This window comes from Homo sapiens, chromosome 11, assembly GCF_000001405.40.
Source record: "Homo sapiens chromosome 11, GRCh38.p14 Primary Assembly".
NCBI lineage: Eukaryota > Metazoa > Chordata > Mammalia > Primates > Hominidae > Homo > Homo sapiens.
In genome coordinates, this window is record NC_000011.10 from 76,838,363 (window position 1) to 77,319,512 (window position 481,150).

The 481,150-nt window shown below is 45.2% G+C and overlaps 6 protein-coding genes, 3 long non-coding RNA genes and 1 pseudogene across 52 annotated transcripts, besides 26 other annotated features; 7 read left to right on the plus strand and 3 right to left on the minus strand.

Annotated features, from left to right (window-relative positions):
• Positions 605-1,804: an enhancer, noted in NCBI's record as "CDK7 strongly-dependent group 2 enhancer chr11:76550011-76551210 (GRCh37/hg19 assembly coordinates)". NCBI's record gives its function as "activates an origin of replication core promoter dependent on BRD2, BRD4, P300/CBP, MED14 and CDK7 cofactors, with strong dependence on CDK7, by STARR-seq in HCT116 cells {active_cell/tissue: HCT116}" and the evidence as "EXISTENCE:reporter gene assay evidence [ECO:0000049][PMID:35650434]".
• Positions 22,229-22,328: a silencer, noted in NCBI's record as "silent region_3791". NCBI's record gives its function as "represses an Ori minimal core promoter by ATAC-STARR-seq in GM12878 lymphoblastoid cells {active_cell/tissue: GM12878}" and the evidence as "EXISTENCE:reporter gene assay evidence [ECO:0000049][PMID:35858748]".
• Positions 22,369-22,628: a silencer, noted in NCBI's record as "silent region_3792". NCBI's record gives its function as "represses an Ori minimal core promoter by ATAC-STARR-seq in GM12878 lymphoblastoid cells {active_cell/tissue: GM12878}" and the evidence as "EXISTENCE:reporter gene assay evidence [ECO:0000049][PMID:35858748]".
• On the plus strand, positions 22,556-188,435 carry ACER3 (alkaline ceramidase 3). Of its 9 annotated transcripts, none has more exons than NM_018367.7 (11): positions 22,556-22,717; positions 88,195-88,305; positions 120,617-120,669; positions 137,927-137,979; positions 147,281-147,362; positions 152,177-152,212; positions 160,401-160,459; positions 176,654-176,755; positions 178,313-178,417; positions 181,369-181,414; positions 181,912-188,435. In NM_018367.7, exons 1-11 carry the CDS (start codon positions 22,615-22,617, stop codon positions 181,963-181,965), a joined length of 804 nt encoding a protein of 267 aa, NP_060837.3. In that variant the 5' UTR covers positions 22,556-22,614; the 3' UTR covers positions 181,966-188,435. The 9 variants fall into 9 exon arrangements, 8 of the variants coding, with proteins under 8 accessions (NP_060837.3, NP_001287883.1, XP_011543453.1 ...); NM_001300954.2 differs by lacking the exon at positions 120,617-120,669 and adding an exon at positions 120,715-120,838; XM_011545152.3 differs by lacking the exon at positions 22,556-22,717 and adding an exon at positions 81,745-81,893.
• Positions 72,783-73,077: an enhancer, noted in NCBI's record as "tiled region #1403; K562 Activating DNase unmatched - State 8:EnhW, and HepG2 Activating non-DNase unmatched - State 24:Quies". NCBI's record gives its function as "activates a minimal TATA promoter and a strong SV40 promoter by Sharpr-MPRA in K562 cells, with weaker activation in HepG2 cells {active_cell/tissue: HepG2 | K562}" and the evidence as "EXISTENCE:reporter gene assay evidence [ECO:0000049][PMID:27701403]".
• Positions 103,836-104,337: an enhancer, noted in NCBI's record as "NANOG hESC enhancer chr11:76653242-76653743 (GRCh37/hg19 assembly coordinates)". NCBI's record gives its function as "activates a minimal SCP1, AML or CMV promoter by ChIP-STARR-seq in primed H9 embryonic stem cells {active_cell/tissue: H9 hESC(primed)}" and the evidence as "EXISTENCE:reporter gene assay evidence [ECO:0000049][PMID:30033119]".
• Positions 107,090-107,878: an enhancer, noted in NCBI's record as "H3K27ac hESC enhancer chr11:76656496-76657284 (GRCh37/hg19 assembly coordinates)". NCBI's record gives its function as "activates a minimal SCP1, AML or CMV promoter by ChIP-STARR-seq in primed H9 embryonic stem cells {active_cell/tissue: H9 hESC(primed)}" and the evidence as "EXISTENCE:reporter gene assay evidence [ECO:0000049][PMID:30033119]".
• Positions 107,879-108,667: an enhancer, noted in NCBI's record as "H3K27ac hESC enhancer chr11:76657285-76658073 (GRCh37/hg19 assembly coordinates)". NCBI's record gives its function as "activates a minimal SCP1, AML or CMV promoter by ChIP-STARR-seq in naive and primed H9 embryonic stem cells {active_cell/tissue: H9 hESC(naive and primed)}" and the evidence as "EXISTENCE:reporter gene assay evidence [ECO:0000049][PMID:30033119]".
• Positions 117,184-197,322, minus strand: ACER3-AS1 (ACER antisense RNA 1). Of its 4 annotated transcripts, XR_007062791.1 has the most exons (4): positions 140,039-140,136; positions 123,052-123,180; positions 120,472-120,651; positions 117,184-117,223 (listed from the first exon to the last, which is right to left on the minus strand). It is a non-coding gene; the product is annotated as an ACER antisense RNA 1 (long non-coding RNA). The 4 variants fall into 4 exon arrangements; XR_007062792.1 differs by lacking the exons at positions 123,052-123,180; positions 140,039-140,136 and adding an exon at positions 197,206-197,322; XR_007062790.1 differs by lacking the exon at positions 123,052-123,180.
• Positions 124,759-124,818: a silencer, noted in NCBI's record as "silent region_3793". NCBI's record gives its function as "represses an Ori minimal core promoter by ATAC-STARR-seq in GM12878 lymphoblastoid cells {active_cell/tissue: GM12878}" and the evidence as "EXISTENCE:reporter gene assay evidence [ECO:0000049][PMID:35858748]".
• Positions 125,040-126,239: an enhancer, noted in NCBI's record as "BRD4-independent group 4 enhancer chr11:76674446-76675645 (GRCh37/hg19 assembly coordinates)". NCBI's record gives its function as "activates an origin of replication core promoter dependent on BRD2, P300/CBP, MED14 and CDK7 cofactors, and independent of BRD4, by STARR-seq in HCT116 cells {active_cell/tissue: HCT116}" and the evidence as "EXISTENCE:reporter gene assay evidence [ECO:0000049][PMID:35650434]".
• Positions 186,578-186,627: a silencer, noted in NCBI's record as "silent region_3794". NCBI's record gives its function as "represses an Ori minimal core promoter by ATAC-STARR-seq in GM12878 lymphoblastoid cells {active_cell/tissue: GM12878}" and the evidence as "EXISTENCE:reporter gene assay evidence [ECO:0000049][PMID:35858748]".
• Positions 196,036-203,611, plus strand: B3GNT6 (UDP-GlcNAc:betaGal beta-1,3-N-acetylglucosaminyltransferase 6). Its single transcript, NM_138706.5, has 2 exons — positions 196,036-196,116; positions 201,190-203,611. The coding sequence occupies exon 2, from the start codon at positions 201,190-201,192 to the stop codon at positions 202,342-202,344; it is 1,155 nt and encodes a 384-aa protein (NP_619651.3). The 5' UTR covers positions 196,036-196,116; the 3' UTR covers positions 202,345-203,611.
• Positions 207,792-207,971: a silencer, noted in NCBI's record as "silent region_3795". NCBI's record gives its function as "represses an Ori minimal core promoter by ATAC-STARR-seq in GM12878 lymphoblastoid cells {active_cell/tissue: GM12878}" and the evidence as "EXISTENCE:reporter gene assay evidence [ECO:0000049][PMID:35858748]".
• Positions 209,504-210,378, plus strand: LOC105369399 (uncharacterized). Its single transcript, XR_950340.1, has 2 exons — positions 209,504-209,542; positions 210,123-210,378. It is a non-coding gene; the product is annotated as an uncharacterized LOC105369399 (long non-coding RNA).
• A 9,660-nt stretch (positions 210,379-220,038) lies between these two features.
• LOC105369400 (uncharacterized) lies at positions 220,039-225,361 on the minus strand. Its single transcript, XR_950341.1, has 3 exons — positions 224,825-225,361; positions 221,005-221,168; positions 220,039-220,168 (listed from the first exon to the last, which is right to left on the minus strand). It is a non-coding gene; the product is annotated as an uncharacterized LOC105369400 (long non-coding RNA).
• Positions 227,768-228,268: an enhancer, noted in NCBI's record as "H3K4me1 hESC enhancer chr11:76777177-76777677 (GRCh37/hg19 assembly coordinates)". NCBI's record gives its function as "activates a minimal SCP1, AML or CMV promoter by ChIP-STARR-seq in naive H9 embryonic stem cells {active_cell/tissue: H9 hESC(naive)}" and the evidence as "EXISTENCE:reporter gene assay evidence [ECO:0000049][PMID:30033119]".
• Positions 227,768-228,814: a biological region, named in NCBI's record as "H3K4me1 hESC enhancer GRCh37_chr11:76777177-76777677".
• Positions 228,125-228,814: a silencer, noted in NCBI's record as "silent region_3796". NCBI's record gives its function as "represses an Ori minimal core promoter by ATAC-STARR-seq in GM12878 lymphoblastoid cells {active_cell/tissue: GM12878}" and the evidence as "EXISTENCE:reporter gene assay evidence [ECO:0000049][PMID:35858748]".
• On the plus strand, positions 228,609-287,793 carry CAPN5 (calpain 5). Of its 7 annotated transcripts, none has more exons than NM_001425322.1 (14): positions 228,609-228,732; positions 233,248-233,320; positions 246,490-246,689; positions 255,320-255,451; positions 274,227-274,435; positions 275,880-276,072; positions 277,033-277,226; positions 277,864-277,941; positions 279,795-279,990; positions 280,668-280,790; positions 282,351-282,547; positions 283,572-283,687; positions 284,214-284,350; positions 285,326-287,793. In NM_001425322.1, exons 3-14 carry the CDS (start codon positions 246,525-246,527, stop codon positions 285,506-285,508), a joined length of 1,923 nt encoding a protein of 640 aa, NP_001412251.1. In that variant the 5' UTR covers positions 228,609-228,732; positions 233,248-233,320; positions 246,490-246,524; the 3' UTR covers positions 285,509-287,793. The 7 variants fall into 7 exon arrangements, 6 of the variants coding, with proteins under 6 accessions (NP_001412251.1, XP_011543527.1, NP_001412250.1 ...); XM_011545225.1 differs by lacking the exon at positions 233,248-233,320 and adding an exon at positions 234,629-234,775; NM_001425321.1 differs by lacking the exon at positions 233,248-233,320 and adding an exon at positions 249,580-249,699.
• Positions 248,216-249,164: an enhancer, noted in NCBI's record as "H3K4me1 hESC enhancer chr11:76797624-76798572 (GRCh37/hg19 assembly coordinates)". NCBI's record gives its function as "activates a minimal SCP1, AML or CMV promoter by ChIP-STARR-seq in naive and primed H9 embryonic stem cells {active_cell/tissue: H9 hESC(naive and primed)}" and the evidence as "EXISTENCE:reporter gene assay evidence [ECO:0000049][PMID:30033119]".
• OMP (olfactory marker protein) lies at positions 264,478-264,969 on the plus strand. Its single transcript, NM_006189.1, has one exon. It carries the CDS (start codon positions 264,478-264,480, stop codon positions 264,967-264,969), a length of 492 nt encoding a protein of 163 aa, NP_006180.1.
• Positions 274,762-275,356: an enhancer, noted in NCBI's record as "H3K4me1 hESC enhancer chr11:76824170-76824764 (GRCh37/hg19 assembly coordinates)". NCBI's record gives its function as "activates a minimal SCP1, AML or CMV promoter by ChIP-STARR-seq in primed H9 embryonic stem cells {active_cell/tissue: H9 hESC(primed)}" and the evidence as "EXISTENCE:reporter gene assay evidence [ECO:0000049][PMID:30033119]".
• Positions 275,357-275,952: an enhancer, noted in NCBI's record as "H3K27ac-H3K4me1 hESC enhancer chr11:76824765-76825360 (GRCh37/hg19 assembly coordinates)". NCBI's record gives its function as "activates a minimal SCP1, AML or CMV promoter by ChIP-STARR-seq in primed H9 embryonic stem cells {active_cell/tissue: H9 hESC(primed)}" and the evidence as "EXISTENCE:reporter gene assay evidence [ECO:0000049][PMID:30033119]".
• Positions 275,953-276,546: an enhancer, noted in NCBI's record as "H3K27ac-H3K4me1 hESC enhancer chr11:76825361-76825954 (GRCh37/hg19 assembly coordinates)". NCBI's record gives its function as "activates a minimal SCP1, AML or CMV promoter by ChIP-STARR-seq in primed H9 embryonic stem cells {active_cell/tissue: H9 hESC(primed)}" and the evidence as "EXISTENCE:reporter gene assay evidence [ECO:0000049][PMID:30033119]".
• Positions 288,570-289,292: an enhancer, noted in NCBI's record as "H3K27ac-H3K4me1 hESC enhancer chr11:76837978-76838700 (GRCh37/hg19 assembly coordinates)". NCBI's record gives its function as "activates a minimal SCP1, AML or CMV promoter by ChIP-STARR-seq in naive H9 embryonic stem cells {active_cell/tissue: H9 hESC(naive)}" and the evidence as "EXISTENCE:reporter gene assay evidence [ECO:0000049][PMID:30033119]".
• Positions 289,293-290,016: an enhancer, noted in NCBI's record as "H3K27ac-H3K4me1 hESC enhancer chr11:76838701-76839424 (GRCh37/hg19 assembly coordinates)". NCBI's record gives its function as "activates a minimal SCP1, AML or CMV promoter by ChIP-STARR-seq in naive H9 embryonic stem cells {active_cell/tissue: H9 hESC(naive)}" and the evidence as "EXISTENCE:reporter gene assay evidence [ECO:0000049][PMID:30033119]".
• Positions 289,884-376,879, plus strand: MYO7A (myosin VIIA). Of its 24 annotated transcripts, NM_001369365.1 has the most exons (50): positions 289,884-290,127; positions 292,227-292,290; positions 301,039-301,118; positions 304,347-304,460; positions 309,436-309,588; positions 317,545-317,729; positions 318,298-318,419; positions 318,500-318,642; positions 318,917-319,030; positions 319,915-320,068; positions 321,085-321,161; positions 321,801-321,920; positions 322,611-322,753; positions 323,758-323,968; positions 324,491-324,626; positions 327,694-327,800; positions 334,386-334,523; positions 336,394-336,552; positions 337,010-337,102; positions 339,187-339,281; positions 340,683-340,767; positions 341,373-341,591; positions 342,012-342,119; positions 343,018-343,227; positions 343,589-343,792; positions 344,062-344,238; positions 344,706-344,795; positions 346,226-346,353; positions 350,982-351,108; positions 351,658-351,777; positions 352,335-352,508; positions 353,689-353,916; positions 355,992-356,162; positions 359,119-359,236; positions 360,133-360,259; positions 361,287-361,456; positions 363,086-363,276; positions 363,938-364,062; positions 364,698-364,855; positions 365,714-365,867; positions 367,100-367,255; positions 367,735-367,840; positions 368,927-369,040; positions 370,068-370,155; positions 370,335-370,441; positions 372,790-372,975; positions 373,459-373,575; positions 374,590-374,673; positions 375,498-375,617; positions 376,245-376,879. In NM_001369365.1, the coding sequence occupies exons 4-50, from the start codon at positions 304,362-304,364 to the stop codon at positions 376,332-376,334; spliced, it is 6,501 nt and encodes a 2,166-aa protein (NP_001356294.1). In that variant the 5' UTR covers positions 289,884-290,127; positions 292,227-292,290; positions 301,039-301,118; positions 304,347-304,361; the 3' UTR covers positions 376,335-376,879. The 24 variants fall into 24 exon arrangements, 22 of the variants coding, with proteins under 22 accessions (NP_001356294.1, NP_000251.3, NP_001120652.1 ...); NM_000260.4 differs by lacking the exon at positions 301,039-301,118 and having other exon boundaries at positions 361,173-361,456; NM_001127180.2 differs by lacking the exon at positions 301,039-301,118 and having other exon boundaries at positions 373,459-373,569.
• Positions 290,739-291,462: an enhancer, noted in NCBI's record as "H3K4me1 hESC enhancer chr11:76840147-76840870 (GRCh37/hg19 assembly coordinates)". NCBI's record gives its function as "activates a minimal SCP1, AML or CMV promoter by ChIP-STARR-seq in naive H9 embryonic stem cells {active_cell/tissue: H9 hESC(naive)}" and the evidence as "EXISTENCE:reporter gene assay evidence [ECO:0000049][PMID:30033119]".
• Positions 292,908-293,629: an enhancer, noted in NCBI's record as "H3K27ac-H3K4me1 hESC enhancer chr11:76842316-76843037 (GRCh37/hg19 assembly coordinates)". NCBI's record gives its function as "activates a minimal SCP1, AML or CMV promoter by ChIP-STARR-seq in primed H9 embryonic stem cells {active_cell/tissue: H9 hESC(primed)}" and the evidence as "EXISTENCE:reporter gene assay evidence [ECO:0000049][PMID:30033119]".
• Positions 301,648-302,214: an enhancer, noted in NCBI's record as "H3K27ac-H3K4me1 hESC enhancer chr11:76851056-76851622 (GRCh37/hg19 assembly coordinates)". NCBI's record gives its function as "activates a minimal SCP1, AML or CMV promoter by ChIP-STARR-seq in naive H9 embryonic stem cells {active_cell/tissue: H9 hESC(naive)}" and the evidence as "EXISTENCE:reporter gene assay evidence [ECO:0000049][PMID:30033119]".
• Positions 344,251-344,751: an enhancer, noted in NCBI's record as "H3K27ac hESC enhancer chr11:76893658-76894158 (GRCh37/hg19 assembly coordinates)". NCBI's record gives its function as "activates a minimal SCP1, AML or CMV promoter by ChIP-STARR-seq in naive H9 embryonic stem cells {active_cell/tissue: H9 hESC(naive)}" and the evidence as "EXISTENCE:reporter gene assay evidence [ECO:0000049][PMID:30033119]".
• Positions 352,880-353,381: an enhancer, noted in NCBI's record as "H3K4me1 hESC enhancer chr11:76902287-76902788 (GRCh37/hg19 assembly coordinates)". NCBI's record gives its function as "activates a minimal SCP1, AML or CMV promoter by ChIP-STARR-seq in primed H9 embryonic stem cells {active_cell/tissue: H9 hESC(primed)}" and the evidence as "EXISTENCE:reporter gene assay evidence [ECO:0000049][PMID:30033119]".
• Positions 353,382-353,881: an enhancer, noted in NCBI's record as "H3K4me1 hESC enhancer chr11:76902789-76903288 (GRCh37/hg19 assembly coordinates)". NCBI's record gives its function as "activates a minimal SCP1, AML or CMV promoter by ChIP-STARR-seq in primed H9 embryonic stem cells {active_cell/tissue: H9 hESC(primed)}" and the evidence as "EXISTENCE:reporter gene assay evidence [ECO:0000049][PMID:30033119]".
• GDPD4 (glycerophosphodiester phosphodiesterase domain containing 4) lies at positions 378,196-463,337 on the minus strand. Of its 4 annotated transcripts, XM_011544834.1 has the most exons (18): positions 463,243-463,337; positions 448,727-449,058; positions 446,723-446,825; positions 440,944-441,037; positions 437,799-437,858; positions 432,933-433,031; positions 432,768-432,861; positions 431,521-431,598; positions 430,562-430,707; positions 430,095-430,177; positions 420,024-420,180; positions 406,919-407,140; positions 405,332-405,486; positions 394,663-394,810; positions 390,788-390,870; positions 389,502-389,554; positions 378,938-378,952; positions 378,196-378,906 (listed from the first exon to the last, which is right to left on the minus strand). In XM_011544834.1, the coding sequence occupies exons 2-18, from the start codon at positions 448,752-448,754 to the stop codon at positions 378,575-378,577; spliced, it is 1,950 nt and encodes a 649-aa protein (XP_011543136.1). In that variant the 5' UTR covers positions 448,755-449,058; positions 463,243-463,337; the 3' UTR covers positions 378,196-378,574. The 4 variants fall into 4 exon arrangements, with proteins under 4 accessions (XP_011543136.1, NP_878253.1, XP_047282513.1 ...); NM_182833.3 differs by having other exon boundaries at positions 378,196-378,952; positions 448,856-449,058; positions 463,243-463,324; XM_047426557.1 differs by lacking the exons at positions 394,663-394,810; positions 405,332-405,486; positions 440,944-441,037 and having other exon boundaries at positions 378,499-378,952; positions 430,562-430,662; positions 446,723-449,058.
• TOMM20P1 (TOMM20 pseudogene 1) lies at positions 475,115-479,410 on the plus strand (annotated as a pseudogene).

Below are 481,150 nucleotides of genomic sequence, written 5' to 3' on the forward strand. Positions count from 1 at the left end.
AAAATGCATCTTTGTTACCATCAGGGTGGCAGGAAATAAGTTCTGGCCCTGGCTTCAAATGTGCAAACTCAATGTGTCTGTTCTTCTCTTTAAAAAAGCTTTGCCGGTGGCTGCTTTGTGCTTGGCACTGGGGACAAAGGGATAAACTAGACCGGAATCCTGCCCTGGAGAAGCGCCCCGTCTGGGGAAGCAGGCCAGTGTGTTCAAAGACACTGCCCTGAATGAGAAAGTCACTGCATGGCTAAGTCCCAAAGAGCAAGTCTCCAAATTTCCTTTTTTTAACTATTTAAAAGAAGTAAATGGAGATTTTCACTGGATGGGATAGCTTGAACAACTTTTTAAGATTTCTAGCTGCCTTTAGCTGACTGGTCTTTACTTTATCTTCAGGATAGTATTTTGAGGAATGCTCACTGGGCTCAGTTTGTGCTTGGTTCCCAGCTGCTGCAACTAGAGGGACCTGGAGTAGACAGAAGGGACCCTCTGCTAGGAGCGGGGAGTCAGTACCAGCAGACAATGGCTCCATCCAGCGGGCAGAGGGAGACTGGAGGTACAAGGGGACACACTGGGGTCAGAAGGGAGAAGACTGAGGGACAGAGAGAGAGGGGAGTTTGCTGGGGAGTGGCAGAGAGCAGGAAAGCCTTAGGGACAGAGGGGGAAATGCAGGGGCCGGAAAAGAATATGTCTAGAAGAATCCTTAATATTCCAGAACGTATTATTCTAATGTAGATATATTCTTGAAGAATACATTCTTACTCCTGAATAAGACTATATCAGTGATGTTTCCTTTTCTTAAACATATTCATGAATAACATGTTCATAAATACATTCTGGAATGTTTATATTCTAATGACTTCATTCTTCTCACATCCTTTGGTCTCGTCTTCTCTCTGCCCCTCACTCTTTCCTCCCTGCTGCTCACTCTCCCCCCTCCCACTCTCAGCCTCCCCTTCCCTTTGACCCTCAGTCTCCTCATTTTGCAGTCAGGCAGTGGCTGGGAATGGAGTGTCCTAAAGGCTTCCTCATTTGCATTTCTCATGCCTGCACTAAGACTCTAGTAGCCAGGGTTCCTCAAGCTTCTTCCTCTAGTTCTGTGTTCCTTCCCCTTGGTGTCTCCAGCATGCTAGCCCCGGGCTCCAAAGGTGTGTGTCCTAAGAATATATTGCCTTTGGTGACTTAGCCTCATTAGTCATAGAGTGTCACTTCCACAGGATCTCCCAGATCAAAGGGCAGTGAACACAGACTCCACTTCTCAAAGGAGGAGGATCAGTTTCACACTGGGACTGGCATAGGCTGGTGCAGCCATCTTTGGAAAATACCATCTTCCTCAAGTGAATATTTAAAACCAGGTATCTGCTGTTTGCTGAATATGAATCTAAAATAAAATAATACAAAAAAAAGGTGAAAGTAAGAGTAAAGAAAGAGTTATACCTGGCAAGTATCAAGCAAAAGAATGCTGGTATAGTAATTATTTTAATATTAGACAAAAGAGGTTTTAAGGATAGAGCATTACCAGGATTAAAGAGGGTCCCTAGGTATGATAAAATGTTCAAGTCAACGGAAGGATAAAACGATTCTGAATCAATACACACCCAATAGCATGTGTATATACTCACGTATATACATATACATGACAGAACACACACAGATACAGACCTGGTCGGTGCTTACTCATTCTTCCAGACTCAACACAGATCTCCAACAAACCTCCCCTCCTCTTCCAGGCGGAGTTACGATCCTTGCTCCAGGCATGTCCACTCTTTCTTCCTTCTAATAGCCCTGATCTTACTGAACACCAGACTCTAGGTCATTTTTTCTACAAGTAAATCACAGAAAGCCAGCTGGCCAAATGAAGAATTCCTCAAACCATCACTTTGCTGAATGGTTAATATCTTAGAAGCTAATTCACCAAAAGCCAAGTCATTCCAAGTTAATTCTCTAAATTTGCTTATGTCTTTTTCAACTATTATATAATTCACAGCAGTTGGTATTCGATGGGATAGGTTTTTCAAATTGTTGTAATAAAATTAAGTAGGTAAAAATACTTACAAAGTAGGTAAAAAGTATAAAGAATGATACAACAAAACGCATGCACCCAAAACCAGTTTTTTGAAGTGAACATTACTGTTACCTTTGGAACCTCCTCGGTGTTCCGCCCTGAGGAACACCCCACCCTATCACCTTCCTTCTCACCCCAGAGATAACCATTCTTCTGAATTTTCTGTGTTTTATTCCCTTGCTGTTCTTCATAGTTTTACCACATATTTTTATCCTCAAAGTGCTTTTTTTAGTTTTTCATGTTTCCTAACTTTAGGTTAAAGGAAGTGGAGAGTATGTATTTTTCTGTGACTCACTTTTTTCTTTTTTAAAAACATTATTTATATAAATTACTTTAATCGTGGCTCAAGTGATTCCAATGCCTCAGCCTCCCAAAGTGCTGGGATTACAGGAGTGAGCCTCACTTTTTTCATTCAACATTATGTTCCAGAGACTCATTCTTGTTGATGCCTAGACTTTTCATTCATTCATTTTCTTGTCTACATAGTATTGTGTTTTATGAATACATTACAATTTATCCATTGAGTGAAGGGACACTTAAATGGCTCCAGGGTTCCAGCATTGCACAGAGCATGGCTAGGAACATCCTTTTTTTTTTTTTTTTTTTTGAGACAGGGTCTTGCTCTGTTGCCCAGGCTGGAGTGCAGTGGCATGATCATGGCTCACTGTAGCCTATATCTCCTGGGCTCAAACAATCTTCCCACCACAGCCTCCTGAATAGCTGGGACCACAGGTGCATGCCGCCACGCATAGCTAATTTTTAAAAAATATTCTGTAGAGACGGGGATCTCCCTGTGTTGCCCAGGCTGGTCTCAAGTAATCCTCCCAGCTCAGCCTCCAAAGTGCTGAGATTATAGCCATGAGCCACTGTGCCCAGCCAGGAACATTCTTATATGTATGTCTTAGGGCACTCATGCTATGACATTGATTCAATTCATTCCTTACAACAACCATATGAAGTATGTATAATCAACCTCATTTTAGAGATGAAGTAATTGAAATTAAGAAAAATTAAATGACTAAAGACATGAGTCTAATAAGAGGGGCAAGACTTTGATACATTAAACCTCCCCATGTCATGAAGTTGTCTTTCAGAAGGGAAGCCTACCCATGGACCCATTCTCTAAGCAAACAGCTCCTCTCTGGGCAATTCCTGTCCCCCCTTTCCCCATCCCCTTTCTCACAGCATCCCACCAGTCTCTCCCTTCCAGCCTCATCCTTCCCTGTCCCCTTCCTCTCAATCCCTGAAACCCACCATGATTCCATTTCAAATTGACGCTGCCCATTCAGAGTTAGAACAAAGAGCCTTAATCTCCCACCCAATGTTTTCCACCTTCCCTATCACTCAGTCTTTTGTCCCCAAGCTCTGACCACTCACAAATAAAAGAGCCTTAATCTCCCACCCAATGTTTTCCACCTTCCCTATCACTCAGTCTCTTGTCCCCAAGCTCTGACCACCCACAGCTCTGCTCTACCTCTGTGATGATTCTGATAACTCTACCCAGCTTGCAGTGTATCCCTCCGCCAGGTGGAAGCTCTTTGAGCAAGGGTCTGTGCCTTTCATCTCCATTTCCCCTGCAGTTCCAGAGAACCTCTCTAGTGGTATTTAGCATGCTCTGTCTCACGTTAAAGGACCTGTTTCATTTTTCCAGATCTCTCCAGGGCCCTGCTCAGAGTCCTGCACAGACTGAGTTAACAAATATTTAATGAAAGGATCAATTCTTACCCAAACCACTTTTTGTGTGGTGCCTGGATTAATTTCAGTTAATGTTTACTAATCTGCTTTAAAGTACCAAATACAGGGCAAAGCCCTCCTGCGCCAGGTGCGTCAAACCACTCCCTCCATCTCATGTCTCCAGGCTCAAGCAGAGAGCCAACCCTGATCTGGTACCTTCCTGGGCACAGTCCTTTTCAGAGACATCCTAAAATTCTACCATTTCCTAACAACCACCATGGACATTTACATAGCTTTTATGAAGTTTAAGCAAGTGTAAGCACTTTCAGACATATCTGATCTGCCTAAGCTTCCAGTGCTACAGGTATCATGGTCCCCATTTTACAGTTAAGAAAAGCAAGACCTAGAGACAAGGGATTCCCCCTAGTCCACACAGAAAGAATTAAATTCAACTTTTCTTATTTCAGAGCCCTTGACTTTGTACTCCATTAAGCCACTGCTTCCATGAAGCCTTACTCAAGGCAATGGAGTTTGGCAGGCAACACATTGTAGTGGGGAAGGGTGCCAGCTTGGGGTAAATCAGCCTTTGAGTTTGAGTTCTAGCTCCATCACTCAGTAATTGTGTGACCTTCATCAAGTCACTAATTTCCCTGGTCCTGAGTGCTTCATCTGCAAATGGGGTAGTAATACCTACCTCAAAAATTATGAAGATTGAATGAAAAAAGAAGTGTGTAAATTGTCTCACATATAGTCAAGGCTCATTAAGTGTTAGCCCCTAATCTGGCCCCACTTTGCTTTCACCCGCCTCCAATCCCTGTGATGATAATCCAAGAGATCGAAACGCTGTGCTCTAAACCAAAGTATTAGCTCAGTCTGTGCATGCGGGGGATTGCCCCCACCTAAGTGAGAACGTGACCAAAAAGTGGGAATTTTTTTTCGTTTTTTTTTTTTTTTTTTTTTTTTTTTTTGAGACGGAGTATCCCACTGTCGCCCAGGCTGGAGTGCAGTGGCGTGATCTCGACTTACTGCAAGCTCTGCCTCGCCGGTTCACTCCATTCTCCTGCCTCAGCCTCCCGTGTAGCTGGGACTACAGGCGCCCGCCACCACGCCCGGCTAATTTTTTTGTATTTTTAGTAGAGACGGGGTTTCACCGTGTTAGCCAGGATGGTCTCGGTCTCCTGACCTCGTGATCCGCCCGCCTCAGCCTCCCAAAGTGCTGGGATTACAGGCGTGAGCCACCGCGCCCAGACAAAAGCGGGAATTATTTTAAAACAAAATTATGGGAGGCCATTGTGAGCTCATGCACTAGGCCCCAACAGACCAAACCAAACCAAAATGGAGTTGCTTGTGCTAAGACTTTAAGGAAACACATAGATCCTAGAACAGACCAGTTTTTTTTTCCTCTCTCTTGCAAATCTCTGTAACAAACATTCCTGACAGCATAGGTATCCACCCATTGAAGTTCCCATTAAATCTTTTAACCAAATTAATTTCCTGTCTCCTAGAGACCATCAAACCAGATGATCATGTGGCAAGTGTTCCAGCCAGTTCCAGATGAAGACACCACCCCCTGAAGAAGCTACCCTATTTCCACTAGACAGAGGAGGGCGAGAATTCCATGATTCCATGATTCCCAATATGTAAGGACTACACCTCAATCAGCATGAGGCAATTACAGAAGAAAGACCATTGGTCCCTCTGCCTCCCATAAAGATTTATGGGGATCACATCTCTCAGGGAAAAATGAGGCAGGAGAATAGGGTCTGGAGGCAGGGATCATAAGGCTGATTCACACTGACTTCCTAGAACTAAATCAAAAGGAAAACCCCAACTTTCCACACCTAAGTAACAAAAGGACTGGAGGCTACTCCCTTTGCAAACCACCCCCTGCCGCCCTTTTTCTACATGGTAGATGGAAAATTTAAAGTATCTCTAATTGGTTGCAGGTTGCAGAAAGCAACCAATCAGAGGCTTGCATAGGAGTGTAACTTTGTAACTTCAGCCTCTGATTGGTTGCTTTTCACAACCAATCAGACACTTGCATAAGTGTAACCTTTGTAACTTCAGCCTCTGACTGGTTGCTTTCCTAAACCAAACAGACTAATTGCGGGCCATACTTCACTTACATAGCGTGTACACCAAGTAGTAACCAATGGGAAACCTCTAGATGGTATTTAAATCCCAGAAAATTCTGTAATGGGGGTCTTGAGCTCCTATGCTCCGGCCGCTCCCACCCTGTGGAGTGTACTTTGATTTTCAATAAATCTCTGCTTTTGTTGCTTCATTCTTTCCTTGTTTTGTTTGTGTGTTTTCTTCAATTCTTTGTTCAAAACACCAAGAACCTGTACACCCTACACCAGTAACACATGCTATGGTCAATATCTACAATTTCTGTCTCCAAGTATGCAAGCACTACTTTGAACCGCATACACTAACAACTTGGTGTTCTGGGTCATTAGTTGCAAATCGACAGGTTCTGTTTTAGTCACAAAATCAAGTTTCATCACCGCGATGCTCTGGAGAGGAAAATGTGGGTTTGGGATATTGTAGATACTACCTATCAACCAGCTATGCGTTATTTGGAAATTCTTGGCCACGTTTGGCCCAAACTCTGCTGCCTGTTTTGCAATGTGTGGTTTGGCCTGGTACTACCATTCACTTCAATTCGTAAGCTTCGTGTAATAATATTCAGCACCTCCTTGGTTTCCAACATACTCAGGTTACCTACAATGATCCCAACTTGTGTTTGTGTCACCTGTTGGTGTGCATACACAAAACGTCGAGTTCTATTGGAACAAATTGTAAAGCAAAGTGCAAGATCATAAGAGTTTGTCTTTATATGTTAGACTCATATGTAGCCAAATTTATGTGGCACAATCAATTTGGAAATAATGCTTTCAATTCCCTTTTGCTGTATATATCAGAAGAACAATTTACAATTTCCTGTTAACTAGTATCATGTTTTGACTTAGGGTTTTAGCATGTTTTATTACAAACATCCAGAGACAAGTTTTTCAGTTGAGTCCCATTGGACAGACAAATTGTTCAGTTGACCCAGTTTTCTTATCTATAAAATGAGGATGGTGATATTTATCTTGGTAAGTGACTGGGATAATTAAATAAAGTAATGCATATAAAAATGCTTACTCCCGGGTGTGGTGGATCACGCCTGTAATCCCAGCCCTTGGGGAGGCCCAGGCAGGCAGATTGCCTGAGCCTAGGAGATTGACACCAGCCTGGGCAACATGGCAAAACTCCATATCTATAAAAAATACAAAAATTAGCCAGGTGTGGTGGTGTGTGCCTGTAGTCCCAGCTACTTGAGAGGCTGAGGTGGGAGGATCGCTTGAGCCTAGGAAAGGGAGGTTACAGTGAGCTGTGATCACACCACTGCATTTCAGCCTGGGCAACAGAGCCAGACTCTGTCTCAAAAAAAAAAAAAAAAAAAAACGCCGGGCGTGGTGGCTCACATCTGTAATCCTAGCACTTTGGGAGGCCAAGGTAGATGAATAACCAGAGGTCAGGAGTTCAAGACCAGCCTGGCCAACATGGTGAAAAGCCTTCTCTACTAAAAATACGAAAACTAGCCAGGTGTGGTCGTGGGTGCCTGTAGTCCCAGCTACTCGGGAGGCTGAGGTAGGAGAATCGCTTGAACCCAGGAGGCAGAGGTTGCAGTGAGCCAAGATTGCGTCATTGCACTCCAAATTGGGCAACAAGAGAGAAACTCCATCTAAAAAAAATATACATATATATATATGTATATATATATATATACATATATATATATATACACATATATATATATATATATATATATATATTTACTTAAATGCCTGGCTAGCAGGTGCAGTGGTGCACACCTGTAGCCTCAGTCAACTTGGGGCTGAGGAGAGAGGATTGCTTGAGCCCAGGAGTTCAGTTTCCATCTTGGCAACATAGAGAGGCTCTGTCTCTGAAAAAAAGTAAAATAAAAATTGTAAATTCCTGGCTGGAATTAAACAGGCACTTCATAAATAGTAGTAGTGGTGGTGGTGGTGGTGGTGGTGGTGGTGGTAGTAAATGGTCAATTTGTATTGAGTTTTTGCTATGTTCCAAGGCATTGCCCTAAGTGCCTTAAACTCAGTATCTCATTTACTTCTAATAGCACCGTTGTGAGATTGATGTAGGTATTAGCCTAGTTTTTCAGGTGAAGGAGCCAAGGCATATACAGTATAAGAAAATAACACAAATTTACAGAAATAATAAGAGGCATTGCTGGCTTCAAATCTGAGATCTGTCAGCGTGTTTGGACTTGATCCCATGGGCAATAGAGAATCACCAAAGATTGATTGATTGATTGATTGATTGCTTCACCTATCTGACATCAAAGTCTGTGTACCCTATAACTAGTAATCATTCTTTTAAGTGGATGACACCATTCTACCTCATTCACATATGCAGCAACAGGGCCTGAGAGGTGGGCAGGAACCGGGTCACAAAGAGCCTTATCCGTCATGTAAAGGAGTTTGAACTTTATCCTACAGGTAGTGGAAAGAGAAAGGATTTGGAGTTACACAGATGGCTCACTCTGCACCTTGCCCTGTGCTAGGCACTAGGGACACACTGAGAGCCAAGACACTTTCCTTGCCCTGAGGCTGCCTGGAGTCTGCCTCAGTTTCTCAAGATGTGGTTCCTGCCTCACAACGACCCAAGCTTGCAGATCCAGGGCCCCAGAGATTCTGATTCTTTTTTTTTTTTTTTTTTTTTTTGAGATGGAGTTTTTGCTCTTGTTGCCCAGGCTGGAGTGCAATGATGCAATCTCAGCTCACTGCAACCTCCACCTCCTGGGTTCAAGCGATTCTTCTGCCTCAGCCTCCTAAGTAGCTGGGATTACAGGTGCACACCACCACACTCAGCTAATTTTTTGTATTTAATAGAGACAGGTTTTCACCATGTTGATATCAGGCTGGTCTCGAACTCCTGACCTCAAGTTATCCACCCACCTCGGCCTCCCGAAGTGCTGGGATTACAGGTGTGAACCACTGTGCCTAGCCAAGATTCTGATTCTTTAGGTCTCAGCTGAAACATAACAAGCAGCGATTGTGATATTCTCTTAAGTTTGAGAGCCATGGATCTTGCTGGTGGGGAAGACAAGTAGACAGATGATTACAATACAGAGAGATGTTATGATCAAGAAGAATTTCTGGAGGAAGTCCGGTTTGAGCTGAGACTTGAATGATTAAACAACAGTTAGCCAAAGTGGCAGAAAGGGAAGGGGAGATTCAAGCTGAAGGGAATATGTTCACAAATGTCCAGGACTGAGAGAAGGGGTTCTTTTAGGGAAGAGAAAGTATTTTAGGAATGCAACAACAAGATTTGAGAGATGGACAGGAACTAGGTCACCAAGAGCCTTGCTGGTCATATCAGGGAGTCTGGACTTTATCCCATAGGCTGTGGAAAATCACTGAAAGTTATTTTGTTGTTTGGAAGAAGACATTGATAGAGCCCTCTGGCAGCCACAGTGTAAAGAATAAATAGGTTGTGGGATTGGAGCACGGCTAAGACTTTCTTCAGGGCTATCAGGGCACAGGCAATGATGACTTGGACAGAGATAATGGTAGTAAGGGAGAGAGGAAAATGGACAGAGAGAAGAATTCATAGGGTATGATCACTGGATAAAGCTGCATGGAGATAGGGAGGTGTCAAGACTTCTTTCTTTTTTTTTTGAGACAGGGACTTGCCTGTCGCCCACAGCTCACTGCAGCCTCAACCTCTTGGGCTCAAATGATCCTCCCACATCAGCCTCTTGAGTAGCTAGGACTACAGGCGCATGACACCACACCTGGCTAATTTTTGTATTTTTAGTAGAGACAGGGTTTCGCCATGTTGCCCAGGCTGGTCTTGAATTCCTGGGCTCAAGTGATCTGCTCTCCTCAGCCTCCCAGAGTGCTGGGGTTACAGGCATAAGCCACCGCACCCAGTCAAGGCTTCATTCTTTAACAAACTGGGTCAATGGTTGTGAATTTCACTATGAAAAACAAAACAAAACAAAACAAAAACAGTGGAAGAGAAGCCAGTGTGGAGGGAAAATGAGATAACTTTAGAACATAACTAATCTGAGATCCTTATGAAATATCCGACCAGGCGCCCTGGCTCATGCCTGTAATCCCAGCACTTGGGGAGGCCGAGGCGGGCAGATCACCTGAGGTCAGAAGTTCAAGACCAGCCTGGCCAACATGGTAAAACCCTGTCTCTACTAAAAATACAAAAAAATTAGCTGGGCGTGGTGGTGGGTGCCTGTAATCCCAGCTACTTGGGAAGCTGAGGCAGGAGAATTGCTTGAACCCGCGAGGCGGAGGTTGCAGTGAGCCGAGATCATGCCATTGCACTCCAGCCTGGGCGAGAGAGCAAGACTCTGTCAAAAAACAAACAAAAAAAAGAAAAAAAGAAAAGAAGCCCTATCTCTGCAAAAATATAAAAATTAGCCGGGCATGATGGCAGGTGCCTATAATCCCAGCTACTCAGGAGGCTGAGGCAGGAGAATCACTTGAACCTGGGAGGCGGAGGTTGCAGTGAGCCAAGCTCACGCCATTGCACTCCAGCCTGGGCGACAGAATGAGACTCCATCTCAAAAAAAAAAAAGAAAAGAAAAGAAAAGAAAAGGAAAAGAAATATCCAAGGAGAGCTGTTCAGAAGATAGTTGGAAATGCTGGTCTGTGGGAGATCCTGTCAGTTGGTCACTGAATATCCTGTCCCCCTACTTTTTTCCTAACAGAAGCCAATTTTGTTTGGACAGTGTGGTGCCCAGCTAAAACATCCACTCTCCTAGACTCTTTTGCCAGTCTTCCCAGACTATTTATGGTTGGTCATGAGACCCCTGTTCCAACCAAAGAGTTCTAAGTGGATATCAATGGGTGTAGGTTCTGAAGAGGCTGTTTCCTTCACTTCCCTCCTTCCCTCTCTCCCTCTCTCCCTCCCCGCTTGCTTGCTTGCTTTCCTTCCTTCCTTCCTTCCTTCCTTCCTTCCTTCCTTCTTTCTCTCTTTCTCTCTTTCTCTCTTTCTCTCTTTCTTTCTTTCTTTCTTTCTTTCTTTCTTCTTTCTTTCTTTCTTTCTCTCTTCAGAGACAGGGTCTCACTGTGTTACCCAGGCTGGTCTTGAACTCCTGTGCTCAAGTGATCCTCCTGCCTCAGCCTCCCAAAGTACTGGGATTACAGGTATGAGCCACCGTGCCTGGCCTGGCTATTGTTTTCATGATAGCAATGGACAGCCCTGGCTGGCATTTGCTTTTTACCCTTGCCCTTCTTCCTTTGTCTTACCCAAACAGAGTTGGGTTTCTTAGACAAGAAGCAGCCATCTTGTGACCATGAGGCTGAAGACCATACCCTAAGGGGGCAGAGCAAGAAGAAGGATTCTGGCACTGTGGAGCTGTGGCAGGGCCCTGGACTGTCTACTGCCTGAGAAAAACAAACCCTTCTTTGGTTAAGGCACTGGAACTAATTTTCTGTCGCCTGCAGCAAAACATGATCCTAACTGATTGAAGAGCCGAAGCTGTGGAAACTGATCTGGGTTAGAGATAGAGATTTGGGTCAGCCTCTAGACTGTAACAGTGCTAGGGTAGATACAAGAAAACCAGACATCCACCTATGCACAGATAGAAATTATGAGTTAAAGAAAAGAGAGGGCTTGGCTTATAGGCAATGCGGAAAGGAAGGAATTCCTGTTCACAGGGCAAGCATCTTTAGGGTACTTTAAAAATTGTTGATGTTTCCATAACCTCATTCAAAACAAAACAATCAAATTAGAGCTATTCAATTAATACTCAACTTCATCAAATTTATTTTGTAACAGCTTTCCAGGTGGAAACAGGCTGTTGACTCTGTTCGTGTGTGTGGTGACTTACCTCCCAGGGTGTGGCGTATTTTGGGCTCAGGAGCTCACTTGGTAAACTTCAGCTCTTCTCTATCTTCCACCAAGCAAGGAACTCTGAAGTTCTCTCCTGGAAATTTGGGACAAGGACTGTCCAGGACCTATGTTGCAGTTTAATCTGACTGTCCTATCCTTTGCCAAGATTATTTGCCACAGCCTTCTAACTGATTTTCCTGATCCCTCGCCTCCTCCTTACCCTGCCCTACTACAAAAAATCCCCACATCAAAAACTTATTTCTTCTAACACGTGGATTTAAACATGTTATTCCCTTTCTTGAACACTAAGATAAACCCTAAATGCGTTATCACAGCATATTGGGCCCCACCCTTTGCATCTCTAGTCTCTGATATTTGTCCTCACTCCTCCCTCATGTCTGCACACAAGTTCAGCCACTCCGAATGTCTCATTCTGCCTGTTTTTCTCTTGCCCTTTCAAGCCCTTACAGTCTGTTTCTTGCCCAGAAATGCTTTCTCTGCCTTCTGCTCTGACCAACCACCCACAACAATCTACTACAGCCAGATTAATTTTCTGGTTTTCCTAGCAGCTAGGAATGGCTGGAAACCTACCACTTTCTTCTCCTTCAACCCTTCCCCACAGGTCTGTCTCCAATTCCTGTTGATTCTACCCTCTAAACATCGGTGAATTTGTCCTCTCCTCTCCATCACTATTGCTACTCACCCTATCACTGCAATAGTCTCTTCTGCAGGCTCCATGTCTTCAGTCTTTCCCAATTCAGTCAATCTGTCCTCCCTTCTGCATACATACCCATATCAAGATCTTACTTAAAACCCTGTAGGCCCTTGATGGCATTGTCCCTGCAGACCTCATAAGCCTCATTGCCTACACTTCAGCTAAAAAGTAAAACCAAACACAGTGCTGGCCTCTAAGGAGACCTCTAGTTCTCTCTGTCCAGCACAGCCCTTTCTTCCAAGCTCACACAGCCAGCTTGGCACAGCAGAGAAGAACATGGCCTCTGGCACCAGACTGCCTGGATTCCAGCCTAGGCTCAGCTGCTTATGATCTGGCTGCCATTGGGTGAAATACCTAACCTCACTGTGTCAGTTTCATCATCTGTAAACAAGGGCTAAAAGTAGTACTTAATTCACAGGATTGTTAGAAAGATTTTAAAAGGTAATCCCGGGCCGGGCGCAGTGTCTCACGCCTATAATCCCAGCATTTTGGGAGGTCGAGGCGAGTGGATCACCTGAGTTCAGGAGTTCCAGACCAAACTGTCCAATATGGCAAAACCTCATCTCTACTAAAAATACAAAACTTAGCCGGGCATGGTGGTGCACGCCTATAATCCCAGCTATTTGGGAGGCTGAGGCAGAAGAATTGCTTGAACCCGGAGACAGAGGTTGCAGTGAGCCAAGATCACACCATTGCACTCCAGCCTGGGCAACAGAGTGAGACTCAGTCTCAAGAAAACCCCATTTTGACCTTGGAGATTTGTCTGTTTTTCCTCTTCTAGTGCCCAGAATAGTGCCTGACACACAGCTGGGATTCCTTAAATATTTATTAGAAAGTGAATTTACTAACTTGCTTTGTGTGTTTTGTCATATTTCATTTATTACCAGGTCAAAATTGGGAATACTCTGTATTCCCAACACTAAGCTTGCTTGATAATAGATGTTCAATTCATTTTGCAGATTCCCATGTAAACTGGCTTTTACTTATTCAAGTTTTGCAAAGATGTAATGTAACTAGAGGAGACTCCAATCAGGAGAAAATGGGAGAGAACATAGGGGCACTGGCAGGAGACATGGCAGGTGGCCTGCGGCCGAGGTATAGAAGGTAATAGAAGAGGTCTGCAAGGGGAAATCCTGGGAGACAAGGGGCCCAGGAAGTCTAGCTTGCTCAAGGAGCTTGAAATTGACTTTTGTTCTGTGTAATCCAAGTTTCTTCTGAGTTTAGAAAATAAGTCTTATGAGAGAATCAGGCCTTATGAGAAAATCAGGCCCTAGCACTAACACTGCCTGGAGAGTGGGGCTTGGGGTCCAGCTGCTGGGGTCTAATGCCTTCCTGAGATCATCAGGATGGCATCAGAGTAGAGCCTCAAAGTCTGGAATTGGGAGTGATGGTTAGTCTAATAATGTTTCTGGAAGCATAAGCATCAGCAGGTACATACAACATTTATTTTTCAATACTTATCACGCATTTTAAGTAAAAACAGAAAGCTCCAAAATGATTTGTATTTTATAACTATTTTAATAAAACATGTATATGTATGAAAAATATCTGGCTAGTTATACACCAAAATATTATCAGTGTTTACTAAATGATGAAATTCCAGGTGATTCTTGATTCCTTTTTCTTTCTTTCTTTTTTCTTTTTGAGATGGAGTCTTGCTCTGTTGCCCAGGCTGGAGTGCAGTGGTGCGATCTCGGTTCACTGAAACCTCCACCTCCCGGGTTCAAGTGATCCTCTGCCTCAGCCTCCCGAGTAGCTGGGATTACAGGAGCCCACCACCACGCCTGGCTAATTTTTGTATTTTTAGTAGAGATGGGGTTTCACCATGTTTGCCAGGCTGGTCTTGAACTCCTGACCTCAGATGGTCCACCCGCCTCGGCCTCCCGAAGTGCTGAGATTACAAGCATGAGCCACTGCTCTTTGAAAGAGCTGCTTCCTCTTTCTCTCTTTCTTTCTTTCTTTCTCTTTTTCTCTCTCTCTCTCTTTTTCTTTCTCTCTTTCTTTCTTTTTGACAGGATCTTGCTCTTGCTCTGTTGCCCAGGCTGGAGTGCAGTCGTGTGATTATAGCTCATTGCAGCCTCGAACACCCAGTCTCAAGATGTCCTCCCACCTCATTCTCTCAAGTAGCTAGAAGTATAAGCCTGTGCCACCACACCTGACTGATTTTTAATTGTTTTGTAGAGGTGGGGTTTTACTATGTTGCCCAGGCTGATTTTGAACTCCTGGCCTCAAGCAATTGTCTCACCTTTGCCTCCCAAAGCACAGAGATTACAGGAATCAGCCACTGTGCCCAGCCTCAGGTGATTCTTTATATATTTTTTCATTGTGGATTTTTTTTTGAATAAATATATTTTCAGTGTGAAATATAATTTAATTGTGAAAATGTAAATTGGTACAACCTTTGCATTATCTACTAATTTGAAAATGTGCAAACGTTCATTCATAGGTAACATGCTAAAGGTAATATGCTTGTACGTGTGTCAGAAGGTATGTAAAAATAAACATCAGGATAGCAGTGGTTATAATAGCAAAGGTGAAAAACAACTTCATATTCATCTTAGGAGAATTGATAAATACATTGTGGTATTGTGATACGAAAGAAGGCCATAAAAGAGTAAAACTTGACCAAGCGTAGTGGTTCACACCTGTAATCCCAACACTCTGGAGGCTGAGGTGGATCACTTGAGGCCAGAAGTTTGAGACCACCCTGGGCAACATAGCCAGACCCTGTCTCTACAAAAAAATTAAAAAATAAAAACTAGTGAGGCATGATGATGCGCCTGTAGTCCTAGCTACTCAGGAGACTGAGGCGAGAGGATCCCTTGCGCCAGGAGTTCAAGGTTACAGTGAGTTATAATGTGCCACTGCACTCTAGCCTGGGGGACAGAGCGAGACCCCATCTCTAAAAGAATAAAAATAAGAGTAAAAATAAATAAACTAAAGCCTTATGCAACAACGTGGATGAATCTTAAAAGTATAGTATTTTGATAAAAAAAGAGCAAGTCTCCAAATAATACATTCCATGCGAGTCTACTTATATCAAGCTCAAAAACATGCAAAATATATGTTCAGGGATACATTTATATAATAAAATATACAGAAAAGTAAAGGAATGATAAAAACAAAATTCAGGAGGGTGGTTGCTTATGGAGAAAGGAAAGTGATGAGACTGAAGAAGGATACACAGGGGTTCAAGTAATTGGCTACGGTCCATCTCTTAAACTGGTTGATGGCTATGTCAAGATTCATTTCATTATTTTTCTGAATAACTTACATAAGTTATAGATATTATTTTAGTATATTATATATTCATAATAAAATTATTTTTTCCATCTGTATTTTTAAATTTTCCATAAAGAACATATATTACTGGTTATATTAAACAGAGAAAGTAAATAATAAATGTAATAACATTTTAAAAATTCGTATTCTCTTGTGCCTTTTCTTATCCTTGCCTTTTTATATATATGTATATAAATATATACACATTCACTGTGTATTTATTGACAATGTAATCTGCAGCAAGTTGTGTGTTAGGCATACAGTGGTGACATATGATTTCTATCCTAATGGCACTTACCCTCATGAGTGCTCTCTAGATCCCTGTAAAATCCTCTGAGTAGGCTTCATTATCAAGATTTCACAAATCCATTAGCAATTTTTCTTAATGTAGCTATTAAGCACCTGTGCTCTAACGCCAGCCTGCTAGATTCAAATCCTTGCTCTGCTATGAACTAGTTGTATATATTTGGGCAAGTAACTTAACCTGTTTGTACTTTAATGTCCCTAACTGTGAAATGAGAAAAGGAACAGTGTCTACCTCATAGGATTGCTGTAAGATTTTACTGAGTTTATATATTTATACATAAAACTCAGAACAGGGTCTAGCCCATGGTAAATGTTCGATAAACACTATTGTTATATTGTTCTATAAGTATCTCCTGAGAGCCAGTCCTGTGTCAGGTCCAGATGAAGATACAGAGATAGAGTGGGACAGGGTCTGGAAGGCCAACTCCCAAACAGCCTATTACCAAAAGCGAGAGGAGTATGGCAGAGGGAAACCAAGGATCTGCAGGAGAACACAGGAGGCTCTTCAACCCTGTCTGGGGGTCAGGGGAGCCTTCCCAGAAAGGCTAGGGTTCTGTCCCCAGGTTGAGGTCTGTTGTCTTTTGGTGACACTCCATGTCTCCCACAGAGAGATAGCTAGGCAGTGTTAAGGGGCTGCCATGAATGCACTGAGCTGTAAAAGAGGACAAGAGGTAACTTGTAGATCTTAAGATCACTTATTCTGTGGTGAGCCTACACATTTGGTTTTTGTGGTTTCAAATTTTCCTTTGCAGTTGTGAAATGGTACAACATATCTCATATGGAAAAATTAATTATAGCTTGGATTTCTTTTGTCATATTGAAAACTGATAAAAAGAATTTTCAGTAGGAATCTAGTTGAAAGCTTTCAAAATTTGGGTTGTTAGTCGAAAATAAATATTGGCATTGGAAATAACCTAAATACCCAGTAGTAAGGGAATAGTAATATATCATAATTAAGTAAATTGTGATTTATTTATAAAATTGGATATGATGTAACTTCTTTTTTTTTTTTTTTTAGAAACAGGGACTCACTGTTGCCCAGGCTGGAGTGGAGTGGTGCATAATATGTCACTGTAACTTCAAACTCCTGGGCTCAGGCACCCTCTCGTCCCAGCCTTCTGAGTAGCTGGGACTACAGGCACACACCAACACACCCAGCTAATTTTTAAAATTTTTTGTAGAGGCAGGGTTTGGCTATGTTGCCCAGGCTGGTGTTGAACTCTTGAGCTCAAGAGATCCTCCCAGTTTGGCCTCCCAAAGTGCTGGGATTATAGGCATGATCCACTGCACCCTCCCTAATGTAACTATTAAAGTGATATTTATGAGTATTTTTAATAGCATGAGAAATGCTTATGAAAGAATATGAAATATAAAGATAAAAATAGCTCCATCATGTAAACAAATCATTAGATAAAATAACGGAAGAAAATGTACTTAAGTGTTGACAATGGACATTGCTAGTTGGTGGGATTGTAAGTGATTTCTTTTTTTATACTTTTTTTTTTTTGGTATTTTCTAAATTTTTCAACTTAAGAATGTATTGCTTTAAACAAAAGTTTTGGCCGGGTGCAATGGCTTATGCCTGCAATCTCAGCACTTTGGGAGGCCGAAGTGGGCAGATCACCTGAGGTCAGGAGTTCAAGACCAGCCTGGCCTACATGGTGAAACCTGGTCTCTGCTAAAAATACAAAATTAGCCAGGCGTGGTGGTGCACACCTGTAATCTCAGCTACTCAGGAGGCTGAAGCAGAGAATCACTTAAACCCAGGAAGCAGAGGTTGCAGTGAGCCGAGATCATACCATTGCACTCCAGCCTCAGCAAAAAGAATAAAACTCCATCTCAAAATAAAATAAAATAAAATAAAATAAAATAAAATAAAATAAAAAGTTTTAAGATGTAATTTACACACCATACATATTGGCCATTTAAAGTATACACTTCAGTGGGTTTTTTTTTTGGGCATGTCCACAGAGTTGTGTAACTATCACCACAATCTAATTTTAGAACACTTTCATCATCCCCCAAACTTACCCTATTCCCATTAACAGTCACCTCCTGTTCCTGCTCCCTTTCTCAGCCTTAGACAACCACTGATTTACTTTCTATCTCTTCAGATTTGCCTATTCTAGATGTTCCATATATTATAAATGGAATCACAATATGTGCCCCTTGGTGTCTGGCTTCTTTGATATGGCATAAAATTTTCAAGGTTCATCCATGTTGTAGCATGCACCAGTATTTCATTTCATTTCTTTTTATTGCAGAATAATATTTCATTGAATGTGTATATCACACTTATTAATCTATTCATCAGTTGATGGACATTTGGTGTGTTTCCACTTTTTGGCTACTGTGAATAATACTGCTATGATCATTCTTGTACAAGTTTTTGGTGGATATATGTTTTTAATTCTCTTGGTGTATACCTAGGAGTAAAACTGCTTAGGTCATATGATAACTCCATTTAGCATTCTGAGGAACTGAAAAAGTTCTCAAAGCTGCTGCACCATTTTACATACCAGCGATGTTTGAGGGTTCCACTTTCTCCACATGCTTGCCAACATTTGTTGTTATTTGTCTTTTTGATTATAGCCATCCTAGGTTGTCTGAAGCGGCATCTCACTGTGGTTTTGATTTGCATTTTTCTAATGGCTAATTATGTTGAACATCTTTTCTTTTTCCTTTTCTTTTGTTTTTTTTTTTGTGACGTAGTCTTGCTCTGTCGCCCAGGCTGGAGTGCAGCAGTGCAATCTCGGCTCACTGCAAGCTCCGCCTCCTGGGTTCACGCCATTCTCCTGCCTCAGCCTCCCGAGTAGCTGGGACTACAGGTGCCCACCACCACGCCCGGCGAATTTTTTGTGTTTTTAGTAGAGACGGGGTTTCACTGTGTTAGCCAGGATGGTCTCGATCTCCTGACCTCATGATCCGCCTGCCTCGGCCTCCCAAAGTGCTGGGATTACAGGCTTGAGCCACAGCGCCCGGCTATGTTGAACATCTTTTCATGTTTTTATTGATCATTTGTATATCTTCCTTGGAGAAATGTCTATTCAGATCCTTTACTCATTCTTTAATAGGGTTATTGGGAGTTACTTGTCTTCTAATTATTGAATTACAAGTTCTTTATATATTCTGGACACAAGTCTCATATAAGATATATGATTTGCAAATAATTTCTTTCATTCTGTGGGTTGTCTTTTCACTTTCTTGATGGTATCATTTTCAGCAAAGGAGTTTTTAATTTTGATGAAGTCCAATTTATCTATTTTTCCCTTTGTCGCTTGTGTTTTTGGTGTTTTATATAAGAAACCATTGCCTACCCAAGGTTACAAATATTTATTTTTATGTAAACTTCTAAGAATTGTATAGTTTTGGCTCTTACATTTAGGTCTATGATCTATTTTGAGTTGAATTTTGTTTATTGTAACAGGAAGCATTCTAATTTCATTCTTTTGCATGTGGATATCCAGTTGTCCCAGCACCATTTGTTGAAAGACTATTCAATCCCTATTGAATTGTCTTGGCATCCTTGTTAAAAATCAATTGACCATAAATGTAAGGGTTTATTGCTGGACTCTCAATTCGATTCCTTTGATCTACATGTCTATCTTCATGCCAGTACTGCACTGTCTTCATTACTATAGTTTTACAGTAAGTGTTGAAATCAGGAAGTATAAGTCCTCCAGCTTTGTTCTTCTTTTTTGAGATAGTTTTGACTTGTCTGGGTCCCTTACATTTCCAGGCATTGCTTTTATGCTCAAGGGGGGAAATTTTTTAGAAAAAAAGAAAAAGGAAGGTAGATATTGCTGAAGGAACTGTGAAATTCATTTTGTGTTTTCTGAGTGAAACTTCTGCAATGCACCTTTTCTCTCGGATGGGGGAATTTCTCTCTCCTAAAATCCGTCCTGGTCACGGTAGATTTCCTTTTTCACTATTGAGGAACATTGTGCAGAGTATTGACTCAGCCAAGGCCTCATCCTGCCTTGAGTCACTTGGCTGGGTCAGGGGTTATTTTCACATAGGGGGTTCCACAACACCCTAATTTTTTTTTTACTCCTAGCTAAGAATGATCATACTCTATTGTTGTGGTCTCTGCACTGTTCTGATTGCACACCTCATCGGCAAATCACTTTTGCGTATGAGTTTTTGCATATTCATTTTGAGCATATAAATATATAAATATTTCATTCATTTATAAATTATATATGCTCATGATTATTACATAAACACATAAACAAAACGGAAGTTTTAGAATATGAGATAAAGTGACTAGAAATAGATGTTTCCCCACACCTCAATGGCTTTTATCTCTCTGGAGACGGCCTTCTTGGATCTTTCATGTTTACCTCTGTGTGGTCCTAGCACCCAGGCAGCCAAACAGGGCCTGGTATATAGTAGAAGCTCAATGACATTCAAAATAAAAATTTCAGGCCAGGCAGGGTGTAACTCAGGCCTGTAATCCCAGGACTTTCGGAGGCCAAGGAGGGTGGATCACTCAAGGTCAGGAGTTCAAGACTGGCCTGGCCAACATGGTGAAATCTCGTCTCTATTAAAAATACAAAAATTAGCCAGGTGTGGTGGCAGCCTCCTGTAATCCCAGCTATGGGGATGAGGGGGTACTGAGGCACGATTCCCGGAAGGCAGAAGTTGCAGCGAGCCAAGATGGCACCACTGCACTCCAGCCTGGGCGACAGATCGAGATTCTGTCTCAAAAAAGAAAAATTTCAGAGAGGCTACTATTCGTATTAAAATACACTGCTTCCGGCCGGGTGCGATGGCTCACGCCTGTAATCCCAGCACTTTGGGAGGCCGAGGCGGGTGAATCACGAGGTCAAGAGATCGAGGCCAGCCTGGCCAACAAGGTGAAACCCTGTCTCTACTAAAAATACAAAAATTAGCTGGGCGTGGTGGTGCACACCTGTAGTCCCAGCTACTCTGGAGGCTGAGACAGGAGAATCGCTTAAACCCAGGGGGCGGAAGTTGCGGTGAGCTGAGATCATGCCAGTGCATTCCAGCCTGGCCGACAGAGCAAGACTGTCTCAAAAAAAAAAAAAAAAAAAAAAAAAGATACACTGCTTCCCTAGGTTTTGCACCTAGCAAATAAAAGTTCTGCATCTATTTCCTGCTAATTGGCTATGGTTATTTTGTAGAAAGGCTGTGGGCTCTTCATCTCTCCTTGTCCTCTCTTTTACCTTTGACTTGCACCACATCTGACTTATTTATTTAGAAAATAGCAGTTGTATCATCCTTCATTTTTACTCTTCATTTCTTACTGTGTATTCAGGCAGAGTCCTAATACTAAGACCATAAAGAAGGGAAAGCAAGGTCTCTGATCAGGATGTAGCACAGTAGGATGTGAACAAAGGGCAAGGAAGCTCTAGGGTGTAAACATCTGGGATGGCTTCAGAGAGCTGGATTTTAAAAGAAGAGTGGGGAGTTGGTCAAACGGAGAAGAGAGTTAGGCTGTCCCAGTTGAACTGTGGGAGCAAAGGCAGGTGACCCAGCGCATTCTAGGAGAGGGGAAAGTTTGAGTTTGGTGTAGCTGAACACTAGGGGCAAGGGTGGTTGCATCTGTTTTAGGAAGAGCTCTCTGGCAGACCTGTGGAGTACTAGACTTTTTATTTATTTATTTATTTATTTATTTATTTATTTATTTAGAGACAGGGTCTCGCTCTGTTCTCCCAGGCTGGATTGGCACAGTCTCAGCTCACTGCATGCAATCTCCACCGCGGGGGCTCAAGTGATCCTCCCACCTCAGCTTCTCAAGTAGCTGGGACCACACGTCTGAGCCACCGCGCCCAGCTAATTTTTGTATTTTTCGTAGACACGGGGTTTTGCCGTCTACGATACTCCCAGACGGGGGCTGGGAGTATTAGACTTGAAGTTGGAAGTAGGGGTAGGCTGTTGGTTGCCTGAAGAGCAGGGCACAATTATAGTTAGAACGTGGAAACCTCTGTGCTTGGAGGCCCAAACGAAGCAGGGAAACTTTGCTTTAGTGCTCTAGCTAGCAGCATTCTTTTTTTTTAGGATCTCAGAACCTACTTTTTTTTTTTCGGTCCTGGGTTGTTCACCCTTTCCCTTTGTACCGAAGAGACACTTACACCTTTATCAGAAAATCACGGTTTATTTCCTGAGAATCACGGGGATTGGTTGGGGGTACTCTGTTTTGGGGCTCCATTTGAGGCCTGTGGCTCAATGGAAGACATAGAGGCGCTTCGCCGCACAGGTTTAATCAAGCAAGGGCTTGATAGAAGTATTCATCCCACCCCCGCCCCGATTAAATCAAACCACACGCACACAAATAGAGGCTCTGGCACATCCTGACAGAATATAGCCTCTGGGATGTCAGGAACCCCCAACCTACGGCCATTGGCGTGTCTGCACCGGCCAGGAAGCCCAGGCCCCCGGCTCCTTCCTGGATCACGCCCCTGCCCCGCCCAAGGGTGAAGAGGGGCGGGGCCAGCCGGCGCCCTCCGAGTGGGCCTTACACCAGGTCGGGCCTGGCCCGGCCCCGCGGCCCAGCGGCGCCGGTGGGCGGGGCCTCCGTCAGGGCAGTGTCAGTAACGGCGCCAGGCCCCGCCCCTCGGGGAGGCAGGGCCGGGCGGGGCGCGAGCGAGCGCGCGGGCTGGGCCGGAGCCGGCCTGGTCGCCAGCCTAACCCGGCACAGTGAGCGGAGCGCCTGGGCGGCGGCGGCGGCGGCGTGATGGCTCCGGCCGCGGACCGAGAGGGCTACTGGGGCCCCACGACCTCCACGCTGGACTGGTGCGAGGAGAACTACTCCGTGACCTGGTACATCGCCGAGTTCTGTGAGTGTGGCCTGAGGAGGGGAGTGGGGGCGAGAGGGCACCGGGCTGAGGAGACGCCGTGTGAGGAAGGCAAAGAGCGAACCTGGCCGCGAAGGGAGGTGCCAGGCCTGGCCCCGGGAGCTGGAATGCGGCGCCCTGGGCCAGCGGGAGGCTGAGAGGAGCGGGCCGGGAGTCCAGTGTGTAGAGGGAGGAGTACCGGGGTCTGGGAGGGAGGAAGGGGGCCTGAGGATTGGGGGGGCAGAAGAGCAGTGGGAAGTGGGGAGCCCCTGCTGGACCTAAGGGGGAAAGCCTGAAGAGCCGGGTTGGGAATGGGAATTCCTGCCCGAGAGCGGAGTGGGGCCAGGCTGGGAGAGTGGAGGACCCTGCCCCTTGGAATGAGGGCCCAGGACACCTGCTCTGCTGTTGCCACCACCAGAAGGGTACAGTTCCTAGCTTCGTCTTTCCCCCAATCCGTGAGAATTCTACCGTCTTTCCCTTCCCTTTTCACTGGAATATTAGACCTCCTTGCTCACCTCCAGGGAACAGTTTCACTAGTCTGAGATCTGAACCATCCCACCCCTATCCCCCAGGATGTCTTCAAGTACCAGAGGTCATCTGCTCTCTGAGTATGATTATTCAACTGTCATCTTGCACCAGGAGTCGAAGGCATCTTGCACCTAGCCTGTACCTTCTGCCCCTGCCAGGCTCCCAAGAGCACAGAGGACCAAGTCCCTGCTCCATTCTGTCCTATCCAACTATCTAGGAGTTAGGGGTCATCTGAGGACACTACTTCCACCGACTGCACCTTCTGAGGATTTAAGCATTCTTCTTTAGCGGCTGCTCTGTCAGGCACTGCTGGTCAGGTTGGGCTTGTTCTGTGTGCCTATGTGGGTGTCTGTCTGTTTTCCTAGACGATTTTTCCTGCCAGGCTAGGAGAAATCTGCCACTTCTTTTTCTATCATTTAATCAGGTTTTGAGAGCACAATATTTGATCCTTCTTTTAGGTACCTGCTTCTGGCAAAGTGCAAAGACTATCCTTTGGCTAATGATTACTGCCTTCTTTTAGTTGGATCTACTTCTCAGGACGTGAAGTGAAACTCTTCTTAGCTAACCTTCTCATTGTTGAGTCCTGTTCTCAGGCATCTGTGCATGGCTTTGTAGGAAAGAGGCAAGCATATCATGACAAATGGTCCCACTTTATTCTGTTCTGGTAATTGGCTAAGTTTCAAAAAAAAAAAAAAAGAACACTTTTTGCAGTTTTCAGGACTTTAGTACTATTCTCTTATGACCATGATTTAGGCTAAGAGTCACTTTTCTTCAACTATTAAATTAATAATTTTTACATAATCATGGAGAAATATTGGCAAAGGGATCATTTGTAATACAATTACTTGGGAACCCACATGTTGGCAAAGGAAGCGCTTTACCAGTTTGTTGTTAGATCACTTTGGCAAGCCCATGCCTGGTCCAGAGAACCATGACCACGAGGAAAGAGATGTAAAACCATGCACTCTGCGCTGGAAATGTGTAACATGGAAAAGAGGAATTCAAGAGTCTTCAAATATTGGATGGGCTATCATATAGAATAATTTTTTTTTAATTTATTTGGAATCTGGAATTAGGGCATATGGGCAGAAACTAACTGTAATGGGGAAAAGTTTGCTTCAATATAAGGAAAAACCTTCTCACCAATGATATGGGAAAGGTTGACTTGGGGGACAGAGGACTTTCTGTCACTGAAAGTGTTAAATCAGACATTGTTCAATGAACTCAATATTTTCGAAGGAAAAAATTATTTAATAGAGAAAAGGGGCTGGCCTTAGTTGCAGCTTTATGGGTCTATGTAGGTAATAATGACTCTTAGTTTAGAACCAAGAAAAAACTGGGCTGGGCATCGTGGCCCATGCCTGTAATCCCAGCACTTTGGGAGGCCAAGGCAGGAGGACTGCTTGAGGCCAGGAGTTTGAGTCCAGCCTGGGCAACATAGTGAGACCCTGTCTCCATAAAAAATAAAAAAAATTAGATATGCATGGTGGTTTGTGCCTGTAGTCCCAGCTACTTAGGAGACTGAGGTGGGAAGATCACTTGAGCCCAGGAGTTCAAGGTTGCTGTGAGCTGTAATTATGCCACTGCACTCCAGCCTGGGCAAGAGTTAGACCCTATTTCTACAAAAAAAATATAAAAAATGCAAAGAGAGAAAACTGGCGGTAAGTCATGTGGACTCTGAGAGAGCAAGATACTGTGTTCTGGCAGATAGCTCTGAGAAATGGGAAATGACATTTGTTCTCAATGTGCTCAGAAGAGGAAACTCTGAGCAGACTGCAGGGAGGGTTTTGACATAGGAATCAGAGGGGTTGCAAGAAGAGGATGAGTGAATGTTTGCAGCCCTTTGCGCATGCACCTTGGGAGAAAATCATCTGGAGGAAGTTGAGGTCAAGTCATCTTACCATAGCAAGTCATGAGTATCTACAGTAATATATCTTGGACTAAGATAATTTGATCTTTGAAAAATATGCTGATTAATAATAATATGTTTAAAATATGTGTTTAAAGCAAGTGCAATATTAACATCACGATAGTATTTACATTAACAATAGTATTGATGGTAATATTAAGGATAATGTAATAATAGCTATTATCTAAGTGGTCACTTGTACTACACTTTGCTAAGCACTTCATATATCTTATCTCTTTTGATCTTTACAGTAATTTCAAAAAGAAGGTATTATTATCCCCATTTCAAAGATAAGGAGATTGAAGTTCTAAGAAATAATTTACCTAAGATTACAGTAAGTGATGTAGAGATAGTGTTCACATTGAAGTCTGACTCTAAAGCTACTATCCATGTTACCTCTCCATCATTACTTCTATCACACATTCATTGTTTTGCCCCTATATTCAAGAAAGGAAGACAGATATGAAATACTATGCTATCACACAGGACAAATTGAACAACTATTCAGTTTACTCAACCATCTTTCAACTATCTTTCAGCATTAGAATATATGTATTTTAGGGAATAATGAAGTGTTTGGGGAATTGCATATTCAGATATGGCAGTAGTTCTCAGTCACTTTCAGCACCCGAAAACTGTCTTCCTAGCATCAGCCAAGATCAGTTTAAATTCCTTTTGTTTGAGCATATTGTAAAGACCAGAGGAAAAGGTCTCTCATTGTGAAATAATAAGCCCCTTGACCTGCCAGAAGTTAGAGGTACAGGCAGTCCTTGCTTTGCATCATAGTGTGGGACCACACAAATGACTGTGCAAGTTAAAACCAGGTAACACTATGTTAATAATCAATGGGAAAAGTTATGATTGTTCTGTGATCTTTAAAACTTTTTGTCAAACATTGTAAACTCTCTTACTGTTGGTTATGAATATGTAGGGAAATGAAAAAAGTAAGCATATTTATTTAGTATACTTTAAAACATTAAAAACATTGAGAAATAAACTATTTTGTTTATAAAAATCACTTATCAAGAGTAATTAAAACAGTGCTTGCCTTTTTGTCACATAACTCATAATATGGAATGGGTATTTTTTTTTTTTTTTTTTTTTGAGGTAGAGTCTCGCTCTGTTGCCTAGGCTGGAATGCAGTGTCGCGATCTCGGCTCACTGCAACCTCCACCCCCTGGGTTCAAGCAGTTCTCCTGCCTCAGCCTCCCAAGTAGCTGGGATTACAGGCGCATGCCACCACGCCTGGCTAATTTTTGTATTTTTAGTGGAGACGGGGTTTCACCATTTTGGCCAGGCTGGTCTCGAACTCCTGACCTCAAGTGATCCACCTGTTCAGCCTCCCAAAGTGCTGGGATTACAGGCGTGAACTTCCATGCCCAGTTGTCTTTTTTCTTTTAAATTAATTTTTTTTTTTTTTTTTTTTTAGCCAGCTACAGCTACACTAATGAGGGCCAACAGGTTTTTGGATTTTTCTTGAGACAAGGTCTCCCTCTGTTGCTTAGGCTGGAGTGCAGTGGCACAATCACAGCTCACTGCAGCCTCGACCTCCCAGGCTCAAGTGATCCTGCCACCTCAGTACCCCATAGCTGGGACTACAGGCGTGTGCCACCATGCCCAGCTAATTTTTTTTTTTTTTTTTTGGATTTTTAGTAGAGACAGGGTTTTGCCATGTTGCCCAAGCTGGTCTCAAACTCCTGAGCTCAAGCAGTCCTCCCACCTCAGCCTCCCAAAGTGTTGAGAATATAGGCATGAGCCACCATGCCCAGCCGGGATGAGTACTATCCCTTCATGAATTCTTTTCTAATTTGTATCAGCTTCCAAAATTTATCCTTTGCACTTTTAAGATTGTGAAATCTCTCCAAGAGTTCCTTTAATGCAAAGTTTTTTTTGTTAGCATAATTTCTCCTGGGACATCTTTATCCTTTTCACCACAACTACTTTATGCATTTACGTTGATAAGTTTGCCTTCTCTTTCTCTGAATTCCTCAGATTGCATTTTTTTTTTTTTTCCAGACGGAATCTCGCTCTGTCACCCAGGCTGGAGTGCAGTGGCGCAATCTTGGCTCACTGCAACCTCCAGCTCCTGGGTTCAAGCAATTCTCGTGCCTCAGCCACCCACATAACTGGGATTACAGGAGTGCACCACCATGCCCAGCTAATTTTTGTATTTGTAGTAGAGACGGGGTTTCACCATGTTGGCCAGGCTGGTCTCAAATGCCTGACCTGCAGTGATTCACCTGCCTTGGCCTCCCAAAGTGCTGGGATTACAGGTGTGAGCCACCTTGCCCAGCATCTTTTTTTTTTTTTTTTTCTTTTTTGAGACGAAGTCTCATTCTGTCGCCCAGGCTGGAGTGCAGCGGCGTGATCTTGGCTCACTGCAACCTGTGCCTCCTGGGCTCAAGCAATCCTCCCAGCTCAGGCTCCCAAGTAGCTGGGAGGCACGCACCACCATACCTGGCTAATTTTTGTTTTTTGTTTTTTTTTTTTTTGGTAGAGATGGGGTTTCACCATGTTGGCCAGGATGGTCTTGAACTCCTGGCCTCAAGTGATCTGCCCACCTCAGCCTCCCAAAGTGCTGGAATTATAGGTGTGAGCCACTGCACCCAGCCCCTCAGACTACATATTTAGAGTCCCTTGAATGGCAGTAGCGTCAGCATTCTTATGGTTAGCTATTTCTTCTATAATTCTGTTTATGTTTGATTGGAATTTCACTTCCAACATTATACATTTTTGTTTCTCTGCTACCCTTACATCATTCTTGGCCAATTCTCTCCTTCTGTTACTCAATTTTGTAACATGGCACATAAGTTTATCACCAGGAGACAAGGAGGCAACTCAACTACATGCTTTGCTTTCTGTACATGAACTGAATAACTGGTACCAGGTTCACTGTGACTGATCATCAACAGACAGTGAAAGAAGTGACCTGGTTGGTCACTGATGGTGATGTACTTCTGTTATTTGTATACTGATTTGTGGACTTAAGATGTAGCAGTGAAGTTTGTACTATATTCAGCTACTCACAATTAGTATACAGTGGTAACTGAAATTTGAATTGTGTCATTGGGTAATTGGTGTTATTTAACTAAACTATGATAACTGAAATTTGAGGATATTGGAACCCTGCAAAGTGAAGACTGTATTTCTAATCCTCAGAACATTCCTATCAAGGAACGTTAGATGTTGTTACCCCATTGTAAAGAGAAGGACACTGAGTCTTGGAGAAGTTAGTTAAATAAGCAGCTCAGCATCATACAGCTATTAAGAGGCAGAAATGGTATTCAAATTTAGGTCTCACAACTCTTTCTACCAAGACATACTATCTATACGAAGTGGAGTTTCAGGTGCTGTTGGTTTAATGGAAGAAATACTACATAAAGGGAAATGGAGGGGAATAAGATTTACCTACAGCTTCATGATGTGAGCCATCATGCCCAGGCCATATTTTCTTTATTCATTTTTCTGACAGCGTAAACTTGGGTTACTTCTACCTCTTGGCTATTGTGAATAATGCTGCTGTGAATATGGGTGTTCAGAAAAGAATTACCCGGTTAAAAGTCATTCAAAATGTTTTATTTATTCAGCAGATATTTACTGAGTACCTATTTTGTCACTGACTAAGGCTATAAAACCATTTGAAGACAGCTTCTCTGTTCAAAGTAGCTGAGAGGGCCAGGCATGGTGGCTCATGCCTGTAATCCCAGCACTTTGGGAGGCCAAAGCAGACAGATCACTTGAGGTCACGAGTTGGAGACCAGCCTGGCCAACATGATGAGACACCGTCTCTACTAAAAATACAAAAATTTGCCAGGTGTGGTGGTATGTGCCTGTAGTCCCAGCTGCTTGGGAGGCTGAGGCAGGAGAATCACTTGAACGCTGGAGGCGGAGGTTGCAGAGAGCTGACATTGTGCCACTGCACTCCAGCCTTGGTGACAGAGTGAGACTCTGTCTCAAAAAAAAAAAAAAAAAAAAAAAAAAAAAGAAAGAAAAGTAGCTGAGAGGGCAGCAGGAGTATGAACAGACAAGTATAAACAGGCACATTTGTTTCTTTCAGGTGAAATGCATTCCCAAAAACATATTTGATCATGGAATGTCCAAGAATTGACATATTATGATGAAGGGTTTATTTATCAGAAAGCTAAAAAATAAAAATAAATAAATAAAAGAAAGCTAAAAAATACATGAAAATTCCCAATTATGGTTTTTATAGGGCTTACCTCAGTCTGAGGAGGTAACCTGGTTGGTATGACTTTCATGGATGGGAAGAATGGCTGTTGTGATGTTGTATGATCATCTTGCCATATCCTTTTGTCCATGAGTGAGAATGGTTCAAGCTAGGTATTGTTCCTTCTCATAGGTTTGCTGCCTCTCTCCCCATCCTATTCATAGGAAGTGGGCAGAAGGAAAGTAGGGCAGCCCTCAGTCTCTATACCTTTACTATGGGATTCACTTAGATGGGGGAACAAGGTCTTTTTTTTCCTTGCTGCTGCAGCACAAGACAAAAGGGGCTTTAATCAGCTATCTCTGCCATACAGGTATGCCATGAAAGGCATTTGACTGCTTGTAGCCCTTTGCTATATTTCTTTTCTTTTCCTTTTCTCAGGTTCCTTCCTACCATCCTCCCTGAAGAGCAACCTCAAGTTAGTGAGCACACATCAGGCTTCTTTTTTGGTCTTGGGACTCTGGGCTGGCAGAGGTGACATCCCTGTCATATGAAGGAAGATGCTCCTTTCTCTGAAGGTTATTGACAGGCAAGCAGCACTGCCTCCAAATTATAACTCAAAAGTTCATAAGTCAACTGAAGAATGAAGGCCAAATGAAAGGACAAATTGAGTGTACAAAAGAGTTTAGTTTTAATATCTCTCTCTCTCTCTCTGTGTGTGTGTGTGTGTGTGTGTGTGTGTGTGTGTGTGTGTATAGCCCATGGTTCCTGGCTCATAACTCTCATATCCCTTTTTAGAGTCTTTTATTATAATGTTGGGGCACTGTAGGCCTCAAAACAGGCCTTAGGAAACAGAATCTCCATCTCTCTGGTCTTCCCCTGCCCTTCTTTCACCTACCCAAGGCAGGACTCTAATCTGACTGTGGGTCACAAGACCCTCATTACAGAGAGAGTCCTGCCTCATACCCTGGAGGAAGGAATGCTGCAGAGAGAAGCCAAGAGGAATCTGAACAGACAGGCTTTGCTGGGTTTCCCCATTCAGTCTATTAATATTAGACTATACCTTTTTTGTCCAATCATATTTCAACATGGTTGTTCATGCTTCAATCATGCCTATCCAGTGAAGTCTCCATAAAAGGTTCAAGAGGACAGGGTTTGGAGAACTTCTGGATAGCTGAACACGTGGAGACTGACAGGAAGGTGAACAAGAACTCATCCACATAGTAGGATGGTGCTGCGCTCCAAATCTATGGGGACAGAACCTCCTGTGCTCAGGACCCTTCCAAACCTGCCCCTGGGTATCTCTTCTTCTGGCTGTTTATTTGTAAACTTTGAAATATCCTTTGTAATAAACTAATAAACCTGTTTACCTGGGTTCTGTAAGCTGCACTAGCCCTAGCCCCGGACTTGGGACAGATGTCTGAAGGAAGGGGGCAGTTCTGGGGACTGAGCCCTCAACCTGTAGGAGCTGACACTATCTCGAGGTGGATAATGTTGGAATTGAATTGGAGGACACCCAGCTGGTGTCTGCTGTAGAACTGATTGCTATAGAACTGATTGGGTTTCCCCACACACACTTGGTCACAGAAGTCTTCTGTGATGATTGTTGGGTTGTGAGAACAGAGGAAAAACACAGTTTGAGTTGATATATGCAGACAGCATCCAAGTCAGACTGCCAGTTAATTGTTTTAGGTGCTATGATCGCTTATTACAAACTTAAAACATAGATAGGTTCATAAAGGTTTTATAGCGTTAGTGCTGCAAGAGCTGCCATACCAGCTATTTATTTATTTTTAATTATGGAAAAATACATGTAACATAAAATTTATCTTCTTAACCATTTTAAATGTACATACAGTTCAGTAGTCAATAGTGTTAAGTACATTCACACTGTTGGGCAATCAATTTCCAGAACTCTTCATCTTACAAAACTAAAACTCTGTATCCATTAAACAACTCCCCGTTTTCTCCTCCTTCTAGTCACTGGCAACCACCTTTTCTACTTTTCTGTCTCTATAAATTTGACTACTCTAAGTACCTCATATAAGTAGAACCATACAGTACTTGTCTTTTTGTGAGTGTTTTATTTCACTTAGTGTAATGTCCTCAAGGTTCATCCATGTTATAGCAATCAGAATTTCCTTCCTTTTCAAGGCTGTATAATATTTTATTATATGTATTTGCCACATTTTCTGTTTTTTGAGAAAGGGTCTCATTCTGTTGCTTAGGCTGGAGTGCAGTGGCGTGATCGTGGCTGACTGTAGCCTTGACCTCCTAGGCTTAAGTGATCCTCCCACCTCAGCCTTCCAAGTAGATGGGACCACAGATGCGGGACACCACACCTGGCTACTTTTTTTATTTTCCGTAGAGATGAGATCTTACTATGTTGCCCAGGCTGGTCTCAACCTCCTGGGCTCAAGTGATCCTTCCAACTCAGCCTTCCAAGTAGGTGGGACCACAGATGTGTGCCACCACACCTGACTAATTTTTTTATTTTCTGTAGATACGAGGTCTCACTATGTTGCCCAGGCTGGTCTCGACCTCCTGGGCTCAAGTGATCCTCCCACCGTCTCAACCTTCCAAGTAGATGGGACCACAGATGCATGCCACCACACCTGTCTATTTTTTTTATTTTTGTAGAGATGAGGTCTCACTATGTTGCCCAGGCTGGTCTCAAACTCCTGGGCTCAAGTGATCCTCCCACCTCAGCCTGCCAAGGTGCTGGGATTACAGGTGTGAGCCACCATGCTCGGGTCACATTTTTTATTCATTCTTCTGTCAGTGTACACTTGGGTTGCTTCTACTTGGCTATTGTGAATAATGCTCCTGTGAACATGGGTGTACAAATATCTCTTCAAGACCCTAAAGGTGGAACTGCTGGACGATGTGGTAGCAGAGTAGCTATTTTAACCTTTTCATTATAAAGAAACCTTTTAAAAAATTTCTTTCATGGGTGCCATGAATTTATTGTCACTCTTACATAAATTTTAATTTATTATTACTCCTACATAAGTTACAATTGTTAATGTACTTTATCCCTGTTTTAATTAATCAAAGGTACATGTAACCCAATCAGATAAGTTCTAGATACTATTACCATGCTGTAATGATTATATGAGATACAGCCACTAATTAGTTTAATGCATTGATATAAAACAAAACAGCATAATATTTTCATTACAGTCTTCTTGTGGATAAATGTGATTTTTGAAATATTAAAAATAGCCAGTAGAAATAATAATAGCTAACATTTATGGGGTTTAATGTACAAAGTTCTATGAGTGTATTTCCTGATAATAACTCTTATTACAATCCTTACAACGACTCTTAACTTAGGTTCTGTAGTCCTGTTTTAAAGATCTGGAAATTTTAGGGCAGAGAGGGATTAAATAATTTGTCTAAAGTTTTCCACTTTGCAAGTGGCAAAGCGAAGATTTAAACTCATGCTCTCTGACTTCCAGAGTGCATTCTTACTCTCTCTCTTCCTGTTTTACTTTTGCAATTAGCTTTTTGAGGTATAATTTACTTACAATAAAATGCATCTGTTTTAAGTATATAGTGTAAAGCAAAAAGTATCTGAGAAAGGTTTCAGTCAATTTACAAGTTTATTTTGCCAAGGTTAAGGATCACAACCTGTGACAGAGCCTAAGGAAGTCCTGAGAACATGTGCCTAAGGTGGTTGGGTTACAGCTTGGTTTTATGTTTTAGGGAGACATTAGATGTCAATCAGTACATGTAAGGTATACATTGGTTCAGTCTAGAAAGGTGGGACAACTTGAAGTGGTGAGTAGGGGGCTACAGCTTACAGGTCATAGGTGGATTTAAAGATTTTCTGATTGGCAATTGGTTGAAAGAGTTAAGTTATTATTTAAATCCCTGGAATCAATAGCAATCAGTATCTGGGTTAAGATAAGGGTTTTTAGAGACCAAGGTTCTTATTATGTAGATGAAGTCTCATTGATGGCTGCCCTTAGAGGCAATAGATGGCAAATGTTTCCTATTCAGACCTCTAAAAGATGCTAGACTCTCAGCTACTCTCTTCAGGATCAGAAAACGAGCTGGAAAGGGAAGGGAATTCTCTATAGAATGTAAATTTCCTCTACAAGAGACAGCTTTGCAGGGCCATTTCAAATTATGTCAAAAAATATATTTTGGGTAAAGTACTTTGATTTGTTTCAGGGCCTTGCTATTTATCATGTGATGGTATGTTAGAGTCACGTTGGAATTTGGTATCTTGTTGCTACAAAAAGTCTGTTCTGTCAGTCTTAGGATCTCTATTTTTTAATGCTGGTCAATTGTGTGCCTGAACTCCAAAGAGTGTAATGAAGCATATCTGACCCCTCTCCCCACCCACCACCCCCATTCATCCCCCAACTTTACCCCCCAAACCCTGGCATAGGCTGAACTTTTTTTTTTGAGACTGAGTCTTGCTCTGTCGCGGAGGCTGGAGTGCAGTGGCACCACCTTGGCTCACTGCAACCTCTGCCTCCTGGGTTCAGATTATTCTCCTGCCTCAGCCTCCCAAGTAGCTGAGATTACGGGCATGTGCCACCACCCCCGCTAATTTTTATATTTTTAGTAGAGACAGTGTTTCACCATGTTGGCCAGGCTTGTCTCGAACTCCGGACCTCAGGTGATCTGCCTGCCTTGGGCTCTCAAAGTGCTGGGATTACAGGCGTGAGCCACCACACCCAGTCTTGAAGCAGCCATTTAATCCCAAAACTATGCACTTAACTACCACACTACCCTGCCTTCCTCCCTTACCACTTTTTTAGACCCCAGTGAGTCCAGGGACTTTATGTTGGGAACTGGTGATCTAATGTTCTCATTTTACAAATAAGGAAAAAGACCTTAAGAAGTGGTCTGCCTAAGATTACATTGAAAATTAGTGGTGAAGCCTAGATCAGAATCCATGTTTAGTAGTTTCTCAGTCTGGAAAATGATGGAGCTGAGGAGGAGGATGTCATTATTGTTGATGTCATATTGTTAATGGGTTACCATATCACAGGACTTCTCCAAACAAAAAGTTTCTAATGAACTGTTTTATTATGGTGAAGATACCTAACATCTATGAAGTGCTTTACAACAATGGGCCTCAGACTTTAATGTGTATGTGGATTACCTGAGAATCTTGTAAAAACATATTCTGGTTTAGTAGATATGGAATGTGGCCTTAGAGTCTGCATTCCTTTTTTTCTTTTTCTTTTCTTTCTTTCTTTCTTTTTTCTTTTTCTTTTTTTTTTTTTTTTTTGAGACAGGGTCTCATGCTGTTGCCCAGGCTGAAGTTCAGTGGCATGATCATAGCTTACTGTAACCTCAAACTCCTGGGTTCAAGGGATCCTCCTGCCTCAGACTCCCGAATAGCTAGCACTACAAGTGTCTGCCACCATACCTGGTGATTTTTTTATTTTATTTTTTGTAGAGATGCAGGGAATCTCGCTATGTTGCCCAGGCTGGTCTCGAACTCCTGGCCTCAAGCGATCCTCCCAAAGTGTTGGGATTACGGGCATAAGCCACCACGCCTGGCTGAGTCTGCATTTCTTAAAAGCTATCAGGTGATTCCAGTGCTGCTGGTCTGGAGACTACACTTGGAGAAACAAGGCTTTAACATCCACAAAGTATTTTTATATCTTTTCTCAGTGTTATCTCTGTTTGTATGTAAGGAAAGTAAGTTCAAAAGGATAAGCAGTTTGTTAAGGATCACAGGGCTGGTACTGGAACCTGGGTTTCTAACTTTGCAAACCAAGTTAGGTGTTGATTACCCTGCACAGTAACAGTAGGCTGATAACCTGTATATGAAGGAAAGCTTGAAAAGGATCATTCTGGGTAATGAGTTAAGTTGAACTTTTTTATTTCAGAAACAATTTTCATCCTTATTTTCTCTTAGTACCTTTCCCAAGCTTAAATGAAATCACCTTTTAGTCTCAAGTCTGTAGTTAGCAGCTAGAGCTTAGTAGGTACTTGAAGGCTAAGTACATTTGGAAGTCTAATCTTAGTATTTGCTCAAGTATTCAAAGGTATTAACTGGGAAGAATTGTCATTTGGTAGCACATTTTGGAAGAAATGATTGATTTTTTTTTTTAAGTGGAACAGTAATTGTGGTGTGTGTATGTGTAAATAAGGACAGTACAATTCCTCAAACAGTAATTTGGGGAACATCACTGAGATAGAATACATAGTATAGTAAACATTTAAATGAAAGTCTTGTCCACTCCATTCTTGTTTCAGGTTAAGATTTTAAGTTGTTTTTTCAGTTTTTAGAATCTACCTTTGTTCCTTTGCCAGCTATTTCCAATAATGGGAAAAAACTCACCTGGAGAGTTTTAGGTAGTGCAGAATATTCAAAAGAAGTAAAGGCATGAAGAAACATTTTAAGACCCAGCAAAATGATAGATCCAAAAGGGACAGTAAAAGCATTTTATGGTTGCATGAAAGTCCTAGATATTTTATTTTGGGGAAAGTACATGGTATAATGGAACAGCTGGCCATTGGACTTGGAATCAGAATCAAGATTCCTATCTGGACTTCACTCTGTTGAGCCTGTGACTTTGGGCAAATCACTTAGCCTTATCAAATATCATTTTTCTCATTTTACAAAAACTGATAAAAAGAATGGTTATGAGATTTAAATGGCAGGATGCATGTGAAAACACACTGTGAAGTACCTGGCAAATATTAGGTACTTAATAAAGATGAGTTGAATTGGAATCTAATAAAAATAAGTTAAAAAAAAAAAACAAAACTAACCCATGCTGTATAACAGTTGTGGCTTCCTTACCTGTGGTGATTAGTTTTATTTGTGAACTCGGCTAGGCTATAATATCCACTTATTTAGTCAAACACTTATCTTGGTGTTGCTATGATGGTATTTAGTAAATGTGGTTAATATCTGTAATCAGTTGACTTTAGGTAAAGGAGATTACTCTCAATAACATGAATGGCCTCATCCAATCATTTAAAAGGCATTAAGTGCAAAAGCTAAGGTTTCCAGGATAAGAAATTCTGCCTTAAGTTTGCAGCATCAGCTCCTGCCTGAGTTTCTAGGGTGTGGGAGGTGGGGACGGGGGCAGTTAAAGCTTTATTTTGGGAGGTCTACTTGATTCCTTACTTTGGTGGACTTTCCATTTCTCCTTTTCTCCCTCCCTTCTTTCTTCTTTGATTTGTTTTTAAATTCAGGATTTTTAGATGTTTTCTGTGGGAGGTTCAATTAGATTATCTATATGTCACATATCCTTAAGCTGATGCTTTTGCACATGCTGTTGGCTTGTCGTTTGTCATTTGTAACTGCATTCTCTGAGTCAGTGGATATCTCTTTAAATCTTGACTGATTACTTCTTAGAGAATTAGGTGCTTTTTCTGTTTCCCTTTGAGGACTTTCTATTGACTAAAGCATAAAGACCAAATTCTAACATGGCATGAAAAGCACTTCTTTTTTTTTTTTTTTTTTTTTTTTTTAGATGGAATCTCACTCTGTTGCCAGGCTGGAGTGCAGTGGTGAGATCTTGGCTCAGTGCAACCTCCACCTCCTGGGTTCAAGTGATTCTTGTGCCTCAGCCTCCCTAGTAGCTGGGATTACAGGCGCAGGCCACTACACCGGGCTAATTTTCGTATTTTTAGTAGAGATGGGGTTTCACTATGTTGGCCAGACTGGTCTCGATCTCCTTACCTCGTGATCCATCCACCTCAGCCTCCCAAAGTGCTGGGATTACATAAAGGCGTGAGCCACCGCGCCCGGCCAACATTTCATTTTTTTAAGATGAAATTTTTATGCATACAACAAAGTTGGAAGAATTCTTCAGTGAATATCCATTCACCCACTATCTCAATTCTACCATTAACATTTTATTACACTTGTTTTTATCACATACCGATTCATTTTTCCATTCCTTTCTCCATCCATCAGTTCATTTTATTTTTTGATACATTTCGAAGTAAACTGCAGACATCTGTTTGCTTTCCTCTAAATACTAAAGCATATCATTAAAGTTTAATTCCTTGTTTTTTTTTTCTTTTGATGTAAAATTTACATTCAATGTAATACACAGTTTTTGTTGTTTTTTTTTTTTTTTTTTTTTTTTGTGGAGTCTCACTGTGTTGCCGAGGCTGGAGTGCAGTGGCATGATCTCAGCTCACTGCAACCTCCCCGTCCCAGGTTCAAACGATTCTCCTGCCTCAGCTTCCCAAGTAGCTGGGATTATAGGAGAGCACCACCACACCCGGCTAATTTTTGTATTATTAGTAGAGACAGGGGATTACAGGCACGTGCCACCACACCCAGTTAATTTTTTCATTTTTTTGTAGAGACATGGTTTCACCATATTGGCCAGGATGGTCTTGAACTCCTGACCTCAGGTGATCCACCCACCTCAGCCTCCCAAAGTGCTGGGATTACAGGCATGAGCCACCACGCCCAGCCTGTAATACACAAATCTTAAGTTATTTTTGCTGGATTTTGAGAAATGCATACACCTATGTAACAACCTCTATCAAGATGTGGAACTTTACCATCAGCCAGGAAAGTTCCCTCATGCCCCTTCTCTGTTAATCCCCACCTCCATCTTACCCCTTCTTTCCAGCACAACCACTGTTCTGATTTTTTTTTTTTCCCTACCATAGATTAGGTTTGCCTGTTCTAGAACTGCATAGAAATGGACTTGTCTAGTATTTACTATTTCGGGTAAGGCTTCTTTTGTTCAGCATGTTTTTGAGATTCATCCATATTGCTATGTGGTAGGATTCCACTGTATGAATATACCAGTTTATTAACCCATTTTCCTGTTGATGGACACATGGCTGTTTTTAGGTGTGGACAATTATAAGTAAAGCTGCTATAAACATTCTTGGGCAGATCATTTTGTGGATATATATTTTCGTTTCTCATAGGTAAATGCTTAGGATTGGAATAATTGGGTCATAGAGTATGTGTATGTTTAGTTTTATTAGATACTGCTAGACCTTTTCCCAAAGTGGTTGTACCATTTTACACACAGAGCATTTGATCCACATCCTTGTCAACATTTAGTGTCAATTTTTCAAATTTTAGTCATTCTGGTGGATGTGTGGTTGTATCTCATTGTGCTATCCAGTTTATTTTTAACTCTTGTCTTCTTTCGTTTCCTTGCCCTACTTACATTTCAGTCTTGCCAAAACAAGCTATTTACATATACATTAATACCCTGTGCACTTTTTATTGTTCATATTGTTCCCATGAGAGGTAATAATAAATTTGTTTTAAAATCATGAAGTTTGTGATGGTTATTCAGCAATAAATAACTGAAAACTGTGTCTGAAGTTGAGTTTTGAGAAATTTTGATTTTCTGTTGTGAAAACTCAGAGTATGTCATATTATACCATGCCTTTTATTCTTAGAAGATGAGACTAAAGAATAAAGATTAGTACTTTTATAAGCCCATCTGAAGATTTCAAAAAATTTTATAAGCATCATTTTATTTATACCTGCAATGTACTCAAGACTCCAAAGAGTTATTTTACCCAATGAAAGCAAGTAAGTACCTCAGGGTTGAAATAATTCAGTTTTGAAGCTGGAAAAAAAATCTTTGACTCATCATAGGTGTAGACTCTCGCTCTAACATATGTTCTTTAACTTTTCAGAGCATGCAGCTTTTAACAGCAAGTAGAAGGACTGGCTAGAGTCAGAACTCCAAAACTATGCATGTTAAAATCTTGATGCTGCTATAAAAGCTGTGTTTTTATGATCTTCACTCACTTATTCATTTATACAAAATGATAAGGAGAGATTCTAGATAAGATACTTTTCCTGAAATGAAACATTATGGTTTCTAAGCTATTTCACCTTCTGAGTAGCAATTTTTCCTTTTTTTCCCCCCCATTTCTTTTTTTAAGCAGATATGAGGGCAATCTGTCTTTGTCTCCTGAAATCCCATTGATCACTAGAGTTGATCTAATTAATCTTGTCAATCAGATGGCTGTTTTGTGTTCAGAAAGTCCAACCTAAAGGTTGACAAATGAAGAGAATTATGACCTTGATAAAGGAGGACAGTCCTTTGGTTAAGAGCAGTCATCATTGAAGAAACATTTAGCACCCTCTGTGTCCTTCCCTGATCCCATCTTCTTCCTTTTCCTCTGGAGATAACCAGTATACTTAATTTAGTGTTTATCATTTCCTAGCTTTTACCACTTTGCATTCCTAAAAATAAACTGTTCAGGTTTGCTTGTTTTATATTTTATATAAGTGGAATTGTACTATATGTACATTCTTCCACAGCTTGCTTTTTTTTTTTAAACACAAATTGTGCTTATTAGTATCATTCATGCTCCTGAGAATTGACTGTGTTGATGGATGTAGATATAATTCATTTATTTTTGCTGTTGTTTAGAATTCCACTGTATGAATACATTCATTTATCCATTCTTTAATCATTGGACATTTTGTTGTTTCCAGGTTTTTGCTGTTACAGATAAGGCTGCTGTGAACATTCTTGTGCATCTTCTGGTACACAGAAATGTAAGGGTTTCTGTGTATACTTAGGAGTGTAATTGTTAGAATATAGGTCATGCTCATATTCAACTTTAACTATTAGGTTGGTGCAAAAGTAATTGCGGTTTTTGCCATTACTTTCAATGGCAAAACCCTCAATTACTTTTGCAATGACCTAATAGAAATTCTCGAATTTTTTGGTCTCATGACCCCTTTACACATTTAAAAATTATTGAAGACCCCAAAGAGCTCTGTGAGTTAAATCTATTGGTATTTACTGTATTAGAAGTTAAAACTGAAAAAAGTTAAATCTTTATTAATCCATTTAAGATTCGTATTTTTGAGAAATGAGATTTTTCTATGTGTTGTATCAGTAGTATGTTTCTTTTGATTGCTGAGTGGTATCCCACTGTATGAATGTAATAGTTTATCTGTTTTCCTATTGACAGATACCTGGGCTGTTCCCAGTTTTTGGCTATTATGCATGAAGTTGAACATTCTTATACAAGTCTTTTTGTGAATGTATATTTTCATTTTTCTTGAATAAATATCTAGGATTGGAATTGCCAGGTTAGGGTTGGTTTATGTTTAGTTTTCTAAGAGCCTGTAAGACTTTTTCTCCACAGTGATGTATCATTTTTCATTCTCATCATGGAAGTTTTAGGTGCTCCACATCCCCAACAATGTTTGGTGTTATCATGCTTCTTAATTTTATCCATTCTGGAGTGTGTGTAGTGGTATCTCATTGTAATTTTAATTAGCATTTACCTGATGTCTGAGGATGTTGAGCATATTTTCTTGTGCTTCTTGGTCATCTGTATATCTTCTTTTGTGAAGTATCTTTTCAAATCTTTTGCCCATTTAAAAAAATTGGATTGTCTTTTTATCATTGAGTAATAGGGGCTCCTTTCATATCCAGAATATAAGTCCATTTGCCAAATGGATGTTTTGTGACTGTTTTCTCCCTGTCTCCCTACTTCATTTTTTAAAGGTGTTTTTTTGATGAGAAGTAGTACATTTTGATGAAGTCTAATTGATCAGCTTTTTCTCTTATGGTTATTGCTTTTCATAGCTTGTCTATTACCATATTTTCTTCTGGAAGCTTTATAGTTAATTGCTTTATATTCAGGTCTATATCCATCTCAGATTTATTGTCACATATGGTGTAAGGTAGGGATTGAAGTTTATTTTTTCCTAATAGGCATATCCAGTTATTTTAGCATCATTTAATCATGTAATCTTCAAATAGAAGTTTCACTTCTTTCTTTCCAATCTTTATGCATTTTATTTCTTTTGCTTGTGCTATTGCACTGGCTAGGACCTCCAGGGCAATGTTGAGTAGAAATGACATCATGAGTGAACATCCTTGCCTTTTCTTGACCTAAAAAGCAAAGAATTCAATATTTCATTATTAGGTATAATGTTAGCTATAGGTCTTTTGCAGATATCCTGTATTTGATTGAGGAAGTTCTTTACTTGTTGAGTTTTATCATGAATAGGTGTTGGGTTTGTCAAATATTATTCTATATCAAAGTGATCATGTGATTTTATCCTTTCTGTTAATATGACTGATTAATTGATTGCTTTTTGAATGTTGGATAAACTTTGTTTCGCTGGCCCACTTGAACATGGTATATTATCCTTTTTATGTGTTGCTGGATTTGATTTGCTTGTATTTTTGGCAGGATTGATTTTTGCCAGGATTTTTGCATCTTTGTTCATAAGAGATTTTTTTTGACGTTTGTTTTTTGTTAGGTTTCTTGCTTCAGGTTTTTAAGTTGTGTTTTTCAAGGAAATTTGTTCATTTCCTCTAAATTGTAGAATATATTGGCATAAAATTATTTCTAATATTTCCTTATTGCTTTTTTAATGTCTGTGGAATCTGGGGGTAACTCTGTTCTTTCATTCCTGAAATCAGTAATTTGTATATTCTCTCTTTTTTGATGATTAATCATCCTAATGGTTTATTCGATTTTATTATGTCAGAGGAACAACTTTTGGCTTTGTTAATTTTCTCTATTCTTATTCTATTGTTTATTTTTTCCTTCTACTTATTTTTATTTAACGTATTCCTTTTTTAGTTTCATGAGACGGAAGCTTAAAACACTGATTTTAGATCTTTCTTTGTTAATAGAAGCATTTAAAGTTGTAAATTTTCCTCTTGGCACACAAACTGTTTTTCCTCTGTGCTCACAACACAATCAACACAGAAGATTTCTGTGACCAGATGTGTGGGGATTTCTCCCCACCAACAGACAAGCAATCAGTTTTGCAGTGGACACTAGCTGGGTATCTTTCAATTCAATTCTGACACTGTCTACTTGGTAGCATCAGATCCCACAGGTTGAGGGCTCAGTCCCACAAGACCGTCCTCCACTTCCCATGCCAGTCGGAAGCCCCATGTTGTTTTACTTGTGTTTCTGACTAACCTGCTATAAATAGGATCAGATTCAGATTCTTCTTGGCTTCTCTGTGCAGCATTCCTTCCTCCAGGGCATGGGATGGGGCCCCTTCTGAAATGGGGGTCTTGTGATCTACAATCAGATATAGTAGCAGAGAATTTCTTTATGTCCAGCTTTGAGACAGAAAGGTGAGGGAAGATTAGAGTATATTTTTTAGTTTATATGGCCTGCCATGGGGAGAAATAGCAAGGACTGTGGGAGTTATAAACCAGGAACTGTGGATGAAAACATATATATATATTATGTATGTATACTATCACAGCACTCCCTAAGCTTATTGTGCTGGTATTTGGAGGTGGGGGCTTTGAGACATAATTAGTTCATGAGGGTCTACCCTTATGACTGGGATTAGTGCCCTTGTAAGAAGATGCCAGGGTGGGGTATGGTGGCTCACACCTATAATACCAGCAGTTTGGGAGAGTGAGGTAGGCGGATTGTTTGAGCCCAGGAGTGCGAGACCAGCCTGGGCAATATGGTGAAACTCATCTCTACAAAAATAAAAGAAATTAGCCCCGCATGGTGGTGCACACCTGTAGTCCCAGCTGCTTGGGAGGCTGAGATGGAAGGATTGCTTGAACCTGGGAGGTCAATGCTGCAGTGAGGTATGATTGCACCACTGCACTCCGGCCTGGATGACAGAGTAAGATAATGTCTCAAAAAAAAAAAAAAAAAGTAGAATTCCCAAGCAGATAACAATTTAAATGTTATTAACAGGGCAACAAATTATCAGGTTTATCTTTGGTTTATATGGTTTGGTTTGGGTCTATCATTTTATTATTGTAATTATACTAGCTTTTTTTTTGTTCTTCTGCATTTTAACAAATTATTTGAATATTATTTTAGAATTAAAATATTTTACTATTGCCTTTTTAGCCATTCTTCTTTGCATTATTTATTTAGTGGTTACTCTAGGGATTACAATACATGTCTTTAACTTTTCACAGCCCACTTCATGGACCACTTCATGAAAAATGTAGAAGCTTGCACAATAAGGCAACTATATAGGCTCATATCCTACCTACCTTGTTCTTTATGCTATAGTTATTATATGTATTACATTTATGTTATAAACCTCCAAATATCAGCATATTAAAAGTAAACAAGTTATAAATAAGTTAAAAGAAAAAGGAAACATACTGTCTTTTGTAGCTTACCATTTCTGATGCTCTTCACCGTTGTCTGAGGATATACATTTCCCTCTGGTATCATTTTCCTTCAGCAAGTTGAGCTTCTCATATCTATAAATTTCTATATTTCATTACATTTTGAAAACTTTGATCGTTATGTATTCAAATTTTTTTCTGCTTCATTCTCTCTCTCTTCTATCCTTTGGCTCCAATTACAGATATATTGCATAGTTTATAGGTTCATTAGGATCTGTTTAGGATTATTTTGTAAAAAATCTTTTTTTTTTTTTTTTTTTGAGATGGAGTCTCGCTCTGTTGTTCAGGCTGGAGTGCAGTGGCGCGATCTTGGCTCACTGCAAGCTCCACCTCCCGAGTTCATGCCATTCTCCTGCCTCAGCCTCCCGAGTAGCTGGGACTACAGGCGCCCGCCACCACGCCCGGCTAATTTTTTTGTATTTTTAGTAGAGATGGGGTTTCACCGTGTTAGCCAGGATGGTCTCGATCTCCTGACCTCGTAATCTGCCCGCGTCAACTGCCAAAGTGTTGGGATTACAGGCTTGAGCCATTGTGCCCGGCCCAAAATCTTTTTTTCTCTCTCTGTGCATATACATGTTGGGTAGTTTTGATTGACCTATCTTTATGTTGACTTAGTTTTTTCTCTGTCATCTATTTGTCTGTTAGGTCCATCTGGTGAATAATTTATTTCAGATATTGTATTTTCAGTTGTAGAGTGTCCACTTAGTTCTTCTTTATTATTTCTGTCTTTCTCCAGAGATTTCCTATCTTTTTTCATTATTGTTAGCATATTTTATCTTAATTCCTTGAGGCTAGTTATAGCGATTTATTTAACATCCTTGTCTGCTTTCTCTAACATCTAGATGATCTTGGGATCAGTCTCAATTGATATTCTTTTCTCGTTAGAATAAGAACCATTTTCCTGGTTCTTCATATGTTAGGTAATTTTAGACTTTATTCTGAACATAAAGAATGTTAAATTGTGGAGATTCAGGTATCTTTGTTTCTTATGAGTGTTGTTTCTGTTGTTTTAACTGGCATTTAGTTATCTTGACTGACTTGACTTGAACTGTATGTACACTCTTGTTTCTTGACCAGCATCTCATTTGTCTTTAGCTGAACTTCTTTCAACCTGTTATATGCACGTGTGGTTCATGGTTCAATCAGAGACATGGGCAGACAGAATTTAGGGATCCCTTCTTTGTTTTCCCTTTCGAGATTCCTCAGTTCTCTTCAGTGCCATATTTTTTTTTTCTGGCTTCAGTGTTCTGGTTCCCCAGACCAGCAAGCCTGTGGTGTTACCTTTCACTGTTTCTTATGTACTGTGTCAGCTGCACTTATCCCAAGGCTAAAAGCTGTGAAAATGGGAATTTACTTTGTACAGCTCCCCTTCTTGAAATGTGTACCCTGCATTAGAATTTGTCTGCTTCTTACACTCCGGTGCTTCCAGATAATCTCTTTTTGTATTATCCTGGATTTTACCGTATTTTTCTGAGGGGGAATTAGCTATTAGGGCCTTATTTTGTCATTGCTAGAAGCAGAAGTTTATATGGACCTTTTTACTATGTTCCATTTCTCTCCCCATTATGTCCATGTTTTCTTTAGATTCTTGAACATACTTGTAATAGGTGATCTAAAATCTTTGTCAGTTTCATCACTGTCATTTTGGCGTTGCTTCTTTTGAATGATTTTCTTGCTTTTTTTTTTTTTTTTTTTTGAGACAGAGTCTCACTCTGTCGCCCAGGCTGGAATGCAGTAGCACGATCTCAGCTCACTGCAACCTCCGCCCTCTGGGTTCAAGTAATTCTCCTGCCTCACTCAGCCTCCCTAATAGCTGGGATTACAGGTGTGTGCTACCACGCTTGGCTAATTTTCATATTTTTAGTAGAGACGGAGTTTCGCCATGTTGGCCAGGCTGATCTCGAATTCCTGACCTCAAGTGATCCACCCACCTCGGCCCCAAAGTGCTGGGATTACAGGTGTGAGCCACTGTGCCCAGCCGATTTTCTTGCTTTTTAACTTGTTTAGCAATTTCTGTTTGGATGCCAGACATGGTAATGGGATATTGTTGAGTGAATAGATTTTGTTGTCTTCTCTTAAAGTGTATTGGATTTTGTTCTGGCCAGCAGTTAGATTCTGATCAGTTGATCCCTTTCAAGGTTTGTTTTAAAGCATATTTTGGGAGTAGTTCTAGAGTTGTTGTCTTTATTCTTTTGCTAGTTTTGCTTCATTACCAAAATGTTCTAGGATCTCTACTGGATACTCTAAGTGTTCAGCATGATCACTGTTCTCTCTAGTCACAATGTGAAGGTCTCAAACCCTGTGTGTTATGGTAGTTGTTTGGTTTACAGCTCTATAGTAGTTATTTCTTCCCCTATTAGTTCTTTTCTCAGCCTAAGAGACTGTGAGCATGTGCAGTTTTTTATTCGGCGGTAGACTCAAAGATTCCTTGCAAATTTTGGGAGCTCTTTCTCTGCAAGACTGCTGTGCTATGCTTGGATTTTTTTTTTCCTTGCACCAAAGTCTAGAAATACTTCCTCCAGAAAGCTGAGTTTACCTCATTTATTTCCCTTTTCTCAGAGATCACATTGCTCTGCTACCTAGTTGTTCAATGCCTGAAAAGAATTTTTTCATAGCATTTGCCCTCTTTTATGCTTGTTAACTGCAAGGGAAAATCCAGTCCCAAGTTACTCCATTATGGCTAACAGTAAAAGTCCCCCAAATCATTGTAGTGTTCTTATGTTCATTAGTTTTAATATCTATTGGATCAAGCCCATTGTGATGTTAAAGTCTTCTGTAACTCTGCTGATTTGTACAGGGGGAGCATGTGAAGGTTGCTTCATCTATTAAACATTAAGATAGGTGTATTAAAATCTTCTACCATGTTGGTGGATTTGTTTATTTTCTTCATTATTATTCTGTTAGTTTTTGCTTTAAGTATTTTGAGGCTATGTAATTTAGTGCAAATATGTTTAGGATTATGATGTCTTCCAGGTGAATTGGATTCTTATTTTTCATTTTTCTTTTTTAATTTTTTTTTGAGACAGGGTCTCACTCTGTTGTCCAGGCTGGAGGGCAATGGCACAATCATAGTTCACTGCAGCCTTGACTTCCTGGGCTCAGCTGATCCTCCCACCTCAGCCTCTGGGATAGCTAGGACTACAGGCATGTGCCACCATGCCCAGCTAATTTTTTTGTATTTTTAGTACAGATGGGGTTTTGCCATGTTGCCCAGGCTGTCTCAAACTCCTGGGCTCAAGTAATCAATCCACCTGCCTTGGCCTCCCAAAGTGCTAGGATTATAGGTGTGAGCCACAAAGCCCAGCCAGATCCTTCTTTTTCTAATGCTTTTTGTTTTAAAGTTCTTTTGGTTTGAAGTATTTATTATCGTTTTTTATTCTTTACTTACAACCTTTCTGCATTCTTATATGTTATTTGCATGTACTATATGCTAGGCACTTAATTTAAAGGTGCCTGGGATTTGTTTTAATCAGGTTTGTTTAGACACAGAGACACAGAAATGACTGTCATGAAGGAAGAAGTTTTTTTTTTAAATTTTACTGTAAGTTCTGGGATACATGTGCAGAACATGCAGGTTTATTACATAGATGTGCATATGCCATGCTGGTTTGCTGCACCCATCAACCCATCATCTAGGTTTTAAGCCCCGCATGCCTTAGGTATTTGTCCTAATGCTCTCCCTCCCCTTGCCCAGGAAGAAGTTTTTATACTCAGTTTCCTAGAAACAGGATGAATAACACCATGTAGGGCCACTTGGGAAAGCACCAGGGTCAGTCGGGGGGCAGAGGAAGTGGGGAGAAACATGGGCATACAGCTTTATTCCTTCCTGCAGGAAGGAACAGGCAAGGCATTATGAGTCAGCTTAGGCTTGGCTAGTTTTGAGTAATTTCAGTGGGCGCTGGGATGTAGGGGCTGCCACTAGTTGTATGGTACGTGACCCTGGGGTAATTTGGGTAGGGGAATAGTAGCCTAGCATGTAAGAGTCTGATAAATGAGGTAGTTGGGACTATGGGCTCCGGATTGTTTGGTTTGCATATGGAAGGTGCACTCCTTTGCTATCTGGCTAGCTCTGGGAGGAGCAATTCCACCAGGGTAAGCAAGGCCCCAGATGCCAAAGCGTAAAATACAGAAGCCAGAAAACGTGGTTATCATAGCACTGTTCTAGGTACTTGTTCATAATGGCAGTGAGGAAAGCAGATAAGAAAGCCGTTGTCGTGAGCATGCATTCTAATGAGAGAAGATGACAAATAAACAATTAACCAAGTATATAAGTGTTTTCTAATTGTGATAAATGCTGTAAATAAAACTAGGTAATATAATAGAGAATGGCTGGAGGACTTCTTTAGATAGGGTAGTTAAGGAAGGCTTCTCTGAGTTGGTGGCATCTGGCATAAGCCCTGAAGAATGAGATGGCGCATGTGGTAATCTGGGGTAATGATGTTCCAGGCAGTACTGCAAATGGCCCTGTGGCTGGAATAGACTTGGTTTGGTCTAGGAACTTTGGGAAGATTAGTGTTTTGGAATGATGGGCAAGAAGGCAAGTAATTAGAAGAGATAGGCAGGGGTTGATTGTGTTAGCCTTGTAGACCATGGTAAAGAGATTGGCTTTTATTTTATTTGCAGTTGAAAGCCTTTGGAGTGTTTTCAGCCAGGAGAGTAAACTTTTTATACTCAGTTCAGAACAAGTCAGGTAGAAATACCATTGACAGTATAACACTTAGGAGATACGTTAGCATGTTACAATTATATGATTGAAAAGGAAGATGTTGTTAAATTGGAAACGTTTTCATGAAACAAATGGCTGCAAAGGAGGATTTTGATCATAGTGGGAGACTAGGATTGATGAAGAATGAGAATGGAATTTCAAAGGAGAGAAATCATACAAAGCATGCCTAGGTACTCAAGGTACTATGGGGGTTTTGCTGTTATTGTTTTTGAGACAGAGCCTGACTCTGTGGCCCAGGCTGGAGTGCAGTGGTGCCATCTTGGCTCACTGCAACCTCTGCCTCCTTGGTTCAAGCGATTCTTTTGCCTCAGCCTCCCAAGTAGCTGGAATTACAAGTGTGCGCTACACCTGGCTAATTTTTGTATTTTTTGTAGAGACGGGGTTTTGGCATGTTGCCCAGGCTGGTTTTGAACTCCTGAACTCAAGCAATCCTCCCGCCTTGGCCTCCCAAAGTGCTGGGATTACAGGCGTGAGCCATACCACCATGGGTTTAAGAACTTACTGTCGAGAACAATATATAAAGTTTAAGAATGACCAAAATAAATGATGAGAAAAAATAGATATAGAATAGCTATAAATCCTGCCTGGGCAACATAGTGAAACCCTGTCTCTACAAAAAAAATACAAAAATTAGCTGGGTGCATGCCTGTAGTCCTAGCTACTTGGGAGGCTGAGGTAGGAAGGTCGCTTGGGAGGTTGAGGCTGCAGTGAGCCATGATCATAGTCACTGCATTCCAGCTTGGGTAACAGAGCAAGACCCTGTCTCCAAATATATGTGTATGTCAGATAAGGCTTTTTGTCTTTAACTTTCTAGAAAATATTTTCAGTCAGAGATTGGGAGACTAAAGATAGATTGGTTTTAAGGGAGGTAAAGTTATAAGAGTAGGTGATGAGAAAGCAAAGGAGAACTCAAAGAGAGACTGCTTGAAGTAAATTTATATGCCTTGCATTAGATGGATCAAGAAAATGATCTTCATAAAGAAAATCATAATTGGTAGCTATCATTTTTAAAAGTATATAGTTTTTCAAATATATATATTTAAAACATTAAGAAAAGACATTGTTATAAAATATTTGTATAAAATATTTGTCCTGCTAATGTAATAGGATTGTTGTGAAGGTCAAATGAGGAAATTAATACAAATTGATTTTGTATTTCAAACCTTACTTAGAAAAGTGCTACCATTCAGAAGGGTACATATGAGTTTTTATGATGCCCACACATGTGCATAAATTGCATAAAACTTCTCTTACATATCTAGACATTACCATAACTAATTGAAGCTGTTTTGGAGTCTGTGGATGTTAATTACTATAGGTAACTTTTTTTTTTTTTTTTTTTTTTTTGGAGATAGGGCCTCACTCTGTTGTCCAGGCTGGAGTGCAGTTGCACGATCACAGTTCACTGCAGCCTCGACCTCCCAGACTCAAGCCATCTTCCTGCCTCAGCCTCCAAGTAGCTGGGACTACAGGTGCATGCCACCACACCTGGCTAGTTTTTGTATCTTCTGTAGAGATGGGGTTTTGCCATGTTGCCCAGGCCGGTCTTGGCAGCTCCTGGACTCAAGTGATCCACCCACCTCAGCCTCCCAAAGTGCTGGAATTATAGCCTGACTTGCTTATTATTGCCCTCTGTTAGGAGAGCCTTTTTAGGTTATATGTATGGTAAGCATGCTGTATAGCTATATTCATGAATTGCTCTACCAGCTGTGAAACTGGTATAAAGCTGTTGTGTATAATCAATAAATAAATGATTTGTTTTTTAAGATGCTAGACAAAACATGGCATTAATTTAAAAAAGATCTGAAATTTAAGCTATATATTGAATGTATTCCTTAAAATCTATTCTGTTTCTTTTGCCTGGCATATTTTTTCCCCAGTCTCTTACTTTCAGTAATTATATTACCAGATATTTATATATGGGAATACACACATTTATAATCTCACAGTTTCTGTGGGTTAGGAGTCTGAATCCAGTTTGGCTGAGTCCTTTGTTTATGATCTCACAGGGCTGCAATCAAGGTGTTAGCTGGGTCTCATCTGAAGCTGAACTGTGGAAGAATCTATTAGCAGAATTCAGTTTTCTGTGGTTATAGGACTGAGAGGCTTCAGTTTCTTGTTGGCTTTTGGATGGAAGCTGCCCTTGGCTCCTGGAGGCTGCCCTTCACATATGGGACTACCAAAATAGGCAGACCACAACATAGTAGCTTGCTTCTTCAAAGCCAGCAAGGGAATGAGAGACTTCAGCAAGATGGGTGCTACAGTCTTAGGTAATGTCATCACATACACATGATCATGTATCTCTTGTCACCTTGCCTTATTCTCTTGGTTAGCAGCAAGTCACAGTTTCTGCTTATACACTAAAGGAGGGAGTTACACAAGGCTATGGATACCAGGAGATAGGGATCTGGGGGCCACTTTAGATATCTGTGTTTCACATACCTTATTTTTATATTTCCAAGTGAAGTAATTATTGTTTTCTTTTTACTTTTTACCCTGTAACCAGGTCAATAAAGGCCAGTGGTCTTCTTGTTCCTTCGTGCTAGTGGGTGTTTACTTTTCTATTTCATCTAGCTATTAAGTAGCCCCACAAGCATCTCAGCTCTATATAGATGATCTCAGATCCATTTCCTATCCTTGTGTGGTCCAAGGCCTCATCTCTCATTCCTGTGTGAGCACTGAAACCCAACCTCCTATGGTACTGAGATAAGCAACTCACTGCCTTATCTCTTACCCTCTGAAGGGCAGTCATAACTGAGGTATTACTGTATTAGTTTTCAGTTGCCTCTTGGTTTTTTTTTTCCTTTTAAGAAGTACTTTGAGTTTTTTTTGGAGCCCAGCAGTGCATTTAAAAATATTATGTGTTAAATTTTTACAACTCATCTAGGTATTTGTAATGAGAGAATTTTAGGGTTTTCTGTCACATTGCTTAATAGCTATTTCTTTGTTTTCTTTTAGCCAAGGGTTTATTTCAGTACTGGAAATACTAAATGCTATATACACATATGTGTACTTACAAACATATAAGTGCATCAGATGATCAGTATTAGCACACATGGAAATATAGAGTTGAGAAGTATAGCATATGAAGACTTTCACAATCTGCCCTTTGACTCCCTCTCTAATGGCCTTTCTAAACACTTGCACTTTTGTATGGTACTGCTTTTGTATTCCTGAACACAGAATGCAGCTCATAGTTTCATGTATTTGCATACATTATTGTCTTTGTCTGGAATGTTCTGCTTTATGCCTCCCATCTCTCTTTATTTTGTTAATTCAGCCTTATTTCTTTTTCCTTCTAAATTTACTTTTTTGTATGTTTAATTATTCTATTTTTCATTTCTAGGGGTATTGTTTCTTTTTTTCAAATCTGCCTGGCCATTTTTGTTATTTTTTCTTTCTTGGTTATTTTTTCTTGCTATCTTATATTTCTTTAAATATTTTAAAAACACTTAACAATATTTCGTATTCAATAATTTCAGTATATTTCATTTTTGCTTGTCTAATTCTGTTGCTTATTGTTTTGCTGATTTTCTTTTATGGCTGCATGTTTCCTCATGTATTCTTGTGATTTTTTACCATTAATTCATTGTTTTGGAGATTTGAGAAATCTTTGAGACCATCTTGGATTGTAAAGTCTATGAGGGGAGGGCCCCTGTGGTTTTGTTCATTGCTGTATCCCAGGGCTTATTACAGTGTCTAGTACATGAGACTCTCAATAAATATTTATTGGATGAATAAATTACATGCCCACACCTTACAGACATAACTATAATTATTTATATATATGTTCATTTTCTCTACTGTATTGATAATACCTCAAGTTAGAGAACTTTTTGGCTTTAACGCTGTATCCCCAGCATTTAGCGCAGAGTCTAATATAGATTAAGTTCTCAGTAAATATTTGTTGAATGAATGAGGAATTGCTTGGCATATTCTGCCCAATGAAATCTTCAGAATAAGTAAGACTTATTTTGCCTGTTTTTCATTATAAAGTCATTTTAATGAAATGGAGGATACTAGAGAAATGATGAATCAGCTCACATAACTAGTGCGCATATTGTTCATGATAGATTAAAGCAGAACCATTTTCCAGACTGAACTCCAAAATCTTCAGTGTCACTGAAGGCTAATCACATTAACTATTCCTGTACTTACAGATTTCAAGGCATAGTGAGTATACAAAATGTTAATCCAGTAAATATGTACCAAACATCTACTATATGTATATTAGTTTGCAAGTTATGTGATATATTTTTTTCCCAGTATGTTATATGCTAACTAAGGTATAAGCTTAAAAATGTGAAAAGGATAAATAGAACACAAGATAAATGATCTATTATAGTAATCACCGGGTGCGGTGGCTCACTCCTGTAATCCTAGCACTTTGGGAGGCTGAGGCAGGCGGATCACCTGAGGTCAGGAGTTCGAGACCCGTGGCCAATATGACAAAACCCTGTCTCTACCAAAAAATACAAAAATTAGCCAGGCATGGTGGCACGTGCCTGTAGTTTCAGCTACTCTGGAGGCTGAGGCACGAGAATCGCTTGAACCCAGGAGGTGGAGGTTACAGTGAGCTGAGACTGCACCACTGCACTCCAGCCTGGGTGATAGAGCAAGACTGTCTAAAAAAAAAAAATTATTACATAATAAAAGAATTGTCTTAAAACAGTATCATTTCTTTAATCATATAGAATACAAATGAATGAATTTTATAGAGGTTCAGAGGAATCCAGTATTGTGATATTTTATATATATAATATATATATAATATATATATATATGTTTTCATCCACGGTTCCTGGCTCATAATTTTCATAACCCTTATTATAGTCTTTTGTTGTAATGTTGGGACACTGTAGGCCTCAGAATCAGGCCTCAGGAAACAGAATCTCTCTCTCTCATCTTCTGCTGCCCTCCTTTCACCTGACCAAGGCAGGACTCTAATCTGATTGTGAGTCATCTGGCTGTTTATTTGAATCCTTTAAAATATCCTTTGTAATAAACTGATAAACACAAATAAGTGTTTCTCTGAGTTATGTGAGCCATTATAGCAAATTAATTGAACCCAAAGAGGGGGTTGGAGGAACCCCAACTTGAAGCCAGTTGGTCAGACAGTCTAAAGGTCTAGACTTGTTACTGATGAAAAGAGGAGGCTCCCTTGTGGGACCAAGCCCTCAACCTGTGGTTTCTGAGGCTATCTCCAATTAGATAGCTTCAGAATTAAATTGATTTGGAGAACACCCAGCTGGTGTCTGCTGTAGAATTGATTGCTTGCCTGGTTTGTGGGAGAAACCCCCACATATTTGGTCACAGAAGTCTTCTGTGCTAATGATAGTTGTGGAGTGATTAAAATAGGAAAAAGCACATCGAGTGTTGTTTTGTTCACACTTACAAGTTATAGTTGCCAGAATTATATAGTTGGATTGCCTCTTAACAATTAGTATAGACTAACACTCATGATTGTATTTCTTCTGTTTTCTTTCTTTTCCTTTGCTTTTTCAGCATGAAGGTTGTATTTCTTGTTTTCTTTTTTGTCCTTTGCTTTTTCAGCATAAACAATACAGCTTCTTGTTAAAGGGATATAACACAAGATTGAATCCAGATATTCCCATTTAGGAGCTATAATATACTGGAAAAATTTCTTAACCTCGTTGGGCCTCAAGTGTTCTAATATGTAGAATGAGAATGATATCACCCATTTTATAAGGTGATATTTTATATCAAAAGATGTTATGTAAATAAAGTCACTAGTATGGTTATAGGAATATAAACTCAATAGGTCTTGGTTCCCTTCTGCTTTATTCTTTCTTTCATTATCTACCCTGTGTTTTTTCCACTTTCATTCTCTTTATTTTTAAAAAATAAAAACCAGGTTTTAAAATAATAAATTTAGTATTTAGATTGAAGCTTAATAGGAAAGACCATGCAAATATTCCAGTTATATGTGTGTGGGGGTTTAACAACACTGCTATTTTAGTTGGATCACAGAGAAACCTCTGTTTGCTGCTGTGGCACACTTGTCTTGGCTGACTGACCCCATTTTCTCTGGTTTTCTTTAAAGCAGTTTTTTTCAGACCTTTAAAAGCTGACACTCGCTCAGTGAGTACCCTAGAAAATAATATCTTGTTCCAGTAGAACTTGGCCCAAAGGATTCTGGTAGAACTAGCATAATTCATTTGAGAGATTTGGGAATTTTTTTTAAATTTTAAAACTTTTATTTTCTAGTCTAATTTTTGTCTTACTGCTGAGGAACTTGATATAAGAAACACTGTTTAAGAAATTAAGTTAAATTAAATAAATTCAGAAAGTCTTAGCCAGAGCAATTTGTCACGAGAAAGAAAGGAATTAAAAGCATCCAAATTGACAAGGAGGAGGTCAAATTGTCCCTGTTTGTGGATGACGTGACCTTTATATAGAAAAACCTGAAGACTCTACCGAAAGCCTTTTAGAACTGATCAATAAATTCAGTAAAGTTGCAGGATATAAAATTAATATACAAAAATTAGCATCTCTATACACAAACAGTGAACTAGCTTGAAAATAAATCAAGAATGCAACCTCGTTTATATTAGCTACAAAAAATTACATAGGAATAAATTTAAGGAGGTAGAAGACCTCTGTGAGGAATACTACAGAATGCTGATGAAAGAAATTGATGAGGATACAAACAAATGGAAAGACATCCCACGCTCATGAATCAGAAGAATTAATATTGCTAAAATGACAGTACTAGCTGGGCATAGTGACACGTGCCTGTAGTCCCAGCCAGTTGGAAGGCTGAAGCAGGAGGATCACTTGAGCCCAGGAGTTCAAGGCTGCAGGGAGCTATGATCACGCCACTCTACTCCAGCCTGGGTGACCAAGCAAGACCCCATCTCTAAAAAAATAAATAAGTAAAAGAAAATAAATTTTATAATCAATATCCTTATATTTGAATCATGACTTTGCCATTTACAGGCTGTGTGATCTTATATATATTTATACAAACTACTTAATTTTGATTTTCACCTTCCTTAGCTGTCAAATTGGATTGAAAATACCTCATAGGGTGGATGTAGTAGCTCGTGCTTGTAATCCCAGCTACCAGGAAGGCTGAGGCAAAGGAATGCTTGAGCCCAGAAGTTTGAGACCAGCCTGGGCAACATAGCGAGATCCTATCTCAAAAAACAGAGAGAGAGAGAAAATACTTCATAGATTTGTTTTGAGGATCAAATTAGACAATGTAATGATTTCATACACTCTAAACTACCATATACATTTTGGTTAATGGCTTTCTTAAGAATTTGTAACATCAGATAATGCAATTAAATTCAAACTACCTTTTTTTAATCCATGAACTGAAAAGTTATTTGTTTTTCTGCTTTAAAATGTCTGTTATTTTAACTAAAACTGTGAGCTTTACCTAATGCAGTGCCTAAGCCCCACCATAGGTGTTCATTCATTTGTGGAGTGAAGGAATGAATATGTTCAACTTCTTGGCATCAGCATTATATATTGCTGTTAAAAACTAAATTACCAGCCAGGCACGGTGGCTCATGCCTATAATTCCAGCACTTTGGGAGGCTGAGGTGGAAGGATCGCTTGAGCCCAAGAGTTCAAGACCAGTTCAAGACCCTGTCTCTACAAAAAATTACAAAATTAGCTGGGCGTGGTGGTACACTCCTTTAGTCCCAGCTACTCAGGAGGCTGAGGTAGGAGGATCACTTGAGCCCAGGAGATCGAGGCTGTAGTGAGCCGTGGTTATGCCACTGCACTCAAGCCTTGGAGACAGAGCTAGACCCTGTCTCAAAAACAAACAAATACAAAACTAAGTTACCTCTTTAATAATTAGATAAATGCAGATACCATTGTGTCTTTCTTTCAATAAGCCTCGTCAGGATTCAATGGTATTACCTTAAACTCTCAAATTTACTGTAGGTATATCATAGACATGTAATTGTCACAAAAATTGGAGGCCACATAGTATAATTAATATGCTTAGACTTAGGTTTTAATCCATTTCTGCCTCTTACTGGTTGAGCAGCTGTTGGTAAGTCATTTAATCTTTGGAGCCTCAGTTTCTCTAGTAAATAGTGAGACTACTCCCTTACAAGGTTACTTTGGGAATTAAATGTTAATGGATATATTTATAAACCATAAAGTGGCATAAAATGTAGAAGTTTTTGACAAGAATATGAGCTGGGCCATATGACTGATTTTTTACATTCATGAAAGTGTATGGAAAATATTGCAAAGATGTCACAAGTTTGGATATTTGAAAGGACTGAAAGTCTCCTTAGAGAATATTTCATTTAAAGGCAAAGGAAACAGTATAACAAAAGAAGGAAGAGGACAGGCAAGCATTGAGGGTATGCAAGATAATCAAGGAGCAAACTCCCTTAGGATCTTAATCTGCATGGAGGCCTGCTTCATCTCTGGATTGAATCACCAAGATCTGTCTGATAAATTTTGGCTTCAGGATAGCTCAAGGCAGAAATTCCCAATGAGGTATTTTATGTTGCAGTGGTCATGGAGTGTTTTTTCCCCCAGTAGTTTTAATACTTTATTATTATATATTTTAAAATATATTTGGAATATAGCCTAGTGTATAATGTGGAGAAAGGATTCAATTTAATTGATCTCAAGATAATTTTTACCCAGTTGCCTCAATACCATTTACTGAATACTTCCTTTCTACTATTAATGATTTGAAATGTCAACATTATTATATACTAAATCCCATATGTTTTTGGGCAGATATTTGAACTTTCTAGCCTGTTTTATTGATATCTCTTCTATATCTCAATATCATATTGTTTTAATGATTTTATGTAACTTCATATTTGCCTCAATTATGGTTCCACTTTCTTCATTCCCCTTGTACCCAGGTTCTCTATGTCACTAGCAGGAAACACTGCACAACATATAAAGACTTTGTATTTTTGTTTAGGGCCACGAGCAGAAGGAAATAATTTTTAAATGTATTCTCTGGTACCAGGAAGAGAAAAAGTAGAAAGAGAGATATAATAGGGCTGAGGAAGGAAGTATTTAACCTACAATCAGGACACTCTGGTTTGAGTCTGCTTCTGATGCTTACTGTATACATGTAGACAAGCTAGTTGACTTTTTAGCTTCTCTATTTCCCTCATTTGCAAAATGAGGAAAATTGATTAGGTCACTGCTTCTTAAATTTTTCCACCGAAGCACCCTTAAGGGCAGAGAAAAGAAAACAAGTACCTATGTGTGAAGATGAAACTGCAAGCAGCCTGCCATAAGTAAAAAATGTTTTTTTAATATTCACGAAAGATTTTTTTGTACATTGTTTATTATAGCATTGGCTGACAGTAAAAATTGGAAATAAGCTAAATGTTGCTTAATAGACAATTTTGTAAATGAAATATGATGTGGCCTTATAATAGAATACTATATAGCCAACAAAAGGATTGAAATTATATATACTGAAAACATAATTCAGGGCTCTGGGTCCATTTCTCTTAGTCCCCCTGTTCTTTCCTCTTTATATTTCCAGTTTGTTGTTTTACTGGACAACCATAATCACCAACTAAGACCTGGGAAAACCCTGGAGTTATGCAATAAAAAGGTTCCCATATCTGGAACCATTTTGGAACACCTAATTTTAAACTAATTTTTAATTATTGCCCCTTTAAATTTTTGCTTGTTAGAATAGGAAAACTTCTTTGCTGTTTGGATATGAAAGGGATTCTGAAAAGGGATTATTTCAACTGTTCAAATTCTTGAAACATCTTTACACAGGTACTATTCATTGGATCCTTACTGTTGTACAAAAGCCCATGCTTCCAGAGTTGCATCAGAACCTTTCGTGAAGTTTTATTCTTCATTTTTGTCCTCCTATGCCATAGTTAAGGGGCATAAAAAAAACTAGTGGGGTGGGCCTGGTGGCTCACGCCTGTAATCTCAGCACTTTGGGAAGCTAAGGCGGGCAGATCGCTTAAGCTTAGGAGTTCGAGACCAGCCTGGGCAACATGATGAAACCCTGTCTTAAAAAAAAAAAGAAAAGACTAGTAGAATCCCCCCTCCAAGCTTTCTCACTACTGTCCCACTAAGTAGAAATCTTTGAAACAGAAGTATATTATGGGAACTTTGCTAAAGACGACCCCTCTACCCCCTTGAATCCTCCCAATTCTGGCAGCCTGTGAATAGAAGATTGGCTTGATCCTGTGATAGACTTTGAGATGTATGTTAGACTAGTGCTGTACCCTCTTTTTCTCAAACTTTTTGCTTTCAGGACCACCTTCTTCTCCTAAAATTATTGAGAATCCAGAAGAGCTTTATATGTGGATTTTTTTTCTATTGAAGTCAGCTGGATTTTCATATATGCTTTTGCATTTAATCTGTTGTAATCTGTTGTTTTGGTTGAAGTATTTAAAGAAAATTAGGCTTTACACAGATATATGTAGTTGTTGAAGGGAGTTTTTTGTTGTTGTTGTTGTTGTTGTTGGTTTTTTGTTTGTCTGTTTGTTTTTGAGACAGAGTCTTGCTCTGTTGCCCAGGCTGGAGTGCAGTGGTGCAATCTCAGCTCACTGCAACCTCCACCTCCTGGGCTCAAGTGATTCTCATGACTCAGCCACCCGAGTAGCTGGGATTGCAGGTGTGTGCCACTACACCTGGCTAATTTTTGTATTTTTGTAGAGATGGGGTTTCACCACGTTGGCTAGGCTGGTCTCAAACACCTGGCCTCAAGTGATCTGCCCGTTTCAGCCACCCAAAGTGCTGGGATTACAGGCATGAGCCACCACACCTGGCCAGGGAGGAGAACTTTAATAGCCTTTCTAGATAATTGTGGATGTTCTTTGACATTACGTATACCAAAACTTGACAAGTGGTAGTGTTAAGGTTAATTGGAATGTGGAATCTGAGATCATATCATTGAATTTTTCTTGCCATCATACATTAAGATCCATTGGCCTTTCTTGCACTTTGAATGGACTTTTACCTATGCATCATTTTATAGCACCATGCATAGATCATTTGGAAAATATTGGTTCACTGTTGATGCAGATCTTCCAGGTGTTGAGATATTTCTTTATGTAATATTAAAAAAAAACACGTGTTATTATTATCATCTCTGACATCATCAGAAGTCTTTAAGTATTGGGAAGCTGTCAAGCTTATTGTGGTAGATGCAAGTTTTCCAAAATTCTTATTTTTGCTTGAATTTTATTGCTGGCAAAAAAGGAAAATACACTTATTTGTTCTTTTTTTTTGAAAGGACAAGGCTCAATTTGCTCATTTCTAGGAAAACATCTTCTAAATACCCAGGAATGAATAATCATAGTTTACTTGTCAGTTCATCTTTTAGGTAAAAATGTGGTTGATGAAAAAAGCGGCTAAGTTGAGCTGACATCTCAAAACAGTCATACAAGTGCTATTCCTTGAGACAACATTATACTTTGGGATATAGTAGAAGTTCTTTATGTAAATTCCATTTAATGATAGAGAATATTAAAAAGATGTGCACCCAAGAGTTGAGATTTAATACAATTAGTAATTTTTATTGCTTCATAAAAGGCACTGTTAATTGAAGCTGACTTTTTTTTTTAACTATGAATATATGGTGGTGGAGAAGAATACAATTATTATAGTATAGACTGGTTGTTACTGCCCTAATTTGTGCAAAAGTGTACCTACCATTGCTTTTGTGCCATTAATGTAAATGTGCCATTAGTGTAAATGTCAATACAGTGCATAAGTTAAATAACTCTAAGTATTATGAAAATAGTTTTGACCTCAAAGACTCCAAAAAGGGTACATCAACCACCGTTTGAGAACTGTTGCCTTTAACCTACTAAAAAAGATTTGTCTACTCGAACATAGTATTTACATTTCACTTTTTGGAGTCTGCTACTTTATAGAGGAAGGTTTTGTTTGTTTGTTTTTTGAGACAGGGTCTTGCTGTATTGCCCAGGCTGGATTCAAACTCCTGGGCTCAAGTGATCCTCCCACTTCAGCCTTCTGAATAGCTGGGACTACAGGTGCATGCTGCTATGCCCAACTTATAGAGGAGTTTTAATGGAGTATATTTTAGCAGTAAGTAAGAAGATATAATTAGTTTCTCATTTCAGATAATGGGCCCTACTCTATGCAGAGACTTGTTCAAAATCCTCGTTGGTGGCCGGGCGCGGTGGCTCACGCCTGTAATCCCAGCACTTTGGGAGGCCGAGGCGGGCGGATGACGAGGTCAGGAGATCGAGACCATCCCGGCTAAAACGGTGAAACCCCGTCTCTACTAAAAATACAAAAAATTAACCGGGCGTAGTGGCGGGCGCCTGTAGTCCCAGCTACTTGGGAGGCTGAGGCAGGAGAATGGCGTGAACCCGGGAGGCGGAGCTTGCAGTGAGCCGAGATCCCGCCACTGCACTCCAGCCTGGGCGACAGAGCGAGACTCCGTCTCAAAAAAAAAAAAAAAAAAAAAAAAAAAAATCCTCGTTGGTGATCTTCCTACCACCAGAGGAAGTTTTATATATTTCATCTTCTATTTAAAGGTTTTTTCAACAACTAGATCTGATGAGATGCCTTATAATCTTGGCATCAGGAAAGACTTTAAATTCTGAAAACCCATGCCAAGATTTCAAAGAGAAAGCACTATTTGTTAATTAAAGAATATACAGATTTCTAGGGAAAATGAGTTCCTTTTGTGGCCTTTTTGCTAATATGAAAAACAACACTACTAATATAATAGCCCATATCTATTGGTACCTGGTATGTGTCAGCCACCATACTAAGCACCTTATTATAATGAAAAATCTGTTTGGGGAATATTTATGACAAATGCCCTGCATATTTAAAGTTATTTCTTCCTTTCTTCTACGGAAAGAAAGCAGATAACTTTCTTAATACTTCTGACATTTTATTAGTTTTTCAGCAGTGTAATAGTTATATTGCATGCTTTTTGTTGTCTTCTGTGTGACCAATTTGGAATATCAGTTGGAAACATATCCTTTCATCATCGAAATCTTAGTCAAATATATGCCTTTCTTCTCTTTCATTTTTCCTATCTCACAGACATCTTAATTCAAGCCCCCTTTATAATTTATATTGCAGTATTGTCCTATTTTGTCCTTTTGTATCCTGTTGCTAACACGTCCAGACTATTAGGCTTATCTTAAAGTTAATTGTCTTTTTATCCTTCCTCTTTATCATTTGCTCTTTATTTTTTAGGGAGATCACAGACATGTTATTCATGTTTATCTTCTAGTTTATCTTAGTAGCTTTGCCTCATGACATACCTTTCCCCTAGACATGTTACTTTGCAAGATTCCCTAGGCACACCATGTTCTTTCCTATTTTTGCACATATACGGTTGACCCTTGAATAACATAGGGGTTGGGGTGCTGAGCACAACCCCCGACCCCAGTCAAAAATTCATGTACAATTTTGACTTTCCAAAAGCCTAATTACTAATAGCTTACTGTTGAAGCCATACTGATAACATAAACAGTTGATCATTAACACATATTTTGTGCATGTATTATATACTATATTCTTCTTATAATAAAGTAAGTGAAAGAAAATAAAGTGTTATTAAGAAAATCAGGGCCAGGTGCAGTAGCTCATGTCTGTAATCCTATTGCTTTGGGAAGCCAAGGTGGGAAGATTGCTTGAGGCCAAGAGTTCAAGACCAGCCTGGGCAACATAGCAAAAGCCTGTCTCTAAGAAAATCATAAGGAAGAGAAAATATATTTACTATTCATTAAGTGGAAGTGGATTGTCATGAACGTCTTCATCCTCATCATTTCACATTGAGTAAGCTGAGGAAGAGGAGGGGCTGGTCCTGTCTCAGGGGTGGCAGAGGCAGAAGAGGTGGAGAAGGTGGAAAGGGAGGCAGGAGAGGCAGGCACAGTTGGTGTGACTTTAAGAAGACACATGTAATTTCTGTGTAACTTTTTTGCTTTTTCATTTCTCTAAAAATGTTTCTATATGATAACAGTACTTTTCCACTATTTGCTTTAGTTTCAGTGCTAGTATCATATAAGGGTCTATGTCGTAAAAGGAGTCAAAGCAGTCTTGAATAATAGGAACCCTTCTGGCCAGGTAAGGGGTCTCATTTTCATAATCCCAGCACTTTGGAAAGCTGAGGTGAAAGGATTGCTTGAGGCCAGAAGTTTAAGACCAGCCTGGACAACATAGTAAGACTCTGTCTCCATTAATCAAAATAGTAAATAAAATAATAGGTACCCTTCTGCCAGATTGTCTAATGTCAGTTTGTTTTCAGGCACTGCTTCTTCTACATCTTCTTCCCCATTCTGGCATTGGTTCAGAAGCACTCATTTCCATCAAGCCATCTTCTGCTAATTCCTGTGATGTAGTATCTATTAGGTATTTAATTTCTCCAAGGTTCATATCTTGAAACCCTTCACCCTCTACCTTTTTTGCCGTATCTACAATCTGTTTCATGATTTCCTTTACTGACCCTGTTGTAAATCCTGTGAAGTCATGTGTACAACATCTGGACACAATTTTCTCCAACAGGAATCTATTGTTTTGGGGCTTGATGGCATTCATGACTTTTTTCTATAATAATGGCATCTTCTATGGTGTAATTTTCCAGACTTTCATGATGTTCTGTCTATGGGCCTCTCTTTCATAGCGTTGACAATGTTTTCCACAGAGTGTTGTGTTTACATGAGCCTTAATGGTCCTTCGGATCCCCTGATTTAGAGATTTTGCATTTAAGGGGGTAGATCACTTTGATACTTTTGGTGTTGAACTTATGGGGTTCTCAGTGGGCAGAGGCATTGTCCAACATTGTCCAACATTTAAAAAAAAAAAAAACTTTTAAAAGGCAGTTCCTTACTAACAAGATACTTCTGACTTCAGGGACAAAGCATCAATGGAACCAATCTAGAAAAAGCGTTCTTGTTTTCCAGGCCCTCTTGTTGCATAACCAGAGACTGGAAGCTGGTTTTGTCTTTTCCCTTCAAGACTTGGGGGTTAGCAGCTTTATAGATAAGGGCAGTCCTGATCATAAATCCAACTGCCTTTGCACAAAGTAGTAGTGTAGCAGGACGAGCCACAGACAAAACTCCTCAGACACCGAGTTAAAGAAGGAAGGGGTTTATTCTGCCAGGGGCATCGGCAAGACTCCTGTCTCAAGAGCCGAGCTCCCCGAGTGAGCAATTCCTGTCCCTTTTAAGGGCTCACAACTCTAAGGGGGTGCATGCAAGAGGGTCGTGATCGATTGAGCAAGCAGGGGGTACGTGACTGGGGACTGCATGCACCGGTAATTAGATTGGAACAAAACAGGATAGGGATTTTCACAGTGCTTTTCTATACAATGTCTGTAATCTATAGATAACATAACCAATCAGGTCAGGAGTGGATCTTTAACTACCAGGCCCAGGGTGTGGTGCCGGGCTGTCTGCTTGTGGATTTCATTTCTGCCTTTTAGTTTTTACTTTTTCTTTCTTTGGAGGCAGAAATTGGACATAAGACAATGTGAGGGGTGGTCTCCTCCTTTATTCGAGTTAACCTATCCCTTCCTGCCTTAAATCCTGGTGCTTGCTTCTCTTCCTTACTAATAAATGTCCCTTGTGGCATTTTTTTTTTCCAGAATAGGGTACTTTTGTTTGCATTAAAAACCTGTTCAGGCAGATATTCTTTCTTCTCAATTTTCTTAATGGCATCTGGGAACTTGTCTTCTGCCTTTTGGTCTACAGAAGCTGCTTCTCCTGCCATCTTGACATTTTAAAGCCCAACCCCTTTCTAAAATTATCAAACCATCCTATGCTGGCATTAAATCTCCAGCTTTAGATCCTTCACCTTTCTTTTGCTTTAAGTCATCATATAATGACTTTGCTTTTTCTCGAATCACATGAGAATCTATAGATAGGCCTTTCCTTTAGCAATCCTGGACCCACATAAAAGCTGCATTTCAATACAAGATAAAAAGGTATTTCACAAAAAGTGCAAAGTTTTTGCTCCTGCTGGCATAGCTGCAGTGATGCCTTCACAAATTCCCTTTTTGTTTTTTTACAATGGTCTTTACACTGGATTCATTTGTCTTGAAATGGTTGGCAACCGCAGCTGCAGACCTTAAAGTACAGTACATATGAAGCAATTAAACCTTTTCTTGTTATGTAATGACTTTTCTCTGCTTCTTGGGAGCACTTCTAGCATCACTAGTGACACTTCATATAGGTCCTGTGGTGTTATTCAAAGTTTACAATATTGCACTAAACACGATAAAAATACATGAGAACCACAAGAGATCACTTTTTACTGCCATATGCAATTTACTGGAGAGATGAACTGCTCACAGGGAGATGATTAGTATCACATAGTGTTTTAAGCAGATGCTCGTGAGACTTGAGCTCACCACAGTAGTAACAGGAAATGGCTATGAAATTATTACAGTATTTGCAGTATGTACTAAGTTAATCTTATGCAGTTATCATTTAATACTACATCTTTACATTTCTATTTTTCTTGACTATGAATAGTGCTGTTTACCATCTGTAAGTATATGTGTAAGTTTCGATAAATTTTAACTTTTTATAATAGATTTATGTATATGTTAGTAAATGATAAAATAGACTAGTATTTACATAAGTTTTATGTATCCATGACATACCTTTTTCTTAATTTTTTTATATTTCCAAGCTACATAGTTTGTCTGCAAGTTTTTTCAAATTGTCACAAATCTCCAAAAAATTTTCCAATATATTTATTGAAAAAAATCCACATAGAAGTATACCTGGACAGTTCAAACCTGTGTTGTTCCAGAGTCAACTATATGTGTTATCTCTGCCCTGAATACTCCTCTCCTATGCATCCTTTAAAGCACCTTCAAATATTGTCTCTTCAGTGAAACCTTTATCAACTATACCAAGCCAAAGAAGCAAAAAAGGAAATGCAACACTAGTAATCACTCTGCCCAGCATTCAATTTAACAATGAAATTGCCTTCAACTAAATGAATGGAAACGCCCCTCCCACCCCCCCACCCGCCCCCGGCCCACACACACACACACCTTTTATGGCCAAGGGGAATCCCAAAGAAACCTGAAAAACTGGTTCAGGCCATGACAGGAAAAGAGAGGTCTGACATGTCTGCTTATAACTCCTCCCATTGGAGTTTAGGCACAGCTGACCAGTGTCAGCATTAAAATAGAGATCATAAAAGACTGACAACCAGATTCTTTTTGCAATAAGATACCCAACTCCAACCTGACTCTCTGTTATAGCATCACATGGTAGATGGCAGGCCCTGAAGGAAATGAAAGTATTTTACCCCAAAGTAATATTTCTTCGACATATTTTGAAATGGCCCTGCAAAGCCACCTCTTATGGGGAAAATTTGCATATAGAGGATCTTCTTCCCTTTCAAGGTCTTTTCCTGATCCAGGAGAGTGTGACATCTTTTAAGGTCTGATAGGAGACATTTACTATCTATTATTCTCTCTGAAGTCTCCAACTTGGGACTTCATCTATATGATAAAAACATAACAAGAACTTGTTATTGGCTTCCAATACCCTTATTTTTATTTTTATTTCGAGATGAAGTCTCGCTCTGTCACCCAGGTTGGAGTGCAGTGGTGCAATTTTGGCTCACTGCAACCTCAGCCTCGTGGGTTCAAGTGATTCTCGTGCCTCAGTCTCCCAAGTAGCTAGGATTAGGGGCACACACCACCAAACCCAGCTGATTTTTGTATTTTTAGTAGAGACGAGGTTTCACCATGTTGGCCAGGCTAGTCTCGAACTCCTGACCTTAAGTGATCCCCACCTGCGACCCTGCCCCAGCCCCACAAAGTGCTGGGATTACAGGCGTGAGCTACTGCACTCTGCCCAACCCCCCTTATCTTAAGCATTTCTTTCTGTCTACTTCAACTCTTTAGGAAAACCTCAACTCTTTCAACCAATTGTCAATCAGAAAATCTTTAAATTCACCTATGACCTGTAAGCCCTCCCTGCCACCCCCCATAAAGATGTCCCACCCTTCTGGACTGAACCAATGTGTACCTTACATGCATAAATTTATGTCTTTGACTGTACCCTCTGTCTCCCTAAATTGTATAAAGCCAAGCTGTAACCCAGCCACCCTGGACACATATTCCCAGGACCTCGTGAGGCTGTGTCATGGACGTGGTCACTCATATTTGAGTCAGAATAAACCTCTTCAAATATTAAAATAAAAATAAAAAAATAAAATGAAATGGGTAAAATTGGGACCCGGCTGGAGATGAGGCACAATTAAACTGCACAAGCAGGTGATCTAGACTCCATGGTACCACCTCCTACTGTTTCGCTGCCCCTCTCAACCCACATCTGTGGCCTCATGGAAAAGTTCTTCTTAACCAGTTAATTATTTGCTATATGTCTTTTCTCTATGTATGTGTGTGTGTGTGTGTGTGTGTGTGTTTGAGATGGAGTCTCCCTTTGTTGCCCAGGCTGGAGTGCAGTGGCACAATCTCGGCTCACTACAACCTCCACCTCCTGGTTCAAGTGATTTTCGTACCTCAGCCTGCCGGGTAGCTGGCATTGCAGGTACATGCCACCATGCCCAGCTAATTTTTGTATTTTTAATAGAGATGGGGTTTCACCATGTTGGCCAGGCTGGTCTCGAACTCCTGACCTCAGGTGATCCACTCACCTCGGCCTCCCAAAGTGCCGGGTTTACAAGCATGAGCCACCACACCTGGCCATGTGTGTGTATTTTTTTAGTGAAAATGTGATTGTGCATTATGAAATATTTTGTGGCCTGAATAAAGTATGATTTAGAAGATTTTTTTTATGTTACAAGCTTACCTTTAAATTAAAAAAAATTGAATCTACATTTCTCTATCAAAAGTGAAACAATATCTATTGACTCCCCTCATGTAAAATAATGTATTTAGCATTTGTCGTTCTTTTACTTTTTTCTTACTTTACTTTTTATCATGCCAAGTCAAGGAAAGAGGGCCTGAAATATAGCAGTGATAATGGGGTGAATGGGGTGAATTCTACTGCAGTGAGCATTCATTGCCCTTAGACCTTTTGCCTTCTGTGGTAGCTCAAGACCCCTTTCCATTTCTTTCTTTTTTTCTTTTCCTTCTCCACCAACTAGGAAGACTCTTCTATATGCATATAAAGCATGAAACAAGACATTTGTGTAAACGTACATAAGGAAGTATAAACAAGGTTGCTCACTGCAGTATTGTTTAACAAAAACATAGGAAACAATCTAGAATGTTCATTAATATGGGAATGGATAAACAAAATGTGGTTTATATTTCTATGATAGCATACTATACAGAAATTAAAAGGAATGAAATATAGTATCTAATAGATCTCTCAAGAATAATTTTTATTGATAAAAGCTATTTGCAAAATGATATTTACACTTATTTTGATAAAACAAGAAAACAAAGCAAAACTATGTGGATATACATTTATGTAAAATCATTTAAAAATGAATTATAGTGATACACACCAAATTAACCATTACATCTGGAAATGCATGAAGGGGAATTGGCCAGACAGATGGTTGACTTTTGAAACTGCCTTTGCAAAGATTATGACATTGAGAGAAAGCTAACATGGCTGACTCCATCTTGCTTCTAGCCTCACAGGCTGGCTGCCTTCGCTCATTACTGTGTGTAGGTAAAGCTAACCATGGGAGGAATTTCGTTTATAGTTTTTAACTTTGAAGCAAGGATAATATTCCCTCCCTATAACTGATCCCCTGCTTGTTCAGGGGCTGAAACTGCCTTTGTAAGACTAATGAAAGGCCACAAGATTAGGATTATGGGAGGGGCCTGAATTCTGCTCAAGTATAGATGTAATTTCTGTAATCCCTTACTGCTCAGGAGTCACAGGCCAGAGGACACACATTTGTGACTTCTCTGATTACTCCTAGTATTGGTACTTGAAATTCAGATTTTTGCATTCTGGCATTGAGATTCATAACTCAACTGGTCCTGTCACCCCCTAACCAGAGACAGACTCAGCACAAGAGGATTGTTTTCCACACCCCTATGATTGTATCTCCAACCAATCAGCAGCACCCATTCCCTAGTTCCCTGCCCACCAAATTATCCTTGAAAATCCCTAACCTCCAAGCCTTCAGAGAGGCTAATTTGAGTAATAACTCTGTCTTCCGTGTGGCCAGCCTCACATCAGTTAAAATCTTTCTTTACTGCAGTACCATGGTGTCAGTGAGCTGGTTTTGTCTGTGCAGTGGGCAAGAAGAACCCCTCAGGCAATTACACTTTGACTTTTTTTTGTATTATTTTATTTTATTTTTATTTTAAATATTGAGATGGGATCTCACTATGTTGCTCAGGCTCATCTTGAACTCCTGAGCTCAAGCAGTCCCCCCACCTTGGCCTCCCAAAGTGTTGAGATTATAGGCATGAGCCGCCATGCCTGGACATGACTTTATCTACAATAGATTTTTGTATTCATTCAAATAAAAGCTTGATAGAGACATAACAAAATATAAACAATGATAAATTCTTAGGCATGAGCCTATTTGTTACATTATTCTTTATTCTGAATTTTACAGTTTCTTCAATTGAAAAAAAAGCGTCACGTTGTATAGCATCTGGTGCAAAATAGATACTTAATTCACTTCTCTCACTGTTTTTTTTCACCCTTTTTTACAGGATTGGATCATCAACTTACATTAGACAGCCAGTTTAATACCCCAATTATTTAAAGCTTCTCCTATCACTTTAAAGTGAATCCCTCCAATGAGGTACAAATTCAGGAAACAAGCATTCTTTATGATAGGCCCAGGAACTAGTTCTTATGAGTGTGATCAGTGGCCCCATCACAGCACCTTTTGTGTTATCTGGTTATAGCTTCTGCACTTGAAAGTCTTCTGTAGATCACAGCTCACTAGACACTATTTCAAGCAAATTTATTGTGAAACTAGTGTTATTTAGCTGATTTGTTCTTAGTGGACATGCTGTGTTTATATCTCTATTTTTGTGGTTCTCTTTCATATTGTTTCCAATAAGGATGACTGTTAAACTCATGGGCACATTAAGTAATATGTATGTATGTGATTTTCTTGAGTGCTTTTATTGTTTTCACCTTGATTTCTGACTGTTCAGATTTACAAGATTATTTTTGAATTGGATAAAATAAGCCAATAAAGCCGGGCACAGTGGCTCACACCTGTAATCCCAGTGCTTTGGGAGGCCAATGTAGGTGGATCACTTGAGGCAGGAGTTCAAGACTAGCCTGGCCAACACAGTGAAAGCCAGTCTCCACCAAAAAATACAAAAATTAGCCGGGCATGGTGATGCATGCCTATAGTCCCAGCTTCTTGGTAGGCTGAGGCAGGAGAGTCACTTGAACCCAGGAGGGAGAGCTTGCAGTGAGCTGAGATCATACCACTGCACTCCAGCCTGGGCGACACAGTGAGATCCTGTCTCAAAAAATAAAAATAAAAATAAGCCAATAAGTTCTAGTTTTATAAAGCTATTGTTGCTTGTCATTATATACAAATTATAATTTTTGCCGGGCACAGTGGCTGACGCCTGTAATCCCAGCACCCTGGGAGGCCAAGGCAAGTGGATCACCTGAAGTCAGGGGTTCGAGACCAGCCTGGCCAACATGGTGAAACCCTGTCTCTACTAAAAATAAAAAAATTAACTGGGCATGGTGGCACATGCCTGTAATCCCAGCTACTTGGGAGGCTGAGGTAGGAGAATCACTTGAACCTGGGAGGTGGAGGTTGCAGTGAGCTGAGATCGTGCCACTGCACTCTAGCCTGGGCGACAGAGCAAGACTCCATCTTGATTGTATGATTGTATATTTAGAAAATATGATTGTATATTTAGAAATAGTATGATTTTATATTTAGAAAACATATGATTGTATTATAATAATAATATGATTGTATATTAGAAAACCCCATCGTCTCAGCCCAAAAACTCCTTAAGCTGATAAGCAACTTCAGCAAAGTCTCAGGATACAAAATGTGCAGAAATCACAAGCATCCCTATACACCAATAGTAGACAAACAGAGAGCCAAATCATGAGGGAACTCCCATTCACAATTTCTACAAAGAGAATGAAATACCTAGGAATATAACTTACAAGGGATGTGAAGTACCTCTTCAAGGAGAACTACAAACCACTGCTCAAGGAAATAAGAGAGGACACAAACAAATGGAAAAACATTCCATGCTCACAGATAGAAAGAATCAATATTGTGAAAATGGCCATACTGCCCAAAGTAGTTTATAGATTCAATGCTATTCCCATCAAGCTTTTATTTGAATAAATATAAAAAACTATTGACTTTCTTCACAGAATTAGAAAAAAACAACTTTAAATTTCATATGGAACCAAAAAAGAGCCCATATAGCCAAGACAATCCTAAGCAAAAAGAACAAAGCTGGAGGCATCATTCTACCTGACTTCAAACTATACTACAAGGCTACAGTAACCAAAACAGCATGGTACTGGTACCAAAACAGATATATAGACCAATGGAACAGAACAGAGGCCTCAGAAATAACACCACACATCTACAACCATCTGATCTTTGACAAACCTGACAAAAACAAGAAATGGGGGAAAGGATTCCCCATTTAATAAATGGTGTTAGGAAAACTGGCTAGCCATATGCAGAAAACTGAAACTGGACCCCTTCCTTACACCTTGTACAAAAATTAACTCAAGCTGGATTAAACAGTTAAATGTAAAACCTAAAACCACAAAAACCCTAGAAGAAAACCTAGGCAATACCATTCAGAACATAGGTATGGGCAAAGACTTCATGACTAAAACACCAAAAGCAATGGCAACAAAAGCCAAAATTGACAAATGGGATCTAATTAAACTAAAGAACTTCTGCACAGCAAAAGAAACTATCATCAGAGTGAACAGGCAATCTTAAAAATGGGAGAAAATTTTTGCAATCTATCCATCTGACAAAGGGCTAATATCCAGAATCTACAAGGAACTTAAACAAATTTACAAGAAAAAAAACAACCCCATCAAAAAGCGGGCAAAGGATGTGAGCAGACACTTTTCAAAAGAAGACATTTATATGGCCAACAAACATATGAAAAAAAGCTAATCATCACCGGTCATTAGAGAAATGCAAATCAAAACCACAATGAGATACCATCTCACGCCAGTTAGAATGGCAATCATTAAAAAGTCAGGAAACAATAGATGCTGGAGAGGATGTGGAAAAATAGGAACGCTTTTACACTGTTGGTGGGAGTGTAAATTAGTTCAACCATTGTGGAAGACAGTGTGGCGATTCCTCAAGGATCTAGAACCAGAAATACCATTTGACCCAGCAATCCCATTACTGGGTATGTACCCAAAGGATTATAAATCATTCTACTATAAAGACACATGCACACGTATGTTTATTGCAGCACTATTCACAATAGCAAAGACTTGGAACCAACCCAGATGCCCATCAATGATAGACTGGATAAAGAAAATGTGACATATATACACCATGGAATACTATGCAGCCATAAAAAAGAATTAGTTCATATCTGTTGCCAGGACATGGATGAAGCTGGAAAGAATCATTCTCAGCAAACTAGCACAGGAACAGAAAATCAAACACCACATGTTCTCACTCATAAGTGAGAGTTGAACAATGAGAACATATGGGCACAGGGAGGGGAACATCACCACACACTGGGGCCTGTTGGGGGGTGGGGGGCAAGGGGAGGGATAGCATTAGGAGAAATACCTAATGTAGATGACCGGTTGATAGGTGCAGCAAACCACCATGGCACATGTATAACTATGTAACAAACCTGCACGTTCTGCACATGTGTCCCAGTACATAAAGTATAATAATAATAATAAAAAATTATGATTTTCACAGATAAGTTACTTAAGAGTAACTATTTCTTACTGCTTTCTGAAAAAAGACTACATATAATTCCATTGAATCTATTATTTTTTCTAACAAATTATTATAGACTGTATGTTTTTCTAAGATATTTCACCCTATCAGAATAAAGGTGTTTTATCTCATTGTAGAATAAACTCTTTAAAAGAGAACTAACATTTATTCCTTGCTTACTCAATTCACTTTTGCAATATTTCATCATCATAATAGGTATTATGCCTAATCTACAGAGGAGAAAATTAAGGCGCAAGGTGGTTAAGTAACTTGGATAAACATTTCGCCAAAGAAAATATACCATTAATAAACAGAAAATAATAAACATATAAATAGTTTAGTAACCCAGAGAAATGTAAATTAAAAAGTAATAATATATAGTTTTCTACCTCTTAAAGTAAGACATTATATTGTTCAATGTTACTGAAGTTAATATGTGAACCAGTCACCGTTATGTACTGCTAATAGGATTATAATTGGTCCAACCATTCTGGAAAGTAGTTTGGTTGTACTGTGTAATGCACCCACAAATATAATGATTAAGTGATTATTATATGATAGAACATTATGCTGCCATCGAAATTGTATTTTCAAAGATTATTAAGTTACATGGATGAATACTTACGTGATTATAGGAAAATCAGAAACAATGACCATTTTTCTGATTAAAATTGTTTATAGTTATTAAGATTACTCTCTACAGTCTCTGCTACTGTTACCCAATCCAGACCCCAAGAGAGGGTTCTTGGATCTTGCGCAAGAAAGAATTCCAGGCAAGTCCATGTAAATCGAAAGCAAGTTTATTAAGAAAGTAAAGGAATAAAAGAATGGCTTCTCCAAGGGCAGAGCAACCCTGAGGGCTGCTGGTTGGCTATTTTTATGGTTATTTATTAATTATATGCTAAACAAGGAGTGAGTTATTTATGAGTTTTCCAGGAAAGGGGCGGGCAATTCCTGGAACTGAGGGTTCCTCCCTCTTCTGGACTATATAAGGTAACTTCCAGACGTTGCCATGACATTTGCAAACTGTCGTGGCACTGGTGGGAGTGTCTTTTCGCATGCTAATGCATTATAATTAGCATATGATTAGCAGTGCCAGGGCCAGAGGTCACTTTTTTTGCCATCTTGGTTTTGATGGATTTTGGCTGGCTTCTTTATCAGCCAAAATCCCATCCTGCTGACCTCCTGTCTTGTTCCGTGATTATGAATGCCTAATCTCCTGAGAATGCAGCTCAGCAGATTTCAGCCTCATTTTATCCAGCCAGTATTCAAGATGGAGTTGCCCTGGTTCAAATGCCTCTGACACTACCATGGTGTTTAATGTCTGCTACTATCTGCCTCATCTGCCTTTTTCTTCTTCCTCTATAGAACAGCTTTCTCTCATTCCTTATATACTTGGCCTAAATATGGAAGCCTCAGCTTTAGCTTTACACTACCTTCACTATAAGTATCCAAAAAAGTATCATTTTTATTTGAGTCCTAATTCTGATTTTCCAGACAAAGAATCTGGGATTAGTGTGAGATTTGGCAAGGGGAATGAGGGAGTGGGGAAGGTCTTATAATTTGCTGCCTACCCCAATAGAGGCTAAAAGGAAAATTCTTAGAGGGAAGCTGGGGAGTTTCTCCAAGAGGAGATTCTACCCTAGGGAATTCATCCTGTGAACTTAACAAAATGTATGAACAAATAAATATTTTTAAGAATGTTCTAGTGGTTGTATAATGTCTCCCCAAAGTTCATGTCTGTCAGGAACCTCAGAATGTGACCTTAATTGAAAATAAGCTCTTTGCAGATACATTAATAATTAAGGATCTTGAGATTAAATCTACTGGAATTAGAGTATTCCTTAAGTTCAGTGATTGGTATCCTTAGAAGAAAACATAGTGACATAGAGAGTAGAAGGCAAAGTGAGGAATGCCAAAGATTGCTAGCAACCACCTGAAGCTGAGAGAGAAGCATGACACAATTTTTCCTTCAGGGGCTCTAGAAGGAACCACCCCTGCTGACACCTTGATTTTGAACTGTGGACATCCTGAATTGTAAGAAATTGAATTGGTTTTTTAAGCTACCCAGTTTGTGGTAATTTGTTACGGCAGCCCTAGGAAATTAATACAGATGTTCATAATATTGCTTTTTTCTGTTGTGAAAACCTGAAAATAACATAACTATCTGCCAATAAGGGATTATACAAATTATAATATATCCATATAATGTAATATTATGTGATAATTTAAAAAAATTGTGATCTCTATAGATTAAAGAAGACAATGACATATTGTTTTTAAAAAGGTTATAGAACCCAGATCACTAATCTTTGGGGAATCCTGAGTCTTGGTCTGAGTAATGTGGAGGCAGCGCAGTCGTCAGAAAAAAAATTTTTTCTCTTGTGTTTATATAATAAATAGCTGTTTGAAAAACTTTTTTTGCATGTATTAAGGCAATTGAGGAAATTTTTATGCTATTTAATGACAATAAATCATAAAACTATTGTATTGTTAGCGGTGGAAGAGATCCAAGTTACTGGCAGTGAATCCATATGGGTCCACAGCAACTTCAGTCCTTGCCTCCTCAGAAGAAAGAATTCGACTGAGGGCCATACAGCAGAAAAAGAGACTGAGGCAATTTTCAGATCAGGAGTGGAAGCTTATTTAAAAGGTTTTAGGATAGGAAAGAAAGGAAAATTTGCTTGAAGGAGACCTGAAGGTCCAAGAGAAGAAAGCAAAAAAACAATGGTTTGTAGTTCTCCTTGAAGAGGTCCTTCACCTCCCTTGTAAGTTGGATTCTTAGGTATTTTATTCTCTTTGAAGCAATTGTGAATGGGAATTCACTCATGATTTGGCTCTCTGTTTGTCTGTTATTGGTGTATAAGAATGCTTGTGATTTTTGCACATTGATTTTGTATCCTGAGACTTTGCTGAAGTTGCTTATCAGCTTAAGGAGATTTTGGGCTGAGACGATGGGGTTTTCTAGATATACAATCACGTCATCTGCAAACAGGGACAATTTGACTTCCTCTTTTCCTAATTGAATACCCTTTATTTCTTTCTCCTGCCTGATTGCCCTGGCCGGAACTTCCAACACTATGTTGAATCGGAATAGTGAGAGAGGACATCCTTGTCTTGTGCCAGTTTTCAAAGGGAATGCTTCCAGTTTTTGCCCATTCAGTATGATATTGGCTGTGGGTTTGTCATAAATAGTTCTTATTATTTTGAGATACGTCCCATCAATACCTAATTTACAAATGGAAGAACATTCCATGCTCATGGGTAGGAAGAATCAATATCGTGAAAATGGCCATACTGCCCAAGGTAATTTATAGATTCAATGCCATCCGCATCAAGCTACCAATGACTTTCTTCACAGAATTGGAAAAAATTACTTTAAAGTTCATATGAAAGCAAAAAAGAGCCCACATTGCCAAGTGAATCCTAAGCCAAGAACAAAGCTGGAGGCATCACGCTACCTGACTTCAAACTATACTACAAGGCCACAGAAACCAAAACAGCCTGGTACTGGTACCAAAACAGAGATATAGACCAGTGGAATAGAACAGAGCCCCCAGAAATAATACCACACATCTACAACCATCTGATCTTTGACAAACCTGACAAAAACAGGAAATGGGGAAAGGATTCCCTATTTAATAAATGGTGCTGGGGAAACTGGCTAGCCATATGTAGAAAGCTGAAACTGGATCCCTTCCTTACTCCTTATACAAAAATTAATTCAAGATGGATCAAAGACTTAAATGTTAGACCTAAAACCATAAAAACCCTGGAAGAAAACCTAGGCAATAGCATTCAGGACATAGGCATGGGCAAGGACTTCATGTCTAAAACACCAAAAGCATGGCAACAAAAGCCAAAATTGACAAATGAGATCTAATTAAACTAAAGAACTTCTGCACAGCAAAAGAAACTATCATCAGAGTGAACAGGCAACCTACAGAATGGGAGAAAATTTTTGCAGTCTACTCATCTGATAAAGGGCTAATATCCAGAATCTACAAAGAACTCAAACAAATTTACAAGAAAAAAACAACCCCATCAAAAAGTGGGCGAAGGATATGAACAGACACTTCTCAAAAGAAGACATTTATGCAGCCCAAAAACACATGAAAAAATGCTCACCATCACTGGCCATCAGAGAAATGCAAATCAAAACCACAATGAGATACCATCTCACACCAGTTAGAATGGCGATCATTAAAAAGTCAGGAAACAACACGTGCTGGAGAGGATGTGGAGAAATAGGAACACTTTTTACACTATTGGTGGGAGTGTAAACTAGTTCAACCATGGAGGAAGACAGTGTGGCGATTCCTCAAGGATCTAGATCTAGAAATACCATTTGACCCAGCCATCCCATTACTGGGTATATACTCAAAGGATTATAAATCATGCTGCTATAAAGACACATGCATACGTATGTTTGTTGTGGCACTATTCACAATAGCAAAGACTTGGAACCAACCCAGATGTCCATCAATGATAGAATGGATTAAGAAAATGTGGCACATATACACCATGGAATACTATGCAGCCATAAAAAAAGGATGAGTTCGTGTCCTTTGTAGGGACATGGATGAAGCTGGAAACCATCATTCTCAGCAAACTATCACAAAGACAAAAAACCAAACACTGCATGTTCTCACTCATAGGTGGGAATTGAACTATGAGAACACTTGGACACAGGGTGGGGAACATCACACACCGGGGACTGTTGTGGGGTGGGGAGGGATAGCATTAGGAGATATACCTAATGTAAATGACGAGTTAATGGGTGCAGCACACCAACATGGCACATGTATACATATGTAACAAACCTGCACGTTGTGCACATGTACCCTAGGACTTAAAGTATAATTTAAAAAAAGGAAAAATAAATAAATAAGTTAAAAAAAAAAGACAGCAAAAGAAGACAGAAAAAAAAGGCCCTTTTACCTTGATCCTAGGACTTTATGGGCTCGCCTCTTTCCCATGATACTTCCCTTAGGGTGGGCTTTCTCATGCCCCGTGCTTTCCTTACCCTTTGGAATTGAGCACGCGCAGTGTGTTCAGGGAGTTATACACATGCCCATCTGAGGCTTTCTTCCCTTTTCTGGTGGAGCGTACCCACCCCCCCGAGATCGTACTTCACCATTTTTGTCTCGATGTTAACAGGTGTGGACCATCCGGAAACAACCTCTCCCTGGCACCCCTACTGCTGAGAGAGGCAATGCGATAATTGCTGAACTATCACCCGACATTTCTAGTGGGTGGGGGGAGAGCCCTCCCCGGCCTCACTCATGCCTAACTACCTGTAACAGTATTAGTCCATTTTCACACTTCTATAAAGAAATACCTGAGACTGGGTAATTTATGAAGAAAAGAGGTTTCATTGACTCACAGTTCCACATGGCTGGGGAGACCTCAGGAACCTTACAGTCATGGAAGAAGGCGAAGGGGAAGCAAACTTGGACCTTTTCACATGGCAGCAGGAGAGTGTGTGCAAGCACAGGGAAAACTACCATTTGTAAAACCATCAGATCTTGTAAGAATTCACTCAGTCTCAAGAACAGCATGGGGGAACCACCCACATAATCCAATCACCTCCCACCAGATCCCTCAACACCTGGGGATTACAATTCAAGATGAGATTTGGGTGGGGACCCAAAACCTAACCATATCAAATATAGAAGGTATCTTTTGTGAGATTTTAACAGTAATAAATCATCTGCATTTTTAATAATTAAGGTTAATTTAGTCTAAATTTAAAATGCATTTTAAAGGTCTTATGCATTCATGATTTTTGACTGATGCATTTTAATTCTAAGTAAATGAAGAGTGAATGAAAAATTATACTGAAATTAGTTTGGGGTGAAGGATGAATCTGTTAAATTAATTTTGGGGAAAAGAATAACTTTATTACATCATAACTGAACCACATCTGAAATAATATCTATTAGGTTTTAAATACCTGTACTCTTGAAAATTTGGAACTAGTTTAATTTGCATGAGGGCAGTCTGTCTGGTTTTCTTTTGTATTCCTTTATAGAGCCTTTTGTAGTAGATGATCAGTGGGTATTTGCTATTGAATGAATATAAGGCCACTGCCCTCAAGAAATGTAACTGAGGAGATAAGTCATAAATATCAGTTGATCAGATTTAGTGAAAAGAGATCTGTCTATGCAAGGCAATCTATGCTAAGTGCCAGGTGAGAGGTTAAAACGGTTAAGTGCTGTAACAAGAGTGGTCATTTTGAGTAGGATGATTAACAAAAATTCACCAAATGTAGGTAGGATTTGATTTGGGCCCTTAAAGAAGTTTCGGTAAAAGTGGAGAGGAAGAAGGGATTATCAAAATAACCATTTTCAGATTATGTCATTTCAATAATGCCTCTTCATTACTGAACATAGTTTGGAAACTTTCCCTTTTTGACCTTTGAATAAATCAAAAATGTTCATTTCACCAACTATTTCTCTAGGGATTTCAAGACCCTGTTACTTACCTTGTTCTTCTCTGGCTCATGACTTCATCATGGTTATCTGTTTTAAATCTTTCTCAGTGTGCTCATCTTTGATCCTTCTCTAAAGCAGCATTTTAGACCTGTAAATGCTGTTTGTACAGAGTCATTCCCCTCCCCTGTAACCTCCCTCTTGTGAGGCCAGAGTTTACCTAAGCCGTATCTGATATGGAGCTCCCAAGTTCTTCTCTTAGCTCTTTACCACTGTGTACTTGGCCTTTCTTCCCAAACCTACAATGTACTTCCTCTTGAATTTAACATGAACATTTCCATTTTTACTGGGTCCCAATGATCATTACAAGCTCTGCTTAGTGAATGTGGGTTCCAGCAAACTGAAGACAAAAGGCCCCGACTTCTGGATGAAATGTTTCACCATAAACCTACCTAGACTGGAGGTCTTCCAGAAGCCATCTGCACAATTTCCCCCTTACCCAGGAAATGTTTCTGGGCAATATTGGTGGTTTAAAAATATTTTTAGTAATACTTACATGCAATAAAGTGAATGTGTAATGTATATTTTTAAAAATAATGTGAAAAAACTAATTTTCATAAATTAAATATTTTTCTAAACTATTATATATATCCCAAAGAAAATAGAATGACTTAGGGCAGCCACGGTGGCTCATGCCTGTAATCCCAGCACTTTGGGGGGCTGAGGTGGGAGGATCATTTCAGCTTAGGGGTTCGAGACCAGCCTGAGCAACATAAGAAGACCTCGTCAGTACAAAAAAACCAAAATATATATAATTGGCCAGGCGCAGTGGCTCATGCCTGTAATCTAAGCACTTTGGGAGGCCAAGGTGGGAGGATTGCTTGAGTCAAGTAGTTCAAGACCAGCATGAACAACATAGGGATACCTTGTCTCTACAGAAAAATTTTTTTTTAATTAGCCAGGAGTGGTGGCATATGCCTTTAGTCCCAGCTACACAGGAGGCTGAGGTGGGAGGATCACTTGAGCCCAAAAGGTCGAGGCTGCAGTAAGCCATGATTGTGCCACTGAACTCACTCTGTGCAACAGAGAGAGACCCTGTCTCAAAAAAAAAAAAAAAAGAAAGAAAAGAAAAGAAAATAGAATGACTCTTGTAGTAATAAAAATCCCACATTCCTGCATATCTTTTTATCTGTCAGAAGCATAGCTTAAGTGTTATCTTCTTACTGAAACCCATCTTGGATTCTCTCCCTCCCGCTAAGTGTATTGGTTTTTTTGCCTTCTTTGTTCCTATCACTCTCTTTTGCTAGTTGTTTACCTGTCTGTCTTTCCTGCTACACTTATATATACTTTTTCAGGATAGGTACCAAAGTTATTCACTTGTTAATTTTTCTTCTAGCTCCCAACTTAGTGCCTTGCATGTAGAAAATACTTGATAAATGTTTGTCAAATTGAATTACATTTGTGTTTATCATTTTTTAAAGTAAGACACACTTGGTTTCCTGTTTTTTTTTTCTTCTGATATCTATCTTAATTTAAAGCTACTGGAAGGAGTCCCTTGTACTGTAATATGCATTTATATGATGGTTATTATTATTATTTTTTTCTTTAAGCTTAGCGTGAACCAGTGTACCCTATAACTTTCTTTGTTACTGGCCTGGATTAGAAGACAAACCTTCTCCCTTGTGATAACTGTTCTTGAGCTGGTGCAAGTACCAACACAATTCCCAGGTTGCACCTATTTTTGTTCGTTTTTTACTTTTTATTTATATCATAAGTAGTTATGTGGGGTTTTTTTTCAACTTTTATTTTAAATTCAAGAGTACATGTGCAAGTTCACTATATAGATATTAATTCTTAACACAGCAAGATTGTGGAAGTTCTTATATAATATTCTATGGATCTTTCTCATATCAAATAATCTTTATATGTGTTATTTGGTCATATTTATTATTTATATCATATTCAATTATTTAAATAATGTAAATATAATTGTTTTTACCCATTTTGCAAGTTAGGAAACTAAGGCTTAAGCATAAATAAGTTGCCTAAGTTCACACAGCTAGAAGGTGGTAGTAGATAAGAACACAGTAATGCCTACTCTAAATTGTGAAGATGAATTTAGATGATCTCCCTATCTACATCCATCTCTGAAGTCTCTGAAGCTCTGGGAATGTTTAACATTATTTGAAGATCTGCATAATCAGTAAAATATTTGGCAAAATGAACTTGCATTGGGGAAAAGTGCTGGGTTGCTTTCAGGCTCAAACCAGTTACAGCTTTCATCAAGCTAATTTGCTGACTGGGCAGGACGGCTTTTCACAGTGGAAGTGAAGCAATATAGATCACTTTTTCAGCTTCACTAGATTTTAATGCTTCTATTTATTTATCTTTAGCTCTGGGTGATGGTTTTACAGTTGTAAATACAACCGAGCTCTAAATTGTTTATCCAGTCACCTCAGGGTTTTATGTATTCAGCCAAATGTTGGAAAACCGTTTAGATTGTGGAGCACACTGGCTCCACCTACTGTCCTATGAGAAAACACTTTCCTACTGTATCTTCATTCACAATTCTCTTAAATTGTACCCTTTTGCACATGTGCTTTTCCCCAAACTTTGTTTCTCATATTTTTGATATTTGAGTTTCCGTTTACCTTGCTGAAAGATAAATTTACCTATTAAGAAATCGTGAAATTACTGTAACGTCAGTCTTGCCTGTAATTTATATTATAAGGAGAATGTGTTTGGGGGTATAAAAATATCATAGTTTTCAAAAATCTAAATCTATATCAAAATAAGACTTTCCTTCCAGAAAAAAAGTGTTCAAAATATTTTAGTACACTATTGTGTGGTGTATGAATGAATATCTCGCTTTTATTTCCAGAACAGAAATTTTTTAATTGAATTTTCTGGAAGCAGTTAACCTCAAATCCAATTAAACTCTTAGTAGAAGTAATTTTATTTTCTACCATTCATCTTTTTAATACTTTAGTTTTCAGTTATAAAGACAATATAGCAACATTGTAGAAAATATGGAAAAAGGGGGAAATCCATTATTTAACCTGCTTAAATGTTTATTCTTAATTTCTTGGTTAGGGAACCCTCACCAACTATAGTTTTACCAAGTCATGATTGATGAAAACATAGTTTTATAATTGTGGTCGTTATCAATTTATTACTTCTTAGCTCTGAGTTCAACATTCATTGCATGGTTGGTGAAAATAGACCTGAGCCCTTTGAATATTTTCCTTTGACAACTGGCTGGATGTTAAATTTTGTCAATAGAGGGCGCCAGAGAGACATTGCAAGAGGAAGAGATTTTCCTTCCTGGTTCTGGTGTGCTGGCTTGGCAACTTCTCTGGCGCCAGCTCTTGCAGTCCAAGTGGCTTAATAGCTTCTGGCTCCTACAGTGCTGAGGCTTCCCCAGTGCCCACCTCTTAAAGCTTGGTCAGCTTCTGGTGCCAGGCTATTGCAGAACGTGGCTGTCAGCAGCACCTAGTGGTCAGTAGCATCCCCTGCCCACCTACCTCTCCGCTCTATGGGATTAGCTTTAGCTGGCACCCTAGAGGGCAGAGTTCTGACAAGTTCTGAACAGTAGATTTCAGCAAGCTCTATGGGTATAGCACCACAGCAACTTCTCGGCTATTCAGTGAACCATGGTCATGCCTTCTCCAGCAAGGTCTGCATCTCAGCCTTGGGGAAACCTCTTTTTTAATGCTCTATCTCAGCCTTAGGGGTAGTGGCTGCTCCTTACCTCTGATATTCCTTTATTCTGTAGAGTTTTCTTTACTTGTGACTAGCCTGTCTCTCCTTACTCTTATAAGTTAATAATTCTCTATTCAAATTACTCTGGTTTATCTTTTCTGATTGAACTCTTGACTTTTTTTTTTTTTTTTTTAACAGACAGAGTCTTGCTCTGTCACCCAGGCTGCAGTGCAGTGGTGTGATCATGGCTCACTGCAGCCTCAGCCTCCCAGGCTCAAGCGATCCTCCCACCTCAGCCTTCTGAGCAGCTAAGACCACGGGCAAGTGCCACTATGCCTGGCTAATTTTAAAAAATTTTTTGTAGAGATGGGTTCTCCTTATGTTGCCCAGGCTGGTGTCGAACTCCTGGGCTCAAGCAATCCTCCCCCCTTGGCTTTCCAAAGTGCTGGGATTATAGCCATGATCCACAATGCCTGGGCTGAAACCATTTTTTTACCCAAAGTTTTAAGTCCACGATCATTTTATGTGCATTATTTTGCTTAGTAAAATTAAATTAGCTAACATGTATAGCTATATAAGCTAAATTGCTTATTTACAAAGCAATTACATATCTATTATTCTTTAAATCAGCTTTTTAAAAGTAACCTTTTATTCTTTTTTCCTGACTTTACAGTCTTACCTGATTTATCAATTTTTTGCCTTTGTGGTTAATCCTTTTCATGTCCTACTGAAAAAAATCATTGCCTCTCCAAGGTGATAAAGATGTTCTCCCATATTTTCTTCTGAAGGTTTTATTGTGTTACCTTTTACATTTAGATCTATAGTACCTCTGGAATTTATTTTTAATTAAAACAAATTTTTAATTGTTTATCGAATTGGGCAGCCCTTGAACCAGAATGGGTTCAGAGAAGCTCCCATCTGGAATTTATTTTTGTGTAAGGAGTGTGAACCTGGGATCCAGATTAATTTTTTTCCTATATAAATATGCAGTTGATCCAGTATCTGTATTGAAAAGACCATCCTTTCCTTAATACACTGCAGGCTTATGTTTGTCATAAATCAGGTGCTCGTAAATGTTAGTATGTTCTTATAATCTTACCTGTTCTATTTAACCTTGTTAGTCGGCCTTGATATCTAGTAGTGTAAATACTCCAGGTTTGTTGTTACTCAAGATTGTCTTGGCTCTTCTTAGCCTTTTGTATTTCATATAAAGTTAAGAGTCAGCTTTTTAATTTGTACCCAAAACCATTTGGGATTTTTATTAGTATTATGTCTTATATGTCTTTGTCAGATTTATTCCTAGATATGTGATGTGTTTTGATGCTATTGCAAATTATATCTGTAACACCAAAACTGCAGTTACGTGTTCAGATTGTCAATCTGACCCAGGAATCCTTCAGATATTTGAAGATAGCAGTCATTCCATTCCTTATATGTTGTGTTTTATTTATTTAGTATATTATGCCTTTATATGAGTCTCTACTCTGAATGCTTTAGTATTTCTGTTTTGTTTAGGGTGCCACAAATAGATAAACATCCCAATGAGAAGCTGAATTAAAGCAGAGAAAAGTAGGAGGACCACTATCTAGCTCTTTCCATTTTTACCTCTGAATACTAGTATATTGAGATTTTCCTCCCAGAATAGCCTACTGTCATCTTTCTGTCTTTGGAACTTTCTGTCAGGGTTGTCCTTACTCTCTCTAACAAGCCTATATTTGTGGTTTGCAATTCTTCATTCTAATTTGTAAAACTTGTGCATTGTCCTTAAATGAGTTTCATATAGTTTGTAAGACCCTCCTGCACTCCCTGCCTCCAGGTAATTTGAAATGTATTACTGACTTCCATACTATTGACATTTCAGCTAAATTTAATACTACCTGTACGTTTGGGCATGTTTCCATTGCTTTATCTTAGTCATCAGTAAAGATTTTCATTAGTTTGAATCTTAGGGCACTCCTGAATGGTAAAATATTCAACATCTCCTACAGGTTTACTTAAAACTATTGATAACTGCTGTTTGGATATATAACTCTCAATCTGTCTGGCTCCCCACCTTACATTTTCATACTCTACCTAGGCAAATTACTTTATTCTTTGTACAGTTTGGAAGTCATTTAATATATTCTGAATAAAATACTCTGATATAATTTTTAAAACATTATAATTAATAAGCACCCTCTGTGTGAACATTGTGCTAGCACATCTAGTGAGAGGAACATTAGCTATAAGGACAGATAGACCTGGAATAAAATCTTGCCACCACCATTTGCTTATTGTGAGAACTTGGAATTGTATACTGTAAATTGTATAATTTCTTAACCCGCTTTTACTGTTTATTTTTAATAGGGACAACAATACTTCACAAGATTGGTTGTGAGAAGCAAGTAAGATAGCACATGTAAAATATAAAGTTCAGTACCTGGTACTTAATAGGCTCAGCATATTTTTGTTCCTTTCTCTCCTTTCAGGGTCTAGCTCAAATCTTAATACATCTATGAAACTATTCCCAACGATCTTACTCCCTCTCCTAAATGGTTTCTGTATTAATTTTTATTTTATCAAAGCAATATATAAAAAAAATTTAAAAATCTAGATAATGCTAAACAACTTTAACAAAACCAGAAGGCAATGTTCTTTCCCAACCCTTCTTTGCTTCCCACTGTCTAATTCTACTCCCCAGAAGCAAAATTAAAAAAAAAAACAAACCCAGCTTGATTGAGGTATAATTGAGATACAAAACAGACTGCACCTATTTAAAGTGTACAAATTAAAATTTGACATTGGCTTATACCTGTGAAACCATCAAAAACAAGATAGTAACATATCCTTCACCTCCAAGTTTTATTTTATTCCTTTGTAAGCCCTCCTTCTGCATTGAACTTCCACCATTTCTCCCCCAGCAACCACTGATCTTCTTTCTGTCACTGTAGATTAGTTTGCATTTTCTAGCCTTTTATATGATCTGTTTTAGTCCTTGTCTGCTAATTCTAACATCTGTTCTGGGTTGGTTCCAGTTGATTATTTTCCTCATGGATCATGTTTCTTGCTTTTTTTGTATGCCTGGTAATCTTTGATTGAATACCTGACATCGTGCTTTTTTTAACTTTGTTAGGTGCTGAATAACTTTTGTATTAGTATAAATAGTCTTGAATTTTGTTCTGGATTTCAGTGAAGCTACTTGGAAACAGTTTGATCCTTTTGGATTTTGCTTTTGTGATTTGTTAGGTGTGTCTGGAACAGGGTTCAGTCTAGTACTAGCTATTCCCTATTACTGAGGCCAGGCCTTCTTGATTCCTTTATCCAATGCCCAGTGTGATACAAATTTTACCATTTCAGCTTTTGGGAGTAGGCACTGTTTCTGGCTATGTGTGTACTGGCTATGTGTGAACACCTGGTACTGTTCCCTCTAATATTTTCACCATGATTCTTTCCTGGCTTCGACTAGTTTGCTCCTACACATCTGCTAATCAGTCTTCTGCTGAATAGTTAGGGGGCCCTTTATAGATTTCCTGAGTTCTTTCTCTCTAAAGTTGTCTCTCATATACTGTCTCCTGTGAAATCTAGTCACCTTGGTCTTCCTGAACTCCCCGCTTTGTTTCCTCATCAGGGAGCCTGCCAAGGTCCCGCTGGGTACTCCCTCCTTATGCTGTGGCTTGAGTACTCCAGGCAGTAAGGTAGGGGCAATCATAGGGGCCTCCATTTGTTTCTTGGTTTCTCGGGAATCATTGCCTGATGTCTATTGTCTTGAAAATAGTTGTTTCATATATTTTGTCTCCTCTCCCCTTCCCTCTGCTCCCCTCTTCTTCTTATTTCAGGTAAGAGGATAAATCTGGTTCTTGTTTCTTCATCTTGTGTGGAAACAGAAGTCTGACAATAACTGTGTTAACATTTATTTTATTTATTTATGTATTTATTTATTTATTTTTGTAGAGATGAGTCTCACTGTGTTGCCCAGGCTGCTCTAGAACTCCTGGGCTCAAGCGATCCTCCCACCTTGGTCTCCCAAAGTGCTAAGATTACAAGTGTTAGCCACTGCCCCTGGCCAGCTATTTTTTTTTTATTATTATTAATTTGGCTTCAGATTTCTGAATAACTTGCCTTACAGTCCTATTTCTGGATCTGTAAATTTAAGATATTGTCTGTTGTCTTCTAGTTTTGGTGGTTGGGGATTTCACTTTTTTATACCATCCCTGCTTTCCCCACTATATTTTCTCAATAAAGTCAGAGCATAATTTTTTACTAAATAAGTAGTTAGGATGTAACATCCATAATATCAATATGGCTATGTAAATAATGTGCACTGCTAAGCCAGATAGTGTACTCTATGGTAACATTTCTTTCTGTGTAGACTACTAAAAATACAAAAATTAGCTGGGCATGATGGCATGCACCTGTGTTCCCAGCTACTCAGGAGGCTGACACACAAGAATCTCTTGAGCCCAGGAGGTGGAGGTTGCAGTGAGCTGAGATCACGCCACTGCACTCCAGCCTGGGCAACAGAGGAAGACTCTGTCAAAAAAAAAAAAAAAAAAAACACCAAAAATTTGTCTACAGCAAATACATAGGGTTAATATTAATATCCCTTTTACAAGAAGGGCTCCTTCTTATAGAAAAAGGAAAGACCAATAGAAAAACTGGCAAAGGGCATGAAATACATTTCATAGGAGAAGAAATACAAAAGAAGATAAAATTATACCCATCCTTATTCATTGTAAAAGAAAGAACGATGCGTCCATGTTTTCTGTTACTACTTTTTGGGCCAATAGATTTATTTCTTGACTTGACAATCTCATTTTTGTGTATCTATTTTACAGATATACCTGCACTTGTAAATATATATGGTTATTCATTGCAGTATTACCTGCACTTGTAAATATATATGGTTATTCATTGCAATATTGCTTGTAATAGTGAGAATGGGAAATAACCTGAATGTTTACAGTTATAGAGGACTGGTTGAATGAGTTATAGTACAATTTTTCCAACACCTCTGTCAAATGCCCATTGGCATTTTTTCCCCAAAATTTTTTAATTTATCAAATTATCTATCCTTTTCTTCCTTTTCTTCTTGGAAACTTCTTTCCTGCAGTTCTTGGTTCTCCTGCCGCAGTTTGGATGGACTGTGTGGTCCCTGGTCCTTTTGTAGTCTTGAGCCTTTTCTTTACCTCTCTCCTGTGTTGCAGCCCATGTTTCTTAGCTCTCATGTCATCCTTTCTCATGGTCAGTTTCCTTGTTTGCACTCATTACATTCTCCAGTTGATTCCAGAAAAAGATATGTTGTAAGTATATTTTTTTAATCCTTGACTGTTTGAAAATGTTTTCTTCTACCCTCTCAGTGAATTGATTATTTGTCTTGATATTAGCATCTCTGCTGAAAATCATTCTTTTGAAATTTGGAAAATATTGTGCCCCTTTATTCTTCTGATAATCAAATTTATAAAATACTGTTTAGCCATTTCTTTCTCCATTTTATTTACTTATAAATTCTACTGGGGTTTTTTACTATTCCTTTGCTATTCATGTTTGCACTTTGTTTTTGTGAAGACAGGAGGAAAGATCAAATTAAGATCCATTAATTAGGCCTTCTATGTTTTACTAGAAACAGAAACTAGAAATTAAAACATTACTAGAAAATGAAATGTTAAAGAGACACACAAAATGTAAACTGCAATTTGTTGCTTTTTTATTCCAAGTAACAAAATTAAGCCAATCCTGTATTCATCATGTCATACTGCATCCATGGACCACAATTTCAGTGCATCAGTATAGGCTGCCTCCCCCAACCCATTTTCTGCTGTATCTCTGAGGTTCTTCCGGAGATCTTTTTCTTGCTTGCCTTTAGAAATTAGGATTTCCTTTAGTGGGTTTGCTGGTGGAAAATTTTTAGTTTCATTTGTCTGAAATATCTTTATTTTATTTGGATTATTGTGAGAAATTTTTGGTGAGTACAGAATTTTTTTTCAGCACCTTGAAAATATCTTCCCAATGTCTTTCTGAGAAGTTACTTGTGTAATTGTTGTTAAAGCCTACGTGAATGTATCTTTATTTAAAGTGTTATTGATTAACCTAAATGTCTTCTTATATTTTTCTCTTAAAGGGAATACAGTGAGTAACCTGATCATGATTATACCTCCAATGTTCGGTGCAGTTCAGAGTGTTAGAGACGGTCTGGAAAAGCGGTACATTGCTTCTTATTTAGCACTCACAGGTATGTATAACACTGTATCTGAAGAAATGTACAGTATTCAAATGGGCCATTTTTCTCATTCATTTCTAAAAGCGGTTTTCAATTTTGTGTTATTACATAACTTGAATATATTCTGAAACTTCTTAGTTAAAACTCCAAAAACCTTGCCAGTGAATTGAACTGCATTTTGAATAAAATGTTTTAGAAATTACAAAATATTTTAAGCATACAAAAAAGAATAGAGATAATATAACAAATATACCCACACATCTTACTACCCAGTTTTGTCAGGTCCTAACAATTTATAATATTTGTTTCAGATCTTTTTCTTTTTTAAGGAAATTACTACAGATAAAATTAAAACTCCTTTGTATTCCTCCCTGATTGTATCCCCCTCAGCCTCCCAGCCCATCCCCTAAGAGCTAGCCTCAATCCTGAATTTGATGCTTATCATTTTCTCATGTTTTCATGTTTATACTATGTATGTATATATCCTTAGAAGTATACATAGTATGGTTTTGCATAGTTTTAAACTTTTTGGAAAGGATACCATCCAACCTTTTGTGACTTACGTATATTCTACTTGTCTGTGAGGTGGAGGACTGTGTCTTAATGATCTTTGCGTCCCTATTGTCTGGCAGTTTAGTGTTCCTCAATAAGTACTGGATGGATGGGTAAATCAGCTATACCAGAGCCTAACGTAGTGAAATCACTTCTGTCTTCTGTCATGTTCTTGCATCATCATAATAAATAAAAAATACCAAATGAAGTAGATTCTTTCTAGTAGTTTCATTTCTTCATTTTCTATTCTGTTTTTTTTATTATTATTATACTTTAAGTTCTAGGGTACACGTGCACAACGTGCAGGTTTGTTACATATGAATACATGTGCCATGTTGGTGTGCTGCACCCATTAACTCGTCATTTACATTAGGTATATCTCCTAATGCTATCCCTCCCCCCTTCCCCCACCCCACAACAGGCCCTGGTGGGTGATGTTCCCCACCCTGTGTCCAAGTGTTCTCATTGTTCAATTCCCACCTATGAGTGAGAACATGCGGTGTTTGGTTTTTTGGCCTTGCGATAGTTTGCTGAGAATGATGGTTTCCAACTTCATCCATGTCCCTACAAAGGACATGAACTCATCCTTTTTTAATGGCTGCATAGTATTCCCTTGTGTATATGTGCCACGTTTTCTTAATCCATTCTATCATTGATGGACATCTGGGTTGGTTCCAAGTCTTTGCTATTGTGAATAGTGCCGCAATAAACATACGTGTGCATGTGTCTTTATAGCAGCATGATTTATAATCCTTTGAGTATATACCCAATAATGGGATGGCTGGGTCAAATGGTATTTCTAGTTCTAGATCCTCAAGGAATCGCCACACTGTCTTCCACCATGGTTGAACTAGTTTACAGTCCCACCGACAGTATAAAAGTGTTCCTATTTCTCCACATCCTCTCCAGCACGTGTTGTTTCCTGACTTTTTAATGATCGCCATTCTAACTGGTGTGAGATGGTATCTCATTGTGGTTTTGATTTGCATTTCTCTGATGGCCAGTGATGGTGAGCATTTTTTCATGTGTTTTTGGGCTGCATAAATGTCTTTTTTTGAGAAGTGTCTGTTCATATCCTTTGCCCACTTTTTGATGGGGTTGTTTGTTTTTTTCTTGTAAATTTGTTTGAGTTCTTTGTAGATTCTGGATACTAGCCCTTTGTCAGATGAGTAGATTGCAAAAATTTTCTCCCATTCTGTAGGTTGCCTGTTCACTCTGATGATAGTTTCTTTTGCTGTGCAGAAGCTCTTTAATTTAATTAGATCCCATTTGTCAATTTTGGCTTTTGTTGCCATGCTTTTGGTGTTTTAGACATGAAGTCCTTGCCCATGCCTATGTCCTGAATGCTATTGCCTAGGTTTTCTTTTAGGGTTTTTATGGTTTTAGGTCTAATATTTAAGTCTTTGATCCATCTTGAATTAATTTTTGTATAAGGTGTAAGGAAGGGATCCAGTTTCAGCTTTCTACATATGGCTAGCCAGTTTCCCCAGCACCATTTATTAAATAAGGAATCCTTTCCCCATTTCTTGTTTTTGTCAGATTTGTCAAAGATCAGATGGTTGTAGATGTGTGGTATTATTTCTGAGGGCTCTGTTCTGTTCCATTGGTCTATATCTCTGTTTTGGTACCAGTACCAGGCTGTTTTGGTTTCTGTAGCCTTGTAGTATAGTTTGAAGTCAGGTAGAGTGATGCCTCCAGCTTTGTTCTTTTGGCTTAGGATTGACTTGGCAATGCGGGCTCTTTTTTAGTTCCATATGAACTTTAAAGTAGGTTTTTCCAATTCTGTGAAGAAAGTCATTGGTAGCTTGATGGGGATGGCATTGAATCTATAAATTACTTTGGGTAATATGGCCATTTTCACGATATTGATTCTTCCTACCCATGAGCATGGAATGTTCTTCCATTTGCTTGTGTCCTCTTTTATTTCGTTGAGCAGTGGTTTGTAGTTCTCCTTGAAGACGTCCTTCACATCCCTTGTAAGTTGGATTCCTAGGTATTTTATTCTCTTTGAAGCAATTGTGAATGGGAGTTCACTTATGATTTGGCTCTCTGTTTGTCTGTTATTAGTGTATAAGAATGCTTGTGATTTTTGCACATTGATTTTGTATCCTGAGACTTTGCTGAAGTTGCTTATCAGCTTAAGGAGATTTTGGGCTGAGACGATGGGGTTTTCCAGATATACAATCATGTCATCTGCAAACAGGGACAATTTGACTTCCTCTTTTATTAATTGAATACGCTTTATTTCTTTCTCCTGCCTGATTGCCCTGGCCAGAACTTCCAACACTATGTTGAATAGGAGTGGTGAGAGAGGGCATCCCTGTCTTGTGCCAGTTTTCAAAGAGAATGCTTCCAGTTTTTGCCCATTCAGTATGATATTGGCTGTGGGTCTGTCATAAATAGCTCTTATTATTTTGAGATATGTCCCATCAGTACCTAATACCTAATTTATTGAGAGTTTTTAGCACGAAGGGCTGTTGAATTTCGTCAAAGGCCTTTGCTGCATCTATTGCGATAACCATGTGGTTTTTGTCTTTGCTTCTGTTTATATGCTGGATTACGTTTATTGATTTGCATATGTTGAACCAGTCTTGCATCCCAGGGATGAAGCCCACTTGATCATGGTGAATAAGCTTTTTGATGTGCTGCTGGATTTGGTTTGCCAGTATTTTATTGAGGATTTTTACATCGATGTTCATCAGATATATTGGTCTAAAATTCTCTTTTTTTGTTGTGTCTCTGCCAGGCTTTGGTATTAGGATGAGGCTGGCCTCATAAAATGAGTTAGGGAGGATTGCCTCTTTTTCTGTTGATTGGAATAGTTTCAGAAGGAATGGTACCAGCTCCTCCTTGTACCTCTGGTAGAATTTGGCTGTGAGTCCGTCTGGTCCTGGACTTTTTTTGGTTGGTAGGCTATTATTGCGTCAATTTCAGAGCCTGTCATTGGTGTATTCAGGGATTCAGGTTCTTCCTGGTTTAGTCTTGGGAGAGTGTATGTGTCCAGGAATTTATCCATTTCTTCTAGATTTTCTAGTTTATTTGCATAGAGGTGTTTATAATATTCTGTGATGGTAGTTTGTATTTCTGTGGGATCAGTGGTGATATCCCCTTTATCATTTTTGATTGCATCTATTTGATTCTTCTCTCTTTTCTTCTTTATTGATCTTGCTAGAGGTCTATTAATTTTGTTGATCTTTTCAAAAAACCAGCTCCTGGATTCTTTGATTTTTTGAAGGGTTTTTTGTGTCTCTATCTCCTTCAGTTCTGCTCTGATCTTAGTTATTTCTTGCCTTCTCTTAGCTTTTGAATGTGTTTGCTCTTGCTTCTCTAGTTCTTTTAATTGTGATGTTAGGGTGTCAGTTTTAGATCTTTCCTGCTTTCTCTTTTGGGCATTTAGTGCTATACATTTCCCTCTACACACTACTTAAATGTGTCCCAGAGATTCTGGTATGTTGTGTCTTTGTTCTCATTGGTTTCAAAGAACGTCTGTATTTCTGCCTTCATTTCGTTATGTACCCAGTAGTCATTCAGGAGTAGGTTGTTCAGTTTCCATGTAGTTGAGAGGTTTTGAGTGAGTTTCTTAATCCTAAGTTCTAGTTTGATTGCACTGTGGTCTGAGAGACAGTTTGTTATAATTTCTGTTCTTTTACATTTGCTGAGGAGAGCTTTACTTCCAACTATGTGGTCAATTTTGGAATAGGGGTGGTGTGGTGCTGAAAAGAATGTATATTCTGTTGATTTGGGGTGGAGAGTTCTGTAGATGTCTATGAGGTCCGCTTGGTGCAGAGCTGAGTTCAATTCCTGGATATCCTTGTTAACTTTCTGTCTCGTTGATCTGTCTAATGTTGACAGTGGGGTGTTAAAGTCTCCCATTATTATTGTGTGGGAGTCTAAGTCTCTTTGTAGGTCACTAAGGACTTGCTTTATGAATCTGGGTGCTCCTGTATTGGGTGCATATATATTTAGGATAGTTAGCTCTTCTTGTTGAATTGATGCCTTTACCATTATGTAATGGCCTTCTTTGTCTCTTTTGATCTTTGTTGGTTTAAAGTCTGTTTTATCAGAGACTAGGATTGCAACCCCTGCCTTTTTTTGTTTTCCATTTGCTTGGTAGATCTCCCTCCATCCCTTTATTTTGAGCCTATGTGTGTCTCTGCACATGAGATGGATCTCCTGAATACAGCACACTGATGGGTCTTGACTCTTTATCCAATTTGCCAGCCTGTGTCTTTTAATTGGAGCATTTAGCCCATTTACGTTTAAGGTTAATATTGTTATGTGTGAATTTGATCCTGTCATTATGATGTTAGCTGGTTATTTTGGTCGTTAGTTGATGCAGTTTCTTCCTAGCATTGATGGTCTTTACAATTTGGCATGTTTTTGCAGTGGCTAGTACCAGTTGTTCCTTTCCATGTTTAGTGCTTCCTTCAGGAGCTCTTTTAGGGCAGGGCTGGTGGTGACAAAATCTCTCAGCATTTGCTTGTCTGTAAAGGATTTTATTTCTCCTTCACTTATGAAGCTTAGTTTGGCTGGATATGAAATTCTGTGTTGAAAATTCTTTCCTTTAAGAATGTTGAATATTGGCCCCCACTCTCTTCTGGCTTGTAGAGTTTCTGCTGAGAGATCAGCTGTTAGTCTGATGGGCTTCCCTTTGTGGGTAACCCATCCTTTCTCTCTGACTGCCCTTAACATTTTTTCCTTCATTTCCACTTTGGTGAATCTGACAATTATGTGTTTTGGAGTTGCTTTTTTTTTTTTTTTGACAGAGTCGCACTCTGTCACCCAGGCTGGAGTGTAGTGGTACAATCTTGGCTCACTGCAGCCTCAACCTCCCAGGTGCAAGCGATCCTCCTACCTTAGCCTCCCAAGTAGCTGGGACCACAGGCGTATGCCACCATGCCTGGCTAATTTTTGTATTTTTTTGTAGAGACAGGATTTCGCCATGTTGCCCAGGCTAATCTCAAACTCCTGAGATCAAGCAATCTTCCTGCCGTGGCCTCCCAAAGTGCTGGGATTACAGGTGTGTGCCACTGTGCCTGGCCTTATTTATTTTTTATAACTCTCTAAAGTCTCTTTCTTTTGTTTTAGCTCATGGTGAGTATTTCCACATTGACAGAAAGGACTTCTAATTATCCCAAAACTGTAAGCTATAGTGAATCATGTCAGATTCTACCTTAGATTATTTATTAGATATGAGAGACTTTAATTTCACAATCTGTTGCTCATATGCATTTTAAGAAAGTTACTTGATTATCTTCAAAAGGAAGACTTGTCTACAGACTTATCCCTTTGCTTTTTTTCTGGGGTGTTTTCATAATGTTTATAAAACATGGACAGATCACAATCTGTAACAACAATAAGAACAAAAAGACCTGAGGGACTTCCAGTTGCCCTAGGATAATGGTGGCCTCCTAAGCTGGAGTTTGTCCACTTATTCTCCCAGAAAAACATAGAGATTAATAAGGAAAACAAATAGAACTACGTGCAACCCACACTTTCAGCCTTACTAGGAGAAACAGTATTATGACCTTCAATTTATTTTAAAATAAGAAATAAACACCAAGTTCCAACAGAACTGTTTTCAGTGTTTCAGACTTGGAGATGTTTGAAAAACTATATGGAAAAGAGAAGAGAGGACTCAAGGGCCTAATTCTGACAAAAGTAGCAATAGAAAGATAAAACTCCACAATAAAGGCAGAATCTATGAAAGCAGTCTAAGATCTGGTAGATCACAGTACTGTCTAAAGGTAAAGGCCTTGAAAGTGTGTCAGACCAAAGGTGGCAGTTTTGGAAAGGCATCACTTCTGGGAAAGAGATAAGTAGAAAGGGGGAGGTGCCCTTTGGAGATGCGTTAGTGAAAGGAAAGAAGAACATTAAGGGGAATTAAGATCCTACCTAAAACAAAGAATTACAAAACACATCAACCTCTTCTCCCTTCACTGCTTCCCCAAATATATACGTATTTCATATATATATATATATATATGAAACTTCACTATTCTGACTGAAGTGGGCAGTCTTGAATTAGAAATCTTTTTTTTTTTTTTTAGCACATACTTATAATTTTTATTTTTTTTATTTTTTTATTTTTTTTATTGATCATTCTTGGGTGTTTCTCGCAGAGGGGGATTTGGCAAGGTCATAGGACAATAGTGGAGGGAAGGTCAGCAGATAAACAAGTGAACAAAGGTCTCTGGTTTTCCTAGGCAGAGGACCCTGCAGCCTTCCGCAGTGTTTGTGTCCCTGGGTACTTGAGATTAGGGAGTGGTGATGACTCTTAACGAGCATGCTGCCTTCAAGCATCTGTTTAACAAAGCACATCTTGCACCGTCCTTAATCCATTTAACCCTGAGTGGACACAGCACATGTTTCAGAGAGCACAGGGTTGGGGGTAAGGTCATAGATCAACAGGATCCCAAGGCAGAAGAATTTTTCTTAGTACAGAGCAAAATGAAAAGTCTCCCATGTCTACTTCTTTCTACACAGACACAGCAACCATCTGATTTCTCAATCTTTTCCCCACCTTTCCCCCTTTTCTATTCCACAAAACCACCATTGTCATCATGGCCCGTTCTCAATGAGCTGTTGGGTACACCTCCCAGACGGGGTGGCTGCCGGGCGGAGGGGCTCCTCACTTCCCAGACGGGGCGGCTGCCGGGCGGAGGGGCTCCTCACTTCTCAGATGGGGCGGCTGCCGGGCGGAGGGTCTCCTCACTTCTTAGTCGGGGCGGCCGGGCAGAGACGCTCCTCACCTCCTAGACGGGGTCGCGGCTGTGCAGACGTGCTCCTCACATCCCAGACGGGGCGGCGGGGCAGAGGCACTCCCCACATCTCAGACAATGGGCGGCCGGGCAGAGACGCTCCTCACTTCCTAGATGGGATGGCGGCCAGGAAGAGGCACTCCTCACTTCCTAGATGGGAGGGCGGCCGGGCAGAGACGCTCCTCACTTCCTAGATGGGATGGCGGCCGGGCAGAGACGCTCCTCACTTTCCAGACTGGGCAGCCAGGCAGAGGGGCTCCTCACGTCCTAGACGATGGGCAGCCAGGCAGAGACACTCCTCACTTCCCAGACGGGGTGGCGGCCGGGCAGAGGCTGCAATCTCGGCACTTTGGGAGGCCAAGGCAGGCGGCTGGGAGGTGGAGGTTGTAGCCAGCCGAGATCACGCCACTGCACTCCAGCCTGGGCACCATTGAGCACTGAGTGAACGAGACTCCGTCTGCAATCCCGGCACCTCGGGAGGCCGAGGCTGGCGGATCACTTGTGGCTAGGAGCTGGAGACCAGCCCGGCCAACGCAGCGAAACCCCGTCTCCACCAAAAAAATACGAAAACCAGTCAGGCGTGGCGTGCGCCTGCAATCGCAGGCACTCGGCAGGCTAAGGCAGGAGAATCAGGCAGGGAGGTTGCAGTGAGCCGAGATGGCAGCAGTACAGTCCAGCTTTGGCTCGGCATCAGAGGGAGACCGTGGAAAGAGAGGGAGAGGGAGACCGTGGGGAGACGGGAGAGGGAGGGAGACCGTGGAAAGAGAGGGAGAGGGAGACCGTGGGGAGACGGAGAGGGAGAAGGAGAGGGATTGAATTAGAAATCTTGTAAGCCACTTAAAATCTTTACTCTCTCTATAAAATAGACCCCCCAACATGCAGCCTATTTCCATGTAAAATTAGGGTAAAAACAGAAAATGAGAATCAAAACCATTTGCGTGATAGAATTTCTTCTCCACAACAAACTGTGAAACAGAAGGAAGATGTAATACAATACTCCTAACTGAATTAAGTTGCCTCAAACAAAGAAATGAATCAAAAATTTAAAAACTAATAACAGAAATAGCTCAATTCCTCTCCTCAAAAAAGACGAAACAAAATTAGAATTCATCGAACTTAATAAAGAAATTAAGACTAAATTACAGTGTGCTTGAGGGAGAGTAGAGTCTACTGAATATTTAATAGGGGCTGTTGTAGAAAGTCAGAGAAACAAGCAAGAAAATTAAAAGGAGATAAAGAAATAAAAAGGGTCAGAGAGAAAAGGATTGAAATGGAAGACAAGCAGAAAAGATCCAACGTGCATATAATTGGAGTCCCTAGGTGGCATGGGGGAAACCAGTGGAACATAATTATATTTAAAATTATAATTCAAGACAACTTTCTAGAAATGAAAAAAGACTTTAATATGTATATTGAAAGGTCCAATTTTGCCTGGTAAACTGATTTAGAATGATCAATTTTGAGATAGAGCCTAGTAAAACTATTGGATTGTAAAAATGAAATTATTGTCAAAGCTCTTGGAAATAAGCCTTGATTACTTACAAGGGACCGAAAATTAGACTGGCATCAGACCTTATCAGTAATATACAAAGAAAATACCAGTGGAGCAGCATTTTCTAAAAAAATGAAGAGGAAGTATAAGCCAAGTATTTTATATTCCAACCAGGTTGTTCTCTAGGTGCTCTAGTTATAGAAAAACAGTTTTAAACCTACAAATACTCATTGAATACTGTACACATGACTGCTTCCTGATGAATCTACTATTACTGCACTGTTCAATTTAGTAGCTGCTAGTCATATGTTGCAATTTAAATTAATTACATTTAAATAAAATGTAAAATTCAGTTCCTTTGTCACACTAGCCACATTTCAAGTGTTCAATACCCACATATGGCTTGTGACTACTATATTGGGCAGTGCAGATATAGAACATCTTCATTACTGCAGAAAGTTCTACCAGCCACACTGTACTAGAATGTCCATCCAGTCATGAGTACTGAAAAAGGCTTAATGCAAAAATAATTCCTAAAACAACAACAAAACACCCTGCATTAGTTTGTTTTCATGCTGCTGATAAAGACATACCCAAGACTAGGAAGAAAAAGAGGTTTACTGGACTTACGGTTCCACATGGCTGGGGAATCATGGCCTTACAATCATGGCAGAAAGCAAGGAGGAGCAAGTCACTTCTTACATGGATGGTGGCAGGCAAAGAGTAGATTCGAATTAGAATAGTATAGCACTGATATTCCAATAGACCATACAGTAGAGTTTTTAAAAAGTACAGAAATAGACCCAAACCTATATTGGGGTTTAGTATTAATAAAGATGACATCTCTAGTCACTGGGGCAAAGATGATGTGTTTTAATAAATGATGCTGAGGAAAAGAATTGGATGTGTGCCTTATACATAAGAATAAATTCTAAATTGATAAGAAGGCTAAAAGTAAAAATAAAAATCTTCCAACTACTAGGAGAAAACGTGTGTGCATTCTTACATGGGGAAGAATCTTTGGGAAAAGACTTTCTATGATTCAAAATTCAGGTATAAGAAAGGAAAAGGTTGACAAATTATGTAAAATAAAAAAAACTTTTGTTATATAACATTTACGTTGTATTAAAAAATAAAGTCGCTTTTGCATGACAAAAAATAGCATAAGCAAACTCAAAAGCAAAAGGCCACATGGTAAAAATATTCACAAGAAAAGGTTTAATATCCCTAATATACAATTTTTCTTTTCTTTCTTTCTTTCTTTTTTTTTTTTTTAAGACAGAGTCTCGCTCTGTCGCCCAGGCTACAGTGCAGTGGTGCAATATTTGCTTGCTGCACCCTCCCCCACCTGGGTTCAGGCAGTTCTCCTGCCTCAGCCTCCCGAGTAGCTGGGATTACAGAGTGCACCACCATGCCCAGCTAATTTTTGTATTTTTAGTAGAGATGGGATTTCCCCATGTTGGCCAGGCTGATCTTGAACTCCTGACCTCAAGTGATCTGCCCACCTCAGCTTCCCAAAATGTTGGTATTACAGGCATGAGCCACTGTGCCCGGCCAATAATTTTAAGCATTGAATTATAAAAAGATGAAAAATTCAATAGGAAAACGTGGTCAAATACAGAAAATTCTCCAAGAAAGATATAAAAAATAGCTCACAAGTATAAGAAAAAATATTCAGTTTACTTAATAAGAGAAATGCAAATGAAAACTACACTGATACATTATTTCTCATTTATTAGATGGGCAAAGTGTCAGACTCTTGACAACACTATTTTGGCAAGGCTGTGGGAGAAATAGGCATTCTTCTTGCATTGCTGATGAGAACACAAAGTTTTTGAAGCTGAATTTGGCAATATCTGACAACTATATATGCATTTATCGTTTGACCCAACAATCACACTTCTAAGAATTTACTGTGAAGATATGCCATCAACAGTTCAAAATTAAATGTACACAAGGTTACTGTAGTAGTATTTGTAATTACAAAATAATGTGAACAGACTTACAAAAATTGGTTGAATAAACTGGTATATGTACATCACAAGTACTATGAAGATGTAGAAAGGATGAGAAGTGTCACTGAACTGATATGGATATGTTAAGTAAGTAAAAGATGAGAATGTAAAATAATATTTAAAAAGTTGGTATACAACTTTTTTGCTAGTAAAAAGAAAATATACACATTACTTATTTTTTCAAAAAGAAATAAGATGAACCAGAAAATAATGAAACTGTCTACTGCAGGGGGTGGATAGAAATGGTGTGGAAAAGATAGAGGAGAGAGTGACACTTCTGAGTATGTATGTTTGTATTTTTATTTCAAAAGTATGTTATTATTTCACATATTCAAAAATGTAACTAGATTATCCAGACTAAATCTGATTAACTTTTGAAATAGTATTATTATTACATATCCTCAATCTGAAAACAAAAGAAAACCTCGCTTTCCTACGTTTATTTACTATATGTTTATTGTTGGTAGTGGTATGGGTATAGCAATTCTGAAGCTGTCTTTGTATGCATCTTAGGATTTTGTTTTTTGGGGTTGTTTGTTTGTCGTGGTTGTTGTTTTGAGACAGGTTCTCACTCTCCTGCTCAGGCTGGAATGCAGTGGTGCAATCACGGCTCTCTACAGCCTTGACCTCAGGGCTCAAACAATCCTCCCACCTTGGTCTTCCTAGTAGTTGGGACTTCAAGCATGCATCACCATGCCTGGTTAATTTTTGTATTTTTTTGTAGAGATGGGGTTTCACCATGTTGCCCAGGCTGGTTTGGAACTCCTGGGCTCAAGCGATTCGCTCACGTTGGCCTGTCAAAATGCTGAGATTACAGGCTTGACCCATTGCATTAGAAAAGCAAATGAAAAACTTTTTTTTGAGACAGGGTCTTGCTCTGTCACCTAGGCTGGAATGCAATGGTACTATCACGGCTTACTGCGGCCTCAACCTCCCAGGCTGAAGCAATCCTTCCACCTCAGCCTCTGAAGTAGCTGGGACTACAGGTGCGCACCACTACACCCGGCTTACTTATTTATTTATTGGTAGAAACAGGTCTCCCTATGTTGCCCAGGCTGGTCTTGAATTCCTGGCCCCAAGAAATCTTCATGCTTCAGCCTCCCAATGTGTTCAGATTACAGGTGTGAGCCAGCATGTCTGGCCTTGAAAACCTATATTGATATTGTTAGGAGCTAGGATTCTCACTGTGGAAGAAGGGAGATACAGATTTGGATGAGCGAAGGCAAGGAAAAAACCCTGTGGTACTGGATTGGAGTTAGAGGTATCAGCATGATTTTTTTTATTGATTTCAAATGCTCTATTGTCTGAAAGGGCCTGGGAGCAATGACGGCTTAGTAGCAATGAACATACCTATTAATAGTGCTAGACTTTGGTTTTTAAGTCTTTCTGCACTGAAAGGAACCAAAACTTCGTGGAGAAGTGGCCCATTTTTGGGCTAAGGCAGGGAAAGTACAAGATAAGCCTGGAACATCTTGTCAGAAAGTAAGAAAGTGCTAAAAAAAATGAAGGAATCATGTCAAAGTAACACAGAAGGCAGTTTGGCCAAACCAGGACAATCTGAACTTAATAATCTGAAAAATAACAGTAATAGATTTTAACATGTGGTATAAAAAAAATCCATGAGTTCCTATGATTCTAAAAAACACAAATGGGGTGAGAAGAGAAAGCTTAAAAAAAGTAGAATGCCAACTAATAAATGTAAACAGAATGATAAAATAACTGATTTAGGCAAGAGTCATCAGTGAATATAAAACTATTTGGTCAGAGTGTTTGGTCAACAAGATAATTACAACTTCACAGTATCTCCTCACAGATTACTCATTATTTACAAAGGGAAGAATGTTAACAGTGGGGAAATCTGGCAGATACCATCTTGTTTTCAAGTAATCAAAGTTAACCGCATTAATAATGGTACATTCAGCCTGGGCAACATAGTGAGACCTTGTCTTTGCAAAACAAAAATCTTTTAAATTAGACAGGCATGGTGGTGCATGCCTGTAGTCTCAACTAGTCAGAAGGCTGAGGCAGGAGGATTCCTTGAGTCGAGGAGGTAGAGGCTGCAGTGAGCCAGGATTGTGCTGCTGCACTCTAGCCTGGGTGACAGAGTGAGATGCTATCTCTAAAAACAAACAAACAAAAACAAAGGTACAAACTGACAGCAGGTTCTTCCTGGTGTGATATACCAAAAAGGAAACATCATTATACAGTATTATTGCCAAAAGTGCTGAATGAAATTAAGAGAATATAACCAGAAAAAAACAAATTGAGGAGCAATTTATAAAACAACTGTCCTGTGTGCTTCTAAAATGTTAGTGTCATGAAAAACAAATAATTCATCTTGAATTGTTCCAGATTAAAAGAGACAAGACGGCTAAATGCAATATGTAATCACAGATTAGATTCTGGGTTGGGGCATGAGGGGAAGAAGCTCTACAGGGACAATATTGGATGAATCAGTGAAAGTTGAATAAGGACTTTATAATAGATAGTAATACTACATTAATGATAAATTTCCTGAATTTGCTTATTATAATATGATCATGTAAGAGAATGTCCATGCTTAGGAGATACATCCTGAAGTATTTAGAGGTAAAGAGTCATGCTCTCTGCAACTTACTTTCAAATAGTTGAGCAAAATAACAATATGTTTATTGCTTTATTTTAGATACTTAAATTTTTTTTTTTTAAATAGAGATGGGTTCTCACTATGTTGGCCTGGGTTGGCCTTCAACTCCTGGCCTCAAGCAGTCCTCCCACCTCAGCCTCCCAAAGTGCTAGGATTACAGGCATGAGCCACCGCACCCAGCCAACTTTTTAAATATATTGAGAGATAAAGATAAAATGCAAAATGTTAATAATGCGTAAACCTAATTTAAGGTTGTATAGGAGTTCATTGTAATACTTTTGTAACTTTTTTTTCTAAATGGGAAATGGGTTAAAATATTTTTAAAATAAAATGTGTAATTGTTTTAAAAGAATTGTTGAACATTTTAAAAGATTTATTGGTATACTATCATCAGCTATAAGTACATATAGACAATAGTATGTATAGTCTATAGTATACCAAGCAACTTAACAATGAATGAGAGTTTTGGAATAAGTAAAGCTAGGAACAGAAGTGGGTAGCGATTATAGGAGTATTTTTCTGACTTAACAATCCTTCTCTTCTTATCCACCAACTGTGGTGGTAAATGACTTCTTCCTCTGTGCTACTTCTATACCTTATTCTTACTTTTTGGATTGCACTTATATCACTGTATGTGGTACTGTCATAATCTGTTTTTAAGTATCCGTCCCTTCTATAAGACGAAGCTTCCTAAAAGTAGGGTTGAGTTTTATTCTTTTGGATTTTCTGCATTCAGCAATACCTGGTACAAACTAAACACATGGGAATGTTCGATGGATAAGTGAATGAAAAAAATGAATGCTTTATTTTAAACACCTCTAAACATTAGGCAAATTTTGCTAAAACTTCTTATATTCTTGTTTGAATTTTACACTGAGTTAAGTCTCCCCACCAAATATGTGTGTGTATAAACACACACACACACACACACACACACACGCACACACACACGCACACAGAAAGCAGGGAAGAGAAGGGGAGAAGAGAGAGGAACACAACTTTACCTGGAAACAGAGATTTTATTTCAAATCAAGGATATTTGCTGAATACCGTAACAAGATTTTCAGTTTTTTATTTTTTGACAAAACCCCATAACAACTGCTTAACTGATATGCACTTAGTTGTTGGTGTTGAAAGAGATTTTGTAGAAAGAAGTGGGAATTTCGGCTTTGTGGAGAAATATTTCAGAAACAGACAATAATTTATGAGGTTTCTGGTTTAGAGCATAGATCCACTAAGAATTTAGTCATTTTAAAATTTATTTGAAAAATATTTACTGAATATCTATTATGTGCTAGTTATAATTCTCAAAACCAGTGTTCATTGGAGCTTATAGTCTAGCATGGGGAGACAGAAATTAATTAGATAATTTTAATTTTTTATTTTTATTTATTATTATTTTTTGAGACAGAGTCTTGCAGTGTAGTTTGAAGTCAGGCAATATGATGCCTCCAGCCTGTTCTTTTCACTTGAGGCAATATGATGCCTCAGCCTTGTTCTTTTCTCTTTCACTTAGGATTGCTTTGGCTATTCTGCCTCTTTTTTGGTTTCATATGAACCTTAGAATAGGTTTTTTCTAATTTTGTGGAAAATGATGATATTTTGATAGGGATTTCATTGAACCTGTAGATTGATTTGGGCAGTATGATCATTTTAATGATATTAATTCTTCCAATCCATGAGCATGGGATGTTTTTCCATTTGTTTGTGTCCTCTACAATTTGTTTAATCAGTGTTTTGTAATTTTCCTTGTAGAGCTCTTTTATCTCCTTGGTTAAATATATTTCTAGGTATTTTATTATTATTATCATTATCATTATTTAACTATTATAAATGGAATTGCTTTCCTGATTTGGCCCTCCAATAGATCATTGTTGGTTTATAGAAATACTATTGATTTATGTACATTGATTTTGTATCCTGAAACTTTACTGAATTCATTGATCAAATCTGAGAGTTTTTTTGGTGGAGTCTTTAGGATTGTCTGGATATAAGATTATATAGTCAGCAAACAGGGCTACTTTGACTTCTTCTTTTCCAATTTGGATGTCTTTTATTTTTTTCTTTTGCCTGATTGCTCTGGCTAGAACTTCCACAGTATATTGAATAAGAGTGGTGAAAGTGGGCATCCTTGTCTTGTTCCAGTTCTTAGAGGGAATGCTTTCAACTTTTCCACATTAAGTATGATGTTGGCTATGGATTTGTTGTATCTGGCCTTTATTATGTTGATATATGTTCCTTCTATGCCTTGTTGAGGATTTTTGTTATGAAAGGATGTTGAGTTTTAATGGATTTTTTTTTGCATCTATTGAGATGATCATATGGTTTTTGTTCTTCATTCTTTTTATGTGATGATTTGCATTTATTGATTTGCATATGTTGATTTTTGTATTTGCATATGTTTAACTATCCTTGCCTCCCTGGGATAAATGCCACTTGATCATGGTGTATTATGTTTTTGATGTGCTGTTGGATTTGATTTGTTAGTATTTTGTTGAGGTTTTTTATGTCTATGTTCATCAGAGATATTGGTCTGTAGTTTTCTTTTTTGTTTTTGTGTCCTTGTCTGGTTTTGGTATCATGGTGATTCTGGCTTTGTAGAATTAAGAAGAATTCCCTCCTCTTTGATTTTTTGGGTTAGTTTCAGGAGTATTGGTATTAGTTCTTCTTTGTATGTTTGGTAGAACTTGGCTGTGGATCCATCTACTCCTAGACTTTGTTTTGTTGGGAGATTTTTTTTAAATCACTGATTCAATCTCACTAGTAATTATTGATCTATTCAGGAGTTTCATTTCTTCCTGGTTTAGTTTGGGGAGGTTGTATGTTTCCCAGAATTTATCTATTTCCTCTAGGCAGAGTGAATAGTTGTTTATAATAGTCTCTGATGATCTTTTGTATTTTTGTGGTATCAATTGTAATGTCTCCCTTTTCATTTCTGATTTTTATTTGGATCTTCTCTCTTCTTGGTTAGTCTAGCTAGTGGTTTATCAATCTTGTTTATCTTTTCAAAGAACCAACTTTTCATTTTGTTGATCCTTTGCTTTTTTTGTTTGTTTCATTTATTCCTGCTCTTATCTTTGTACTTCTTTTCTTCTGCTAACTTTGGGTTTGGTTTGTTCTTGTTTTTCTAGTTCCTTGAGGTGTGACATGAATTGTTAATTTATGATCTTTCTACTTTTTTGATGTAGGGATTTAATGCTATCAACTTCCCTCTTAGCACTGCTTTTGCTGTATACCACCAGTTTGGGTGTGTTGTTTCCATTTTCATTTATTTCAAAAGATTTTAAAATTTCTATCTTACTTCCTTCATTGGACTAGCGATCATTCAGAAGCATGTTGTTTAATTTCTGTGTGTTTGTATAGTTTCCAGAGTTCCTTTGGTAGTGATTTCTAGCTTTATTCCACTGTGATCTGAGAAGATACTTAATACGATTTTGATTTTTTTAAAAATTTTAAGACTTATTTTGTGGCCTAACATGGTATATCTTATACAGTGTTCCATGTGGTGATGAAAATAATATATATTCTGTAGTTGTTGGGTAGAATGTTCTGTAAATATCTGAAAAGTCCATTTGGTCTAAAGTCCAATGTTTCTTTGCTAATTTTATCTTGATGATCTATCTAGTGCGGTCAGTGATGTGTTGAAGACCCCCCCCCCCACTATTATCATATTGCTGTATACTTCTTTCTTTAGGTCTAATAATACTTGTTTTGTGAATTTGGGTGCTCTGATGTTGGGTGCATATATATTTAAGATTGTCATATTCTCTTGCAGAATTGATACCTTTATCATTATATAATGACCTTTGTCCTTTTTTTTTTTTTACTGTTTTTGATTTAAAGTCTATTTTATCTGATATAAGTATAGTTATTCCTGTGCACTTTTGATTTCTGTTTTCATAGAATGTCTTTTTCTACCCCTTTACTGTCAGTCTATATGTGTCTTTATAGGTAAGGTGAGTTTCTTGTATGTAGATATAGCTGGATCATGCTTTCTAAAATCCATTCTGTCAATCTATATATTTTAAGTGGATCATTTAATCCATTTACATTCAAGGTTAATATTGATATGTGAGGCTTTGTTCCTGTCCATTGTTAATTGTTTTCTAGTTGTCTTTTTGTCTTTGTGGTTTAATGAAATTCTATTGTGTTCACATTTGATTCTTTTCCTCCTTTGTGCAATTGTTTTATAAGACTTATGAGTTTTATATTTTCATGTGTTTTCAGGATGGTGGTTATTGACCTTTCGTTTCCATGTTTTAGACTCCTTTGAGTATTTCCTGAAGGACCAGTCTAGTGGTAACAAATTCTCTCTGTGTTTGCTTCTCTGGGAAAGACTTTATTTTGCCTTTATTTGTGAAACTTATTCTGGCAGGATATAAAATTTTTGGCTGATTCTTTTTTCTTTCAGCACTTTGATAATGCCATTCCATTCTCTTCTGGCCTGTAAGGTTTCTATTAGAAAGTCTGCTGTTAGTTTGATGGGGTTTCCTTTATATTGACTAGATGCTTTTCTCTTACTAATTTTAAAATTCTTTCTTTTACTTTGACTTTTGACATTCTGAATATAATATGCCATAGTGATGTCCTCTTTGCAGTGTATTTGCCTGGGGATTGCTGGACCTCCTGAATCTGGATGTCTAACTCTCTTGCTTGACTTGGAAAGTTTTTATTGACTATTTCCTTAAATATGTTTTCTGAACTTTTTGATCTCTCTTCCCCATTGGAATACTGATAATTTATAAGTTCAGTCATTTTATGTAGTCCCAGATGTCTTGAAGGCTTTGTTCATTCTTTTTTATTATTTTTTTCCCCTATTTTTGTCTGATTGGATTATTTCAAAAGACCTGTCTTCAAGTTCTGAGATTCTTTCTTCTGCTTGGTCTAGTCTATTATTGAAGCTTTTAAATGTATTTTGTTGTTTTTTTTTCAATGGATTTTTCATTTCCAGAATTTCTCTTTGGTTTTTGTTTAAGATATTTATCTCTTTGGTAAATTTCTCATTTATATCCTGAATTGTTTTTCTGATTTATTTGTATTGGTTCTCAGATTTCTCCTGTATCTCATGGAGCTTCTTCAAAATCAATATTTTGAATTTTTTATCTGGCATTATTTTTGGTTGGGATCTGGTGCTGGACAACTGTTGTGGTCCTCTGATGGTGTCAGTTTCCTGCTTGTTCATGTTTCCCATGTCCTTCCGTTGATATCTAAACATCTGGTTTAGTATTCACTTGTTCCAATTTTTTGAAATTGCTTTTGCAGGGCAGAATTTTTTCCTGAAGATAGATATATGTTGTTGGTTGAATAGGATGCTTTGGCTTTGATTTTGGGTGCCTGCAGTAGTGTGATCTTTGTATGACTTCTTTGGCAGTACACGGGTTCAGTGGTATCTGTTATTTCCTCTGTGGCTTAGGGTATAGTTAGATGAGGCTGTGGTGAAGTTTTGCTGGGGGCTTGGACACCCGCTGAGCCAGTATTCATACCCCACTGGTGGCAGAAGTAGGCTGTGTGTCAGTTTTTAGTCTCCAAAGCAGCATACGCTGGCACCAGTGTTAGTGGGTACTGGAGGGCTGATTCTTGGGCCTGCACTTCACTTGCTTAGAAGCTAGGAGTGGAAGTACAGCTTCCAGGTATGTGGGCAGGTTCTCAAACTCCTGGGCAGCTGGTGTGATATGGGTAATGGCAATAGTGGTAGTGGAGCAATCCACTGGGAGCCACGTGGTCTTTGCTGGTGTTGCTAGTAGCTGTGATGGGTTGGGCAGGCTAGTCCTCAGTCCCACAGCTGCCTGAAACAGGGTGATAGGTATTGTCCTAGTTATGAGCAGGAGAGTCTGTTTTCCCTGTGCCTCCCTCGGCTGGTTGGTGGTTGCAGCCGAGTAGCCTCAAACTCAGTCTGAGGGCACAGCCTTGCATTAAACTCTCAAAATGGTGCTAGCAGGGGCCTGTGACCAGGGAGGGCAAGGCCCCTCTCAGGTGCGTAGCATGGGCAAGTGTGAGGAGTGTGTTCTGCTCAAGTCTCAGTCTCACAGCAGTCTGTAGCAGAGCAGTGGGTATTATCCTTGGTACATGTAAGAGAGCCTGATTTCCCTGTCCCTCCTCAGCCAGGCAGGAGATGCAGCCTTATCAGCTCAAACTGAGCCCAAGGGCAAGGCACAGCCCAGCATTAAACTTTCTAAATGATGCCTTGGACCTGCAACCCAGGAGGGAAGGGTGCATCTTAGGAAGGCAGCATGGGCAAGAAGCTGTGGGGAGTACGATCTGCTTGAGTCTCAGTTTCACAGCAGTCTGTAGCAGGGTGGTGGGTATTGTCCTAAGTATGAGTAGGAGAGCTTAGTTTCTCTGTCACTCCTTGGCCAGGTGGTGGCTGCAGCCACATCAGCCCAAACTCAGCCTGAGGGTGGAGCACAGCCCAGCATTAAACTCTCAATATGGTGCCTAGGGTGGGGACTAGGTAGGGCAGGGCCCCTTCCAGGTAAGCAGTGTGAGCTAGAGGCTCTGGAGAGTGTGGTCCACCTGCATCTCAGTCTCAACAGTAGCCACAAGCAGGGCAGTAAGGACCCTCCCAGGGGTACATGGGAGCACCCAGTCTCCCCTCCCCTCCTTGGAGCAGCGTAGCATCAGCAGCTTCATCTGTAGGTTCCTGATATCTAGGCTGTCACAATGGCATTTAGCCAACGCTGGTCTAGGCTTGGATGCCTGTGGGATTTCACGTTGATTCCCTTTCTGGAGCAACATCTCTGGGCAATCTCCAGGTAGCTTTCTGTGTCAGGCCTGAGGCCCGCAAGGGTTGAGGGGTTCTCCCTAGCCAAGATTGTAAAAGCCCATTTTGGAGTGTGGAACTCAGAGGGTTTCTCTCTTCTTGTTTTTCTACATCCAGGACCCTCCCCAGGCTTTCAGTCAGTCCCTGGCTAGGCAAGTTGCCTTGAACCCTCTCTTTATTCACTTTTGGTGCATCTTGTCACTTCTATGGCGAATCCTAGTGTTCTCTCCTAGACAATCTGTTTGAAAGGTATCTGCTTACTATTCTGGTTCCTCTCTGTGGAGGAGATACACACTACCTGTGTCTTGTCAGTCATCTCTCCCTCTTTTCCTTCACAGTGCCTGATATTCTTAGGTACTGGCAATGAAAATATGAACAACACACCTTCCCTGAGCCAGAGGAATTTATGACAGTTCCCAAGAGGAGAGGGTACACTGCACTATGCAGGGCCTCATGGGGAAGCACCAGGACCCAAAGTGATTTTCATCAGAAAAGGCCCATTGGAAATTCTTTGCATGGAGCAAGCTTAATTAAGTTTAGTGTGATCATATCTATAGTCTGTCACTGCCAGAGTAAATAAAAGTCATCTTAAGTGATCTTAACAATATTTTACGTCTTATCAAGGAGAAATTGAGTGGATGCTTTAGCATACTATATCCTGGTCTAATAGACTTTTAAATTGTAGCAATTACACTTAGTATTGAAATAGGCATCAAATCAATGTGCCATGGAAAGGATTTTTGGAAATCATTTTACAGCTTGCTTAGTAGCTCATTTATTTCCCCCTCTCTTTTTTAGTCCAATCTGTCAAAAATATTAGTGACCTCTTATTTTTTAGTCTGCTAAATAGTAACATTGAAGAAAAATGTGGGGAAAGCAATGAAAAATATTCATAATCCCATCATCCAACAGAAATAATATTTTTATTTTTTGGTTAATAGCTCCAGTACTTGTGCATATGGAAGTATGATTTTCAGATAACTACATTTGGAATAAACATGTTTAACCTAGTAGCCCAAACCCACGGACAGGACCAATCAGAGATGCAGAACCACAGATAGCTAAGTAGCCCATGTAGTCAGTGAACAGGAAATGAAATGAGATGGCCAGGTACGTAGCTTGGTAGAATTGCCTAAGGCGGAAAGCAGGCAGCTGCAATGGCTCTTCATGTGGTTCCTATAGGCCTCAGTTGTGGCTTATGTTTCATAGGGTTTTAGGCTGGAGCTAGAATTAGACAATAATTGAATAACAAATTATTTTCTAAGAAAAAAGGTATAAAAGATTATAACATCTAGTCTCATTTTTGGTATTACCATTCTGTTATTGCTGTAGCTCCATTCTGGCTCACTCTGTGTGTGTGTGTGTGTGTGTGTGTGTGTGTGTGTGTGTGTGTGTGTGTGTGTAGGTGTGTAGGTTACTATAATAAGGTTACATACTAGTTAACAGATAAATTAGAGAATGATCTGTTCCCTTGAGGGTAGATGGGGAACAATTTAAAACGCTCTTTTTAAATAACCTAAATGGCTTCTTATCAGTATAAGGATAAAGTCCAAACTTCTTAGGACAACTTTCCAAGGTTCATGCTCTCAATTACTGCACTCTACTACCCCTCTAATATGATAGTGCATTTTGTTTCTATTGTGAATGCTATCTTCACTTGGAAAGCTACAGCCATGCATGCCCTGGAAGTCATAGTTGGCATTATTTTGATAGTACTAATAACACTAAAACCTCTGAATATGTAGATTTTATATCATATACCAGGCTGCTGATGCCTTGACACTTTATGGAAACATGACCTTCTCCTTGTATCATGTATTCTAGGTCCCTTCTTATGCATTATGGTAAACCATGATGTGATTTAAAAGGAACTTGTAATTCTTGGGCTTTTAAATTTCTGTCATGGCAAATAAGCTAACTTGCTTCCAAAATCTAATTATGTCATCTTTGTACCTGAATTTTTCATAGTTTGAGTTAGACTAGAAAATAAAATTCATTGATACCTATTGTATGCCAGACACATGGTAGATAATCCTCATAGCAACCTTTCATGACAAATATTATCCTTATTTTATAGCTAAGGCAACTGAGTCTCAAAGAGATTTAAGCAGCTCTCTAAAGTTAGTAATAAGTGATAAATCTGGGATTCTAGTCTAGGTCTGATCCCAAAACCCTTGTACACTATTTCCAGTGTGATCAGATGAGTCAAAATAAATGTGTATCGGAGCATATTTGTGTTTTATTGTAACCTTGAAAAACTTTGGCTGGTAGTTTGCCAAGATATCTGAATCCAGAGGTTCCAACTGAGTGAAATTCTATTATACACTTGAGAAACTCTTAAAACTATAGTAAAGTGTGAATATGAACATCTGATTAGAAGATGCAGATGGTACCCTGACCTCCTTTTTCCAATTTCATTTCTATTTTAATTGTATCTGTCTTCACTTTGGACATGACCATATGGGGAAACGTATCCCTATTACTTATTTTGTGGAGTGTGCTGGATAATTTCTACAGATATGAATTTTATATTAACTTTGATGTCACAAACAGGCAAGTCAAATGCAGCTCTTCATCATGATGAAATGTTGGCTAAAAGAGTCACCCTAATATTAATAAAATGTTTTATTCTTCATGTGACTAAATCAGTGTGCATGCAAGAAAAAGAAAGAAAAAATGCTTAGATTCCTTTTTTAAATTATCTCCAGAATTTCTAATTTTTATAAATTAAGGACCAACAAATCCCATTTTGTTTTCACGTTTGACATTTGTTCCTTTGACTTAAATAACTTCTCCACTCTTTATTTTCCTATTTGTGGTGATTTGAATAATTTTTCAGAAAATATGTACTTTCTGATAAATTGTAGTGTGTCAGTAATGAAAACTGTTCTATGGTGCTAAACTTCACCTGTTCTCCAGCCCTGCCTACCTCTTTCTATTCAACCATTTTCTGTTTAAGTGAGATCACCTATTTGAAAATCTATATTCCTTGGCACATGGGTTCTAATCTGGACTCTGTCTGCCTTGCTAGGTTCGTCTTCCGTAACTCTCCCACATATACCCAACAGTTTAGCTATATCAAACTACTTGCTGTTTTCAGTACCATATGTATTTTCACCTTTCTGCCTTTAACCTTCTTTGTCTGGTGAACTCTGCATTGCTATCACTTAGGACTCTGCTTTCTCTAGAAAGCCGCCTTTTAAATCTTCCTCAGTCTCCTGCTAGGATCAGATGACTTTTCTGCTCTCCCACAGAATACAGTGCACACTATAGCATTTAGTGCACCATATTGTAATTATCTGTGTGCTTCCTAACTTTCTCCTAATATGCCTTAGAAGTCAAGAGGGAAAGTGGTAGAATATGAGGTTGGAGAGATTTGGGCAGGAGCCAGATCACCCAGGGCCTTACCATAAGCCGGAGTAGAGTCTAAAGTTTATTCTAAGAGCAATGGAAAGCCAATGGAGGGTTTTAAACAGGAGAGTGACATGATCATATATATATATATATATATATATATATATATATATATATATATATATATATATATATAATTTACACATGTAAGTGTGTGTATGTATATCTATATCTATATTTATATCTAAATATAGATATAGATTTGAGGCAGGATCTCACTCTGTCACTCTGGCTGGAGAGCAGTGGCGCAATCATGGCTCACTGCAGCCTCAATCTCCTAGGTTCAAGTGATCCTGCCACCTCAGCCTCCCTTGTAGCTGGGACCATAGGCGTGCACCACCATACCAAGCTAATTTTTTACATTTTTTGTAGAGACATTGTGTCACCATGTTGCCCAGGCTGAGCTGGTCTTGAAGTCCTGGGCTCAAGCAATCCCCGTCTTGGCCTCCCAAAGTTGTAGGATTACAGGCATGAGCCACCATGCCAGGCCCAGAATTTACAAAGGAAGAAAAAAGTTCCAAAGTTGATTTGGAGGTTTTCTCTTGATAGCCTTGTTATAACCACAGAAAGTATGTTTTGTTGAGAGAAAGATAATATGGACGATCTTTTCTGTCTTTTCCTGAATTTACTAAGATCTAAAAATTCTACTTGCCCTCATTTTTCTTCCCATCTAATGAAAATATGTTTGATTCTAAATATGTGCCTTATACTTGCACTTCTGCCTTTTGAATTATTTTATTTGGTTCCTCTAATTTTGTCTTCATTCATATCCTTACCATGAAATGATCCTCTCCTAAGTTTTGGATCAGCTCTGACTTTTTAAAATTTATATACTAAAATCAGAGGTTCTAAAGTACCTGTATCCTATCAAAAACAATTTTATGTACAGCCTTAAGTTACAACTTATTTTTTATCACAAGATTCATAAATAAAAGTCTTAACGGGAATAAATTATACAGCAATTGCTAACTTTGGTGGGATATTTTTATTGCTCTTTTACTTTTGTGTCTTGCTGATTTTTATAACTAGAAGGGTTTTTTTTACTCTCCCCTCCTCCATTAAAGCACATCATAGTATTCCCTTGAAGTGGATATAGTCAACATAATGAAACATTTTAAGAGGCTCACAATAGCAGTGTTGATCCTCTTGGTCTTCTTTTCTTTCCAGTATTTTAATGTGTCTGGAGAGCATTTGAGTTCATCATTGACTAGAGAGAAAGTGACCAAAATGCTTTCTGAATTCTCCCTTGATTTCTTGTTAAATGTGGAGATGTGACTGAGTTTCCCCCATCTGGTTCACTTTAGAGAGCTAATTTCAGGCACCTTATTTTATTTCTCCCCCTTCCTTCTATTCTTCTGCCCTATTTCTTGTGAAATACTGGATTACCAAAGGAGAAGGGAAAAAAATCAGCCATTCAGCAAATACCTAATAAGTATTCTCTATATGCCTGGCACTGGGCAAGTTTCTGGTGACAGTGAACTGTGGAGACCTAGACTATGCCTTTATGAACCTTAGAATCCAAAAGTGGTCTTTGGCTTTTCATGGGCAACAGTCATTGACAGCCCTTTAAAATACATGTACCAGGGTACCCACTGAATCAGAAGCTTCTGGACTGGCCTAGCATTTTAAAAGCTGTATGGGCAAAACAGTATGATCCAAAAGCTGATAACTACTGGCCTTATCAAACATTATTTCTTGGATGCTTTGTATAGTAGACTTAACTGGAGAGGAAGCAGATGAACATTTGACTTAGGAGATGGCACTTAAAATGGATCTAGGATACACACTGAAGTATTAAGGAGTAAAAGGGCATGATGTATCAATTTACTCATAAATGTTCAGAAAAAATATTATATATATATATACACACACACACACACACACACACACACATATAAATATGAAAATTAGCCAGATGATAAAAATTGGTGAATCTGAACCAATGTGTAGAACATATCCAAGAATTCACTATACTATTCTTTCTTTCTTTTTTTTTTTTTTTGAGATGGAGTCTCTCCCTGTCGCCTAAGCTGGAGTGCAGTGGCACAATCTCGGCTCACTGCAACCTCCGCCTCCCAGGTTCAAGGGATTCTCCTGCCTCAGCCTCCCAAGTAGCTGGGACCACAGGCGCCCGCCACGACGCCCGGCTAATTTTTGTATTTTTAGTAGAGACAGGGTTTCACTAAGTTGGCCAGGCTGGTCTCGAACTCCTGACCTCGTGATCTGCCCACCTTGGCCTCTCAAAGTGCTGGGATTACAGGTGTAAGCCACTGCGCCCAGCTACTATACTATTCTTTCAACATTTTTGTAAGTTTGAAATTACTTCAAAAGAAAAAACTTGAAAGAAACAAAAAGCAAACAGTAAAATGGCTATAGAAGTTACGTAAGATTTCTTTTTTTTTTTTTTTTTAGACAGAGTCTCATTCTATCGCCCAGGCTGGAGTGCAGTGGCACAATCTCAACTCACTGTAACCTCCGCCTCCCAGGTTAAGCAATTCTCCTGCCTCAGCCTCCCAAGTAGCTGCAATTACAGGTGCCTGTCACCACACCTGGCTAATTTTTGTATTTTTAGTAAAGAGAGGGTTTCACCATGTTGGCCAGGCTGGTCTCAAACTCCTGACCTCTAGTGATCTGCCTGCCTCAGCCTCCCAAAGTGCTGGGATTACAAGTGTGAGCCACCGCACCCAGCCATGAAGTTGCATAAGATTCCAATAAACAGAGAGACAGGTTGGGGGCAAGTGGGATTGAGCAACGGAAAGAGTAAGTATTCCAGGCAGAAGTGACAGAGTGAGCACAGGATGAGCAAAGGCAAAGCAGACTCGAGTTAATGGTGTGAGATGAGAGACCAAAGGCAATCAGCTGTGACTGAACTACAAGCTACAGTGGAAGAAATCAGCGGAGCCAAATTATGAAGCTCCATGTATGCCTTGCAAGGAGTTTATTCATTATTTAAGCTAGCAGTTAAAGCAGGATGCACACACTGCAGGGAATGAAAACAATCTTTTGGGATGCAGGAAGAAAACTCTTTAACTTCTATTTGTGGCTGGGTGCGGTGGCTTACACCTGTAATCCCAGCGCTTTGGGAGGCCGAGGTGGGTGGATTACTTGAGGTCAGGAGTTGAGACCAGCCTGGCCAACGTGGCAAAACCCTGTCTCTACTAAAAATACAAAAATTAGCTGGGCATGGTGGTGGGTGCCTGTAATCCCAGCTACTCAGGAGGCTGATGCAGGAGAATCACTTGAACCTGGGAGGCGGAGGTTGCAGTGAGCCAAGATTGCGCCATTGCACTCCAGCCTGGGTGACAGAGTGAGACTCTGTCTCAAAAAACAAAACAAAACAAGACAGAAAACTTCTATTTGTATATAGTTACTTCTTTACCTCACTTTTTAAAAAGTTGTATTTTATGTGTTTTAAAATGTATAGTATCTTAGCACCACAGTTTGTATATAGTTTACAAATAAATATATGGGGTTGCTTAAAAATATTTTTGATATCAAAATTGGAAAACTAGTCTTTAGACATTTTCCTGCCTTGTAACCCAAGTGATATTTTTAAAATGCAAAACTGATTATATCAATTCCTATGTGTATGTGTCATTTTTTAACAACTGTACTTTCTCCTTAGGATAAAGTCCAAATCTGAATCAGATTTTAACATCGCTTTAAAAGTTCTTTTTTTTTTTTTTTTTGAGATGGAGTTTCACTCTTGTCGCCCAGGCTAGAGTGCAATGGCGCAATCTTGGCTTACCACAACCTCCGCCACCCAGGTTCAAGCGATTCTCCTGCCTCAGCCTCCCAAGTAGTTGGGATTACAGGCTTGCACCACCACGCCCAGCTAATTTTGTATTTTTAGTAGAGACAGGGTTTCACCATGTTGGTCAGGCTGGTCTCGAACTCCCGACCTCAGGTGATCCACCCACCTCGGCCTCCCAAAGTGCTGGGATTATAGGTGTGAGCCACCACACCTGGCCTAAAAGTTCTTCTTAATCTATTTTCTATAAACCATGCATGCGAGTTTCATCATTGGATCCCTACACCAAGTTGTTCATGGCTTAAGCCAAACTCTTTTAGTTCTTCAAATGCACAAACTCTGTCTTTATTCTAGATGACTCTTCTACATAGAATGATCTCATTTTTAAAAAAATTCTTTCATCTGGCTAATTTCAATTTATTCTTCAAATTCTAGCTTAAATATTACTTCCTCAGACAGCCCTCTTTTGACCCCCTAGACGAGGTAATAACATTATTCTTTGCATTGATTCTCATAGCTCTATAACTCCCCTTTTTTATGTTTTTTTGTTTAGTGGTTTGGTTGGTTTTTTTTTTTGTTTTTTGCTTTTTTTTTGACAAGATTTCACTCTGTCACCCAGGCTGGAGTGCAGTGGCACAATCATGGCTTACTGCAGCTTCAACCTCCCAGGCTCAAGTGATCCTCCCACCTCAGCCTCCCAAGTAGCTGTGACTACAGGACTATGCCATCACACCCAGTTAACCTTCTGTATGCTTTGTAGAGACAAAGATTCTCCATGTTGGGCAGGCTGGTCTCAAACTCCTGAGCTCAAGGGATCTACCCACCTTGGCCTCCCAAAGTCCTGGGTTTACAGGTGTGAGTCACCATACCCGGCCCCCTTTTTGTATTTTTAATGGTTTGTTTAAAGTTCTGAGACAGGAACCATATTTCTCTTGTACACTCACTTATCCCAGTGGAAATGCTTGGAGTATTAAGTACACAGTAAATATTTATTGAAAACAAATGGTGTCCTCGTTAAGGAAATACTAATCAAAATGATAATGAAATACCACTTCACATCCATTAGGATGGCTGTAATCACAAAGACAGCCAGTGATAAATATTGGCAAGATGTGGAGAAATTAGTATATTGCTGATAGGAATGTAAGATGGTACAGACACTCCAAAAAACACTTCCTCAAAATACTAAACCATGTGACCCAGAAATCTCACTCCAAAGTATATATGAATGAATGAAATAAAAACATATGTCCACATAAAAACTTGTATATGAGTGTTCACATATACAATATGTGAAATACAATATGTTCATAATAGTGAAAATGTAGAAACAACCTAAATGTCTTTTTTAGCTCAGGCTGCCGTAACAAAATACCATAGACTGGGTGGCTTAAGCAACATACATTTATTTCTCACAGTTCTGGAGGCTTGGAAGTCCAAGATCAAGGTGGCATTTAATTTGGTTCCTGGTGAGGAACCAAAACCAAAAAACGTCTCCTTCCTGGCTTGCAGATGGTCACTTTCTTGCTGTGTCTCACATGGCCTTTCCTCTGTCTGTGCTGTGGAAAGAGAAGAAGCAAGCTTCAGTGTCTTACTCTTATAAGGGCACTAATGCCATCCTGGGGATGCCACGCCCATATGACCTCATCCAAACCTAATTAACTCCCAAAGGTCTCACCTCCAGATACCATCACATTAGGGGCTAGAGCTTCAACATATGAACTGGGGAGTTGGGGAGGCAGGCATAGAAACATTCAGTACATAGCAATGTCCATCACCTGATGAATGGATAAGTAAAATATGGTATGTTCATATAATGGAATATTATTATTCGTCCATAAAAAGGATGAATCACTGATGCATGTGATGACATAAATGAACCTTGGAAACATTATGCTTAAGGAAGAGAAGCTAGACATAAAAGACTACATGATGTATGATTCCACTTAGATGTAATGTCCCCAGCAGGCAAATCTGTACAGACAAAGTAGACTAATGATTGCCCAGGGCTGGAGGGGTTGAGAGAAAATGGAAAATGACTGCTAATGGGTATAGGCTTTCTTTTAGGGGTGATGAAAATGTTCTAAAATTAGGTTGAGGTGATGTTTGCACACCTCTGAATATACTGAAAACAATTGAATTGTATACTTTGGATTGATTTTATGTGAATTATATCTCAAGAAACCTGATAAACAGCAAAACTTGGTGGTTTGCTTTAAAGGGGCAAAATACAAAATATTGCATAGAGAATGCTGTTCTATTACATGTTTTTGGACTCTAAATGTCTAGAAATGTCAGTTGCAGGAGAGCACTTTTTAAAAGAAAGGAAAATAACAAAGAAAAAAGAGGAGTAAACCTAGTGCTACCCTCTCCTGAAAGGAATTTGAAACCTCTGAGTAGCCACCAGAATAGATTTTCATCAGAATACTTTTTTATGTGTTACCCAGATTGTTGAAAGGAAATAAACTGTAGAGATCTCTAAAAAGTCAGATGTTTAATGGCTCTGTGAGCAAAAGCAGGGAAAAAAATCAGACTTTTAATGCTATATAATTTAACAGTATCAAGAGAACACTTTGAAAAGGTTTTGATAAAAACAGTCCTTGAGTAAGGCATGATAAAGTGGCCATTCTACCAAGATGAACAATCATCCCATCTCACTTTTTTTTTTTTTTTACTTCATAGTATATTGTTATTGTGTGACTTTAAATAACTTAAAGGTTTTTTTTTTCCTTTACATTGAATAATTTATCCACCTTTGTACCTTCTAATTACTTTTTTGGGAAAAAAGGCACGAACCACCCCACTTCCTTATTTCTCTAATGAGATGAGTGCAATAACTATCTTATTTCCCTCCTTTCATTTTGAGGAGTAAAAATTACAATCTAGTGATTTTTTTAAAGGCAAGAATAACATATAGTTTGAAATTTTTCTCAGGTGGCTTCATACAAATTATTTAATGACGCCCCTACTCACTACATTTGTTGGGCTAAGTCCTATGTATCCTTAAGTTTAATCTGTACCATCATTCTTGCATTCTTGGATTTCCTTCACAAGTGTTCCTTCTCTGTGCTTCTGTGGTACTCAACGCATATGTCCATGTGCAGGCACCTTCTGTTTATCTGCCTGTCTCTTCCATTAGACTATATGTTTCATTAAGGCCAATGACTGGATCTTATCTTTGTACCTCAGCATCTATAACTGAATTTGGCAAATAGGATGCACTCAGTAAATTCTGAACTAAACTGAATCAGAAAAAAAAGCTTTATTAGATGTTATAAGGGCTGATACTTGATCAGTTAATTTTTTTAAGTTGAAGCATAGAATTTTTTAAATTTTGGATATTAAACCTTTGATATATTGAAGCACAGAATTATTGAATACATATATACATGAAGTTTAATTTTTAACTTTTTGTGTGTGTGTTTTTTCATTTTTGAGATGGAGTCTCACTCTGTCGCCGAGGCTGAAGTGCAGTGGCACAATCTCGGCTCACTGCAACCTCCATTTCCCAGGTTTACGCGATCCTTCTGCCTCAGCCTCCCAAGTAGCTGGGACTACAGGTGTGTATCACCATGTCTGGCTAATTTTTATATTTTTAGTAGAGATGGGGTTTCACCATGTTGACCAGGCTGATCTCGAACTCCTGACCTCAGGTGATCTGTCTGCCTCAGCCTCCAAAGTGCTGGGATTACAGGTGTGAGCCACCGGGCTGGGCCTGAAGTTTTATTTTTGTTGTATATAATCTTTGACAATTACTTAACATAGGGCATGACCATTGAATGAGAGACCCTAATTTTAGTTCTACTTACTCTTTGCTTTAAAAACCAAACATTTTATAAAACGCTAAAATGAAAATAGTTTATTTAAAATGGAGGCACTTGGGAAGAACTTAGGACATGAACACAGAATCTTTTTATTTTTTAATTTTATTATTATTATCTTATGTATTAATAGAGATAAGGTCTCACTATGTTGCCCAGGCTGGTCTTGAACTTCTGAGTTCAAGCGATCCTCTGGCCTTAGCCTCCCAAAGTGCTGGGATTACAAGCCTGAGCCACTGTGCCCTGCCTACAGAATCTTTTTAGATTTTTACTATTTTTCCCAGTCTGTAACAGATATCCAACCACACCTAATTCAACATGATTTTTATTAGCAACTTTTTTTTTTTTTTTTTTTTGAGACAGAGTTTTGCTCTTGTTGCCCGGGCTGGAGTGCAGTGGCACAGTCTCAGCTCACTGCAACCTCCTTCTTCTGGGTTCAAACGATTCTCTTGCCTCAGCCTCCCGAGTAGCTGGTATTACGGGGGCCTGCCACCATGACCAGCTAATTTTTGTATTTTTAGTAGAGACGGGGTTTCACCATGTTGGCCAGGCTGGTCTTGAACTCCTGACCTTAGATGGTCCACCCACCTCAACCTCCCAAAGTGCTGGGATTACAGGCGCGAGCCACTGTGTCCGGCCAGCAACTCATTTTTATTAAGTCTACTTTAAGCATTTTAAATAGTTCTTGGAGAAGCAACAACTCTTTTTGCAGTCATAGCTCTGATAACCAAATACAATGGCATCAACAAGTTCAGGAACAAACTGACTGGCTCTTAGTAAGCATACACCTTAGCCATTTGGGTCAGAAGTGCAAAGGAGTAGCTAACCAGCTATGTGCATTAAAACTTATCCTGAGCATCAGATAATACATTTTACAGAAATAATGGAATATTGTTAGTCTAGTAAGTCACTTAGTAGAGGGAATTTAGGAGAACTTATATTGTACTTCTTTTCTACACCAAAATTTCACCAATTATAGCACTTACTCAAGAGTCAGCTATATCTTGCCACTAGATTTTATAAACTTCATTATCCTTAACTCAATGCTTTGAAATGTCTTATTGTCTTCTCAGGTCACTGTCCACGCACAAAGAATTTCATGCTAATTTTTTTTCATTTGTTTAATTTCAGTGGTAGGAATGGGATCCTGGTGCTTCCACATGACTCTGAAATATGAAATGCAGGTTAGTAATGATGAAATTGACAAATGCTTATTTCTCTTAATTCAGAAGTACTTCAGATTTGAGAAAAGAGCACATAACTATGGCTAAAAGATGGGATTTGTAATCTCTGGAGTTTTTTACTTCAAGTCTGAGGATCCAAACTGACTAAGTGAAGTAAAGAAATAAGCAGGTGAGTCCATAAGGAAAACAAGTACAAATAGTATAGGGCTTTTTGACCATCTCTGTGCGGGCATATAAAATTGAGAGCAGCATTAGAGAGCAGAGTCACATGGGGACATCTTAAAAAGACATAATCAGTTCACCAGAACAATATATTCTTATTCTGAGATACCTGCATTCTTTCATGGCTGTATGGCATCCATTTGAATAGTCTGAGTCCCTCTATGTAGCAAGACTTTAAAGCAAGCTTGTCCAACCTGTGGGCCGCATGTGACCCAGGATGGCTTTGAATGCAGCCCAATACAAATTCATAAACTTTCTTAAAACATTATAAGGTTTTTTTTTGCAATTTATTTTTATTTTTATTTTTCATTTTTTTGAGTCAAAGTTTTGCTCTTATTGCCCAGGCTGGAGTGCAGTGGTGCAATCTTGGCTCACTGCAACCTCTGCCTCCCAGGTTCAAGCAATTCTCCTGCCTCAGCCTCCCAAGTAGCTAGGACTACAGGCACCCACCACCAAGCCCGGCTAATTTTTTATATTTTTAGTAGAGACGGGGTTTCAACATGTTGGCCAGGCTGGTCTCGAACTCCTGACCTCAGGTGATCCGCCTGCCTCAGCCTCCCAAAATGCTGAGATTACAAGCATGAGCCACCGCACCCGGCCGTTAGTGTTAATTTTATGTGTGGCTCAGGGAAGCCAAAAGATTGGACACCCCTGCAGAGCTAGCCAAGGATTTTTAGTTTCCATCCTTACTCTGAGGAGGGCATATATGTCAAGTCCTCAGTCTTTTGATCTCTTGATTTCCCATCACTAATCCAGAAACTTCTAGAACAGTAGTACAAGTAAAATCTGAGCTACATTTGTAATTTAAATTTTTCTAGTAGCTACATTGAAAAAAAGTACACAGAAATGGGTGAAAATAATAATATATTTTATTTGGCTGGGCGCGGTGGCTCATGCCTGTAATCCCAGCACTTTGAGAGGCGGAGGTGGGTGGATCACGAGGTCAGGAGATTGAGACCATCCTGGCCAACATGTGGAAACCCCGTCTCTACTAAAAATACAAAAATTAGCTGGGTGTGGTGGTGTGCACCTGTAATCCCAGCTACCCGGGAAGCTGAGACAGGAGAATCTCTTGAGCCTGGGAGGCGGAGATCGCAGTAAGCCAAGATCACGCCACTGCACTCCAGCCTGGCGACAGAGCAAGACTCTGTCTCAAATAATAATAATAATCATAATAAATTTTATTTAACCCAGTATATCTAAAATACTACTTCTCTCTCTATATATAATCAATATAAAAAATTATGAATAAAGTATTTCATATTCTTAAATCTGGTTATTATACCTGCAATATATTTTTAGTTCAGATTAGGCTTATTTCAAGTGCTCAGTAGCCACATTGGAGTGTCAAAACCTGAGTGTGGCTTATAGGATAGCCACATGGGGTGGGGACCATCCATCACAGAACTCTGGGACCTCAGCCAGTTAAAGAGAGTGTCAACATAGGGGGATAGTCCAGTGTAGGGTGTCAGAGCCTAACTAGGAGTGAGGAGGGTATTTGCACATCAAGGCAGCCCAGGGACAGTGTATTAGAGACCAGGGTTGAAAAGGTATCCATGCAAAGGGGACAGCTCAGTGCAGAATAAGAAGGGTGTCCTCCCAAGTTGGGGGGGTCATTTGACATGCGGTTGGAATCTGAGTGGGATGGAGAGAGTGCCACATAGTGGGGACAGCTTTGTGCCATGTTTTGGTACCCTGGGAAGGTGAGAGTGACTTCTACATGGCAGAGTGGCCCAGTGCAGGATCTGAGAGCACAAGCAGAGTCGAGAGGCTGTCTAAGTGGAGGTGCAGCAGCAGCCCAGCACCAAGTGTTGGAGCCTGAATTGAGTGAGAAGGGCATTGCTTGGGAAAAGGAGAGGTAGCAATGGAAGCCATGTTGCATACAGGGTAATTAATCAAATAAATAAATACATTAAGGAGAATGGGAGCCAGGTTTCTTACTGTTAGAGAACAAAAGTCGCAAATACGGAAAAGATGAAAACTAGAATGAGCTCTGTGGTGACAAACTGAAATTGGAGTTAACAGTGCAGACTCCTATGTTCAATACATACATATATAATAGACATAAATATAGATGTGAAAATATGTGATATGCATATGTATGTATTTTGTGTATATGTATACATACTTAAATATTTTAATACACATATATATACATACATTCTCAAGCTCTGTCCATGAGAGGATCTGGGAATGGGGAACTTCAAAGCCAAAGAATATACCTAGCATCCAGATCTTGTTTTCTAAAAATCATTCTTCTTTAAAAGGAACCAGGGCTGATTCCAAGGGCTGGGGCAGAAAAAAAAAAAAGGACAATATCAGCCTAGATCATCTTTTTATGCCAGAAAAAATGGAAAGGCTCAAAAAATTATGGGAATATGTCAAAAGGACACTGAAGCCAACTTGAAGAGGTTCCTGCTGGCCAAATATGGGGCAATTTGAGCATCAAAATAAATGGTAATGGGTTATAATAGTTATAATGTAACCCGATGAGTAATATGGGAAATCTGAGTCCATACTAGATAATAAATGATGTATTAAATGAAATAATACATGAGTATAAATAAATGAATAAAGAAAAAGTTTGATGTTAAAGAGTATATTTACATAGTTTCAAAGTACCTTTCCACAAAATACTTAAAAAGGGGAGAAAGAATACCTTTACAGTGGAGAAGCCAAGTGGGAAACACCTTAATCAAGCAACCTAATCATCACTAATGGGACAAATCAAAATTATATGTGTTAATGGAAAAACTAAACCCTGTCAAATATCTTTATTTTATTATTTTTAATTTTTATTATTATTATTTTTTGAGATGGAGTTTCACCCTTGTCACTTAGGCTGGCATGCAGTGGTGTAATCTTGGCTCACGGCAACCTCTGCCTCCCAGGTTCAAGTGATTCTCCTGCCTCAGCCTCCCGAGTAGCTGGGGTTACAGGCGTGCACCACCATGCCCAGCTAATTTTTTTTTTTTTTTTTTGAGATGGAGTCTCACTCTGTCGCCCAGAGTGACACTGGAATGTAGTGTGATCTCGGCTCACTGCAACCTCTGCCTCCCAGGTTCAAGCGATTCTCCTGCCTCAGCCTCCTGAGTAGCTGGGGTTATAAGCACCCGCCACCATGCCTCGCTAATTTTTGTATTTTTAGTAGAGACGGGGTTTCACCACATTGGCCAGGCTGGTCTTGAACTCTTGACCTCAGATGATCCACCCACCTGGCCTCCCAAAGTGCTGGGAATACAGGCGTGAGCCACTGTGCCTGGCCTGTCAAGTATTTTTTAAAGGTTTATTCTGAGCCAATATTAGTGACCATGGCATGGTGTGATACTGGTGGGCTGGGGGAAGTCCCCAAACAGCAGTGGACCTCTATCCTAGCCAATGTCTAGGCTCTTGGCACCATCACAAGAATGAATTCAAGGACAAGTCGAAAAATAATGAAAGTAAAGAAATTTATTGCAAAGAGTAAAAGTACACACTCAAGGGAGTGCAGGTGTACTTGAGAGAGTGTCATGCAGTGGGGTTTGGGGCTGCTACCTTTATGTGTTTCTCTAACCAAGGAATGGAATATTCATGAAAATTCCTGGAAAAAGGTAGAGATTTATCAGAACTGTGGTGCCACCCAATAGGTGTTCCTGGAACTGTCATAGTGAGGGAGAAGAAAAGGAAAAATTAGTTAGGTAAACGGTTAAGGCTGGTCCTTGGAAAAGCTGCCTGCCTGAAAAATCACAGCTACAGGCAAGATAGAGCAGCTTGGAGAAAAACTCAGACTGTAGAAGCTGCCTGCCTGAAAAATCGCAGCTACAGTGCACCTGCACAGATAAGCCACAGATAAGCAGGCAAGGCAGGAAAAGTCCAGCATAGAAGCCTTTTGCTCTTTGTATGATTAGCGAGCTCCCAGGAAGTTTCCTCCCCTTTTCAGACATGTACACAGTGGGCCCCATGGAAACTTGCAGAGGGAGGAGGGGGGCTTACTTTAAACAAAACCACAATTATACAAACAAAAAGTTTCACTTTATGCTTACCTAGAGACATACCCACAACTACATAAAGGGAAGTTATGCATAGATAAGTTTCTCAAACACTTACAGACATGAGAGCAGTTTCTTGTGAAAGCTTTTCAATTCAGCTTTTCTTCTTTTGCTTATTAAACTTTTCCTCCAACCTCATTCTTTGGGTCCACACTCCTTAATTTTCTTGAGACCACAAGCTCGGATAACACATTAGACAACGAGACCAGTGACCCTGACCTATTTCAATGGTGCTGCTGGGTTTGTGGTTTAGTATGTTAATGAGCATATAATGAGGTCCTAGGTGAAACCTCGGTCAAATCCAGTGACATGCTGGATCCAATCGGTCTTAGCCAGCTTGGTCCACACCCTGTTTTTCAGGATCTTACCAGCCCAAAGACTCTAAGTCATGTGAAATTGCTGCCTGGAATTTCTTCTCCACCCTGTATTATTCCTATCTCAGGACAATAGAGTCTCAAGAGGTCCTTTGATTTCCTTGTCATGTGATGCTATACCAAAGTCAGGTTGAAAAGTAAGCCACATTATGCTGCGTTAAGAAAAGAAACCTGGTCAAGTAGCCAAGATGGCCAAATAGGAACAGCTCCAGTCTACAACTCTCGGCGTTAGCGACACAGAAGACGGGTGACTTCTGCATTTCCAACTGAGGTACCGGGTTCATCTCACTGGGGAGTGCCGGACATTGGGTGCAGGTCAGTGGGTGCAGTGCATGTGCGTGAGCCAAAGCAGGGCGAGGCATCGCCTCACCCAGGAAGTGCAAGGGGTCAGGGAATTCCCTTTCCTAGTCAAAGAAAGGGGTGACCGATGGCACCTGGAAAATCAGGTCACTCCCACCCTAATACTGCACTTTCCCAATGGGCTTAACAAACCGCACACCAGGAGATTATATCCCGCACCTGGCTCGGAGGGTCCTACGCCCACGGAGCCTCTCTCACTGCTAGCACAGCAGTCTGAGATCAAATTGCAAGGCAGCAGTGAGGCTGGGGGAGGGGCGCCTGCCATTGCCGAGGCTTGAGTAGGTAAACAAAGCGGCCGGGAAGCTCGAACTGGATGAAGCCCACCACAGCTCAAGGAGGCCTGCCTGCCTCTATAGGCTCCACCTCTGGGGGCAGGGAACAGACAAACAAAAGGCAGCAGTAACCTCTGCAGACTTAAATGTCCCTGTCTGACAGCTTTGAAGAGAGTAGTGGTTCTCCCAGCATGAAGCTTGAGATCTGAGAACGGGCAGACTGCCTCCTCAAGTGGGTCCCTGACCCCCGAGTAGCCTAACTGGGAGGCACCCCCCAGTAGGGGTGGACTGACACCTCACACGGCTGGGTACTCTTCTGAGACAAAACTTCCAGAGGAATGATGAGGCAGCAGCATTTGCGGTTCACCAATATCCTCTGTTCTGCAGCCACCACTGCTGATACCCAGGCAAACAGGGTCTGAAGTGGACCTCCAGCAAACTCCAACAGACCTGCAGCTGAGGGTCCTGACTGTTAGAAGGACAACTAACAAACAGAAAGGACATCCACACCAAAAACCCATCTGTACGTCACCATCATCAAAGACCAAAGGTAGATAAAACCATGAAGATGGGAAAAAACAGAGCAGAAAAACTGGAAACTAAAAATCAGAGCGCCTGTCCTCCTCCAAAGGAATGCAGCTCCTCACCAGCAATGGAACAAAGCTGGACGGAGAATGACTTTGACAAGTTGAGAGAAGAAGGCTTCAGAAGATTAAACTACTCCAAGCTAAAGGAGGAAGTTCGAACCAATGGCAAAGAAGTTAAAAACCTTGAAAAAAAATAAGATGAATGGCTAACTAGAATAACCAATGCAGAGAGGTCCTTAAAGGACCTGATGGAGCTGAAAACCACGGCACGAGAACTACGTGACGAATGCACAAGCCTCAGTAGCTGATGCGATCAACTGGAAGAAAGGCTATCAGTGATGGAAGACGAAATGAATGAAATGAAGCCAGAAGAGAAGTTTAGAGAAAAAAGAATAAAAAGAAACGAACAAAGCCTCCAAGAAATATGGGACTGTGAAAAGACCAAATCTACGTCTGATTGTTGTACCTGAAAGTGACAGGGAGAATGGAACCAAGTTGGAAAACACTCTGCAGGATATTATCCAGGAGAACTTCCCCAATCTAGCAAGGCAGGCCAACATTCAAATTCAGGAAATACAAAGAATGCCACAAAGATACTCCTCGAGAGGAGCAACTCCAAGACACATAACTCTCAGATTCACGAAAGCTGAAATGAAGGAAAAAATGTTAAGGGCAGCCAGACAGAAAGGTAGGGTTACCCACAAAGGGAAGCCCATCAGACTAACAGCTGATCTCTCAGCAGAAACTCTACAAGCCAGAAGAGAGTGGGGGCCAATATTCAACATTCTTAAAGGAAAGAATTTTCAACACAGAATTTCATATCCAGCCAAACTAAGCTTCATAAGTGAAGGAGAAATAAAATCCTTTACAGACAAGCAAATGCTGAGAGATTTTGTCACCACCAGCCCTGCCCTAAAAGAGCTCCTGAAGGAAGCACTAAACATGGAAAGGAACAACCGGTACCAGCCACTGCAAAAACATGCCAAATTGTAAAGACCATCAAGGCTAGGAAGAAACTACATCAACTAACGAGCAAAATAACCAGCTAACATCATAATGACAGGATCAAATTCACACATAACAATATTAACCTTAAATGTAAATGGGCTAAATGCTCCAATTAAAAGACACAGGCTGGCAAATTGGATAAAGAGTCAAGACCCATCAGTGTGCTGTATTCAGGAGATCCATCTCATGTGCAGAGACACACATAGGCTCAAAATAAAGGGATGGAGGGAGATCTACCAAGCAAATGGAAAACAAAAAAAGGCAGGGGTTGCAATCCTAGTCTCTGATTAAACAGACTTTAAACCAACAAAGATCAAAAGAGACAAAGAAGGCCATTACATAATGGTAAAGGCATCAATTCAACAAGAAGAGCTAACTATCCTAAATATATATGCACCCAATACAGGAGCACCCAGATTCATAAAGCAAGTCCTTAGTGACCTACAAAGAGACTTAGACTCCCACACAATAATAATGGGAGACTTTAACACCCCACTGTCAACATTAGACAGATCAACGAGACAGAAAGTTAACAAGGATATCCAGGAATTGAACTCAGCTCTGCACCAAGCGGACCTCATAGACATCTACAGAACTCTCCACCCCAAATCAACAGAATATACATTCTTTTCAGCACCACACCACCCCTATTCCAAAATTGACCACATAGTTGGAAGTAAAGCACTCCTCAGCAAATGTAAAAGAACAAAGTATAACAAACTGTCTCTCAGACCACAGTGCAATCAAACTAGAACTCAGGATTAAGAAACTCACTCAAAACTGCTCAACTACATGGAAACTGAACAACCTGCTCCTGAATGACTACTGGGTACATAACGAAATGAAGGCAGAAATAAAGATGTTCTTTGAAACCAACGAGAACAAAGACACAACATACCAGAATCTCTGGAACACATTCAAAGCAGTGTGTAGAGGGAAATGTATAGCACTAAATGCCCACAAGAGAAAGCAGGAAAGATCTACAATTGACACCCTAACATCACAATTAAAAGAACTAGAGAAGCAAGAGCAAACACATTCAAAAGCTAGCAGAAGGCAAGAAATAACTAAAATCAGAGCAGAACTGAAGGAGATAAAGACACAAAAAACCCTTCAAAAAATCAAAGAATCCAGGAGCTGGTTTTTTGAAAAGATCAACAAAATTGATAGACCGCTAGCAAGACTAATAAAGAAGAAAAGAGAGAAGAATCAAATAGACACAATCAAAAATGATAAAGGGGATATCACCACCGATCCCACAGAAATACAAACTACCATCAGAGAATACTATAAACACCTCTATGCCAATAAACTAGAAAATCTAGAAGAAATGAATAAATTCCTTGACACATACACCCTCCCAAGACTAAACCAGGAAGAAGTTGAATCTCCGAATAGACCAATAACAGGCTCTGAAATTGAGGCAATAATTAATAGCTTACCAACCAAAAAGAGTCCAGGACCAGACGGATTCACAGCCGAATTCTACCAGAGGTACAAGGAGAAGCTGGTACCATTCCTTCTGAAACTATTCCAATCAATAGAAAAAGAGGGAATCCTCCCTAACTCATTTTATGAGGCCAGCATCATCCTGTTACCAAAGCCTGGCAGAGAATTTTAGACCAATATCCTTGATGAACATTGAGGCAAAAATCCTCAATAAAATACTGGCAAACCGAATCCAGCAGCACATCAAAAAACTTATCCACCATGATCAAGTGGGCTTCATCCCTGGGATGCAAGGCTGGTTCAACATAGGCAAATCAATAAACGTAATCCAGCATATAAACAGAACCAAAGACAAAAACCACATGGTTATCACAATAGATGCAGCAAAGGCCTTTGACAAAATTCAACAGCCCTTCGTGCTAAAAGCTCTCAATAAATTAGGTATTGATGGGACATATCTCAAAATAATAAGAGCTACTTATGACAAACCCACAGCCAATATCATACTGAATGGGCAAAAACTGGAAGCATTCCCTTTGAAAACTGGCACAAGACAGGGATGTCCTCTCTCACCACTCCTATTCAACATAGTGTTGGAAGTTCTGGCCAGGGCAATCAGGCAGGAGAAGGAAATAAAGGGCATTCAATTAGGAAAAGAGGAAGTCAAATTGTCCCTGTTTGCAGATGACATGATTGTATACCTAGAAAACCCCATCGTCTCAGCCCAAAATCTCCTTAGGCTGATAAGCAACTTCAGCAAAGTCTCAGGATACAAAATCAATGTGCAAAAATCACAAGCATTCTTATACACCAATAACAGACAAACAGAGAGCCAAATCATGAGTGAACTCCCATTCACAATTGCTTCAAAGAGAATAAAATACCTAGGAATCCAACTTACAAGGGATGTGAAGGACGTCTTCAAGGAGAACTACAAACCACTGCTCAAGGAAATAAAAGAGGATACAAACAAATGGAAGAACATTCCATGCTCATGGGTAGGAAGAATCAATATCGTGAAAATGGCCATACTGCCCAAGGTAATTTATAGATTGAATGCAATCCCCATCAAGCTACCAATGACTTTCTTCACAGAATTGGAAAAAATTACTTTAAAGTCCACATGGAACCAAAAAAGAGCCCGCATAGCCAAGTCAATCCTAAGCCAAAAGAACAAAGCTGGAGGCATCACTCTACCTGACTTCAAACTATACTACAAGGCTACAGTAACCAAAACAGCCTGGTACTGGTACCAAAACAGAGATATAGACCAATGGAACAGAACAGAGCCCTCAGAAATAATGCCACATATCTACAACTATCTGATCTTTGACAAACCTGAGAAAAACAAGAAATGGGGAAAGGATTCCTTATTTAATAAATGGTGCTGGGTAAACTGGCTAGCCATATGTAGAAAGCTGAAACTGGATCCCTTCTTTACACCTTATACAAAAATTAATTCAAGATGGATTAAAGACTTACATGTTAGACCTAAAACTATAAAAACCCTAGAAGAAAACCTAGGCAATACCATTCAGGACATAGGCATGGGCAAGGACTTCATGTCTAAAACACCAAAAGCAATGGCAACAAAAGCCAAAGTTGACAAATGGGATCTAATTAAACTGAAGAGCTTCTGCACAGCAAAAGAAACTACCATCAGAGTGAACAGGCAACCTACAGAATGGGAGAAAATTTTTGCAATCTACTCATCTGACAAAGGGCTAATATCCAGAATCTACAATGAACTCAAACAAATTTACAAGAAAAAAACAAACAACTCCATCAAAAAGTGGGCAAAGGATATGAACAGACACTTCTCAAAAGAAGACATTTATGCAGCCAAAAAAACACATGAAAAAATGCTCATCGTCACTGGCCATCAGAGAAATGCAATTCAAAACCACAATGAGATACCATCTCACACCAGTTAGAATGGTGATCATTAAAAAGTCAGGAAACAACACGTGCTGGAGAGGATGTGGAGAAATAGGAACACTTTTACACTGTTGGTGGGACTGTAAACTAGTTCAACCATTGTGGAAGACAGTGTGGCGATTCCTCGAGGATCTAGAACTAGAAATACCATTTGACCCAGCCATCCCATTATTGGGTATATACTCAAAGGATTATAAATCATGCTGCTATAAAGACACAGGCACACGTATGTTTATTGTGGCACTATTCACAATAGCAAAGACTTGGAACCAACCTAAATGTCCAACAGTGATAGACTGGATTAAGAAAATATGGCACATACACACCATGGAATACTATGCAGCCATAAAAAAGGATGAGTTCATGTCCTTTGTAGGGACATGGATGAAGCTGGAAACCATCATTCTCAGCAAACTATCACAAGGACAAAAAACCAAACACTGCATGTTCTCACTCATAGGTGGGAATTGAACCATGACAACACGTGGACACAGGAAGGGGAACATCAGACACTGGGGCCTGTTGTGGGGTGGGGGGAGGGGGGAGGGATAGCATTAGGAGATATACCTAATGCTAAATGACGAGTTAATGGGTGCAGCACACCAACATGGCACATGTATACATATGTAACAAACCTGCATATTGTGCACATGTACCCTAAAACTTAAAGTATAATAATAATAAAATTAAAAAAAAAAGAAACCTGTTTAATAAGATCTTATAGTGTGCAGGGTGTAACTTAACTCTTAGCTTTCATGGCTACCTTGCAACTCTTACTGTGATTATAATTTGGTAATGGCTGTTTATTGGCACAGTCTGTTTTGTCAGTCTTATGATCTCTATTTTAACCTTAATCATGGGCAGTTGTGCCTAAACTCCAAAAGGGTGAGGATTATAACGAGGCATGTCGGACCTCCTTTCCCCATCATGGCTAAAAATTCAGTTTTCATGTTTCTCTGGGGTCCCCTTGGCCAAGAGGGGTTCATCCAGTCAGTTGGAGAGCTTAGAACTTTATTTTTGGTTTACATATGCCATCTAATAGGCTGCAGTGACAAGAAAAATGTCATCACTTCTCTGATACTCTTGCCAAACATGCGTAATCTGAATTTAATATTATGAAAACATCAGACAAAACCAAATTGAAGGACATTATACAAAACATCTGGCCTATCATCTTCAGAAGTATGATAGTCATAAAATTCAAAGACTGATGAAGTGTTCCAGATAAAAGGAGATAAAAAGACCTGACAACTAAATACAATGTACATGTGTGTGTGTGTGTTCATATTTGTATTTATGATATTATTGAGACACTTAAAAAAATTGAATGAGGTCTGTGGATTACATGTAGTAATAAATCAATGTTAATTATTGATTTTGTTGGTAGTATTGTGGATATGTAGGTGAGTTTTTTTTTAAAGTATAACTTACTTACCATAAAATTCACCTTTTTTTTTTACCCTATCATACAACAGTAAAAATTCACCCTTTTAAAGTGTACAAGTCAGTGGTTTTATGTATGTTCACAGATTGTGGAGCCACTGCCACTATCTAATCCCACAACATTTCATCACCCCAAAGAGAAATCCATGCCCATTAGCAACCACTCCCTATTACTCCCTCCAACAACCCCTGACAATCACTCTCTTCCTGTATGGATTTGCCCATTCCGGACATTTCATATCAATGGAATCATATAATGTGTGGCCTTTTGTGTCTGGTTTCTTTAACTTAGCATGTTTTCACACAGTTCACCCATGCTGTAGCAAGAAGTACTTAATTTTTTTACCTGAATAATATTCCATTGTATGGATATGCCATATTCTTTTATCCACTTGTCAATTAATGGAAATTTGGGTTGTTCCCACGTTTTAAGTATTATGAATAATGAATAATGTTGCTATGAACTTTTGTGTACATGTTGTGTTGTAGGGAAGTTTAAATTTTTCCCCAAAGGCTCAATGATTTGAGTCTATAAAACACACTAATAGGCCGAGCGCAGTGGTTCACGCCTGTAATCGCAGCACTTTGGGAGGCCGAGGTGGGTGGATCACGAGGTCAAGAGATCAAGACCATCCTGGCCAACATGGTGAAACCCCGTCTCCACTAAAAATACAAACATTAGCTGGGTGTGGTGGCACGCGCCCACAGTCCCAGCTACTCGGGAGGCTGAGGCAGGAGAATCACTTGAACCCGGGAGGCAGAGGTTGCAGTGAGCCAAGATCGCGCCACTGCACTCCTCCTGGTGACAGAGTGAGACTCCATCTCAAAAAAAAAGAAAAAAAAACCGATAATAGATTAACAAGAAAAAAGGCATACAGGTCTTATTAACATGTATGGGCATGGCATACAAAATATGAAAAACTCAAACGGTCAGAAGATTGATACTTTTATACCATCTTGAGGTCACAGAAAGAATAGGGGCTTGGAGCTTAGCAAAACAGGTTATGGTAGCAAGACTGGTTATAAGAGGGAAAGAAGAGGAAAGGCCTGGCTGGCAAAGGCAGCCTTGTTATATGGATGAAACTTCATGGGTAGCAGCTCTCAGAAAGAATAGATGGTAGCCTTTGGTAAATATTTCTGTCAGACCTTTAAAGGTGTCAGATTCTCAGTTAATCTTTCCTAGATCCAGATGAAGGGGTGGGGGGTGGTTCAAAGAAAGCCTGTTCGCATCTGTTGTTTACTTGACTTTATTTCCTCTACAGATGCACATCTCCCCTAGAAAAGACAGCTTTTTAGCTATTCTTTGGTTTCTAGTCCCTCTGAATCGCTGTCCTGAAATATATCAAAGAAATATATTTGGGGGTGAAATATTTTTAGTTTCCCTCATTGTGGATGTATGTTTTCAGTTTTCTTAGACCTATACTTAGGAGTGGAATTGCTGGGTCATTTAACCTTTTGAGGAACTGCCAGGCTGTTTTTGAAAGTGGCTGCACCATTTAGATTCCCACCAGCAACTTCTCCATATCATTGCCAATACTTGTTATTGTTTATCTTTTTAGTATAGCCATCTTGTGGGTATGAAGTAGTTTCTCTCATTGTGGCTTTGATTTGCATTTCCTTAATGACTAATGTTGAACATCTTTTCATGTGCTTATTGACACCATTTGTATATCTTCATAGTAGAAATGTCTATTGATATCCTTTGCCTATTTTTAAAATAGCCATAGTTGTATTTTTCTTATTGAGTTGTAAGACTTCTTTCTATATTCTAGATACTAGACTCTGGATACAGATATGATTTGCAAATATTTTCTTCTGTGAGTTTTCTTTTCACTTTCTTTTTTTTAACATCAATTAAATTACATTTATTTAAATATCCTCATCAAAACACATCTTATGAAGCATCTTTTCTGTGACACCCTGATCTATGCCAGATCCACTCTATGCTGCTGTTTTCTGACATCAGTTTCTGCCAGTGCCCTCCAGTGAGGAGCCCCCAACTGGGCATTCTGAGGGTGCATGTGTCTCCCTCGAGGCTTCCTGAAGCAGGGGCACGACACCTCCTCCATGTACCAGGGGGTGAAGGTCTGCAGGGTCAGGGGTTGGGGGGAACCCCTGTATTGTTGCTGCTCCCTGCTGCTGTCCAGAGTCCTCTGCAAACTGCTGACCCCCTTCCCAAAGTGGCAACAATCTGAGGGTCTGACACCCACAGTGGTGTGTGTGGGACCCCCAAGGTGCCCGACAGTAACTGATGGTTCCTATACCCATCTGTGGACTTCTGGGCTTCCAGTGCATCCCAAATGTTCCTTTGTCAAGATAGTAACGCCACAGGGCTCTCAGGATGATCTAGGCACTGTTCTTGGAGCCCTATAAGTGAGGCCAGGCCCATGGAGCAGAGCAGCTGCCCAGGTGACAGCCATGATGGGGCCTTTCAAGCCGGGAAAGGCAGGCAACGGATTCCCCTGAAGTTGACCCCTTGATTTCAGCCTGGTGAGACCCATTCTGGACTTCTGACCTCCACAACTGTCATCAGCTTGTGCCGTTTTGAGTCACTGCATTTATGGTGACTTGTTACAGCAGCCTTGAGACACTGAGATACCCCCCTGTGCCCCAAGTCTGTGGTGTCACTGCTTCAGCCTGGCCCTGCTTTTGCTGGGACTGCTGCAGTAGCCTGGTGAGCCTGACTGGATCCTCAGTGGCGGTCAGACTTTTTATCTGAGGACCCCAGGGGTGCTCGCTCTGTGGTAGTCATGATCTTGGTCCTCAAAGGGACGGACATGTCCATACCTCATGCCTGTCCACACCCTCAGCTCCTCCACCCAGCTCCAGGGAAGCATGAGTGCCCAGCTCAGGGTTGGGTGCCAGTCCCTTCCTGCCCCTAGCAGGCCCCCTACAGATGCCGAGTTCTAGCATGTGGGACACAGGCAAGCAGGCCCTTGCCAGGCTTAGAGCACGGATGGCCTGTCCCGTCTTTTCACTTTCTTAGTAGTGTCCTTTGATGCAAAAAAAGTTTTCAGTTCTACTGAAGTACACTTTATCTGTTTTTTTTTCTTTGGTTGCTTATGTTTTTGGTATCATAGCTAAAAAACTATTGCCTAATCCAAGGTCGTGAAGATTTATATCTGTGTTTTTGTCTAAGAGTATAGGTCTTACATTTAGGTCTTGGTCCATTTTGAGTTAATTATTTATGTGGTATGAGGTAGGGGTCTGGCTTCATTCTATAGTACTTGGATATCTAATTGTCCCAAAACCATTTGTTGAAAAGACTGTTCTTTCCTTATTGAGTTGTCTTAGCACTCTTATTGAAAATCAACTGGTCATAAATGTGTGAGTTTATCAGCTCTCAATTCTATTCTATTGACTTATATATCTATTCTTATGCTATTACCACATAGCCTTAATTACTGTACATTTGTAGTAAGTCTTGAAATTGGAGAGTGTGAGTATTCCAAGTTTGTTGTTCTTTATTGTTTTAGCTACTGTGGGTCCATTTTCATATGAATTTTAGGATCAGCTTGTCAGTTTCTGCAAAAAGGTAGATGGAACACGTTTTCACCATGTTGACCAGGCTGCTGTTCTATATCTTCTTACCTAACTTTGAAATAGGGCTTGATGCCATATGGGTCATAGCAGCTAGATGGCATTCTTACTTTTATTGTTTCTGGATAAAGATCAGTCTTAGTACTAAGGTAAGAGCCAACAGTGATATAGTTGGTTATAGCTTACTAAAAAGAAAAAAATCTTTCAATTACTTTAGTGTGTACCATTAACTTCAAGAGAGGTATCAGGAAGTAGAAGTCAGATATGAACTGCTCCACCACTTAAAAGTGTCTCAGGATCCTTAGGGTGAAGAAGTGGCATATACAGTGAAACCTGAAAAATATCCAGAAGTGATTAAGGTAAAGAGGGACTAGGGGAAGAGGAGAAGCTTAAGTAGAGGAAACAGCACATGCAAAGGTCCTGTGGTAGGAAAGAAACGTGAAGAACTGAAAGCCCAACATTGTTCAAACTTAATTAGTGAGGGAGAGAAGGGATATAAATTTTTACTGTTGTATGAAGGGGTTAAAAAAAAAGGTGAATTTTATGGTATGTAAGTTATAGCTTAAAAAAAAACTCACCTACATATCCACAATACTCCCAACAAAATCAATAATTAACATTGATTTATTATTACATGTAATCTGCAGACCTATTTCAAGCTGGGATTGTGCCATTGCACTCCAGCCTGGGTGACAGAGTGAGACTCCGTCTCAAACAAACAAACAAACAAAAAAATTAATGACTAAAAATAGTTAACTTGCACAAATGCTATTATTTTCATAATTCTAATAATTTACCAGAATGAATCATTCACTTTACATAAGCTCTCTTCCTACTTCCTAGAATGCCTTTCTCCGCCACCCCATTTCATTTCATTCCTGCCATCACTTTCTTTGGCTTTTGTGTCTTTTGTTGGAGTCCTTACTCTATATTTAATCATGCTTTCATTCCCTTAACCTCTAATTAGAATGCGAACTCCTTGAAGGCAGTGACTGTGTCTTAAAATTGTATCCTCAGCTCTTAACACATTACTTGGCACATAGTGGACATTTTATTAAAGAATTAATTAAATGTGTATCTAGTAATAAATAAACTCTAAGATTGGTATCTACAACACCTAGCTTAGTGTCTAGCTTGCAGTTTAACACATAATGGCTGTAATTATTATTACTACTATTATTATCATTGCTAATAATAATAATAAATGTTATTTCTCAGAGGTATACTTTACTTAGATTAATAAAATTATTTCCCTGGCCATTAATACCTCTTCTTATGTATGTTAGTAGACACTTTATCCATTTAAGGTGATATAGGAAGGATGGAAATGCAAAAGAATACTGATAGGACCTATGGACCTGTAGATGATGGACATCATTTTTTTCTGGAGGTACAATATCATAGTTTGTAATACCAGATGATATGAGCAGCACAATGACAAGTCTGCCCTCCAGGAATAGTGAGTCAGGTACCCTGCTTAGTATGTACATTAGGACACTTGGATGATAACCTTGTTTGTTCAAAAACAGTAAACTACACACACATACTCAGAGTAAATTTGATGACAAATATATAAAGAGAATTAGTAAAAGAAATAAGAGCTGAAACCTTTTTTTCTTTTCTTTTTTTTTTTTTTTTTTTTTTTGAGACAGGGTCTTGCTCTGTTGCCCAGGCTGGAGTGCAGTGGTGCAATCATGGCTCACTGCAGCCTCGACCTCTCAGGCTCAAGCGATCCTTTTGCTTCAGCCTCCCAAATAGCTGGGACTACAGGCACATGCCACTACCATGCCCTGCTGATTTTTTTTAAAAGTTTTTGTAGAGACAGGATATTACTGTGTTACTCAGGCTGATCTCAAACACCTAAGTTCAAGCGATCTTCCAACCTTGGCCTCCCAGAGTGCTGGGATTACAGGTGTGAGCCTCTGTGCCTGGTCTAAGAGCTGAAAATCTTAATCATTTTGATGTTTTATTTTGATTTGCATAATAATTGCTGCTCCATGATATTCAAGCCTGTTATCTATCTTTGTTTCTTACAGCTATTGGATGAACTCCCAATGATATACAGCTGTTGCATATTTGTGTACTGCATGTAAGTACTTTTAAAATTTCATTGTTTGATTTATTTTTAAATTTATATTTACCTCATAGTGGATTAATATAACTGATACATTTATATTACTAGGATATTTTAATAATGTAGAAGATTATAAATTTTATGATATCAATATAGAGTATAATTTCTGGGAAGTTACAATAATGTTGTTTATTAACTTTTGTGATCTCAAAACCCTGTAGCCAATTTAGATAGGATCTAAATAGCTTAAATTCCATAATTTTCCTTTCCCAAGTGAATAATGTGTACAAATTTAGATAAAGATTTTCATATTGTGCCATAAAAGTTTTCAGATACAGTTTCTGTATTCTACAATATAGTTTAACAAGACGCTTACCAGAAAAGTGAGGTACACTTCTAGTTGTATAGTGATCGTGTCAACTTAATCTCCTTTTTGTTTGAAGTTATCTTTTAAATAGATACTTGCTTTCTTATTCTAAGGTAGACTAAATGCTCTCAAGAATATACTTATTTTGATTGGTTATTTACAAATATGGAAACAGCTTACAGGCCATTCCCAATCCAAAGTTCTCTTACTGTATTATATTCTGTTTACTTTATTATCAAGTTAATTTGCATTTCCTGAATGTCAAGGAAAAAATCAATCTTGAAAGATAAAAATGATTATGATAGTAACATTAATAAATGCTAATATGTAACTGCTTTGTACTGTGCTAGGCAGTGTACAATGCCATCTCTAATTCTCAACAACTATGCAAGATAAATGGGTATTGGCCCCATTTTATAGACAAGGAAGTAAAGCACAGAGAGATGTAGTAACTTGTCTATGGACAAAAACAGAACTTGATTTAAAAGCATACTGGCCAGGCCATTGTCCAGGTAAACAGTCTCTAAGGAACACTGAAATATCCCTGGAAATATATCATGATGGAGAAAATTACAATGATCACAATTCCTCTCAAGGAGAGGTTGGAAGAACACTTTGATAGGCTGCCTGGGTATGTGGTAGAAGTGTAGAAGTGAGACCCTTCCTGTACTGCATGATCAAATAATGTGCCTTCTAAGGAGGGTGGGTGAGGTTAGCTATAGGTCTTCTATTTGAGTAAGTTAGGGTATGCAGGTTTGGGCTCTAGCTAAGTCACTGGGAACATTAGAGGAAAGCCTCCTTCACCCATTACCCTGCAACATCAGCCTTCTCTAAATGTTGGACAAGTATGTTAAGAATATGTGTTTGGAGGGGCAAAAAAATTACTAGCTTATGTAGGGACCCACATGCCTGAGTCAGGCCCTAGTAACGAGGCTTTTGAGGGCAGCAGTAGCCCAGTTAGAGCAGCCACTGCAAAGATGCTGGCTGCAGCAGGGGAGGCAGTGCTGGTGGGGGCCGGGAACAGGTGGGAACCCCGTCCCCTACTGAGTTGGTGGGGCAGGAGCCCCACACTCCCGGGCACAGCTGCAGATGCCCAGCCATGGCTCTGGACCTGGGCATCCCTGCACTCTTGGAGTTCCAGGAAACCCCTTGCCCCTGCAGGCTTGAAAGTGCCTGCTCCCACTGCCTGGCTTCTCTCCGCTCCCAGCTCCCACTCCAGGGCAGAGCAAAGCTGTGGCCGAGCCCGGGTGCTGCCACAACTTGGCCAGGTGTGCATGTGCTTGGGGTGGTGCTGACATGCCAGCCCCCTGCCACCTCCGCCCCCTCTGGACTTTAGGCACTGACAAGCATGGGAGGGAGGCCGAGGCGGGGACTGAGGGCAGCTTGGTGTGGGCCTGCAGGCACCCCTCGGCAAGAACAGCCTGGGCACCATGGGCCATACATTGATGGTGGCAGGAGGCAGACAGGTTCCTGGGCAGAAAGGGGCAGTCCCCGGTGAAGCTCCACCTTCAAGCCGGGGACAGCCTGAAGCCTGGGGGCCAGGCTGTCATTTCCGGGTGGAGTCTGTGGCCCAGAGTGAGAACTTACAGTGCTTTTTCCAAGCCCTCCCATGGCTGCCCATTGATCAATCAGCACTCACTTCCTCCCTCCCGAGCCCATAAAAACCCCAGACCCAGCCAGACTCACACAGATGACTGGAGGACCTACCTGCGAATAGGAGCTGCCCACTCTGGGTCTCCTCTCCACTGAGAGCTGGACATTCACTGGGATGACCTGCCTGCAGATAGGAGCCACCCACTTTGGGTCTCCCAAGAGCTGTTCTGTCACTCAATAAAGCTCCTTTCCACCTTGTTCACCCTCCAGTTGTCCGCATACCTCATTCTTCCTGGATGCAGGACAAGAACTTAGGACTTGCCAAATGGTGGGCTGAAAGAGATGTAACACAAACAGGGCTGAAACATATCCCTCTCCCCAGCTTGCCACATTGCAGGAGATAAGAAGGAGAGAAGAGCTGTGGCCCTTCAGGGAGCCCAGACCTAGGGGCTCCGCGAGCCAGGGCTGTGACACCCTTTTGGGGGCTTGGTGGTTTCTGGCATCTCCCAGTTTCCAGGCACCACTGCATTCCCCTTGTCCAGATGGGGGTGCCCACAGTGGAAGATGCTTACGGTGTATCTGATCAAACCGCAGGCTTACATGGAGCCAGTGCCTATGCTGGCTTCTGGAGCTGCCTGCCCTGCTGCAGTAGCCAGTGTGCCTGGCTGTGCACAGTGGCTAGACCCCAAGCTTGCTCATTAAACACTTCTCACTGCTCCATTCCTGGCTTCCCCTTGGCAGGCATGGGATCCAGGCTGGTAGCATGAGCCAAGTGCAGCCTGCCAGGCCGAGTGGGCAGAATGAGCCCAGTGGGCCAGAACAAAACTTGGGCAAAGGTGCCACCAGCCACAGAGGTTTCTGGCTAGAAAAGCAACACCCTAAGGATCCTGAGACACTTTTAAGTGGTGGAGCCACAATTCAAAGCAGTTCATATCTGACTTCTACTTCCTAATACCTCTCTCAAAGTTAATGGTACACACTAAAGTAATTGAAAGATTTTTTTCTTTTATTTTTAGTTAGCTATAACCAACTATATCACTGTTGGCTCTGACCTTTACTAAAACTGATCTTTATCCAGAAACAATAAAAGTAAGAATGCCCATCTAGCTGCTATGACCCATATGGTGTCAAGCCCTATTTCAAAGTTAGGTAAGAAGATATAGAACAGCAGCCTGGCCAACATGGTGAAAACCTGTCTCTGCTAAAAATACAAAAAATTAGCCAGGCGTGGTGATGTGTGCCTGTAGTCCCAGCTACTCGAGAGGCTAAGGTGGGAGAATCGCTTGAACCCAGGAGGCAGAAGCTGCAGTGAGCTGAGATGGCACCACTACACTCCAGCCTGGGTGACAGAGTGAGACCCTGTCCCCCCCAGAAAAAAAGATATAGAACGGGGATCAGAAAACTTTTTCTGTAAAGGGCCAGATGATAAATATTTTAGGCTTTGTAGGACAGGAGTCTCTGTTGCAGCTCTTCAACTCTGCTATTGTAGCTTGGAAGCTGCCACAGATAATATGTAAATAAATGAGTGTGACTATGTTCCAGTAACATTTTATTAAAAAAAAAACAGGTTTAGCTGGGCACAGTGCTCACAAATGTAATCCCAGCACTTTTGGAGGCCAAGGTGGGAGGATCGCTTGAGCCCAGGAGTTCAAGATAAGCCTGGGCAACATAGGGAGACCTTATCTCTACAAAAATTACAAAATTAGCCAGGCATGGTAGTGCATGCCTGTAATTTCAGCTACTTGGGAGGCTGAGGTGGGAGAATCACTTGGGCCCTGGAGGTTGAGGCTGCAGTGAACCATGATTGTGCCACTGCACTTCAGCCTGGGAAACAGAGGGAGACCCTGTCTCAAGAAAAACAAAAACCAATACCAAACTAACAAAAAAAAACAGGCTCAGGCCAAGAGATTGGCTCTTGAGCCATAGTTTGTCACCTTGGTCTAAAAAAATAAGGTAAACTCCTTTTAATAACATATTTTAAAAACTATTCTGATGTTTATATATCTTTAGGAGAAGATATTCTTGAGCTAGCAATTATGACTATACTGAAAAGAATCAGATAACCATCATATAATGGGTACAAAGAACTCTTAAGTATTAGTGCTAGGAGCTGGGCATAGTTGCTCACATCTGTAATACCAGCACTTTGGAAGGCCAAGGCAGGAGTATTACTTGAGCCCAGGAGTTCAAGACCAGCCTGGGCAGTATAGTGAGACCCTGTCACTACAAAAAAATTAAAAAATTAGCTTGCATGATGGTGCACACCTCTGTCCCAGCTACACAGGAGGCTAAGGCAGAAGGACTGCCTGAGCCCCAGGAGGTTGAGGTTGCAATGAGCCACGATTGTGCTGCTACTGCACTCTACCTAGGGGACAGAGCAAGACCCTGTCTCAAAAAAAAAAGAAAAAGAAAAATAGTTTTAGTGCTAGGGAACAGCAGATATTACTTAGAAGGATACTGATAATGTAGATCAATTTTCAGCTCTGATATTTAGTAACTGAATGAGCTTAAGTAAGTCAACCTTTGTTCCTTCGTTTGTAAAAGTGGAGATTATAGTACTTATAAATTTCCCATGAAGATTAAAATAAATGATTTGTTTATAAAATAAACTTATTGTATGCTATTCATGTATCATGCACTGTGATAGGCTCTAGGAACTGGGAAATTAAGTAAGAAATAGTCCTTTTACCTCAAGAAATTTGTAGTTTAGTAAAAGAAACAGAACCAGAAACAAGCAGCTTTCATGTGATGTGATTAATACTATACCTGAGACATACAAAGTTCAGTGGAGTAGAAAGGGATAGAGCTTGCCATTATATGAAAATGGAGCATGGTGTCCTGTCATAGTGAATTAAACATAAGTTTCATCATTGCTACCACCTCAGAGTATAAAAAAGAATATATAAAAAGAGCATGCAAAGCTTTTGTTTCTCAAAAACTATGTCTCTGGATTCTAATCTTTCCTCAGCAATCTTCTGCACTATCTGTTTATGATCATATTCCCCCATTCAGAAAGAGCCTGCTGTAGTACACTTTAAGTGACACTTAGAAGGAAATGAAAGGGGTGAAATAATTTTTAATCCACTGTATTGACACACAGTTTACATGGAATAAAATGCACCCAGTTTAAGTGTATGGTTTGATGAGTTTTGACAAATGTATACTCCTATTTACCCATTACCCTTATGGCAAGAAAGAGAAACAGAACATTTCTATCACATTAGAACATTCTTTTCTGACCCATTGCAGTTAATACTGACACCTACCCTGGCCTCCAGGCCACCACTGATCTACTTTCTATAATTATAGATTAGTTTGTCTGCTCTGGAATTTTATATAAAAGAAATTATACCATATGTACTCTTTTGTAACTGGATTCTTTTATTCAGTATAATATTTTTTGAGGGCACTAATTTGCCAATTACTTTTGATGAATATATTCATGTATGTTGTTACATATATCATTAGTAGTATTCCATTTTATACTGTTTACCAATGTTGAACATTAAGGTTATTGCCAGTTTGGGGCTACTATGAATAAAGGGACCATGGACATCTGTTAACAAGTCTTTGTATGGATATATGACTTCATTTCTCTTGGGTATATACCTAGAAGTGGAATTTCTATGTTGTATGGTAAGTATATGTTTTACTTTATAGGAAACTGCCAAACTGTTTTTCAATTTAGTTGCACCTTATTATTGTTCTACTGGCAATATATGAAACTTCCATTTGCTCCATATACTTGCCAAGACTTGGTATTATCAGTCTTTTTTATTTTAGTCATTCTAGTGAGTATGATATACTATCTCTGTGGTGTTTTAATTTGTATTTTCTTAGTGACTAATGATGTGCATCTTTTTTTATTCTAATTGTCCATTTGTATGTGTTATATTAAGAACTATCTATTCAATCTATTCAAACCTTTTTCCTTTTTTTTTTTTTTTTTGAGACAGAGTCTCGCTCTGTCGCCACTCTGGAGTGCAGTGGTGCGATCTCGGCTCACTGCAACCTCTGCCTCCCGGGTTCAAGTGATTCTCCTGCCTCAGCCTCCCAAGTAGCTGGGACTACAGGCACCCGCCACCACCTCCAGCTAATTTTTGTATTTTTAGTAGAGATGGGGTTTCACCATGTTGGCCAGGATGGTCTCGATCTCTTGACCTTGTGATCCGCCTGCCTTGGCCTCCCAAAGTGCTGGGATTACAGGCATGAGCCACTGTACCCAGCCCCCATTTTTATAAAATAGCTTTTTTTCTTTTTGAATTGTAAAAATTCTTTATCTATTTTGGGTTCAAGTCCTGTCAGATATTTGTATTTTAAATATTTTTCCAGTCTGTGAATTGTCTTTTCATTTAATGTCTCTTGAAGAACAGAAGTTTTAAATTGTTATAAAATCCAATTTATTTTTTAAATGTTCATGAATAGTGTTTTTGTGTCATAAGAGATCTTTGCCTTCCCAGGATCAAAAATATTTTGTTTGTTTATTTTTTCTAGAAGTCTTATAACTTTATTTTACATTTAGGTCCATGATCTATTTTGAGTTAGTTTTGTCAAAGATCATGTTTTCCTTACCAGTATCTAGTTGTTCCAGAACCATCTTTTGAGATTATTCTTTCTGCATTAAATTATCTTGACTTTTTTCTCAATTCTGTTTTATTGATCACTGCGTGTATCCTCATACTGTCTAGTTACTGTAGCTTTATTGTAAATCTTGAAGTCAGTTAGAATAAGTCCTTCACTTTTGTTCTTTTTCAGTATAGCTTTGGAAATTTTAGTTCCTTTGCATTTCCACATAAATTTTAGAGTCAGCTTGTCAATTTTTACAAAATAGCCTGCTGGAAGATTGACTGTAATTTCTTCGACTCTATAGACCAGTTTGAGGAAAGTTAATATCTTAACATTACTAAGTCTCCCAAACCATGAATGTGGTTCTTTAATTTATCCAAGTGACTTTTTGTGATTTTAAGTGAATTGATCTTTGTTAAATTTAGCCCTATGTTTTTCATGGTTAGGATGCTATTTTCAATAGTATTGCTTTTTTTTCTTTTTTGACATGGGGTCTGGCTCTCACCCAGGCTGGAGGGCATTGGCACGATCTTGGCTCACTGCAATCTCCTCATCCCAGGCTCAAGCCATCCTCCTACTTAGCCTCTCAAGTAGCTGCGACTACAAGTGCGCTCCACCATGCCCAGCTAATTTTTGAATTTTTGTAGAGACGAGATTTTGCCATGTTGCCCAAGCTGGTCTCGAACTCCTGACCTCAAGCAATCTTCCTGCCTCAGCCTCCCAAAGTGCTGGAATTACAGGCGTAAGCCACTGCACTTGACCACAGTATTGCTTTTTAAAAGCTTTATATTCCAATTGTTCATAGCCAGCATTTAGAAATATAAGTGATTTTTGTATATTGACCTTTTATCTTATCACTTTGATAACTTATTCATTTTTCTGTTGATTCCTTAGGATATTCTTTGAACATATCAAATATGTGAAGCAGTCTAGACCTCTAATGATTTTTTTTTTTTTTGAGACAGTCTCACACTGTCGCCCAGGCTGGAGTGCAATGGCGCAATCTTGGCTCACTGCAACCTCTGCCTCCCGGATTCACGCGATTCTCCTGCCTCAGCCTCCCGAGTAGCTGGGATTACAGGCATACACCTGCAACGACTAATTTTTTTGTATTTTTAGTAGAGATGGGGTTTCACTGTGTTGGCCAGACTGGTCTCGAACTCCTGACCTTGTGATCTACCCACCTCGGCCTCCCAAAGTGCTGGGATTACAGGCGTGAGCCACCGCACCTGGGCTCTAATGATTTTTAAATCTGTCTTGCCTTCTGTGTGCTTGTTCATTTGTGAAACATGTACTGGAAAACCTCCTTTATTTTAGGCATGATCCTAGGCTCTGTAGATACAGAATCAGGAACTCATTGTCTGAGGAAGGGGACAGATAAGAAAGTGACTATATGTAATAAAGTGAAATAACCATGGTAATAAATACAAGCCAGGCCTCCTAAAGACCTTTGGTTTCTTAACAGATAACTTGCTTTTGAATTTGGAATAATAGAGTTTAAAAGTAAAAACTAATATTTCACCTAATATTTTCATCATTGTCCAAGTCACAAAATTTAAAGGTAAAAGAGATCTTAGAAAGTGCCTCTTCTAACCACCTTTCCTTACAAATAAGAAAATAAGAGTTGGTCCAATTCCCACAGCCAGTTAGTAAACTGAGAGAACACTCTTGCTGCCTATACCAAGTCACAGTCCTCAAAGGTTGGATTGGATACTCACTGATGGCCAATTGTCTGTTCATATTTGCTTATTTACCGGATACCTCCTATGTGTTCAGCATTATCTTTGTGCTAGTTATATGAAAAAAATAAAATTTATTCCTGCACACAAGGAATTCACAGGCTAGTTGAGGAGATAGATAAGGGAAGAGACAATTATAATAGACTACTATTTTCTCCAATAATATTCCTTAGGAATCATTAGTTGCAAGATATAGAAACCTATTCAAGCTAGCTTGAATTAGGAGAGATTATTTATTTACTGTAAGGATATGAGGAAATTATATCCTTATTTATTACATCCTTATTTATTGTAAGGATGTGAGGAAATTATGTGGAACCCAATAGCAGGAAGTACAGCCCCACCTTACTAGAACTGGAAGGACAGGTTCTTCCCCCTTCCCTCTTTTTGCCATTCCTTCCTCTCCACATGGCTTCGCCTCTTTGTATCTGCTATATTTTTCTCTCCCTGCAGATTACTTCTGCTCATTCATCTACTTCTTCATTCAATTTGGCTGCCCCCAAATATCAGCCTCAGACCTTGAGTCCATATGACTTTGACTCTCTATACCTCTTTTTTGGAGACAGGGTCTTGCTCTGTCATCCAGGCTGGACCCTCTATCTCCCAGGCTCAAGCTCTCCTCCCACCTTAGCCTCCCGAGTAGCTGGGACTACAGGTGTACACCACCATGCCCACTAATTATTTTATTTTTTGTGGAGACAGGGTCTCAATTTGTTACCCAGGCTGGTCTCGAAATCCTGCACTCAAGTGATCCTCCTGCACTGGCCACCGCGCCCAGCTAACTCTCTATACTGAATTGATTCAGTCTCTCTCTCCCAAACTCCAGACTCTCAGGCAAGAGCCTTTCATTGTCCCAGTTTAAGTCACGTGTCTACTCCTAGTCCTTCCAGCCTCTTAGAGGATAATAGGCAGTGCAGGTTTTCTCTATGAGTGGAAAGAAATGATGGATATCACTTATCATCGAGAGATATAGGCAAGTGGTAAAGCAGCATTCTATTTATGTTCCTACTTATATATTCTTTTAAAAGTTTCTTTCTCTCTTTTTTTCAAGGTTTGAATGTTTCAAGATCAAGAACTCAGTAAACTACCATCTGCTTTTTACCTTAGTTCTATTCAGTTTAATAGTAACCACAGTAAGTCATATTTTGTTTCTAACAGATTAAGCATGTAAATTCACCATTTATGGAGTTTGACATATTTTACTTCCAGTATTTGCTTCATGCTGTCAAACTGAAATCTTTCTACACAAAACAAGAATATCACACTGACAAATATTGCTCCCTTGTTCTCTGTTCAAATGTTACTTCTCACTGTAATTGAAATACTTTTAAAAATCTGTTTAGTTTTTAAAGGGAAAAAGCAAAAAAGCAAATATTTAGTAGCAATAATTGGGAAAAATTAATTTTTCTCATAGATGGACATATTAGCTCCTATTTGTTAAAAATGAGAGATTGGCTCTGCTCCATTGGTCCAAATGTGACTGTTGTAATGGTTAACTTTTCTCTAGTAAGTTGAGATAGCTAGTCACTTCTAATTCTACATTAATGCTTTTTTTCTCAAGTAAATTGCATTTTATATTATGAAAATATTTATTGCAGAAAACATTTATTGAAAACTTACCATGTCAGGCACTAGAAATACAGAGATGATTAAAAAGCAGTTGCTATCTGTGAGGAGCTCATTCTGTTAGAGATTTTAGACATGTACACAAAGAATTGCATCAAAAGATAATAATTGCAATAATAGGGGTAAAAACTACTTATATGGTGATGAGATAAAGGAGGTTCAATCAAGGCTTCATGCATGAGTCAAGGAAAGCTTCTGAGATGAGGCACTTGCACTAGAATTTAACTGATGATTAGGAGTTCATCAGACCCCTGGGCAAGAGTGCAGTGAAGAATTTGTAGATAGCACTATTGTTTTTTCATAGGCAGAGAACTTTGAAACAACATAGTGAACTACCATTTTCAATCACTTACTATATGCCAGATATTGTAACTATGTACTTTACCTTCATTGTCTCATTAAATCATCACCACTGGTAGAATTGGGCAAGATTTAATATGGCTGGAACATATGGTAATTGAAGAGCAGTGAATGAGTCTAGTGAATTAGACAAATGTCAAATTATAAATACCCCTCTATGCCTTGTTTGAGAGTTCAAATATTTATCCTCGAAGAAGTGTGGAGCAGTTAGGCGCAGTGGCCCACTCCTGTAATCCCAGCACTTTGGGAGGCTGAGGCTGGTGGATCACCTTGAGGTCAGGAGTTCATGACCAGCCTGGCCAACATGGTGAAACCCTGTCTCTACTAAAAATGGAAAAATTAGCTGGGTGTGGTGGCACTCCCCTGTAATCGCAGCTACTCAGGAGGCTGAGGTGGGAGAATTGCTTGAACCCCGGAGGCGGAGGCTGCAGTGAGCTGAGATCGTGCCACTCCACTCCAGCCTAGGCAACAGAGTGAGACTCCGTCTCAAAAAGAAAAAAAAGAAAAGAAAAAGGTAGTGTGGAGCCAATAACTGGTTTAAAGGAAAGATGTAATCAGATACGTGTTTTAGAAAGATTGCTCTGGTTATGAGGCTGGATTACAGGAGTATGAGACTAGACCCAGGGACTTCTGTATTTGCTTTAGTAAGATATGAGACTCAGGTGAAAGTAATATAGCTGTGGGGTTGAAAAGAAACGGTCATAAGTAACAAACTGCAGGATATGTGACCCACTTCATAGTAGAGGGGGTGGAAGTAGAGTAAAAAGGAGTTGTCTAGAATGACTCCTGGCCTGGTTGTCAGGATAGATAGTATGTCCTTAATCAAAACAGGAAACTTGGAGGATGAACAGCTTTTGCAGGATAGATAATGAGTAGGTTTGTGCCATGGGGTAGGGGTAGAGATAAATTCAATATGAAATGTGTTAAGATTGAGGTGCCTGACATTAATTACATCTGAGGCTTTACAGTTAGGCTGGCCTAAAGATGTAGATTTAGGAATTGTCAGGGTATAGATAGTACAAAAATATGAGAATAGATGACCTGAAAAAGTAGCATAGGCCGTTAAGATGACTAAAGGGGCCAGGCACAGTGGCTCACACCTGTAATCCCAGCACTTTGGGAGGCCACGATGGGAGGACTACTTGAGCCCAGGAGTTCAAGACCAGCTGGGCAACATAGTGAGACCTCGTCTCTACAAAACATTTTTTAAAAATTAGCTGGATGTGGTGGCATGCACCTGTAGTCCCAGCTACTCAGGAAGCTGAGGTGAGAGGATTGCTTGAGCCCGAGAGGTCAAGGCTTCAGTGAGCCATGATTGTGCCACTGCACTCTGGCCTGGGTGACAGAGTGAGGCCCTGTCTCAAAACAAACAAAGACTAAAAGTACAACCTAATGAAATACTTACATTTGAGGACTAGGTGGAAGAAATGGAGCTAGCAAAAGAGACTGAGAACAAGTAATTAGGGATGTAAGAAAGCTAGGAGAGCCTGATGTCATGGAGTACAAAGATTTCTAGAAGTGAAAAATGGAAGAACAGTTGCCTCTGAAAGGATGAGTACAATGAATATTGAGAGCTAATAGAAATTTTCAGTTGGAAGACCAGGTAACCTTAATGAGGATGCTGTCAGTAGTGAATTGATGGAGGCAAAAGCCAGATTTCAGTTAGTTGAGATGTTGAATAGGAGGTTGAGAGGGCACATATGCACTATTTACTTGTTTCCACATTACTTTGCCTAAACTACTGTATTAGTCCCTTCTCATGCTGCTATAAAGAAATACCCAAGACTGGGTAATTTATAAAGGAAAGAAGTTTAATTGACTCACAGTTCCGCATGGCTGGGGAGGCCTCTGGAAACTTAACAAATCATCGTGGAAGGTGAAGCAAACACATCCTTCTTCACATGGTGGCAGGAGAAAGAAGTGCAGAGCGAAGGGGGAAGAAGCTCCTTATAAAACCATCAGATCTCATGAGAACTCACTCACTATGATGAGAAAAGCATGAGGGAACCACCCCCATGATCTGTTCACCTCCCACAAAGTCCCTTCCCCAACACATAGGGATTACGATTCAGATTACAATTCAAGATGAGATTTTGGGTGGGCATACAACCAAACCATATCAACTACATATTGGTTAATCGTGAAAGAATTGTAGAATTTCAGAGGTGAAATGAAGTCTTGTTATGATATGAAAGAAGAGAATCAAGTCTAGAGATTGTCAGTGACTTGCCTGGCCAATCAAGTGTATATAGACAATTGGTGGGAGAGACAGACTTTGAAGTCAGATTTAAGTTTGGATCCAGGCTACTTAAAAACTTTGGGACCTTGCAAATTACTTAATCTCTCTCAGCCTTAGTTTCCTTTATCTGTTAAATGAAGAAAATAATAGTATATATTTTATGTTAGTTGTGAAAATTAATACCTAACACATAGGAAGGACTCCATAATTATTTGCTTTAAAAAATGTCTTTAAGAGATATGTCGTTTTGCATTTCTTTTATTAGTAACAATGGGAATCTGATAGCATTACCTATATAAATGGAAATTAGTATTTTGAAATAAGAAATTTCAGAGATTAAAAGCATTCTCCCTTACTGGGTTTAGAGTTACAGATATACAATATCTCATACACATCATACTTTTAAAGCTCACAATGCTTAAAGGAAATAATCTGGGTTTGGTTTTTTTTTTTTGTACTGAGGGTAGAAACTTCTTTAGCCAAATAATAAAATTATATAAAATTTTATGGGATTGCTACATTAAATGAGGATATAGAAATATCTAAATCCAGTACTTAATATCAAAGATATTATAGTCTTGTAGGGAGAGAAACAAACCATTAAATGCCACAAAGTTTATACATGAAGAGTAATGGTAGAAAGGAGTGTGACTGGTTGCTTCCGCTGTATAGAGAAAGGATCAGAAAAGGCTTCAAGAAGGAGGTATAGTTTGAGTTGAATCCTAAAAGATAAGTAATGAATAGAGGAGGATTTCTGAACAAAGTAAAGAGCAGCATGTTTAAAAATACAGAAGCGTGAAACTAGCACATTTGAGGAAGCACAGTACTTTCTGGAGACTTGGATGAGGAGGAAACAAGAAGACAATAGTGAGACCAAATAGAAAGGAAGGAATCATGGAAGGATTTGAATGTTAGGTTAAGAAATTTGAACTTTGTCTTACAAGTGATGAGAGTCATGGCAGGGTCATGACTTGAATTTTGATTCCCCTGTACCATGTCATTTAAAAACTGTACTCCTGTAGGGCAATACATGCATGTTAAATCTTAACTAGGCATTGAGCTTAATCATCCACATGACATTGGAACCTACAACTAGGGTTTGTGTAACTGCGAATGCATCTAGAAGGTGAGTTAGAGATTTCTGGAAGCATAAGAAAGCATAAGAAATTTGTTTTAAATGTCTTCACTTACTGAGTGCCTACTGTATGCTAGACACTTTCAGGTATTTTAGCTTATCATTCCTCATCACTATTATTGTTCATTATCCAGATGAGGAAGGATGCGTCTTCTAGTTAAATTACTTATCCAAGGCATGTAGCAAGTAAGTGGCAGAAGTTGAAATTTACTCCTATCTCTAAGTCCGGTGTTCTCTCTGTTGTAGAACAGATCTGCTTTGGGGATTGTCAACATAACCTCTTCACTCCTCATGAGAATCCATATATCCTTATCTCTCCTTGATACTGATGCAGAGTTTGGAGTGGTCCACAACAGATCTAAAACATTCGACTCACCATAACAGGGCTAGCACTGAGGAAATCCTCCTGTAGATACTAGCTCTCCTGTGGCATGCCACTTGATCTGATTGCTTTTACATGGCTAGATTCAAGTCTGAGTAAGATGGGGGAAGCAGGAGAGGTTTGGGATTTGCAGAGTAATTGGAGTCGGTTTTTCCCCCCTTCATAATGTACTTCATTCACATGTGTTTTTTCTAATATTTTGCAGGTTTACCTTAAGGTAAAAGAGCCGATATTCCATCAGGTAATTTTTTGTAAATTATTACACATTAGATTGTTTACGATACATGGCTGCTTTGTGATTTCCTTGTCTAAGAAATGATATGCAGATAAAAATTTTTTTAATGAAATGGTAGATGTTCTAAGGAAGTTCAGTGTTTAAAAGGGAGGTTGTAAACTCAAATGCTTACAGGAGTCAAGTGTAGGTAACAGGAATATACCTGGGATAGCCAATGCGCAGGTCCAGCTGGCTGTTGGTATTCAGTAATACAGGTGCAACATTGCTATTATAAGCAGAAAGAACCAGGAAGCATTATGCACATACACATAAAGTCTTTTTATGACATCTAGAAAAGACAGACTGAAAATTCCTTGAGTATTTTCCCTCTAATATATTTTAACACATTTTTTGACATGGGAGGTGATGTACATTGAAGGAAGCAGACACAGGAAACTTTATTGTAGGAAATGGTGATTTAAGTGCATGCCATCATGACACCAGAGTGAAATAAAGAAGTAAGCCTTTGAGTGTTGCCATGTGCCTGGTACTATGCTCACTACTACACAGACTTCTAATCTCACCAACAGTCCTACTAATTGGGAATTATTATATACATTTCAAGGAAAATGAGCTCAGAAATATTAAGTAATTTGCCCTAGGGTGACACAGTTATTAAGGGGGAGAGCCAGGATTATAACCTAGATTTGTCTGACTCCTTTTCACCATTCTTTTAACAAACTAGCAAACAAAAATGAATAAATAAGCACGCTTTTCAGAAGTGCCAGAGTTTTAAAATATTTTGTGCTTATATAAACATTTACTAATGTTCTTGTAACTTTTACAATTCAAGCTATACAATAATCATCTAACTGGAATATGGCTTTTGAAATATATTCTATAACCACATTATTATGCCTTGCTTTTCTCCAGGTCAGCTGCAGGTAGATGAACTAAAGTAAATGGTACAGAAAAGACATCCTCACGGCCGGGCGTGGTGGCTCACACCTGTAATCCTAGCACTTTGGGAGGCCGAGGCGGGTGGATCACTTGAGGTCAGGTGTTCGAGATCAGCCTGGCCAACATGGTGAAACCCCATCTCTACTAAAAATACAAAAATTAGCTGGGCATGGTGGCGTGCACCTGTAATCCCAACTACTTGGGAGGCTGAGGCAGGAGAATCGCTTGAACCCACGAGGCAGAGGTTGCAGTGAGCCGGGATTGCACCACTGCACTCTAGCCTGGGTGACAGAATGAAACTCTGTCTCAAAAAAAAAAAAAAAAAGAAAGAAAAGAAAAGACATCCTCACTTTCTTGTTTATTGTAACTTGAAATGATGCCATTATGTAATTACTATTTTATTTAGAAAGTTTTATTAACAGTATAAAAAACAAAGTTGGCCAGGCACAGCGGCTTATGCCTATAATCTCAGTCCTTTGGGAGGCTGAGGTGGGAGGATTGCTTGAAGCCAGGAGTTCGAGACTAACCTGGGAAACATAGCAAAAAAAGAAAAAAAAAATCGGGCATGGTGGAACATGCCTGTATTCCTAGTTACTTGGGAAGCTGAGGCAGGAGGATCCCTTGAGCCCAGGAGGATCCCTTGAGCCCAGGAGTTTGAGGCTGCAGTGAACTATGATTGTGCCACTGCACTCCAGCCCAGGCAACATATCTCTTAAAATAATAATAAATAAATGAAGTTAATTTGTATAAATACCTCAGTTTTTATAAACTTGTTTGCCTTTACTAAGAAAGAAAAATAATGACCACAAAAATATAAAATTTGGAAATTCTGGGTTAATTTTTACAAGTTTTATGACCATCTGTTTTTCATTTTGTGCTTTAGAACTATTTGACACTATGTAATAAAAAACAACTCTTACTAAGTAACTACCCCGGTGCAATATCCATGTGTTTTTCCACTAATGAAGATTTTCTTCCCTATGTATAGCAGTAATATTTATTGATAAGAAGAGAAGCAGGATGAAAGCTAGGTCTATCCATGCCCACTGTGGCTTGTGTCCTAGGCCTAGAGATTAAAAATCAGGATAGAGAAATGAAGAAATAAGGGAATGCTAGAGTGAAGCAAATAAGTAATCTAAAGGTAAAAGACATTCTTTCATTCAACAGATGTCTACTGTCTGCCTTCTCTGTACCAAATTCTGAGCTGGAATTTGGAGACAGGCAGCAAAGCAAAGACTTTATGATCTACATACAGTCAAGCAGACCTGGATTTAAAATCTGTCTCCTCCACTTACTAACTGTACACCCTGGACAAGTTAGTTAACCTCTCTGAGCTGGCTTCCTCGTTGTTCAACAATCTCCCCACCTTTTTTTTTTTTGAAATAGAGCCTCGCCCTGTCACCCAGGCTGGAGTGCAGTGGCTCAATCACAGCTCACTACAGCCTTGACCTCCTGGGCTCAAGCAGTCCTCCCACCTCAGCCTCCCAAGTAGCTGGGATTACAGGCACACACCACTACAACAGGCTGTTTTGCATCTTTTGTAGAGATGGGTTTTACCGTGTTGCCCGGCAGGTCTCAAAACTCCTGAGCTCAAGCAGTCTGCTCACCTCAGCCCCTGCCTTGGTGAAGCTCAGGCAGGGTTACAGGTGTGAGCCACTGTGCCCAGCCTGAACAAACCCTTTTTAAGTGCCTTCAATGTTCCAGACACTGTACTAGGCACAAGAGATACATATACTAGTGAATAAAATAACAAGCCCTGCCCTCAAGGACCTTACACCCTATCTCTATAGTAACCTCCTAAGTTTGAGGATTGAATGAAATAATGTGTATAAAACCCTTGTCACATAGTAAACACTCAATAAATGTTAACTAACATTAATATACACAGGCAAATAAGATATGGCCACTAATCTCAAGAAGATCATTGTCTAATCAGTAATACAGACTTGTAAAAATTAATTGCAGTATATAAGTCTTGCGATAAATATGTAAAAGCAGTGGTAATATAGACAAGGGTAAGCTCTGTCTACTTAGATGACTCATAGAGGGGCTTCAGGAGAGTCTTGAAGATGAACAAGATGTCACAGGTAGAGAAGTAAAGGCTATTCCATCTATAGAGAAGCATGTGTTAAGGCAGCAGTCCCCAACCTTTTTGGCACCAGAGACCGGTTTTGTGGAAGACAATTTTTCCATGGACAGCCAGGGGATGGTTTTGGGATTCCACCTCATATCATCAGGCATTAGATTCTCATAAAGAGCACACAACCTAGATCCCTTATATGTGCAGTTCACAATAGTGTTTGCGCTCCTATGAGAATCTAATGCCACTGCTGATTTGATAAGAGGCAGAGCTCAGGCGATAATGCTCACTTGCCTGCAGCTCACCTCCTGCTGTGCAGCCCAGTTCCTAAAAGGCTGCAGACCTGTACCAGTCTGGGGGATGGGGACCCCTGTGTTAAGGTACAGAAGTGTGAATTGGTAACTCTTGCACATGAAACAGGAGTACAAGTTCACCCAGGGATTTGTGGTAGTGTGCTGAAGCGTTTACAGAATCAGTGACTGCATCTGAACATTCCTATTTTCCTATAACATTTATTTTATTCAACTATATTGTAGGGATTAAACTTTCTTTTTTTTTTTTTGATAAGGAGTCTCACTCTGTCACCCCGGCTGAAGTGCAATGGCACAATCTCGGCTCATTGGAACCTCCACCTCCCAGGTTCGTTATTCTTATGCCTCAGCCACCCAGGTAGCTGGGACTACAGGCGTGTACCATCACGCCAGGCTAATTTTTGTATTTTTAGTAGAAACGGGGTATCGCCATGTTGGCCAGGCTGGTCTTGAATTCCTGGCCTCAAGTGATCTGCCCGCCTTGGCCTCCCAAAGTGCTGGGATTACAGGCGTGAGCCACCGCACCTGGCCTAATTTTCATATTTTCAGTACAGACAGGGTTTTTTCGTGTTGGCCAGGCTGGTCTCAAACTTCTGACCTCAAGTGATCCGCCTGCCTTGGCATCCCAAAGTGCTGGGATTACAGGCATGTGCCATCATGCCCAGCTGGGATTAAACTTTTTAAAGTTAAAACAAATATAAATATGTTACAGAACTGAGTACAATGACCACATGAATTTTTAGGATGAAATAACAAACTTCAAAGAAGTTTGTGTTTTCAATGTGCCTCTCCCGTCTCTGTCCATCAGGAATAAGTCACCCTTCCTTTGCTATTAGGAATATTTTGTAGAAAAGTTTTAAAAGCATCGGTATACTATAAATATTTGGTATGGCTGGCCCTAGCTATAGGAGATGGGTTTGGATTACTGGTGAGGTGGTTAGGTCATGAGGAGCCCTTTATACTATGCTTAAAGTTATAAGCAGTCAGGAGCCATTAAAGGGTTTTAAGCTGCAGTATGACCAAATCAGATTCTCATTTTAGACAGATCATTGAAAGGCTACCTAGGGGCTGGAGGAAGGAAGTAAAAGGCCAAGGAAAGAGAAAAGTTTGATTTCTGTTGCCCTAGTCCACTGAGAAAGGATTTTTTTAAAAACTAGTGCTATAGGATGATATGAAACAATACACTATAGATATAATAAGTAAATTTATATAGTATACATACATGCTAGAAGGTGATAACTGCTATAAAAAAGAAAAATATGTTAGGTTGGGGGATGTCCTTCCACTTGCCCCTCCTTCACTCTCTCCAGTCACACTGAGTCTTGCTTTATATTTCAAACACAACAAGCATGTTTCTACTTTAGGACTTTGGCACTCACTATTGCCACTGCCTAGGATACTAGTACCCCAGCTATCTACATGGTTTATATCCTCACTTCATTCAGGTCTCTGCTTAAATGTTAACTTAGCAGAGAGGCCTTACCTAACAACTCTGTCTAAAATTACAGCCCATCCTTCTCTGTGTTATCCTGATTTAACTTTTATTAGTTGCTTTAGTAGAGAGAAAACACTAATAATATTTTTATAGCCTTTGGAGTTTGGAGACTGAAAACAACTATTAAATATAGAAAGATAAAATTTCACTATAAAAATATACATATTGTTAGATAAAAATTATAAGGAGCAGAAAAGTATACATTCTGTCATCTTTTTATTAAAAAAAAAAACCTCTATAAGTTTAGAAATCAAACTTATATAGCTGAACATGCTGCCAGCCAGATAAAATCAGTTTCTATATAGTCGGAAGGAGACAATGAATACTAGGTAGGCCACTAGCAGTGGGGAGCATCAAAAGTATGGGGTAGGTTGCTCTGGAGAGAAGAAAGTTAATTTGAAAAAGTCCCATGATGTTGCCAAGGCATAGGTTCTTTCCTAATCCATCATTTCGTATGCTCAACATATTCCCTGGGAAATTCATTCCCTTTGACTCCTATATGCTGACAGTTCTGTTTCTTCAGCTGTGATTTTTCTTTTAAACTATAGACCTAGGAATCCAACTTCTGCTAGAGGTCTCTACTTAGATATCTCACTGGCACATCAAACTGAACGTATATGCAGAAGTGAACTCACTACTTTTCTCCCTAGTCTTTCTTCTCTTCATATATTCTCTAATCCAATAATTAATTTTGCCATGCACCTAACTGTCCATGCCACAAACCAGGCCATCATCCTTGTCTTTCCCCCTGTCTAACTTCCATTCAAATTGATGATTAGTCTGAACCCTAAATCTCTCTCTAATCTGGCCACTTCTCTGCATCTCCCCTGATATTACCCTAGTTCAGGTCTCTATCTCTCACTTAGATTACTGCAACACGTTATCATTGGTCTGTTTCCTGTCAGTCTCACCTCCCTCTCTTTCTCCACTCAGCACAACAGGGACATCTTTCTAATACATGAGTCTGACCATGTTATCTATTGGTGAAACCTTCATTGGCTTTCCATTATTATTATTATTATTATTATTATTATTATTTTTTGAGACAGAGTCTTGCTCTTGTTGCCCAGGCTGGAGTGCAATAGCACGATCTTGGCTCACTGCAACCTCTGCCTCTCGGGTTCAAGCAATTCTCCTGCCTCAGCCTCTAAGTAGCTGGGATTACTGGCACCCACCACCACACTCAGCTAATTTTTTGTATTTTTTAGTAAAGATGGGGTTTCACCATGTTGGCCAGTCTGGTCTCAAACTCCTAACCTCAGGTGATCCACCCACCTCGGCCTCCCAAAGTGCTGGGATTACAGGCATGAGCCACCCCACCCAGCCTTTTTTTTTTTTTTTTTTTTTTCTGAGACAGAGTCTTGCTCTGTCGCCCAGGCTAGAGTGCAGTGGTGCAATCTTAGCTCACTGCAACCTCTGCCTCCTGGATTCAAGCAATTCTCGTGCCTCAGCCTCCCCTGTAGCTGGGATTACAAGCATCTGCCACCACACCTGGCTAATTTTTGCATTTTTAGTAGAGATGGGGTTTCACCATGTTGGTCAGGCTAATCTCGAACTCCTGACCTCAAGTGATCCGCCTGCCTTGGGCTCCCAAAGTGCTGGGATTACAGGCGTGAGCCACCACACCCGGCCTCTGTTACTGTTATATGAAGTCCAGCTCCTTAACATGACTTGAAAGGCCAGATTTGACCTCTGGTCTCTGACTCCATTTTTCCTATTCTATATTCCAACAATATACTATAAGGATCTTTTTTTCCTCCTTGTCTCTAGAATATAAGATATCACAATAATTCTCTTCCACTTTCTTTTAAGGTAACTGCTACGTGAGCTTCAGGTATAAAATTTTAAACACCGTATCCTCCAGAAAGACTTTCTACTGTGTAAGTCTGGATTAGGTGGCCTTCCTATGTGTTTATAAAGTACTCTGTACAGTTCCTACCATAGAGTTATAATACTATATTATAATTGCCTGGTTATTTATCTCTCCCTTTACTAGATTGTGATTGCTGTGAGTATAGGGATTATGCCTTTCTTGTTCACCATTTGTAGCAGTATAGCTATGGTTATGGATTTAAGCTGGCACTGAGACCCTAATAAGCTTTAATCTAATACTATGTTTACTCAGCTTTATAGAAGGATACAGGGTGAGAGTTATAGCAGATGTAGCCTCTTCATCTCATCAGAAGACCCAGAGCTATTCATATACATAGCTTCTTTTGTACCCTCATCCACATAAGATTCAGACTAGCCTGGGCAACATAGTGAGACCTTGTCTATACTAAAAAGAAAAAAAATTAGCCAGGATGTGGTTACGCACACCTCTAGTCCCAGCTACTTGAGAGGCTGAGGCAAGAGGATGGCTTGAGCCTGTGAGATCAAGCCTGCAATGAGCTATGATCATGCCACTGCACTCCAGCCTAGACAACAAAAGACCCTGCCTCAAAAGAAATAAGAATAACAAAATAAAACTTAATGAAAATTCTATTATAACTCAAAAGCAAACAGTATTATTATTACTTAGGAATGCATTTGTAGATGACTAGTTTAAGTTAGTAATTATATAAAGAAAAGCAAAACAATGTTTATAATACAAGTCAGGAGAGTGGTTTCCTCTAAGAAGGAAGGGAGAGGGTTGGACTGGGAAGACACACATGCAGCACTTCTTGGGGGTTAACAAGGATTTACTTCTTGACCTGGGTGGTGCTTTCTCAACTATTGGCTTTATATGTATTTGCTAACTCATATTTTCCCACCTGGTTCAATTTTCCAGGTACTAATACACATCTAATACTCAATACAGAAAAGAAAGAAGAGCCAACGCTAGGAAGATGTGAGAACATATAGAATAAAGAACACAGGAAAATGGATTAACCTTAGTCAAGAAGTGGGCACCTTTTTTGGAGACTAGGGATGAGAAAGAATGCCAGGGGAGGATGCATATAAATGCAGAGGCATTTAGAAGAGTTAAAAGAATTCAGGTTTATACTATTGTAAAATGGGAAGCACAATTACTGTATTTGCTGAAAGCAAAGCTAAAGAGAAGAGAGGAGCTAAAGATTATGAGGCAAAATTACAGCATTTGTTCAGGTTTCAGCAGATATTTAAAATTTCAAGGATCCATTCAGAATTAAAATTGATATAGGACTTCTGATACTGGTTATTTAATAAAGTTAAGCAGACTCTTAACTTTTCCTCAGAAGTTAGCATGATTTAGTGATTTAACACATTTTTTAACATTCTATTCTTTAAAATGTAGTGAAGGATAATAAATATTTACATTTAATTGGGAAGGCTATTTTGGTAGGCAAAATAGACTTCCTTTGCCAAACAATAATGATTGTACTAACCTCATTTTCCGTTCCTATTTAGGTCATGTATGGAATGTTGGTCTTTACATTAGTACTTCGATCTATTTATATTGTTACATGGTAAGTAGTTTGGATCATCTGCACCATGACTGAAGTATATTCAGACCTATAACAGTAAATCTATAGCCTAAATCAAAATAACACATAAAAGCTCACTTCAGTAGAGATGTTGGAAGAAAACTATAACCCAACATTTATTGTTATATTATAAGGAATACTGGGTCTTCAGACAAGTTGTTAATGGGCATCATGTGAAAACTAGGGTTCCAAAATTAAAGACATGGGAAAATTAAAGAGAGCTGTCGACGATGGCCTTGTTTTGAATATTTATAAAATTCATTAGATATTAGAGACCTTAAAAATCCTATAGTTAAAAAAAAATTGTTTTTGTCTTTCTTAAACCTACTTGACTAGGGAATTCCTTTTACATAGTACCTCCAAGGAAGGCTGTTAATGTCACAAAGAATTAGTATTTCATGAAAGATTATTTGGGAAATGGGTATAATCTTTAGGCATTCATGAAAATTAAATAAGAAATAACATTCATGAGATTACCTTAAATAGGGCCTGGCCACACAACAGGTGTTCAATAAATAAGTAGTATGATTTGTGGGTTTGTTTTTTTTTTCTTTTTTATTAAACTTTTAGTATCTAGATAACTGTAAAAATGCATACATTTGTAAAAAATAATAGATCCCAGTATCCTTTACCAATCTCCTCCATTTGTAACATCTTACAAAACTATATTACAATATCAAAACCAAGGCTTGATATGAATACAGTCAAGATACAAAACATTTCCATCATCAGAAGGATGTCTATGTTGCCCTTTTATAACCAGACCTACTTCCCTCCTGCCCCACCTCACTCCTCACTCCCTGTCCTTAACCTCTGGTGATCACTTAATCTGTTCTGCATTTCTGTTTTTGTCATTTCAAGAATGTTATATAAATGGTATCAGATATATAACCTTTGAGACTGGCTTTTTGAACTCAGCATAATTATCCAAGTTGTTCAGTGTGTCAATAATTCATTCCTTTCTATTGCTGAGTAGTATTCCATGGTATAGATGTACCACAGTTTAACCATTCATCTGTTGAGTAACATCTGGGTTGTTTCCAGTTTGAGGCAATCATGAATAAAGCTGCTATGAACAATTGTAATGCAGGTTTTTATGGGAACACAAGTTTTCACTTCTCCGGAATAAATGCCCAGAGTGAAATTGCTAGGTTTTGTAGTAATTTATGTTTAGTTTTTCTCAAAACTGCTGAATTGCTTTTCAGAGTAGCTCCACCATTTTTACATTCCCACCAGCAATATATGTGTGATCCAGTTTCTTTGCATCCTCACCAGAATTTGGTAGTGTCACTATTTTTAATGAAGTTTTTTATAATTTGCATTTCCCTAATGGCTAATCACGTTGAACATACCTTCCATGTGCTTATTTGCCATATGTATATGTATTCTCCCTGGTAAAATTTCTGCTCATGTCTTTGCCTGGTTTCTCTTTTTTTATAAGAGATAATAAGGACAGTTGCTATTGTTTTTACAGTTGAGTTGTGAGATTCTAATTCTTTATTAAATATGTGATTTGTGAATTCTTTCTCCCAATCTATAACTTTTCATCCTCTCTTTCAATGAGCAAACATTTTTAATTTCAATGAGGTCAAATTTATCAGTTTTATGGATTGTGTTTTTGGTGTCAAGTCTAAGAACTCTATACCTACCTATAGATCCCAAAGATTTGTTCTTATTTTTTTTCTAAAAGACTGTATAGTTTTACATTTTACATTTAAGTCTGTGGTTTATTTTCAGTTCATTTTGTATAAGGTGTGAGGCATAGGGTGAGGTTCTGTTTTTTCCATGTGGATGTCCAACTGTTCTAAGACCCATTAGTGGAAAAGACTATCCTTTCTCCATTGAATTGCCTTTGCACTTTTGTCAAAAATTATTTGGGTAGATTTGTGTGGGTCTGTTTTAGGGATCTCAGTTATGTTCCATTGATTGATGTGTCTCCCCCTCCACCAATACCACACAGTCTTGATTACTGTGGCCATATAAGTCTTCAAATCATACAGACTGATTCCTCCCACTTCATTCTTTTTTTTCAAAATTGCTCTAGCTATTCAGGTTCCTTTGCCTTTCCATATAAAGTTTAGAATAATATTGTCTAAATTTAAAATCTTGTTGAGATTTTAGGAATTATAGGAATTATATTAAATATGCATATCAATTTGCAGAGCTGACATCTTTACTATGTTGAGTCTTCCAGTCCATGAACACAGTATGTCTCTTGATTTATTTAGATCTTTAATTTATTTCATCAGCATTTTGTAGTTTTCAATTTTTTAAGCAGTTGTGATATTGTATTTTTAAATTTTAGTGTCCACATGTTCATTGCTATTATATAGATACACAATTGATTATCTTTTATTCTGCCACCTTGTTGAAGTCAGTTCTAGGAGAGTTTTCTTGTAGATTTTTTTGTTTTGTTTTGTTTTTTGCTTTTTTTGAGACAGAGTCTCGCACTGTCTCCCGGGCTGGAGTGCGATGGCATGATCTCGGCTCGCTGCAGCCTCTGCCTCCCAGCTTCAAGTGATTCTCCTGCCTCAGCCTCCCCAGTAGCTGGGATTACAGGCGCCCACCACCATGCCCAGCTAATTTTTCTGTATTTTTAGTAGAGACGGAGTTTCACTATGTTGGCTAGGCTGGTTTCAAACTCCTGACCATGTGATCTGCCTGTCTCGGCCTCCCAAAGTGCTGGGATTACAGGTGTGAGACAACACGCTCGGCCCTGTAGATTTGTTTTTAAGATTTGCTGCAAATAGAAATAGTGTATATCCTCGTTCCTGATGTGTGTGCTTTTTAGTTCCTTTTTGCCTTATTGACCTGACTAGAACTTCCAAGACTATGTTGAGTAAGAGCAGTGACAGCAGATCTCCTTGCCTTGTTCCCAATTCTAGGGGAAAAGCATTTAACCTTTCATCATTAAGTTAAATGTTAGCTGTAAGTTTTTTATAGACGTTCTTTATTAGGTTGAGGAATTTGCCCTCTATACTAGTTTGATAGGGCTGCCACATATAATAAAATATCATTAGATTGGGTGGCTTAACCAACAAACTTATTTTCTCACAGTTCTGGAGGCTAGAAGTCTGAGACTAGGGTGTCAGCAGGTCTGATGTCTTCTGACACCCCTCTCTTTGGCATGCAATTGGCCACACAGAGAACACAGAGAGAAGGTGTTCATTTGGTCTTTTCTCTGTGCATGCCTGGGTCTGATTTCTCTGTGTGTTTGTGTCCTAATCTCCTTTTCTGATAAAGGACACCAGTTATATTAGATTAGGGCCTGCCCTAATGACCCCATTTTAACTTAATTATCTCTTTAAAGAACCTATCTCTAAAATAGTCACACTCTAAAGTACAGGGGGTTAGGACTTTAACATATGAATATCAGAGGAAACACACTATATCCTCTATTCTTTATTTTTATCATAACTTTTGTTATCATAAATGGACCTATAATACACTCTATTACTAATTTTCTTTATCATGAATGGGTGTTGGATTTTGTCAAATGCTTTTTCAGTATTAACTGATTTTATCATACTGTTTTATTCTGTAGTCTGTTAATAAGGTGGATTATATTAATTGATATGGGAATATTGATCCAGCCTTGTATCCTGGGATAAACCTTACTTATGTAATTCTTTTTATATATTCTGAATTCTTCACTTGTTAATATTTTGTTAAGGATTTTTGTATCTGTATTCATGGAGGATATTGGTTTGTAGTTTTTATTTTTTGTCCTGTCTTTTTCTGGTTTTGGCATCAGGATACTATACATTTCATTAAATGATTTGGGAAATGTTGCTCCCTTCTATTTTCTGGAATAAATTGTGTACAATCAGTGTTAACTCTTCTTTAAATGTTTGGTAGAATTCTCTAGTGAAACCATCTGGGCCTGGAAATCTGTTTTTTGGGGCATTTTAAAATTACACATTTTAAAAATAAAGGAAAATCTGACACCTGTTACAACAGGGATGCACCTATAAGACATTAGGCTAAGTGAAATAAGCCAGTCACAAGAGGACAAATACTACGAGTCCATTTATATGAGGTTCCTAGAGTAGTCAACTTCATAGAGACACAAATAAAATGGTGATCAGGGCCTGGTGGGGAGTAGGATGAGGGGGTTCCCTGGGGAAGGCATTGGAGAGTTATCGTTTTATGGGTACAAAGTGCAGTTTGGGAAGATAGAAAAAGTTCTGGAGATAGACAGTGGTAAGGTTTGCACAACAATGTGAATGTACTTAATGCTACAGATCTATATACTTTAAAAGGGTTAAAAAGTTAAACTTTATGAATATTTTAACATAATAAAATGTTTACATTAAACATATGCAGAAAAATAAAATTACAGGTTCAGCTTCTTTAATAGTCATGCCGTTATTCACTTTTTTCTTTTTTCTTCCACTCTTGTTGAAGACTTGCAGCTATTCAAATGATTGATTTTGGGTGAACTGTGGTAGTTTGTGTTTCTTGAGGCATTGGTTCATTTCATCTAAGTCATCAAAATTTATGTGTGTAGCATTGGTTACAATATTCCCTTGTTTTCCTCTTGATGTTGAGAGGGCTTGCAGTGATAATCTGTTTCATTCCTAATATTGGTAATGTGTTAGTCTTCTCTCTTTCTTTTTTGGTCAGCCTTGTTAGAAGTATCTCAAATTTTATTGATCTTTTTAAAAACCAGACTTTTGTTTGATTTTCTCCATTTTTCATTTTTCAGTTTCATTGATTTCTGTTCTTTATATTTTCTTCCTTTTGCTTGTTGTGGGTTTATTTTCATTTCTTTTTCAAGGTTCTTGAGATGGAAGCTTAAATTTTTATTTCAGACTTTCCTATTTCCTAATGAGCATTTAGTGCTATAAATTTTCCTCTCAGCACTGCTTTAGCAGTGTCCCACAGCTTTTTATATGTTGTATTTCATTTTTATTCAGTTCAATGTACTTTTTAAAATTTCTCTTGAGACTTCCTCTTTGACCCATGGATTATTTAGGTGTATGTTGTTTCACATTCAAGAGTTTGGAGATTTTCCTATTGTCATTCTTGATTTCTTGTTTGATTTCATTGTGGTCAGAGAACACACTCTGCATGATTTCATTTTTCTTAAATTTGTTGAGGTTTGTATTATGGATCAGGTTATACCAAGGATATTTATGCCAAGGATATCTTGGCATATATTCCATGTTTGTTTGAAAAGAATATGTATTCTGCTATTGTTTGATAAAATCTTCTACATATGTCAATTAGATCCTGTTGGTTGGTGGTTGTGTCAGTGTTCCCCATGACTACCCTCAGGTCTGATGATTCACTAGGACTCACAGAACTCAGCAAAGCTGTTATACTCATAGTTAAGGTTTGTTACCTAAAGGTCAAACTGATACAGCATGGCCCAAGACCCCAGGCAAATAAAAATAGGTGTTTCCTATAAATCACGTTAGTTGCATAAGCTATCTGGCATGGCCCAAAGTGTCGAGTATACAAAGACACTCTTATTGGGCAGGATTTTCTAAAGTCTCAGAAGTTATCTCCCAGGAGCCAGTCAAGAGCCAGTCCTTTCTTTGAAATGTGCAGTGTTTGTGCCCCAAGTCCACCGACTTAGCTATTTAATGCTCAATGGTATTTTTTAGTTATTCTGTATCATTGTTGATTCTCTATCTAGTTGTTCTATCAGTTGATGACAGAAAAATACTGAAGTCTCCAAACATGATTTTGGACTTGACTATTTCTCCTTCATTCTATCAGTTTTTGCTCCTCACATTTTGCAAGTCTATTTTGATGCACAGACATTTAGAACTGCTGTATCTTCTTGGCAGATTGGCCTTTTTGTCATTATGTAATGTTCCTCTCTGACTCTGATAATCTTCTTTGCTCTGAAGTCTAATTTATCTGATTAATATATCCATATTAGCATAGCATTGTTTCGATTAATGTTTGTGTGGCATATCTTTTTTCATCCTTTTAGTTTCAACCTGATCATACTGTTATATTTGAAATGCATTTCCTTTAGACATTATATAGTTGAATCAGTTTGAGTCATGTTTTTAATCCACTCTTCCAATTTCTTTTAATTGGTGTATTTAGATCATTTATATGAATACAATTATTAATATATAAGAACTTAACTGCCATTTTATTTTTTGTTTTCTATTTGTTCTCTCTGGTTTTTTGCTTTTATATGCTTTTTCCTGCCTGTGAGTTACTTAAACTTTTTCTTTTTTTTTTTTTTTTTTTGAGACGGAGTCTCACTCTATCGTCCAGGCTGGAGAGCAGTGGCGCGATCTCAGCTCACTGCAAACTCCGCCTCCCGGGTTCACGCCATTCTCCTGCCTCAGCCTCCTGAGTAGCTGGGACTACAGTGCCTGCCACCGCACCCGGCTAATTTTTTGTATTTTTAGTAGAGACGGGTTTCACCGTGTTAGCCAGGATGGTCTCGATCTCCTGACCTTGTGATCCGCTGGCCGTTAGTGTGTCTATAGTGCTTATGTTTCTCTTTGTATTGCTTTTTAGTGGCTGCTCTCAGTATTACTTTATATATGCATACCCTATCAGAGTCTAATGTTAATCAGCATTTTACCAGTTCCAGTAAACTACAGAAAACTTACCTCCCTTTCATGGGTCTGTATTCGATTCCTAGGGCCACCATGACAAAGTCCACAAGCTACGTGGCTTTAAATAACTAAAATTTATTGTATCACAGTTCTAGAGGCTAGAAGTCCCAGATGAAAATGTCTCAGGGCCATGCTCCCTCTGAGACCAGTTGGGAAATTCTTTCTTACCTCTCTTCCTAGCTTCTAGTAGTTTGGTGGCAAGCTTTGGTATTCCTTGACTTATAGCTGCATCAGTCCAGTCTTTGCCTTGTCACATGGCATTCTCCCCATGTCTCTGTGTCTTCACATAGCTATCTTCTTATAAGGACACCAGTCATATTGGAGTAGGGCCCACCCTACTCTAATATAAACCCATCTTAAATAATTATATCTGCAAGGACTTTATTTCCAAATTAGGTAACATTCTGAGTGAGGTACTAGAGTTATGACTTCAACATATCTTTTTTAGAGGTGAAAAATTCAACTCATAAGAATGCCTTTATCCTGACCCATTTAAAATATAATTGGTATATAATATATATGTATATTATATATATATACATATATATATATATATATATTTTTTTTTTTTTTTGAGCCAGAGTTTCACTCTTGTTGCCCAGGCTGGAGTGCAGTGGCGCGATCTTGGCTCACTGCAACCTCTGCCTCTCGGGTTCAAGCAATTCTTCTGCCTCAGCCTCCCAAGTAGCTGGGATTACAGGCGCTGCCTCCATGCCTGGCTAATTTTCATATTTTTAGTAGAGACAAGATTTCACCATGTTGGCCAGGCGGGTCTCAAACTCCTGACCTCAGGTGATCCACCCACCTCAGCCTCCCAAAGTGCTGGGATTACAGGCGTGAGCCACCGCGCCTGGCTGTCTTTAATATTTTGTCTCCATGCATTTAGAACCATATCAGACAGTGTTATGATTTTTGTCTTAATCATAATACATAGCTTAGAAAACTCGAGAAGGAAAATGTGTTGTGTCCTCCCACATTTATACTCATTTCCATTGCTCTTTCTTCCTTCCTGATGTTCCATGATCCCTTTTTTCATCATTTCCTTTCTGTTTAGAGAACTTCCTTTAGCCATTTTTTAGGGTAGGTCTCCTGGAAATGTAGTCTCTTAGGTTTCCTTCACCTAAGAATGTCTTGATATTTATTTTGTTCCTAAAGGATATATTTACTATATATAAAATTCTAGGTTGACAATTATTTTTTTTCAGAATTTGAAAAATGTCATGCCACTTCCTCTGCCCTTCACATTTTTTTTAATGAAAAATCCTTTATCATTTGAATTGTTTTCCCCCATAGGTAAGATGTTGTTTGTCTCTCACTACTTCAAGATTTTCCTAAGTCTTTAGTTTTCAGAAGTTTGGCTATAGTTTGTCTTAATGTGAATTTCTTTGGGTCTAACATGTTTGAGCAGGGCTCATGCCTGTAATCCCAGATACATGGGAGGTTGAGGTGGGAGGATCGCTTGAGGCCAGGAGTTCAAGACCAGACTGGGTATCATAGAGATACCCCATCTGTAAAAAATAAATATAAAAATTATCCAGGCATTGTGATATATACCTGTAGTCCCAGCTGCTCAGGAGATTGAGGCAGGAGGATTGTTTGAACCCAGGAGTTCGAGGCTGCAGTGAGCTAGGATTGTGCCACTGCACTCCAGCCTGGGCAACAGAGCAAGACCCTGTCTCTTGAAAAAAAAAAAAAACTTTAAAAAAATCACATGTTTTGAGGTTGGCTCAGCTTCTTGAATCTGTGTGTTTGTTGTTTTTAGTTAGGGAATTGTTGAGTTTTTTGTTTTTATTTTTATTTTTTTAACAAATTTAGAAGTTTTTTGCCATTATTTTATGAAGTACTTTTCAGCCCTGCTCTCTTCCTCCTCTCCTTCTGGGGGACACCAATAACAAGACACTTAGATCTTTTGTTATAGTCCCACAGGTCCCTTAGCACCACCTCATTACTGCCAGGTACTCGTAGAAGTCTAGGTTCCTCTTTGGCCTCTGTTGGCAAGCCAGGGGGAGAAGAGGCTCTTGATTAACTGCTGGGCTGAGTTGGGAGCTCCCTCTCCCTACTAGGCCACTGCTTTGTCTGAGAGGGGAAGGATTGCTTTATTATTTCTTACCATCTGGTTTCCACTGACACCCAAGTGGTGTGGCCATGGTATCTCTGGCCAGTGGTGAAAATTCTGACTCTGCAGTAGGTCTCTGACACTATCCCACTAGGGAGGGAAAACAGTGTCTCATCATTGCCACGGGAAGATAGATATCCAAGCTCCTCACATGGTCTCTAAGGGAATAAGGAACTAATTACTGTGGGTGGGGATGAGAGTCCCAAGCCCTCACTACTTGGCCTTCTTAACCTGGCATGGGGTTGAAGCACCTTCTAATACCCTGATGAGCATGGAAGTCTAGGCTCCCCATTCAGCCTTTGTTGCATGAGTCGGAAATCTATTGCATGGCAGGGTGACTATAATGTATTATATATTTCAAAATAGCTAAGATAGCAAATTTCAAATTTCTCACCACAAAAAAATAAGTGATGGGTATGTTAATTAGCTTGATTTAATCATTCCACATTGTATACATATGTCAAAACATCACATTGTTCTCCATAAATGTATATAATTATGATTTATCAATTTAAAATAATATTAATTTTTTAAAAAGAAAAGACATGGAACTCACCACTGTATCATTTCTCAGGTCCCAAAATCCCTAGTTAGTCTGCTTCTTCTCAACACCTTTCAGGGTCTTCTTATGTTTGTCTTATATATAATGCCCAGCAGTTTTAGTTTTACTTAGTGGAACGAATATGAAAAAGTATATCCACTTCATCTTCCCAGAAGCCCAAGTCCCAGTTTATTCTGTTTTTAATGTAGACCCCTTAGGTAAATATAAAGAAGCATAAAATACAGTCCTTGACTTAAATCAAGTCTGATAGACAGGGTACCAATACTTTTAGAAACACAAATGACAGACCTTTAAAAAGCACTTAACAGTGGCAATCCTATGAAATAAAAGCAACTTTCTTCCATCTGTCTTGCCACAACTTCTTTCCTATATGTCCATTTGTTGATCATTTCATTTAGCACTGGTCATTATTTCCTTATCTGTCTGCTCAACTAGACTGTGAGCTTCTTAAAGTCTTAGTTATCTTGGTAATCCCTGGATCCCAGGATAGTGCTTACCCATAAATGTTTTTAAAATCAAATTGAAACTCTTAAAACTTTTGTTACTTTTGTCTGATGAAACATCTGAAAATTCCTCCTGTAACAAAACACCTAGAAATTCTAAATATAATATAACAAACATCCTTTAAATGCCCAGATGAGTTCACAAGAACATAAAATTCCAGGCTGGGCATGGTGACTCATCCCTATAATTCCAGCACTTAGGGAGGCCAAGGCAGGAGGATTACTTGAGCCCAGGAGTTTGAGACCAGGCTGGGCAATAATAGGGAGACCTAGTCTATACAAAAAGAAATTTAAAAATTAGCCAGGTGTGGTGATGCATGCCTATAGTCCTAGCTACTTGGGAGGCTGAGATGGGAGAATCACTTGATCCCAGGACACTGAGGCTGCATTGAGCCATGATTGTACCACTGCACTCCAGCCTGAACAACAGAGCAAGACCCTGTCTCCAAATAATAGCAATCCAAAGTATCTGTATTAAGCCATCATTGCACTGCTATAAAGAAATACTGGAGACTAGGTAACTTATAAAGAAAAGAAGTTTAATTGGCTGACAGTTTTTTAGGCTTTACAGAAAGCATGGTGTGGCATCTGCTTGGCTTCTGGGGAGGCCTCAGGAAGCTTACAATCATGGCGGAAGGCAAAGGGGAGCAGACACGCCACATGGCAAAAGCAGAAGCAAGAGAGAGTAGGGGAGGTGCCGTACACTTTAACCAACCATATCTCTTGAGAACTCACTCACTACCGCAAGGACAGAACCAAGCCATGAGAGTGCCCCCATGACTCAAACACCTCCCACCAGGCCCCACTTAGAACACTGGGGATTACATCTCAACATGAGATCTGGAGGGAGCATCAAATCCAAAGAAGGAGCTGCAAACTACAGTGACAAATGAGTACTTAGATCATGGTCAACTGGCCAGGCACAGTGGCTCACACAAGTAATCCTAATACTTTGGGAGACTACAGTGGGAGGACTGCTTGAGCCCAGGCATTCAAGACCAACCTGGCAAAGAAGTAAGAACCCACTTCTACAAAAAAAATTAATAAATTAGGTAGGTGTGGTGGCACATACCTTTAGTCCCAGCTACTCAGCAGGCTGAGGCAGGAGGATTGATTGAGCCCAGGGAGCCAAGGCTGCAGTGAGTCATTATCACACCACTGCACTCCAGCCTGGGCAACAGAGTGAGACCCTGTCTCAATAAAAAGAAAGAGAGAGAGAGAGAGATTGTGGTAAACTTCAAGGCATTTGAAGATACCATGAAACCAGAGCCTTAGGTTTGAAGCCACAAAACAGAAGGCAAAGTTCTTGGTATGTTTCAGACTGGCAATTGGAACTATTTCCTCATCACCATACACACACATATACAAATAAAGCCAGGACCATTAAAGAGGTATATTGTCAGTGAAGAGCTGGGCTAGAAAAAATTTGCCCTCCAATAGAAAGAACTGACAAGGCAACTTGTCTTTCAGCCTCAGTTTTAGGTAGGAAAAATGACTCCCCTAAGAATTTGTAAAGAAATGTATTCTTGTGAGACCCTGTCTCTACCAGAAATAATAATAATAATAATAATAATAATAATAATAACTAGTTTGGCATGGTGGCATGCTCTTGTAGTCCTAACTACTCGAGAGGCTGAGGTGGGAGGATTACTTGAGCCCTGGAGCTTGAGGTTACAGTGAGCTATGATCGCACCACTGCACTCTAGCCTGGGCAACAAAGCAAGACTTTCTGTCTAATTTTTTTAAAAATTATAAAATGAAAAGCTGAATTGAAGTGTTTAAAAGATACAGTTAAAGAAGCCACTCTGAGTATAGGACAAAAAAAAAAAAAAGACATGGCAGATAGAATAGACTCAATAGAAATATTACTGAATAGATAATGTTGAGCCAGAATAGAAGGGAACCAACATCAAAAAGGAGACAGAGGCAGAGAATAGAGAAAATGGAAGAGAGGCAATTACCAAAATAATTCAAGAAAACATTATATAATTGATGGGCATGAGTTATTAGACTGAAAAAGCCCACTGGATACCCAGCACAATGGATGGAGATGTGCTCCATCCTTGTTCTAGACCTATGCCAGTTTCAGAGTTCTAGAACAAGGAAGGATTCCAGAAGTATATAAGTTGAGAGGCAGGAATATATACAAAGGATCAGGAATCAGAATGGCTTTGGGCTTGCCAAAGCAACATTGAAACTAGAAGACCAATGCCTTCAAATTTCTAAAGGAAAATTATTTCTAAGCTAGAATTCTACAGGCAGCCAAACTATCAGTAAAATACAGAGAAAAATATGTTTTCATACATTCCAAGATCTCAAAAAAACTTACATCCCATTAAATATTGCTCAAGAACCTACTGAAAGACGTGCTTCGCCAAAATGAGAGTACTACAAAAAGGACGAGTGCGTGGGATACAAGACAGGAGATCCAATGAAAGAGAGAGGTGAAGGCAGTTCCTAAGGTGCAGGTGATGGAAAGGGATTTCTCAGATGACAGCTGTATGCTAGACAGGCAGGCAGTCCAGAATAAAGCAGTGTGATAGAGAGAGATACAGAGAGACATATGTTGAGTGCCTTCTGTATTCTACACTCTTGCACCTGATACTATATGAGTAGTAAGTCCCCTTAGCCTTGCATGGACCATGTGCTGATGTTCTTGCTCTCCCCTTCCCGCCCTGCTACCTGGATAACCAAAGACATTCATTTTACCCCACAGAAGAGTATTGCTTTGAACTGCCCCTGAGAGCTGAAGATTGGCCATGGTAAGTAAGTTTAGAAGCAGAAAACAGATAGCACCCTACCCCCACTGATCATATTCCTGTCATATTTCAGTACCTGGCCCACACTGCCAGAAGCCTTCACTGTGTTGAGGCCTATGTTTCTTGGGACTCATTCTTGCCTTCCTCAAATGGGGGCTATGATAAACTCTGAAAAGCTGAAGCCAGACTGTGACTCTTTTAAGCTCATCTTCTCTTGAGAACCCTCATCAAACAGTGGTAATAATGCCTTTTCCATACATTGCCAGGTTTGTGCTTTCCTGATCATTTTTAAACGAATCACCTTTTACGTTCACTTATATGCCAATACTTACAGTTAAGTAAAAAAAAAAATTGAAAAATTTATTATTGCCATTCACCATATTTAAAAAATAAAGAACAGAGGCAGACCAGTCTTTAGAAAATTAAAATTAAATATTAAAAGGAGAAAAATTACATGATATCAAGATTTAGACTAAAGCATTCTGTAAAATTCAACACCTATTTATGTTCTAAAACAAAACAAAACCCTTTACAAACTAGTAATAGAAGGGAACTTTCTTAACCTATCAATTCTATAGCATATAAAACACCTAGTCATGACATGTATTTTTTTTAATCCCTTTAAAAATCAAGAATAAAACTAGAATATATAATTACTTCTATTCAACATTATACTGGTGGAAATCCTACCCAACATTTTACTTGCAAATGACATGATCATGTATAGAAAATATCACAGGACATGTACAAAAAAAGCCGTTAGAGAGCCAGGCGCGGTGGCTCATGCATGAAATCCCAGCACTTTGGCAGGCCGAGGTGGGTGGATCACGAGGTCAAGAGATCGAGACCATCCTGGCCAACACAGTGAAACCCCATCTCTACTAAAAATACAAAAATTAGCTAGGCATGGTGGCGCACGCCTGTAGTCCCAGCTACTTGGGAGGCTGAGGCAGGAGAATCACTTGAACCTGGGAGGCAGAGGTTGCAGTGAACCAAGATTGAGCCACTGTACTCCAGCCTGGCAATAGAGCAAGACTCCATCTCAAAAAAAAAAAAAAAAAAAAAAAAAGCTGTTAGAAGCAATAAGTGAAATTTAGCAGAGTCACAAGATTCTAGTCCATATTCAAAATCATATTTCTCTGTTCTAGCAGTGAACTATTAGTAAGATTTTGTAAAGTATAATTTACAATAACATTAAAATACCTTAAATGTTTAAGGATTAAATTTAACAAAATATGCAAGACCTGTACATTGAAAACTACACTGTACAGTTTTTTTGTTGAGAGAAATTGAAGAGCTAGACAAATAGACAGATACACCATTTAATGGATTATAAACTTCAATATTGTTAAGATGCCAGTTCTCCAATCCTGATTTGTAGGTTCTGCAGGCTTTTTAGTAAAAATGGAGAAACTGATTCTGACATTAACATGGGCATGCAAAAGACTGCGAATAGCCAAAACAGTTTTTGAAAAGGAACAAAGTTAGAGGGCTTGCATGACTTGACTTACTCTATGCTGCTACTAAGACAATGTTGTATTGGTGGTAATAATGAAATATAAATCAATAGAACATCCAAAAATAGACCCACACACCCATACTGACCTGATTTTCAACAAATATGTCAAGGTAATTCAGTGGAGAAAGATAATCTTTTCAACAAATTGTGCTGGAACAAATGAATATTCTTAGGACCAAAAAAAATGAATTTCAACCTCACACCAATATAAAAATTTAATAGAAGTGAGTTCTATTTCCAAATGTAAATTATATCTCAAAATGTAAAAACTAAGATTATAGAACTTCTAAAAGAAAATATAGGAGATATTTTTGGTTCGGCAAAGATTTATTAATAAAAAGCACAAACTATAGAAAAAAATTGACAAACTGAACTTCATCAAAATTTCAAACTTTGTTCTTCAAAATATAGTATTCAGAAAATAAAAGGCAAGCCACAGACTTGGAGAAACTACTTGCAAAATATATATCCAACAAAGTACCTACATGTAAAATATAGAAAGAATTCTTAAAACTGAATAATAAGAAGGCAAACAATAATGTATCAAAGAAGATGTATGGGTAGTAAATAACTACGTGAAAGATGCTCAAAAACATTAGTCATTAGGGAAATGCAAATTAAAACCACAATGAGATACCACTACATACCTACTAAAACAGCTAAAATGAAAAAGACTGACTTCAAACCAAGTGCTGATGAAGATGTGGAACATCTGGAACACTTATACATGCCTGGTGGGAATGTAAAATGGTACAGTCACTTAGGAAAACAGTGTAGCAGTATCTTGAAAAATTAAATATTCACCTGCCATACAATACAGCCATTCTTCTCCTAGCTATTTACCCAAGAAAAATTAAAACATATGTCTATATAAAGTGTTATTTGTGAATGTTCATAGCTGCTTTATTTGTAACAGTCAAAAACTGGAAACCCGCATTTGGACAGAGAAACAAATTGTGCTGTGACCATACAATGGAGTACCTACTCAACAATAAAGGGAAATGAAGTATTGATAACATAGTAACATAGATGAATCTCAAAGAATTATGTCAAATGAAAGAAGCTATACAATCAGGGGTATATATGGTATGATTCCATTTATATAGCATTCTAAAAAATGCAAATTGAGCTTTTGGAGGTGGTGGATATCTTGATTGTGGTGGTGGTTTCATGGGTATGTACAGATGTACTGATCAGATAGACAATTTAAATATATTTAATAGTTTAAATGTAAGTCAGTTATACCTCATTGAAGCTATAAAACATAGGTAAGCTGATACTATTTTCAGTACCTCACCAAGCTTCAATTTTCTCATCAGTGAAGTAAAAATAATAATACCTGCCTCACAGGGATTTTTTTAACATTTTGTGTGTGGTATGTGTGTGCATGCGCACCCATCCACAATACCTCCGTATCACTCCTTATCAGGCCTTATTTTTCTTCAAAGCAATTATAATTATGTATTTAATTGTTTACCTCCCCCAACTATACTGTAAATTCTTTGAGAACAAAAACTTTACCTATTGACCACTACCTTCCCAAATGCTTACAACAATGCCTGGTACACAGTAAGTACTCCATATGTATTAAGTGATTTAATGAATGAATGTGTGTGTGTGTATGTGTAACTACATTGCCTTACATGGAGCATATGACTCAACCTACATTGATAGCTAATCCACTATCACCCTGCCTTTTCCATGGGACCAAAAAAGTTATCAGGTACTTTCCCAATACATTTATTAAAGTCTGGTGGCTTATTTCTCAGCACCTTTTATTGGCTACATATAGTAGGCAAATTATTAGAAAATTTGATAGGTCTGCTTTTACTATAAACAAAAACTGTTCCTTCTCATGAAAGTGATGTCTTCTAGCCAGGCATGGTAGCACATGTCTATTTTCCCAGCTATTTGGGAGACTGAGATGGGAGGATACCCTTGAGCACAGGAATTCGAGGCTGGAATGTACAATGATCACATCTGTGAATAGCCACTGCACTCCAGCCTGGGCAACATAGTGAGATCCCAGCCCTTATAAAAAAGGAAGAAAGTGATGGCTTCAATTTCTGATCGTGACATGACTTGAGAAAATTTTATTTTGCTTTTCTGTTTTCCCCCCCACAGGGTTTATCCATGGCTTAGAGGACTGGGTTATACATCATTGGGTATATTTTTATTGGGATTTTTATTTTGGAATATAGATAACATATTTTGTGAGTCACTGAGGTAAGATATATTTTCATTCCTTCAGAAATATTTTTGGAAGCATTTTATTAAGTAGAGAATTTTATAAACATATAGAAATAGTAGTGCCCTGAAATGAATTTTTACTATTGTTGACATTTAAAAGATATATACAGTATAATAAAGTTAGACTATTAGAATACCTGTTTAAATTACCTAAAATTTTGGACCTGAGACTATTTCATAACCTCTGTAGGGTTTGGGTTTTGTGTGTGTGGGCATCAAAGAACTATATAGTTAATCAAATGTTGACTATTCCTTTGAAACATGCCTGATCTGTTTCATTGAATAAAGAAGACTGATTTGTAATAAGCATATGAAATATATGTATATAAATATACACTTTCATATGCTTAATGTTATTTTCTAAAAAAGCAAGTGTTCCTTTTACCATCTTGTCAGCAATCATATATTGACAGGAGTTTGAATCTTAGACTTAGGTCTCTGGATTCTAGTCTGTCATTAAGACACTGTCTTTCTGGCCCTCTTTTCCATGAAATGAGCATGCTGAACAGGTTAAACAGGTGGGTCATTCCAACTCTAAATCCTGTGAACTAACAATTTTGCATAAACAGAGAAGAGAGGAGGGTACTGAACAGTACTACAGGAAGGCAATCAACAAAATTCAGACTGTGAGAAATCTACAGAATGAATGACCTGGTCTCTTCGACAAATAAATTGCAGAGGCACAGCCAGGCGTGGTGACTCATGCCTGTAATCTTAGCACTCTGGGAGGCCGAGGGGGCGGATCACTTGAGGTCAGGAGTTCAAGACCAGCCAGGCCAACATGGTGAAACCCTGTCTTTACTAAAAATACAAAAATTAGCTGGGCCTGGTGACGTGTGCCTGTAATCCCAGCTACTTGGGAGGCTGAGGCAGGAGAATCGCTTGAACTGGGGAGGCGGAGGTTGCAGTGAGCCGAGATCGTGCTACTGTACTCCAGCCTGGGCGACAGAGCAAGACTCCGTCTCAGGGAAAAAAAAAAAAAAAAAAATTTGCAGAGGCAGGAAAAAAGAGGGAAGAGGAACCTATAGATTAAGAGCCTTAGATATATCCAACCAGATACAATGTGTTGGCCTTTTTTGGATTCTGATTCAAACAAACCAACTATTTAAAAAAATAAAGTATGAGAAATTTGGAACTTCAATCAGTAACCGAATCTTTTATGATATTAAGGGAGTATTATTATTATCTTTAGGTGTGAAAATGTGGTTATGTTTTAGGGAGGTTTTCATATTTTAGAAATACATACTAAATATTTATAAATAAAATGACATAGTATCTGGGATTTGCTTCAAAAAGATATGAGAGAGAGAAGTGGCTGAGGGTTTAGATGACACAGATTGACCATAAATTATCATTGTTGAATACTGTTCCTCAGAATGTACTTTGGATAACAATGTGGCAGACTACAGGAAACTTAAGGCAATTAAATAACTGCTGTTTTGAGAATGATATTTCAAAATGCTCTAAGACTATCAGCGTTAGTCGCTAAATATTTTAAAAATTTAACGTGATTTTCTCCCTCTCTCCACACAGGAACTTTCGAAAGAAGGTACCACCTATCATAGGTATTACCACACAATTTCATGCATGGTGGCATATTTTAACTGGCCTTGGTTCCTATCTTCACATCCTTTTCAGGTAGGAAATAGAGACTTTTTTAGCCTCGTACTAGAGTTTGTTGTTTTTTTTTTTCTTTACTCTTTAAATAGGATGTAAATATTTTTAAAACACTAGAAAATTCACAAACATGAAAATTAAATAGTACACTCTTGAACAACCGCTGGGTCAAAGAAGAAGTCAAAAAATTAGAAAATACCTTGAGACAAGTGAAAACAAAAATACAACATACCAAACTTATGACATGCAGCAAAAGCAATACTAAGAGAAGTTCACAGAAATTAATGTCACATTTAAAAGGAAGAGAGATCTCAATGAAACTTTACACCTCAAAGAACAAGGAAAAGAACAAATTAAGCCCAAATTTGGCAGAAGGAAAGAAATAACATGGAGCAGAAATAAACAAAATAGAAAAATTTTTAAAAATCTGTGAAACTAAGAGTTGGGGTACTGAAAGATCACCAGAATTGACAAACCTTAGCAAGACTAACAAAAAAAGAGAGAGAAGACTCAAATACATAAAATCAGAAATAAAAGAAGAGACATTACAATGCTGCCACAGAGATAAGAAGAATCCCACAATTATATGCCAACCAATTGGATGACTTAAAAGAAATGGACAATATCCTAGAAACAGAACCTACCAAGAGTGAGTTGTGAAGAAATAGAACAGACCTCTAACTAGGTCAAAACATTCATAAAAGAAATTAAGCAAAACGCAAACAAATGAAAAGACATCCTGTATTCATGGATTAAAAGACAAAGCTGTTAAAATGTTCATACTACCCAAAGCCATCCACAGATCCAATGCAATCTCATTTAGAATTCCAAAGGCATTTTTTTACAGAAATAGAAAAAATAATTCCAACATTCATATGCAACCACAAAAGGCCACAGGTAGCCAGATCAATCTTGAAAAAGAGCAGACATGAAACATCACACTTCTTGATTTCAAAATAAACAAGCATGCATAACTTTTTCTTTTGTTTGTACTTTTCAGGTATTGTGTTTTTTACAAGTAGAAAGTTTGTGGCAGTCCTGCATTAAGCAAGTTTATAGGTGACATTTTTCCAGCAGCATGTGCTCACTTCATGTTTCTGTGTCTTATTTTTGTAATTCTGACAATATTTCAAACTTTATTATTATTATTATATCTGTTATGGTGATCTGTGATCAGTGATCTTTTTTTTTTTTTTTTTTTTTTGGGAGACAGAGTCTCCCCCAAGCTGGAGTGCAGTGGCACTATCTTGGCTCACTGCAACCTCCATCTCCTGGGTTCAAGTGATTCTCCTGCCTCAGCCTCCCAAGTAGCCAGGATCACAGGCAATGCGCCACCCTGCCTGGCTAATTTTTGTGCTTTTAGTAGAGACAGGCTTTCACCATGTTGGTCATACTGGTCCCAAACTCCTGACCTCAAGTGATCATCCCACCTCAGCCTCCCAAAGTGCTGGGATTACAGTTGTGAGCCAAGGTGCCTGGCCTGTGATCAGTGATCTTTGATGTTACTATTGTAATTGTTTTGAGGCACCACAAACCATGCACATAGAAGACGGTGAACTTAATAAATGTATGTTTTGACTGCTCCACCAATTGGCCATTCCCCAGTCTCTTTCCTTCTCCTCCAGCCTCCCTAATTCCCTAAGAGAAAGCAAAATTAAAAATAGGCCAATTAATAACCCTACAGTGGCCTCTAAGTGTTCAAGTGAAAGGAAGAGTTACACATCTCTCACTTTAAACCAAAAGCTAGAAATGATTAAGCTTAGTGAGGAACGTATGTTGAAAGCTGAGATAGGCCAAAAGGTAGGCCTCTTGTGCCAAACAGTTGGCCAAGTTGTGAAGGCAAAGGAAAGTTCTTGAAGGAAATTAAAAGTGCTACTCCAGAGAACACACGAATAGTGAAAGTGACACAGCCTTATTTCTGATGTGTAGAAATTTCTAGTAGTCTGGATAAAAGATCAGACCAACCACAACATTGCCTTAAGCCAAGGCCTAATCCAGATCAAGGCCCCAACTCACTTCAGTTCTGTGAAGGCTGACAGAAGTGAGGAAGCTGCAGAAGAAAAGTTTGAAGCTAGCAGAGGTTGGTTCATGAGGCTTAAGGAAAAAAGCCATCTCCATAACATAAAAGTGCAAGGTGAAGCTGCAGCAAGTTATCCAGAAGATCTAGCTGAGATTATTGATGAAAGTGGTTACACTAAACAACAGAGTTTCAGTGTAGATGAAACAGCCTTCTATTGGAAGAAGATACCATCTAGGATTTTCATAGCTAGAGAAGAGAAGTCAATGCGTGGCTTCAAAGCTTCAAAGGACAGGTTGTGACGCTCTTGTTTGGAGTTAATGTAGCTGATGACCTTAAGTTGAAGTCAGTGCTCATTTTCTATTTTGAAAGTCCTATGGCCCTTAAGAATTATGCTAAATGTGGCCGGGCGCGGTGGCTCACGCCTGTAATCCCAGCACTTTGGGAGGCCGAGGCGGGTGGATCACAAGGTCTGGGGTTCGAGACCAGCCTGACCAACATGGTGAAACCCCGTCTCTATTAAAAATACAAAAATTATCTGGGCGTTGTGGCAGGCGCCTGTAATCCCAGGTACTCAGGAGGCTGAGGCAGGAGAATTGCTTGAACCTGGGAGGCGGAGGTTGCAGTGAGCCGAGATTGCGCCACTGCACTCCAGCCTGGGTGACAGAGCAAGACTCCATCTCAAAAAAAAAGAATTATGCTAAATATACTCTGCTTGTGCTCTATAAAATGGAACAACAAAGCCTAGATTACAGCACATCCATTTACAGCATGGTTTACTGAATATTTTGAGTAGATGCTCAAAAAAAAAACAGTTGCTGAACAAATGAAGCATATACTCATGTTGTTTTTGCTTCGTACATGCAGAAGCACTATGGTTACGTTTGTCAGTACGCCAGTTTGCATGAATTCAAAATGAATCTGAAAAGCTTTCCCCCTCCCACTTTTCTTTCAGTTTGTATACAAGAACACTTTACCTGAGATATAGGCCAAAAGTGAAGGTAAGTCCACTTCCTAGGTCCTGTGTGTGTGTTGGGGGTATGGTACTGGGAGTATAGGATGGAGGTGGAAGAAGAAAGGGGAGTTTGGAGAGGTAGTGGAGCAAACACAGGCTTTGGAACCAAAGGCTGTGAATCTTTCATTTACTACTGCATGTTCTTGGACAAATCTCTTTAAGCCTTAGTTTCTTCAACAATAAAATTAAGCTGCTAATAACTACATTGCAGAGTTATTTTAAAGATCAGAGATAATTTATATGCCCAGCTCCATGCTTGACAAAGTCAAAGCTTAATAAATGTAAATAAACTCAATAAAAATACTCTCTGATATCTGGTCCAAGTCTAGAAGGAATAAACTGTGCTCAGGCTGCTAATACCAGGACAATCACTAGCAAACCTACGTATAGTCATAGCCCCATGGATTCTTTCTCATTCTTTTTCAGGGATAACATGGAACAATTCTGTCTTTTCTCATTTTGTCCTAATTTGTCCCCAAACAGTTTCTCTTTGGAATCTGGCCAGTGATCCTGTTTGAGCCTCTCAGGAAGCATTGATGAATCATTCCACCAAGAAAACAAACAAGCACCTACCATAGACCTGGCAGAATAAATAAGGAAATCCTTAAAGATCTACAAGTTCAAATATGTCATGACCATCACAGCAGAGGAGTGACTTTCTGACTAATGCTGCCACCCACACAGAGAATAAGGAGTAGGGCCTGCTGGGTGTTTAGCTCATGGCTTTATCTTATTTGTCCCCCTCCTCCTTTCACGCTCCAGTTTATAAAGAAACAGAGATGATGTGTGTGTATGCCTCAAATGCAGAAACAGTTGGGCTTTTCTTAACAGGTTAACAGTTTGTGCTGGTTATAAGAAATTAACCTTCTTTTCTTTTTGCCAAGGGTTGCATGTGAATTATACCTTTCTTAATATTTGATTAAATAATGCAGTCAGCTAAGAGCCAACAAAACCCCATATCCAGATAGTTAGCTGTGAGCCAGCACTCAGCTGTGTCAGATTTGATTAATATTGTATTAATCTCATGGATGGTTCTCAAAGGTAAAAAAAGAGAGAGAAAGAGAGAGAGCTAGCTGTGGGATTCTGTGTAGTTCTTCACTATCTGTTCCAGGGCTAGTCGGAGGATCATAAGCAAGCTCAGACCTGCCCCCAGTTCAGTACTTGACCACATCCCAGGATTTATGGTGTCTGTCTATGGCCACAGCCAACCAGAATGAGTGGGTCATCTTATAACCTTTCTGAAGCTCCATGAGGACATGTATAGAATGCTGCACCTTCAGCCAGCTCTGCTCTGATCTTTGCAGATCTTTAAGTTGTCACTGTTTCTACGGCTAGACAAATATGACTGGTGGTCTAGACTACCCATAGTTCATCCTCCTCACATAACTTATTTGAAGTTGTCAGGGAATGTCATTACACTCTGATTTTTAAAATTATGCAGTATTTTCCAGTTCTCAGAGAGGTCATGGTTGTGCCCAGGGAAGTGTGTTGCATTAACTAAAGCTAAAATTATCAGAATCCTATTTACATAAAGCATATTAAAATATCTGCTCCTTAATTTTCTGAAGGAAATAGATGTAAGTTTCTGCTACTTGAAACCTACAGAACCGACAAAAATTAGGGTGCTAAAAAAATGACAGTGAAATCTCATCGTAAGGCAGCTAGTTCTAATTTGCATTTGAATGTATAACAAATTGCATCACTTTTCACAAACTTAACACCTGCCTGGAGTAAAAATCTGATTTGACCCCTCTGCTCATGTTTCATCATATTTGTAGCTCTGCATCATTTAGCATTTTTATGACTTTTTTTGCTTTATATAAATTATTGTAAAATCCAGATTGTTTTTACCACATGATGACGTGACTCAGGATTAAATCCTGAGCTACAGTTTCAAAAGGAAAATCATTTTTTTCTTATGCAAAGATGGTAAAACACTGTTGTCATTTTTTCCAGTATTCAATAAGTAGCCTTTGTACAAATTTAAAACCAAAAACTATTCTGTTGTTTTTCTTCACCTACTAGCCTTAGTTTTTAACCAAGTATCCAAGGATGTCAACTTGACATCCTTCCCTTAGCATGCCAACAAGCCATTAGACTGATTCTTCCACCTATTTTTATGAACCTCCAGGAAGAAAAACACTTGCCAAAACATTAAGAGAACTTTGATTCTGCCTTAAGAGGGTATAAAACTAAACCATTTGAAGGCACAGCCCATAAGACTATACTTGATTTTGCCCCAAGATTCTGACTTCTGGCTACATTTCACCTGCAGTTACCTGGGCTATCGGCCGTGATACATTTTTTAATTCATTTGTTTTCCACCATTATATTTTTATACTTTTCAGTTAGATATACTTCTGCATAAAGAGTATATATACAGTGTAGGATAAAGGCATATCGTACATGGCAATGCTGTTAAACATGGTAAGACTGAGGTTCTGCAGGATTAAAGTCAGATTAAGGGTACAGAAAGCACACCTTGATACTGAGGCCATTTAGAGCAATTTGTTTAATGAGTGGTTCAGCCATCACCACCAGTGGCCACCTGTTCAATAAAATTGCCTAGCACCACAGTGGAGAGTCATCTACACCCCAAGGTGAGCTGTAAGACTGGCCAATTCTTTGAAGACCTTTTTTTCTGTTGGGAGAATGGAAAGCAGAAAGGGAAGCCAGGCTCTTTAATGTTCCAAGTCAGCTGTGCCTCACACAAGGCTCTCTTTTTAGCTACTAAGTAACATACTCAAGACTTTGTATCTGTGCAGCATTTTATGGAAATCACTGGTGACCTATAGGATATTACTAAATTATTTCAATAGCTTTATTTTTTTCCTACTTGGATTCTAGGTGGACATTACAGAGTTGAATTCCTCACTACCCCCTCCCGCTGTCATTTGTTTTATTGGAAAACTTCATGTTAACTAGAGTGTACAAAAAGTCTGTTTCCTGCTGAGCCAATAGTGATTTGTTTGCATATCACCTAATGTGAAAAGTGCTCATCTGTGAACTCTACAGCAAATTATATTTTAGAAAATACTTTGTGAGGCCGGGCATGGTGGCAGAGCGAGACTCCGTCTCAAAAAAAAAAAAAAAAAAAAAAAAGAAAAGAAAAGAAAATATAAGGATGTAAAAGAAGCAATTTGCTTGCACATCTGAATATCCTTCTTGTGCCTCCATTTTCACTCTTGAAAACTGAAAGCAATTTGACTTTTATTTTTGTTTTTCTAAAGAACAGCTAGGTGAAAGGAGGTTAAGCTGATTGTCACTCTGCCTGCCCACTACCTACTCCCCACCATGGTGTTTCATGAAACATCCCCACCACCTGAAGTGATCTTTTTAATCCTTGTGATAGTAAATGCATTGATAATTAACAGGAAAAACATGTTTTTAAATAATCTACAAATGAGAACCCAAATAGTAGTGTTTTGTTTGACAGAAGTAAATCAAATATTATGGTTTAAATATAATGCAAAATTTCAGGACAGTTAATTTGGACTTCCCTTACCCTAAGAGGGTTTTTCTTATAATAAGGAGAAGAGGTGTGGTTCAAAGAAAATTAAGAGACAAAACCTTCAGGTACATAATGCATGAAAATCTTTAAATGCCTGCAAAAATTAAGTTCTGTTATAATACCAGCCAATTCTGAATTAGCCAATGCCCTAAAAGCATCTAACAATTTAAGGTTATCTTATGAGTCCTATGAAAACAATTATTTGTTGCTAAATTTGAGTTTTAGCTACCAACGCCATGTTTACGTGACAAGAAATTGTTTTGGCCCTGTGGTTTATGACGTGCTGCTGGATAAGCATTTATGTAAAACTGAGTATTTCAAAGAGAACCATTTACAATTGGAATTTCCACCTGTGTGGCTGTTTGCAGACCTACCTCTGTCTTCCATTTTGCATCCTGTCAGTGCTATAATTAGTTTGATCACTTTGTCTTGTTTTTCAGTGTCTACAATTATAGCTTATTCACTATGTTCTAACTATTTAAAAATAATGGGCCGGGCGCGGTGGCTCATGCCTGTAATCCCAGCACTTTGGGAGGCCGAGGTGAGCAGATCACAAGGTCAGGAGATCGAGACCATCCTGGCTAACACAGTGAAACCCCGTCTCTACTAAAAATACAAAAAAATTAGTCGGGCATGGTGGCGGGCGCCTGTAGTCCCAGCTACTCGGGAGGCTGAGGCAGGAGAATGGCGTGAACCTGGGAGGCAGAGCTTGCAGTGAGCCAAGATTGTGCCACTGCACTCCAGCCTGGGCAACAGAGCGAGACTCTGTCTCAAAAAAAAAAAAAAAAAAAAAAAAAAAAGACTAAAATTTGATTTAAAGTAGTTAAACCCCTTTATGGAAGGAGCTGCAAAATGAAAAAAAAAAAAAAAAGGAATCATGTCATCTTGACCCAGCTGACTGGAAATTTTCAATACTGTCTTTTAACTGTTGTACTCCAGCCAGCCTGGGCAACAGAGTGAGACCCTGTCTCAAAAAAAAAAAAAAAAAAAAAAAAAAAAAGAATTAGGAAATACTTGTTAAAATATCTAACTACGTAATTGCTACATGGGGGAGCTGCTGGTGTTGTTGAGGTCCTTGGGAGCATTCCACTGGACTTCACCATTTCTCCAAAATTATCAGCCCAGTCAGCTTCATATACCCAGATATGGACACTTCTACACGTGAAATTCAAACTGAAGATAAAACTCTGACTTTGGAGTATAAACTTTTGCCTTGAGTATGAAACCTTGACATTGCTGAAAGAAAAGTGGAAACTGTAAGGGACAACAAGTTTCACCAAGGCACAGTCTTCTCTGATAGGCCAGCAGAGCAGCTAAGGAGAAGACAGATCATTCAAGAACTTAAGTCGTTTGTTAGCTACAGCATTTCCATTGCTGTGATACACATTCAGCCATTTTGGAGGAAAGCTAAGCAGGTTCTGACCACCCATTTTCATGTACTTTAAATAACAAATATTATTTCTCAAGGTCTTCATTTTATCATTAAATTCAGCTAATTACTACCTGATTTCAAAGGCAGCTAGTGTAGAAGACTGGTCACAAGAATTTTTTTTTAAATAGAAAACCCTAAAATGCAAATCAAGAAATTCAGTTACAGGCTGCAAGTGACCTAAAATTCCCCTACTCTAGCTCAGCAGCCATCAGTCAGTATAGCATCAGCCACAGGTCACTGCTCTGCATACAGTTCCTTTTCAACCCTTACAAGACCTGCTTCATTGCTTTAAAAATGTAGTGTTGATACTTGAACTGAATTTAGTCATTGGTAACTTAAATATTCACAAAATTGTCATAAAGCTTCTGAAACATCTGGCAATGCCAGATCTGTAATCATCACTTTTAAATTGAATTTGCAGAATTAACTCTAAAGTTGCAGCAACCATATTTATTAGAGAAATCTTTAAGCATATACATATGGTTCCCTATAAGCATTCATTCAGAGATCATCTGTGCCTAAAAGAAAATGATAAAAATGTGTCATAATATCAAAGGGGTCTAGATCAGGGGTTGGTAAACTACAACCCATGGGCCAAATTCAGGCTGCGTTGTATGGCCTGCAAGGTAAGAATGGTTATTTTATTTTATTTTATTCTTTATATATATATATATATATTTATTTATTTTTTTGAGACAGAGTCTCTCTCTGTCACCCACGCTGGAGTGCAGTGGCAGGATCTCAACTCATTGCAACCTCCGCCTCCCAAGGTTCAAGCGATTCTCCTGCCTCAGCCTCCCGAGTAGCTGGGACTACAGGCACATGCCACCATGCCACCATGCCTGGCTGATTTTTGTATTTTTAGTAGAGCTGGGTTGGCCAGGCTGGTCTTGAACTCCTGACCTCAAGTGATTCACCTGCCTTGGCCTCCCAAAGTCCTGGAATTACAGGCGTGAGCTACCGTGCCCAGCTGGTTTTTACATTTTAAAAACGTTTAGAGAAAGAAGAATATGCAACAGAAACTGTATGTAGCCTGCAAAGCCTAAAATGTTTACTCTCTGGCTTGGGAGTTTGTCTCCCCTGCTCTAGACTGTCAGCAAGTGGTACAGTGGTACAGTACAGTGGTACTGCCCAACTGCACTTCTCTGCAAGGTGATTCTAGTGTGCACTTGTCAGAATGAAAATATGTTATTCATTTAAGACATCTCATGTCTTTGAATGTAATCACATGATTTGTATTTAATATTTACATGACCTAATTATTTTTTCACGTCAGTTTTTCTAGATTGGCAATAGCCTGTTGCAAAGTGCCTAAACCTTTGAGAAAAATTACTATGAGCAAGGTCCATGATTTAGTTTTCAATATAAAGGGAATTCCATTCTATACTGTAAAATCCAAAAATGCTAGTTGCCCTCAGCTTTTGAGTTGACTTCCAGAAAGTTGAGATCTTTTGACCATTTTTTCTCATGTCATATAAAATGTGCCACATGGTAGTTGTCAAGCTGTGGTAGTCATGTACACTTTTTTTCTTTTTTTTAACTTTCTAAAAGGAAAAGTTCAAAGTCCTTTCCACAGTTAGTCTTCGCTTCTTTTGGATTTTTCTTTTTAGAGCTAAATTATTCATACCAATGAATAAGTGAGTCTGTTCTAAGATATAGGGGCCATTATCTATTTTTGCTTAATGGACTCATGTGGCATTGTTCACTATCATGCCTTTCCATACTTGTAATATTTCTGAGTCACTTATTAATGTGACCAACAGATAAACTGTTCAAGCTAATACAGCATTTCCTAACTTCATAGTTGTCGCAGATGTTTGTTCTAGTAGCGATTATTTAATAAACATACATTGTACTGAATCTTACTAGCAACTAACTATTTTCAGGTAATCTCAGTCTGCTTATTCACTTTTTCCATTTGATTTGCTAATGCCACAATCATTTTTCTAGAAAATAGTAGGATAATGTATTTTTTCCTGTCTGCTATAATGGAGACTATATTTCTGCATTCATTACCTCTCATAGGTGAAAATATTAAATTAAATAATATTGTTTTGAATAAGACTACTGGTAGTGTTTCATCCCTGATTTATATTTTTAAAATCTATACATTCATATAAAGGCAGGGCTACCGTGTGTAATTATAGAGTTTACGTACTACACAAAGGCACCCAGTTGAGAGAGGAAGGAGGGTGAATGAGAGGCTGAAATCTAGCCTGTGCTCAGCCTGCCAAAGATAGGGTTACATCTCAGAGGACACATCTTTTCCCAGTTTGCTTAAGCTGGCAGTATAGGCCAGCAGCAAGCCTCTTCATGGAAATGACATCCAGTCATTATCCTGGGAATTCTTTGTCACTGGGCTCCTAACACTGTACTGCAGTACCTTTCTACTCCAAACCTGAGTATGTTACAAGGTTAAAAGCTAATAATTTTTTAATTAAACATTTATATCTTTAAATACTCAGTATCTTCAACTTTAGGAGCTGTGAAGTAAACACGAACCATCCAGCTTCACACAATGAAGAGGGACAGATCAGGAACAGAAAAAATGGTCCTGCATAAGCCATGTGTGTCTGTGGTTTATAACTTTTAACTGAAGTACCATCTACAAGATATAAAACAAATTAGAATTTCCCATAACTCACCTAGTTCCTCAAACCACAGCTTTTCAAATATTAGCTTTCTTAGCCAAGCCTGCTGGAATGGGTGGTTTTAGTCATTGCTGACCATATGGTTGATTCTTCAGCTAGTCCCTCCTTTGTGTGTCAGGGTGGGGCAGCCTTGCCTGGATGAACAGATGGATGCTAGCAAGAGGCGAAACAGGAATCTTTACCTGACAAAACACAGACATGAGTGTGCAAAGCCATTTGGGCTGTGCTTTGTGAAGGGAATGGCTGAAAAGGAGTTTGGATGGCTTTATTTCACCCTGAACAGTACACACCCGCCTAAGAAAGGCATCTGTCATTTGATTTAGCAAATTTTATGAACTTACTCTGGGCTTCTCTCTAGTGCAGTTCTGGGGTGGCCTTTTCAGCTCTTTTTTTCTTTCTTTCGCCCTGGACTGGAATGCAGTCTAACTCAAGTGGGTCTTCTTAGGTGACAGAGAAAACACGACCTGTCTCACTTGACAGGGTGGCCTAGTCCCAAAGTAAGGCTTGATTCTCAAAGGAAATGAGAAAGCAGAAAATGGGGGGATCCATTTATTGAGCCCTACTATGTGCCATCCATTCAATAAACTGGAAGGTCTGTTTTAGGTGCTAGGAGTACAATGAAAAATAAGACAGATACCTGCCCTCATGGCACTTAGTGTCTCAAAAGTAATTTTGCCAATTACATTTGGGATGAGTGTCATGAGGAAGGGTATAGAGAGTTCTCGGAGGGAATACGAGGGAGCTGGAGTAGGGAAGACATCCCTGAAGATGAATATCTACACCAAGAACTGAAGAACGAGAGGTATTAAGGAAAGTAGGGGAAAGGCCCTTTACAGCACAGGGAGCCAGAGGTGAGTTTCTGGAGAGATGGACTGGAATGACATCACATAGGGCTTTGAAAGCCATCTTACAAATTTGAATTTGGTTGTCCTGGTGCGGTGGCTCATGCCTGTAATCCCAACACTTTGGAAGACCAAGGTGGGAGGACTGCTTGAGGCCAGGAGTTCAAGACCAGCCTGGGCAACACAACGAGACCCCATCTCTACAAAAAAAATTTAAGTAGCCAGGTGTGGTGGCACTCACCTGTAGTTCCAGCTACTCAGGAGGCTGAGGTGGGAGGATCGCTTGAATCCAGGAGTTCCAGGCTGCAGTGAGCTTAAATCAACTGCACTCCAGCCTGGACAATAGAAACATCACCTTTGAAAGAAAAAAAAAGAATTTGAATTTGGAAAGCTCTGGAAAAGATGGAGGATGGATTAAAGGGAGCCAGTATGGATGTAGGGATACTAGATAGAGGAAGAATGGTGGATAGTGGCAGTGGAGATACGAACTCCAATATATCAGAGGTACATGGGAAGAAGGTTTAGGGTATTATAGAGTACACTTGGGATTTGCAGAGTTTGTAGACTGTGTGAGACATCCTGGCAGAGAGCTTAAAGATAATAAATGTCGATCTGGAGCTCAGCTGAGAGATCTGGGCTGAAGATGTAAATTTAAGAATGATGGGTCCGGGCACGGTGGCTCACGCCTGCAATCCCGGCACTTTGAGAGGCCAAGGTGGGTGGATCACGAGGTCAGGAGTTCGAGACCAGCCTGACCAACATGGCGAAACCCCGTCTCTACTAAAAAAAAAATACAAAAATTAGCCAGGCATGGTGGCACGCGCCTATAATCCCAGCTACTCGGGAGGCTGAGGAAGGAGAATCGCTTGAACCCCAGAGGTGGAGGTTGCAGTGAGCTATCATGCCACTGTACTCCAGCTTGGGCAACAGAGCAAGACTCCATCTCAAAAAAAAAAAAAAAAAAAGAATCATGGACACACATATTAATTGAAATGGAAATGGATGAGATCAGGGAAGAAAAGAGGGTCTCAGACTGAGTCCTAGAGGGTCTCAGACTGAGTCCTAGAAACCAAACCATTTAAGGATTAGGTAGAGGAATTTTTAAAGACAGAGCATCTCAAACCAAAGAGAATCACCAGACACTTGGAAAGGAAGCCTATTTGAAGGCCTGGGTTCTAGTTCCTCAAAGTCTGGATGTCCATGGCTGGGCTGGAGGCACAGTGGCTGTCAGCAGAGAGAGCTACATGGCTGAGGGGTAGAAGGCAATAACTCTCACAAGACACTGCATTGAAACAGCAGGCTCCAAGCTGGAGCCCACTGGCATTAACCCTGAGAGGGTACTTACTGTTAGAAAAGTTATCTCCTTTTGGGGCATCTGAAGACCTAGCTTAGGATCCTGGTCCTCCACTGAAAAGCTGTGTTGTTGTGGCCAAGTCACAACTAAATTTTGGGTTCTATATCTGTTAAATGCAGGATTGTCTTAGGGGTTAGCACCACGGTGTAGTATGAATCTAATCATAACAGTTTCTGAATGGTATCTTTCCTATAAGATTGCTTGGCCTGGGCTTGTAGGGGTACCTCAAAACTGGACAGACGAGAGGAGTCAACCCCTCTTCCCTCTCTCACTGACCAGTGCAACCTGGAACAAGGGACTATCCGGCCTTCTCCCCTTCCTGGTCATCAGGTGCTGGCCTGTGCTCACAGAACCTGTTTGCCTTCGAGGTGGAGATGGGTTTTTCTGCCTTATCCCGCCCCTGTTTTTCAGACTAGGGTGTGGCAGAACATGCACTGGACTGAGACTTTTTCTGCTGATTAAAACACCCACCCATTGTAAACGGGAAGGCTGAAAAGGCGTCAGAAGTGCGTTAATTCCGTCTCTGAACAGCACATACCTTTCCAAAGCCACCCTTGGCACTCACACCCACTACATATGTCTCACTAAGTTCCTCCCTGGCCATTCCAGAAACCTCCTGGAGAGGTCAGAGCTGTTTGTCTTAAAGTCTGTTCATTTTATTCCAATAATCTTACCCCCATTTAACTTTCTCTCCACTTCAAATCTTTCCCAAATTTCCCGAAAGATGTATCTGCCAAGGAGAAAAGATAAGTTTTTAGGGGGCTTGAAGAAAAGTTAACAAAATTCATTTAGTCATTCAGTCCACCTGCTCTGGACTCTCATGAGTGGGGCACAGACAGGGAGGAAAGTGGTCATGTCCCTCCCTGGGGCTGCTCTCTTGCCCTCATTTGTTCTCAGATTTAATTAGTACCCCCAGCTCCTTATTTAGTCCTTCTCCCACCATGAAGTTGCCTGTGAGTCTTAGGGCTTTCCTAATCCTCTAGCTGTATCTCACCATCCCCATCAGAAACCTGCACTCGGTCCCTCCCCTTCTCTCTCTCTTCCTCCCACCTCTTTCCCCCTTCATTCTTCTCATCCAGGCACCTCCCCCAGGTAAATTAGTAAGAGGGACGAGGAGCCTGAGAGATGAGAGATGAACATTCTCACAGAATGTCCACTAAGTCACCAAGCTATGAGGATGCTGTTTGGAATGAAACTATTCACGTTTCTCTATTACCGTTAAGGTAGCTACTGTCTCCAGCAGGTTCCATGGCAAGGAAGGTGTGTTTCCCTTCCACCTCAGCCTCCCTTCCTGAGATTACGAGGATCCTAAACAGTTGACCACTCTTTGGGGGTGTGTTGCCCCTTGAGCCAGGCATGCTGTCCCTGTGACCTGGGGTCTTAGTAGTGGTCAGGACTGTATCGGCTATAAATGACGAAGTCCTGGTGTCCAGCCAGAGTGAGGCAGCCAGGACAGTGTAGCTCTACCTCCATCTCACTACTGAGAGACATGAGCTATCACGCTCTAGGACAGCAGCATTCCTCCCGAGTAACAGTCAGAAAGGGGTGATCCGACATTGGGCTCTCTGTGTCAGTGAGTGGAGACAGGGGAAAGGATCTAACTGTCCAGCCCTAGCCGCTGGTGGAGTCACTTCACCGGAGTCCCACAGCGCCTCCCAAGAGTCAGGGCTGCTGCCGCCAGCACCTCCTTTGCTGCATTCCTTGCTGTGGTCGCTCCTGGTCCCCATCCCGACCCCTCAGATGTCAATTAGGGCACCCTGGAAAGAGAAGCAGCTGCCTGTGAATCCAGTATGCTGGAGGTCACTCCCAAAGTTTTTCCAGTAACAATTTGTAAGGTCAAAACAATAGGGGGCTACTTGATACCACCAAGAGTTTGTCAGGCAAACATTGAGAAAGAGAGAGAGAAGAGAGAGAGAGAGAGAGATCTTCCTATTTAGATACCTAGAAATGCTAGCCATTCTAAAATTTTTACTTAAAAGGAGAAAAAATGGACTGGTTATTTGGCAGTCGGGGCCATCCCAGAGAGCGCCTCCTTCCTAGAGACAGTGGGTCCCTTTCCTCCTTCCTCTTATCAACCAGAGGCTGAAATTAACACCCACAGCTTCTGCTGGCTAAAAGCCTCAAAAACAACAACAACAAAAATCAAACAAGAGAGACTAATGCTTTAGGCAGCTACAACTCCAAGAAAAGCAGAGAAACCTTATTTATTTATTTATTTATTTATTTATTTATTTATTTAACTCTGTTGACCAGGCCGGAGTGCAGTGGTGCTATCGTGGCTCACTGCAGCCTCAATCTTCCAGAATCAAGCAACCCTCCCACCTCAGCCTCCCAAATAGCTGGGACTGCAGGTGTGCATCACAACACCTGACTGATTTTTTTTTTTTTTTTTTTTTTTTTTGGTAGAGAAGAGGTTTTACTATGTTGCCCAGGCTGGTTGCAAACTACTGGGCTCAAGCAATTCACCCACTTGAGCTTCCTAAAGTGCTGGGATTATAGGTGTGAGCCACCATGACCAGCCTAGAACTTTAAACTTTAGGTACTGAGCAAACACCAAATCTAGGAAACATAATGCTAGCCTTAGATTACTTATTGATTTATGAACAAACCCCTAGATACAGAGGAAAATAAAAGGTATGTATAAATTATATATAAATAAATGTATATAATTTAAATATAAACTACATATAAAATAATGTATGTAAATAAATTATATACATATTTTAAAATAAATATAATAAATAGGCTGGGTGTGGGGGCTCACACCTGTAATCCCAACACTTTGGGAGGCTGAGGTGGGTGGATCACCTGAGGTCATGAGATTGAGACTGGCCTGGCCAACATGGAGAAACCCCATCTCTGCTAAAAATACAAAAATATTAGCTGGGTGTGGTGGTACATGCTTGTAATCCCAGCTACTCAGGAGGCTGAGGCAGGAGAATGGCTTGAACCCAGGAGGCGGAAGTTGCAGTGAGCCAAGATCAAGCCACTGCACTCCAGCCTGGGTGACAGAGCAAGACTCCGTCTCAAATAAATAAATAAATAAATATACATACATACATATATATATATATATATATATATATATATATATATATACACATACATACATACATATATATATATACATACATACATACATATATATATATACATACATACATACATATATATATATATGGCAAGCTGAATATATGCTATATTTTCCACAATTTGATTTAATTGGAAATTCAAGATTCCTAATTTATATACTAAAGAAGTTGTGTAACAAAAAGATTAAAAACAGCACTGATTGGTTTTTGCGCCTCTACAACATAGGTTCTAACTTAACATTTGTGAAAATGTACTAATTGTCAAAAATTCATGAACTTAATATTGGGGGTCAAAATATAATTATACCTGGGGATCCCACTAATTTACACACTCTGACCCTATAATCTTGAGAGGGTAACGACATATAACAGTTTTTAAATGCGTATGCCTCAATTTAAGTGTAGCCTTGCCTAAATTTCCCATGCTCATATACCCACTGCTATAAAATGTTTTCTATTGGACATAGATGCTTTGACAAAATAAATAATAAATTAGATTGGGCATGGTGGCTCATGCCTGTAATCCCAGCACTTAGGGAGACCAAGGCAGGAAGATCTCTTGAGCCCAGGAGTTCAAGACCAACCGGGGCAAAATGGCAAAACCCCATCTCAACAAAAAATACAAAAATTAACCATGTGTGATGATGTGTGCCTATAGTCCCAGCTACTCGGGAGGCTAAGATGGGAGGATCACCTGAGCCCAGGAGACTGAGGCTGCAGTGAGCCCTGATAGTGCCCCTGCACTCCAGCCTGGGAGACACAGTAAGACCCTGTTTCAATATTAATAATAATAATAAATTAAAGTGTCTCTTTGTCATTGGCTTGATAAAATGGGACCCCATGAGCCCCCATTTTATAGTTAATATGGCCCAATGTAAGTAGAAGCAGGCCCTTCAAGGATTAAAACTCATTATAAAAAACCTTAGTTTTAAAAAGGGTGATTATCCCCTACTACTTCTCCATTTAGCAGCCCAATTTTGCCTATGCTCAAATCTGGAAATATATATATATATATTTATGTATATACATTTTAATATAGATTTATATTTTTGAATATATTTATATATTTTAATATATAAATGTAATATAGATTTTATCTCTATTTTAAATATATAAATGTGTATATATGGTACCCTGTGATGGATCACTACAACTTAACATTGTGATCCCATCCATTAGGGCCCCATACCTAATATTAAAATTAAACTGATTTTATTCAATCAACAACAATAAATACTTTACTCTTACAGATGCGGCCAACCTGTTATTTCTGTGCCTATTTCCACAGCCCTTCAGGCAGTTTGCCTCTGCCTCTGAAGGCACACAATACACTTTTCCAGGCAACTTGCAGGGGGCCTCCACATGAGGGCCGTCATCACACACTGTCTTTACAGACAAGATGCACCTTCTCCAGGAGCACAGGTACGATACTGCACCTGGATTCCAGTGATTCTCCTGCCTCAGCCTCCCGAGTAGCTGGGATTACAGGCACCCACCACCATGCTCAGCTAATTTTTATATTTTTAGTAGAGAATCTCCTCCAAGGATATTCACTGGACCCACACTCTAAGGACATTTGAGCTTAAAGAGGAAGCAGGCAGTCACTGGTGGCTAAGGAAGCCTGTAGCTGCCCTCCCCCTCTTCACCTTACCCCTAAGGAGGAGGGGTGATGTCATGGATTGGTCAGATTCAAGAGAACTGAACCACAGGCCTGCGTGGAACCTCAGTGTGTGAAGTAAAGGGATTAAAGGCTAGTCTCAGGCTGGGGATGGCTCCTGTCTATTTCTTCTCTCTCAGAGACTGCAGGTAAGCTGGGGGCCTGGGCTTCTTCCTATTGGGAAGGAGGTACATTTTTCCTTCTTCGCATTCCCCTCTAATCAGAGTGCCAAGCAAGAAACAGGGGGAGGCCAAGGGGAGAGGAATGAGGACAGAATTGCCCCTATTGCACAGGTCCAGTGCAGACCCCAGGGCTCAGGGATTCATGCTGGGGGTTGGGGCCAAGGCCCTAATAGCTAATAAAAGGTTTCTTTGCCTTTTCTGCTATATGAATATTCTGCTATACGAATATTCCTCCAGGAATACCCTGGGATAGTATGGAATGGGTGGGTGGCCCAGGAATCTGTGTTCCAGCTAGCTATCTCAGCATCAAACCAGAGGAGGGAATGACCAAAGTAGTTCCTGGGAAAAGAAGAGGGACAATTCCTGGCCAGGCGAGATGGCTCATGCCTGTAATCCCAGCACTTTGGGAGGCCATGGCGGGTGGCTCACCTGAGGTCAGGAGTTCGAGACCAGCCTCGCAAACATGGTAAAACCTCATCTCTACTAAAAATATAAAAATTACCTGGGCATGGGGGTGGACGCCTGTAATCCCAGCTACTAGAGAGGCTGAGGCAGGAGAATCACTTGAACCCGGGAGCCTGAGGTTGCACTGAGTCGAGAAAAAGAAAAAGAAAGGGGAATTCTAGGCAGAGTGAATAGCATTGCAAAGGCAAGCAATAAATGGATGTGTTAATATGTGTGGGGCAATAAACAGAGTGAGAAATGCCTGCAGTTAGAGGATCACAGAGGAACTTTATAAAGCTTATAAAGAGGAACTTTATACCATACTGTGTGAGAAGGCTAGACTTCATCCATAAAAAGATGGTCTCCTGTGTTAGCCAACTGCTAATGTTATTCTGGTGCCTACTACATGCCAGGCATGGCTCTGAATGCCTTACATGAATTAACTCATATAATTCTGAGACACTGAGATAAAGGAGTTGCCCAAAGTCTCACAAACAAGGAACCTGAGGTTCAAAGGGATGGAGTAAGTGGCAGATTTGTCCTCTTTACCAAACTTGCTACTCAACAGCCATGACATCAACAAGGAGACAGGTTATGTTGACCTGGACTTACCGTGAGGTGAGCTGGAGGAGGTGGTATTTGAGCTGTGTCCTGAGAGACAAGGGATCAGGGCCAGCAGAGGCTGGCAAAGTTTAAGGTGCATGGGCTCCAGGATGCCTGATGAAAAAGAACCATAGAGAGAAATGCCCAATACTTCACAGCAAGTCAAAGCCCTCAGGCTGCACAGTGTGGCATCCAAGAACAGAGGTGAGCGAGCCAGCACCGCCCTTGGGAACAGGGCCTTGCCCAACACCTTTTCCTTTACATCAGAAGTTGGCTGTGATCCAAGATCTTCTATCCGTTTTATCAGAGTAAACGCAAACTTCTTTGAAACAAGATTTATTGTTACATTAAGAAGATTATTTTTCTTTCCAGAAATGATGGGGGATGCTTAACTTTTTTAACTAGTATTTGTGTAGCACGTTAACATAAACAGGATTCTCTCCTTATTTCATTGAAAAATGAATGTTAACTTTCTCAATTTTTCAAATGAGGATATTGAAACCTAGGAGATTAACTCAGGAAAGAAGCTGGGGCTCAAACTCAGTTATTCAGACTCCAAATTCTGTTTTCATTCATTTTTTTATTCTTTCATTCATTGAAAAAAAAATATTGCATTCCCCAAATGTGCCAGGCACAGGACTGCGCACTGAGTAGACAGTTGACGGTAAAAGAGACATAGCTTATCTCGCAAGCCCTCTTCTCACAGTGCCTCTAACACAGAAGCAGGAATAAGTGAAGAGCAATATACTATATAATACTCTAGTATTTCTTATCAGCACTCAGTGATTACATCCACACTTTTGCAGGGTTCTCACACTTGCATTTGTAGTTCACTGCTCCCATTCTTTCACTGAATGCCTGCTTTGTGCTAGACATTGTGTATGGACTGTAATACACAAGCAATAGGGTTCGGTGCAATAACACCTATGTGCAAAATACCTGGAAGTATTTATTGAGCACACACTCTTCGAAAAGCAGTCTTTCAGCAAATATTTATCGGCACCTTGATAATCCTAACAGCTAATATTTACTGAATACTATGTGCCAAGGACCATAGTAAATTCTTTACACACATTATCATTTGGTCTTCACAGTAACTCTTCAGAGGCAGGTATTTGAGAGCTTAAGTCAACGTGCTCAAAATCACAACACTAGAAAGCAGTGGCAGTGGAATTTGAATCCAGGCAGCCAGCATTTCCTACTACTCGGCTGTCCTAACCTCCCACCCTATGCAGGGTGCTGGTAATACAACGGTGAAGACTGGTGTGATCCCTATCCTTAAAATGCTTACAGCCTAGGAGGGAAGATAATCTTTAAACAAATCACATGCTGAGAATGTCTAACAGGGTACCTGGTCTCCTTTGGGCTTCATTCAAGCTTCCCCAAGAATATGCCTTGTCAAGTGGACCCAGAGACTGAGTTCTTAAGTAGACAGAGCAGGGAGAGAGACATCAATCCAGGCAGGGGGACAGCACAAGGAAAAGCTCTGAGGTAGCAAGAGGTCTGGCAGTCTGAGGCTGTCACTGGGCTGAGGGCAAGGCCAGGTGGATCACAGGGAAGCTAAGGAAAAGAGCATGAGAAGCGGCATAAATCTACGTAATTCAAAGGTTTTTCCAGCTGCGGGAGGGGAGAGGTCGGCCGAGAGCAAGATGGTGTGTAGAGACACCAAGCAGGACGCTACTTCATGTGAGGCGGGAATGTTAGTTTGGATCAACCTGTTGATAGAGGGAATGAAAGCAGGTAGGTTGATGAAAAATGCAGAAGAGAGAATCAACGGGGCTTGGGTGGGGAAACGAGGGGAAGGAGGGAGTCAAGCAAGGTTTTGGGCTTGAACAACCCAGGGGATGGCAGCACTCCGGGACAGCTTGGGGGAGGAAGATGAGAGTTCAAGTAGCATCCAAGGTGGCTGTGGACAGCCATATGGAGCTGTTAAGTCAGGCGGCTGGATGGACATGTGGCTCTGGAGCTCGGAGGTCCTAACAGTGAAGGAGACCATCTTGGACAAAGGTGAAATGAGTGTCTAAGTCAGAGCCCTAGAGGCCTTCCACTATTAAAGGTTATTATTAGAGAGGTCAGGTGCGGTGGCTCACACCTGTAATCCCAGCACTTTGGGAAGCCAAGGCGGGAGGATCACTTGAGCCCAAGAGTTTGAGCTCAAGCCTGGACAATATGGCAAGACACTGTCTCTACAAAAAATAGAAAAAATTAGCCAAGCACTGTGGCACATGCCTGTGGTCCCAGCTATTTGGGAGGCTGAGGTGGGAGGATCACCTGAGCCTGGGAAGTGCGGACTGCAGTGAGCCACGATCACACCACTGCATTCCAGCCTAGGTGACAGAGTCTGACCCTGTCTCAAAAAAAAAGAAGAAGGAGAAAGGAAGAAAGAAGAAGAAGAAGAAGAAGAGGAGGGGGGAAGGGGAGGGGGAAGAGGGAGGAGGAGGGGGAGGAGGGGGATATGGGAGGAGGGGGAGGAGAGGGATAGGATGGGAGGGGAATGAGTGGGAGGGGATGAGGGGGAGGGGATGAGGGGGAGGAGGAGGGGGAGGGAGAGAAGGGAGGATAGAGGAGGGAGGAGGGGGAGGAGGAGGGGAGGGGGAGGGGGAAGAGGAGGAGGAGGTTATTAGAGAGGGGGAACTGAGCAAAGGGAACTGAGAAACATGGTCAAAAAGAAAGGAGGAAAGGCAGGAGAGCGTAGAGTCTGTTTTAAGGAGGGAGAAGGAACGGGGCACAGTGGCTCATGCCTGTAATCCCAGCACTTTTCGGGGCTGAGGTGGGAGGATCACTTGAACCCAGGAGTTCAAGACCAGACTGGGCAATATAGTGGGAACCCGTCTCTACAGAAAAAAAAAAAAAAAAAAATTTAATGACCCAGGTGTGGTGGCACGCTCCTGTAGAGCGCCTCAACTACTCCAAAAGCTGAAGTGGGAGGACTGCTTGAGCCTAGGTGGTCAAGACTGCAGTGAGTCATGATGGTGTCACTGCACTCCAGCCTGGGTGACACAGCAAGACCCTGTCTCAAATAAATAAATAGCCAACGGTCTGAGATGCAGAACCTGATGTGACTGAATTTTTAGCAGGGCACAGTTAAATACGGGAAAGGTTGTTCTGACCTGGGATTCGTCCTGGGGGTCTTCATAAAAGCCAGGCCTGAGGTGCACCTGGGCAGGCTACATGCAGGAGAGGGCCTGAAGGTGAATGTTTGGGAACAGCAAATAATACCAGCAGGTAGAATGAGGAGGCAGAGCTAGAGGATGCCGTGGAGATCATCTCACCCATAAGGTCATATCACCCGTGTCACCCAGTCACTGGCCACTTCATACTCATTTCATGCTCACAACAGCCCTGCAGTAGGAATTCACTAACCCTTCGTCACAGATGAGAACACTCAGACCCAGCCATCGGAACTGACTGTTCAGACGGTGCAGATGGGGAAGTGGGGATGGCAGAATTCGGCTCTGGGTCTGAGTTCAGTGCTATCACCTCATGCTTCCTCGACTCGGGAGGCAACGAGGGGAAGTGATTAGAGATGATCCGAGCTGGACAGAGGCGGAGAGGAGGGAATAAATGAGAGGGATGTAGGGCGCAGAATCAACAGGATGCGGAGAGCAGGTAGCAGCTGAGAAGGACAAGGAAGAAGGCTGGGGCTTCTGGCTGGAGTAGTCAGGTGAACGGAGGTGGGAACAGCAGGGTATGGGTTCAGGGGAAGATGGAGACTCAGACGATGAGTCCACTGGGCCTATGTGACGGGTTGTGGGGCGGTGTTGTCAGGAGGCAAAGAGAGACTCAAATCTGAAGGTCAGAGGAACGGTCCGGAGTGTGGGAGACCAGAGACCGTCAGTGTAATCTTGGATTTTGATTCCTTTTTACCACTTAACAGCAGAGTTGAGAAGGGGCTGGAGCTGGGTTCTGGGAGAGAAGTGACGGGGTACGGGTGGTGTCCTGCCGGTGTCAAAGACGACTTCCGGCTCACCTCTGACTCGGTTTCCCCCACAGATGGCTTTTCCCTGCCGCAGGTCCCTGACTGCCAAGACTCTGGCCTGCCTCCTGGTGGGCGTGAGTTTCTTAGCACTGCAGCAGTGGTTCCTCCAGGCGCCAAGGTCCCCGCGGGAGGAGAGGTCCCCGCAGGAGGAGACGCCAGAGGGTCCCACCGACGCTCCCGCGGCTGACGAGCCGCCCTCGGAGCTCGTCCCCGGGCCCCCGTGCGTGGCGAACGCCTCGGCGAACGCCACGGCCGACTTCGAGCAGCTGCCCGCGCGCATCCAGGACTTCCTGCGGTACCGCCACTGCCGCCACTTCCCGCTGCTTTGGGACGCACCGGCCAAGTGCGCCGGCGGCCGAGGCGTGTTCCTGCTCCTGGCGGTGAAGTCGGCGCCTGAGCACTACGAGCGACGCGAGCTCATCCGGCGCACGTGGGGGCAAGAGCGCAGCTACGGCGGGCGGCCAGTGCGCCGCCTCTTTCTATTGGGCACCCCGGGCCCCGAGGACGAGGCGCGCGCGGAGCGGCTGGCGGAGCTGGTGGCGCTGGAGGCGCGCGAGCACGGCGACGTGCTGCAGTGGGCCTTCGCGGACACCTTCCTCAACCTCACGCTCAAGCACCTGCACTTGCTCGACTGGCTGGCTGCACGCTGCCCGCACGCGCGCTTTCTGCTCAGCGGCGACGACGACGTGTTCGTGCACACCGCCAACGTAGTCCGCTTCCTGCAGGCGCAGCCACCCGGCCGCCACCTGTTCTCCGGCCAGCTCATGGAGGGCTCCGTGCCCATCCGCGACAGCTGGAGCAAGTACTTCGTGCCGCCGCAGCTCTTCCCCGGGTCCGCTTACCCGGTGTACTGCAGCGGCGGCGGCTTCCTCCTGTCCGGCCCCACGGCCCGGGCCCTGCGCGCGGCCGCCCGCCACACCCCGCTCTTCCCCATCGACGACGCCTACATGGGCATGTGTCTGGAGCGCGCCGGCCTGGCGCCCAGCGGCCACGAGGGCATCCGACCCTTCGGCGTGCAGCTGCCTGGCGCACAGCAGTCCTCCTTCGACCCCTGCATGTACCGCGAGTTGCTGCTAGTGCACCGCTTCGCGCCCTACGAGATGCTGCTCATGTGGAAGGCGCTGCACAGCCCCGCGCTCAGCTGTGACCGGGGACACCGGGTCTCCTGAGGCCAGTTGGGCGGCTTCAGCCCCGGGCCTCCAACCATGTCCATGCTGAGAAGGCAGCTTTCCCGCTCTGGGTACCTTACGTCCTGCCCAGCTCTGTGCACCTGAACCCCAGCTGCGCACTGAAATCAGCTGGGGTGGGGGGTGTGGAAAATGCCTACATCCTGGCTCCATCTCCCGAAGTTTCGATTTGATTAGTCTGGGGTGGACCCAGACATGTTAAGTATTTTTTAAGTTCCTCCAGTGATGCGAATGTGCAGCTAGGCCTGAGGACCACTCGGCTAGACTATCTCTTCATCCTCGCAAAGCCAGCTCCACCGCCCTCTCTGCAAGAATTCCGGGCCCCTCGCTCCCACACTCGGGTCCTCTTGAGCAGTGGAGCAAGGGAGACCTGGGAGCGTGGGAGCCAGGATCAGCGCCCCCTGCCATGTGCCTACAAATGTCAGTTGTGATTTCCACTGTTTACAAGTGAGTGGAGCTGGAGCTGGGCTGACAGTATCAGGTGGATCCCGCTTCCCCCTCCCCCAAGAAGTCAGCCAACACGCAGCTGAGGCGCATGTGGTGGCCTTCTTCCCACCACTACCCCAGTACACCGTGAGGTAGAAATCTTCACCGTGCAAAGTGGAAACCAGAGGCCCGGTCAGACAGTGACTAATCCAGGGCCGTGGCATTCCCAGACAGCACACCACTGTGGTCCCCTCCACACTCACCCCAACCAAAGCTAATGGCCTAGTTGGGTCCTGCCCGCCAATAATCACCCCCACGGGTCAGAGACAGGCTCCTTGCCGGGGTCTGGGCCTCAGGCTCAGTGGGCCTTGGACAACCCAGCAGGGAGTTCCGGGGAGTCCGAAGTGGAGAAAGGCTGGTGGGAACATGGAGGCCAGTGTTGGGGAGCCTGTGGAGGCAGGTGTGTAGAATTGTGTTCGGGAGGTGGGGGATCTGAGACCGAAGTGGACAGTGGTTAAGATTGTGGGGCCGGGCGAGGTGGCTCACGCCTGTAATCCCAGCACTTTGGGAGGCTGAGGAGGTCGGATCATGAGGTCAAGAGTTCGAGACCAGCCTGGCCAATATGGTGAAACCCCGTCTCTATTGGGAGTACAAAAATTAGCCGGCCATAGTGGCTCGTGCCTGTAATCTCAGCTATTTGGGAGGCTGAGGCAGGAGAATCACTTGAACCTGGGAGGCGGAGGTTGCAGTGAGCCGAGATCGTGCCACTGCACTCCAGCCTGGGCGACAGAGCAAGACTGCATCTCAAAAAAAAAAAAAAAAAGGAGAGTTTGCAAGGGTGGGTGGGAACTTGGTGCCTGGGGCTCTGAGAACCAGGCTGTGGTCCTGACCTCCAGCAGCTGCCAGTCATCTTGGCAACATAGAAAATCAAGGAAACGGCCTAAAGGCAGGCAGAAGTGTGTGTCAGCAAGGTCCCAACTATGTAAGATGGACACGAGGGACTCACCTTCAGGGAGGAAAGAGCCGGGGCAGAACGTCAGGAGACTGGCCAAAGGTCCTTCCCTGCCTTCAGGACGAAGACTAGACTCCTCAGTCCTGCATTTCAGGCTCCTGCCACCCGCCTGCTGCTCACTGATCCCTCCCTCCCACTGTCAGCCTCCATCCAGGTGGCAGTGCCTGCGCTTTGTCAGGCTCTCTCTTGTCTCTGCATTTTGCACAAGCTCTGACCTAGTTACCGAAATGTCCTCCAACCACCTCCATCCTGCATGTCTCTTGCACCAGTTAGGACGCCTGTCGGGGAAGCTGCCAGCTGCCCACCTGAGTCGGCTGTTCCCTTCCTCCTGGGCACTCACCTAGACTCCATTTCCCAGCACTCCGTCCCCTGAAGTTAGATGTGGCCCTGTGACTAGGCCCTCATGGATGGACGGGAGTGGATGAGGATCACTGTGGCACCTGGGCCTGCTTATGCTCTCTTCCTCCTTCCCATTCGCTGGAACATGGATGGGCCTGGGACCCAGCTCTGACTTTGCAAGTGAGGACAATGCTTCAGGCCCAAGTGGAAGTTTCTCAACTACTGACATTTGGGGCAGGACGGTTCTTTGTTGTGGGGGGCAGTCCCGTGCATTGTAAAACATTCAGCAGCATCCATGTCCTCCACTCACTAGATACCAGTATCACAGCCCAAGTCATGACACCCAAAGTATCTCCAGACGTTGCCAAACATACCCTGGTGGGAAAATTCACCCTAGCAGAGAACCGCTGGCCTAGAGGAAGGCAGAGAAACGAGGATTCCTGAGTTCCTGCACGGAGCAGAGCAGCCCGGGGACCAACCTGGAATACTCAGTTCAGACTACTGAGGAAGACAAAATAAACTTTTATGCTTTTAAAAAAAATTATGGACAGAACAATATAGACAAAAACTTTTATGATTTTTCAGCTTCTGGGGTTTGTCTACTGTTACAGCAGCCTTGCCCTGCTAGTGTTTTAGTCTGTTCAGGCTGCTGTAACAAAAATACCATAAACTGGGTGTCTTACAAACATTTCTGAAAGTTCTGGAGGCTGGGAAGTCTAAGGTCAAGGTCCCAGCAGGTTTGGTGTCTGGCGAGGGCCCATTCCTCACTGCCTTCTTGCTGTGTCACTGCATGGTGGGAGGGGCAAGCAAGCTCCCACGGCCTCTTTTACAGCGGCCCAGATTCCATTGGTGAGGGTTCTGCCATCATCACATCATCACCACGTCACCTTCAGGGCTAGGATTTCAACGTAAGAATTCCGGGGGGCCGGGTGTGGTGACTCACGCCTGTAATCCCAGCACTTTGGGAGGCTGAGGCGGGCAGATCACGAGGTCAGGAGATAGAGACCATCCTGGCTAACACAGTGAAACCCCGTCTCTACTAAAAATACAAAAAAATTAACCGGGCATGGTGGCAGGCACCTGTAGTCCCAGCTACTCGGGAGGCTGAGGCAGGAGAATGGCGTGAACCTGGGAGGCGGAGCTTCCAGTGAGCCAAGATCACGCCACTGCACTCCAGCCTGGGCGACAGAGCAAGACTCTGTCTCAAAAAAAAAAAAAAAAAAAAGAATTCCGGGGAAACATAAACATTCCAACCATAGCACTTAAGTCACCTGCTGTGTCCCCTTTCATCCCTTGTTTTTCACCAAGTAGACTGGCTGCTCCCAGAGGGAGAGGCCATGTCTGATTTACATCAGGGCTGTCACAGATTTACACAGAGGGAATCCGTGGCAAGTCCCATCACTCCCACTCCTGGAACTTGAGTAGGTCATCTCACCTCTCTGAGCCGCTCTTTCTGATAAGATTTGGCTCTGTTTCCCCACCCAAATCTCATCTTGAATTGTAATTCCCACATGTCAGGGGAGGGACACGTAGGACTGGACAGGCGGGAGGTGATTGGATCACGGGGTCGGATTCCCTCACGTTCTTGTCGTGATAGTGAGTTCTCGCGAGAGGTGATGGTTTTAAAGCGCGGCACTTCCTCATTCTCGCACACACGCCCTCCTGCTGCCCATGAAGAAGGTGTCTGCTTTCCCTTCGCCTTCCGCCATGATTGTAAGTTTCCTGAGGCCTCCTAGCCATGCTTCCTGTTAAATCTGCAGAACTGTGAGTCAATTAAACCTCTTTCTTTTATAATTACACAGTCTCAGGTAGTATTCTTTATAGGAGTGTGAAAATGGACTAATACACTTTCCACAGTGATGTTCCATGCCAGGGCCATGTAAATCCTCTGTAAACCACATAGGAGGGTACTGTCATTCTGCAGGCTTACTGGCAGCTCTGAGAGGTTGAAGGAAGCAGGAGGAGGTGGCACTTCTGTGACCTTTCTGCAGCCCTTGCCGTGGGCCTTCAGTAGCCACAGCCACTTGTCACTTGCTGATCTATTTTCTGAGCAGGCCATAACAAATACTCCTACATGCTTTTGGGGTGAATGGATGAGTGGATGAGTGCCATCTGTCCCAGTGATGTGGACTGTATCTGTTAGGACAGCAGTCCCCAACCTTTTTGGCACCAAGGACTGGTTTTGTGGAAGACAATATTTCCACAGACCAACGTGGGGGATGGTTTGGGGAAGATTCAAGTGCATTACATTTATTGTGCACTTTATTTCTATTATTATTACATGGTAATATATAATGAAATAATTATACAACTCACCATAATGTAAAATCAGTGGAAACCCTGAGCTTGTTTTCCTGCAACTAGACAGTCCCATCGGGGGTGATAGGAGACAGTGATAGATTATCAGGCAGTAGATTCTCATAAGGAGCAGGCGACCTAGATCCCTCACATGCGCAGTTCACAATAGGGTTCATGCTACTATGAGAATCTAATGCTGTCGTTGATCTGACAGGAGGCGGAGCTGAGGTGGTAATGCACGCGATAGGGAGCAACTATAAATTACAAATGAAGCTTTGCTCACCTGCCGCTGTGCAGCCCGGTTCCTAACAGGCCACAACCAATACCGGTCATTGGCCCAGGGATTGGGGACCCCTGTGTTAGGATACTGTACTAGTTCCCTATTGCTGCTGTAACAAATTCCCACAAGCTTGGCTTAAAAGCACACTCATCTGTTACCCTACAGCTCTACCCACCAACTGCACTCCTTACTGGAGGTGCTAGGGAAGGATCCATTTCTTTGCCTTTTCCAGCTTGCAGAGACCTCCTTCCTCCATCTCCAAAACCGACCATGTGGCGGCTCTTGGTGCGTTGCTTCCACAGCCACATCACTCTCTGACTTTCCTGCCTTCTCCTTCCACTTCCAAGGACCCTGTAACTACACTGGGCCTACCTAGATAACCTGGGATTCTTTTCCTATCTTAAAGTCAGCTGATGAGCAACCTTCATTCTACCTCCAACCTTACTTCTCTTTGCCATGTAACATGGTGACATGCCACATGTAACATTCTTATGTAACATGCATCAGTCACAGGTTCCAGGTATTCAGTAGGGTATGGGCAACTTTTTGGGCGGCCGTTATTATGCCCACCACAGTGCCCAGTCAATATTTGTGGAATAAATCAACAGTAATGAAATAATGCACAAAAATGAATCAAACAAGGGTGCTTCTTCCACACAGACCTCCATGATGCGAGCTCTCATTCTGGACTACTGAGTGACATTAATTCTGAATTCCCTGCCCCTAGCTGCCATTTGTCAAGGGCTTGCAAGAAACAGGAAAACAAGAATGCTGAGGCCAGAATGCGGACAGGTCCTCTGGAAGGTCCGAATTGTGCTTTGACACAAAATCACACAAAAAATGCTTTTACAGCCTCCTCCCATTTCCCTGACAGACAGGCGGATTATCCCCATTCTATTCCTAGAGATGAAGATTCAGGACCTTGCCGGCCCCGAGACTCAAGAAGCCGCCGTTATGGGTCGGCTGGGTGACTCTGGGTCCTGGCCACCCGGTCTCTGAAGCTGGGTTGCACGCGTGTCCAGGTCCACGGAAGGCTGCAGTACCCGCGCAGCCCCGGCATCACCTGGCGTCACCCGGCGCCACCTGGCGCATCGCTCCCCACGGCACTGGCCCGGCGCTCCCCGCTCCGCTCGTTCGGCTCATGCGGCCCGCGGCCGCCAGGGGGCACGCCCCGCACCCCGCACCCCGCATCCCGCACACACGCGCACTCAGCGAAGCAACCCCGGAGCGCGATCCCCCAACGCCCCTTGTGAGACCAGCATGACTTTGACACTCAAACCCCTCAAGGATCCCATGAGCAGGGAAGATGATGCGCCTGTCTCAGGAACCTAGATGGAAACAAAAATCTTACACAAAATGCTAGCAGGCGAAATGCGATGACATGTGAAAAGGAGATCTATCAGGACGGAGGTGTGTTTATACTAGAAATTCCAGAGGGGCTTAGCATTAGAAAAACAGCCAAACTACATAAATAAGACAGGAAGATCCGTCAATGAGGTACATTATATCAAGAGAAATATGAGCATTTCAGAGGCAATGTGAAAGACGTTTATTAAAATTCAACATCCATTAGTGATTTTAAAGAAAATCTTAGTAAGAGGTGAAAGCATTTGACAGCATTTTGCTTAAAGTTAGGAGCAAATGAGATATACCCATCATCACTACTTCTGTTCAGAATTGTCCAGAACTTGAGAGAACACCAAGACAAAAAAAGATACAGAAATATAATAATTGGAACTAGAGGAAGAACTTTTTCAAAATCTCAGAAGTTTAGAACCCTATCAGATCCAACTTCCCTTTCTGTAACAAATGAATGCCACTCTCTCCATCCTGAAATGAAATACTTAGATAATATAACACTTCCACACACATATTTTCAAAAAGCCAATACAATGCTTTTATTGTAAATTATGTAAATATGAGGTAAATAAAAGAAAAATACTTTAAAATAAAATGTTATTTTGATGTGTGAATTCTTGGGCCCAACAACAAAAAATAAAACTCCCCTGCAAATTTCCAAATCTCTCCCTAGAGGGCAGTACACCTCTTCAAGAACTATTAGTCTACATAGAAAAACCACCAAAAAAAACCACACACGCGCACAAACCCTCCAGATATTTCATTAGATTACTAAGAAAAGGTAGCAACTTCTCCAGATAAAAAATCAATATACAAAAATCTAGGCCGAGGTGGGTGGATCTCTTGAGCCCAGGAGTTTGCAACCAGCCTGGGCAACATGGGGAAACCCCATCCCTACAAAGAATACGAAGATTAGCAGGGAGTGGTGGTGTCACCTGTAATCCCAGCTACTCGGGAGGCAGAGGTGGGAGGACCGCTTGAGTCCGGGAGGTCGAGGCTGCCGTGAGCCCTGATCGTGCCACTGCACTCCAGCCTTGGTGACCCTGTCTCAAAAAGAAAAAGACCAAAAGAATCTATTTAATTCCTATATAGTAGCAACAAGCTATGAGGAAAAGTCTTTTTTTTTTTTTTTTTTTAGAGTGAAAGCAAGTTTACTAGAGAAGTAAATAAACAAAAGAATGGCTACTACATAGGCAGGGCAGCAATGCAGGCTACTTGACTGAGTATACCTATATGCTAAACAAGGGGTGGATTATTCATGAGGTTTCGGTAAAGGGGGGACAATTTCCGGAAATAAAGGTCCCTCCTCTTAAAACCATATAGGGTAACTTCCGGTCGTTGCCATGGCATTTGTAAACTGTCATGGCGCTGGTGAGAGTATTTTTTACCATGCTAATGCATTATAATTAGCATGTAATGAGCAGTGAGGACCACCAGAGGTCACTATCATTGCCATCTTGGTTTTGGTAGGTTTCAGCTAGCTTCTTTTTTTTTTTTTTTTTTTTTTTTTTTGCTTTTTTTTTTTCATTATGCTTTTAAGTTCTAGGATACATGGGCACAACGTGCAGGTTTGTTGCATAGGTATACATGTGCCATGTTGGTTTGCTGCACCCATCAACTCGTCATTTACGTTAGGTATTTCTCCTAATGCTATCCCTCCCCAAAATCCCCACCCTCCGACAGGCCCCTGTGTGTTATGTTCCCCACCCTGTGTCCATGTGTTCTCGTTATTCAACTCCCACCTATGAGTGAGAACATGCGGTGTTTGGTTTTCTGTCCTTGTGATAGTTTGCTTAGAATGATGGTTTCCAGCTTCATCCGTGTCCCTGCAAAGGACATGAACTCATCCTTTTTTATGGCTGCATAGTATTCCATGGTGCATATATGCCAGGAAAAGTCATTTTTTAAAGTGTCAATAGAAACAAAATTATACTCAGGGCTAAATCTAAAAGAAGATATGCAAGAAAATAATTAAAAATTATGTTAAGATATATGTATCTTACATTTCTTATATGTATAAATATTATGTATCTTTATGTCTTATAGCTATGTCTCCCAGGCCGGAGTGCTGGAGTGCAGTGGTGCGATAGATCACAACTCACTGATCACTAATGGCTCACTAACCGTGTATTGGTCAAGCTGGTTTCGAACTCCTGGGCTCAAGCAATCCTCCTACCTCAGCCTCCCAACGTCCTGGGATGACAGGCATGAGCCACCACGCCTGGCTGTATTAAGATTTTTTTTTAAATACACAAAGTAATGTAGAGAGACATCATGTTATAAAGTACCTCTAAGCCCCTGATTTCCTTGTGTCCTCACCGCAACCAGAAAACAGGATTATCATCCCTACTTGAAAGATGTGGAGGCTGAGGCCTGGGTAGAGAAGAGACCTGCCCAAGATCAATGGAGCCTGCTGGGCATCGAGGACTAAGGGCCTGGGCCTCCTGCCTGCTGTTCCTGGGCCCTAATCACCACCCCAGCCACCATGCCTTGGGCCCACTACTCCCAGAGTCCACAGGCTAGAGCTGCACAAGGCCAGAGGCCGGGTCTCCAAGCTTCAGAGAAAGGAGGCAGACAGTAATCTGGCCGTCTAGTCACTGGGGCACCTGGGAGTGTTCTATCTCACACAATATACCCGAATCTACATTTCAATTAAAACTTACTGAAAATAGAACACACACCAGCGAGGAAAAAATAAACCAGCCATAGCATTGTTCACACTTTCAGTGGCAGGAAAACGTCCCAGCCCCTGCCACCTCAGACGCATGCAGAGCTGGGCAGGGTGGAGGGCAGAGCTCAAAGGCAAGGCCCCACCTCGGTTCCTCCACCCCAATGCCACACCTACTCACTCCCCTAAACCCTGAAGAAAGAGCAAATAAAAATGATAGAGAGACAGGAAGTCCAAGCCTGAAAGGTTTTGAGAAATGCCTTCCCTGACCAGCTCCTGTGCATGGGAAAGAGGGCCCTGAGAGAAGTGGTGGCCAGCCTAGCGTCCCACAGCCGATCTGCGGCAGGGCAGGGAGCCCAGGTGTGACCCTCGCTCAGAATCCAGCCCTGGGGAGGGCGATCTGTGAGGGGCTTGAATGACACAAATACTATGAATGTTTGCTGGCCCCTGGACCTCTGCATTCAGTCAGCCAGGGCTACAGCAGCCTGCCGGAGGAAGGCATGGAGCACAGCCAGGGCCTATAACTGGGTGTACTGCCTGCGGGAGCCCAGACCACAGGTCCCCAGTCTTCAGCAGTAGTTTTCAAACCATGAACTGAGGCCCATATGTGGGTCCTGAAATCAATTCAGCGTCTGAAACCCACATATAAAAAAATTAAAAAGAATAAAATAGAAATATGAAGTGAATTACAGAGACTAAAGATACAGGATCATGATATAAAATGTAATTCTAATTGTGGTTGTAGTTTAAAAACAAACAAAAAAATGTTTTGGCCGGGTGCGGTGGCTCACACCTGTAATCCCAACACTTTGGGAGGCCATGGCAGGAGGATCACCTGAGGTCAGGAGTTCGAGACCAGCGTGACCAACACGTTGAAACTCCATCTCTACTAAACATTTTTTAAAAAATAGCCGGGCGTGGCGGTGGGCGCCTGTAATCCCAGCTACTCAAGAGGCTGAGGCAGGAGAATTGCTTGAACCCTGAAGGCGGAGGTTGTATTGAGCCAAGGTCACGCCACTGTACTCCAGCCTGGGCAACAAGAGCAAAACTCTGTCTCAAAAAAATAAATAAATAAAGGAAAAAAAAATGTTTTGCCTTGTAACAACAAAATTGCCAGATTCAAGGTCAACATAAAACACCAACAGCATTTCTCTATACCAGGCATAATCAACTAGAAAAATTTAAAAAATATGTATACCATTCATGATGTCTGGAACTTTCCCATGGTTCAGAAAAAAAGAATGAATGTTTGTAAGCGAGCATAAAGCATAAAGTAAATACAGCAAAACATTAGCAATTCATGAGTCCAAGTGAAGGACATAAGAATGGTCATTGTTCTAGTCTTTCAACTTTTCTATAGGTTGATTTTTCTTTCTTTCTTTCTTTCTTTTTTTTTTTTTTTTTTTTTGAGACAGGGTCTCACTGTGTCACCCAGGCTGGAGTGCAATGGTGCAATCACGGCTCACTGCAAGCTCGACCTCCTGAGCTCAAGCAGATCCTCCCACCTCAGCCTCCTGAGTAGCTGGAACTACAGGTGTGCACCACTAGGCCCAGATAATTTTTTAATTTTCAGTTTTTTGCAGAGATAGGGTCTCCCTATGTTACCAGGGCTGGTCTTGACCTCCTGGGCTCAAGCCATCCTCCCACCTCCGCATCCCAAAGTGCTGGGATTACAGGCGTGAACCACTGTCCCCGGCCTAGATTGACATTGTAAAGAGTAAATAAAAAGTTGGGAGAAAATACCAACCACAATAACAACAAAAATTAGAAAGCATCTAGGAATTAAGTGACTGTATAAGTCCTTACAGGTGTGAGCCACTGCGCCTGGCCTTTTTTTTTTTCTGAGATGGAGTCTTGCTCTGTTGCCCAGGCTGGAGTGCAGTGGCACGATCTCAGCTCACTGCAACCTCCGCCTCCTGGGTTCAAGCGATTCTTCTGCTTCGGCCTCCTGAGTGGCTGGGACTGCAGGCGTGCGCCACCACGCCTGGCTGATGCCTGTAATACCAGCTACTTGGTAGGCTGAGGCAGGAGAATCGCTTGAACCCAGGAGGTGTAGGTTGCAGTGAGCCAAGATTGCACCATCGTACTCCAGCCTGGGCAATAAGAGCGAAACTCCGTCTCAAAAAAATAAAAGTTAATTAGCTCCAATGAGCCATTCCATAATGTATACATATTTCAAAACGTCATGTTACACATGGTAAATATGTACAGTTTTATTTGTCACTTTAAATCCATAAATAAAAATGTAAAAATAAACTATGTAATATTATAAAGAGATCAATTTTTCCCAAATTTATCTTTAAATTCAAAGCAACCCTAATAAAAAAATCCATTTGGATTTTTTTTAGGAACTCGATAAACTTACTCTAAAATGTAAATAAATAGCAAAATTAATCTTAAAATATAGGAGTTAAATTTGCCTTACTAGATATCACAAATAGCACCACAAAGCTGTGGTGATACAAACAGCATGGTACAGATAAAAGAACAGCCCAATGAACAAAGGAGTGAACTCGGAGGTAGATGCTGCCTCTGTGGGAATGGAGCATGCAGGGAGACATCTCTGTAGTAGATGCTGTGAGGAAAACTGGCTCACTCTACAGAAAATATGAATCAGGATTATTGCCCAATGCTTCATTCAAGGATGAACTCTAGCTGAGTTAAAGACCTAAATTTGATATGTGAAACTCTAGGGATAGTGGAAGAAACTATCAGAGACTATCTTGTGGCCTAGGTGTGGGAAAGGGCTTTTCAAACAAAATTTCAAAGCCGTAAACCATAAGATTTGTTTTTGAGACGGTCTTGCTCTGTAACCCAGGCTAGAGTGCAGTGGCATGATCACAGCTCCCTGTAGCCTCCATCTCTTGGGCTCAAAGGATCGTACTGCCTCAGCCTCTCAAGCAGCTGAGGCTCCAGACATGCACCACCATGCCTGGCTAATTTTTGTATTTTTAGTAGAGACGAGGTCTCACCATATTGCCCAGGCTGGTTTTGAACTCCTGAGCTCAAGTGATCCTCCCACCTTGGCTTCCCAAAGTGCTGGGATTGCAGGCTTCAGCCATCACTCCTGGCCTGAAGTTTGAATGTGAATATATCAAGATTAAAGATTTCTGTTCAATGACACACAAGGACAAAGATAATAGAGGCTGACAGTGGGAGAGACACGTACACTGTCTAAACTCCACAAGGCATCAATATCTAGAATATACAAACCAAAACCCCAACAGAAGTGTGGGCAAAAGAGGCCAACATCACACTATATTTATTTACAGAAGAGGAAATGCCCCACTTTCACAGCACGTGAGAAGATCCTCAAAATTGTGAATGACTGGAATAAACGGCAAATTAAAACAATGAGATGTCTGCACTTATGGATGAGCAAAAATTAGAAAGACCTAAAAATGCCAAGTGTTGGCAAGGATGTGCGGATATGGGTCAGTGAGGAATGGGGGGGCGGGGTGGGGGTGGCGTTCTGAATAATATCTTGTCTTTGTTGTTAAATTAGGTGGCCCATGTGTCTCATGCCACCCAACAGCAGGACTCTGAGGTAGGCATTCCAAAGAAGAGCTCATAAGCCGCATGTGGGAGGACGTTCATTGCAGAGTGATTCCAGGTGGCAGGGAGCTGGTGGCCACCTGGGTGTCCACCCCCCGAGGAGTAGGCAGTAAGCTGTGGGGGAGACGCCATGGCAAAATACTGCACTGTCATTAGAGCCAACAATACATTATGCATAGCAGCAAGGAGGGATCTTAAAAACAGTGCTCAGTGCAAAAAGTAAGAAACAGAAGGAGATAAAATTATATTTTTGTAAATAAACAAGACACATTACCCAAGCACACCTGCAAAAAGATACACATTAACCACCTTAGATCAGTTGGCTCTGGCAGGGGTGGAATGGGAATGGGGATAGAGGGAATAAAGTGATCAAACCATGATGGTGATGTTATGCCAAGGACCAAGGAGTGGGCACGTCAGCCTCTGTACCGGGGCCAAACAAGCCTGGGAAGCTCCATGTGGAGAAGGCCAGCAGGAGACTCTTTCTCTAAGCCTAGACTAGATGAGTAAGCTGGGGGAGAGGGGACGGAGCAGGGACATGTTCAAAGGTTCCCAAAAGAGAGTGCATGGGGAAGGGAGAGAAAGACGGGCTCCCACAGCATTGCTGGACAAACAGGGCCCAGGAAGCGAAGGCACTGGGAGGCCCTAGCCGGCCAGCCTGCTGCAGGCCCACAGAGCTCGACCCAGAGCTGAGACACCCAAGGGCACTCGGATCACCTCCCCACCACACTTAGCAGCCACATCCCCCAGGTGGGGCGCAGAAGCCCATTCTCCAGGTCTCTCTGTCAGAGGCGTTAGAACCAGAGCAACTCCATTTTGAACACGGGCTGGGTAAAACGAGGCTGAGACCTGCTGGGCTGCATCCACAGGAGCTTAGGCATTCTCAGTCACAGGATGAGATAGGAGATCAGTGTCTTGGGTAGTGATTATCTGGGGCCGGTGTCGAGTGGGCAGTAAAAAGAATTTACCAAGACAATTGTAGATAAAGAAAGGCAGATTTATTTGAGAAAGTAGGAAAATACATTACAAAAAAGCAATGGGCAGGCAGGCAAGAGCGGAGCTGACTGTAAGGAGACAAAGGCTTGCTTGGGATTTTATTGCATGATGCTTGTGCTGTCTGCTGGAGAGGTCTTTGTGCAGTACTGATAATGGCAGGGTTGCAGTGAGATAACTTGTATTTTCTATCAGGGTCTGGTGATAGCTGGGCACAGGAAGATTGTGAGTTATTTGTGAAGGAGGGCTACGTGTCCTGGACCATGAGGAAAGGCGGATTTATAGCTTATCTGCTTTCTCTTTTTGCTTTCCCTTGGTCCCTCCAGCCTGACTCCCCCTCCCTAATTAGGATTTCACAGTCAGTACAAGATACAGGTCATAAAGACCCCTCTGATAAAACAGGATGCAGTAAAGAAGCTAGCCAAAACCTGCCAAAGCCAAGATGGCAATGAAAAGGACCTCTGATCACCCTCACTGCTCATTATACACTAATTATAAACATTAGCATCCTAAAAGACACTCCCACCAGCGCCATGACAGTTTACAGATGCCATGGCAAGGTCAGGAAGTTACCCTATATGGTCTAAAAGAAAGAGGAGCCCTCAGTTCTGGGAAACCCTGACCCCTTTCCTGGAAAACTCATGAATAATTCATCCCTTGTTTGGCATATAATCAAGAAATAACCATAAAAATAGCCAACCCTAGGCAGGGGCATGGTGGCTCATGCCTGTAATCCCATCCCAGCACTTTGGGAGGCCTAGGAGGGCAGATCACCTGAGTTCAGGAGTTTGAGACCAGCCTGGCCAACATGGTGAAACCCCATCTCTACTAAAAATACAAAAATTAGCCAGGTGTGGTGGCAGGCACCTGTAATCCCAGCTACGCGAGAGGCTGAGGCAGAAGAATTGCTTGAACCCTGGAGGTGAAGGTTGCAGTGAACCGAGATCACACCATCGCACTCTAGCCTGGCGGACAAGAGTGAGACTTAGTCTCAGAAAAAAAAAAAAAAAAATAGCCAACCTTGGAGCTGCTCTTCCGCCTGTGGAGTAGCCATTCTTTTGTTTCTTTACTTTTCTAATAAACTGGCTTTCACTTCACTGTGTGGACTCACAGTGAATTCTTTCTTGCTTGAGATCTAATAGCTCTCTTTTGGGGTCTGGATTGGGAGTCCTTTGCAGTAACATCTCCACAAGGCACTACTTGTGGAGATTTGGAAGCACTACTGGTCCCTTGGATAGAGGAAGCACGCTCCCCATTGGATTCTTCTTTATAATTGGATGGAGGGCTCTAATACAGAGAAATTGGATGCTCTGCTAATCTAGGGGTCGGGGCCCTTGTTTGTTCCAGGCCTGGGAAAGCAGGCCATGCCTATTCTATTGATTATATCGGGGAAGTGGGTCACACTGATCCCATAGCTGCCTTTCAACCTGGAGGCGGAGGCTACCCCACAGACCCCATTCCTCAAAGTGAGGATATAGCCCCCTTGGTCCCTATAGACACCTCCCCTTGCCCAAAGCTAGGCTGTGTGCCCAGGAAGCCAGAAGATCAGGAAACAGCACTTGCTTTGAAGGGTCAACCCTCTCTTTGCCCCAGGGCTGCAGGGAAAACTGCCAGGCTCTTAGCATTAAATCAATATTAGAACGGTTTCTTTAGAGATGCCCCTCTGCACCCTGGGACAGTCATTTATGGAATAATTCTGTTGTGATGCAGGCCCCCTCCTCCCAGCAGCCCAGACTCAGCCTAGTCTGTGAATAACAAACAGCTCCATTAACCTATTTTCCCAGCAGAAGAGCAGTCTTTCCAGAAGATTAATTCTGATTCTCCCAAGAACACAGGGATGACGTCAGTTTTTAAAATGTCATCCTTGATTATTGACTCCTGCTTTCAAGAGGTTGTTTTTTTTCTTTTTTTGTTTTGTTTTGTTTTTGTTTTTTGAGACAGAGTCTTGTGCTTCTCACCCAGGCTGGAGTGCAATGACACAATCTCGGCTTACTGCAACCTCTGTCTCCCGGGTTCAAGTGATTCTCCAGCCTCAGCCTCCCGAGTAGCTGGGATTACAGGTGCCTGCCACCATGGTTGGCTAATTTTTGTATTTTTAGTAGCGATGGGGTCTCACCATTTTGGCCAGGCTGGTCTCAAACTCCTGACCTCAAGTGATCCACCTGCCTTGGCCTCCCAAAGTGCTAGGACTACAGGCGTGAGACACGGTGCCCCGCCAAGAGTTTTAAGCAATAGAGTAAAGGATTGGATTTGGATTTGAGCAAGTTCATGCACTGCTGGGGTAGCGGGATCTGGGGCAGGGAGCCCTGGGGATGGTGGGGAGGTGGTGCGCAGTAGTGCACCTGTTCTTGTGGGAAGAAAGGAGTGGAGGGGTCCGGGGTAACAGGAGCAGGACCTGGCAGGGCATGGTGCCTTGGTGTGTTGAAGGGCGGGAAAGGGGAGAAGAGGAGAGAAGGAAGTGATCTTGGACCTGCAGGGCTGGTTCCTGGAAAGTAGGGGGTGGGGATGGGGTGTGCTTGTCAGGGCCCAGAGGAAGACTGGTTCGGCTCTGGCCCTTGGAGTGGAGTGACTGGGGTAGGAGGATTCAGTAGACTGAGGCCCCTGGGCCTGGAGCTTGGAGAAGATCTGAGCACCTGTGCCTGGAGAGTGAGTGGTCCTAGGACCCTGTGGAAGCACCTAGGGGCATGGAGAGTTCTCCACGCCCCAACTGCCTCTGACCCTACCCCATCTCTCCCATAGCTTCCCAGCATGCAGGTGAGGTGAGGGCTCTGAGTGTTGTCTGAATGCTCTGCGCCAGGTGTCAGCCAGGCCCCTTCCTATGTCCCCTTCCTTTATCCCCTCCGTCCTCACTGCTGGGTCCAGGCTGAAGTGTTCTGAAGCACTGCCCTGCCCCTGCTGAGCAATACTGGGCTCTACACAGAAGTGGGGAAAAGGGAGCCTCCTGCCCCTAAACTCTTGGGGTTGGGGCACAGCTGTCTGGGTGGCCTGAGACTCCTGCTAGCAGCCCCCACCCAATCCCTGTTCAAATGGGAGCCCAAGGGCCAGATGTGGTGGGGCAGGGGCTCCTTCCCACACTTTGGGGCCCCTCTAGGTGCCAGAGTACTTGAAACCTTCAGGTGAAACCAAAGCTTCCTAGCAAATGGGTTCCTGTCCCCACATCCAAGGGGACACCAGATCTACCCCTCTTCTGGGCCTAAATATCTTAAGGCTCAGCCAGGACCCCTTGCACACCCAATTCAGCCATATGCCCCCCACCCCCACCCTGCCTCCTCGGTGCTAATTTGTAACCTCCCAACAAGATCATTTTGCCCACTGCCCAGATAGAGCCAATTTATCAAGACAAGGGCATTGCAATAGAGAAAGAGGTTAATTCACACAGAGCCAGCTGAACAGAAGACCGGTGTCTTATTATTACTCAAGTCAGTCTCTCTGAAAACTTGGAGAATGGGGTTTTTTAAGAATAATTTGGTGGGTAGGGGGCAAGAGAGTAGGGAGTGATTATTGATTGGGTTAGAGATGAAATCACAGTGAGTCAAAGCCATCCTTTAGCACTGAGTCAGTCTCTGGGTGGGGGCCACAAGACATGATGAGCCAGTTTATCCATTTGGGTGATGCCTGATCCATCGAGTGCAGGGGCTGAAAAATATTTTCAGCACCAGTCTTAGGTTTTACAATAGTGATGTTATCCCTAGGAGTAACTGGGGAGGTGTAGAATCTTGTAGCCTCTGGCTACATGTCTCCTAAACCATAAATTTCTTTTTCTTTTTTTTTTTGAGACAGGGTCTTGCTCTGTTGCCCAGGCTGGAATGCAGTGGCATGATCTTGGCTCACTGCAACCTCCACCTCCTGGGTTCAAGTGATTCTCCTGCCTCAGCCTCCTGAGTAGCTGGGACTACAGGCGTGTGGCAACACGCTTGGGTGCTTTTTGTATTTTTAGCAGAGACAGGGTTACACCATGTTGGCCAGGGTGGTTTCAAACTCATGCCCTCAAGCAGTCCACCTACTTCAGCCATCCAAAGTGCTGGCATTACTGGCAGGAGCCACCGCTCCCAGCTGACTTCTAAACCATAATTTCTAATCTTGTGGCTAATTTATTAGTCCTACAAAGGCAGTCTGGTCCCCAGGCAAAAGGAAGTTTCTTTTGGGAAAGGGCTATTGTTACCTTTGTTTCAAAGTTAAACTATAACTATCTCCCAAAATTAGTTCTTACACCCCAAAATGAACAAGGGTAGCTGGGAGGTTAGAAGCAAGGTGGAGTCAGTTAGGTCAGATCTCTTTTACTGGCATAATTTTCTCACTGTTATAATTTTTGCGAAGGCAGTTTTAGAACTGGGAACCCAGAGCAGAATCAGTCAGAGCTCCATCAGCTGGGGAGTGGGGGCAGATGTACACATATCAGCCTAGGGGCAGGGTGGGGGCAGGTGCCGCTGCCTCTGGGCCCCAGATTGCACAGGGAGGACGCAGGCACCCCTCCTGCCCACCCTTACTCTTGAACCCTGCCAGCTGCTGCTGGCCTGTAGGACGCTGGAGAATCCAGGGACCCTGGGGACCCACAGGCCCCTCTTTGGCAATATGCAGGCAGCAGCCCCAGGTGCCGGCTTGGCTCCAGTTCTCTCCACTGGCTGGGGTCTTGGGCGGGATTTTCTCACTCCCAGGGTCGCGGGGCTACATCAGGAGCTTGCAGGGCCTGGCAGGAGGATTTAGGTGGACACTCCTAGCACTTGGGAAAACAGTCTGGCAGTTCCTCAAAAAGTTAAACATGGAGTTACCCTATGACCCAGGAAGTCCACTCCCAGACATATACCCGAGAGAGCTGAAGACAGATGTCCACTCCAAATCTTGCACATGCAGCCTGGGTTACACAGTGAGACTCCATCTCCACAAAAAAATAAAAATAAAAATTAGCCGGGCATGGGGATGCATGCCTGTAGTCCCAGCTATTAGGGAGGCTGAGGTGTGAGAATCAGTTGAGCCTGAGAAGTCGAGGCTGCAATGAGCCGTGATCACACCACTGCACTCCAGCCTGGGCCACAGAGTGAAAGCTTGTCTCAAAAAAAACCTTGCACATGAATATTCAAAGCATTATTCACAGTAGCCAAAGAGTGGAAAAATCCCAAATGTCTGTCAACAGATGAATGAATAAACAAAATGTGGTATATTCATACAATGGAATATTATCCAGCCCTAAAAAAGAATGAAGTACAGATCCATGCTACAACATAGATGGACCTTGCAAACATTATGCTAAGTGAAAGAAGCTAGACTTTGGAAGGCCAAGGCAGGAGGATCACTTGAGACCAGGAGCTGGAGATGAGCCTAGGCAACAGAGTATGACTCTGTCTCTACAAAAATTAAAAAGTTAGCTGGGCACATTGGCACACACCTGTAGTCCCACCTATTCAGGAGGCTGAGGCAGGAGGATTGCTTGAGCCCAGGAGTTTGAGGCTGCAGTGAGCTGTCATCACGTGACTGCACTCCAACCTGAGCAACAGAGTGAGACCCTGTCCCCCCGCAAAAAAAAAGAAAAGAAAAGAAAGAAAGAAGCCAGACTCAAAAGGCCACATATTGTATGATTTCAGTATATGAAATACCTGCAATAGCCAAATCCATTGAGATAGGATTTGAGGTTGCCAGGGGATAAGGGGATAAGGGGAGGGGGAAATGGAGAATGCTTGGGTATGAGGTTTCTATTGGGGTGGTGAAAATCCCGACCTCTAGATTAGCAGAGCATCCAGTTTCTCTGTATTAGAGCCCTCCATCCAATTATAAAGAAGAATCCAATGGGGAGCGTGCTTCCTCTATCCAATGGACCAGTAGTGTTTCCAAATCTCCACAAGCAGTGCCTTGTGGAGATGTTACTGGAAAGGACTCCCAATCTGAAATTAGATAGTGGTGATGGTTGCACAGTTTTGTAAATATACTAAAAACTACTGCATTTTATACTTTAAAGGATGAATTTTATGGCATGTAAATGATATCTCAATAAGAAAAATTAAAAAGATATAGTCAGAGAAGTGTCACTCCCTGCTCTTCCCTGCCATCCTATCCCATTCAACAGTTCTTTCCACTCCTTTCCACCTGTCCCTGTAGGTAGCCAATCGCACCAGTTTCTGATCTTTCCTTCTTGTACTTCTCTGCATAGATGAGCAGACACCTGTGTATGTTCTTATATTGTCTTCTCTCTCCATGTGTGTTCTGGGATTCACACTATCAATTCAATGTGCTCCTCCTCATTTTCTTTTACAGCTGCTTAATGCTCCATTGCTTGGATATACTACAATTTATTCAACCACTCTCCCACTTGTGGGTATGTAGATTGTTTCCAATATTTGCAATTAAAAAGAACGCGTCACTGAAAAAGGCTTTGCATGTGTATTTCCATACTGCCAGAGGTATGGGTTCTGAGTAGATTCCGAGAAGTGGAGTTGCCTCGGGTTAAAGGGTACATGCGTATGTAATTTTCTTAGGTATTACCAATTCCCCTAGAATTGTACCAAATTGTACCAAATTGTATTCCCACCAGCAACAGCTGTGAGTGACTGTTTCCCTACAACTTGGTGAACAGAATGTGTTGTGATCTTTTTTATTGTCAGTCTGAAAAGTGAAAAATGGCATCTCACTGTAGAGCGATTTGCCTCGCTCTAATTACCAGTGTCCTTGAATATTTTTTTCATAAGTTTGAGGGCCATTTTAATATCTTTTTTGGTTAGTTACCTGTTGGTGCCTTTCCCCTCACTTTACCATTGGATTTGGTGGTTTGTGGTATTTTGTTATAGCAGCCCGAGCTGACTAAGACAGGTGGCTTTGTTTTTTACACTTAGATCCCTAATCCATTCAGTTTATTCTTTTGTTGGATGTGTGCTATGGTTTAGATGTTTGTCCCCTCCGAGGCTCATGTTCAAATGTGATTTCTAGGGTTGGAGTGGGGCCTGATGGGAGGTGTTTGGCTCATGGAGGTGGTCCCTCATGAATAGATTAATGCCTTCCCTGGGGGTGAGTGACTTCTCACTCTCTTAGTTCCTGGGAGAGCTGCTTGTTGAAAGATTCTGGCACCCTCTCCCCTCTCTCTTGCTTCTCCTCTTGCCATGTGATATCTGCTCACATCAGCTCTCCTTCACCTTCCACCATGAGTGGAAGCAGCCTGAGGCCCTCACCAGATGCCCAGTCTTGAACTTTCCAACCATCAGAATTATGGGCCAAATAAACCTTTTTTCTTTATAAATCACCCAGTCTCAGGTATTCCTTTGCAGCAACACAACACAAAATATGACAGTGTAACATATGGATTTAATTTTATCTTTTTCCAAATGGCTCCCAGTTGTCCCGGCATTATCTATTGCAAAGTCTATGTTTAGTGTGTAGCAAAGGCAACATCTCAAATTAGTGGGGTAAAGATGTTTTGGGTCTAATCCTAGATTTTCTAGTCTATTCCAATTTATCTATTCATGTACCAGAACCATCCCAGTTTTAATTACAGAAGCTTTTTTTTAATTTTTTTTTTAATGTCTGGCAAGTCTAGTTTTCTCTCATGGTTTTTCTTTTCCAATGTCTTCTTATCTGTTCTTGCAAGTTTATTTTTCTATGTGAACTTTTGTATCAACATGTCTATCTTCATAAAATACCTTGCTGTTTCTTTTATTGGGATTACATGGAGTTTAACATTAACTTAGGGAGGACTAACACCATTACAATGTTGACTTTTCCTGTGCAAACAAAGGGATATTTTTCTGTTTGTTTTCCTTTCGTGTCTTTCAAAAATGTTCTAAAAATTTCATCATGGCCAGGCGTGATGGCTTACGCCTATAATCCCAGCACTTTGGGAGGCCAAGGTGGGCAGATCACCTGAGTTCAGGGGTTTGAGACCAGCCTGGCCAACATGGTGAAACCCCATCTCTACTAAAAATAAGAAAATTAGCCAGGTGTGGTGATGCACACCTGTAATTCCATCTACTAAGGAGGCTGAGACACAAGAATCACTTGAACCCAGGAGGCGGAAGTGAGCTGAGATTGCGCTACTGCACTCCAGCCTGGCGACAGAGTGAAACTCTGTTTAAAAAAAAAAAAAAAAAAAATCCTCATATAGGTTTATACATAAAGGCCATTATATTTTACATGTTAATTTTGTATCCTGCTACTTCACTGAACTCCTTTACTATTTGAATTAGTTTTATCATTGATTCTCTGGGGTTCTTCAGGTATATTATGCCGTATGTAAATAGAAATAGTTCTCCTTCTTCTTTACCATTCTTAGACCTCCAATTGATTTATCTTGTCTAATTGCATTGGCTAATACATCTAGTACAATGTGGAATAGTAGTGGAGATAATGGCATCCTTGCCATGTTTCTCTTCTTTCTTTCTTTCTCTTTTTTTTTTTTTTTTTTTAGAGTCAAGGTCTGACTCTGTCACCCAGGCTGGAGGTCATGGCATAATCAGGGCTCACTGCAGCCTCAACCTCCTGTGCCCAAGGGATCCTCCCACCTCAGCCTTTTGAGTAGCTGGAGCTACAGGCAAATGCCACCAAACCTGGCTTTTTTTTTTTTTTTTTTTTTGTATTTTGTTTTGTAGAGATGGGGTCTCGTTTTGTCACCTAGGCTGGCCTCAAACTCCTGGCCTCATGCAATCCTCTCATAGCAGTCTCCCAAAGTGTTGGGATTGCAGGCATGAACCACTGTGCCTGGCCCTTGTGATGTTCTTGATCTTAGTGGAAATGCTTCCAGTGTCTCTTGATTAAATAAGATGCTGGTTTATAGGACTATATCTTATCATATTGAGAAAGTATCCCTCAATTCCTATTTCACTGAGTGTTCTGATCATGAATGGGTATTGATCAAATACCCATTTCTTAGCATTTATAGGGAAATAAATGAGCATATTATTCTATCCTTAGGTTCATTCATATGGTACATGCTTGTTGTACATTGAATTGGATCCCATAGAAGGAATTGACCCTGATGATACCTTTATCAGAATTAGGGATACCTTTATCTTGAACTTCTAGCCTCCAGGACTGAGACAATACATTTCTGTGGTTTAAGCCGCCCAGCTTGTCATTATGGCAGCCCTAGGAAACTAAAGCAATGTTATTAATGGATGGATTTTTCTAATATTAAAGCTACTCTGGAGGTTGAGGCAGGAGAATCGCTTGAACCCGGGAGGTGAAGGTTGCATGCAGTGAGCTGAGATCACGCCACTGCACTCCAGCCTTGGTGACAAGAGCAAAACTCTGTCTCAAAAAAAAAAATCAACCTTGCATTCTTGGAATAAATCCCCTTGGTCTGACTGGTTTTTAATAATATCCAGGATAGTAACAAAATATAAGCAGTGTTTCAGAGAAGGATGCACTTGAAAACAACTCAGAGGTCATCTTGTCTCAATATCCCAATTTCCATCATACCTGTTCTGCCCTGGAGTCCCTTGTGAGCTCCCATTTTTGACCACACAGGGGAGCACCATTAGCAACTATTCCCCATTGAAAGTTCTGTGTCTGATGGGCCTTCTCACCCTGCAATCTTGACCTGCCCCCCACTCACCTGAGCTGGCCAGATGAGAATGGAATGAACTGGTTAACAGGGTGATTTTTAATATTCCTCCTAGAGACACCAAGCCTTAGGAGCCTCCACTTTGAGCCACTCCCCATGCCATGGCTTCCTTTAGGGTTCCCACACAATAGCTAGACAATTAGGTCTGTTGGGGTTAAAAAAAACATGATTATCATAAGTTTCACCTGGGAAATCCTATTACACACAGGAGCAGTGAAGATAGGGGTTTTCTAACCTGGGCAGAGAAGATTCTGTCTCTAGGCTCTGGTAAGATAGAGGGTATAGAGTCTGGCAGAACCAGGAAGAGAGGGGTGGATCAGCTCTGGGTGACAAAAGCTCTCCCAGGTAGAGGAGAAAGGGTTGTGCTATGAGGAAATGAGTTCCCAGTTACAGTGGCATGCAAGCAGAGGTGGGACAGCCAGTCAAGGAGCCTGCAGAGGTGACCTTTTCCTGGAGGAGATAGGAAGAGGGGAGGGAAAGGCCACAAGAGTGGAGTCAGACAGGGTAGGTTTGGATTCCAGTTACTAATTGTGTGACCTGGGGCATCTCCCTGAGGCTTGGTTCTGTCATCTGGAAAATGGACTAATCAGAGCTGCTGCAGAGGGCGGTTGTGAGAAATGGGAAGTGCACCTCCACATCAGGCCCTGCGATGGTACCATTAGATGACTCAGTTTACAAAAACTGACCAGCAGGATCCCGGGCCAGAGCATCATCAAAGTCCCACCTTTTCCCCAACCTTGTTGGGCAGATCTGGCTCTTCCTGGCCTATCTTGGGGACCTCTCTCTCCCCCAAGAGCAGGGCCAATGCTCTCTCCACCCGGCCACCAGGGTGGGTGTCCTGGGCAGGTCACTCTCGCTAGGCCTCTTTCCTCACCTGTCGGAGAAGGTGGAGCTGCTGGAGATGATTAAAGGACTGGGCCCTTCCAGTGCTAACCTGCTAGGGTGGCTGGGCTTCTCACTGGCCATGAGTGCATGTCTCTGCTTCTGGGACTCAATGTCTTCACAAAATGAGGGGCTGGGCCAGATGACAATAACACCAGCTAGCACATGCTGAGCTCTTACTCCAAGCAAAGGGCAACCATGAGGGCTCCGTATGTCCCGGCCCATTTAATCCCACAACAACTCCATGGTGCGACTGTTGCTATGCTGGCTTTATAGGAGAGGATACTGGCACAGTGAGGTTGGGTCACTTGTCTGAGGTCACTCAGCTAATATGAGCCCAGGCAGAGCCCATGCTTGCAACTACTGCACAATACCCTCTTGTGGCTCCAATGCTTTGAGATACAGAAGGGGGTCTGAGCATCCTCTGAACCCCACTGTTTTGTGGGCTGAGGCAAACATGCCTTCTCAGACACAACCCCAGCCCCACCTTGGAACACATGGGAGTTGCCCAGCCCAGAGACAATGCTGCCCAGTATCCTACACAACCGGGCCTTTATCGATCCCCGTGACTTGCCTGTACCTGGTCATCACACACTCCAGCTAGAAGCCCATTTTACAGACAGGGAAAAGGATAGAGGACCTGCCCAGATCACACAGCCAGTAACTGGCAGAGTGAGGACTGGAGCCCAGATCTACTTGGCTCTACCAAGTGCTGCTGTCTTCCTGACAATGACCCTTGGCCTCTGCCCTCCAGGAACTTTGGCCTTGCAGGGGAAACCTTGGCCCCACCAGCAACTCTGAGAGACGCAGCCTGAGAAGGGCCATAGGTGAGGGGTGGATGCTGAGCAAGGGAGCTTTGGGATGCTGCAGCACAGGGAGGAAGGAAGAGTCCTTCAGACGGCCACAGATCAGCACGGGCATGGTTTCAGGTGGGGAGAGTAGAGCCCCTGAAGTGACTTTTGAAGGGCTGGTGAAGCTGCTGCTCCCAGTACAGGGCATGGAATAAGGTTAGGGGAGATGGGGGAGTCAGATGGGGTGCAGTCTTAGAACACTCTTCTATGGGTGGCGGGTCTCAGCTGCATATGTGAAAGTCTTCTTTGGTTGGATAGGAGGCTCCTGAGGGGGCTGGGGCTACTCTTAAGGGAGAAGCATCTGGGTGGCCTGGGACAGAGGCAGGGAGGTTGGGGAGAAGCTAGAGAAGTCCAGGTGACTGAGAGTGAGGTGAGGCAGAGACTCCTCTTAGTGGAAATAAAGGAAAATCATGAGTCTTTTCAGGGGGAATTTCAGGCAGCTAGCTAGCTTTGAGAAGTAAATGAGCACCTTGACAAGCAAGAAGGTAATTGAAGCTTCAAACAAGGGCCACCCAAATAAGTTAGAGCCACAAGATGTCTGGTTCCCTATAGAAACTAAAGATAACATCTTGACCTATGTCCCTGAATTGTTTTTCACAGCTGTCACTTAGGCCTCAGATAAGGGGAAACTGAGGGCTGTTCTTTAAATTTCTTCCCAAGGGTTCTGTAAAGAGTCACACCCATAAGCCAATGCTTAACTCTCCTATCTGTGGACCCCAGGTTTTTAGACAGTCTTGCTTCCTAAGCCAATTGCAAATCACAGAATCTCTGAATCCACCTATGACCCTGCCTCAAAATGTCTCACCTTTTTGGGCCAAGCCAATGTATAGCTCCAGAGTATTTATTTATGACTTTGCCTATAACCTCTGTCTCCCCACCTTTAAAAAGCCTTACATGTAAACCATTGGGGAGTACGGGTCTTAAGCATTAGCCGACCTATTCTCCTTGCTTGGCACCCTGCAATAAATGCCTCCCTTTCTGCCGCTGCAAATCCTGGTGTCAGTGTTTGGCTTTGCTGCACTGGGTGGGCGGACCCAAGTTTGTTTCGGTAACACAAGAGGTTGACGAAATCATTAACTGAGACTTCGAAACAAATTGGAGGCGGAGAATGAACGGGCCTGAGACGCTCCACCAGCGAGTGGGCCGATGGGCTCATCAGATCAGATGGGCGTCTGTCCTGCTGCCTCAGGGCGGGGGGTGGTGGCACCCCTGAGCTCCTACTGTAGGCAAGAACTAGTCACTCCTAAACCTTCTCTATCGGATTCCCCAAGCGGCCTGGGGTGGGTAGAGATTATAGTCCCCGTTTTACAGATCAGGAAATGCAGGCTCCGTGCCATCCCAGGGCATTCCGGTAGCCAGTCACGGACAGAGAGTCAAACATGAGCCCGAGCCCGGGAGCCCATGGCAGCACGGGATTAAGTCCTCAACACGGGCCGGGGTCAGTTTTCCCATCTGACAGAGGCCCTCTGCTGCTCACAGGGGCCTGGGCTCCCACTTCTCCATCCGAACACTTGGGATGGATGTGAAGGTGGAGCCCGGAAAGGGAGGGGCGCCGCCCACCAAGTCCTGGTTCTGGCAGGCACCCTGGCCCTTGCGGGTCCTCGGTACTACACGCCGGCCCCAAGTCAGCCGCGGCCCCGGCCCGCCCTGTGGGGGCTGAACCCCAGCCCCGGCCCGATCCCTCACGGTGCAGCCAGCCCTTGGGAGGCTGCCCATGGGGATGCGCACCAACCGCAGACAGATAGGCTGGGAAGGAGAGAGAACGAGGGCCCGACCGAGCCGGTAGAGGCGGTGGGTGCCGCTAGGGGCCCCAAGTCCGCGTTCAACACAGGGGCTGGAATGAGACCGCTCCTCTGAGCGGCCGCCCACCGCACCAGTGCGCATGGGCGCACCCGGCCACCGGGCCGCCCACCCCGCCCCACGGGAGACCACGCCTCCGGCTCGCAACGGGCAAATGGGCGGAGGCCGCGGGCGGGGCGGGGCGGAGCCGGGCCCAGCTGGCCGAACCCGGGGAATGCGAGCGCCAGCCCCCGCCGCAGGCCAGTCCCAGCTGGATCTCCGGCCAGAGCCCGAGGCTGCTGCGCCGGGCGGCTGCAGCCTCCGCTCCAGCGCCCGCGCCGTGCCCTGCATCCCGGGAGCCCGGCTGGACCCGCGGCGGCTCGGCCGGTAGGAGGCGGGCGGAGGGAGGCGTGTGCTTCTGTGTGTGTGTGTGTGTGTGTTTCGGGGGGGTGTGTGCGGGTGCAGCGCGGGCCAGTGATTGCTCCGGGACCACGAATCAGTGGAGGGGGCTGCACCTCCCGCGGGCCCGGGGGGAAAGGAAGTGAGCGCTGGCTGGGGGGCGGGGTCCTGGAGCATCCGCCTGGGCCCCCTCGGCTCGTCCCCACCCCCACCCCCGGCGAGGAGTCTTTTTTTCACCTCCCTCTGGGTGTCTCCGAGTCGTTTTCCTAGTGCGGACGCGCTGGAAGCGCCTAACACCCGGGGCTAGACTGTCACTTCCTCTCATCTTCCTTACAGTTCCCCCCTTCTCTTCCCTGCTTAACCCCCCTTTCATCCCTGCAATCCACCAACCCCTTCTGGGTGCTCCACCACCCAGGCCTGGGGAAGGGGCAGGGCCGAGGCTCCTACTGCCCCAGCCTATCCGCTTCTTGGCACTACTCCCCAGGTTGAAAGGGGGCTTTTCTCCTTGACTGCAGGGCGGGCGCACGTGTGTGTGTGTGTGTGTGTGTGTGTGTGTGTGTGTGTTGCGGGAGTGTGGGGGAGTGGTCTGGGAGGGAATGGATCTTTGTTTCTCAGACCTCAGAGTTCCCACCTCTGTTCCTTTGCGTTGGGGGTCTCGGAAGACTGGCCTAGGGGACCAGAGGCGAAATAGGACAAAAGATCATTAACAGGTGCGACGTTCTCTCTCCCAGTCATTTCATGTGGTGGGATTCACCCCCAAGTTCCATACAGATCAGAAGAGTGGGGCACAGAGAAGCGAAGTCAGCTGCCCTCTCAGGATTGCTGAGCCAGAATTTGAACCCGGGTCCGCCTGGCTCTCATCCCAGAATCTTCTCCCTACACCTGTGGTTTAGAGAGAAAAGTACTGAGGGCGACTATCCCAGGACTCAGGGGAAAGAGAGATCTGGGCAGACTTCTTGGAAGAGAGGGGCTTACGGGTGAGGCTCAGCCAACTCAATGAGTCTGAGGCCTGCTGGGGGAACCACTGTGTTTTGCAAGGATTGACACCTCCCAGGGTCCTCGGGCTGGTCCTTGCTCCTGTCCCCAGGGTCTGGGGGTGGGGTGGTGTGGCTGCCTTTGCCTCCTGGGCAGGGTATGGTGGGCCCAGCTGCTGCTGCAGGCCAGGTCAGGCTAGTTGCCAGCACACAGAGGTGCTCAGGCGGGGTCTTTGCCCTGAGGAGCCTCTCTTCTGACAAGACAGGCAGTGGGTCCACAGATAAGGCCCTGTCCAGAGTTGTACCCAGTGCTGGGAGCACAAGACAGGGACTGATGGGTGCCCGGGAGCTGGGGATGAGTTCACTTGCAGATTCGTTGGGGCTGGGTCTTGAAATCCACCAAGCAGAAAAGAAAAGGCAGGTCATTGCAGCCCCAAGGAACAGCATGAGTAAAGGCCTGGCAGTGTGAAAATGAATGCTGGTGGGGTGGATTGCGGATTAGATAGGTCAGATGTGTGTCCAAGAAGGGCCACCTTTGGCTGCAGTAGTGGGTGGGCTTCCACTGAGGGCTATAAGGAGGAGGCCAAAGCAGGGAGAGGGCCCTCCCTTCTGCTCTCCTCTGCTCCCCACCCAGGGCTAGGCTTGGCAGGGGAGGAGGGACCCTGATAAAGTTTCCCAGAGCAGGGGTGCTGGGGGCAGGAGGTGCCCAGGGGCTAAGGGGCTACACAGGGTCCCAGTGCTGGGGGAAGGTAGGTGGGGCTGCCTCTGTGAGATGGGGACCACCATTGGGGGTGGAGCAGGTTGGGAGTAAGTTGACTGTTGGACAGGGTGGTTGTGAGATGCCTGTGGGTTTTTGTGGGTGACATCTGGGACACTGCTCCCAGGCCAGCACTGTCTCTGTCTGCTTCTGCGCCTGCTTTCCTGGCAGGCTGTCAGATCAGCCCTGGAGTCCTGGTCCCCAAACAGGAGGCCTCCTGCGCCCTCAGTGGGCACCCTCTCCTACCTGCAGGGCCTAAATCATGTGTCTGTTCTTTCTCTTGGCTGAGACCATCTCTGTACCTTCCTACTTGCCTATGACCTTGAGGCGGAGAACTTCCCTTTTCTGTCTCAGTTTTCTCATGTGCGGAATGGGGATAAATGCTGCCTATTCACAGGGACTCGGGGGATGATGAAGATGAACTTAGATCATGTCACTGAACGCATCTTTCTAAGTACATGGTGTCTGGTAGCCATTGTTACTAATAGCAGCTGGCAATCAGCATCACTTAGTTCCCTCCCTGGGGATGAGGGGCTGACTTTGGGAGAAGAAGGGTGGAAGGAAACAGTCCTCTCCTATTGAAACGGAAGCCTCTCTTGGCTTTAGTGGGTGAAGGGGACTTACGGGAGTGATCTGTATCTGCCTGACCAAGTCCCCTGGCTTCCCCCAAAAGCTTCTAGCCCTTGAGGAGAGGCAAGGGCTGAGCAGCCGGGAGCACCCTAGAGTACAGCATGTAAAGGTTGAACAGAAAGCCCAGCAGTGGGCCCTGGGCTCCCCCAGCTGCAAAGAGCAGGGTCTGCAACACCCCCCACCCCTCCCCAGCAGCCTCCTGGGCAGCTGGCAGCAGTCTCTCTGCAGCTGGGCTTTTCACCCGTTCTGTCTCTGTCCCCATCTATTCAAGTGTTTTGAGTGCCTTCAGAGCCCCTCCCAGGCACCTCTCAAGTGCCCTCAGAGAACTCTTCTGCCTCTCCATCCCTGGTCCCCGCTCAAAACTTTCCTGGGCTCACCGTGGTCCTGAGGCTTGGCCTTCCTGCTGCCCACCTCTGAGCCCTCCTCCAGGCTGGTGGAGACACCCTGGGATTGCCTTGCTTTAGTGCAGGCAGAGCTGCTCACTTGCCTATGAACTCAGGCTTTGCCTTTCCCTGCTCACCCAAGGCAAAGGGGCCAGGTCCCTTTGCGGTTGGAATCTGGATGTCTTAGGAAGCCAGCCTCAGGCTTGGATGGGGAAGCTGTGGATGATGTGTGCTTACCCGCAAGGGCCTGGGTTACTGCTCCCCATTCTGGTTGTTTGCACGTGTGCTTCCAGGGACCCAAGTTTTCCCAGGGATAGGGGTCTGGGTGGGCAACAGCTGAGGCTGCGGTGGCCTGTGGGTGTGTGCTGTGGTTTTCTCCCACAGTGGGCATGCAAGAGAAGGGGCTGGTGACCAGAGCACATCAAAGCCCATCCACTGGTCCCCAGCTGCCCTTCACTGTCAGGATGTGCCCCCGGGGATGGTGGGCAGAAGGCTGGGAGCCCATTGGCTTGACCCACCTGCCCTGCCCAGCCAGCCCCTGCTCAGCCAGTGCCCCCTGCTGCTGTGTAACTTCTGCCAGTTGGAGTGAGGTGGGACCCAAGTGATTTGTTACTCATAGCAGGAACTAAGAAACTGATGTGGGGTGACTGTTGTACAGCGGAGCAACTCAAGGTGTAAGAACTTCATTTCCCTCATGGGCTTCTCCGGGCAGGAGAGGCGGGTGGGACCCCATGACACCCCGGCTCCCATTAGCTATTCTTCAGGAACAGCATCGTTCAAGAGCATATTCCTTTCCTATCACTGTTGCGACAAATTGCCACACTTGGTGGCTGAAAACAACACAGATTTATGCTCTTACAGTTCCGGAGATGAGAAGTCCCCCATGAGTCTAATGGAGCTAAAATCCAGGCTGGCTTCTTCTGTGGGATCTAGGGGAGAGTCCATTCCCTGTCTCTTCCAGCCTCCGGTGGCTGCTGGCATTCCTTATGGCAACATTGCCCCAGTCTCTGCTTCTGTCTCATTGCTCTTTCCTCCTCTGCAGGCAGATCCTCTCCACCTCCCTCTTATAGGGACACTTGTGATTACATTCAGGGCCCACCCAGATAAGCCAAGATCGTCTCCCTGTCTCAAAATCCTTAATCGCATCTTCAGAGTCCCTTGTGCCATACAAGGTGTCATTCACAGGTTCTAGGGATTCGGTTGGGAGTATCTTTGGGGCCGTCATTCAGCCCACCCCAGGAGCTGACAGCAGCGTCACTGCAGGCACCATTCCCAGCTCCCGCCCCCACCCCAGTGCCCACCGAGGCTGGCTTCCCCAGTCACAGTCCTGTTTCCCCCAGGAGGTCACTCACAATGTCTGTCTCCCCTCCAGCCTGGGAGCCTTGGAGGCTGGGCGCTGCTGTAGCCCTGGCCCCAGTGTGCAGCCTGAGCCCCTGGTAGCCAGAGTTCAGGGATGTTTGGAAGAAGGGCATCCCTGGCACAGCCGCATGGGTGGTCCCCAATGTCTGGACCCTGCCTGCCTTTGACAGCGTGCTGGGCCTTTCAGGGTGGAGTGCAGCTCATTTCAGACATTCACGCAATAAGCCCAGTGCTTTGCAGGGTCATTTGATGCTCACCATCACCCTACAAGGGGGTGGGGCTGGGGAGTCCCGCTTTACAGGTGAGAATACCAAGGCCTATTACGGCCAAGTCCTGTCTGGTATGTGGGGTCAGGTGAACAGGCTGGGCCAGTAGAGCAGAAAATACCTTTATTTTACAGATGAGAATTCTGAAGCACAAAGAGGTTAACTGCTTTGCACCTCGCTGGCCTCAGTCTCCCCATCTGAGGACGGGTATGTGGACAGGATGTTGCCCAGCCTGACATCTTGGGGCTCTGGTTCACCCTCTGCCTGGGTATGGGGAGCAGGCGCTGGCATTCTGGGTTGCCATGGCCAGGAATAGGAAGTGGCTTGGAGCAGTGCAGTGGGCCTGGAAGTGCTGCTTGCCCAGAGACATGGTCTGCCATTGCAGGAGGGGGTAAGCCCTCTGGCGCCTCAGGAAGAACCCTAGCCAAATCCCAGAGCCCCGGCCTGCCTGCTGCGGACCTGCCCCTGTGTGAGTCTCCTTTCCCTCCTCATGGCCAAGGCCACGCCATACTGGGCCCCGCTTCTCTCAGGGGCCTGCCTATAGCCTGGCCTCCCTGCCTGCATCCTGGGCCTCCTTTCCCGTTGACCTTCTCATACATCATCACACCCCATCTCATGCCTGAGTTCTTAGCCTGGCTTTCAGGGCCAGCCACAACCTGGCTGTGGCAATATTTCTCTACTTCCTCTTCCCTCTCCCCTGCACCCTGTCCTCCAGACTTGCCTGAATGATTTCTTCCTCCAGAATAATCTTTCCTCCCCCAAACCTTCCACCTCCTCCATCTCTTGAAATCACAATCTACCCTTTGAGATCCCGTTTTGTTGCTACTTCCTCCATGCAGCCGTCCCTGCCTGGTGTGAACGAATCACTTCCTTTGAGAGCAGATCTCGCTGCCTTGTACTGAGGCCTCTGCCTCTCGCCTTCACCAGGCTGACCTCTAGGGCAGATTCCCATCTGACTCCTCACTGCCCCTTGGTCAGGCACAGGGAAGGTGTGCAAGTGAAGTTGGAATGGGGGACACACCTGAGCAGGACACCCAGGGCTGGAGAGTGGGTCACTGCCCGAGGGAGGGGTGGTGGGCCAGGCTGAGCAGGACTTTGACATGGGACAGGTTCGTGCCTCTGCCCTGAATGTCCTCTTTCCCCTCAGAGCCTCTGTCTCCCATTTGTGTAATGAGAACAGCACAACTCATTTCTGAGGTTGTGCAGGAGCTTGTGCTGAGGAATGGCGCACTTCAGTTTCCCAAAGTGAGAGATGGGCACTGTCTCACCAGTCTTTAAACCTTGAGTCTTGGAGATAGTCTAGGGACTTGAGTCTAGGACTGCCTGTACAGGAAGTGGAGAAAAGGGCTGTCCTGGTGATAAACCCGCCAGATTGAAAAATAGTGTGTAGTGTTCCCCTCCCTGCCACTCAATCACGAGAGCCTGTGGCCAGAGAGGGCAGGAGCTTTCCTGGGCTCACACAGCACAGTGAGGCAGAGGTGGCTTCAGTGACCTGATCAAGTCCCATTTTGTTAGGTTGTCTCTCCGGTGGGGAGTGAGCGAGCACACAGCCCCCACCCCACCCCGGGTGAGAGAGAATGTCCTGCACAGGGACGCCCAGCTGTATCTACCTGCTGTCAGCACTTTCTCTGCAGGACCTGGTGCTGGACTGGGAGCCCCGAGGTAGGGTGGCCACCGCACTGGGTTGCCTGGGACTGTGGGTTTCCTGGATGTGGTTCTTTCAGTGTTAAAACTGTGGTGAGCTGCTCACCCGAGGCTTGGCCTGGGGCTGCCCCCTGCCCAACAGTCTCCACCTCCACAAGTGTGGCCAGGTCCTTGACTTCTTCCTGTCCTGCCCAAGGCCTGCAGGAACCCCTGACCTGGAACACCCTTTCAGAAGCTCCTCTCCCTTGGCCGCTTGCTTACAGATGCTGCTTACAACAGCGGCTCCTGCTGTCCCTACACTCCCTCCTGCTCACAGCACCCTGGGCGGGACCCAATTGCCAGATGAAGAACAGCTGCAGGGTCAGGCCTCTGACTCAGTCAGAGACACACAGAGCCAGGCCTGCAGGCCAGCACAGCCCTCACATGCTGTGCTGTGAGGCACCAGGGGACATCACGGCTGCAGGACCACCATTCCCCCAGGACCAGCCAGAGACCCTGTTCCCCATACACACATGGCCCTGCCCGCAAGGCCCTCTGTGTCTCCTAGCAGGAGAGCGGCCTGGTGGGATTTATGTTAGAAAGATCACTCAGCAGCCTGGTGGAGAATGGATTGGACACAGAAACGATAAGGGAAGGAGAGGGGAGGGGAGGAAATAGACAGGATTTCCCAGCCCTGGTGCCAGCTCGCCTGGTGGTGGCTGGAGTGACTCACTGGGCCTGGTTGCCTTGGCTCTGGCGCCAGAACCCAGGAGCCCAGAGCTCTGGGTGGCCTAGGGGCTGGGAGCCTGAGGTGGCTCTGAGCCTGGCTCTCCCTCCACCGCACATTCTCCCTCCCCACCCTGCCATCCATTCCTCAGCACACAGTGCGTCAGAGAGACAGGGGCCTGGGAGGTCACAGTACACCCACGAAAGGACAAAGAGACATGCTTTAAGCATCTTATTAGATGGTGACTTAGGGAGCAGATGGAGGATGGGGTATGGGATAGAAGGGGATAAATACATTAACAAAATCAAAAACACAAATAACCGGGCAGCCACCAAATGGAGTTTCTGCCCTTTCTAGTCCCCTCTGGCTTCTGGCCTTCCCTGCAATGGCTCAAGCCAGGGCTCTTCCAGTCCTGGGTCACTGCATCAGCATCTGACCTTTAGTCTTGCCCCTGGCTCCCCTGTGCCCCAGTAAATGCTGATGCCCCTCTGCCTGGCATCCCCAGCCCTGCAGAGCTGGTTCTGCCAGCTTCCCCCCAGGCTCCGCCCACCCAGTGCCCTCCCACCTTTTCCCTCTCCCTGTGCCACATTGTACCCTGCTGTGCCCTTGCTGCTTCTGGCCTATCCTTCTGGCCCTGCTCGGGCTCCATCTCGGAAGGCCACCACCATTCACCCCCAGCCCCCTCCTCATCAGCCAGCTCAGCGCCAGCCCAAATCGGGCACCAGCAAAGATGTGCAAGTTGGAGTTGACTGTGTCCCCTAAATGATGAAGCCCCAGCTGTTCAGCCCTCCCCTGTTCATATGGCAAAAGGTGGTGGTGGGGGGTGTCTTCCCTTAAGAGGGGAGAAGAGGTTGAGGAAGGGAGGTAGGGGAAAGGGGGCTTTGATTGGCAGGGAATGGGTGAGGGTGTCACTGGCTCCTTCGGCCGGCACTGGGTGATACTCACTCTGCCAGGCCTGTGCTTTGCGCTGGGCACCACTGTGGGGTACGGGGCAGTGGAGCACAGGAGAAGGACCCTCAGCAGGCATTCCTGCATTCTCCCTTCACCCCCACCAGTGGCTGGCCACCAGGAAGAGCTGAGGCTCTCTCCCACTCGGCCCTGGAACCCAGCCCCTCCGCATCCACACGTGAGACTGCCAGTCCAAGTCCTGTGGCCGTTCTTCTGGTCTTTCTGGTTTAGTCTTGTCCTTTTCTAGTCCGTTTCCCATGTGGCAGCCACATGGGGCTCCGCAAGACAGCCGTGACCAAGTCCCTCCGCTGCTCAGCACCCTTCCACACTCCCCATCACCTTAGGATGAAGCCACACGCTGCACATGGCATCCCGGGGCCTCTGGCGGGATCCTCTGCAGCCTCATCCATGATCCCTGCCCCACACCCCTCCCCTCCCCTTTTTTTCTGAGCACCATGCCACCCTCCTCAGGGCTGAAAACATCCTCCTAGGGATGGTCTCTGGCTGGCATCTCCCCTTCTCAGGTGCAGAGGAAACCTTGCAGGTGTGTGCTTGGTTGGGGTGTCAGGGTGCCACACACCTGTAGGACCTTCTTGTGGACTGCTCCAAGTGTTGAGACACTCTTGAGTGTCAAGTCCGCAAGCGTCCTGAGAGCTAGAGGAGGAGGCTGGGACCAGAGAATTGGAGGCTTGCAGAAGGTCACACAGCCTGCGTGTGACAAAGGCTAGTGCTCGGACCCAGCCTGGGGCACTTTCCCACTCCGCCTCCCTTCCCTTTAGGTCAGCCCACCTAGGTATGTGGTGTCCAGCTGGACAGGGCTACAGCTGTGAAGGGCCCGGATCTGCTGGGACCTGGGTTACCACATTCAGCCAGCCCTTCCTCCCAGGGCCACTGTGCTGGCTTTTTTTGTTTACCTTTTTATTGAAGCATATGTAACTGATCTACAGACAGGTGCATAGGTCTTAAGTGTAGAGCTCAGTGGATTTGCACAGGGACCACACCCATGGAACCACCACCCAGGTCAAGAAGTAGTTTTACCGGAACCCCACAAGCTCTCTCACACCCCTTCCAGTCACTACCCCCAAGATAGCCAAGTCCTGCTTTCTGTTCACTGTAGATGAGTTATGCAGGCTTTGCTTGTCTTAAAAAAATGGATTTTTTAAATAGATAAAAATTGTATATGTTTATCATGTACAATGTAATATTTTGAAATGTGTATACATTGTGGAATGGCTAAATCGAGTTAATTATCACACGCATTACCTCACATACTTTTTTGTCCTGAGAACACTCAAAATCTACTCTCGGCCGGGCGCAGTAGCTCATGCCTGGAATCCCAGCACTTTGGGAGGCCAAGGCAGGCAGATCACTGGAGATCAGGAGCTTGAGACCAGCCTGGCCAACATGGTGAAACCCCATCTCTACTAAAAATACAAAAATTATCTGAGACTAGTGGCGGTCACCTGTAATCCCAGGGAGGCTGAGGCAGGAGAATCGCTTGAATCCATTAGACGGAGGTTGCTGTGAGCCGAGATCACGCTACTGCGCTCCAGCCTGGGCAACAGAGTGAGACTCCAAAAAAAGAAAAGTCTACTTCTAGCAATCTTCAAGAGTATAATCTATTGTTATTAACTATTGTCACCATGTTACAATCAATCTCTTGAACTTATAGATCTCTTGAACTTATTCCTCTTATCTAACTGAAATTTTGTGTCCTTTGACTGACATCTCTGCAACCTCCCTCCCCACCCTCACCCCTCAGTTCCTGTTAACCACCATTTTACCTTCTGCTTCTATGAGTTCAACTTTTAAAAAATTCCACATATGAGTAAGATCATGTGTTATTTGTCTTTCTGTGTCTGGCTTATTTCACTTAGTATATTGCCTTCCTCGTTTATCCATGTTGTCACAAGTGATGAGATTTCCTTCTTTTCATGGCTGAATTGTATTACATTGTATGTATATACCATATTTTCTTTACCCATTCATCCATTGATGGACTCTTAAGTTAATTCCATATCTTGGCTACTGTGAATAGTGCTGCAGTGAACATGGGAGTGCAGATATGTTTTCAACATACTGACTTCATTTCCTTTGGATTTATACCCAGTAGTGGGATTGCTGGATCATATGGTAGTTTTATTTTTAATTTTTTGAGAAACCTCTATACTGTTTTCCATAATGGCTGTACTAATTTACATTCCCACCAACAGCGTACAAGGGTTTCCTTTTCTCCATATCCTCGCCCACACTTATCTTTTGTCTTTTTTATAAAAGACGTATCTTTTGTAAAAAGATTTAAGTCAGGCACAGTGGCTCATGCCTGTAATCCCAGCACTTTGGGAGGCCAAGGCAGGCGGATCACCTGAGGTCAGGAGTTTGAGACCAGCCTGGCCAACATGGCGAAACCCCGTCTCTACTAAAAATATGAAAATTAGCCAGGCATGGTGGCGCATGCCTGTAGTCCCAGCTACTTGGGATGCTGAGGCAGGAGAATGGCTTGAACCTGGGAAAGGGAGGTTGCAGTGAGCCGAGATCATGCCATTGCACTTGAGCCTGGGCGACAGAGCGAGACTCTGTATCAAAAAAAAAGATTTTAAAAAAGTCTTTTTTTATAAAAGACATATCTTTTGTCTTTTTTTAATAAGATATCACACTTTTGTCTTTTTTATAAAAGCCCAAAGGTGGGAGGTGGTATCTCATTGTGGTTTTGATTTTCATTTCCCTAATGATTAGTGATGTTGAGCTTTTTAATTTTTTTTTTTTGTTTTTTGAGATGGAGTTTCGCTCTTGTCTCCCAGGCTGGAGTGCGGTGGCGCGATCTCGGCTCACTGCAACCTCCACCTCCTGGGTTCAAGCGATTCTTCTGCCTCAGCCTCCTGAGTAGCTGGGTGCCCGCCTGGCTAATTTTTTGTATTTTTAGTAGAGATGGGGTTTCGCCATGTTGAGCAGGCTGGTCTTGAACTCCTGACCTTAGGTGATCCACCTGCCTCGGCCTCCCAAAGTGCTGGGATTACATGCATAAGCCACTGCGCCCAGCCAATGTTGAGCATTTTTTTCATATGCCTATTGACCATTTGTATGTCTTCTGTAGAGAAATGTCTATTCAGATCATTTGCCCATTTTAAAATCAGATCATTAGGGTTTTTTTGCTATTGAGTTGCTTGAATTTCTTATATATTCTGGATATTGACTCTTGTCAGATGGCTAGTTTGCAAACATTTTTCCCATTCTGCAGGTTGTCTCTTCGTTCTGTTGATTGTTTTCTTTGTTGTGCAGAAACTTTTTTAGCTTTATGTAATCCCTTTTGTCTATTTTTGCTTTTGTTGTCTGTGCTTTTGGGGTCATATCTAAAATATCATTGCCCAGACCAATGTCATAACAGCTTTTCCCATGTTTTCTTCTAGTAGTTTCATAATTTCAGGTCTTATATTTAAGTCTTTAGTCCGTTTGAGTCAATGTTTGCATACGATGAGAGATAGGGAAACTTTTATTCTTCTGCGTGTGGATATCTGGTTTTCCCAACACCAATTATTGGAGAGACTGTCTTTTCCCCTTTGTGTGTCCTTGGTACTTTTGTTGAAAATTAATTGACAAATTAAATGTGTGGATTCATTTCTGGGCTTTCTATTCTGTTCCATTGGTCTTTGTGTCTGTTTTTGTGCCAGTACCATGTGGTTTTGGTTACTATAGCTTTGTAGTATATTTTGAAGTCAGGTAGTGTGATCCCTCCAGCTTTGTTCTTTTTGTTTAAGATTGCTTTGGCTATTCAGGGTCTTTTGTGATTCTGTATGAATTTTAAGGACTGTTTTTTATTTCTGTGAAAAATGTCATTGGAATTTTGATAGGGGATTGGATTGAATCTGTAGATTGTTTTGGGTAGAATGGACATTTTAACAATACTAATTCTTATCTACATATACAGATATGTATATGTACATATCTGTATCTTTCCATTTATTTGTGTCTTCAATTTCTTTCATCAGTGTTTCATAGTTTTCAGTGTACAAGTCTTTTACCTTCTTGGTAATATTTATTCCTAAGCATTTCTTTTTTCCATGGTAACTATTGTAAATGGGATTGTTTTCTTGACTCTTTTGAGTAGTGTGTTGTTAGTATATAAAAATGCTACTGATTTCTGTGTATTCCTTCTATACCTATTTTGTTCAGAATTTTTATCATGAAAGGATGCTGAATCTTGTCAAATGTGTTTTTTTAAATCAGTGAGATGATCATATGTTTTTTGCCCTTTATTCTGTTAGTATCGTGTATCACATTTATTGATTTGCATATGTTGAACCATCCTTGCATCCTTCATATAAATCTTACTTGATCATGGTGAATGATCCTTTTAATGTGCTTTTGAATTATTTGCCTTATTATTATTATTATTATTATTTTTCCCTAGAGATTGGGTCTTGCTATCTTCCTGAGGCTCTTGAGTAGCTGGGACTACAGGCATGCACCATCACACCCACCTTGTTTGCTAGTATTTTGTTGAAGGTTTTGCATCTGTGTTCATAAGGCATATTGGCCTATAATTTTCTTTTCTTGTAGTGTCTTTATCTGGCTTTGGTAATGGGGTAATGCTGGCTCTGCTTTTCTATTTTATTTAAATAGAATCATGTAATATTGCTTCTTTTGCTTAATATGCTTGTAAGATCCATCCATAGGGTTGTGTGCAACAACAATTTGTTCATTTTCGTTATTGTTTACTATTCTATTATATGAATATACAAGAACTTATTGATCTGTTCTTTCATTGATGAACATTTAGCTTGTTTCTCATTTTCAGCTCTAACAAATACTATTGCAATAGACATTCTTGTACATGGTTTTTGGTGAATATGTCCATGCATTTCTATTGGACATATTCTTAGAATTACTAGATTATATGAACACATGATTATATTATTTCCTCAGGTTTTCTAGATATAGTCAAATGGTTTCGCAAAGTGATTATACCAATTTGTCCTCCTACCACTAATGCATAAGAGCTCTACTTGAGATTGTGTGTGTGTGTGTGTGTGTGTGTGTGTGTCTGTGTGTGTGTTTCACTTTAGTCATTCTAGTGGGGGTATAGCAGTATCTCATTGTGGTTTTAATTTGCATTTCCTTAATGGTTAGTGAAGTTGGGCACTTTTTCTTCCATTTTTAGACCATTTGAGTTTACTTTTTTTCTCATGTTCTTTTCTAAAAGCATTATTGTTTTACCTTTCAGTTAGATTTGAAATCTATCTGGAATAAGTTTTGTATACGGTTTGAGGTAGGGGTAAGACAACTGTTTTTCCTTATGGATAGCCAGTTGACCCAGCACCATTTATTGAAAAGATAAATCCTTTCCCCAGTGCATTGTGGCATCTCTTTTGTCATATATCAGGTGTCCTTATACTTGTGGCTTATTTCTGAACTTTCTATTCTGTTCCACTGTTCTATAAGACAGTGCCCAGTGAGCTTTGTGATCAGCCTTGTTACTTAGTAGTGTAAGTCCTCCAGCTTGTTCTCTTCAAATGGCTCTGCTTATTCTGGGTCCTTTGTGGCTTTGAGGCCCGTGGTGGCTTTGAGGCCCTCTTGCTGCTGGGCTTGGGCTCAGCTGTGTCCTTCGTTCTTATTATTCCCCTGGGGCTGATGCTGGCTCCATGACCCCATCTCTCAGAGGCTCAGAGAGGTAGGTGACTTGCCCCTCCACACAGCTCTGGAGCCTGGCCTTGGCTTCTGCCTCAAGGACAAATTCCTTGGTGTTCCCATCTACAAAATGGCTTAGGTGGTCCAGGGAAGGCTCACAGGTATCAGCCCGCTGGAAGATGAGGCCTTATTCCATCCTGTACACAGCCAGGCTGTCCCCGCTACCTCCAGCAGGTCCAGGGAACAGCAGACTAGGCCACACAGCCTCCTGGAAGAGGAGTACCAACCATGTCCCAGGTGAGGATAGACTGAGCTTCCCTAAGGCAGGCCTAGGAACAGATGCCACTTTCTTTCTGTCATCTGTCACCTTAGAGGCTGGAACCCAGTAGGGCTCAGAGGAGGCTTGCTGATTGACAGCAGCTCAGAGGGGTTCCCACCTTGCCCAAGGACACACAGCAGCTAAATGATGCAGTTGGGATGCAAACTCAGATCTGACTGACCTGCCAGAAGACTGGGTTCCTGAAGCTCCCTGGTGAGCACCCCAGCCCCCTCATTCTGACCCAACTCAGAACTTCCACTCTTGGTCCACAGAGGCCTCACTGTGCAGGCTGGGTCTGACTCACCGCTGCCCTGGCCACAGGAGGAGGAGGGCTGATACCAGTGAGCCTTCCCTGGAGATGATGGCCAGCTAAGCCATTTTGTAGATGGGAACATCAATGAGCTTGTCCAGAGTCTGCAGCCTCTTATGCAGATCTCAAGCCTCCAGACTCCGTATCCTAGGCTTCTCAAAGCAGGGCCCAGGTTAGCACTGTGCTCATTTTAGGGGGTGCCCTGAGGTGGTAATAAAGATGTCTTTCATACCTCTGAGCCTTTGCGTGAACTGTTCCCTTTGCCTGGAATGGCCTTTCTCTCCTGCCTCTGTGGCCAGGCCTGTGTGGAGGCTTCCCTGCTTTCCTCTTGCTGGAACCTCTGAATGACACATACTTCATTTGGCCTTATGTCTGTTGGCTACACTAGACCAACTCCGACAGGAACCCCAAGTTGTGGTAGCCCCCCCATACCTGGCGGGGGTCTGGACACATCGTGGGTGAAGCCCAGATGTCGACTGCCTGAGACTGTCAGTCCTCAGGGCACAGAGCATGAAAGGATACAGAGTGCTGCTCTGCATGGTGGGGTCTTGTTTGTTCCTCACAGTGGCCCAGAGGCCCTGGCACATTGTCTCTTCCAGACAAGGACCATGCAGACCAGTGAGGTAATGCGGCCTGCTCAGGACAGCGGGGGCCTGGGTCGAGGCTCAGGAGCTGGAGGAGGGCTGGGCCGCAGCAGAATGTGCTAGGGCTACAGTCTGGATAGTGGGGATGTGGGCACCGGCTGGCACCCAGCTGTCAGGGAGGGGAGGAGAGGAGAGCCAGGCCTTCCCCAGGGTGAAGGGGTGGGCCCTGCTGCAGCAGACCTGAGTGCTGGCGTCTGTGATGTGGAAAGCTGATTCCCCTTGGGAGCCTCCGCCACTCTCTGAGCCTTTTTCTCTTCTTGAAGGAATTCCTCCTGCACTCACCTTTGTTGGTTCATGCAACATAACTCCTCAATCCCTGGAGCCCCACATTGGACCCTGGGATAGAGAGAGGAGCTGGACACAGCCCCTCCCCTGGAGGGGCACAGGGTAGGCTGGGGAGGCAGACAAGTCATGTGCAGATGGGATACAGTGTTAACAGGTGCTGTCCCAGGGGCACCAGGATGGCAGAGGAACAGTGTGTGCAGAGGCCCTGAGGGAACAGTCTTGTGGGAGCTGCGAGGAGCTCCGAGCCCCAGAGCTTCAGCCCAGGGTGGAGAATGGTGGGGATGAGACTGGCAGGAGGAGGGAAGAGGGCAGGCACACAGGGCAGCTGGGAAGCTCAGGTGGTCCTGAACCCCACCCAGGGGTCCTGCTCGGCCCAAACAGCTAAAAACACCAGGGAGACAGGAAGTGCTACGGGCCTAAGCTCAGGCTCAGAAAGAAAAGGCCTGGGTGGAGCAGCTTGCCTGCCTCCTGGTCTATCCGTGGCCTTCAGTGCTCTGCCTGGGGCTAGCAGAGGAGACCTGACCCTGTCGGGGTGTTGGCCCCATAGATACAGTGGGAGGTGACCTTGGGGCAGATGGAGGGTGCAGAGGGGCAGTCTGTGCAAGGGCCGGGGCCAGAAGAACCTCACATAAGTAGGCCAAGGTTAGCCTGGCAGGCAGGTGAGGCTGGAGGGATGGGGCAACGGTATCAGGCCCTCAGCCAGCCAGGCCTGGCCCTGTGCAGCCCCTGGCCCAGCCGAGCTCTCCCTTTATGGCCTCCACCTCCCTTCCATCCTCCCCAGGAGTGGACCCTCCCAGCAGCGTTGGCCCCTTCCTAGCCTGGAGAGCAGCCAGACCCTCTTTCTCCACCAGCCTGGCTGTGTGCCCTGGGCGAGCTTCCTCTCCCTCTCTGGACCCTCTAGGCTCAGAAACACTGGAATTGCAAGAGCTGATTTCTGGGCTCCTGCTTTCAGCTTCTCTGATCTAATTCTTGTAGCCTAAATTGCTTCCTGAACTGACCCTGCCGGAAACCCGTGGTGCTAATGCTGCTCCTCGGTGACTCTGCCAGAAGCCTGAAGCCCGGAAGCTGGCTCTGTGAGCTCCTCCCCTCTCTCCCTCAGACCTCCAAGGCAGGGAGAATGGGTGGGAGGGGGCAGGGCTGCTGGCCTCCGTGGGCAGAGGGGCAGCCAGAGAAGTTAAGTGGTTGGCCTGAGGTCACACAGCAGCACTCCAGCAGGCCCAGTATGGATATGGGGGCAGAAGGTGAAGTGGCTTGGGTGCAGAGCAGGGGACAACTGCTCTCAGCTCCCTTGGCAGGTGGGGGGACAATGGCCCCCTTGCCCTCCCTGCTGTCCATCTGTGCCCATGCTCACTGCCCGCGCTCGCCTCTTTCCTTTCCTGTCTCTCCCTTCCCTCTTTCCCTCCACATGAGGCCCCAGTGAGGCTCCAGCTCAGCCACGGTGTGTGGGGAGACCCTAAGTGAGAGCGGCAGGGTCATACAGCCAAGGCGGTGGCACTAAAGTCAGAGGATCTGGGTTCCCGTCCGGACACCAGGTTTCCAGGGGAGCTTGGGCAGGTCACCTCACCTCACTGAGCCGCAGTTGTATTTTGTGAAAGCTGGCAGCCGTGTGCCCACCGGCACTGTTGGCAGGCAGTACACATGCACCTCTGGCCAGGGAAATGGGGCGTCTCTTGGGACCACTGGGTGTCTTGGCCCCTTCCCCCTCACTCCTCTTCCCACTGGCATGCTTGGCGGGCTCCTCAGCCTTCAGTTAATGGGTTGACTCCTTCCAGGAGGTGCAGCAGCACTGTGTAATTCCCATCACTGAGATGAGAAAACGGGCTCAGAGAGTTCACATGACCAGTTCAACGTCACCCAGCAGGAGGGTGGTACCACTGGGGCTGGCACTCACACCAGTCTTGATCTCAGATATCACTCCCACAGCCAGCCTGCCTTGCCTTGGTTTCCCTCAGGGCTGGGCTGGAAATTGTGGCCTTTACCCCAAAAGGATTGCACTGTTACCCTGGGCAGGCCCCAGGAAGAGTAGATCGGGGACTGTGGAGCTGCACCGCAGCCCAGATGGAGTTTGAGGGATGGGGGCGTGGATCATAAATGGGGTGGTCACTCAGGTGCTTGGCCGTCCGAGCATCTCTCAGCGCACCTGATATGCAGGCCCTGCCAGCCGCTGTTCCTTGCCCTGCCCTGCCCTCCACTCCCAGAGGCCTTCCCTGACCATGTTGGTCCAGTCTGTGTCCCTTGCACTTGGTCAGCACATTGGTGCAAAGTTCAGGGTGCTTGGCTGGGCCCACCTGGGCCCCTGGGGAATGGAGGGAGGGTTAAGGAGCCATGGGCCTGCTCTCTACAGAATTAGAGACGCCTATTCCCAAGATGCTGTGAGGAAGGCAGCATGGTGCGGGGAGGACCGGAGAGAATGAATGAATGATGCTGAGAGGGGTACCTGGGGCAAGGTTTTCCCACACCAGGCAGAAATGTGCCACTCTCTAGAGGTGGGGAGGGAAACCCAGAGGCACACGCTGCTTTCCTGTGGGAGACACACCAGCCAGGGAGCTGGCAGGGCTGGCCACTGGTCTGATTCCGTCTGAGGAGGTGTAGGGAAGGCTGGTCAAACAAAGGAAGGCAGGGAGGTAGGTGCGGTGTGGGCCAGGCCTGAGCTCTGTGTGGCCTGTGGGCCTGGTATCGCCTCTGAGCTTCAGAAACGAGAGAATCCAGTCTATGGAGTCAGGCCGGTCGGTGTCTGTCCCACTCTGCTGTATACCAGCTGTGTGACCTTGGGTAGGCTCCACGCCTCGCTGAGCCTTCCGTGCCTGTGCCATGGGGCTGATGATGTCCGCTTCACAGGGCACATCAGGGACCCAGGGACTCTGTGAGTGACCGTCTTCTTGCCTTCCTGTCCAGGTGTTCCCCCTCCCCTCCCTGGGGCAGCAGCCACCATGTTCTCGTGTGTGAAGCCCTATGAGGACCAGAACTACTCAGCCCTGAGGCGGGACTGCCGGCGCAGGAAGGTGCTCTTCGAGGACCCCCTCTTCCCCGCCACTGACGACTCACTCTACTATAAGGGCACGCCGGGGCCCGCCGTCAGGTGGAAGCGACCCAAGGTCAGTGTCTGGTCCCAGCTGGAGCTGGGTGAGCGGGCCCAGGCCCACCCACAAGGCTGGGCCTGCAGGGACATCGGGGTGGTGGGAGGAGGCATCCCTGGCCCCAGGCTGCTGAGAAAGTGAGGGTGCTGAAACGGTGGGATTTGATCCGGATGGGGAGCTTGGAGAATGGGCTGTAATCCTGTGGCCACCACTGGATTGGTTGAGGCCCAGCCAGGCCTTCACCCTCTCAGGGCCTCCACTTCCTCACAGGAAAAATGGGGCAGTAACCTCAGCCCCGCTGAGGGTCATTTTTGGAATAAAAATGGGGTGATGTGGATATGACCATTTTTGATAAAATGTAGATTGACATCCAAATGTAAGGAATTTACTTTCCTGATTGTTATCATCATGATTTTGAAATAGTCATTTGTGGTAGAAATGAAAAGTATTTATTATGATGATTAATCAATAATAATAATAATTGTAAAAAGATAGTAGTACCTACCTCATAGAGTGGTTGTGAGAATTAAAAGAGGTAATGCATGCAAAATTCCACTCACAGCCTGGCAGCCAGTACGGGACCATGGATACTGATAATGATGAACAGGTGGCGTCTCTCCGACCACTCCTTTTGGTCCCTGAGGCTAGAGTGTGTTACACAGAAATGTTTGGCCTCCTGGTGTGATTTCATCCCCTTGAACCCCGATTCCTGGGTGTGAGGGTGGGCTGGGGAGGGGTTCGCTGCTTGTCTGTGGGTCCTGCAGAATGGGGTCCCTGGTGGCCTGGGTGGAGGGGAGGCTGCAGGAGGTTACTCTCCCTGGCCTCCAGGGCTGTGCTAGTGACACTGAGGGTCGTCCCCTCACAATGCGGGAGACCATGCTGCTGTCTCAAGGATGCTCCAGGCTGGGAGGAGGCTGTGACTCCCGCAGCCCAGTAATCAGAGGAGGTGTCTTGGAGGTGAAGGGTGATGAGGTTTTTGCCCAAAGGGCCAGGTGGGAAAAGGCAGAGGGAATAGAAACTCACAGGTGGGAGCCCCTCAGGCTCATGTGGGCCTGTGGAGAGCCATGCCTGGGGTGGCAGATCTGGGGCCAAGATGCTCGACCTTGCTCTGTGAGTAGTGAGGTCCCGCGAAGGCAAAGGCTTTCAGCAGCCTGTAACAGGGTCAGATTTGCATTTTCCAAAGTTCCTCCTGATCCCCTGGGCTTTTTGGGAAAATGAAATGTAGTTTTCTAGTTTCCCTCCCAGGCTATGATCTCGAGTCCCTTCTGACTGAAAATACCCCGTAGATGTCCTTGGACTGGGACTCTTGAGTGGCAGAGAAACTGAGGCCAAGAGAGGAAGGTGCGTGTCCTAGATCACCCATGAGCTGCTAGCAGGGGTAGTTGAAGAGTCCTGCCTCCCTGCACCCCACCTTCCTGGCACCAGATAAAGGGCCCCTGGTGCCCTTGACCTCAGTCCCAAGAGCTGTAACAGAATCTCTGGCCCTGTACTGACTCTCTGGAAGGCCCAGGAGCCTCCTGGCCTGGCCACAAGAGTTCTGCCTCTTGGGCCCCCTCTCCCACGCCTTCCTCTCTTCCTTTGTCAAGTAGGTGGGGAGGGAGGCCTTGGCCTCAAAGGGCCTTTGTGAGGCCTTGGCTGTGGGGAGGAGGGCTGGGCACTCGAGCTCTTCGCCCTCCTCCCACTCCATCCCCTGGCTACCCCCGTCCTGACTCCCTCCTGCCCTCTGGCCATTGCCCAGACATTTTAGGTCCGTGGCTCCGAAAAGAGGCTGGTGAGGCCTGGCGGGAGCAGGCTGGGCTTGCTGCGGTGAGAGGAGGAGACGCCAGGTTGGCCCGCTTGGTACTCTCCTGCTGCGTGACCCAGGGGAGTCAGCTGCCCTTTCTGAGCCCCTTTCCTTGTGGGTTCAGGAGCCATGCCACACCTCCTCCTCTCGTTGCCTTCCTCGCTGGCTCACTTGGTGCCCTGCCCTTTCTAGACACGCAGAGCTGCCCTGCCCTGGATGTGGGGGCAGGTGACAGAGAGCGTATGGTGGCTGGTGTTCAGAGAGCTGTGTGAGTGGGGCCCAAGGGGCAGCAGTGATGGGGACTCAGACCAGGCTGGGGTGGATGGTCCACGGCACTGCCTGGATTTCCTAAACCATGTGTGTAGGCACTGCCTACTGGCTAGCCACAAGCCTGCAGGACAGGCAGCCCCTGCCCCACTAACGGGATGGGAGGTTTGTGGAGCAGGAAGTCAAGCAGGCTTGGCTCAGCTTGCTTGGCGGGCCCAGCCCAGTGGGTTATCATTAACGCCCAGCTGCTTGCCAGTGAGAGGGAACTTTGGCCTCAGGCAGCCTTGTTTCGATGGAGTCTTACCTGTGACCGCCTGTTTACAAATGAGAAGTCGTGCTGCATGCCCGTCCATCCCCTCCAGCTCCTTCTCTGAGTTGGTCCTTATAGTGGCTGCTCTGTTCTTAGAGGGTCTCCTCAGCCAGCCTCCCAGCCTCGCTGCCTCTCAAATGGAATGCAGAGGCTAGTTTTTGAGCCACAGTGAACTTGGCTGCAGCCTTGGCCCTACCTTACTAGAAGTGTGACCTTGAACAAGTCACTCCTGCTTGGGCCTCAGTTTCCTCATCTGTAATTGGGGAAGGATAATTCTTGCTGGTCACAGTTTCTGGAAACCGAAATGACTTGAGGTATCTGTGGTGTCATACACATGGGAGGCAGGTGACAAACTGGTTCCCCTCTCTTGCTCGTCTTCTCCTTGGCAACTTTTTGTTGGGGACCTAGAGCCACCTTGGTTGGGACATCCCATCTCCTATTGACTCTGCAGGTGGGACCAGGCCTTGTCCTCTTGGGTGCCGACCTGGGCACCTGCCTTCAGCCCACACCCTTCACCCACAGGCTCGCTATGTTTTTGTTCTTTCCAGTACAGTGGCCATTCGCTGGCCCCTCACAGGCCTGGCTGGGGAGATGCACGGAGAATGGAGAATGTCCCCAGGCCTGGGAGCTCAGGGTGTCCGTCCTCCTCGCTCAGGGCCCGGGACCTGGTAGGCGGCCTCCTGTCACCCTGTGGGGGCAACATCCCCTCATCCAGCATGCTGTCTCTCCCACATCTGGGTATGAGCCTGGAGGTCCTTTGGTGGAATGCACAGGGGACAAGGTGGGGTGGGGGAGGGGGACTAATGAACAGACACTGGTTTTGGAACCTGCAGAATTCCCCTAGTGCAGTCTCGGGGGCCCCAGCCTCAGCCCAGTCCCGGGGACTCTTGCCCATCAAGCCATTTCCTGGAGATGGCCCTACTCCTCGGCTCCCTGAACATAAGGCCTTTTCGTGCCACAGAACAGTCAGTTTGCAGCAAGGCCTGGCAGCGGGGGCACACCCAGCCGAACTGCCCAGGAATGACCCCCTTCTGGGCATGTGCTCAGAGATGGGGTTCAGTGGGGTCAGGGAGAGCTTTCAGAGGCCTTGAAGGGTGCGGACTGCCATGGAGGAGAAGGAGGTAGGGCTGGGGGAGGGCAAGTCTTCTGCAGAGGGGATGGGCTGTAGGCTACAACTCCCTTTCCAGTCCCAGATGGAAGTCCCGTGTCCTTCCCAGACCTGTTTCCCACTGTCTAGTTCATTCATTCTGTGATCCTAGATTCCAGGAGGGTGGTGACTAGGGTGAAGCTGGATGGACAAAGAGTGGGGGAGGAGGACGGATGTGGAGGGAGCCTCTGCAGATATAGCCCAGGTGCCATGGATCCAGTCTGCTGCCTTGCCTTGCCTTGTACACCAGGAATAGAAACCTGAATTTCTTGTTGTGCCACGAAGGGAGAAGGGAGGTGGGCTGGGCTGTGGCCTGTCAGGTAGAGTTGGTCTAACAGGCTGGGATGGGCTGAGCAGGGGAGCGGTGACTGCAGGTGCAGAATGCTGTCCTAGAGCTGTGTTGCCTGGAGAAATGGTCAACCCCCAGCCCTCAGGGGTAGCCCCTGTACAGCCCAATCCTGTGCACCACTTTGTCCCCCCTCCCTCCCAGGGACCTGTCTGTAGCCCCAGTGGAACCTGCCAAGCTTTGCTAAGCCTAGAAGTGGGCAAAGTCAGGCCTGGGCCCTGCTTAGGAGCTCACAGGCTGGTGGTGGGGACCCTAAGGAAACCTAGAGAGTGTGGACAGGGATGGAAGGGAGCACAGGTGGCTGGCACCAGATAAAGGGCCCCTGGCACCCGAGGACCATTTCGGAGGCAGTGTCTGCCTCAGGACACTTCGGGTCCCCATTTCCCTCCTGAACCTCCCTGCTTACCAGCACTCTCCATGCCTGCTCTGCCAGCATCACTGCCTCCAGGCAGCCTCCTCTGTTTTCTCTCTGGCTCCTGCTGTCACAGCTCTGCTCACATGGGGGGTCAGGGCCTGGCTCCTTCTCAAGATCCCTGCCTGTGGGCAGAGACCTTCCCTGACTCACTCTATGACCTATGTCCAGCCAGTGGCCCAGGAAAAGTGGAAGGACAAACACTAGGCTTGAGAAGCCTGGCCCCATGGTGGCAGAGGTGAGGGCCTGGGCTTCCCCAAACCCTTGGTCTCATTGCTATCTAGTGAGACACCCCCTAAGCTGGGTTAGGACAGGTGCAGGGAGACAGGTGAAGGAAGGATGGCTTTGTCACCCATAAAACCTAGCCCACCTGAGACCAGCCTGGCCAACATAGTGAAACCCTGTCTCTACTAAAAATAGAAAAATTAGCTGGGTGTTGGTGGCAGGTGCCTGTAGTCCCAGCTACTCTAGAGGCTAAGGCAGGAGAATCGTTTGAACCCAGGAGGCGAAGGTTGCAGTGAGCCAAGATCGCACCATTGCATTCCAGCCTGGGCGACAGGGCAAGACTCCCATCTAAAAAAAACAAACAAAAACAAACAAACAAACAAAAAACCTAGTCTACCTGGAGACTGCAGCCAGACTGCCTGAATTTGAATCTCATTTCACCTCTTCTTGTGTGGCCCTGGGCAAGTGACTTAACCTTTCTGTGCCTTGGTTTCCTCATCCGTAAAAAGGGGATGCCAACAGTGCCCATCTCACAGGGTTGTTTTGCACAGTGCCTGCCACATAGCAGGTGCCCAGTCATTGTGAGATATTTCTATTATTGTTCCTTTACAGGTGCCCCAAGGTGGCCCCTGGATTCCAGAGCAGACTCCAGGTGCCACCAACCTCAGGTGGTTTCTGTTGGTTAGAGCTGGTGACCCTGAGCCTCTCCTGGCAGTGGGAACATGCCTGGCTGCCTTCCGCTCTGTCTGCTCCTTCCCAGGCTGCACGATTGCCCCCAGGTTCCTGCTCTGCCACAGCAAGTCAGGGTGATGGAATCTGGGAATCGTGACTCCCAAGCTCGGTCTGTCTCTCAAGGACTGGAGAAGTGTCTGGGGCCAGAGCCCTGATCTGGGGCCCAGATCTGGTTGGATCTGCACCTCGGGTCTGCCCCAGCTGTGGTGCTTAGTGTTGGGAGACCCTGGTTGGGAGCCCAGCAGACCTAGGGCATCCCATCGGATCCGTCCACTTACTTGCCTTGTCACCTTGGACATCACTGCGCTGTCCTGGGCTCAGCCTCCTCCTCTCTGGGATGGGGCAGTTGTGTGTCTGTCTTAGGACACTGGCTGGGAGGATCTGAAGTGGAGGGACACCTGAGTCACTTCCTGCTGTAAACCCTGGTGATGCCAGGTGGTAGCTGTTTCTCTTTCCATGGCATGATGTGGCTGGGGTCCTCCGTATATGGAAGCCCCTCTCCCTTCCCGGTCTTGCCTGCCCTCCTGGCCTCAGGGAACAGATGCTAAGTCATAGCTCCCTCTGGGTCAGAGGATGGGCTGGATGTGGGGTGTGGTCCAGGGCTGGGAGGGAAGACAGGAGGGCAGCGGGGAGGAGAGGGAAAGTCCCTTCTTCCTGCCTGTGCTTCCTGACGGGGTGCCGTTGGGGATGGATGAGACCAGGCGGCCTCACTGGGTTTCCTAGACCTGTGCTCTGCAGAAGCCGCCGTGCAGGTTGGCCGTGGTGCACCCTGTAGTGCCAACTGGAAGGAGGGGCCAGGTCTCAGGAGCTGCTCATGCCCTTGGGGGAATTCTAGCCCTTTCTCTGACCCTCTAAAACTCTGGTTCTTCCGGGCAGAGGGGACAGCAGGGTCCCCATCTTGGTGGGAACTAGGAGCCCTCTTCCCCATTCTCCCTTGCAACTGCTCTGCTCCACGATCTGTAGAGTCCCTACACAGCCCTGCTGGGATGACCATTTATCTCCTCTGCACAGGTGAGGCCCAAAGTTGCACAGCAGGGAGCAGACATTCAAATTCGGTCTTCCTGCCTCTGCCACCCTCTGCTGGCCGCCTGTGGTAGGACCGCAGAAGCTCTTGGGATGGAACTAGCTCAGGAGCGCCTGCTGGAGTGGAGGCAGGCAGAGGGCTGCTGCCATCTGCCCATGCTGTGTGGCGGGGACATGGTATTACACCTCCCTGGGCCTCAGTTTCCTTATCTGTAAAAGGGGATATTGCCCACTTCTCAGTGCCTTGGTGAGGATGGATTGTGGTGTCAGCAGGATGCCTGGTACATGAAAGGCATGTCTCAGTGTTTGCCTGTCCCCACCCTCCACCATACCCACAGCCACTGGGGAGCAGTGGCTTCCTCAGCTCAGTGAGGCGATGGGAGAGGAAGAGGGGCCTGCTCTGTTCCCTGGGCCAGGGCTAGGGATCAGGCCAGGCCCCACCCCCAGCTCAGGCCTTGGGGAGGGATGATTACAGCTGAGGGAACACAGGGTGAGCTGACCCTTCCTGGTTGCATCTCTTGGTGCTGGAGCCACCCATAGAGGTCTGGGCATAGCTTCCTAGCACCTGAAAATTGAAGGAGACTTTCATTCGCTTTGGGTCAGGCCCTGGGCTTGATACTTTACATACACTGATTCCTCCTCGCAAAGTAGAAATTATTGGCCATGCACATTGGCTCAAGCCTGTCATCCCAGCACTTTGGGAGGCTGAGGCGGGAAGATTGCTTGAGCTCAGGAGTTTGAGACCAGCCTGGGCAACATAGTGAGACCTCATCTCTACAAAAAATTTAAGAGTTAGCTGAGTGTGGTGTGTGGGCCTACGGTCCCAGCTATTCGTGAGGCTTAGGCCAGAGGATCGCTTGAGCCTAGGAGGTTGAGGCTGCAGTGAGCTGTGATTGTGACTGCACTCCAGTTTGGGTGACAGACGAGACCATGCCTCAAAAAGACAAAAACAAAAACAAAAAACCCCAAAATCCAACAACATAAAGAAATTGTTGTTTCTATTATATAAATCAGAAAGCCGAGGCTCAGAGAGCTCGCCAGATTGCCGATTGAGGAGCTGGAATTCAGTCTCCAGTCTGAAGCCAAAGCCCATGCTTTTCCCTTTCACAGCACTGCCTCAGGGGGCTTTTAAGGAAAATACCCCCACAGCAAGAAGAGGTGGAAAGCCCAGGCCAGAGCTCCTTGGGCAGGGTCAGGTGCAGAGGGCACCTGGTACTGGAGCCCCCCTGGGCTGCCTCTCTCTTGGCAGGCAGAGCAAGGGGCTTCCAGAAATTAGGAAGGGCTGAGCCTGAGAGCAGCCAGTTGCTCATGGATCATTCCCGGGTCAGCGGCTGCCCTGGCCGGATTCCCTGGCTGCGTCTCATGGAGCAGCCTCTTGGGCCGTGCCCACCAGTCTCTGTAGAAAATAAAAATGGAGGCTGGGCGCAGTGGCTTATGCCTGTAATTCCAGCACTTTGGGAGGCCGAGGCCAGCAGATCAGGAGTTTGAGACCAGCCTGGCCAACATGGAGAAACCCTGTCTCTACTAAAAATATAAAAATTAGCTGGGCGTGGTGGTGGGTGCCTGTAATCCCAGCTACTCAGGAAGGTGAGGCAGGAGAATTGCTTGAACCCAGGAGCTGGAGGTTGCAGTGAGCTGAGGTTGCACTACTGCATTCCATGCACTCCAGCCTGGGCAAAAGAGCGAGACTGTCTCTAAAGAAAAAAAGAAAGAAAAAAGGAAAAAAAGGAGTTTTTGCTCCACTTGAGCATTTGCTTGCTGTGTGCCTTTGACAAGTCACAGTCCATCTCTGAACCTCCATTCCTCGCCCATACAATGGAATGACAACTCCTCGCTCCTTGGGTGGCGTGAAGACCTGATGAGATTATGCGAGGCAAGTGCCATGCGGGGCCTGGCCCACCGCTCCCCACTGGCCCCTCGCTTTGTGCTCCCCAGCTGGGATATGGGTGTTTGTCCCATGCCCGCACCCCCACCCCACTTGAACCTGCTGTACCCCTGTGGGCTGGCGGGGGTGGGCACTCAGGCTGCTGGTGCTAGAGAAGGAAGGGAATGGAGCTCTTGCTGGTTAGGGAGGGGCGCAGCGGGTAGGAGGAAGGCAGTGCCCCGGGTCCAGCGCTCTGACGTCTTCCCACAGGTTCTTCATCAGCAAACCTTTAGCGGAAGAGCACTCTCTGGCCAGGAAGGGGAGAGGGCATCCCAGGCAGGACCGCGGGGTGGGGGGCAAGCGGGGAGCAGATGGGCCCTATGGGGCCCCAAGTCTGTGGTGGGAGGCAGGTGAATCACCATGCTGATGATCACACAGCAAGTCTGTGTCTGTCACGTCTGTGTCTGTCATGTCTCCTGCCATGGGGGGCATCCGCATGCTCCTCCGCCCCTCACGCTCTCTCCTCGCCTTCTCCGCAGGGCATCTGCGAGGACCCCCGCCTCTTTGTGGATGGCATCAGCTCCCACGACCTGCACCAGGGCCAGGTGGGCAACTGCTGGTTTGTGGCAGCCTGCTCGTCACTTGCCTCCCGGGAGTCGCTGTGGCAAAAGGTGAGGCCTCGGGCAGAGTGGGCAGGGTGCTGGGGAGTGTGAACGCAGCCTGTGGCCCTCACTGCCAGACAGGCGGAACCTGATTGTGGCAGATGAGACTTTCAAAAGCCTGTGCCAGGGATGGGGTGGGGGCCCCCAGTACTGGCCGAGCGTCGGAATTGCCATCCCTCACCCTTCAGCTGGGCACCCCCAGGGGCAGGTGCTGGGAATCCGTCAGGCTCCCAAGGTCATTCTGATGTGTCCCCCCCAACACTGTTGGGGACACTTGGCAGATTAATACACACCTGTGAAATGTGGAAGCTGTGTGCATCACATTTAGTGTGCAGACACCACTGATGGGGCTCAGGAGACCCCTGACAGACACAGACCTGCTGTGTGACTCAGCTGGTTGCTGTCCTCCTCTGGGCCTGACTTTTCCCAGTTGTTCAGCAAGGGTGGTTTGGTGATCCCCAGCTTCATGACTCCCAGTTCCAAGCTGCTGGTGTTCTGGACCAGGGCCAAAGGGTTTGGGTGGGAAAGAATGGGCTCTGGTCCTGCAACCCAACCTCCTATCCCAGCACAGTTCCAAGCTGCTGGTGTTCTGGACCAGGGCCAAAGGGTTTGGGTTGGAAAGAATAGGCTCTGGTCCTGCAACCCAACCTCCTATCCCAGCACTTGGCAGCAGGGCCTTAGATTCCGTGCACAGGAGGCAGGGAGGCTGGAGTGGAGGCAGACCCTGGCTCCCTGAAGAATTATTGGCAGGGACTGCAGGGGGACTCTGGTCATTGCCCCTTGCTCATCCCTGCCCTTCTGCCATCCCTTGGGAGGGGCTGGCAGTGGGGCTGAGGAGCACTGGACATCTGCATCTCCCAGGCTTGGCAGTGAGCCTCAGCACTTGGTAGCTTTGGAGCTGGCCTCAGGTTACTCATCAGCAAAATAAGGACAATCGGAGTAGCTGTCTCTCGGGGAGTGGTGAGGATAGGACCAGATGCTGCACTCAACATGCCTTGTGCGGCATCGTGCTTGGCCAAAGGTGGCTGTGCCTACCAGCATTATGATAATTAATATCATAGAACATACAGGTACTCCTGTGCAAGACAGAGTTTTTCCTCATCCTCTGAGGTATCCCTTGGCCATCAGAGGGAGCAGTGCCCTTGGGCAAGGCTGAGACTCTGGTAGGTGTCTTGCTCTTGAGTCTGCAGAACGGGGATGTGACCTCTCAAAGCCACTCCAGGGTGGGCATCCCTGGGGCCTAGCCCCAGTAGTCCTGCAGGGTAGGAGCAGCTGCCTGCTGTAGGGCCCCTGGGGCCTTGGCAGAGGCCATGGTTGCGGCGTGTGGATGTGGGTATTCGAGGGGCACCTGAGCCAGGAGGGCTTTCGAGAGCCACCCGTTGGCTCATTTCAATTCTACGCCTCAAGGCCCAGAGAGGGCTGGGGCCTGGTTCTGTGCTCTGGGTGTAGGGCCAGTCCTCACTCTCCAGCTTCCAGGCTCCCACCCCCTTCTCTGAGCTCAGAACAAGGTCCCCCTGCCTTAGAGCCCACCCCCCCACTAGATGAGGGCTCAGTCAGGGGCTGAAGGGGCACATGGGCATTCTGTAGGGCTGCCCCCCACCTCCCACTTTGCCCTGCAATTGCCTGTTTATCTTTCACCTCCCCCGTGAGGTGAGCTCCCCACAGGCAGAACTGGCCCAACGTATATGTCCCTGCTGAGCCCACTAGGGACCTGGAGTAGAGAAGGCTCAGGAGAGTTTTGGGAACAGAGCTCCTTTCCAAATTGTTGGACTCAGCTACCACCCAGCAGCCCCACGGTCGGCCTTGCTCCCCCAGACCTCCCAGGGCCTTGTGGTGCTGGGCCTGACTCCAGTCTCCCCAGGAGAGGCCATCTGTCTGGCCGTTTGTAGGTGGGAGCCTATGTGTCCTGCCCTGGGCTTGGGCCCAAGTGGTTCCTGGTGCAGCTCCACCTCTCAACAGTGAAGAACAGGCCCAGGACTGCAGGCAGGAGGCCTGTCATTGAGGCCTGTGTTTATCTGTGGGCCAAAGGTTCCTATTGCAGGGAGTTGGGGCACCTGGCCTGGCTGGTCTGGGAGGCTGCCAGGGCCAGGAGGCTGATCTCCTACAGCAGCTTGGGTCCCAGGGAGGCCAGGGCGGGTCTGGGCGCTCCTGGCTAATTGCACTTTGCCTCCTGTGCTGCTGTGGTGCTATGGGTCCCGGAAGGAGGCTCGGGGCCCTGCGGAGCTCATTACTGCGCCTTCCGTCCCTCGTCCCTGTTGACTGGGCTCTGTTTGTTGTCACCCCTCACTTTCTGGGCCTGTTGCCCTGCAGGGCCTCCTTGTTTTCTCCATGGAAGGGCAGTGGGGGGGCTGCCGAGCCTGAGCTGCACCCCTGCCCTCCCCACCTCACACTTGGGGATTCTGAGCCTCAGACACACTGAGCATCACATCCTCGACACACACGCCCCCAACACACACGCCCCCACAGCAAGCCACCCTTACCCCTCACAGGATTCGAAGCCAGCCTGACCTGGATTTGATTCTGGCCGGGTCTCCTGCTAGCTGTTTTCGTCCTCAGTGTAAATTGACCTTTCCAGTGCCCAGGGTCGTGGAGGATTAAAGGGGCCGGAGGAAGGCAAACCCTTGCCTTTTGCGCTCTCTGCACTTGTTACTTTCCCTCCCCAGCCCCCTCTTAGATGGCCCACCTGTTTCTCTGTTCTGTCAGACATCTCTTGGCCTCCTGCCCTGCTCCTACGGGATCCCTGATGGGGGCATTTTAGCTTCCCCGACTTGATGGTACATTCCCTGAGGGCAGGGCAGTGGACTTCAGGTGACCAGGTTTTAGGAACTTGAAATCAGGTTGCGACAGTTTGGCTGAACATTTGCCATTGGTCCTGGCCTGGCCTAAGCCAAGATCTGCTGTGAGCTCACCTCTCTGGAGCCTGGAGCAGCCACAGGGGCAGACCTGATGCCTGCTCTGAGCCACAGAGCCGGGCCTGGGCCCAGGAGGAGTCAGGCAGCTCCTGGCCAAAAAAAAGCATGGAAGTGACCAGAGTCCCAGTCGAATGCCTGGGTGTCTCTAGGAGGGAGTGTTGGGGTGAGCAACCCTGGGTGGGGCCTGGGAGGGGCCAGTGGAGGCATTTAAAAATGCCTCCCACAGCCAGGCGCGGTGGCTCACGCCTGTAATCTGAGCACTTTGGGAGGCTGAGGTGGGCGGATCACGAGGTCAGGAGATCAAGACCACCCTGGCTAACATGGTGAAACCCCGTCTCTACTAAAAATACAAAAAATTAGCCAGGCGTGGTGGTGGGCGCCTGTAGTCCCAGCTACTTGGGAGGCTGAGGCAGGAGAATGGCGTGAACCTGGGAGGTGGAGCTTGCAGTGAGCCAAGATCATGCCACTGCACTCCAGCCTGGGCTACAGAGCGAGACTCCATCTCAAAAAAAAAAATTAAAAAGTGCCTCCCACTATGTCCCTGACCGGGTTATATTAGCAGTTCCTGCTCTTTAGTTATCAAGCAGTTCCCTTAGTGCACATGGATGGAGCACCAGCTATGCCCTGAGAACCATAGTAGGTACTGGGGACGAAAGGCTTGAAAAAGTACAAGGATGTACAAAGTCACTTAAGGCTTTCATTCATCAGACACGATCAGTGTTAAGGGGTTTCCTGTGTTTCCTTCTAGTTTTTTTTTTTTTTTTTTTTTTTTTATTGATAATTCTTGGGTGTTTCTCACAGAGGGGGATTTGGCAGGGTCATGGGACAATAGTGGAGGGAAGGTCAGCAGATAAACAAGTGAACAAAGGTCTCTGGTTTTCCTAGGCAGAGGACCCTGCGGCCTTCCGCAGTGTTTGTGTCCCTGATTACTTGAGATTAGGGATTGGTGATGACTCTTAACGAGCATGCTGCCTTCAAGCATCTGTTTAACAAAGCACATCTTGTACCGCCCTTAATCCATTTAACCCTGAGTGGACACAGCACATGTTTCAGAGAGCACAGGGTTGGGGGTAAGGTCACAGATCAACAGGATCCCAAGGCAGAAGAATCTTTCTTAGTGCAGAACAAAATGAAAAGTCTCCCATGTCTACTTCTTTCTACACAGACACGGCAACCATCCGATTTCTCAATCTTTTCCCCACCTTTCCCGCCTTTCTATTCCACAAAGCCGCCATTGTCATCCTGGCCCGTTCTCAATGAGCTGCTGGGCACACCTCCCAGACGGGGTGGTGGCCGGGCAGAGGGGCTCCTCACTTCCCAGTAGGGGCGGCCGGGCAGAGGCGCCCCTCACCTCCCGGACGGGGCGGCTGGCCGGGCGGGGGGCTGACCCCCCCACCTCCCTCCCGGACGGGGCGGCTGGCTGGGCAGAGGGGCTCCTCACTTCCCAGTAGGGGCGGCCGGGCAGAGGCGTCCCTCACCTCCCGGACGGGGCGGCTGGCCGGGCAGGGGGGCTGACCCCCCCCACCTCCCTCCCGGACGGGGCGTCTGGCCGGGCGGGGGGCTGACCCCCCCACCTCCCTCCCGGACGGGGCAGCTGGCCGGGCGGGGGGCTGACCCCCCCACCTCCCTCCGGGACGGGGCAGCTGGCCGGGCGGGGGGCTGACCCCCCCACCTCCCTCCCGGACCGGGCGGCTGGCCGGGCAGAGGGGCTCCTCACTTCCCAGTAGGGGCGGCCGGGCAGAGGCGCCCCTCACCTCCCAGACGGGGCGGCTGGCCAGGCGGAGGGCTGACCCCCCCACCTCCCTCCCGGACAGGGCGGCTGGCCGGGCGGGGGGCTGACCCCCCCACCTCCCTCCCGGACGGGGCGGCTGGCCGGGCAGAGGGGCTCCTCACTTCCCAGTAGGGGCGGCCGGGCAGAGGCGCCCCTCACCTCCCAGACGGGGCGGCTGGCCGGGCGGAGGGCTGACCCCCCCACCTCCCTCCCGGACGGGGCGGCTGGCCAGGCGGAGGGGTGACCCCCCCCACCTCCCTCCCGGATGGCACGGCTGGCCGGGCGGGGGGGCTGACCCCCCACCTCCCTCCCGGATGGGGCGGCTGGCCGGGCGGGGGGCTGACCCCCCCCACCTCCCTCCCGGACGGGGTGGCTGCTGGGCGGAGACGCTCCTCACTTCCCAGATGGGGTGGCTGCCGGGCGGAGAGGCTCCTCACTTCTCAGACGGGGCGGCTGCCGGGCGGAGGGGCTCCTCACTTCTCAGACGGGGTGGTTGCCAGGCAGAGGGTCTCCTCACTTCTCAGACGGGGCGGCCGGGCAGAGACGCTCCTCACCTCCCAGACGGGGTCTCGGCCGGGCAGAGGCGCTCCTCACATCCCAGATGGGGCGGCGGGGCAGAGGCGCTCCCCACATCTCAGACGATGGGCGGCCGGGCAGAGACGCTCCTCACTTCCTAGATGTGATGGCGGCTGGGAAGAGGCGCTCCTCACTTCCTAGATGGGATGGCGGCCGGGCGGAGACGCTCCTCACTTTCCAGACTGGGCAGCCAGGCAGAGGGGCTCCTCACATCCCAGACGATGGGCGGCCAGGCAGAGACACTCCTCACTTCCCAGACGGGGTGGCGGCCGGGCAGAGGCTGCAATCTCGGCACTTTGGGAGGCCAAGGCAGGCGGCTGGGAGGTGTAGGTTGTAGTGAGCCGAGATCACGCCACTGCACTCCAGCCTGGGCACCATTGAGCACTGAGTGAACGAGACTCCGTCTGCAATCCCGGCACCTCGGGAGGCCAAGGCTGGCGGATCACTCGCGGTTAGGGGCTGGAGACCGGCCCGGCCAACACAGCGAAACCCCGTCTCCACCAAAACCAGTCAGGCGTGGTGGCGCGTGCCTGCAATCGCAGGCACTTGGCAGGCTGAGGCAGGAGAATCAGGCAGGGAGGTTGCAGTGAGCCGAGATGGCAGCAGTACAGTCCAGCTTCGGCTCCACATGAGAGGGAGACCGTGGGGAGAGGGAGAGGGAGACGGAGAGGGAGAGGGAGAGGGAGACGGAGAGGGAGACGGAGAGGGAGAGGGAGAGGGAGAGGGAGTTCCTTCTAGTTTTTTTTCCACTTGGTGTTAAAGAGGATTTTGCTTGTTTTGGTTTTTTTTTGAGTTGGAGTTTCGCTCTTGTCACCCAGGCTAGAGTGCAATGGTGCGATCACGGCTCACCGTAACCTCCACCTCCCGGGTTCAAGTGATTTTCCTGCCTCAGCCTCCTGAGTAGCTGGGATTACAGGCGCCTGCCACCATACCCGGCTAATTTTTGTATTTTTAGTAGAGATGGGGTTTCACCACGTTGGCCAGGCTGGTCTCAAACTCTTGACCTCAGGTGATCCACCCGCCTCGGCCTCCCAAGGTGCTGGGATTACAGGCGTGAGCCACTGTGCCCAGCCTTGTTTTGTTTTTTTATATGCATTTTTGCAATTACATCTGCAAGTTTAGAGCTTGCTTTTCTCCTCTGTATTCATTGCTACATCCAGCCTTGGGTGGGTCCTCCCAAGGTGTCCGATGGCTGAGCAGAGGTCTGTGGACATCAGTGGGCCCTGTCCCCAGCTGCAGCCTCCTGCATCCTGCCTGCTCCCTTGCCCACAAGCCTCAGTCCACCCCCTCTGCCTCCTCCCCTCCCTCTTCCATTCCTTTTCCCCCCAGGCCTTCCCTTGGCTCCCACCGCTCGTCCCTCCCGCCCAGTCTGTGAGACTCAAGCTCCCGTCACAACTGCCCCCCACCTTCGGCCTCCAGAAGGTCGGTGCCCCTCTGCTCAGACCCTCCCCAGGGGTCTTGTGCCCCTAAATCCTCATCAGTAGAAGTTGATCACACCCACCTCATCCCATCCCTCAGGATCCAGAAATAGGGGATCCTCCTTCCCAGTGCTGCCCGGACCACAGCGTCCCCATACAAGCACTTGGCTCCTTCACTGGACTCCCACCCTCAGCCCACTGTGTTGCTGTCTCCACCAGCCAGCTGCCCTGGCCAGTCACCTGGGCACAAAGGGCTTGGTTCCTGCCATTTTCCAGCCCATTCTACCCCAAGAACTGCTGTGTCCCAGGCTTTACTGTGTCCATGTGGCTAACGTCCTGCCCTCTCGCTTTGCCCTTTTACCCTTGTCTTAGTTCTCCATCTCCTTTCTATCAGCCTTCACCTTCAGCCGCCTCAGTCACCTGCTGCCATGCCACAGCCCGGGCCCGGAACTGCTCTCCCTGGAGGTCTTCAGCCAAAGGCCCAGTCTCTCTGACCTCACCTTCCAGCCATCTTGCTCACTTCATTTTGGCCCTGGCCAGTACCTGTGTACTGTCTCCCCACCTGCCCACCTTCCTCTTGGCCTTGGGCTTGTGTCCCGTGGTCCATCACATCACCTGTCCCTTGTCAGTGTCATTCACTCATTCATCCGTTCATTCATTCATTCATTCGATCATTCGTTCATTCATTCAACAAGCATTTCTGAGGCCTCTGTGTGGCAGGCCCCGTTCTGGTTGCTGGCCTAGAGTAATGACAAGACACACTTCCTACCCTCTCAGGACTGTGTGTCACAGGCAAAAACTGAGCAACTCAACAAATAAAAAGCAGAATGTGGTGCTGGGAAGGTTAGAAACAGCTCCCCCATGTGGAGGAAAGGGAAGCCTCCCATGGTAGTTCCTTAGCCAAGTTGTTCCCCTCTCCCCTGCCCCTCCAGCTACAAAGCAAAAGGTTCTGTGAGGATCAGGCAGTTTGACATCTAGCTGTATGGTTCTCTCAAATACCCTTGGGGGAATTTCTGCCAATGACCCCCAGAACTGACCCCAGGGCTTGCAGTGTGGTTTTAACAGGACCGGGTATTCTGTCTCCCTTGGTGCCCCTCTGCTGTTCAGGTAGCCCAGGATCCCACTGATTGATTAGCCACCATCTCACAATTGACCGTGCTTGTGGTCCACTAGACCCTTCAGATTGTTTTCCGTTGTGATACCTTGGCCTTGACTCTGTCCTCTTTTCTGTGTGTGGCGTGTTGTGGCGACGGCCGCTCCCCAACTCCCATCCCCACTCTCTCCCCAACTCCGGCTCCACTCACACTCCAGTTCTTTCATTTCCCCAGTATAAAGGCTGAGCTTCTGGTTCCGCCCCGGGCCCTGGGGATATAAACATTTGCCAGATTCTTCCTCGGCCCCTGGGGGAAACTGAGGATTAATTCAGGTGGAGTAAGTGGTGGGATTTGGGTAGAAGTGAAGCCTTGTCCTGTTGTGGCCATGGTGCAGGGCTGCGGCACAGCCAGCCATCAGTGTCATCCGGGTCAGTAATGCTCAAGGCACAGTCCCTGGCCCAGCAGCATGTCACCTGGGAGGTGGTTAGGAATGCAGATTCTCAGGCCCACAGAGCCCTGATAAACCAGGAGTTCTGGGAGGGGGTCCAGCAATCTGTGTGTTAAGTCCTGAGAGTGAGTCTGATGCTCACTCAAGTCTTGAGAACCACGGGTCTGGGTGAGAGATACGGTAGCTGGGCTGAGATCCTGTCAATGGGACTGGAGGGGAAGGGTCCCGGGGTGTTTGGGAAGCAGAATCGACAGGCTTTGGTGATTGGGTGTGGAGGAGTGAGAGGGAGGCGGGCGTCAGGGGTAGCTCCAAGGTTTAACTTAGGTGACTTCAGATCTCCAATCACCAAGCCCTCTCTGGTCCTGCCTTCTCCACCTGCTCCTGCGGGTCTTGCATCTTCTCCTGTGTACCTCCAGTGAGGAGTGGTCCCCACCACCCTCCCCATCAGTGCACTTACGAAGTGCTCTCATCTTCACAAACAAGCCAGCACCCAGCCCAGCCCTGGTAGTCAGGGCGGTTGCCACAGCAATTGACATCAGCGACCTGGTCCCCAAGGAACCTGCCACCTTCCGCCTGCCTGCAGGGCCTGCATTATCGCTTCTGCGGGGACTGGAGTGGAGGCAGATGGGGACTCCCACCCCTGACACACACCCCATTTTGAGAACTGAGTGGGGCTGGGAAGAGCCAGTGGCAAAGGGAGGGGAAGAGGGAAGGGCAGAAAGTAGGTGGGGCCCCCCTTTGGTGGCCTCTTCTCTCCACGGCCCCAGGCTCCAGCCCACTTGGGTCCTTGGCGTTGGTGGCAGCAGCACTTGGGCCATGGCGGAGGACAGGCCGCAGCAGCCGCAGCTGGACATGCCGCTGGTCCTGGACCAGGGCCTGACCAGGCAGATGCGGCTACGCGTGGAGAGCCTGAAGCAGCGCGGGGAGAAGCGCCAGGATGGGGAGAAGCTGCTGCAGCCAGCGGAGTCTGTGTACCGCCTCAACTTCACCCAGCAGCAGCGGCTACAGTTCGAGCGCTGGAATGTCGTGCTGGACAAGCCGGGCAAGGTCACCATCACAGGCACCTCGCAGAACTGGACGCCTGACCTCACCAACCTCATGACACGCCAGCTGCTGGACCCCACTGCCATCTTCTGGCGCAAGGAGGACTCGGATGCCATAGATTGGAATGAGGCCGACGCCCTGGAGTTTGGGGAGCGCCTGTCGGACCTGGCCAAGATCCGCAAGGTCATGTACTTCCTCGTCACCTTTGGCGAGGGTGTGGAGCCCGCCAACCTCAAGGCCTCCGTGGTTTTTAACCAGCTCTGACAGCAGCTGCCAGCTGCTGCTCTCCTCTAGCCCACCTGTGCTCTCCCCTGCCCCTGCCACTTTCCCCCCTGTATTTTTGGGGCCATTATTCTCGCTGCTCAGCCTGTCCTCTGCTTGCCCAGAGGCCCCCTGAGTCCCACACCTTTCCTCCTCTGCTTCTCCCTGGGGCCAGCACTCCAGCTCACAGGAAGAAGATTCTGAGGCTCCATAGCCTAGAAGCTGGACTGGCTGCTGCATTGCTATAGACGATAGAGGCCTACTAGGGGCCAGTGTGCATGGACAGTGAGGCCAGGGCCATCTGCCTTCTCTCTGCTTCATTGTGGGAGAGAGAGACTGAGAAAGACCAAGAGAGACACAGAGACAGAGATTGAAAAACCCAGCATCCACTTCCTCCAGAGTCAGGGAGACAGAGATGATGGGGCGTCTCCACGGGGAGTCCAGCAAGCCGGCATTCACTGCTCCCTGGCCTTGGTGCCCTTTGCCGGAGCCTGTGTCTGGGCTGCTGGTCCCATAACACGTCGACAACCCTCAGGATATGGGGCAGGGTTGCTGCAGGGGTGGATTTGGGCAGTGGAGAGTGGCTGGCACCCTGGAGGCTGTGTAGGCCCAGCTGTGGCTCTTCTGGGCCTGACTTCAGGGTGGAGAAGTGAAGGGGGAGGTTACACAGAGATCTGTCTCTACGCACACATATCCATGAGACAGAGTGTGCTGTATTCATATGGATGTATTCTAGAGGTCTATTCCTACCCTAGGAACAAGTGCAGTTTTAGATTATCTGTTCATCATTGCTGCTGGTTCAAGGATGGCTCTTAACAGGGGCCTGGTCCGGATGACCTTGGCCTGGGGGCTTGCTGAGCTAGGAGACTGCAGTTCAGATAGTGAAACAGGGAGTGGATTAGTAAAGGGGGTTCCCTTTGCCTTGAGGGAAGTTGGAGCTGGAGAGAGTGGATTCTCCAGGGCCTCAGGTATCCCCTGCTGGGGAGTCAGGCTCTTTAGAGCTTGCAGGTCAGGGAAGGCAAGTGCTTCGTCCTGACATAGCATCTGTTGGCATTTCTTGGGCTTCTTCAATGCAGCTGAGGGGGGCAGGGCGAAGGCGTGGTGGGCAGTTACGACGGCTGATAGTCCCAAGTGGGCTGCAGGCGGCAGTGGTGTGACGGCAGAATGGTAACCTCTGGGGTCATTGGATGCAACTCACTCACCAAACAGATGGGGAAACTGAGGCACAATTTTCATCAGATTCAGTTCTGACTCTTAGCCTCATTCCCCTTCGCATTGCGCAGTCCCAGAGAGCCCCCCCTTTTGGGGGAGTGCCTGACCTGCACCTAACATCAGCCAAGTACAGCTAAGCCACTGTCCCCAGCACCCTGACTTAAGGCCAGCCCTGTGTTTTGTCCTCAGCCAGTCAGGGATGTGTCCAAGACATTTCCCCTCATGAAGCAAAGCTGTCAAGGAACTTGCGGCTCTGGAACAGATGCACTGAGGGCCAGAGGGTCAGGGCCATCCCCTGTGGCTGGGGCTGCCGGGAGGGTGAGCCCCACCTCGGAGGTGTGCAGGCTGGAGCAGCATGCTGGAGCTGAGATTCTGTGGGTGAGAGAGTGGGAGAGTGTCTGTGGGCTGAGCACTGGTCCTTTCTGACTCACAGCTCTGGGGCCCATTCCGGGACAGGCTTGAAGAAGTCTCGGCCATTGCCTGCCCTGCTGAGCACGAGGGGAGGCCAGAACCGTGTGCAGTGGCCCTGCCCTTCTGCTTGAGCTCTTCCTGCAGCTCTGGGGACCCTCTTAGTCCCGACTGCCTGTCTCCCCAGCCTATCTGTCCCGGGGCCTGAGTCCCTCTGCTGTGCCCGCTGCAGGTCCCCAATAAAGCCTGTGCCCTGGCCTCGGTGGTGTGCAGTGTCTCGCCATCAGCCCCCATCCCTTTCACAATCCCTCACGGCCCCGAGCACTTGCTCCCTGGCCACTTCCCACACTCCCCCAGCCCTTGCCACCTTCCAAGGAGGAGGCCTGGAATAATCAGGGGCTTCACCGAATCTCCTGAGGCTGGCCAGGAGCCTCCGGCCCTGACTGTTTCTCTGGTAGCCCCAGAGCTGCCTCCGTGTTGGGTGTGCAGAGAGCTGTGCTGAGGGAGGTGCCATCTGGGCGCCGCCGAGGGCTTGGGGTAGGAAGGCACCAAACCAGGTGCAATCTCGAGTCTCCCTGCCTTGCAGGGCCACTGGGCAGGGGGTGGATGGAAGGGCAGAGTTTGAGAGGTGGGGTGAGGTCCGGCCTGTGCCTGGGTTTAGTCTGGCTTCTGTCACTGATGTGCTGTGTGTCCTCAGGCAGCTCCCAACCCCCTCCCAGACTCAGGCCTTCCAGAGTGAACAGCTTGGTTCTGTGAAGGTCCTTCCAGCCCCACCCTCCAGGAATTGTCAAACCTGTGCTGGGCTAGACTGACATGGGCAAGATGTAGCCCCAAGGCCACGTGACTTCAGTGCCTCACTTGATCCTTCCTCACAGCTCTGTTCCCTCATCACCACTCTGAAGCGCACTCATTTTTGGACAGGGACAACTGAGGCCCAGAGGAGGCGGCCTCCTGCCCAGGTCACAGAGGGCGTGGAGGGGCTGGAAGCAGGTGTGGGTGGGCCAGGCTCTTGGCCTGTGGACCTTTGGCCCCATGACACTGGTCCCTGGGATGGACCGGGGAGATGGGCCCCACCCACCTGAGAACCCAGGCTCGGGTTGGGCTGGCTTCTTTCCTGGAGACCAAGTCAAGCCCTGCCTTGGGGGTCTCACCAGTGGTTTTGTTTTGGAATGAGCCCTGCTTCAAAATCCAACCCCACCACTCTCCTGGGTCACACAGCCCCTTTCATGCCCGCCTCAGAGTAGCTGCTGCCCCCTGGTTTCCCTTTCACACACCCCTCACAGCATGCGCAGAACCCTTCCCCAGCCCCGCACCCAACCCCCACCCCCGGTCTCTCAGGGGTCTCTGCCTCCCTGACACCCCCTCCCCAAGCTTGCCTTCCAGCCACTCCTGGAGTTGCCCGAGACAGAGGAATCCAGCCTCCCACCCTCAGGACAGCAGTAGAAGCCTGGCTCTATCCCCAGAGTGCAGGAATGGCAAATGACCCATTTTCCCTGGAAACCACAGGGAAAGAAACCTGCCTTTCCCTGAGCTCTGTGCCCAGAGAGGCAGCTAGTGTGGTGAGCGACCTAGCCAGCCCCGCCCTGCCAGCTGGATGGCCTTGGGCAACCTCTGAGCTTGTTCCTCATCTGTGAGTTGGGGCCAGCAATGGCACCTCTCTCGAGGCTGTTGTGAGGGTGAAATGGGCGAGTGTCCACCAAGTGCTCGAGCTTCCCGGAGCCTGCACACAGTCACCCTCCCTCCCTGAGTTTGCCCATGGTTACTGCCCCATCACCATAGACACACGGTCTCCTCTCTCAGTTATCCGTGGGTGGGGGTACAGGAGAACCTGTGGAGAGCTGAAGTGAGTTGCCTGAGGCATCCTAGGCCAGTGCCGATGGCAGCAGGCGCAGGGCGGAGGGGTGGGCAGGAACCTGGCCTGGCTCTGTGGTCCGAGAGAGCGGCCATGGGGGAGTGTGTCCTCCTCCGTCACCATCGCCACCTCAGAGCGGCCCAGCAGAGACCATTAGCCTTCACATGATTGCTGGGGAGCTGGAGGCCCGGGGGAAGGGGGACTCCCCCAAGGCTGGGGGTCCCTGCCCGGTCTCAGCCACCCCATGAACAGGACCTGCCGTGGCCACTCTGTGGTGCATCGACACCCTGGTCTCCGGTGGAGAGCAGCAGGGCTCTGCTCTCCCAAGAAGGCAGGGGGTGCCCACCACTTTCCTGCCCTCCTGCAGTCATGGCATCTGAAACGGGGAGTTTGAGAGTCTTGGAATCAGAAGCTGAGAGCTGAGGAATCTCAGATACTCAGGACCAGGGACCCACTAGTTTTGAGGACTCACAAAGGCCCGTGGCTTACCTTACCCAGCTTGGGTTATACAGGAAACCTCCCTGTAGCCCCCATTCCACAGCCCTGGCGGCGTGGCTCAGAAACGCTCCGCACTGGCCCTCTGGGGTCCCAGGCAGAAATGTGAAAAGCTCCCTGCCTGTGCCCCACATCTGCACACACCACCTCCACACACGCACACACTTGCAGGCAGATCCTGAGCAGCTTCCCTCCCTGGGCTGCCGACCCCCTCCTTCTCCACTCTGTCGCACAGCTGGGCAGAGAGTCCTGTCTGCCACTACCCGGGGAAGATTTAAGAGCAGCCACTTGGGTCTAGGTGGGAGTCTCCAGGGACAATCCAGGAGCCAGGGATGCTGTGGTGCACCCATGGGTGGGACCCGGAGGTTTCTGGGCCCATTCTGCCGTGGGTGGCCGTTGGTGGATCACATCCCAGGGGGTTATCAGGGAGGCGGCAGATCCTGCCAGTCCTTGCCTTGCTGCCAGGTCAGCCCAAGTCAGTAAAGCCTCGTAAGCATGCAGTAGGTGATGGGGAGCTTCTCCTTTCTCCTCTTGGGAAGGAGGTTGACCAGGTCATCTCAGTTCCCTCCCAGCCCTGAGGTTTTCAGACTGTTGTGTGAAGGCACACATGTGTACACCAACACAGATGACCCCTCATGTGTGCACAGCTCTCTACAGTTTATGAAAGAGCTCCAAGGCTGTCTCCTTTAGTTCTCATAACAGCCCTGGAGGTAGTGTAGGTAGATGAGGAGACTGAGACTCAGAGGTGGCCCCGTTGAAAGTGAAGTCACTGCCATGCACCGCAGTGGGTAATGTGGTATTAAGTAGTGTGTACAGGTCACCAGCCGGTCAAGGCTGCCCTGTGACCAGTGTGGGGGATTTTCCTCCCAGGAAGACTCCAGCCAGCTTTGGAGCTGGGCCAGGCCCTGTGCTGGGTGCTGGAGATCTGAGAATTAGTCAGACTTGGCCCCTGTCCCCAAGGAGCTCCTCCCAGTGGGCAGGGAAAAGAGAGCCATGCTGGGGTGCCAGGAAAGGGGCTGCCTGACTGTTGGGGGGGTGCTCAGCAGAAGGTGCCTCAAAGCTGCTGCTCAGCTGGCCCCTAAGAGACAAGGGAAGGAGGCAGAGGGAGCCACATGTGCGTGGGGGAGGTGGCTTGAAGTGGCATGGGTGTTTGGTGGTTGTGGTAGATGGGACCCGAAGGAGGGAGCGTTGGAGGGATGAGGCTGAGAGCGTGGACTGCCGGGCCAGGTGGCTGGTGTCCGTGGTGATGGGGAATTTCTACTGTAGACAGCGAGAGGGTAGCGAGCACAGCCTGATGGACTCCTCGCACCCATCCCTTCACTTTGACACTTGCCAGCCTATGGCTAGTCTTATTTCCTCTACACACCCCTGCACTTTGCCCAGACAGCATCTCATTTCATCTGTAAATATTTCCGGATGCATCTCTGAAAGATAAGGGCTCAAAAAAAAAAAACCATAATACCAACTTATAAAATAATCTCTTAATATCATCAAATATCCAGTAATTGTTCTAATTTCTAATTTGTGCTATAAATATGCATAGGTTTTACGGTTTGTTTGAATGAGATCCAAACAGAAGTCCATAATTGCAATTGGTTGATTGCTCTTTCATCTTTTATTTTTTCCTAGTAAATTATCTATCAAAGAAATGGGGCCGTTTGTCCTGTAGGGTTTCCCATGGTGTGGGTTTTGTTGACTGTGTCTTTTTGGTGGTGTTTGACATGTTCTCTGTCCCCTGCGTTTCTGTAACCTGGGACTTAGCTCCAGAAGCTCATACGGTTTAGGAACAATTTTTTTCTTTCTTTGTCACAGCTGCATCATGGAAGATGTTGTGTACTTCATTCGGGGGCACATCATGGCTAGTTATCTTTCTTTTTTGTGATGTTAGAAACCATCAGTGACCACTGCCTAAATTCATTCATTCTTCAGTGATTGTAAAATGCTGGTGGTCTAATATCATCAGTCCTTTCTCATTTATGAGCAGGAAGTCTCTTCCAGTTCAAGACTTCCCTCCATCTACTATTTGGTTACCATCTGGTACAGTTTGTCTACAGAGACAGGATAAATTTCCTGTAATTTTCCAGTTTAAAAAAAAAATGAGTTGATTCCCTACCCACCTCCGATAGTGACTAATTGTTTTTGTAAGTATCATTCTGATCTCATGAATTGGAACATATTTGATGTGTTTTAATCCATTGCTGTTTTTGCCCTTATTGATGCTCAAATTAGCCCATCTTTGGCCATCAGGAACCTCTTCAGGTTGGTTCCTGAATCCTTTGACATGGCCCCGGGAGTCTGTGCTGGCTTCCTTGGTTTCCGGCGTGGCGTGGGAGGGTTTTTGGTGTGCGAGCGCATCTATTTAGACAGTCTCCCTCCTGCTCAGCATCCTGGCTGACAGCAGAGCAGCTGAGGGGTGAGAAGGCTGGCTTGGGGCCCACCCCGTGCCAGGTGCAGGGGCGGTGAAGCAGGAGGGGAAATGGAGGCCCTTGGGGATCCCAGACTCTGGGTCTCCAGGCCCTGGAGCCTCATTAGCAGCTTCTTGAGCCACAGAGGGCTCAGAGCCAAGCCTCGAGTTTGACTAATGATCCTCCCGAGGTCCTAGCAGCCTGTGAGGGCTGCCCTTCCTCCCAGCCATGGAGTCCAGAGCATTCAGAACAGGGCAGGAGCAGAAGGAGGGGGTGAAGGTGATGGGCCAGGCCTGTGTTCTCAGCTTAGGACTCCCTGTCACTCTGTGCGCTTGGGCAGATCTTGTTTCTTTCTGGACCTCAGTCTTCCCATTTGTGCAGTGGGAATGGTAACCCTCACCTTGTATGGAACCGCTCTTTTTTTTTTTTTTGAGACAGAGTCTTGCTCTGTTGCCCAGCTCACTGCAACCTCCGCCTCCCAGGTTCAAGCGATTCTCATGAGTCAGCCTCCTGAATGGCTAGGATTACAGGCACGCACCACCACGCCCAGCTAATTTTTGTATTCTTTTTTAGTAGAGACAGAGTTTTACCATGTTGGCCAGGCTGGTATCGAACTGGCCTCAAGTGATCCACCTGCCTTGGCCTCCCATGAGACGTGTTTTTGATACAGCTGTCTGTCCTGAAAGCAAAGTGGGGAGAGAGTGCCAGGAGTCAGGGCATTTTTACTTAGAAAGGGCACAGAGTTGACAGAAAAGTGGGGGTGAGGAGGTGGGGGAAAGGAACAGCCAGTGTTGAGCCCTTGCTGGGTTCCAGACAGTGAGGTTGGGAAGTCCTGGGTTTGAACCCTGCCTCCCTCGCTTGAGCCTGTGGGCAGCCTTCTGCCAGCACCTTCCGGTAGTATTGCCTCAAAAGCCTGTCCTGAGGCTCAGGGGTGCTAGTGTGAGCAGCCTGGCCCTGTGCCTGGCACCCAACAGGGCTCCATTAGGGCAGTAGTACCTCTCGCTGCAGTTAGCATTTTCATTTTCTTGGTCTCACATGTCCCATTAGGGAGCATTTCCCTTTGCCAACATCCCTTTTGATGGTAAGAGTTTTGTTTGTTGATGCAAACAAAAGTGTCCTTAATGAGCATGCAGTGGGGAGCAGCTTTTGGCTGAAGTCTGTACACTCAGGTGAGTGCCGGCCTCCTGGTGTGCCTCTGGTTCCTCCGCCTGGGTGCCCCCCATACCTGGAGTGGTTTTCTTCTAGAAAGAGCTGCTTATGGTCCTGATGGGGCTCAGCTCCACTTGGTCCCGTGCCCAGCAGGGCCAGGGGTCATTCACCCTGACTTGACAGGGTGAGGGGTTTTCCCTTCTCTGCCCAGATTGTGGCTATTGTCCTCATCTGCTTGGGGGACGCCTGTAGCAGCACTGCGGATGCTGCTGAGTAGGGTCTGGCACTCCCTTCTGGTATAGCCCCGCCTGCACCCTGTGTAGCCTCAGCACTTTGCCTGGGTGCCTCCTCCTCTCCCCAGACTGGGAGCCTTTTGAGGGAAGGGACCATGTGATTCACCTGGTTGTCAGTGTCCAGCTTGGGGCTGGTTGCAGAGTGGTCCACAGTGCCAAGGAGCTCATTTTTCAGAGGCAGACAGATCTGGGTTTGAATCCTGGCTTCAAACCAAGGTTGGTCTGCCTCCAAAGCATGTGTGTATTTTCTAGCTGGGTGACCCTGGACGAGTTACGTGCCCTCTCTGGGCCACAGTATTGTCATCTGTGAAGTAGGGCTGGATAATAGTCATCTACTCAGAGGTTATTGTGATAATTAAATGGAGATAAGTCATGGTAGTCACAGGCATTTCCCAGATGCGTCATAAGTAATAAAATCAATGTCTCAGTGTCCCCAGTCAATGTCTTTGAATTCATTCATTCAGTCAATGCATGTTTACTAAACATACTCTCTGGGTCAGGCCCTGGGCTAGGTGCTGGGTGCATAGCAGTGACTGAGACCTATATGGCCCTGCCCCCAGAGAACTGACATTCCCAGTGTAACATCAGAGCTCAAAGTCACAGAGTTACTTAATTATAACTTGGTAAAGGTAAGTATCTCAGATGAGAGCTGCCAAGGGCCATGAGACTGAGATAGGGGTCCTGGCCTAATCTGAATAGTCAGGGAGGCTTCCTGGAGAAAGAGGATGGACACTAAAGGACAAATGGAAGTCTACTGAGTAATGAGGAGAAGGAAGAACCTGGAGCAGGGAGCAGGGGTGGGGGCTGCTGTGGGGGAGGCAGAGAAATGAGGCTGGGGGAGTGCATTGAGAGTTTGTGTCTTATTTTCTAGGGAAGTGACAGGACTGGGTTGGTCTATGTGGGGCGAGAGTAGATGTAGCTGCAGACACTGCTACAGTTGTCCCTGGGCGAGGAGATGGGGGATTGGGCCAGGGTGGTGCCAGTAGGATGGAGAGGAGGAGATGGATTTCAGGAGAATGGAGGCGCTCAGATTGGGCTGACTGGATGGAGGGAGGGAAAGCAAAGCAGCCAGTGGGGCTGCCAGCCTTGGGGTGGGCTGGATGGGTGGATGGTGGCGCTGGTCACTAGGCAGGAGCTGGTGGTAGATGTGGACGGAAGTCTCGGGGAAGGTTGCAGGGAGGCATGAGAAAGAGGAAAGCTCACACACTCTGAGAACAACAGCTGGAAGGAGGCCGAGGGAGCCTCCAAGCCTCGCGGAGATGGGAACCTGAGCCTGGAGATGGGGAGGATTCATCCGGGTCTCACGAAGGCTTGTGGCAGAGTTGGAATCCGAACCCAGTATTCCTTTACATTCCGATTCGCTGGAAGCACACGCCCCCATTTCCTCAGGAAGCCGGACATCCCCTCACTGTGTTCCCCCATCCTATCCCCCCTCCCCCTACCCAGGTCATCCCAGACTGGAAGGAGCAGGAATGGGACCCCGAAAAGCCCAACGCCTACGCGGGCATCTTCCACTTCCACTTCTGGCGCTTCGGGGAATGGGTGGACGTGGTCATCGATGACCGGCTGCCCACAGTCAACAACCAGCTCATCTACTGCCACTCCAACTCCCGCAATGAGTTTTGGTGCGCCCTAGTGGAGAAGGCCTATGCCAAGTAGGTGCCAGCAGCAGGCAGGTGGGTGGGAGGCCCAGACGGGGGTGGCACCGGATGGGCTCCTCGTGGTATTCCGTTAGCCAGGGCTTTAGGCACAGAGAAGTGAGGGGCTGGTGCAGGCACGCAGCAGGCTCAACCGCCAGGCCTGAGGGCATAGTCAGCTGAGCCTGTGCTGGGTGGGGTGGAGGCCTGGGCCCTGTAAGGAGAGGAATGTTGGTTACTCCCATTTTAGGGGGAGAAGACTGAGGCCCAGGCAACATCCTGTAGGTAGCTGGGGGCAGAGGCAGCACTCACATTTAGGACCATTCTCGAAGGTTCATGCTGCCATGCCCTGCCTGGGGCCTTGGTTGGGGAAGTGGTAACTGAGCTGGGGCCTGGTTGTGCAGGGTGGGCCACGTGCCTGCCTTCCCCGCCTGCTGGGCCTCCCTCTTGTCCACCATCCGCCTCTGCCTGGCTGACTGTCCATTCTGTCTTTGCTGACCCCTCCTTCTGCTCCGTGCCTTCTGCTTCTGTGTCCCCAGTGCCCAACACAGAGCCCAGCATAGAATGGGCACAAGCAAAGTTTTGCTGAGCTGTGGGGAACCCTGGGGAAGAGTGACTCGCGCAGGCCGTTGCAGGGCAGGGATACGCCTAGGCCAGGAGGGAGGAGGGAGGAGGGGCAGTGGGGTCAGAGGCCAGCCTCGCCAGCTCTAGGTGAGCCACTCTCTGGTTCCTCCTGCTAGGCCCATTTGTCAATCTTGCTGAAAAAATGTGTGTGTAGGGGCAGGAGCAAGGAGAGAGAGAGATAGAAAACAAGAGAAAGGGGGAGAGAGGAAAAGGAAAGACAAAAACTCCCAACATCAAAAACCCAAGAAAACACATTGGCAGGTTCCACTTTCAATCCTAAGAAAGGAAAGCCAGCCCCCTGGTGGCCACTGAGTCTCCACCACCTGGATGCAGGTCGACCCAGTGGCCTTGGTTGTTTTTTGTTTTTTGAAAAAACACAGTTTCATTGTGGTAAAATAGACAAAACATAATGCTTCTCATTTTAACCATATGGAAACATACAATTCAGTGGCATTCATTATGATCACAGTGCTATGGGCCATCACCACTATCTATCCCCAGAACCTTCTCATCATTCCCAGCAGGAGGTCTATACCCATCCGACAGTAACTCCTTCCCCTCCCCCTGACCATTGTTGGCACTTTGGAAAAGAGTTGCTTTTTTTTTTTTGGACAGCTGATTTTTTAAGATTGAGCCACTAAGGCTTAGGGGAATTTAAGCCTTATATGTTGGCCCGAGTGTTAAGAACTGGGTTCCAGTGTTGGCTCCGCCGTGGCCTGCTGCGTGACTGTAACAGGTTGTTTGACCCCTCTGAGTTTCAAAAACCTCCCCTATGAGGTAAAGGATGCAGCCTGGCTGGGGAGCATGAGCTGGGAAGTCTTTCCACATTGCTTCCCAGACTGGCAGGCTGTTACCAGGCCCTGGATGGAGGCAACACAGCAGACGCACTGGTGGACTTCACGGGTGGTGTTTCTGAGCCCATCGACCTGACCGAGGGTGACTTTGCCAACGATGAGACTAAGAGGAACCAGCTCTTTGAGCGCATGTTAAAGGTGCACAGCCGGGGCGGCCTCATCAGTGCCTCCATCAAGGTGAGAACACGGCAGTCCCCAGAGGCGACCCCTCCCCTTCACCCTCGCTGACTGAGATGGGAGACAACTGTGACATCCCACGCTCAGGTCAGCTCCTACGTATTCAGACCCTCAGCCTCGTGGGGGAGGGGAGAAGTTGGAAGGTGCAACCCCCTGCCCAGACCCTCTAGGCTGTGAAAAGCCTTTCCCGCACTGTTCAACCAAAACTTCTTTTCTGATCCTCTTGGGTTATGAACGTCTGTGCATCTGAGGGTGGTCCTGATTTCATTACTTGCTCGTGTTTTGGATGAGAAAGCTGAGGCCCAGTGAAAGCCAAGTTCAAACCCAACTTTAGCAGACCCTGTGCTGTGCTGGTAAACTGCCTCCAGCAAAGTAAAAAGCCCCGGTTTGTAGCATTTGCTAATTACTGTGGTGTAAATACTCCCACCATGGCTGATTTCCAACTACCCACATTTAACAACCAGCTATTAACAATATTCCTGGCCGGGCATGGTGGCACATGCCTGTAATCCCAGCTACTCGGGAGGCTGAGGCAGGAGAATTGCTTGAACCCGGGAGGCAGAAATTGTGGTGAGCCAAGATCGCGCCATTGCACTCCAGCCTGGGCAACAAGAGCAAAACTCCATCCAAAAAAAAAACAAAAAACAAAACAATGTTCCTGAATATTTAACAATTCCTGGAATATTTAACAATTTAAATATTCCCGAATATTTAACAACAGCTGAGCCAGTGCACGTGGGCCCCAGCATTCCCCTGGGCTGACCCACTATGGGCACCTTCCTTTACTGAGACTGCTGCCCATGGGGGTTTTAAAGCTCTGTGAACACAGCACTGCCCCATGACTGCAATTCCCATCCCATCCTGTAGGTCCCGTGCAGCCTCCTAGCCCTCCAGCACCTGAGTCCCTGGTCTGGGTTCCAGTGTGGCCCTGCCTCTCTGAGCAACTGTGTCCCTCCACAGGCAGTGACAGCAGCTGACATGGAGGCCCGCCTGGCGTGCGGCCTGGTAAAGGGCCACGCATACGCCGTCACTGATGTGCGCAAGGTGCGCCTGGGCCACGGCCTACTGGCCTTCTTCAAGTCAGAGAAGTTGGACATGATCCGCCTGCGCAACCCCTGGGGCGAGCGGGAGTGGAACGGGCCCTGGAGTGACACGTGAGGCCTGGGGATGGGGGTGCAGGCACAGGGCATGAGGGCTTGGACAAGGACGGGTGGGCTTCTTGGAGGAGTTGGCACTGGGGCTGGGCCTTGAAGGATCTGGGGGAGGATGACACTAGGAACGAAGAAGGGAGAATTACTTTGCAGTGGTTGTATGGGGTGATGGATTGAGCACAAGAAAGGCCTGGGGCTGGAGGCCATCAGGGGTGTAGAGACCAGCTTGGTGAGTGGGTGCGGGAGGGGAGCAGGGAGGGAGGCCACAGCCCTGAGCAAATGGGGGACTCCTCTGTGCTTGGCTTATGGCCCTGGTAAGGCCAAGATGGGAGTGGAGCCCAGGTGCTAAGTGAAGGAGCCCTCTTCACTGGGGGTCGCACCCCCCTTCCCCCCAGTCTGCAGCTTTACTTTCAGACCTCCCAGCCCCTGTCATGGTGGCAGCTCACGGTCCCTTGTGGGAGGAGACAGGCAGGGCTTCCTGGAGAGGGGCTGGGCATGGCCTCAGTGCCCCTGGCCACACCGTGCCGCTGGAGGCCTGGTGCAAGACTGCCCCTCGTGCCTCCTCGCCTTTGCCAGACAGATTCTGGTGGGGCTGCCTCTTAGACAGCTCCCTTTCTCCTCCCCGGCCCTGACACCCCAGCTCGGAGGAGTGGCAGAAAGTGAGCAAGAGTGAGCGGGAGAAGATGGGTGTGACCGTGCAGGACGACGGTGAGTTCTGGTGAGTGTGTATGTGCCCTGGGCGTCCGGGGCTGAGGGGGCTTCCCACGGGCCTGGCGGGGAGCACCAGGTGGGGAGTCAGGAGCCAGGCCTCTCCTGCATGCCCCATCATCAATTTGCTGTGTGGCCTTGGACAAGTCACACCATCTCAGAGCCTGTTTCCTCCTCTGTAAAATTAGTTGGGCAGTACCAGGCCCTTTCATCCCCACAGTCCCCTCTGCCGAACTGAGGGGTCCTGGAGCCGCTGTGGCACCCAGACCGAGCCTTTGGCATGCAGGTCAGGGAGCCGTCTAAGAGGTGGGCCCACCAGGATCTCCCCGGCAAGGGTAAGGAGGCATGAAGCACAGTCCAGCACCAGCAGTATGGTGTGGCCAGGGGCACTGGGGCTATGCCCAGCCCCTCTCCAGGAAGCCCTGCCCTCAGCCTGCCTCCAGGGGCCCTCTGGCAGCCTGATTTCTGAAATTAGGTAGCAGAGGCTCCTAGAGGAACTAGCTTCTAAGCTGAGACTTGAGGTACAGAGTAGGCCTTGGTGGGCAAGGAAGAGGACGTGGCTCAGAGGTGAGAGAACACAGCTGTGTTTGAGAAGGGAGCTAAGCAGGTACATGGGTGAGCTGGGAAGATGACAGCAGCTCAGCTTAAAGAGCCCAGTAATTGGCTGGGTACAGTGGCTCATGTCTATAATCCCAGCACTTTGGGAGGTCAAGGTAGAAGGATTGCTTGAGTCCAGGAGTTTGAGACCAGCCTGGGCAGCATAGTGGGACCCCATCTCTACAAAAATGAAAAATTAGCTGGGTGTGATGATGTACCCCTGTAGTCTCAGCTACTCTAGAGGCTGAGAGGGGAGGATTGCTTGAGCCCAGGAGGTTGAGTTTATAGTGAGCCATGATCGCACCACTGCACTCCATCCTGGGCTAAAGAGCAAGACCCTGTTTCAAAAACAAAAAGAAAAACCCCAGTAGTAATAAAAGTTCATCCTGCATTCATCCAGCCTGCATGAGTCCTGAATGTGGGCTAGGCTCAGTGTCACCCTTCAGCAGAACCTGATATGGAAACTCAGTCCCTTCCTGGAGGGGTATTGGCATCCTGTGTGTGCTGGATTCTGTCAGGGCCCCCAGGCAGACTGGGGGCAGATGGCAGTGGTCCTGGCACCCAATGATGAACCCTTCTGCAGGTGTCAGGTCAGCTGCTGCAGGAGGCCACCCAGGCCACTTTGCCAGTCTTGCTCAGGAGTCAGCAGATAAAAACACGGCAGAGCTCCTTGCCTTTAGAAAGAGTTTCTTCCAAAGGCCTTTCTCTTACATGTTCACGGTTAATTCACTGCCCCCTGCCCCCACCAGCTCCCTGGAGGCGTTCACAGTGTGCAGTGACCATAGCAACACCCTGGCCACCGCAGCAGGCTCACCATGGGGTTCCCACCATCCACTTACTCAGGCCTCTCAACAGCCATGGAAGATCCTGGATGCAGATGTGCTTTATAAACTGTACAGGGCAGCAGACAGTAGTTATTAACACCATTCACAATAGTAACAGCCAGCGTTTGCCAGTGCGTGCTCTGTCAGCCGAAAGTTGCACTGCCTGCTTTGATTGCATTACCTAATTCCTTCACTAGCTCTGAGATGGGCACCTGCTGTTAGATTCAGCCTCATTTTACAGGTGAGGAAACAGGTCAAAAGAGAGGTTAAGGGTCTGTGCAATGCCATGCCTGTGCCCTTGTGTGGGCTTAGCTCCCCTCTCAAAGCCAGCTGTGTTCTCTCACCTCTGGGCCATATGGACATATTAGGTTGTTGGGCTGGGGGGCCAAGAGCCTGGGGAGGTGTGGGGGAGGTACCCTGCTCAGCCCCTCCCCACATCCAGGATGACCTTCGAGGACGTGTGCCGGTACTTCACGGACATCATCAAGTGCCGCGTGATCAACACATCCCACCTGAGCATCCACAAGACGTGGGAGGAGGCCCGGCTGCATGGCGCCTGGACGCTGCATGAGGACCCGCGACAGAACCGCGGTGGCGGCTGCATCAACCACAAGGACACCTTCTTCCAGAACCCACAGGTGGGCGTTCTCAGGAACCCCCACCCTGCCCTGTAGCAGCTGCGGGGTGCCTTGCCACTGTCCTGCCAGGGACTCCTGCATGACCTTGGGTAATCCCTGTCCTTCCTTGGGCCTCAGCAAACCTGTCTGTACAGTGGGGGTTAGATGGGCACATCCGTCCCATCTGGGGGTCATGAAGCCCCCAGCCTCACAATCTAACCTGCAGATGGTAAAAATGAGGAAACCGCGGCTCTGAGGGACATTTGGGTGTCTTGTTCTGAGCTACAGGGACACTTAGAGGCTGAGCCAGGGACTCAGCCCCTTGTTTCCACAACAGCACAATTCTGTCCCTTCTGGGAACTTGGCTGGGCTGGGCTTCCCCACGGGGCCTCTCCCCACAGCCTCCTCAGTCTGACCCGTGGCGCTGCTTAGCCCTGGTGCTTGGTGTGCCTCTGTTGAGCACCACCTGTGTGCCAGGCTCTGTGCAGAGTGGCCACCCTGGCATTGAGTTTCCCCAGCCTTCATGCAGGGTAGCCATTGCAGGCATTGGTAGGCCCACCTCACAGCAGAGGGACCAAGGCGCAGAGAGGTGCTGTGACTGGTCCAGGCTCTGGAGTCTGAGCTTCCGGGAGCCAGCCAGCCCATGCCTGGTGTGGTCTCATTGCAGTGTCTCTCTCTCTCCTTGGCCACACCTGCAGTACATCTTCGAAGTCAAGAAGCCAGAAGATGAAGTCCTGATCTGCATCCAGCAGCGGCCAAAGCGGTCTACGCGCCGGGAGGGCAAGGGTGAGAACCTGGCCATTGGCTTTGACATCTACAAGGTGAGGCCAGCCGGGTCCCCTGCCGTGGGTGGGGAGAGGGAGGGAGCTGGAGTTTGGACTGCCCATGCCTGAGGAAGAACGCTCTAGAACACCTTGGTCACTGCCGCTGCCCTGGCTGCCGTGGCAGACATTGTGAGGATGCCGTGGCATGGGCCCCACTTGAATATTCACAGAGGGCCCAGCCTGCCCAGCCTTGGCTTCTGTGGGAGCTCTCAGCCTGATTTCTTTCTGCCTAAGACCCACAGGCCTGGGATGTTTGGTGGATGAGGAAGGGGAAGATTACTGGTGGTTGGGGCCGGGCCCTGGGAGGCTCTGGGCATCTACTGGGCCCCCACTGCTCCTCCCTCAGGCCTCAGGGCCCCTTGCAGCCCCTTAGCCTTCCTGCATTGGAGGCCTTGCTGGGCACCAGGAGGAGGCATCCTTGAGCATAGCCAGGTGGGGTCACCTATGGCCGCACCGCCTGGCCTGGAACCTGAGGCCTTCCACGTGTTGTGATGCCCAGTGTGTGGTGACAGTCAGCATGGCGGGACCCCATGTGCCTGTCAGACCTTGAGAACGGAATGAAGCCACCGGGCCCTGCAGAGGCTGGGTACATGCTGAGTCCTTGGCATCTGATGTGCCTGGCCACGCCGTGGCACTTTGTTTATACTCTTGTGCTGGTACATTCATTGCATGCTAGTGTCTTGTGACATATTGTTGTGACTTTGCCATGTGACGATCTTCACTAGTGTGACCAGAACACTTTTTTCAGGATTGTCAGGCAGGTCCTGGCAGCTGGTGATGGCATTTCGTGGACAGGTGCTGTGACCTCTGCAGATCCTGATACTTGGTTGTGCTGTTGGAGTCAGAAACCCCACTGACATTGTTACCAGGGGGATTCCTATTGCCCTCTATTTTTTTTGTTTGTTTGTTTTACAGAGGGTCTTGCTCTGTAACCCAGACCAGAGGGCAGTGGTGCTGTCATAGCTCATTACAGTCTCAAACTCCTGGACTCAAACGATCCTCCCACCTCAGTCTCCCTAGTAGTTGGGACTATAGGTGAACACCACCATGCCTGGCTAATTTTTAAGTTTTTTGTAGAGCTGGGGTCTCGCTTTGTTGCCCATGCTGACCTTGAACGTCCAGCTTCAAGTGTTCCTCCCACCTTGGCCTCCCAAAGCGCTGGGATTACAGGCATGAGCCACTGCGCCCAGCCTCCTTTAATAGTTTTTATTGAGATATAATTCACAGAGCATGCAATTCAGCCATGTAAAGTATACAATCTAATGACTTTTGTGTGATCAGAGTTTATGCAACCATCACCACAATCAACTGTAGAACATTTTCATCTCCCCAAAAGAAACCCACTCCCTTTAACCACCACCACCCATTCCCATTGACCTCTTCCCTTCAGCCCTGGGCAAACACGAATCCGCTTCTGTTATTATAGATTTGCCTGTTCCGGACATTTCATATAAAGGGATTCCATCGTCCCTTCCATGGTGGTGAGGGGGAGGCGGGGTGGGCCAGGGTGTTGTAGGGTGTGTCTCCGCGTGGCCCAGCCCCTCCCGCCTCCTGCAGGTGGAGGAGAACCGCCAGTACCGCATGCACAGCCTGCAGCACAAGGCCGCCAGCTCCATCTACATCAACTCACGCAGCGTCTTCCTGCGCACCGACCAGCCCGAGGGCCGCTATGTCATCATCCCCACAACCTTCGAGCCAGGCCACACTGGCGAGTTCCTGCTCCGAGTCTTCACTGATGTGCCCTCCAACTGCCGGTACTTGGGGGCTGGCTTGAGGCCAGTGTGGGTGGGAGTGACATTCACACTGGGCCAACCAGGAACCTGCAGCCTCAGAGATGCTCAGTGTCTCTGGGCCTCCAGCCACTCTGGGCTGATACCAGTGCCCATCTCCTTCCCTTCTCTTCCCTTGTTCCCCTGTCCCAGCATCCCTGGCCATGACTAGGAACAGCTTCTTGTATGTGCACTGCACTCTACAGTTGACAAAGAAGCTTTCACTCATCTTGATCTTCCTGCATCCCTGAGTGGGAGGCCTGACTCCCGCACTTTACCAGTGAGATTCAGGGGCCGAGGTTAGAAGGGTTGTCTGAGGTCATGCAGCCAGCGGTGGAGATGGGCTGGGCCACCCAGCCTGCCTGGTTCCAGGGTTGGGTCTTGTCACCACAATTTCCTGTCCCATGGGGGTGGCTCTGGGCTCCAGTGGACTGCTGAAGCTCTCTCAGTCCTTGCTGGGGCATAGACCCTGTGCGTCCCGCACTGCCCTCCACTGTGATACACAGCCCAGGCTCGGTGTCCCCTGAAGGACAGGTGAGCTCTGCCCACGTGCCAGAGCCAGGAGGCAGCTTGTGGCATGTGGAGTCAGACGGCTCAGGGTCCTGCCGGCCCAGGCTCCCCAGCTTTCCAGCTGTTTGGGCAAGCCCTTCACCTGGGTGAGCCTGCTGCTTCCTCAGCTGTGACATGGGCACCATAATAGCCTTTGCGGGGCTTTGCAGGGATTAGGAATCACCCATAACGCCAGCAGGGGGCTTGGCACACAGCAGGTGCTCAGTAAGGTGCCTTTCCCCTGGGGAAGGATGGGGTACCCTTGATAGGGATAGAGAAGGCAGGAAGCCCACAGGGCTTGGAGCTGGGGACTGCCCATGGGGATTTGCTCAGGACTAAATGAAATCAAGTTTGGGCTAAATACTGCTTCTCTTCCCTTCCCACTTCCTGAACCCCCTCTTCACCCCTGTCTTCCTGGCCCTTCTCCATCACTCCCCTCTCCCCTGCCGCCCCATATCAGGGAGCTGCGCCTGGATGAGCCCCCACACACCTGCTGGAGCTCCCTCTGTGGCTACCCCCAGCTGGTGACCCAGGTACATGTCCTGGGAGCTGCTGGCCTCAAGGACTCCCCAACAGGTGAGCTCTCCCAGGGAGAGTCCCCCGGCCCTCCTGCCAGTTGTCCCATGGCCTCTCTCCACCAGCACGGATACCAGCCTCAGAGCTCTCCTGCTCTCAGAGGCACTGCAGGCCTGGCCATTTCTGGGGTGATGCCTGATGCTGGGCACATAGAGAGGAAAAGGTTTACCTTCTGCTCTCAGGAGGCTTCCAGCTGGGAGGGAGGCCTCAGGAAAGGCTTCCTGGAGGGAGTGGCCTTTTTCTAGGCTGAGAAGGTATTAAGATACAAAGCCTGATGAAAGGGGGTAAGGGAGAAAGGTGCTCCGGGCAGAGGGAGCAGTGTGGGTAAAGCTCTGGAGGCTGGAGATGGCCAGTGTGCCCCTGCTGGCCGGCCTGTCTCTGGAAACGAAGGGGCCCTGAGGTGGGTCAGGCTCCAGTCTCTCCATCTGAATAACTGAGCCGGGTGGGCATCTCACCTGTAGATATCTGTGGCCCTGCCACAGCCCCCACCCCCACCCTCACCCCATCTCCCACTCCCTCTCCCTAGGGGCTAACTCTTATGTGATCATCAAGTGTGAGGGAGACAAAGTCCGCTCGGCTGTGCAGAAGGGCACCTCCACACCAGAGTACAATGTGAAAGGCATCTTCTACCGCAAGAAGCTGAGCCAGCCCATCACTGTACAGGTGAGCCCCCTGGTCCAGAGGCCACCTCCTGGGCTCCTAGCCTGAGGCTTCCCCACTCAGGGGGACAAGCCCAGGTGGAAGACCCTCTGACGAGGACCCAGGCATGCTGGGCTCTAGCTGTCTGTCTATCCCTGACCCCTGGTGTGGCTTTGGGAGCTCTCTTGCCACTCCAAGGTCCCTCTGTAGGTGGGTGAATTGGATTAGTTGGTGTGGTCCTGAGACCCAGCAGGGTCCATCTCCTGGCTGGGGACAGCAGTCATCTCTGCTGACCTCACCCTCAGCTTTGGGAACTATCCCTCCCATTTCCCCGTGGGGGGCCCACCTGGAAAGTGGCGTTGAGCCACTGTGTGGTGCGTGTGGCTGTTTCCCAAGAGCCTTGGGCAGGGGATAGAAAGCCAGTGTCCTCCCCATGGCTTCCTTCTCCTCTCAGGCTGATGTGGCCTGGGGATGATGATTCTGAACTCAATACTAGGGAGCTCTCTGGCCCCCAGGCCTTGATCAGCATCTCTCTCAGTGAGACAGCATCTGTAAACAAACATTTGGGTCCCCCTGGGGGAGCCACTGTGGCTTATCCAAGTTTTCTTAACACTGAGTCCCACTGGATCAAATCACAGACCTGTATGTCTCAGGGCTGGAAAGACCCCTAGGGGCAGCTGACTCAACCTTCATATTAAAGATGGGGAAACTAGGGCAGTGGGTGTACCGCTTGTCCAAGTTCACCCAAGATCAACAGCGGAGCTAATAACAGATTTCACTTTATGCATGGGAGGGAGCTTAGCTAGCTGAGGAGCCTGAGGCTCTGGAAGGGGCACCACCTTGCCCGTAGTTCATGGGGAGGCAGACAGCCCAGGGCCCCCGATCCTCAGCCAGGCTTGCACTTCAAGGCCCTGCCACCACCACCAGCACCCCCCATAGACCTATATTGCTGGTCTTGGAGGTAGCCCGCCCCTCCCATGATCCTCTGTCTCTTCCCAGGTCTGGAACCACCGAGTGCTGAAGGATGAATTTCTGGGCCAGGTGCACCTAAAGGCTGACCCGGACAACCTCCAGGCCCTGCATACCCTCCACCTCCGGGACCGAAATAGCCGGCAGCCCAGCAACCTGCCAGGCACTGTGGCCGTGCACATTCTCAGCAGCACCTCCCTCATGGCTGTCTGACACCTGCCCACCTACCTGGCTCTGACCGTTCCCACCACCATCTGCATGTCCCCACTGGGCCTGAGTCTAGCCTGGGAGCCAGGATACTGGGGTCCTTTTCCCACTCTTCCACTGACTTGCTGTGTGACCTTAGGAAGTCTCTGCCCCTCTCTCAGCCTCAGTGTCCCGAGGGCCCCGAAGCATTCCATTCTCGTGGAGGAGTTTCCTTGCTGAGATTTCAAATAGTCCTCCCCACCTCAACTGTCACCACTGCTAAGGGACTCTATCCATTGAGCACATTTTCCTAAGGCCCTGCTGTCTGCCGAGGAGCGCCAAGAAGATGTCACTTGTTTACACACGAACTGCCACATCCCCAAGCTCCGTTCTTGCCCCTCGTGTCCTAGGCCCAACCCAGCCTCCCAGACCTCACTTTCCCCATCAGCAATACCTGGTGTTCTCCCACCTTGAAAGGACTCTTGGCTCCTGCCGGGTTCCTGCTCAGGCTGGAATTGGGAAAATATGCAGGTGACATTTGTTCATTCTCTAATCCCATCCTCTCACCCATCCATTTCCTCACTCAGTGGAGATTTGCCAAATGAATAAACGACACCTTTGAGGCCCCAGGTGAAGCGGGGCCCTACTCCGGCCTCTGCCTTGGGCCTCGCCTCTGTCCTCAGGTCCTCTCAGAGGCAGATACCTAGGGGAGCTGCTGCTGCCTGCTCATTCTAGCTTCCGATTCCATTCCCAGCCCCTGCGTTAAGGTCCCTGGAGAGGTGGCGTCAGTGGGGGTGAGGAAGGGCATCTTCCTGACTCCTCTGCCCAGTGCTGGAAGGAGCATGCCTGGGTTAGTGGGCCAGGGGCCAGGCAGCTGGGGGCCTTTGGGGACCAGAAGGGGAGATGTGCTCCCAGAGCCTCTCTGCTGTAAGACCCCAGCTTTTCCTGGAAGATGGGACTCTGGGGTGTGTGGTGCTCACCAGAGTCAGGCCACCCACTGGGCTCGGCAGGAGATAGGGAGCCCCATCACCTGACCACAGCCCCCCACCAACATTCCCCCAAAATGCAGCCTAGGAGGCCGCAGTGCTCTTCTTCCTGCCCAGACCAAAATGTTCCTTTTAGTCCTCAATGTTTTATATTCTTTTTGTTTTGAAAATCTCAATTTTAATCAGGGGTTTTAAAAGAAAATTGAAAGCCTGAACCTCCATTTTTCTTCTTGGCTCCAGTTTTGCTGGTCCTCTGGAGAACTCTTCGTGAGCACTGGTGCCGTGACCCACTTGGGATCTCTGCTGTGCCCTTCTCGGGCTTCCAGACCAGGTGTAGCAAATGAAAAAGTGCAGTTAATTCAAGAACAGGAATCCCTGTGTCCTTGCTGGGATTTCCTTTTGGGAACCTGACTTTCCGACTCCAGATCCTGCTGTCTGGATCAGTGTTCTGGCTGGAGGTGCTGGATTCTCTGATTTTGCCTCCTCACTCTGTGTCTGGCTTTGCTCCTGGGTCTTGGCCCTGGGCCATATGAGGGGCCAGGAAATGAACGACAAGGAGGATAAGAGTGTTCTTTCTTGAAAGCCGGGACTTCCCCTCAAGAACCTGGGCCTGGGGCCGGGACTCTGCATGACTGGGAGCAAGTCACTTAAACCTCCTGTGCCTCGATTTCCCCCTTCTACAAAGTGGGGCCAATGATTCTTGTGTGTCAGCACTGTTACTACCGAGTGCTGAGTAAGGGCAAAATAATACCCCTTTCTCTATGTATCTCTGTATGCACACGCACTATATATATATATATATATATATATACATTCATGTAATCACCACTTCTCGATGTCTATTTCAAATCAAGGCTCCTGAGTAGGGGGTGAAGTGAGCCAGCTTGCACCTCAGGCTAACACATAGGACTTTGCTCAGCCATGTCCCCTGGGATACAGGGGCACACCAGGACCAAGTGGCAGACCTGTGGGCTTCAGCCTCGGGGCCGGGGCATGCCTGCCACCCCCTGACAAAAACAGGTTCCACAGTGCTACCCTTGCTTCCTGCCCCTTGAGGTGGGCCAGGCTGGCTCCTGGCTATGCAGGGATCTCTGGTCCCCAGGAGACCTTGGGGGCCAGGCAGGTAAGGATCAGGGGTGATAGGGGAGAGCAATTACTTTGTTCACTGTATGCACCCGCGGGGGCCTGGGAGTCCCCATTTGCAGGTGGGTAGGGCCTCCAGCCCACACCACCCAGACCTAGGCTTCCCTCTTCTCAGGATCCACCACAGGGTTAGGGGACAGGAAGCCTGTTCTATTCTCAATAAATCTTACAAAATTCCAAAAAGACTTTCCTGTGTCCCTCTGTCCCCCTGGGGGGAAGGGACAATGGAGGAATATTCCCCAGGCCTGGGCGACTGTCCGCTGGTCAGAGGGAAGGCCCCGCTGCCTGCCCGGTGCACCTGTGAGCTGAGATTGTGGGGATCATTCAGTCATTCCTTTATTCAGTAGATCTGTACGGGGCTGGCTTTGTGCCAAGGCCTGCCCCGGGCACCTGGGATGTGGGGAACCAGGCATAGCAATCCCTGCTCTGGGACAGTCTACAAACGAGCAGCGAGAACAAAGACATACTCTGGTCATGACAGACACTACCCCGCACATTACTGATGGGGCAGTGTGGGCCTGCTGGGTTAGAGACGGCCTACTCCCTGATCTGTGCATGAAGGGCTGGGAAGAGGAGATGGGCCTTCGGGGCACAGGAAGGTGTGGGGGGACCAGAGCGGAGGCTGCTGAGGGCAGATGCAGGCATCTAGGGCCAGGAAGCTGGTGTGGTGGTGGGGAGAAGCAGGGTTGGGATGACTGAAAGCAGAGTGGACGACTCAATGAAAAACGACTTGGGAGACGGGGTGAGTGCAGTGTGAGGGCAAAGTGAACCGAGATGCCTCGCTTTCTTCATGGGACTGAGAAATGGGTATTGCAAATCGTGTGATCTGCTTAGCATAGTGCCTGGTTCATAGCATGGCTGAACACAATGTAGCTGTCATCCTGGTGTTTGGAGGCCGCCCTGTCCCCCATAACCTGCCCACCTCTCTGCCCCATTCCCACAGCTCACTGCATTTTGTCCCTGCTGCCAGTCGTGTGCCATGGGCTCTCCTGTGCTCCCCCGGGGTCTCATTTCCCCATCCGTGTAGGGCTGACGCCACTGGCCCCGCCCAGCCTGGGAGGATGGAGAGGGGGGACTTGAGGAGTGGCCAGTACTGGGTTTCGGCAGCAGGTGCAAATCCCAGGTGGGGACTGTGTTCCAGGGACTCCTGGACTCCTGTTAGGCCAGCAGGCTAAGGGGCAGACGGCATCCTGGGGTCTTCCTGGGACAGGGTCGTCGGGTCTGAGGGGACCCAGGCCCTAGCAGAAGCTGACTCCTGTCACGGTCACTTCCCAGCGGTGCTCAGCCCGCCTGACGGAAGCAGCTGGGCAGTGGGGCCTGTGACCAGCAGGCGGCGCTGGCGAGCTATAGCGCCCCTTTGGGCCCCCACCCCACCTTCTGGGCAGCTTCCCTGCAGACACCCCAGTTATGGGGGCTAGGGACCCAAAAGAGACATCCTTCTGCCACCCAGAGCTGCCCTGGCGAGGTGCACTATGGGGCCGCCGACAGCTGCGTGGCTGCCGAGGGCGGAAAGGAGAAACTGTCATGTCCCGATAGGGCCGCGCGAGGTCTCCATCCTCGACAACGCTAATAACAAAGACGTGTGCTCCTCTTTGCTTGGTTCCCCCCACTCCTTTAAATCACAGATTTCACTTCAGTTTATCTGTGTCGCTGTCACACGTGGGGTGGCTCCCAGTCAGCTGGTTTGGCAAAGTTTCTGGATGATTACGGAATAACATGTGTCCCCAACCCGCAGAGCAGGTTGTGGGGGCAATGTTGCATTGACCAGCGTCAGAGAACACACATCAGAGGCAAGGGTGGGTGTGCAGGAGGGAGAAGGCGCAGAAGGCAGGGCTTTAGCTCAGCACTCTCCCTCCTGCCATGCTCTGCCTGACCGTTCCCTCTCTGAGTCCCAAACAGCCAGGTAGAGGAGGAAGAAATGGGGCTGAGACCCCAGCACATCAGTGATTAAGTCAGGATCAGGTGCGGTTTCCTGCTCAGGTGCTGAGACAGCAGGCGGTGTCCTGCAAACAACAGGAGGCACCTGAAGCTAGCCTGGGGGGCCCACGCCCAGGTGCGGTGCATTCAGCAGCACAGCCAGAGACAGACCCCAATGACCCCGCCTCCCTGTCGGCAGCCAGTGCTCTGCACAGAGCCCTGAGCAGCCTCTGGACATTAGTCCCAGCCCCAGCACGGCCCGTCCCCCACGCTGATGTCACCGCACCCAGACCTTGGAGGCCCCCTCCGGCTCCGCCTCCTGGGAGAAGGCTCTGGAGTGAGGAGGGGAGGGCAGCAGTGCTGGCTGGACAGCTGCTCTGGGCAGGAGAGAGAGGGAGAGACAAGAGACACACACAGAGAGACGGCGAGGAAGGGAAAGACCCAGAGGGACGCCTAGAACGAGACTTGGAGCCAGACAGAGGAAGAGGGGACGTGTGTTTGCAGACTGGCTGGGCCCGTGACCCAGCTTCCTGAGTCCTCCGTGCAGGTGGCAGCTGTACCAGGCTGGCAGGTCACTGAGAGTGGGCAGCTGGGCCCCAGGTAAGGATGGGCTGCCCACTGTCCTGGGCATTGGGAGGGGTTTGGATGTGGAGGAGTCATGGACTTGAGCTACCTCTAGAGCCTCTGCCCCACAGCCACTTGCTCCTGGGACTGGGCTTCCTGCCACCCTTGAGGGCTCAGCCACCACAGCCACTGAATGAAACTGTCCCGAGCCTGGGAAGATGGATGTGTGTCCCCTGGAGGAGGGAAGAGCCAAGGAGCATGTTGTCCATCGAATCTTCTCTGAGCTGGGGCTGGGGTTAGTGGCATCCTGGGGCCAGGGGAATAGACATGCTGTGGTGGCAGAGAGAAGAGTCCGTTCTCTCTGTCTCCTTTGCTTTCTCTCTGACACTCTTTATCTCCGTTTTTGGATAAGTCACTTCCTTCCTCTATGCCCCAAATATCCCATCTGTGAAATGGGAGTATGAAGCCCCAACAGCCAGGGTTGTAGTGGGGAAGAGGTAAAATCAGGTATAGACATAGAAATACAAATACAGTCTATGCCCCCTGTTGTCAGTTGGAAAAGAAATTAACTTGAAGGTGGTCTAGTTCTCATTTTTAGAAATGAAATGTCTGTCTGGTCATTTTAAAATGTGGCCCTTAAATTTCACGCCCTCACCACTCTCCCCCATCCCTTGGAGCCCCATGTCTCTAGTGAAAGCACTGGCTCTGCCCCCAGCCCTCATGGCTCATGCTGGCATAGGGCGCCTGCTCCACAGCCTGGGCACCATCTTCAGACAAGTGCCCGGTGGCAACTGCCTGCTGGCCCTGTTGAATCCACATCTCCACCAGGCATCCAGACTAGTTCAGGTCTCTGGAAGGACTGTGGGTTTGCTGTGTCCCAGAGCTCCAGGGCAGGGGTCAGGGCTCGGATGTCGGGCAGTGTCATGGGCAGAGGATCGAATGCCCCGGCGGCTCTGAATGGGCCCTTGTGAAAAATTGATGCGCATTCTAGGAGACAGGTTGGGAGCCAGAGGGGCCTCATACCAGGGTCTGTAGGCTGGGGCTGCCTTTTAAGCTCCTTCCTGAGGCCGTCTCTGGGTCTGGCCCTGTGCTGGACAAGGCTGGAGACAAGGCAATGTCTCAGACCCTCTCCCATTGGCCACATCCTGCCCTGGATCAACTCGCCAACTTTGGGGGCAGAGGTGGGACTGACCCTTACCCTGACAACATAATGCATATAGTCAAAATGGGATAAAGGGGAATATAGAGGCTCTTGGCAGCTTGGGAGTGGTCAGGGAAGGCTTCCTGGAGGAGGTATCATCTGAACTGAGCCATGAACCATAAGTGGAAATTCACTAGTCAAAATTTCAGGTAGAAGGGCCAGTGTGTGAAGGCCAGGAGATGGCAAGAGCTGGCGTATTTCAGGAACAGTGAGTCACTGAGGATGTCCAAGTATAAGGGTAGGAAAGGGAGTGAGCAGTGAGAGAAAAGACCGAGGCATCAGCAGGGGCCAGATTGTGCTGGGCCTAGCGGGGCGGGCCCGGGCCCGGGCCCAGGCCCAGGTGCGGTGCATTCAGCAGCACAGCCAGAGACAGACCCCAATGACCCTGCCTCCCCGTCAGCAGCCAGTGCTCTGCACAGAGCCATCCTGAGGGCAGTGGGTGCTCTTGAGAGGTTTCAGGCAGGGTGTGCTGTGAGCAGGTCATGCCCAGCCCTTGACCTTCTGCTCAGTCAGGCTTGTCCTTGTCACCCACATTCCTGGGGCAGTCCCTAAGCTGAGTGCCGGAGATTAAGTCCTAGTCCTAAATTTGCTCTGGCTAGCTGTGTGACCCTGGGCAAGTCTTGGTCCCTCTCTGGGCCCCTTTGCCGTAGGTCCCTGGTGGGGCCAGACTTGCTACTTTCTAGGAGCCCTTTGGGAATCTCTGAATGACAGTGGCTGAGAGAAGAATTCAGCTGCTCTGGGCAGTGGTGCTGGTGACAGTGGCTGAGGCTCAGGTCACACAGGCTGGGCAGTGGTCAGAGGGAGAGAAGCCAAGGAGGGTTCCCTTGAGGGAGGAGGAGCTGGGGCTTTGGGAGGAGCCCAGGTGACCCCAGCCAGGCTCAAGGCTTCCAGGGCTGGCCTGCCCAGAAGCATGACATGGTCTCTCTCCCTGCAGAACTGTGCCTGGCCCAGTGGGCAGCAGGAGCTCCTGACTTGGGACCATGGTGATTCTTCAGCAGGTCAGTGTTCCCACCTCTTTGGGTGGCCTGTCCTCCCCAGGCCATATCCCCTCATCCATATGCTTACCCGTGGGACACCCTCCCCAGGGTGTTCTCTTGGAAAATTCCTGCCTAGGCTTCCAAACCCAGCCCTCCAGGCTGAGGCCTAGTCTGAAACCTGTTCCCTCTGCTGTGCCAGCTGGGGTTTCCTTCTCTCACTGGCTCACCCCACTGGGCAGAAATGAGTTTATTTACACACATCTCTGGATCCCAGGCAGTGGAACAGCATGTGCAAAGGCCCAGGTGTGGGAAGGTCCCTGGGGAAGAGGAGAGGAGGTTGGCAAGGCTCCCAAAGCCAGGCCAGGAAGGGCCCTGAGCCCAACTTATTCTTAGGGCCTTGGGGAGCAGTGACTGGAGGGCGGGGGGTGACAAGGCTTGAGCTGGAGCCCCCTGGGATTTTATGGGAAGAAGCAGAGGTGCTGGCCCGAGCTGAGTCCTCCAGCCCCCCTTCCTACTGAGGGCCACAGTGGCCTCTGACCCTCAGCCCTTCCCCGTGATCAGTCTGAGGCTCTAATGAGCTCCTGGCCTCCAGAGCAGGAGCCAGGAATGTGGGCCCTGAGCCAGGTGGGCCTGGCAGCAGGCCGTAGGGCTTGTGGGGCTGTGCATTATGGGGGCTTGGCCAGCAGCTTCTCGGTCTCCAGGGTCACCAGAGGCCAATGGCTCAGCCTTGCCTGGCCACCCTGAGGCTGCACGGACCAGCATGTTTGCATATGAGTGCGTGCGCGTGTGTGTGTCTGTGTGTGTGAGTGAGAGGCAGGCTTCAGGGCAGCATCAGGACAGACATTCTTCTATCCCAGGGGCTGGAGGAGACCCCCTTTAGAGCCCCTTGGCCTGAGAGCCTGTTCAAACGCCCATTAGAGATGGGCAGGATCTAGGAGAGGAAAAGTCCATTCGCTGAGTGTTTGCTGTGTGCCAGGGCCTGGGCCCCCATAGCCCTCCAGGGGCGTCCTCCCTCAGGGGGCCTCTGAGGCAGGCCTCTGGCTGATGGGACCTCCTCACCACCCCCTCCTCTCCTGCCCCTCTGAACGCTGACCCACCTCCAGCTGTGGGTGGCCTCTGTTGGGAGCAAGTGTCTTGTAGGTGAATGCCTGTTCTGCCTGCCCTCAAGCAGGAAGTACACTCAGCTCCTTCCTTGGTCCTGAAGAAAGCCCCAGCCCTGGGGAACCGGCCAGCTCTGCAGTTGCACAGGCCGGGCCTAATGGGCTCCAGCCCAGGCTTTGCTATTGATGAGTGGGAGGGCCTTGGGCACGTTACTCAGCCTTCCTGAGCCTCAGTTTCCTCATATGTAAAATGAAGATTAAAAGCCTCTTTTCCCACAGCTGCCGATGAGAGGCTAAAATGCCATGTGGAGCTCCATGAAAATGCTTCTTCCTTCCTCTGCTTCCCTGGTCTGCCCTCTCCTCCTCTCTTCCTGCCACATCCTTCCCGGTCCTGAAAGGTCCACGGAGTGCTTGGCTTCCCCTCTTGCCTGGCTGACTTCTGCTCAGGCTTCAGTGTAGCCTCTACTTCCTTCGGGAGGCTTCCCTGCTCTGCAAACCCCAGGGCCTGGTCCACAGTCCTCCTCCTTTCTCTGCCTACCTGGGGCTTCCTGATGAGCCCTGGACATGAGGGACAGCCTTCATCCCATTTCCCGTGGATCTTTCAGGATAGGGAAGGAACTGGCAGGAAGAGAGGAGGAGAGAGGCAGTCCAGGGAAGCAGATGAAGGAAGAAGCATTTTCATGGAGTCCCAAATGGCATTTTAGCTTCACAATGGCAGCTGTGGGAAAACAGGGGTTTTGTTTGTTTGTTTGTTTGTTTGTGTGTGTGTTTGTTTTGAGACAGAGTCTTGCTTTGTCACCAGGCTGAAGTGCTATGGCATGATTTTGGCTCACTGCAACCTTCGACTCCCTGGTTCAAGCAATTCTCCTGCCTCAGCCTCCTGAGTAGCTGGGATTACAGGCACCCGTCACCACGTCCAACTAATTTTTGTATTTTTAATAAAGACGGGGTTTCACCATGTTGGCCAGGATGGTCTTGATCTCCTGACCTCGTGATCCGCCCACCTCGGCCTCCCAAAGTACTGGGATTACAGGCGTGAGCCACCGCACCAGGTGGATAGAGGTTTTTAATCTGCATTTTGCATATGATGAAACAGGCTCAGGAAGGCTGAGTAATGTGCCCAAGGCCCTCTTACTCAACAGCAAAGCACAAGATGGAGCCCACTGGGCCCGGCCTGTGGAACTGCAGAGCGGGTCGGCTCCCGGGGCTCGGGTTCTTTTTAGGACCAAGGAAGCAGCTGAAGCATACTTCCTGCTTGAAGGCAGGAGGAGCAGGCATTCACCTACTATTCCCTGCCCTGGAGGAGTTCCCAGACCTATGTGGGGAGACAGCTTAGAAACCTAGGAAAGGCACTGTGACAGTGAGTCTCCAGGGGGCACGGGGATGAGAGGGCACCTGGGAATGGGAGAGCCTTCTGCCCTCCCTGGGAGAGGGTGGACAGGGAAGGCCATGAGACAGCTGCAGCAGCCTCTCATGAACATACAGGGACTGAGGTCTCTGGAAGAAGGACTAGCCCAGCTGACTAGTGGCGCACCTGTGTGGCACACCTGACTCACATCTTTAAGGACCACAAGGAGGGCTTTTGTGCTTCAGTATGTCATGATTCCCAGCTTCATGGTGGTGCCAGGGTAGGGACTCTGTGTACTTGGCCCAGATTTGTGGGCAGAGGGAGGTTTGAAGATAAATTTGTGGGCTGTTGATAACAGTTGGATTGATGCTTTTAGTAAAATATAATGTCCTTCTTTGTTTCTTGTAATGATTTTGACTTAACATCTATGTCTGATAGTGTAGTCATCTCAACTGTCTTTTGGTTACTATTTGCATGGAATACTATTTGCATGAAATCCTTCTACTTTTAACCTATTTGTGTCTTTGGATCTAAAGTGGATCTCTTGTAAGCAGCATATAGTTAGATCATGTGGTTGGTTTTTGTTTTGTTTTGTTTTTATCCATTCTGCCAGTCTTTACCTTTTGGTTGGAGAGTTTAATCTATTTACACATGAAGTAATTACTGTTAAGGAAGGACCTCTGCCATTTTGCTATGTTTTCTGTATGTCTTATATCTTTTCCTCCTCAATTCCTCATTACTGCTCTTTTGTGTTTAATTGACATTTTTTTCTAAAGTACTGTTTTGATTCTCATTTACTCTTCTGTGTATTTTAAAAGTTTTTTCCTCAATGATTATTCTTAGGTTTACAAATAACATCTTTTTTTTGAGATGGAGTTTCACTCTTGTAGCCCATGCTGGAGTGCAATGACACAATCTCGGCCCACTGCAACCTCTGCCTCCTGGGTTCAAGCAATTCTCCTGCCTCAGCCTCCCAAGTAGCTGGGATTACAAGCGTGCACCACCATACCTGGCTAATTTTTTTTATTTTTAGTAGAGACAGGGTTTCACCATGCTGGTCAGGCTGGTCTCAAACTCCTGACCTAAAGTGATCTGCCTGCCTCAGCCTCCCAAACTGCTGGGATTACAGGTGTTAGCCACTGCATCTGGCCTACAAATAACATCTTAAATCTGCATCAATATAGTTTAAGGCCAAATTAGCTTCAATAATAAATAAAAATTATGTTCCTTTATAGTTCTATCTCTCCCCCTTTATGTTATTTATTGTCCAAATTGCATCTTTATACATTGTGTGCCAGTTAACATAGATTTATCATTATGTTATACATTTGTCTTTTAAATCACACAGAAAAGAAAGTAGTTACAGACCAAAAATACAACATTTTTTTTTTTAAAGAGATGGAGTCTTACTGTGTTGCCCAAGCTGGTGTGCAGATGCTATTCACAAGTGCAATTGTGGTATACTACAGCTTTGAACTCCTGGGCTCAAGCAGCCCTCCTGCCTCAGCCTCCTAAGTGGCTGGGAGTACAGGCGCCTATCACTGTGCCTGGTTAAATATGACTTTTCTATTTATCTATGTAAGTGCCCTTACCAGTGTTCTTTAATTTTTTTGTATGGCTTTGCATCACTGTCTACTGTACTCTATTTTTTTTTCCAATTTTGTATTTTTTAAAATACATATAACAACATATACCACTTAACTTTTTTTTTTTTTTTTTTTGAGACAGAGTCTCACTCTGTCACCCAGGCTGGAGTGCAGTGGTGTGATTTCAGCTCACTCTGCAACTTCTGCCTCCCAGGTTTAAGTGATTCTCCTGCCTCAGCCTCCTGAGTACCTGGGATTACAGGTCCCTGCCACCATGCCCAGCTAATTTCTGTATTTTTAGTAGAGATGGGGTTTCACCATGTTGGCCAGGCTGGTCTTGAACCCCTGACCTCAGGTGATCTGCCCGCCTCAGCCTCCCAAAGTGCTGGAGTTACAGGAGTGAGCCCCATGGCTGGCCCCATTTAACCACTTTAAGTACATAGTTCAGTGGCATTAAATACATTCACAATGTTGTGTGACCATCACCACTATCAATTTCTGCAATTCTTTTCATCTTGTAAAATAAAGATTCTATCCATTAAACAATAACTCCCCATTCCCCTCTCCCCACCACCCTTGGCAACCACCATTCTGCTTTCTGGTTTTGATTTGACTATTCTAGGTGCCTCACATAAGTGGAATCATACACTATTTGTCTTTTTGTGATGGCTTACTTCACTTAGCATAATATCCTCAAGGTTCATCCATGTTGTATTAATAGCATGTGTCAGAATTTCCTTCCGTCTTAAGGCTGAGTAACGTTTTATTGTATGTTTATACCACATATTGTTTATTCATTCATCTATTGAGGAACACTTGGGTTGCTTCCATGTTTTAGCTATTATAATTAATACTGCTTTGAACATAGGTGTGCAAAGACCTCTTTGAGATTCTGCTTTTAATTCTTTTGAGTATATATCCAGAAGTAGAATTGCTGGGTCATATGGTAATTCTCATTTTAATTTTTTTAGGAACTGCCATAGTGTTTTTCACAACATTTGTATTATTTCACATTCCCACCAGCAGTGCATAAGGGTTCCATTTTCTCCACATCTTTACCAATACTTATTTTCTGTTTTGTTTTGTTTTGTTTTGTTTTGTAATAGCCATCCTAATGGGTGTGCAGTGGTATCTCATTGTGGTTTTGATTTGCATTATCCTAATGATGAATGATGTTGAGCATCTTTTCATGTGCCTTTGGTCGCTTTGTATATCTTTTTTGGAGAAATGTCTATTTCAGTCCTATGCCTATGTTTGTTTGTTTGTTTTGGAGACACAGTCTCACTCTGTCACCCAGGCTGGTGTACAGTAGTGCCATCAAACTCCTGCCTATGCCCACTTTTGAAATGGGTTGTTTGTTTTGTTGTTGTTCAATGTCTTTTAATCTTTAGCATTTCTTATAGGGCAGGTCAACTAGTGACAAACTCTCTCAGCTTTTGTTTACGTGGGAATGTCTTCATTTCTCCTTCCTTTGTGAGGGATAGTTATGCCAGATATAGAATTCTTTCTTGACAGTTTTTTTATTCTTTCATCATTTTAAATATGCCATCCTACTGCCCTCTGGCCGCCGTGGTTTCTGATGAGAAATCAGCCGAGACTCATACTAACGATTCGTTGTATAGAATGAGTCACCTCTCTGTTGCTGCTTTCAAGAGTCTCTGTCTTTGCCACTTGTGGAGAAGAGGCCTATTCCTCCAGCTCAAGGGTGGTCTCAGTAGTCGTTCTGGAACCAGGCAAGGTCAGGTTCTTAGCACCTTGCAGGGTCTCCCCCAGGGGACCTCTCTTTAGCCACCAGCCGCCAGACTTACTTTACAATCTCTTCCCTCTCTCCTCTGATTCTCTGAGTTTGCTGTTCCCTCTTCCTGGGATGCCCTTTCCCCTAATGTCTGCCTAAAAAAAAAATCTTAAAACCCAGCTGTCACCCCTAACACGACTCCCTTAGTTAACCATGGCTGGCACTCATATACATTTGGTCTAACAGGCACCAATCTAGGTGCATTACGCATCTTAACCTGTTAAATCCTCACGAGCACGTGGAAGCAGTGTCATTTTGTCACCTGACGGATGAGGAAAGAAAGGAACATAGAGGTTGAGGAACTTGCCCAAGGTAACACAGCTTGTGAGTGGCTGAGCTGGGATTGAAACTAAGCCATCTGACTCCAGGGTCCAAACTCTTAGTGGCCATGCTATCCTATGTCTCCGGGACTGATCTGCCTCTTATCTGGTGGTACCATCCTTATCTGTGCCTGGGTCTGTCCACCACACCAGGCTGGGAGCTCTGAGGACATGTCTTGTTAACAGTGTCCTCTGTACTTTAGTCTGAACCTGTACTCAGTGAAGGTCGGTTATATGAACTCGTGGTAGAATGCCTGGAAGCTCACCACCAGCACTTCCTTGTGTCTGAGGTCTGGGTCCTGTCCCAATGTACTGCTATAGATGGGCGGGGAGAGATAGGTGTGCCTGTTTTCGGCTTGACTGGGGGAAGGACCTCTCCTGAGAGCGGTGTCCCTGAGAGGTCACAGGAAGTGAGTGGGAATCACTGATCAGTCAGCTTCGTGCTGGACAGCAGAGCCCTGGGTTCCCAAGGCTGGGACAGGGAGTGGGGTAGAACTGGGCCCATCCTGGGTGGCTCTGAGCCCTGTGTGAGGCATCACCGTCTTTTTCGTTGCCATTCCCCCCACCCAGTCCCCCGCCCCCACTCTCTGCCGTTGTTCATTCGTTGGGGAGCAGTTGGCTTCCAGGATACTAGGCAATGCAGAGAGCCACAAATGCAGACTGGAGGCCTTGAAAAGAGAAGAGGAAGAAAAAGGAGGAAAGAGGGGAGGAGGACAAAGATAGGCAGGGCAAGGCGAGAAGGAGGGAATGGGAGAGGAGTCACAGGGCCTGGGCCTTCCGGACCCTCGGGATGGGACGGTGGCCTCTGGCTCACAGCCCAGCGTGGACCGACGCCTGGTGTCCAGCCCTGTGTGGCTGCTAGGACACAGGAGGCCAGCTTGGCCCATTGCAGGGAGAGCTCTGAGCCATCGAGGTGGTTCAGCTGTCCTGGGGAGTTCAGGGGACCCCACACCAGGCCTCCAAGGCCTCTTCTGCAGGATGGACGTGGGCTGCTATTTGACCTCGGGGGCTGCGGGAGGAGGACATAGCCTCTTCAGGGGCTTTCCCCCAAACTTACCCCAGAAGGAAACTGTATCTGCCCTCACTCCCCAGAGGCAGCCAGGGAGCCAGAAATATCTTCAATGCATCTCTCCTTTAGTCTTAAAAACCCCGGGAGTTTACCGCGTTCTAGTCCATAACATCCTCGTGTTTCCTTCCATGGAAAACATAGAAAAAAACATGACGATTTTTTCCAAAACTGCCGTCAGGTGCGGTGCCAGGTGCCACGTTTATCCCGGGCCTACCGCCGCGGTGCCAGTGAAGCCGCCTGGGATTCCGGGCAAAGTGGGGCTGTGGGGGGTTCGGCCGAGACGGAGGGGGCCGGGGTGGCGCGGGCGCCCCCTCGCCGTCCCGCCCGCGGGCGTCACCTAAGCCGCCGTTGCCATGGGCCCGCAGCAGATGGCCCGGTTTAGGGTTCCGGGGCGGGCGGCGCGCACGGGATTAGGTGAATTAGGGAGCCGGAGCAGTGCCGCCGTCGCCGTCGCAGCGCCATGGAGGACCCCGCCGACCCTGCCGACCCCGCGCGCATCCCGCAGCCCGGCAAGTGGGCGCTGGTGCGCAGCCTGAACCAGGCGTTCAAGACCTACGCCGTCCTGCCGGTGAGGCCCGGGCCAGGAGGGGAGAAGGGAGGGGGAGGGCGCCTCGCCCCGGGCCTCAGTTTCCCCGCCTGTTAGAAGCTGGGCGGGCCACAAACAGGGTCGCTAGGCTTCAGGGTGTGCATGGACTGCGGCCCTAGGATGCCACCTGCGGTCTCTGACCTCCCCCAGTGTGAACTTGGCCGCGGCTGCCCTTTCCTAGGAGGAGAGGTTTTGCATCTGGGAAACCCAAGCCAGGCAGGCCAGGTCTGGGCGGGGGTGTCCTGCATTTGCTGAGATCCAGAGCAGGGAGCACCTCCAGGTGCACAGAGGGACCCCCAGCCATAGTTTATGGACTGGCTGACCGCTGATGGAAGAGAAAGCTAGGCCCACTGGTCTCCTCTCCAAACTATGTTTAGCAACTAGACACTAGCAAGATGCTTGGCTCACGTTTCCCATCTGTGAAAATGGGGTGATAAAACCGGTGTCCCAGAGTGATCATGAAGATAACGAGCGGCAAAATGTCCTGAAACAGATTCCTTTTCACTCCACAAACAGGGACTGGCCCCAGGCCTGGTCCCAGAGGAAGGAAGAGGCAGAAAGGGCTAAGGCCCTGTGGGGAATTATTAATATTGGCTCGAGACCGGCTTGATGCCTGGGAGGAAGGAGGGTAGACAGAAAGAACAATGTGCATTTGCATGGGTCTCTCATCTTTACATGCACTGACTCCTTCCATTTCATGGCTGGTGGAAACTGAGGCCCAGAAAGATTGAGTGCCTCACCCAGAGAGACACAGCGTTAGTGGTGGAGCTGGGACTATAAGCCAGATCTCCTATGTGTTCACTGTGGATATGTGCTGGCTTTCCTGGGGGGAGGCCCCACAGGGGTTTTGGAGTACCCCTGAGAACATTCGAACAGACCCATTCTAGGAAGGCACGACTCGGGCTGGGAGCCTGCATAGCTGGCAGGGCCTGGGAAACCCTCTGCCCTGGTCATATATTTGATAGGAGAAAAGCTGGGACTTGCCCCACGTTACACAGCCACACTGAGGCATGTGTCGTGTCACAAACGAGATCTTCCATTCAAGGTGAGTACCAAGCAAGGCGCCCCATACAGTGTGTAAAGTTGTCACGGAACATGGTGTAGGAATGGGGCCAGATGCAGTGGTGGGGTGCCTGGGGCTAGCCATGGGGATGGGAGGGGGTGGTGGGGTCCTACCTGGAGCCTGGTTCCCCATTCTCACCTCCCTCCTGCCTCTCAATGAAGCTTCATCTTCTTTCATGGCTTCCTTCCTCCCTTCCTTCTCCCTCTGAGCCAGTGACTCCTGATCCACCCTGATTTTGGTCCTGGCTCTGTCCTCCAGATGCTAATAGTCCTGTCAGTCACTGATTTGATGAGTGACTGTGGCCAGGTTCCTTTCTCTCTTTGGCCCTCAGTTTCCTCGGCTGTAAAATGAGGATCCTTACAACCTGCCTGCCTTGCGATGCTTCAAGAACTTTCCCTAGGGCCACAGGAATATTCCCCTTCAGAAGTCCTAAGACCCCAGAATTCTCCCTGAAGCCTCTCCCCTGCCATCTGAAACTGTTTCCTCAAGTCTGGCCTAGAGCAAGATAGTTTGGTCACTGCCCTCTGTGACAGCCCTAAGTAAGAAGAGTTGTAGTCATGTCTGTTTGCTGTGTGGCCCCAAGAGCTTCACTCAGCCTCTCGGAATCTCCATTTCCTGCTCACATGAAGTTTTTTTTATTTTGGTTATTTTATCTTCTCCCAGGGGAAACAAACATTTTCTGTGTGCCAGGCCCTGTGCTGGGTTGAGGGATACAGGTGACTCAGAGAGACCCCTGCCTTCCAGCTGCCCTCAGCCTAAGTCTCCAGCTTGCCTTCAGGGCCCTTGAGCCATCTGGGCGGGGGAGGACTCTATCAGTGTTTCCTGTTTTGCTCAGTGAGCTGCATGTGGGACTGGGCCCAGGGAATGTCAGGAAAGAGCCCTGGATTTGGGGTTTGTCAGACCTGGGCTTCAGTCCTGGCTCTGCCACAAAACAGCTGTGTGACCTTGGGCACGTTTCTTGACCTCTTTGAGGAGAGAAATTGGAGACAGTCCCCTGGCCACATGCTGTTGCCCACAAGCGAACACGCTCCCCACCCCTTCTCTCTCACCGAGGCCCGCTCTGGGCTGGGCTCTGGGGAGCCACAGATGAGGGACTCAGACCCAGCCCCACCCTAGGGAGCTCCAGGCCAGTGGGGAAGGGGAGCAGACCCTGTGTGGGGTGGCTGTCAGGGGTAAGCCCAGGGTCAGGGAGTGCAGCTGGGGCTTGGACACAAGCAGCTGTGAGGATTATATGGGGCAGTTTACGGGATGCAGCCTGTGGAGCCCAGGCCCACAGTGAATGCTCAGTAAACAGTTCTCTTCCACGCCCAAGCCTCTCCAATTTTTCTTACTTTTTCTGGGAGGAAGTTTGGGTTTGGGACTAGCCTGACTCTATCATGTGCCAACCTCCCATTCACATGAAGAGAGGGTCCACAGGGGCAGCTGTGGCTGGAAAATAGCACATAGATGGCAGTGGTCCCATAAGACTATAATGCCATATTTTACTGTACCTTTTATGTGTATGTTTAGATATGTTTACATACACAAATACACACTATGGATTATGACTGCCTATAGTATTCAGTACAGTAGCAGGTTGTACAGGTTTGTAGTGTAGGAGCAAGAGGCTACCCCATCCAGCCTAGGTGTGTAGTGGGCTGTACCATCTAGGTTTGTGAAGTACACTCGATGACTTCATATGTTTGCATAGAACTTATCTCTGACATTAACAATGCATGACTGTAGCTGGTTCTGATGGGAACAAGAGGAGGCTGAAACAGTAATGAGTTGGTCTTGGACTCACTGAGTTCAGCCTTCACTGAGAAATGTGGAAATTGAGGCTCAGAGAGGTCAGCGACTCACCCAAGGCCGGGTAGGGCCTGAAACCCAGTCTTCTGACTCCTAGCCCAGAACAGATTCTGTCAGACCATTACCACGGTTTACTTCATTGTGAATCAGTTTTATAAGTTGTTACATTTTTTTTTACTTGATATTAAGTTATATTCTTATTAGAATGTCCCAACTCCTAGGGAGTTGGAGTACCACCCAAAAAAGAATACTTTTATTAGGATTAGAATAAAATCTAAGCTTGTATCCCAAGGCCAGCAAAGGGCCTATGTGTCCTGGACCCTGCCTACTTCTCTGAGCTCCCTCTCGCCCATCAGGTCCTACCTCCTGGCTGTTCCTTTCTGCCGCAGGGCCTTTGCATGTGCTGTTTCCTATGCTGGGATTACTGTCCCCTGCTTTTCCCTTGGCTGACTGCTTGTCACCCTTCAGGTGTCAGCTCAGCGATTCCCTCCATGGAGCGGCTCCATTGGCTACTGGGTCTAGGTTGGTTGGCTCTGTCATTCTCCACCATTGGCTTGTTTGTTTCCTTGACAGCACTCACCAGTATCCAAAGTGATCGTGCTGATCTATTTGCTCAGTTTTTTGTCACCACCTCTAACTAGAACGTAGACTCCATAATCACTGCTCAACCCCCAGCATTTAGATTAATCAGTGCTTTGCACTCAGTAGGTAATCAATACATGTTTGTTGAATCCATCAGTGCTGAATGTGGTTGTTCTTAGTCCATTTCTCTGACTTGGGATTTTACGTTTGGCTCTCACGATCCCTTGCTGAATGAGTAGTGCGAGTCAGGCCCTGGGCCAGATGCCGCAGGGGACACAAAGCGACATCCTCCCCCAGGATCAGGGCTCTCTCCACATGCCAGAAGACAATGTGGCTGAACCCTTCTCTAGTGCCCAGCACGGAGTGGTGTCCCTGTGAGGAACCTGTCATAATGATGATAAAAATCAGCCCTGGAGGTGAAGGAGGCTGCAGCATTCACCCACTGTCTGGGTGTCCTGTGGTGTCATGTTAGAGAGGAAGTGGTTTGAGTGGTCTGGTGTTTCTGTCTAGACCCCAGTGAATCTGTCATACACATGTAGGGTGTAGATCCATGGGGAGAGCTGGGCTTTGAGAGGCCTTGGCTCTCTCTGAGCCTCTGCTAAGTCATCCATAAAATGGGAATATGGCTGTTCTAGAGGGGGGATTGATGAGATTGCATAAATGCCCAGCCCAGGGCCTGCACTGCTCCAGAAGGTTGCTAGTAAGTGTGAGTCCCCTTCTCTTCCCCCTTGTGTGGTTGGCTCAGAGCCTCTGATTGTAGCAGAGGGATATAGGGCTGCCTGGAAGGGGCTCCAATCCCCCTCCCTGCTCACCTGGGCTGAGACTCTCTCTCGCCCATAGGGGGACCATGTGTGGATGGACCTGAGATTGGGGCAGGAGTTCGACGTGCCCATCGGGGCGGTGGTGAAGCTCTGCGACTCTGGGCAGGTCCAGGTGGTGGATGATGAAGACAATGTGAGTAGTCCCCTCCCTCCTCCTGCCCCATGCCTTGGGGTCAGACCTGGGCTGACAGCTGCCTTGATGCAGGGAGATGATCGAAAGGAGATGGAGGCCATGCCCATGCCCCCACTTCTGCCTCTCAGATGCCCCCTTCCATGAGCTTTCCCCAGCACCCCAACAAGAGGGAACCCCTGCCTGCCTCAGGCTACTTGTTCTGTTTCCACAAGCACTTCAGTCCACTCTGCATGGTGTTAGAGATGTGTGTGTGTGTGGTGGGGTTTGAGTGCAGGGGGAGCAGGCTAGGAGCTCCTCAGACACAGAGGTGCTTTGGGGGCAGACTGCATTCAAATCCTATCTCGTCCATTTGTTAGCTGCGCAAACTTGGCCTAGTCTCCTTCCCTCCTGACCCTCAGTTTCCTCTTTGTAAAATGAGGATAATAATACGTATCTCACAGGGCTGTTGACCCATACATGAGATCACACGTGCAGAACACCTCAGTGAAGTTAGTGCTAGTCTGAAAGTTAAATGAACGTCCACAGCCTCACTGTGTTGGGTTACTGACATCACATGAATCCACTGTCCACCTTGACACTGCTCTGGAAATTGGTCTCACAGATTAACCCTTTATCTGTGGCCCAGAAGGAAAGGGACCCCAGAAGTGTAAGTTTTCTAGGTAATGATAGTGGGGCCTTGGGGAGGGAAGGAGAGGTCTGAAGTCAGGGGCCTGCCCCGGAGAAGGTGGCTGGTTCACGTGAGGGCCCGGAGGGGAAGCCCTGGGGCCTCTGAGCATGCGTGCACATGTGTGTGTCACTGGGGGTATGCAGATGGGGTGCAGAGCACACAGGGGCAGCTTAGCAGGGATATGAAGAATCCAGGGAGATTCAGCTCTGCCATAATGTGGGCTGTGCCCTGCGGTGTGCCAGGGGCTGGGACACAGAATTGGACTGAGTCCCTCTTAGCCTCCTGGTCTGAGGGAGGAGAGTCAGGAGAAAGAGGGTGCAGGGACTTGAAACTGAGGCTCTGCTGGGGACGACGGGAGGGCTCAGGACCCTCGAGGCCAGGTGCTTGACAAGGAGTGGGCAGGAGCATCCCAGATATTCCTGCAGCCCTCAGGTGCATCCCCTCAGAGTTTGCAAGACCCTTTAACCCAAGTTCTGTCTTTGGACTCTCATGGCATCTGTGGAAGGCAGGGAGGGAAAGAATTGTCATCCCATGAGGAAACTGAGGCACATAGAGGGACCACACAGCCAGTCACACAGCTAGTAAGTGATGGTGCTGGGATTAGAACCCAGGACCTCTGTCTTCTATGCATGAGTTTCCCCTGTCAGCATTATCTCAGCGGCGACTTTGGAGCTCAGATTCTGCTAATCACATTTTTGGCCCTTGGGCCGTAGAACCCAAGGCCTGCAATATCATTCCAGAGGCTCCAGTTCTAGGACCCTCTAGGAACCTACTATGAGGGTGCAGCCACAGAAGGGGAGGCACAGGCTGGGTGGCAGCATAGACGGGCCTGCTAACCTGCCCAGAGCCCCCAGGGTGGGGACCAGGGACTCTGTCTGCAGGCTTGAGTTTCACCTGGGTCATGTTGCATGTCAGATGGTGTCCCGTAACTGCGTCACCGAATCCCAAAGGTCCCCTCCCGCTTCTCCTCCACCCAGGCCCTGAGAGTGGGGGCTGCAGGAGGGGTGGGCATGACTGGCTGGCAGGGGCAGTTCGGGAGGCTGGGGTTTGCATCTGTGGCATTGGACCCCCAGGGCTTCCAGACCGCTCCTTCACAAGCCTTTCCCACCCCCATTCCATCCCCTCCCTCCCAACTCCAGGCTGTCATCTCTTACCCCTCTGTCTGCCCACAGACTCCTAGCAACTTGAGAGCAGGGAACAGGCCAGTCCCATCTGGTTCCCCAGAGTTCATCAAGGGGTCTGCCCAGGGAAGGCTCTTGGCAAAGACTCGCTGAGTGATGAATGAAAGGTTATGGTTTCAGTCCCCACTGGAATCCCAGTGTCTTGCCTTTGTCCAAGCCATTTCTGTTGCCAGATACACCCCTCCTTCCCTTCCTCTAGGGAGCAAGCTGTCCCTGCTCAGTCCAGGCCAGCTCTTTCCCAAAGGCATCCCTGGTCCCTGGAATTGACCATGTTCCCTTCCCCCAGTTGCTGGCATTTCTTCAGGCCAGGCCTCAGCTACTGCCCTGGTTACACTTTGGCCCCCGGTAGGTACCTGTGGACCTTGACCTGCAGGGTGCTGGCCTCTGTTGGGACTCCTCCCACGCAGGAAACAGTGGGAGCGGTGCAGCTACTGGGCAAGTCATTTTACCTCTTGAGTCCGGCTCGTCACTGTTAAATGGGGTCAGTGATTCTCTGTTAGGGATGTTAGAGAAGCAAATGTAAATCACAAGGCAGTAGAGTGACAATGCCCAGCTCTGGATGAGCATTTACCAAGCAGCAGCACTCTACAGACCTGGCAGGAGAAAGCTGTCAACAAAGATGGATGTCGTGATCACATCCATCAGTCCTCCCAAAACCCCTGGGAAGAAGGGATTCTTACTCTCATTCCCATTTCACAGCTGAGGACATGGAGGCTCAGGAGGGCAAATTGATGTGCTCAGGGGTCCGGGGTCAGGCCGTGGCTGAGCACTGTCAACCTGTGTGCTGAACTGTCATGGGGAGGGATGTGGGGACCTGAGGCTGGGGTCAAGTGGCGACAGCAGACAGCCTGCCCAGGAGCCCTCTCCCCTCCTGTCCACACTGGGGCCTGGGACAGAGGCAGGGAGCGGGGACCGCATGGGGGGATTTTCCAACAGGATCAGCTTGTATAAGAAATAGGGTGCCTGGGAGAGAGGAATGTTCCACACGGGACTGGAAAGTCCAGGCAGGTTCCCTAACAGTACCCACCCCCTCGCCCTGGGGAGGCTGCGTGAGAGCCTGCCCTGCGTTGAAGTGCTGCTGGCCCAGAAGTGCCGTGGAGTATCAGGGAAACTGGGGTGGGGGGCTCTGTCCAGCGCAGCCCCTAATCCCCCTGAGGGCCTGGGCAGGCTGCCACCCTCCTCCGAGCCTGTTTTCTCATGTGAAGTGAGGGGGCTGGAATGGGGGACTTCTGGGGTCTGTCCATGACTGACTTCTGCCTCTCATTCAGACCTGGTCCCCCGCAGTCACCAGCCAGCCATCTGTCCCATCAGAGGCTCCCTGCCACATCATTTGTGCCCGGCCCCTGTGTGAGGCACCGTGGCCTGAGATGTGGCCCTGGAGGCAGGGGGATGGCACAGATGGAGCATGTGAGGGTGGCCAGCACTGTCAGGGGAGGCTTCAGAAACTGGGAAACCTCCGAGCCAAGCCTCGAAGGCTAAGGAGAAAGAAGGTAGAGGGAACAGTGGAGCGAAGTCACAGAGGCCTTTGGGGACATGAAACCCGTGTTCCCTGGCTAGGATGTACCGGGGGTAGCTGGGATGGAGGTTAGGGGTCCTTGTGTCTAGCGCATGCTGGCCCTTGATGCCAGGCTGAGGAGCCCAGGGGAGTCAGGGAAGGGCTGAGAGCCCCAGAGTGACAGGGTCAGGAGGGTGCCTCAGGAAAGGCCCAGGGGACGAGGGATTTGATGGAAGAGCTGGAGGTAAGATGGGGACAGCAAGAGGCCGGGGCCGGGCCAGTGAGAGACGGTGGTCTCAATCAGGGTATGGGCTTGAGGGTGGCAAGGAGGGTACTGCCCACTCAGCAGCCTTTTAGAGGGTTGAATGGGCAGGACTGGGTGACCTGTTGGACTGGGGTGGTGGTGGGGGGAGCTGATGTCCAGATTCCTGCTAGTGTCCAGCTGTTGGGGTTGACTATGCCAGAAGGGACCTGGAGGAGGAGCAGGTGGGGGAGGACATGGCATGTGCATCACATCTGCTCAGCGAGTCTCAGGGCCTGAGCTGGGAGGTGGCAGAGAGGTCCCCTTTCCCCCCAGAAGGCAGGTCCTGGGGCTACTGGGTCATGGCATTTGGGGATGGGAGGGCTGACGTACTCTCAGGCAATGGCCACACTTCCCTGAGAGTCTGGGATTTTGCAAAGGTGCTGGAGACCCTCTGGGGGCGGGGAGGGCCCCAGGGCCCTGAGGAAACCAGGGCTTTGCCAGCTTGTTGAAAGAGCTGGTGCACTTCCCAAATGCTCACCCATCTGCCACCACAAGGCAGCTGGGGAATATTGCGGAGTAAGGAGAGCTGGGCAGGCAGCCTGTGTCCTCCACTTCAGCTCACACGTCCCAAGAGTTCACACCTCTTGCTCCCACAGGTCATCAGCAAGCCCCAGGAAATATCTCCTGGGTGGGTCCCCTTCTCCCCATCACCACTGCTACTGCCCTGCCTTCCAGCTTTCCCCTGAACCTGCCAAGCCTTTGCCAGCCTGAGGAGTTGTTTTGCTGTTCCCTGGGCCTGGAGCCCTCTGCCCCCCTCCCCCTAATCTTTTTACAGTGGTCTCTTTCTCTTCCTTCATGCCTCAGCTCATATGCCACCTCCTCGGAGGGGCAGTCCCTGACCACCACATCTCAAGCAGCTCCCCCCATGACTCTCCACCACATACACCTGTTGAGGTATTCTTGGCACTATCTGAAATCACTTTTTAATGTTTTTCTTTCTTTCTTTCTTTCTTTTTTACCGGAGCCTGAATTTGAGACCAAGCTTGTCTACTTCTAATTATTACCCTTTCCACTCCATCCTGCAAAGGGCCTGAGGGAACTCTGATCCCCTTACTGACAACAGTCAGATGGGGCCAAAATCCCTGCCCTGCCCACCTCTTAGGTCTGCGGGAAAATCCCCTAAGAGAAGGAGCGGTCCTTGAGGGGTAGAGGTGGCTGGTACCATCCTGACTGAACCCTGTTAGAACTGACAGTGTCTGGCTGCCAGAGAGGTCGAGGCCCTTACCCGGGTTGGCACTCACCCCGCGCTCCCGCCCGTCCCGGCCCCTTCCCCTGAAGTGCGCAGCCTGGGCCCCAGGAGAGCACGCTGACGTTCTGGCTCCCCGCAGGAACACTGGATCTCTCCGCAGAACGCAACGCACATCAAGCCTATGCACCCCACGTCGGTCCACGGCGTGGAGGACATGATCCGCCTGGGGGACCTCAACGAGGCGGGCATCTTGCGCAACCTGCTTATCCGCTACCGGGACCACCTCATCTACGTGAGTGCCGCCCCGCCCGGTGCCCGTCCAGGCCCCCTCAGGCCCCGCCCCGCCCACCTCGCCCCACCCCGCCCGACTTGCCTCCGGCCCCGCCCTGCCGGGGCCCTGCCTCCTGAGACTTTGTCCGCTGTGCAGCTGGACCCCGGGGCCCCTGCTGGGGCCCATCTGCCGGCAGCCGCTCGGCGGGGTCTCATCCTCTTGGGCTGTGGCTTTTGTAGTCTGTGGTTGGGGTGGGGAGCGGTTTGTACTACGCAGTTTTCATGTGCCTCTCTAGGCCTTGAAACCAATGGGAGGCCAGGGTGGAGTCAGTGAGCGGCTTGGTGCTTTGCCCATGCACAGGAGGGCAGCTCTGCTGGGCGTTTGCTAAGGGACTAGGACCTGCCATCAGGCCGCAGGGCCAAGAGAGGATGGATAGGGATGGATGGATATCCTCAGGAGGGTGCTAAAGGAGGGAACATGCTCTGCTCCTCCACCCCTCAAACCTTGATATTAGAAACACACACACACACCACTCTCCTCCACCTTCAAATGGGGAGGACAAATAAAGATGTCTGCCCCAGCCAGGACAGAGCAGATTCCAAGAGGCTGAGCTCAGAGAAGAGCAGAGCAATAAGGGCCCGTGGAGATCATTTACTCTAGAGGTTCTCACACTTTTTGGTCACAGGGACCCTTTATGTTCTTAAAAATTATTGAGGATCCCAAAGGACTTTTGTGTACTGGGTTATATCTGTTGATATTTGCCATATTAGAAGTTAAAGCTGGGACATTTAGAAACGTATTAATTTTTGAAAAAGTAACCATAATAAATCTATTATAAGATAATATAAATAACATTTTTACTAAAAATGACATTTCCCAAAATAATAAAAATGGTGAGAAGAGTAGCATTGTTTTTACAGATTTTTTCAAATCTCTTTAATGTCTGGCTTAATAAAGCCAACTGGATTCTCATCTCTGCTTCACGTCCAGTCTGATGTGATATTTTGGCTGAAGTGTTTGAAGAAAATCTGGCCTCACAGATGTGTAGTTGGAAAAGAGATGGCTTTGCAGACTTCCTGCAAGGGTCTTGGACCCCCTAGGGGTCTTTGGTCCACACCCTGACAACTGCTGCTCTAGCCCAATAGCCCAGTTGCAGACAGGGAAACTGAGACTCCACAGGTTTAGCCAGGCCCAGAGCTGTGCCGTGCCCGGGTCACTGCCTGCTTCTGACCCAGCCCCATCCTCCCGCAGCCCAAGGGTAAAGGAAACCAAGGATGTGCAACCCCCAGCAGAGAGCAGGAGGGACCCCCCTGATGCAGGGCTGGCCTGATTATCTCGAGACCCAGGCCCAGGGAAGGCTGGTACTAGGGGCATTACTGGGGGAGGTGTGGGGTCTGCAGGAGTGATGTCACTCCCAGCTCAGAGGGGTGGTATTTGGGCTTCTGGAGGTGGGTGAGGTTGGCTGGTAGAGATGGCATTCAGGAGGGGGCATGGCATGAATAAATGCTGGAGGTAGGGCCATGCTGGCAAGCGATCGGCAGGCAGTGTCCCTCAGGTTGTCAGGACCATGAAGGGGTGCTAGGGCCCAGGGCTGGAAAAGTCTCAGGGAGCCCCAGGTGTTGTCACTGAAGAATCACGGCAAGGAGCTCTCAGGGCCAGGGGTCCAGTCCCTCTCAGGAGCCCTGGAATTACGGCCCTTCAGCTGCCAGAGAGGTCCTCAGCCACTGTCTGACTCTAGGTCCCTCTGCAGCTTCAGGCTCCAGAGGAGAGGCTGTGTATGGCTCCTTGCTGTCCATTTTTTGGGCATAGGAAGTGGCTTTCGCAGGGAGCCTTCTAGCACTGACAAAGCCCCTCTCACTCTGTCCCTCAGTCAGGCCTCACCTGCACTCAGAGAGGCAGGGCATGGGGGGCTCTTCCAGATGTCATCAGCATCACCCAGCCAGCAGGGAGGAGCTAGAACTCGAGCCCAGGGCACCCACCCGCCGTATCTCACAGGGACCCGCTGGTGTCCACACCCCAGTTCTTGGCAGCCCCCTCTTCCTCTCCCTGGAGGGCAAGTGGCTACTGGTGGGTCCTGGGGTTCTCTGTGGCCACTCACCCAGGCCTGGGCAGTCCCACCCTTAGGTGAGCAGGGAGCCTGTCCACCTGCCTGCAGGGTACTTCCAGGGCCAGTGTTTTGTCATTGTCCCTATGCTGAGGCTGGAACCCAAGGCCCACTCTCCTGTCAGGAGGAGGCGGAGGGCCCCGTCTCAGGGGAGGAGCTGGGTAAAATGGAAGTTTTCCCGCCGGGCCCCCTGCAGACCAGTGTCTCAGCATAGCTCAGGGGCATGAAGCATGTGGGTCAGCCACAGTGCAGGCAAGCCGGTCCTCATGCGAAGGAGTCGGTAGGTCAGCTGCATCAAGGAACAAAGGCAAAAACAGGATTCATAAGGGAGAGGGAGGAAAAAACTTCAGACACCATGGGCACAGTGAATCTTGTTTGTAAAATTAGGAGGGTGGTGAACTGATCCCTGGGTGGCCAGCAGAGGATAGCTTGGACATTACATCCTCCAGGAGGGTTTCAAAGAAAATAACTTCAGAGATTTATGGGTTCTCCAGAAAGGCCCCAAATCTGAACCATTTGCCTCATTTGAAGTTCTCACCATAACCTTTCTGACTTATTTTCTGGGCGAGAGGGAGGAGGCAGGGCCGTCCCCTGTGGAGGGACGGGGTGGGGGTCCAGGTAGGTGAATAAGCTGCCTTCTTGTCCAGGACCCCTGGCCGGGAAACCACGCTGTGGCACCTGGAAGGGCCTCAGCTCCAATAGTCCGCTGACCTTAGATTCTCAGTGTCTCTTGGACTGGGGATCCATGCTAAAGAACTGTGGGATTCAAAGAGGTTTCCTTGACTCGCTGAGTTCATGATTCTGTGACTTGGTGGATGAGGTAGGATTAGAGCAGGGCTTTGAAGAAGCAACTGGGCCATCGTCCCACCCGGAAACCAAACCTGTCCCTGACCATGGCAACCCCCCGTCCCTTCATGGATTGGGTTACCCTGGGCACAACACGTGCGCTCAGGATTTCCTCCGATTACCATGGCCAGCTCACAGCCTTGGGCCGGCGGATGCTCTGCTCTTGACTGTCTTGGGCTCGCCTGCCTCCAGCTTCCCTGTCCCCAGGAGCCTGAGAGAGCATCCCAGGGCCACACATCAGCCCCAGCCACTCCAGAATGAGGAAAGGCCCTCAGAGAACACTTAGCAACCCCTCACTGCATGGTCCTAGAGAGCAAGGACTGTCCCCGCATTGTGTGGAAGGGCTGGTGGGGACCCAGGGCTCCCTAACGCTGAGCAGAGGCTGGAGCCCTGATCTGGGAGGTGGGAGGCTGGTGTCCAGTCTTGGCGTGTGCCCTTGGGGACATCCCTATCCCTGTCTGGTCTCAGCCTTTCCTAGGCACAACAGGGAGACTGCATGGAGTGGGCACCTTTGTGGCTGTAGGAAGACTTGTGAGTCCCAGGATGTGTTCTTGGTCTCCATGGCCCGCTAAATGCTAACGAAGTCCCCAGAGCCGACAGGCCTGGGCACTTCCTGGAGGAGGTGAAATTGATTCCTGCTACATCTCTGTGGCCTCAGAGAGGCCCCCTGAGCTCCGCCTGGGGACCCCTAGGGACCACACGTGCTGTATCCCTGGTTTGGGAATAGTCCTCCTCTCTCCCCACCCAACCTGTGACTCCACAGGGCAGATTTTACTACTAGAGATTGGAACAAGAGGTCTGTGCTGGGCATTAATTCTCTGCCAACCTGAATCCTTAGAGAGATTGGCCAGAGGGCTCAGGGAGCAGTGCTAAGACCTTGGAGGACCGATGGGCACAGAAGCCCAGAGAGGGCCAGGGCCTCATTGCCAGTGGTGGCCAGCCTCCTCTTCCGGAGACCCCAGCTGCTGGCTCTGTCAGTCCCATGAGTGTGTTCCTGGGGTTTGGGGAAGCCCAGGTGGAGAGGCCAGAGCTGGGGCTCTGGTGCCAGGGTGTCTCGTTCACCCTACCCCCCACACATCTGCTGTGTGACCTTGGCAAGTCTCCCACTTCTTGGAGGCTCGCCTCTCTCATCTGCAAAGCGGGGATATGATCACACCTCCAGAGGCCTTCTGAGGAAGTAAAAGGGGTGATGGGGTGGGAGCTGCAAAGTCCTGAGCCCAACAGGGCTTGCTCTTGCCCTCTTACTGGAGAGAATCTGCCTCACCGAGGAAAGAGGCCTCATTTCTCTTATTTGTTTTGTAGATAGATAAGTAGTTAGGTAGATACATACATACATAAAAAATTATTCATTTTTTTCTGCACAGATGGTAGCATCCCTCCCACGCTGTTCTGTGGTTTTCCACTGGCCACATCCCGACCGCCTTTCCCGTCAGCATGGCTGGGGCTGCCTCAATGCTGCTGACAGGCCTGTCCCCTCGCTACCTTCCCTGCAGATTGCTGTGGCTGGCAGTGGCAAGGCTTCCTGTTGTGGCCTTGAGGCCCTGCCACAGGGGACAACAGCCTGGCCCTTCTGCCACCAGAGCAGGGTGAGGCACTCAGGGTTACTTCTCCCTCCTCCCACCCCACGTCTCAAACTTGAAAAGGTCAGGCAGGCCTAGACCATAATTGGCAGTGGATGTATTGATATCCGGGGCCTGGAGAGGCTGAAGAAAGATGTCCAGGGGAGGTGACAACCTGCCCTGTACTTCCCCGCCCATTGATCTAGTTGCTCTTTCGGCCGCTCAGCAAACGTTGCTGAGCATCTCTTATGTGCCGTGCATGGTGCCAGGCCCTGGGGGACAGAGGCCTTGAACGGGGACTGTAGAGGAGTCAGCTGGGCATGCTGAAGGAGACCTGTGGGTATGATGATTGTACAGGAAGGTGCCTGGCTTCCTGGAGGAGGCATCGTCTCCGCTTGAAACTGAAGGATGAGAAGGAATTATCTGGACGAAGGGGTAGGGGAAGCGTGTCCCTGGTCTGAGATGGCAGGGGATGGAGTGTGGTGCTTTTAACTGAAAGTTTCATATGAATGGAGCCTCTTGGTTGTGAGTTGAGGTTGACGAGGGTGGCAGGAGCCAGGGCTTGGGGCCTTGTGGACAGGGAGAGGATTTGGACTTTGTCCAGAAGCTGTGGGAAACAGCTGGAGGGTTTTCAGCAGGGATGATGTGGTTAGATTTTTTAAAAGCCTGCATGGCTCCGAGTGGAGGATAGATTGTTGGGGGGTTGAGTATGGAAGCCGGGAGTCCAGTGGGGAGGCACCTGCAGTGGGCTGTTGAGAAATGAGGGTGGCCTGGCCAGGGAGGCGGCATGCAGATGGAGAGTGGGAGTGGTGTGAGGGAGGGGTGTCCAGGGGCTCCCCAGTTTCCTGCCCTGGGTGAGGGATGTGATGGTGCTGTTGGTCGAGTTGGGAAGGCTGGAGAGAGCAGGGTTGGAGGGAAGGGGGAGCTCTGGTCTGGATGTGCTGGTGGCATTGAGTAGGGACATCAGGAGGCTCAGGGCTGAAGGGTTCATGTGCAGGAGGACCCTCTGGGCTGTGGGCAGAGTGGAGAAGGCCGTGGGTGCCATGGGTGGGAGAAAGCCTGGCCCCAGCCCTGGGCCAGCTTCTCACAGCGTCTCAGCATCCCCCATGTCCCTCTCTGGACTTCCCGTGCCTTGCACGTGGCCACAGAGCCTGCTCCCAGGGCCTCCCTCCATCGGGCTCTGACTGCCTTCTGGAAGCTGGTCCATTAGGTCTGAAACGGCCTCTGCCTCCAGCCTGGGTGACCACCATTCATCCTCCACAGCTGCCGGGGTGACCTTTCACCAGCAGACCTCCTAAATGTCACGCCCTTTCACGCCTCTGTGCTTGCTACCAGCGGCTGGGCCCCCTGGCTCTCCCTCCCCTACACCCCTATCTCATGAAATCTAGGGGCCTCCGTCAGGGCCCTCACACCCCAGCCTCCCCGTGTGTCTCAGTAAAGGGTTGTTGAATGGCTGCATGGCATCAGCCTGTGCTGTGTGGGGATCATGGGCCAGACGGCTGAGCATCACATTATTAAGAAGAAAGTTTAGCTGGGCATGGTGGCACATGCCTAGAACCCCAGCTACTCGAGACGTGGAGGCAGGAGAATCTCTTGAACCCAGGAGATGGAGGTTGCAGTGAGCTGAGATTGAGCCACTGCACCCAGCCTGGGCGACAGAGCGAGACTCTGCCTCAAAAGAGAGAAAGGAAGGTGGCGTTTATGTATCAGGCGCCTGGCAAAGGTTATGTCTTTGCCCTTTAGTCTTTACAACAGCCAAGGGAGGTGGGTGTTAACCTCCCCTTTTACAAATTAGCAAACTGAGGTTTGCCAAAGGGATGTTCTTTGGGGCTGGTTCCTAGTCTGATGCAGGTTTCCACCAGAATCTAGCCGGTTCCCATGGCTGGGCAGGGCTGAACTATAGGGGATGATGGCTGAGGGGTCTGAGAGCAGGGCCTGGTGGGCTGGGGGTCCACAGGTCCTGATCTGAGAATTCAGCAGCCCTGGGCCATGTGGGTGTCATTCGTGGAAAATGCTCTTGTAGCCCCTGTTCCCCACTGACCAGCTTCCTTTGCTTCTGCTCTGCACTTTGCAACCTCAGACCAACTGCGGAGGGCGGGTGAGTGTGGCACAGAGAGCCAGCTCCAGCTGGCGTCTTATTTGGCTGCCTGCCTGCTTGGCCTGGCTGCTCCCCTCCAGCCTCCCGCCCCCACCCCACCCCAGCTCTTCCTGCTTGGCTCTTGTGGTACGGTTAGTAGGTCAGCACAGTGAGGCTCAAGTGCTTCTCTCCATGGGTTGATTGGAGGAAGAGGCTTAGGTGGGAAAGGAAGGTCTTCCTGGGCCCAGGGGCCCAGAGAAGGGCAGTTTCTGGCCAGCCCTCCTGGTCCAGGCCAGCCAAGGCCAGGACTGGAGCCTGGGTCTTGGCCCCACCTGGCCCCAGGGTGGGCATTTCCCCTGGCATGCGGTGCCTGCATCCACACTCTCCCTGCGTGGCCACAGTAGGCTGAGGCTGCTGGGGCATAGCTGCGGCTCTGCTGTGATGCACTGAGCCCTGAATGGGAGGGGGAGGGCAGGTTGTCACCTCCCCTGGACATCTTTCTTCAGCCTCTCCAGGCCCCGGATATCAATACATCCACTGCCAATTATGGTCTAGGCCTGCCTGACCTTTTCAAGTTTGAGACGTGGGGTGGGAGGAGGGAGAAGTAACCCTGAGTGCCTCACCCTGCTCTGGTGGCAGAAGGGCCAGGCTGTTGTCCCCTGTGGCAGGACCTCAAGGCCACAACAGGAAGCCTTGCCTACAGACAGCTGATCTTTGCACTAACAGAGGAGCCCAAGTAGAGAACCTCCTTAAGGCTATCTGAGGTGCACCTGGCCCCTGCGCCTACGCTGCCCAGGATGGCTGGAGGTGCTCTGTCCCCTAGAGCACAGCATCTCCCTCTGTCCTGGGGCAGTGCTACAGAGAGTGGGGCCCACCCAGCCCCCAAGCCACTTACCCCAGCTCCTTCAGCTCTTTATGGCTAATTTCTCACGCCCCTCTTCCTCACCAACCTGGCCTCCCTCTGGACATGGTCCCGTTGATTAATTTCGCTCTAAAAGTTTGGGATACAGGGCCTGGAGGCGATGGTGGGAGACAGCATTTGCAGAGTACCTAGTGTGTGCCACGAATTTTAAAAGATACCACCTCCTTTAATCTTCACAAACAGTTACGCTCATTTTACAGATGAAGAGAAGGAAATCTAGGCTTAGAGACTCCACCTCCCTCTTCATCAAATGTCACTGAGCACTAACTCCGAGCCAGACCCAGTGCTGGACAGAAGGCCCTGCCCCAGCTCCTAAGGAGGCCCGATTCTGGCTCCAGGTCCACCCACATGACTCCAAAGCCAGGACTCTTCCCTCCAGGGTGCTGGAGCAGGGCAGAGCCCAAGAGCTTTCTAGAGTCAGAGTCTCCCACATGGAATCAGCGAGCTCCCCATCTCTTGCTGCCCGCAGACGTATACGGGCTCCATCCTGGTGGCTGTGAACCCCTACCAGCTGCTCTCCATCTACTCGCCAGAGCACATCCGCCAGTATACCAACAAGAAGATTGGGGAGATGCCCCCCCACATCTTTGCCATTGCTGACAACTGCTACTTCAACATGAAACGCAACAGCCGAGACCAGTGCTGCATCATCAGGTGGGCGGCCCAGCACCTGTGTGGAGCTCCAGGCTTAGGACCTAGAGCTCCAACTGTGCGCTCCTGCTGATACCTCTAGGAATTGCCCCCGCTGTCGGAAATGCCATCAAGCTCTTCAGGAACCAGACCTATGTACTCTGTGCTGTGTAACAATGTAGAAAATCACCTCCCCTTTCTGGGGTCTTATATCTCTGTGCTACCAAAGCTCACATTAGCTTTTGAGGCCAGCCTTGTTTACTGCTGGTTCCTGTTAAGTTATGGTCAGTTGACATCTCAGGCTCCTATTTTCTTTTGGGCAGAGGGCAAAAGACAAAGCATTGACTGAGCATCTAATATGTGTTGTGCTCTATGACAAGTATGGATGCAGGTGTATTTGTATCTGAACGAAGGTGAAGGAGAGTGCGGTGGAGCACTGGGCCCTTGAGCCCTGCCCCAGCCCTGGAGGGTCCGTATTGTCAGCTGATATTACAGATGGGGGAGCTGGTGGATGGTGCAGCCTGGGCTGAGTTCCAGTTGGTGGGGAGTCCCTGTGGGTTGTGACAGGTCCTGCCACTCCCTCCCTCTGCAGTGGGGAATCTGGGGCCGGGAAGACGGAGAGCACAAAGCTGATCCTGCAGTTCCTGGCAGCCATCAGTGGGCAGCACTCGTGGATTGAGCAGCAGGTCTTGGAGGCCACCCCCATTCTGGAAGGTAGGACCAGAGTTCCGAGGGTGGGACCAGGCAGTGGGGCGGGAGCGGGCTTTGCCAGTGACACCCTACTCACTCCGCAGCATTTGGGAATGCCAAGACCATCCGCAATGACAACTCAAGCCGTTTCGGAAAGTACATCGACATCCACTTCAACAAGCGGGGCGCCATCGAGGGCGCGAAGATTGAGCAGTACCTGCTGGAAAAGTCACGTGTCTGTCGCCAGGTGGGCCTGAGCCCCAGGGATGCAGGAATAGACCCAGGCCCCTGGCCTCAGGGGTCTGCGTGGCCCACCTGCCCGTATTGCTGCCCGTATTGCTCCCCCACCTGCCCGTATTGCTGCCTGCTTCCCTCTGTGCTGGAAATCCCACCATGAAACCCACCGATGGGCTTCTCCACAAGCCATTTGTTAAAATAGTAAACCATCATCCCAGGCTAGTTCCTGATGGCCTCCTCTGGCCCTCCTCCCCTGGCCCCCAGCACTGTGCCCACATTTTCAGGCCCTGGATGAAAGGAACTACCACGTGTTCTACTGCATGCTGGAGGGTATGAGTGAGGATCAGAAGAAGAAGCTGGGCTTGGGCCAGGCCTCTGACTACAACTACTTGGCCATGGTGAGGCCCAGGTGGGCCCCTGGGTAGGGGGGCACCCACCCTAGGATTGTAGGGAGCTGGCTACTGCAGACTCAGCCTTGAGGTCTCACTGGTCACAGGGCTCAGGTGCCAGCTTCTTGCTGGCTTGTCTGGACACCAAGGAGAAGTGGGCTCCTGGCCATTGCTGCCACCAAGCAAAGGGTGGGGGACCTTGGGGCACGCACACGGCAGGCTGGCTTGGGAAGCACCACTCCTTTAGCCATGGGGAGAGCCCATGTCTGGTTGCCTGGGCTGGGCTGGGGTGGGCCAGGCCACATGGACGTAAGTGTGGGCTATGGCACCTGAAGCGTATATGTGTGTGTGCATGTGTGTGTTGTAGGTGTGACAGGTGTCCCTGGACACTTTCTGTAGCTGGCTGGCACACACGTGCACACACACACACTCTTGTAGACACACAGAGAATGGGGTGTGCCCACTGTTGAAACCCTGCTCGTATGCAGTTACCTCTCCTCTGTCTACACCAGGCAGTACCTGCCTAGGGGGTCGAGTCCCTGATAGTGGGTATCCCCGGGGGGCTGCAGGAGCCTAGTAGGGCCTAAGTGCTGTGACTGCCAGGTGGGCAACAGGGGCTGGCCTGGCATCAGTGACCTGCCTGCTCTTCATGGGAAGAAGGGGCACCAGCACCCCCAGATGTGGAGAATGAGTTCCTGGGAAGCCCAGGCTTTCTAGACCCTCCAGACTTTCTGGAGGAGTTGTGGTGCTCACCGGGTGAGGTCAGCGCCTGGGGCCCCGGGCTGGCCTGGCCTGTCAGGCAGAAAGGGCCTTTTGGGCAGGCAGCCAGGCACTGCCCCTCTGGGGGTACACTGACGTCCTCTTGCACCCCACTCTCCCACCCTGCCCACCAGGGTAACTGCATAACCTGTGAGGGCCGGGTGGACAGCCAGGAGTACGCCAACATCCGCTCCGCCATGAAGGTGCTCATGTTCACTGACACCGAGAACTGGGAGATCTCGAAGCTCCTGGCTGCCATCCTGCACCTGGGCAACCTGCAGTATGAGGGTGAGGCTGCGCCACACTCGCCCTGCCCCACCCCTGCGCCAAGGGCAGTGCAGTGCCTTGCTGCCCACGTGGTATTGGCAGCTCAGTTTCTGTCCTAGCACGTGCCCTCTTTGGGATGGAAGCTGGGAAGAATTCGCCTGTGGGTAGATTTGAACAGGTCTGCTAGATTGAAATCAGCGGTGGGTGTGGTGTCGCTGTGCTGACAGTCCACCACGGAGAGGTACAGTTAAAGTATATTGGGAGTTGTCTATGGACACTTTAAGACTCACTTCAAATTTGGTTTCTTCTTTAAAGTCACATGTCTTAGAGAGAGGGTAAATCTTTGAACTAATTCACTCTAAGGTGTGAGTGACTGGATAGCCATCTTTGGAAAGGGAGAAGGCTAGGGAAGGGAACGTGTTCACTCATCTAACATTCTTGGACACCCACTATGTGCCAGGCTGGGAGGTGATCCCCTGAGGCAGGTGGCAGGTCCCACTCTGCTCTTGCCCCTGATTCCCAGCATGGTCCCCAGGCAGAGTAGGAGCCCCAGGAAATGTGCCCAAGGAATGAATGATCCCAGCACTAAGGAGATCACAGTCTAGGCATCTTGAAAGACTAAGAGACACAGGGAAGGGTAAGCTGACAGCAGGAAGAGCTTGTGCAAAGGTCCTGAGAACAGAGCACATGTCGGGGAGGGGATCCAAAGCTTGTCTAACAGGAGCCAGGGCTGCTGCCAAGAGCCCTGGGAGTGGGGAGAGAGCTGCAATGGCCAGTGTCTATTCCTCGAATGCCAGGCATGGTGCCATGTGCAGGGCATACGTGGTCCCTACCCTCATGCTGCCTGCAGACTCATGGTGAGAACATTAATCAAATACACCTTGACCTGGGGAAGCATTTAGTCACAATGCTGATGCCCTCCCTGGACAGGGCAGGACCCCGGCAGCAGGAGTGGCAGCCTAGTCCTCTTAGGACTGTCCCCTTGCCCCTGTTGCCCACCCTCCCTCCCCTGATGCTGTGCCCCTTGCTGCCAACAGCACGCACATTTGAAAACCTGGATGCCTGTGAGGTTCTCTTCTCCCCATCGCTGGCCACAGCTGCATCCCTGCTTGAGGTCAGTGCCTGGCCTCTCTCCCCTCCATGACTTCTGTCCCTCTGAAGGGTTGAGTTTAAGCTCATTGGGGGCTGGGATGTAGGAACCACATTGCTGGGACCCTCTGGTTTGGAGAGTTCTGTTCAATATGGAGAAGCAACCATGTGCAGGTCCTGTGCTAGGCACAGGTCCTGAAGGAGCTTCTGTGGGTATGGCAGGGCAGGTGGGGGCCCTGTGATGCTCTGGGCTATGTGACCCTGGGTGAGTCATCCCTGCCCTCTGGGCCTCAGTCTCCACATCTGGGCAAAGGGCACTGGTGTCCCTGGGTCAAATGCATTGAGTCTGTCTGTCTTTTAGCAAACACTTATTAGGGTTGGAAAACTGAGATGAATAAAGCCAGAGTCAGGGCTGGTCCTAGAAGGGACAGGTGACATGCTGGAGGGAGTTAAGCGGGGCTGTCAAGGAGAGAGAAGTTCCTTCCAGGCAGCACTGGGGCAGGTTTCCATGGCTAGGGAGGATTTGGCCGTGGGCCCTGGGGCAGGCGTGCTTAGTGGAGGCAGTGGTCTGGGCCAGGCCAGTGCCGGAAAGTGGAGGGATCCGGGTGTGGGTGGAGGGAGGGGCAGGCTGGCAGGTGAGCACCTGGGGTGTTGCCTGTACCAGGTGAACCCCCCAGACCTGATGAGCTGCCTGACTAGCCGCACCCTCATCACCCGCGGGGAGACGGTGTCCACCCCACTGAGCAGGGAACAGGCACTGGACGTGCGCGACGCCTTCGTAAAGGTGGGCTGGAGGGAAGGGGCCGCTTGCTCGCCCTACCCCTTGGGAAGTTGGGCTCTTGATGGGCAGGTGCCAAGGAGTCCTGGGAGGTGGGTAGACATCTGGGTCGCCACCCCTGCCTGCCCCGGGGCTGCAGTCGGCCTTCCTTGAGTCCCAGGTGCCCATGCTCCTCTGGGGCCTTCCCAGCTCTGGCCGCCCCAGGCCCTTGGCTTTTGGCCTGCTTTGGTCAGCCATGTTGTTCCCAGCCCAGGGATACTCTCTTTGGTCTCTTTGCAGAAGACACAGAAGAGGGGATCTAGGTCAGGTCCTGTTTCTACAACCACACGTTTGCCATTCATCGAGCCTTCACCCACCACACCAGGCCCTGGGCTGGGTTCGGGGACCTCAGAGATAAACAGGGTTGGACATAGAGATGAGAGCCCCAAGGAGGGCTCCTTCCCCTGCTGCATGGTCAGGGAAGGCTTCTCCAAGAGGAGCTGTTATCTCAACAGAGCCTTGAAAAATGTGTAGGAACTGTTCAAGCAGGAAAAGGGGTCTCCAGGCAGAGGGAACAGCTCAAGTAAAGGGTTGGGGGTTTCACACGGCACTTTGTTCCACACAAGGGCTGGAGCGACACCACGAAGGGTCCAGGAGCCTGGCCTGTCCCCCGGGGGAGGGTGTGGCTGGTGCCAGTGGCTGATCACTGCCTTTCAGGGGATCTACGGGCGGCTGTTCGTGTGGATTGTGGACAAGATCAACGCAGCAATTTACAAGCCTCCCTCCCAGGATGTGAAGAACTCTCGCAGGTCCATCGGCCTCCTGGACATCTTTGGGTTTGAGAACTTTGCTGTGAACAGGTACCGCGTGGGGCTCTGCTCATGGGAATTTCCTTCCCCAATATGGAAATAAGAAATATCACGTCTCTCCCTTGCGAAGCACATTTAGTTGGCTCCTGGCACACTCTGCCAGGCTGTTCCGTCATCACGGTGGACCCTCTCCCTTTCCTTCCCATCCCCTCGTGTCCCTCACCTCCTCAAGGTCAGCTGAGCCTGGCTGGGGTTGTCAGGAGGCTGTACGCATCCTGAACACTTGGGGAGGAAACCTCTGGTCTCCAGGACCCACTGGCCACTGCCGATCTGCCCAGATCCATGCTGCAAGGCGCCTCAAAGCAGGGAGGCCAGGCCTGTGCCACGCTTGTGTTGGGGTCTCCGCCACCCTTGGGATTCTGTGCCTTTTAGGGGCCGTGTGAGGGACTGATGGGTGGTGTCACATACAGGCGGGTCCTGGAGCCCCACTTCCTGCTGGAAAGTCAGGACCTGGCAAGTCATATCAGTTCCCTTGCTGTTTGGATGTCTCAAAGCCCTCCAGCACCAAAACACCCACACTCAACATACTGGGCTGTGTCCGTGGCTCGGCCATGTCTGCAGCCAGGGCTCTGTTTCCCAAGTCTTGTCAACCCCCTTCCCACCTCCCAAGGCCACTTTTGATGTCCCTGTATGGCCCACCAGCCAGCCTCTGGGGTCTTTCTCTCCCAGGCATCTGCCTGGGGTTTGGGTGCCCACCTGCCAATCCCCAGCCCTCCCCAGGGCTTGATCATGCCAGGGAAAGAGTCCTGAAAAGCCTTAGCTCTCCTTCTGGCTCACAGAGTGACCCTAGGCAAGTCCTTTGCCCTTGCTGGGCCTCCGTGTCCTCCTCTGCACCTGGAGGGAGGTGGACTTGACAATTCCCCTCGCCTCTGAGTTTGGAGTCCATGATGGGGATAGCTTGCTAATGGCCATGCTGCAGGTGGAGGCAGAGCCAGGCCCTGAACAGCATGGTGGGGCCTGAACAACACCCTTACCCCATCCCTGTGCCCCTGCAGCTTTGAGCAGCTCTGCATCAACTTCGCCAATGAGCACCTGCAGCAGTTCTTTGTGCGGCACGTGTTCAAGCTGGAGCAGGAGGAATATGACCTGGAGAGCATTGACTGGCTGCACATCGAGTTCACTGACAACCAGGATGCCCTGGACATGATTGCCAACAAGCCCATGAACATCATCTCCCTCATCGATGAGGAGAGCAAGTTCCCCAAGGTGGGCCGGTCCTGCTGCCGCCTCCCAGGGTCTTGGGTGCGCACAGCTTCCTTCCCTGCTTTGAGCCCCGGCTTTCCTCATCTGCAAAATAGGACTAATGATACCCACCTCTCAAGTTGGCTCAGGGGCCAATTCAAGTATAGGCATCTGCCATTTGGGAATCACCTACAGTCCATGGGGTTCTGGGCCAGGCCATGAAGATCCATGCATGCAGTTGGCATGGAATGGGTACTCAGGACACAGTGTATATCTCAGAGTTGGGGAGGGGGAGAGGGGATTGCACCCATGATTTTAATCTTGGGAAATCGATTGTCTAAACTGGAATGCACTTTCAAAGTTGTGTAGTTCCAATTCATCCACTTAACAGATGGGGAAATGGGGTTCCAGAGAGCGCCTATGTGAGGTAGAAATAAAAGGAGGGGAAGCTCCTGAAGAAGAGACAGGGGGCAAAGACATGGGCAGGGAGGGGAGTGGGGCCCATGGAGGAGAGGGTGGGCTCACAGCTGCCCCTCCACTCCCCAGGGCACAGACACCACCATGTTACACAAGCTGAACTCCCAGCACAAGCTCAACGCCAACTACATCCCCCCCAAGAACAACCATGAGACCCAGTTTGGCATCAACCATTTTGCAGGCATCGTCTACTATGAGACCCAAGGTACAGAGGGCTGCCGGCTGTCTGTCACTCCCTGCCCGTGGCCCTGCCTTCCCCTGCTCCAGCCCAGGAATAAGATATCCGGAATTTTAAAGATTTTTAAAAATTGTGATTATTCATATATATATATATATGAACTTGACTAAAATGGCCAAGTGTTGGATTCAGTGGCACTAAGTACTTCACAGTGCTGTGCATCCAGTACTGCTATCTATTTCCAGGGCTTTCTCACCGCCCCAAACAGAGGCTCTGCAAGCATGGGGCAGTAACTCCTTCCCCTACCCCCGGCCCCCTGTAACCTGTGTTCTACTTTCTGTCTGTGAGTTTGACTATTCTAGGTACCTCATATAAGTGGAATCATATGCTATGGCCATACATCGTTTAACGTCATTTCTGAGAATGTGTCGTTAGGCAATTTGGTCATTGTCAATCATTGTAGAGTGTAGTTATACACCTAGATGGTCCAGCCTACTACATAGCTAGGTTATCTGGTATGGCCTATTGCCCTCAGGCTACAGACCTGTACAGCATGTTCTTGTACTAAATACTGTAGGCAGTTGTGACAGAATGGTAAGTATTTGTGCATTTAAACATAGAAAAGGTAAAGTAAAAATACGTCATTACCATCTTAGCCACCACTATTGTATCTGCAGTTGGCTGAGATGTCATTCTGTGGTGAAGACGTGACTGTATTTGTCCTTTTGTGTCTGGCTTGTTTCATTCAGCGTAATGTCTTTAATTTTCATCCACGTTGTAGCATGTATCAATTGCCCTCATTTTTATGGCTGAATAGTATTTCGTTGTGTGGATAAACCTTTTGTTTATCCATTTATCTGCTAATGGACTTTTGGGGTTGTTTCTACCTTTTGACTTTTGTGAATAGTGCTGCTCTGAACACTTGTGTACAAATATCTGTTCGAGTCCCTGCTTTCAATTCTTTTGGATGGGCTCAATGCTTGTTTGCACATTTAGGGAAACTGAGGCTCAGAACAAGGTGGGGGGGGCTTGACTGTCCTTACCTGATACAACATAGCCCATTAGGCTCAAAGTCAGGCCTCGAACCAGCCCAGTTACCCCCTAAGACTCTCAGCAACAAGACCAAGCATGAGCTTTGAAGACCGTGCATCTTCTTTTCCCCTGGGGACAGGCAATTGGGTTCACGTTAAAGCTGGAAGTTAAGAAGAGTGGTCAGAACACAGGCTTATCTCACCTGGAATTCTTAAGGGTTTGTCAAAAGACTGCAGACTGCCCTTGCCAATCCCTCCCCACCCACCCTGGTGTAAAGGGCCAACCACAAATTGGCATTAGTTATGGGCTGTGTCTACCCTGAGCCCTGCCATACAGCCTCAAGGGGTCCCATGCATAGTCAAAGGCCAATTAACCCATAAATATCTATACCTACTATGTACCACAAAAAATTAAAAATTAATTTTTTTTTAAAAAAGGCCAAAGATATCCAAACATGCTATAACCCATCCGTTTCTTACTCCGTTGCTGAACTGGTCCAGAAGTCAGCAGTGTATCAGTGAGCCAGGCTGCAGTGGTAGAATCTGATGGCGGCTCAGATTCCCTTACAATATTGGACTGTGAGATCCAACCTTATTGTTGGAAGAAGGAAGCAGACATTAAGTTTGAAGGACTGTCACGCAAACAAATTGGTCTTTCATTTGGAGTAATAGAGGATTGTATTTCTCAGTTCAGTTCAACCAATATGCTCTTAGCATCTATTATGTACCAGGCTTCATGACGTTGCTGAGGATACAGAAGTGAAAATTGAATAATCTCTATGCTGAGTTGTAAAACTATAGAACGCCAGGTCTGGAGGGAACATAAGGGTCATCTACCTTAATAGAATTGGTAACTGAAGCCCAGAAAGGGAAATGGCTTGCCTAAGGTTGTTAAACAAGACTAAATGACTGGAAAGAATTCTACCAGCATTTTCTAGTTCACAAAGAACCTTTTCAATACAGCGTCTTATTTATGATGTGGATTTATGAAGTGGGTGGTATTAGGTGTTCTGAAGAGAAGCAAGCTTGTAGGCACTATCCTTCCCATCCAACAGTTAAGGAAACTGGAGTCCCAGAATGGGGGTCTTTCTAGGATAACATAGTGAGTCTGTCAGAGCTTTAGTGAGAACCCAATTACATCCCAACTGCAAAGCCCACCCTCCATTCCTGTGTGTCCCCTGCAACTCGCCCCTCCCCAGGTGCCAGGCGGGCAGCCTAGCACTGGATCTCTGTGCTGTCCGCCATTCATGGGCAGCCTATGTCCTGCTCTGTGCAGTGGCACTCCCCCTCTGGCATCTGCAGTCCTTGGACACCCCGTCTCTTGCCCCACTCTACAACCCCCTCCCCATTAACCAGTTTCCAACTCCTCGGTCCCTGTGAGTGGCAGCCTCCTCTGGGGTCTGTGTGGTGCAGGGGAATCTCCCTAGGCTCCTGGGGATCCTGGGTTCTGGGTGCAGAGAATCTCCTTTGCACCAGCGTCCTGGGTTCAAGTCTTAACTCTGCCCATGGCTTACTGTGTGACATTAGACAACTCACTTAGCTTCTCTGAACATCAGTTTTCTCCCTTTGGGGGCAGAGGAGGTAATCCCTACCTGTCCCACATAGAAGGAGCTGTGAGGGGTCTTCATAAAACATAACACACTGTCCAACCACAAGGTGGTTTTAATGAATTCCTTTAATATTAGCTTGTACCAGATCAACATGCATTCTCTCCCAGGTGACACACTTACTTAACAAGGCCTTTTGATATCTTAGTTCAAAAGACTCATGGTAGCTTTGGGGTGGTTGGTCAGGAAGGAGGCCTGCTTTCTCCTGGAGACTGAGACCCCCCTGCCCTTCTTGAACAGGCCTGGAAGAGGGGAGCTGTGTCACTGGGGAGATGGCCCCTCACTTTCTCTATGATCTTGGGCAAGTCTCTGTCCCCTCCAGGCCTCAGGGCCCCCGTCATGAAATGGATGTGGTGGAACTAGGTGGATTTTGAGGGTCCTCCTGGCTCAGATGTTATGGGTTTGGGGAGGGCCTGCCAGAGCTGGTGAGAGGTGACTGCTGTTTGCTGCTTGCAGGCTTCCTGGAGAAGAACCGAGACACCCTGCATGGGGACATTATCCAGCTGGTCCACTCCTCCAGGAACAAGTTCATCAAGCAGATCTTCCAGGCCGATGTCGCCATGGTAAGCCGGGTGCGGTTTCTGTTGTTCGGGAAGGGCCCCCACGGGCCAGGCCTGAGTCTAAGCCCTGCCCTTGTCCAACAGCTTCAGCTGAGCCCCCTGGCCACATAATGGGTATGGAGCTTTGCTGTGGCTCCAGGAGGGGCCTGGAGGGGCCTCAAAGGTGTTCCCATCTGGTCCTCTTATTGTACTAACTGGGGATATGGCTGGGGTGCAAGGCCCAGAGAAGGGTCACCTGAGAGGTCACAGAGCAGAACCGGTCAGGGATCGGTTTACTGTGGGGGTTCACCCCCTGGAATCCAGCTGCTAAAGAGAGCATGGGCAGAAAGAGCACATCCAGCTTGAAGGATGTGGGGTGGGTGTGGATACTCAGAGAAGCTGGCACAGAGGGCATGTCTGTGCCAGCCCCAGACCCCATCAGACAGTGGGAGAACAGCCCCCTCCGCCTTTCCTTAGGCCCTAGGGTGAGGGTCTAGTGGATTTTTTCCTGCTGGGTTGCATGCCTTTTTATTTCATATTTTCCTCCTGTCCCATGGCTTCCTGGAGGGTGCATGAAGTCCTCACGCAGAAGACAGTCCTTGCCCCTTCCATGCCTGTCTAGGTGCCTGGCTGTCCCCTGCCCTCAGGACCACCAAGGCATCACAGAGCTTCCAGGACCCCAGACCTCTCCCTGAGGGTCCCCCTCTCTCCATGGTGGATTTTGAGTGGTTTTGTGACCCACCACATTCTCCTTGCCCCTCCTCTCCCCATCTCACCCTGCACCGTGGTTCCTGTTGTAGTTTCTCTGTGGTTATTCATCGGGTACTCTGCGCCACTCAGCAGCTGCTGCGAAGGTAAAAGACCCCAGCCCGGGGCTGAGGATGGCGGGAGAGGCCTCAGCGGCCTGGGTGGGGCTTGGTCCCGAGCTCCCACTGTGCTGAGACTCGGGAAAAGGGCTGGGCTTTTTCTCCTTTTTTTTGGAGTGTGTTTTTGTGTGGAGTGGTTTGTGGAGTGATTTTTGTGTTTGGTTTTTGAGTTGTGTGTGCTGCAGGCATTTCTTTCTTCAAGGAGGAAACTGAGTCCTAGGAGAGGGGCAAGGCTTGCCCAGGGTCCTCTGGGAACCGGGGACAGAGTGGGGACTCGAACGCAGGTCTCCTAAGGCCCCTTGGAGGCGTCAATCCCCGGTCCTTCCACCAGGCCCTGGTGGGCGCCTATGGCCATGCCTTGACCAGATCCTCAGATAACCTTGCAAGGCAGGAGGGACAGGTAGCATTTTCTGCATTTTGCAGATGAGAGACTGAGGCTGAGAGAGGGGATATGACTCATTCCAGGTAACAGCATTCTGACAGGGAGCTGGGACTAGGAGACACCATTCCCCGGACCTCCTTAGGTCTGAAACAGCAGCCCTGTTGCATCCTGAACTCTGGTTCAGGCCGTGGCTCCCACGGTGCTCTAGACCCCAAAGGTGCTGGGTACCCCTTAGCAACAGCATGGTGCTGCCAACCCCTTTGCCTCCTTTTCTCTCCTCAGCCCTCCATTTCCTCTCTGCCAAATACTGACATCCTTCCACTTTGGCCTGGTGCTGAGTCCTTCTTCCTTCCTGCCTGCCTGGCAGAGTTCTGAAACAATCCACACACCCCCAGCAGTAGACAGGGCATGTCAGGAGCAAGGAGCTTGTCTGGATGGTGGCCTCTCCCCTCTGCCCACAGATCAGCCCTGGAAGAACCTCCCGCCCCCACTCACCCTGACAGACCAACACTGTAGGCTGGCCGACTGCTGGGGTGCACACAAGGCCAACCTGAGAGAGGGGAGTCCCAGGCACTCGAAGCACTGGCACCCAGGAGAGTCCCCACCCGAAAGCCCTGTGCTGTAAGGTGGCTGTACTGCTGAGACGGGCGTAGCTCTGGCCTCTCCCACTCTTTCCTCTTCTCCTGTAGCCCTGCTGGCCCCTCGCTGGGCCCATCCATTCCTCCTGGTCTTGGGCATACTCTGGTTAAACCCCATCTTCCCCTCCTACCCGTTCTTCTCTCTCCTCTGTCTTTTCAAAGCTCCTTGAGGCATCTGGGAACACTCCATGATATTTCCTGCTCGAGTTTCCTACTCCTGGGATTAGAACCCACTTACTGAGAAATCATGGAGAGGTCAAAGTGCAGGAGCCCAGAGTCTCCAGAAATGGCCCCCTCCAGAAGAAGTTTTAGGAACAGAGAATTAGGATACAACAGTGACCAATCTGATACCAGTTACATCTACTGGGCACCTCTTCTGAGCCAGGCTATGAGCTAAGCACTTATATTTATCACCTCATTCACTCCCCACTGCAACCTGGCGAGTAATTACTATTACTCCCACTTTACAGGTGAAGAACTGGGGCCCAGGCTGGGTGTGGTGGCTCACACCTATGATCCCAGCACTTTGGGAGGCCAAGGCAGGAGGATTGCTTAAGGCCAGGAGTTCAAGACCAGCCTGGGCAACATAGTGAGACCCTGTGTCTACAAAAAAATTTAAAATTAGCTGAACATGGGGGTGAGCACTTGTAGTCACAGCTACTTGGAGTGGGGGCTGAGAAAAGACAATTCCTTGAGCCCAGGAGTTGGAGGCCGCAGTGAGTTGTGACTGTGCCACTGCACTCCAGCGTGGGTGACAGAGTGAGATCCTGTCTCTAAAATTTAAAAAAAGAAAGAAACTGGGGCCCAGAGAGGCCAAGGTGCTCACTGAGGTCACATACCTTGTGACACAACAGGGATTCGAGTGCAGGCCTGCCTCAGGGACTTGTCTAAGGCCATATACAAGCGAGGGCTAAAGTGAAGTTTTCCAAGTCCCTGCTTTTTAAAAAATAATTTTAATTTTTAAAAATTTACTGTGCTGTCTCCATAAACGTCACATCTTAGGAAAGAAAACATACTTCGTAACTGCTAGAAACACGATGGCTTTTTAAAAGGAAGATGAAAATCAGCTTGGTTAATTGTGAGACATTAAGTCACAGTTTATTCAATGACAGTGTACTAGTGTGGCAATGCTCCCATCAGGATGGAAGCCCACGCCACCTCTTGCAGTGAGTGATCTGCACTCCCATCATCGGCAGATCCCCGAGCCCTGAGTTTTCAGCCTTTGACTCCTACATCTGCCTCCCTGGGGCAGCCGTGGGCAGCCCCACCACAGCCCTTGCTGGTGAAGGGCCCAGCCCAGCTGTGATAAAGGCAGCTCTTCTAGGATATTGAGTAGCCCCTGATTAATGCCTAAGCCCAGTCATATGTCCTGGGGCCCTGAGCCCAAGAGACACCTATTCACTCTATGCAGGTGGCCTCCTGCCTGAGACTTCCCAGCCCCTTTCATGTCACGCTCTGGGGTCTTCCTCTCAGATCCTTTCTGGGGAGCATTTGACATTGGCCTTTGAACTTTTCACTTCCACCTTTACCCCATCCCCATCTGCAGATTATCCCAGAAAACAGCAAATACCAGGAAGGACAGCCTTTCCCCCCAATGAAATAAAACCAAATCAGAAACCCAGATGGCTACCTACAAACCTTTATTGAGTACCTACTATATGCCAGGCATTGTCATGGGTCTTGGGGACGTAGCAGTGAATAAAACAGAAAAAGTCTCTGTCCTTATGGAACTTAAGTTCCAGCAGAAGAGTGGATAGTTAGAAAGCCAAGGCCAGGTGAAGTGGCTCACACCTGTAATTCCAAAACTTTGGGAGGCCGAGGTGGGCAGATTGCTTGAGCTCAGGAGTTCAAGACCAGCCTTGGCAAAATGGCAAAATCCCATCTCTACAAAAAATATAAAAATTAGCTAGGCACAGTGGTACACACCTGTAGTCCCAGCTATTCAGGAGGCTGAGACAGGAGGCCGAGTCTGGGAGGTCGAGGCTGCAATGAGCCAAGATCGTACCACTGTGCTCCAGCCTGGGCGACAGAGTGAGACCTTGCTTCAAAAATAATAGTAAATAGATAGAAAGCCAATAAATAAGTAAAACCTGCAGTGTATCAGATGGTGAGATGTAGTATGGGGAAAGATTAAGGAGGGAGGAATGCGGCGGTGGGACTCTGTGATTTTCAGTGGTGTGGTGGGTGCGGTCAGGAAAGGCCTGCCTGAGAAGCTGAGCAGGAGGTGAGGAAGAATGTGCCCAGCCACATTCCAGAGGAAGGGCTTTGCAGGGAGAGGGGACAGCAAGCACAGATGCCCTGAGGTGCTTTGCAAGCCTATGCCTGCATCCCAGGTGCACCTCAGGCAGGGCAAGGAGGCTGGAGGGGCTGGAGGGGAGGGAACAGGTGTTACAAAGACCAGAGGCCCCTGGGACTAGCTCCTTTGGGGCACTGTGGGTCCCTACAAGGACCTGTGCCTTCATGCGAGTGAATCAAGGAGGCGGTGGAGGGTTCTGGGTGGGGAAAGGATGTGATTTTGTTCCTCACTTGGACTGCTGTGTTGAGAGTGTAAGGGTCCCAGGCACTCAAAGCTCCAGCACCCAGAAGAGTCCCTGTCTGAAGGCCCTGTGCTGTAGGGTGGCCACGCTGGTGAGACAGGTGTGGCTCTCGGCTGTCCCACTCTTTCCTCTTCACTAACTCCCCAGTCCCAGGGGAGGTTGGCCTGGAATGTGGGGGATGGAAGCAAAGAGACGAGTTGGGGGGTTGCTGCAGGAATTTGAGAGCAATGCTGGTGGCTGGGACCAGGCTGACGGTGGAGGAAGTGGTGAGGGGTCAGGTTCTGGAGATATTTTGAAAGTAGAGCCTGTAGGATTTGCGGATATATTAGATGTGACAGAAGAGGCACTGAGGACAGTTGCTAGATGTTTGGCTGGAGCAACGGGAAGGTGGGCAATTTCTGTGAACCCATGGATGTCACTAGGAACCAGTTCAACAGCACTTCAGTAGATCAAAGTGTTGACTGTTACTTGTGTCATGTAGGCCCTGGCCATGCAGCAATAAAGAGGCAGACGCATCCTGTCCTCATGGGGCTCCCAGCCCAGCAGGGAGGACGGGCAGAAAGCAGTCGTTTTATTGTGATGACCAAGACCAAAGAAGGGTGTGCGTGCGCGTGTGTGTACACGCGGTGGTATGCGTGTGCTCCTAGTGGCGTGTGTATGTGCATGCTGAGGTTGTGTGTGTGTTGTGTGTGTGTGTGTGTGCATGCGTATGCGTGTACTCATGTCAGGGGCCCTAATGCAGGCTGGGTACAGCCCAACTTGGACAGCTCCCCTCCAGTGACCGGGGTCACCCGGTGCTGCTGCTGGATCAAATTGAGGACAACGCCAGGGGCCACAGATCTGACCACCACCCTACCGCATTGCAAATACTCCCCAGCTTCTCTGGGCAAAGTCCTAGAATATATTCCAAATACAATGCAGTTGGAAAGCATTGCAGATTTCAGAATCGCAGGCACTGGCTCTTTCTCGGAAGGCCTCATCACAGTCTGGTGGCATAGTACCTAAATTGAGTATGAGCACAACACCTTTGTCCCCCCAAATACCTCACATATCTACATCTACACCCCTGGTTTTTGATGCTACAGGATATCAGATGAAATGATGACTCTAAAAATATAAAAATCTTGCAATATTAATCAAATGAAGTCAAGTAAAATAAGAAATTCTCAACCAAATGAAAATTGCCAGGAAAACACTAATCAAGATGCTTTGGAACAAAACCTAAGCTCTGTGTCCAGTTCCCATCAGTCCTGCCATTTGGCTTCCTGTTTGTTTGCGGCTCAGGGCTTCCCCCACCTCATTTCACAGTATTCTCAGAGGGGACCCCAGTAGGGCAGGGAGGCGCAGGGGGCTCGCTGGCTGCCAGGATCGCCCAGGTGTGGCTGGTGGAGCACAGAACCCCTGGCTGCGTCGGAGCCACAGTGCGGGGGGTTAGGAGGAGGCTGCTTGTGTGCCTTCTTAGGAGGATTAGCCAGGCCTGCCCCGCCCCCAGCCTGCTGCTGCCGGCTAAGCCTGGGAGGGGAGAGGTCACCGGCAGCTCCCGCCCCTCCTCCTCGCGCTTGCCCACAGGTTTCCAGAAGGCGGCACCACCTTTCTAGGTTGCTGTTTACTGAAATATGCCCTGACCTCTGACCCTTGTCACAGCCTGGTCAGATGGATAGATGGCATCACCTCCACTTAGGAAACTGAGGCTCTGCAACATTTAGTGACCTGCCCAAGGGCACACAGCTAGGAAGTGGTGGGCCAGGGCTTGAATCTAGGTTCGTCTAACCCCTGTCTCTAGAGATGACCTCAGTGTCCTGAGGTGACCAAGTCCGATTACTCCTTTATACAGGGAAGGGAGGGATGAGACTCAGGGGCTGCCCCTTGCTCAGAGTTATCCAGCGCACCAGGTGCAGGGGCAGGCTTGAGACTCCCAGTGCGGAGATCTTCCTGTAGGGTTCACTTCCCCCTCGCCCAGAGGTGGTAACTTTGGAAGTCCTGGGAGGCTTCCTGGAGGAGGTATCTGGAGTCCAGGCTCCAGCTCAGAAGGTGGGGAGAGGCAGTTTGCAGGAAAACTTCAAATACCGCCCTGTCCCTCAAACCCTGACCCCGCTGACCTCCCCTCCCGCTTCCTACTGGGCGGCTCCTGGGACACTGGATGGGGCAGGCACAGCCCCTCCCATCGCTGCCGTCCGTCCCCCCAGGGCGCCGAGACCAGGAAGCGCTCGCCCACACTTAGCAGCCAGTTCAAGCGGTCACTGGAGCTGCTGATGCGCACGCTGGGTGCCTGCCAGCCCTTCTTTGTGCGATGCATCAAGCCCAATGAGTTCAAGAAGCCCATGGTGAGTGGCCCTGGCCTGGGGTTGGCGGGTGGCGGCTAGGGTGACGTGGAGGAGCTAGGTCAAGAATAAGGTAGGGTGGGAGTGAAGGATGTGAGACTTTGTCCCTTTGGGGAATGGGGGGCACCCCGGGAGCTTACAAAACAAGGCCCCCTATTTATTGGAGGCAGCAGGTGCCTTGGAAAGAGCCTAGACTCTGCGGGGGGTTGCAGCAGGTTCAGATCCTGCCTCTACCATGTACAAGTGGGCGACTGCAGACAAAGCAGTTTCTTCTCTTATGCCTCAGTTTCCTCATAGATGGAAACGGGACTGACCGTATCTACCTCCTAAGGCTATTCCATGCAGTAATGCTTGCAGATGCCCACACCCAGCAAGTGCCCAGTGATTGGCAGCTGTGGTTCTTGCTGGGGCTGCTTCTTTGAAAGTCCCCTTCTCCTTTGGCCCAGCTCAACCACCACCTCCTCCTGGAAGCCTCCCCCATCTCTTCAGCTGGTTGGGATATCCTCATTCTTGACTTTTCTGAATAACATTTGTTGGGCCCTTTCTGTGTGCCCAGCATAGGCTGGATGGTCAGTCCACAGCCTCCTTCAACCTTCTCAAACAGCCCGTGAGAAAGGGACTGTGCTGGTCCCAGGTTAGAGATGCGGGACTGGGGGCTCAGGGAGGTTAAGGGGCTCAGGCTGGGGCCACCTCGCTGCGAGCCCTCTCCTTTCGCAGCACAGGCTCTGGGAGGGTTGTTTACCCAGAGGCCTGCAGGGAGGCACAGGGGGAAGCTGGGGCCTCGGGATCTGGGGAGGGAAGGAAGGCCGGGGAAAGTGGCCCGGAGAGAGAGGAAACAGTCTCCGGAAGCTGACAGGCTGCAAGACCGTCCCCTCCTGCTGCCTCCTGCCTGGAAAACATGTCCCAGAGTGGATGAGGCCTGTCCCCTTTAGGACTCAGGTCTGCAGGGGCCTGAGGGTCGCAGAGGGCTCCAGTGAGCTCTCCCTCTAATGCAGGGGGTGCAGGGGACTGACACCAGGGCAGTCGGGCACAGTCTTCCCTGGCTCTGAAGTGGGACCCTTCCCTCGGCCCAGTCCTCAGCATCTGTGGACTGGGCCTTGGCAATAGCCTCCTCAAGGGTCTCCTGCCTCCCTTGCCTCCTGTCCTGCCTCCCCTGGCCCCCAGTGACATTGTTCTCAAATGCAGACCTGGCCCAGTCTCTCCCTGCTCTAAAACTTCCCTGGCTTCCAGCATCCATGGATGAGGCCCTCACAGAGCCCCACAGCCTCACAGCCCAGCACCTGCCTTCTACTCTTTCTCCCCAGCCCCTCCACCAACCAAACCCCAGGGCCCTTTGAAAAATGTGCCTCTTCCTTAAGGCAGCTAGAAAGTTGTCTGAATAACCGCAGATCTACAATACCTGCAACGTGAAAGGTCCTCCCTGGGGCTGTGCAGAGCACCCCTCACCTGCACAGCCATAACTTGGCCTGGACGAGCCTCTCTAGCTCCCTCAAGATTCCCAGCAAAGTCCTGCGCTTTCAGGCTTCCAAACCTTTGCACAGGCTCACCCCCTCCAGCCTTGGAATACTCCCCCTCCTGTCAGGGTTAGGGTGATAAAGACGCCTCCTCCATGAAGCTCCCCACTTGGGTGTCCCAAGGGGAATTAATCTGTCTTCTCTGTGCTCCCAAAGCACACAGCTCCACCACGACAGGCCTCACTTTATGCTCTTTTGTGGATTTGAGCTGCAGATCCCGGTGCCTGTCCCAGCTTTGCTCCTCCCATGCCGTGTGGACTTGGCCTTTCTGAGCCTTTGTCTGGGTTGGTCAAGTGCACAGCAGGGCTGCCTCCCAGCAGGAGCCTTGGCCCTGATGCCCTTGGCTGTGTGCCTGGCAGCTGTTCGACCGGCACCTGTGCGTGCGCCAGCTGCGGTACTCAGGAATGATGGAGACCATCCGAATCCGCCGAGCTGGCTACCCCATCCGCTACAGCTTCGTAGAGTTTGTGGAGCGGTACCGTGTGCTGCTGCCAGGTGTGAAGCCGGCCTACAAGCAGGTACAGGGCTGAGTGCACAGAGGGCAGGAGGGGAGGGTCCCAGCTTTGGCTGGGCAAGGGTCCCAATTTTCTTATCAGGACCATGGGCGGGGCTTGACATCTGCTTGACCTCTCAGGTGCAGCACGGAAAATTGGGGTTCAGGTATTGGAATGCATCAGTGGGCTTCAGTTGCCATGTTCAGCTGGTGAGGACTTCACACATGGTGGTGTAAGGAACAAGACCAGGGCTGCCACGCGGGCCCTGGATGTCAGTTGTGAGAAAGGGTTTTGCAATCATACCATCCAGCTGAGCTAAGGAGAAAACTGGGGCTCAGAGAAGGCAGGACCCAGCTGAGGTCACACTTCGAGTCAGGGGCAGAGCTCGGGAAGAGCCCTGCCTCTCAGCCTCGGGGACACTCCGGAGGCCTTCCCACTGGAGAGGCTGTCCATTCCCTTGTGTTCCCCATCCTCACTCCAGGGCGACCTCCGCGGGACTTGCCAGCGCATGGCTGAGGCTGTGCTGGGCACCCACGATGACTGGCAGATAGGCAAAACCAAGATCTTTCTGAAGGTGAGCACAGATGCCTTCCCTGGGCTGCCCTGGGGGGGCTGTAAATTCCCATGATGTGGGCTGGGGTGCTCGGGAGAGGGAGGCAGTGCTGGGGCTTTGAGATCCTTTCTGCCGGGCTGTGGTGTGGCTGGAGGAGCAGGTGGGATCTGGCCTCTCTGGTGGGGAAGGGTAATTTGGTGTTTGAGATCATCTACAACCTGGGAGTGGGGTCAGAGCACTGACCACAGGTTACAAAGCACATGCCAGGGGCGGGCTGGCTGTTAGGCCCACAGCAGGGAGGCAGGGGTGCTGCTTGCCTTGGGGCCCTTTCTGAGCCTCATTTTCCCATCTGTAAATTGGGGTGTGCCTGTGTGGGGTCTCTTGAGTGTATCTTTAGGTTCCTTCCTGTGGTTTCCTGCCTGGCAGGGCCCATCCCGTGCTGGGGTCCGCAGCATGCCACCTGTCCGTCACTCTGTAGGGAGCTCAGCTCCCATTGCTGCCTGGGCAGCTGGGGAAGGAAGCAGGAAGCAAGGCCTGCGGGAGTCGCGGAGTCACAGCCTTGGAGACATGGCTGGGAGCTGGCAGTGGCAGGGCAGCCGCAGCAGGGACAGTGCGAGCTCCCAGTGCTGGGCTTCCCCATTTGCATTTCCGCTGTGCTAGATTTCTGGCTGTCCCGGATGACAGGGCTCCTTCCTCTGGTGTGGGGGGTGGGGCCTGGGCACTCCAAGGACAGCTGCAGGAGGGACAAGAACCAGCTCCGAACTGGAGGGAGCCTGCGGCCTCTTCTAATTCCTCTCCAGCCAAGGGGCTTCAGGCTAGGCCCTTTCTCTCCTTGCACCTGCATTTCCTCATCAGCAAGATGTGATGAATGTTCCCTGCCTGTGCCTCCCACAGCTGTCAGCCAGAAAGCACATTCCATGTGCCAGGCCCTGGGTGGGTGCTTTTCATCCATGAGCTCATTTAATCCTTGAAACAGTCCTGTGGAGAAGGAAATATTATACCCATTTCACAGGCTCAGAGAGAAGTGAGTTGCCTGAAACCAGGCAGCTAGGAAGCAGGGAGCAGGACTTCTAGTCTGGGAAGGTCTGATGCCCAGCCCCTGTGTGGGCAAAGTGGGGAAGGCAGGAATCATGATGGCATCTAGTACCAGGGAACTCGGAGGAGCTCCATCAGCCCCTGACTTACACTGCTAGGCTCTTCCGATATGGCCTTGGTTTTGAGAGGCCAAACATGCTCATTCATCCATTCATTCATTCAGAATGCCTCGGCTGAGCATCTCCTCTGTCAGGGCCCTGTGTGTCTGTGATTATCTGATGGATTTGGCTCCCTCATGAGACTCTACCCTCCCCAAGGGCAGGGGCCATGTCTCCCTGGTTCATTGTGGCAGCCCCTCCCCTCCCCAGCATCTAGCACAGTGCCAGCACATGGAGGTGTTCAATTCATATATATTAAGTGAACCAATGAAGTTTTGTCCAACTACAGTGAGGGTTGGGGTCTTGGATGAGGAGGAGAGAGGGCTGAAAAAGTTGGCAGACACCCTGGATCATGGGTGGCCTTGAATGCCAGGGTGAGGAACCCAGGCTCGACGTGGGGAACCATGAGGTGTCACTGTAGGGTCACCATCCAGGTTGTGTTGAGGAGGGTCCCTCTGGCTGCTTGTGAAGGAGCGCCAGAGAGGGAGCCAGGAGGCCGCGAGACCTTTAGTTAGGAGGCTGCTGCCAAGGTTCGGGAGAAGAATGGCAACAGCCCAGCCCAGGTGAGGGACTGATGTGACAGGGACGTCTAGAAGCAGGGGGCTTGGGCAGATTGACGATAGGGAAGAAGCTGGTGTGTGTGCATACTGGGCCTTCCGACCCCATCCAGAGAGATTAGGCACCTTCTGCTCCATTTGTCCTGCCTGGACCTCTGGGAAACAGCCACAACCCCTGTCTGTCCTGGTGGCTGTGGGAGGCTGCCCCAGGGGCCAGAGCCAGCTGGGAGCTCATGGGGCCCAACTGAGTTCTTGACCTGTGCTCCCAGTGAAGGAAGAGCAGCCCCCACTGGGACTGAGCAGGTGGTCCTAGAGGAGACCTTGTGGGGCGCTGCTCAGGAGCTCTGCCTCCTAGGACCACCATGACATGCTGCTGGAAGTGGAGCGGGACAAAGCCATCACCGACAGAGTCATCCTCCTTCAGAAAGTCATCCGGGGATTCAAAGACAGGTGCGTGTTCCCACCAGCTCCTCCCCTCCTCAGCCCACATACAGGTGTACGTGTGGTGTTTGGCTCTCCTCTGCTCTGCCCGCATGAACACTAGGAAAAAAACGTGTTCACCTATGAAACAAGTGCACACATGCATGGCATGCACACATGATCATGTAAACACAGAGGAACATAGATACATGATTTACATGGACCCATTGTGCCACGTAAGCCAAATAATGCAATACATTCACCTACATATGCACATGCACACGTAGATACATGAGACTCACATGTGGACCCACTGTTCATGTCAGATGCTGATGAAATTTTGCAAAGAGGAAATTTGAGATTTTATAAATTATTAATACAAAATGTGTCTCATATTCTATCTAAGGGATATGTGTACACGTGACAATTCACAAATGTGCAGGACTGACTCCAAAGTGTGATTAAAGCTCTGCAAAAATTCCACAATGCACCCCTTTGCAGTTCATATGGTCACTCTCTCCCTTCTTCCACTCGTCCACCCACCTACCTATCCATCCGTCCGTTCACCCACCCACCTACCCATCCATCCATCCATCCATCTGCCCACCTATTCACCCATCCATCCATCCATCCATCCACCCGCCCACACACCCACCTAGTCACTCATCCATCCACCTATCCACCCACACATTCATCCATCAATTCACCCACCAACCCATCCACCATCCATCCATCCACCCACCCACCCATCCATTCACTCATCAGTCCACCCACCCATCCACCTACCCATTCATTCCTCCATTCATCCATTCACCCACCCACTCCCACAGTTGCTCATTTGCTTATGTGTGTCTCCAAGCATTGACTTATTGGCTCACTTGCATACTTGCACACCCATCCTTCGCTCTTCCTTTATTTATTTCTACATTCAGCAGACCCCTGCTGTCTGTGCATGGTCTCTGTCCTCTATCAGGCTGAAGATGACTGTTCTCCTATAGAAGCAGCCTGCTGTGTGCAGGGGGAACAGCACTGGGCTCACTTAGGGTCAGTCAGAAGACATGGGCTCTAGTCCCAACCTATCAAGTCTCAGTTGCCTCATGTATAAACTGAGGAAGTTAGACTGTTCAAAGCTTTTGATCTTTATATTATTTTAATTACTTATTTTTTCATACATTTATTCATTCAACAAATACCTTTTGAATGTCTACCTTCATGGGCTTATGTGACAGGCCTGTGGGGCAGGCAGGGCAGGCATTATTCTACACATTGTACGGATGAGGAAGCTGAGGCACAGAAGTTATGTGCCTTGCCCAAGGTCATATAGCTAGGAAGTCACAGAGCTGGGACTCAGCGTGCCCTCCTGATCCCAAACCCACCTGTACCCTGGCTGCCTCTGGACACTGCTCACCCGCGCCACTACTGCTGTTTCAGGTCTAACTTTCTGAAGCTGAAGAACGCTGCCACACTGATCCAGAGGCACTGGCGGGGTCACAACTGTAGGAAGAACTACGGGCTGGTGAGCCTCCCCATGGGCTGCTCTTGCCCAAACAGGCCTTTGAACCCAGCCTTGCTGCCATGGCAGTGGGACTGGCCTGCACCCAGGCAGCACAGCCTGGCCTCGTTGGCCTCCTGCCACTGCCCTGGCCAGCCACTACCATTCCTCCAGACCGAAGTCTGGATCTGGCTCTTGTGGCTTCTTCCAACTGGCCAGCAATGTTTGTTGCTCTCCTTCTGGAGTGTTTTTGGGGGTTGGGAGCACTCTGGGATTATTAGAGATCTCAGACAGGGTGAGAGTGGCTGGGTCACATGGACCTCTGTGCAGCAGCTGGGCTTAGGACTTGTTGGGGCTGGATGGGAAGCAGACTGGTTGGTTGCAGCTCCTGATCTAGGATTCTCTTGGGGGCCCCAACTCAGGGAGAGTCAAGGTCACCTAAAAATATGTTGCCTGAGAGGAAACAGAACTTTCTAACGATGGGGGGGCACTAATCTGAGAGGAGACTGGGCCACGCCTTCTGGGGGTGCCTGTCTGAGAGTGGAGGCCGGTGCCATGGAAGCTCCTGCAGGCAGGGTCAGTCTGGAATGGGACAGCAGGCTCTGAGCATGGGGTGGCTGTCCTTGCAGATGCGTCTGGGCTTCCTGCGGCTGCAGGCCCTGCACCGCTCCCGGAAGCTGCACCAGCAGTACCGCCTGGCCCGCCAGCGCATCATCCAGTTCCAGGCCCGCTGCCGCGCCTATCTGGTGCGCAAGGCCTTCCGCCACCGCCTCTGGGCTGTGCTCACCGTGCAGGCCTATGCCCGGGGCATGATCGCCCGCAGGCTGCACCAACGCCTCAGGGCTGAGGTGAGGGAGCAAGTCCATAGCACCCACAGCTCTGACCCCTGGGCGAGGAGTGTCCATGCATCACCCTCAGGTGTTGGCCAGGAAGTGGGACCTATAGGGGGGACCTGCAGTTATGCCTGCTCTGAGGAGTGCACATACCTGGGACCAGACCCTCATTTCCATCCTCTCAGCCAAGGGCAGGGCTGGGACCTCAGTCACTCTTGGGAATCTCTGGGAGACCGACGCAGATCTGGCCGGGCTTTAGGATCAGTGGTGCCTCCAGCCCGCTGGGTGACCTAGAGAATTTCTTGATTACCTCACTTGTCCTATCAAAGTCATGCCCAGTTCCAGAACTCAGAGTTGGGTGGGTGGAGCTGGTGGGAATCCCTGCAACAACAGCTACACACATTTCCATGCCCTCTGGATGCCCCCTTCCCTCAGTATCTGTGGCGCCTCGAGGCTGAGAAAATGCGGCTGGCGGAGGAAGAGAAGCTTCGGAAGGAGATGAGCGCCAAGAAGGCCAAGGAGGAGGCCGAGCGCAAGCATCAGGTGAGCTGAGAGCCTCCAGGCACCTTAGGTGTCCACTTGCTGGCTTGTCCCCTCCCCGAGGCTGGCTTCTCATCTGTCACCCGGTGCTGCAGCCTTCCTTCCATCCTTCAGAATGGCCACACTAGACCCACTCAGCCAGCATTGCCTGAGCTCTCGCTGGGCACCTGGTCCTGTGCCATGCAAAAGGATGAAGGGCTGTGGTGGCTCCAGAGGAAGAGGCCCAGGCCCTCAGCAGCCCCTTTCTAGTTGTTGAGATAACACCCTGGTAAAAGCACAAGCCAGCTGACGGCACGAGGGTGCTACACTGCCCAATAGAGAGCCACCAGCCACAGTGGCAACTGAACACTTGCAGTGTGGCCTGTCCGAATGACACAGTGCTTTAAGTGTGAAATACTAGATTTTGAAGATTTGGTGGGGGAAAAATGAATATAAAATATCTCAGTATTATTTTTATAATATGGATTACATGCTAAGTTAATATTTGGGAAATATTGAGTTAAATATACTGCTAAGACTAATCCCACCTATTCCTTTTTGCTTTTTAAAACGTGGCTACTATATGGGTGGCTCACATTGTATTCCTATTGGGCAACACTGGTCTAGAGCCTCAAGCCAATGGCCGTGGGATGTCTGGGTTGGTGTGGTCCCCATGGAGCAGGCTCCTGGAGGAGGTGGCTCCCTGAGAGCCCTGAAGGACGGGCAGGATTGTTATTTGGCTTGTTGAGAGGCCTCTGAGTGGTCCAGAGGTGGGGAAGTCAGAGGCTCCATTCTTCCCAGCGGTCAGGAGGTGGGGACTGAGGCCCTGGCTGCTGCAGGGGCTCCCCAGGGAGAGCTTGTTCCCTGAGGCTGTGGCACCGGGGGCTGACCCCGTGTCTTCTGTGTCACCCCAATTGCCCAGGAGCGCCTGGCCCAGCTGGCTCGTGAGGACGCTGAGCGGGAGCTGAAGGAGAAGGAGGCCGCTCGGCGGAAGAAGGAGCTCCTGGAGCAGATGGAAAGGGCCCGCCATGAGCCTGTCAATCACTCAGACATGGTGGACAAGATGTTTGGCTTCCTGGGGACTTCAGGTGGCCTGCCAGGCCAGGAGGGCCAGGCACCTAGTGGCTTTGAGGTACCAGGCTAGGGACAGGGGCTCCAGAGGCCCACACACACCGCTTGTGTTGATCCTCCCTCCTTCTGTGCCCTTGGCCTTAAAGCCCACCCAGTCCCTCTGAACAGTGGGGAGCAGAGATGAACTGGGTCCGGGCTGCAGGTCCCAGGTCCTGTCCCTCTCCAACGCCCTTCTCAAGTTTTTTTTTTTGTTTTTTTTTTTTTTTTTTTTTTTGAGATGGGGTCGTACCCTGTTGCTCAGGCTGGAGTGCAGTAGCGTGATCACAGCTCACTGCAGCCTTGAACTTCTGGGCTCAGGCGATCCTCCCACCTGAGCTTCCTGAGTAGCTGGGACTCCAGGGCATACCTCTTGTCTCCTTCAGGACCTGGAGCGAGGGCGGAGGGAGATGGTGGAGGAGGACCTGGATGCAGCCCTGCCCCTGCCTGACGAGGATGAGGAGGACCTCTCTGAGTATAAATTTGCCAAGTTCGCGGCCACCTACTTCCAGGGGACAACCACGCACTCCTACACCCGGCGGCCACTCAAACAGCCACTGCTCTACCATGACGACGAGGGTGACCAGCTGGTAAGGCCTGCCTGTCACTAGGTCACTGCTGGGTGGGGCCAGGGCTGGGGCTATGGACTCTGCTGCTGGTGGTGGCCGTAGGTGATGAGGGTGGTGGGTCCCTGGGGGCCAGGGACCAGGTCTGACTATAGTCTTCACTGCGGTGCCCAGCCTGAGGGCTGACCATGCGGGAGGGGGTGTCTCCAGCCCACTCCCCAAACCGCCAGGTCATTTTGACAGCTTTAGCAATGTCCTCCGCTCTGGCCTCTGACATGCGCGCTCTGCCCCAGGCAGCCCTGGCGGTCTGGATCACCATCCTCCGCTTCATGGGGGACCTCCCTGAGCCCAAGTACCACACAGCCATGAGTGATGGCAGTGAGAAGATCCCTGTGATGACCAAGATTTATGAGACCCTGGGCAAGAAGACGTACAAGAGGGAGCTGCAGGCCCTGCAGGGCGAGGGCGAGGTGAGGCCAAGGTGCCCTCTGGATGATGTCCCTCCCAGGCCGACAAGGAGGGCCGCTGGCATCACCAGCCTTGGGCTCCTCTGCAGAAAAAGGATCCTATAATTCATCTCTGCCTCACCGACCCCTGCCTGCCACCCTCCTTTGTCTACTTGTGGGAACAAATGTGTGCAACTTTTATAAACTGTAAAGTGCTGACCATAACTGAGGGGCCTCATGGCAGAGCAGACAGGGGCTTTGCAGTTGGAGCCAGCTCCCGTACTATGTTTTTCTGAGTCTCAGTTTTCCTGACTGCCAGTTGGCTAGTGGGGGTGCAAGGGTAGGGGTGAGCAGGTGGACGGTGGCAGTGTGGGGGACACCCTGTAAGCTTCACGTGGAAGCGAGACGGTTCCCCGCAAAGTCTTGCTGTCGGGGGTCTCGACATTGCTTTCTGCTCAGCCACTTGACCCTGATCCCTGCTGGTCCTGCAGGCCCAGCTCCCCGAGGGCCAGAAGAAGAGCAGTGTGAGGCACAAGCTGGTGCATTTGACTCTGAAAAAGAAGTCCAAGCTCACAGAGGAGGTGAGGGCAGACGCTGGGGGTCTGGCAGCCCAGGGGTGGCTGCCTTAGGTGGCCTAGGCTGGAGCACAGCTGAGCTGGGGGCCCACGGAAGCAGGAGCAGGAGTGGACACTGTCTGTCCTCAGGGGTCTTGGCTGGCCAGGGACAGGACAACATGAGTGGGTTGGTGGGCGATCAGGCAGACAGGAGTGTCTGAAGAGGGTGGGATCTCAGGCCGGGGGTGGGAAGGGCTTCCTAGCAGAGGGCACTGAGCAGGGGAGGCCGGTAGCGGCACAGCTGAGAGGGAATACACTTCTAGCCGGGCACAGACCCGAGGCACTTGGTCCAAGGACCTTTGAGGCATGGGAGCTTTCTGTGGAACAAGAGTGCTCATGGAGCATGAACAGGATTAATTTATTTGAATTCATTCTTCAGTCACTTTGCCTTTTCTGGGCACTGTCCCAGCCCTTGTGCTCTGGGGTTGTCCAGGCTGGTGTGTGTGTGGCAGGGGAGGATACACTGGAGAGGCAGACACAAACCAAGGCATTCACAGCCTTGGGGGCCAGGCCCCCATCCCCACATTTGCACATGCCAGTCCCTCTGCCTGAAACTCCTCCTTTCTCTGCCTGGGGTCACCTCCTCCAGGAAGCCTCCCCAGCTCCTCCACTGCAGAGTCAGGGGCTCCCACTTCACCTCTGCCCTTGTCCTGTCCCCACCTGAGGCACAAATCCAGCCTTGCAGGTGTGTGGCCTCAGATTTGAATCCCACCTCTGCCGCTTAGTATTCAAGGGACCCAGGGAAGAAAATGCCCACTCCGTGGGGTCCTGGGAAGAAGGCAGAAATGGCAGCCGAGGGTGTTCAGTGGTGCTCCCTGTCTGCACCACCCACTCCTGCCGCTCGCCTCTCACTCACCCTACATCCTCTGGGCAGAGCTCGGGGCTTGTGCTGTGGGCTGTGTGGGATGAGAGAGGAGAAACATCTCATAAGAACTGGTGTGAGGCTGGTCACATCGGGGCTAAGGGTGTTGGTGACAGAGTGGTGGTGACTGGTGGTTGGAACCTGGAGTATACTCCAGGTGCCACAGTTATGTTGGCGGGGGCACCCCAGAGAGATAGGGGTCCCGCTTGGAGTCAGAGGATCATGTCCCTGTCCTGGCTGAGAGGACCTCCCTGGGGTGGGGTGTGGGGTGCAGGGTATCGAGGAGGTGGCCAGAGGAGCTCTGTCCCCAGAAGTGGGTGGCACCGGGCCAGTGTGCCCCTGCTGTGTGGGCCAGTTATTGGCCCAGCATCTGCTGTGCACGTGGCAGGGGTAATGACAGTGATGGGGAGCCCAGTTCTTCTGCTCACTCCTTAGATTCTGTTTTCTGGGGAGCAGGCAGCCTCGGGTGCTGGTGCCCTGGCTGGCAGGGGAACACCCCTAACTTTACCTGCCCTGTCCTCTCCCTCTGGCCCAGGTGACCAAGAGGCTGCATGACGGGGAGTCCACAGTGCAGGGCAACAGCATGCTGGAGGACCGGCCCACCTCCAACCTGGAGAAGCTGCACTTCATCATCGGCAATGGCATCCTGCGGCCAGCACTCCGGTCAGTGCCGGGAGGCGGGGACACCAGGGCCTGAAAGTCTTTTGGTGGCTGAGTGGTGCCTCTGTCAACCTAGCAAGAGATTAAGCCAAGCAGGCCTGGGTTTGGCTTCGCTGCTAGCTAGTTGGTGGAGTTAGGACCTTGGTGGAGTTATTTCATCTTTCTAAGCCTCTGATTCCTTGTCTGTAAAGGGGGAATCCTAAAACAGGCATCCCTTGGAGATATTGCAGGTTCAGTTGAAGGCCACAGAAATAAATATCACAATAAAGAGAGCTGCAGAAATATTTTGGTTTCCCAGTGCATATAAAAGTCATATTTATACTATACTATAGTCTATGAAGTATGAAATAGCATTATGTCTAAAAAATGTAGACATCTTGATTAGAAATTAATGCCAAAAATGCTAATGGTCATCTGAAAGTTGTATCTATTTGCTGGAGGGTCTTGCCTTGATGTTGATGGCTGCTGACTGATCAGAGTGGTGGTTGCTGAAGGTCGAGGTGGCTGCGACAATTTATTAAGATAAGACAACAGTGAGATTTGCTTTCACACAAAATTTCTCTGTAGCATGCAATGCTGTTTGACAGCATTTTACCCACAGTAGAACTTCTTTCAAAATTGGAGTCGATCCTCTCAAACCCTGCTGCTGCTTTATCAATTAAGTTGATGCAATATTCTAAATCCTTTGTTGTCATTTCAACAATGTTCACAGCATCTTCACCAATAGATTCCATCTCAAGAAACCACTTTCTTTGCTCCTCCATAAGAGGCAACTCCTCATCCACTGAAATTTGATCATGACATTGCAGCAACTCAGTTCCATCCTCAGGCCCCACTTCTCATTCTAGTTCTCTTGCTATTTATTTCCACCACATCTGCAGTTACTTCCTCTTGAAGTCTTGAGCCCCTCAGTCATTCATGAAGTTTGGAATCCACTTCTTCTAAACTCCTATTGATGTTAATAATTTGACCTCCTTCTACGAATCATGAATGTTCTGAATGGCACTGAGAATAGTGAATACTTTCCAGAAGCTTTTCCATTGATTTTGCCCAGATCCACCAGAGGAATCACTATCTATGGCAGCAATAGTCTTATAAAATGTATTTCTTAAATAAGACTTGAAAGCCAAAATTACTCCTTGATCCATAGGTTGCAGAATGGATGTTGCATTAGCAGGCATGAAAATAACATTCGTCTCCTTGTACATCATTTTTTTTTTTTTTTTTGGAGACAGAGTCTCACTCTGTTGCCCAGGCTGGAGTGCAGTGGCGCCATCTCAGCTCACTGCAACCTCTGCCTCCCGGGTTCAAGCAATTCTCCTGCCTCAGCCTCCCGAGTGGCTGGGACTACAGGTGCCCACCACCACATCCAGCTAATTTTTGTATTTTTAGTAGAGACGGGGTTTCACCATGTTGCCAGGCTGGTCTTGAACTCCTGACCCTGTGATCCACCCACCTCAGCCTCCCAAAATGCTGGGATTCCAGGTGTAAGCCCCTGCAGCCAGCCTCTTGTACATAATTTTTAAGAGCCCCAGAATTTTTGGAATGGTCACTGAGCATTGGCTTCAATTGAAAGTCAGCAGTGCATTAGCTCCTGACAGGAGAGTCAGCCTGTCTTTTGAAGCCTTGAAGCCAGCCATTGACTTCTCTCTAGCTATGAAAGTCCTAGATGACATCTTCTTCCAATAGAAGGCTGGTTCATCTACATGGAAAATCTGCTGTTGAGTGTAATCACCTTCATCAATGATTCTAGCTAGACCTTCTGGAAAACTTGTTGCAGCTTCTCCACCAGCACTTGTTGCTTCACCTTGCACTTTTATATTTTGGAGACAGCTTCTTGCTTTGAACCTCATGAGGCGATCTCTGTGAGCCTCCAACTTACCTTCTGCAACTTCCTTACCTCTCTCAGCCTTCATAGAATTGAAGAGACAGTCTTCCTCTAGATTAGGCTTTGGCTTAAGGGAATGTTGTGGCTGGTTTGATCTATTCAGACCCCTAAAATTTTCTCCATATCAGCAAATAAGGCTGTTTCACTTTCCTATCATTTGCATGTTCACTGGAGTAGCATTTTTGATGTCCTTCAGGAACTATTCCTTTGCATTCACAAGTTGGTTAACTGCTTTGCACAAGAGGCCCAGCTTTTGGTCTATCTCGGCTTTCAACATGCTTTCCTCTCTAATCATTTCTAGCTTTTGATTAAAAGTGAAAAATGTGCGACGCTTCCTTTCACTTGAACACTTAGAGGCCATTTTAGGGTTATTAATTGGCCTAATTTCAATATGAATGTGTCTCAGGGAATCAGGAGGCGTGAGGAGAGGGAGTGAGATGGGGGAATGGCTGGTTGGTAGAGCAGTCAGAACACATCTAACATTTATCAGTTAGGTTTGCCATATTCTATGGGCACGATTCATGGTGCACAAAACAATTACAATAGTAACGTTAAAGATTAGTGATCACAGATCACAGCAAATATAATAATAAAGTTTGAGATATTTCTAGTATTGCCAAAATGTGACAGAAACGGGAAGTGAGCACATGCTGTTGGAGAAATGGTGCTGGTAGACTTGCTCCATGCAGAGTCGTCATAAACCAATTTGTAAAAAATGCAATGTCTGCAAAGTGTAATAAAGTGAAGTACAGTAAAATGAGGTGTGCCTGCAGTAGCTACCTCATACATAGGCTTGTGGGAAGATAAAGCTATGAAAACTGTGTAGCACCAGACCTGGAGCATAGTAAGCGCCCCGTAGATGGTAGCTTTGATCATCATCATCCAACATGCATTTCCTGCTTTAACCCCGCTGCCGCCAGCTCACCTCCAGTCACCCACCCTAGGCCCACGGTTAAGGTTACTGTGCCTGGGAATCCTGCAAGTACCTCCTTCCCCACAGGGCCAGGAGAGGCCTTTACCCAGGTCCCTGGGGTTTTGGGGAGTTGAAGGGAAGACCCAGGAGTCACCAGGAGCCACCAAAAAATCAACTCAGCTGATGAGAGGAGGGCTAGGACTTTTCTGAGAACAGTCTCTGCATAGGACAGGTCTGTCGGGAGAGCTGATGCCATGAATGTGTGCATGCTGGTTGGGAGGACAGCAGGATGAGGCAGGGACCAAGCCCCACTTTCCTGATGGGGAAACTGAGGTCCAGAGTAGGGAAGAGATTTGCCCAGGGGTCACTAGGCCTCCTGCCTCCTATCAGGCCCCCGTTTTTATCTCCCCAAGGCTAGTCACTACCTCACCGGGGTGGCCACACTGCCCAGGGCCACCTGCCAACAGGAGGAAAAGGCAGCTGCTGCAGGCGTGTCTCAGGGGCAAGAATTTGCCTCCAAATTATCTCACCATCATACCTAAAGCTGACACTTCTAGGAAACACGGTGCCAGGAGCCCTGAACCAAGAGTCCAAAGGCTGGGGTGTCAACTCCTTGAGGGGCCTCACACGGCTAATCCCTCCCTGCTCTCAGCCTCTGTCTCCCCATCTGTAAAGTGAGTGGAGACTCCCAGCTGCAGGTGATAATATCTCACTAGTCTGTGGCAAGGTGGGAAAAGGAGGGATGTTTCTGAAGCTAAACTTGTTTTCTTTAAAGGACTGCTCTGAGACTTTGCCCTCCTACTGTTTGGAAATTTAAAATTACCTTTGTTTTATGAGATAATTGGGATCTAGATAGTGGGCAGGTTGTGTGTGTTATAAATGTTCTCATTTATCATGATAAAAAAATGGGTAACTTCAGAATTTTCTTTGAAATTATAAACTCTCAAAACTGTTGAGCCACTGAATTAGGTAATCCCAGCCATCCTTTGGGAGAGAAGAGCAGCAGTGAGTGCCCCCTGGCGGACACTGCATCGTCATGTGTCCTGCCCTTGTCCTTGAACAGGCAGGCTGCAGTCTTAGAGTACTCAGTTTGCAGAAGAGAAGAACAAGCCCAGCAATAATTGCAGCTGGCATTTATGAGGGGTTCACTGTGCCTGGCACTGTGCTAGGTGTGTCATAAGCCTTGGCTCATTCATCTTCACAGCAATCTTGTAAGGATTCCTTTAAAATGAACACCAAAAAATTACCTTAATTGTTTTCATCCCATTACAAAAGTCATACATGGCCCCTTAAGTATTCACACATTACAGAAATATACCAGAGACAAAGTCCCTACTCATTCCATCCCCCAGTGACACCCCAGGATGCTTTTCCTGTTTCCGCTTTGTCCGTTGCCATGGGTAGAAGTTGCACCTGCTGCCGTGACTATGGGCTGGGATCAGAGAGGCGAACTCACCTGCCTGGGCCACCAGCTGGTTAGGAACGAGGCAGAGGCGGGGACTGTGCTTCTCATTAGCATGGTCACCTGTGGCTGTGGCTGCGGCTGCTGAGCCCAGAGCAGGATACGCACCACCCTGGATGGTGGGGCCCTGGCTGTGGGAACTGGATTGGAGTTGGGGAGGTGCTTTATGCCCGATGATCCTGTCTCCAAAGCCAGACCCCAGCCCTTGGCTCAGCCCTGCCACCCAGCCTCACTCTGCCTCCTCCCGGGTGGTCTTGGCAAGTTGGAGAGGACAGCTGTGTGGCGTCCCACTGGCTGCTAGGAGGAGGTGGGGACCGGGGCTGTTCCTGTGGGGTGATTCCCCCTCCCTTGCCCTGCTGCCTGCCCAGGGACGAGATCTACTGCCAGATCAGCAAGCAGCTGACCCACAACCCCTCCAAGAGCAGCTATGCCCGGGGCTGGATTCTCGTGTCTCTCTGCGTGGGCTGTTTCGCCCCCTCCGAGAAGTTTGTCAAGGTAGGAAGGTGCCTGGCCTCCTGGAGTGGGAAGGGGAGCTAGGCCCTGTCCCAGCACTGTGGGGAGAGCAATAGCCAGGGGCTCCAAAGGGCCTGGTCACAAGGCCCACCCGGCCACTCCTTACTGAGCCCCATCTTCCTGGCACCCCCTCCTCTCAGGCAGCCACCTCTTTTCCCCACACTCCCCTCAGCCCCATTCTACTTAGGAGGGGGCTGAGTCTGACAGGAGCGTGTCCCAGGCCCTCTGCACCCTCGTCTTGGGGCAGGCCCTGGGCGCTGGGGTCAGAGTGGAGCAGGTCATGGCAGGACCGACCCGACTGGCTGGTGCTGTGAAGGGGTATGGGGAGGAGCCACTAGGCTAAGCTAGCGGGAGGTGGGGGAGGCCACAGACGTGGCTGGAAATAGATGGTGGAGCTGAGAGGGTAGGGAAGCCACAGAAAGCAACCTGGCCTGGAGGAGCGGCCTCCAAGTGCCGGGAGGGCCTGGCGGCTGCCCTCAAAATCCACATGGGGAGCCCCAGGGGCCGCCTCAGCGGGTACTCTGGCTGCAGTACCTGCGGAACTTCATCCACGGGGGCCCGCCCGGCTACGCCCCGTACTGTGAGGAGCGCCTGAGAAGGACCTTTGTCAATGGGACACGGACACAGCCGCCCAGCTGGCTGGAGCTGCAGGTTCGTGCGTGTGTATGCACGTGCTCGTGTGCATGTGTGCGCACGTGTGTAAATGCGTGTGTGTGTGTGTCCAGTGCACTCGAGTGCCCCAGAAACATTCCCTGCTTTGAGATTCTGTGGTTCCTCAGACACCTACCCTCAAGTTCTGGAACCCCAGGCCCATCGGAACAGAAAAGCCCCCAAAGGATGAGGGACTCCATTTGCTGGCCTTACGGTCAAGACGACTTGGGCAAAGGAGATTCCCTCTGTGTCTCAATGCCTTTACCTGCCACATGGTGAAGGTTATATGAAGTGATAGCAGAGACCCCTGGCCTGTGGCAGTGCCTGACCTCTCAGCCCCAGGCCCTGGCTCAGGGGTCCTAAAGGTCCCATTGGGGTGGGGTGCACAGCAGGGCTCCCTGGACACCTGTGACAGGGACAAGCAGTGTCCCAGTGAGGTACTGGGGCCTGGGGTGCTGGGGCACCTCCAACCCCACAGAAAGCAGAGAGCCAAAGTCCAGAGGGGCAGGCAGGTCTGAAGGGAAGGGACCCCACAAACCCTCTTGGGGCACTTCCAGGCCACCAAGTCCAAGAAGCCAATCATGTTGCCCGTGACATTCATGGATGGGACCACCAAGACCCTGCTGACGGACTCGGCAACCACGGCCAAGGAGCTCTGCAACGCGCTGGCCGACAAGATCTCTCTCAAGGACCGGTTCGGGTTCTCCCTCTACATTGCCCTGTTTGACAAGGTATGGCCGCCCGGAAGCACCTCCTCCCGGAAGCACCTCCTCCCGGCCCCACTCCGGGCTGCCAGTGCTGCCACCTACTTGCCGGGGCTATTCACCCTTGAGCACCTCGGTTTCCCCCTGAGCCTGTGCTAATTGGCTCTGCCTGACTCCTCAGGACTGCCGAGAACTCGGCCAGGTGCGGTGGTTCACACCTGTAATCCCAGCACTTTGGGAGGCTGAGGCGGGCAGATCACAAAGTCAGGAGTTCGAGACCAGCCTGGCTAATGTAGTGAAACCTCGTCTCTACTAAAAATACAAAAATTAGTGGAGCACGGTGGCGCACGCCTGTAGTCCCAGCTACTCGGGAGGCTGAGGTAGGAGAATCACTTGAACCCAGGAGGTGGAGGTTGTGGTGAGCTGAGATCGCACCACTGCACTCCAGCCTGGGCGACAGAGCGAGACTCCATCTCAAAAAAACAAACAAACAAAAAACTGCTGAGTGCTCTTCAGCACCTGAGGGAAAACCCAGCAGTAGGATGTCCTCAGTCCTGTGTCCTCAGGCCCAGTGAATCCTCTCCTGGTGCTGAAGGAAGAGCATGGCACAGGCTGATGGGAGGGCTGCGCAGCCCTTGTGTGCAGATGGGAATGGAATTCCCTCTCAGGTTGCCACGGCATCTGATGGAGAAACTCCTCAGCAAACAGGAGTTCCTTCACACTTGCCCTGAAGCAGCTGGAGTGTGGGCGTCCCGCAGACTCACCTCGGAGGCTGGAGCCTCCTCGGCTGAGCGGGACCTGGGGCTTGGGTGATTTTGCCTCCACCCCCAGCAACGTCATGCTCAGCAGAGGGGCCCCCGCCCACAAGCCCAGGGGAGGTACCGTGTTGCTGGACACAGTTTGCCTGGATTTTTCTCACCGATGCTCTTATGTTTCCAGGTACTGTCTGTTCAGTTTCCCAAAAAGCTTCCACTAGAAAATGGGAATTCCCACGTCACCGTGCCCAGAACTGAGGCTAGGAAGGCAATGGTGGGGGTGCGGCTTAGAGCCCAGGGCTAGAATCTGGTCTGCCTCCTGGGGGCCTTGGACGTGTCCCTGCCCCTCGCTGGGCCTCCGTTTTCTGTCTGAACTGACCGTTGGCCCCGTTGAGGCTCCTCATAGTCCTTCCCTGACTCTGTGCCTGCTCCCCTCCCCTCTGTGCCCACAGGTGTCCTCCCTGGGCAGCGGCAGTGACCACGTCATGGACGCCATCTCCCAGTGCGAGCAGTACGCCAAGGAGCAGGGCGCCCAGGAGCGCAACGCCCCCTGGAGGCTCTTCTTCCGCAAAGAGGTCTTCACGCCCTGGCACAGCCCCTCCGAGGACAACGTGGCCACCAACCTCATCTACCAGCAGGTGGTGCGAGGAGTCAAGTTTGGGGAGTACAGGTGTGAGAAGGTGAGTGGGAGGGAATCTTCCGCCAGGCTGGCTTGGCTCACAGCCTCCTGCTTTCCACGTTTGGGCTGAGTGCTCCTCTGTGAGCCATCATTAGCTCAGGCTGGGGTGAGCCTGACTGCAACCAGGCACTCTTCAGGCTCCTGGATGGACACCGCCTACTTCAGGGGGCTCGTGAGGAGAGGCGAGATGGCGGGAGCAAGGGCTTCTGAGGATGTCCTGAATTCCACCAGTGGAGGAGGCCCCCACACTGCTGTAGTGACTGTGCGTGCTACAGAGGACGTGCCGCAGGACCTGCTGCACCATTCTGAGTATATCTAGTAAGCGCTGCATTAAATGAGAAATACAGCCATTCCTTGAGATCAGAATTTGCAAATGTGTATTCTTTTTTCTCCTTCTGAGGACAGGAGTTATGTGGTTGTTTTGTTTTCGATAATGGTAATGGTAGCTATGGTTCTGTTGGTGATTGTGATGGAGGGATGAGAAAGGAGGTGGTGGAAATGAAGAGGATAGTTGGTGGTAGTAACGTTGGTGGAGGTAGTGATGATGGTTGGTGGTGATGGTGGAGGTAGTGATGGTGTTGGTAATGATGATGGTGGTGATGGTGGAGGAGGTAGTGATGGTGTTGGTGATGGTGGAGGGTAGTGATGGTGTTGTTTGTGATGGTGGAGGTAGTGATGGTGTTGGTGATGGTGGAGGTAGTTGTGATGGTGGAGGTAGTGATGCTGTTGGTGATGGTGGAGGTAGCGATGGTGTTGTTGGTGATGGTGGAGGTGGTGATGGTGTTGGTGATGGTGGAGGTAGTTGTTTGTGATGGTGGAGGTAGTGATGCTGTTGGTGATGGTGGAGGTAGCGATGCTGTTGGTGATCGTGGAGGTAGCGATGGTGTTGGTGATGGTGGAGGTAGTGATGTTAGTGATGAGGTATTGTTGGTACTGATGACTATGGTAATATTGGAGGTAGGGATGATGTTAGTGATGGTGGTGGTGGTGGTGATGGTGGAGGTAGTGATGGTGTTGGTGGTGATGACAGTGTTGTGGGTAGTGATGATAGTGGTGATGGTAAAGGTAGTGATGGTGGTGTTGACAATGACAGTGTTGTTGGTAATGATGGTGATGGTGGAGGCAGTGATGGTGTTGGTGATGACAGTGTTGTTGGTAGTGATAATGATGGTGATGGTGGAGGCATAGTGTTGGTAGTGATGATGGTGGTGATGGTGGAGGCAGTAATGATGTTGGTGATAGTGTTGGCAGTGATGGTGGTGATGGTGGAGGTAGTGGTGGTAGTTTTGTTGGTGATAGTGGTGATGATAATGGTGGTATTGGTGGTAAGCAAATATTCAGGCGGAGTGCATTAGTATAGCCACATCAGTTGCTAAAATTCTGAAATATTTCAAACTGGTTGGAAAATATCTATTGCCTCCAAGGCCCCCAAGAGCCTTTCTCTATGCCCTTGCTGCTGGAGCCCTGGGGAGCTCTAGGTAGGCATCACTGGGGCTGCTGTGCACCAGGCCAGGCAGAGAAGGGGCAAATGCCCAGTGGCCACTTGGCTCTCTGAACCCTCTGCAGTAGATCCTGCCAGCTGTTAACCACTTTAACTGTCCCCCAAGTGCTTAACGGTGGTAATGGTGATGGAGGCAGTCACAGTGATGCACTTCCCTCACTCTGACCCTGCCAGCAGACCCTAGGTGTCTCCCATTCTCCAGGGCAGACACTTCCTCTTCTGCTGTTTGTCAGCTCTGGTCGCTGTCTCACAGGGCTGAGTGTGCAGTGGCTGCTCGATGGGCTGGCTTGTTTCTTTGCATCACTTCATGTGCCCCTGGGCAGAGTCCAGCTCCATGCCAGTGCCAGAGGGATCCAGGAGAAGGTGAGGGTGTGGCCCTGCCCTTGGGGAGCTCATGGTTCCTCTGAGCAGACAAGAATTCCCTGGTGAATCAGTGAGAAGCCTGGGTCCCAAAGGCCAGGCTCTGAGAGCTACAGGAGGCAGGGCCAGGAGAGGGGCCTGGAGCCTTTGGTGGTGTGGAAGGGCTTCCTGGAGGGGCCTGGGCCAATGCATGACCGAGGCCTCCCCCCACCTAGGAGGACGACCTGGCTGAGCTGGCCTCCCAGCAGTACTTTGTAGACTATGGCTCTGAGATGATCCTGGAGCGCCTCCTGAACCTCGTGCCCACCTACATCCCCGACCGCGAGATCACGCCCCTGAAGACGCTGGAGAAGTGGGCCCAGCTGGCCATCGCCGCCCACAAGAAGGTAGAAGGGCTGAGAGGAGTCCTAGAGAAGGGATGTGGACCTGAACAACCAAGGAGGTCCCAGGCCTCATCTGAACCTCTCTGTTGGGGCTGCGGGGGATGGGATGGCACCTTCCAGTGGCCCTTCCTTCATTGGACATCAGCTCACTCATTCTCCTTCCATCTGTGTGCCAGGCACACAGAGGGAATCAGACTTAACCTTGCAGCCTCTGTGGGGCCATGGGTATTGGGGCCCCTTTCCTGGTCTTGTGCCAGCCCCTCATTGGTGTTATAGCTTCCAGAGCTGCAGCTCAGGAGTGGCGGTGGATGCTAGACAGAGCTTTAGGAATTGTACCTCCTTTTTCCTAAAAGAACTCCAGCCCAACTTCCCGCCTGGGGAGCTTTAGGGACAGGCCCCCTTGACCCTCTTGCTTGGAGCCCAGGCCCATGACCAGCCATGAGTGGTTCCCTCCCAAGCTAAGAGCCTGGCCAGGTAGAGCAGGGGTATCCAGATGGGGAGAAGGTGGGAGCACTGGCTGCTGGTAGGGGACCCAAGGCCGCCTCATCTCCATGGCCCTGGCTGTGCAAGAGAATTGCCCCCGTACATAAGTCGAGGGCTCCATAGTCTGAGGGCACCACAGACCCGGATCTCACCCCTCCACCTCGTGGCCTCCGTCCTCACCCGGGAGCCCTGTGCCACCCTCCACCTGACCGTGTGCCTTCTCTGGTCAGCTCCCCGCCAGCCTCTGCCTCTCCCTGAGTCCTGAGTGCTCCCTGCGCCAGCCTGCTTCCCCCGAGGCCCGAACCCCCCCGAACCCCACTTCAGAGGAGGAGCGTCTCCTCCCTGCCACCCCTCTGTCCCTCAAGTGAGAGCCCTGCCCTTCATCCTCAGGCACCTCCTCTCCCTTGGCCCTCACATGCCGGCAGCCACTGCAGCCTGTCCAGCTAACTCCCAAACAGCTGCAGCCTCCACCCCCACCTCCCTGAGGGCCTCCTCGGGGCTCACTGCCATTGTGGCATATGGTACGTCCTGGGTGGGGTGCTATTATTATGCATTCATTTTATTTTGGGCATTTGTCATGTGCTGGGCACCATACCAGGACCTGGAGACACAGCCCTTTGTGGGACAGACATGGTTTCTGCCCTTTGGAGCCCACAGCTGAGCTGGGTCTCTCCTGGACTGGAGCTCCTCAGAGTGTCTGTCCCAGAGCCCTGGGCCAGGCCCCACATAGAATGGACAGTTGTGAATCACAGTTTTTGTAGGGTGGGAGGGTGCATTGTTCATTTTCTAGGTCTGCCATAACAAAGTGCCACAGACTAGGTAGTTTCAACAACAGAAATAAATGTATTTCCTTCTAGTTCTGGAGCCTGGAGCTCCGAGATCAAGGTGTCAGCAGGGGCTTTCTCCTGAGGCTTCTCCTCTCGGCCTGCAGATGGCTGTCTTCTCCATCTGTCACCACACAGTGATGTGTGCACATGCACGTCTGAGTCCAAATATCCTGCTCTTAAAAGGGCACGGGACATATTGGATTACAGCCCACCCAAGATATCTCATTAGTGACCTCTTTAAAGACCTTATCTCTGGGCCAGGCGCGGTGGCTCACGCCTGTAATCCCAGCACTTTGGGAGGCCAAGGCGGGCGGATCATGAGGTCAGGAGTTTGAGACGAGCCTGGCCAACATGGCAAAACCCCGTCTCTACTAAAAATGCAAAAATTCACCAGGCGTGGTGGTGGGTGCCTGTGATCCTAGCTACTCGGAGACTGAGGCAGGAGAATCACTTGAACTCGGGAGGCGGAGGTTGCAGTGAGCCAAGATCCTGCCATTGCACTCCAGCCTGGGGGACAAGAGCAAGACTCCTTCTCAAAAAAAAAAAAAAGGAGCTTATCTCCAAATAGGGTTACATTCTGAGTTGCTGGGGGTGAGGACTTTAATACGCAAATATGGTAGGTTGGGGAAGGAAGCACACAATTCAGTCCATAACAGGTGTTTTGAAAACATCTTATTTTGAAATAATTTCAAAGTTATGGAGAAATTGCACGTTCAAAAAAGTAGGACTGCTATGTGCACTTCACTTCCCAGATTCACTGGGTGATAGCCACACTTGCTCAGTGATTTGTCTCTCTGCCTACATATGTATTTTCTCTGAGTCATTTGAGCTTGGGTTGGTGACATTGAGCTCTTTGCCTCTGAATTCTCACCGCTCTCAGGATGGCACCCCTCATGGGCTCTCATGGGTGGAGATGGGGCCGTCTGTGAGCTGGCATACACATCCACCCTTACCTATGCCTGTGTCTACATTCTATAAAAACCAGGATTTCACTCTGACCCCTCCAATGCTACCCCAGAACCCCAGAGTTCTCACTAGGGCTTGGGGGAATATTTTTAGAGAAACACAATGCCGGTGCTTTTGTATCTTACCAAGAGCACAGCAGCACCCCTCACGGATCACCTCACCTCCAGGCTCCAGTTCTCCCTTGACACACTGATCTTTCTAACTCCCAGATTCACCAGATCAGTTTCTTGCAGTTGTGGCTGCACTCACAGTCCCCCAGGACCTGGCTCCGCACGCTGTGTCCCCATTCCCTCTCTTCCCCGTCTGCCCTGCCCACGCCTCTGCTGCACCAGCACACGCCTCCTACTGACCCCAGGGCCTTGGGCCTCCCACATGCTCTGCCTGGAATCCTTGCTTCCCTGTCTCTGCTGAACTGGGAACTCCCTGGAGGGGCAGCTATGCTTTCTCTGACTTTGGGCCCCAGCACCTGCATAGAGCTGGCACTCAAAAGTGCTCGCCGATGTTGACGAATGAGAAAGGTGGGGACAGGGTGGCTGCAGACAGATGGGAGCAGGGCAAGGCCACGATGCACAGGAGGTGCAGGAGCCCCAGGCTGCTCCTGGCTAGAAGGCAGCAGCAGCTGATTTTTAGAGCAAACTCACTCGTATGTTGTCTTCTGTCCCTCTGTCCCTCTCTCCTTCCAGGGGATTTATGCCCAGAGGAGAACTGATGCCCAGAAGGTCAAAGAGGATGTGGTCAGTTATGCCCGCTTCAAGTGGCCCTTGCTCTTCTCCAGGTTTTATGAAGCCTACAAATTCTCAGGTACCCCGCAGCCTGCAATGCTCCCAGTCCCTTGCTCTGTAGCTCCAGCCCACAGCCTACAAATTCTCAGGTACCCCGCAGCCTGCAATGCTCCCAGTCCCTTGCTCTGTAGCTCCAGCCCACAGCCTACAAATTCTCAGGTACCCCACAGCCTGCAATGCTCCCAGTCCCTTGCTCTGTAGCTCCAGCCCACAGCAGGGGAGGGAAACGTCTTGAGCCAGGGGCCCCCGTCAGTGGACCTCTTGCCTGCGGGATGCTTGGTCTGCTCTGGTCAATGCTGCTGAGTGGGTCCTGCCTCCCCAACACCCGGTAGCGACTCCATGGCACATCTTCTGTGCTCAGTGGTGCACGGGATTGAAAAACTGAGTGAGGATTGATTCATTAAGGCACATACTATGTATACAACAGGGTGGCCCAGGGTTCAGACAGGGCCAGCCCTGCTGGGCCGACTCTGTGAAGTCGAGAGTAGCAGATAAAAACCCACACAGGCCACTGGCTCAGCCATCCTCGGGCCATCGTTACTGGGCACCTGCTGTGTGCCAGGCCCTGTGCTGATGCTGCTGTTCACAGAACCACCGAGCACCAGGGCCGGAGGGAACCCTGGGCCTCAGTCCAACCCCTCCCCAGATCCCGCCTTAGTGCAGGGCAGGGGCTTGTCCAAAGCTGCACAAAGACCAGTGGCAGGAGTGGGACCCAAACCAATTTCCCAATTGAACACTCTCTTCCTACTGCACTTTGGGTTTTGGCACGTAGCGAGTTTGTGCTCTCTGAGCCTCAGTTTCCATATCTATAAAATAGAAATCAGTGTATTGCCACCTGCCTGGCCGTTATGAGATTGAGAAGGGCTGGGCCTGGGTGTGGGAGGCCTGCCTCTCAGTGCCTTGGTCTCGTCCCAGGCCCCAGTCTCCCCAAGAACGACGTCATCGTGGCCGTCAACTGGACGGGTGTGTACTTTGTGGATGAGCAGGAGCAGGTACTTCTGGAGCTGTCCTTCCCAGAGATCATGGCCGTGTCCAGCAGCAGGTGAGGAGGCCCGCATGGAGATGCAGACAGACAGAGGGGAAGGAGAGGGGCTGGAGCTTCCCTGCGGGTCACAGGAAGTGAAGAGGCATGAAGTGGCCTGCCTGGTTGCACGTGATTGGGCAGTTTGTGCCGCACTGTGCAGACCCCTCTGGCACCTCCTAGTGGAGGGATGGGCTTGGGCTTTACAGCACATTAAGGCTGTTCTGAGACAGGAATGGGCTGTCAGGACAGGCAGGGGCAGGTGAGTGTGTACAAAAGAGCTTGACCTGGGGGTTCAGGGGACTGAGTAGCACTCACTCTATGTCTTCATTCCTAAAACAGGAGTCTTAATACTTTTCTCGCATAACAGTGGTGGGGAATGAATGCAATAATAGATGGGAGAGCTCTTTATAAACTGCAAAGTGCAGTGCACATAGGTGGAATGGTGGGGTGGGTTGCTGGGATTGACTGGCTTTCCCAGCAGTGCAGTGGCTCCCTCCTCCACCATCTGGGGCTTGTAGCAGTGTCTTTGGGTTGTGTCTGATATGGGCTGGAGTCAGACTGTGTCCAGCACTGACCAGACACATGCCAGGCACACAGGATGCAGTAGTGACAAGATAGTCCTTGTCCTCTTGGATCTTCAGTCAAGAGAGGAGACAGACATTGAATAGGCCATTTTAAAGCATGGTATGATCAGGGCTGTGGGAGGGCAGGGAGGACTTCCTGGAGGAAGTGGCATGTAGGTTGAGATTTAAAGGGTGAGTAGGAATTAGACAGGCAAAGGAGAAGTAGGCCGGGCCACTGTGGGTCTCCCTCTGGGCCATGCCTGACTCTGGCCAGGCCAGCTCTGACTTAGCCTGAGATGTGTCTGAGCTGGGCCACGTCTCCCACTGGTTGGGGCATGACTGACTCAACTGGCCTTGATCTCCTTCAGGGAGTGCCGTGTCTGGCTCTCACTGGGCTGCTCTGATCTTGGCTGTGCTGCGCCTCACTCAGGCTGGGCAGGACTGACCCCGGCGGGGCCCTGTTCTCCGTGTTGGTCCTGCAGGGGAGCGAAAACGACGGCCCCCAGCTTCACGCTGGCCACCATCAAGGGGGACGAATACACCTTCACCTCCAGCAATGCTGAGGACATTCGTGACCTGGTGGTCACCTTCCTAGAGGGGCTCCGGAAGAGATCTAAGTATGTTGTGGCCCTGCAGGATAACCCCAACCCCGGTGAGTGGCTGCTGGTATGGACTGCCTGGCACTGGGGGTCAGGGTGTTATGCAGACTGTCTTAGTCCATTTGTGTTGCTATAATGGAACACTGGAGGCTGGGAGATTTATGAAGAAAAGAGGTTTATTTGGCTCACAGTTCTGCAGGCACTACAAGAAGCATGGTGCTGGCTGGGCACGGTGGCTTATGCCTGCAATCCCAGAGCTTTGGGAGGCTGAGATGGGAGGATCACTTGAGGCCAGGAGTTCAAGACCAGCCTGGGCAACATAGTGAGACCCTCGTCTCTACAAAAGGTTAAATAAATTAGCTGGGTGTGGTGGCATGTGCCTGTAGTCATAGCTCTTCAGGAGGCTGAGGTAGAAGGATTACTTGAGTCCAGGAGGTGGAGGCTGCAGTGAGCCATGATTGTGCCACTGCAGTCCAGCCTGGACAAGAGTGAGACCTCCTCTCTTAAAAAAAAAAAAGAAAAGAAACAAAGAGAAAAAAGATGGCACCAGCATCTGCTTCTGATGAAGGCCCCAGGAAGCTTCCACTCATGGCAGAAGGAGAAGGGGTGCCTGCATCAGAAGGAAGGAAGAGAGCAGGGGGTGCCAGGCTCTTTTTAAACAATCAGTTCTCACAGAGACTATATAGAGTGAGAACTCACTCATTACCGTGAGCACGGCACCACACTGTTCATGAGGGACCCACTCCCATGACCCAAACACCTCACACTAGGCCACTGCCAACACTGGGAGATCAAGTTTCAACAGAGAGATTTGGAGGGGACAAATATCTAAACCATATCACAGACCATGCCCCGTGGCCTTGGCCTTGGCACTCAAGGCTGCTAGGATCTTGTTCCCATCTTTCCCCTGAAGCTAGACCAAATAGCAGAAGCCTGTGCCTTTAATCTGTAGCCTGTGGGGAACCTCTTCTCCCTCCCTTCTTCTGGCTCTTCAATACTCATCTCCTGTCAGCTCTCCAAGTTAGATCAGGGTCCTCCTCAGTGTTCCCAAAAGACCCACCATCTTCAAGTGATAACAGCAGTAACAACTACTCTGCCTGAGGCTACCGAGGCCCTGGCCAAGTGTGGGAAAGACAAAGATGAAATGGACCCCACCCTGTCCTCAGTGGGGAGGGGGGTGGGAAGAAGACAGTGACAGGCCTGTGACAGTGCAGTGAGCAGGGAAGCCCAGAGCCACAGGAGCCCAGAGGAGAGGCCCCATGCCGACTGGGGTCCAGGGAGGAAGCCCGTGTGACCAGAGCACAGGGGGCAGAGAGCTAAGCGTGATGCCAGCACAGAGGCGGGAGAAAGCTGGCCTGTCCAGGGAACTGCGAACAGCTTGGTTTGGCTGGGAACAGGCACAGTGAGGGAGGAGAGGCGAGGTGGAAGGAGTCTGGGAGGCCCGCTCACAACAGGCCCAGGAGTGTGGGGCTTCCTCCCAAGGGCAATGAGGAGCCGTGGAAGGCTTTTGAGCAGGAGAGTAGCCCACTCTGGTGATGGTCTCTGTATGGAGAGTTGTGACAAGGTGGAGGCAGAGTGGCAAGTGGGCAGACATGAGTGATAACACCTCAGTTCTTCTGTGGGAAGATGTTCCAACTCAGCCTGTCTCTGCCCCCATGGTCCCACTCACCTCTGCTCTACAGCAGGCGAGGAGTCAGGCTTCCTCAGCTTTGCCAAGGGAGACCTCATCATCCTGGACCATGACACGGGCGAGCAGGTCATGAACTCGGGCTGGGCCAACGGCATCAATGAGAGGACCAAGCAGCGTGGGGACTTCCCCACCGACAGTGTGTACGTCATGCCCACTGTCACCATGCCACCGCGGGAGATTGTGGTATGTGGCCTGGGGGTGGCAGATGGGTGGGAGGTGCCATTAGACCCCTCTTTGTCCACTTCCCACAGCTGTACAATAGGTTAACGGTCTAGTGCATCTGTGAAGATGATCTTGGGATCTTATGGGACACACATTTAAAGTTGGGGCAGTGCTCAAACCTGTGCCAGGTGGGGAGGGGCCTAGAAATGGCATCAGATGAGGAACTGCCAAGGGGTGGGGCCGGGGGTGGGGATTGGAGAGAGGTGTATCACCCGCACTGTCTGAACAGGCAGTGGGGGCACAGCTGGGAAGGGGGCCCTGCTTCTTCTGGAGCCCCCTTGAGAGCAGCTCTGAGGACTCACAGCCCAGCTTCCCTAGTGGCTCCTGAGCCAGGCTCAGTGGACGAGGCAGCTCTCATACCATGTCCCGCTGCCTTGTCCAGGCTTTCTGACTGACCCAACCTGATCAGACACCTGGGGAAGGGCCCTGAGCTCAGCACAAAGGAGGCAGCAGGGACCTCAGAGACCCCAAGGAGGAACGGGGCTCCCAGGGTCAGAATGGGGCATGGGGTCCATACCCCTGAAGAGTCTCCCAGAGTCCAGAAGGCTTCAGGGTATACCATGTTGATCCTGGTGGCCACAGGTAGAGAGCTGACCTGAGCCCCCTGTCTCTTGGTCCCTAGGCCCTGGTCACCATGACTCCCGATCAGAGGCAGGACGTTGTCCGGCTCTTGCAGCTGCGAACGGCGGAGCCCGAGGTGCGTGCCAAGCCCTACACGCTGGAGGAGTTTTCCTATGACTACTTCAGGTGATGCCTCCTGGGGAAGGATGGGAGCCACAGGGCTAGGAGCTGCAGGCTTCCGCTACTGTCTGGTCGTGTGCTGGGGCTGCTTTGTGAAGCCCCCACCTGTGAGCAGGGCCTGGGTCAGAGGGAGCTGGAGGGCTGTTTCTGTCTGCCAGGATGACCCGTCCTATGTGTCTCATCTTATCTTCCTTCCTTCAAGAGATGTCACTGCACCCACCCCAGGCTGGGCATTCGAGACTGAGTCCTGGTGGGGATGCGGGCTGGAAGCAGGCAGCTGGGATTCGGCGTGCCCAGCACTGTGATGAGGATGCTTCTGGGGCGGGGGGTGGGGGGCAGTGAGAAGCTTCCTGATGGAGGCGTTGTGCACTGAGCTCTACAGGGGGCGCAGGGTGGTGGGGGAGGCTGGGGCACAGCCCGTGGTGTTCTCGCCGCTGGGGTTTCACAGCTGAGAAAGAAAGGCCCAGTGACTGCCAGTGACTCGCCTCGGGTCACATGCAGGGCAGGGAAGAGCAGGGCCTGGTGCCCACTCTCAGCCTCTGGACACAGGGATGGGTGGGGGTGGGGGTCTCACAACCTGGGGGTTTCTCCCCGGGGCTGCCAGCGATGGGGCGTTGCTGACGGTCCCTGTGCTGCGGCAGGCCCCCACCCAAGCACACGCTGAGCCGTGTCATGGTGTCCAAGGCCCGAGGCAAGGACCGGCTGTGGAGCCACACGCGGGAACCGCTCAAGCAGGCGCTGCTCAAGAAGCTCCTGGGCAGTGAGGAGCTCTCGCAGGAGGCCTGCCTGGCCTTCATTGATATCCGTGCCACTGGGCTGTGCCCAGGGGAGCCAGGGACCGGGCAGGGCCTTCGTCTGCACACTGCCTTCCTCCTGAGGGCCTGCTGCGACCCGGGCACACATGGGGAGGGTTGATGGAGTACCCCCTCCCTTGCACCTTTTGATATGCAAGGGGCTGCCTCGCCCACTGTTTTCTCTGACCCTGTCATTTGGGTGCCAGGTGGATTTGGTGCCTTGTGCTGGGCCAGGCATGCAGGTAGAGCAGGGACCAGCCCAGCCCCTGGCCTCATGGGACCATACACACATCCAGATCAATGTTGAGATGGGACCCGGCAGCACTGTGACCTGACCCATGTGACCTGGAGGGGGCAGAGAGGACTTCCTGGAGGAAGTGGTATCTAGGCTGAGCCCTGAAGGCTAAGTACGACTTAGCCAGGCAAAGGGGAGGGAGGGGGAGTGTTCCAGAGAGAGGGAGCAGCAGCAAGGCCCCGAGGCACACAGAGCAGGGCTGTTCCAGGGCTCCGGGGCTTCAGCACAGACAGGATGGGAAGACTGGGCTTAGGCAGGGTTCCCAAGCCCTGTGAGGAAGCTTGGGCCGTGTCCTAAGGCCAGGGTGAACCACTGGGCAGGGGGTGGCATGGTCAGATTCACCATCTGGGAAGTCCATCCCAGCTGCTGTGAGGGCTTGGGATGTGGGGCTGGTGACTGTGAGGAGGCGGAGAGAGGGTGGGGCAGATCATGCCCATTTTGTGAGTGTGCAGCCTGAGGGCCCAGGGTCACAGCTTCAGGTGATGCAGGCCCTGTGGGAAGTGGGGCCTCCGGACCCCAGGCCAGTGCTCCCTCTATTCGGCACAAGCCCTTCCTTGACAGTCCCCAGCTGTGCTCAAGTACATGGGCGACTACCCGTCCAAGAGGACACGCTCCGTCAACGAGCTCACCGACCAGATCTTTGAGGGTCCCCTGAAAGCCGAGCCCCTGAAGGACGAGGCATATGTGCAGATCCTGAAGCAGCTGACCGACAACCACATCAGGTGAGCCAGGCACAGTGGGCGGATGAGGGGCAGACCTCACCTGCTGTGACGGGCAGCTCTTACCCTCCTGAGGCAGCTGCTGGCTCTGCCTGGATGCAGTCCTTCCTCACACAGAGCCGGGAGCTGCTCATGGGCCCCCTCACATCCTAGCTTGGCCCCAACGCCCAAGGAGGGCCTAGCAGGAACTGGGAGGTGGTGGATGTCTTCCTTTGAGTCTGTCCTCTAAGGGTAACAGCCCCAGCTCCTCCTAACGTTTGGCTGGAGCCTCGTCTGGATGCCCCTTCCCTGCCTAGACCCTGCTGTCTGCCTGCAGGTCCAGCTCAGTCAAGTGTCCCCTCCCTGGTGCAGGCTGGGCCGGCTGTCAGCTGGAAGCACTGGCTGAAAACTCTCATGGGTTTGAGTGTTGGTCCCAATGCCCAAAGGGTGCCACCTTCTCCTCCCGCTGGGACAGCCCAAGACAGGAGTAGAAAGTCAGGCACAGGCTCCTCTCAGAGTCTGAGAGAAGCTCCACCCTCTCTCCTTACACCCAGCCCCCCGCCTTCCTCCCCAGCTGTGTCACCCTCTACATCTCTTCCACAAATCCATCCTCAAACTACACATCAGCTCTTTTGACAGTGCCAAACCTTTGTACATACTGTGCCCACAGCCAGGAAAACTTTTCAGCCCCTTCTCTGCATGCCGTAATTTGCTTCATCCTTCAAAGCCTAGTTCAAATGCCACCTCCTCCTAGAAGCCCTCCAAACTTCCCACTGTCAGGCCCAAGAAGCTCAGAGTGGTGGCTGAAGGAGCCTGGGGTGGGACTGGTCTAACTCGTTGCCACTCAAAGTAGAGGTGAATTAAAGAGCTTCTGCGAAAATATAAATCACACTGCTTCCTTCATGGAGAAAGTCTTGCTATGGAAACAAACAAAAAGCCTCAGCTGAAGCAGAGTGCATGGTAACCCGGTGGCTTTTCATTGTGGCATAAGCCCCTTATCTCCACGTGGACTGGTAGCAGTGTGTGGCCTGGCGCGGTGGGCCAGGCACACTTTGGGTAGCACTAGTTGCATCTGGCTGTCAGGGAGAGGGGTCTGTAGGTAGGGTGAGGGGTCCTGAGATAGGGTAAAGGTCAGGAGGGACGGTGCTGCTGTGATGAGCAGCTGAGGGGTACATGGCCCCCTCACCCGGGGGTGCACAGGTCCTGTGACTCCCGATGGCAGCTGCCCCTGCTGGAGCCCACGCCTCCTCCTGCAGGTACAGCGAGGAGCGGGGTTGGGAGCTGCTCTGGCTGTGCACGGGCCTTTTCCCACCCAGCAACATCCTCCTGCCCCACGTGCAGCGCTTCCTGCAGTCCCGAAAGCACTGCCCACTCGCCATCGACTGCCTGCAACGGCTCCAGAAAGCCCTGAGGTACAGCGGCCACCAGGGGCAGGGACAGACACTGGGGCGGGCTCCTGGCCACGCGGGGCTTGTGGGATGAGCCCCTTGGGGATGAGGACCACATAGCAGTTGGGCCCACCCCTGGGGTACCTCAACTGCCAGCTAGACGGAGGTGCGGATCCTGCAGCTGCTCAGGATGCAGCTGGAGAGTCCGGCTGCTCGGGAGTGCTCAGCCCAGAGCTCCCAGGCTATCGGGTGGGCACAGACACCTGGGCCCACTTCATACTCTCCGAGGGCACTTGTGTTCTTCACTTTGCTGGGCCTCTCCACACCCATCGTCCCATTTTACAGATGAGGAGCTCAAGGCTCTGGGAGACTCAGTGGCCGGTCACATCATAGGAAGTGGCAGGCGGGGATCAGAACTGGGGTTGTCTGCCTCCAAGTGTCCCGGTCCCCTGGTCTCCACAGTCCCACGCACATGCCCCCTGCTGCCCCTGCTGCCTTTTCAGAAACGGGTCCCGGAAGTACCCTCCGCACCTGGTGGAGGTGGAGGCCATCCAGCACAAGACCACCCAGATTTTCCACAAAGTCTACTTCCCTGATGACACTGACGAGGTGAGGGTCACCGGCTTCTAGGTCTGCAGTGCCCAGGACAGGGCCGGGCTTCCTGGGTGGACACCAAAGGTGGCCTTAAGCCTCTCCCCCATCACCTGACATTTGCCGCCTCGTCCTCCTGCCCCGTAGTGGAGTCGGGGCTCAGGACGAAGGCCATCGACTCCCCAGGTCAGGGGCCCTTGGTTCCTGATCCAACCCCTGCTTCCTGGAGCAGCTTCCTTCAGAAGGGCGCCCCTCCCTCCCTGTCTCTGAGGAGGACTTGCCTTGGAGAAAAGCGCTTCTCCCTCTGAGCTGGCTTTGCACTGGCTTTGCACCTCCCTGATGTAGGGCCCCACTGGCCCCCAGGTCCAGACCTCCCCTGTCGACTGAGCCCACTTTCCTGCAGGCAGAACCTCAACACCCCTTCCTCCCTCTCCACCTGAGGTGGTTGAGGTTCCCTCCATCCAGGTCCTGTCTGCCAAAGGTCCTGTCTGTCATGCCTGTAGTCACGCTGCCCCTCATGGTCCCCAGCCCCTGCCTGTCTCAACACAGTGTCTCATTCAGATAAGCTTTTCATTTGAAGAGTCATTTATGAAACTTGTCTGAGGCTGGAGACTCAGAAATGCCATAACAGGATTTCATTTGCAAGGACCAAAGACTTCCTCAAATCCTTTCCTGTCCCTCCAGACATCTCTCCTGCCATTAAACTTCCCCAGACGCTCAAACCCTCCCATCTGTCCGGGCTGCTTTCCCCTCCGCTTTTGGGTTTGCTTTTCCTCTACCTCAAGTCTCCTCCTTCTAATCACCCTTCCAGTCATCCTGCTGTGCTCCCTGGACCCCTCACTGTCACTCAGGCTTGTACACCCTGGCCCAGGACTCTGGACGCCAAGGCCACCTTCTGCTTGGAGAGTCGGGAGGAGGAGACCTGGGAAGACCCAGACAGGAGTAGCCCTTTCCTTTTGTTAAATGCCATGCCCAGCTCTGTGCCCACAGGAGGGTGTCTGGCACGGGAGGGGGCTCAGTATAGGAGGCATAGCCAGAGGGGCCCGGGAGGACCAGGTCCCGGGAAAGGCCCTGCAGGAGCCCAGTGCTCACTGCCCCTCCCAGGCCTTCGAAGTGGAGTCCAGCACCAAGGCCAAGGACTTCTGCCAGAACATCGCCACCAGGCTGCTCCTCAAGTCCTCAGAGGGATTCAGCCTCTTTGTCAAAATTGCAGACAAGGTGGGTCCTTTGCCACCTTCGCCAAGGTGGGAGATTTGCTGGGGCCATAGGAACTTACGGACAGCAGACGGAAGAGAGAGGAACTGGGGGAGAGAGGGGAAGAGGGCACTGGCATCTGGCCATCTTCTTCCATCCCTGCAGCCTCCCCTTACATGGAGTGGCTGCCCCCAGCTCTCTCTCTTCTGAGGCACTGCACATGGCTCAAACCCTCTTAGGGGCATGTGCCCAGGTGCTCTGTGTTCTAAAAACACCAGACCCTCACCCTGCCCCAACACACATGTTCTTTCCATATTTGCTTTGACTGGCCCTTAATTGCCATGCTGGGGCAAATTAACCCTTGAAAGAATGTGTGATCATCCCCACTTGATAGATCACATAACTAGGGCTCAGAGAGGTTAGGTAACTTGTCCAAGGTCACACAGCAGGGACTGAGCTCCAGGTGGGTCTGGCTCTAAAGCCCACGCCCCTGCCACCATTTCACATCACGCTCCCCCAGCACCTCTGTCCCTGGAAGTCTTCCAGGCCCAGCTAAAGACCCCTCCACGGGAAGGCCTCCCTGACCGAGTTGGGTGCCCCATCCTGTTGCCTGCTGATGGCTCTGTGTGCCTCTGTGTCTGTTTCCTCACTTCATGCCTGTCTCTGTGCCAGACGCTGGGACCCAGAGGTGACCCCAATGAGGTCCTAGACCCAGGGGAGCCCAGAGCTGCAGGAGGAGCTGGACATGGATGCCAGAGAATGTCCAAGCCAGGGGCTGGGCCGCATTCTTGGCCAGTTTCCCTTGAGTCTAAGGCAGCGTTCAGTGTCCCAGGCACTGAATGGAATGACCATCGCTCCCGGCAAGAAGTGGGCTCTTCCGGGGACACTCAGCAGGCACATGGGGCAGGGTGGGGCTGACACACAGAAACCCCTTCCGGCTGGGAGTGGAGTCTTCCCTGAGAAGGAGCAGCTGCCAGACAGGCCTTAGGTGGGAAGGTCAGAAAATGCAGTGTTGCTTAAACTGAGTGTGCTTCGATGGCCCTGACCCCAGGTCCTCAGCGTTCCTGAGAATGACTTCTTCTTTGACTTTGTTCGACACTTGACAGACTGGATAAAGAAAGCTCGGCCCATCAAGGACGGTAATGAGGCCGGGTCCTGGGATCATCTGAGGCCCAGAGCAGGGAAGTGTGGGCTCGGGGCTGTGCCGTGAGGCCCACCTAGGCGGGCCTGAGTGAGGGCCTCCTCTGGGTCTGGGCTCGGGACGTGAGCACTCCTCTGTGCAGGGACCCTCTGGGTGACCGACTGCCCTGTGCTGCAGGAATTGTGCCCTCACTCACCTACCAGGTGTTCTTCATGAAGAAGCTGTGGACCACCACGGTGCCAGGGAAGGATCCCATGGCCGATTCCATCTTCCACTATTACCAGGTGGGCACCTCTGCACTCTAGTTGCCTTCGTGCACAGCTAGCGTTGCTGTACTTTGGCCCTGAAAGCAGAGACCCACTGACCTTGCCAGGTGTGGGGCCCGTACCAGCCTGGCCTCAAAGGGATTCCTGCCAAGACCACTGGAGCCCCAAGGGATGGCCCAACCCCTGATCCTTGTATCTTCTGATTCTTCAGCCCTTAGGGGCTTGACAGTTCCTCCTCTGAGCTTCCGATCCCTACCTGTTCAGGCCCCTCCTTCAGTGCGGGGCTATCCTCTGACTTCGAGATTCTGCTGTTGTAACTGGGTAATTCCAAGGCCTCTGTGCAAACATTTTCTAGCATAGGCACCTGCAGGAAGCCGGGAGGGAAGCTTGCATGTTGAGCCTCTATTATGTGTCTGGCACTCTTCTCTCATTCTGTCCTCCCAACTAACCCCAAGAAGCAGGCATGTTGTCCCCATTTGACAGAGGGACAAAGAGACTCAGGCCGCGTGCTGTGATTAGGATCACACAGCTGATGGAACTGGGGTTTGATTCCAGGTCTTCATGACTGCAGGTTGGTGCTCTTTTCTGGGCTCAGCCTGCTTACCATTCTGTGGGAGAAAAACCATGATGCTGGGAAGGGCAGAGGAGGCAGGGACGGTGGCTGCTGTGGCAGAGAGGACACTGGCCTGGGAGTGAGAAGGACTGCCCTCATCCAAACCTGGGATCTACCTTTCCTCATGCCCCTCCCCACCCACCCCATGCTGCCCACTGAGTGCATGGCCCCTGGACTACCAGTTCCCCCAGAGTCAGCCTTGACATCTGCTCCTCCTGTCCCACGTCCCAAATCACTTACCTGATGACTGTACCTCCTGGATATCTCTAAAGTCCCCCATGTCTCTCCATCACCACCTTCCCAACCTGGGTCAGTCTACCATCATCTCTGATCCAGAATGGAGGCAGTGACCTTCTCCCTGTTCTCCTCATCCATTTTGGTCCTTTCAATCCTTTCTCCACAGGGTGGTCATCCTGCTTTCCAGATTCCCCCAGTGGATTCCCCTTGCTCGTAGGGCATAACCCCCGTCCTGGCCGTGGCCCTGCCTGGTGGTGCCACTAACTGCTCCTGCTGCCTTGCCTTGTACCTGGCTCTCCTTCAGCTCAGCTGGATTGTTTCCGCTTCTCAAGTGTGCCACAGGGCCTTTGTAATGTTGGGATGCTCTTCCCTCAGTTCCTTCCCTCACCTACTGAGCTTTTAGATGTCAGTCAGCCATTTTATCTTAAAGGAAGTCTGCCCTGTCCTCAAGCCTAGATTAGGTCACCTTGTTATATTCTCTTACAGCACTGTGGACAATTCCTTCAAAGGTTGTCATTATATATCTGTTTGGTATGATTTTTAATGTCTGTCCTTGCCCTGAGACTACAAGTTCCATGGAAGTAGGGAGGGTAGGCATTGTTGCTTAAAGGGCCTGGCTCATAGATGTTCAATGCATGCTTGTTGGATTGACAGATGGGTGAGTAGGTAAACTGGTGGCTCAATGAACATAGAGATGGGAGGATGAATGCTGAGTGAATTGATGGGTGGATATTGGTAAGTGAATTGGTGAGTTAGGTAGGTGAGTGGGTGGATGGGTGGGTAGATGGATGGACAGATAGGGAGATGGATGGAGGTAGATGTGTAGGTAGATAGACCCATAACCACATGGATGGGTGGGTAGGATGGATAATGATTGACTCAGATCTCTGACTGACAATGTATCCTCAGGCCAGCCTCAGTTTCTCTACCTTTCAAATTGTGTATAAGATGACCATAAGGCTCTAGGAGTCTGTGGGCAGCGCCAGCCCTTCAGAGGCTTCATCTCTGCTCTGGGCCCATTCCCCAGCCTAAGTTCCTCTGGTTTTGGGTCTGGAAGTTCAAGGGGGTGGGAGGGCCTCTGCTACTGCTAATGAAAGCAGCTGGTCTCAAGAGAACCCAATGCAAGGAGGCCAGACTGAGAGGCTCTTCCAGAGGAGGATGGGCCCAGGAGGTGAGGGGTATGGAACAGTCTCAGGGTTGCCAGCTGGTCACTCTGAGTTTCTTCATCTTGAAATGGGGCTGCTCATCTCACTGGACTGTTATGGGGGGACATGAGGTAACAGACATGGCCATGCACTCCAACTGCCAACTGCTGAGTCTGTGCAGGCAGACTTGCTCTGTCCCTGTCCTGTGCCGTATCCCCTGGGGGAGCAGTGTCAGCTGAGGCTGGAGAGGTGGGTGGGCCCATGTGCGGGGTAAGGTGGTAGACCCCGGCGTTGGGGGTCTTGGTGTGGTGGGAAAGGAGCCCACTTCTGCCAGGTCCCTGCACGCCTGTGACCTGCTCTGTCTCTGACAGGAGTTGCCCAAGTATCTCCGAGGCTACCACAAGTGCACGCGGGAGGAGGTGCTGCAGCTGGGGGCGCTGATCTACAGGGTCAAGTTCGAGGAGGACAAGTCCTACTTCCCCAGCATCCCCAAGCTGCTGCGGGAGCTGGTGCCCCAGGACCTTATCCGGCAGGTCTCACCTGATGACTGGAAGCGGGTGAGCATGGGGTGGGCATCGGGAATGGTGGGGCCCTGAATGGGCCTCGGGGCACCCCAGGGGCCAAGGGGGCAGACACTGGCCAGCAGCCCAGGGAGGTGCATCTTGTGGTTCTTGTACTTGATGAGGCCGCCCACCCTTGTTCCTCCACCTGCCTTATCCTTCAGTCCTCCATGCCAAGGACTCAGTGGCCACTTGGCAGTCATTTATCCTGTCCTGGTTACCATGGTGACCTGTTTGTCCTTGATACCCTTTGGTCTGCCTGCCTGGGGGTGAGAAGGGAGGTCGGGAGTCCATTAGCTGAAATATGGGGAGAGCCCTTCACAGTCCCCAGGTCTGCTGTCCTAGTCCTGGCCCTGAGGGTGCAGACGGGGCTGGAGTGGGCAGGGGTGGTGTGGGGAGGACTCTGAGCTCTGAGCTGGCCTGCCCTGAGCAGGCCTGTCCCCAGGACTGAGCCCAGCCCTGACCGCCCTGTCCCCATAGTCCATCGTCGCCTACTTCAACAAGCACGCAGGGAAGTCCAAGGAGGAGGCCAAGCTGGCCTTCCTGAAGCTCATCTTCAAGTGGCCCACCTTTGGCTCAGCCTTCTTCGAGGTGAAGGTACACCATGGGCTTCTCAGAGCAGAGGAGGAGGGGAACAGGGCATTGATAAAGCACAGAGACTCCTCCCTAGGACTGTGGGAAAGAGCCATGGCCTTGGACACCTGCCCTGGTGAGGGAAGGAGGGCAGCACCCTCAGCCTTGTCCCAGCTTAGCGTCTTAGCTGGGGTAAGTCCTGGGGACAGAGGGACCAGAAGAAGCTCAGCCTGGCAGTGGAGGCAGACATGTAAACAGGCTGGGGTAATGGAGGATGGCCTGTGTTCTGACACTGGGGAGCCCTCGCCCAGGTGGCAGAGCTCGGGAGGCTCTGCCGGGTGTGAGAAGGCCTCTTAGAGGAGGTGATATCTGAGCTTTCCAGGCAGACCCTGGAAAGAGTGCTCCTGGCAGGGGTCCCACATAGACAAAGGCCTGGAGGTGTGAGAACTCAGGTCTGGGAAGGAAATCCAAGTAGTGAGGGCAGGAGGCGAGAGTGGGCTGTGGAGAGCAGCAGCTTGGCAAGCAGGTGAGAGGCTGGGTTTCCTGCAGGGGTGGCCTGCCTTGGAGGGTTTTGAACACAGGTGACGTGGCCAGAAAGCCTCTCAGGCTGCGGGTGGAGGAGGGGTCTGAGGGGCACAACAGAGGCAGGAGTATGGTGAGGAGGCTGGTGTGAGAGGATACGTATGGTCTTATCACACAGCTAGGATGGGAGGCCTTTTGAGGAGCTTGGCTGTGCGAGGAGAACAGGTAGGTAGCTGGAGGCAGGTGCAGGGTCCAGGAGGCTTTTTAAAGATGGGAGGCCCTTGGGCTGAGAGGGAGGACAAAGCAGAGGATGGCCTGGGGGACCCAGGAAGGGATGTGGGGCAGCACTGAGGGCCCAGCGGAGGTGGAAGCCATAGGTCATGGCAGGGCCGTCAGTACCACATAGGCAACAGGAGAGGCTGACTTTATCCCAGCTGGGGCCAGGCTTCATTCCTGTCCCCAAATGCTTTTCTTGCTCTGGGCCCCCATCTGATGCCTTCTCATCTTTTTTTCTAGCAAACTACGGAGCCAAACTTCCCTGAGATCCTCCTAATTGCCATCAACAAGTATGGGGTCAGCCTCATCGATCCCAAAACGAAGGTGAGCAGGGATAAGGCAGCAAGTGGGGGCGGGCTTCTCTGCCTGAACCACAGACACGGTCCCAGAACGAACCCCACAAGCCCTCCTAGCCACCATCTATCTCTAGACTCATCCACCCATCACGTGGCTTCAAAAGCTGTCAGCGTTTGCTAGGACTTTACCCAACGCTTGCTCCACCAAAATTGCTCTCCTGAAGTTACTAACAAACTCCTTCCTATGGAATGTGAACTCCCTTTAGTACTTGGCCTTTCAGTATCACTGGATGCTCTGCCCATGCAGGTCATGGGGCTGGCTGTGCAGGGGTGACCGTGCATCTGTGTTTCTGGGCCAGAGCAGCCCAGCTGCACACCCAGAGGGTCCGACTGGACAGGTGGTGAAGAGGGCTCGTGACCACCATCTTTCCATTGGCTTCATGCATCACGCATTCCTGGCTGTCCTCTGTGTCTTGGTCATTCCTTCCCGGACCCTTTGGTGCCTGCTCCTGTACACCGTGTTTCCCAAGGTTCTGCCCTGTCTTCTTCTTGGCTCCCTCCTCAAACTCTCCCTGGACCATCTCATTCAGGCCACGGTGTCAGTTCCCTCAGGTCTCCCAATTTCCGAGTTCTGGCCCCAAGTACCCAACAGCCTCCTAGACTTCCTGGGTGTCCAAACCAAGGTGTGGAGGGGGAGGCACCTGCTTCCCACCGCAGCTGGATGGCAGAGCTGGCTTTTCCCTCCGGCCATGGGCTCCTCTGAGGGCCTGAGGCCTTCTGTGAGGGCATGTGTGGGCAAGTGAGGCCACAGGGCCCAGGCCGTGCCTCTCTATGCCCTTTCTGCTCCCCCAGGATATCCTCACCACTCATCCCTTCACCAAGATCTCCAACTGGAGCAGCGGCAACACCTACTTCCACATCACCATTGGGAACTTGGTGCGCGGGAGCAAACTGCTCTGCGAGACGTCACTGGTGAGGGCGCATCCTGCTGGGCCTAGTGGGCTCCCTGCCTTGCCTGCAGCGTAGCCAGCCTCCCAGGGCCTGGAACAAACACAGTAGTGTGCGGCTGGGCCTGGGGTCGTGGGCAAGGGTCATGCTGGGGCCAAGGTCAGGTCAGTTTGAGGCTCAGCTTAGGTCTGGGGAAGGGACTTAATCTGGGGCTGAGGAACAGATCCCTCGTTCAACAACTGTTGTCTGAGTGCCTTCAGTATCTGGGGATCGGGCCCACTGTGACAGCCCTTTAGCCCCCCGAGTTCAACAGTGGAACCATTAACAATGAGACCTCCTTGACCAAGCTCAAACTTCCAAGGCATAGCTCAACTGAGAGCCAGTAGGGTCACTCTTGGAGGGAGGGATCCGTGACTTGAGGGACCCACAAGCTAGGGGCTTAATGTGGGGTCATAACAGTGTAGAACCTTAGCCATCTGGCTGGATGAATTCAACCCTTCAATTGTGCAGATGGGAGATAAGCCCTGAGTAGGAGGGATTTGCCTTTGTCCTGGGTTCTGCCCATTGCAGATTCCTGGGAGCTGTGCTATGGTCTGAGTGGCTGGCCCTGTCCCACCGTGTGCTCGCTTATCTTCTCACCCCTGCTTCCAGGGCTACAAGATGGATGACCTCCTGACTTCCTACATTAGCCAGATGCTCACAGCCATGAGCAAACAGCGGGGCTCCAGGAGCGGCAAGTGAACAGTCACGGGGAGGTGCTGGTTCCATGCCTGCTCTCGAGGCAGCAGTGGGTTCAGGCCCATCAGCTACCCCTGCAGCTGGGGAAGACTTATGCCATCCCGGCAGCGAGGCTGGGCTGGCCAGCCACCACTGACTATACCAACTGGGCCTCTGATGTTCTTCCAGTGAGGCATCTCTCTGGGATGCAGAACTTCCCTCCATCCACCCCTCTGGCACCTGGGTTGGTCTAATCCTAGTTTGCTGTGGCCTTCCCGGTTGTGAGAGCCTGTGATCCTTAGATGTGTCTCCTGTTTCAGACCAGCCCCACCATGCAACTTCCTTTGACTTTCTGTGTACCACTGGGATAGAGGAATCAAGAGGACAATCTAGCTCTCCATACTTTGAACAACCAAATGTGCATTGAATACTCTGAAACCGAAGGGACTGGATCTGCAGGTGGGATGAGGGAGACAGACCACTTTTCTATATTGCAGTGTGAATGCTGGGCCCCTGCTCAAGTCTACCCTGATCACCTCAGGGCATAAAGCATGTTTCATTCTCTGGCCCGACAGTGTCTTTGCTCAGGGAGGGGAAGTGGAAGGGAAGGGCATGTGGGGTCAGGACAGGGCCTTGCAGGGGAGCAGCCTATATAACGACTTCTTTGGTCTTAACCTGCTGGGGCCAAGCTGGTCTGGGTTTGGGGGTTGGGGAGCTTGAGCTCAAGATGTGCCTTAAGTGGCTTAAAGGGAAGAGCTGAGATTGGGGTGGGTTGGGAGGAAGTGCTGGACATCAGGCTGGGAGGTGAGGACCAAGTGTGCATGAGCAGCTGGGGGTCTAGAGGAGGAATCAGCTTCTGGGCTGTAACTAGGGCCAGTGGAGCCACAGCGGCCCTTGCACCTGCCAGAAACACCTTGGCTCATCAAGACATGTCCAAGAACCCCAAGAACAATGCTGCCTTGGGTTAAATCTTCATGTCCAGTGGGTGCCAGTAAAATGTTACTTTGTGACCAGCATGGGACAACCAGGTTTGGCCATGACTGGAGTAGGGCTGCGGGTGGGGGTTTCAGACAGGGAAGGTGTGACTTAGAGGTGGGGCATCCTCAGACTGTGGCTGGGATGAGCACCTAGAGAAGTGATTGATTGATTGATTGATAGTGGAGAATCCCCTTGTGGGGAGGGTTTGTGATCTGCCCTCGAGGTCCCATACTTCAGCAGAGCCAGGTCCTGCTTCTTTTCATACACTACAGTGTCTGGGTCATCAGCATCTGTGTGTCTGTCTACCCCACAAGGAGTGCTATTCCTGATCTCCTTAGCTGTTTGTTAGTGTAGGACTGGCTGGTGTGTGTAAATGGAGGCCTCAAACCAGAGAGCCCTGCTTTCTGGGATGGTAACGTGGCTGTTGGAGGACACAGCTCCACAGGTAGCCCAGGAGAAATCTGAGCCGGAAGGAAGGTGCTGTGGTAGTCTGCCTTATACCACCATCATAAAGAAGAGGAGGCTCAGGTCCAGAAAGGATGTGTAAGTAAGTGGGAAGAGCTCAACTCACTGCTTCTAACTTTGCGCTGCCAGACAGAAGGGGCTCCAGATACTTGTTCTAAGCTCTGGTTTCCCCTCAAGGCCAAAAGCTCTTGAATGTGCATGGATTGTGCCCACCCTCTTACTGGGGAATCAGCAAACCACAAGCTATCAGGAAGTAGCCCACTGCACCATAGAGCAGTTAACGTGGGGTGGGGATGAGATCTTTTTCCCTGACCCATGCCCCTCTCATTCTGTGGCCCAGAGAATGAGATCACTCAGATGGCATCACTATTGCCCCCATCCCCCAGCCTTCATCACCCTGGTTGATCACGAGGGGTCCAAAGAATAGACCACTACCTCTGGCTTCCTGAGAGGTTGCCTTTACTTATATGCACAGTCACTCCTTTAGCAGAAAATATTATGGAGGTGTTAGGATGAGATAAACCTGACAGCAACCAGTTCCAAGACCACACACAGCAGTTTTCCCCTTGCCTAGCCCCTTGAGATGCATTCTTGATAGCGAGAGCACAATGGTTCCCCTGAGAGCCTCCGTGGCCCTTCTGTGTGCCTTTATCAACCACTCCCCACCATCACCACCCTTAGGCAGAGAGAGGAAGAAGCAGGGGAGATGTGGCTAATTCTTCTTTGGAAACACAGAAGGCTATGTCAGATGCAATGGAATATATTGTGACATAGGATTATTTGGAGTATTCAGCCATGGGGATCTCTTAGAGGTCTCTTATTTAAGGATAGGGGACCTCTATGGAGGGCATGGTTGGCTTATCCACCTTCAGGGTGGGCAATGTAGTTTGAAAGGTAGCCTCACTTGTAGCCTGCCTGGTGGGTGCTTGGGTGAGTTCAAAGACCACGGTGGGCATCGGTGGTTGAATCTCATGCTTGCCAGGCTTCAAAGGTGTGACAGCATTCTTGATAGGTAGTAGTTTCTTGGATGGTGCTGCAAAATTGAAATGGCCTTGGTGTTCCTTTCCACTCTTGGGTAGAGCCGGGTAGAGGGCTGCTAGAGTCCAAGGACCTTCCACAACTCGGACAGGAGGTTTCATGGCTATGTGCAAATCTATCTATCTATCTATCTTCCTCATTCTTACTTCCACTCTGAGTATCTGTGGGATGGAAAAGACACAGATTCCTCAAATGTCACTTCTCCACTCTCTGTCAGTCATGTGTGAAATTCAAGTTATCTCTTAAATGTTAGCCACTCCCTTACCCTTTCAGGTTCTTTCCTCCAAGCTCTCCCCTCTACCTCAGGCTTTGTGCAAACTTTATTATGGCCCTCCAATTCAGCCTGGGGCTGGGGCTTAAGAGTCTACTACTGCATGAGGCTCTAGCTCACCATGGAAGTCCTCAGAAAGCAGAGACTGACATTTGCTTAAAGTTCATGTATTCCATAGCCATTAAATTAGTTTAGAAAAATGAGGGCTTCCCTCAATTAAAATGAGGGCTTTTTAAAGGGCAGAGACTTTGTCTTGTTTGCCACTACATATACAGTGCTCAGAAGTGTTTGTCACACAGTAAATGCTCAATAAACAATTTCTGTCCAACAGAAAAAAAAATTAGATGGTAGATACTTCTAATAATGGAGCTAGGAGATCAAGACCAATCCTTCTACCAAAGACAAATTAAAAACTGGATGATATACAAAAACAAGAAAACATCTTAAAATTATCTATGCGTTTACAATATACAGAGAAATTGCATGGCCAAAATCTAGAAGAGTGTGAGAATCTAAAGCCCAGAACTCAGGTTTTGTTTTCTGCTTAGATTTACCTTTTATTTTTATTAATTAATTTTTAAAAGTTTTTTAGTTGTTATAAATATTCAAAGCTTTTTTTTTAACCTGAGTGTAATTCGATCTGGAAGAAACAGCTACAAACATGAGCTTCCATTTTTTTTTTTGTCAGCTTTATAGGAGAAAGGGAATTTTTATTGGATTTGAATGGAATTTTTAGATCAATTCCATGACAATATCTTTATAACTTTTCTAATTCATGAACATGATTGCTCCATTTATTTGGGCATTCTTTCTCTCACTAAAGTTTTGTAGTTTTTAGTGATCAATCATATGCCTTCCCTTGTGAAGGCTTTTTTGATTAAAGTCTATTTTTTCTGATATATTTTTCTGATCTAAGGGATATATACCAGAGGCTGTGAATCTTTGGGGTTATCATAGGATAGTTACCGCTCTTTTATTATTATACTTTAAGTTCTAGGGTACATGTGCACAATGTGCAGGTTTGTTACATATGTATACATGTGCCATGTTGGTTTGCTGCACCCATCAACTCGTCATTTACATTAGGTATTTCTCCTAATGCTATCCCTCCCCCATACCCCCACCCCACGACAGGCTGTGGTGTGTGATGTTCCCTGCCCTGTATGCAAGTGTTCTCATTGTTCAATTCCCTCCTATGAGTGAGAACATGCGGTGTTTGGTTTTCTGTCCTTGTGATGGTTTGCTCAGAATGACGGTTTCCAGCTTCATCCATGTCCCTACAAAGGACATGAACTCATCCTTTTTTGTGGCTGCATAATATTCCATGGTGTATATGTGCTACATTTTCTTAATCCAGTCTATCACTGATGGACATTTGGGTTGGTTCCAAGTCTTTGCTATTGTGAATAGTGCCGCAATAAACAATACGTGTGCATGTGTCTTTATGGTAACATGATTTATAATCCTTTGGGTATATACCCAGTAATGGGATCACTGGGTCAAATGGTATTTCTAGTTCTAGATCCTCGAGGAATCGCCACACTGTCTTCCACAATGGTTGAACTAGTTTACACTCCTACCAACAGTGTAAAAGTGTTCCTATTTCTCCACATCCTCTCCAGCACCTGTTGTTTCCTGACTTTTTAATGATTGCCATTCTAACTGGTGTGAGATGGTATCTCATTGTGGTTTTGTTTTGCATTTCTCACATGATCAGTGACGATGAGCATTTTTTCATGTGTCTGTTGGCTGCATAAAGGTCTTCTTTTGAGAAGTGTCTGTTCATATCCTTTGCCCACTTTCTGATGGGGTTGTTCTTGTAAATTTGTTTAAGTTCTTTGTAGATTCCAGGTATTAGCCCTTTGTTAGATGGGTAGATTGCAAAAATTTTCTCCCATTCTGTAGGTTACCTGTTCACTCCGATGGCAGTTTGTTTTGCTGTGCAGAAGCTCTTTAATTAGATCCCATTTGTCTATTTTGGCTTTTGTTGCCATTGCTTTTGGTGTTTTAGTCATGAAGTCCTTGCCCATGCCTATGTCCTGAATGGTATTGCCTAGGTTTTCTTCTAGGGTTTTTATGGTTTTAGGTCTAACATTTAAGCCTTTACTCCATCTTGAATTAATTTTTGTATAAGGAGTAAGGAAGAGATCCAGTTTCAGCTTTCTACATATGGCTAGCCAGTTTTCCCAGCACCATTTATTAAATAGGGAATCCTTTCCCCATTTCTTGTTTTTGTCAGGTTTGTCAAAGATCAGATGGTTATAGATGTGTGGTGTTATATTCTGAGGGCTCTGTTCTGTTCCATTGGTCTATATCTCTGTTTTGGTACCAGTACCATGCTGTTTTGGTTACTGTAGCCTTGTAGTATAGTTTGAAGTCAGGTAGCTTGATGCCTCCAGCTTTGTTCTTTTTGCTTAGGATTGTCTTGGCAATGCCTTGTAAGTTGGATTCCTAGGTATTTTATTCTCTTTGGAGCAACTGTGAATGGGAGTTCACTCATGATTTGGCTGTTTGTCTGTTATTGGTGTATAGGAATGCTTGTGAGTTTTGCACATTGATTTTGTATCCTGAGATTTTGCTGAAGTTGCTTATCAGCTTAAGGAGATTTTGGGCTGAGACTATGGGGTGATTTTGTATCCTGAGACTTTGCAGAAGTTGCTGATCAGCTTAAGGAGACTTTGGGCTGAGACGATGGGGTTTTCTAAATATACAATCATGTCATCTGCAAACAGGGACAATTTGACTTCCTCTCTTCCTAATTGAATACCCTTTATTTCTTTCTCTTGCCTGATTGCCCTGGCCAGAACTTCCAACACTATGTTGAATAGGAGTGGTGAGAAAGGGCATCCCTGTCTTGTGCCAGTTTTCAAAGGGAATGCTTCCAGTTTTTACCCATTCAGTATATTGGCTGTTGGTTTGTCATAAATAGCTCTTATTATTTTGAGATATGTCCCATCAATAGCTAGTTTATTGAGAGTTTTTAGCATGAAGGGCTGTTGAATGTTGTCAAAGGCCTTTTCTGCATCTATTGAGATAATCACGTGGTTTTTGTCATTGATTCTGTTTATGTGATGGATTACATTTATTGATTTGCATATGTTGAACCAGCCTTGCATCCCAGGGATGAAGCCAACTTGATCTTGGTAGATTAGCTTTTTGATGTGCTGCTGGATTCGGTTTGCCAGTATTTTATTGAGGATTTTCACATCAATGTTCATCAGGGATATTGGTCTAAAATTCTCTTTTTTTGTTGTGTCTCTGCCAGGCTTTGGTATCAGGATGATGCTGGCCTCATAAAATGAGTGAGGGAGGATTCCCTCTTTTTCTATTGATTGGAATAGTTTCAGAAGAAATAGTACCAGCTCCTCTTTGTATCTCTGGTAGAATTCAGCTGTGAATCCGTCTGGTCCTGGACTTTTTTTGGTTGGTAGGCTCTTAATTATTGCCTCAATTTCAGACCCTGTTATTGGTCTATTCAGGGATTCAACTTCTGAATTCGGGTGGGTAACCCGACCTTTCTCACTTTAGTTTTGGGAGGGTGATCTTTGCTGGTTTAGTCGTGGGAGGGTGTCCAGGAATTTATCCATTTCTTCTAGATTTTCTAGTTTATTTGCGTGGAGAGTTTATAGTATTCTCTGATGGTAGTTTGTATTTCTGTGGGATCAGTGGTGATATCCCCTTTAGCATTTTTTTATTGCATCTAATTGATTCTTCTCTATTATTCTTGCTAGTGGTCTATCAATTTTATCTTTTCAAAAAACCAGCTCCTGGATTGATTTTTTTGAAGGGTTTTTTTGTGTCTCTATCTCCTTCAGTTCTGCTCTGATCTTAGTTATTTCTTGCCTTCTGCTATTAAATTTGTTTGCTCTTGCTTCTCTAGTGCTTTTAATTGTGATGTTACAGTGTCAATTTTAGATCTTTCCTGCTTTCCCTTGTGGGCACCTAGTGCGATAAATTTCCCTCTACACACTGCTTTACATGTGTCCCAGAGATTCTGGTATGTTATGTCTTTTTTCTCATTGGTTTCAAAGACCATCTTTATTTCTGCCTTCATTTCGTTATGTACCCAGTAGTCATTCAGGAGCAGGTTGTTCAGTTTCCATGTAGTTGAGAGGTTTTGAGTGAGTTTCTTAATCCTGAGATCTAATTTGATTGCACTGTGGTCTGAGAGACAGTTTGTTGTGATTTCTGTTCTTTTACATTTGCTGAGGAGTGCTTTACTTCCAACTATGTGGTCAGTTTTGGAATGAGTGCAATGTGGTGCTGAGAAGAATGTATATTCTGTTGATTTGGGGTGGACAGTTCTGTAGCTGTCTATTAGGTCCGCTGGGTGCAGAGCTGAGTTTAAGTCCTGGATATCCTTGTTAACCTTCTGTCTCGTTGATCTGTCTAATATTGACAGTGGGGTGTTAAAGTCTCCCATTATTATTGTGTTGGAGTCTAAGTCTCTTTGTAGGTCACTAAGGACTTGCTTTATGAATCTGGGTGCTCCTGTATTGGGTGCATATATATTTAGGATAGTTAGCTCTTGTTGAATTGATCCCTTTACCATTATGTAATGGCCTTGTCTCTTTTGATCTTTGTTGGTTTAAAGTCTGTTTTATCAGAGACTAGGATTGCAACCCCTGCTTTTTTGCTTTCCATTTGCTTGGTAGATCTTCCTCCCTCCCTTTATTTTGAGCCTATGTGTGTGTCTGCACTTGAGATGGGGCTCCTGAATACAGCACACTGATGGGTCTTGACTCTATCCAATTTGCCAGTCTGTGTCTTTTAATTGGGGCATTTAGCCCATTTACATTTAAGGTTAATATTCTTATCTGTGAATTTAATGCTGTCATTATGATGTTAGCTGGTTATTTTGCTTGTTAGTTGATGCAGTTTCTTCCTAGCTTTGACGGTCTTTACAGTTTGGCATGTTTTTGCAGTGGCTGGTACTGGTTGTTCCTTTCCATGTTTAGTGCTTCCTTCAGGAGCTCTTTTAGGGCAGGCCTGGTGGTGACAAAATCTCTCAGCATTTGCTTGTCTGTAAAGGATGTGATTTATTTCTCTTTCACTTATGAAGCTTAGTTTGGCTGGATATGAAATTCTGGGTTGAAAATTCTTTTCTTTTCTTTAAGAATGTTGAATATTGGCCCCCACTCTCTTCTGGCTTGTAAAGTTTCTGCTGAGAGATCCGCTGTTAGTCTGATGGGCTTCCCTTTGTGGGTAACCCGACCTTTCTCTCTGGCTGCCCTTAACATTTTTTCCTTCATTTCAACCTTTGTGAATCTGACAATTATGTGTCCTGGGGTTGCTCTTCTTGAGGAGTACCTTTGTGGTGGTCTCTGTATTTCCTGAATTTGAATGTTGGCCTGCCTTGCTAGGTTGGGGATGTTCTCCTGGATAATATCCTGAAGAGTGTTTTCTAACTTGGTTCCATTCTCCCCGTCACTTTCAGGTACACCAATCAAATGTAGATTTGGTCTTTTCACGTAGTCCCATATTTCTTGGAGGCTTTGTTCATTTCTTTTTACTCTACTTCTCTTCTCACTTCATTTCATTAATTTGATCTTCAATCACTGATACCCTTTCTTCCACTTGATCAAATCAGCTACTGAAGCTTGTGCATGTGTCACGTAGTTCTCATGCCATGGTTTTCAGCTCCATCAGGTCATTTAAGGTCTTCTCTACACTGTTTATTCTAGTTAGCCATTCGTCTTTTTTGAAGGTTTTTAGCTTCCTTGCAATGGGTTCGAACATCCTCCTTTCGCTTGGAGAAGTTTGTTATTACCGACCTTCTGAAGCCTACTTCTGTCAGCTTGTCAAAGTCATTCTCCATCCAGCTTTGTTCTGTTGCTGGCAAGGAGCTGCAATCCTTTGGAGGAGAAGAGGCAGTCTGGTTTCTCCCCATCTTTGTGGTTTTATCTACCCTTGGTCTTTGATGATGGTGATCTACAGATGGGGTTTTGGTTATGGATGTCCTTTCTGTTGATGCTATTCCTTTCTGTTTGTTAGTTTTCCTTCTAACAAACAGTCAGGTCCCTCAGCTGCAGGTCTATTGGGGGAGTTTGCTGGAGGTCCACTCCAGACCCTGTTTGCCTGGGTATCACCAGCAGAGGCTGCAGAACAGCAAATATTGCTGCCTGATTCTTACTCTGGAAGCTTTGTCTCAGAGGGGCACCTGGCTGTATGACCTGTCAGTCGGCCTCTACTGGGCGGTGTCTCCCAGTTAGGATACACGGGGGTCAGGGACCCACTTGAGGAAGCAGTCTGTCTGTTCTCAGAGCTCAAACACTGTGCTGAGAGAACCACTACTCTCTTCAGAGCTGTCAGACAGGGACGTTTTAGTCTGCAGAAGTTTCTGCTGCCTTTTGTTCAGCTATGCCCTGCCCCCAGAGGTGGAGTCTACAGAGGCAGGGGCCTCCTTGAGCTCCGGTGGGCTCCACCTAATTTGAGCGTCCTGGCTGCTTTGTTTACCTACTCAAGCCTCAGCAATGGCAGACACCCCTCCCCTAGCCAGGCTGTGGCCTTGCAGTTCCATCTGGACTGCTGCGCTAGTGGTGAGCAAGGCTCTGTGGGCGTGGGACCTGCTGAACCAGGCAGGGATATAATCTCCTGGCATGCTGTTTGCTAAGACCGTTGGAAAAGTGCAGTATTAAGGCTGGCGTGTCTCGATTTTCCTGGTACAGTCTGTCACGGCTTCCCTTGACTAAGAAAGGGAAATCCCCCGACCCCTTGCATTTCCCAGGTGAGGTGATGTCCTGCCCTGCTTCTGCTTGCCCTCCCTGGGCTGCACCCACTGTCCAACCAGTCCCAGTGAGATGAACCAGGTACCTCAGTTGGAAATGCAGAAATCACCCGTCTTCTGCGTCAATCACGCTGGGAGCTGCAGACCGGAGCTGTTTCTATTCAGTCATCTTGGAACAGACCTCAGGATAGTTACCTCTCTTGATTAGGTTATGCTATATGACAAAGGTTCTGGGATAATTACTCCAATGATTTACATTACATTACATTACATAGACTTCATCATAGATTACACAGACTTCATCATAGCAGACTGGAGAGATATTCTGTTGTTGGCTTTGAAGAAGTAAGCTGCCATGTTGTGAGGACCATGTGGATAGGACTTGAGGGTCACCTCTAGGAGCTCAGACCAAAACCCTGCTAACAGCCATTGAGAAAACAGAGATGACTTCACTTCTACAACTATGAGGAACTTTTAATTCTGCTAACAAGCAGTGAGCCTGGAAGAGGACCACAAACCTCAAATAAGATTGTAGCCCCAATTGATACCCTGTAAAGAGTAAGTAAAGGAACTGTCTAACCCATGTCTGTGAGATAATACATTTGTATAGTGTTAAGCTGCTAGGTTTGGAGTAATTTTTTAAAATACGGCAATAAAAAACTAATATAGGCTGGGCAGGGTAGCTCACATCTGTAATTCCAGTGCTTTAGGAGGCCAAGGCAAGCCGACTGCTTGAGGTCAGGAGTTTGAGATCAGCCTGGGCAACATAGTGAGATGCCATCTCTACCTTTTTTTTTTTTTAATTAGCCAGTCATAATGGTTTGTGCCTGTGGTCCCAGATACTAGGGAGGCTAAGGCAGGAGGATTGTTTGAGCCCAGGAGTTCAAGGTTGCAGTGAACCATGATCATGCCACTATACTCCAGACTTGGGCGAAAGAGTGAGACCTTGCCTCTAAACAAGCAAAACAAAAAACTAGTAAACACAGCAATAGAATCTATCCAAAAATAAAGGAAATTAATTAAATATTTTAAATGACTACTCAGAAGACTGAGGCAGGAGAATCGCTTGAAACTGGGAGGTGGAGGCTGCAGTGAGCTGAGATCATGCCACTGCACTCCAGCCTGGGCAACAGAGCAAGACTCTGTCTCAAAAAAAAAAAAAAAGTCTCAGTAACCTATGGGATAATATACTAACAAACAGCTGTGTAACTGGAATCCCAGAAAGCAGTGGTGGAGCAGAGGCAGAAAAATATTTGAAGAAATAAAGACTAAAATTATGTCCAATTTGATGAAAATTATACTCTGACAGATCTAAGAATTTCAGCAAACCCTAATCAAGATAGTCTCTCTCTCCCTCTCACATGCACGCACACGCACGAAGTTAAGCCATAATCAAACTACTAAAAACCAATAATAAAAGGAATAATCTTAAAATGTAGCCAGAGGAAAAAAGACACGTTACAAACAGAAGAACAGGGGTAAGAAAACTGAAACTTTACATAAGAAACTACATACGACAGAAGACAACAAAATTGACTTAAATTGCTGAAAAATACCCCCTCACACTAGAGAGAGGCCTTCTGGTGGTAGACATGGCATCAGTAGGTGCAGCAGTACGTGCCCATCCTGGAGGTGGCATGGGGCAACACATGGCACTCCGTATTTAGCAAATGAGGCTCCATTCTCCTCAACTTTAATGGATCTGGGCTGTGGTTATGGCTGAGGTCCTGACTTCTGTCTAGTCTTCCTTGTTCCTTCCCTGATTCTAAACTTGGTCCTGCACCTTCTAGATATCTCTTTGAGGTACCCAAATAGCTTTCCAATGCCTTTTCTTTCTGCTTAGATCAAGAAAAACTGGTTTCTCTAATAGGCAACCTAAGAGCTCTTAAAAACAGAAAATCCTTCATTTATTTTCTACTCACCTTTTCTCATCACCATTTTAGCATAGTAGTGGGTAGGGTCAAGTTAACTGTTACTTTTTCTAAGCCACCTCTTTTATCTAGGTTTATATAGTTCTTCAATTTTACTTTCAAAACTTCTTTCCCAGCCATGTTTCCTCCTCATCTCCATGTTCTATCACTGCTTGGCTGGATTATTGTTATGGGCTGAATTATGTCCCCCCAACTCCAATTTCATATGTCAGAGTCCTAACCCTCAGTGTGACTGTATTTGGAGACAGGGCACTTCAGGAGTAATTAAGGTTAAATGAAGCCATAAGGGTGGGGCCCTAATCCAACAGGACTGGTGCCCTTATGAGAAGAGGAAGAGAGACCCGAGATCCCACTCTCCCAAGCACACACACAGAAAAGGCCATGTGAACACACAGTGAGAAGGCAGCTGCATTCAAGCTAAGAAGACAGTGCTCACTAGGGCTCCTCACCAAATTTGCCAGCACCTTGATCTGGGATTTCTAGCCTCCAGAACTGTGAGAAAATAAATTTCTGTTGTTCAAGCCACCCAGTCTATGGTATTTTGTTATGGCAGCCCTAGCTTACTAAGGAACAACTACTGATATAATCATAAACTAGCTGCAATCGTCAGTTAGCTTCAGACTTTGTAACGTAGCCAGTAGAGTGATCTTAAATTCCATGTAATTTGTAACTCAAGTAACCATGTAACTTGAGGTCGCCCTGCCTCAGACCTGGGTAAACTTGGCTTAAACCTCCAGTTTCACAGCATATGAAAGACCATTGCCTTCTATTTAATTTATTCAAATTTCTAAACTTAGTTTTTCATGATCCCTGTGGATTCATTCCTGCAACCCTAAGTGTTGTATCAGTTCCACTCATCTGCCAGCTGGTACATGGAATATCAGGAGCTTCACCATTGTCCATAAGAAATTAAATTAAATTCATGATTTTGTGACTGTTCCAACTTTAATTAAGTCTCCAGGAGTTGCGGAAGGAAATTATATCCCACACCGCGCAGTCTTCTGCCTCCTAATTGGTTTCCCTTTGACACTGCATTGGCTTCCAAAACTTACTGTGTGATCATCCTCACAACCCTCAAAGAAACTCTAGCATCCCTTCCCCTTACTAAGCCTAATTCACTTCCTCAGCCCTTTACACAGAAATCTAACCATGTCGCTTCCTTGTGTGAATGAAAGCGATAATGCCATCTCCTAACTGCCAATATGCAGTGACTTGACTCTGGTTTAGCAATTCCAGGACCGCTGAAGTTTTCTTCCTCTAGCCTCCAACATATATCACCCACAAATGATACCCATAAAGCACCTTCCCCCTAATGGGCATGGCAGCTACTCTGTCCTGGACCTAGATGCCTGGCCCAGTGATGTCAATGCTATACTTTTGCCTTCTTCCTCACTGCTCTTTAAGGACCAGCCCCTCCCCTCTCTCAGGCCACCCTCCAGAGACATCTTTCGGTTATCTTCAGCCCCTCTCTAAGTGCCTTGCACAAAGTGTGGACTCAGTGGCTGTATGATACATGAATATATGAAGAAGTAAACACCCATGCTTGAAATCTTCCAAGGGGCCTCACTGCTTAGAGGATGAAATCTAAAATCTGAAGCCTGATGTACAGAGTCCTCCAGAATCTATGCCCAGCCTATACTTCCCCTGGTCCCTCCCCCAACCCCACCCCCAACTTTCCAGACACCCTCAGCTCTTGTCAGGGACATGAAAAGCTGCCTCTGTCTCCTGGAAGCAATGGGTAGGGATGAAGAGACAGGAGTGGGCTAGGCCTCTGACTTTACCTGTGCGAGTGCTGGAGGTTTCAAACAATTTTTCTTTTTCAGTCTCTCTCCGCCTAGAAGGAAGCAGACCATCCATGAAATGAAGGGGTCTAAAGAATCATGGTCTCTTCTAACGTTCCTCCTCCAGGATCTTCTTCCCCCTTCCATCTTGAAACTTACAATCCTATAGCATTTGCCTGCAAGGATTCCCAAATGTCATTTTCTTCTACAGATAAAAAGATTATGGGCGAGGCACGGTGGCTCACACCTGTAATGCCAGCACTTTGGGAGGCTGAGGCAGGCGGATCACCTGAGGCGGGGCCAACATGGTGAAACCCCATCTCTACTAAAAATACAAAAATTAGCCAGGCATGGGCCAGGCAGGGTGGCTCACCCCTGTAATCCCGGCACTTTGGGAGGCCGAGGCGGGCAGATCACAAGGTCAGGAGTTCAAGACCAGCCTGACCAATATGGTGAAACCCCACCTCTACTAAAAATATTTTTAAAAAAAATTAGCTGGGCATGGTGGTGCCTGTAGTTCCAGCTACTCGGGAGGCTGAGGCAGGAGAATCGCTTGAACCCAGGAGGCGGAGGTTGCAGTGAGCCGAGATCGTGACACTATACTCCAGCCTGGGTGACAGAGCAAGACTCCGTCTCAAAAAAAAAAAAAAAAAAAAAAAAAAAAATTAGCCAGGCACAGTGGCAGGCACCTGTAATCCCAGCTACTCGGGAGGCTGAGGCAGGAGAATCACTTGAACCCAGGAGGTGGAGGCTGCAGTGAGCCGAGATCATGCCACTGCATGCCACCGCACTCCAGCCTGGGCAATAGACTGAGACCCCATCTCAAAAAAACGAACAAAAAAAATATTATGGCCCAGAAAGAAGCAGTTGTTTTCCCAGGGTCACCTAGCAACTAAGGGACAAAGCCAGAGCTAAAACCCAGTCTTCCTGGTTTATGAACTTGCTCTTTGCACACTGCTATGCCATTTCATGGAAGATGGGAAGGTGGAGGCACTTGTTCTGGACAATATTCAAGCCCTGTCATCTTTCAACTGCTCCACATTGAATCCATAGTAATAGGCTTGACTAAGCTTTAGTGACAGTCCCTATCCTGAAAATATTGTCTTATTTGGGGGAGGTCAAAGGGGTGTGAGGAACTGCAGACTACATGAGAAGAGAGATTCAGATTATAAACGCCATCTTGCCATGTGGGATTACGGGAAGAGCGTAACTCTTATTTTTCTCAATTTCCTATAATAATCCATTTATTTTGGAAAAAATTCATTTAAAATTATATATATACTTACCAGTGAAAACAAAATATGGCAACAATAAAAAGCACAGAAATGATATCTGCAAGGAGCCACATGAACACATAGAACTTTGGTGTCTGAAAAACATAAACCACAGTGAAAGAACTTTACAGTTAGAAGGGATTTTGGATCATACGGTCTAAGTCCCTTGCTCTGCTGCCAGGGCTGGAGGAGGAGAGGAAGAGGGGATAGACAGGCCAAGGAACCTTGATTGATGTGGCATTCTCAAACACAGACAGTCCCTGCAAGTGTCCTAACAGTCACCCTTATACATGCAGGGGGCTCTAGAGGGAATAGAACACTTCACACCTTTCATCTCACCTTTCATCTCCCAAGACAGAGGGCAGAGGGGGTCCCAGAGAAGTCACACAACAAGTCTATTCTGGACCCAAGACCACAGTCCAGGTTCTTGACTTCTACTGCTGTTTTCAAGGCATGGCTTCTCAAACCTGGCTGTGCAGCCAAGTCTCCCGGGGCAGCTTTTAGTAATACAGGTTTCTGGGTCTCACTAGACACCTAAGGAATGAGAATCTCTGCATTTTTAACACATTCCCAGGTGATGCTGAAGCCATGTGTCTGTAAGCCAGCATTTGGGAACCATTGTTCTAAAGTATCACACTTTAATTAAGAATGCTGAAGTACAATTACCCCTTACCTACATGCTCCTCTTCTATGCTCCTTGCCCAAATCATCTATTTCCCAGAGCTCTGTCTTCTGGGTCCTCTCATTGAGTTTGATGCTCCCTTTCCACCTCAATTGTGCCCTCTCTAATTCCACTTGATGCTAATAGGGCTGGCACATTTTATCCTTTCTCAGACCACTCTCCACCCTATCCCAAGGTCTTTCCTTGAGCTGAATAATAAAATTAATAACACTAATGATCATAATTAACAATAAGCAATTAACAGGAGCCAGGCAGGTATTCTAAGCACTTCAGGGGTATTTACAGATTTAAGCCTCATAATAGCCCTACTAGTAGAAAATCTTAACCAACTTCCACTGAACTGAGGCTCTTAATCCCCTCTGGGAAAAATATTGACTGAGGGCTGCTGTAGTTGGCTGATTGCTCCAAGAGGCCTACCAGATAAGCAGAATGTTCACAAAGAATCAGTTATCCTTGTTTCCCAAATGGCTTAAGTCAACTGTACTTGTTATTGTAATAGTGCAATGTAATTAGATGCTGCTTAAATTTGTGAGATCTGAGTGAAAAAAGTATGTCATTTTCAAAGAAACTAAGTCAAATGCTTTGAAAAACTCAATGAGGACAAAATAGATCATTAAAGAATAGACAGCAATTAGATTAGGTGTAGGTGAAACACTACAAGGGTTTGAGGGATTATAAAGATCTAGGTAGATTGCTCATTCAGATTGATTGTCCTAATGACTTTAAGTTCCTGTTCTGCTTAAAACAAACAGTTAGAAATCCTAGCTAGTTCATCTGGATGTTTAAATGAGAGAACATAGAACTCGATCAGCAGAAATATCCTCAAAGAAATGACTGTCAAAAGGTGAATGAATATTTTAAAATAAAATTTGTGAAGTATGTATGTGGCATACTGTTTATAAAAATGACCACAAAATTCCTTCCAAACCTATATGCAGGCCCCTACACAACGTGACTTAGCTGTGCCTCCCTATCAAGAGGTGAAGTCTGTTTCTCTCCCACCCTGAATCTGAATTTGGCCAGGTGATTTTCCTTGGCCAATGGAACATCAGCAAACATAACACTGTGAGAACTTTGAAAAGTCCATGTGCTTTGGGGCTTGCTCTCTCTTGCTGTTGGGAACCCATCTCCACTAGGTGAACACACTCCAGCTAGCTGCCTTGAGGATGAGCGACGACACGAAGAGAAACTTGGTCATTCCAGGTGCGCCTCTAGACAAATGAACAAGGCATCCTAGACTATCCAGCCCAGCTGACTTGGCTCAAACCAGAGACACCACCTAGCCATCAGCCAGAATTGAGACATGATAAATATTTGTTTAAGACACTAAGTTTTAGGTAGTTTTTATTAAGCATTAAAAGCTAACTGATAAAGTGTATATCATTTTTAAATGATTCCTCACTTTAATTTTCTCAATTACGAGACCAATGACCAGACCAGATTATGTTGGACACAAGTGTTTCTACTGCACTATTATTATCCCCAATTTTCAAACAGAAGAAACAAAAAAGCCAAAAACCACAAACACATTAACTAGTATTTCCACATTCACACAGTAAGTAATGGAGCCAAGATCTGAATCTAAATCTCAATCAGTCTAACTCTGGAGTGTAGGCTTCCTGTTAAGACCTCTGGGACACCAGCCTCACCTCCCTGAATAAAATGACACATGGCATAGGCTGGGAACCATGCATTGGGTCCTTTAAAAATGCCTAGACTAGGTGTGGAAGGAAGATTGGTTTTCTTACATATATCCTTTTAAACTTTTTGATTTTTGAATCACATGGATTTATTCATTTAAATATTAAAATGAAAAAAACGCATTCAGAAATAGCATCATTTAAGTAAATGTGTACCTCCCAAAGGGACAACTTTGAGACATTACTGATTCAGGGGATAGGATTATGGAGGGGTGTGCTGCTTTCTAAATTATGCATTTTTGTAATGACTGGATTTTAAAATGTTAGAAAAACACATAGTATATACATGAAGGGGAGTTATATGGGGACAGGTGGGTGGAAAGGCTCCACCTGTGCTGAGTGACCTGCCATCCAAAGCTCCCTTCAGGGTCATCTCCAGGAAGCTGACCAAGCCACCATAGTAAGAAGTCAGCGATTTCTCCTGTCTACCAGAGGGCCTAGATGCAGTTACTGGCCCTGTAAGACTGTGCCTTGACTCTGGATCCCTTTTCCCCTGGTCCTGACCCTGAACAGGTCAGAAGCTCAGGCCAGAGGGTGGAGATCTGGAGGAGGTGACTTGAGGCCCCTTCCCTCTTAGGCTTCTCTGACAAAGGCTTTAACTTTCAAGGCCATTTGGAGTTTGGGTTATTACTTGGGATTGGACTCTTAATTCTGAAGTGAGGCTTTTTGATGACTAAAAGTGAACTTCTAAAAGTTATCTAACAGTGACTGGAAAAGCTACAGGACCTAAGTGAGATTTCATTCAGGGGCAGAGAAAGGCCTACATCACAGACCAGGTTTAAAGAATCAATGCAGCGAAATTAAACTGTTTTCTGTTGTATGCTATTGTGTCCCACTCAGTCAACCTACTCTCTGTACAGATAAGAACAAGTTCTGTAGCAGTAACTGGTTAGCTAGGGCTCCCTCCACAGATAGTGATAGGATTTGGCTGGGATCGTAAACCAGGTCTTCAGGTTCTCAAGCTTCTGGCAGTAAGCAACAGAAGGCCTAGAACATGCAACTGGACACTGGCTACCCTCTTCAAAAGCCATTTGTTAGGGCACACAGTTTCCACTTTGGAGTCAAGTACGCTTGGTTTTCTCCCCACTCTCCATGCCGTTGTCAATTGTTGCCATGCCTCTACAAAGGTGGGGCTACAGTAACAAAACTCTGAAGTCAGACCTCATTCTGAATCCTGCCTCATGAAACCACATGCAAAGATATCTTTGAGCTTCAGTTTCCTCATGAAGATGATAACAGTGGCCAATTCAAAGGGTTAAATGACATAACGCATGTCAAGCACATTGTAAGGATTCAATAAATGTCAATTATTATAACAACACTAATTTTTGCCTGAAAATCCCAGAAGGATCTGTGAGAATGGAAAATACCACATCTCCAATATTCATAGAAGTCTGTACTCTTAAGTGGCTGCCCAGGGGATGGCACAGTGGGCAACACAGGGCTGGGGGGCCTGCACTGCTATCATACCAAGCCTGGAAGAACAATCTGGACAACCAGCTCACCATGAAGAAGTGAGGGTGATCAAGCTGACTCAGGAGCCCAATGTTGTCTGTGGTCACTGAGTTAATCCTGGAGCACCAGGCCAGTGAGAAAAGCCAAGGCTCATTGACGGTGTATACGTTGATATGGATGTTAGCTGCTTTATAATCTCTGGAACAAAAACAGAACCCACAGGGGATTTAGATCAAGTTTCATTCTCATCATCTAAAAGGAGAACAGCCACCATGTTTGTGAAAGGCTGTTGCCTAAATCACCAGAAGCAGCTGATCCAGGGACAATTCATGATACGATGTGACAGAATGGGCTCATAGTACAATAAGATAAAGGATTGGATTTAGCACCTCTGCTCCTGTAGCAACAGTGGTGTGCTGGTAAACCAAATGTCCTAAGGAGAATAATAAAAAGGAAGAAAGAAAACATATTGAAAAAAAAAAAAAAAAAAAGAATGGGGAAAAGGAAAAAGGAAAACCCTATTGTAGCATATGCAAATTTCCATGGTAAAAACACTCCTACCATAGCCAACTGTAAGCTACCATTGGTAGAACCAATTTGCAGAGTTTCTGAATATTTAATAACAAGCTGGTATGAGCTGGCTCTGGCATGCTACTATGTAGCAGCACCTATATACTCGCTTCTATCAGAGCACTTATCACCCCGTACTCGAATGATCTGCTCATTTATCAGTTCTTTACTTGACTCTAAGCAAACTAAAAGCAGAGACTATGTCTTATTTGTCTCTGGATACTCAATACCTAGCATAATGCCAGGCTCCACAAATATTAATTGAAAAAATAAATAAATGAGTACCAATCTGGTGAACTTATTAAATTTCAAATATAAGGAATTTTTGCAAGTAATGAAAATAGGGGGAAAACCTAATTTGTCCCATGGCACTAAATGTCAGTGGATACTTGTGAACTGTTTATAGAGACAGGGAGAAAATAAGTGGAGGAACACCTAGTAATTCCAGCTAAGTTGTCATTTTCAGGGATTCAATTTCTCAGAAAACATACCATGTAAATGCCTTCAAAAAATTTTTTCAACTCTCAAATGGTATGGCATATTGGAAACTGCTCTGTACAAGCCTGGGTTTGAATCCCAGTTCTGTCATATACGAGCTTAGTAAATTCTTGGCCTCAGTATAGAAACTGTAAAATAATAATAATGCCTCCTTAACAGAGGTGCTAGCAATTAGTTATCCAATATGTTAGAATTGTCTCTGAACCAATCCCTGCAGATAAAGATAAATTTTAAAAATAAAATTAGGAAAAAATAGTAAAAAGTTACTTATTTTTACCTTTTGAAACCAAAACTCAAAAACCAATCACATTCCTTGTTTGTTTAAATTTTAAATTCAGGAGATACATGTGCAGGTTTAATACATGGATATATTGCATGATACTGAGGTTTGAATCTGCTACCCAAATAGTGAACATAGTACCCCACAGGTAGTTTTCCAACCCTTTCCCCTGTCTCTCCCTCCTCCATTTTGGACTCCCCATTGTCTATCATTTCCAACTTTATGTCCATGTGTACCCAATGTTTAGCTCCCACTTATAAGTGAGAACATGTGGTATTTGATCTTCTGTCTCTGCACTAATTCACTTAGAATAATGGCCTCCAGCTTCATCTATGTGCTGCAAAGGACATGATTTCATTCTTTCTTATGGCTGCATAGTATTCCATGGTGTATATGTGTCACATTTTCTTTATCCAGTCCACCACTGATGGGCAGTTAGGTTGATTCCATGTCTCTGCTATTGTGAATAGTGCTGCAATAAACATACAAGTGCAGGTATCTTTTTAGTAGAACAATTTATTTTCCTTTGGGTAGATGCCCAGTAATGGGATTGCTGGGTCAAATGGTAGTTACATTTTTAGTTCTTTGAGAAATCTCTAAACTGCTTTCCCCAGGGGCTGAACTAATTTACATTCCCACCAACAGTGTCTAAGCATTTCCTTCTCTCTGCAACCTTGTCAATATCTGTTTTTTTTTTTTTTTTTTTTTTTTTTTTGACTTTTTAGTAATAGCCATTCTGACTGGTGTGAGATGGTATCTCATCAGGGTTTTGATTTGTATCTCTCTGATGATTAGTGATGCTGAGGATGTTTTCATATGTTTGTTAGTTGCTTGTATGTCTTCTTTTGAGAAGTGTCTGTTCATATCCTTTACCCACTTTCTTAAACAAGTGGAGTGACATATGTGTTCATGGATTGGAAATTCAATGTAGTAAAGATGTCAGTTCTCCCTCAAATAGATCTGTAAGTTTGATGCAGCAAGGTTTTTTTGTACAATTAGCAAGTGGATTATAAGATTCATATGGAAAAGCACAGCCCTACAATAATTAAAACAATCTGAAAAAAAAATAGTGTGAGAGGGAATCACTCTATCTGATGTTAAGACTTATTATATAGCTACAGTAAGCAAGCTAGTGTGGTATTAGAGGAGATATGGACACATAAATCAGTGGAACAGAACCGAAAACCATACAATAGATCCATACAAATGTGACAAATGATTTTTGACAAAGATGCAAAAGCAATTCAATGGAAGAAAGTCTTTTCAAAAAATAATGCAGGAGTAACTAGACAGCTACAGTTTCTGGAGAAATCAGTAAAAAATAATCCAAAGATGTAAAAATTCAGCCGGAGCCAGACATGGCAGCTCATGCCTATAATCCCAATGCTTTCGGAGGCCAAGGCAGGAGGATGGCTTGAGGCCAGGAGTTTGAGACCAGCCTGGCAACACAGTGAGACCCTGTCTGTACAAAAAAATTTTAAAAAATAGCCAGGTGTGGTGGCACATGCCTATAGTCCTAACTACTGTGGAGGCTGAGGCAGAAAGATGGCTTGAGCCTAGTAGTTTGAGACTACAGTGAACAATGATCACATCACTGCACCCCAGGCTGGGGGACAGAGCGAGACTTTGTCTCTATTAAAAACAAAAAAAAAACAAAAAAAAAAACAAATTGAAGAGATAGAATGAGATACTAAAAAATGATTAACTAAAAAATAAAAAGAGAGGGAAGGAGTGATCAAAAAACCCCACAAGGAATAGAAAGGACAAATAGAAAAAAAATAGCATGATGGTAATGTAAACCTAACTAGATTAATATGTGAACTAAATTTTTTTTTCAGGTTCACTATTGTTAACCTTTTTTCCTCCCTTTTTTTCTTGTTATTAAAGTTCTAGGGTACATGTGCACAACGTGCAGGTTTGTTACATATGTATACATGTGCCATGTTGGTTTTCTGCACCCATCAACTCATCATTTACATTAGGTATATCTCCTAATGCTATCCCTGCCCCGTCTCCCCACCCCACAACAGGCCCTGGTGTGTGATGTTCCCCATCCTGTGTCCAAGTGTTCTCATTGGTGAACTAAATATTACTGGACCTAACATTCCAATTAAAAGTCCGAGATTATCCTACTAGATATAAAAGAACAGACAAAATTTTGTTTATAAGAGATGCACTTTAAAGATGCCAAGTGGTTGAAAGCCAAAAGATAGAAAAAGACTTATTAAGCAAACACAAATTATAAGGCGGCCAGTGTGGCAATATTAATACAAGAAAAAGTAAACTTTAGATAAGATTAATTACCTTAAACAAGGGACATTTCATAATGAAGGGGCCAATTCACCAAGATCTAATAATCCTAAGTGAAAATGCACCCAATAAAAGAGTTTCAAAATACAAGAAGGAAACACACACACACACACACACACAAATCAACAATCGCAATTACAGTTGGATATATTAACAGTTGGGTATATATTGGTAACTGACAGATAGCAGTATAAGGAACCATTCATTTTTCTTTGATTGGGGAAGTTGCTGCCAGAAGAAAGAAGGAATAAGTCTTGATCTTGAGAAGTCTGAGAAGTCTCCTTCTCAACAGGATAACCTGATCTTTTGTAAAAAGAATAATAATATTTACCAGGAAGAGTAGCCTTATATGTAATGTTCTTAAAAGGATGTTCCTGTTTAAGTCTTTCTTTATTACATATTTTGTAAATAAACATGGAACAGATTTATGAGGCATGGGTCCCTGGAGCATGACACATAAACTAGATAACTCTCTGGGACTATCAAATAGAGATGTTTCATGACTCAACTGCTCCCCTTATGTGTGAGTTAACCCTGCAGAAACTCACTTGGAGGCCTCATCTATTACTCTGGGCCACAGAGTACATGTCCAATAAATAAAGATACCTGCACAGCCACAATCAATGTCTCTCCTTGCTTTGTTTGAGCCTCTTGATTGCCTGCTGTATCCTTGAAATTAATGATAAATCTCGGCAGTATGTAGGTTATCTGATATGTGAATGTTTGATCTGCAATCTAATCCTTTGTATTAGCTCAACAGAAAAAGGAAGAAAAAATGAATATAAAATTTTCAAAAAGCCTATCAACCAACTTGAACTAATTGATATTTATAGAATACTACACCCAACAACTGAAGAGGGCACATAATCTTCAGGGGGACATGAGAAGCTCACCAAGATAAACCATATAGTGAGCCATAAAATAAGTTTAGAATTTAAGCCATAGAATTTAAAAGGGTTGAAAGTACACAGGTTTGTTCTCTGATCACAATAAGCTTAAATTAGAAATCAATAACTGAAGTAGCTAGAAAATCCTCAAATGTTTAAAAAGTTAGCAATACACTTCCAAATAATCCATGAGTCTAATGAGAAATGAGAAAACTTTAAATATTTTAAGTTGGATAACAAAGAAACAATATATCAACATAATTTGTGGGAGAAAATTAAAGCAATGCTTACAGTAAATTTAGAGCTTTAAGGCTGGGCGCAATGGCTCATGCCAGAGGTTGCAGTGAGCCGAGATCACGCCACTGCACTACAAACTGAGTGACAGAGTGAGACCCTATCTCAAAAAATAAAAAACAAATAAGTTTATAGCTTTAAATGTTTACATTAGAAAGAAGATCTAAAACAGGTCACCTAATTTTCTACCCTAAAAAAGCCATCTATTAGCAAGAACAGCAAATTAAAACTGAAGTCAGTGTGAAAATTATAAAGAGCAGAAATCAATGAAATAGGAAAGTAAAGGTGCAATAGGAAAAAGATAACAAAGCCAAAATTCAGTGTTTTGAAATGATTAAAATTCATAAACCCCTAGCAAGACTGATCAAGAAAAACAGAAAAAATAAAAACTTCCAGTATCAAAATGCATTAGAACTAAAGGTGGCAATTGCACAACGATGTAAATGTACTAAGTGTCACTGAATTGTTCACTTTAAAATTTTATGTTAGGCTGGGCGTGGTGGCTCATGCCTGTAATCCCAGCACTTTGGGAGGCCGAGGTGGGTGGATCACCTGAGGTCAGGAGTTTGAGACCAGCCTGGCCAACATGATGAAACCCCGTCTCTACTAACAATACAAAAATTAGCTAGGTGTGGTGGTGTGAGCCTGTAATCCCAGCTACTTGGGAGGCTGAGGCAGGAGAATCACTTGAACCTGGGAGGCAGAGGTTGCAGTGAACCGAGATCACACCATTGCACTCCAGCCTGGGCAACAAGAGCGAAACTCCGTCTCAAAAAAAAAAAAAAAAAATTATGTTATGTGAATTTCACCTCAATACAATTTTTTATTTAACATTTTTTTAAAACATTAAAAATAGACCAATAACAAGGAGTAATAAAAAGTAATACAAAGTCTACCGACAAAGAAAAGCCCAGGACATAGTGGCTTCACTGCTGAATTCCACCAAACACTTAAAGAAGAACTAATATCAATCCTTCTCAAACTCTTTCAAAAAAAATAAAGTGGAGGGAATAATTCCAAACTCATTTTACTAGGCCAGCATTACCTTGATACCAAAGCAAGATACGGACACTACAAGAAAAGAAAATTACAGGCCAATATCACCAATGAAATCCTGAGACATAAAAATCCCAACACAATACTAACAAACTGAATTCAACAGCACCATAAAAGAATCATTCACCATAATCAAGTGGGATTCCTCCGTGATACAAGGAGGGTTCATCATATGCAAATCAATAAATGTGACACACTGCATTAACAGAATGAAACACAAAAACCATATGATCATCTCAATAGATATAGAAAAAGCGTTTAACAAAATTCAACACCCTTTCATGATAAAAACTCTCAACAGATTATGTATAGAAGGAATATACCAAAATACAATAAAGGCCATTCAGGACATGGCCACAACTAAAATCATACTCAATGGTGAACAGTCGAAAGCTTTTCCTCTAAGATCAGGAACAAGACAAAGATGCCAAATCTCACCACTTCTTTTTGACATAGTACTGTCTTAGCCAGAGCAATTAGGCAAGAGAAAGAAAGAAAAGGCATCCAAATAAGAAAGAAGTCAGATTGTCTCTGCAGATGACATGACCTTTTATATAGAAAATCCTAAAGAATCCACAAAAATACTAAAACTAATACATTCAGTTTATCGGTTGCAAAGTTGCAGGATACAAAATCAACATACAAAAACCAGTAGCATTTCTTTCTATGTACTAACAACTACCTAACTGATGAAAGTAAGAAAATAATCCCATTTACAATAGCAACAAAAATAGAATTCTTAGGAATAAAACTTTACCAAGGAGGTGAAAGATCTGTACACTAAAAACTATGAAACACTGATGAAAGGGGCCGGGTGCGGTGGCTCACACCTTATAATCCCAGCACTTTGGGGGGCTGAGGCGGGTGGATCACCTGAGGTCAGGAGTTTGAGACCAGCCTGGCTAACATGGGGAAACCTGGTCTCTACTAAAAATATAAAAAATTAGCAGGGTGCAGTGGTATGTGCCTGTAATCCCAGCTACTTGGGAGGTTGAAGCAGGAGAATCACTTGAACCCAGGAGGCAGAGGTTGCAATGGGCAGAGATTGTGCCACTGCACTCCAGCCTAGATGACGGAGCAAGACTGCCTCAGAAAAAAAAAAAAAATTGGTGAAAGAATTTAAAAAAAACACAAATAAATGAAAAGTTATGTGTTTATGGATTGAAAGACTTAATATTGTTACAATGTCAAAATTACCCAAAGCAATCTACAGATTCAACATAATCCCTCTCAAACTTCCAATGTAATTTTTCACAGAAATAAAAAAAAAATCCTTAAATTTGTATGACCACTAATGATTTCTAAAAGCCAAGACAATCTTGTGCAAAAAGAACAAGGCTGGACACATCACATTCCCTAATTTCAAAATACATTATAAAGATGTGATAATCAAAACAGCATGGTAATGGCATAAAAACAGACACATACCAGTGGAACAGAATAGAGAGCCCAGATGTAAATTCAAATCGTTATAGTTAATTGAATTTCAACAAAGATGCCAAGAACATACAATGAGGAAAGGATAATCTCTTCAATAAATGGTGTTGAGAAATTGGATAGCCACATGCAGAAGAATGAAATTAGGCCCTTATCTCATACCACATACAAAAATCAAATCAAAATGGATTAAAGACTTAAATGTAAGACCTGAAACTAAAACTACTAGAAGAAAATGGGAAAAGCTCCACAACATTGGTCTCTGGGCAATGATTTTTTGGATATGACCCCAAAAGCACAGGTAACAAAAGCAAAAATAGACCAACGGAACTACATCAAACCAAAAAGTGTCTGCACAGCAAAGGAAACAATCAACAGAGTGAAGAGAAAACCTATGAAATGGGAGAAAATATTTAATAGCAAAAAAACAAATAACCCAATGAAAAAATGGGCTAAGGACCTGAAGAGATATTTCTCAAAAGAAGACACAAATAGCCAACAAGCATATGAAGAAAACACTCAATATCACTAATCATCAGGGAAATACAAATTAAAACCACAAGGAGATATCTCACACCTCTCAAAATTTTGGCTATTACAAAAAAGATGAGAGATAGTAAGTACTGGCAAGGATGTGGAGAAAAGGGAACTCTTACACACTGTTGGTGGGAATGTAAATTAGTACAGCCATTATGGAAAACAAAGTGGAGGTTCCTCAAAAAACTAAAAATAGAACTAACATACATATGATCCAGAAATCCCACTACTGAGTATATATCCAAAGGAAGTGAAATCAATATGTCAAAGAGATATCTGTACTCCCATGTTCATTGCAACACTATTCACAGTAGCCAAGATATGGAATCAACCTAAGTGTCCATCAAACAGATGAATGGGTAAAGAAAATGTAATATATACATACAAAGGAATACTATTCAGCCTTTAAAAAGAAGGAAATTCTGTCACTTGTGAAAACATGGTTGAGCATGGGCGACATTATGGTAAGTGAAATAAGCCACGCAAAGAAAGACAAATACCACATGGTCTCCCTTACGTGTGGACTCTAAAAAAGTCAAACTTACAGTGGGGTACGGTGGCTCACACCTATAATTCCAGCACTTTGGGAGGTGGAGGTGAGGAAACTGCTTGAGCAAGACCACGTCTCTATGCAGAATTTAAAAATTAGCCAAGTGTGTTGGCATGTGCCTGTAGTCCCAGCTACTTGAGAAGCTGAGGTAAGAGGACAGCTTGAGCCCAGGAAGTAGAGGCTGCAGTGAGCCAAGATCACGCCACTGCCTTTCAGCCTGGGTGACAAAACAAGACCCTGTCTTTAAAAAAAAAAAAAAAAAAAAAAAAGGCCTGGCACAGTGGCTCACACCTGTAATCCCAACACTTTGGGATGCCGAGGCGGGTGGATCACGAGGTCAAGAGATCGAGACCATCCTGGCCAACATGGTGAAACCCCATCTCTACTAAAAATACAGAAAATTAGCTGGGCATGGTGGCGTGCACCTGTAGTCTCAGCCTGAGGCAGGAGAACTGCTTGAATCCAAGAGGCGGAGGTTGCAGCGAGCCAAGATTGGGCCTTTGCACTCCAGCCTGGTGACAGAGCGAGACTCTGTCTCAAAAAAAAAATAAATAAATAAGTCTAACTTATAGAAAAAGAGAGTAGAATGTTGGTTACCAAAGGCTAATGTTGGTTACTGAAAAGTAGAATGTTGGTTACCAAAGGGTTGAGGGAGAGAGGAAATGTTGGGTCAAAAGGTATAAAGTTTCAGTTAGATAGAGGGAAATGTTTTGAGATCTATTGCACAGCAGGGTAACTACAGTCAATAATAATGTATATTTCAAAATAGCTGAGAGTAAATTCAAATATCTTAACATGAAAAAGATATGATATATGTTAATTAGCTTGATTTAATCATTCCATATTGTGTAAATATATTAAAACATCACATTGTACCCTATAAATATATACAGTTATGATGTCGATTAAAAATAATATAAATTTTTAAAATGTCTTTAAAACATTAAAAAACTTTGTAGTATCACAAATAAAACAGAGGGCAATTCTATACTCATATACTTTTGATTAAAACAATGCATTTAAAGCATTCTCAGTTAAAACAGCAAGAATAATCTCATTAAACCTTTTAACCACTCCAGCAGGTACCACTGTTATTCTAATTTACAAAGGAGAAAACTGACAATTAGAAACTTTTCCAAAGAGACCAAAGTAGCTGATGGCTAGGCCAGGTCTAGCAAACATATAACTTGACACATAATAATAGCTCAATAAATGGAAGTCATAATTATTTTTCAACTACTAGATCAATCTCAGGATTAAGAGAGAAGGAAATCATTCTAGAGCCATTTTCTATTTGAAAAAAAAAGTAGAAGAAAATAGAAATATGCTCAAAATAGAAGAGTAGTTGAGTAAAGAAAAATCTTCTGAATGGGAATTAGAGAGTAAAACATATATAATTTTCCAACGCTAAAAGAAAAAAAGACACTATTATATGATCAATCCATAGCCAGAAAGGCAGAAAAAGCAGGAACAGAAACAGATGCATGCAACAGCCTTTTACTAAACCCAAAGGAGACTTTGGATATCTATTATCTATAATCTATTATAGATAGGTAGATAATAGATATCTATATATTATGTATCTCTAACCTGTTATCTCCCTCCCTCTGTCCCTCCCCAAGGAAGACTTTGTCTCTAAAGCATTTAGAATCATATAAAAAATTAACCTTAAATCTAAGACAAAGGGGATATGGATTAAATTAAGCATGTTTAATAATAGTTAAGTTTGGAAAAGTTATTTTATTCCCAGGTGCTTTTAATTCTGAAAATTTGTCTCTAATTGTATATTTATAAATACAGTGGTTAATAATTTTAGTTTCTTCTCATGCTCAGCTATTTTTACATTTTTTAAATAATAGTTTTGTTATATTCTTAATTATCCGTTCCAGAAATATGGCTATCTGGATCACAAAGCCATTTACAAGGTACTGCCATCCATCTGGTAATGGTAGGAGGAAATAAACGTTTTGAGTTCTGACTTTTCAACGTCCACCTTTTATATAAGAACAGAAATGCCAAGCATACAAAAAAGTGTACTGAATGGTGAAAGATTAGAGTACACAGCAGAGGCTAAAGTCTATGTTCCAGGGACACAGTCAACACTTGATAAATGTTTGTTGGCACAGGGAGGGAGGGAGGGAGGGAGGGAGGAAGGGGTAGGAAAAAGAAAGGAGATTCAAAGGAGATAACCACACACAGAAATTCCGAGATGGAAAGGGGAAGTTAAGAAGTTTAATTAGAATGTGTATTTTGTGTAAGTAAGGCAATATGTGCCAAGAGAGGTGTGGTCAAACACTTACCTTAACCCATTAGGGAACAACTTCTTGTAGTCAACATTTATTATACTGATATTGTTTTTAGCAAGGGTTTCAATGGATACTAAACGGCCCACATGCTGAAAACCAGGAGCCACGGACCTGACGTATTGCCTATCATGAGCTGGCAACCAAAAAATCTCTAAGGAGAAACAAGAAGTCCCTCAGTAGATAATCAGCTATCCAGGTACGAACAGCCCCATAGAGAATGGAGGGAGCTCCATTCCAGCACAGGTAGTATTCTACAGAGAGTAGAGAGAGAGAGTCTAGTCCTTGGTGAAAGAGTCAACATGGGCTAGTATTTTCTTTGTTTTGTTTTGTTTTTGAGATGGAGTCTCGCTCTGTCGCCCAGGCTGGAGTGCAGTGGCACAATCTTGGCTCACTGTAAGCTCCGCCACCCGGGTTCATACCATTCTCCTGCCTCAGCCTCCCAAGTAGCTGGGACTACAGGCGCCCGCTACCACACCCGGCTAATTTTTTGTATTTTTATTGTATTTTGTATTTTTAGTAGAGATGGTGTTCCACCGTATTAGCCAGGATGGTCTCGATCTCCTGACCTCATGATCCGCCCGCCTCGGCCTCCCAAGTGCTGGGATTACAGGCGTGAGCCACCGCGCCCAGCCCTGGGCTAGTATCTTCTAATGAACTCTTATAATGGGGCTTTCACTAGGGCTACTCTGGAGCTGAGTTTTCTCATGACCTCTCCATTTACCAGTTAACATCAAGTGTCAAGGGCCTACTGTGTACACAAAGACTCATACAAGCAAAGTAGATTAGTTGATAGATATGGGTGAATAGTGAGAATCAAAAACATCTTTCTGGTTAATGATGTTAAAAATCATCTTTGAGGCTGGGTGTGGTGGCTCATGCCTGTATTCTTAGCACTTTGGAAGGCCGAGGCAAGAGGATCCCTTGAGCCCAAGAGTTTGAGACAGGCCTGGGCAACATAGGGAGGCCCTGCTTCTATTTTATTTAAAAAAAATCATCTTTGAGAGGAGTCATTTCCTGCCAACAGAGATGCTATTATGACTCATCTATGAAATACTTCCATTTGTAAAAAGACTTATAATTGTTTCACTCACAGCACTCCCATATTCTGAGAATTTATGGGATTTGGAACAACTGACTGCCCAAATGCAGAGTTGCTTCTGAAAAACATTACGAGCAAATCTCTGCTCAAATAAGAACCAGCTCTCCTTTCTATATCATTCATCATGCCAAGTCTTCAAAGCCTTAATGTTACCCAGGCTCTTTCTAATGGATCTATGTTGGTGTGGTGCAGGTCACATTAGATAGTTATTACACATATTCCTCTTTAACAGGGTGCTGACATTTCATTTGGTTTGGAATAGCAAACAGCCTCAATGATTTTCCCCACTGAGATAAATTTAACTGGGTCATTCCTAGATTACCACATGTAGCTGTATAAGTAACAATCTTCATTTCCATAGGAAGTAAAATTACTTAAGGATCCCAGGGTAGATGTACAAGGTAGGTCAAGTTCAACTACTGTGCTCCTAGGACATGCTACCCACCTCCCAACCTATGTCATAAATACTGAGATAGACTTACCAGATGTTGCTCGATTTTAGAGGCAAGGATCACGCTTACTACTTGGCGGACAAATGTGTGTCTGAGAGGATGTTTTGGTGGAGGGCGATGAAGATCAAATATCACAAATTTTCTTTCCTTCTCTGCAAGTGTCAATAAATCAGCTAGTGTTGGAATTGACTGATTTCTTGCTCTTTCTTTATCTGCCTCTGATAGAGGTTTCATATTGTAAAATGGCCTGAGCTAGAAACAAATACATCAAAAAATACATAAAAGCACTTTCCAGTTCTCCTACTATGTAGCCACACATCCAGCTCTACCTCAGTTGCTCCATTATCATTCAATCCATCAGGCCCTCTGAAGTACTAATCCTAGAAAACAGGTGACAAGGAGAGAAATAAAATGTAATCATCATCAATAATTACAGTGTTTGGAATGGTCTCTTCTATATCCTACAACCTGTTGTATTTGCACTGAAGGTCATGTTCTTATCCTGACCTTCCTTTCCAGCCTTCTCTCCCATAAGTCAAGATAATACATCCCTTTTCAGTCACGCTGGCTTCCTACATGGGCTCCCGCTATTCTAGTTTTGTGTAATAGGAAGAACACATGCTTTGGCTTCAACTGAATTTAATACCAGCTCTACCCCTCCCTTGACTTCCTTGCCATATCCACTTGTTAAAATCCTACCCTTCAAATGCTATTTCCCTCATGAAGCTTTCCTTTAATCTTCCTGAACTAAAGAGACTTCAAGGCTGGTGCTGTGATCATGCCTTTAATCCCAGCAGGCTGAGGCAAAAGTATCACTTGAGGCCAGGAGTTCGAGGCCAGCCTGGGCAACATAGTGAGACCCTTGTCTCTACAAAAAAATTTTAAAATAGCTGGGTGTGGAGATACATGCCTGTAGTCCTAACTACTAAGGAGGCTAAGGCAGAAGGATTACTTGAGCCCAGGAGTTTGAGGCTGCAAGTGAGCTATGATTGTGCCATTGCACTACAGCCTGGGCAATAGAGTGAGGCCCTGGGCAATAGAGTGAGGCCCTATCTCTAAAAAAATCAATAAATAAAGAGACTTCAATGGCTTTGAAGCCCAATGGCCCATTTTTATGCCTCTGTATGTCTCATTCATATATAGCTAATGTATGTAAAAATAGCTAAGCATGAGAAGAAACTAAAATTATTAACGACTATATTTATAAATATACAATTAGAGACAAATTTTCAGAATTAGAATTTGGACATGTCTTAGTACATTAAAGTTCAATCCTGGCTCACTATGCTTCTTGCTATGCAACCTTGGTAATAAAACCATTTAAATTCTCCAAGTCATCATTGCCCAAATTATAAAATAGAGGAGAGGAAGAATAACCTATATATTTCTTAGGATTATTTTGAAGATTAAATATGATAAAAATATTTACAGGGTCTGGGAGTATGTCTGGTACATAGATAGAAAAGTATACAATTCACATTAGTTCCTTCACTCTCTGCTGACTCTACTGGAGTGTAACTCCCTCTTGGTGGGAACTGTCATACATTCTTTGAAACGCACAGCATTTCACCTAACACATGGGAGAACACACATATGTTTGCTACATTAAATTTAATAGATGGCAACTTTGATAATCACTTGCCATTTTTTAGATCATTTGAGTGAAGGCAGTGATAAAAGGCTACCTCCCAGGAGAAGGAAGTAGCAGAAGGAAGAAGTCACATTTTCTTAAGACTCAAGTAATCTCTCTTTTTCTCTACACAACTTTATCTTCATTCTCTTTCATACCTCTCCTATTTCTTCTTCTTCTTCCTTTGACCTAAATAAGCTGCCTTTTTAAACATTTTTCTCAGGAAAGAAACAATCACATTGCACAGTATCTCCGGAAAATTGCTAGGCCAGAAGGCAGATCATTGCTAGGCCAGAAGGCAGATCTAAACCATGGTTTAGATCTGATTGAAAGCTACAACTAATGGTTTTCTTAATTCTCAGGACAATAGAAATATGCTTCAGAATTCAAGATTTTGTTAGCTACTACCAGACCTAAACCAACTGGTTCACTTAACTATTAAACCTTCTTGTGAGAAAAATTGTTAAAAGAATTTATGGGAAAGACCAACACAAGACCAAAAATTCAAAATAGCAAAGATGGTAAATATTTAATCAATATAAGAGTTTAAAACTAGACTCCAGTAAACTTTAAATAGTATTATGGGGGTAGGCCTAACAGCTGAAGTACATTGTGCCTCTTTAGACTTAATCAGAAAAATAAACTGGAATGGATAAATGCCTGTTTAGACTATATTCAACATGTGATTGAATGTTTTCAAAAAGCCACAGGAAGTAACAAGCTAGAAATGAAAATAAATTTCTGGTCCTCCAGATGAAACATCTGGTTCCTCAAATAAAAATAAGATTAAAAGGTCCTCTGTTCTCTGTGCCTCTGTGTAGACATATTACAAAAAGAAAGGTTATTGGAAGAACCAATGTATAATATTGGTTAAGAAATAGAAAGACAAGTCCGGGCATGGTGGCTCACGCCTGTAATCCCAGCACTTTGGAAGGCCGAGACGGGCGAATCACCTGAGGTCAGGAGTTCGAGACCAGCCTGACCAACATGGAGAAACCCTGTCTCTACTAAAAATACAAAATTTAGCCGGCTGTGGTGGCACATGCCTGTAATCCCAGCTACTTGGGAGGCTGAGGCAGGAGAATCGCTTGAACCGGGAGGCAGAGGTTGCGGTGAGCCAAGATCGCACCATTGTACTCCAGCCTGGACAACAAGAGTGAAACTCCGTCTCAAAAAAAAAAAAAAAAAAAAGAAAAGAAAGAAAGAAATAGAAGGACAATTAAACCTGTCCAATGATGCCACATCAAGGAAACATTCCACTGAATAGACGATTCTGATAAGAACTAACTGTAACTACATGTGAACAACAATACAATTTTCTTTTCTTTTTTTTTTTTTTTGAGACGGAGTCCTGTTCTGTCGCCCAGGCTGGAGTGCAGTGGTGCAATCTCAGCTCACTTCAACCTCCGCCTCCCAGGTTCAAGTGATTCTCCTGTCTCAGCCTCCCAAGTAGCTGGGATTACAGGCATGCACGATGACGCCCAGCTCATTGTTGTATTTTTACTAGAGACAGGGTTTCACCACGTTGGCCAGGCTGATCTCGAACTCCTGACCTTGTGATCCACCTGTCTCGGCCTCCCAAGTGCTGGGATTGCAGGCGTGAGCCACCATGCCCGGCCAACAATACAATTTTCTTGTTGATATGGGCACCACCACATCTACCATTAATTGCATTACTATAAAAAAATCAGATCACCAGAGTACTACAACCACTTAAGTAGTGGGAGTATCTAACAATCCTGTCTTTTTCCATGTCCCAATATAAAACTATTACTTTGAGACCATTGTCAGAAGAACATCTCTTTCTTCTCTATGGCACTTTCCCTGTACATTTATTTATTTATTTTTAATTTTTATTTTTCTTGAGTTTTGTTCTTGTTGCCCAGGCTGGAGTACAATGGCACAGTCTCAGCTCACTACAACCTCCACCTCCCAGGTTCAAGCAATTCTCCTGCCTCAGCCTCCCGAGTAGCTGGGATTACAGGCACCCACCAACATGCCCGGCTAATTTTTTTTTTTTTTTTTTTTAGTAGAGACGGTGTCACCATGTTAGCTAGGCTGGTCTCGAACTCATGACCTCTCCCCTATAAATTTAAATATTAGAGGCTGGGCAAGGTGGTTCACAGCTGTAATCCCAGCACTTTGGGAGGCCAAGGCTGGCAGATCACAAGGTCAAGAGATCGAGACCATCCTGGCCAACATGGTGAAACCCTGTCTCTACTAAAAATACAAAAAATTAGCTGGGCGTGGTGGTGTGTGCCTGTAGTCCCAGCTACTCGAGAGGCTGAGGCAGGAGAATCGCTTGAAGCCGGGAAGCAGAGGTTGCAGTGAGCCGAGATCACGCCACTGCACTCCAGCCTGGCAACAGACCGAGACTCCATCTCAAAAAAAAAAAAAAAAAAAATTAGCAAGCTACTTTGCAAAAAGAACCACAAGAAGAAATGTACTACAGACAAATTGTTTTTCGAAGCCTCAGAAGGTTCTATCGCACATTATCAAATTACAGCTCATATGAACGTTACTATATTGATTCAAAAAATAACCAAATAGACTTCTGGTTTCTGGTTCCACATGTAAGGAGCTTGGAAGCTGTCACTCCATCCTAACAACAAGTAAAAAGTTGAACAGAATGAAAAATCAACAACTCTTATTGGATCTGTAATAGAGGTGAGGACACAGGGCAAACTGCTGCCCAGAAAATTGGAGACACAGGTGAAAGGAGATGAATCATAGCTTACCAGAATGAGCCTAACAAATGGAAACCACTAAGGAAACCAGTGCTCGGGTAGGAAAACTTGAACCATCACTGACAAATTCCTGGAGGATTAGTGTGGACAAGTCTGAGAGTTAAAAACTCAAGGGGACACCTTGAGATACGTGATTATGTTGCTTATTTGAAATCTTTCTACGTTTTTTGATGTAGGCATTTATTGCTATAAACTTCACTCTTAACACTGCTTTTGCTATATCCCATAAGGTTTGGTATGTTGTGTTTCTATTTTCATTCATTTCAAAAATTTTTTAAATTTCCTTAAGTTCCTCATTAACCCACTGATCATTCAGAAGCACGTTGTTTAATTTCCATATATTTGTACAGTTTTTAAAAAGTATAACATCTTATTTGTAAAAAGCTTAAATTTGACATAAAATTTTATAAACACAGTATTATCTGATTTTTACATTTTCTCTTTTATTTGAGCCAATAAAATTTATTTTTTTAACTTTTATTTTAGATTCAGTGAGTACATGTGCCGGTTTGTTACCTGGGTATATTGCATGATGCTGAGATTTGAAGTATGAATGAACTCATCACTCAGGTACTAAGCTCAGTACCTAATAGTTAGTTTTTCAACCCTGGCCCCCTTCCTCCTTCAGTAGTCCCAATTTTCTATTGTTGCCATCTTTATGTTCATGTATATCTAATATTTAGCTCCCACTTATAAGTGAGAACATGCAGTATTTGGTTTTCTGAGCCTGTATTAATTCACTTAGGATAATGGCCTCCAGCTGCATCCATGTTGCTGCAAAAGACAGGATTTCACTCTTTTTTATAAGTGCATAGTATTTTGTGGTGTATATACTTGTACAGTTTTGAAAGTTCCTCTCATTGATATCTAGTGTTATTCCATTGTGGTCAGAAAAGATACTTAATATGATTTCAATTATTTTAAATTTGTTGAGATTTGTTTTGTGGCCTTACACATGGTCTGTCCTGGAGAATGTTCCATGTGCTGATGAAGAGAATGTGTATTCCATAGCTATTTTATGAAGTATTCTGTAATTGTCTGTTAGGTCCATTTGGTCCAAGTACAGTTTCAATCCAATGTTGATCTTTTGTCTAGATGATCTGTTCAATGCCCATAGTAGGATGTTAAAGTCACCAACATTTACTGTGTTGGAATCTTTCTCCCCCTTTAAATCTAATAATATTTGCTTTATATGTCTGGGTGCTTTAGTGTTGAGTGCATGTATATTTATAATTGTTACATCTTCTTGGTGAATTGATCACTTTATTATTTCATAATGACCTTCTTTGTCTTTCTATGGTTTTGGAACTAAACTCTGTTTTATCTGATGTAAATATAGCTATTCCTGCTTGCTTTTGGTTTCTGTTTGCATGGAATATCTATCCCTTCACTTTCTGTCTGTATGTGTCTTTACAGGCAAAGTGAGTTTTTTGTAGGCAGCATATAGTTGAGTCATTTCCTTTATTCATTCAGGCAGTCTGTATCATTCAAGTGACTAATTGGTTTACATTCAAGGTTATTATAATAGGGGATGACTTACTGTAGTCATTTTGTTAATTGTATTATGTTTGTTTTGTATATTCTTTGTTTCTTCTTGTTTTTCATTTCAGTCTGATGGTCTTCTGTAGTATAAAAGGTTTGATTTTTTTTTCTCTCTCTCCTTTGCCTATCTGCTCTATTGATGAGTTTTATGCTTTTCCATGTTTTCATAATGGTGATTATCACCTTTTTGCTTCCAGATGCAGGGATCCCTTGAATATTTCTTATAGGGCTAGTCTAGCGGTTTTGCATTCCCCAGTTTTTGCTTGTCTGGGAAAGACTTCCTCCCTCATTTCTGAAGAATAGATTTACTGAGTCAAATATTCTTGGCTGGCAATATTTCTTCTTTCAGTACTTTGAATACCTCATTCTACTCTCTCCTGGTCTGGATAGTTTCAGCTGTCAGTCTAATGAGAATTCCTTTATATGTGACTTGATGCTTTTCTCTTGCTCTTTTTAGAATTATTTGTCTTTGACTTTTGACAATTTGATAAAATATGCCTTGGTGAGGACCTTTTGGGATTGAATCTATTTGGGAACCTTTGAGCTTCTTAGATCTATATGTCCACCCCTCTCCCCAGATTTGGGAAGTTTTAAACTATTGTTTCATTAAATAGTGTTTCTATGGCTTTCCAACTCTTTCCCTCAGGAACATCTACAATATGAAAATTTGTTTGCTTAATAGTGTCCTTTATTGTAGGCTTTCTTTATTCTTTTTCATTCTCATTTCTTTTTTTCTCCTCTGGGTAATTTTCAAATGATACATCAAGCTCAGAGATTCTTCTGCTGAAACAAGTCTCTTGTTGAAGCTCTGTACTATATTGTTTTATTTTGGTACTTGAATTATTCAGCTGCAAGGGTGTCCATTTGGGTTTTTTTGTTTGTTTGTTTTTTTTTTGTTTTTTTTTTTTTTTTGAGACAGAGTCTTGCTTTGTAGCCCAGGCTGGAGTGCAGTAGTGTGATCTTGACTCACTGCAACCTCCCCCTCCCGGGTTCAAGCATTCTCCTGTCTCAGCCTTCCAAGTAGCTGGGACTACAGGCACATGCCACCACACCTGGCTAATTTCTGTGTTTTTTAGTAGAGACAGGGTTTCAGTATATTGGTCAGGCTGGTCTCCAACTCCTGACCTCAGGTGATCCAGCCGCCTCGGCCTCCCAAAGTGCTAGGATTACAGGCATGAGCCACCACATCCGGCTGGTTCTTTTTTACTGTATCTATGTTTTTGTTGAATTTATCATTGACATAATGAATTGTTTTCCTAATTTTGTTGAATTGTCTATTTTTTTGTATCTCATGGAGTTTCCTTAAGGTAATTATTTTGAATTCCTTTTCCAGTAATTCATTTATTTCCTTTTCGTTCAGGTCTTTTACTAGAGTTATTATGTTCCTTTGGTGGTGTCATATTTCCTTGCTTTTTCATTTCTTGTGCCCCTGTGCTAATGTCTATGCATCTGGTGGAATAATCACCTCTTCTAAACTTTCTAGAGTGGCTTTTCTAGAGAAAGATTTTCACCTGCAGTTGGGTCTTAGTGCACTAGTTGAGAAGGGTGTGGTGACTTTGTTCCTGGGTAGGTGCAGTGGTATAGTCTCTGTGCAGCTTCTTTGGCTGCATTCAGCGTCAGCAAAAACTGTGGGCATCTCAGTGGCTTAGGGGTGTGGAAATTTGTTGTCGCAACAGCAGAGGTGTATGTTGTTAATGTCCTTGGTCCACAAATGCTTTTGGTGTTCTCCAATTCTTGTTTTCCCTACAATGAGGAGACTTCACTGAGGGGATCCCTCTTGGTGTCAGGTCTGACACGGCCTACAATCAACTGCCATGGTGCTGGATTCCAGGTGCAAATGTTTACATTGGCAGAGTCCTAGGATCAGAGTCTCACAAACCTATTTGCCCTCTCTGTGAACCTTTCACTCTCTGTGGCAGAGTTGGACATAGGTTGCCCACACCATCAGACTCCAACCCCTTAGCAGCTTGAGTCCAGGAAGTTAGGCTGTAGCTGTGACTCCACTCTTGCTAGGCAGGGAACAGCCCTGGACTGACTCTAAGGAAGAAGGTATGTTCTGGAGGTTTGAGCCTAGGGCACAGGGTATGGCTATAATTTGGGAGCTTGAGCCAACAGGGCTCAGTGGCAGCTTGGGTGCCTTGGGATGAGGCACCATGTAGTGGCAACACTAGACTCTAAGATGGTAGGATTCAGCAGTATCTCAGACTCTGTGAGGCCAAGTGCAGCAGCCAAGTACCCCAGTATGGCTGTTGTTTGGGTCCTGGGGGGCAAGAAGCAGCACCATGTGACTCCATTCCTTAGGGATGGCACTATCTCAGCAGCTTAGACTCTAGGGAGCTAGTCCAGCTCCAGGGAAGCAGGGTACTACAATTGTTTGGCCTGTAGGGTCGGGTATCTCTCCTCAGACACTGGTTTGTTTCCCTGGGATGAAGGGTACTATGTTAGCTCAGCCATGGAACGTGCAGTTGCTCAGCTCAGCCAAAACATTGATTCTCCAAGGGTTGATGTGCCACTCTACTCAGGCCTTGGGGGCCTGACTGTTCTGAGCAGCCCAGGCACCATTTCCCTGCCACACAGGGCTCTGACAAAGTACTTTTTCCTTGAGAGGGCAGTGCACAGTTTCAACTCAGGACCCCAGTGGCAGGGCATAGCCAAGTCTGAAAGAGGTAGATGGAGCTGTTCTGCCAAAGCACCGTATCCCCAGGAAAGGGCACACAGCTCCATCTCTAGCCCAAGGGTACAGGGGGAGGGGTAGGTGAAACAGTTCTATCTGCTGCTTGGCTCCACAGAGAAAGGTGTAACAGTTGCTTGGCCTGGGGATGTTAGGCCACTCTGTTGGGGTGGTTCCCCAGTAGTTTAGCATAAGGGATGAAGGGGTGCTGTGGCTACTCACCTCTGGAGCAAGATGTGAGTAGTTCCAAGATGGCATTGCGCAGTAGCCATGTAGGCCACGGGGCAGGCACAGCTGGCTCCTTCTCTGAGGGGAACACAGTTGTATGGCCTCTAGGTAGCTACCCCAGCTGGGCTTAGGGCCTGTGAGGACTGCAGGGGACCCCAATAGGGGTCCAAGCTGTTGCTGGGGGCTGCTGGGATCCTCTTGCCTACCTTTTCACCATAGAGAGAAGTTCCTCCTGGTTCCTGGCTGATCTCAGCTGGGGGATGAGGTGGCAGGGTCCTGTTGTTTCCTTCCATTCTCTATGTGGGTCTCCTGAGTTTCTGTGCTCACCAGGGTTTCTGTTACTCCTCTGATGTACTCTGGTGCTGTCCTTTATTTTCATTAAAATATGTTTTTTTATTTATTGTTTTGGCTGTCTTTGTGGAAGGGATGAGTGCTAGTATTTTCTAGTTGAATATCTTGCTGTCATTTCTCCTTTGAGTGGGTTCTGTCATCCTGCCTGTTCCTTCATTAATGTGATAAATAAAACTTGTACTCATGCCAACTATGTATCTGCATGAAAATTATATTTTTATCATTTCTATAATTATACTTTCACAAAAGGATATAACAAAGTTCCACGGAAGTGTTGGTTGGGCTAAAGAAACAGGAATTCAGTTTAGCTTCCAGTATCAACTCCCAGAATGTCTGTATCTATTCTTATTTTGTTATAAGATTAACTACTTGATTTTCACAATAATCTCAAGATTAATAAATACATTAATAAATAATGACCAATTCACCACCATGATCAATCAATAATCATACCCAACCAATAAAGAATCATCAGAATAATCTTTACTAATTTCTTCACTATGGAAAAAACTACCCAAATCTCCAAATCTTTTAAATCACATGATAACACCATTTCAACTACCTTCTAACCATACAGCATGAAAGCAAAGAAAGCTCCACGATCAAACCTAAAGATAAAGTCTCCAGACAACCATATTTGAACCCCAGGTTTCAGGATGCTCTTCAGTAGCCATTGAAGTAGGATAACTAAATGCTACAAGCAAAGCACCTAAACACCCTAAACATGCTAAAACAGAGCTATTAATGCTAAAAAAATGCCTACCAAAAGTCACTGCAATAACAGATCCAACCCTATCACTTACAACTAACCCAAACATTCAAAACTGGAGACAGTTTTGAAGAAATGTTTGAAAACCAAAAATAAGGCCAGGCACAGTGGCTCACATCTGTAATCCCAGCACTTTGGGGGGCTGAGGCAGGTGGATCACCTGAGGTTAGGAGTTCGAGGCCAGCCTGGTCAACATGGTGAAACCCTCTATTAAAAACACAAAAAATTAGCTGGTCATGGTGGCGGGCGCCTGTAGTCCCAGCTATTCAGGAGGCTGAAGGAGGAGAACTGCTTGAACTCAGGAGGCGGAGGCTTCAGTGTGCCGAGATCATGCCACTGCACTCCAGCCTGGGTGACAGTGAAACTCCGTTTCAAAACAAATAAAAATAAGGCTGGGTGCGGTGGCTCACACTTGTAATCCCAGTACTTTGGGAGGCCAAGGTGGGCAGATCACAAGGTCAGGAGTTCAAGACCAGCCTGGCCAATATGGTGAAACCCCATCTCTACTAAAAATACAAAAAAATTAGCTGGGCATGGTGGCGCGTAGCTATAATCCCAATTACTCGAGAGGCTGAGGCAGGAGAATTGCTCGAATTGGAACCCGGGAGGCAGAGGTTGCAGTGAGCCGAGATCACACCACCGCATTCCACCCTGGGCTACAGAGCGAGACTCTGTCTCAAAAATAAATAAATAAATATAAAAAAAGAAAACTAAAAATAAGGATGCTATTTAATAAGTTATTAAGTATTAAATGTTTCTGAATGTACTTAGAATTATGAAAAAAATTAAATTCATGGTTCCCACATGGTAGCTAACCATGACTGCTGACATGAGAAACAACTGTTGTCTTTCAGCAATAAGGACCACTAAGTTCCAATAACGACCAAGAAAAAGCATCCATTAATTAAAATTCATCAACTCTACTGTTCCATCAAACATCTCAGCCTGATGAAACTTTGGCTCAATTTTAGGAGTAAGTTTAATTCTGTAAATCCTAATAAGACTTTTATCAGCCTTATATTATACATCAGATACAATAATAGGCTTTTCATCTAGAACACACCTTTGCCAAAATATTAACTATAGCTAACTAATTCAATATATACATCCTAATGGAGCACCTCTAGTTTTTATGTGTCTATATATGAGACATATTGCAGACGCTACATATACTCAGAAACCTAGAATATCAGAGTAATCACATTATTTTCATATATGGAAATAGCATGGATAGACTATGTACTCCTATGAGGACAAATATTCTGAGTAACTACAGTAATAACAAATCCACTTTCAGCTATTTCTTATATCAATACTAATTAATACAATGAATCTGAAGTGGAGTCTCAGTAGATGATACAGTTTGGATATGTGTCTCCTCCTAATCTTATGTTGAAATGTGACCTCCAATGTTGGAAGTGAGGCCTAGTGAGAGGCATTTGGGTCATGGGGGCAGATCCCTTATGAATGATTTGGTGGCCTCCCCTTAGTAATGAGTGAATTCTCATTCTATTAGTTCAAGCAAGAGCTGGTTGTTGAAAAGAGCCTGGTACCTCCTTCTCTCTTTCTTGCTCCCTCTCTCGCCATATGACATGCCTTGCTCCCCCTTCATCTTCTGCCATGAGTAAAAGCTTCCTCACCAGAAGCCGAGCAGATGCTGGTATCATGCTTGTAGAGCATGTAGAACCATGAGTCAAATAAACCTCTTTTCTTTTTAAATTACCCAGTCTCAGGTATTCCTTTATAGCAAAACAAAATGGACAAACACAGTAGGTAAGTCCATCTGTACATAATTCTTCACTTTTCCCTATTTTTACATGAAACATGATCAAACGGCCCTCAGGATTAACATCAAACATAAATAAAATTCCATTCCACCAGTACACAATCAAAAATCCCTTTTCTTTTCCTAATTACACTACTACCGTATAAGTGAGCTATTACCACAGCTGACCCTCACACCTTGCTATCTCTGCTGTCACATGTGCTAGCAATATGGATGCATGCTATCTATCTTGTTGAGATGTTTATTTTCAAAATCAAAGTCTCAAATGAGTATAGCTGATTGGTCAGAACCTAGGTCACATGAATTCCTAGTCATAAAATAAGCTAGAAAACGTAGGTTGTTTTGTTTTCTTTAATCTATCTTGAGAAAGTAGGCTTGACCTTTATCAAATGCAATTCTGACTTTTTACCCACTTAAAAACACTCAAGGATAATTCTAAACTCTTTAACTTGTTATGTAAGCATTGCCATAATCTCCGATCAACATGTTTTCCAGATTATTCTCCCAATCTATCGCTCATCTACTTCCTACCCCTCTTCCTTCCTCTCTTCTTTCCTCTATCCCTCCCTCCCTCTCCTACACACACACACACACACACACACACACACACACACACACACCCTGTTGCTCCAGGATAATCTCTGAAACACATCATCATTACTGCCCTTGCTTCCCCTTGGTAATGATCTTCCCTCAGCTCAAATGGTAGCTGTGCATAAAGTATTCCCCAACTTCTTCCAGAGGAACCATTCATACTTGCCTCAAAATTACACTGTACACTGCACAGCACGTGCTTTATACTGTACCACATCCATTATTAGTCTATACATCTCCTTCCAGAATCTCCCATCTACATTCCTCAGTCTGAGTTAGAAGTTGTTCTTGTGTGCTCCTGAAGCAACCTGAAATTAACTCGTTTTGCTCTTATCACAATGTACAGTAACTGTCTGTTTCTTATACTAGCCTGTGAATTCCATTAAGGCTGGATGTGTGTTTATTCACCATTATATTCCATGTGCCTTGTACCATTAGGTGCTCAATAAATATTTGTTGAATGGCAAGCAGAAAAAATCAAAAATATATGTCCTAGTCTGCCTCATCTAGGAAAATGTTATGTACATGTTAGCCATACTGTAAAAGCTTATGAAATATTTGGGTAAAAAGAAATTACAAGATAAGGGTAAGTTTACAAGTTTGTCTTCAGACTTTCTAGTGAATGTAGAAAGCAGCAATTAGACTCACTTCATTACTGAAAAAGCCCTCCTGCCAATACTATAGTCCTGCTACCAAACTGGGATGAAATCGTGTGGATACTTGCCTATCTTCATCTATGGCCTTTATTTTCAGGAGCAGCACATGATCTCTTACAAAAATTCAATGCAGGTTTGTGGAACTTGGGAATGTGTCTTACCTCTGGTTTTACAAACCATTTGCCTGCATTCAGAGTCGATAGGAAATCCCAGTTGAAGAAGGCAGGGTTCTCGCAGGCAGATTCTGGCTGAACTTCCCCAATATTGGTTGTTCTTTTCAGGTCAAAGTCATGCATGAGGAAAGGCACATGATCATAACTGAGGCAGAGGTAGAAAAGAAGGGCAGGGGTAGATAGGCTGAATTTAGCTACCTTGGTAGACAGGCTCCCCAGACAGTCCTTCAAGGTCACAAGTGTCACTAGGGCTCCTTACTCCCTCTCAAATCTTAGAAAAGGGCTACATATCAGTCATTTACACTTTGATGTCAATATTTTTCTGCTCTAGGGATCAATCTTTCATGATATATAATCACATTAGTGATCGTGAAAGACTAGCTTCTCTATTCAGGGGCTTTCTGGCATTAGGAAAACAGCAGGCACAGTAGTGGCCTGAAAATAAAGTGAATGGAGGTAGGGATGATGCAAGGTCCTCAGGTTCCAGGACCATACTAAGCAGGTGTCCACACAGTTTTCCTGTATTATTCTGATCCTTTCCCAGCTAGGCACTGCACTGAGTATTTCTTTTTGTTTGTTTGCTTGGTTTTTGTTTTTGTTTTTTTGAGACGGAGTCTTGCTCTGTCACCCAGACTGGAGTGCAGTGGCATGATCTCGGCTCACCACAACTGTGATCACACAAGTGATTCTTCTGCCTCAGCCTCCCGAGTAGCTGAGACTACAGGCATGCACCACAACACCTGGCTTATTTTTGTATTTTTTAGTAGAGACAGGATTTTGTCATGTTGGCCAGGCTGGTCTCGAACTCCTGGCCTCAAGTGATCCGCCCACCTCAGCCTCCCAAAGTGCTGGGATTATAGGCATGAGCCACCGTGCCCAGCCTACACTGAATATTTCTGGTCCTAGACTTTCCACATCAGATAGTATCATAAGGTAAGTTCCTTGTTCTTCTATCTGCAATTTGCTTTGGAGAATCTCTGATTTTATGAAACTATCTCTCCCTTTCTCATTAAAATATCTATGAAGAGAACATCTATAATGAGGAAGATAAGGCTTAGAACTTACTCTTCTGCTATAAGCCACTAGAAAACTGGACAAAATAAAGGAAATAACTATTTTCAGTTAATGGACAAAAGGATGCACAATATTACTACAATCTCTGAGAAAAGCAAAAAAAAAAAAAATGACATAAGCAATTCCATCGCCCAGGCTTCTTTCCTGCAGGTGAATACTGAATTTCAGTACAGGGTGGGGGAACCTAAAAGGGACCTAGCTGTCTTGCTGAAATGAGAAGAAAGAGATTAGAGTAAGGGGGGAGCCAAGACAGCTAGAATTTATGGGCTAGAGTCCCATAAAGGATAGAGTTATGCAAAAACAAACACACAGTTCCAAGAAAATATGCAAAAGTCCATAAGTGTATGGCTAAATATCAATCTGTATGTGTACAGAGTAAAACTATGAAGCTTGGCAAGAACAACTTCTAAGAAAAGAAAATATTACCAGACAGTTCTAAGACAATCGGAGCTTGCACAGGGGTATGAATCATTCAAGTTCCATCCAGCGAGAGAGGAGAGTCTTCAGTAATTACATAGGCTTTCTTTAGAGACTCCAGAAGATCACACCTTAGAAAAGGGGATAATTGGCCAGGCGCGGTGGCTCACGCCTGTAATCCCAACACTTTGGTGGGCGGATCATGAGGTCGAGATCAAGACCATCCTGGCCAACATAGTGAAACCCCGTCTCTACTAAAAATACAAAAATTAGCCAGGCATGGTGGTACACGCCTGTAGTCCCAGCTACTCAAGTGGCTGAGGCAGGAGAATGCTTGAACCTGGGAGGCGGAGGTTGCAGTTAGACAAAATCGCGCCATTGGACTCCAGCCTGGGCAACAAGAGTGAAACTCCATCTCAGAAAAAAAAATGGTCGGGGGAGGGGGGGGAATAATTTAGAACTACAATGGCCTTAGAGCCACTTTAGATCCTCTAAAAAAGAGCTTAAAAACAAGCTTCAAAAGAAAAGACCAAACTAGTCTGGAAGTAACAACTATCTGCTAGAAAATGACCAACCTTAAAGGATACAAGATATAGCACCCAACAATGTAAAACTACAAGTCCAGCATATAATCAAAACTTACTAGAGATATAAACAAGCAGGAAAATGTGACCATATGGAAGAGGAATTACTCAACAGGGACAAACTCAAAAGTGAAAGAGATGACAGAATTCATAGACAAGGGTGTTAAACAGTGTAGAACAAAATTATAAAGGTGTAAACAAGGTATGTAAAGGAAAACATGAACATAATGAAGATACACATACAAGGTATAAAAAACGGAAATTTAGAGATAAGATATAATAACTGAAATGAAAATTTCATTGCATGAAATTTAAAACAGATCAGATATTGCAGATCATGCAAAGAACAATGAATTTAAAGATGCAGCATTAGAATCTATCCAGATGAAAGCATAGAAAGAAGACTGAAACAAAAAAGAATGAGGCATCAGTGACCTGTAAGGCAATGATCAAGCAGTATTATATATATGTAAATGGAGTCCTAAAAAAGAAGGGAGGTGCAGAAAAAAACATTTCAAAAAGTAAAACTAAAAATTTTTTCAAAATCTGATGAAGATTTGAACTGAATGCTGAATTCTTTCCTGGCTAAAAGTCTCCAAACTAATGTCTTCAAATTCTCTTTCCATTTTTCTCACTTAGACTCAATGAAATTACTACTATATTTTTCCTGCAGGCATATCTTGTGATACATAAACTACAGGCAAGAAAAATATGTCAGATTGCCACTGCCTGCTTCCACGTTAACTGAAGATGCTTTGGGCCTAACATCTTTTTTTTTTTTTGGAAACAGAATCTTACTCTGTCACCCAGGCTGGAGTGTAGCGGTGCCATCTCAGTTCACTGCAACCTCCGCCTCCCAGGTTCAAGTGATTCTCCTGCCTCAGCCTCCCGAGTAGCTGGGATTACAGGTGCCCACCACCACGCCCAGCTAATTTTTCTATTTTTAGTAGAGATGGGGTTTCACCATGTTGGCCAGGCTGGTCTCGAACTCCTGACCTCAGGTGATCTCCCTGCCTCGGCCTCCCAAAATGCTGGGATTACAGGCTTGAGCCACCACGCCCAGCCAAATCTAACATCTAGACACCTCAACTGACTGCCCTCCAGACTAAGGAAACCGATTTATAGATTTCTCCAAACATTACATTTGTTTTTCTTCCATTTGAAAGCTCATTTGCAATACTAACTCCTGAAACGAGACACAGCTGTTTAATGGGACTGGGCTATTCCCAGAAATAGAAGACTGGTTTACGGGGATCCTTTGCCACTCAGCTATTAACTCAGTTTTCCCACCAACTCAGCTTTTAGTGTGTGAAACCTCTAGGGAAGCTTCAGATGGGGATGTTGGAGCTCAGAAACCTACACCCAAATTGTGGTATGCTGACATGCTGAAATAAAGAAGGCTGTTAGGCATAATGGTTTAAGCTCTTTGGCCCAGGCAGTTCTGAATAATTAAATTGTATTAGATTTCCTTTTGGCAAAACAAGTGGTATCTGCGCAATAGCTAATACCACTTGTTGTGAATAGAAAAAATTTCCAAATAAGCTAAATAGTTATGAGAGGTGTGTACCACAGATTCCCCTTAAATGATCTCTTTAGCTGGCTTCCTAAGGGAATGGGAAACTGGTTTTAGTTCCCCTTACAAACTCTTATTATTGTCATCTTGCTCTTCTTTCTATTCACAACAGACAATGAGGACTAGTAACAAAAGAACTGACACTTTTGTCATGCAGAATCAGAACCCTATACCTGGCACTCAAGAACATTTACAGGCTACTACAAAGCAGTTTCATTCCTCAAATCCTAATTATGGTACCCTTGACCCCTGTCAGCAGGAAATCAGCCAAAGCAGTCATGGCCCAATTCCTCCTTAATGATCACACTTCAGGACTGAGGGATAAAGAAGATAAGGGGGTACTGAAGCCATCCTCACAGGGTTAACAAGAATTCTGGACAGAAATATAGCTCTAATTAAGTATTAATCAGGCTTCATTTTGAACCACTTCCTTGTAATGGAAAATCATTTGACATTGACCATTTGCATCCCCAGTGTATCTATAGATAGGATTTCTGACATTAGAATCACAAGGCTTTTGTTTAAGAATTGCTTAAGATGTTTTTCAGATCCCATATTCCGGTAAAACAGCTGATATGAACCAGTTTGAGGACCCCCACAGAGGAACAGAATCAGCATGAGAATATAGTTTCTTCATCTCCCTGTCCCTTGACTTTACCCTGTACTCTTTGACCAATCAACGATCTGCACACTTCAGCCCACTCCAAAACCATTAAAAACTCTAGCCCCAAACTCCTCAGGGAGATGGATTTGAGGTTTCCTCCTATTTCCTCATTTGATGACTCTATCACTAAATCTTTCTCTGCTGCAAAAAAAAAAAAAAAAAAAAAAAGGAGCTGGGGCTAGGGGTGGGCATATGTGGAGGAGAATACAGATAAGCATCCAGAAGATTTCTTATCAAAACATAAGACAGAAAACTAGGAAATAACAATTTTTACATGCTTGAAGAAAACAACTGTCAACTTAGAATTCTATATGCAGCAAAAATATTCTTCAAAAATGAAGGGAAAATTAAAATATTTCATACAAACAAAAAGCAGAATAATTCATTTCCAGCATACCTTTACTGTAAAAAAGATTAAAATAATTATTAGACAAAAAGGAAATTGATACAATTTGAAACTTGGATCTACACAAAAGAATAGTGCCAGAAATGATAAATACGTGAGTAAATATAGAAACTTTTTTCTCATTTTTTAAAAACAGAATTAACTGTTTAAAGCAAAAAGTAATAGCAATGTATAATGAGGTTCGTGATAGCACCAGGTCATACTATGAGAGAGATGAAATGTTAGTGTACTGATAAAAGACATATGCTTTACACAAAAATGTATAATACTCAAAGGGAGAAATAAGTTAAAGATCATATTGTAAACTCTAGCACAACGACTGAAAAAAAAGAAAAGAGGTATAGCTAATAATCCAACAGTAGAGATGAAGTTCTAAAAAATGCTCCATTAGTCCAAAAGGAGGCAGGAAAGGAGAAAACAACAAAATGATAGTGCACTTGCCATGGGTCTAAAATTTAAAGGGGTGCCAAAAACTAATAAGCAAGATAAATACTATTTTAATACAATATTTAAAAGACAAAACCAATGCAAAAATCCACTATAAACAAAATATTAAATTTTAAATGAAGATAAGATAGTATTACTGATTTTTCCTTTTGTCTCAGGTTCTCATATGGCTTGGCATGACACATCTTCATTAAAATTTTTGACATTTTGTTCATCATGGATGCTAAAGGGTAGGCAATACCAACAGAAACTAGTTATCACACACATACTTGTTATGTGTGACATTTACATTTATTTCCCTTAAAAAGTTAGGCGGAGACTGCATTAGTAGAGAGGGAGTAAGAGCAATAGGCACAAACAAGCTTATTGGGATCTTTCAATCTAACTCAGCTTCCATGGACTTCCAGTGACTGTTGGCAAGATTTCTCCTATTGGTCCACACGAGGAGGTCAACATTTCTTCAGGATCTGTGTGTTTCTGCAATCCCCAGAAAACTTAATTCAGTGTTCTCCAGAGAGGTGTATGGCTGGCTGGGCTTTTATGCTAAAAATTTTATAAGAGGACTGGGAATAATAGCAGCCAAAAATTTTGCGTAGATCTTCTCAGAATCTCCCATAGGCTTTCACTCAGATGCAAATAACTTGTTTACATTACTTGCTTTTTAGATTTAAAAAATGTCTCTGCCTTTTCAAATGTTTCTCAAAAATATATTCAAATGAAGGTTTTTTCATATAAACGTGTTTCACATTTAAGAACAACATAGCTGCAATTTTATAAAGTGGGATGAGCACTATCAAATTCACTTTGGGGTGAACTTGGGGTAGGGATCAAACATCCTTTACAACTATATTATCACAAATCTCAAAAATTCCAACACTTTAAAGGCAAGAAGGGAAGAAGGAGCCAGCAAAAGAAGTCACATAGGAAACAGCCAGGTAGGAAGAAAATCAGGAGAGTATGGTATTCTAATAGCCAAATAAAGAAAGTCTTTCAAAAATGAAGGACTTCTCAAATGCTGAGAGAGTAAGATGAAAATGAAAATTTACTATGATGTTTAAGAAGTTTGAGGTCCCTGATAACTTAGTAAGAGCTCTGAGAAGTGGTGTAGAAGAAGCCTGATTGGGATAGGCTCAAAAAGGATTAAAAGTTATCCAAAACAAAGGGGAGAACTGAGAGAAGGCAAAGAAAGGCAATGTTGGAGTTCAAGACACTCACCCTAAAATATGACGGCAGGAGACCAGAATATGCCACCCCAATATATACCTCTTTGGCATATTGATTATTTTGAGCTGGTTATTTTGAGAAACTGCAGACACAGGAGAAGCTCTGAAAAGTTGCCCTTTTGTAAAGGAAATTTATATTTATAAAGGAAATTTTCATTAGTAAAAGTATCTGTACCAATAAGAGAGCTGCTCTGAAATCATTTTATTATCAACAGACTTATATCTGTTTAATAAGACAACCTTTATTCACCACACATTTTCTTCCCTCTTCTTACCACAATTTGTCTCTGCCCCCGCACACCCCTATTCCTTTCTATAGCTCAGGAAACTATACAAGCTTCAATCATCTGGCCTTTTCCTTGAGTTTCAAATTTTTGTGGGACTCCCATGTGCACATAGGTAATTAAAATTATTTTTCTCCTGTTAATCTGTCTTATGTCAATTTAATTTGTAGACTAGCCAAAGAACCTAGAAGGGTAGACCAATAAAACCTTTTGATCCTCTAGAGCAGTACAGACCACTCTTTGGAGGAATGCTGCTTAAAAGAAAGTGAAGACATGGAGCATAAACTGGAGCAGTATATAGGGCCTAGAAAAGTTTTAAAATGTCAGAATGGATCATCTTCTGATTTTAGAATCACTTTATCTATATCTTTTCTTAAGAAAGCTAACGCAATTCTTTTCTTTAAATTCTATTTTGAGAGGATTGTAGATTCACATGGGTTTGTAAGAAATACAGAGAGATCCTATATACCCTTAGCCCATTTCCCCTAATAGTAACATCTTGCATAACTATACTATACTATCACAACAAGGAAACTGACACTGATAAAATCTGTGACCTCATTCAGATTTCATTCGTTTTACATGAACTTATTTGTATATTTAGTTCTATATTTAGTTTACATGAACTTATTTGTATATTTTGTTAATTTTATCACATGTGCAGACATATCACCACCACCATAGTCAAGATACAGAAAAGTAAATATACAAGAAGAGTTTTGTGTTACCTTTTAAAGTGGGAGCCACTTCTCTGCCTCCTTCACCCCTGGAAACCACTGATTTTTCTCCATCCCTTTAATTTTGTCATTTGAATGTGATCTTCAAATGGAATCATACAGTATATAACCTTTTGAGACTGGCTTTATTCACTCAAAGTAACTCCCATGAGGTCCATCCAAATAGCAGCATGTTTCAATAGTTCATTCATTTTTATTGCTGGGTAATATTCCACAGTATGGATGAATACAGTTTATTTAATCATTAAACCTCTTAAAGGACATTTGGGTTGTTTCTAGATTTGGGCTATTACAAATAAAACAGCTATGAAAATTAATGTGAAGTTTTTCTCTATATGAACATTGTCTTCTTTTCTGTGGAATAAATGCCCAGGAGTACAATTTCTGGGGTGTATGGTAAGTATATAATGTGCCACATAATGACAATTCAGTCAACAACGGACCTCATATATGACAGTGGCCCCATAAGATTATAATGGAGCTGAAAATTTCCTATCACCTAGTGACTTCGTAGCCGTAATATTGTAGCACAATACATTACTCGTATGTTTATGGTGACACTTCTGTAAACAAACCTGTACAGCCAATCATATAAAAGTATAGCACATACAACTACAGATAATACATAATACCTGAGGATGACAATAAACAACTGTTACTGGTTTATATATTTACTACACTACACTTTTTATTGTTATTTTAGAGTATATACATTCTATTATATATTTAAAAAATTAAATGTAAAACAGCCTCAGGTAGTCCTTCAGGAGGTATTCTAGAAGGCATTGTTTTCATAGGAGATGACCGCTCCATGCATGTTATCCCTGCAGACACTGCAGTGGGACAAGATGTGAAGGTAGAAGACAGTGATATGAACGATCCTGACCCTGTGTAAGCCTAGGCTAATGTGTGTGCTTGTTTCTTAGTTTCTAACAAAAAAGTTAAAAAAAAATTAAAATAGAAAACAGCTTAGAGAATAAGGTTATAAAGAAAGAAAATATTTTTGTACAGCTGTACAATGTAGTTGTGCTTACACTAAGTGTTATCACAAGAGTCAAAAAGTTACAATAAGCTGGAGTTAATTTATTATTGAAGAAAATTTTTTTATGAATTTGGTGCAATCTAAGTGAACAGTGTTTATAAAGTCTTCAGTAGTGTACATAATGTCCTAGGCCTTCCCATTCACTTACCACTCACTCACTGACTCACCCAGAGCAACTTCCAGTCCTGCAAGCTCCATTCATGGTAAATGCCCTATACAGGTGTACCATGTTTTATCTTTTATATTGTTATTTTTACCGTACTTTTCCTATGTTTGGATATATTTAGATACAGAAATACCTACCATTGTTCTGCAATTGCCTACAGTATTCAGTACAGTAACATGCTGTACAGGCTTGCAGCCGAAGAGTAACAGGTCATACCATATAGCCCAGGTGTGTAGTAGGCTATGCCATCTAGGTTTGTGTAAGTTCACTCTATGATATTCACACAGTGATAAAATTGCCTAACAACGCATTTCTCAGAACGTATGCTCATCATTAAGTGAGATATGACTGTATTTAGTTTTTTAAGTAACTGCCAGACTTACTTGGAGTGGCTATACAATTTTATGTTTCCACCAGGAACATATGAGTGACTCAATTTGTCTGCCAGCATTTACTGTTCTTGCTATTTTTTAACTTAGCCATACCGATAGATGAGTAGTATTAGTTTTAATTTGCATTTTCCTAAAGGTTAATGCAGTTGAACATCTTCTCATGTACTTATTTGCTATCTGTATATTCTCTTCAGTGACATATCTACACATGTATTTCGTCCATTTTCTAATTGGATTGTTTGGTTTGTATTTGTTTTTGTTTTCATTTTACTGTTGAGTTTTGAAAGTTTATATATCCTAGACACAAGTCTTTTGCCAGACATGTGTTTTACAAATATTGTCTCCCAGTCTGACACTTGTCTTTTCATTCTCCTCATAGGGTCTTAGAGCAAAAGCTTTTCAGAATGAATTCCCTGGAATTTTCTCCTTCCCCCATCTCTGCTTGGTAAAATGGTATTTTTCCTTCGAGGCTCAACCCAAACACAACTTTGAGCACACAAATTTTTTTTCTTTTTTTTCCCACACAACAGGAAGTGACCTTTTCCTCCACTGAGGTTCCATTACACTTATTTTTCTCTGGAAGGCTCTTGCCACAAATGGCCTTATTCTGTAGTTATCTGTAAACATCCCATGTCTCCTTCACTAGCTGGAACATCTTTTAGGTATGACTACATCTTATTCATTTGCATTTCCCAAGCACTCAGAAGAAGGCCTGGAATACAGCAAATGCTCAAGGAATGTTAAATAAATTGCTAAGGTAGTACATAGAGTGAAGTGGTAAGCACGGTTTGCAATGGGGCCATATGTGAATCATGTGTGAAGACTATATCTAGTGTGTCTGATTTGTAACCCTGTCATTGAAAACATGGAGATGCAGAGGTGCGGTTTGTGAGATGTGGTTCATTTGTGTAGTACATGCATATATGCCATATGAACACAGGAACAACTCCCCAGGGCTTGCTGTCTCTACAACCTCAGGCCAGGCTGGTTCTCTTGCATGGCATTGAACTTATACCCTCCTCCCCTCACCCCAGTTCCCTGCTTTCTTACCTTAAGTGTATATCAGTCTCCAATCCATGGGCTCCATGTTCAACAGCTTTCTCAAAGGACATCATGGTATTCTCAGGCCCCAACTGTAGAAGAAAAGGACATCAGGCCCTAAGCCTCAGAGTCTCTCCTCCCAGCATTCCTTTTGTGGTAGGGGTAGAGCCCAGTAGGATTTTGGGGAGCAGAGCTTGGCTCCCTGAGATCTCCTTTCAAAACCTGTATACCCTCCGTCCAAGCTGATTCTGGGACTCTGCTCATCTGAGACAATGTCACTGGGCACAGTAAAGAGAAATGGACTGGGAGTTAGGTGGCCTGGATTCAAGTCCAGCCTTTACAATGAACTCTTTATTCTTGCCATCTTAATGCAATCACTTTTTCTCTCCAGGGGCTTCCATGGTTCTCTTTTCTTCTCTTGACCACATACCCCACACATACTTATTTTCACCCATGTTCATCATGCTCAGACCTACCATGGGTGCACCTCTATGTCCAAAGATGGTTGGCTTGGGCCCCAAATTCTCCTTCTCCTGAATGCAGGGAGAATAAATCCCCAGTGGCATCAAATAGAGACCTAAAAGGATAAGAAGAAAGGGTAATCCAACAGGCACTTGTAGACCTGAAAAATTTGAAAGGAAGGGGAAGTGGGGGAAAAAGAGATAAAGAGGGATGGAAAATCATCCCAAGCAAAGCAGCAGTCTGAGTAAACCCACAGTCCATGGGTTTCATTGACTGTGTACTGGCTAATTTACTTTCTATTTCTGTGACATTTCCACTTACTTCCAGGGATTTGGATATAAAAGTATAGAACTGTACAAATATAGGGCATTATTATTAAGGCAACTTTACTGGAACTGGAAATTGACAGAGGGCTCAACTGTACAGGGGACAGATGGGGAAGAAAAGGAAGGAGAAGGGATGTCAAGGAGCAGCTTCTCAGGAGGAGGAGGAGCTTGGCTGATTCTAAGAAAGCCCCAGAGCCTGTAAAGATCATCCTAAAACATCTGTATATTTAAGGCAGTACAGTATAGTGGAAAGGGCACTAATTGGCAGAAATCTGGGTTTAAAGCCAAGTTCTGCCACTTCCTAATTGTGTGACTAAGGACAACTTAACCTCTCTGAATCTTCATTTTCTTCTGTAAAATGGGGCTGTCCTGCTGCTTATATCAACCTTATAGGTTGTTATGACAGTGTTGACTCATAATAGTTACTCTATAAATATTAATCATTTGCTTCCCCCTCTTTCCTTCCCTCCCTCTCCCTCTAGTACATACACACACATTCACATACAGAGCCTGTACACAATGCCTGCGATAACCAGCCATTCCCCAAGACTTACTATTTTAGACCTCTGGGAATTTTACCCATTTGTACATTTTCAAGTTACCACCTTTGCTTTAGTGACTTTCAAATCTCAGTCTCCAGCTCTAACCTCTTAACCTTGTGATTACATTACATTGCTTGAGTCTTTTTTTCTCAGAATGTGTCATCCTGTATCTTCTCATTCTAACTAAAATTTAGAAAGTGAAAAAGAAAAGAGTTCATTATTGTCCCCTTTAAGCCCTTGCCCCAGAAATACTTTCTAAAATTTACCCTCCACACACAAGCATATATATATAAACACACAATGGCAGCACTATCTATGCAGTCTTTCTCTTGCCTGCATACCCCCACAGGTCAGAAAGCAAATACCTCTTACTTAAAAAGGAGGAAAAAGGAGACCCAGAGAGAAGAAGGTCCTATTGGTTTATCCATAGAGTGGTGAAAGATACTTCCATTCTCAAAACAGTTTAGTGTACAGATCCAGTTCTTTTGATTCCATTACACTGGGACAAACAATGAAGAGGAAACCAGTGACAGAGACAGACATTTAACCTTCTGCTGTAAGTCCTCAGGTATGACATGGTCTCACAGGGGACTGCTTTGAGTTACTTGGATGTAAGCAGAAATCTCTGGACCTAGTATTAGTTGAAACTACTAATATTTGCCGGGCGCAGTGGCTCACGCCTGTAATCCCAGCACTTTGGGAGGCTGAGGCAGGCGGATCACGAGGTTAAGAGATTGAGACCATCCTGGCCAACATGGTAAAACCCCATCTCTATTAAAAATACAACCAGGCGTGGTGGTGCATGCCTGTAATCCCAGCTACTTGGGAGGCTGAGGCTGGAGAATCGCTTGAACCCAGGAGGCGGAGGTTGTAGTGAGCCGAGATTGTGCCACTGCACTCCAGCCTGGCAATGGAGCAAGACTCTGTCTCAAAAAACACAAACAAACAAACAAACAAAAAAAGAAACTACTAATATTTGAATATAAATGGAAAGAACTGTGACTTGTACCAGCACTTTGGTCAAGTAAAATTAAAACAGCCTCTACTGCGTCACCCACCATCCATCTTCAGACAGTCAATGTATAATAATGTAGAGAAAGATCTTATTTTTCCAAAAAAAGAATCCCTCTTTAGAAGAAGGTCTGTTTGGCCACAGAAATACTATGACAGGCCATTGGCCACTATAACAGGGTAGTGAGTGAAAGCACAGGAGCATGCCTGAGTAACAAGCTAAATGAATTTCAACGAGGCATAGGGGTGGCTAGTTCCCAAGCTTCTGTTTTCCTGAGTGGAGTATGCAAGCTAAAGCCAGAGCTGAAGAAATAGGCAGGGTTCTGCCCTATGTGACATACCTTCTCTTTCCAAACATGCCACGTAGAAGGCCACAGGCCAGAAAAGGATAACCATCACAGTTATGCTGACCAGGTGCACGTAGGGAGCAAAGATCTGTGAGAAAGCCAAAAGTCAGGCTGGATACATCTAGACAGCTAGTGCTGGAGCTATAGGATGATGCTTACCTGCATTGACAGCCCAGCTACCAGCCACCTTTCTTTCCAGAATTTGCATATAATGAACATTAAAATGACACACAGAAGAATCACTAGCAGAATCAGGATCTAGGGAAACAGAAAAAAAATCTCCTGACTTCAAGCACTAGGCTTGGATCAGAACTGTCCTCAGGAATTATATGTGTGTCTTCACAATGTCAGGGACCTTATCTGCTTCCTCATTCTTTTACCATAATAATGTAGAGAAAGATCTTGTTTTTCCTGCAAATCCCCAGTATTAGATGGAACTAATCATTCACCTTCTTTGCTTCTAAGTCTTTGCTGTACAGCATGGCTGGAAAAAATTACACAGCTAATTTACCATTACTAATTTACTATCTCCAGCCTCAGCTGGGTCCTCAACATTGCTTGGTATCTCTTACTCAGATTCAACAGTTGCCATTAAATTCTTCACCATTTCTTTAGTCCTCAATTGTATACTCAATACAATTATAAGTAAATAATACTCTGTAATTGCCTTTTCAACGTCCGTTTTCCCCAACAGACTATAAGCTTCATGAAGTCAAGGTTAATATTGGTATTTTTTATGATTACATCCTCAGTGTCCTGCAGAATGCCTGGCACATAGTAAGCATCCAATAAGTATTTATTAAACAGATGAAAAAACCTGCCTGCCAGAACACTGTATACTTCATAGAGAAAGAACATTGAGACCAAGAAGACCTAATTTTCCTAACTTCCTCCCTTTCAAATGTATAGTTTTCCTACATCCGTGCTGCCCTCTAGACAGTACTTAGCTCTCCTTTCCATAATCTCTACATCTAAAATAACTGAATCCATAATTAAGTCTTTCACAACTCTTTGCTGACTTCAATGATAAATTCTACCAAACATTTAAGGAAGAAATATTTCCAATCTTTAACAAACTCTTTCAGAGAATAGAAAAAGAGAGAATACTTTATAACATCTTAAGAGTGCAACAAAACATTATACCCAAATTTAACAAGGACATTATTACAAGAACAGAAAATACATACATAGATGAAAAAGTTTTAAACAACCTATTAGGAAAAACTAAATGCATCACAACACAAAAGTTGAATTGCCAGAGTCATAAGAATCACAGATCTTACCCAACACCAAACTTCACTATGGATTTAAAGGATACAGGCAATCATAGAGAACAGATAAAAGATTTTCCAGTGGCAGGCTGGGAGCAGCGGCTCCCATCTATGATCCCAGCACTTTGGGAGGCTGAGGAGGGTGGATCACCTGAGGCCAGGAGTTCGAGATAAGCCTGGCCAATATGGTGAAACCCCATCTCTACTAAAAATACAAAAATTAGCCAGGTGTGGTTGCACACAACTGTAGTTCCAGCTACTCGGGAGGCTGAAGTGGGAGAATCGCTTGAACCCGGGAGGCAGAAGTTGCAGTGAGCTGAGATTGCACCACTGCACTCCAGCCTGAGCAACGGAGTGAGACTCTGCCTCAAAAAAAAAAAAAAATTTTTTTTTGAGTGAATATGATCACGTCAAATGCAGTTACTCATATAGGGTCTTTCCTCTCCCGTATTAGTATACATTCTGTTTTTGGACTTAAAATGTAAGGTGTGTTTTGAGCAAAATATGAAGAAACATTGCTTCACAGGCGTCATTTTGGTTTTTTATGGAGCATCATTATTTTATATTCCATTAATTATATAACTCTAGCCAGTCAATATCTTTTAACACATGAACCTATATATTCCAGGTTTGTTTACAATAAAACCAACCTAAATATATCTAGGTATATCCTGCTAGAAATTTTTGCAGATAAGCAGCTGACAAATACATTTCGTGTGTTTACCAGGAGGTCAGGTTATTAGCATGTTTACAAGGAGTTTGGGTTGATGCCATTTGCTTCTCTCTGGGCATCTGTAGGTAGAAGGGGAAGGGGTTCTAGGCCTCGTGCTAATGCTTTTCTTCCTAAATTTATTCTGAGTACAATAAAATGAAACTCCAAGCCCCACAAAATCTCCCTTGCCAATAAAATCAGTCTCTCCTCACAAGTCTGATAAGCCTGGTCCTTCCTGGTTTGAAGACCTGAAGACTCAACCAAGGTAGTTAACTTCCAAGGGAATGCCAACTCTTAACAATCACCCTGCACTTTTCATTGCCTTCAGACTCTGTGAACTAGATCCCAGAATGCCTCAGAAGATGAAGGCTTAGAAAACAAGATTTTACTAACAAATATTGGCAAAAATCCTGTAGAATATGTGTGGGAATGAATTCTAAGGGTGCTAGACAAGGAAAAGAGAACATAATTTTAGACCAGACTAAATTTATTGATATGGGTGCACTTACCAGAGATTCTGGATTTAATATCCTAGAATTCAGGTATTAAGCAGTTCAAAGAGGTTCTGATTGTTTGGTTATCTGAAGCCTAGGCTCATTGGTAGCCTATGCTCAATGAAATTGGGATGCCAGTAATTTCTTAGTATAATATAGAAGAAATAATAAAAGATTTATTAAGAAAAGGTGCTGGAACGGTATCACCTATGATCAGCTAACCTACTCCCTATATCGTGTTCTCTGGGAGGTCTCAGAAGACGCTGGTGAGGAAAGTGTCAGCATCCTTGAAAAGCACTGTGGTGGCCATCCTGTATGCCTGAAAAAAGGTGAGAGATGCTGCCACTCAAACAGTCTTCCTGATTTCAAAGGGGATGATGTGCTTCTGCTGTGGCAGAGGCCAAGTAGCAGTACTTAACTGGCACAGGCAACATAAGCATAGTTTTTATAATAGACACTAACCTGGAATGGTAATCAGAATGTTTTCAGGGATTCTTGGTATTGGTTAATTTATCATGGTGTCCCAACTCCAAAACAGATGTTGGATATCAATAAGGCCTATTTGTTCAATTTTCAAATCTATATTCTTTCCCTAGAAAAAATCTCATGGCTTCAAGCTCCATCTATTCTAATAACTCTAAATTTATATTTCCAGTTCATACTTCTCATTTGAATAAGAGGATATTGATAAGGCTTGGACCTGTGTTCCCTCCAAATCTTATGTTGAAATGTGACCACCAATACTGGAGGTGGGCATAGTGGGAGGTGTTTGGATCATGGGGACAGCTCCCTCATGAATGGCTTAGTGCTGTCCTTGCAGTAATGAGTGGGTTCTCATTCTGTGAGTTCACATGAGATCTGGTTGTTTAAAAGGGCCTGGCACCTCCTCCTTCTCTCTCTTGCTCCCTTTCTTGCTATGTGATATGCTGGCTCCCCACTTGCCTTCCACCGTGATTGTATGCTTCCTGAGGCCCTCACCAGGACCAGATGCCAGTGCTATACTTCCTTTACAGCCTGCAGAACCATGAGACAAAATAGACCTCTTTTCTTTATAAATTACCCAATCTCAGGTATTCCTTTATTAGCAATGCAAATTGACTGATTTAAGACTTAAGGGGACCACTCAAGAGTTTGAAATGTTTCTGGATTTGGGGAAATACAAGAAATACAAGAAATGGTATCAACACTATGCCTGATGTTCTCACTCATATTTGGGAGGTAAAAAAGTTGATCTCATGGAAGTAGAGAATAGAGTGATAGTTACCAAGGGCTGGAAAGGGTGGGTCAGAGTGGGAGAAATGAAGAGGGGTTGGTTAATGAGAACATACCATTAGATAAAGAGTAAGTTCTAATGTTTGACAGTACAGTAAGGTGACTACAGTTAGCAATAATTTATAATATAAAATAGCTTCAAAATAGTTCAAAAAATAGTTTCAAAACAGCTAGAAGAGTTGAAATGTTCCTAACATGAAGAAATGATAAATGCTTGAGATGATGGATATCCTAAATTCCCTGATTTGAGCATTATGCATTGTAGGCATATATCAAAATCATCACATGGATCCCACAAATATGTCTAATTACTATGTATCAATTTTTAAAAACCATGCCCAAAAAAGTCTATAAAAAAGCAAGAGGCTGTCACTGGAGCTGCTCAAGCCCATGGGAGAACAAAACAAGGATGCTATATTGGAAATATGCTGCATGCCTGCAGATGGTGGGGCAAAGCTGACTGTCCTCTGGGGACCAGATATAGACCCTGTGAAAGAAATCATGCTGGTGTTATTTTAAAGATATCCAAACCCAAGACGGGGTAAAAAGGACTTCAAAAAAGAAATTTCAGGGGGCTACAGGAAGACAGGCATTGACTCCACCAAGAGAGTTATAGTCAAGGTTCTCAGTAGGATTTCTGAAAACACACATAGAAAACGTCCACGGGAAAACAAGCAACTGTACATTTACCTAGAAATGAACCCCTGATTCCCTTTCTCCCCTCTCCTTGTGAGACTGTGCTCGTTTCTCCATCTCCTCTTCCCCTGGACCCCACTCAGGCGGAAAAGAGGTAGAAGGACCACCATGCCCTCTCTGCCGCTATGGGCTTCAGGCTTGGATAAGGCCCAAATAGGGGAGGGGAAACATTTTAAGGTTAATAAAGTTGGAGCTTAGGTTATTACAGTGAACTGAAATTTTTAATCACTGAAATGAGAGTATTCTTGTGACTGAAAAGTACTGGGAAATTAATGGAATGAGTGCCTAAGATTTTACTGGAATGGGAAGAACAGGGCTACAGATTGAGTTTAATAGGAAGTAGTGAGAACAAATAAGAGTTTGGGTTCAGCTCGGGTTCAGCTCCCTCCATAAATCAGTTGCAACGTTAGAAATTTAATTATTTCAGTTAATATGGTGTAAGTAAATCTCTTCTCTCCAAGGAGAACAGTAACAGAGAGGGTAACCCCATACACAAAACTGAGTACCAAGGAGCATGTTCAGGCCTGGTCTAAGGTTCAGTCCTGGTCTAAGGTTTCCTATGTGGACTCAGATGTCCTACCTTATGACACAAGTGCAGGTATAGTTCAATCCTTTCCCAAAGCAACAAAAATCCAAGTAACTGCAAAAGCAAAGAAGAAAAAGAGAGTTATTTTGAAATCACCAAGTTGCCACCCAAAGCACTGTTCCTATAGCTCCAAATTCCGTTCACAGTCTAGCAGTACACTCATTTCTTGCTATACCTGTACTTTATTTAGCCTCTGGGAGTTTTCCATGTTGTTTGCCTGAAAAAGCTCCCTCTCCCTATGCCACTGACTCTTCAAAGCCAGTTCAAATCTCACCTCCTATTTATAACTTTCACCCGCAACCTCAGGAAGAATTCTGTGTTATCTCCTCTAAGATTTCATAACAATTACCACACTGATACTCAGTTGAGTTCCTGCCCATTTCTTTTCCCTGTGAGGAACCTTATTCATGGTATTACTTGGACTCACTTGTAAGAGAAGAAAGGTCAGGAGGCAGCCCTTCCAAGGACTCTTGTTTTGGGGAACCAGGGCTGTTGTTACAATTGTCAACCACTGTTGTTAACACTGGTATAGATTCAACAAATCTTGGATTTTAATCTAAATCTAGCCAGTCACCAAGTCAGTGTAAAGACAGAAATTGAGAACTGGAGTCCTCAGATGCCTAGGATATTAATGATAATTTGATGTGTAAGGCACTTACCTCTTTATCAAAATAATTTCATGTGTATTTCATTTGTTCTTTACTTAACCCTATATTATACCATTTTATTAAATATTATCATTCTTATTTGAAAAAAAAATGAAACTGAGGTCAGAAGAGTTACATGCCTTGACCAAGGTTACATAGTACCTAAAGATAGAACTAGAAATAGAATCCAGGTCCCCCTCCTTTTTCACTATTGTTGCCATTGCATGTATCCAAAAAGAAGTAGGGTAGAGTAGAAAGTTTGTTAAAATATATTGCTTTATTGGACACCTGAATTCATTCCCACCTTAGAACCTAACTATACCATTTCATGTTTATTGTGCATAAAAGTGGTACAATTCAGTGGTCAGAGTTTGCCCTACAGCACATCCTTCATCTACATTTTCCCCATGTAAAAAAAAAAAAAAAGTTTCTAATTGGTCTCTCTGCCCATAGCCACCCTCCAAACCACAACATCAAGAATAATTTTCCTAAAATAGAAAACTGATTTATATCAAATGTCTTAGCCTTTCTTTCCAGGCCTTCCAAAATCTCACAAACCTCTTTTCAGCCATGTTTCCTTTTTTTTTTTTTTTTTTTTTTTTTTTGAGACAGAGTCTCGCTCTGTCGTCCAGGCTGGAGTGCAGTGTGGCTCGATCTCGGCTCAGTGCAAGCTCCGCCTCCCAGGTTCACGCCATTCTCCTGCCTCAGCCTCCCGAGTAGCTGGGACTATGGGCGCCCGCCACCACGCCTGGCTAATTTTTTTTTATATTTTTAGTAGAGACGGGGTTTATCATTTTTTATTGTGTCTATTTGATTCTTCTCTCTTTTCTTCTTTATTAGTCTTGCTAGCGGTCTATCAATTTTGTTGATCTTTTCAAAAAACCAGCTCCTTTTTGAAGGGTTTTTTGTGTCTCTATCTCCTTCAGTTCTGCTCTGATCTTAGTTATTTCTTGCCTTCTGCTAGCTTTTGAATGTGTTTGCTCTTGCTTCTCTAGTTCTTTTAATTGTGATGTTAGGATGTCAATTTTAGATCTTTCCTGCTTTCTCTTGTGGACATTTAGTGCTATAAATTTCCCTCTACACACTGCTTTAAATGTGTCCCAGAGATTCTGGTATGTTGTGTCTTTGTTCTCGTTGGTTTCAAAGAACATCTTTATTTCTGCCTTCATTTCGTTATGTACCCAGTAGTCATTCAGGAGCAGGTTGTTCAGTTTCCATGTAGTTGAGCGGTTTTGAGTGAGTTTCTTAATCCTGAGTTCTAGTTTGATTGCACTGTGGTCTGACAGACAGTTTGTTATCATTTCTGTTCTTTTACATTTGCTGAGGAGTGCTTTACTTCTAACCATGTTAGCCAGGATGGTCTCGATCTCCTGACCTTATGATCCACCCGCCTCGGCCTCCCAAAGTGCTGGGATTACAGGCATGAGCCACAGTGCCTGGCCCCCCATTATTCTTCATTATGCCCTACATACTAACAGAACTGACCGTTCCCTCTCAGCAAGACAGCCTATATTTTTCTGTCTTGCTTAGTCATGAAGCTCCCTCAGTCCACAATGTTCTTCCTCATTACCATATCTATATGTCCAAATCTAACATTCCTTTAAGATCCCACTACAGTGACAAGGAATAGTTATAACTTATATCTCACATCTACCTCTATGAAGTGCACTGCATGAAAACAGAAATTGCTTAGCTTTTATTGATCTTCGTATACTCAGCACTTCTCACAACGTTCTGCTCATATAATGATTAATAAGTTTTGTTGAAAGAAAAAGTTCATGCAAATAGCAACATATTTGGGGGCTAGGTTCTTCTGTATCAGACAAGAATTCAATAGAGAAAGGAATGGTGAAATCAGAGAAAGTTATCTGCCCTATGTATAAATGGGCACTGCAAAACTCTGTCTAAAGTTATCCTCCCATTTCCAGACTTTTCTCTTACCTGGCATAAATTTCTCACACTAAGTGACACTACTATGTTAGGCAACAGAAGCAAGGTCACACTATTGCCAAAGGCTTTTGCTAAAATGTACTTTGCATCTGGGCTAGGTGACTAGCATTTGTACATTAGAACAAATTTAACAAGTAAGCAAATTTTTTTAAGACCCAGAAAGACTGATTTTCAGAAGATGGGACATGAGATGAGTAAAGATACTGCTGCTGTGAAGCTATGGGTATCTAAAATGACAATATTGAGGGAACCATAGGATAGGGTATGAAACAAGGAAATAGAAAAAGGATGTTGTTACACTTTCAAAGGGCCAAACTGGCAAGACACATCCTCTAACAGAACAGGCTTTCCTTCCACGTCCTTCCACGTCCTATTCCTTGTGCCTAAAATTCAACTAGCTAATGTAAATCCCAACTCTACTAAGACAAGAGTGATCTTAGGTTCTGAGAGTCCCCAGTACCAACTGGATACTATACCACAGGCAGGAACACCTCATCAGGCTACTCAGGAAGGGAGTGGAAGAAATGAGAAGCATTACTCACCAACAGCAATGAAGAGTAGGCAGTCAGGATCCTAGCTAAACTCAGAATAAAAATAGACCAGAAAAACCAGTATCCTGTTCCTAGAAAAGTGACCCTGAAAAAAAATGTGTTTCAGTTCTTAAAATAATGCAGAAATCAGTAGCATCTGTGTCAAGGATGGGGACAAAACCAGACTAGATAAGGCATAAGCAAATGTAGGGAGATAAAAAGAAGCAGTGTGTGAACAGCAGCTTTTGCGGATAATTATATGAGGAGTTTTAAAGTTGTGTTCTGTAGGCAATTGGGGATGTTCATGGGGTCTGTAAACGCAGTAGGATCTTAAGTTACTTAGAATACATATTTAAAAATTACGTCCTCTTTTAAAAATTAACATAACACAGAAATTTGGGAATACCGGAAGAGAAACAATACATCCCATAAGTTTACTGCCTGAACAAAACTAATACTTTACACTTTGGCAGGCTCCTTGTCCACATGCATATGTATTTTTGGACATAATTGCAATCACAGCCACCATATTAAAAAAAAAGCCCCAATTTTTCTGTTCCTAATGTAGCATATGAGAGAAAATTGTTAATGATTTGTTAGGAGAAACAATGTTATACTTGATCTAGGTATTACACAAAGAAATTTGAATCTTCATCTCAAGAAAACAGAAATTTCCTCCTCTCCGTACAAAACCTGGAGAAATTAAATTTTTTAAGAATTAAACTATAGGTTAGTGAACATATAACTACACTAGTAAGAATTATAAAGGAAATTCTCTTGGACAAGAGCTGTGAGATAAACTAGGAAGAAACAAACAGGCAAAGAGCCTTAACTAGCAAAAGGTATCCCAGATCAAGACTGGGAAGAGTGCTCTGTAGAAGATGAGCTCACAATCAGGAATCAGAAAATATGTAAGGGATGTCAACAAATGAACCCTATGAGCCAACAAATAGAAAAACTTGGACCCAAAAAAACATAATTAATAGAATCAGAAAAGAGCCACAAAATAAATATATTTAAGATCTTCCATGATGTAAAGGAATGATTCACATCCATGAAACAAGAATAGGATGTTTTAACCCAAGCACAGGTGGTTATTAAACAGAGATCTTGAAAAAAAATTTTCGAAATTAAAAAAAAAAACATGAAATCTGGCCTTAATAGCACTCTAGATGTAGTCAAAGAACTAATCAGTTTAACCAAATTGTGATATTGACTTTGCTTTCCAAGTAACAAAGAAAACTTAGTGTTTGTCATTTCATGGTACTCCTCTTTCTTCTAATCATTTTACTGGTCACATTGATATTTTATTTTAATCCCTTTCTACCTAAAAGGTTTTCTTTTGGATATCAGATCACATGTAAATATTACTATTAGTTTGCTTTACTTCAAAGCCCTCTCACCAAACTCAAGTGAAGTTCCCACCCCCCAGCTATGGATTACAGGCAAAAGAAGAACTGTGATTTGGCTTTTTCTCTCTCTCCCTCTACTTCTTCCCATCCGGGTAAGTAACTGTACTTACTGTTGGTGATGGTAGTGGCGTGAAAAAAGGGAGTGAAAAGAGCGAGAAGGAGTTTGCTTATGTGACTGCCTGAACATCAGTGGGAACTGAAAAAGGAAGTCTCCTTTCTTGGCCGTCACTTCTTTAAGCTGAGAATATACAATGCTGATGACTATGCAGAAGTCCTACTCTATGTGAATGTGTCCAATTTAGGCTTCTTCTGACTTAGTATTTTTAAGCAGTTTTCTCTCCGCTCTGGACCATTGTGTTACATCCCTCTAGCAGCATAATCACACCTCCATTTTGGATGTAGGCCTACTCACTCAACCAAGACAGCTTTACTGGGGCAGCCTAGTCAATGCAACCTACTCATGTAAAATCCATATTTTCTGTTATCATTATAACAATGTTTAAAGAAACCTTCAAGGACCCCTTCCCTCCTTTCTCACAGCTGTAAGATGCAGCTTTCTTGCACCTTTCCCCAATACATATTGCAATGTTTTATATCAGCATCACCAACTGTCAGCTGACAGTAACTCTAGATGAGAAAAAAAGATACCATCGATGGTGGAGGCCCTAGGAACCCTCGCACAGTTTGAAATGGAGAAACAACACACACAGAGGGGAAAAGAGAGAGTTACGGTTACCCTACCAAAAAATTCTGCTCTTTCTAGCTAAGGGGAACAACTAGAAAAGCTAGACAAAATGTTTTGAAAAATCTAAATGAAAGCATCAGATATCTACCAGACAGTGAAGAACTATGAAGCCAAGATCTAAATAAGGAAGGAAATCCAGTGATAGTGTAGCATTTGGGGTAATTTTTCTCTAGAAGGATTGGCTGAGGTACAGGAAGCTCTTGTAAACTTCACAGGGCTACAGGGGAGAAGGTAATCTCGTAAACACAACACACTTTGATTTGGAACCTTACAGGGTTACATTCTAGGAGTAAGCACAAACTTTTCCAGTTTGTGACTTGTGGGGGAAGGAATCCTAGCTTTGAAGCATCTAAATGTGTGAACAGACGTTATTAGTCTGCTCCCCCTAGGTACTGGCTTGATGGCGTACACAGCTTAGGCCTCTCCCTAACAGTCCTCTTCTACGGCACACGTAGGGGTTATTTTTTATACAGGGAAAAAAAGATTCTAGATGAAAGATCAGAGGTGCATGATAAAATGAAGAGCAATAAAAAAAAGTAAATATGTAGGTAAATCTAAAAGAATATTAACTATACAAAACAACAATAATGTCGTATGTGGTTGGAAAAGTATGTAGGATTAAAATATATGATGAGAATGGCTTATAACTCAGAAGTTATAAGTGTCTGAAGAAGTTATAAGTATATGAAGTTAAGGTGTTTCAAGATCCTTGTATTATCCAGGAAAAGGTGAAAATACTAATATAAGACTTCGGTAAGTCAAGATTACATGTTGTAATTTCCAGGGTAGGTACAAAAAAGACAGCAAGAGTGAGTAGGAGAGAAAATATGGGTATTCCTTCCAATTTAATAGAGGGAAAAAATGAAGTAATAAAAAATACTTAATATAAAATAAGGCAAGAAAAGAGGAAAAAAGAACACAGGGCTGGGTGCGGTAGCTCACACCTGCAATCCCAGCAATTTGGGAGGTCGAGCGGGCAGATCACTTGAGCTCAGGAGTTTGAGACCAGCCTGGGCAACATGGCGAAACCTGTCTCCACAAAAAAATATAAAAATTAGCTAGGTGTGGTGGTTTGTGTCTGTAGTCCTAGCTACTTGGGAGGCTGAAGTGGGAGGATCGGTCAAGCTTGGGAGGCAGAGGCTGCAATGAGCCAAGCTTGGGAGGCAGAGGCTGCAATGAGCCAAGATCATCATATCACTGCACTCCAGCCTGGGCAACAGAGTGAGACCCTGCCTCAAAAAAAAACAACAACAACAACAAAAAAAAAAACACAGAACTGATAGGACAGTAGCATTAGGAAGAATATGGATGTAAGCTCAAATAAAATATATTAGTGATATATTAGTACAGAGCTATTTTTTATTTGGAACATAAAGACAAATATTGCCAAACTGGATTTGAGAAACCCAACCATATGCTATTTATAAGAGAAACTTCCAAAACATGAGCTACAGAAAGGTTAAAAAAATAAAGGATGGAAAAGATAAACCATGCAAAGCTAGTATAGCTATATTAGTTATTATACAAAATAGTCTTCAAGTTAAAAACATATGAAGAAAATGAAAGACTATGCTGCAACTTTGCACTAAGATTGAAGACTTCATTGGTACTGAGACTTGTGCCTGATTTACAACACTACATCCTGGCAGACGAAGATCACAAATGGGGGATGGCTGCAAGGATGATCATGGAAGCTAGCCAGTAAGCATCTCAGTCTTGGGAACAATGGTTAGGGTTCCAAGCCATGCCGGTGGTCAGTGCAAAAGCCTGTTGTGAGGGATATTTCTGTAAAATGCCTGGAAGAGCAATTCCAAAAAGTAGCTAGGGACCAGTGCTTGACTGAGGCACTGTCTAATGAAAGTAATATGACCAGAGTGACCAGTGTCATTTTGATGACCAGAGTTTCTTCTTACCACCACCACGCTATTTTTGCTGTCTTGTGGTAAGCCCCAGGACTTTGATACCACTCAAGGGATGGGGAGAGAGGCAGAAAGATTTGGATATTAGACTTTGCATAAACCTTATCAACTATGGATCTCAGAGCTGGTATTTTAAAATTTATAAATATAAATAAATAAATTATACCATAGCATTTATATTTTAAATTGAAATACAATTCCTGTGGAATAATTCAGAACTGGCCCATAAATGAAACTGCAGATGAACCAGTGAGAAGGCTAACTGAAAACCCCCAATGAATAAGTAGGCAAAGGAAAATAAATTTTAAAAGAAATTAGTTAAATAAACTTGTTCTGAAACTAAATGATTCAAATTAAAACAAAAAATTTCATCAAGAAAACATTATGCAATATTACAATATTTAATGCTGTCATATACCTCTGTTTTAAATAGAAATTGCTATAACCTTTTGAGAAAGTACTTTGGCAACAGACATAATGAATTTTTTTTTTTTTTTTTTTTTTGAGTCAGGGTCTGGCTCTGTCACCCAGGCTGGAATGCAGTGGCACGATCTCGGCTCACTGCAACCTCTGCCTCCCAGGCCCAAGGGATCCTCCCACCTCAGCCTTCTAAGTAGCTGGGACTACAAGCACACACCACCATGCCTGGCTAATTTTGGGGCATAATGAATTTTAACAACGTTTATTCTTCTTGACTCAATAATGCCACTTATGGGAATCTATTCTAGGAACATTAGTCAGAATACAAAGATTTATCTGCATTACTAGTTTATAAAAACAAGAAAATTGGACACACATATAATGCCTAACAATTAAAAATGGCTAAGTGTATTATAGCATCTGTCATGAAATATTTTTAAACCATTTTAAATGATGTTCATTAGGAGTTTAAAAATTTTGTTAAAATGTTTATTATTTTAAGTGAAAAGAGAAAGCAAAATTATGTATACAATATGAGCATAATATAAAAATAAACATAGAAAAATATAACAAGTGATTATCTCTCAAGAGTGAGACTAGGCAGATACTATATTTTCTAACTTTTTGCATTTTACACATAAAATAACAAACCATGTTTTACTTCTACAAAGAAAACAACAACTGTATTCCATTTTTAAAAGCCCCATATCCGAACAGATCCTTCTCCCCCAAATACCAAATAACAAGATTTGCAGGAAGGTTAGAAGACATCAAGCCAGAAAAGGGCTGGGAACATTCCAGAGTAGGAGTTTAGCCATGAAAAGGGTACTGGAAAGGGATACCTGTCACTGTGTTCAGAATCGTAGGAAGCCTCCTAAGAACAGCAGGGAGAGGAAGAGGGTATAGGAGCAGCAGAGAAGGCAGGGTTCAGGGATAGAGATCATGAAGACCAACTAGTGTCAACATCAGTAACTCAAAGAGACTAAAGAAAAGATACCAGGGAATCATTATCTGAGTAGAAGGACTGTGGATATTGGAAGCATGAAAGCTTCCTACTGAGCCAGATTTAGTCTAAGTATGAGACTGAGCACAGTGGAAGAAAGTACAATAGGTTAGGGTGCTAAGCATCCTACCCCTGCCCCAGAGGCAGGCCTCTCACCCAAAAGCTGTGGAAAGCCCAGTTTTGTCCGCCTTCCCTACTATATCACCGGATCTTTTCAGCCTGAGGTAGAATCCAGGTGGCTATCAGACCAAAATACCCTTACACAAATGAAACTACAAAAAGTGAAACTCACCAGTCAAAGTTAAAGTATTCACTGGATGTTTCTATCCACAGGAACAGCAACATCAGAGACAAGACAAATGAAATTACCAGGCACGGCAAAATAATTGCTCTTTCTGGGAAAAGAAAAAAGAAATCTAACTTAGCTCCATTTATCCTTGTTACCTCAGCAGTTTCTGTATACACTTGCCAAAGGTCAGCATAGTTGCACTGCCATGCATTACCCTCCTGAGGCTGGAGTGATCACTCTCTTCTTTTTACCCCTACCAAATCCTGTATATGCCTATTTACAACCTTTCTTACACTTAACTGGAATTATGCATTTATGTTTTATCTGATGCTACACTGTTTCTTCTTTGAGGAAAAGGAACGTCTCTGTATTACCAATACATAGCATTGTTTCTTGAATGCAGCTGGCTCTCAACAATCATCTGTTGAATTCATCTGCCTCTCCAGCTATCAAATGTTTTGTTCAGCAATTAATTTATTGATTCATTCATCATTAATTGGTTCATTTAGTCATCAATCTACCCCATTGGAGAAGAAAGGGGGAATCAGAGTTAAAGAATAATTTTTTTTAAGTAGCTATTTTGTTCTAGTAAAATGCTAGGGAATTTCACAAGCTACTTTCATTTGATTTATTTCTCATTAGAGCCATATGAGTTGGGCATCAACCTCATTTTTGCAGAAGAAAGCTCAGAGAGGTAAAATAATTGATTCAAGATCACACAGCTAAGAAGTGGCAGGGGCAGGACTAGAACCCAGATCTGTGTAAGCTCAAAGCCAAAATGGAGGTTATCATTATGGAGAAGGTACTGCTTTCTCTGAAGGCAAAGAAGTCTCCCTGTGTTAGTTTTGTCCTTTTCAATACGTCCTCCACACAATCAAATAATCATTCCAAAACACAGCTCAGACTACTTCATCAGCTTAAAGTCTTTGGGGATTCTTTATTCCCAACATGGCAGAAGTCAAATTCTTAAAACCACACAACATTGGACCCATCTCCCTCTCTAGCTTCTTTTCCCCTCACTTCTTCACATTCATATCCTCTCCTTCATCTAAAATAAACCTTGTATCAGTCTCCAAACTCATTATGCCCTTTGACTACTCCTCCAATACCAATTCTTCCACCATCCCCAATTCTCTACCTATCCAATTCTTAATCACCCATCACCTTCTAAAAGGTGGCCCTCCCCTTGGTATGTGCCTGTGTACATGCGCATACAGTTACAGCACTTCTCTCACTATATTGAGATTGTGTGTGTACTTATCTTTCCCCACAGTAGACTGAATTCCTTGAGAGCAGGAACCATGCCTGAAGCACTTGTATTATCCCCAGTGACTAGCATAGAGGCCGAATATCTGGGCAGGAAAGATACAGTGGGGACAGAAGAACATTCCTTCCTACTGCAGGGAAACCTCCCATTTCCTACCCCTTTCCTTGTGTTCCCCACCTCAGGTATAAGAAATTAATGACCCAACTGGTCTGATTCTGGGACCCTAGTTGGACCATGTTTACAAATAAGTAAAGGTACATGATTTTGCTCTTCTGTTCTCATTTCAGTGTGCTGATCATTTAATCACTTATACCATGTAGCTCACCAAAGGGTTCCAACATATGGCTTACAAATAGAGGCCCTAAAAAAGGCTAGTCCACGTGCCACCACTCAGCCTTACTAGAGTTCTTCCTCAGGGAAAATCACCACTAGCTTGACCAATAATAAAGGAGCACCTTGTTTCTCACTTGCTGTTTTTTTCTCCTGCGAAGAGAAATTCACAGAGGAGAGCAAATTACAATTCAGGCATCCCTGTAATCCGTAACCAAAAATATCTAATTGCACCCAAACATCACTTTTTCTTCAAGATTCACTGAATGAATAAATGCAAAAGTGAATTAATGAATAAACATAAAAGAGGTAGTAAGGAAAAGTAAAGAATAAAAGTGAAAAATGAAGTGAAGGAAAGAAAATGAAGAAAGCAAGTACATGTTTCAGTAAGTTTAACATTGGTGCAATACTTTTATGGAAGAAATGGAGCCCTAGCATCCCCAGTCCTGGAGACCATAAAGAGCCCTCATGGGGCCCAGCAGTCAGCCTATGCTCCCCGCATCTGAGAAAATGTGGTCCAGCTCCTTATCAGTCTGTACCCAAGTGCAGCAACAAAATCCAACTTTAGTTTTTTCCCATTGTCTGAATTTCCAGAGGCAACTATAGCAGCCAGTAAGGAAGGTGACAAAGCATTTGTGGTTGAAGATGCGTGGAATCCATGGATTAAGCTTTTTTGGTTTTTCTGTCTTATTCCTCTTGTGCTCAATCCTGTTGACCTTCTTAAACATGATTCACCCTTTAGCTGGAAAGACAAATAAAATAATCAGGATCTAGTGTCGCTCCCCTTAATGTACCTTATCCCACCATTCTACAGAAAATTTTATCAAAGACAGATGGATTTTTAAAAAACTGTTTATAATCAAAGGTAATATACTGGATTTGGGGCAGAAGAATAGAGTTTCTTCCTACCTTTCCCTCCCACTAACTTGTTGAGTGTTTACTGTGATCACTGCATCACTCTAGGTTTAGTTTTCTCACCTCTAAAGTGGGACAATATTCCCTGTCCTCACCAACTAATAAATGCTGAAAGAATCAAATTAGATAATATATGCAAACGTGCTTCTCAAATTGCAATATGCTGTTGAAATAACTTGAGACGTTAAAGGCACGGGTGAGGTACATGAAAATACCATCGTTGACTAATAAGTGACTCAGACACACAGCTGGCTGCTCCTTCCCTTTCTCTCCTCTCCCATATGGAATCAGTTAGGGTTAGCTTCAATTATGAATGATGGAATCTTCAAAACAACAATGGCTGAAATGTGACAAGTTTATTTTTCCTTTGCCAACAAAAAATATTTCAGAGATAGAACAAAATATGTAGCATGTGGCTTCACAATGGCACTAAGAACACAGGCACCTACCACAACCTGCACCTGTGTACATCATCAAGGAGCCTGAGGACAGGCCAACATCACCTGGCACTACTACCACCACCAATGCCTACCCACACATGCCAGCTGGGGACCTATAGACTGACCCACCCATCCTATTGCTGTCACTGCTAGCACCAGTGCATGTTACCTGGGAGACCAAAGATTGGCCCCCTAACACTACTGCCATCGCTGATACCACACATGCTGCCCAGGGCTCCAGGTCCCACCCACCTGCCCTGCACACTGCTAACACTGCCAGTACCCAAGCAAGCCACCTAGAGACCTAAAAATTGGCCCACCTCGACCTGCTAACACCAGTGCCTGTGTACACTGGCCAGGGGTCCAAGGACAGGAACAATCGGCCTGCCACCACCACCACTGGGGCCTGAGGATTGGCCTGCCTGATTTCCCCATTCCCAGCAAAGTCTCACCACAGCCTGTGCTAACAACCAGAGCCTAAACCACTGACAAAATCATAGACACCACTGATATTGATTACAGCCAAAGAAATCCCAGGGAGACTATACTACTGCATGAACCCAGAATAAAAACTAAAGTGCCCCACCCAACCAACTCTACAGATACATCTACAAGAAAAAAAAATCTTCCCCTATGAAAGCCAACCCAAAAAATTAGAAAAGGCAACTGTTACAGCAGATGTGCAGATATCAACATAAGGACACAAAAAACATGAAAAAGCAAGGAAACATGACAACTTCGAAGTAATGTGATAATTATCCAGCAAGAGATTCCAATGTAAAAGAAATGTGTGAAATGCCTACAAATAATTTAAAATAACAATATTAAATATACTCAATGAGATACAAGAGAACACAGATAAATAATACAAAGAAATCAGAAAAACAATTCAAAATCCGAATGAGATAATTCAATAAGGAGATATTAGTTCAGAACCTGAAGACAAGTCATTTGAAATAACCCAGTAAGGTGAAAGAAACAGAAGGAGGGGAGGGGAGGGGAGGGAAGCGGGAGAGAGAAAGAAAGAGAAGGAAAAGTGGAAGGAAGGAAGCCTGGCTGGGCACTGTGGCTCACACCCAGCACTTTGGGAGGCCAAGGTGGATGGATCATTTGAGGTCAGGAGTTCGAGACCAGCTTGGCCAACATGATGAAAACTCGTCTCTAATAAAAAATACAAAAATTAGCTGGGCTTGGTAGTGCACATCTGTAATCCCAAGTACTTGGGAGGCTGAGGCAGGAGAATCACTTGAACCTGGAAGGCGGAGGTTGCAGTGAGCCAAGATCGCACCACTGCACTCCAGCCTAGGTGACAGAGCAATACTCCATCTCAAAAAAGAGGGGAGGGGAGGGGAAAAGGAGGGAAGACGGAAAGAGACAGAGAGAGAAAGAGAGAGAGAAGGCAGGCCGGCTGGCCATAGTGGCTTATGCCTGTAATCCCAGCACTCTGGGAGGCCGAGGCAGGGGGTGGGGGGAATCATTTAAGGTCAGGAGTTCGAGACCAGCCTGGCCAACATGATGAAACCCCGTCTCTACTAAAAATATAAAAAATTAGCCATGCATGGTAGTGCACATCTATAATCACAGTTACTTGCGAGGCTGAGGCAGAAGAATTGTTTGAACCTGGAAGGCGGAGGTTGCAGTGAGCTGAGATTGCACCACTGCACTCCAGCCTGGGTGACAGAGCAAGACTCCATCTCAAAAAAGAAGGAAGGCAGGCAGGCAGGGAAGGAAGGAGGGAGCGAGGGAGGGGAGGGAAAGAGAGAGAGAGAAGGAGGGAGGGAAGGAAGGGAGGGAGGGAGGGGAAGGAAAGGAGGGAGGGAGAAGGGAGGGAGGAGGGAGGGAAAAGAATAAAGAAACCCTACATGACATTTTTGAAAACCATAAAGTGACCAAGTACTCGAATTTTGGATATTCCAGAAGAAGAGGTGGGGAAAAGCATCGAAAACCAATTTAATAAAATAATCACTGAAAACTTCCCAAGTCTTACAAGGGGTTCAGACATCCAGATAGTGGAAGCTCAAAGATCCCCAAATAGATTTAACCGAAAAAGGTCTTCTCCAAGGCACTTTATAGTCAAACTGCCAAAAGCCAAAGACAGAGAATTCCAAAAACAGCAAGAGAAAAGCATCAAGTCACACATAAGAGAAACCAGTCAGACTAATAGTGGATTTCTCAGTAGAAATCTTACACGATAGGAGAGGATGGCCTGAAAGAAAACAAAGACCAAATGGACCTAACAGATATATACAGAACATTTTATCCAACAATTACAGAATACACATTCTTCCCATCGGCACATAAAACATTCTCCAGGATAGACTACATGTTAGGTCACAAAACAAGTCTAAACAAATTTGTAAAAATCTAAATCACATTAAGTATCTTTTCTGACCACAATGGAAAAAAAGTAGAAATCAATAACAAGAGAAATTTTTGAAACTGTAAAAATACATGGAAATTATTTTAACAACTTGGTCCTGATTGACCATTGGTCAATGAAGAAATTAAGAAGAAAAAAAAATTATTGAAACAAATGAAATTAAAAAACACATACTAAAACCTATGTGATACAGCAAGAGGAATGTTGAGAGGGAAGCTTATACCAATAAACATTTACATCAAAAGTAGAAAGATTTCAAATAAATAATTATGCACCTCAAGGAACTGGAAAACCAAGAACAAACCAAAGCCCTTCTATTTCTCAACAGAAGACATACAAATAGCCAACAGGTATATGAAAAAATGTTCAATATCACTAATAATTAGGGAAATGCAAATCAACACCACAGTGAGACATTATCTTACCCCTGTTAGAAGGGCTATTATCAAAAAGACAAAAAATAAAGAAGCTGGCAAAGATAGAGGGCACTCTTACACACTGTTGGTGGGAACATAAATTAGTACAGCCCATAAAAAACAATATGGAGATTTCTCAAAAAACTAAAATATTGTAGTAACCATATGATCCAGCAATTCCACCACTTGGTAGTTATCCAAAGAAAGGAAATCAGTATATCAAAAGGATACCTGCATCCCTATGTTTATTGCAGGACTACGCACAATTGCAAAGATAGAGAACCACCCTAAGTGTCCATTAATGGACAAATGGATAAAGAAAATGAGCTTATATATGCAATGCAATACTCTTCGGCCATAAAAAGAAAATGAAATTCTGTCATTTGCAGCAGTATGGATGGTACTGGTGGTCATTATGTTCAGTGAAATAAGTCAGGCACAAAAAGACAAATATTGTGTGTTCTCACTCATGTGGGAGCTTAAAAAGTTGATCTCATGGAGGTAATGAGTAGAATGATAATTACCGGAGGCTGGGAAGGACATGGGGTTGCAGGGGGATGAAGAAAGGTAGGTTAATAAGTACAAACATACAGTTAGAGAGAAGGAACAAGTTCTAGTGTTTGATAGCATAGTAGGGTGACTACAGGTAACAATATACTCTGTATTTTAAAATAGCTAGAAGATTTGAAATGTCCCTAGTACAAAGAAATGATAAATTTTCAAAGCGATAGATATCCTAAATACCCTGATTTTACCATTACACATTCTATGCATGTATCAAAATATCACATGTATACAATAAATAAGTACAAACATTATGTACTGATAAAAATTTTTAGAAACTCTAATGTTTCCTTTTGTTTCTTCCATCAGCATAGACATTTACATATTTGAGAGTTAATATATAATTATTCATACTTGCTAGGAGCAGTGGCTCATGCCTGTAATCCCAGCACTTTGTGGGGCCAAGGCAGGCGGATCAACTGAGGTCGGGAGTTTGAGACCAGCCTGACCAACATGGAGAAACCCCGTCTCTACTAAAAATACAAAATTAGCTGGGCATGGTGGCGCATGCCTGTAATCCCAGCTCCTTGGGAGGCTGAGGCAGGAGAATTGCTTGAACCCAGGAGGTGGAGGTTGCGGTGAGCCAAGATGGCAACATTGCACTCCAGCCTGGGCAACAAGAGTGAAAGTCTCAAAAAAAAATTATTATTATTATTATTCATACTTGATGTGTTTTTGGTATCTGATCATACACATTTTCAATTTTATTAATAAATCTGCAAAATGACAAAAAAAAACCCTCAAGTAACATAAATCAAAATTCATTGACCTTCCAATGAGAAACAGACAAATCCAAAATTATAGTCAGAGATTTCAATACCCCTTTCTCAATAACAGTAAGCAGGATAGAGTAGACTTAAAAAACACTAGAATTGGAAAACAGAATTGAAAATACTAGAATTAAATTAGAAATTAATGAGAGTTGGAAAACTCCTAAATATTTTAAATAGCAACTTCTAAGTAACTCTGAGTTAAAAAAAATCAAAAGGGAAATTAAAACCTTTTGAACTGAATAGAAATGAAAACACAATATAGAAACATTTGTAAGGTATAGTTAAAGCAATACTTAGATTGATATTTATAATGCTAAATGCCCGTACTAGAAAAGAACAAAGATCTCAAAATCAATAACCTCAATTTCCATCTTTAGACAATCAGTAAAAGTGGAGCAAATTAAACACAAAGTTAACAGAAGATTAGGAATAATAACAATGGATAATTAAATAGAAAAAATAGGAAAAAAAATCAATGAAATCAAAAGTTGGTTCTTTGAGAAGACCAACAAAACTAATAAATTTCCAACCAGGATCATTAAGGAGATTAAACAAGAGAGAAATCACAAATTATCAATATCAGGAATAAGAGGGAACCATCACCACAGACCCTAGAGACATCAAAAGAGTAGCAATAAAGAATTTGGTACAACTTCATTCCCATAAATTCTATAGATACATGAAATGGGCAAATTCCTTGAAAGACAAAAACTACTGAAGCTCACTCAAGAAGGAATAGAAAACTTGAATAGCCCTTTATCTATCAAGTAAATTGAATTTTACTTAAATTAAAAATAAAAAGCCTTGTTAAAAAGCCTTGTTAAACAAGCCTTCCCATCAAGAAAAAGAAAAAAAACAACAACAACGGGTTCACTGGTGAATTCTACCAAACATCTATGGAAGAAATAATACCAATTCTATAGAAACTCTTACATTAGAAGAGAATGGAAGACTTTCCAAATCATTTCATATGACCAGTATCCTGACACCAAAACCAGACAAAGATATCCTGAAAAAAGTACAAACCAATATCCCTTACGAATCCAAATGCAAAAATTCTTAACATACATCAATACATACTGACCAAGTGTAGTTTTCCTAAGGACTGCAAAGATTATTCAACATTCAAAAATCAATCAACTTGGGGCCAGGCATGGTCACTCACTTCTGTAATCCTACAACTTTGGGAGGCTGAGGCAGGCAGACTGCTTGAGCCCAAAAGTTCAAGACCAGCATGGGCAACATGGCCAAATCCTGTATCCACAAAAAAATACAAAAATTAGCTGGGTGTGGTGGCACATCCCTGTAGTCCCAGCTTCTTGGGAGGCTGAGGCAGGAGGATTGCTTGAGCCTGGAGATGGAGGTTACAGTAAGCCAAGATCACACCACTGCACTCCAGCCTGGGCAACAGAGACCTTGTCTCAAAAAAAAAAAAAAAAATCAATAAACTTAACCATACTATCAAACTAAAACTATATGGCCATCTAAATAGATACATAAAATACTTCTGAGCAAATTCAAACTCCATTCCTGACAAAAACCCTCAGCACACTAGGAATAGAATGGCGAATATTATGCCTTTATATGGAGAATATATTAAAAGCCAATAGCTAACTTCAAACTTAATAGTGAAAGATTGATTGCTTTCTAAAGACTAAATGATTTTTTTCTAAGATCAGAAACAAAGCAAGGATGTCTGTTATCACCAACCTTGTTCAACATTGTACTGGCAGTCCTAGCCAGTGCAATAAGGCTAGAAAAAGAAATAAAAGGCATAAAGAATAGAAACTCTATTTGCAGACAACAATATTATCTATGTAGAAAATCTCCAAAATTCTACAAAAAACTTAGAATTAATAAGTGAGTTTGGCAAGGTAGAACTAGATGCAAAAATCAAAAATTTTTATAGACTAGAAATGAACAAATAGAAGGTAAAAATTTTAAATCACTATTTACATCACGAAACAGCAAAACATGAATGGGAAAACTGGTGAAATCTGAATGATATCTGAAGTTTAGTTACCAGTAATGTACTAACGTTATCTTAGTTTTAACGAATGAACCACAGTGAAAGGATAATGCTGGGGGAAACTGAAACTGGGTAAGAGTATACAAGAACTGTCTGTACTATCTTTGTAACTTTTCTGTAAATCTAAAATTATTCCAAGATGAAACATTTATTTAAAAATTAAATTTAAATGATGATTTACAATAGTAACAAACACATACTTAGGTATAAATCTAACAAAATATGTGCAGGATCTGCATGCTGAAAACTATAAGATACTTGATGAAAGAAATCAAAGAAGACTCAAGTAAAGACTCATAACAATACTGAGTCTTCTAATCTAAGTACCACTTTCTTGGATTAGAAGACTCAATATTGTTATAATCTCAATTCTCCCCAAACAGATCTACAGGTTCAACATGATTCCAATCAAAATCTCTGAGGACTTTTTTTGTAGAAATCAATAAGCTGATTCTAAGATTTATAAGGAAAGGCAAAGGAAATAGACTAGCCAAAACAATTTTGAAAAAAAATGTATTTTGACTCAAACTACCTGAGTTCAAGACTTAATATAAAGCTACAGTTACCAAGATAGCGTGGAATCAGCAAAAAGACAGACATAGAGATCAATGAAACAGAATATGGGTTCCAGAAAAAGGCCCATATATATATGGTCTATTCATGTTTGACAGAAGTATGAAGGATGGAGAAAGGACAGGTTTTTTGACAAATGGTTCTGGAACAACTGGATATTCACCTAAAATGAACCTCAATCTACAACTTTGCTTTTTTTTTTTTTTTTTTTTTTTTGAGACAGAGTCTCCCTCTGTCACCCAGGTTGGAGTGCAGTGGAAGGCGATCTCAGCTCACTACAACCTCTGCCTCCCAGGAGCAATTATCTTGCCTCAGCCTCTTGAGTAGCGGGGACTACAGGTGCATGCCAACACATCCAGCTAATTTTGTTGTTGTTGTTGTTTTTGTTTTTGTATTTTTAGTAGAGATGGGGTTTCACTGTGTTAGCCAAGCTGGTCTGGATCTCCTGACCTCAAAGGATCTGCCCGCCTCAGCCTCCCAAAGTGCTGGGATTACAGGCATGAGCCACCACACCCAGCCCACAACTTTGCATTCTTTGTAAAAATTAAATGGATCACAGACTTAAATATAAATCTAAAGCTGGCCAGGTGTGGCAGGTCATGCCTGTAATCCCAGCACTTTGGGAGGCTGAGGCTAGAGGATCACTTGAGCCCAGGAATTTGAGACCAGCCTGGGCAACATAGTGGGAGCCCATCTCTACAGAAAATACAAAAATTAGACAGATGTGGTGGCGCACACCTGTAGTCCCAGCTACTCAGGAGGCTGAGGCAAGAGGATCACTTGAGCTGGGAGGTTGAGGCTGCAGCAAGCCATGATGGGGCCACTATACTCCATTCTGGGTGACAGAATGAGACCTTGTCTCTAAATGAATAAATAAAACCTAAAGCTATAAAACTTACAGAAGAAAACATAGACGAAATCTGTGTCCCTGCTTTAGGCAAAGATTTGTTAGGTATAACACCAAAAGCATGATCCATAATAGAAAAAACATATAAGTTGTACTTCATCAATATTAATAACTTCTAGTCTTCAAAAGACATTCCTAAGAAGTAAAAAGGCAGGCCACAGATTGGGAGAAAAACTGTCCTATATTTTGATGGTACTTACACAATTATATGCATTTGTCAAAACTTGCAGAATTATACACTAAATAAGGGTGAATTTTAGTGTATGCAAATTTTATCTTAATTAGAAATTTCTTGGCCAGGCGCGGTGGCTCACGCCTGTAATCCCAGCACTTTGGGAGGCCGAGGCGGGCAGATCACGAGGCCAGGAGATTGAGACCATCCCGACTAACACGGTGAAACCCCGTCTCTACTAAAAATACAAAAAATTAGCCAGGCATGGTGGCGGGCGCCTATAGTCCCAGCTACTCAGGAGGCTGAGGCAGGAGAATGGCGTGAACCTGGGAGGTGGAGCTTGCAGTGAGCAGAGATCGCGCCACTGCACTCCAGCCTGCGGGACAGAGCAAGACTTCGTCTCAAAAAAAAAAAAAAAAAAAGAAAAGAAATTTCTTGTAAGTATATGAATTGATGTATGGATTATTTTTTTAATTAATTTTTTTTTTTTTAGACTGAGTTTCACTCTTGTTGCTCAAGCTGAAGTGGAATGGCGTGCTCTCGGCTCACTGCAACCTCCACCTCCCGGGTTCAAGCAATTCTCCTACCTCAGCCTCCTGAGTAGCTGGCATTACAAGCACGCACCACTATGCTCGGATAATTTTTTGTATTTTTAGTAGAAACAGGGTTTCACCAAGTTAGCCAGGCCGGTCTTGAACTCCTGACCTCAAGTAACTGCCCGCCTTGGCCTCCCAAAGTGCTGGGATTACAGGTGTGAGCTACTGCACCCGGCCAGATGTATAGATCTTGATTGGAACCTGTGAAAAGACTTTCTGGAGGAAATTGGTAGAAATTTGGTTATTAACTGATTTACATTCAGTTGGTTTAGTAAATTACTAATTTTAGGTGTGAAAATGATGATATGGCTGTGTAAAAAAAAATTCCTTTTTTGGCCGGGTGCGGTGGCTCATGCCTGTAGTCCTAGCACTTTGGGAGGCCGAGGCGGGCAGATCACAAGGTCAGGAGTTCGAGACCAGCCTGGCCAGGTGAAACTCCGTCTCTACTAAAAATACAAAAATTAGCCAGGCATGGTGGTGTGCGCCTGTAGTCCCAGCTATTCGGGAGGCTGAGGCAGAAGAATCGCTTGAACCCAGGAGACGGAGGTTGCAGTGAGCCAAGATCGCGCCACTGCACTCCAGCCTGGGGGACAGAGGGAGACTGCCTCAAAAAAAACAAAAAAAAAAAAACAAAAAAATTCCTTTAGAGTTTCACACAAAGTATTTACAGGTAAAATGTATGGTGTCTGCAATTCACTTTCAAATACTTCATCTAAAAGAAGAGAAAGCAAATATTGGAAGATGTTAACAATTATAAATATATGGGGTTATATTTTCCTGTATATTTTAAATAGTTCATAATTTAAAAAGTAGATGCTCTGGGCCGGGCGCAGTGGCTCATGCCTGTAATCCCAGCACTTTGGGAGGCCGAGGTGGGCGGATCACGAGGTCAGGAGATCAAGACCACGGTAAAACCCTATCTCTACTAAAAAATACAAAAAAATTAGCCAGGCGCGGTGGCTGGTGCCTGTAGTCCCAGCTAGTCGGGAGGCTGAGGCAGGAGAATGGCGTGAACCCGGGAGGCGGAGCTTGCAGTGAGCCGAGATCCCACCACTGCACTCCAGCCTGGACGACAGAGCGAGACTCCGTCTCAGAAAAAAAAAAAAAAAAAAGTAGATGCTCTGGAGCTCCTTGCCTAGGTTTCATATCCCAGCTTTGCCATATTTAGCTGTGCAACTTTAGGCAAGTTATGTAAGTATTCTGTACCTCAGTTTTCTCATCTTTAAATGTGGATGATAATGGTACATATCCATATAGTTTGTGGGGATTATTGAGTGAATCAATAGACGTGAAGAACTTAGTTCTGGAAATACTGTAAACTGAATGTTGGCTTTCAATATAATAATTGTTATCCATTCAGCACACTTTGAGCACTCAAATGACCAAGCATTAGGTTATGCGTCAAGGGCAAAGTGATAAGTCAAAGCTATCATTGATAAGATTTAAATATAGTGGAAGAAATGTATATTAGCAATTAAGTATAATATAATGTAATAACTTCTAGAATAAACATCTATACAATACACTAGGCAGCATGGAGAATAGAGTGATTAACCCAGCCTCAGAGCATAAATGAAGACATTTTGGAAGTTCAGGAGGGAGCTGAAAAAGACAGGGAAAATAAAGACTACCTACAGTTTTTTGTTGTTGTTTCGTTTTTTTAAAAAAAAAAAGATTGAAATAAAAAGATCTTGGAGATTCAGTTTAAGAAAAGGAACTGGGCACATACATTTGCCTTCCATTTCCTTGCAAATCATCTTTAAGTGACAGTAGAAAAGTATAATCAGGCCAGGCGCGCTGACTCACGCTTGTAATCCCAGCACTTTGGGAGGCCAAGGCGGGCAGATCACCTGAGGTCGGGAGTTTTAGACCAGCCTGACCAACATGGTGAAACCCCGTTTCTACTAAAAATACAAAAATTAGCCAGGTGTGGTGGCGCACGCCTGTAATCCCAGCTACTTGCGAAGCTGAGGCATGAAAATTGCTTGAACCCGGGAGGCGGAGATTGCAGTGAGCAGAGATGGTGCCACTGCTCTCCAGCCTGGGGTCTCAAAAAAAAATTTTTTTTAAAAACATTTTCTGGTTGACAATGGTTGAGTTTGTCTAAAGACCTGGGATAGATAGAAAGGGAATGGTCATGTTAAGATAAAGATTATGGAGACCAAACTTGTTTTGAAGTCTTATAGTGGCTGCTCTTAGAGACAATAGGTGACAAATGTTTCCTATTCAGATCTTAGTTAATCTCTTTAGGATCGGAAGGGTCTGGAAGAAAAAGATCTAGCTATGTTAACAGAGATTCTTTACAGATGCCACGCCCCCACCCCACAAAAAAACAGCTTTGAGGGCCATTTCAAAATATGGCAAAGAAACATATTTTGGGGTAAAATATTTTTTTCTTTTTTGACTTATATTGTTATGCCAGAGTCAGGTTGGAAAGAAAATCATGATATATAGGGTTAAATAAAACACATCTGATGAGAATTTATGGTTTGTAGGGCATGACTCTAGGGTTAAATAAAACCCATCTGATGAGAATTTATGGTTTGTAGGGCATGACTCCCCAGACCCCTTAGACAGGAATTTGGACAAGATAAAAAAAAATCAGCGTTTAGTCCTCACACTGGCCTCATATGAAAACCAGGTAATCCCTCTCACCCAGAGTATCACACATTCCCATCCTGGACCCTCTTTATGAGACAGGGGCCGGAGGTAGCAGTTGCTAGGCAACACCAACCACCCCACAGCTTCTCACCAGCCCCATAGAATACCATCAGCATCCCGATTATAAGAATTAGGTATTCTGTCCCATTAATTTGCCCAAAGATGGAAGAAATCCTAAATGACTATCTCACCCTCAAAAGTAGTAGTTACCTCACTTCCTTCAATTCCTTGCTCAAATGTCACCTTCTCAACAAGGTCAACCCTAACCACTTTATTTAATACTGCAATCTGCTCCCTCCTTCTAACTCCTCTATTGCACTCTACTTTTTTTCTATAGAAAATAAAACATTATATAATGTATTTATTTAGGAAGTTTACTGTTTATTGTCTGTCTTTACCTCCTAGAGCGTATGTTCCACATTTAACAGTAAGAGTTTATTGCTCACACATCTGAGCTAATGGGCTATCTGTTCTGCTGATCTGTTCTGCCTCAGCTAGAATGACTGGGATGACTTGGCTTTCCTTCATGTGTCACTCAACCAGGTTGGCCTGGGTATGTTCTCATGGTGTTGGAAGTTGTCCAAGAGAGTAAGTCCCAAATGCAAGCCCATTTCAAGCCTCTGCCTCACCGGATGTCTGTTCATATGGTTGAGCCCAAAGTCAACAATCAGCGCAGGTCACCTCATGGTGGTTGGTCACAGTAAAGTTACACAGAAAAAGGTGTGAACACAAAGAATGTAACTAAGGGAAGGGTGAACAGTTGGAGTCAAATAATACAATCTACCTCTCTATATGACAAGCAAAGTAAACTATGAGGCATAAAAGCAATACTAGAGACAAAGAGGGACATTTCATAATGTGAAAAAACAAAAATTTTAATTTGCAATTTGTAAGTACTATTAGATATGAGTTCTAAATTTCTCTTCAAAGAATCAATATGTCAGTATGTTCAATTCTTTGCCTTCTACTTTTAAACTTCCTCGTAAAGCAACCTTTTTTGATCACCTGCTCCATCCTGACTCATTCTGATTACCAGCTCTGCCCTGACTCATCCTGATCACCTGCTCCACCCTCACTCCCGCCAAACCACTCACCCCGTCACTCTCTCTAAATTAGCCAATTGGAATTAGTTTAGCCTGTGCGGTCTAACACTAGCCAATAGGGGAACGACACAGCAGCAGGGGCCACGTGTGTCAGGAATAAGAACCCCTTCCCCTCCCTTGTCCAAGTGTGTGCTCACCATTGCTCCATATGTAAGGGTGCACCCTTCTATAGAAGTATATTGCCTTGCTAAGAATTAAAAAGAAAATTTTATATTTGAGTGCTATTTCTTTTGCGGCACCGAAACTATAACAGTACCCAATCACCTAGTCTCTAAGGGAGAAATGGACAAATGCATAATCATGGTAGGAGATTTAACACACCTCTTAAAAAAAAAACAGAATAAGCAGAAAAAAAGTCTGTAAGGATATAGACGACTGTAAAAGTTGATTAACTAGTCTTAACATTTATAGAACACTGTACTCAACAAATGCAGAGTGTACTTTAAAATGGACATGGAATATTTATCAAAAATCACAATTGGTTTTAATAAACCTTGACATCTTAAGAATATATCTTCTGACTACAGTGCAATTTAACTGGAAATCAGTAAGAAAAACAAATTGCACATTTGGGAATTAAACACACAGAAACCTACGCATGGTCAAAGAAAAATCACAATGGAAATGAGAAAAAAACTTTCAGTTGGTTAATGATGAAACTACTGCATATATATAGAACTTGGTGTGACTAATTGCAAATACTGGGGTGTCCAAGGGCAGACGTTATGAACAAAAAGCTCTATGGGAGGATGGTAAGCTGCTTGGATATCGAATAAAAGGCAGCTTTTTAACCAGAATAATTACCACCACCATTGTCTACACACCTGCAGATACTTTGTGTCTAAGCACCAGCCAGCGTAGCCACGTTTACATGAAAATTCCTAATATTTAAGGGGAGATCGAGAAACACTGTTTCCTTCCCAGAGCTCTTCTCTGAATTCTACACTCATATATCCGACAGGCTACTGAAATCTCCATTTGGATTTCTCACAGGCACCTCAAAAGTAATATGTCCAAAACTGAACCCCTGATGTTTTTTCCCTCTAAAATCGATTCCTCCTGCAATCTGTCCCATCTCAGTAAAGGTCACCGCCATTCCCCAGCTCATGAGATCAAAACCCAAGGGTTGCCGCCCAGGATTGGCATAGTCGAAGCTGATTTTTATCCCCTTCGCCATTAACAACTAGAAAACTAGAAAATACACGAAGCCGCTACTGTCAGATACTGAACAGGAGGTCCAGGCCCGTAATCCTCGAGAGGGGACACAAACGACCCGACAGAGTGAGCGAACAACGTCAAAGGGCCTCAAGTTTGGCCGCCGACTAATAATACTAATAGAACTTCCTGCTTCTGGTGCTGCTTAGGGAGGAAGCACGGAACTGGGCACATTTACTTACCGAGACTTCCCAGTCCCAACCCAAATCCAATCTTCACGCCTGAGGAGACCAGCGTCTCTTAAGATGGACGCCTGGCTGGAAGGGCAGCCCGAGGGAGGCGGGGCGGGAGGGGGCGGCCTGGCGGGGCTGTGGGCGTGGTCAAGGACACCCCGTGCCAGAGCAAGGCTGAAGCTAAGGCCAGACCCCCAGCCTTGGCTCAGAGCCCCACCTTTTAAATGTCCGGTAAGGTATGCTCTCTTTGTTTTTGGTTTGGTTTGGTTCTTACAAAAAGAACTTGACTGTTTAAGTTTAGTCCTTGTTAATAACTTAGTTCAAGCATTACCAATTTTTTGTATCCCAGTTATTCATAAAATTGCCATATATATATATACATCTATCTATATATTTATATATTTTTTAAGAGACGGGGTCTTGTCGCCCAGTCTGGGCCTCAAACTTGGGCTCAAGCAGCCTCCTGCCTCAGCCTGAAGAGTAGCTGGGACTACAGCCCTGTGCCCCCCAGCCACCACGCCCAGGCTACCTCTTTATTTTATTTTATTTTTAACTATTTTTTCTGCCTTTTTAAAACAAATTTTTAATTTTTATGGGTACATAATAAGTGTATTATTTATACAACTCATAGTAGGAATACATGAGATATTCTGATAAAGGTATACAATGTGTAAGAATCACATCAGGAGGCCAGGCACAGTGGCTCACGCCTGTAATCCCAGCAGTTTGGGAGGCCGAGGCAGGTGGATCACCTGAGGTCAGGAGTTCGAGACCAGCCAGGCCAACATGATGAAACCCTGTCTCTACTAAAATACAAAAAAATTAGCCGGGCACAGTGGTGGATTCCTGTAATCCCAGCTACTCAGGAGGCTGAGGCAGGAGAATCACTTGAACCTGGGAGGCAGAGGTTGTAGTGAGCCGAGATAGCACCACTGCACTCCAACCTGGGCAACAAGAGTGAAACTCCATCTAAAAAAAAAAAAGAATCACATCAGGTACACTGAGTATCCATCACCTAAGCATTTATCATTTCTTTGGGTTATGAACGTTCCAGTTACACTCTTAGTTATTTTTAAAAATGTTCAATAAATAATTGCTGACTGTAGTCGCCTTGTTGTGCTGTCAAATATTAGATCCTATTTATTCTAACTATATATCTGTTGTACCCAGTAACCATCCCCACTTTGCCTTACCTTTTTTAAACCAGTTTCAACCACTCAAAGGGCCACAAATGGGCCTGTTTTCGCTTTTGTTTGTTTAATCTTTGATTCCTCTAGCCATTTCTCTGACTCTGACCTCGTTCCTGAGCTCTAGACCTTTATCTCCAACTGCCAGCCACTGGCCTTCAATCTGGCCGTCCTGCTGCAGACACCTCAAACTCAGTAAACCCTAACTTAAATTCATTATCTTTCCCTTCATGTCTGCTCCATCTTCTATGGCTCTAAATCACTAAATGACAAGATGTGAAACAGATGTCTCATCCTCAACTCCTCCTATTCCTTTGCAACCCCCCAACCCTCCACCTTACACAGAGTGACCAAATTCTGCTTATTAGGATACTTCCTATTTCGCCTAGTCATTATCTTATTGCATTTCAATGCCCACTAGGCCCTAATCATCTCAGTACATGCCAACCCAGCTTAATACCGCTACGTTAAGGTAGACTGCAGCAGACTCCCAAAGCGCCTCACTGTTTCCAGTTTACCTCTCCCAAAATCTAAGACCAACTGTTGATCTTTTAAAAATGCAAATCTGACTATGCCTAAAACACATTCCAAAAATTAAAGCTCCTTAAATTGGATCTCACCTTTCTCTCCAGCCTCAACTTGCCCCCAACTCTCCTCCATCACCACTTACATTGAAGCTTCAGCAAAGCAAACCTCTTGTTCTACTCCCCTACACCATTCTGTATGTTTATTCACGCTGTCCCTACTGGCAGGCTTATACACTCCCAAAGTTGACCGGGCTAACACTCCTTCTCTTAGTGTGAGGCTCAATTCAGGAAGCCTTCTTTGTTCAGCCTCACCCCTATTTCTCACCACCAGATTTGATTAACTACCTTCTCCTGTGTGTTCTATATATCCCTCCAAATAAACTTCTTATTACTATCCTAGCCACATTGAATATAATTACCTATTTTGTTTTGCTAATGTTTTAGTTTCTGCTTCCCCCTTCTAATTGTAATCTACCTGCGGGAGAGACAATATCTAACTGATCTCTTTATTCCCAATGCCTTCTACAATGCTTGGCACATGTCAGTCAATTGGTTGGTTACATAAATAGCCAGAAGCTACAGACCCATCAACCCTTAAAGGGAATTAGGCAGTTAGGCTGCATCTTTTCTGACCCAGCTGAATTCTCTGGAGCGTGCCTCCCAGTAACCAGTTAGAAGGATCTGGCAGTATCCTGAAGAGAGATTGTTAGCTTGGATGATGGGTCAGTGATAGTGTAGAGGGAGAGATGTCGATTGAAACTTGAGATATTTACCCTCTCCCTCCTAACTTCCATTCTGGACCCTAGCTTAACGCTTGACAGAACAGTAGTAAACTGTTGGCACCCACTGAGTGCCACAAAAACAATCTTTGTGATATGAAGATTTTTTGAAACTCCATTTTGACTGCTTCTTGAGAGAGTTTCCCTGTTTCCCTCCTCTCTTATCAACAGACAATGAAATAAGCTCTGGTGGTTGGTCCCAAGTTTGAGCATATACAGGCCTGATGCTGTTACTCCTGCTTTTAAAGGTACATCAAAAAGCAAGACAAAACTAAAGCAGGTAAAACAGAATATAAAAAATGGTACCAAAGAGTTTATCAAATAAGTGAAATTGTAACATTCTTATTTCAAAGTATATAAATATTCAATTAATCTCTGTAGGAGGCTTCAACCCTGGCTGTTAAAATCAGTAATGAAGGTAGACTTGATGACCTGATGTGGTTTCTTAAAAACCACAGGTTCCCACTAATATCTGGGAAAGATTTTCTCCCAGCTGTATTGTCCCAACAGCCAACAGAACTGACTCAATTTTGTAGGCTCATTATTTAGCTAATTAAATGATCCTTTTCCAGTAAATATTGTTTAAAGTCTGGTGGGTTTTGTCTAATCCTAGGCAAAAAGTGTAATAAACTCAAATAAGATTGTGTTAAGACTCAGTTTTAAAAAAAATCCTCTTTCAAAACTGCAAACTGTATGCTAGTCATTTCTTCAAAACTCCAGCTTTATTCTGGAGAGTAGTCTCTTAGTCTAATAGTTTCCATGAGGAGCAAACCAACTTCAGATAAAGTTTTTTTTTTTAGTAATCATTGTTGCATTATCATCTTTTGGAGAATTCTGCTAAAAATAACAATTCGCTGTAGTCCATAAGGCCCTATTTCAAATATTTTGCAAACGTGTATTCACACACACACACACACACACACACACACACACACACACACACCATTCGCTCTTTAAACATCTAAAATGGCACATGTTCACCTAGGCCTTCGTGTATAGGAAAGGTTTCTCAGCTAGTAATGTTATAAAAACACAGCCAATTTCCAACTTTCTCTGCTGCCTGAAGCCTAGGCAATAGTCATCCAACCCTTTGTAGCTTTCTCATTATTACAAGAGCAATTTTATCACTCCTTGGATTGAAGAATGGATAGTTAAGGGTTTCTGTTGTTGTTGTTGTTTTGTTTTTGTTTTTGAGACAGAGTCTCACTCTGTCGCCCAGGCTGGAGTGCAATGGCATGATCTTGGCTCACTGCAACCTCTGCCTCCTAGGTTCAACCGATTCTCCTGCCTCAGCCTCCCAAATAGCTGGGATTACAGGTACCCACCATCACACCCAGCTAATTTTTGTATATTTAGTAGAGATGGGGTTTCATCATGTTGGCCAGGCTGGTCTTCAACTCCTGAACTCAGGTGATCTGCCCGCCTCAGCCTCCCAAAGTGCTGGGATTACCGGTGTGAGCTACTGCGCCCGGCCTAGTCAAGGGTTGTTTTAAGAGGCTACTGCGCCCGGCCTAGTCAAGGGTTGTTTTAAGAGGCAGTAATTTAAATCTACACAATGATAAAAGTGACATAAAGAAAGGGATAAACTCAGGACCTGTGGAAGCATATGGCACCTCGCTGTTGAGTGCCAGCTTCTGATTTCTCTTTCTTGGCAGCATGCTGAGGCTTGCCAGACCCTAGTCAACAGGGCAGCAGCAGTGTATCAAACCCAAAGTTTGGACATTATATTTGCTAAATGCATGTATTCTTGTTTCAAGGAGTGTCACTTTTATTAAAAGTAATGAATCTCCTTTTTCCTTTTCTTTTTTTTCTTTTTTCTTTTTTTTTTTTTTTGCGATGGAGTCTCGCTCTGTCACCCAGGCTGGAGTGCAGTGGCGTGATCTCGGCTCACTGCAACCTCCACCTCCTGGGTTCAAGCAGTTCTCCTGCCTCAGCCTCCATAGTTGGGATTACTGGCATGTACCACCATGCCTGGCTAATTGTTGTATTTTTTTTTTTTTAGTAGAGACGGGGTTTCACCATGTTAGCCAGGCTGGTCTCGAACTCCTCACCTCAAATGATCCACCCCTCCTCCGCTTCCCAAAGTGCTGGGATTACAGGCGTGAGCCACTGGCTGGTTATATATGTTGTAGTTCTTGTTGGAAGGCCATCCTCCCTCATGAATCTCCTATTAAGTGAAAGGTCATTGAAATTAATACATTTGCTTTTAACACACTCATGATGAAGAAAAGTTGAACTACAAGTTGAAAGAGATACTAAATAGTAATATTAGGTGCTTAATCCCTCAGCAGCTTAACAGGAAAACAAAAAGAGGCCCAGGTTTTCGAACAAAGTACCCTCAAGCAACTTCAAATGGATACAAGTTTTTAAAAATCAGTGTTTGATTGACATTTGATTCTATGGCCAGAGACTAGTTACTGGCTAAGATGCTTAAGCACAACTCAGACTCCCAGTTATTGATTCTTCTGTAAAACCTCCCTTTTAGTGCCAGTGAAAGAGAGTTGTCGTAGTCTCCTAACAAACCAGGTAATTTCGAGCATTATAAAATAGAACTGTATTTGCCATGTGCCAGGGATTGTATTAAATGCTTTACATACATTACTCTTTCCTCAGAACCACAAAAGTAGGTACTGTTTTGTTTTGAGACAGGGTCCTGCTATGTGGCCTAGGCTGGTCTTGAACTCCTGAGCATAAGCAATCCTCCTGCCTCAGCCTCCCAGTAGCTGGAATTACAGGTGCTTGTCACCATGTCTGGCTCTGGTTCTATTATTATACTCAGTTTCTGGATCTGGAAACTGAAGCTCAGAAGGGTTAAGTAGCTTCTCCAAGGTCACAAACACTGTGACAGAGCCAAAATTTAAACACAGCACACTTGATTCCAATTACACTGTACTGCGTTGTTTCCTTTAGGCCTTTGCTATCCGGTAATGTAGCTACCAGCCACATAATGAACCAGTAATATAGCTACTAGTCCAGTAATGTAGCTACTAGCTATTTAAATGTAAATTAATACAAAGTAAATAAAATTTAATATTCAATTCCTTACTGACTAGCCACAATTCAAGTGCTTAATAGCCACATGTGGCTAGTGGCTTCCATACTGGACAATGCAGATATAGAATCCATTATTGCAGAAAGTATATTTAGAATCATAAGTAACTGGGATATTCTCTCTTTCTCTGTCCTGATAATGCAAATAACACAAATTACCTTGGCACTTTGTCAGAAAGTTCAATTTCAAATTTAAGCTTAAGTATGGCAATACCTTAGCCCTTGTGATCAACATATTCATGCCCATCTTTTTCTTGGTCCTGACTTTCTACCTGTATTTACTTATTATTGTTTCATTGTAGATATTCATGTTATAGGTTTTCTCCAATCCTTGTGGGAAAAGGCAGAATATAAATATAAATAAATAAAAATCAGGACACATGGTCTGATTTTTGTGTGACTTCTTAGGATAAGATACAGACTAGGACTCATGAGCTATCTATATGCTGTCCATAGGAAACTCACTTCATGGATAACAATATAGGCAGGTTGAAAGTAAATGGATGAAGAAAGTTATACATGCAAACATGAATCAAAGGAAAGCAGAAGAGGTAACATTAATCTCAGATAAATTGGACTTCAGAGCAAAGAAAATTATAAGAAACATAGAAGGACATCATATAATGATAAAAAGGTCAGTCCACCAAGAAGATGCAGCAACCCTAAATGTGTGTGCAGTGGACAACAAAATTGCAAAATACATGAACAAAAAACTTATAGGACTGAAAGAAGAAATAGACAAATCCACAGTAATAGTTCAAGTCTTGAACACTCATCTCTCAACAGTTGATAGAACAAGGAAACAGAAAATCGGGAAATACATAGAAAAACAGAACATCAACCAACAAGCTCTAATTAATAGTCATAGAACATTCTTTTCAACAACATCAGTGTGTAGTTTTTTTTTTAAGTGCTAATGGAACATATAGAGGTATAGCATATTCTGGGCCTTCAAATGAGCTTCAACAAATTTAAAGGATTTAAATCATACAGTCTATTTTCTGACCATAGAATCAAACTAGAAATCATGACAGGAAGAAAATAGAAAAATCTACAAACATTAGGAAACTAAAAAGCATAGTTCCAATAATACAGAGGTCAAAGGACAAGTCTCAGTGTAAACTTTAAAAATATATGGAACTGAATGAAAGTGAATACCACATATAAAATTTGTGGGACACACCTAAGGCTATGTTGAGAGTGAATTTTATAGGATTAAATGCATAAACTAGAAAAGAAGAAAATCTCAAATCAATAATATGTTTCTACCTCAAGAACCTAGAAAAAGAAGAGCAAAATAAAGCTAAAGCAAGTAGAAGGAAAGAAATAAGGAGGGAGTGGGGGAAGCAGGGGCAGTGGGTATGGCTATAAAAGGGCAAGATGAGGGATCCTCATGGTGATGCAGAGGTTCTGCATCTTGACTGTATCTTAAGATATTCTACTATGGTTTTGCAAGGTCCTACCATTGGAGGAAACTGATAAAGTGTTACCATTGGAGAAACTACCACTGGTGGAAGCTCTCTCTGTTATTTCTTACAACTGCATGTGAATCTACAAGTTATCGAAAAATAAAAAGTTTAATTTAGCAAACAACAGAGTAGACTTTACGACACATAAGTGAAAATGATAATTATCCAAAATATATAAAGAATTTTAACCAAAAAATACACAAAAAAGGTAACAATAGAAACAATGAGGAAAAGATTTGAAATGATACTTTACAAATGGGTAAAAGTACAATGAAATACTATTAATATTACACACACACTAGATTGGTTATAATGAAACAATTTAACAGTATCAAGTGTTAGCAAGGTTGTTGAGCAAAGTATCCTTCCATACTAGTGACACCTGTAAATTGGTACAACCCCTTTGGGAAACTCTTAGACATTACCTTAAAAATTGGAGAGCTATATGCCCTGTGATGATTCAGTAATTCCACACCTAAGGTATCTGTCTTAGTCAGATTTTCTGTTGCTATCAAGGAATATCTGAGGCTGGGTAATTTCTAAAGAAAAAAAAAAGTGTATTTGGCCCTTGGTTCTGCAGGCTGTACCAGAAGCATGGCACCAGCATCTGCTTCTGTGGAGGGCTTCAGGCTGCCTCCACTCACAGTGGAAGGGAAAAGGGAGAAGACGCACACAGAGATCAAACGCGACAAGAGCCAGAAAGCAAGAGAGAGAGGAAGAAAGTGCCAGGCTTTTTTAAACAACCAGCTCCCACGGGAACTAAAAGTGAGAATTCATTTACTCCCACCAAAATGAGACCAAGCCATTCACGAAGGATGTACCCCCATGATCGAAACACCTCCCACCAGGCCCCACCTCCAACACTGGGATCACATTTCAACATGAGACTTGTTGGGGCCAAACAAACAATATCCAAACCATAGCAATCTCCTAGATATAAATTTGTGTTTATGATACATCAGGATAAATATATAACAACATTCATAGCACCATTGTTCGTCATAGCCTCAAACAGGAAACAACCCAAATGTTTATTAACAGAAGAATGGAAAATATCAGCATATTCATATAATTGAATAACATGGAGCAAACAAAGCCAAAAGATGAGACAGCACACATACTAGGCTTTCTAGAATAGCATTGAAGAAAACCAACATATTTCTCCCCCAAATATTGAGAATTGTTAAGTCAAAGTCACTGAAAACACAGAGGAACACTCTGTCTCAGCTTCTACTCGCCTGATGGCAGAACGTAAGTCCTTCCTTACTACAAACAGCACTTGCTTATCCACCCAGAGAAGGCACTAGCAGGCACAGAGAAATCTGGGAACATTTTCCCAGAAACAGATTTCCCAGAAATCTTCCCACATTTTCACACCTCTTAAAAGACAGCTGTGCTCTTCTCTGTCTTGCCATTATGGGATTTATTACTCTTTGTTAAAATGCTATTTAAACAAGGCTCCTAAACCACTGCTTTGAGAAAGATACTTTTGAACTGAGCCCCCTCCCATATAATGTCAACGTATGTCAAACTTCTGATGATTTTTCTCTTGTAAATCTGACTTTGGTTTTGTTTTTTGTTTTTGTTTTGTTTTGTTTTGTTTATTTGAGACGGAATTTTGCTCTTGTTGCCCAGGCTGGAGTGCAATGGTGCTATCTGGGCTCACCACAACCTCCGCCTCCCAGGTTGAAGTGATTCTCATGCCTCAGCCTCCTCAGTAGCTGGGATTACAGGCATGCACCACCACGCCTGGCTAATTTTGTATTTTTAGTAGAGATGGGGTTTCTCCATGTTGGTCAGGCTCATCTCGAACTTCCAACCTCAGGTGATCCGCCTGCCTAGGCCTCCCGAAGTGCTGGGATTACAGGTGTAAGCCACCATGCCCGGCCCTGACTTTGGTCTTAAGGAGAGTGTCTCAACTAAGAATTTATATGGGTCAAAAAAAGAATTATATTATCTTCCCTTCAGCATTTATTGGATGAGTAGTAGGTGTGGAGATCCGCTGTGGCCCATTCCATTTGGAGTCAGCACACAGGAATGAAAGAGAGCCTGGTCCTTGCCTGAATATGATGGTGTAGTGTCTCCTAATCCAGTAAGCCCCGAAATGCCAGTGAGGAAGGCTATTTTTTCACCTTTCTGAGTAAAGGGCTTGAAACATCAAAGAATAGCTGGCCTGACAAGGGCAGCAATCCAATAGATACATGACGTGGCTGGTAGAACCGTGGCCTCTGGTCCGTTACACCACTTCATTTATCAGTTAGGAGTGCACAGGCTGTCTCCTGACAATAGCAGGGGCAAAAGTCTACGTCTTGTTATGGCAGACAAGTGGCCTGGTCAGCATTCTACTAAGACTGATTGCCTTAAGCATTGGCTGTAGCCAGTTTCCATGGAGCTTGAAGGACAACTCCTTTTCTGGGAGGCCAGCCTGTAGGGAAGGCCCAAGTTAGCCGTATTTCTCCACCACTGCAGTTCTCCACCTCCAATCTCTGTGTGGCCTCTATGCATCATACCCTGTTCCATCAGTAATATATGCCACTTCAACCTATAGGCAACTATGGAGAATGGTTAATACAGCAACTATGGCAGTGGTTCTCAAACTTGAGCTATATCAGAAATACCTGAAGGGTCTATTAATACACAGACTGCAGATCCATGGAGGGCCCTGAGAATTAGTATTTTTAAGGAGTTCCCAGGTGATGCTAATGTTGCTGGTCCAGAAACCACACTTTGAAAATCACTGGAATAGAGAAAGCCATGAATAGTCCTACCCTACGTCAAGGGCTAAGGGGGCCCAGACTCGGCCAAGAGAAGAGGTACCAGAGTTCTGATGGGAGTTAGATAACCATTAGACAACCATATGCCTTTTCCTGTATGCAGAATACTGATTATTTTACTTACTGCTAATCACAATCCATAAACAATAAGATGTGTAGATTAGGGTACAGGCCACCCTTTGTCTGTCAGATTATAAAGATCAATTCTATGATCTAAATCCACTTTGGTTAAAATACTAACATTAGTAGCAACTGCAATAATAAATAAAAATAAAACCACCCTGGTTAAGGAGTCCAGGCTAATCCACTGGGTGACTAGACGGGTCCCATTAGCTATTTAGCCTAGAATGACTGCAGATTTTCTATTACTGTCTTTAGTTTCAATTACTCCTGGCCAGGAATATGACTACATTGTGACTCCTAGTCCTCCTCCCTGACTGGCAACTGGGAAGTTTTCTCCTTCGTATCTAGGCCAGATTGTGGCTGTGGGGGCCCGAAGATCCCAGAAAACATGAAACAGCTGAGTATTTACCTCAGGGTTGTAGGTCTTGGTCTCTGGAGGCAAACAAGGCCATTTGGCCACACAGGAAGAAGCTAGGAGAGACACATGGTCCAGTCCAAAGTTATGTGTGTGCACATGCATGCATGCACTGTGTGGAGTAAAGACAACAGTCATGGTTACAGGGCTTGGATAGAGGCTAACTGAGGCCTGTTGGATTGCTTTCAGGCCTTTCCCAATGACCAGGAATTCTGTGTCATCCCAAGAGGATGAGGACAAGCTAGACATTGAGACCTGAGTCCATTGTTGACAGTTTCACAGGCAGGTGGGTAGTCTAGTGTAATTCAACAGAGTAGGAGAGGAAGCTGGAAGTGGTAAAATGTTATGAAACACTAGACTGTTTCCAGCTCTCCCCTGCTGCAGGTAGTAACTGATGGCTGATCCAATATTGTGACAGGTTAGCAAAGGAGCCACTGGCAGCCAATCAGAGATGCCTGGAAGAATGTGGGATAGCCTGAGTGACAATCCTCCCAGAGGGATCTAAGAACAAGGTAGTGCATCTTCCCTCCACTTATCTCCTACAATTTCAGGTATTCCCTTATTTCTGGTGAGGGGCTTCTTCTGAAAAAATCTATAACATCTGGCCCAGTACAATCACCTTAACAGGAAAACAGGAGTAGCCCCATCACCCCCTGTCTTCTTATATGACCCCATAGTAGTTGAACTGCATTTACTTGCACCCAAGGGTGAGGGCAAGCTAGCACAGTGCCCATGTGGCAAGGTATATAATAACATCAAATGCAGGATAAAGGTGTTAGTGTGACCTCAGATAGATCAGCTACACTAGATAGCCATGAGACAGCAGTGCCTTCAGGTTGGTGTCTGCCCACTCTTGGTATAGGGCATTGTGCAGAATTCCCAACTACCAAAGAGAATCAGGGTAACAAAAAAAAAAAGTGCAAAGGTGTGGAAAGGTATATCTAGGTTCAGGTCCCTGCAGTGCAGCTGTACTACTCTAGTTATTTTCTCATCCCCTAATTCCTAAGTCCAGATGGACCCTTGCAGGATGTGTTGGAAAGAATTCTGTTTTTTTTGTTTGTTTGTTTTTGTTTTTTGAGATGGAGTTTCACTCTTGTTGCCCAGGCTGGAGTGCAATGGCGTGATCTCAGCTCACTGCAACCTCTGCCTCCCAAGTTCAAACGATTCTCCTGCCTCAGCCTCCTGAGTAGCTGGGATTACAGGCATGCGCCACCATGCCCAGCTAATTTTGTATTTTTAGTAGAGACAGGGTTTCTCCATGCTGGTCAGGCTGGTCTCAAACTCCCGACCTCAGGCAAACCACCTGCCTCGGCCTCCCAAAGTGCTGGGATTACAGGTGTGAGCCACCACACCCGGCAGCTGGAAAGAATTCTAAGATGACCCACCAACATTCCCAGCCATTGGTGTACACATACCTTCTCCCAGTTATTCAATCTAGGTACTGTGGTGAAGGGGTTTGCAGATGTAATTAAGTTCTCCAATCAATTGACCTAGAAATAGGGATTATTTAGGCAAGCCTGATCTAATCACATGAACACTTTAAAAGTTTTCTCAGGCTTTCCGAGTCCTGGCCCACGGGCGTTGGGTATGAGCAGCGCCCTCCGCCCTCCGCCCTAAGGGTTCGTGGCCCACCGCTCCTTCGCAGTCCCTGCCGCCACCGTCCACGCTCTGCGTTGTAGAGAAGACAGTGGGTCGGAAGAGCGCCATCGCCGCCAGTGTATGTGGGGCCCTTTTTATCAGGTACTGCATCTACTTTTACCACAAAAGACGAAGTGACCCCAATTTCAAGAACAGGCTTCGAGAACGAAGAAAGAAACAGAAGCTTCCCAAGGAGAGAGCTGGGTTTTCCAAGTTACCTGACCTTAAAGATGCTGACGCTGTTCAGAAATTCTTCCTTGAAGAAACACAGCTTGGTGAAGAGTTACTAGCTCAAGGTAAATATGAGAAGGGTGTAGACCATCTGACAAATGCAATTGCTGTGTGTGGACAGCCACAGCAGTTACTGCAGGTCTTACAGCAAACTCTTCCACCACCAGTGTTCCAGATGCCTCTGACTAAGCTCCCAACAATTAGAGAATTGTAAGTGCTTAGAGCTTGGCTGAAGATGATGTGGAATGAGAAACAAATGTCAACATAATAAAATCTCAGTTAAAAATATTTAAGGCCGGGCGCGGTGGCTCATACCTATAATCCCAGCACTTTGGAAGGCCAAGGCAGGCGGCTCATGAGGTCAGGAGTTCGAGACCAGCCTGGCCAACATGATGAAACCCCGTCTCTACTACAGATACAAAAAATTAGCCGGGTGTGTTGGCGGGCGCCTGTAAGCCCAGCTACTTGGGAGGCTGAGGCAGGAGAATCGGTTGAACCAGGGAGGCGGAGGTTGCAGTGAGCTGAAACCATGCCATTGCACTTCAGCCTGGATGACAGGGTGAGACTCTGTCTCAAAAAAAAAAAAAAAAAAAAAAAAAAAAAAAAAAAATATATATATATATATATATATATATATATATAATTCTTGGTAGTTGAGCAGCTCCAGGGGAATAAGGGCAAATATGCTTGTTATGAACTACACTGAAATCTACCAAAGTTAATGTTTACTTTGTGTAGATCCATTTGTCTATTTTTTTCCCAGTGAAAAGTATATTTTGATAGAGAACTTTTCATTTTATAAATACACTATGAGTTACTGAAATATTATGGATTTTGTTTATTCCAGAAACATAGTTAAACTTTACATATGACATGGCTTATGTTAAAAATACCCAGTGGTCAGTTTTGAAAATAGGCAAAAAAAAAAAAAAAAAAAGTATAGGAGAAACTGAAGAATGCACACTTTTTTAGCTCATACATTTTGCTGTAAATCCGGAAATTTGGTAAACTTGGTTGTGTTTGTGAAAACTAGCATTAAAATTTTTGAGCGATCATTTATTTCCATTTAATCTCTTAGACATAAATATGTGAGGTATGCTGCTGTCCTGTGTTAACAACTTCATTCACTTTCTGTATATCGGTCTTGAAATGTTTTGTTTAAATCAGTGGGCTTAATGTGTTCTAGGTATTTACCTCCTTGGATTTTAAATACATGTAGTTGCAAATAGCACCAGGAATTAGAGCTATGTACACCCCTAATCTAGCCTTGTAAGATTCACCAGTTCCTGTGTGCTCACTTTCCCTCCATTTTTTACATGAGAGAATGCGTCCACTGATCACCAAAGTGTCCCTTTCAGCTTCTGATTCACTGGGTTCTGATGAGCATCTTTAAATCCACCTTAACCTAAGGAATGTGTGTGGGCAACCAGGCTTTGCGTTTTTTTATATTCTGAATTTTGCATGCTTGCCTTAGTATTTCCGAATTGATTTTTTTTCTTTTCTTTTCTTTTTTTTTTTTTTTTTTTTTTTTTTTGAGACAAGAGTTTCGCTCTTGTTGCCCAGGCTGGAGTGCAATGGCATGGTCTTGGCTCGCCGCAACTTCCGCCTCCCAGGTTCAAGCGATTCTCCTGCCTCAGCCTCCAAAGTAGCTGGTATTACAGGAATGTGCCACCACGCCTGGCTAATTTTTTTGTATTTTTAGTAGAGACGGGGTTTCTCCATGTTGGTCAGGCTGGTCTGGAACTCCCAACCTCAGGTGATCCGCCCCCCTTGGCCTCCCAAAGTGCTGGAATTACAGGCATGAGCCACCGCGCCCAGCCGAATTGATCTTTTTTTAATGGTATAACTATCTTGTTGATTTTCACTGAAATTATATGGTTCTGTCACTTCTCTGTAAATTAATCTGAAACTTTTAAGGTAACTGGGATGATCTGCTTGTAAAAATGTTTGTTGACTTTTGCTTTTATCATCGGTGTACCAAATCCTACTTCAGCTTGATTAATTTATCTTGTTAAACGATGAGAGTAAGTTACAACCTTGTGACTGAAAACTTGAAAATAATGGAGCAGGTGGGACCTCTTATTCTCAAATAGTGACATATTCTCCGTAGTCACAGATTCCATTTCAGAATTGAGTAAGGATCCTTGGTATTTGGTGGCATCTGTTGAACTGAGTAGCATTTCTCATTGTAAAGACTGCCTTTATTCTGTCTAAAAGTCTGTGGAGAGATCCCAAAGACTTTTCCTGTGTACTAGGCATTTTATTTTGGTTTACTTACAAACTCTTCTTAATCGTTATTAACCTTGGGTTTTTGTGGTATAGTGGAAGGAGAAATCGTTCTAGTTTCTGCCTCTGATTAGCCGCACAGCCTTGAGCAAGTCACATTTCATCTCTGATCTTACCTCTACTATTAGACTAGGTGACTCACATTTGAGGACCTTTCTCAGGTATCTTGAGGGTGTGTGATCTTGAACCCTTAAACAGTGCCTTTTTGGTGACATAGGATGCTTTTGGCAGGGGGGATGACCAGTGCAAACATGCCAGTTAGTTTTACTAGTGGGATCCCAAATCCAAAGCAGTGTAGTGGTGATTGGTCAGTGATTAACCAGTCAGCTAAAAAGTCTTAGGCACCAGCCCAGATGTATATAGAGGGGCAGTTAGAGAGAAAACAGGGGTGGGAAAGGGAGCAACGGGCAGACAGCTCAGCATGGAAAAAAGGGGCTCAGAAAAAGGAGGGCTGGCTGGAGGAGTGAAGAGCAGCTTAGGTCTGGGGAGGGTAGAAACACCATTTCCTTGGGAACTGGAGTGCAGCATGAGCTGAGTATCACTTGGCTCTAAACATACTGGCTTTGCTGTAATCCTTGAAAAGACAGTGATATCTTCATTTTACAGCTCATTAAGCCAAGTACATGTTCTTATTTAAATGACAACTTTGGTGCTTTAAAATGAGGTACTGCTTTTTTTAAAGCCAGCTGTGTCAAGTTAAAGAAAAAAGATCAGCACTTTTTTCTCCCAGAAATGTAATCACCAAACACTATCCGTTCCCATCTTGAGTTTTACAAGGTGATAGAATCAGGTCGTTGTAGTGATGCTGGCCAAATGGTGCTCAGCAAGTGAGAACGAAAAAACCCCAAATTTCAGTGGAGTAATAAACAGCTTGAATGTTTCCATGTGCTAATGTGGCACACTTACTAAAAACAAAAACTTTGGAAATGGGAAATAATGTATTAGTGCAACAGTTGACATGCTTCTTTGGGCAAAGATCCATTGTTTTGGTCCACAATTTGTACTTAGGGTGAAAGAACATTTAAAACATAGACTTACTGGCTGTAGCAATGCTGGGCCTGTTAACTGATAACTAGAACTTAGGTTCACATTTATGTAACGTGTGTAAAACCTAGTGGAACGTGCATAATAGGCAGTCAGTAAATGTTTGGTTCCTTTTGCCTCTCAGTAAGTTTATTTTACCAACTTCCTGCCTGCCATTCTGACTTTATTAAATCAACCTGTGGACCAGAGTGTTAATGAAATGTTACTGCAGAAGAGATTAGAAAATTGGTATATCATGCACATATCATAGACAATCTTTTTGTAATGTAAAAAATGCAGTTTTAGGGCTGGGCGCGGTGGCTCATGCCTGTAATCCTAGCACTTTGGGAGGCCGAGGCGGGTAGAATCACGAGGTCAGGAGATCGAGACCATCCTGGCTAATACGGTGAAACCCTGTCTCTACTAAAAAATACAAAAAAATTAGCCGGGCCTTGTGGCGGGCACCTGTAGTCCCAGCTACTCGGGAGGCTGAGGCAGGAGAATGGCGTGAACCCAGGAGGTGGAGCTGGCAGTAAGCCGAGATCACGCCACTGCACTCCAGCCTGGGCGACACAGCGAGACTCCATCTCAAAAAATAAAAAATAAAAAAATGCAGTTTTTATTATTGCTTGTGCCTCAACTGTTTAAGTGAATATTAAGGGGCTTGGAGAAAAAAAAAAGTTTTCTCTGGCTAGTTGCAGAAGCAAAGTCAGAGAGATATGTTCTAGCTGACCTGGAAGAAAACAAACATGCATTTTGTGAGTTGCCTATGGGAGTCATGTGGCAAGAAACTGCAGGCATCCTTTAGGAGCTGACAGCTAGCATGAAAATAAGATCTTAGTCCTACATCTATAAGGAAATGAATTCTACAAATAACCAGTGAGCCTGGAAGGAGGCTCCCAGCCCCACGTGAACCACAGCCTGAACCAACACCTGGGGGATTTCATTCAGCCTGATGAGGCCCTGAGCAGAAAATTCAGCCATGCTGTGCAGACTTCTGACCTATAGAAACTATGAGATAATTTGTGTTGTTTTAAGCCACAAAGTTTATGGTAATTTGTTATGTAGCAATAGAAAACTAACGCAGGTAATAAATGTATTCAGGACATATAGAATTAGACAAGCTGCAAGTATCTATGAATAGAGAGTTTCAGGGTTCTCTTGCCTTCATACTCTGCAGGCAGTAAAAGATATAGGAATGTGTTGTGTTAAGATGCCTGGGCATGAGGAATGTTCCACTGTCTGAATGGGTACCTAGATATCCTAGTAGTAAGCAGTCATTCCTACAGAGTCTAAATTGTGTTGGAAAGTTCACAGGACAACCAATGCTTCTGTCTTAACACCTAATGAATCAGACAACTCTAAGAATCCAGAGGGGTGATCATTAATGATTCCTCAGTCCTCATCAGACTTACCAGTTTACCATCACTGTCTTAAAATCAGGGTACAGTCTTTGGGTTCTCATCACTCCTGTCTCCTGGATGGGCTATACCATCATCTAGCATTCTCTATATCTCACCCGTAAACTGTCCTTTCAGCAACTGCATGGAGGCACTCCTGTACCTTTGGGGTTTTTTCCCCCAATAAAACAACATTGGGGGTCACCAATCTCATCACTTTTGACCCCTTGATCTAAAAGTCATTACCCCATAGCATAGGAGCTGTCAGCTCAGGCCGGGTGTGGTGGTTTATGCCTGTAATCCTAGCACTCTGTGAGGCCAAGGTGGGTGGATCACTTGAGCTCAGGAGTTTGAGATCAGCATGGGCAACATGGTGAAACCCTGTTGCTATAAAAAAAAAAAATAATAACAATAAATAAAATAAAATAAAATTAGCTGGGTGTGGTAGCTCATACTTGTAGTCTCAGCTACTTGTGGGGCTGAGGTGGGAGAATCACTTGAGCCCAGGAGGTGGAGGATGCAGTGAGCTGAGATCCCACCACTGCACTCCAGCCTGGGCGACAGAGTGAGATCCTGAGCTCAAAAAAAAAAAAAAAAAAAGCTGTCAACTTAGTTGGTCTCCCTTAAGGGTTGTCTCTTTTACCTAGAATTGGAGTTAAGAAGGGTGACAATTTTTTTTTTCTTTTGAGACAGATTCTCGCACCATCACCTGGGCTGGAGTGCAGTGGCACGATCTCGGCTCACCGCAACCTCTGCCTCCAGGGTTCAAGCGATTCTCCTACCTCAGCCTCCCAAGTAGCTGAGATTACAGGCACCTGCCACCACGCCCAGCTAATTTTTTTTTTGTGTTTTTACTAGAGACGGGGTTTCACTATGTTGGCCAGGCTGGTCTCAAACTCCTGACCTTGTGATCCTCCTGCCTCGGCCTCCCAAAGTGCTCGGATTATAGGCGTGAGCCATCACGCCCGGCCCCGAGGGGTGACAATTTTATGAGTCAACTTGACTGGGACATGG

Bases quoted from the DNA above. Each gene is read 5' to 3' on its own strand.
- ACER3 (NM_018367.7), top strand. From the start codon at position 22,615: ATGGCTCCGGCCGCGGACCGAGAGGGCTACTGGGGCCCCACGACCTCC. The intron at 22,718-88,194 runs GTGAGTGTGGCC...TTTCTCTTAAAG, and splicing joins CTGGTACATCGCCGAGTTCT to GGAATACAGTGAGTAACCTG. The intron at 181,415-181,911 runs GTAAGTCCACTT...GTCCCCAAACAG, and splicing joins GATATAGGCCAAAAGTGAAG to TTTCTCTTTGGAATCTGGCC.
- B3GNT6 (NM_138706.5), top strand. From the start codon at position 201,190: ATGGCTTTTCCCTGCCGCAGGTCCCTGACTGCCAAGACTCTGGCCTGC.
- CAPN5 (XM_011545225.1), top strand. From the start codon at position 234,691: ATGTCCTGCACAGGGACGCCCAGCTGTATCTACCTGCTGTCAGCACTT. The intron at 255,452-274,226 runs GTGAGGCCTCGG...CCCCCTACCCAG, and splicing joins GGGAGTCGCTGTGGCAAAAG to GTCATCCCAGACTGGAAGGA. The intron at 283,688-284,213 runs GTGAGCTCTCCC...CCCTCTCCCTAG, and splicing joins CCTCAAGGACTCCCCAACAG to GGGCTAACTCTTATGTGATC.
- OMP (NM_006189.1), top strand. From the start codon at position 264,478: ATGGCGGAGGACAGGCCGCAGCAGCCGCAGCTGGACATGCCGCTGGTC.
- MYO7A (XM_011545046.3), top strand. From the start codon at position 299,948: ATGGAGGACCCCGCCGACCCTGCCGACCCCGCGCGCATCCCGCAGCCC. The intron at 318,420-318,499 runs GTAGGACCAGAG...CTCACTCCGCAG, and splicing joins GGCCACCCCCATTCTGGAAG to CATTTGGGAATGCCAAGACC. The intron at 367,256-367,734 runs GTACAGCGGCCA...CTGCCTTTTCAG, and splicing joins CGGCTCCAGAAAGCCCTGAG to AAACGGGTCCCGGAAGTACC.
- GDPD4 (XM_011544834.1), bottom strand. From the start codon at position 448,754: ATGCTAGGGCTCCATTTCTTCCATAAAA. The intron at 420,181-430,094 runs GTAAGAAAGCAG...CCTCTGCCTCAG, and splicing joins GAGACTGATATACACTTAAG to TTATGATCATGTGCCTTTCC. The intron at 407,141-420,023 runs GTAAGACACATT...ATTTGTTTCTAG, and splicing joins AATGGTTTGTAAAACCAGAG to CTCAGGCCATTTTACAATAT.